Source organism: Pongo abelii, chromosome 14 (genome assembly GCF_028885655.2).
Source record: "Pongo abelii isolate AG06213 chromosome 14, NHGRI_mPonAbe1-v2.0_pri, whole genome shotgun sequence".
Lineage (NCBI taxonomy): Eukaryota > Metazoa > Chordata > Mammalia > Primates > Hominidae > Pongo > Pongo abelii.
The window spans coordinates 54,185,764-54,607,337 of record NC_071999.2 but is presented as its reverse complement, the minus strand read 5'-3'; the positions used below and the strand labels follow the sequence as shown (position 1 = coordinate 54,607,337).

General features: G+C 40.8%; 6 protein-coding genes, 2 long non-coding RNA genes and 1 other non-coding gene across 41 annotated transcripts; 5 read left to right on the top strand and 4 right to left on the bottom strand.

Moving 5' to 3' along the window:
* The first annotated feature begins 7,823 nt into the window (after positions 1 to 7,823).
* On the top strand, positions 7,824 to 8,920 carry LOC134759852 (uncharacterized). The gene is made up of 2 exons (XR_010136700.1): positions 7,824 to 8,174; positions 8,648 to 8,920. It is a non-coding gene; the product is annotated as an uncharacterized LOC134759852 (long non-coding RNA).
* Positions 8,921 to 38,441: 29,521 nt separating this feature from the next.
* Positions 38,442 to 92,666, top strand: RCBTB1 (RCC1 and BTB domain containing protein 1). Of its 7 annotated transcripts, none has more exons than XM_024257676.3 (13): positions 38,442 to 38,661; positions 43,897 to 43,976; positions 57,126 to 57,292; positions 57,677 to 57,827; positions 62,972 to 63,138; positions 67,343 to 67,501; positions 70,732 to 70,839; positions 71,555 to 71,697; positions 73,376 to 73,566; positions 78,125 to 78,251; positions 81,181 to 81,332; positions 81,998 to 82,128; positions 90,343 to 92,666. In XM_024257676.3, exons 3-13 carry the CDS (start codon positions 57,167 to 57,169, stop codon positions 90,481 to 90,483), a joined length of 1,596 nt encoding a protein of 531 aa, XP_024113444.1. In that variant the 5' UTR covers positions 38,442 to 38,661; positions 43,897 to 43,976; positions 57,126 to 57,166; the 3' UTR covers positions 90,484 to 92,666. The 7 variants fall into 7 exon arrangements, with proteins under 7 accessions (XP_024113444.1, XP_063570978.1, XP_002824322.1 ...); XM_063714908.1 differs by having other exon boundaries at positions 57,123 to 57,292; XM_002824276.5 differs by having other exon boundaries at positions 38,648 to 39,033.
* A 2,963-nt stretch (positions 92,667 to 95,629) lies between these two features.
* On the bottom strand, positions 95,630 to 131,772 carry PHF11 (PHD finger protein 11). 4 transcript variants are annotated; one of them, XR_010136773.1, is made up of 11 exons: positions 127,591 to 128,087; positions 117,743 to 117,864; positions 110,975 to 111,082; positions 105,962 to 106,095; positions 103,494 to 103,540; positions 102,330 to 102,394; positions 101,190 to 101,256; positions 100,215 to 100,346; positions 98,637 to 98,797; positions 98,135 to 98,206; positions 96,030 to 96,097 (listed from the first exon to the last, which is right to left on the bottom strand). XR_010136773.1 is itself a non-coding variant. In XM_063714911.1 (10 exons), the coding sequence occupies exons 2-10, from the start codon at positions 117,839 to 117,841 to the stop codon at positions 95,943 to 95,945; spliced, it is 879 nt and encodes a 292-aa protein (XP_063570981.1). In that variant the 5' UTR covers positions 117,842 to 117,864; positions 131,755 to 131,772; the 3' UTR covers positions 95,630 to 95,942. The 4 variants fall into 4 exon arrangements, 3 of the variants coding, with proteins under 3 accessions (XP_063570981.1, XP_002824321.1, XP_063570982.1); XM_063714911.1 differs by lacking the exons at positions 98,637 to 98,797; positions 127,591 to 128,087 and adding an exon at positions 131,755 to 131,772 and having other exon boundaries at positions 95,630 to 96,097; XM_002824275.6 differs by lacking the exon at positions 98,637 to 98,797 and having other exon boundaries at positions 95,630 to 96,097; positions 127,591 to 128,490.
* Positions 131,516 to 181,965, bottom strand: SETDB2 (SET domain bifurcated histone lysine methyltransferase 2). Of its 12 annotated transcripts, none has more exons than XM_054529525.2 (16): positions 181,017 to 181,147; positions 173,965 to 174,322; positions 165,664 to 165,789; positions 164,737 to 164,802; positions 161,830 to 161,865; positions 157,936 to 158,032; positions 149,218 to 149,440; positions 148,877 to 149,094; positions 145,591 to 145,707; positions 142,591 to 142,760; positions 140,736 to 140,961; positions 140,135 to 140,234; positions 137,986 to 138,079; positions 135,055 to 135,395; positions 132,803 to 132,891; positions 131,516 to 131,954 (listed from the first exon to the last, which is right to left on the bottom strand). In XM_054529525.2, the coding sequence occupies exons 2-16, from the start codon at positions 173,978 to 173,980 to the stop codon at positions 131,837 to 131,839; spliced, it is 2,037 nt and encodes a 678-aa protein (XP_054385500.1). In that variant the 5' UTR covers positions 173,981 to 174,322; positions 181,017 to 181,147; the 3' UTR covers positions 131,516 to 131,836. The 12 variants fall into 12 exon arrangements, 11 of the variants coding, with proteins under 11 accessions (XP_054385500.1, XP_054385501.1, XP_054385495.1 ...); XR_008512898.2 differs by adding an exon at positions 134,350 to 134,541 and having other exon boundaries at positions 131,815 to 131,954; positions 148,877 to 149,440; XM_054529526.2 differs by lacking the exons at positions 161,830 to 161,865; positions 181,017 to 181,147 and adding an exon at positions 181,740 to 181,764.
* On the top strand, positions 181,762 to 323,510 carry CAB39L (calcium binding protein 39 like). 11 transcript variants are annotated; one of them, XM_054529533.2, is made up of 13 exons: positions 181,762 to 181,888; positions 196,101 to 196,237; positions 196,928 to 197,000; positions 232,142 to 232,336; positions 232,461 to 232,598; positions 251,644 to 251,785; positions 254,990 to 255,154; positions 272,432 to 272,550; positions 282,128 to 282,296; positions 288,751 to 288,810; positions 293,240 to 293,305; positions 300,377 to 300,520; positions 321,175 to 323,510. In XM_054529533.2, the coding sequence occupies exons 6-13, from the start codon at positions 251,675 to 251,677 to the stop codon at positions 321,352 to 321,354; spliced, it is 1,014 nt and encodes a 337-aa protein (XP_054385508.2). In that variant the 5' UTR covers positions 181,762 to 181,888; positions 196,101 to 196,237; positions 196,928 to 197,000; positions 232,142 to 232,336; positions 232,461 to 232,598; positions 251,644 to 251,674; the 3' UTR covers positions 321,355 to 323,510. The 11 variants fall into 11 exon arrangements, with proteins under 11 accessions (XP_054385508.2, XP_054385505.2, XP_054385509.2 ...); XM_054529530.2 differs by having other exon boundaries at positions 196,925 to 197,000; XM_054529531.2 differs by lacking the exon at positions 181,762 to 181,888 and adding an exon at positions 184,023 to 186,984 and having other exon boundaries at positions 196,925 to 197,000.
* LOC112128628 (U6 spliceosomal RNA) lies at positions 184,977 to 185,086 on the top strand. The gene has a single exon (XR_002911122.1). It is a non-coding gene; the product is annotated as a U6 spliceosomal RNA (small nuclear RNA).
* Positions 323,511 to 338,938: 15,428 nt separating the features above from the next.
* On the bottom strand, positions 338,939 to 384,343 carry CDADC1 (cytidine and dCMP deaminase domain containing 1). Of its 3 annotated transcripts, none has more exon segments than NM_001132159.1 (10): positions 338,939 to 340,740; positions 346,127 to 346,187; positions 351,705 to 351,894; positions 353,897 to 354,066; positions 358,005 to 358,054; positions 364,214 to 364,783; positions 372,740 to 372,917; positions 376,352 to 376,426; positions 383,317 to 383,414; positions 384,165 to 384,343. In NM_001132159.1, coding segments are annotated over 10 exon segments (1,548 nt in total). In that variant the 5' UTR covers positions 384,247 to 384,343; the 3' UTR covers positions 338,939 to 340,666.
* A 70-nt stretch (positions 384,344 to 384,413) lies between these two features.
* On the top strand, positions 384,414 to 396,626 carry LOC112128598 (uncharacterized). Its single transcript, XR_008512896.2, has 2 exons — positions 384,414 to 384,649; positions 396,343 to 396,626. It is a non-coding gene; the product is annotated as an uncharacterized LOC112128598 (long non-coding RNA).
* Positions 396,627 to 411,599: 14,973 nt separating this feature from the next.
* Positions 411,600 to 416,436, bottom strand: MLNR (motilin receptor). Its single transcript, XM_002824271.3, has 2 exons — positions 415,536 to 416,436; positions 411,600 to 414,734 (listed from the first exon to the last, which is right to left on the bottom strand). The coding sequence occupies exons 1-2, from the start codon at positions 416,434 to 416,436 to the stop codon at positions 414,337 to 414,339; spliced, it is 1,299 nt and encodes a 432-aa protein (XP_002824317.3). The 3' UTR covers positions 411,600 to 414,336.
* Between the last annotated feature and the right edge of the window lie 5,138 nt (positions 416,437 to 421,574).

Here is a 421,574-nt window from a genome sequence, read left to right as displayed (position 1 = left end):
CACATACCTGTAGTCCCAGCTACTCGGGAGGCTGAGGCAGGAGAATGGTGTGAACCCGGGAGGCAGAGGTTGCAGTGAGCCAAGATCATGCCACTGCACTCCAGCCTTGGTGACAGAGCAAGACTCTGCCTCAAAACAAAAACAAAAACAAAAAGCAAAAATAGCTGTCTACATATGATGAAAACATTCTTTAAAAGGTATATATGATGCAGATCAACCTTTAAAATTGTGTTAATGTAGTGATTAAAGTTACCGTTCAATTTTTTCTTGAATGGTGTCACTGTGTTTTTCCCAGTAAAAATGACACCTCTAGAAAATGTAATTTTTAAAAAATTGGCTAGTCGCCGGGCACGGTAGCTCATGCCTGTAATCCCAGCACTTTGGGAGGCCAAGGCAGGAGGATCGCTCAAGCTCAGGAGTTCAAGAGCAGCCTGGCCAATATGGCGAAACCGCGTCTCTACAAAAAATAATAAATTAACTGGTGGTGTGTGCCTGTAGTTCCAGGTACTTGGGAGGTTGAGGCCCAAGAATTGCATGAGCCTGGGAGGCGAAGGCTGCAGTGAGCTGAGATCACAGCACTGCACTCCAGCCTAGAAGACAGAGTGAGACTCTGTCTGTCTCTCTCCTATTTTTTTTTTTTTTTAACTGAGATGGAGTCTCGCTCTGGCGCCCAGGCTGGAGTGCAGTGGCACAATCTCGGCTCACTGCAACCTCCGCCTCCTAGGTTCAAGCAATTCTCCCACCTCAGCCTCCCGAGTACCTGGGATTACAGGCACGTGCTAGCATGCCTGCCTAATTTTTTTATTTTCAGTACAGACAGGGTTTTGCCATGTTGGCCAGGCTGGTCTCCAGCTCCTAACCTCGAGTGATCTGCCCGCCTCGGCCTCCCAAAGAGCTGGGATTACAGGTGTGAGCCACTGCACCCAGCCCAGACTCTGTCTCAAAAAAAAAAAAAGAAAAAAAGAAAAAAAATTGACTAGTCAGAAACCACTGATTCAGTAGGTATTGAATTTGGATCTGGAGTCACAGTGATTTAGCTCTTATAACCAGTAATCTTTGTGTTGTTTTCTGCTTTTCCATGCATTATTTCATTAAAATGTCAAGACTCAAGTTGGGTGTTATGACTCTTCCTTTTTACAAGCAAAGAAGCAGGCTCGGTTGGAAGGCCGAGGTGGGCAGATCACAAGGTCAAGAGATTGAGACCATCCTGGCCAACATGGTGAAACCCCGTCTCTACTAAAAATACAAAAATTAGCTGGGCATGGTGGCGCACACTTGTAGTCCCAGCTACTCGGGTGGCTGAGGCAGGAGAATCACTTGAACCTGGAAGGCGGAGGTTGCAGTGAGCTGAGATCGCGCCACTGCACTCCAGCCTGGCGACAGAGCAAGACTCTGTCTCAAAAAAAAAAAAAAAAAAAAAAGAAGCAGGCTGGGACAGGGTGAATCATTGACTCATGATCTTGCTGCGTTTTATAGTTTATCTCTTTCTCTTTTACCATGTCATGCTACTCACACAGAAAGTGCCTTGTAAATGGCAAACACCAGATTGTTGTTGCCATTGTTTTTGTTAAGCTACTATACTTTAGCAGGAAGAAGTGATTAGGAAAAGTCAGAAACTCAAAGTGTGTTATGTGCACCACTGTGTGAGGGTATTGATGCTGCTCTTGGTTTGCTCTTTTCAGTGCCTGTGGTCGGTGATCATCCTTTTTCAAGGCCGGGGGTGTGTGGGGAGGAGACAGAAACAGATAGAGTGCTCCTGGGGGTGGAATTATCCCAGGGAAGTCCCAGGGAAGTCTCAGGGAAGAGCAATAAAGAACTGTCTGGTGGAGGGCTTGTCATTCTCGCCCACGCTGCAGCGGGATTGGCTCACGCTGGGACTAAGTCCTGTCCAGGCCCAGCTGCTGAGTCAGCAGGAATCCTGCAAGGGCCCGATTTGTGGGAAGATTGAGGCCGGACGAAGATGACAGCAGGCCAAGGCTGAGGGGCTCCTGGGGGTGGGGGAGCTGGGGTGCTGCTCTGACTCAGTTCCCAGAGCAGCACCAGGGCTAGGTCTGGGCCCCATGGAGGCAGGGAGGGAGCAGAAGCTGTAGAAGCATTAGCACAGTGGCTTGGAGGCATCATGCCAGGCTGCCGGGGTGACCTATGCCCTGGGTGACACAGAGAGAGAAGGGACACTCCCCTTGGCCTCTAGCCTGGAGCTTGGGGCCACATGGCCAGGCTGCAGGGCCTTCGGAGGTAGCTGTGTGGCACTGACCACAGAATCTTAGACACGCACCGCCATCAAGGGGCCGGCTGGCAGTCAGGAGTGGATCTGTGAGCACTGCTGGGGAGCACAGGCTCCCCCAGACATCAAGGAGCCTTGCCTGAGGGCCAAAGTCTTGTGTTCGCTGGGAAACCATGATTACTTTGTGACCCCAGTCCTGCTCAAAGGCCCTTGTGGCCTGAGTTTCTCTGTGCACCCCCGACCCTGACCCCTTCAGCTCAACCAGCAGGGAAGCTTTTCATTAGACACCCCAACGTGGGGAGGCTCACAAGGGCTACTGCCCCGGGAGGCAGCACAGAGCAGAAGGTAACAGTGTGGCTTTGATTTGGGTCCACCTGGGGGCACATTTGGCCTCCACTGCTTATTTGCTGTGAACCTCAACCTGAATTTCTCTGCACCTCAGTTTCCTTCTCTATAAAATGGGGTTGATGATGATAATAATGGTACCTAACTTGAAGGGTTATTGGAAGGATTAAATAAGTGAAGACACATCAAGTACTTAGCCCAGGGCCTGGCGTCTAGTCCCAGACTAGTTCTGTTAGAGAAGGACAGGAGAGCCCTCAAACATAGTGGTGTGGCTGGAGAAAGTGACGCTGGTGCATGTGCAAGCCCCAGCACCTTTGTGTGTCTGTGACTGCAGCTTCCAGACCTGGAATAAGGAAAGGGGGCTACACTGGGCTCACTGATACTAGGAGAGACAAAGGTCTTAGGCCCCATCTCTACTGCCCTAAGAGTGTGAGTTTAGAAATGTACAATTCTCATACAGGTGGTCAGGCCTGGAGGAGCACAGCATGCCCATTGCACTCACCAAAAAACAACTTGTAAGCCAGGATGCTTCTTCTGACGTTTCTTATGGGATCTGTTTGACCCAAGAGCTGGGGCGGTTTTCTGTGCAGCACAGCTAAGGGAGGGCAGGGGGCCAGGGGCACGCAGAGGACGCACACAGGGCCTGAAGGAGTCAACTGTAGGGACGACATCCAAATGGGTTGCTGGAAGACCATGGAAAGTTGGTGGTTTTTAAGGGGTTGTTTATCACGCAACAGAGCCTCGTGGTCACTTTTCTGCTCTCTACAGATAGGTCCAAAAGAGGAGAGTGCTAGAACAAGAGCTTTATTCTCCTGGAAAGTGCTAGAGAAACATGGATGGAGTCTCTTGTCCAGCCCTCCTTTCCCTGGGCTCCATAACAGCCCCCACCTTTTTATCTTGTTGTGACCTCCTCTTGCTCTGGTCTCTCACTTTCTCAACTTGCAGTATGCAAATTAATAACTTTTTTCCATGGACTGCCTCTTTTAAAAATCAAATTCTATTTCTTTCTATTTTCAAGTCATCCATACAAAATTCCAAAGGTAGAAAAGAGTGTCAAGGACGTTCTCCTTTCACCCCAGTGCTCCAGCCATGCCAGACCTTCCCTGGGAAACAGCCCCCACCATTGGTTTCTTAGACATTTTTCCAGAGATATTCTATGCACATATAAGCAAGTAGGGTGCATTGGGGTTTTTTTTCATGGTTTTCCTTTTTTTTCTCCCTCAATAATCACTTACTTTGAGGAATGCAATTTCTTGTATAAATCTCTCAATCAGAAGTTCTCAGCCATGAGCTGTGTTGAGGATCAGTGGGAGACAAAGGGGAGGAGAGACAGCCAGAAACCCTAGGAACCACCCACCTCTCCTACCCACCACCAAGTCCCCAGTGGGTGATGTACGAGATGGGGCTGGGTGGGGTACAAGTTACCTTTGTGGGTATTGTGGTGAGAACCAATGCTCCAATCATGCTGAAGGTTGAATGAAATTCTCCGAGAAATTTCCTCCTTCTATGCCCATCATGTATTAGGCAACCCATGGGGCCCTAAGCTATATATCTGAATTTGGGGTGGTTGCTACAGGTGTAACATGTGTATCAGTGACTGTTTACAGGTACTTATGCCCATGATTCAGCTTTCCCCAGATGTGGAGAAAAGTGGACAGAGAGAGTACAAGGTCTACTCATACACAGGAAAGAGTAGTTCTCAATGACCACTCTTGGAGAGTTTGATTAGAGCATGTGCCTGACATTCAGTGAGTGGGGACTAGAGATGCTAGACATTCTATAACATCCAAGAATATTTTGTGCAAGAAAAAAATGTTTCTTAAATTTGAATTTCACTTTTGAATGTCCCAAACATTTATGTAGTAGTTTAAAGAAAAAAAACACCATTTAAAAACTATCTGGGCCGGGCGCGGTGGCTCAAGCCTATAATCCCAGCACTTTGGGAGGCCAAGGCAGGCGGATCACGTGGTCAGGAGTTCAAGACCAGCCTGGCCAATATAGTGAAACCCCGTCTCTACTAAAAATACAAAAATTAGCCGGGCGTAATGGAGCATGCCTGTAGTCCCAGCTACTCGGGAGGCTGAGGCAGGAGAATCAGTTGAACCCGGGAGGCAGAGGTTGTGGTGAGCCGAGATTGCGCCACTGCACTCCAGGCTGGGAAACAGAGGGAGACTCCGTCTCAAAAAAAATAAAATGAAATAAATAAATAAATAAAAACTATCTGATCCTAGAACCTAACTTTGTTTTATATATAAACGCAGACTATTTTTGCGTGGTTTTCATATACACTACACTTTCCAGAAACACAACTACTGTGTGCATTGAGGAAAGTTTGCACTTTGTTTTGTTTGGAGCTTTTCCAAGAGCTGCTCATTATTTTGGAAAATCACATCACTGACAGCAGCGCTTTGAATAACAGCGTGGCATTTAAGTTGCTGATAAGATGCACCAAAACAGCGATCCACTGCCGTGGTGCTCATGTGGATTCTATATTTAGATGCGAGAACGTGACAATGTCATTAATGTGATTGTCCTGAGCACTTATGTATGGGAACATATATTATTTTATTACAAATTATCTTCCATTGGCGGAGTGGCTCACATCTGTAATTTAAGCACTTTGGGAGGCTGAGGCAGGAGGATCACTTGCCCTGCCCAGCCCATACCGGACATCACTCATTGGGGACTTGCTGGTGGGTAGAGAAGGTGGGTAGTTCCAAGGGCTCCTCGCTGTCTCTCCTCCCTTTCATCTCCCACTGATCCTCAACAAGGAGTTCAAGACCAGCCTGGACAACATAGCAAGACCCAGTCTCTACAAAAAAGTTAAAAATTAGCTAGGCATAGTGGTGCACACCTGTAGTCCCAGCTACTCAGAAGGCTGAGGCAGGAGGATCATTTGAGCCCAGGAGTTCGAGGCTGCACCACTTGCACCACTGCACTTCAGCCTGGGCTATAGAGCAAGACTCTGTCTCTAAAAATAAATAAATAAATAAATACGTTCATTTATTTCTTACATTATAGTTACAGCATTATACTGATTGTTTTTCAAGATTGTGTGGCTAGGTAGATGCTATTGTGTATTATTTTCATTTCTAGGCTTTACAGATGAATATTGTAAAATATTTGTTACATTAAAAAAGAGGCAACTTGCTCTGTTTCAGGGCTTATCGGTAGAGGAGGACATAGCTGGGTAGAGGAAACTGAGGAGAAGGGACCAGAAGTGGCGGTGCCAGGTGGGATGACCAAGAGAGACCTTAAATCATCGGTCATCCATGGTGACAGCCAGAGGGGCCAGCATCTTGCCTCTGAATCAGTGAGCGCCGTTGCTTCATGGTACATGTAGTCTCATTCCTACATGGCACCTGCTTCCGCCTGTGAACTATGGTCTGCCCTGGAGCACGACACTGCCTTGCCAGTGTGGGCAGTGGTTGCATAGGGGGCAAAGGAGCTTGCATGAAAAAGTGTGAGTCCACCCCCAGAAAGAACTCCAAATTCATAATAGGGTTGGGATTTTTATGGATGAAGATCTTAATTAGTTATAGGACACAGTAGATATTGATTGCAAAGATATTTTATTTATATCTATAACATATAGATATATTTATTAACTCTATTTTTTTTTTTTTTTTGAGACGGAGTCTCGCTCTGTTGCCCAGGCTGGAGTGCAGTGGCATGATCTTGGCTCACTGCAAGCTCTGCCTCCGGGGTTCACACCATTCTCCTGCCTCAGCCTCCCCAGCAGCTGGGACTACAGGTGCCTGCCACCGCGCCTGGCTAATTTTTGTATTTTTAGTAGAGACGGGGTTTCACCGTGTTAGCCAGGATGGTCTCGATCTCCTGACCTCGTGATCTGCCCGCCTCGGTCTCCCAAAGTGCTGGGATTAAAGGCGGGAGCCACCGCGCCCGGCCAACTCTATTTTTATATGTTTTTAAAAATATACATTTTGGCCAGGCACGGTGGTTCACGCCTGTAATCTCAGCACTTTGGGAGGCCAGGGCAGGAGGATTGCTTGAGCCCGGGAGTTCAAGATCAGCTTGGGCAACATAGGGAGAACCCATGTTTACAACTATGTAATTTAAAAATTACCCGGGTGTGATGGCATGCAGCTGTAGTTCCAGCTAGTCAGGAGGCTGAGGCAGGAGGATTACCTGCACCTGGGAGGTTGAGGCTGCAGTAAGCCATGATTGCGCCACTGCACTCCAGCCTAGATGACGGAGCAAGACCCTGTCTCAAAAAATAATATAATATAATATAATATAATATTATATTATAATATAATATAATATAATATTATATTATAATATAATATAATATAATATTATATTATAATATAATATAATATAATATAATATTATAATATAATATAATATAATATAATATTATAATATAATATAATATAATATAATATTATAATATAATATAATATAATATAATATAATATAATATAATATACATTTGTGATTTCTGTGTGTCCTTTCATGCTTTTCCTAGGTATTTGGTTTCAGTGGAATATTGCCGATCTGTAACCCTCCACAGAACTCCCTAGAGCAGAAATCTTGTCTGCCTCTGCTTTCCTAGGACGCTGACCACCAATAAAGCTTTCATGATAGAGAATGAATCCATAGGAAACATCCTGCAAGAAATATTTATTCAGCAAATGGCATTGTGGAAGCTGTTTCCCTGTGTTCCTAAGTCCCAGGCTGCGAGCACCACTCGCCTCCCTCGCGGTGTCTGGACAGCGGGATGTCTTCCAGGTTCGTCCCCTCACTGCTGGCGCCGGATCCTGAGTGTGGGCCTCCTGCCACGGGCTCCTCCTCGGGGTGCAGCCACAGTGGGGATCCTTTGCATCTTTGCCGCCCCCAACGCCTCTGCACTTGGCTGCCTGGACTATTTTGGCCCCACCCAGCAGCCTTAGTGGAGAGAAAACAACGCCCCTGCGTGCCGCACGATGAACACCGTCAGCTTGTCTCCTCTTCGTTCCGTTTTCTGGCCAGTTTCTTCAACAACCCGCAGCTCCCTTATTTCCTGTGTTCGCTGCACTTATTTAACAATCAGTGTGCCAAGTATAGCCCGGTTTAATTATAGCTGTGCTCCACGTGGTTGTAAGCAGAGCACACATACACTTTTGTATTCTGATTTTGTTTTCGTTTAATTTATATCAAGAATTACATTGCCTTACTCCTACATAGTTTTTTCTTTCTTTTTTTTTTTTTTTTGAGACGGAGTCTCGCTCTGTTGTCCAGGCTGGAGTGCAGTGGCGCAATCTAGGCTCACTGCAAACTCCGCCTCCCGGGTTCATGCCATTCTCCTGCCTCAGCCTCCCGAGTAGCTGAGACTACAGCTACCATGCCCAGCTAATTTTTTGTATTTTTTTTTAGTAGAGACAGGGTTTCACCGTGTTAGCCAGGATGGTCTCGATCTCCTGACCTCGTGATCCACCCGCCTCGGCCTCCCAAAGTGCTGGGATTACAGGCGTGAGCCACCGCGCCCGGCCACTCCTACATAGTTTCTCATAAACATTACTGTGTTGGCTTCATAATTATATTATATCAAGGGGAAATATTATTTACTTCTAAAGGCTGCAAAAAAAATCTGAAAGATTTGGTGAGTAAAATTTATCTTTTCATTTGGATTATTTCTATGGGCTAGATGGCTAGAGTTGGGACTTCTGGGACTTAAGAAATGAACACTTGGCTGGGCGCGGTGGCTCATGCTTGTAATCCCAGCACTTTGGGAGGCTGAGGCGAGCGGATCACGAGGTCAGGCGTTCAAGACCAGCCTGGCCAACATGGTGAAACCCCGTCTCTACTAAAAATACAAAAAATTAGCTGGGTGCAGTGGCAGGCGCCTGTAATCCCAGTTACTCAGGAGGCTGAGGCAGGAGAATTGCTTGAACCCGGGAAGTGGAGGTTGCAGTGAGCTGAGATCACGCCACTGCATTCCAGCCTGGGCAACAGAGCTAGACTCTGTACCAAAAAAAAAAAAAAAAAAGAACACTTTGTGGCTTTCTAAGATTATTCAATATGTCATCATGATTTTACATGCTTGCCTTTCATTTTTATTGTTTTCCTTTACAGACTGGACTCCCTACCTCCCAGGCCCAAAGCTCCCATGCCTGAGCTCCTCAGCACTTGGAGAAGAGGTGGCAGCTGGGCAAACTGTCTCCAGACCGCAATTGTAGGGAGAAGGGACCCGATGCCATGACACTGGCAGAGTGGAGAAAACATTCCCACCACTGAGGATTTTGCTATGAGAGTTATCATGATTATGATATGACTAGCTACCATTTACTGAGTTCCTTTATGTTAGACATTGTATTATACCATTTCCTCCTACGACCTGCTGGGTAAGTAGTGTTACCGCCATTTTCTAAAGGAAAAAACTGAGGCTCAGAGAGGTAGCTATGCTTTCAGCTGCAAGTTATAAAACACCCACTGCAAGTGGCTGAAACAATGAGATTGTCTTATTCTGTCTCATGACAATACATCTGGAAGGAGGTCATTCCAGGTCAGTTTCTCAGCTCAAGTGTCATCAAAGAGCCAGTCTCTTTCCGTGTTTCTGCTTCGGCACTGTCAACTTATGTGTGATGACTCCCCAGCAATGTTGTGCAGCAACATCAAATATCTTATTCTCACAAAACTGAATTGAAAGGCAGGAAGAAGCCAGGTGCAGTGGCTCAAGCCTGTAATCCCAACACTTTGGGAGGCCAAACTGGGTGGATCACTTGAGGTCAGGAGTTCGAGACCAGCCTGGCCAACATGGCGAAACCACGTCTCTAGTGAAAATACAAAAAAATCAACTGGCCATGATGGTATACACTGGTAATCCCAGCTACTTGGGAGGCTAAGGCAGGAAAATCACTTGAACTTGGGAGGCAGAGGTTGCAGTGAGCCAAGATTGCGCCACTGCACTCCAGCCTGGGCAACAAAAGCAAAACTCCATCTCAAAGAAAAAAAAAAGGCAGGAAGAAAGGGAAAGATGTAAGTGTTTTTGGCTGCTTGTGTGCATGTGTGTGCATTTGTTTAATAAAAAATGAAATGTTTTCCTAAAGCCTACCAGCCAATTTCTCCATACATCTTACTGACCAGGAGAATAAAATTACTTGGCTTGGCCAGGCTAGGTCTACCTTCTCTGAGCGCATCGCCCCCACCCCCTCTGCCCCCACTCCATGCTATCTGAATAAAATTATGCTACTCGTAGCAAGAAGAAAGTGGGAAAGGTGTTGGGTGAGCGAAAACGTCTGTCACACTTCCTTCCCAGACATTCCGTAGCAGAAGATTCTCTTTTCAGAAGACAATGCTGTCTTCCAAGATCTTTGTCTCAGTATGTGTTAACAGTATGTGTGTGCGTCTGTGTGTGTGCACATGCGTGTGGTTGTGTCTTGGGTGCTCATAGTTTTGTTACTGGTGTAGCATATTCAAGTCAGAAATTAGGAAATCAGAAGGAATGCTGCAGTAGTCATTCTCCACTGCTATCTCGCACATGGGACAGGGCAAGACACTGTGAGGCTCCACATAAATTAGGAAGAATGCAGGCTGAAGATTTAGATCTGGATTCTAGCCCCCAGCTCTGCTACTTTCCATCTGTGTTGCCTGGGTTAAGTTATTTACTCTTTTTGTTATTATTAATTAGATATAGGGTCGGCCTCTGTTGCCCAGGCTGGACTACAGTGGTGCAATCATAGCTCACTGCAGGCTCAAATTCCTGGGCTCAAACAGTCCTCCTGCCTCAGCCTCCCAAGTAGCTAGGGCTAGGGCTACAGGCACATGCCACCACACCTGGCTAATTTAAATTTTTTTTTGGTAGAGATTGGGGGGGTCTGTCGGTTTTGCGAAGGCTGGTCTTGAACTCCTGGCTTCAAACAATCCTCCTGCCTTGGCCTCCCAGAGGGCTGAGATTACAGACATGAGCCACTGTGCTTGGCCATTACTTAGACTTTCTAAGCCTCAATTTTCTAATCTGTAAAGCAAGAAGTTTGCACTAGGTAATGTCTAAAGCTCTAATATTCTAGAATATAATTTTTTTTTTTGAGATGGAGTCTCACTCTGTCACCCAGGCTGGAGTGCAGTGGCACGATCTCGGCTCACTGCAGCCTCTGCCTCCCAAACTCAGTCTCCTGCCTCCCAAGCTCAGCCTCCTGCCTCAGCCTCCCGGGTAGCTGGAACTACAGGGATGCGCCACCACGCCCAGCTAATTTTTGTATTTTTAGTAGAGATAGTGTTTCACCATGTTGGCCAGGCCGGTCTCGAACTCCTGGCTTCAGGTGATCTGCCTGCCAGCCTCTCAAAGTGTTGGGATTATAGGCATGAGTGCCCAGCCAGTCTATCACGTTATTAAACCCAAAAAACCCTGCTCAAATGCATCTGCATGCCATATGAATGAGGGAGGTCAACATTTTTTCTTGTATAAGAGGAATAAAACATACTATAACAATTAGATATAGAATGTAATTTAAGCAGATTATGGGCTCTTTTGAAATGTCTTTATTTTCATTACAAACTGTACTTTGAATGATTATGCATTAAGTGGCTTGTGTTTTACATTTACAGCACAGCTCATCTTTCAGAATTTTCCTGCTATTTCTGTTTTCTATTTTATTGGCAATGCGTTTCTTTATAACTGAGTGAAGAATGTGGCAAGGCTGGGGAAAATGTTTGTGCCTGTCTCTTTTTGCTCTCTCTCCCTCTCTGAACAGAAATAGTATCGTGGCAGTGCATCTCTTTGTCTCTTAGGAAAAAAAAAAAAAAAGCCAGGAAAAGGAAATAACAGTGGGTGATCTACTTTCCGAACAGCGTGAGAAAGATCCAGAGAATGTTAGTTTTGCACTGAAGCCGCTTCAACTTCTACTTTTCCAATATTACAGGAAGTTTCCTAGCATTGAGAGGAAAAAGAAACAGTGGCCAGGTACTTTCTCCTAAAAATATGCAGGAAGGACAATGTGGAGGCCAAGACTAATCTGGGTGATGAGCTCCAGGCCTGCCTCAAAACAGGAGCTGATGGGAGTGAGTTTCTGATCTTCTTCCAAGGTTGTTTCAATATCCAAAGTAGGTCCTCCATGGCAGCTGCTATTCAATCAGCCACATTTCCTGAACTGGATATTTTTAGTTGGCAGGAAAAAGAAAACAAACCAAAAAAACCTAACTTGATTAGGAAGGAGGTTGGAAGGTCACTTCATAGTTAGAAACTAAGATTAGTGCTTGTGACTTGGCTGTATTTCCCAGATGACTTACCATTACCCTGTGCATCAATGAGCGAAGTATTTATTTTGCATGAAGGGGAAGGGAGAAACTTCATCAGCACAGGATCCAGGCCCTACAGCCACGACCAGCTAAGGATTCTCCCTTCAACCCGCAAGAAGTATTCTGATTTGCTAACTCATGAGACTGGAGCTGTGTCTTGAAGGAGATCGCACACAGTAGTTCATTCCCACAGCCATATTCCTGCTGGATGATAGAGCTGGGCCTGCACCAAAGGTCTGTCAATATTGCCCCCAATATGCTGAGGCCTATCCTTCCCAAGATATGGCTTTGTCCACGGTCCTCCCCAGAAGGGGCTCTTGTAAGGCTCCCAAGGGAGTGAAATTCAGACTCTGACCCAGAGACTCTCTTCACCTCATCATCTTCTCTTTGGAGTCTTCATCCAATAGTGGCAATGTCATTCTTTCCTTCTAGAAAGAGTTGTGCTGGCTGTGCGTGGTGGCTCACACCTATAATCCTAGCACTTTAGGAGGCCAAGGTGGGCGGATAACTTAAGGTCAGGTGTTCGAGACCAGCCTGGGCAACATAGTGAAACCCCAACTATACTAAAAATACAAAAATTAGTTGGGTGTGGTGGCAGGCGCCTGTAATCCCAGCTACTCAGGAGGCTGAGGTAGGAGAATCACTTGAACCCGGGAGGCGGAGGTTGCAGTGACCTGAGATCGCGCCACTGTACTCCAGCCTAGGCGACAGAGCGAGACTCCATCTCAAAATAAATAAATAAATAAATAAAAATAGAGTTGTGCTTGCTTCTTTCTCAGCTTTTGTATTAATCCCTTTTCACATATATAAAAGTAGTTGTTGACAAAATGATGTAATATTTAGAAGTAAAAAGAAAAAAACTAAGCTGGTTGGTGTGGTGACTTATGTCTATAGTCTCAGTACTTTGGGAGCCTGAGGCAGGAGGATCGCTTAAGGCCAGAAGTTTGAGACCAATCCTGGTGACTTAGCAAGACTCCGTCTCTATTTATTAAAAAAACAAAAACAAGAAAACTAGTCTGAGGAAAGGCACTTAGTCTTATGTAGCCTCAGTTTCCACATCTATAAATGGGGACAAAAAAATTATCTCTCAGAGGTGTTGGGAGGAGTAAATAAATTAATGTAGATATAATGTATAATGTGCTTAATCAGTAATAGCTTTTTTGCTCTGTCACCCAGGCTGGTATACAGTGGCATGATCAAGCTCACTGCAACCTCCGCCTCCTGGGTTCAAGCAGTTCTCCTGCCTCAGCGTCCTGAGTAGCTGGGACTACAGGTATGCTCCACCACGTGGGGCTAATTTTTGTATTTTTAGTAGAGTTGGGGTTTCACCATGTTGCCCAGGCTGGTCTCGAACTTCTGACCTCAGGTGATCCACCATCCTCGGCCTCCCAAAGTGCTGGGATTACAGACGTGAGCCATCACGCCTGGCCTCCACTCCATTTTTAATGTTCTCTTTTTCTGGAACTCCTATTATTTGATTGTTGCATTCTGCTTAGTCTCTAATTTAAAAAATATTTTCTTTCCTTTCTTACACCTTTGCCTTTTCACTCTACTTTCTGGATTTCTTCAACATTCTCTTCCAATCCTTCCATCAAGATATTTACTTCTGCTGTTATATTTTAAACGTCCAAGGGCTCATTTTTGTTCTCCTGGGTTCAAGTGATTTTCCGGCCTCAGCCTCCTGAGTAGCTGGGACTATAGGCACGTGCTACCACATCTGGCTAATTTTTGCATTTTTGGTAGAGACAGGGTTTCACTATGTTGGCCAGGCTGGTCTCGAACTCTTAACCTCGTGATCTGCCCACCTTGGCCTCCCAAACTGCTGGGATTACAAGCGTGAGCCACTGCACCTGGCATATTCAGCTTTAAAAAAGAAGGAAATCCCGGGGCTGGGTGTGGTGGCTCATGCTTGTAATCCCAGCACTTTGGGAGGCCAAGGCGGGTGGATCACCTGAGATCACGAGTTCGAGACCAGCCTAATATGGTGAAACGCCATCTCTTCTAAAAGCACAAAAATTAGCCAGGCGTGGTGGTGCATGCCTGTAATCCCAGCTACTTGGGAAGCTGAGACACTCCAGTTTGGGTGACAGAGCAAGACTCCATCTAAAAAAAAAAAGAAGGAAACCCTATCATTTGTGACATGAATGGACTTGGAAGACATTATACTAAGTGAAGTAAGTCTGTCACAGAAGGACAAATACTACATCATTCCCCTTATGTGAGACATCAAAAATAGTTGAAGGTGTAGAAGTAGACAACAGAATGGTGGTTACCAGAGGATCGGGGGAGAGGAACATGGGAAGTTGTTTAAAAGTGTAAAGTTACATTTATTCAAGATGAGTAAGTCCACAGATCTGCTGTACACATATTGCTTATAGTTAACAATAAGATACTGCATACTTACAATTGTGTTAAAAGGGTGGATCTCAAATTTAGTGTTCTTACCACAGAAAAACAACAAAACATAAACAAAGGGACACGAGAAAACTTTTGGAGGTGATGAAGTGATGGATATATTTATTACCTGGATTGTGGTTATGGTAACATGAGTGGATGTGTATGTCCAAACTCACCAAATTGTATACATTAATCATGTGCAGTTTATACCTCAGTAAAGCTGGGGAAAAGCTGATAAGGAGGATATTATAGAAAACTTTATGCTGATATAACAAACAACTTAGATGAATTTAATAAACATTAAGCATTTATTAAATAAGCTATCTTTTTTTCTGGCTTGAAATATCGCTGTTATTGTACACTAAATTCATATATTTATATGTATGTGTGGGTTTGGATGTTTCTGCCTTCTATAGTCCATTCCACCATTCTATTTGTGGATCTTTTGCTAATATCATATTAGTTTAATGAATTTCTTTAATGTTATTGTATTTGATAGGAAAAGTCTCCTGCCCTCTGCATTTTACCTGCAAAATCTTGTGGTCATTTTAATGTACTGTTTTTGTTTTTTTTTTTTTTTTTTTTTTTGAGACAGTCTCACTCTGTTGCTCAGGCTGGAGTGCAGTGGCACAATCTTGGCTCACTGCAAGCTCCACCTCCCGGGTTCAAGAGATTCTCCTGCCTTAGCCTCCCTAGTAGCTGGGATTACAGGTGCACGCCATCACGCCCAGCTAATTTTTGTATTTTTAGTAGAGATGGAGTTTTACCATGTTGGCCAGGCTGGTCTCAAGCTCCTGACCTCAGATGATCCTCCACCTTGGCCTCCCAAAGTGCTGGGATTACAGGCATGAGCCACCACACCCAGTCTGTACTCTCTTTTTCATATGAACATTAAGATCATGTTTTCAAATTTCATTAAACACTTTGGTGGAAAAATAATGTTGGAATTCTAATTGGGGTAGCTTTTAATAGATTGATTTGTGGAGAATTGACATCATTACACAATTGAGACTTCTCATCTAGAAATATGTGTGGCCTTTCCATTTATGCAAGTCTTCCTTTGTATTCTTCATGGAACTTTCAGCTATTATACTTTTCAGCTCGAGAATTTCTACTTGATTCATTTTTAGAATTTTCATTTCTCTATTAATATTCCCTACATGTTCACTCAGTAGTGCCATACTTTCCTTATGTTCTTTAAACATGTGCCTTACTAACTCTTGAACATATTTACAATAGCTGCTCTGAAGTCTTTGTCTGTTGAATCCAACATTTGGGCCCACTATGATTCAGTTGCTATGGACTGATTTTGTTTTTCCTGAGTGTAGTCACACTTTCCTGATTCTTTGCATGTCTAGTAATTTTTGGTTTAAAACTGGACATTGTAGGCCGGGTGCGATGGCTCACACCTGTAATCCCAGCACTTTGGGAAGGCCGAGGCGGGTGGATCACGAGGTCAGGAGATCAAGACCATCCTGGCTAACACAGTAAAACCCCGTCTCTACTAAAAAAATACAAAAAATTAGCCAGGCATGGTGGCGGGCACCTGTAGTCCCAGCTACTTGGGAGGCTGAGGCAGGAGAATGCCGTGAACCCAGGAGGCGGAGCTTGCAGTGAGCTGAGATCACACCACTGCACTACAGCCTGGGCAACAGAGCGAGTCTCCGTCTCAAAAAAAAACAAAACAAAACAAAAACTGGACATTGTAGTAATGTTATACCCACTCTAGATTCTGTTTTGTTCTTCTGAAGGTTGTTGCCATATCGTTCTAGTAGGCAGTTAACCTGCCTGCATTTAAGCTGAAAAATCTGTCCCCAGCAATTTATAGTAGTTGATGTATTGTTCTGCACAGTTTTCTCAGGATCCAGTTGCTTCTTTTTTGGCCTAGTGCCTAGGAATCTTTCCTGAGCCTGTGTAGTTTAGGGTCAGCCACAGATTTGGAAATAATTTATATTCAGGTTTCAAAGCTTGCCTACTGTACAGCTCCCTTGCTTTCTTCCTAAATATCCAGTTGCTCTGCCAGCCCCAAGTTCTGCCCAATGGCACCTCAAGCCAATAAGGTTTTTGCTTTCTGCAAGACCTGAGCTTTGTGCACGTTAAGTCAACAGTGCAGCAAACTCACAAACCTCACCAGGAGCAGTTCTGTCTCACAAGGGTAGATGCCTCTCTAATCTCTGCTTGCTTTTTCACTGGGCTGCTGGGGTCTCTTGTGTGTCTCAGCAGTTTAGCAGGCAGGGATTTGAGCGGAGCTTATACTCAGCTTTTCGATTCAGTCCTTCTGTGGCTCTGGCTCTCATTTTTACAGGATTTTCCCCTTGAATATCCAGTTGTCTGCTGCCCTAAACTTTATTCTCTGACACCTCAAGCTGGTATGGCTGTGGTTTTCTGCCACTAGAGCTGGAGGATGTTGGGGAGTGACTCCCTGCTTAGGAGTCACAAACTCTTAGTTTTTACCTGACGCAGTAGCAGTCATTCAAGAGTAAACCCTTCTCAAGAGTCATCTAACAAAAACACCAACAAATAGTTGTTTTTAAGAAATTTGTCCAGTTTTTATAATCATTATCTATGGAAGAAATTGCCCAATGTCTTCTATGATACTATTCCTGGAAATTCTGCCCTTTAGTGAACTTTAGACATTTTCTCCATATAGGCTTTATATATTTTTAAACTTTATTACTAAGTATTTTTGGGTTTTTACTGTTATTGGTAATGGTGCTTTTGTCTAAATACATTTTCTAATTAGTTATTAATTTTTATATGTCTTTCTTATATTAAATTAAACTTACACTGAACTCTTCTTTGTTCTAATTGTTTTTTTAGTAGATTCTCTCGACTTGTCTATGGAGACAGTCATATTGTCTGCAAACGATGGTCATGTTTAATTCCTTCCAACATTAGGCCTCCCGTTTCATTTACTTACTGGTCCATAAGTTCTAGTTGAATATTAAATAACAGCAGTGACAGAGGGCATACTTTCCTAATCCTGGTCTGTTTTTGTTACTATTGCTGTGAAGCAAATTACCTCAAAACTTAGTGGCTTAAAACAATTATTTTGTTTTGCTTATGATTTTGAGGGTCAGGATTTTAAGAAGGGCTAGATCACATTGTTCTCACTTAGGGTATCTCAAGCAGCTGCAGTCAGATGTCAGCTGGGGATGAAGTCACCTGACGGTTCACCTAGGCTGGATGTCCAGAATGGCTCACTCACATGGCTGACAGTTGATGCTGCTGTCAGCTGGGGGCTCAGTGAGACTATCAACTGGAGTGCTTACAGATGGCCTCTACATGTTAGTTGGCCTCTTTCCAACATGGCATTCTCGGGATAGTCAGACCACTTATGTGGAGGCTCAGGGATCTGAGACCAAGTGTTCCAGTGAACAAGTAGGAAGCTGTGTCACCTTTTCTGACCCAGCCTGAGAAGCCACACTTCTCAGTGTGTACCACTTTTATTCTGCATTTTATTGATTGCAAGCAAATTGTTAAGTCTACCCGAATTCAAAGGGGGGGGGTACAAAGATGCCACCTCTCAATGGGTGGGGTGCCAAAGAATTTGTGACCATATTTTGTAAAAATCCATACATCACTTCAGTGGTGATGTTTCTAATGTTTTACCATGAAATGTAATATTTTCTGTAAGTTCTTGACAGATATCCTTTATAAGTTTGAGGACCCCTTAAATTCAATTATGGGCACATACAAAGAAACAGCAGTTGCCATTTGTTTTTCCTCATAGACAAAGGAATATAATTCATGGAGAAGATTTGGGGTAAATTTATATTGTAAGATTTCTGAGATCTGGCTACATAGGTAAAGGTTAGTACACAATAGCAAATAATATTTAAAGATGTTATACTTTGGTCTGGAATATTTTAGAACATAAATGGGATATTATTTTTTATCAATTGTAATTCAGTTAATATTTAGCAATAACTTGGCCAGGCACAGTGACTCACACCTGTAATCCCAGCATTTTGGGAAGCCAAGACAGGAGACTTGCTTGAAGCCAGGAGTTTGAGACCAGCCTGGGCAACATAGTGAGACCCTGTGTCTACAAAAACAAATTTTTTTTAGTCAGGCATGGTGGCACCCACCTGTAGTCCCTGCTAGGCTGTAGTCCCAGCTAGGCTGTAGTCCCAGCTAGGCTGTAGTCTCAGCTAGGCTGAGGTGGGAGGATCACTTGAGCCCAGGAGGTAGAGGCCACCATGAGCTATGATCATGCAAGCAAGATCTTGCCTCTTAAAAAAAAAAAAAGCAATATCCATCACATATTGCAAAGAGATGATTAGAGAAAAGAATGTAAGAAATTTCTTACAGAAACAATACATTTATTTTATATGGAAAGGAGCCATTTTTCCTTTAGGGAATCTAGACAATATTCAACTAAATAGCACATTTAATTTCACTAAAGCCTCAGATCCCACTATAGAATCCTGCTGAGCTAGTTTAGATTAGACCATATAGTGAGCTCTTTAAGAAAAAGAAAGTGGTCTCTTTCCTAAGTCCACACATAAAACTTAAATGATAAGGATGGCTGATTTGTAACACATAGGCCAAAGAGAAGAATGGGCAAGAACCAGAAGATGTGTCCCAGTCTCTAGAGCTGGGCTGAGTCAGGCCATCTGCACCTGACCTTTCTAGAACAAGGAGTGATGAGGCTCCTAGGAAGCTATCACTGGGCCCATTATATCTGGTTACATGGTGATCAGAATGGAGATGATAAATGCTCTAAAGGGAAGGCACAGCATGTCCTAAAAGATGAAAGGTTTACATAATATAGGCTTATTCATATACTTTTGGCCCCTGGGAACCACAGCCTTGGGACGTATATACCCATGCTTGCAAAAATGTGGAAGCTGGGGAGGTGAGAAGGTAGTGAAAAAGCTGCAGTGTGAAGAAGTTTGGGTTTCCATAGACACTCCCTCTTTTCAAACCTTTTTTCAATTTAACCGCAGTCACTGGATTAAATGAATCAATTTAGTTAGGTGGAAATAACAAGTCTACATATCAGTGTAAAAAAGGAACATAAAGAAAAGGATGATGTGGGTTTTTTTTTTTCACCCTCAAGTAAATACAGTTTTTCCCTTTTAATTGCTTTCTACAGTGAAATCAGGTGAGTTATAGTTGATATTTTATGTGTAATAGATATTTCAGAGTTTGTAGTGGTAGAAAAAGAAACAGTAATAAGACCAAAGAAAAAAAAGGGACATTTAATAACTGTATCAGAATATGAGTACTGCTGCCTCCACCCACCAATCATTAGAAACAAGTGTTAGAAGCAGCAGCAATACCAAGGCCAGGCACAGTGGCTTATGCCTGTAATCCCAGCTCTTTGTGAGGCTGAGGTGGGCAGATCTCTTGAGGCCAAGAGTTCGACACCAACCTGGCCAACATGGTGAAACCCCTCTACTAAAAATACAAAATTAGCCGGGTGTGGTGGCCGGGTGTAATCTCAGCTTCTCGGGAGGGTGAGGTAGGAGAATTGCTTGAACCCAGGAGGTGGAGGTTGCAGTGAGCCGAGATTGCGCCACTGCACTCCTGGCTGGGCAACAGAGTAAGACTCCGTCTTAACAAATAAATGAATAAATACATAAAAATAGACGCAGCAGCAATACCAGACTTCCTCTTAAGCCACCTGCTAGACCTATAGTCTTGCAAACAACTTCCGATGTCATTCCTGCCTTGATAAATGTAGAGAGAGTTCTGGGAAACGTCAGCCTGGCATGCTCGAACATAGTGAGCTTATACGGTGTTAAAACTCTAGGAAACTGTTAAGTTCTGACTCTCCTTCCACGAGGGTTTTTCATCCATTTTTGGCAGTCCTTCACACTACCTGTTTCCATTCCAAGGAATTCTGCCTCTTTTTTTTTATTTTTTGTAGAGACAAGGTCTCACCCTGTTGCCCAGGCTGGTCTCAAATTCCTGGGCTCAAGCAATCCTCCCACCTCCCCTTCCCAAAGCGCCGTGATTACAGGCATGACCCACCACACCTGGCCGGAATTCTGCCCTCTAATCTGGCTCATTGATCAAGTTTTGAGTGAACTGAGATAAATCCTACAAATTACTGAGTTTGTTTCCATGTTTGTGATGCACTGAAGTAATCCTCTTGTGAATGTGCCTGGATCATATTATAAACGTTGTGGTCACTTCTGTAGCCAGTTTGGAAATATTGCAATACTTTCAGAATTGAAGAAATGTATCTTGAAATTAAAAACTACTTAAACCTATAGAATACACCTGGGTATTAATTTCTTATTAGACAGCATTAAATCTAGATTGGTTAGTAAGTGAACCAGAGGCAACAAAGTAAATGAGAATGAACCTTTAACTGATGCTAGGTTTGGGCCCACGCCACATGGTGGCAGGCTTGCTCTGTGAAGTACTTCCTCTTCAGCCCCAACAAACAATAGTGTTCCTAAACACATAAAGCTTTCCTCCAAGCCATGACTCAGGCACCAAGGCTCCTTTCATTTTGTGGCCCCGCCATCTTCAACAAGTGGTTTCCAGGGTCTTTGCAGAAGGGGAAAGAACAAGGAGGACCACTGTGGGAGATCTGTGTGTGATCCCAGGAAAACAAACTTCATCAAGAAACAAGTTTCTTCTTTTCTTTTCTTTTTCTTTTTCTTTTTTTTTTTTTTTTTTGACAGAGTCTCTGTCGCCCAGGCTGGAGTGCAGTGGTGCGATATCGGCTCACTACAACCTCCATCTCCCGGGCTCAAGCGATTCTCGTGCCTTAGCCTCCCAAGTAGCTGGGATTACAGGCATGCACCACCAAACCCAGCTAATTTTTGTATTTTAACTAGAGATGGCCTAGTTAATACAGCCTGGCCATGTTAGCCAGGCTGGTCTCGAACTCCTGACTTCAGGCGATCTGCCCTCCTCAGCCTCCCAAAGTGCTGGGATTACAGGTGTGAGCCACTGCGCCCTTCAAGAAACAAGTTTTAATGCTTGTATTTAACTACATTAAATCACATTAAACTACATGGTTTAGGAAATTAATTTTTAGAAAGAATAACATAAGTTATTAAGTTGTGAAGATTGTATTTTCTTTTTTTTATTTTTATTTTTGAGACAGAGTCTTGCTCTGTCCCCCAGGCTGGAGTACAGTGGTGTGATCTCGGCTCACTGAAGCCTCTACCTCCCGGGTTCAAGTGATTCTCTTGTCTCAGCCTCCCGAGTAGCTGGGATTACAGGCGCCCACCACCACGCCTAATTTTTTTTTTTTTTTTTTTTTTTGAGACGGAGTTTCACTCTTGTTGCCCAGGCTGGAGTGCAATGGCATGATCTTGGCTCACTGCAACCTCCGCCTCCCAGGTTCAAGCAATTCTCCTGCCTCAGCCTCCCGAGTAGCTGGGATTACAGGCATGTGCCACCACGCCTGGCTAATTTTTTTTGTATTTTTAGTAGAGATGGGGTTTCTCCATGTTGGCCAGGCTGGTCTCGAACTCCTGACCTCAGGTGATCCACCCGCCTCGACCTCCCAAAGTGCTGGGATTACAGGTGTGAGCCACCGTGCCTGGCCTAATTTTTGTATTTTTAGTAGAGACGGGGTTTCACCATATTGGCCAGGCTGGTCTTGAACTCCTGACCTCAAGTGGTCCACCCACCTCGGCCTCTCAAAGTGCTGGGATTACAGGCATGAGCCACTGTGCTTGGCCAAGATTGTATTCTCTTTAAAAAATGTTACTTTACATCGTATGGTACATAGGCAGCAATGATTTAACCTTCGGTAGAACATTCTGCCTGTAAATCTCAGTATCATCTTCTCCAAAATGATGGGTTTGTATTTACTTAAAGTTCCATAATTATCATACACCTCTTACAACTAAAAAAGGCTTAAATATTCTTCTTCAGTAAAAGGAATATCAGTCATGTTACAGTAGCTTTTTAAAGAATATGGTTTCTGGAGTTGGACTGCCTAGGTTTGAGTTTGAGTTCTGCCATTTATTAACTGTGAGGTATTAGGTATGGTACTCAGCCTATCAAAATTTCAGTTTCTTTCCAGGCATGGTGGCTCACACCTGTAATCTCAGCACTTTGGGAGACCCAGGTGGGCAGATGGTTTGAGCTTAGGAGTTAGAGACCAGCCTATGCAACATGGTGAAACTCCGTCTTTACAAAAAATAAAAAAATTAGCCAGGCACAGTGGCATGCACTTATAGTCCTAGCTACCAGGGAAGCTGAGATAGGAGGATTGCTGAAGCCTGGGAGGTCAAGGCTGCAGTGAGCCATGAGCAAGACCCTGTCTCAAAAACAAACAAACAAAAAACAGAAAAAACAAAAAAACAAAATGCAAAACAAAAAAACCAGACTTCATTAGTCCACATTATATACATGTAACTAAATTTCACATGTACCCCATAAATGTGTACAAGTAAAAAAGATTTCAATTTCCTCATCCATAAAGTGGTATAAGTTATTACACATATCTTATGGGGTTGTTAGGATTAAATGGGAAAAAAGTATGTATGGCAGAGACTGGCCAACTGTTTACTAAACTGTTTCTTTTTTTTCCTGAGCAAACAGTTAAACCACATTTTCCATTCTTCACTTAAGTTAGTTGTGGCCATGCAACTGAGTCCTGATCAGTGGAATGTGAAAGTGTTAGCAGCAGTGAATCTGTACAGGTCTGCAGCAGCCTCAATTCTTGCTGCCTCAGAAGAAAGAACTTGACCGAGGGGCATAAGGCAGAGGGAGAGACTGAGGCAAGTTTTAGAGCAGGAGTGAAAGTCTTTAAAACGTTTTAGAGCAGGAATTTTAAAAAAGTACACTTGGAAGAGGGCCAAGCAGGTAATGTGAAAGATTCAAGTGTACAGTTTGACTTTTGACTCGGGGCTTTATACACTGGCATGCTTCCAGCGGGTTACATCTCTTCTCCCAGTTCTTCCTTTGGAGTGGGCTGTCTGCATTCTCACTGGCCTGCCAGCACTTGGGAAGGGCCGCATGTGCTGTGTGTTTACTGAAGCTGTGCACATGCTCACTTGAGGTGTTTTTCCCTTACCAGTTGAGTGTTGTAGAGGAAGGTCATATACTGGTTAAAGTCTGCCATTTTGCCTCTTAGTTTTCATGCTTGAGCCCACTCGCCCAGCTCCTGAGATCTTACCAGGAAGCTGCTGATCACCAGTTTCGGGTGTTTTCTATTTATTGAGAGCCTGCCTTTCTCTGGCGCTGGCTGCAACCAATTATTATTTTAGAGAGACAGTTAACAACCGCCTGACCATTACCTGATGGTTTCCTGACATTCCTGGTTGTGGTAGGGGGGTGCTTTCCTGCCCTGTTCATGTCTGCCTACTACCTACTGTAACAAAAGGAAGAGAAGCGTGCTACTTCCAGGCTAAGCTCACACACAGATCTCCCACAGTGGTCTTCCTTGTTCTTTCCCCTTCTGTAAAGACCCTGGAAACCACTTGTTGAAGATGGCAGGGCCACAAAATGAAAGGAGCCTTGGTCCCAGAGTCATGGCTTGGAGGAAAGCTTTATGCCTTTAGGAATACTATTAATAGCGTTTCTCTCAGTATTACAAACCAGAAGCCTACAGCCCTGAACTTAAAACACAAGCAATATAATGGTGATCTTGTCTGCAGGATTTTTTTAAGCTAGAGAAAGTCTAGGAAATAAAGTTGTATGTAGAAGCAGTAAAACTGTAAGCTATTCATATACGTAACTCACAGAAAGTCAACATCTGTATTTATATTTGCTACATTTTTTGAAAATTTTAATGGCATATACAAGAAGGGAAATTAGATAAAATATTCAAGTTGGTGTCATATTGAAAACAGTATTTTCAATTATTTCATCCTTGTGTTTACTTCAGTCCATATTATGACTCATTAAATGATTTCTCTCAGTATTTCACACAATGATTAACCCCCTCTTTTTTTTTAAACTCTAATACCATGACAGATTAGGATATGTCCTTTTTTTTTTTTTTTTTTTTAGTTAAAGACTGGGTCTGCTACATTGCCCAGGCTGGAGTACAGCAGCTATTCACAGCCACCATGATAGTGCACTACAGCCCGAATTCCTGGACTCAAGTGAAGCCTCAGCCTCCTGAGTAGCTCGGGCTGAAACTGCCTTTGCAAAATTACAACAGTAAAAGAAATCTGCCATGGCTGACTCCATCTTGCTTCCAGTCTCACAGGCTGACTGTCTTCACTCATTCCTGGATGTGGGCCAAGGTAACTTTGGGGCAAATTTAGTTTATAGTTTAAACGATAATAGCCCTCCCCCAAAACTAAACTGCCCTTGTAAACCTAACGGAAGGTCAAGTTAGAATGGGAGGGGCCTGGATTCTATTAAGATACAGGCTTAGCTAAAATATTACCAACCATTATTGTGGAGGCCACAAGATTAGCAACTTCCTCAATTATTCTTGCAGATAACATCACTATTGTAGAACCTAAGACTGGCCTCTTGAGATGTCTTTTCAGGTTTTTGCCTTTATTTATTTATTTATTTTTTTGAGACGGAGTGTCGCTTTGTCGCCCAGGCTGGAGTGCAGTGGCATGATCTCAGCTCACTGCAAGCTCCGCCTCCCGGGTTCACGCCATTCTCCTGTCTCAGCCTCCTGAGTAGCTGGGTCTACAGGCGCACGTCGCCACGCCCGGCTAATTTTTTTATTATTTTCAGTAGAAATGAGGTTTCACCATGTTGGCCAGGATGGTCACGATCTCCTGACCTCGTGATCCACCCGCATCGGCCTCCCAAAGTGCTGGGATTACAGGCGTGAGCCACCGTGCCCGGCCTGGGTTTTTGCATTTCTGATGAACAATGGGTCCACCTGGACTCATCAACCAGTCCTGTGGGCCCCATCCAGAAACAAATTCAGCGCAGGACAGCTTTGACTCCCTATGATTTCATCTCTGATCCAACCAATCAGCACTCCTGACTCACTGGCCCTGTACCCACCAAACTGTCTTTGAAATCTTTGAAGAGACTGATTTGAGTAATAATAAAACTCTGATCTCCTGTCAGCCCGCTCTGTGTGAGTTAAACTCTGCATCATGACTCCCCTGTCCGGATAAATCAGCTCTATCTGGGCAGGAGGGAAAATGAACCCACTGGGCGGTTACAAGACTACAGAAATGTGCCACCACACCCAGCTACCCTTCTTTTTTGAAAATATCTTCTGTCTTGGCTCTAACACCTTTTGCTGTTTGAGTGCTTTATGCTTATGCCAGTCTGCAGTTTTCTCTAACGAAATTCTACCTCTCTTAAAGCTGAAATTTCATGTACTGAGTCAAAGCCTTCCAAGATACGTAAGGGTTATACCAGTTGCAGCCTTTTACTATTTGCTGTCTTCTATCCCAGGTTTTATTTCCAGGTGAATTTATACAGCTTGCTTCTGCCAAATCAGATTTTAAGCTCCTTCATGGGAGGGACTGTCCTGTTTTCTTTGTATGGCTCAGAGAAAAGAGTAAAGTTTTGTGAAAATAGCTGTTGATAACTGACTCATTCATTTAAAAGCCAAGTTTATGAGATTTCTGCAAACATTTTAATGTCTATCTGTCATGGAGTTTTATAAGAATAAAGTGCAATAGCTCTCATAAAGCTTCCTTCACAGATGAAAAATAACTTGTATTTGGGGGGCAATTACGGCAGAGGTGATATTTTATAGCCAGTGGTTTGGGTTAGAGGAGTTTTACAAAAAATAAATTAGTAGGCCGGGTGTGGTGGCTCACACCTGTAATCCCAGTACTTTGGGAGTCCGAGGCAGGCAGATCACGAGGTCAGGAGATCGAGACCATCCTGGCTAACACGGTGAACCCCCGTCTCTACTAAAAGTACAAAAAATTAGCCGGGTGTGGTGGGGGGCGCCTGTAGTCCCAGCTACTCGGGAGGCTGAAGCAGGAGAATGGTGTGAACCCGGGAGGCGGAGCTTGCAGTGAGCCAAGATTGCGCCACTACACTGCAGCCTGGGCGACAGAGCAAGACTCCATCTTAAAAAAAAAAATTAGTGCCTTTTTTCATATTGAAATGAAGACTATTTTATATGTACTAACAACTAAACTTGTTTTGCTGTTTTGGGGGAGGGGGGCTTTCATCCTAACTATTCACTTTTTTTCTTTCTTTTTGCATATTTGCTTAAGATAGTTACTTTAAAAACATTAAAATTTATAGCTCAGACCCAGTGTGGTGGTTCACATCCATAGTCCTAGCACTTTGGGAGGCCAAGGCGGAAGGATTGCTTGAAGCCAGCAGTTCAAGATCAGCCTGGTGAACATAGTGAGACCCCGTCATCTCCACAAACAAAAAAATAAAAAATTCGTGAAGCATTCCATATTTTTTCTGAGATTAAAAAAAACTAAAAAGTTATAGCTGAAAAAGTTTAAATTGTATACCTTGCATCATAAAGATCTTAGACTGCTTTAACTGTGAATCTTGCCTCTCACCTTTCATTTGATTGCTAGGTACTAGTCTAGTTCCACCCTGTGCTTATCCTCTAAAAATTAGTCATTTCTTTGCTCATCATTAAGCCTCACATACTGATCTTTTCTGCTGGGTTTATTTTTCTTCTTTCTAAACTACATCCTGGCCAGGCGCGGTGGCTCATGCCTGTAATCCTAGCACTTTGGGAGGCCGAGGTGGGCAGATCACTTGAGGTCAGGAGTTCGAGACCAGCCTGGCCAACATGGTGAAACCCCATCCCTACTAAAAATATGAAAAAATTAGCCAGGCACGGTGGTGCATACCTAGTCCCAGCTACTCTGGAGGCTGAGGCAGAAGAATTGCTTGAACCCAGGAGGCAGAGGTTGCAGTAAGCCAAGACTGCGTCACTGCACTCCAGCCTGGGTGACAGAGCAAGACTCTGTCTCAAAATAAATAAATAAACTACATCCTTTAGGACTTCTTTCAGCAAGGGTCTGTGAGTGGGAAATTCTCTTAGTCTTGGTTTGATAATGTCTTTATTTTATCCTCACTTTTGAATACCAGTTTAACTAGACAGGGAATTCTAAACTGACAGAAATTTTCCCCTTCATTTTGAAGATACTGCATTATCCTCTGTGCATTATCTACTGTTTGAAATAAGAAACCAGCTTTTGGTCTCTTATTGTTTCTTTATAGATAACGTGACTTCCGGGGCTATCCTGAACATCTGTAGCACCCAGTGCAAAATTACAAATGGGGGATACCATATGTCTAAAAATTTTTAAGTCAGAAATCAAGCGAATAACTTGTTAAATAAAATATGTTCTATCCCTTTTTTTTTTTTTTTTTTTTAAGACAGAGTCTCATTCTGTTATCCATCAGGTTGGAGTGCAGTGGCACAATCACAGTTCACTACAGCCTCAACTTCCCAGGCTCAAGCAATCCTCTTGCCTCAGCCTCCTGGGTAGCTGGGACTACAAGCAAGCACCACTACACCTGGCTAATTATTTTTTTTATTCTCTTAGAGATGGGGGTCTCGCTATGTAACTCAGGCTGGTCTTAAACCTCTGGGCTCAAATGATCCTCCAGCCTCAGCCTCCCAAAGCATCAGGATTACATGTGTGAGTTACCACACCCAGCCTATCCTCCTATCTTGACAGATACAGCTTTTTAGTGACTTGGATGGCCATACCTTGAATTTAGAAATCCTAGGGGTTCCATATTGGAACTTGGCAGGGTAGGGAGTGATTACCACCCCGGCCCCTTTCCCCTCACCTCATCCCCCTCCATTTCCAATCCTGGCTTCATCTGGCACTGCAAGGGGCTTCACCCACATGCTTGTGGATACTTCTCTTCCAAACTCTGTCCACATTCCCCACAAACAGACAGGCCACCCCACGGCTCTAGGTGTGTGGAGTCTGCTGTTGAGGAGAAGGACCTAGGGAAGAGGCCCATGCAAATCTTGGAAGTGGGTTGGAGCTGTCTGGGCATGGAATTCCAAGGTCTTGGGCATTTGGACTATGGTTTAGTGTGAAGAGACAGACTTTGGGTGGGCATCTTTCCTTGATACTGCAATAACATTTTTATTTTATTTTAATTTTTATTTCTTTTTCGAGATGGAGTCCTGCTCTGTTGCCCAGGCTGGAGTGCAGTGGCACAATCTTGGCTCACTGCAACCTCCACCTCCCGGATTCAAGTGAGCCTCTTGCCTCAGCCTCCTGAGTAGCTGGGACTACAGGCACACACCACCACGCCTGGCTGATTTTTGTATTTTTAGTAGAGACAGGGTTTCACCATGTTGGCCAGGATGGTCTCGATCTCCTGACCTCGTGATCCACCCACCTCAGCCTCCCAAAGTGCTGGGATTACAGGTGTGAACCACCACGCCCCGCCCTGCAAATAACCTTCTTAATGGTTCCCCCCATCCAATCTGTTTTCCACACTGTATCCAGAGAGAATTTTTAAAAAATGTAAATCATAGCATGTTACTCTCTTGTCTTAAAACCCTTTGAAGGCTTTCCATTGCATTTGAAATAAAATCCTTTAGGCTATGCATGGTGGCTCACATCTGTAATCCTAGCACTTTGGGAGGCCAGGGTGGATGGATTGCTTGAGCCCAGAAGTTTGAGACCAACCTGGACAATATGGTGAAACCATCTCTGCAAAAAAACTAGTGGGGCATGGTGGCATATGCCTGTAGTCCCAGCTACTTGGGAGGCTGAGGTGGGAGATCACTTGAACCTGGGGAGGTCAAAGCTGCAGTGAGATGTGATCGCACCACTGGAGTGCAGTTGTGTGATCTCGACTCACTCCAACCTCCACCTCCCAGGTTCAGGCGATTCTTGTGCCTCAGACTTCTGAGTAGCTGGAATTACAGGCATGCGCCACCATGCCCGGCTAATTTTTATATTTTTAGTAGAGACAGGGTTTTGCCATGTTGGTCTCAAACTCCTCACCTCAAGTGATCTACTCGCCTTGGCCTCCCAAGGTGCTGGAATTACAGGTGTGAGCCACCGTGCCTGGCAGCAGAAAAACTTTTAAAAAGATTACAAAGCTCTGGGTGGTACTTAAACATGCCTGACTCTTTGCGATCAGCTTTTATCAGAACTGTTTCTCTTTCTGGGACACACTCTCCTACCTGCTTTTCACATGGCTGGCATCTATCTGTTTATAGTTCTTGACTTAAGTGTCACCTCTTCCAGGTACACCTCCCTGTTATCTGCTATCATTGCATCTTGTTCATTTCCTTCAGTGTACAAATGACAAATCTATTTTGCTTGTTTGCTGTCTTCTGCAAACTGTAATCTACACTGGAGAGACTGTCACAGATAAGATGTTCCCCGGAAGCCAACTGCGAGCTGGAGATTAGCACATAGGAAGTTTACGAGGGGGCACTCTAATCAACACCCATTGAACAAAAGGAAATAGGATTGGGCATCAATCAGTCGCCGTACACTAGCTGTTCGGCACAGGCCTTACACTGAGGCAGCTCTCTTTAGCTGAAGCCATCCCCAGACGGATGACAGCTATAACCCAGGCAAGGCAGTCCACAGCACGTGATAGCATAGGGATATTTGTCCCCGCCCAAATCTCAGGTTGAAATGTAATCCCCAATGTTGGAAGGTGGAGCCTGGTGAGAGGTGTTGGGATCTCAGGTTGAAATGTAATCCCCAATGTTGGAAGGTGGAGCCTGGTGAGAGATGTTGGGATCACGGGGGAAGGTGGGGTGGGTCCCTCATGAATGGCTTGCGCCATCCTCTTGGTGATAAGTGAGCTCTCGCTCTGAGTTCACATGAGATCTGGCAGTTTTAAAAGTGTGTGGCATCTACCCCATTCCCTTCACTTGCTCCTGCTTTCACCATGTGACATGCCTGTTTCCCCTTCACCTTCCACCATAACGGAAAAACAGCGCTATGCTTCCTGTAAAGCCTGCAGAACCGTAAACCAACAAAACCTCTTTTTTTATAAATTACTCAGTCTCAGATATTTCTTTATAGCAATGTGAGAACAGCCTAATACAGCAAGTGTCACTCAGATCTACTTTCTTTACAAGAATTCTGGGAGTGGCTCCTTTGGGACACTGGTGGGCCTCTCTTCCTGGGGATGACTTATAAAAGGAGGGTTGGTAGGATGAACTACAGCCTCCCTGCAGCTGCAGCTGGTCTTGAGGCTATAGCTGATATTCATCCCCCCACCCCTCTGCTGTGAATTCTAGATTCTCCTCACCATCGACAAGTCCCTGTGAAGGTTTAGGTGACTTTTCTAGTGAGGTGACTCAGACTCTCAAAACTGAGGCATTCTGGTTCCTGTTTGCCGTACCTTCTCAGGGTGTAGCTGCTGCACTTGTCCATTTGCCATCGAAATTGTGCAAGCTGGTACTAACAGATGTCCAAGTCGATGATCTGGGTATCAAACATATGCCTCCTGCCTCTATTGTGTAACAACAGCTGGACTGCCTCTTGATGATAAGAGTCAATCACCCCAACCGGGATCCTTTCCTTGCCTGCTGGTCCTTGGCATGAAAGGCCCAAAGTGCCTGCATGATGATGTAGCTTAAAGTTCAATGAAGACTCTTGCTGTGTTCCCTGGTGGAAATGTTTCCCCATTGGAAACCAAGACCTTTGACCCTGTGGGCTACATTTGTGAGGATGAAAACATAAATTCTTTAAGTGGGTCACTGGGACTGATAGCAAGTGGGGACACTGCTGCTCCCACACCATGGATTCCTCTCCCAGGTATTCTCTTGGGGATACAGCACTATATAATGGTGACTGACTTCAGGCATTACTGCATCCTGGAGGGTAGTGCTTTAAAAAAAATTTTTTTTTTTAAATTTTAAGTTCTGGAATACATGTGCAGAATGTGCAGGTTTGTGACGTAGGTAAACATGTGCCATGGTGGTTTGCTGCACCCATCAACCTGTCATCTAGGTTTTAAGCCCCACATGTATTAGGTATTTGTCCTAATGCTCTCCCTCCCCTTGCCCCCCACCCCCCGACAGGCCCTGGTGTGTGATGTTCCCCTCCCTGTGTCCGTGTGTTCTCATTGTTCAACTCCCACTTATGAGTGAGAACTGTGATATTTGGTTTTCTGTTCCTGTGCTAGTTTGCTGAGAATGATGGCTTCCAGTTTCATCCATGACCCTGCAAACGACATGATCCCATGCTTTTTTATGGCTGCATAGTATTCCATGGTGTATATGTGCCACATTTTCTTAATCCAGTCTATCATTGATGGACATTTGTGTTGGTTCCAAGTCCTTGCTATTGTAAATAGTGCTGCAGTAAACATACGTGCGCATGTGTCTTTACAGTAGAATGATTTATAATCTTTTGAGTATATACCCAGTAATGGGATTGCTGGGTCAAATGGTATTTCTGGTTCTAGATCTTTAAGGAATCACCACACTGTCTTCCATAGTGGTCGAACTAATTTACACTCTCACCAACAGTGTAAAAGCATTCCAAGGGTAGTGCTTTATCCTCACAGGGTATCATTTCCAAGTTGGCACTTTAGCCAAGCTTTCAATAGGCTGTTCCATTGCTTATGAGGCCAGTAGCTTGGGTGGTGTGCCATATGATAGGTCCAGTGGATTCCATGGTCATGTGACCACTGCTATATGTCCTTTGTTGTAAAGCTGGTCCCTTGGTCTGCTGCAATGATATGTGGAATGCCACTTTGGTGGATTAAATACAGCATAAGCCCTTGGATGGTCATGTTTGATGAGACTGCAGTCAGGAAAGGCAAACCCATACACAGAATACCTGCCTATTCCTGTGAAAATGAATGGCTGCTGCTTTCATTATGGAAAGAGTTCAATAGGGTCAATTTGCCATCAAGTGGCTGGTTGGTATCTTCAAGGGATATTGTTGTACTGAGTTTCAGCAACAGTTTCTGTTGGTGTCAGGGTGATTATTTGGCTGTGACAGTAGCTAGATTAACAATGGTAAGTGGGACATCATGTGGTTGGGCCCATGGATAGCCTCCGTCTTTGCTTCCATGTCTCCTCTATGAATCCATTGTGCCAGGATTAGGGTGGTTGATGAGAAAGCTGGCTGACATCAACTGGCTGAGTCATTCCACTTGGTTATTTAATGCCTTTTCAATGGTAGGTGCTCTTGGGACCTGTGGAGGAAAAGGATGGAAGCAAAACTGGCAGAAAGAGAAAGTGGGCTGCAGTGTAGTCACAACCAGCCCTCAGCCAACCCCATGGGGAGTTCTAAAGCTGGGATGATTCTTCAGAGATGTTCCCTGAGGAGGTGAAAGGGACAGGTTTTTTTTTTTTTTTTTTTTTTTTTGAGATGGAATCTTGCTCTGTGGCCCAGGCTGGAGTGCAGTGGTGCAGTCTTGGCTCACTGCAACCTCTGCCTCCTGGGTTCAAGCGATTCTCCTGCCTCAGCCTCCCGAGTAGCTGGGATTACAGGCATCAGCCACCACACCCGGCTAATTTTTTGTATTTTTAGTAGAGATGGGGTTTCACCATGTTGGCCAGGCTGGTCTCGAACTCTTGGCCTCAAGTGATCACCAGCTTGGCCTCCCAAAGTGCTGGGATTACAGGCATGAACCACCGCAGATCAGGTCTTAACATTCCGACGTTGACTAGTCATTTGTTGCAGGCTGCCCCTAGAAGGTGGCTGGACCTTGAATAAGGCAGCTTTCTTTAGCAAGACATTCACTGAAGAAGGCTGTCAGCATACAAGCTTCCCAAAAGCTGGGGGAATAAATCCTTCAGTCTTAAAGGAGCGATTGGGTAATGCAGCATAACAATTATAAAAGAAAACATTACTATTTTAATCACCAAGGTATACCCAGACCTTATTACAGTGCCTAGCACATGGCAGGCATTCAAAAGATCTTTATGAACAAATAAATTACTGAAATATCCTGCTTTCTTAATTTGGAATATAAAGGGCACATCTCATCCCACCTTACAATATTTTGCTATGAAAATTTCAAAGTTTAGCTGGACGTGGTGGCTCTCATCTGTAATCCCAGCACTTTGCGAGGCCAAAGTGGGTGGATCACACATGGTGAAACCCCATCTCTACTAAAAATACAAAAATTAGCCAGACGTGATGGTGCACACCTGTAATCCTAGCTACTGGGGAGGCTGAGGCACAAGAGTCACTTGAACCTCGGAGGTGGAGGTTGTAGTGAGCTGAGATCACGCCACTGCAGTCCAACCTGGGCAAGAGAGCGAGACACCATATCAAAAAAAAAAAAAATTTTCAAAGTTTAAATAAGAGTATAAAGAATAGCTCCTCGATTTAACAATTGCAAACATTTTGCCATATTTTCTCTTTCTTTATGGACATGGATATATACAGTATTAATTTTTTGTGTGAACCATTTGCAGACCTCATTACACTCTGTCCTTAATTATTCTGGTACACATCTCATAAAAATAGGGACATTCTTTCTTTGTTTTTTTTGAGACAAGGTCTTGCTCTGTTGCCCAGACTGGAGTGCAGTGGTGCAATCATAGCTCACTGCAGCCTTGACCTCCCAGACTCAAGCAATCCTCCCACCACAGCCTCCCGAGTAGCTGGGACCACAGCTGTGTGCCATCTTGCCTGGCTAATTTTTGGTAGAGATGGGGTTTCGTCATGTTGCCCAGACTAGTCTCAGACTCCTGGGCTCAAGCAATCCTCCTGCCTTAGCCTCCCAAAGGGCTGGGATTACAGGCATAAGCCACCATGCCCAGCCAGGATATTCTTAATATTACTATTACCACATCTAAAAAAATCCCCTAATACTATCTAATATCCAGTCCATATTAAATTTCTGATTCTTTACAAAATATTATTTATAGCTTAAAAAAATTGGAACCAAGGGGCTGGGCGTGGTGACTCACACCTGTAATCCCAACATTTTAGGAGGCCAAGGCCAGAGGATCTTTTGACCCCAGGAGTTTGAGGCTGCAGTGGGCTGTGATGGTGCCACTGCACTCCAGCCTGGGTGACAGAGTGAGACCCCCATCTCTTAAAAAATAAATTTGGAACCAGGATTCTACCCAAGGTTCATGCACTGCATTTGGATTTCATGTTTCTTTAGTCTCTTTTAATCTAGAACAGTCCCCCTCTTTTTTTTAACCCCCCTAATTTTTCAATTTTAATTTTTTTTTTTGATATGGAGTTTCGCTTATGTTGCCCAGGGTTGAGTGCAATGGCACCATCTCAGCTCACTGCAACCTGTGCCTCTGGGTTCAAGTGATTCTCCTGACTGAGCCTCCCAAGTAGCTGGGATTACAGGTGCCTGCCACCACGCTGGGCTAATGTTTTAAAATATTTTTAGTAGAGATGGAGTTTCACCATGTTGGCCAGGCTAGTTTCGAACTCCTGACCTCAAGTGATCTGCCTGCCTTGGCCTTCCAAAGTGTTATGATTACGGGTGTGAGCCACTGTGCCTGGCCTTCCCCCTAAATTTAACTTTTTGAGGAAACCAAGACTAGAAAGGTTCTTGTCCGCCATTATGTATTTCTCTGATTGTTTCCTCATAAAGCCACTGAGTTTGTCCCAGGTAACTTCACCTTTAATATTCCAAATGAGTGAGTCAAGCCCCATCTGAGAATATTCTTACTACCTCCATCATCATCCCAGGGTCACTCTAAGAAGTCTTCAAGATGCATATTAACATTCAGAGGACCAGTCCTGCTTCATAGTCAATTGCAGTCAGAACTTCTATGTCTCAGAAGACTAGAGACTGCGTATCTCCCACCAGAAGTTGGTGACCTCCTAATAAGCCACGGTGCTACCGCAGCTAAATGCAGGTGGAACAAGGACCACTGCTAATGAATAAAAAATAAACATTTCACCATCAGCTGACACGGACAGTGAAGAAATTCCATAATTAAGAAGCTCTCTTGGGCTGGGTGCAGTGGCTCACACCTGTAATCCCAGCACTTTGGGATGCTGAGGTGGGAGGATCCCTTGGGTTCAGGAGTTCAAGACCAGCCTGGGCAAAATAGTGAGATCCTGTGTCTACAAACAATAAACAAAAGTAGCCAGGTGTGGCGGTATGCATCTGTAGTCCTAGCTACTTGGGAGGCTGAGGTGGGAAGGTCGCTTAAGTCCAGGAGGTGGAGATTGCAGTGAGCTGAGATCATGACACTGTACTCCAGCCTGGGTGACAGGGCGAGACCCTGTGTCAAAAAATAAAAATAAAAAATAAAAAAGCTATTTTGCCTGCCAAAGGACAAGGAAGCAATTTTATTCATTTTTTATTTTATTTTATTTTTGAGACAGAGTCTTACTCTGTTGCCCAGGCTGGAGTGCAGTGGCATGATCTCGACTCACTGCAACCTCTGCTTCCCGGGTTCAAGTGATTCTCCCACCTCAGCCTCCTGAGTAGCTGGGATTACAGGTGCCCACCACCACACCCAGCTAACTTTTGTATTTTTAGTAGAGACAGGGTTTCACCAGGTTGGCCAGGCTGGTTTCAAACTCCTGACTTCAAGTGATCTACCTGCCTTGGCCTCCCAAAGTGCTGGGATTACAGGCGTAAGCCACCATGTCCAGACAAACCTTATGATATTTTACTAGGTTCTTGACAGGTACTTTTCCCAACGTAATCATGCATTAGCATTAGGTGGAGTGGTTCTCCCTTTTCATATGCTGGAGGTTAAGCCCAGTTTCTGTCTTAAAGTACTACCTGTTAATTGAATTATTTTGCTCTATAGGAAAGGTTTGGAGTGCTCTAAAATAATCTTCTTTGGGGCCAGGCGTGGTGGCTCACACCTGTAATCTTGGCACTTTGAGAGACTGAGGTAGGCAAACTGCCTGAGCTCAGGAGTTCGAGACCAGGCGGGCCAACGTGGCAAACCCCGTCTCCACAGAAAATATAAATTAGCCCAGCCTGATGGCCCTCACCTGTAGTCCTAGCTACTCAGGAGGCTGAGGTGGGAAGATCACTTGAGCCCACGGAAGTTGAAGCTGCAGTGAGTTATGATCATGCCACTGCAGTACAGCTTGAGCAACAGAGCAAGACGCTGTCTCAAAAAAGAAAAAAAATAATCTTCTTCGGAACAAGTAATTTTGGTATTTTTAGATAATAATCATAGAAAGCTTTTGAGGCTGGAAAAAAAGGTAAAAAATCACCTTCCGTTAGTCCAAGCCAGTTTTATTCTTATTTATTTATAGGGACAGCGTCTTGCTATGTTGTCCAGGCTGGTCTTGAACTCCTGGGCTCAAGCGATCCACCTACCTTGGCCTCCCAAAGCGTTGGGATTACAGGCGTGAGCCACTGTGCCTGGCCTAGGCCAATTTTAGATGCAGAGCCTATGATGTGCCTGATAGAAAGTTATTCAATACAATAAATAACACCAATACCAGTAAATATGTCATTCTTTCAAGTATATTAAAATTAACCTAATTTGGTTTCCTTTATCCTAGATGTGAATGAAGTCATCAAGGCATCAATATAGGGTTACTTGTTTTCGTTTTTTTGAGACAGAGTCTCACTCTGTCACCCAGGCTGGAATGCAGTGATGCGATCTTGGCTCACTACAACCTCTGCCTCCTGGGTTCAAGCGATTTTTGTGCCTCAGCCTCTCAAGTAGCTGGGATTAGAGGCACGTGCCATCACAGCTGGCTAATTTTTGTATTTTTAGTAGAGACAGGGTTTTCCAAAGTTGGCCAGGCTGGTCTTGAACTCTTGACCTCAAGTGATCTGCCTGCCTTGGCCTGGGATTACAGGCGTGAGCCACTGCACCTGTTTGTTTTTTCCTAAACAAATAGTACTGTTTCATGTGTCACTACTTTTGAACACATTGCTCTCTCCTGGAATGTCTTTTCCTCTCTTCTTATCTACTTCCTGTCCAATTGACCTTCTCACGAAGTTTCTCCCTGACTCCCTGATTTGTGTTCACTTAGCACCTTGTATCATAATACTTTTCACCCTGTACTGGAATAATGAACCAGACTACACATTCCTTATCAGCAACCATGTCTCATTCAGCTTTTTATCCTCCAAGATGCTCCAAGTATGGCATCTGACACATAAGCAGTGAGGGCTCAGGACATATTTGATTACTCACACCCCATGCCCTCGTTTTTCTCTTAAACGTGTTTACACAAGTTCTTTTGATCGGGTTGCAACCAAAAGAAACTGATTTTAGTTTCTTTGAGCAAAACAGGCCTCTTCTAGTAAATTCACTCAACTGCCACTACTTTGGACAAGCCACTTCATTCAGCGGGTATTAAGGGTCTATCACATGCCAGGCACTGTTCTAAACCCAGAAGAATCCTGTTTCAAAGAGTTTATGATCTAGGGGAGAAGACAGCAATAGATAATTCACCTTTTACAGGAAATGCGCAGTCTATTTCTGGGCAGTGTGAGGTGTATCAGAATATATATAGTATTCTGGAAATCAGGGAAGAAGTTGCAGCTGACACTGTCTGGATGAACTTCAATTGCTAAAAACTCAGGGAAGAGGATGCTGGGAAGACAAGAGTAGGCGGTATTCGACCTGGATTTTGGAAGATGAGTAGGAAACTGATATGTACTTTGGAGGCTATTGAAGAAAACCAGAGCCAAACAGTAGTTGAAGTGGTAAAAACATTTTATTCAGGAACTAGTGCAACAGGAGGGAGACCTCAGAATAGATATAGAACTAAGCTCAATTCTCTTATTGCATTAGTTTCTTAATACTATTTTTTTTTTTTTTTAAATCATTTTAACTACTGTCTGGCCCTGGTTTTCTTTAAGTGGGGGAGGTGGTGATTCAGGACATTTCAGATACCTACAAAAGAATGAACAAAGCAAAAGGGAGTAAAGAAACTTAGAGAAAAAGTAAATAATCCAAAGAAAGTTGAGTAGTCAAGGAAAACAAATTATTTGTAGCCAGAGCCTCGAGTAACGTTGGGGAAGTGGCAAGAGATGAGGGACAGTAGGACTTTTTTTTAGTAATTCAAGTTACCAAAAGTGAAGTTAATCTGGTGATATTTAGAAAATGAAATGTTTTTCTGTTTATTCCTAGGAGCTCAAATGGGAAAGGTAAGTGAACAAGTGCTTGGAATGCTATGCCAATAAGTTTGGATTTTATCCTGCAGCGCCAACTGGGAGTTCTCCGAGAGCTGTACGGTATTTTATAAACGGACTGTAGTCTTTATAGGTGATAGGCTGGAGCAGCTCGTAGCAGTCCCTCTCCTGGCCTCAGTTTACTCACTGGTAACAAGAATCCAGTTGGACAAGATGCCCTCTTAGGTCCCGTCTAACCTCTATGGCCTGCTTCCGAGGTACCTCTGCCTCTTTCCAATACCAGGACCTGTGCCTCATCTCCTCCTTCCCTAGTCCCTGGCCTGCCTTAGGTGCTTTCAATCAGGAAGTGAGGGGCGGGGAGGGAAAGGCGCGTCTCCAGTAAAAACAAACTAGTCCCAGCTCCGCGGCCTTTCGTCCCAGACAGCACCACCTGGGTGGTGCCCCGGGGCCAGACGCGCTCCAGAGTGGGCAGGGAGCCAAGTTTCTCGGTCGCTTTTCCGTCCTAGGTCTCTAGGGGTGGTAGGCCGACCCTCCCCACAGCCAAGCCATCTCGGGGAGCAGAGCAGGAGCCCGTGCCTCGCGCGTTCCTGGTTCCTCAGAGACAAAAGCCTGTAAGTCCGGGCAGCAGCCACCGGATTTCATGGGGACACTCCGGTGGCAGGGCCTCGGGGAGGGCCTCAGACGGCCAATCGGCTTCTAGAGAAGTCGGGTTCTAGGGCCCGAAGAGCAGGGTTTCGGCCGGGGCCGGGGCCGGGGCCGGGGCCGGGGCGGTGCGGGATGCTCGGCTGGGTAGCGTCCCCGGCGCGCGCGGCACCGGGTCACGTGAGGCGGCCGGGGCCACGTGACCCGGCGGGCCCCGCGCCCTGGCGCTCCTCCTCTCCGCTGCCGGTGGGCACCGCCGCTCGCTCGCACTTCTGCGCCCATCGGAGCTTCGGAGATCCTTGCGGTCCCGCGGGACGGCGCGGCAGCAGCTGACCTCGCAGGTAGCGTGTGGGCGCGGGCTGGAGCTCGCGGAGGCCTCTTCCCCCCCGGCCCTGCCCCTGCTTCCCTTCTCCGCAGGCCGGGCCGGGTGTGCCTCGTTACTCCTGCACCTCCCGCCTCCCTCGCTCGGGCTCCCGGGCAGTCCCCGCGGGCGCTGCGTCCGGGACGAGGGATGAGGTCCCCGGCTCGGCCCCGCCAGCACCTCAGCTAATGTGCCCTCCTGCGAGGAGGAGGGAAAGATGGGGAGAGGCGAGGGAAAGTTTTCCCTGCCTCCCTCTCTTTTTTGAGGTGCACGGACTCGATTTTGCTCGTAGCTGAAGTCTGACTGCTGTGAGTGCCGTTTTACTGAGAGGAGACCTCCTTTCCGACTCTCCCTATTCTCTGTCCTTTCCAAGATCTTGGCATCTCTCCTTCGTCTCCTGAGAGTAGTGCTGTCACAAACCGTATTCTTTATCGTTTCCCTTTCCGACACCGAATCCACAAAGGTAGGCATTCTGTTAGTGAGGACCTTTATCCAGGCGTGCGGTGAACTCTAAATAAGTGACGTTTCCCTTGTCTGCCTCTGATAAAGTACCTACCTGCTCGGTTTATTTTAAGATGACTATCGAGCACGCTGTGTTCTGCTCGCATAAGTGGCCTTTTGTTTTTATTTATTTGCATGTAAGACACTTCCAAGCCATCTGCGGAACTCTCTGCAGCTGGGGATTACAATTTTATAAAGCAGTCTTGTAATAATGCTTTTAGAAAACCAGATTCATGATCTTCCTTGCTTTTGCCCTATTCTTTTTTTGGGAGCACTAAAGCCCTTAGAGGACAAAAACTGAGTTTCTGAAACTGGTGTGTATTGTGGGCTAATAACATTAAAACGTCAAAGTATATAATGCCGGAAGGAATGGAAAAATGATTGAATCCTGAGGGCAGTTTATAGGTGCTTTAAACTTTAGAGTACTCATTTCAAGTGAGCACTGGGTGAATTTCACCCATTTAAACTGCTTTCAGGGTCGAGGATGTAACTATATTTGGATTCTATTAATATAGCAGTTCATCTGTGGGATGGACTTTAATCCATTTAATCCATTGTGTGAATATCAGTCTATTTATTAATACTCTAGACGGGTCCTTTTTCTTCTACCCGCTGGTCTGTTTCTCTTGAAGAGGAAGCATATTCATCTTTAAAGAGACTTTTTCTAAGTGATTTTTTTAAGTGTGTGATCCAAATGATAAAGTTCTGTGAACTTCAGAAAACAAGTAGCCATAAAAACCCAAAGCTGTCAAGCTTGTAGCTTTTAAAAAATTATTTGAAAATTTTAAAGAGTGCCCGTATGCTGCAGCAAGAACTTGGCTCCACCTAATATACGGGAGCTGGGAAGTCTGAAACAGTACCCTCCTTTTCCTGGGAGTCATTGTGGGGTAGATGAAACTGTGAAGGAAAGTGAAGACCTTTATTATGATGATGATATTCCTTCTGTGTGTACTACATTAAACAGTAGGTCATGCATAGGAAAGGAGGCTGGGGCCTCACAGAGTCTAGAATCTAGGCAGGGCATTCGGACATATTTCAAAATATTCTCTGGTTTTACAAAAAGTTAAAAATGTTACATATTGGCCAGGCGCAGTGGCTTACATCTGTAATCCCAGCATTTTGGGAGATTGAGGCGACAGATTACATGAGGCCAGGAGTTCGAGACCAGCTTGGCCAACATGGTGAAACCCCATCTCTACTAAATATGCAAAAAATTAGCCGGGCGTGGTGGTGCGCGCCTGTAGTCCCAGCTACTCAGGAGGCTGAGGCACGAGAATTACCTGAACCGGGGAGGTGGAGGTTGCAGTGAGCCGAGATTGTGCCACTGCACTCCAGCCTGGGCGACACAGTGAGACTCCATCTCAAAAAAAAAAGTACATGTTGTGTACGTGCTGAAGAATGCACAAGAGGGGTATGATGAGTGTTGTCTGAATTTAGCCAGAATAGACTTAGTAGAGGAGATCAGTTAATGAAATAATTATATAAATCAACTATGTGTTAGATCAGATTTAAAACACACACACAAAAAAGCACACCTCTTTCCTGGGGTAGAAAAGCTCACGGGAGACCAGATGGGTACCATTAAAGACTTACGGTCTCTAGTTTTCTCTGGGCTCGGTCTTACCATCCTGCTAGGTTTCTCTGCTCAGTGCCTCTTTCCCATCCTCCCTGGTGACTGCTTCAGACTTCTCCACCATTTTCCCCCCAGTTGCTCCACTCCACTTTTTTTTTTTGAGACAGGGTCTCACTATGTCGCCCAGGCTGGAGTACAGTGTGCCGTGTGATCATAGCTCACTGCAGCCTCAACTTCCCAGGCTCAAGTGATCCTCCCCACTCCCAAGTAGCTGGGACCACAGGTGCGCACCACCACATTCGACTAATTTTTTTATTTTTTGTAGAGACGGGGTCTCCCTATGTTGCCCAGGCTGGTTTTGAACACCTAGCCTCAAGCAGTCCTCCTGCCTTGGCCTCCCAAAATATTGGGATTACAGGTGTGAGCAACCACACCTGGCCTGCACTCCACTTTTTATTGCTACCTCCGCTCTTACTCTTAGCAAAAAGCCCAACTCTTTCTTCATAGGGAAAAATAGGTGACCTCAGAAGAGAGTGGTCTCCAAATGCCAATCAAAACCACGAGATACCACCTCCCATCCACTAGGATGGGTATAATACAAAAGACAGACAGTAAATATTGGAGAAAGCAGCACTGTTGTACATTGCTGGTGGGCAAGTAAAATGGAGACTCAGCGGGGAGAGAGAATGAGAATGAGAGAATGAGTATGCCTCCAGCATCTGGATTCCTAACCTTTAAACTGGCTTTCATTCACATTCACCCTTTCCTCCTCCTCTTGTGGAAGGAAGAAAAGGAAGACTTGCTCCTTTCTACAGTTTCTCTTGCATTTATTTATTTATTTATTTATTTAGAGACAGAGTTTTGCTTTTGTTGCCCAGGCTGGAGTGCAGTGGTGTGATCTTGGCTCACTGCAACCTCCGTCTCCCGGGTTCAAGTGATTCTCCTGCCTCAGGCTCCTGAGTAGCTGCGATTACAGGCACCCACCACCATGCCCAGCTAATTTTTGTATTTTTAGTAGCGATGGGGTTTCACCATGTTGGCCAGGCTGGTCTCGAACTCCTGACATCAGATGATCCACCTGCCTCGGCCTCCCAAAGTGCTGGGATTACAGGCATGAGCCACCGTGCCCGGCGCTTCTGTTGCACTTCTGCTTCAGATCCCATTCCCTGCTACTTTCTTAAGGCCCTCATTGAGTTGTTATGTCCTCTCCTCTTTGATGTTTCTACTGGCTCCTTCCCATTAACTCAAACATGTTCAAGCCTCTAACAATGTTTACATTAAAAAGGTTAACAGAAAATGTCCTGCAGCTCCATCACATTCTGTGATTAGTACGTGATGTCTCATTTTTCCTTCAGAGTGAAATTTCTTGAAAAAGTTGTTTATACTCATGGTTTCCTTTTCTTCACCTTTCACATACACCTCAACCTGCTGCAACCTGGCCTCTTCCACCCACAACCTCGGTGAAACTGTTCGTTAAGGTCACTGATAATTCTCCTTGTTAAATCCAATGGAAGTTTCTCAACCCTTCCCTCGTTTGGCGTCTCAGCAGCATTCGACACTAGCATGCCTCTTGCCTGTGATGCTCAAGTCCCCAGGTCTCTGTGACACTCTGTCTCCTGGTTTTCCTCCTGGTCTGCCTCTTCCTTCACAGTCCCTTCTAGCGGATACTCCCTGTCTCTTTCCTGTTGGAGTTTCTTAGAGTTCTTCTTAAGATACTCTGCTCTCCTTATTCCACTTGCTTTTTTCCTGGGTGATTTCATGCCAGATTTCCAAATCTCCAATCCAGACCTTTCTTGAGCTTCAGATTTCTAAATCCATCTGTTGGAACTTGTCCGCTTTAATATCCCACAGGTACCTGGCACAAAATGTCCATAGTAGGACTCATCACCCCTGAGGCCTGCTGTGCTTTCTGCTGTAGTGAGTAGGAGCACAGTTCTCTCTCACTCAAGCTCAGCGTCTACCTGTGATCTTTGGCTCTGCCTTTCTGCTTATCCAGTGCTCCTTGTCCCATTCAGCCAGTTGCAGAATCTTGTTGATTTTCCTTCTTGTTCAGTTTTCTCCATTTCCCTGATGTGGGCTTCAATCCCTTCTTTTCTGGCTTACCATAGCCATCTGGACTCCCTCTGAGCACTCCTTTGTTGTCTCATGTCTCTGTGGTCAGCCAAAGTAATCTTTCATAGACCTACATCTGTTTATGCCACTTCCCTGCTTAAGACCCTTCAGGGATTACCTGGTGCTCTTCGGATAAAGCCTGAGTTGTTTGGCTGAAGCCATGCTGACTTTCTTTCAGTTCCTCCACCAGAGCCTTAACCTGGCACGAGTGCTCACTGTTGCAGGCGCCTGCTTCTCTTTAGGTAGCTGAAGCACACTTCCCAATTCTGTTGCCTCCACAGCATCTGACCCTCCCCATTGGAGACCAGCCACACTGTTGTGAGCATCTGTTTGTGTGTCTAGATCCCCCCCACCCCATGTAATTTCTATTGGAGTTGGCTCTGTGTCCTGTTTACCTAAGAAAATTTATTGAAATAGTGTATGGTTCTGCCAGTCCATTGCTGGAATTTCAGTTTGGCTTTAGGTCATTGCAGGGTACAGTTGATACTTTTCATACAACTGGAGACTAATAGATGAAATCACTTTTGGGATATCCACATGAGAAAGATTCATGAAACCATATTTAGATTTGAATTTGACCCCCCAATTCCAGCCTTGAATTCATTTGGAAAATAAAATGAAGTATTATGTTTTATCCATTTCTTTTTTCTTTTTCAGACAGGATCTCGCTCTCTTGCCCAGACTGGAATACAGTGGTGTGAACACGGCTCACTGCAGCCTCAACCTCCTGGACTCAGGTGATCCTCCCACCTTAGCCTCTTGAGTAGCTGGGACTAACTACAGGTGCACACCATTATGACTGGCTAATCTTTTTACTTTTGAGGAAGCGGAGTCTCACCATGTTGCCCAGGCTGGTCTTGAACTCCTGGGTTCAAGTGATCCTCCTGCCTTCGCCTCCCAAAATGCTGGGATTATAGGTGTGAGCCACTTCACCCAGCCATCTATCCATTTCTTTAAAGTTTGACCCATCATTGGTTTTTTTGTTCTGTTTTGTGACACCTATTTGTTTGGTGTAACAAAGAACAAACTTATAGAAAAAAACGTTATTTCTAATCATCAATATTTCTTTTCTGGTTTCCTTTTGAAGACAACAGTATCCTATAAAAGCAATACTTTTATAAGATCTCAGTCAGCTTCACAACCCTAGATATGTTATTTTTTTCACTGCTAATGCTATTGCCACTTGGTTCGTTTGCTTTTCGAGCACATGGCTCAGGTTAGAAGTGAGATGAGATGAAATGAATGAGATGAAAGCAGCCCCTTGGATGATGGGGCTAAAGAAATGCTTACAGAGGCGATTATTGCAAATTGTGCTTCAAGTCAAATAACTTATTAGTGGTTGAGAAATGACAGTTGTAGGAACTTACATTTTCCTCTTAAATTAGTGATGAATTTGAACAAAACTTATGAAACAAAGGGTAGGCACAATCAGAGAATTCTAAAACACTAGTCATACTGTTCTCTAAATGAAGGTGGGGGTATTATCTTCACTCAGCTGTACAGGTGGCTTCAGCTTGAAGGATGACAAACTATTTTGGAGAAGACTACATTCTCAGACTCCTTAGTCAAGCATTCAGGGCATTCTTCCTTTCCCTTTCATTCTTTTTGTTTTTTTTTTTTCATGAGACGAGTCTCGCTCTGTCACCCAAGCTGGAGTGCAGTGGCGCCATCTCGGTTCACTGCAAGCTATGCCTCCTGGGCTCACGCCATTCTCCTGCCTCAGCCTCCGGGGTAGCTGGGACTACAGGCGCCCACCACCAGGCCCGGCTAATTTTTTTGTATTTTTAGTAGAGACGGGGTTTCACTGTGTTAACCAGGATGGTCTTGATCTCCTGACCTCATGATCCGCCCGCCTCGGCCTCCCAAAGTGCTGGGATTACAGGTGTGAGCCACTGCGCCCGGCCTCCCTTTCATTCTTGTAGTACTGTGTATTTGCAGAAGAGAGACGTGGATGACAGCTGTTCTAGCAGCTGGGGCAATAACAGTATTAGTGTCTCAGCACATCTTCGAAACTTTGCCTGTGATTTGCAGCCCTTATACCATAGAGTGGGTGAAATGGTTTTAAGTTTTATTTTTATTTAAAAATGTTTGAGGCTGATTCTTAGAGGCTTATCTGGACCTGGGAAATACATTTGGTATCTCAATGAGACTGAGCATTTGCTCAGTCTCAAAAAGCCCATCAGAATTATATGTAAGAAATTGGTAAGAGTAACATTTGGCTGTTTGTACCTTGAGAGGGTTTTTGAATTGCTTTTGCTGTAGCGTAGATGGAAGACATAAGTTGTAATGTTGTATACCAAAAAGTTTACCCCAAACCCTAGAGCTCTCTTTTTTGAATGTTTTTCTGGAATTAAATGGATTCAGAAATAAAGATTGTCATACCCTTCAATCTTTTGTGCTCAAATGGGAACATTTATTGGTAAAAAAGGAAGAAGGCTATGAAGAACACTTGTTCTTCTAGGAAACTGGATGATCTTCACTGAGGAAAGGCTCACATTTTATCATCTGCTGGAATATGGAGAATTTGGTTTCTGGGATTTCCTGTAAATGTTTTCTGTTATATACAATTTTTATATAGTTGTCACTAGTCTGCACATAATTATTTCCCATTTGACAAATTAACATGTGTCACATGGAGCATATACTTGCATGGTACATTCATTTCCTTAATTATTCCAGTTGTATTTGCATTCTAGTTTTCCACTTACTTAGGAACTGACTTTCCATTAGACCTTCAGTTCCTCAGAGGCAGAGACCATGATTGTATTGTTCTTTATGATGTCCCTGGCTTTCTTGGTATCTGGGGTCATTGCAGAAGAAAAATTAATGTATGCTATTAAAGTCAGCTCTCTGTATCCATGGATGCCACATCTGTGGATTCAACCAACCTCAAATTGCAAATATTAAAAACTGCATTTGTACTGAACATGTAGAGTATTTTTTTCTTGTCATTATTCCCCAAGCAATAAGCGTAACAACTATTTACCAAGCATTTACATTGTATTAGGTATTATAAGTAATCTGGAGATCATTTAAAGTATATGGGAGGATGTGTGTAGGTTATGTGCAAATACTATGCCATTTTCTATCAGGGACTTGAGCATCTGTGGATTTTAGTATCTGCAGGAGGTCCTGGAACCAGTCCCCGATGGATACTGAGGGACAACTGGATTTTGTTCACATTACCATACAGTAGTACTTTTTTCCAAGGCCTTTTAGATTTTATCAATAGCTCATTAACTATAAATAAATTTTTTTCGTAAGACAGCTTAGCAACTTAAACTGATAAGTAAAATCATCACCCATTCAGTTTACAAAAATAGAGAAACCTCCTCTATTAGGAATTTTCAGTGTATGTGTAAATGCTTTAATTCAAAGTTTTTGCAATTAAAAATATCATTTTGCATATTAGAAATTGCTGTTTTGAGTAGTTTAAAGCTTGCTGTAGCTTGTATGCTGAAGAATGTTTAGGCTACTTAAAATGATTGTTCCAACATTCAGAGCCCTTCTGGTTTCCTCTGGCTATCAGCTTCCATAATAAAGAATGACGCAAACTCATTTCATGCTTCTAAAATGACACCAGAAGCGTCAGAATCTTGGTGCTAGGCAATGCTGAAGGATTGCTTACTCTTTTCCCACTCTTTTCATTAGCTCTAAGGTCAATAGAAGCCAGATCTAAAGGTAGAATACCCTATTGGTGGCATTTAAAAGCCAGTACATACAGCAATTTAAACTAGCCCAAACAAATACATTCTGGTTAGTTGAGGTCTGTGTGGAAGCCATGTGCTTACAGATCAACCCTAAATTTCCAGTATGTTTAATATTGAGACCATTATTTCATCAAAACCAGTTTTCCTGTACCATTTCTCTCCATTTCCTGTTGTTTTTAAAATCTCCATAAGCATGTTCAAATATATTTTTGCTAGATCAGTAAAATAAACTAAAATAAAATTAACCTTTCCTTAATATTTGTTCCTTGGGGAAAGTAAAATAAAGGTGCTCTTAGAGGAATTAAAAGATTAGTTGCTACATTACTCCTTCAGCCTTCCAGTTCTAAATGTAGATTTCTAAAATTGGAAAGCCTGTGTTTGTCCTGACTGAATTTGCTTTCAGAGTATAAAGTAAAATAACCTTTTCTTCGTCATGCCACAAGTTCTATGAGGGACAGTGCCAATAGCTAAGATAAGCCATCCCAAGGAATGGGATATTGATCTGTAGGACTAATGGACGTAGGATAAGTGCAGTGGGGATACAGGATGTATTTTCAAGTGCCAGAGAAAATACGAAGAGCCAAGTGGGTTGGCATATTATCTTTAAGGACGTTACACTCTTTCTACCTCTGCTTGCATTTTTGCATTCCTCTTTTCTTTCCTTGCACCCTTGTTTTATCTCTATACAGTAAAAAAAAAAAAAAAAGTCATTGATTCACCTAATAATAACTCATAAAGAGTGGTAATTCAGGCTGCAACACATTAATATTGTTTTTCAGAAAGTATTTCCTAAATAAAATATGGAAGGCTTGCAAAAAAATTACTATCTTAGTGAGGTACTTCAGAAGTAACTATTTAAAGATGACTGACATTCTAATTACAGCTCATCATTTTTATAATTATCAAGATGACAAGCCCTGGAAGGACCTGTCATCTTAGCAATTTGTTTGGTCTGGTTTAAATTGCTGTATGCACTGGAAAGTTCTAAGAAGGCTATATTTCTTTTATAAATGCTCCGTTGAGAATTTCCCTAATCTGAACTTGTATTCTCGAGACATGATTAAAACAGTATGATTTTACTTTTCCAAACACATTATTTAGGACTGAAACCTTTCTATATTTAATTTTAGAAATGTATCTTTGAGTTTATTAATGCAGTCTTGATAAAAGCCCACAGGATGATTATTTGATTTTTAAAAATTGGGGTAAAAGATATATAGTGTAAAATTTACCATTTTAATGATTTTTAATTACACATTTTAGTGACATTATGTACATTCACATTGTTGTACAGTCATCACCACCATCAATCTCTAGACTACTTAAAAAAAGTCATTTCAACTTTTTTTTTTTTTTTTTGAGATGCCTGTCGCCCAGGCTGGAATGCAGTGGTGCGATCCTGGCTCACTGCAAGCTCCGCCTGCCAGGTTCATGCCATTCTCCTGCCTCAGCCTCCCGAGTAGCTGGGACTACTGGTACCCGCCACCACGCCTGGCTAATTTTTTTGTATTTTTAGTAGAGACGAGGTTTCACAGTGTTAGCCAGGATGGTCTCCATCTCTGACCTTGTGATCTGCTCATCTCGGCCTCCCAGAATGCTGGGATTACAGGCGTGAGCCACCGCACCCGACCCAATTTCAACTTTTATTTTAGATTCAGGGAGTACATATGCAGGTTTGTTACATGGGTATAGTGTGTGATGCTGAGCTTTGGAGTACGAATGATTCCATCACCCAGGTAGTGAGCATAGTATCCAATAGGTAGTTTTTTAGCCTGTGTACCCTTCCCTCCCTGCCCCTCTAGTAGTCTCCAGTGTGTATTGTTCCCGTCTTTATATCCACGTGTACACCATATTTAGTTCCCATTTCTAAGTGACAACATGTGGTATTTGGTTTTCTGTTCCTGTGTTAATTCACGTAGGATAATGGCCTCTAGCTGCATCCATGATTTTGTTCTTTTTTATGGCCGTGTAGTATTCCATGGTGTATATGTACCACATTTTCTTTTTCCAGTCTACTGTCGATGGGCACCTAGGCTGATTCCATGTCTTTGCTATTGTGAATAGTGCTGTGATGAACATACAAGTGCATGTTTTTTTATTTTTTTGTAGAACAATTTATTTTCCTTTGGATATATACCCAGTCTTGGGATTCCTGGGTTGAATGGTAGTTCTGTTTTAAGTTCTTTGAGAAATCTCCAAACTGCTTTCCACAGTGGCTGAACTAATTTACATTCCCACCAACAGTGTATAGTGTTCCCTCTGCTGTACAGCCTCGCCAACATCTTTTGTTTTTGACTTTTTAATAATGGCCATTCTGACTGGTGTGAGATGGTATCTTGTTGTGGTTTTGATTTGGATTTCTCTGATGACTAGTGATGTTGAATATTTTTTCGTGTATTTGTCGCCTAGAACTTTTGCATCACCCCAAAGTGAAATTCTGTACCCATTAAACAGTAACTCCCCATTCCTACCTCCCCCCAGCTCCTGGCACCCACAATTCTACTTTGTCTCCATGAATTTGACTGTTGTAGGTACCTCATGTAAGTGGAATCGTACAATATTTGTCTAACTTATTAGCATAATGTCTTCAGGGTTCATCCCTGTTGTTGTATGTGTCAGAATTTCCTCCTAAGGGTGAATAGTATTCTATCGTATGTGTAGACCACATTTTGTTTATCCATTCATCTGTTCATGGACATTTGGATTATTTTCACATTTTGGCTATTGTGAATAATGCTCCTTTACCGTTGGTATACAACTATTCAAGCCTCTGCTTTCAGTTCTTTGGGGTGTATGCTAGAAATGGAGTTTATCTAGATAATATAATTCTAATGTTTATTTATTTTTTTGAGGAATTACCATCTGGTTTTCTATAGCAGCTGTATCATCTTACATTTCTACCGTCTACATTTAATTTTATATCAATAATTCATTTTTCCAGATTTTGCCTGAAACATTCTGCCACTCTAGGTTGTGAATCTAAAGCAAGAATACATCTTAAAACTTATAACAGCCTAGGGGTAAAACATAATTCAAATAATTGAACTTTTATTTTCATTGGAAATATTTGTTCATTTTATTGGTCACAAAGTGTTTGTTACAGAAATTTGGGACTGGCCGAGCATGGTGGCTCACGCCTCTAATCCCAGCACTTTGGGAGGCTGAGGTGGGCAGATCACCTGAGGTCAGGAGTTTGAGACCAGCCTGGCCACCATGATGAAACCCCGTCTCTACTAAAAATACAAAAATTAGCCAGGCGTGGTGGTGTACACCTGTAATCCCAGCTACTCAGGAGGCTGAGGCACAAGAATTGCTTGAACTGGGGAGGTGGAGTTTGCAGTGAGCCAGGATGGTGCCAGTGTACTCCAGACTGGGCAACAGAGCGAGACTCTGTCCATCCCCCCCCAAAAAAAAGAAATTTGGGACTATATTTTAAAAATACAAAGAAGGCCAGTATGGTGGCTCACGCCTGTAATCCCAGCACTTTGGGAGGCCGAGGTGGGTGGATCACTTGAGGTCAGGAGTTTGAGACCAGCCTGGCCAACATGGTGAAACCCCTTCTCTACTAAAAATACAAAGATTAGCTAGGCATGGTGGTGTACGCATGTAATCCCAGCTACTCGGGAGGCTGAGGCACAAGAATTGCTTGAACTGATGAGGGGGAGTTTGCAGTGAGCCAAGATGGTGCCAGTGTACTCCAGACTGGACAACAGAGCAAGACTCTATCTCAAAAAAAAAAAAAAAAAAGAAAGAAATTTGGGACTATATTTTAAAAATACAAAGAAGGCCAGGTGTGGTGGGTCACGCCTGTAATCCCAGCACTTTGGGAGGCTGAGGGAGGTGGATCACTTGAGGTCAGGAATTTGAGACCAGCCTGGCCAACATGGTGAAACCCCGTATCTACTAAAAAAATACAAAATTAGCCGGGCGTGATGGTGGGCGCCTGTAATCCCAGCTACTTGGGAGGCTGAGGCAGGAGAATTGCTTGAACCCAGGAGGCGGAGATTGCAGTGAGCCAAGATCCTGCCACTGCACTCCAGCTTGGGCAACAAGAACGAAACTCCATCTCAAAAAAAAAAAAAAGATGAGGAAGTGTATCTAATTTCTAAAGGGGAAGTGAGGTAGGAGACTGATAGGACTTGTTTTCTGGCCACAACCCTGCTGACGAAAACAAACAAACAAACAAACTAAAGAAGTGGGGATGGCAGGCCGAAAAATAGAATAAAAATACAAAGAAAGAAAATGATGCCACCTGTAATCTCTCCATTGAGATATATTTTGGTGTATACATTTCTGTATATATTATACTTTAGAAAAATTGTAATCATACAGGACATATTATAACATAGCTAAGCTAACTAAGTCTTACAGGGTACATTTATTTTAGTGGTTTTGTTTTGAATTTGGGATGTGCACGTAGTTTAGCTGTATGACGTGTTTGGGTGGCAGCTTCTGTTGGGATGCTTCCTTGGGGGAGTGCTTATAATTTGGACAAAGCATAGCACCATGGGAAGGAAGAGAGTTGGGCTACCTTGCTCAGGGTACTTACCAAGGTACTTGACTGTCAGGGAAGGCCTGGGCTGAATAGGCCAGTTGAAGGTTCTTTCCATTAGCAGTGCCTCCTTCATACAGGAATAGAACACAAATGGAATCACTTCATATCTTCCTATTTGAAGCATCTAAATTATTGTGCAACCCTCTGGAGTGACTATTACTATTATTTTGAGAAAGAGTCTCACTCTTATCACCCAGGACAGTTGCATAGTCTTGGCTCACTGCAACCTCTGCCTCCCGGGCTCAGATGATCCTCCCACCTCAGCCTCCTGAGTAGCTGAGATTACCAGCGTGCACCACCACACCCGGGGTAATTTTTGTATTTTTAGTGGAGACAGGGTTTTGCCATGTTGGCCAGTCTAGTCTCAAACTCCTGATCTCAACTGATCTGCCTGCCTCAGCCTCCCAAAAGTGCTGGGATTACAGGTGTGAGCCACCGTGCCCAGCCTGGAATGATTATTTAAATGAAATTTAGTTGAACTACATTTATATTCCTTTGAAATGAAATCCATAGTTAGAATAAGTCTGTTAATACTTTTCTTTCATGTTTAGAAAAATTTAGTAGATGTCATGATATCAGAGCTGTCCTAAATAATGTTGCTGTTCCTTGCAATGGATCCTGCATTTTTTTTTTTCTGAGACGGAGTGTCACTCTGTCGCCTAGGCTGGAGTGCAGTGGCGTGATCTCAGCTCACTGCAACCTCTGCCTCCCAGGTTCAAACGATCCTTCCACCTCAGCCTCCCAAGTAGCTGGGACAACAGGTGCATGCCACTACTCCTGGCTAATTTCTGTATTTTTTATAGAGGCATGGTTTCACCATGTCATCTAGGCTGGTCTCAAACTTCTGGACTCAAGTGATCTGCCTGCCTCTACCTCCCAAAGTGCTGGAATTACAAGTGTGAGCCACTGCACCCGGCAGATCCTGTATTTTTGAGTCATTGTTAACTGCACAGTTCTTAAGTCTGCTGTAGATTTTATCACAGATGAAATACTCGTTAATTTTTAACGATTGCACCAGCTTTAGTTTATTGGATTGATAGTGTATACACATTAATTCTTCTTAAGGTTGATATAATTATGATCCTTAATGTGGTTTTCTTAATAGTAGCAAAAGGTGCCACTGCCCCCAGGAAAATGGAATAATTAAAGACCTCACCACAATAGTCAAATTATAATGAGGATGGTGGTAATTTTGAGTAAATTAGAAAGTTTTGGTGGTATTTACAGTTACACTCTGCTGCCTTAGGAGGGAAATGCCACGTGCCCAAGTTAAGGACCCTGTTCTGTTGTTCTTTCTGGCACATAGCCCCACAAAACCTCTCAGGGAACCTTGTCTGAATTCCAAGGATGCCAGTTCATGTCCTCAGCTGCCCAGGTTGAGCATGGTCTGATGAAGACACACTTTGTGCCTTAGCAGTCTCCAGCCCAAGGATGCACTTTGTATGTTGTGAGCTCTGAGGACAGAGGTCACATGTGTTCTCTAGGCCTGCCTCTCAATGATTGATGCAAAAGTGCAGGAATAAATGACATTCATGAGGTTTAACCAGGCAAATCTAGGCAGAAGCATTTTGCGGAATGCTTTTTATTGGGAGAGTGGATACTTCTTTTTTTTTGAGATGGAGTTTCGCTCTTCTTGCCCAGGCTGGAGTGCAGTGGTGCAGTCTCGGCTCACTGCAACCTCCACCTCCCAGGTTCAAGCAATTCTCCTGCCTCAGCCTCTTGAGTAGCTGGGATTACAGGCATGTGCCACCATGCTTGGTTAATTTTGTATTTTTAGTAGAGACAGGGTTTCACCATGTTGGCCAGGCTGATCTCGAACTCCCCACCTCAGGTGATCCGCCTGCCTCGGCCTCTCAAAGTGCTGGGATTACAGGTGTGAGCTACTGCGCCCGGCCTGGATACTTTTTATATTGGAAACAGTTTAAAGACAGATGCTGCTGTACATTTACAAGGCAAGATAAAGTCAGAAAGAAGTGATGTTGAGGAAGTTCAGCCATTTCTCCATAAGAAAAATTAGAGGGGTCTGCTGTGTGACCTTGGCGAGTCATTTCACCTTTGAGCCGCAGTCCTCATCTGTCAGAAATGGTTTACAGTCTCCTCACAAGAGTATTACGAAGATTAAATGAAATAATGTATGGAAGCTACCTAATTAACAGTGTCTGTGACAAGGCAGGTTCAGGATAGTTATTCGTTTCTTCTTTCCTGCTTTTAGCTTTGCTTGATTGTCTTGCTAGGGAGAATTACTTGCTTGGCCAATATTACTGCCTCTGTTGTTCTTATCTGTTCAAGAAATCCCCCAGCTTCTTCATTATATCTTGAACATAAAATGACAAATTTCTAGGTTTGGGGGAAACCCAGGCTCAAAACAGCAAACAGCTGTCATACTGACTGATTTTAAAAGCAAACCTGGGACACAGGCCTCAGCACTCTGTTGTTTCCACTCTACCAAGCCTGTTAGGATGCCTTTTTCTTTTATGGTGGGTGTGGACATGTAAGATACATGACCTGTTTCTTGAATTGACTCTTAAATGACAAGTCTTTGGAGAAATACCTTGTAAAATAAAGCTTCATGTAATTTAGCAATGGGTGAAGTCAGTGCGTATAATAATGCCCCATCATTATGAAGGTTAGCCTGATCTTGCAGTAGATACCAAACCCTTAGGGCAGAGTTGCCCATATTTGTTTAATGATTTTAGAATAATTGTGCTGCTGTCAGGAAGTTGTGTGGTTTTGAATGTCTTACCTTTTGTGTTGTAATTTTAAAGGTGGTGAGTCATATTTTTGGCTACTTCTGTGTCATGTAAAATTAAACATTTTGAAGACTAACTTGATATGGTTCATAATTCCAGGAAAACCTGCTTCTGGATTTTCTTGAAATTTACTTACCTGCTTGTATGGCTTTATATGGCTTGACTTCTTATGACTCCTTTCTCCATCTGTTTTGTAGGAGGCACAAGAGGTCGTTTGAGGGGCATCTTGTTTCTTTTTGTTTATTTTATTAATCTTTTTGAGACAGGGTCTCCCTCTGTCACCCAGGCTAGAGTGCAACGTTGTGATCTCAGCTCAACTGCAGCCTTGACTTCCTGGGCTCAAGCAATCCTCTCACCTCAGCCTCCTGAGTAACTGGGACTGCAGGCATACGCCACCATGCCTGGCTAATAATTTTTCTTTTTTCTTTTTCATTTTTCTTTCTTTCTTTTTTTTTTCTTTGAGACAGGGTCTCTCACTCCGTCGCCCAGACTGGAGTGCAGTGGTGCAATCTCGGCTCACCGCACGCAACCTCTGCCTCCCGGGCTCAAGTGATTCTCCTGCCTCAGCTTCCCGAGTAGCTGGGACTACAGGCATGCGCCACTACCGCCAGGCTAATTGTTTTTGTATTTTCAGTAAAGATGGGGTTTCACTATGTTTGCCAGGCTGGTCACAAACTCTTGACCTCAAGTGATCTACCCACCTTGGCCTCCCAAAGTGCTGGGATTACAGGCATGAGCTACTGTGCCCGGCCTTTTTTTTTTGTATTTTTTGTAGAAACGGGGTTTCGCCATGTTGCCCAGGCTGGTCTCAAACTCCTGGGCTCAAGCAATCCTTCCGGCTTGGGCTTCCAAAGTTCTAGGATTACAGGCGTGAGCTACTGCGCCCAGCCTTTATTTTTAAACTTTTAAAAGCATTTAAGATCATCTTACCATACAAAGAATACTTATAAATCAATAACAAGAAAAAGAACAATGATCCAGTAGAAAAAAATAGGCACTTTGCACAGAAGGCTGACAGTGGGCTCTTAAAACGTGAGTGAGAGGTGAAGAGTTCAGACTCAGGCTTCAGGTTGCCTGGGTGCAGATCCCGACTCTGCCACTTACAAGTTTGAGCAGATTCTTAAAATCTCTTTTTCTCCATTTCCTTATTGGTAAAGTGAGGATTAAATGAATGAATAAATATAAAATTTCTAAAAATTGTGCTTGGCACATAGTGCCCAGTAAGTTAGTTGTTATTGTTGCAATTATTGTGATCATTATTTTTTATTTTCGAGAGAGAGTCTCACTCTGTCGCCAGGCTGGAGTTTAGTGGCACAATCTCGGTTCACTGCAACCTCCGCCTCCCGGGTTCGAGTGATTCTCCTGCCTCAGCCTCCTGAGTAGCTGGGACTACAGGCACACACCACCATGCCCAGCTAATTTTTGTATTTTTAGTAGAGATAGGGTTTCACCATGTTGGTCAGGATGGTCTCGATCTCTTGACCTCGTGATCTGCCTGCCTCGGCCTCCCAAATTGCTGGGATTACAGGTGTGAGCCACCCTGCCCGGCCTCATTATTTTTTTAAGTGACATTCAGCTCCACTCATCACAGGGAAATGCCAGTTTAAACAAAACTGAGATACTGTGAGAGTACGCTGTGTGGGAAGGGTGTGTATAAACAGGTGCCATCCTACATCCATGGTGATTTTATATATGGCCACTACTTCATTAGAAGATTGTTTGAAATATTAATAGCTAGTAACAGTAAAATAGCTATTAGACTTTGACCTAGCAATTTTCATTTTTAGGAATTTATTTTAGAAATTTCTATATAAAACAAGACATGTCAATACAATAATATGCAGGCAACAATTGCAGTATTGTTCTAGCAAAAGACTGGAATTGACTTAAATGTCTCTCAGTAGAAAACAAGGTAAATTGCTAAATTGATGTAATGGAATGCTGTAGTACCATTGAAAAGCAGGTCTATGTGCGCTAATATAGAATGATTTCCCCGATGTACTGTTAAGTAGGGAAAAAAAACTTCCATTTGTGCTTTTGTTTTTAAAGATACACATATACCCATGCATACATGTAGTGCTTCCATGAGTATACACTATTTCCAGAAGGAATTACAGATCACTGGGAACAGTGGTGGCTTTTGAGGAGAGGGTCAGGGAGGGATGGTAAGGAGACTTTCTTTCTTATCCTCTTTTGTCCATTTGAAACAAAAGTTTTTTTCCCATTTTCATATATTACTCCCCCCTCAAATCTTTTACTTATCCTCACCAATACCTCCCGCTCCACCTGCACACACATTTGTCAAGACATTCAAATGTTATTCCAGTAGTCTGGCTGTGCAATGACAATGGATAGCCTGATTTGATGGTGTTTAATCCTCATTGAATTTGTGGTATGATACCTGGGGCTGAAGCTGATCCTTGTCATCCGAGTTGGTGCTGGTGGGAAGAATATCTCTGGCGGGTGGGGACGAGGCTTTGGCTAAGCATGCTCCAGCCGCAGGCGCCCTCTGTGTGTGCTGTTGGAGGTACTGGAGCCAGAACTTGGTCTTGACCTGCTGCTTTGGCTGTTTTTAGAGGTCTAAGAAGAGGGTGAGTTGGAAGCACATGTGGAACAGATAAGCACTGACTAGGAAGTGGGCAAGACGAACAGCTAGTTCTCGCACGTTATTTTCTTGTAGGAAAGGCCAAGGTTTGAAGGTGGAGGAGGGATTGCACACATAGCTGGGGGAAAGCGAATGATCCATGTAACCCACGGAAGTTCATTTATTCTAGAATCAGCTTTTGTTAGTATTTATTAACAGGTCTTTTTTTTTAAAAGTTAGCTCAGTGGCTATTTAATTTTTTTCTGGAATCCTTTCTGTTCCAGCAGAGATGTCGGCTTATTTATAGGAATTGCTTGAAGCCAGAGTCATGGTGGATGTCGGAAAGTGGCCCATCTTCACTCTACTCTCCCCTCAAGAGATCGCGTCTATTCGGAAGGCATGTGTCTTCGGCACCTCAGCCAGTGAAGCACTGTACGTTACTGACAATGATGAGGTAAGAGTCTCTTAAAACCTAGTTTCGTTTTAGGACTTATTTGGGAATTGGTCTTCAAAGTGTGCAGTTCAAAGATGGAGAAAAGGCGGGGTATAAATAAAGAGATCCTGAAGTTCAGGAAGACTATGGCTTTGATAGTTTCTTTTTTTTCAGTTTCTTGATTAAATACCCGTCTACTCCATAGCACTCTGAGTTTCATCATATAGACAAACATTCTGAAACGTAAGCAATATCCGCAGAGGTTGAATTTTTCTTAACAAGCATATCAGTCTCTTTTCACCTCCTGAGCTCTCTAGTTGAAATGTCTTATTTTCAGAGGAGAGAAGGGAGCTTTTAATACAGCTTTCGGTCAAAAGACTCAGAAAAAAACTGTCTGTTTTCTAGGTCTTTGTATTTGGACTGAACTATAGTAACTGTCTAGGAACTGGAGATAACCAGAGTACACTTGTACCCAAAAAGCTAGAAGGCTTATGTGGAAAGAAGATTAAAAGCCTCAGTTACGGGAGTGGACCACATGTTCTTCTCAGCACTGAAGGTAAGGAGGGAACCCATCTAACTTTTCAGTTTGTAAGAAATTGACCGGTTAATTCTAAGCTTAGGGGAGATAGGGCTATGCCAGATAACTGATTTTGGATTGTTTGCTTCTTAATTTCTGAGAGGAAGTACACAAAGCAGGTGAAAGTTAAACACTTCAGGCTAACTCTGGAAAAGCTATAGGATGTCTTGCAAATTAGGCAAACTTCTGAGGTTTTCAACTGCTTCCATAAAGCTGTGGAAGATTAGATATAGCAAATGAATCGTCCTTCCAGCCTAATTTTTCAGTGGATTTTTGGTTGCAATGCAACTTTCAGGGTTCCTTTGGTACATTTTTCTTTTCTTTCTTTTTTGAGACAGAGTCTCTCTCTGTTGCCCAGGCTGGAATGCAGTGGCGCAATCTCGGCTCACTGCAAGCTCCACCTCCTGGGTTCACGCCATTCTCCTGCCTCAGCCTCCCGAGTAGCTAGGACTACAGGCACCCGCCACCACGCCTGGCTAATTTTTTGTATTTTTAGTAGAGACGAGGTTTTACCGTGTTAGCCAGGATGGTCTCGATTTCCTGACCTCATGATCCGCCTGCCTCGGCCTCCCAAAGTGCTAGGATTACAGGCGTGAGCCACCGCGCCCGGCATTTTTTTTTTTTTTTTTTTTTTTGAGAAGGAGTCTTGCTCTGTCTCCAGGCTGGAGTGCAGTGGCATGATCTCGGCCCACTCAACCTCCATCTCCTGGGTTCAAGCGATTCTTCTGCCTCAGCCTCCCGAGTAGCTGAGACCACAGACGTGTGCCACCATGCCCTGGCTAATTTTTGTACTTTTAGTAGAGACTGGGTTTCATCATATTGGCAAGGTTGGTCTCGAACTCCTGACCTCGTGATCCGCCCACCTTGGCTTCCCAAAGTGCTGGGATTACAGGCATGAGCCACTGTGCCCGGCCGGTACATTTTTCTAAACACAGCTGCTACGTGGCTTTCCTTTCTTTGTGCAGTGCTTGCATCTTGAATCGGGAAATCTTTGTCTGTTCTCTGGCATTCATGTAGTTGCCATATTGAAAGAACCGGGGATGCAGGTTGATAGGTTCTTGTCCTTTTTTACTCTGCCTCTTCAAGATCACTAAGGGAGAGTGGACATTTTGTATGTGTGTGTGATCGATCTGTACTGTGGTCACCCAACACTCTCTGAAAATTCATTATCTATAACCTAAATGCTTCCTTTTATACTTTAGATACATTAACTCTTGCTCTGTTTCTCTGAGGTCCTCAGCTTTTTGTTGGATAATTGTCTAGGGTGGCATTTGGGAGATGATTTGCATCCCTGCCTTTCTTTGTCTAGACTGAGGAATCACATCTTCCTAGAATGCTGTCACAGGTTTTAGTATCTAGCCTTCTAAGTGCCTGTAACTCCTAACTGAATCTACTTCAAGTTCTCTGCATCTTTCTCAAGAGAGCTGTGAAATCCAAATCTGAGCATCATCATGTGGTATGAATATAACTGGAGTTGAGCATAATGAGGCGATTATCTCACTTTTGCCTTGCGTAATCATGCCTTCTGGCATCACACTGGTTCTTTCTTTCCTTTTTTTTTCTTTTGAGACAGAGTCTCGCTCTATCACCTAGGCTGGAGTGCAGTGGCATGATCTCAGCTCATTGCAACTTCAGCCTCCTGGGTTCAAGCAATTCTCATGCCTCAGCCTCCCAAGTACAATTAGAGGCATGTGCTACCATGCCTGGCTAATTTTTGTATTTTTAGTAGAGACGGGGTTTCTCCATGTTGACCAGGCTGATCTTGAACTCCCGGCCTCAGGTGATCCACCCATCTCGGCCTCCCAAAGTGCTGGGATTATAAGCGTGAGCCACTGTACCTGGCCATTTTTTTTTTTTTTTTTGAGGCAGGGTCTCTCTCTGTCACCCAGGCAGGAGTGTGGTGGAGTGATTATGGCTCGTTGCAACCTTGACCTCCTGGGCTGGAGCAATCTTCCCACCTCATTTTTAAATTTTTTTGTGGAGACGAGGTCTCACTATGTTGCCTAGGCTGGCCTCAAACTCCTGGGCTCAAGTGATCCTTGTGGCTCGGCCTCCCAAAGTGTTGGGTTTACAGGTGTGAGCCACTATGCCCGGCAACTTTTGCTATTTTGTGTGTGACTGTTTTTTCCTCTTTGGAAGCTTCAAGGATTTTTTTTTATTTTTATTTATTTTTTTTAAGTATTGTGACATAATCATGATTGTGTACTCTGGTGTAATTTTTAATTTATTGTATTGGTCATTTCTGGAAATTTCTTCTTGTAATATTTCATGAATAATTTCTCTTGTTGGCTGTGTGTGGTAGCTCATGCCTGTAATCCCAGCACATTGGGAAGCCGAGGCAGGATGTTTGCTCCAGGCCAGGAGTTCAAGACCAGCCTGGTCAACATAGCGAGGCCATGTCTCTTAAAAAAAGAAAAAAAAAGCTGGTGATGGTGGCACACACCTGTAGTCTCAGCTACTCAGGAGGCTGAGGCAGGAGGATCAGTTGAGCCCAGGAGTTTGAGGTTGCAGAGAGCTATGATTGCACCACAGCATTCCAGCCTTTGTGACAGAGTGAGAGTCAGAGTGAGACCCCATCTCAAAAAAAAAATTTTTTTCTTCTTTGTTTTCTCCTTTATGGAATTTTTCTTAGAAAGAAGTTAGAGATTCTGGAGTGATCTTCCTATTTTTTTTTTTTTTTTGAGACAGGGTCTCTCTGTCCAGGCTAGAGTGCGGTGGTGCAATCTTGGCTTGGCTCACTGCAGCCTCACTGTGTGAGCAGGTGGCTCACACCTGTAACCTCCTGGGCTCAAGCAATCCTCCTACCTCAGCTTCCGAAAGTGCTGGGATTACACGTGTGAGCCACCATGCCTGGCCTAATCTTCATGATTTTTAAAAAATGTTCTCTCCCATCTGTGTTCTGGGAAATTTCTTCAACTTTATCTTACAACCCTTATGTCAAATTTTTAACATTTCCATTGTTTTATTTCCAAGTGTTCTTTCATGATCTTTAAATGTTTCTTTCCAGAACTTGTTGCTATTGTTTCATGGATTCAGCATCTTCTATTTGAGATTATTTAGAATTACAGGTTATTTTTAAATTAACCTTTTTTTTTTCTTTGAGATAGAGTCGTTTTTGCCCAGGCTGGAGTGCAAGGCACAATCTCAGCTTACTGCAACCTCCACCTCCTGGGTTCAAGCAATTCTTGTGCCTCAGTCTCCTGAGTAGCTGGGATTATAGGTGCGCGCCACCATGCCTGGCTGATTTTTGTATTTTTTTTTTTTTGTTAGTAGATATGGGGTTTCACTATGTTGGCCAATCTGGTCTTGAACTCCCGACCTCAAGCAATCCACTTGCCTCGGCCTCCCAAAGTGCTGGGATTACAGGCATGCCCAGCCTCATAGAAACTTGTTATAGGTTTTAGTAACTAGTAGAATTAGCTACCTTCTTGCTTTTTTTTTTTTGTAGGGTTTTCCTATTTATTCTTGTTTGTTTATTCTTCCCATTAAACTTTCTAATTATTTTGTCTACCTCCAGAAAGTAACTTTAAGCTTTTATTGCTATTTAAACTTTATAAGTTTATGTAGGAAAAACTAGAAACTTTATGATACTGAATTTTTCCATCCAAGAACAAGGTATGCATTTCTCTATTTAAGTCTATTTTTCTGTTTTCAGGAGTTAAAACACTCATTAGTTTGGACATTTCTTTCACCTGCTGTAACTTGTAACACAATATCATGGATCATACTTTTTGTGTTTTATACTCGTTCTTTCAGTCTTAAGCCTCATCTTTCTCAGGATGAAATTTCCCATTTATGGTTTCTATCATAATTTCTGTAGGAGGGAACGGCTCTTGTGAGCCACATGTCACCTGGAAGAGGACTCTGAATTTGTGTGGGCTGTCTTCGTTCTAGAGTAGATACGTAGAAGTCTGTTTCCCCTGGTTGCCTGGGGACTGCTGTGAGTGACCAGCAGCCTAACTGTAATACTTGGATTTCTGCTGTCGCCCTTGAGTGTTGTTGCCAGGCAGACTATCCTTAATAGGTTGGGATGTTTTATTACCATGGGAAAGATAAGAGGAGAATGTGTAACTCTGGGAGACCTGCCCTTGGCACTCAGGGGTGCTGTGGAAAGAAATGCCTGAAATGATGGTACTTCGAGAGATAACACAAGAAAAGTTGTCTTCATCAGAATCTCAGAAAAGATAAAGTCATAAAAAAAATTCAGACAGAGGAACTTCCAGGTTGGTGACCACATCAAGGTGCTGGGTGGGGGTGGCATGCCAGGGAGGGCATGGGAGCTCCGTGCACCCCTCAGCCCCACATACCTTACCCTGTGTGTCTCCCCCATTTGGCCGTTCCTGAGTTGAATCCGTTAGAATAAGCTGATTATGCTTTCCAGAGATAGTCACAGCAGTGTAAGTGACAATGCCTCCAGGTGTTGCTAGTCCCCAGCCCTCAAGTCATCCCCAGTCTTTTAATCTTCCTGAGATCATACACACTGTGAAGCAAAGACAAGCTATCTTCATTGTCCCCTGTCCAAATTCCTTACACAGAATAAATGAGCGTAAAAAAAATGGTTGCTTTATGTAAAAAAAAAAAAAAAAAAAAAAAATTCAGCCAGATTTCATGCCACTAAAATAAAATAGTCTGCTTGAAAGAAGCCCTGGGACTTTTGTTTCCCTTGTAAACAGTCTATCTCTTTCCCTTGTACTTGGTGAGCAAGTAGCCACACACCCCCTGTGGGTTCCCCGTGACTTGGTATTTGGTTAAGCAATGGTAAACATTAACATCGAGCTTTCTTATCATCTGCCTTTTTCTTGGCATCTGACACAGAAACTGTTGAGATGAATCAAAGTTTTTAGAAAGCCTAATTCTTGTATACGTAAACTTTGACTTTTGACCACAAAGCTGATCTTTCTATGTTATTACCAAGTTTTTTCTTTAAAGATTTTGCATCTGTCTATCCCGTTCTGTCACCCATCTCTCTCTCCTTTACTCCGTCCATGGTTACTTAATAGAGAGGAGGGGGCAATGGGAGAGAAATGAAGGTTGGAGAAAGAGCTGTACGAAGTTCTGGGGAAGAAAGTACAGGGTTACTATTTCTTTTTGGAGCTGATTCTTTGTGTGCTTTGTGTGCACAGATGGAGTGGTTTATGCCTGGGGCCACAATGGATATAGCCAGCTTGGGAATGGGACAACCAACCAAGGCATTGCTCCCATCCAGGTGTGTACCAATCTCTTGATCAAGCAAGTGGTGGAAGTGGCTTGTGGCTCACATCATTCGATGGCTCTGGCAGCTGATGGAGAGGTAAGTATGCTGCTTTTATTCTTTATTCTTTTTTTTTAATCATAGTAAATACATGTAACATAAAATTGACCAGCTTCACCAGTTTTAAGTGTCTAGTTCAGTGGTGTTAAGTGTGTTCACCTTGTCATACAACCGTCACCAGCATGTACCCACAGAACTGTTTCATCCTGCAAAACTGAAACGCTGTACCTGGTAAACATTCACTCCCATTCTGTCCTCCCCCAACCCCTGGGAACAACTTTCTTTTTTCTTTTTTTTTTTGAGTTGGAGTCTCGCTCTGTCGCCCAGGCTGGAGTACAGTGGCACGATCTCTGCTCACTGCAAGCTCCGCCTCCCGGGTTTACGCCATTTTCCTGCCTCAGCCTCCCAAGTAGCTGGGACTACAGGCGCCCGCCACTACACCTGCCTAATTTTTTGTATTTTTAGTAGAGATGGGGTTTCACCGTGTTAGCCAGGATGGTCTCGATCTCCTGACCTCGTGATCTGCCCGCCTTGGCCTCCAAAAGTGCTGGGATTACAGGCGTGAGCCACCACGCCTGGCCAACAACTTTCTACTCTGTTTCTTTGAGTTTGATTACCCTAGGTACCTCAGATAAGTGGAATAATACAATGTTTGTCCTTTTGTAACTGGTTTATCTCACTTAGCATAATATCCGCAAGGTTCATCCACTTTGTACCATATGATAGGATTCTCTTCATTCCTTTTCAGGGCTGAATAATATTCCATTGGATACATATAGTAAGTGCCCGCATAATGTCATTGATAGATTCTTGGAAACTACAACTTTAAGCAAAAAGACATGTAATGAAACCAGTTTTACCATTGGCTAATTGATAAAAATAAGAGTTAAGTTCCTATGGTATATTTCTGGTCACAAAGACATCACCAAACTTCTGAAGACCCAAACCACTTCTTAAACATTGAAATAAATGCAAACTAATACATATATTTAACAAAGATTAATAAAAGCAATAAGAGAGTTATTTACCCAATTTATGGTGAATCACTTAGTTGGGGTGATCATAGTGGTGGTGGGTTAAGTCAAGGAATAAATGTTTGCAAAGCAGAAATTACAAGGGACACCTCCTACCACCACACAGTTCAAAAGCAAACAATCACAAATGTGACAGCTCACTGAGGGTGTTTGACTGTGTTGTTAATTGTTATGCATTTGTATGGTTATTGTCTACTTTGTGAATTTTTTTTTTTTTTTTGAGACGGAGTTTCACCCTTCTTGCCCAGGCTGGAGTACAATGGTACAGTCTCGGCTCACTGCAACCTCTGCCTCCTGGGTACAAGTGATTCTCCTGTCTCAGCCTCCTGGGTAGCTGGGATTACAGGCGCCTGCCACCATGCCTGGCTAATTTTTTTGTATTTTTAGTAGAGACGGGGTTTCACCATGTTGGCCAGGCTGGTCTCGAACTCCTGACCTCAGGTGATCCTCCCACCTCGGCCTCGCAAAGTGCTGGGAATGCAGGCGTGAGCCACCACGTCCAGCCTACTTTGTGAATTTTTATTTTCTAATAATTTGTGTTCATTTATTCATTCATTCATTTTCCAACCTGTTTGTTCCAGTTCAGGGTTGCTTGTGGCCACAGCCTCTTCTGGCAGCACAGGACACCAGGTGGGAAGCAGCCCTGGACAGGACACAGGGTGCACTCATGTATACCCCCACACTCACTCTCACTAGAATCATTGAGACATGTATACAGCTTAGACACAACCTAGTCTGCACAGCTTTGGGGTGTGGGGCGAAATCAGAGTACCCAGAGAAAACCCATACAGACGTGGGACATGCAGACTCCACAGACAGTGGCCCTGGCCGGGAATTGACATTTTTTCTCATTAGTGTTATAACAAAATGATGTTGAATGAAATGACGTTTTTCAAGGACCTGCTGTAAGCCGCATTTTGTTTGTCTATTCATCTGTTCGTGGATGTTTGGATTATTTCCACTTTTGGCTATTGTGAAAATCCTCTGATTTTAATGACCATATTTGTACTTGATGTGGTGTGAATATTGTAGCCCTGTGCATGTAGCTAAAAACCTTGTGGGAGTGCACTCTATATCTAGCATAACGTGTATTGTATAATCAAGATTACACTTTTGATGGCAGTAGAATTCATTCTTTTTAAAAAAAATTTTTTTTTTTTGTAGAGACAAGAATCTGGCTATGTTGCCCAGGGTGGTCTTGAACTCCCAGGCTCAAGTGATCCTCCTGTCTCAGCCTCCTAAAATGCTGGGATTATAGGTGTGAGCTACCGCACCCAACCTAGAGTTCATTTTTTAAGTCAGCTGAGTCCCATGCTCTTTGCTGAGACTATAGCTCAGATGTGTGACAGTGTTCTGTACTTTTTTTTTAGTGACCCCATCCTTAAGGTCTATTTTATTTTTCAGTATATGTAATGAGTTTGGAAAAAATAACCTTACTATCCTTCTAGTAGGTACTGTAACACTTGTTCAGCCCCCAAGTTTGCGCTTATCTTAAAGGTCACTCATCCTATTGATTCTGTCTTCTAATCTTTTGTACCATTTTGTTCCTCTCCGTTTCCATAGCCTTTGGTCAAGTCTTGTCATTTCCTGCCTAGACTACTGCCATAGTCCCTTCTATTCCATAACTTTTAAGTTGATCCTTCTGTCCAGTCTTGTTTTGCTGTCCTCTCTGGTTTCTAAAACACAAATTAGATCATACTGTTCCTGTCTTTGAAGTTCCTCAGTGATGTTACAGAGATTTTATTAAGTAGGACAACTTATAAGTGAACAAACCCAAAAGCTCAGGGAGACCAAGATTTCATGACTGGGATGTGCTGGAGCCAGGCATAGGACACAGGCCTCATGCCCTAGATCCACTGTTTCCTAGTCCATTTCTTGGTTAGCGGAACTACAGCCCCAATTTTTAAATAGGAGTCAGCAGCACTGCAAGGGAATGTGCTGTGTTTGAGAAGTGCCAGAAGAATGATTGCTGAAATTAGCTCAAACTTGCTAATTCGTGCAGGCTGGGTTCCTGATTTATTTTAATCTTAAGCATATGGTACTTTGAATAATTATACTGAATATTAATATTTGCATAATTAAACTAGATATTTATGTGAATATACTTTGAGGAGGTGTTGCAGGTTATTTGTTTTGTACCTGTGAAATGAACCTCTAACACATATACCAGAGGGCTCTACTGTTGTTGCCTTGGCCAGCATCAGACAAGAATCATGGAAGCCACACTCAGTATATACATGGACCACCTCCTGCAGCCACGTGAAGCAGGGTGGGGAGCGGGGGCTTAGACATTTTCCTAATGTTGGAGGAAATTATTTCCTCTACTGCCAACACCTCCCTCCCTAATTCATGTCTCTGTTTATAGTCTTGTTTAGAATGGTTTCCATGAGGCCGGGCGCAGTGGCTCATGCCTGTAATCCCAGCACTTTGGGAGGCCGAGGTGGGCGGACCACGAGGTCAGGAGATCGAGACCATCCTGGCTAACACGGTGAAACCCCATCTCTACTAAAAATACAAAAAATTAGCTGGGCATGGTGGCGGGCGCCTGTGGTCCCAGCTACTCGGGAGGCTGAGGCAGGAGAATGGCATGAACCCAGGAGGTGGAGCTGGCAGTGAGCTGAGATCACGCCACTGCACTCCAGCCTGGGGGACAGAGCAAAACTCCATCTCAAAAAAAAAAAAAAAAAAAAGCAAAACAAAAAGAATGGTTTCCATGGAAAACAATGAATATTTGTGCCCAAAGAGTTGAGCAAATTTTTACATCACTGATACTTATGTGGCATATACCGCATTTCCTATTGATGCCACATTCGTATGTGTGTATGTGTAGTTGTGTGTGTATACACACATACACAAATTATAGAGGGAATGTACCATGGTGGTCAAGAGCATAGCTAGACTGCTTGGGGTTAAATTCTCTTAGCGCTACTTACCAGCTTTGGTACCTCAAGCAAGTCACTTAACCTCTCTTGTGTTTCAGTTTCCATGTATAAAATGGAGATGTATAAAGTGGGTACTACCTACTCTAGGGTCACTTTGCAGGATTACTAGGCAGGTTAAATAGGTTAATGTGTGTAAAGCATATAGAACCATTTAGCACATCTTAAGCACTCATTAAGTAGGTTAATTTTAATTTTTATGATTATTTGTGTTGGGGTGGAATTTTCACCCTGACTATTCTTTCCTTTTCCTTTTTCTTTCTCTTGTAGGTATTTGCTTGGGGTTATAACAACTGTGGCCAAGTGGGATCAGGTTCTACAGCAAATCAACCAACTCCTCGAAAAGTTACAAACTGTTTACATATTAAGAGGGTAGTTGGCATTGCCTGTGGTCAGACTTCATCTATGGCTGTTCTGGACAACGGCGAGGTGAGGTATCTCCACTCCCATTTCCCTTTCTACCTCCTTTTTCAATTACATGTCAGTTTCTTCACAAGGTGAATGTATCAGATGGAAGAAGGAAGAGTGCTTTGTTTTGGTAGCTCCATTGAAAGTTAACTGATTACTGACTGAGGAGCTGGAGGTTTTTTGCTCCTCAGTATGACTTTTCTAAATTCCAGGATTTACCTGAAAGTGAAGATTCTATCTGTCTAAATTGTATTTTTCGCAAGATCCAAAGATCCTAATGCCTGTGGGTATTTGTTCGTGATATTTAATGTAATAGATTAAAGAATTTAATCCTACCTTTCTCTTCCAATGAAAAAAAGTCAACTGTACATTTTAAAATTAGCTGATGAAGTCCTTGTAGAACTACCTACCTGTATCTTGAATGTTCACAGGAGGAAGCAACTTGCAAAAGCAGATTTTTTGTGGGGTCCTGACTGTTGTTAGCTACTTTTAACAACTCTCCCTTTAGTTACCCCCTACTGTGGTCACTTTTGAGCTGATGGTTATTTCTATGAAATTAGTCTCTGGATGCAGCTTCCACTTAAATAGGCCATTTACTACCTATGCATATTTTAGTGCATGAAAATTATACAAAGATATTACCCTGGACACAGATGTTTTGGCATCATGCATTGGTGTGCTAGGGCAGTGGTCCCCAACCTTTTTGGCACCAGGGACTGGTTTCATGGAAGACAATTTTTCCATGGATGGCAGTGTTGGGGGCATGGTTTTGGGATGAAACTGTTCCACCTCAGATCATCAAGCATGAGTTAGATTCTCATATGGAGCGCACAGCCTAGATGCCTTGTTGCACAGTTCACAATGGGGTTCGTGCTCCTATGAGAATCCAGTGCTGCCATTGATCTGACAGGAGGTAGAGCTCAGGCAGTAATACTCCCTCACCCGCCGCTCACCTCCTGCTGTGCGGCCTGGTTCCTAACAGGGCACAGACTGGTACTGGCCTGCAGCTGATGGCCTGGGGGTTGGGACCCCTGCGCTAGGGTGCTTTAGAGTTTATGCATAGACCTTAACTTATGTTAACTTATTTTTTTAAAAATCAATCTCAGTATCATGAAGATGACTTCAGAATTCTTTGGGATGGCCGTTGAATATCCTCCATTCCAGTATTCTTCTCTTATTTTTAAAAATAAGTTTAATTTTTAGGCTATTATTATATGGTTATTTTAACAAAGTAAAGGAAGACAAGTGAAACAGATAAAATAAAAAGTGAATACCTTTTCCCAATCTTGTTAATAGTTTCATGCATATCTTTTTGGACTTTTCCCTTAAACAATTATATATGGGTGGGTATAGTTATCTTTTTTTAAAAAAAGTGGGATGATTATACCTACTGCAGCTTTTCTCTGCTATTCTTCAGCCTGCTTCCTGCTCCCCTGTATAGCATCATGTGTTTATCTGTGTCTATGATCAGACCATTTATGCGGCTTTCCATCATTATGGCTGCTGACTTTGGCTTCTGTGAATGACCCACATACAGAGCTCTACTGATGAACATGTCAGTTTTCTAATTTTTTGCTGTTATAGACAGAGTTGTGGTGATTTTCTGTGTTACTCTGTGTGTGTGTATCTTTGTCCACTTATACAGGTATTTCTATAGAATAAATTCCCAAAGAATTTCTGGGTCAAGAAGTATGCCATTTAAAATATTGATAGCCATTGCCAAATTTCTCTCCAGAAAGTTCATGTCTGTTACACTTCTGGCACTGGGTGAAAGTGCCTTTAACCATCTCTCCCCAGGCCTTTAAAGTCCATTCCCCCTTTCCCCTGCATTATGTTACCCTGAAAAGCCCCAGTCTATGTCTGCCACCCTACATTGCTGTGGGGCTCGATGCCACCACAAATCTTGGGTTTGTAATTTGAGCAAGGTCTTTATTTGTTCCTGGTCAGTACTTTTTCCTATGGCTATTTGGAACCTTTAACACTCCTGTCAAACCTATGCCTAGCTCTGTTACTTTCAGCAGATGGGCCTCCTCTCACTCTATATCCAAGGGACTGTCACGTTCTGGGAAGTCTTCTGTTTTTAATCCTCTTTCCTCTTCTTTCCCTCTCTTGATCCCGCTGTCACTCCTTAGTTTAGAGCCTCATCAGAGCTCACCTATTTGCTAACGAGAGAAGAAATGACCTCCTAAAGGTTCTTCCTGCCTCTAGCCTTATATGCTCCATCATCTTTCATACTGTGGCCAGCATTATCTTTCAAAAATGCAAATTAAATTAATATTTCAATGAGAAATGTATAGATGTATTGCACTTTCCCTGGTATGTTTTTTGTCACTTTCCCTCTGAGCTCTTGCCTTTCCTTCTAGTCTTTTTGTTGTTGTTGTTGCCAGGCTGGAGTACAGTAGCACGATCTTGGCTCACTGCAACATCTGCCTCCCGGGTTCAAGTGATTCTCCTGCCTCAGCCTCCCGAGTAGCTGGGGTTACAGGCACGCGCCACCACACCCAGCTAATTTTTGTATTTTTAGTAGAGATGGGGTTTCACTATGTTGGCCAGGATGGTCTCCATCTCCTGACCTTGTGATCCGCCCACCTTGGCCTTCCAAAGTGCTGGGATTACAGGCGTGAGCCACTGCACCCGGCCTTCTTCTAGTCTTTCTACTACCACTACCGCAGATGTGTCCAGCCAAGCCCACCTACTTATCTTCTAAACTGGCTTCTAACACAGTCAATGCCTTCTGCTTGGAATGTTTTTGCTCTCCATCCTTCAGCTCTGCTCCAATCTCCACTTTTTGAAAAGTCTTCCTTAATCGTTCTTCCTAGAGCTAAAGCCTTCCTCCTTGCTGTTCTGCAGTGCCTTGATTATACCTATTGTAGCACTTGCTACTCATCAGCAAAAATTTGCATGTATCTATTTTGCCTGTTAAACTGTGACCAAAAACTACTACCTTTCAGAGTGTTCTGACATACAGTAGGTACTTAATAATTGTTAGTGAGGCTCAACTTGCTCATATATTAAACAGGAAAGAGTGACTTGCTGCAGACTATCTAACTAGTAAGTCATGGAGTAGAAACTGATGTCAATTCTGTCATCCCCTTCTCCAAAATAGCTTCTGTTTGGAGATCAGTTGCAGGAGCATAGAGTAGAATATAGGTGTTGGAAGTATCCGATTTGTTTAGATGGGCCGGTTTTTTGTCTCTTCCTTCTTACCAGCAGTTTAAAAAACTCACTCTCTCCCTTCTGTCCTCTCTAAGGTATATGGCTGGGGTTACAATGGCAACGGTCAGCTGGGCTTGGGAAACAATGGCAACCAGCTGACCCCTGTGAGAGTGGCAGCTTTGCACAGCGTGTGTGTGAACCAGGTACGTGTGGTGCACTCTCAGTTAGTGGCTTCCCGTCTACCTTCCTTGCTCTAACTTGGAGAAATATTGGAGGTTTACTCTTCAGTCAGTCTTTTCTGGCAATACTGTGTGCCTTCATCTTCCACATTTAATATTATATCTTCCCTAATTTCCCGCAAGGAGAAGCAAGACTATGGTGTTGGCAAAACAGGCTTGATAAGTTAAAAAAAAAAAAAAAAAAAGGAAAAATTCAGTAGCCTAAGGTTTAGGCTTTTCTAATGCTTTTTTTTTTTTTTTTCTTTTTCTGAGACGTAGTCTTGCTCTGTATCCCAGGCTGGAGTGCAGTGGCGCGATCTCGGCTCACTGCAAGCTCCACCTGCCGGGTTCACGCCATTCTCCTGCCTCAGCCTCCTGAGTAGCTGGGACTACAGGCGCCCGCCACCACACCCGGCTAATTTTTTGCATTTTTAGTAGAGACGGGGTTTCACCGTGTTAGCCAGGATGGTCTCGATCTCCTGACCTCGTGATCTGCCTGCCTCGGCCTCCCAAAGTGCTGGGATTACAGGCGTGAGCCACGACTCCCGGCCTTCTAATGCTTTTTTAATGTTTCAGCAAATGTCAGTCCACCCCGATGATGAATTGGCATTCTGCAGAAGCTGACTGTAGCCTTTAAGTAGATGTTCTCCCTGCCCTTCCTGTTTTCCTGCTAATGGTAACCATTTCAATTTACTTGCAGATTGTCTGCGGCTATGCACATACTCTAGCACTAACAGATGAGGGCTTGCTCTATGCCTGGGGAGCTAACACATATGGGCAGCTGGGAACTGGCAATAAAAATAACCTGCTAAGCCCAGCACACATCATGGTGGAGAAAGAAAGGTAACTTGGCTGTGCCATGTCTTGGGACTGTGTGTGCGATGTGGCCTTGGGGCTGTGTGTGGCAGAGCTGTGGTGTTTGGCTTTGTGATTCTTCTGTTTATTAACATTCTCATTTTGGACAAAAGAGATAACCTTCCCTTCCCCCTTCCCCCTTCCCCCTTCTCCCTCCCCGCTTCCCCCTTCTCGCTCCCGCCTCCCCCCTTCCCTTCTCTTCCCTTTTTTGAGACAGGGTCTCTTGTCACCCAGGCTGGAGTGCAATGGCACGATCTCGGCTCACTGCAACCTCCACCTCCTGGGTTCAAGTGATTCTTCTGCCTCAGCCTCCTGAGTAGCTGGGATTACAGGTGTGTACCACCATGCCCAGCTAATTTTTGTATTTTTTAGTAGAGACAGGGTTTCGTCATGTTGGCCAGGCTGGTCTTGAACTCCTGGCCTCAAGTGATCTACCCACCTCAGCCTCCCAAAGTGCTGGGATTATAAGCATGAGCCCCGTCATGCCTGGCCTATGCAAAAGTGTTTTGAGTAGTAGCCAGAATGAACATGAGGTTGATATGATTCTTATGTAGCTCTCTGAAATAACCACCTGTGATTAATAGGTGTGAATGCATCTTGGTATAATTACTGCAGTCTTGCTGTTGCCCTTTTAGTATGGAAGACAAGTAAGGTCTACGGCCATGTTGATGTTTATGGTGTAATATAAACTTTTACTTTGAGCCAAGTAAAACAACTTTTAAATAAATCTGCTCTTGAAAGGACATTATCTGTTTAAATATTGATTTGATATAATGTGTGTTACTGGAATAGATGCTTGATGTTGTTCAGCCTAATTGTAAGGTCTTACCTCCTATGTCCTGGAGTGCTGACTTCTGATTATGAGACCTTACCCAAGAAGCATACTACTGAGAAATATAGTAAGTTTGGCTTGTTTTCCTTTTGGATTGGAACGTTCAGAGTCTGTGATCCCCCAGCCAATGCTTATCAGCCCAATGAGTGTTCTGAGCTCTGGTAGGAGATGAGAGAAAAAGTTATATTTATAAAGAAATGGGCCAGGCACGATGGCTCACACCTGTAATCCCCAGCACTTTGGGAGGCAAAGGCAGAGGATCACTTGAGCCCAGGAGTTGGTGACCGGCCCTGGCAATATAGCGAGACCCTGCCTCTATAAAAAATACAAAACTTAGCCGGGTGTGGTGGTGCAGCTGTGGTCCGGGAGGCTGAGGTGGAAGGACTGCTTGAGCCTGGGAGGTCGAGGCTGCAGTGAGCCATGGTCATGCCACTGCACTCCAGCCTGGGTGATGGAGTGAGATCCTGTCTCAAAAAAAGAAAAAAAAAAGAAATACTATTTAAGCCATCACATTTGTTAGGGCATTTTCTCAGTGTCCACTTTCCTCATTTGCTTGGATTTGCTAGTCTGTTTTCCAAGTTTTCCTCAGCGGTCTGTGTGATCTATCCTAACTCACAGTGAGCTGAGGATGAGAAGTGGGCATTTGGGAAAGGAAAACAGTGCTCTTGCCCTCATCTATTGCTTTTGTTGCTGTGACTTGGCAGCTAGTGTCCCTGGAACTTGGACTGTTGTTTTCTGAGGTGTTGCAAGCATGAACTTTTAAATTGCCTTGTGTGGTGTGCTGTGGGCTTCTGTGATCATGAAGTAACGTGCATTTTTCTTAAAACTTTTCAGGGTGGTAGAGATTGCAGCCTGTCACTCTGCCCACACGTCTGCAGCCAAGACGCAGGGTGGGCACGTGTACATGTGGGGCCAGTGCCGGGGTCAGTCCGTGATCCTCCCGCACCTCACCCACTTCTCCTGCACCGACGACGTGTTTGCCTGCTTTGCCACTCCTGCCGTCTCGTGGCGCCTCCTGTCTGTGGGTAAGAAAGTGCAGGGCCACCTCCATCCAGGAAGAATGGTAGTACCAACTGACCTGTTTTCCTGTGTCTTTGCTGGTTTTGGGATCTCTTAGAATGTTTTATTCTCTATTAGCTTTCATACCTTCCCTCAAAATAGATGTGCATAATCAAATGTATTCATATATTATAAAATATTACCATGAACTTTAAATTTTCTCTCATAAGTGCTTTCATTTCAATTGATATCAAATTCGCATAACATGCAATTAACCATTGTAAAGGGTACAGTTTAGTTGCATTTAGAGCATTCATAATGTTGTATATCCACCTTTTTTTTTGAGACAGAATCTCACTCTGTCGCCCAGGCTGGAGTGCAGTGGCGCAATCTCGGCTCGCTGCAACCTCCACCTCCCGAGTTCAAGCGATTTTCCTGCCTCAGTCTCCCAAGTAGCTAAGACCACAGGCATCTGCCACTACACCCAGCTAATTTTTGTATTTTTAGTAGAGGTGGGGTTTCACCATGTTGGCCAGGCTGTTCTCGAACTCCTGACCTCAGGTGATCCACCTGCCACCATGCCTGGCCTGCATCCACCTTTTATGTCAAATTCTAAAATGTTTTAATCACCCCAAAAGAAAGCCCTTATACGTTAATTAGTCACACTCCATTCTCCTCTCCCCCAACCCCTAGCTACCACCAGTTTGCTTTTTGTTTCTGTGGATTTACCGCCTCTGGAGAGTTCATGTAAGTGGAAGCGTACAATGTGTGACCCATGTGTCTGGCTTCTTTTACTTAATGTTTTTGAGGCCTGTTGACGTAATATGTCTCCGTATTTCATTCCCTTTTATGACTGGATAATATTCCATTTATATATACACCATATTTTGTTTGTCACTTAACTGTTGATGGACATGTGGGTTGTTCCCACCTTTGACTCTCGTGGGTAGTGCTGTTATGACTGTTCATGTATAAGTTTTTGGGTAGCCTGTTCTTAAGCACTTCTGTTATACTAGGTTTCTTACAGAACTTGATATAATACCAATCAAAAATGAACTTTCTTTTTCTTTTTTTTTTGAGACAGAGTCTCATTCTGTTGCCCAGGGTGGAGTGCGATGGCGTGATCTCGGCTCACTGCAACCTCCGCCTCCCAGGTTCAAGTTCTCCTGCCTCAGCCTCCTGAGTAGCTGGGATTACAGGCGCATGCCACCATGCCCGGCTAATTTTTTTATATTTTTAGTAGAGACAGAGTTTCACCATGTTGATCAGGCTGGTCTGGAACTCCTGACCTCGTGATCTGCCCGCCTCAGCCTCCCAAAGTGCTGGGATTACAGGCGTGAGCCACTGCGCCCGGTCCAAAAATGAACTTTCAAAAAAGTGAAGAACCGGCCAGGTGTGGTGGCTCACACCTGTAATCTCAGCACTTTGGGAGGCCGAGGTGGGTGGATTGCTTGAGCTCAGGAGTTTTAGACCAGCCTGGGCAACATGGCGAAACCCCATCTCTACAAAAAATAACCAGGAGTGGTGGTGCCTGCCTGTAGTACCAGCTACTCAGGAGGCTGAGGTGGAGAATTGCTTGAGCCTGGGAGGTCAAGGCTGCAGTGAGCTGTGATTGCACCACTGCACTCCAGCCTGGGTGACACAGCGAGACCCTGTCTCAATAAAAAAAGCGTACAACTTGTGGTTTTTAAGGTGACACATTAACCCCATCTTCTTTCTATCTTTGTCTTTCAACTGATTTCAAATTCTTTTATTTCAGAAGGGCATCAAAACAGAGGTATTATAAAGGGTAGTGGAATTTGGGGTGATATTTGGTTACATAGTCTGTACCTTTTCTGAATATTTTCTTCTTTAAGAGTCCATTATTGGCTGAAAAAGCTAGGATGTCTTAAAACTGAGTAGCCATTTACAAGATGACTTTAATCTTTTTCTTTTATTTCTTGTTTATTTTTGCCTTTTTGCTAGCATATTTCTTTTAAGTTGTTCTTTTATTTATAAGCAGAGGGAATAAGTGGGTCATGATGCTCTGTGCTTGAAAATTAATGTAGTTCTTGGCAGTTAAGGTGTTTGGGTTGCTCAGCAATTAATATTGAAGGTTAGTTTTCTAAAACGTCATGCTTAGGTGTGTCAGACAGGTGGAGTTGTCCCAATTAGGTGACCAGTCATGGGCATGGAGGCAAAAGGATGCTTAGGAAGAGTTAAGCTTGCCTTAAAGTGAAACCAATTGAATACTCCCTTTCACTTCATTTTGCCATGTTCTTTAGGTATAATACAGTATTTTTTTTTTTGCAGTGAGTATTGTGATTGGAAAATAATTGGTTCACTGAATGGGACTATTTGGCCAGAATTGCACATGTATGGCATACCCAGCTGAGGCACCTCTGTACACATCTTCAGATTTGTATATACTACTTAACCTGGACTTGTTATAAAAGGCTTCCCCCAGTTCTTATATCTTAAAATGGCACAGGCATTCTTTTCAGAACAAATGTCCTAACAATTTAAATGTTAAGTTTGGAAAAAATATGGTCATTGAATATATCCTCCTAGATCAGGGGTCCCCAAACCCCAGGCCATATGCCTGTTCTGGTCCGTGGCCTGTTATTAACTGGGTCGTGCAGCAGGAGGTGAGTGGCAGTGAGCGAAGCTTCATCTGTATTTACAGCTGCTCCCCATCACTCACATTACCGCCTGAGCTCCACCTCCCATCAGATCAGCAGCGGCATTAGATTCTCACAGAAGCATGTGCCCTATTGTGAACTGCACATGCGAGGGATACCGGTTGCGAGCTCCTTATGAGAATCTAATGCCTAGATGATCTGTTGCTGTCTCCCATCACCCCCAGATGGGGCCGTCCAGTTGTAAGAAAACAAGCTCAGGACTCCCACTGATTCTACATTATGGTGAGTTGTGTAATTATTTCATTACATATTACAGTGTAACAATAATAAAAATTAAGTGCACAATAAACACAATGTGCTTGAATCATCCCAAAACCATCCTCCTCCCCGCCCCGGTCCGTGGAAAAATTGTCTTCTGCAAAACTGGTCCCTGGTACCAAAAAGGTTGGGGACTGCTGTCCTAGATAACTTCTTTCCCTTCCACCCATTAAAAGTCAAAAGTGTTTTTTCCCTCTCACTTTGTGATCTCATCTGAGTGTTAGAAGGAAAGTCACATGGTGAATTCACCCCTCTGAGGAGGATTTCTTCTCTGGAAGGATGTACTATGCTTGTTGCCAGGAGCAAAGAGGAGAAAGAGTCATTTCAGCCTAAGACTGGATGCAGAAGTTGAGGCACTGATGAGAAGTGGTTTTTTTTGGATGGGTGGGGGTAGCAATCTAGACTCCTGGACTCTTGCCCCATCTTAGTCATTTGTATTCTTTTACCCACCAGTGATCCAGGTTACAAGGTCAGGGGAAGCCTTTTGAGAGGTTTTCTACCTTCCCTCTGTAGCCAGGAGAGCTCTGCATTGCATGGGGTGGAGGGAGGGCTGTCAGTTAAGGTCACAGGGCTTAGGTGAAAGGTAATTCCTTGGGAGATTCTGACGATAAAGCTTGCGGATAAGCTCATTTGTTAAGTTTCAGCCTAGGTTTTAGCTGTTGTCCCTCCTCTAGGAGTTGCTCTGGTAACAGCAGGCTACCAAGGAAAACAGGTTCATCCCAGGCTTGGAAGCTGAGGTCTTTGATTAAGACACTGATTATTAACTCAGCTGTGGGCAGTTGAAACCTGCTTCGTGTATCCATAGCAGCTTGATTCGATGCCTGGTGAGGATCTCTGGAATTAAAAAAAATTTCCCCATTAGCCTTTTTCTACTTCTTTTCTTCTTTCATATGTATAAAACACAAGAAAGCATTGCGGGAATTTGTACAAGTGCCTTTACTTTTCCTTGTAGTAACACAGTTCTACTTACATATAACCACAACAGCAATTCTTCTTATCAGGTAAGGTGATCGTGTGTTCTTATAAAACTGTTCCCTTCATGTAGGTGTTGTTTCTAAGTGAATTTGCTCTGTGTTTAGACAGTGAGTAAGGATTATGCATATAGTGATTTTTAGGGTTAACAGAGATGTTTAGATTCCAGATACTTAGGAAAGAGTTTCTCTGCTTGAGAACATGACCGCTTAGCAGTACCATTTAAATGGTAAGTTTGTTTCTTGCACCTCCTTGAGTTGGGTATGCTGACCCCTTGAAAGTACCCCAAAGCAGAAAAAAGATAGTGTTTCAGTCAAGGAAAACAAATTCTTAGTCTTAGAAGAGAACCACTCGTTTTGAGAGGGGGTTATTATATTATCATGAAGTACCTATAATTTTTTTCTTTAAAAATATACATTTCTAATGTATAACTAAGCATAAAAGATGGTATTTGGCCTTTCTAAATACCATCTTTTGGTGGTTTTCTTTGGTAGTTTATAGATGCAGGATACTTATTTTAATACTGTAGAATTGATTTGTCAAACAAGGTATGAACTCTTGAAAAAAAACAAGTGGAATTACCCACCATGGTCATGATGATCTTTTTGAAGTCTTTTGAATCTTCAGTCTGTTCCTTGAACTTTCCATATTCATATATGTTTGTTGCCTTCAGAGCATGAAGACTTTTTAACAGTTGCAGAGTCACTGAAGAAAGAATTTGATAGTCCAGAAACTGCCGATCTGAAGTTTCGAATTGATGGAAAATATATTCATGTCCATAAAGCTGTTTTGAAAATCAGGTATTTTTGCATGAGCTCAGAGATGTCAATAACTTGACTTTATTTTTGCCATTTCTATTTCTTCGTTATTCCACAAAATGAGTACTGATAAAAAATAGCCTTGGTAGTAGAGAGAAATGTCACTACTTAATATTTTTGCAGATAGTATCAGTCCATTTCCTGTCAAAGAGTTTTTTGTGTACACTCATGGAGCGTTTTAGAAAAAGTGTAATGTAGGAGTTTAAGTATTTGTCTATATTGGTTTTTTGTTTGTTTGTTTGTTTGTTTGAGACAGAGTTTCACTCTTGTTGCTCAGGCTGGAGTGCAATGGCGCGATCTCAGCTCACCGCAACCTCTGCCTCCTGGGTTTAAGTGATTCTCCTGCCTCAGCCTCCTGAGTAGCTGGGATTACAGGCATGCGCCACCATGCCTGGCTAATTTTGTATTTATAATAGAGACGGGGTTTCTCCATGTTGGTCAGGTTGGTCTCGAACTCCCGATCTCAGGTGATCTGCCCGCCTCAGCCTCCCAAAGTGCTGGCATTACAGATGTGAGCTATCACGCCTCGCTTATATTGTTTTTTAAATTAAGGATCTTGTGAATACTCATTTCCATCAGAAAATTTGTTTACGTGGTTAAAGAAAATACAAAAGGTTGTTATTGAAAAGTGTATATGCTCTCTTTTAATTATAGATTAAGCAGAAAACTCTCATAGTCAGGAATGCTGTGCTTCTGTTTCTAAGGGACATCCAATTACCAATTAAAGAATGTTCTAGGCTGAGCGTGGTGGCTCATGCCTGTAATCCCAGGACTTTGGGAGGCCAAGGCGGGAATATCGTTTGATCCCAGGAGTCTGAGACCAGCCTAGGCAATATAGCGAGACACTGTCTCTATAAAAAATAGACAAAATTAGCCAGGTGTGGTGGTGCGTTCCTGTAGTTCTAGCTACTCCGGAGGCTGAGGTGGAAGGATTGCTTGAGCCCAGTAGATCAAGGCTGTGGTGAGCTGTGATCATCCTGGGAGACAGAATGAGATCTTATCTCAAAAATGAAAAAAAAAAAAGTTTTTTAGATATAGTTCCTTGTATAAATGTGAGGGAACTATGCATTTATTAGTAACTGTTTGCCACAAAGGTTGCCATTGCAGAAAAAGGCACATAAGCTAAGACCATTAAAGTGGCCATTTACAAGTCTTGGAAATTTAGGTAAAAACCTTTTGGCAAAGAAATACATTTGAAAGGAACAGAAAAGCCCTATGTCATGCCTTACCTAAGGGAGTAAATATCTGAACCACAGTATTAATTGAAAAGATGGACTGGAACTGTTTCTGTCTGTGCACCTGTGGTCAGCCAGTCTATTCCTTTAATGTACAGTTTTCTGACCATGAAATCCATGATTCTTTCTTAGACAACTATTTCTTTTTTACTTCTCAGGTAGAGTAATTTTTTATGTAAGTGAAGCTATTTTTTTAGTATTCTGAATGGATTTTTTTTTTTTTTTTTTTTGAGACAGAGTCTCATTCTGTCACCTAGGCTAGAGTGCAGTGTTGCAATACCAGCTCACTGCAACCTCTACCTCCTGTGTTCAAGCGATCTTCCAGCCTTAACCTCCCAAGTAGCTGGGATTACAATTGTGCACTACCACGCCCGGCTAATTTTTGTATTTTTAGTAGAGATGAAGTTTCGCCATGTTGGCCAGGCTGGTCTTGAACTCCTGACCTCAGGTGATTGAGGCTGACCTGCCTCGGCCTCCCAAAGTGCTAGAATTACAGGCTTGAGCCACTGCACCTCAAAATACTTTTGGTGCCATATCTCACTTTAAAATAATTTAAAAATACGATTTTTGGAAAGATATAACTATGTTATACATAAGAAAATCCAATATTCAGAAATCAGTTTCTTGTGCAGGTGGCTTTGTACATGTAAATACAGTGTAGGAGCTGCTCAGGTTTTCTTGAAATATCTGACTATCCTAGTGGATGTGAGTGTTTTATAAATAAGCTTGTAGCAGGCCTGGGAAGAGAGGAAGGGGAGCAGGCAATGCATAAAGAAAAAAAAAAGGAGTGATGGCTGTTTTGACGATGAGTCAGAAAAGAAGAAAAATTGTCGGATAATGAGACAATAATCAGCTTGATGTAATCCAGTTAACACATAAAACAGTTTTAAGAATATACTTATTACATAAAACAAAAAACAAATGCATCATTTTAATGTTAATATATAGTCAAAAGTTTTGAACTCTTGTTTCTGAATTTCTTTCACTTTATTGTTTAAAATGCATTTCTGTACGTCATTTTAAAAAAAACAAAGGAGCAAAAAAATCTTGGGGACCATCAAATGGAAACAGTAGTGGAAGTGCTAGGTACTTCCAGGCTCTATGTATACCTATTAGTATTTAATAGGACTTATAAAAAATGAAAGTGAGTGTATGTAAAAGGCATGTACAAAAACCACTTGCATGTGGAATGTTTTTTGGGTGCTAACTAAAGGTCTGTGATCCCGGTGTGTGCAGGCCCAGATAGTAGTTAACATTACTTCTTTTTTTTTTTTTTTTTTTTTTTTTTTGAGACGGAGTTTTGCTCTTGTTGCCAGGCTAGAGTGCAGAAGCACGATCTTGGCTCGCCACAACCTCCACCTACCAGGTTCAAGCGATTCTCCTGCCTCAGCCTCCTGGGTAGCTGGGATTATAGGCATGCACCACCACGCCCAGCTGATTTTGTATTTTTAGTAGAGACTGGGTTTCTCCATGTTGGTCAGGCTGGTCTCGAACTCCTGACCTCAGGTGATCTACCCGCTTGGCCTCCCAAAGTGCTGGGATTACAGGCGTGAGCCACCACGCCCAGCCCAAGGATACTTCTGTTTATCTGATTTTGTCAACTTAATTAGGTAATTTTTATTTTCTTTTTTAAAAATTGCTGCTGAACAAATAAGACTTTTGCTTTTCTGTTTTAGGTGTGAGCATTTTCGATCCATGTTCCAGTCATATTGGAATGAAGACATGAAGGAAGTGATAGAAATCGACCAGTTTTCCTACCCAGTGTATCGTGCCTTTCTCCAGTACCTCTACACAGACACAGTTGACCTGCCACCAGAAGATGCTATAGGTACCACGGTAGCATTGGGATGGACAAGCCACATGGTCGAGAATATATCCCCTCATATTCTTAGTCCTGAAATGTAAAAAGCTTCAGGTGTATTGGCTTTAATTTGGTGCTTAAAAAAGATTTGAAGTAAATATCTTTAAAAATAGTATTGTGTGGTTATTATGGTTAATAGTTTTGGACCTAGTTTATGACCATAGGCTTTTTTGTTCTAATGTTACTGAAGGACTTTTTTTTTTTTTTAATTTATTTTTAAGTTCTGGGGTACATGTGCAGGATGTGTAGGCTTGTTACATAGTTAAACATGTGCCATGCTGATTTGCTGTACCTATCACCCATCACCTAGGTATTAAGCTATGGGCTTATTTTAATTTTCTAATAGTGAAGTATAAGTTGCTAATGCATTTAGCATTTTAGAAACAAAATGAGGATTGAAATTGCATTTTTTGCCCTTTGTACTATTGAAGAAATTGTATAAAGTAAATATAGGAGAGGTGTGGAAGTGGAGGAGGCAGACAGTAAAAAAGAGAATTTATTTACTCAAATTCAGAATCTTGTCCACTAAGAAACTCTAATTTACCTGTACACCTCTGTTCACCAAAACAAAATCTCTGTGTATTGGAAATTATTATACATTTGATTAAACCTTTCACATATCTTACTTTTAGGTCTTCTGGATTTGGCGACATCTTACTGTGAAAACAGACTGAAAAAACTTTGTCAGCACATTATCAAGAGAGGAATTACTGTGGAGAATGCCTTTTCGCTATTCTCTGCTGCAGTCAGATATGATGCAGAGGTAACATAAACAACAAATAGAAACCAAACCGCCCTTAACTCTCTTCGCGCTCGTCTCCCCCGCTTCTCGTGTGAGGCATGGAAAACGATGAGTCACTCCCCTTCTGTTTAGGGAATCAGTGAACCCATTGAAAACTGAAATCTGCCTTTGCTTCTTAATTCCCTGTTCATTGTTTCAAAAGTCGTCGTTCCTCTACTTTCATTTCTAAGTAAGACAGGAAACGAACCAAGGTCCTAGCAGCTGTGCTGCAGGTTGGAACATAAGGTCCCACACCTAATTGGACTAACAAACAGCATGTTTTAGTTTCAAGTCTTTCTTAATGTCAGCGTATGTGTTTATTTCAAGACTCACCTTGCTGTCTTTCCACCTCTGCCCTGTTATAAGCTGGGGATGCATATGATTTGTATCTGTGTATGCTCTGCAATTCTATTAGTGTCTAATTACAGCTCACAGTTATTTACCTGTTAAGAACTTGCTGTGGCCTCCTTTTGTTTTTGCACTGGGTTGAGTTCTTAATCTGGGATTCACGGATCTCTTGAGCCTGTGAATTAATGGGCTTTTGGGAGTCTGAAAGTTTGTGTGCATTTTTTTTGAAGAACCAAAGCATCAGACTGTAAGCTCCTCGTGAGTAGGAACTGTCTTATTCATCTGTATACCCTGTAGTGCCTGGCACATATTAGGCACCTGATAAATGTTGAACTGGATGAAGATAGTACCTTAAAGGAAGCATTAAGGATGATCAGTGAGCTAAAGGCGGGTATGGTTGGTTTCACAGATTCAGAGAGAATAAAAGGTAGAGAGCAATAGCCTTGGAGTTTCAAAATGTCTAGCTAAGGTATGCATGTAGAATGATACAATTAGCCTATCCTTGCAGATACTTTGTTGTCATTTGACAAAGCAGAATATCTGGTATCAAGGAGTTTCTCAAACACCTGCAAAGATCTGCAGCTGTGTCCTGTGAGGTATAACAGAGGACACACTTCATCACACGTAGGGATCAAAGTTGACCACGATATTTTCAAAAAGTATCCTATTTTTGTTTGAGGCTGTATTCTGATTATAAATATTTGATAAGGTCGATGTAGCTGACTTTGTCTGCAGCCCGACAACAGATGGAATGATGATCAAAGTAAATCATATCTAATAGAAAATGGGGTATGATTTTTTCCTATCCTTCTGTGACACCCTGAACTTCTTTATTAGAAAAGCTGTTTCTTTAGATTTTATTTCCACCCGGTGATATAATTTTAAATTGGGTTAGTGCCTTTTCTGTCCACTTGGTTACTGATGTTAGAATCCTCTCTGGGCCTCTCCGCGCTCCTCCTCCTTGTTAACGAGTTCCATGCTCAGGATAAGACCTTGCTGACTAACACCAGTGAGAACAACCTGGGCAGAGGCAGATGTCTCGGCTCAAGTTGCTGGAAACTTCTTCCTCACCTTTAGCTAAGATCTGTCCTAGGAAGTTTACAGAAAAAGCCTCTGCTGCTGCTTCCTGTGCCAGCAGGTCATTTCCTTTACTAGTTTTCATTTTTCTCATATGAAGTATAAACACGATAAAAACTTCCTTTAGAAAGACTCCAAATATGTGTGATTCCCCAGAGTCTGTCACAGTGTGGGCATGGAGCTGGCGCTCAAAAATGCATGTTGAATTAAATGAATGAGTGAAAACATTTGAAATACCTCACCATGAAGGTGTGCTTAAAAAAAAAAAAAATGGCCAGGCTTGGAGCTCACGCCTGTAATCCCAGCACTTTGGGTGGCCAAGGTGGGCAGATCACTTGAGATCAGGAGTTTGAGACCAGCCTGGCCGACATGGTGAAACCCTGTCTCTACTAAAAAAATACAAAAATTAGCTGCGTGTGGTGGTGCGTACCTGTAATCCCAGCTGTTCGGGAGGCTGAGGCAGGAAAATTGCTTGAATCTGGGAAGCAGAAGTTGCACCACTGCACTCCAGCCTAGGCAACAGAGCAAGACTCTGTCTCAAAAAAAAAAAGTTTAAAAAAACGTAAAATCCTACAAATATTACACATTCAACGTAGAAAAATTAGAGAATAGAAAGAAGACAAAAAGAGTCACCTCTTTATTTCTAGGGCGTATATATATATGTGTGTGTGTGTATATATATATTCATAATTTATATGTATTTTTTTTTTCCTGGTGATACAGGGTCTTATTCTGTCGCCCAGGCTGAAGCACAGTGGTGTGATCACAGCTCACTGTAGCCTCAACTTCCTGGGCTCAAGCAGTCCTCCTTCCTTCCCAGTCCAGGAACTGGGACTACGGATGTGTGCCACCACAGCCAGCTAATTTCTTATTTTTTATTTGTTGTAGAGACAGGGTTTCATTATGTTGTCCAGGCTGGTCTTGAACTTCTGGGCTCAAGTGTCCCTCCCACCTCAGCCTTCCAAAGTGCTGGGATTATAGGCATGAGCCACTGCACCAGGCCTCTTTCTAGGGTATATTTCTTAGGTTATAATACAAGTTACGTAATTGACTAATGTGCTTTTACACTTTATTTCCTTAATACTACAAGATATAGTGAGTGCATGAATGAAGTTCTGAAGTACAAAATTAAAATCCATAGCTGGGCACAGTGGCTCATGTCTGTGTTCTAGCTACTCAGGATGCTGAAGTGGGAGGATTGCTTGAGGCTAGGAGTTTGAGACCAGCCTGGACAACATAGTGAGACTGCCATCTCTTAAAAAGAAAGCCCTCTTACTGTGTTTATTAGTTGATTGGAAGCTACTGATGAGTCAGGTTAGAAATTAACTGCAAAAACTATTATTTTTAGAGCTCAACTTGGGGATACTAGATGACTTTGCCTTTGTGCTTTGGGCCAAAATGCTAGGAAGATGGAGACTACCTGCTTCCAATGTTTCTTCTCTTTCTACGAAAGTACCTGAGGTTCCTCCATGCCCTGTTTTGACAAGATAGCTTTGAAGCAAATGTACACACATTAAAGCAACAAAAATGTATGGACTCAGTAGTTACAGGGAGTTTCAAAAGTAAGTTGATGATTGTGGAGCCCTTGCTATGAACATGTTATCAAACTGTCCACAAGTTTTATTAAGAAGGACTTGACAAAGGAGCACTCAGATATTCCTTTGGTATAGACCTGAATAAATATTGACATCAGGGAGAAAATGTGGATAAAACATTGTTTCAAGATAGATCAGTCGCACACTGTAAACTGATTCAGGAATTTTTTTATTTTTATGTGTATTTGAACATTAAGAGAAACAGTTGGGAAGTATTATTTGTTTAACCAGAGTAGAGAACTTTCCAGAAATCCTATGTGCTGAGCAACTTATATCTTACGATTTTGCTTTTGGAGGGAAGCGATAAACATGAGCCCAGGAATCTAATTCTGAAGTTGGTCTGGGGTATGAGTATTGGACAGCTTGGTGTTAAGGCTTGGTGGCCAGCATTTTTTTCTTCTTTTGGTGGGCCAAATGAAAAGTCTTTGATCAGCAGTAGGCTGACAAATGTTTTTTGCATAATGAGATAAATTATGTTTTCCCCATATGGTAGAATGTTTAAGTACATTTTGAGAACAAAACAAAACTTCTTTGATTTGGAATATTTTGTACTTGGTGTGCTATAACATGAATTATAGACTGACAGTTTTGGGGTTTTGTTTTGCAGTTACTTTAACAACAGGTTGGACAGAGTTAGGTGTGGTTTGTGATCTGGTGTCATCTGGAATGTGTCTTGTGGGGAGCTGTGATGCCGAGGCACCTGCTCACCCTGGTTAGGTGGTCTTCAAATTATTAATATTCAACTAGTTTAGCTTTGGAGTTTTAGGACAGGGTAAGAACTCCCTTAGAGGCTGCATTAGCATTTTTAAAAATGAGGATATTAAGACCATCAATGCTCTATGTTTTGTTTTGTTGCTAAAGAAAATTTGTGGAAAGGAAAAACAACTTATTTTCGGAGTATATATATTGATTGGAATAGTTTAAATGTTGAAAGATTTGGAATGATTTATAAATTATTTCAGAAGAGCAGTTTTTATTTTTATCTTCTTTGCTAATGACAATAAATCTGGTATTTTATCTCATTTGCCTTAGAACACTTTATAATTATTCCACCACATAACATCATAAACAGAGTTTAGTTTCTAATACCAAGAAGACTGTATTAGACCCTTCTGTTTTTATACTCTCTCCACTTCCCTATTCCATGGGCTGTAAGAGGACTTTCATTCTGTCAGGAACTTTGTTCATCTCCTGGTCACATGATCCTTCTGGTCCTTCTTGGAACTGTTTTATTTAAAGCCCAGTTAGAAGTAAGAAGTCGGACTGTAAACTAGTTCAACCGTTGTGGAAGTCAGTGTGGCGATTCCTCAGGGATCTAGAACTAGAAATACCATTTGACCCAGCCATCCCATTACTGGGTATATACCCAAAGGACTATAAATCATGCTGCTATAAAGACACATGCACACGTACGTTTATTGCGGCATTATTCACAATAGCAAAGACTTGGAACCAACCCAAATGTCCAACAATGATAGACTGGATTAAGAAAATGTGGCACATATACACCATGGAATACTATGCAGCCATAAAAAATGATAAGTTCATGTCCTTTGTAGGGACATGGATGAAACTGGAAATCATCATTCTCAGTAAACTATCGCAAGAACAAAAAACCAAACACCGCATATTCTCACTCATAGGTGGGAATTGAACAATGAGAACGTGTAGACACAGGAAAGGGAACATCACACTCTGGGGACTGTTGTGGGGTGGGGGGAGCAGGGAGGGATAGCACTGGGAGATATACCTAATGCTAGATGATGAGTTAGTGGGTGCAGCGCACCAGCATGGCACGTGTATACATATGTAACTTAACCTGCACATTGCGCATATGTACCCTAAAACCTAAAGTATAATAATAAATAAATAAATAAATAAACCTAAAGTATAATAATAAATAAATAAAGAAAGAAAGAAAGAAAGAAAAGTAAGAAGTCAACTATAACCAACCCTGTTATGGTTGACTTCTCACTTGGACAGGAGTTGCATTTTCTTGCCTGTTATTGAAGATTTGATCCTATGCAGAATGAAAGGAACAGATTATGTAGATTCTTATAATACTAAAGAGAGGTCAAGTCAGAAGGGCGTTTGTCTAATTCGCTCATCAAAGGCAAACCGACCCTGGGCACTGTTTGCTAAGTGGTTCAGCTTGACTCTGCCACTCTCTGGTGAACTTGGCAAATTCAAACGTCCCTCACCACGTGCGTTCAGGGCTTCCTTTTACATAGATCTGCCTCAACCAAGGTTTAGTTAGTCACTTACACAACCCAGATTTAGATTGTTTTCAGAATTCTCTAGTTTGGCTTTTAATGTTTGGAACTTTTGAATATTTATTGCATACCCAGATACCTCAGTAGTTCAAACTAATTGGAGGGGAAGGGAAGGCAGTTTGATAGAACCATTTTCATGAGTGTATAAAGTGAATTGTGATTAGCGGCACCATTTTTATACCTATATTGTGTATAAAACTTCCTTTTTTTTTTTTTTTTTTTTTTTTTTTGAGATGGAGTTTCACTCCTGTCTCCCAGGCTAGAGTGCAGTGGCGCGATCTCGGCACATGGCAACCTCCGCCTCCTGGGTTCAAGTGATTCTCCTGCCTCAGCCTCCTGAGTAGCTGGGATTACAGGCATGCACCACCACATCTGGCTAATTTTGTATTTTTTTTTAGTAGAAACGGGGTTTCTTCATGTTGGCCGGGCTGACCTCAGGTGATCTGCCTGCCTCGGCCTCCCAGAGTGCTGGGATTACAGGCGTGAGCCACCGTACCCGGCCATAGAACTTCTTAAAGTTTATACTCAAGGTGTTTTCTGCACAATTAGTAAGCTGAATAAGCTCACTTTAAACTCACTTTTTCATATATACTAAAAAGATCTTGAGTTCTACATCATAGACACAGAAGTGAGGAGGTTTGATGCCAGAGTTCAGTGCACTCTTCCTGTGAATTTGAAATTATATCATTAAAATTTAATACTTAAAGATTCTTATCTGATATATTACATGGTTTAAATAACTTTCTGTCATTATGGCTGGCTACTTCTAAAGTTATGTGCAAATAAAGTTTTCTGTTTTTGATAAGTAAATTTTAAAATGTGACTTTTATGTCCCTGTGGAATATAATTTAGTCACCAGAGCTATTTATTAATCACTTCGTGATAATGCCAGGTGTAGTGCTTATTCTTGAATAATAATCTGAGAGGGAATGCTTTATCCAGTTTCACATTTTAGTTTATTATAATATATGGAGCATTTAGCTATGCATTTAGCCCCCTGGGAATCTCTGATTAAAAAACAAGAATCCAGAGACTGTGCCAACATCCTAAGTGCATTTCGAATTATCTAGAAAACCAACAAAACAGCAGCTGGCTGGTACTCATTAGCTGTGGTTTATCTCTTTTTTTTTTTTTTTTTTTTTTGAGACTGAGTCTCGCTCTGTTGCCCAGGCTGGAGTGCAGTGGCGTAATCTCGGCTCACTGCAACCTCCGCCTCCTGGGTTCAAGCGATTCTCCGCCTCAGCCTCCTGAGTAGCTGGGATTACAGGTGCATGCCACCACACCTGGATAATTTTTGTATTTTTAGTAGAGACGGGGTTTCACCATGTTGGTCAAGCTGGTCTCAAACTCCTGACCTCATGATCTGCCCGCCTCAGCCTCCCAAAGTGCTGAGATTATAGGTGTGAGCCACCACACCTGGCCTGTGGTTTATCTCTTAATGGTTATGTGACTGGATGGGTTTCTGGAGTTTACTCTAGGGCATCTTTTAGCCAGGGACAGGAGGACCCTTAGAACAAGGAAATCATTGTTTGCAGAGGTCTGTACTGAGAGCAGAAAAGGGGTCTCTCCATGTTTGTGTGGGCCCCTTCCACTCTCTCTAACATTCCCACCTCGTGGTAGCTGGAAATGTGCAGTCAAAACCTGCAGTTGAAATGTTGAGCTTCTGGTTCGATAGAACCAGGAGTACTGACCTTCAATGTACCAGCTAAGCAAGTTATAATAAAGTCAAGCTATTTGTGATAAGAGCTTTTAGTGTGATTTCCTTTTATATATTGAGTCTTTGTATGCATTCCAGGTGCCTGATCGATTTAATAAATATATATTCCAACATCCTAAGGGACAGACTATATTAAAGTTTGGCAGGGGATGAAAGGGTGGATTAGCACAGGCAGGGATTGATTTTGAAATGGTTCTGGTTTACCACTTGTGGATGTTACTCCACTGAATGTTGGTAGTTGGTGACTTCTGTTTGACTGAAAACTAATCTGTGTAAATATACTTCTGTGGGGGTGACGTTCTGAGATATTAATGTGGTGGAAGGTGTAGTGTTATTATTCCTCATGGCTTTAAAAATAAAGTCATTATTAGGAGATCATAAAAGTGAATTTAAGGTGAATTTTTTGGGATTTTCTTTCAGAGCCTCTGCTCTGTCACCCAGGCTAGAGTGCAGTGGCGTGATCTCGGTTCACTGCAACCTCTGCCTCCCAGGCTCAGGCGATTCTCCTGCCTCAGTCTCCTGAGTAGCTGGGATTACAGGCACCCACCACCACGCCCGGCTAATTTTTGTATTTTTACTAGAGACAGGGTTTCCCTATGTTGGCTAGGCTGGTCTCGAACTCCTGACCTCAAGTGATCCACGCGCCTCGGCCTCCCAAAGTGGTGAGATTGCAGGCGTGAGCCACCGTGCCCAGCTGGGATTTTCTTTTTAATGTGCCACCTTAGGTTGACCATATCTCTTCATTACCTTTCTGTTTCTTAAACTAACCCACATCTTAATTCTTTTCTCTGATGTCTTGAACATGACAAAACACATTCTGCGGACTAAAGTGGCATTCTGCCTTTTACAACGTCTTTGAGCATAACTAGATTATGTGATAATCGTGCAGGAAATTCTTTCACTTGTAGATCTTGCGTGTGTGTGTGTGCGCGCGCATGTGTGTGTGTTTTGAAGAGTCACACTTTGAGTTAGGGGACCATTGCTTTTACTGCGTTGAATAAATAGTATGTGTTTTTCTCACACCTACCTGTGGTCACCTTTTTGCCTAGTTTTAGGTATCTGGCCTCTCAAATATCTTTTCTGGGGGAGGAGGAGAGATTTGGGGTGAAGGGCTTAGAGAGAAGTAATTCAATCAAAGTTGCCTAAAAAAGCCATTTTTGTTTTTATTTTTGTTGTGTGTGTCCAGGATTTAGAAGAATTCTGCTTTAAGTTTTGCATCAATCATTTGACAGAAGTTACACAGACTGCAGCATTTTGGCAAATGGATGGCCCTCTGCTAAAGGAATTCATTGCTAAAGCCAGTAAATGTGGAGCCTTTAAGAACTGAAGCGCGAGGCTGCTGGGTTCTGTGTGAGTGCTCTGGGGCACTGTTGAGGATGTGTCGAGTTTGCGCTCTACAGGTGATGTAATTCTGCAGGTAAAAGACCATCAGGTTGTTTTTTTCCACATCTGGGACACAGTTGTCTGTGTAGGAACATATCAAGGGTGTATGGCTTTTCTTGAGCCCATTTTAAACAACTCTTGTTTCCAGATAAGTGTATTTTAAATGTGACCTTTCTTAAATTTGGGCTGGAACATGTAAAAGGGTGAAAGTTTAGTCGTTTTTGGTCTTGTTTTCGTTTTTGATTAGAGGAAACTTCTGAACTTGGAAAGGGGAAGTTGGCAGCAACTCTCCTGGGCCACATATCAACAATCTTCTGACAGCAGGAGCAGTGATAGTTGGGGAATTGTGAGATGAATGGAGAGGCCCCATCGTGAATTAAAGATGCTGACCTGGGGATTGTTAAGTGCTGCTTTAGTTGCTAGTTTAGTAGCCTTACTGTGAAGGAATAATTAAGATTGTTTCACACTTTTGTTTGTGTGCTTGCGTTGATGACGTTTTTAACTTCAAGATATATCAAAGTAATAAGTTTAACGTATGTTAAACCTGTTGAAATGATAATTATGTAAAGGTAAATTTTCTAGGTTAGTCAAGATATCTCTTAAGATTTAAGTGCATAAAGAATAGTAATTTAGAAGTATCCGTGAAAAGTTGATAATGAAAGAAATTTGATGAAGGTGAATATTTTATAAATTAGAATCTCCACTACTTATCCAATGGTGTTTTATTTCATTAACGTAGAACTTGAGAACTCAAGTTTAAATTGTCCCCCCCACCTTCTTCTGTAAATGCAAACTTAAGAGGAAAATAATGACATATATAGTATACTCTTGCCTTCCTAAATTATGACTGCTGAATCATCATATCTACTATATATGACTGGAAGAAGTGGTTCTTCAAGTCAACCCTCTTACAGGACTTAATGGAATTTGCTTTATCTACTTTAGGCCAAATCCATCACACATTGGCTTATTTGAAACTTTATCATGTTTCACTTTTGGTTTTCCTCTGTTTTTAAACATCTTAGGTATAACAATTAGCACAATTTCACCTTGAAAAAGCACCAAAATTATGGTGTTCCTGAAAAGATCCTATTAAAAGACAGTAGTTTATTTGAACTGGTTATGGAAGGTGACTTTGGGATGTAAGAGTGTTCAACTGTGAGTTTAATCATGTGTGTCCGTTGAGCTTGCTTTAAGAGCAATGTTTTGCTTTGCTCTCTGGTTCATGAACTCATTTCCATTTGAGTGAGCTCCCTTAGTGAATTTTGTCTCCTGCTTGGAAAGTCTCTCTTCTGAACCTGGAGTCTGAATACGTTTTCAGAGCCAAATTACAAGTGGGTGAAGACATGATGCAACTACTGTTTTTAGCAATGTTTTTAAATTTGTGTCTATTGGGGTGGGAAGGGGAGTGAGGCCCCAAAGATAGGAATTCATTGATAGCTGAAATAGATAGAAGCCTAGGAGCCCCAGCCCCCTTTTCCTGACCATATCACAAGTGATTGAAGCCCAGTGAATTATTTGGTTAGAATTCGTTCTACAACATGATAGAACTTTTCTTACTAGGTTCAGAAATGCACATTGATTTGTGCTGTGATTGGTGGTGTTTGTAACAATCACTGTTCTATAGGCTTATGATCTGAGCAAAATCTGAACTTCAGTATGTTTACTATTGCTCTTACTTGAAAACTTTTTTTCAAAAAAAGCACAAATTAAAGTAGTAAATTCATATCCATAGATAGTTCATTCATTCAACAAATATTTACCAAGTTCCTAATATAAGTGAAGGACCACTTCTCATATTAGATTACTAAGTCATTTGTATGAGTATGTGTGGCAGTGAAGAGAACAGGTCTTTCAAAAAGCATTTGATTATCTTTATTTTTTTTTAAATACACTCTCTTATTTTTCTACTTGGTTTTTTGTTAATCATAGCAGGATATGACAACTCTTATTTGAATTGATTTTTTCATCTAATATAGTAATGGAAGCCAAAGTATTCATATTTCTTAAGATAGCCCTAAATGTACTCTTGAACTTCTTACTGGAACAATGTTTGATACTCTAGTATGTAAGCTGTATTTATGTAATATTTAGAATGACATGTTAATAAAGTAACATTAAAACAGGCACGTAGAGTTGTTTTTTTCCCTCAAAATCAGTAGTCTGCAGCCTTAAAAAGGAAAGAAATTCTGACACATGGTGCACAGAGATGAACTTGAGGATATTATGCTGGGTGAAATAAGCCACTCACAGACAAATACTATGTGATGCCACTTGTGTGATATACTTAGTCAAATTCATAGAGACATAGTAGAATGGTCATTGCTAGGGTCTGAGGGAAGAGGAGATTGGGGAACTTGTTTAATGGATACAGAGTTTCAGTTTTCCAAGATGAAGAGTCCTTTAGGTCAGGAGTCCCCAACCCTCGGGCCACAGACCCATATTGGTCCCTAGCGTGTTAGGAAGAGGTCGCACAGCGGGAGGTGAGTGGCGGATGAGTGAGCATTACTGCCTGAGTTCTGCCTCCTGTCAGATCAGTGGCAACATTAGAACATTAGATTCTCATAGGAGTGCAAACCCTATAGTGAACTGAGTATGCAAGGGATCTAGGTTGTGTGCTCCATATGAGAATCTAATGACTGGTGATCTGAGGTGGACCAGTTTCATCCCAAAACCATCCTCCCCACCCCCGACCAACCACCCCATCCCCATGGTCCATGGAAAAATTGTCTTCCACGAAACGAGTCCCTGGTGCCAAAAAGGTTGGGGACTGCTGCTTTAGGTGCATGGTGGTGATGGTTGCACAAAAATGAATGTTTAATGCCATTGAACTATACATTTAAAAATGATTGGGATGGCAAATTTTAGGTTATATATATATTTTACCACAATAAAAAAAATCAGTGGTGTGATTCTTAATGGGTATCAGGCTAAAAATAGGTGCCAGCATGAACATGTCAACTGCTTGATTCTCAACTATACACAAACAAACATCATAGAAATCTTTGGATTTTATTCCTGCTGAAGGGTAGTACAGTTGAACTGGCACAGTAGAAAAATGTGTCTATACCTTTGGGGGTACTTGAAGGGAAAGGCATATTCCCTATCCTCAAAGAACATATGAATTATTAGGAGAGAGGGAGATAGGTTTAGGAATCAACAACAAAATGAGATACTTATAAAGAGCTTTTCATAACAGTCAGTGAGAGAAAACCAAATAGGATGATGTGGTTTGGCTCTGTGTCCCCACCCAACTCATCTTGAATTGTAATCCTCAGTTGTTGAGGGAGAGACCTGTTGGGAGGTGCTTGGATTATGGGGGCGGTTTCCCCATACTGTTCTTATGCTAGTGAGGGAGTTCTTATGAGATCTGATGGTTTTATAAATGGCAGTTCCCCCTGGGCTTTGCGTGCTCTCGCTTACCTGCCACCACGTAAGACGGGCCTCTTCCCCTTCCGCCACAATTGTAAGTTTCTTGAGGCCTCGCCAGCCATGCGGAACTGAGTCCATTAAACCTGTTTCCTTGATAAATTACCCAGTCTCTGGTATTTCTTCATACCAGTGTGAGAACGGACCAATACAGTAATAGGGTTAACATGACAAGCAGTTATTTGTTCTGAAGATAATGCTTGTGTTGGGTAGGGGAAAATATAAAGTGTCCTTTTAGCTCATCTCCAAAACAAAAAGAGGCACAAGCAGAGGCTTAGAGATGGGAGCTAAGGAGCCTTCCAGAACTTATCATAATTAAGTTTGGTTAGAATGGAGAAAATAAGACAGAAATGTTAGCAAGGGGAGTGCGTGTGTGCATGCATGTGTTTTAACATTTATTTCCCACAGTGCCAGACATTGTGCTCTCTGCTTCACATTTTATTTACTGTCCATATTTTGTCCCATAAGGTAGGCAGCAGCATTCTCAGATTAAATAATCGGATTCAAGTTTTTCAGTAGTGACATAGCTGAAGTTCATACTCGGGTCCGCCTTAGTAGTTTGCCCAGTAGCCAGCCTCATGGCCACCAAACACACGGTGCTCCATGGTGCACAGTTACATGCTGTGTGAGTCACAGGTTAAACGTGAAAGTAAAGTGGGGGACAAAGGTTTTTTTTTTAAATAAAGATCATGACATCAGAAGGATTAGTCAGATAAACTTTGCTAAGATGGCTGGGTGCGGTGGCTCATGCCTGTAATCCCAGCACTTTGGGAGGCCGAGGCAGGCAGATCACAAGGTCAAGAGATTGAGACCATCCTGGCCGACATGGTGAAACCCCGTCTCTACTAAAAATACAAAAATTAGTTGGGCGTGGTGGTGCACGCCTGTAGTCCCAGCTACTTGGGAGGCTGAGGCAGGAGAATTGCTTGAACCTAGGAGGCAGAGGTTGCAGTGAGCCGAGATCACGCCACTGCACTCCAGCCTGGCAACAGAGTGAGACTCCGTCTTAAACAAAACAAAACAACAACCAAAAACTTTGCTAAGACTTAATATCAGGATAGGAAGCTGAAGCTACAGTAATCAATACTCATCCAGACTAGTGGAAATCTATTCAGAGGGTGTTGGATGGGGTCTTCACTTCTGTAGTTTTTAAAGTGCCCCACATGATTCTGATGTGCGGCCAGATTTGAAATCCACTGGTTTAGATTTTGTCCCTAAGATATAAGAACTTAGGCTAGGGCTGCCATTACAACTGGAATGGACTGTTCTTTTTCATCTCCTGCAAATACTTTTCAAGTACTTATTTAGTACATGTCAGACACCATGCTGGAGACTCAGTTAAAACCCATTTTGAGACATAGCATTATTGAAAATCAGAGTACCATGGTAAAAAATGAGAACTGTGAATGTGAAGTTTTCAGGGGTCAGACGTGATGGTGTGGGCATAAAAACAAGAATCGTATATTATTAGATTGAGAAAAATGTAACTGTCATTTTTTTCATTCTTGCATACTCCCGGTAATTTTCTTATTCAGAGTCCAATTTAAAATTTAGGTGTTTGTTTTGAAGATGATGAATCCCCACGTGGTAACTGTGGCTGAAAAGAGATTTTTCAAAAGCAGACTTTGTGACACGAAAACAGGCAAATTTGGTACAAGTAAAGTATAATCCAAATTTATTATATCTAAGAGGTATCATGGGCTGTAAGTAGAATCAAAGGTTAAGAACATTTTATGCACTTATTCCACAAACATTTACTGAGCATACTAGGTGCTGGGAGTGTGACAATGAGCAAAAAACACAAGTAAGAGTGTGCAAAGAGTGATCAAAATGTCAACCAGTAAGAACAAGGAAGAGCTGCCGAGGCCAAGAGGAGACAACTAGTTCTAAAGATGTGTGGATTTCACAGCCTGGTCTCTGGTTTTGAGCCTGACTGCAATTTGACATGACTCTTGGCTTAGGAAATGGTAATCCCTAATAAGACAGGGATGATATTGATGTAGAACTTGACATAAGATCTCTATTTTCTTGAAAAGAGCACAAGGTTTGTTTTAAGTCCTGAAGTAGCTCAATCTCTTCCTTCAACTGCTGCCACCTTTGTTGAGAAGCATGAATTTTTTTCTCTATTGCTATGAAAAGAAGAAATAAAATTATTTCAGCTTATTCAGTAGTTTTATTAGAAATAATGTACCATTTCTAGCCCCTTTCACTTGCAGGTACAGATACACAATCCTCGTGCCTCTGATGAAAAGGATCCAGAGCCTTATGGGCAGGAGCTGGTTTCTTTATGCCTTCACGTCCTCCTTCTGATTCAGGACAGAATTCTAACATTTATCATACACAAAGCTGCTCAGTAAACCCTTAAGATTTTGTGCACATTTATAGCAGAACAAGTCCCTTTGTATATCTTTGAGAACTTGAAAACAGTGACTGTATAACCTTCATGCTATACTATATCCATTTATTGAGAGATGATAATTGGAGAATGTGGCTAGAATACCAAGGTTAAGGACAAATCCTTCCTAAAAATGCGTCCAATTTTTAATGTTACATAAAAGCTTTTGGTTTCATTTAGAAATAGGAAGGCTTTTAATTGTGGAAACTTAGAAAAGCTTAGGAGGAAGATACTTAGGCTTTATAAATAACAAATAGTAGTCAATGGCAATGTAATTTTTAAAAGCCTCAAAATCAAACAGTTAAAACACACACATATACAACCTTTATTCAGAATAACTGCATACCTATAGTTAACTTAAAATATGAGTAAGGCTAAATTAAGCAAGTTTTTATCAACCGGGGTAGTGAAACCCAACTTAAGCCTTTTAAGTTGAATCTCATGCAGTTCTAACTAGTGGCACCCCCGCTATACTACATTATGATCTATGTACTCCCACCTAATCCACCCAAGTAGTGATGTGTGACATGTTCCCTTACATGAAAGAAAAACACACATGGAAGTCCCCTACAAAATAACTCTTTTTAGAAAAAGATTTTTAAGGCTGCTTTAAAAAAATATGGATACTGCTATATATTAGCAGACAGCCTCAAAAGACTATTAAGACAGACACTCTTTTTGGTAGATTTTTCAAAGTATTTTTCCTGCTGGTTATAAATGTAGTAAAAAATTCAAATAGAAATGTATAATATAGAAGCCAAAATGAGAAAGGTTGTGTATGTTGAGACAGGGATATGAACTAATGATTTCTTCACAGGGAAATCTTATTGTCTTCCTACCATATGCTGGAGAGACAGATACATCTGTGGAAATGCAGAGTGTGGCGGGCACTCTGTTGTGCAACTTCAGGGGGAGCCATCCACCAATGCTGTATGACTCTGTGCACGGCCTGCCCAGCCGTGTGTGGCAGCCTTGATAGAGAAGTCAGACCAGACTCATAAACAAGTGGAGGTGTAGCCTGTCTTGAGGGCATCTTAATGCTGAAAGGAGGACTCACTCAATAAATGGTTGATATTTAATAGGAAGGTTAAATCTCCCTCCTCCAAACCAAATGAGATTTTCTACTGCAAACATTTCTTGGTTATTCTTGCTTGCTCATTGTTTTTTGTTTGTTTGTTTTTCTGTTGAACCTTAAATCAGTCGTAACCCTCCCTGATAAGAAATTAAATTAGATTTGAGGATTAATAGCGGGAGAATTAAAATTTTGACCCATCTCACCAAGCGAGAGGGAGGCAAGCGGAGGGACGGTTTATCACAGCCTCGCCACCCAAGAGCAGAGAATCCACAGGAAACTTTACCAGCTCCTGCCTGGGCCACACACAGGCCAAAATATGCTCCAATGTTTGAATCAATTTTTTGTTGTCTCTACTTTTTTAATGAGTTTTTCTCATTATAAAAGTATTTGTGTGTATATAGAAAATCTGGAAAATATAGCACTAAAAGAACAGACAAAAATCACTATATTCCAACTACCTACAACCAACTACTGTCTCCACCAGGTGCAGCTGTTGTCTGTGCACGTGCACCTAGATATTTTCCTCTGTGTGTGTGGGGGCCGGCGGGATCATACTGTTTTTGTAATTGCTTTTCTCATTTAAGAAAACAATGAACATTCTTCTAAAATATTTGTATCACCTGTATGGTATATTGTTTCAATATCGTGATAAATATTTCTCAACTATGCTGCTCAGATATTATATAACTCATATACCTGCTTGAAAATTTACTAATGTGTCTTCGAACAATCTGCAGTCAAAAAGTGCACTCCCGATTTCTTCATAGTCTGGAGGGAGAAAAACATTTTCAATATTAAACAGTTTGTATAGGCAGAAACTCCTCCATTTATATATGTAATCCAAAACAGGGGAAAGGAAAGAGAGCAGTCATGTGCCGTGGAACTTTAATGTTAGACGGCAGCAGCAGCAGCAGCAGCGCAGGGAAGCTGTCAGAAATGTAATTCTTGGCATTTCTCTTTTTTCTTTTTTTTTTTTGAGACAGAATCTGACCCTGTTGCCCAGACTGGAGTGCAGTGGTGCGATCTTGGCTCACTGCAAACTCTGCCTCCTGGGTTCAAGCGATTCTCATGTCTCAGCCTCCCAAGTAGTTGGGATTGCAGGCACGCACCGCCACGCCCGGCTAATTTTTGTTTTGCCATGGTTTTGCCATGTTGGCCAGGCTGGTCTCGAACTGCTGACCTCAGATGATCCACTCACCTCGAGCTCCCAAAATGCTGGGATTACAGGCGTGAGCCACTGCGCCTGGCCCCCAATTCTTGGTATTTGTACTGAATCAGAATCTCTGTGGGATAGGCCCAGCTATCTGTGTCCTCACAAGCCCTACAGGTGGTTCTCAGGCACACTGGGAAGTGCTTGGTCTAGAGGAAATAAATGAATAAAATAGTATAATAAATGAGCTTTTGGAAATGCTTACTATTTATTTCACTTTTTGGTTTTGCCCTACAGAAAATAATCCCATTCAAATAAACATTTTTTATATTGTTGCCCACAATATAAGCTGTCCAGCTTGTCCTTGTAAAATAACTATAATAAAGGTTTTAAACTCATGGGATATAAGTTATAAGAAAGCTAAGTAAGGCTGGGCACAGTGACTCACACCTGTAATCCCCGCACTTTGGGAGGCCAAGGCGGGCAGATCACATGAGGTCAGGAATTCAAGACCAGCCTGGCCAACATGGTGAAACTCCATCTCTACTAAAAATACAAAAATTAGCCGAGCATGGTGGCACATGTCTGTAATCCTAGCTACTCCGGAGACTGAGGCAAGAGAATCACTTAAACCCTGGAGGCAGAGGTTGCAGTGAGCTGAGATCATGCCACTGCACTTCAGCCTGAGAGAGAGAGCGAGACTCTGCCTCAAAACAAAACAAACAAACAAAAAGCTAAGTAGCTATATACCTGCACATACAAATGGAACTTTGACTTCCCAAAGAGCTCTTTAAGAAAGAAACTTCTTTAACAAAGTACATCTTTAAACCAAACATCAATCAAAACATTAAAATTCCTTCTATACTTTAAAGTTTGAGTTAACATTATTTAGAAAAGGACACTTGGCTTATTAAGGAATAGAATTTGAGTCAAATCAAAACTGTAACATAACACTGTTCTCAGATCTTAGCAACAGGAATGCAGGGCGGTGGCAGGGGAGCATATGTGACCGAATCAATCTCTGAATGGCACATTCTCTTAGTGGCCAACCTGTTAGACACCTCTGGAAAATGTATCACAACTCTCAGGGCATCAGGTTACTTTTGACTAAATTACTGAGTTTGTAAATTACCCACATCCTGTTGATTTATGAAGGATAGTAGAGCTGGTACAATTATTTTATTAAAGAATGAGGTAAAGGGCCAGGCACGGTGGCTCACGCCTGTAATCCAAGCACTTTGGGAGGCCGAGGTGGACGGATCACCTGAGGTCAGGAGTTCAAGACCAGCCTGGCCAACATGGTGAAACCTTGTCTCTACTAAAAATACAGAAAATTAGCCGGGTGTAGTGGCGTGTGCCTGTAATCCCAGCTACTCAGGAGGCTGAGACAGGAGAATCGCTTGAACCCGGGAGGCAGAGGCTGCAGTGAGCCAAGATTGCACCACTGCACTCTAGCCTGGGCAACAAGGGCGAAACTCCGTCTTAAAAAAAAAAAGAATGAGGTAAAGGAGAAGAAAAAAGCAGTATAGGAAGAAAATGGGCCTTTTTTTTTCTTGGGTTTGTTTTGTTTTAAATCTAGGTCTGGGAGAAGTCTCTATACTTAGAAATATTGCTATTCATCAGTACCTGATTCTGAAGTAGTCTCATCCATGAGTTTTTCTGGAATTGAATGAACTTTGTCTAATATTTCTTCAAGTAAATAATTAAGAAGTCCTGCTTCCTTGCATTTCTTAAGAAAAGGAACTTTCACAGTTGCATCTAAGAATAAGACAAACATTTAAGAAGGAAATAGTCTTAGGGCAGCTAATCATAAATTACTTTATGCTTATTTCTTCAGACCTTGCCTAGTGGTGGATGCGCATACTTAGTAAAATAATACAGCACCTTCACCCTTTCTATTAATTATAATTTCATCATACCTCATTTTTTTTGTCCAGCTGAAACAATGAATAAAATGTTAGAAAAAGTAAAAATGAAAATTTCTCTGCTTACAATAACTATATGAATTAAGAGGCTTTTTTAAACATATAAAACTGTAATTTTTTAAATTTCAATACCTTTTGGGGAACAGGTGGTTTCAGGTTACATGGATAAGTTCTTCAGTGGTGATTTCTGAGATGTTGGTGCACCTGTCACCTGAGCAGTGTACACTGTACCCGATATGTAGTTGAATTAAGAGGATTTTAAAAAATTACCCTTAAGTCTTTGACATAACAGTCCCTGTCACTTCTTGTCACAGTTTGTATGTGTTGTTAGTGGAATGTCTATTTCTTTAAAGAACAGAGAACTACAGTTACAGGGGTCACAGTGTGAGGGGTGACACATTGCTGGATTCTGAGCTCAGGCAAGCCTGTCTGTGTCTTTATTAATAGAAGTCTATCTTTTCTTAATACTGAAGGCAATGGACCATTCCAACCTAAGTTATCTTGATATGCTGGGATTACAATACAATGGATAGTTATGATAAAGATTTATACTCATTAATTACCACAGGCCTAGAAGAATAAAGATTTAGGCGGGATACCAAGTTTGAAACAGGTGGGTTGACATTCTTATAAGTATTGTAGGCCATATTTGTTACAGACAACACTTAGCGCAAACCTGTGTGTCTGCCATGCTCTTCTTTCACTTGTCTTACGAATGTATTACATTTCATTGTTTCAGGTGGCTAGAAGGAGAGAAAATCAAGATTGCATTACACTGATTTTAATATTGCATAAAATGAAAACCAGTCTTTTGCTGTGCATAACTAAATGATACGCCTACAGTAAAAATCATGCCCTGGCTGGGCGCGGCGGCTCAAGCCTGTAATCTCGGCACTTTGGGAGGACAAGATGGGCAGATCACAAGGTCAGGAGTTCGAGACCAGCCTGGACAACAGGGTGAAACCTTGTTGCTACTAAAAATACAAAAATTAGCCAGGCGTGTTGGTGCACACCTGTAATCCCAGCTACTCAGGAGGCTGGGGCAGGAGAATCACTTGAATCCAGGAGGCAGAGTTGCAGTGAGCTTAGATCACACCATAGCACTCCAGCCTGGGCGACAGAGAGAGACTGTCTCAAAAAAAAAAAAAAAAAAAAAAAAGCCCCATATTCGTATTTAGATGTAAACATCAAATATATTTTTGTTTTGTATTATAAAACATTAAGAGGTGTTTGACAAGCACCCCTTGTATAAACAGGAGGAGGTGAAGGTTGCCGGCTCATATGAATTTAGCTTATACATGCTGATGTGTAAAAACTCAAATCCCCAAAATAGTTTCATACATTTTATACATAATAATCCAGAAGTTTATAAGAGCTACAGATTTGGTCAGGTGTGGGTCATGCAGCTGGGAAATACTTGGCTCCATAAGGATGTTTGACTGCACCGTCTGCCTGTTTTACCTGTAAGCACCTGTGGGGTCAGATGCTCTCACTAGTTTGGTGCCAGGGAATTTATAGGAGCTCGGAGAATGTCACCTCCTGAAGGTTATGTGCTTGGTACTTCCAGCTTCATTTTCATGCTCATCTCATGATGATTCTACCATCTAGGAATTATCTAAGAGCTTCCCGACTATGGAGATTCTTCCTAAAAAGGCAGCCTCAGGAGCAGCCTTAGCTGAGAACACAAATGAAGAATGTTCTACAAAGGCTCTCTGTTCGGATGATTTGGAAAGTACCTTTCACCTGACATTCAGACTGGTTTAAATAAGGACTCTGTATGAAGAAATGCAAAGCTACAAAAACTAAGTCAAATTACCTGTACATGATTGCCTGAGAGGGATTTCTTCCTTCCTCTTTTTCTTTTCACTCCTGAAAATTTAGCTAAAAATATAAACCATTTAAAAATTGGAATCCATAAAGGAAAAGATTATTGTTTGACTACATGAAATATACAACTCATATGCCAAAAGTTTTTACAAAGTCAAAAGATATGGCAAACTTCGACTAAGTGTTTGCAGCACTTATGATAAAGGGTTAATTTTAAAAAAAGATAAGTTTAATGCAAAACAGGTAAATAATTGAGTAGAAAAATGGGCACATGGGGAACTCTCTGGGGAGAGGGTTCATTGAATAGAAAAACGAACAAATTGGGTCATAGGAAAAAAATATAATTGGTGAAAAGATGGGAATGCACTCAATTTCACTCATAAGAGAAGATATTCAAAGTAAAACAGACTAATAAAGATGAAGATTATTTAATAGATGACATTTGCAAGGATTTGGTTAAGTGTGTATTGCTGGTGCTTTTCCCTGTCAATAAACACTGATTTAAAGCAGTATTTGTAATAGCATTTCCTGCTGAGTTAAAAGGGTAATGACTGAAAAATGATGGTAGAGGTGCTATTTGGAGAATGTTATCACCATAAAATGCAGTTGGCATGATGCAGAACTAAGTCTTCAACGAGGTCCTGACTCCAGTTCACAGTGAACATTGCAGATTTAGTGCTGCTAACACACTGTTGTTCCACTCATGAATAAAAGTATACCCCATAACTCCAGTTAGCCAGGATCCAGTCTGCCTTAATTAGAACTGAAATGCTAACCATGCATCCTTAGGGAATTTTCACTCAGGGAAGGTGCAGCACTTTTAAAATTTTATCTACTGAAAATTCTTATGGAAGAGAAGCAGTCCCAAAAGTCGAGGCTTTTTCCCATGTCTTAGTTTGGTTCTGTGAGTGTAGGGAGAATGAAAGATACCAGGGAATGGTTCAAAGAGAATAGGTCTTCTTCATAAAGAAGAAAAAAGTAGTCAATTATATCACATAATACACAAAGAAGCTGTCAATTTTCTAGATGTGTAAAATTTTAACTCAAACATTTGTATTTTAATTCAATGAGGCTAGAAAATTAGACTATTCCTTATGTTACTTAAATGTTTACTTTTCTTTAAAACCCACAGTGCTAAATTTTAGAAACTTACCACTTTGAGCGATGATCGGGAATTGAGCATGTTGTTGGCAAAGCAGTCTGAAATATTTAATTTCAAAGAATTGTAAAATATTTTTATTTACAGTTTTCAAATATTATGTCTATTTTTGTGATTAAAAACGTACCAACCTACTTTTCATGATGGCGTCACACTAAAGTTTTTTTTTTTGAAGCCCTGTGTAAAATTAGTGACCCACACTGAGTGCAGATGGAGGCTCAGTTAGATGTCTTTTATGCCCTCAGGGACTTAGGAAGATGATTATCTTCTTTCAAGGAATGAGTACTGATGAAGTATTATGAACAATACTAGTTCAGATACAGTGGTCAGTGAGATTTTACTGTATAAAGATACCTAAAGATCCACAATCTAAGACATGCAGATTTCTATCTGACTGTACAAGATTCTGCTGGTTTTCAACAATAAATAGCACAAAATTGCAAGCATTAATTTACCTTTCAATGAAAACAGGTATTTGCCCCAGATCTTAGATTTGACCAACAAAGGGCCTAGAACTGATTAGTATCTTCCAAGAGAAAGCAGCAGCATAGCAGGCTATGATGAAGAAATGAAGTGAGGCCGGGTGCGGTGACTCATGCCTGTAATCCCAGTACTTTGGGAGGCTGAAGCGGGCAGATCACGAGGTCAAGAGATGGAGACCCTCCTGGCCAACATGGTGAAACCCCGTCTCTACTAAAAATACAAAAATTAGCTGGGCATGGTGGCGCGTGCCTGTAGTCCCAGCTACTTGGGAGGCTGAGGCAGGAGAATCGCTTGAACCCAGGAGGCTGGAGGTTGCAGTGAGCTGAGATCGCACCATTGCAGTCCAGCCTGGGCCACAGAGCAAGACTCCGTCTTAAAAAAAAAAAAAAAAAAAGAAATGAAATGAATCGTTTTATAGAGCTGCTCGGCCACTTTCTAACCTTTCCTCCTCCTTGGCACCCAGCTTCATCCCCCTTCCTCTCCAGATGGCGCTGACTCTCAGGAAGCAGTGGCCTCGCCTAGGGGAATGCTGTTTCTTCCCATCTTATACCAGTTCCCACCTCTTCCATGCAGTCTTCCCAGCAACACCCAAACAAACTTAATCTCCTCCCACTTTGATTCTGGTATCTCTGAGCACTTTCACTTCCCAAGTACTTAAATTTTTTCAAACATATAAAACAGTGTTGAAAATATCAGGATGAACCCCCATGTCCCCATCCATTCCGCAGTGTCAACAATTCTCAACTCAAGGCCAAGCTCCTTTCATGTAACCCCTCCTGCTCTCGTTATCCCATGTGCTTCTGTTTGCATTGACCCTTCTTCTGGCCTTCCCACCAGGTGATAACTTCTCTGAGGTTCAATCTATATTTTATTCTTCTTTGTATCTCGTAGCACCTAGGAAGGTGCCTCATGTATGATAGGCATGAAGGTTTAAATTCAGTTTAAAAATGCATAAAAATTCACCTGTTCCTTGATAAAACAATGCAAGAAGACTATTTTATTGAGTCCCTATTTGTTAGTTCTTCTAATGGGTGTGATCAGTATATTTTTTCAAACTTTAAGCTATAGCAGGGACATTCCTTTTCGTTTGATCTTGTGTTTAAGGTCATTGTAAAGGTCATACTAGAACGAGCTCTTTGAGAAGGTAAATAATAAAAATGAAACTCAGACTATAACCACCTGTGAGTTTCTTAGTGAATCAAATATAAAAAGAAGTGCAGTACGAAATTTACATATTTACACGTTTCATGTCTGATTAGCAACAAAATACTTATGGAACTTGCTCGAAATCAGATTTAAAATTATTTAGCAAGCTTCTTTCAATGGTAGGCTTGCCCTCTTGTTTTAGAATATACAGCCCCCATACCTGAAGACAACAAGGTGGCAAAGAGCAAGGACTTGGAAGTCCTGCAGCCCAGCTCTGCCACTGACCAGCTGTGTAACCTGGGGACAAGTCACTGAGTGTCTCAAGGCCCCAGTTTCCTCCTCTGGAAAATGGAGATAATAGTATCTACCTCAGTTGACTATTATGAGGATTAAATGAGTTAACATTTGTAAAGCACTTAGAATTATGCCTGGCATAAAGCAGGTGGTTATTAAATAAATAAATAAATTGTGCCTGGAACACTATGGGAAAATTGGGAATATATGCGCACTGGCAGGAAAAACATCAGCCTCTGAATGGAATTTTAAAAAATCCATCTTAAGAACGTAACATAGCTCACAAAAATCATATTTAAAAAAATCATGCTGTCCTAACATTGATCTCATTATTCAAGATATTGTGACTAAAATAATATATATATATATATTTCAGTGAAATTCAAAATTCACATAACCCCTGTGCATCCCCCAAACTGGCTGTGTTCTCATTTGAAAACCATTTACATAAAATTAGTCTTCAAAGTCTCCTTGTCTTAATCCAACCATTCCTTATCCCAATCCCCCAAATGTGGTTTTAAAAATGTTTTATTAAATACTTATAAATTCCTCGAACTCCATCAGACTGTGGAACTGCGTCGTCCTTCTTGGCGCAGAAAAAGTGGTAATTCTTGTTACAGTTTTTTAAATCACATCCCACGGTGGCTCCTCTTTTATGACAAAATTTGCATTTCTACAGAAGAATAGATTTTACTGAATAAGTACCTGTTTATTGTTATTTGTTAAAATTCAAATACATCATTAAATGTTATTTAAGTTCCAGAAACCCTGCATTTTATCCTGGGCATCATCAGCAAGATTCCATCCTGTTATAAACATTAGGGTACAGTACTTATATTTGGCTGCTCATTTGGGAATTTCAGCGAAACCTCAGCTAGCCGGAATGCTTGGACAATTTTGTAATGATCTGATTAAAAGCAGAAAATGCTTTTTGTTTCAAAAAAAAATCTCTCTCTTTTAAAAAGAATTTTCTAAAAAGCAGAGTGGGCAAACCTGTCCAGCTCCAGGCAAGGGGCCCCACTAGGGGGCCCTTTGAGACAGGCGAGAGCGGCCGCTGGCTGTGCCACTGAGAGTGGTGTGATTTCTCTTTCGGACTCAGACCCTGCTGTGGGTGAGAATATCTGTATTAGAGAGTTGCTATTGAGGATAATGTGAGATAAAGTAAGGGAATCTAGGTAGTAGGGCCAAAAATTTTAAAAAATTCTACAACTCTATTAACAGTTTTTTCTTGGTTCAATTTATTTGATTCCTGGCTTGTATTTACCTATCTGGCATTTTATATGTGAGAGTGGTGTCATGTTGGCTAGGCAGTGTGTGGCCACAGCAGCCTAACTGGTTTAGGGGAATCCAGCCAGGACCAAGGCTGATCAGCATGATACTCTGGCTGAATGACGTGGGGGCACAGTGAAATCACCTTGCAGAACAGGAGGTCACTCACACCATAGCCCAGGGTCGGCACCAGCAAGCATAGAAACAGTTAAAGGAAATTCAAATATAGGCAAGAAATAAGGTTATGATAAAGGTGGAAATTCAAATCAGAGCATACAAGAACGATCATTTAATTTGGGAGGAGGGTAACTGGCTATGTATATAGGAAAAAAATAAAGTTAGATCCCTACCTCACAATATACTCCTGAATAAGTTGTACATGGATTAAAGCTCTAACTAGATAATAATGTTAAACAAAAAACTCTTAAAGATTAAGAAATACAGGAGAAAGAAAAAAGCATAGTATGGAGGCAAGGAAGGCTGTCTAAGGCAGCAAGAAAACCCAGAAGCCACAAATGAAAACTGACAGGCTGGGCATGGTGGCCCATGCCTGTAATCCTAGTACTTTGGGAGGCTGAGGCAGGAGGATTGCTTGAGCCCAGGAGTTCGAGACCTGTGACCTCATCTCTACACAGTTCGAGACACAGTGAGACCTCATCTCTACAAAAAACTTTAAAAATCAGCTGGGCATAGTGGCACACTCCTGTAGTCCCAGCTATTTGGGAGGCTGAAGCCAGAAGATGGCTTGGGCCCAGGAAATCAAGGGTGCAGTGAGCTGTGATTGCACCACTGCACTCCAGCCTGGGCGACAGAGGGAGAATCTGTTTCAAAAACAAAAAAAAAACTGACAGAACCTACTATACAAAAATTTTAAACTTCCATTTTATAGTGAGGGCATTCAAAATATTTAAAAGACAAGGAAAAGATTGAAATAAAAATGTTTGTAGCATACTAGATAAAGTTTTAAGATTCTGATAACCTGCAGAAAAGTGGTAACTGGCAAATTACAGAAGAAAAAATGCAAATGGCTAATAAACATTTATTCATTTAAAAATACATGAGTATATAGTATTTATTTAGTATGCAGTAGCTATGATGTGGCAGGCACGGTTTTAGGATAAGGGAAAACAGTAGTGGACAAAGCAGAAAAGATGCCTGTCCACATGAAGCTTACATTCTATTGGAGACAAGGTACAATGATCAAATAAAGCAAAGTTTAAAACATCTCACAGTTACATACACATATCGAATTAAAATAGGGTGAAGTGACAGAGTGTCACTGGGTCCCTACTTCAGATTAGGCAGTTAGTAAAATGGGTCAACTCTAAGGAGGTGATATGGAAGCTGAGATCTGAATAATAGTAAGAGCTCCCAGATGCAAAAAGGAGGAGGAAAGACATTCTAAGCAGAGCGCCTTGGGTCTTGGCCACAAGAATGAGCTTCCCCATTGGCAAGCTACAGCAAGGACAAGACAGATGACCAGTGCTGTTGGAGCAGCGAAGTGGGCACGGGGAAGTCTCAGGATGATCAAAGGGGTAAGTAAGGGCTGGATCATGTGGGACTTACACACCAGAGTAAGGAGTTGGGTTTTATCTTTGTGCATGGGGAACATGAACTGATGAACATTATTGAAAGATCACTCAGGCTGCTGGGCTGCTGCTGGGTGGAGAACTATGGGCTGGGGTAGGGATGGCAGGAGAGACAGTGGGGCGAGTGTCAGTACTCGCTGTAGAGAACAAGATGGGTGACTTCACTATGGTGGATTACTGACGCTGAGAGAAGTGGGTGGATGAATGCAAGATGCATCTAGGAGTTCGTGCCCACGGGCTTGGTGTTGGGCTGGGAGGTTGATGAGGAAAAGAGAGTCCTTAGACTTCTGGCTTGGGCAAATGGATAATGATGGTGCTGTTTTTATGAGCAGATTTAGATGGGGAATGTGTGTGTGTGTGTGTGTGTGTGTGTGTGTGTGTGTGTGTATAGGAGATGGAACTGTACTTTTTTGGCCACTTTACTCTGAAATGCTATTGGATGTCCATGTGGCTCTGTCAGATTGGTAGTCTGAATCCTAGGGCGGAGCCTGCTAGCTGAGGGCCCCTGCTGCTCACCCTCAAGGTACTTGCCCAGCTGTACTGAAACTACCACAGCACTGGCCTGTCCCCACCACGGGTGTGTGCCATGTATCTGCCCACATAGTCCAAGGGTTCCATAAATGCTGTGAGAGGGTAACTATTACCTCAGGTGACTTTCCTCTCTTCTCTCCTTTATCCTCCACTTCCAACCCATCCCAAAGCCTTCCCAGTAGGGAAGTCTGCATCCCAAGGTCCGCAGAAACCCTCAGGTACCTGCTTTCCCTCAAATATTATGCCTCCAATCAACTGCCCTCATTTCTCAGCCTGGGTCTCTTCATAACTGGATGGCTACTAGAATTTCACAGAGATTTCTTTAACTCTGTGTCTCCCCACTCAAATCCAATTAGTGAAGAGCAACAAAAATATTCCAGTTGAGGTCTGTCTGCTACTTTCTAATCAGTTCACCCATCTCACACCCAAAATCCTAGGGATGTGGCATTGTCAGCACTAATGATGTCAGCAGCCAGTCTTGCCAAGTATTAATTAGTAATAGCATAGACATTGAGAGCAGGATCCACATACTCTATTTTTTTTTTTTTTTTTTAATTTGAGACAGAGTCTCACTCTGTTGCCCAGGCTGGAGTACAGTGGTGTGATCACAGCTCACTGCAGCCTCGACTTTCCAGGCTCACCCAATCCTCCTACCTCAGCCTCCCAAGTAGCTGGGACTACAGGTATATGCCACTGTGTCGGGCTAATTTTTTTTCTTTTTTGGTAAAGACAGGGTCCCACTATGTTGCCCAGGTTGGTCTCAAATTCCTGGGCTCAAGCAGTCCTCAACTGCCTTGGCTTCCCAAAGTGCTGGGATTAGAGGCATGCCACACCATGCCCGGGCCACACACAGTCCATTTTTATGGCTTGCTTCAGGACCTACTACAGTATTGTGTACACTGCCTAAGACAGCATAATTTGCAGAATTCCATCTGGACTGTTGCCTTTCACCCTGAACTTTCCATTTCTTCGATTAAAATGGGCATCATTTTACCTATAGCTGGGAGGTTACCTAGAGCAATGTATGTAACACACCTACCACAGGATGCTGCTGATGCCGATGCCTTGCAAAGACTAACTATATGTTTGTCCCCGGTTATTAACCCTGTGGTTGTAGTCAGAGTGTGAGGTGCTCACACTTGCTGTCCTGCTTGCTAAGATGTGAAGGGTCCTTGAGAGGAAGTCGCTGCAATAAGCCCAGTGGAATGACTTCTGAGCATTTCTTCCTCCCTGAATAAGCTCCCTTATGACCCATGGGGAGCTGACCCCAGCTCCTAGGGTAGACCCTGATTAGTTATGGCCACCCCCAGCAGTTGGTGCAGAAAGAGGGGTGCAACCTAATTAAACTTTCAGAAGGGGGCTAATTCCATGTGTAGGGATGACCTTTCTCTTTCACTGGGTATGAACAAGAAAGCCTGATGCTTCAGTTGCTGCCTGTAGCCACCCTATGACCACAAGGGGACCAGCTGATGTTGGGAACAGGAGGCCAGAGAGGAAGAACCTGGGCCCCTGATGACATTATCAAGCCACTCAATCAACCAACTTGGAAAGCAGGTGTTTTCTCTGATCAAGTGAAAAAGTAAGTATCCTCTTTGTAAAAGTCTGTTTGACTTGAGCTTTCTTCTACTTACAGCAAAAGCGTTCTAACTCAGATCACTTTACTGGTGAAGTATATGGTAGTTTATTTTAAAATATTAAATGTTGGCCAGGCGTGGTGGCTCACGCCTGTAATCCCAGCACTTTGGGAAGCCAAGGCGGGCGGATCACCTGAGGTCAGGAGTTCGCGACCAGCCTGGCCAACATGGTGAAACCCTGTCTCTACTAAAAATACAAAAATTTGCCGAGCATGGTGGCCCATGCCTGTAATCCCAGCTACTCGGGAGGCTGAGGCAGGAGAATCGCTTGAAGCCAGGAGGCGGAGGTTGCAATGAGCTGAGACCATGTCACTGCACTCTAGCCTGGGCAACAAGAGCAAAACTCCGTCACACACACACACACACAAAATTAAATGTTAAGTTGAATTGAGGTTTCCAATACAGTTCCTACTTCTTCCAGCTCTCCAAGATGCTTCTCTATCCCTGGTGTATCAGTCAAATAGACTTCCTTTGGAATGCATCCCTTGAGGGTTCATCCAGTATAAGAAATAACATAATTTACACTTACCAACTTCCTTCCTCTCTGGATTTCTTTCTTTACTGATTCCACATCAAAACTTCTATCAGGATTAAGCGGATCATGATCCTCACATTCCACAAGTCCTGAAGAATACAGCTGCAGATTGGAAAAAAAAAAAATCCAGAGTATGCACAAAGTAATATTGAAAGCTACATGTCAGAAAATCATACCAAAAGTGGAAAATCAAACCAGGAGTGGGAAACGGACTGGGGGTAAAACAGTGGCAACCTTTGGGGGTGGATGAGCAGACCATAAGTCATCCCATTTCTCTGGGAATGACCCTGGTTTCCAGGCATGTTTTATACTTTGTAATCCTGACCTCTAATAACTCACTGACCTGGGTGGAACCCTGATGCCAAGCTGGGTCAATCTGATCCCCTGTCCTAAAAGTGTGGAATGGGCTTTGAGCAATAGCTGAAGCCACGTGGTTAGAGCAAGTCAGTCTGCAAAGAAAGAAAAACAAGGGCTAGAAAGAGGACATTCTAGGTTCCCAATGGCTTTCTAGCTGTTTCTTACACCCACCTGCATGCCTGCCTTTAGGAAACATGAAATGCCCCCAAAACCTTATCATAAACCCTCTTTTATGTTTAGGCTGGCTCAAGTCTCTATGTGCTACTTGAAACCAGAAGAATCCAAATCTGAATTGAAGATCAATGTTTCACATATTACACTCAAATAACAAAAGGGCATGAGAAACATAAGAGTTAATTTTGGTGACATTGGCATAGGTGAAGATTTCTTATAAAAATCAGAAAGCATAAAGAAAAAGTAAGTTGGATTCCATCAAAATAAAAATTGTCTTTGAAAGACATTGCTAAGAAAACAAAGAGGCAAGCCAGAGACTGGGAGAAAATATTCACAATACATATCTCTGACAAAAGACTTGTATCCAGATTTTAGAAAATACTTACAACTCAATAATAAGACAATTCAATTAAAAGTGGGCACAAAATTTGAATAGACACTTCATGAAAGAAGGTTTATGAATGGCAAATGAGCACATGAGAAGATGCTCAATATCATTAACCCTTAGGCATATTAAAGCCATAGTGAGATGCAATATATATTTACTAGACTGCCTAAAATAACAAGACCCAGTGTTGATGAGGATGTGGAGCAAATGAAATTCTTACATATTATTGGTAGAAATGTAAAATAATGCAATCACTTTTAAAGTTAAACATACACTAACTTTATGACTCAGTAATTCTACTTCTAGCTATTTACCCAAGACAAACATAACCAAACAAGAAAAGGAGATTGAGTGCCCCAAATTAAGGGTAAATAAATAAAATTGTCCTTATTTAAAGATGAGGATTGTCCACATACAATATATCCAGGTAAATCTAGAGACTTTTTAGAACTAATAAGACTTTGGTAAGGTTGCTGGATGAGATCAATAAATAAAAATCAATAGTGTTCATATATACTGATAACAGCTCATTTAAAAAGGTTTTAGAAAAAAGTAACAAAACAAAACAAAAAACAAGCCCAGAATATGCCTAACCCCAAGTTCTATACCTCTACAGATAAAAATTACTGAATAGCTACAGATAAAAATTACTGAATAGCTGGGTGCGGTGGCTCACGCCTGTAATCCCAGCACTTTGGGAGACCAAGGCAGGTGGATCACCTGAGGTGAGGAGTTCGAGACCAGTCAGGCCAACATGGTGAAACCCCATCTCTACTAAAAATACAAAAAATTAGCTGGACATGGTGGCAGGTGCCTGTAATCCCAGCTACTCGGGAGGCTGAGGCAGGAGAACTGCTTGAACCTGTGAGGTGGAGGGTGCAGTGAGCCGAGATGGTGCCATCGCACTCCAGCCTGGGCAACAAAAGCAAAACTCTGTCTCAGAAAAAAAAAAAAAAAAAAAAAAAAGCTATTGAACAATTTTGAAATTATGAAAGACCTAAATAAAGACACAAAGACTCATATACAGATGCTCATAGCTGATTTTTATCATAAGAGCTCCAAACTGGAAATAACACATGTCTACCAACAGATGAATTAATAAGCAAATTGTGATATATGCATACCAATTAAGTACTGTGAAGAATGATAAACGAACAAGATACAGATACATGCAACATGGATGCATCTAAAACAGTATGCTGAGCAAAGGAAGTGACACAAAGGAGGACAACTATAGGATTCCTTTCATATAAAATCTGAGAAAAGATAAGACAAATCTATAGGGACTTGGGGTAGGAAGGAATTGATTGCACAGAGCGTTGAGGAAACCCTTTGGGGTAATGGAAATGTTTATATCTTGATGGTGGTAGTGGTTACATGGGTCTCAACATGTATCAAAACTTTCTGAATTGGACACTTAAAATGGCTACATTTGATTTTATGTAAATTATGCCAATAAAGTTAACTAAAAAATAGTAGCAAATCAACATCAACAGTATATTAGAATAAAAACATCATGGTTGGGCTGGAAGCGGTAGCTCACGCCTGTAATCCCAACACTTTGGGAGGCTGAGACAGGAGAATCACTTGAGGCCAGGAGTTCAAGATGAGCCTGGGCAACATAGTGGGACCCCCATTTCTACAAAAAGATAAATAAAAAATTAGCTGGGTATGGTGGTACGTGCCCGTAGTCCAAGCTGAGGTGGGAGAATTGCTTAAGCCCAGGAATTCAAGGCTGCAGTGAGCTATGATTATGCCACTCCATTCCAGCCTAGGGAGACCTTGTCTCAAATAAATAAGTAAAAATAAAACATCACCATTAAATGGTGTTAATCTAAGAATGGTTTCACAGCAGAAAAAATATATAAGTACAACACACATTAATAACAGAATAAAATGAAAAAACTTAAGACATGAAAACCAAATGCAACCCATGAACTAAAATCTTTTGTTATAAAAAATGTTATTAGGCCAGGTATGGTGGCTCACACCTGTAATCCCAGCATTTGGGAGGCTGAGGTGGGAGGATTGCTTGAGCCCAGGGGTTGGATACCAACCTGGGCAACATGGCAAAACCCCATCTCTACAAAAAGTACAAAACATTAGCTGGGCACAGTGGCACATGCCTATAGTCCCAGCTACTCTGGAGGCTGAGGTGGGAGAATCACTTGAGCCCAGGAGGTCAAAGTTGCAGTGAGGCATGATGGTGCCACTGCACTCCAGCCCTGGGCAACAGAGTGAGACCTTGTCTCAGAAAAAAAGTACACACACACACACACACACATTATTAGTACAACAAGTGAAACCTCAGTGGTTTGAGGAATAGACGGTAGTAGTAGAACAAAATTTCCAGATTTTGATGTTTATATTGTTATAGTGTGAGAGAATGCCCTTGTGTATTAGTCAGTTCTCACACTGCTAATAAAGACATACGCAAGACTGGGTAATTTATAAAGAAAAAGAGGTTTAATGGACTCACAATTCCACATGGCTGGGGAGGCCTCACAATCACGGAAGAAGGTAAGGGGGAGCAAAGTCATGTTTTACATGGCAGCAGGCAAGAGAGATTTTTGGGGAACTCCTCTTTATAAAACCATCAGATTTCGTGAGATTTATTCACTAACACTATCATGTGAATGGCCTGGGAAAAACCCGCTCCCATGATTCACTTATCTCCACCTGGCTCTGCCCTTAACACTTGGGGATTATTACAATTCAAGGTGAGATTTGGGTGGGGACACAGCCAAAGCATATCATCTTATTTGTAGAAAATACATACTAAAGGCTGGGCACAGTGACTCACGCCTGTAATCCCAGCACTTTGGGAGGCTGAGGTGGGTGGATCACGAGGTCAAGAGATCAAGACCATCTTGGCTAACACGTGAAACCCCATCTCTACTACAAATACAAAAAATTAGCTGGGCGTGGTGGCATGTGTCTGTAATCCCAGCTACTCGGGAGGCTGAGGCAGGAGAATCGCTTGAACCCGGGAGGCGGAGGTTGCAGTGAGCCAAGATCACACCATTGCACTCCAGCCTGGGGTGACAGAGCAAGACTCCGTCTCAAAAAAAAAAAAAAAATCATACTAAAGTATTCAGGATAGATTGCATATCATTTAATTTAAAATGGTTCTGACCAAAAAAAAGTTCTTTGTACTGTATATGCAACTTTTCCATAAATTTGTAATTTAAAATAAACATCAAATTATGTATATAAAAAAGTAAAATAAAATAAAGCATTTAGCACTGTTTGTGGCCAGAGAGAGAAAAAGAACCCGGATCATTTCAATAGATGCAGAACAAGCATTTCGTAATATTCAATATGCTATTATTTTTAGCAAACTAGAGATAAAGGTAACTGCCTTATTTTAATTAAATGAAATCATTAAGAATGTAAAACATACACAAATTTAATGATAAGATTTTTGGAGCATCCTATTAATATCAGAAGCAAGACAGGGCTCCCAACTTTAATTGCTTGTAATCACCGCTATAATTGAATGTTTTGGAAAAACACAAGAAAAAGAGATTAAGAGTCCCCAGAATTGAAGGTAAATAAATAAAATTGTTCTTATTTAAAGATGAGGATTGTCCACATACAATATACCCAGGTAAATCTAGAGAGGTTTTAGAACTAATAAGACTTTGGTAAGGTTGCTGGATGAGATCAATAAATAAAAATCAATAGTGTTTATGTATACTGATAATAGTTCATTTAAAAAGCTTTTAGAAAAAAGTAACAAAACAAAACAAAACAAAAAACTTGCCCAGGAATATGCCTAACCCCAAGTTCTATATGCCTACAGATAAAAATTATTTAACAGTTTTGAAATTTATAAAAGACCTAAATAATTGGAGAGACAGACTCTGTTAATGGATGGGAAAAAAAGACACATTCATATATTATAATATATAATATAGTAATATATTCATATATTATAATATATAATATAGTAATATATTCATATATTATAATATATAATATAGTAATATATTCATATATTAATATATGAATACAGTAATATATAAAAAATACATAATATTTATATTTATATATAAATGTAATTAATATATTAATACATAATGCATTAATAATATATTAACACATAATGCAGTAATATATTAACACATAATGCATTAATAATATATTAATACATAATGCACTAATAATATATAATACATAATGCATTAATAATACATAATACATAATGCATTAATAATATATTAATACATATTATAATATGTGAATGCATCTTTTTCCCATCCATTAACAGGTTCTCGCTAATTATTTATATTAATTATTTATAATATATTATAATATATATTATAATATATGAATGTGTCTATTTTTTTCCCAAAGTCATCTATAAATGCAATGCAATTCCAATCAAAATTCCAAAAGGTATTTTGGTCAAACATGAAAAGCTGATCCACAAATTCAAAGTGCCAAAATAAGAGCTAAGGCTAGTAATAAAGCCATAGTGCAGTCGTCCCTCAGTGTCTGCAGGGGATTGGTTCCAGGAACCTCCAAGGCTACCAAAATCCGTGAACGCTCAGTTCCCTTATCTAAAAGGCATAGTATTTTCGTATAACCTACACACATCCTCCTGTATACAGATGGTCCCCAACTTACAATGGTTCAACTTAACAGTTTCTTCTGACTTTACAATAGTGCATGTATGCATTCAGTAGAAATAGTACTTCAAGTACCCATAAACCATTCTGTTTTTCACTTTCAATACAGTATTCAATAAATTTTATGAGATATTCAAGACTTTGTCATAAAACAGGCATTGCGTTAGATGATTTGCCCAACTGTGGGCTAATGTAAGTGTACTGAACATGTTTAAGGTGAGCTAGACTAAGCTATGATGTTTGGTAAGTTAGGTGTATTAAATGGTACAATCCCTTTGAAGAACAATTTGGCATATTTAGTGAAGTACAAAACACCCCATTCCTGTGCCTAACAATTCTGCTCTTAGCTATATAGCCTAGATAAGGGAAATTCTCACATGAGAAGGAGACCTAGACAAGAATGTTCATGACAACTTGTTAGTCATAGAAAACAATACTGGAAAAACTAAATGCCCATTCACAGAACAGTTAATGGTAATATAGTCATGAAATCGAACATCATATTTAAAATGAAGGACTTAGAGCTATGTTTACCAACATGGATAAATCTCAGAAATCTGTAGACTTTGATAGAAATTATACCTGGGTAGAAGGTCTATCAGTGTCTGTTATATTTTAAATATTTCATTAAAATATCTATAAAGAAGCTTCTTCAGCACAATTCTTTCTCTTTGTGTATTTAACCACTTATAAATAAAATTACCAGTAATCATAGGTGGTAAGTTCTGAGACAGTTCAAAGTCAGAAAAATATGCTCCCCAGGCCCAGGCGTGGTGGCTCACGCCTGTAATCCCAGCAATTTGGGAGGCCGAGGTGGGCAGATCATGAGGTCAGGAGATCGAGATCATCCTGGCTAACACGGTGAAACCCCATCTCTACTAAAAATACAAAAAAAAGTAGCCTGGCGTGGTGGCGGCCACCTGTAGTCCCAGCTACTTGGGAGGCTGAAGCAGGAGAATGGCGTGAACCCGGGAGGCAGAGCTTGCAGTGAGCCAAGATTGCGCCACCACACTCCAGCGTGGGTGACAGAGCGAGACTCCATCTCAAAAAAAAAAAAAAAAAAAAAAGAAATGCTCCCCAGTCTTCACCTAAAAGCCCAAACCATGGCCAACTTGTTATTCTTTGTATCCAAAGTGTTGTTTATCTATTCTTGTGTGTCCTACACTAAAAGTACTCATGTACTTTGAAGTATGTTTTCAAGTAACTTACCAAACAATTCTCATGAGCAGCTATATTCTCTGATTGTGCAAAGTACAGGACATTATACTCGACATCTTTGGGGCACAGTGCACATGTCCTTTTTTCCATCTTTTCTGCAACCTGAAAGACACCTATAAGTAACATCCCTGGTGAGAAATGGAAAAGTGGAATTTCTTGGTCTTACTAACTCCTCTTCCAGTCTTAAAGTGGAAGGCAGGGCACTTGTTTTTATGAGAGATTCTTAGTTCCCAGAGAGACAAAATATTGGGGACCCAAGTGAAAAAGCTGTTTATTTTTTATTTTTTAATGTGCTAATAAAAGAATTAATGAGTTCATTTCTAAATGCCTAATAATGAGGATAACTTCTTCTTTTTTAAATGTAGAGACAAGAGGCTTGTTCAGTTGCCCAGGCTGGAGTGCAGTGGCTCACTGCAGCCTTGAACTCCCGACCTCAAGTGGTCCTCTTAAGTCACTGGGACTATAGGTGCATGCCACCACAGCCAGCTAATTTTTTTTTTTTTTTTTTTTTGTAGAGACTGGGTCTTGATACCTTGCCAAGGCTGTTCTCAAACTCCTTGCCTCAAGTGATCCTTCTGCCTTGGCATTTCCAAAGTGCTGGGATTACAGGCACGAGCTACTGTGCCTGGCCAAAATGAGGAAGACCTTTATTCAAGAAACACAACCAGGAATTTAAATACAGGCAAAGCTCTCAAAACACTGCTTTGCCCATAGCAAGCTCTCAATAATAATAATCATTATTGTCATTACAAATGAAGAAGAAAACAATGGCATATTAAAAAATAGTGCTCTGGTTAATTATCTATTTAAAAAGTTAGAATCCTAATGCCATACTGTATTCAAAAATAAATTCTATGAGAATTAAAGACATAAATGAGCAATGTACTTTAAGTGTGTTTTAATTCAATATCATGATTAGTCAGGAAAGATACATGAAGGTAGGAAGTAGATTTTTTTTCTTTTTAAAGGCAAAGAATGGAAAAAAGGAAAGAAATCTAAGGGAAGAAGAGGTAGGAAGAAAAGGCAAGAGGCAGAGAGAGGGAGAAGAAAGCCAGCTGTTGAGATCTCCACCCATGTGTCAGTAAGAGACAAGGTTTTTGAACTGGTTATTTGCTATTTGGCCACAAGAATTCGTTTAAGATTTTTTTTGCCCATTGCAATGTTCATCCTCTTACTTCCTTTGATTTTCTGTAGTAGAAAACAGCTTTTATTTTTAATTTTCAAATTTTAGTTTTGAAACAAAGATTTATTTTACCATTTAATGGGAAAAGTTTTCCATTTAGATGAGGTTAACTGCTTAAGTGATCCCTAAGTCTCTTCTGTTATCCAAATCTCTTCTCTGTCTCTTTAAGTTAGGTCTTTCATTTCATAAAGTCAGAAGGCTGCATTTGGAGCTAGCGTTTATTTCACATTCTGATCAGTTTCTTCTTTAATTTCTGTTTCTTGGATTTGGGTCCCACCTAGCGGGGACACAAATTAGTAGTCCCCAGCTTCCCACCAAGCAAGAAAAAAGGGTAAGATAGAGTGAAAACTGCTCAGACGGAATGAGCTAGCTGTTTTTTTCATTCATGTCTAACAACCAAAAATTTGGGAGTATCTTTTTTTTTTAGACAGAGTCTCGCTCTGTCACTCAGGTTGGAGTGCAGGGGCGCAATGATGGCTCACTGCAACCTCTGCCTCCAGGGCTCAAGTGATCCTCCCACCTCAGTCTCCCACCTCAGTAGCTGGGACCACAGATATAGGCCACCATGTCTGGCTAATTTTTCTATATATTTTTTAGAGACGGGGGTCCCATTATGTTGCCCAGGCTGTTCTCAAACTCCTAGGCTCAAGATCAGCCTGCCTCGGCCTCCCAAAGTGCTGAGATTACAGGTGTGAGCCACTGCACCCAGACTGAGGCATTTGTTGTGTTTGAGTCACTATGTTGTGCACTCTAGACTGATGCTGTCCAACAAGAAACATAAAACAAGACACAAATGTGAGCCACAGATATCACTGAAAACTTTCTAGGAGCCTCATTAAAAAAATCAAAAAGGAGGCTGGGCGTGGTGGCTCACGCCTGTAATCCCAGCACTTCAGGAGGCTGAGATGGGTGGATCACCTGAGGTCAGGAGTTCAAGACCAGCCTGGCCAACATGTCACTACTAAAAATACAAAAAAATTAGCCTGGTATGGTGGCACACACCTGTAATTCCAGCTACTCGGGAGGCTGAGGCATGAGAATTGCTTGCACCCAGGAGGCAGAGGCTGCAGTGAGCTGAAATTGGGCCACTGCACTCCAGCCTGGGCGACAGAGTGAGGCTCTGTCTCAAAAACGAAACAAACAAACAAAAACCCAAAAAAGAAACAGGTGAAGCTAATTTTAATAATGTGCTTTATGCAACCAAATATGTCAAAGAACTTACATCCTTTCAACATTTAGTCAATATAAAAGTTATTAATTCATTCTTTTGTACAGTCTTTGAAGTCCAGTGTGTATTCTGTGCTTAATAGCTGTCTCAATAGGACCAGTCACATTGTACGTTCTCAACAGCTATCTGTGGTGAGGGGCTCCTCTAGTGAATAGTAGAGCAGAGGACGTAAAGAAATGTTGTGAGATAGAACTGGTGTCTGCAAGAAGCTTACGAAATAAACAGGGAGACTAAATAGCAGTTAGGAAAATAAAATGGCAAAATTAAGTGTCACAAAGTGCAACTGCCAAGTGAGTGGGAAATCCAATACATGCTAAGGAGGTAGCCGAGGAAGTGCTCCTCATGGGAAGGAGTATTGTCAAGGGCAGGGGCCTGGAACTGGTACAACCTGGAGAGGAGGGCAAGGTGGGGTGGGTTGGGGTATGGGGTAGGAGGAACACTGTAGAGGGAAGCAGCCATATGGGAAAAGGCCCAGAGATCGGAGCTGAGACAGTAAGGCAGCCAGGCTGAGGAGGAGAGGCTGCACAGGAAGCTGGGAAAGGATTTGAGAAACGTGTTGAAAGGCTGCCGAGGATGTCTGAGCAGGAGAAGCACATGATGACAAAGTTGTTTAAGAAGGTCAATCTTGGTCGGGAGCAGTGCTCACGCCTGTAATCCCTGCACTTTGGGAGGCCGAGGCGGGTGGATCACAAGATCAGGAGGTCGAGACCATCCTGGCTAACATGGTGAAACCCCATCTCTACTACATTAAAAAAAAAAATTAGCTAGGCGTGGTGGTGCATGCCTGTTATCCCAGCTACTCGAGAGGCTGAGGCAGGAGAATCCCTTGGACCTGGGAGGCAGAGGTTGCAGTGAGCCAAGATTGAGCCACTGCACTGTGGCCTGGGCAACAAGAATGAAACTCCGTCTCAAAACAAACAAATAAACATATTATCAAGGTGCAGTTAGGACAGAAGGTTAGATGATGAAGTCAAAGGAAAGAACACGAAGTGCAGAGAGAAGTGGATCATAATCTGGACTTACGAATGTAACATGCAGTAAGGTCGCAATTCCATTTCTTCTCTAAGGCACTCATGTCCTTAGCCCATTTTTCTGTTGAGTTACTATTTTCTTATTGGTTTATAACAGTCAGGATATTAACCCTTTGTTAGTCATATATGTGGTCTTTTAACTTTGTTTATAATATTCTTTGATATACAGAATATTTAAATGTTTTACTTGATGAAATTACAACAATCATTTATTTTATGATTTCTGCTCTTGGGTGAGATGGACATAATAGAAAACACTTACCTCTGTTTTCTTCTAGAATTTTAATTTATTTTAATTAATTAATTAATTTTGTGACAGGGTCTTGCCCTGTCACCCAAGCTTGGAGTGCAGTGGCGTGATCATGGCTCACTGCAGCCTCAACCTCCCCAGTTCAAGTGATCCTCTCACCTCAGCCTCCAAAGTAGCTAGGATTACAGGTGCATGCCACCACATCCAGCTAATTTTTAAATTTTTGTGTAGAGGAGGGGTCTTGCCATGTTGTCCAGGATGGTTTCGAACTCCTAGGCTCAAGTGATCCTCCCTCCTGAGACTCCCAAAGTGCTGGGATTACAGGCATGAGGCACCATGTCTTGCCTTAATTTATTTTTAGAATTAAAATATTGGCTGGGCGTGGTGGCTCACACCTGTAATCCCAGCACTTTGGGAGGCCGAGGCGGGTGGATCACCTGAGGTCAGGAGTTCGAGACCAGCCTGGCCAACATGGTGAAACCCTATCTCTACTAAAATTACAAAAATTAGCTGGGCATGGTGGCGGACACCTATAATCCCAGCTACTTGGGAGGGTGAGGCAAGAGAATTGCTTGAACCTGGGAGGAGGAGGTTGCAGTGAGCTGAGATTGCGCCACTGCATGCTAGCCTGGGCGACAAGGGCGAAGCTCCTTCTCAAAAAAACAAAACAAAATGAAACAAAAAAAGAATTAAACTATTCATTAACATGGAATAAATTGTTTTGTAATGTATGAGATGGGAATCTAACTTATATTCATAATGGTTAACCACTAACTTAACATCTCCTTTTCATATAGTTGGATCTGTTCCTCCTGTGCTTCTGTTTTATTCCGTTGAACAACGCTACACTTAAAATTTTCAATGTTTTAGAATATATTTTAATATTTGACAACACAAAGTCCCCTGCCCTAGGATGAAACTGGAGGAAAAACATCCCAATATTCTAATCACCTCAGACCCAAAATCTACTTTGATAGAATACTGTGTTCTTATTAAAGGACACTCAAAACAGACATTAAAACTTGTAAAGTACAGGCTTAAAAAAAGCCAGTGGGGCTGGGCGTGGTGGCTCACACCTATAATCCCAGCACTTTGGGAGGCCGAGGCAGGCAGATCACCTGAGGTCGGGAGTTCAAGACCAGCCTGACCAACATGGAGAAACCCCGTCTCTACTAAAAATACAAAATTAGCCAGGCGTGGTGGCGCATGCCTGTAATCCCCACTACTCGGGAGGCTGAGGCAGGAGAATCGCTTGAATCTGGGAGGTGGAGGTTGCGGTGAGCCAAGATCGCACCATTGCACTCCAGCCTAGGCGACAAGAACAAAACTCCATTTCAGAAAAAAAAAAAAAAAAAACAAAAGTTGGTGACTCCCAAATTAAAAGCGATACTAACTGACAGGATATGCAGCTGTCTCTTGTTGTATAAGGGCTGAACATTTTTGTACAACATTGCTTGTTTCTGTGCATTGGGCGGAGCTGTCAAGTCACTGATACCTGAGCTGAGTTCCCAAGTACTTGGGTTCCAAGAGTCTTGGCATCTGGGAATACAGAGGTGGTTTGTATTCTCTCACAACTGGGAATATAGAGAAGAACAAGACAGATATGCTGACAACACTGCTGTCCTAGACCCAGAGTTTGTCTCCAGTGCAAATGGATTAAAAACATGGGGTGGGACCCACAGGTTCTCCCTAGTGGCTTTTTCCTGCTAAATCCCCCCACATCACAGTATCCTAATAGATTTTGGCTCTTCTAGCTCTTTTAATCTTCTAGACTGGAAGAAGCGTGTAATTCTCTGCAGTTGGGGGAGTCACACTGAGGACTTTTACACAGACAGGCATCTCTCACTATCTGAACTCTTGCTATGTGTTATCTGAAACTCATGGACCACATACATTTGGACAGTTTGGTATCCCTCACCATCTGAACTCAGGAACTGTACAGATTCAGGGAGGGAGGGATACCTAAAGGTGTGTCATGAAGGCTGAGGTATTTTAGGGAAGAGCCGATTGGTTTTCATCAGTAGCTGGGACCAAGAATAGTCAGCAGGGCTCCCCAGGCTCCTTTCTAGGGGGGTTTAGCAACCCTGAGGACTCACAGAGCCTGATTCAACAAGATTGCAGAATTTTAGAATTCTCACAAATGAAACTGAGAGCCAAGAAAGTTTATACAGAATGAAACCACAGAAAGATCACAAGCCTGGAATATAAGAACTATGACTAATTCAAACAACACAGTGATTCTTAATCTCTCCGGCAATCTGCAGGCCCACTTCAATGTGGAAATGGATTGCCAAGGCTCTAGCCTCTACTCTTAAAGCCCTCCAGCCAAGGGCAATCCACCCAGGGCACAGAATCTGGGGTAGCCAGGAAGAGTGGTCAAGGAACACATTCTGCCACTAAAGAAATGGGTGAAACAGTTGGAATGGGATTCACTAATCCTATCATTTCATTTAGAATCCCCTTCCAGTATAGATTTGTTCTGGACTGGTAACTAATTTATGGTGCTGGTTTGGAGATTTCCTCCTTTCTTCTCCTTTTATCATTAGTGTTTATTGCAATTTACTATTTTAGTTCTTCCACTGTTTGCTGGATGTGTAGAAGCCATTTTTATCACTGGTCCAGTGAATGCCTACCTGAACTGGATACAGACCAAAACAGTAGACATTACCTAGAGGCTTGGCAAGGAACTTGGTAATGGCCTTGGAGAATGAATGGCTCCATCACATTATCTCAGGATGAAGTGGCTAGATATGACTTTGGCAGAAGTTAAGTGTGACTGAATTTGGTTTTGGTATAGCTAGAATTCATTACTGGGAACAGAATGCATCACTGGGAACATCTTTAGAATGTATAAATAGGAATAAGGATGTGTGTGTTATAGAGAAGGGACCATGGGGAGCCTAAGGGTAGGATGTTCAATGGACTCCTTTAGGGTATCTGTTCAGCTCACAATGATGCGTACACAATGACACCCAGCAGGCATGTTTGTACTTCTTTCCTCTGGACATAGCTGATAGTCCCAGAGGACCTGCCCATCTCTCAGATATACAGAATTCAGGATAGAAGATTTCAGTTCAGATTGGGCTGGTTTCTTAAAGAAGAAGATGTAAAAACTGAGAGGCTGCGAGGGCAGCCATCTTCTATACCATCACCAGGAAAACTGGACCAGAGAAAGAGAAGAACAAAGCAGATACACTGAGAGATGCAGAAATAAGAGATAAAGGAGAGTGTTGTCAAAGTTTATAATGGCTTCTCAGGTCCTAGTCCTCAGCCCTTTCTGTAAGATGCTAAAGCATCCATGCTCTGGGGGGTCTGTGAGTCTGGTTTTCCTGCTTACTACTAATAAGCATCCCTCATGCTTAAATTACATCAAATTGTTTTTGTAGTACTTGCAGCCAGTACATGCTTATTAACACTGGAAGGACCATGACCTGATCTGTGTGTGCGCACTCACATGTTTATATGTGTTTGTGTGCCCATGTGTGTTTAAGAGAAAGACAGTGCTGGCAGCGGTGTGGAAGGTGGACTGCCTTACCCTCAGGGTCTTTCACCTAGTCTATTCCAGTGATCTCTTGTCCTTGTCTCTATTTTCCCTGTCATGATCCCACTCCATTCTTTATATTACCATCAGAATGATCTATCTGAAATGTATTACGTTACTGTCAGAATGATCTACCTGAAATGTACTATGCTACTGTCAGAATGATCTACCTGAAATGTACTGGGTCACTGTCAGAATGATCTAACGGAAATGTACTAGGTTACAGTCAGAATGATCTATCTGAAATGTACTAGGTTACTCTCAGAATGATCTACCAGAAATGTACTAGGTTACTGTCAGAATGATCTACCGGAAATGTACTAGGTTACTGTCAGAATGATTTACCGGAAATGTACTAGGTTACTGTCAGAATGATCTACTAGAAATGTACTATGTTACTGTCAGAATGATATACCTGAAATGGACATCTGCCCACATTTCCCCATCACCTACAGAAGTCAAGCTCCATAGTGTTATATACAAGTACATTCATTCCTTCAACAAATATTTAATGAGGACTTACTATTATTTAATATTTAATGAGTACCTACTATGTCCTACTACTACTACTAGGCCAACCAGTCTAGGCACTAAGGATAGAAGAGAGTAAGATGAATTTACATGCCAGTGGCCAGTGGTAGAGACAGGCATTAAACAAGTTTTGTTTTGTTTTCCAGGTAGTGATAAGTGCTATAGAGAAAAAATAGACCAGGAGAAGGAGGTAGAGTGACAGGAGCAGGGGCAAGGGGTGCTCTTTTAGACAGGATGGGCAGGCAAGGTTGAGGGAAGATGTATATGAGCAGACACCTGAATATGATGGGGAACTGAAAATGGGATAATGTGGCAATTTTTCCTTGCAGAGAATAGCAAATGGAAAGATCCTGAGGCAGGGACAGCTTTGGTGGCTTAGAGGACCTACAAGGTAGCAGGGTAGCAGAGTCATTAAGATAGGCAGGAGTCAAATCAGGTAAGGACATGAGGTAAACTGCAGGCCAGGCTCACAGATTGTTCTGAGAGTCATGGGAGACTATTGGTGGGTTTTGAGTAGGAGAATCACATTTGCCTTTTGTTTTTCAAAAAGCATTTTGGCCGCTCTGCAGGCCTGCCTGTATTAAAGGCTACAATAGAAGCCAGGAAAGCAATAGTCCAGGCAGAAGATCATGATGGTGTAGGCTTGGGTGGCAGTAATGGAAGTGGTGAGAAGCAGTCAGGCTCCAGATACAGTCAGGCTGAACACAGAACTGGCTGGCCTGACTGATGCATTAGAAGGGGTGTTGGGAGGAAAGAGAGGCCCTGAGGAGCCACTAAGGTTTTTGCGAGGAACACCTGGGCGAATGGAATGGGCTGGTGGTTGAGCAGGTTTGGAGTACCTGAGTACAGTGGGGGAAACAAGAATTCTCTTTGGGACATACTCAGTTTGAGATCATTTCAGACATGGAAGAAGTTGGTTATACCAGTCTGGAGTTTGGGGAAGAGGTCAGGATGGAAGCGCATCTCCCGTGACTTACCTTACAGTGCATATGTATACCAATGAATGAAATATCCAACTGATTGGCTTGTGGTTGCCACGTATGATGTTTACGTATGACGTTTTGTGGTTTGGTGCCTTTGTGTCATCCTCTCTGCTGGGAACACCCCTTCAACTTTTCCACCTTTGGCTGAGTCTTGCCCTTTAAAGGTAAGCCCAGGAAACATGGAGAAACCCTCTCTACTAAAAGTACAAAATTAGCCGGGCGTGGTGGCACATGCCTGTAATCCCATCCACTCGGAAGGCTGAGGCAGGAGAATCGCTTGAACCCGGGAGGCAGAGGCTGCTGTGGGCCGAGATCGCGCCATTGCACTCCAGCCTGGGCAACAAGAATGAAACTCCTCTCAAAAAAAAAAAAAAAAAAAGGTAAGCCCAGCCATCCTCTCCTCAAAAAGCTTTTCCTGAACACTGGGAGTCAGGAGTCTCTCACCTGTACCTCTGTGGTTCTGACCTCCTCATTAAAGTTGCCTAGTAGAGTCTCTAGGGCAGGGTCTGCCTAACTCACCTTTGTATGCTCAGGACCTTGCCCTCAGCCTGGCACACCGTTTGGAGCTCTACACACACGCAAGGGCAGGAACCCATCAAAAGACCCACCCACTCAAGTAGAGGGCCGGGAGTACTGGAACGACTGAGAGGAGGAGACGGGTTCCAGTCACGTCCTCCGTGAACGTGAGACCCAGCTCTTCCCTCGGGGCCGCCCCTTGACTCACCGCATCAGGGTGCCCCTCCACTGTCCTGGTTTACCGGTGAGCGGAGGGGCGCTAGGAGAGTTGACATCGGTTGTGGTGGAAGCACTGGGCTGTCACCCGCGGGGGAGGTAAACCGAAACATGCCCACCACTCGCGCGAAACCACGGGCAGTCAGAGCCACCTGTGGAACTGGCCCGGGCCGCGCTCTGTCCTCTGGGCCCCCCCCACAGGCACGCGAATGGTGAGCCAAGTTCGTCCAGTGCGGCCCCGGCGTCGCCCGGAGTAGGGGCAGGTCGGGCCCCCATGCGGCCACGACCGGAAGGCAGGCCCCTTGCCCGGATCCGTCGCTGCCCAGCCCCGCCCGCCCCCCCCGCCCCCGCGGTACACACCGGTGGGAAGGAGGAGCGCCTCCTGCGCGGGCTGGGCCTCTGGACTGCTGGCGCCGAGTACCCTCTTGGGCCGGGGCGGCGACGCCTGGGCCATGGCTGTGCTGCAGCTGCGGGTGGCGGCCGGATAGCGAGATCCCGGAAGTGCCCCAGCTGCACTAGGTTTCGTTTTCTTAAATCTGGGCTGTCGCTTTGAGTCACTAGCCGGCCCGGGGAAAGTTGGGTGTGCAGAGGGGTTGTCACACACACTGCTCCAGATTCCAGTCTAGTCTTAATTTGAATAGCTTAAAAAACCCAAACGCCGGGAGCAGTGGCTCACGCCTGTAATCCCAGCACTTTGGGAGGCCGAGGAAGGCGGATCACAAGATCAGGAGTTCAAGACCAGCCTAACCAACATGGTGAAACCCCGTCTCTACTAAAAATACAAAAATTAGCTGGGCATGGTGGTGCGTGCCTGTAATCCCAGCTACTCCAGACACTGAGGCAGGAGAATCGCTTGAACCGGGAGGCGGAGCTTGCAGTGAGCCGAGATCGCGCCACTGCACTCCAGCCTGGGCTACAGAGCGGGACTCCGTCTCAAAACAAACAAACAAACAAACACAAAAAACAAACAAAAAAACCCCAAACGCCAGGCTTCCCTACTCCACCCCCCACGACTCAGTGGGAGAAACACTCTCCTGAGGGTTCCCCCTAAAAACTTTATCATACTGGCTGGGTGGGCGCGGTGGCTCACGCCTGTAGTTCCAGGACTTTGGGAGGCCGAGGTGGGCGAATGACGAGGTCAGGAGTTCGAGACCAGCCTGGTCAACATGGTGAAACCCCGTCTCTATTAAAAATACAAAAATTAGCCAGGCTTGGTGGCGGGCGTCTGTAATCCCAGCTACTCGGGAGGCTGAGGCAGGAGAATCGCTTGAACCCGGGAGGCGAGGGTTGCAGTGAGCCAAGATTGCGCCACTGCACTCCTGCCTAGGTGACAGAGCAAGACTCCCTCTCAAAAAATAAATAAATAAATAAACAAACAAAAAAAAAATCATACTGAGTTTGGCCTAAATAAGCATATCTTAAAAGGACGCAGAATTAACCGATCCTAAATCCAGTTGCCAGTAGCAAGCCTTTATTTAGCACCCATAGGGTACAGAGCACCATACAAGATGAGGTTTTCAGTGAATCTAACATAAATGCATATAATTATAGTTAAAAAATAAGTTGTTCTGGAAAAAAGGCATATAATAGTTGGTGGTTTGCTGAGGAATTAATCAAAGGAAAACTAGAGGTCTTCCACTTTCAGCAGGTTGTAAAGAGGAAGACTGCCAACTAGGGATAGCAGAAGAGAGAAACATTAAAAAGCACAATTTGTATGGTCTTGACAACTATGAAATGAATTGCAGAAGAGTGTGGGGTCTGCAAAACAGGGAAGTGAGCAGACCCTAGCAGCCAATTTTTTTTTTTTGCCCTCCATGCAGGAGGATGAAAGAGTATTTCTTGCCAGGCCAAAATGAAAGGCCCTTTATAAAGAGACTGATATTAGGGTGTTCCCCAGCAAGATAGCTCAGGTAGGTCATAGTAAAACAAAGGGCCCTTTACCACACTCTCAGCTTACAGTAAGCTTTTTGGTGTTCCACACTTAAATATGAGTAGACTACCAAGACCATTAACTCTGAGGAAAGCCTATAATGTGAACGACCAAAACAAACATACAGGGGAAACAAAGAAACAAACCCTGGAGGACACAGATTATACCGAAAGAATACAGAGATGCATGCATGTATGTGTATGTATACGTGTGTGCATATACATACATAAACACACAAACATCTTCAAGGAGATAGAATACTGCAACCATGAGCCAAAATAGGATGCTATTAAAAAAAAAGAATATTCGGAGAAGGGGAGCTCTTAGAAATTAAAAATATGAGACAATATGAGACTAGAAAAATAAAATGCAACAGATGAACTGGAAGATTAAATTGAGAAATGCTGCTAGGAAAAGGTCCTAGCAAGAAGACAGAGCTGAAAGTTAAGAGAAAAGATAGGAAAATTAGAGATCAAATTCTGGAGGTCTAACATCTGGAAAACAGGAATTCCAGAAAGAGAGAAGAGATGGGAAATCATTAGTTTCAGACCGAATGATCCCACCAGGCACCTACTACAAAGGATGAAAATGGACTCTTAACAGGGACAGAACATTGAGACAAAGATAAACCTATAAGCTTCAAGAGAGATAAAAATGGATTATATATGCAAAAGAGAAGGAACAGAATGGCATTCAATTTCCAGTAGTCACCCTGGAAGCCAGAAAACAGATTTTCTGACTCCACAGCAACAGCACTGAAAGCTAGCAGATGTCTTCTGGGCACGGAGACCACTAAAGAATTCTATACCTTGCCAACCAAAACAGCAATCAAGTGTAAGGGTAAAATAAAGACATTGTCAAACACACAGAGATTCAAAACATTTACTTTTCATTTTTCCTTTTCAAAAGCTATTGGAAGAGCTTTACCAATATGTGGAAGAGTAAACCAAGCAAAAGGAAAACAATGGGATCTAACTGGAAACAGATCCCACATAAGAGACAAAGTGAATCTCTGGGGTACTGATGGAAGATGATAGCTATGAACCAGTCCAGACTAAAGCAAATCAAGATTTTAGGAGAAATTTCTCCAAGAAGATAAAACTGACAGAATACCTCATATTTCTAAAGGTCAAATGGACTCCACAGGCAGAGCTCAAAGAAATACTGGCTGATCCATAATAGTCCCTTTTGCACAAAAATAGTTCCCATACTGATCAAGCTTTTTTCCCCCTCCCCACTTCATTTTAGTGCATTGCCTGAAATTCCTGCATTTCTATGGTGAATAAATGGATTTCTCAACTTTCTTCATCTGTAGGTTGCTGGGCTATGTTTTGCTCCTTTTCCTAGCTGTCTGGTTTCCCAGTCTGCTTGGGCTTCCCAGTCCCCTTTTCCATTAGATAGATGATCACGGCTAAGTAACCTATGGTAAAGTGCTTACTCTTTCCCTTTTTTCTGTAAAAAAAAAAAACGATTTGCAAATCATGCCCAGGAGATACGAAGGGGTTGTTTCAGATTTCATAGTTCAGAATTGTTTTCGTGTGTGTGTGTGTGCTGTGTTGTTTTTTTTTTTGAGACAGGTCTTGCTCTATTGCCCAGGCTGGAAGTACTGTGGTGAAATCATGTCTCATTGCAGCCTTGACCTTCCAAGCTCAAATGATCCTCCCACCTCACTCCTGAGTAGCTGGGACTACAGGCACATGCCATCATGCCAGGCTAATTTTTGTATTTTTTGTAGAGACAGGGTTTTGCCAGTTGCCCAAGCTGGTCTTGAACCCCTAGGCTCAAGTAATCCACCTGCCTCGGCCTCTCAAAGTGTTGGGATTACAGGTGTGAGCCACCATACCTGGACTTCTTGTGTTTTTTAAGTGAAATTTTTGCCCAGTACAATTACTTCTGGCCTAAATAAGCAACACGCGACTACTTTCTAGGTTTCCTTTTCAATAACTGTATCTCTATCTAGAACAAAAATATTCAAGTTCTTCCAGGTTTCTATTCCCTCTTCTCCTATCTGTTTGTATTCAAAGAGTAGAGAAAATCTGTGGGAAAGAAGACTCATTTCAAAGAGTTTGCCAGAATCTTACTTACAGAAGAGCTTCTCCCTCTCCCTACTCAAATGGTTGATGGGACAGTGTTTTATCGATCCAGATATTGCTTCTCCAACAAGTGTTAAAATACTTGGGAGTAACATGCATAAAATTAGATCCTCAGGTGCTGTTGCCCACCTTGTAGCTCATAATGGTAAATGATTTGCCAGGAATTAAAAATCAATTTTGTAGGTAAAAATGTGAAATTTAGCTCTTTGGGGGGGCATGAACTAAAAGGTAACAGTCACAAAAGCAATTAGAAACAGCTGAGTTCTGTTATGACATTTGTTTCTCTTAATATATAATTTGTAAATAAATTATAAATTGTACAGTGGTATTTCATATAAAATATACACTTCCATCCTACTCATGTAAAGTAGCACAGCAGTGAACAAGATACCCTATGTGTATGAAAATATCCTAATTGTGTTCCTGGAATTTCTAAGTCACACAAATAAAATCTGAAATAAAACATAAACCCCATGACAAAGGAAAATGGAAGGGAATTACCTTGATGGACCTAGACCTTCTTTTGCATGGCTTTAATTTCAGCCTGATAAGCTAATTTCACAAACAGGCGTTAGTTATGTATTTATAATATTTTTTTTCTACATTTATTAACCCCACATTGGCAGAAGATTTCCTTCTCAGGCACAGTCCCAACTTCATAGCCATAATCCCACGTTAGCTCTGTTCTTGCTTTCACATACCTAGAAAGGAGAAATTTGAAAAGAATCATAAAATACCCTAAATAACTACCAATGAACCAAATTATATCAATTTTCATATTAACATTAACCATCCTCAAAAATATGATCTGTTCTCTCACCCAACATCCACCAATTAGGAATGACCTTTTATTAAGAATAACCATTTGAGTTTTATTTCAAATCTACTAAAATGTTAAGTAAGAAGGAACCTATCAATATGAGGAAGGAAGTGTATTTTGCCAATAGTGGGACCCAGTCATGTGTTGAGGCCTGCAGTGTGGAAGTAGCTGGGGAATAGCTCTGAATTAAAGATTATGTAGCACTCTGCATCATTTATCCCGAGTGGAACTGGGTGATACCTGATATCTTCAGCCCTTTCAGGCATTCATTCTAAATGGCAGTAAGAGTTGAAATTTCAGGTGTGCAAAATCTTATTGAATAGGAACAGTTTAGGATAATTGAATATTCTACAGTACCAGATATTTGGGGCTATATCTTTTTAAAATATTTTAAAAATATTTTAAAGTATATATCTTTTTAAAATATTTTTCTATTGTAATTATCATTTTTTGAGACAGGGTGCAAACTCTACCTCTTGGGCTCAAGTGATCCTCCCACCCCAGCTTCCTGAGTAGCTGGCCACCACACCTGGTGAACTTTTTCTATTTTTTTTAGTAAAGACAGGGTTTCGCCATGTGGCCCTGGCTGGTCTTAAACTCCTGGGCTCAAGCAATCTCCCCACCTTGGCCTCCCAAAGTGCTGGGATTACAGGTATGAGCCACAGCGCTCAGGCCCTCTATTGTTAAAGTCACAATTTCAGAATTAAGTAAGCAAAATCAATTTCAAACCTGTTGGTGAAGAATGCCACCAATGGAAAATTCCTGTTGTGTGTTTCTACAAAAACATTCTGTACCAAGAGATTTGGGCAACAACTATGCTGTTAAATAAAAATAAACACAAAGGTTAGAAATAGCATAAAGTCTGATGCCTTGTGCTTTTGCATTAGAAAACCATTCTGTTTTTAATATATCACACTGATTTTGTTCTTTTTTTGTTAATGTATAAAATATCACAGCTCCTGTTAATAGTGGGAACCCATTCAGAAAAGCCCTGTTCTGACACTCTTCTATGTTGCTGGCAGAAATGCAAAAATGGGACAAATCCCTATAAAATATGTCAATATTTATCATTATTATAAATGCATTTGTCTTTTGATTCTGCAATCTCATATCTAGAATTGTATTCCACAGATTCATCTGCATATGTTTCCATGTGCAATTGTTCATTGAGCATTGTTTTTAATGCTAAAGGTTTGGAAATAACCCAAATATTTGCCTAAAGCAGATTGGTTGAATAAACTTTGGTATACAATACAATTCTATGCGGCTATAAACAAAAGCATACAAATAAAAACAATTTGAGAAGCTCTGGGTATTAATATGGAATTGCCACTTTTTTTTTTTTTTTTTTTTTTTTTTTTGAGACAGAGTCTCACTCTGTCGCCCAGGCTGGAGTGCAGTGGCATGATCCTGGCTCATTGCAACCTCATGCCTCAGCCTCCCAAGTAGCTGGGATTACAGGCGTGTGCCATGATATACGGCTAATTTTTTTTTGTATTTTTAGTAGTGACGGGGTTTCGCCTTGTTGGCCAGGCTGGTCTCGAACTCCTGACCTCAAGTGATCTGCCTGCCTCGGCTTCCCAAAGTGCTGGGATTACAGGCATGAGTCACACCATGCCTGGCCCAATATACTGTTAATTTGAAAAACAAAGTATAGAACAGTGAATATAATATGCTATGTTTTATGTGAAAAAAAAGGAGGGGGGGCGGAGAAATAAGGCCAGGTACGGTGGCTCATACCTGTAATCCCAGCACTTTGGGAGGCCGAGGTGGGCAGATCACTTGAGGTCAGGAGTTTGAGACCAGCCTGGCCAACATGGTGAAACTGTGTCTCTACTAAAAATGCAAAAATTAGCCAGGCATGGTGGTACACACCTGTAATCTCAGCTACTCAGGAGGCTGATGAGGAGAATCACTTGAACCTAGGAGGCAGAGATCGCAGTGGGCCAAGATCACATCACTGCACTCCAGCCTGGTGACAGAGCAAGACTCGGTCTCAAAAAAAAAAAAAAAAGAAAAAAAGAATAAAAATGATGACCTACAGAGAGAAGGTGGAGTCGGGGCATGGGAACAGGAGCACAGTACTTCTCAAGGTATGGCTTTTTTTTAACAAAAAGTTTTCACAAAGTAAGTTTAATATGAAGATGTACAGAACCTAATTTTTACATCACTGTAACAAACAAGCCTTTTGGAGAGGAGACACTGTAAGCAACAAATTTCTTTGCTGAAGATAGCCATTATGTATCGTCGTTCCGAGGCTTCTAAATAGATGATACCATTTCCTCATATTAGCACTATTCCAGTATTGCTCTGTTGCCCACTAGCTGCCATCTCCACACATTCATCACGTGATTCATTAACGCCTGTAATCTCAGCTACTCAGGAGGCCGAGGCATGAGAATTGCTTGAACCCCAGAAGCGGAGGTTGCAGTGAGCCGAGATTGTGCCACTGGTGACAAAGTGAGACTCTGTCTCAAAAAAAACAAAAAACAAAAAACAAAAAACCAGTATATTGTGGCAATCTTTCCATATTAATACACCATTAAATCCCTGCAGTATTCTTTGGACATATCTGCCACCATTTAATTTCACTGACAACTTCCTAGCCATACATTTTTTTCAACTCAGGTAAGTGAGCTTATTTAAATCTGATATATTTACTTTTCTTATACACCATTTCTTACAGTTTTTTAAAAGCAAATGTTTACTATGTGCTAGGCAGTGTTCTAAGCACTTAATGTTAATTGATTACATTCTCATAACATCCTGAGACAGTTATCATTTATCCCCATATTACAGAGGTAGAAAATGAGGTATCAGAGGTCAAGTAAAACATCCAACCGTACACAAGTGGAGGACTGGAATTCTAACCAGATGGTCTGACTTTAGAGTCTGTTTATCTTATTTTCCTCATAATTTTGTTAAGTAGCATAGAAAAAAAACAGTTGTTCAGAAATAGGAATCTCAGCCCTTATACTCACATTAAGGAAGCGGCCGACATTTCCTTCTTTTGTGGCATCCAATAAAAACATATTCCCTTTATTGAACTTTGTTAGAGAATCAGATGAAGTATTCTTGGTTTCACTTAGCAACTCTTCATCACAAAAGACCTGCTGTCTTTGACATGCTGTAGATCGTCCCTCTTGGGGTTTCTGTATTTGAACCTCAATTGCCTTTTTAATATTCTGATTATCCAATGTGGTCGCCTGGTTACATCTGCTCCTTGGTGGAGTTTCTTCTCTATATTTAGTTATATCTATCACATCTGATTCAATCAGCAGATTATCTTCAAACTCATCAACATGGTTTGAACTTGAGTCCTCTAATAGACATTTTGGAAGGAAACATCAGGAAATATACTTGCTGAGCAATAGTGCTGACATTAACAACACTAATTAGATGCTAGGTGCTTTAATTATCAATCCTTACAATGTGTTAGGCAGGTAGTATTATTTTAATTGTATAAAGGAAACTTTGAGTCTCTGAGGGATTAAGGAATTCATCTGACCCACAATAACGAGAACTGGGGTAACAAACCTAGAAATGTTTGAATCCCAAAGTCTGCCTTCTTTCTACTACGTAACAATGCCTTTTTATGAATCTACATCTTGCTTCTTCATTATTATATTTAATCTCTACTCTTAATAAACTGACTTTCTTCTCTTTAATTCTGGAATCTGCACTGAAGTATATTCTAAACAAATGTAACATAGTGGGTGTTTTGGAGGCACTCTAGGCCTTTATGCTGCCAATAAAAGGCCTAACCCTGACAGAGTCACCTTCCACAAGTCCCAGCAGTGACAACTGTATTGACTGTATTGCTAGGGGTTTTGCACATATTAGTGTTTGGTGTTTTACTAGATGACCATTCAATAATTACACTTTTGTAAACAATAATCCTTTAAAAGCAGATGCATTGCTCAATCGTTTTTCTTATCCAACAAGGAAAATAATTTTTTGAGAGTATTCAAAAGTGTGAATATGGCTGGGCACGGTGGCTCATGCCTGTAATCCCAGCACTTTGTGAGTCCAAGGCAGGAGGATGTTTGAGGCCAGGAATTCAAAACCAGCCTGGGCAACAAAGTGAGACCCCATCTCTACAAAAAAATTAAAAAAAAAGAAATTAGCCAACAAGGGGGTGTGTGCCTGTAGTCCTGTTTGCTCAGGAGACTGAGGTGGGAGGACTGTTTGAGCCCAGGAATTGGAAGGTACAGTGAGCTATGATCCCACCACTGCACTCCAGCTTGGGTGACAGACTGAGTCACTGTCTCGCTTTAAAAAAAAAAGAAAAAGATATGAATGCATGTCAGATGGAGTAAGTATAAATTACTTATTTTAAAACAGCCACAAAGCTACTTGGACCACCTAATTCAATGGCGCAAAGAAATTATACTTGTCTAAAATTGAGGCTCTTGATTTAATCATCACCGTTGCTGCTGGCTGCTGTTCCTACATGTACTCATATTTTAATCATGGGTTACATGTAAGTCATAATACAACTTTGGATTTTTTTATACAAAAAGTATGTAGCTTTTGACTTCTATTGGAGTACCCGCTATATATATTGTAGCAGTCAATGAAAAGGGCAGAAGAACCAAAAGCAACGGTATGCAATGTGGCTCACATGCATGATAAAATAAATATAATACACAAAATCCCCTTTCTTGATAGACCTTTTCTATCAAGGAACTGCCATGTCTCCTCCAATCTCCATCCTTTAATATTAGGTGGAGAGCTGCAGTTGCAGGGGGGAAGAGACAGCAGTGGCTCACCAATTCTTCACAAACGGATATCTCTCAGCAATGTCTCCTTGCGAAGGACACAGTGAAGTGCAAAAGTACCAAAAACAATGTTTGTCCAGTTGTAATATTAACTATGGCAAGGACTAGTAACTCTGAAACACAAGGACTCAGGGTGGCAATATTTTAGCCTTTTGCCAGAGTCATGCTGAGTATGCTCTGCGGCAGTATTGGCTAGGCAATTGCAGGAGAGTGATGTGTGTTTATTTTGAAAGGCGTCTACAAAGAGTTTGAAAGTGGCTGCTTTGCACAATGGTTCCAAAGCCACGGACAACACCTGTGCACCACACAGACTCAAGAGTTTTCCAGCCCACCCCCTCTTGCCATGCAACAAGTCACTACTGGCAATTAGACCAGAGGTCAGCAAACTTCTTCTGTAGAACACAAAATAGCAAATATTTTAGGGTTTGCTGGCCATGTGGTCTCTGTTGTGATTATTCAACTCTTGCTGTAATGTTGAAGCAGACAATATGTAATGTAAATTGGCTGTATTCCAATAAAACTTACATTTTATTTTATTTTTTTGAGACAGGGTCTTGTTCTATCGCCTAGGCTGCAGTGCAGTGGCACAATCATAGTTCACTGTAACCTCAAACTCCTGACCTCAACAATCCTCCCGCCTCAGCCCCCTGAGTAGCTAAGACCACAGGTGTGTGCCACCACACCTGGCTATTTTGTTGTTGTTGAGACAAGATCTTGCTACAGTGCCCAGACTCATGGCCTCAAGCAGCCCTCCTGCCTTGGCCTCCCAAAGTGCTAAGATTATGGGCATGAGCTACTGCACCTGGCCAAAACTTTATTTCTGGACACTAAAATTGTAATTTCATATAATTTTCAAGTGTCAAAATATTATCACCTTCTGATTTTTTTCAACTATTTACAAACATAAAAAACATTCTTAGTTCACATGCCATACTGAACAGATAGAGGGCCAGAGGGCCAGATTTGGCCCACAAACAATAGTTTGCTGATCTCTTATGTAGACAAGTTGTAACCTTTCTGACAAATGCAGCATGTTTATTATGGAATCTAAGAAAATGAGCTACAGGTATTGAGAAAGAGACAGAGAAACAGGCAGAAGAGGTAGGCATTCACAGAAGAAACAAAGCCTACTTTGTGCTCCCTTGGTTTTAGAGTTCAGATGCTCTCGGAGTGGTTTAAATCCATCATTATCTTCTGGAGTGACAGACTCCGAGGAAACAAATTCCTTAAAAAAACAAGGAAGATGTCTTTACTTTCCAGGTCAGGCAAAAGTATTTAGCAGTTAGGCCTCTTTCATCAAGTGCCAGTCATCATAGGCTATATGTACTAGATTCGTTTTGAAAAGCCTCAAAGCTGATATCATAAGGAGTCTTTAGACTAATGGAGTCAACATGTGTCATCCCCTTTGACTCTGTTCTACTTCTAGGTGCTTTATTAAGCCACAGCTATAAAGACTGTCAAGAAATTCTTTGGGAATTAAAATCTTAATGCATCCCTGTCTGTATCCCCCAATTCTAATCATCTCAGTAATGAGAAAGTGTTATTACTAGATTATAAATTTGGCCTCAATTGTAAGTTATGTAAAGATGAAAAACACTCATTGGCTAGTTTCTACTTCAAAGAAAGGTTAACGAATTTGATAGTGCTTACACACTGTAGACACTGCAGTCACTTTAAGTAGTAATGATAACTTTAAAAGAGGCGTATATACTCAGCACAATGCTTGGCAACCAACTAAGTGTTCAATACACATTGACCATATTATTATGAAAGTTCTCAGTATGTGAATGGTCAACATGTATTGAGCACTTAGTTGGATGCCAAGCATTATGCTAAGCAAGTTGCTGATGTTTATCTCATTTAATCCTCATAATTCTGAAACATATACTATTACCTTTTTACAGATAAAAGAAATGTATGTATGGAGATACCACCCAGCTACTACGCAGCAGAGCTGGAGGTTAAACTTGGGTCTGTGTGACACCATGGCCAATCTTTTCATAATTCTCTGACCCTAAGGAGGTAGCTACTGTACCATTACCAGGCAGAGGGCAAATATTTGCATAACACCTAAAGCAGAGTTTTTACTTTTCATCAACAAGCCCTAAAGTAAGCTAACATTATGTCTCTCTCTGTTCTCTTTTCTCTTTCTCTGCTTCTACGTTTCAGTCTCTGACTAATCTTTAGTTCACAATGCAAAGGGTACCCTCAGAGGCTACCACATAAAATACTGTTTTCTGGATGATTCTTTCATAAAATTGCATCTCTTCTTTCTCATACATCTTAAAAACTTTGGCCAGGTGCAGTGGCTCACGCCTCTAATCCCAGCACTTTGGGAGGCCAAAGTGGGTGGATCACCTGAGGTCAGGAGTTTGAGACCAGCTGGCCAACATGATGAAACCCCGTCTCTACTAAAAATACAAAAAAGTAGCTGGGCATGGTGGCAGGCGCCTGTAATCCCAGCTACTCGTGAGGCTGAAGCAGGGGAATCGCTTGAACCCAGGAGGCAGAGGTTGCAATAAGCTGAGATCGTGCCATTGCACTCTAGCCTGGGCAACAAGAGTGAAACTCCATCTCAAAACAAAACAAAACAAAAAACAAAAACCTTGTTCTCCTTCACCTAAATTACTTTGTCCCTTTTCTTATATATCACTATTAACTGCTGAAGACTTTAGCTTCTCCCACAAACTCTCAGAATGGGATACCTCTCGGTCTCAGTGGAGCACACTGTCAGATCATGACCAGCATTCTCCTCATACAGCCAAGCTGGAAACACGCCAACTGCCGTGGATGATACTAAGTAAACAGAACATGGTCCTAGCATTTCCACAGTCCATCATTCCAAAACAATAAAAGAAATTCTACACACTATAAAGTAACACAAACATTTTGAGCTAAGTAAAGGATAGGAAGGCAATAGTTTATATCTCAGAAGGGCCCCAGCAGCTGGGTGCGGTGGCTCATGCCTATAATCCCAGAACTTTGGGAGGCTGAGGCACGACAATTGCTAGAGCTCAGGAGTTGGAGACCAGCCTGGGCAATATAGTGAGACCCTATCTCTACTAAATAAGAGCCGGGCATGGTGGTGTGCACCTGTAGTCCCAGCCATTCGGGAGGCCGAGGGAGGAGGATTACTTGAGCCTAGGAGATTGTGGCTGCAGTGAGCTGTGACTGTGCCACTACACTCCAGCCTGGGTGACAGAGTGAGACTCTGTGTCAAAAAAAAAAAAAAAATTTAAAAAAGAAAAGAAGGGTCCCATCTACATTTTGCATTTTTTACCATTTTTTTCCCATTGTGTTGAAAAATGGCTGTCTTGGATTCAGGATCTCTAATAACTGAATGATGTCGAATTCTTGAAATATTATCATATTTCGTTTCCCTAAAAAGGAAAAAAAAGTTATTCTGTATCACTAAAAATTCTCTTCATTCTCTTTACTGAAGTATAGATAATATCCATTATTACATAAATATCCTTAATTATTACAAATTAACCTAAGTAAGAACATCTATGTTTATTCCTTTCGCTAGAGAAAGGAAATATAATAATAAATAATTTTTGAAGTACATTTGAAAAAGGAAGAGAACCTATGAAAACTTTGCAGATAAAATGACAGAAAATTTTAAAAAGCAGCAAAACTTATGACATCCATAAAAAACCTGACTGAAGTCATATAAGGTAAAATTCCAAAACTGGAACACTGAGGATAGTACACTGGCTAGATTTTTAAATGTCCTGGATTTCTCAAAGTGTTAGACTTAACAACTTTGAAGCAAAATGATAAATACAAATGAGGAGAAAAGAAAGAGGGGAAGGAAGGAAAAAGAACCAATTGATCGATAATAATTTAGATTTACTATGGGTTCCTCAGCTGTTACTTACATAGTAAGCTCCTTGGGATTATTACTGAACTTTGGTGGACATTTCTCAGTTTTAGCAGTTCTAGGATGTGTTTCCAATCCTAATGGGAGAACTTCAACTTCACAATCTGAACATGTAACTTCTAATTTCCTCTTTTTTGAAAATATATTTTTCGTAGTATTCTCATCTCTCCCATTTTCATCAATACCATTAGATTTTTCAGTGTTAGCTCTGCTTAGTAATCTTCCTAAAAGGAAAATGTTAAAGAGTTTGAACAACACAGAAGATAATTGCTAACGATAAATAGACATCTCTATTTCTACTCCATGACTAAAGAACCCACACATTCTACGATGAAGATAAACACATTAACTCATCCTACAAAACTGTTGCAACACAAAGACCAATGTGATATTTCTTATCTTCCAGTATATGAAAAAACAGGGTATCTAAAAAAAACCATTTGTCTGTTTTGGTATAATACAAAAGAGAAGAGATTTAGCTAGAATGATACAAAAAGATATGGATGAGAAAGTACTCTAGAAAATTAGAGAGATGACTCTAGTCATAAAATTGTAGCTTTTATGTCTAGTTAAAAAGACTTTATCATCTGAAACTTAAAATTTTTAACAAAAGTACCTATTTAAATATGTGGTGATATGTTCTTAGTGTTGTCATATTAAGTTCTGCATAACACTAAAATCTTAGTCTAAAGTTCATGCATTTTCTTTCAAGGGACTCAATATTATGGTTGCCAAGTCCAAATTAACAGGAGGATATTCTTACCCATCATTAGATCGGAGACATATCTTAGTTACATTTTCTAGCAACAACGATAAAACCAATGATACTTCCTGGACACCACCTGGCATTTTACAGGTAGCTTTCATCCAAGAGTTATTTTGAGAAGTATGAGAGATGAACGTCTAGGCAGGCTGTGTAGAATGTGGATTTGTAAATGGGGAGTGGCAGGGATCCATACGTGTGACTACTCTGAATTCAGATAACTCTGCAAGCTGCTTCTTGCCCTCCCTGATGTGAACCTGACATTTCTTTTTTTTTAAGCACGTGGTCATGTAAACAGATAAACCTGATTTTTCAGATGAGTAATTTTCAGAACCTGGTTGTTCTTTTCCCTGATGCCTAACTGCTAAAACTAAGTCAAGGACAATTCCTTTAGACTGGCTCTAAAGCCGTGTTTCCCAAACTTTCTCACAGAAGGATGTGCACAGAAAATAAGGGATTTTGCCTGACATGCTGGAGGTAAATGTGTAAGACTACTGAAGACTGATGTGTTTGGCCCTGGGGGTTGTGGCCCTAAAGAATCAGTAATTGCATGACTGTAACACACTGCTCAGGAAGTTTTGCTCTGCAGCATGGACAACTCTCTGCAGTCCCCAAAATAGAGTGAGTTGCCTAAAGTCACTGACTGAATTATAACATGCAGATATTACATAATTAACTTGTTAAATTCTAATAATAGCTCAAAACATTGAATAAGAAAGTTTTTGACTGGTCATCTTTACCTTGGCAAGCCAGTCATTTAGTTTTTTTTTACTTTTAAAAAGTTTTCTTCCCTTACCCCAAAGTACCTGTAGCCATGCAGACAAAACAAATGTGCCTTATACGTAACAGGCCCTCACACAAAAACCCAAGTGTCATCTCTGAACCTTTCTTTTCTTGAAGAAAGTACCTCCTAAGCATCTCATCTCTTTAGTGCTCAAGTTCCCAGTTTACCTGCCTTTCTCTGATGTTCCTCTTAGATACTGTTACTCTTTACCTTGCTGTAAGCTCTCAACGGCCCTGGCTAGGAAAATGGATATTCAGAAAAGTGGATTCTACTCTAGAATAATTTGAAAATAAACTTTTGCTTTACCTGAATAAATGCAAACAAATGTCCCTCTGTCAATGTCATCTAGGCAGCGGACACCCCATCCCTTCTGCTCAGTTTTGAACACCTGTAACCTCACTTGAGGACCATGTTGGACAACTCGGTTTTGACACAATTGTCGATTACATTTGCACAAAAGGCTGCATTCATAAATGCTGTCAACAAAATATGCAAAAGAGAAAATCAGACATCTCAAAAAGCAAAAAGCAGTTTATTGTCACTTCACTGGCACTGATAACTACTGAGGGAAGCAGGCTAAATGTGAAAGCTCTTAGAGGTAGAGTGCCTGGGTTCCCATCACAGCTTCCACATTTACTAGCTGTATTATCTTGGATGAGTTATTTAACTTATCTGTGCTTTATCTTTACATTTTTAAAATGGGGATTATATGACAGTACCTCCCTCATAGGGCTGCTTTGTGAAGATTAAGTGAGTCAGTACCTTGAAAGGTTGAAAATTCCCAGTATTGATGGGACGTATCTCAAAATAATAAGAGCTGTCTATGACAAACCCACAGCCAATATCATACCGAATGGGCAAAAACTGGAAGCATTCCTTTTGAAAACTGGCACAAGACAGGGATGCCCTCTCTCACCACTCCTATTCAACATAGTGTTGGAAGTTCTGGCCAGGGCAATTAGGCAGGAGAAGGAAATAAAGGGTATTCAATTAGGAAAAGAGGAAGTCAAATTGTCCCTGTTTGCAGACAACATGATTGTATATCTAGAAAACCCCATTGTCTCAGCCCAAAATCTCCTTAAGCTGATAAGCAACTTCAGCAAAGTCTCAGGATACAAAATCAATGTACAAAAATCACACGCATTCTTATACACCAATAACAGACAAACAGAGAGCCAAATCATGAGTGAACTCCCATTCACAATTGCTTCAAAGAGAATAAAATACTTAGGAATCCAACTTACAAGGGAAGTGAAGGACCTCTTCAAGGAGAACTACAAACCACTGCTCCAGGAAATAAAAGAGGATACAAAGAAATGGAAGAACATTCCATGTTCATGGGTAGGAAGAATCAATATCGTGAAAATGGCCATACTGCCCAAGGTAATTTATAGATTCAATGCCATCCCCATCAAGCTACCAATGACTTTCTTCACAGAATTGGAAAAAACTACTTTAAAGTTCATATGGAACCAAAAAAGAGCCCGCATCACCAAGTCAATCCTAAGCCAAAAGAACAAAGCTGGAGGCGTCACACTACCTGACTTCAAACTATACTACAAGGCTACAGTAACCAAAACAGCATGGTACTGGTACCAAAACAGAGATATAGATCAATGGAACAGAACAAAGCCCTCAGAAATAACGCCACATATCTACAACTATCTGATCTTTGACAAACCTGAGAAAAACAAGCAATGGGGAAAGGATTCCCTATTTAATAAATGGTGCTGGGAAAACTGGCTAGCCATATGTAGAAAGCTGAAACTGGATCCCTTCCTTACACCTAATACAAAAATTAATTTAAGATGGATTAAAGACTTAAACGTTAGACCGAAAACCATAAAAACCCTAGAAGAAAACCTAGGCATTACCATTCAGGACATAGGCGTGGGCAAGGACTTCATGTCTAAAACACCAAAAGCAATGGCAACAAAAGCAAAATTGACAAATGGGATCTAATTAAACTAAAGAGCTTCTGCACAGCAAAAGAAACTACCATCAGAGTGAACAGGCAACCTACAAAATGGGAGAAAATTTTCGCAACCTACTCATCTGACAAAGGGCTAATATCCAGAATCTACAATGAACTCCAACAAATTTACAAGAAAAAAACAAAACAACCCCATCAAAAAGCGGGCGAAGGATATGAACAGACACTTCTCAAAAGAAGACATTTATGCAGCCAAAAGACAGATGAAAAAATGCTCATCATCACTGGCCATCAGAGAAATGCAAATCAAAACCACAATGAGATACCATCTCACAACAGTTAGAATGGCAATCATTAAAAAGTCAGGAAACAACAGGTGCTGGAGAGGATGTGGAGAAATAGGAACACTTTTACACTGTTGGTGGGACTGTAAACTAGTTCAACCATTGTGGAAGTCAGTGTGGTGATTCTTCAGGGATCTAGAACTAGAAATACCATTTGGCCCAGCCATCCCATTACTGGGTATATACCCAAAGGACTATAAATCATGCTGCTATAAAGACACATGCACATGTATGTTTATTGCAGCACTATTCACAATAGCAAAGACTTGGAACCAACCCAAATGTCCAACAATGATAGACTGGATTAAGAAAACGTGGCACATATACACCATGGAATACTATGCAGCCATAAAAAATGATGAGTTCATGTCCTTTGTAGGGACATGGATGAAATTGGAAATCATCATTCTCAGTAAACTATCGCAAGGACAAAAAACCAAACACCGCATGTTCTCACTCATAGATGGGAATTGAACAATGAGAACACATGGACACAGGAAGGGGAACATCACACTCTGGGGACTGTTGTGGGGTGGGGGTAGGGGGGAGGGATAGCATTAGAAGATATACCTAATGTCAAATGATGAGTTAATGGGTGCAGCACACCAGCATGGCACACGTATACATATGTAACTAACCTGCACATTGTGCACATGTACCCTAAAACTTAAAGTATAATAAAAAAAAAAAAAAAAAAAAGAAAGGTTGAAAATTCCCAATTCTCAAATGAGTTCTAGACAGCGTATTTTTAAACGGAGAAATGACTGCCCAAAGTAGGCTGATACTAGAGGGGTAAGAGCCAGACTCAAAGCAGATGAGTGTTCAAGTACACTCTGCATAATGTGTGTGTGGTCTCTGACTACCATTTCCACGAACAATATACAGGATTTTTATTCCTTAATAATTTAGATTTTTGGTATTAGAACCAAATTAAACCAGATTTAACATCTATAAGATTTTGGACCACAATAAAAAGTACCCACCTTCAAAGATATACACACTCTGCAACAAATCCTCAAGGTACCTTACCCAGTAGGAATCTGTCTCTGTAGTCTTTTATATTTATATCCAGTGGTTATTTTGTCACTTGACAAGGGGGAAGTTTTGGCATTCCTTGCTGTCAGTTGAAGACAGGCACATTTTGTTCTAAAAGGAAGGCAATGGATGGAGAAAGAATGAAAAAGCACCAAGTTAAGTCAAGAGACTGTCTTGATAAAAGTGTAAATGATGTAATAAAAGATGTAATAGCATTTAGAATAGTTTGGCTCATGAACACTATGAGCTTTTTCCCTAAATAGATCTCTTTGAAAGACAATACCTCCCAAAAGTTTATAAATAATTATAAACTGCACTGCAACTCTATTTGCTCATGAAATACTTAACTATATGAGTTTAGCTTTTCAAAATCAATTCCTTTAATTTCCCTGTTCAGCACAGAAGCTTGTTTGTGAGAATTCTGCTAGTTCTGCTCTTTTACAATGGATAAACTTAAATATGTCAAATTTGTAAGGACGTAGTTTTGCAGATGTCTTAAGTTCTCTCTCACTCCAGTGACAGAAACAGACTGGGGAGATTGATGCTGGGTATCTGGCTACTATTATTGAATCCTTTTTTCATACTGTTGCGAGGCAGGAAGCTTGCAACCATAAAACTTCATGTACTTTCCCCTCTATTCAGATGATTAACTAACTTGATAGGGAACCATAATTTGATACAAAGTAAAGAACTTGGGGACTCTAGCTGTGTAACTAGGTAAATGACTGCTGGTGAGCTGGTTAAAATCTCTGGATCTTAGTCTCCTTTGCTGAACAAGTGACTTTAAGGTCTTTTCCTCTACGATTCTCTTCTGTATTTTCTGTATTAATTAATACACATCAGAATGGTGGCTGCTGTTTGCAAGAGAAAAGAACAACGACAACAATCAACAAATTCATTAATGTGGATTCTGTTTACAGATATGAATATCTATAATTGTTTTTTCCCATGTGATTTTGTGTGCAAAGTTTATAAAAAGTACAGAAAAATACAAATAATAAACACCCATATTTCCACCATCCAGAATTAGTTGTCAGCATTTTGTCTAGTTCTTTTCCCTGTATACATAATTTAAAATATACACACCACATATACATGGTCTTCTTAAAAAAAGTTAAAAAGTAAAACATTATAGATATAACTAAACTCTCAAGAGATTTAGTGTGGCATCCTTTATGCTTTTATACACATATGTATCTACAAACAATATATTGTGTATTTTTCATTATAAAAGAATTTACTATAGGTATTATTCTATAACTTGCTTTTTTTGTTGTTCAATATAATGTTTTTTGAGACCCATCCATGCTATATACAAATCTAGTTAATTCCTTTTAACTTTTCTACTGGATTAGGTATTGCTCACTTCATACACAATTAAGTTAATAGTTTTTCTTTTTCGAGAAGGGGTCTCACTCTGTTGCCCAGGCTGGAGTGCAGTGGCGCAATCTCGGCTCACTGCAGCCTCAACCTCCATGGACTCAGGTGATCCTCCCACCTCAGACTCCCGACTAGCAGGGACTACAAGTGCATCCCACCATGCCACGCTAACTTTTGTATTTTTGTAGAGATGGGGTTTTGCTAGGTTGCTCAGGCTGGTCTCGAACTCCTAGGCTCAAATGATGTTCCTACCTCAGCTTCCCAAAGTGCTAGGATTACAGGTATGAGCCACTGTGCCCAGCCTCTTGGGACAGGTAAATTATACCTGTTTTAAAATCCCTTTCAATTAGATTCAACATTTATCTCTTGATTCCTCAGGTGTTAATTCTCTCTACTTGTCGGGACTCATGCTGCCTTCATGGTCCTAAACATCTTTGTGTGTGGTAAATGTTTGTTTGAAATCATACCTTCTGTGGGGTTTAGTCCTGTGTGCTGCTCTACGTTGGGTGCTTTCTCCAATGCTTTGGCTCTGACCCTATTGGTTTTACAGCTGTTAACAAGGTTTTCATTAATACAATTCCAGGCCCTGTGAGATACTGGCCTAGTTCCTAGTCTTGTGCAGGTACCTGTTTCTATTCTTTTGGAGAGCCAAGTCCCCAGATGAGGTAGTTGGGTTACATTTAGAGGTAATCTTTACAAAATAAAATACATATTTTTAAACAGAATAAAACAGCACAGTGAGAGGTTTCCTCTATGAGAGGCCTCAAGGAACTGAGCCAAACTGAGGTAACAGTAGATATAGCTCTCATTTTACACTCCAATTAACTTAGAGGATGGTGAAAACTATTATTATACTATTTAAGTTATTTATCATTCTCTTATTCTTTTTTTGCCAAGTATGGGTAGCTAAATTTGCATTAAATTAAATGTACATATAATGCAACACCACTCTACATCTGTATACCTACAAATGTATGTGTACTACACACCCTTAAAATGTTTTTCAAAGTCTTAATATATTAGAACATGTTTTCATTTTTTCATGGGATGTTAATACTATACTATGATTAACAAAATACTAGTTATAAGCATCACGTTAGCCAGCAAATGATTTTTAAAAGTAAAATGCAATATATAACCCAATGGTTAAGAACATGGGTTCAAATCCTGTCTCTACAATTTGTTCTATGACCTCTCCAAATTGACTTCTCTGAGGCTCAACTTCCTCATGTATAACACTGAGATATTACCCACCTCATGGGTTTTTGTGAAGATTAAGAGAATGAATGTAAAGTACTTGTCACAGTGTCTGGCACTGTTAAATATCATTTGTTGTAATGCTATTGATTATCTTTTAATGTATTAGTACTAGATTAAAGGAAATATGCATCCTTGGAAGAAATGTTTCAAATTACCATATTTGGCAAATAATTAGAGGTTTTTTTTCCTACTGCTAGTGACAGAGTTCATTTTCCCATTGTAGACTCTTTTATTTTTATTTTTTGGAGATAAGGTCTTGCTTTGTTGTCCAGGTCTCTGGTATAGTGTGTGATCACAGCTCACTGCATCCTTGACCTCCTGGGCTCAAGCAGATCTCCCACCCCAGCCTCCAGAGTAGCTGGGACTATAGGTGCACACCACCATACCCAGCTAATTTTTAAATTTTTTGTTAAGATGGGGTTTTGCCATGTTGCCCAGGCTGGTCTCAAACTCCTTTGCTCAAGCTGGCCTCCCACCTCGGTCTCCCAAAGTGCTGGGATTACATACGTGGGCCACCATGCCCAGTCTTACTGTAACTCTTGAACAGGTTTTAGATAGACAAATTAATACAAAGCAAGACTTCTTAACAAGTGTCCTTACATTCAGGAGATTTTTTGAAATGCCATGTTTTTCTACTCACATGTCTATGCAGCCCTCAGAGCAGTCACAGGAATCAGTAAACATGCTGGAAAAGTTGGTTAGATAATATGCTCGAGGCCACACAGTCTTTCTGTACTTAAACTGTGGGAGCTTTCTACTGTCAATTTCATTACAGAAAGAAATGGGCACTGATTCCACTCCATTGCTAATATCCACATCAGAAACAACTTCTTTTTGCTTTGGGTAATTCCGAGCCAACTGAACATAGGTATTGAAAGAAAAATTATCTGTAAATAAAAAGTTACACTCTGTCTCAAGCAGGTAACGAAAAACTTCCTCCACGTTTCGTAGACTCCTTCCACAAGGGGTTTTATAACTCACATGGAGTGCTGAAGAATGAGAGTTTGTCTTTGCATGTCGTCTTTGGAAGTGACATTTGATTGGCAGCTGCAGAGGGTTTTCTCCCTTTAAGTTCGGTGGCATTTTCATCAGACAAGCACCAGAGCAGTCATGACTTTGGTAAGATAAATTCGAAGATGAGTCTTTTTCTCTAAAGTCTACAATTTTATCTTCAAGAGAGAGAATTTCCTTATTTTCTGTTGTTCTGTTAAAATAAATTATTCATTAGTATCTCAAATTTATAGTTCAATTCCTCATTTAAAAAAAACTATAATTATTTCCTATCTTCTTAGACAATATTAAAATAAGCCAGACTCTAAGATACACATTTTAAGATGTTCTACAGCCATACAAAGATTATATCTATTTTTAAAACTTTTCTCGGAGATGGGGTCTTCCTATGTTGCCCAGGCTGGAGTGCAGTGGCCATTCACAGGTGTGATCACAGCACACAGCAGCCTTGAACTCTTGTCCCCAAGTGATCCTCCTGCCTCAGCTTCCCAAATAGCTGGTACAGGCACGCACCAGGTCTGCCTTATACCTAATTTCAGAATATTCCAGGAAGTTGTGATTACAGCTGTAACTTTCTGTTAGGTATTTCATAGCACCTAGCAAATTTAGTTCATTTAGAGCATGCAATCAATAAAGCACTGAAGAAGGTTACTTCTTCAGGCATGCTGAGGTCAAGCTCTTTGCATGCAAAAAAACAAAGGCTGGCTGAAAACTTATTAATTCATCAAGAATCCTTTATACTGTTTGCCTTCAACAACAGTACCAACTGAATTCTTTCCGTAATATGTAATCTACCTCACAATCATATTGATACATCTGAAAAAATGGCAAACTGACAGGAGAAAATGGGGTGGTTATTAATAAAGAAAAAAAAAAGTCAGCAGGGTGTGATGGCTCACAACTGTAATCCTGGCACTCTGAGAGGCCAAGACGGAAGGATTGCTTGAGCTCAGGAGCTCAAGATCAGCCTGGGCAACACAGTGAAACCTCGTCCCTACAAAAAGTAAACAAAATTAGTAAGGTGTGGTGGTGCACGCCTGTAGTTCCAGCTACTTCGGGGGCTGAGGTGGGAGGATCGCTTGGACTCGGGAGGTTGAGGCTACAGTGAATCATGATCACACCATTGCACTCCAGCCTGGGTGACAGAGTGAGATCCTGTCTTAAAAAAAAAAAAAAATTCCGTGAAAAGCTTCCTTTTGTTTGGAAATCAAGTTTTAAACTTTCACAAATAATCTGAGTTTTGTTTTACATAGTATTTTCTATCTTTAGATGTCTGTTATATATTATAATACAGGTATTTTAGAGATGTGTTGTATTTGCTCTATGATATGGTTTGGCTGTGTCCCTACCCAAATCTCATCTTGAATTCCCAAGTGTTGTAGGAGGGACCTGGTGGGAGGTAACTGAATCATGGGGGCAGGTCTTTCCCGTGCTGTTCTTGTGATAGTGAATAAGTCTCACGAGATCTGATGGTAACATAAGGGGGAGTTTCCCTGCACAAGCTCTTTGCCTGTCACCATCTACGTAAGATGTGACTTGCTCTTGCTTGCCTTCTGCCATGAGTGTGAGGCCTCCCCAGCCATGTGGAACTGTAAGTCCATTAAACCTCCTTCTTTTGTAAATTGCCTGGTTTTGGGTATGTCTTTATCAGCAGCGTGAAAACGGACTAATACACTATATAAAGCAGTGCCATCCAAAAAAACTTCCTCCATTGATAGAAATGGTCTATACCTGCGCTGTCCGATACGGTAGCCAGTGGGCACATGTGGTTACTGAGCACTTTTAAATGTAGCTAGCATGACCAAAGAACTGAACTTTCACATTTTATCTAATTTTGATTAATTCAGATTTAAACAGCCACATGTAGCTAGTGGCTACCATACTGGATGTGCAGATATGGAGCTTCCTCATCCTTTCTCCAACTATATAGTAATCCTTTGCGTAAGTCCACAATTTAATTACCTAGCCTGCAATAATGGACAATTTTCCATAACATGTAGTATAGGCTAGACCACAATAGTGGACTAGTTAACTTACACAGTGATCTTTTAGAACATATACAGTAAACTTATACAGTGATCTTTTAATAAGTAATTTTATTGTAATAATCTTTGCTATAAAATTATGAATCTATTAATAACAATTTCATACACATAAAGATACTGTTGCAGAACATATTCCCAGAAGTGGGAGTGCTAGGTCACAAGGCAAATGGGTTAGTTATTTCATTAATATTGCCAAATTGTTCTCCATAGTGTCAGTTTCTTCAGCAATAAATGAGAGTGCCTGTTTTCACAGAGTTTCATCAATCAGGTGGATCTTGATGCTTTTGGATTTCAGAGTCTAACAGGTAAAAGGATGTACTATAATTTATTTAGAAATCTTTTTTTTTGAGAGAGAGTTTCACTCTATTGCCCAGGCTGGAGTGCAGTGGCATGACCTCGGCTCACTGCAACCTCTGCTTCCCAGGTTCAAGCGATTCTTGTGCCTCAGCCTCCCAAGTAGCTGGGATTACAGGCATGTGCCACCACACCCAGCTAATTTTTGTATTTTTAGTAGAGACAGGGTTTTGCCATGTGGGCCAGGCTGGTCTCAAACTCTTGACCTCAAGTGATCCACCCGCCTCGGCCTCCCAAAGTGCTGGGGTTATAGGTGTGAGCCACCATGCTGGCCCTTGATTTATTTTAGTATCCAATATCTTCTTGTTTTTCAAAGATGGTACCTGGAACCTACTTGTTCCCTATTATTAGGTGTCAAGTTCTTTCTTACCACTTTTTCTTATAAGGAATTATAGTATAATCTGAACTCTGGATATTCTATTTATTTGTCTATCTGAGATAAAACATCCTATTTTCTTTCATTCAGAATTCACTGTAATACATTCCTTAGGTTCTCATGGCCTTGTTCTTTGTTTTGATATAGGTTACTCACTCTCAAGTTATTTATACACTTAGAGATTTATAGAGATAGTAAACTGTTCTGTTATCCTTTTCAACTTGACTTAACCAAATAAATATGTTTCAAATTGGATTCTGTAGTATATTATTCTGTAAATGTCATTTGACACTTTGCCTATGAATTTTTTTTTTTTTTTTTTTTTGGAGACAGGGTCCTACTCTGTCACCCAGGCTGGAGTGCAGTGGTGCAATCTTGGTTCCCCACAACCTCCGCCTCCTGGGCTCATGCAATCCTCCCACCTCAGCCTCTTGAGTAGCTGGGACGACGGGCATGCGTCACGATGCCCAGCAAACTTTTTGCATTTTTGGTAGAGATGGGGTCTCACCATGTTGCCCAGGCTAGCCTCAAACTCCTGAGCTCAAGTGATCCGCCTGCGTTGGCCTCCCAAAGTACTAGGATTACAAGCATGAGCCATCGCACCTGGCCTCAGGTATGAATTTTTTGGTTCCTGTTTTGCTCTTTGGAGGAAGAGGAACATTAAATATTAATGTAGATGACTCAATAAATTTTTCTCGGAATATGAAGGGATTAATTCAGGATATATGTGAGAGAGAAAGTATCTGGGTTATCCTTAGTTCTTAAATAACAACTAATATTTGAATAGTAGTTTAATGTCCTTTACATAATTTCCTCATATGACACAACAAATACAACTCCAAGTTAGCCACTACTGGAACAATATACAATTAGAACTACTTAGGATTAAAATTTGTGATAGTAAATATGCTGGTAAAACTTGTAATTTGGAATTTACATTTCAAGAAAGCCAAACTAGCTTAAAAGTATTCTCCTTATGACTAACAAATAAAAACTAGGAGATACAAGACTCTAGTTACTGAGCAATTAAGACTGAGAAATACATGTTTTACATTTAAGAAGAGTTAGGGAGGAGTGGGAGGAGAAGAGAAAAAAACAGAAAAGGAGGAGAAAAGCATAAAAATAAAACACTAGCATGAACCTTAGAAAAGATTATTTTCTTATCTGTGCTTCATTTTACTAAAGAGAAGGAAAAAACCCAACTTACAAGTCTTAAGTATAAAGTAACCTAATTTCATCCCAATTTTATGGAGAGGATGGTTAACTTTATTTAGGTGCTAAGACACATTACTGAAAAAAAAAAAAAGAAATAAACAAAACCAATTCTATGTACTGTATTGTAAACCCAGTCATTGATTAAAAGTGCTAGAGGTAAACACAGGATAAGGAGTAAGTGGTGAGAAGGAGAAGTCCACGGCTGTCTGGATGGACCTGCTTGCCAGCCTTTTTGGGTAAGGATTTCTCAGTTTGCATATGATTTGACAATTGTTCAGGGTGTTGTTAGTCACCCTGAACATCAAAGTGGAGCATGGCTTAGAGGCTGCCAATGGATTATCTAGCTTTTGGCAAGGCTAAAATAAGAAGTCATTCTATCCTCTATGACCATTAAGGGGGCATATTTTAAAATAAGAATGTATACTGTATTCATCTAAAGACTGCAGTAGGTAAATCTGGTATTTTGCTCAGTCCCTTCTTTAGTCATCCTCTTCTGAAAGGCAGGTATATTAATTTCAGTGTACTCAAAGATGTTGGGTCTTGTATACATACTGGGCTTTTTATACTGTCTCTTTCAATAATTTAAATTAAGATATTAAAAAAATGGTTGGGTGCGGTGGCTCATGCCTGTAATCCCAGCACTGTGGCAGGCCGAGGTGGGAGGATTCATTGAGCCCAGGAGATCAAGATTAGCCTGGGCAACATGACTAGACCCTGTCTCTATTAAAAAAAAAAAAAATTATATATATATGTATATATGTCACATGAGATAACACTTGCACTAGAAGGTTAGAGTTTAGCTGGAGCAGCTATGTTTCGTCATGTGGGAAGAGAAGAAACCTACTGGTAACAGACAGAAGTAGAGTTGAGACTGTGTCAACCCTGACCTTAGGTATTGACTTTTGAGTTACTATTCTAGTGTTTACATTGCCTGCTGTGTTACATTTTCTGTTCTTCAAGACCTATTTTATTTATATATATGTGTGTATGTATGTGTAGGTACATGTGTGTGCATGTTTTTTTTAAAAAATAATCTTTTGGGTTTGTGTGCATGTCATGTAAAAAGCCATAAAAATTTAATGGCTTAAATTTACATCTGTGTCTTTAAGCAGTGGTGCAAGCCCAGTGTCGCCCAATATGCTAACCAAAGCTGCACACCTCGTACACTTCTAATAAATTCCACTACTTAAGCTAGCCTGAATAGGTATGTACTCCTGACAAACCAAAGTTTATACTTGACCAAAAAAAAAAAAAGGGAATTCAGACTTCCAAAATCACAAAAGTAAATATCCTTTTAAAAGAATTATCACTGAAGTAATACTTTTGTTTTTACATTTACCTATGTCATAACTCACTTATGTGGAGTAGAAATTCAGTTCAACTCAAGAATAAAATACTGGCTGGGCGTGGTGGCTCATGCCTGTAATCCCAGCACTTTGGGAAGCTGAGGAGGGAGGACTGCTTGAGACTAAGAGTTCACGACCTGCCTGGGCAACACAGTGAGACCACATCGCTACAAAAAAGAAATGTTAAAAATTAGCTGGGTGTGGTGGTATGCACCTGTAGTCCTAGCTACTTGAGAGTCTGAGGAGGAAGGATCACTTGAGCTTAGGGTGTCAAGCCTACAGTGAGTTGTGACTATGTGCCACTGCAGTCCACCCAGCGAGACAGTGAGACCCTGCTGTCTCAAAAAAAAAAAAAAAAAAAAAAAAGAAACAAAGAAAACAAAAAAACCCCACAAAAAAACACCAAAAGCCTGAAGCCTGTGTCCTATCAGACCCAAGATTTCATCCTGGGGTTTGCCATTGATAGTTTGTATAATCTTTTTTTGAAATAGGGCCCCACTCTGTCACCCAAGCTAGAGTGCGGAGGCGCGATCATGGCTTGCTGCAGCCTTGATCTTCCAGACTTAGGTGATACACCTCAGCCTCCCAAGTAGCTGGGACCACAGGCATGTGCCACCAAGCCTGGCTAATTTTTGTTATTTTTTTGTACAGATGGGGTTTTGCCATGTTGCCCAGGCCAGTCTTGAAATTTGGGCTCAAGTGATCCTCCCGCCTCAACCTCCCGAAGTGCTGGGATTACAGGTGTGAGCCACCACGCTCAGCCTAATCTTGAGCAGTTTAGCTGGGGCTGAGAATCCCTGGCTTAAGTTATTGAACATTTAGTTTACCAGGCAACCTATGTGACCACTGGGCTGCTAAGAGGGTTTAAGTACTGAAAGTAAAATAAGCAAATAAACTTCTGGCCTGCAGAGGAAATATAAAAGGAATTATTCAAACATAATTCTGGTCAAGAATGAAATGCTTCCTTGGAATTCTTAATGGCAAAGGAAGAAAATCCTAAGCCTAATAAGACATGTCCCTTCATCTGAAAAGATCTCAGAAAGCTCAACTCAAAAGTTAGGTATAATCTCAAAAAAAGCCTCTGAGTGTCAACACAGTACAAGAGAGATGGGAGATTAAGGAAATGAAATTCTGATTATATAATCACAAACAGTCCTAAAAAGATGGGAAAACAGTTAAAGAAACCAACTCAATTTTTCTTGGAAGCTCGGATTTTTAAAAGTATACATACAAAAGAAGACAGCTAATTATGAATACGAAACATTGGTATAAAACTGTAAGAAAAGTATCACAAAGCCTAGTAAGAACCGAGGTTTCCAAAAATGCTAATAAAATAACAACAAAAAAAAACTAAAGCTATGCTTAGAACAAGAAAATAATCTGTTAGGAGACAGATAAGGTTAACTGATAAACAGAAGAAGAGTTTCTCAAAAACAATTCTGCCTTTGTCTTTTCCATCTGTAAGTATGGCTCTCAAGTTGGAAACGAGGAAAAAAATAAAAAGAAACTGAAGTCTGTGACAGTTAAAGAGAGGGTACTAGAACTCAAGTTTATTTAAGCATATAGAAGACTCTACAAATTAAATCTCAAGGCCTGGAAAAAAAAAACTTCAAATATAGAAAAATTTAAAATAAAACAATACTGCCCTGATTTTTTCTTTGACCACTTATCCTCAAGTTCTAGCTGCCCTGACTTTTCAAAAGGGAAGGAGGACAGGCTACAGAAAATATAGAAAGGTTAGCTTAACACTGGTCTCTTAAAAATCTCTAGAAGGCATCAAGTGTGTGACTTCTAAATGTTTTGAATTTAAAAGGCCCACACTAGGTGCTGAATTAACAAGTAGGTGAGAAAAATCCAAATTAACTGAATTTCCTTTTTTGACAAAGTTTTCAATAAGTCTGAATAATGTCTGGCAATGCCACAGAAGGCTATGGCAGTGAACCTTGATTTTTCATGACCACTTTGTAAGTGAGAAGTGTAGGCAGGACAACAGTAGAAGTAAATTCACAGTTGCTTAAAGAGTTCTTTCTGAAGCGTAATAAAAAGAATGTCTAGTAGTGAGCCAGCCACAAGGTTTTTATCTTTGGTCATGTCCTGTTCAATATTGTTTTCAGTGACCATAATGAAGATTAGAAAGCTTATTTATTTGTACAAGATGATAAGCTAAAAGGGACAAAAAATATTCCAAAATTCAAAAAGATTCTGATAAGCTGGTATAATGAACTTAAACCCAAAAATGATACTTCACAGGAATAAACCACTCCTGCATTTAAGTTTAAAATATAATATCTAAATATATAGATAACTGGTTGGTAGAGAGCTTGGTTGGTGGTAATTTACATGAAAATTTAATTTAGATTCAGACTGAGTGAATTTGTTCCTAAAAACTTATAAAATTTTACATTGTATACTCAAAGATCAGAATGTATACTCAAAGATCAGAATTTCTAGGAAAAAAAACTGTTTTGTAAGCCACTGAAATGGCCAGTTAAGGAGCTAAAGTGTGAACTTAGCTTTCTCTGAGAGGATTTTAAAGTAATTTTATGGGCCTTTTGAGACTCACTCAAACTGCAATGACATCTCTAATATATGTCAATCCAAATTATATGAAAATCAAAAAAATCAAAAAAAAGTTATATATTTAGTTTTTTTTAGTCAATTTAATATTGAGCTGAAAGAACAAATGAAATTAGGGTAACAAAGAAGTTTCTTTCTAAAGATACTTTTTTGTTTTTTGAAACTATGTTCTCTACTCTAGAGAACTTTCAGAAACTTCCCTGTAATTAGTACTTGAAGGGTTAGGCCCAGGTATTACCTACTAAAAATAAAGACTACGTGTCAGAGTATCAGATTCACTCTTCCGTAATTCTCCTTTATGCCAAAGAATCTTTATGGAAAGTAATGATAAAATGAGAAAAGGAAGGTCAGAAAAATTTAGTCTATTCCCATAAACTTTTAGACACTACTTAAGAGCTGTTATGCATTTTGAAAACTCAAAGGAACTGAAAGGAACACTTTGACACTTTTAAATTCTCCAGATAATCTAAGCAGTAAAACAAAAAACAAAACAAAACAAAAACCCACTACTTGGTAGATTTCAGCGTATTAATAAAATACACAAAGACATCTTAAGCTAAACTTTATAAAAAGACTTGATTAACTAGGAATATTCAATAACCTATTCAGAGACTCATGAAATTCTATCCTACATAAAATACTAAAATATACAACTTTTAAAGCTTTGATGGGAAAGATTTTTTTTGTATATTTCATCTATTCTAATGTCAAGTGATTTATAAAGAAGAAATCTGTAGGAGCAAAAGCATTAATAACAAAGAATTTATATACATACAGAAATGTACAGTCTTCTGGAAAGGAGTTTTCAGATGATGTAGAGGGAAATGCATTGGATTTGTTTTCCTGTTCCTTCTGAGTCACAGGCATATGATCTACACAAAAAAATAATGTGAGCAACAAATATACCAAGTTAAAAACCATTTGCTATAAGTACCCAAGTAATATGTTCATTGACTAGAGTCTGCCCATATGAATCCCTAAAATTTGCAAACATAGTAAGGTTTCAAGATTGAGGCAAAAGATTAAGTGTCAATATTTTCAAAAATATTAATAAACTAGGATAAAATACTGAGGACAGAAAAGATTTCTACTGTAGAAACTCTAGTTTGGCCTGAACTTGATTTGAAGCTTAACCAATCTTTAAGGTGGACATTGAGTATCCCTACTTCTGAATGTATTTTATAGAGAAATCACATAATTCTTAAAGGCTCTATAAAAGTCAGAAAATGAAAAATTTATGTACCTTTTGTTTTCCTATTGCTCTACAACTATTTTAGGGAGGGGATGAAGTATCTGGATATCTCTTTTGATCTAGTTGTTCACATTTTTTTTTTTTGAGACAGAGTCTCATTTACTCTGTCGCCCAGGGTGGAGTGCAGTGGTATGATCTTGGCTCACTGCAACCTATACCTCCTAGGTTCAAACAATTCTCCTGCCTCAGCCTCTCCAGTAGTTGGGATTACAGGCATGCAAAACCACGCCGGGCTAATTTTTGTATTTTTAGTAGAGACAGGGTTTTATGTTGGCCAGGCTGATCTCGAACTCCTGATCTCAAGTGATCCACGCACCTGGGCCTCCCAAAGGGCTGGGATTACAGGCATGAGCCACCACGCCTGGCCCAGTATATTTATTTTCTAATAAAAAAATTAAAACTTACTTTCCCCCTCAAAAGAAGTTTAATAAAAGGATATTGTATTTCAAGGTTGCTCCTTGGCTAACTGAAAAACAAGTATCTGTCTTTAATTTTCCAAGTAAAGAAAGGTTTAAAATCTGATAGCTGAGCCAAGCACAAGGTTCATCCCTGTAATCCCATCACTTTGGAAGGATAAAATGAGAGGATTACTTGAGGCCAGGAGTTAAAGCCCCCTGAGCAACAGAACAAGGCCCTGTCTCTACGACAGAAAAAAAAAAAAAAAGTTAGCCAGGCGTGGTGGCGCATGCCTGTAGTTCTAGCTATTTGGGAACTGAGGTGGGAGCACTGCTTAAGCCCAGGAACCGTAGGCTGCAGTGAGCTATACTTGCACCACTGCACTCCAGCCTGAGCGACAGACGAAGACTCTCTCTCTAAAATAAATGAATAAATAAAAGTCTGATGGTTGAAGAGAGCTATGTAAAAAGAAAATAAAAATTTAGGACCTTCCAAATTTATTATGCCAAAGGGAAAAGTTAAGCCCTGAAAGAGGACTCATGTAACATGATTGTTTTTTCTTTGGTGCATGACCATTGCTTTCTGACTTCTGTGTTGAGATGTTACACATTAACTAGACTATTTTTTTTTTTTTTTAAAAGACACAAGGTCTTGCTCTGTCACCCAGGCTGGAGTACATTGATGTGATCATAAGCTCACTGTGACCTTGAACTCCTAGGCTCAAGCTACCCTTCCACTTCAGCCTCCAGAGTAGCTAGAACTACAGGTGTGCAACTCCACACCTGACTGATTTTTAAAATTGTTTTGTAGAGGTAGAATCTCACTATGTTGCCCGGCTGGTCTTGAACTCCTGGACTCAAGTGATCCTGCCACCTCAGCCTTCCAAGGTTCTGGGATAATAGGCCTGAGACACCACGCCCAGTCAAGACTCCCTGTTCTTTATTCAAACCTAGTCTAAATGATATGGAGAAAGAGACCCTTGTGACTGTTAACTGTTTACAACAGAATGTTGGACAACCCACTTAGAGTGTAATCAACAGTAGCCAATCAAATATCTGTATGTTACCCTTTGTACAAAAATGCTGTAATCCTGTTCAACACCTCTGTTTTGCCTATATAAATAATCCTCATTTCTCCCACACCAGAAGCACTTATCACCATTCTTTGGTGTAGCACTGGTCCTCAGATGGCTACCCTCACGCTTTGCACCTGAATAAACTCTCTTTAAATTAGATTCTGGATGGGGCGCAGTGGCTCACACCTGTAATCCCAGCACTTTGGGAGGTCAAGGTGGGTGGATCACCTGAGGTTAGGAGTTCAAGACCATCCTGGCCAACATGGTGAAACCCTGTCTCCACTAAAAACACAAAAATTAGCCAGGTGTGGTGGCAGGCGCCTATAATCCCAGCTACTCGAGGGGCTGAGGCAGGAGAATCGCTTGAACCCGGGAGGCGGAGGTTGCAGTGAGCAAAGATCGTGCCATTGCACTCCAGCCTGGGGGACAAGAGTGAGACTTCATCTCAAAAAAAAAAAAATTAGATTCTGACCCTTTTGATTATTTTCGGTTCATAGCTATAACTGATTAGAAATTAATTTTACAAATAAGAGTTTCTGACTTTTCCTCCAGCTAATTTATTTGCATGAGTTATATAAATCTATATTAACAAATATGAACAAAACAAATGTATATAAGCATAGTTGGAAATAGGATTTACTCAAAAACATGGAGATTTAACATTAGTCATTAGAAAAAAGAGGAAAGGGAAATAATTTCTCTCAAGAAAACACTATCCAATCCTTCATATGGAGACAGAGCAAATACTGAGAGTTACACAACATCAAGAAAAATAAACATAATTAGCAGTTTGATGACAGCCTGGGGAGTCTAGGTTGGATCCAGGACAGCTTGTTTTGACCTCAACACAAAGTTCTTCTGTTTCTCTCATTCCCAACCTTCTTTTTAAAATAAATGCTAGCATGAAACTTTTTTTTTTTTTTTTTTAAGACAGGGTCTCACTCTCTTGCCTAGGCTGGAAGGTTGGAGTACAGTAGTGTGTTCCCAGCTCACTGCAGACTTGATTTCCTGGGCTCGAGCGATCCTCCCACTGCAGCCTCTTGAGTACCTGGGACCACAGGCACACACCACCACAGCCAGCTAATTTTTTTTTTTATTATTATCTGTAGAGATGAGGTCTCATTGTGTTGCCCAGGTTGGTCTCAAACTCCTGGGCTCAAGTGATCCTCCCACCTCAGCCTCCTAAAGTTCTTGGATTATAGGCCTGAGCCACTGCATCCAGCCCACATGAAACTTTATTACCAAAGGTTTTCAATCCTTACATTTACCAACAATGTCAATTACATACCTCTCCCCAACTGTTTACTTAAAAACACTTCACCACTAGCAAATAAATATACTCTTATCTTGATGCATTTGTTACATTTCAGATGGACAAACTACAAAAAATATGAAATTATAATATTCGGCATTTCTATTGATAAAATTATTTCCTTAAAAGACCCCAAACAAAAACCAACTTACTTTTTATGGAAAAAAAGGTTCTTCAGAAAGAAAAGAAATGTTTAGAATTAGTTGTTACCATTTTTCTTGGTAACAAGTGAGGTTAAAAGCCTCTCTCTTGCAAAACTAAATATAATCCCTTAAGGATTGTCCAGATGAGATATAGTAGCATAAAGATTATTTTGAATTGAAGACATCTGAGAATGAACAAATACAGGAAGAAGCTTTCTCTGGAGTTCCCTTATCTGTCTAAAAATAGAACCTCCCAAAAAGAAACTCAATTGTCATAAATCCCCTCCCAGAAGTTTCATCAACCAGGAATGATTTCATCTTATCAGGGAGAGCAGAGGAAGTCAGTACTATACTCAGACAGACACTGTTACAAATCTTCCACTTATTCTCATAGGACCCATTTATCTTTGAAGTCATGTGTTCTTCCAGAAGTGCCCCTCTGCTCCTCCCTTTCACCTATTAGGGTGGTATAATGTGCTCTCAAATCTCACCACTGCTTTGGGCATTCACTTCTTTCTGTGATGCTCCTGTGAGGCAGGAAATTAAAGAAAGAAAAATAAAATTAAAAAGAAAGAGAAATAAGCTTTCCTGTATTAGGATGACTTATCCCAGAGGCAGCAACAGGCACAGCCCAGACCCAGAAAAAGTCTTGTTAATACTATCTAAGAAGCCAGGACACAAAGGAATGTGCTCTGGGACTCTCCCAGCACTCCCTCAACATAGGGAGGAGAAAACCAAATTTTCCTTTCTCTTATGGTATGAGTATATAGATTCCTGTTCTCTGTAACTAGTAACTTCAAGTATTCTGTTTTATCTAAGCAGTGGTGGAGTGAAGATCATGAGCCATCTGAGCAGGCCTGAATTATGGCCACGTGGGCACCACAGTGAAGGTCATGGAATAAGCTGTGCTAGGCACTAGAGAAAAACCTAGATAACAGACATCTGGGCTGCATAGCAAACATGTGTAATGCTGAGTTATGAACCTGTCAGAATTTGATTAACTGTCTTTGTTCTGCCTCTGTACCCTTACTTTCACGCCACTATGCTTCATGCCACTGTAAGCTTGTTTCAGGCTAGCCCACCCCCTTTTGTATAAAAGTCAAGTGCTGTCTTTGTTCTGGGCCCAGTTTTTGGATGTTAAGTCTGCTGGGTATGAGTGCACTCAATAAAGATCCTCCTGTATTCACCCCAAGGTCTCTCTGGTCCTCCTAATTCCCGCAACACTTGTGCATATAAAATTAAAAGTTGGCCAGGCACGGTGGCTCACGCCTGTAATCCCAGCACTTTGGGAGGCCGAGGCAGGCAGTTTGCTTGAGCTCAGGAGTTCATGACCAGTCTGGGCAACATGGTGAAACCCTGTCTCTACTAAAATACAAAAAAAAAATCACCAGGTGTGGCGGCATGCGCCTGTAGTCCCAGCTACTTGGGAGGCTGGGGCAGGAGAATTGCTTAAACCTGGGAGGGGGAGGTTGCAGTGAGCCGAGATACCACCACTGTACTCCAGCCTGGGTGAGAGAGCAAGATTTCATCTCAAAAAAAAAGAAAAAAAAATTAACATGTTTGTTTATGTCTCTTCTCCTGTTAACCTGTCTTCTATCTTTTGTTACGGCCCTCATCCCCCAGCCACTGAGATAAAATTTTTCCTCCCCTACAATTCTGAGTGTTACTGAAGGATACTGTGAAAGGAAGACTGTTTTTTTTAAGAAACTACTCTTCCAAAGCTATACTGTAGCACTGAAATTGAGGATACTTTGAATACCAAATGGTTTACTTAAAATAGACTGGTGATGCTACACTATATTTTCAGAGATTTAAAAGTCTTAAGGCTCCAAATTATAAAAGACAAAAGTTATTAAAATTTATTGACAACATCTAACAGCATTAATACAAACCTAATAAATATTGTACTTCCTTAAAACTTCAGCAAACATGTGATAGACTAAGATTTATGGAATGGTGATTGATCCTGTTAAAATAACTTCTCAGTTTTTCTTTTTACAGTCTTACTACATGTAACATCATAAGAAATACAAATTTGGTTTCTGCCCTGGCTCCTGACCTAATTCCTTAAACCCTTCTAATTTCAAGTAACAGGTATGAGAGGAGCATCTTCTGTTATAATATTTGTTTTAATCCCCAGTTCCTGACATAAGAACTTCTGAGACCCTTGGAATCTCCAGTAGTGATAAGAGTGTCTTTTGTATGCTAATGAGATGACTGTTGAGAGGTGAGCTATCCCTAGACAGCTTCAGAATGGGGGCTGGTTGTCAGAAAGACCAAGGCACTTCTGACAAAGGCATGGTTAATGAGTTGGCACTTTCATCCCTACCTTTTCCACCCCCATATCCAGGGAAGAGAAAGAGGCAGATTAAGCAAATCACCAACGGGCTGATGACTGAATCATGCCTATGTAATGAGACCTCCACAAAACCCCTGAACAACAGGGTTCAGAGAGCTTTCAGACTGGTGAATGCATCTACATAATGGGAGGGTGGTATACCCCAAAACTCCACAGGGACAGAAGCTCCTGTTCTCAGGCCCTTCCCAACTTTGCCCTTTGTACCTCTTCATCTGGCTATTCATTTGTATCCTTTATAATATCCTTTATAATAAACTGGTAATAGTAAATACTTCTGTGAGTTCTATAAGCCATTATAGCAAATCATGGAATCTGAGGAGGGGGTTGTGGGAACCTCTAATTTGTAGCGAAGTCAGTCAGAAGTACAGGAGGCCCAGGGATTGTGACCAGTGTCTGAAGTGGGAGCAAGTTGGTGGGAATGAGCCCTTAATCTGTGGGATCTGTGCTAACTCTGGGTAGTAGTGTCAGAACTGAATTAAATTTTAGAATACAACATCCATTGGTGTCCACAGAATACTGGAGAATTGCATGGCATGGAAAACCCACATTTGGTGTCAGAAGTTTTGTGAGAAGAGAAACAGTTTTTCTTTAGTACATTATCTTTGATCCTTCTAAGCTGATTTAGAGCTTGGAAGACTGATAGTCTAAAAGCAATCTAGAAATAAAAGATTTACCCACCAACTTATCTATATAAGAATATATCTTTCAAGGATTGTTCTTCACAGAAAGCGGATATATAGTGTTTTAAAGTTAGAATTCTATTTGCCCTCTTTATATAAGAAAGTCTTTTTTTCCCCCAAAGACGACACACATTTGTTAATTCTTTCCCTAGGCTGCTTAGTTGGATGTGCATTTACTATCTCTAGATGGGTAGGACTTTTCATTTAACAGAGGAAACTGTGATTTATGTAACTTAGAAATGTGGATGTTAGATTTTATTTTAAATTATCTTTAATTAACCCAACATATTAAAGCTATCCTGCTTCATGGCAAGAAAATATCAGAGAATACTCTACATTGGCAATAGAGATGTACATACCCTTTATTGATGTTGAACTGTTAATTATAGTTGCTTCATTCACTAGAATCATTGCTTGGATGTATTCTGTTAAAGATAGAAAAACAGCATCACCATTACCTTTATTCATGGTGCCAGCTACTGTGCTAAACAATTCACATATTTTATCTCATTTAATCTTCACTATTCCTCTGAGAGGTTAATAGGACTATCTGCATTAGAGACAAAAGAAACTGAGGCTCAGAGGTTAAGCTATTTATTCCAGGACATTCAGCTAGGAAGTAGTACAACTGGATTAGAATCTAGATTTATCTGACTCATGAAAGATTGAGAAGGAACATTAAAATGAAAAACAGTGCCAATTTTTTTTGATAAACACATAATAATAATGTCATAAGAACATCCAGAAAGTATTAAAAATAATATGGAGAAAAATTTGCTTCAAAACCATATGTCCTGATGGATTGAAGGAGGATTCCATCTTAAAGTCTTACGTTCTACAACCAACCAGGGTTGACAACAAACAAATAGAAAAAATAAAAACTTGGATGACTGAACTAACTGCCTATGTAGAACACAAATTTGCTTTCAGAAGACTGGTAGAGTAAGTTCTGTTTAAAGCAGGCAAAATAAAGTTATATGTACTTTTACACATACATATGAAAAAACTAGTCTCTGAATGTGGAATAATTTTTCCTTGTTATATTTTTCTATAAGTGCCAAATGTTATATAATGAGCAGATGTTACTTTTGCAACATTCCCCTAAAAAAAAAAGATAAATGAGGGAAAAAAGTAACTTGAGATAAAAAGAAATTCAGTAGGTATTATTCAAAAGTAATTATATCCATCTACTTTTACAAACAGCAATATTGGAAATAGAATGATACTGTGCTGCCAGAGAGAAATATTTAGTATTAAACATATTCAAAGTTTTTATTGCTTCATACCTTTATTGGTGGCAGACCCATCTTTGATCTTTTGTTTCAGTGACTGCAGCACATTTTGCACTTGTTCAAAAATGAAGTCCACTTTTCCATCATCTTCTAGCTCCATCCAGAAAGTTTTTGCATCGCCTAAAATAAAAATAAGTGACTAGCCTAAGAGCTAATAGAAAAATACTATAATTTATCTAAGAATATGTTATAGAACAATCTACTTGGTTTCTAAATAAGATCAAGACTCATCTGGTCTGTCATTTTCCTTGAGGAAAATATTTTAGTAATGTTTCCTTACAAAGAGCTAGAAACAATATGATCTAGGCATCTCACCCATTTCTGTTAATTTTTAAAATATATATTGAAAACTTTAGTGACACTTTCTTGACTAGAAAACAGAAGGAAGACTTCACTGGAGAGTGGTTGTGGGGTATATGTATAGATTATACATGCACTTTAAAAAGTCTTAGGGGTATAATCTCCAGAGTGTGGTTTCAGAATGAGACAACTCAATGGCTGCTGAAATAACTAAATGTCCAACAATACTGCTTTTTAAAAAAGTCTTCTATATGTTTAGCTGCATGAAGCAAATTAATGTTTAAAGTTGTACAGAGAAAGTTACATAAATGAGCCAACATTTCTGATGCCCAGTAAGCTAATACTTCAAAATTTTCCTAAATAAACAATCCTTTCAAAATTGAAAATATAAGAAAAACAATTATAAGTTGTCAAAAGCTAAATCTCACCTCGTGTTTAAAAGTAACAAAAATACCTAAAATGCTAAGCATAATTCATTTATACAACGTTACAATGTATAAAATTACTTAAAATTAACTAATAGGGCCTTTAAGCAAAGGAAAGACATAGTAATAATTGCATTTTAGAAAGGTCACTGGAGTAGGCACAGGGAGGATTAATGAGTAGACAGTCCAGATGGCTTACAAAAAGTACATTTTCCCTAACACAAATTAAACCCAGAACCTCCAAGTTTGGCAAAGGGAGAATCTGCATAAGGGGCTTAGGTATCAAAGTCTCAATGCCTGCTGGGAAAGTCACCTTTCCCAAAGGGGACTTCTGGCTAATTAGTGCTGTTGCCAACATAGTGGCCTCTGGAGGGGTGTTGTTTTCCTACTAATACTCTGGCCTGATGTATACTATGTAAGACTAAGCTTACTTTTAATTCCCCATAGCACAGCTCAAACAAGATTTCAAGATTTTAAACAAAGCAATGTGAGAGGACAAAATGGATGAGAACTGGTGCTTAAAAGGCAGTAGGGGCATGACATCGAAGGCCCTATGTGCCATGCTAAGCAACTTTTATATGGAAAGCTACCCAAGAGGTATAAGGATCTTATGATGTGATTAGTTATGTTTTCCAGAAAGATCACTCAGGTAGCAGTGGGAGGAGTCATGAATGATCTCCACTTTTTTGCCTCAGGCAATCATATGGACAATAATGCTATTCATTAAGGTATGAATAAAGGTAGAGGGACAGGTGGCAAATTCAAGTAGTAAGAGGCTCTCCGAACAAACTGGATGCATAGGCTCTAGAGTAAGATCTGGTTCAGAAATACAAATTGGAGTCATTAATGTACAAATACTTGCTGATGCCATAGAGTAGTTGTAATTCCATAGGGAGAACATACAGAATAAGAAGGGTCTTACGTTGAACATCAACAATACAAGGAAAAGGAACTACAGAGACTGAGGTGGAAGAGAAACCCAGGAGAGTAGTATCTCAGAAGTCAAGGAAAGAAGAAGAGTGGTGATTAACAACCTAGGCTTCGGAGTTCAAGTGTAGTTGGGTTTGGATACTAGTTCTGACCCATTTATTAACTGTGTGACCACATCTATAAAATGGAAATAACAAACTGGGCACAGTATCTCAGGCCTGTAATCCCAGCACTTTAGGAGACCAAGACAGGAGAATCACTTGAGGCCAAGTTCAAGACCAGCCTGGGTAACATAGCAAGACCTCATCTCTACAAAAAAATCAGCCAGCCGAGGTGGTACATGCCTGTAGTCCAAGCTACTCAGGAGGCTGAGGCGAGAGGATTGCTTGAGCCCAGGAGTTCAAGGCTGCAGTGAACAAAAGGAATTCATCTTTCATTGTGGAATTTTAGAGAACAATCAGCTTAATGAGGAAAATATTTTGTGAAGCAGGGCTTTCTCAGGGTACCTAAAATCATTAGGTTTTTCACTGATAATCAACAAAAATCACTTTTAGGCAAAATTATTTTTCAAAGCACTTCATAGATTATTGTTAAGTTTCTCTTCACAGATATGAGTCAATACCCCTTACTAGGGATTTATCTTTATTAGAGGTGGACATTGAGATGTATTTTGAAGTATTTTCAAGTATTTTGGAAGTATTTAAAAATAGCTTTTGGTAACATTAAAGTATTCTGGAATCACATAAAATTCTGTCCTGGACTGAGGAAAAAAAAGCTGCGATGCTGAAAGACAACAATCAGGACTCAATGAATTTTTTTTTTTTTTTTTTTTTTATCATTTAAAACTGTCTTAGAGGCTAGGTGTGGTGCCACCACACCTCATGGGAGGCTGAGGCAGGCAGATCACTTGAGGCCAGGAGTTTGAGACATGCCTGGCCAACACGGTGAAACCCCATCTCTACCAAAAACACAAAAAAGTTAGCTGGGCATGGTGGCACACGCCTGTGGTCCCAGCTACTCGGGAAGCTGAGGCATGAGAATTGCTTGAACCTAGGAGGCGGAGGTTACAGTGGGCTGAGATTGCACCACTGCACTCCAGCCTGGGTAACAGAGCGAGACTCTTTCAAAAAAAAAAAAAAAAAAAAGTCTTAGAAATGTCAATACATGCTACTAAATTATTCTGGTAGGAAATACTTAAAATGAGTTATTAAAAAAAAAAGTCTTAGAAATGCCAAAACATGCTACTAAATTATTCTGGTAGGAAATACTTAAAATGAGTTATTTAAAAAGTAAACAGAGTAAATGCTCAATCTTGGAACTGATTAATAAAAAACAGAGCGAGACTCTTTAAAAAAAAAAAAGTCTTAGAAATGCCAATACATGCTACTAAATTATTCTGGTAGGAAATACTTAAAATGAGTTATTTAAAAAGTAAACAGAGTAAATGCTCAATCTTGGAAATGATTTTGAAAAAAAAAGGACACTGGTAACATAATTTAAAAACACAAAGCCAATCAAAGAAAACACTGAATCTGCTTCTACAATAAATGAATGTAACTAAGCAATTCATATTTATTTGTTCTGGGTTTTAAATAAATATGTTGTTCCTTATGACTTCCTTATTATCTCATATTGCTAGGTTTAATTCTCATTAAAATGGCACTTGTTCCTCATGTCTTCCTTCTTGATCATTTTTGTCTTCTTGCTGTGGAAGCCCTTAACCACAGTAATAAGAAAAGAGGTAACCAAACTTTCTGATAAATGAAACTAATAGATCCAGTTAACAACTTCTGGGCACAAGGAGACTAAATGAGTATCACAAGAAACATCTGGGAGACTTTGGTTTCGACTGTAGACATAGTTACTACAATACAAACAATTTCAGTTTCTTGCTCCTGATCTTCACTTCTTTGTGCATTGTATGCATGCTCAGCATTATAACCTAAAACTAAATATTTCGGTATATTTTACTAGAAGATATTTACAAGGAATACTGGAGCATGTACTTGAATTGAAGATCAATTCAGGATACTAATATTGCTGTTATTTGCCCCCAGAAATGAAGAATACCATCTGATAACTTTATTATCTGTTCAAACTCTCTTTTTTATTTAGCCAGACTATAACCATGCAAGACCATAACCATGAGGCAAGAAGTGTAGCAGCCTTGTAATGAAGGACGCCAAGTAAATGGTATAGTTATACTATGTCTACCAATCTCACTTTAGACAGTCTTTGTAAACAGACAATGCTCATGAATAATACTGATCTGAATTCATTTGCTAGCCAAGTATTTATGAAATACTTACCAAATACATTAATAATGACCTCAGTACACAGAAACATAGGTAGTAAGGGGCTTTAGGGTATTGGTCTAGAGGAACTCTAAGGTATCTTTGAACCTGTATTAGCAAAATGTGGTCTGTGGACCCCTAGGACTCCCCAAATCATTTCAGAGAATACACAAGGACAAACTATTTAAAAAATAATATTAGGACATCTGCTGTTTTTATTATATTGACAACTGATAGTACAAAGGCATTGGTGAGTAAAACTGCTAGTGTCTTAGCATGAATCAAGGTAGTGGCATCAAACTATCAGTAAGTGATAGTTCATTTACTAGTGTGATCTTCACCACCAATTTCATCTAAGTATACCTTTAATGAAACAACATAAGTTATTATAATCATTTGTACAGCCATTATAGTACAATGGCTGTCTCAAGGAAAAATACTAGTGGGATTGTTCAACTTGTAAACTAAACTATCTAGTTTTTTTTTTTGTTTTTAAATGAAAACCATTTTTACTTAAAAGAACCACTGATAAAACTGTGGTTTTCCAGACTTGGGTGTTTGGCATACGAGCAAGAGCAAAGTGAGCCTATCACTTGAAGGACAAAACTAACAATATTTGTTGCTAATGACAAAATTCAAGCTACGGAATGAAAATGAATTTTGAAAACCTTGTATTTGCCATGGCAAACCTGAAAGTTTCTGAAGAGTTAACCACTTTTAAAATGAGGTCAGTAGCAATATTAACAAATGTGATTTTAAAATTATATGATTAAATGTGTCAACATTTGGAAGATCTGCATAATTCACTGAACCAATATTTTACAAGTGGTCAATACATGATGTAAAATCATACATGGTAAAAGATCTACTCAAAGTGCAAGATAGACCAATGGATTTTAATGTAACAGTGTAAAAATACTCAATGATATGTCAGACTCCACACTGCAACTAACCTTTAAGGAATGACTACCTGTTGAGTTTTGGAGTCAACAAAGAAAAATATCCACAATTAGATGAAAGGCTATTAAAATACTCTTCCTTCTTCAGCTTCTTGTCTGTGTGAAGCTTGTCTTTTATTCAGTTCAACCAAAGTAATATATCACAGAAGACTGAATGTAGAAGCAGATATAAGAATCTAATAAGCCAGTTATTAAAGATATTTCTAACAATGTAAGACAATGTTATCCTTCTCACTAATATTTTTGCTTTAGAAAATAGTTTATATTTTCAACATGTTGGATTATTTTCTTAAAAATAAGCCAATTAATATTTTTTGAAACTTCTTAGTTTCAATTTCTATTACAGTAAGTATCAACAGATGTTACCCACATGAACAAAAGCTCTTTGGAGTTTTAAATACTCTAAAGAGTATAAAGTCATCCTGAGACCAAAAAAAAATTGAAAACCACTGGCTTAGATCACAGCCTGGTGAAATCAGTACTATGATCTGTACAACAATCCATACATTACAACTATGTTAAAGGCACCAAAACTATTGTGTATGATACTATAATTATAGATGCATGACATTATGCAGTTGTAAAAACCCACAGAATTTTAAAGAGTAAACAATGAACTTTAATGTACGCAAATTTAAAAAATCATTTAGGACGTCAGGGATCTCAGTAAGGAATGCAGACTATGAAGAAAATCTAACTGTATTACAAATGTATAAACAACTTCACCAAGGGCTGGGTGGAAAAGGTATTGACCTAAGCAACTTTGGAAATGAGTGGAGTCTGTAAAAATAAAGGCAAAAGTAACTGCACATACTTACTTACTGTACTCTAGTTGATAAAGTATTTTCCTACCTGGGGATGGGTTAAAATTCTATTTTTATTTATTTATTTATTTTGAGATAGTCTTGCTTTGTCACTCAGGCTGCAATACAGTGGCACGATCTCAGCTCACTGCAACATCTGCCTCCTGGGTTCAAGCAATTATCGTGCCTCAGGCTCTGGAATAGCTGGGATTATATATAGGCGTGTGCCACTTTGTATTACTATTATTTTTTTTTTTAAGTAGAGACAGGATTTTGCCATGTTTACCAGGCTGGTCTAACTCCTGGCCTCGGCCTTTCAAAGTGCTGGGATTATAGGCATAAGCCACGGTGCCCAGTCAAGGGTTAACAATTCTGATACTGCTACATATATATACTGGAATTGAACGATTAAGTAAATGGATGGTGGGTGATGGGAACTAAGTTTTTTACTACTGGAGTGGGAGCATACAGGTAAGGTGAGGAGACTAAAATGATCCAGGTGGTAATAGATTAGAGTTGGAAACATCAGCGTAATTTCATGGTTAGCTTAAGGCAGATACAAACAGTTACATATAGAAATATTTATAGCCATGAGTTGTGTATATTAAAGTTAGTATATATATACATACTTCCTTGCTCTGCCAGCTGAAAGGGCTTATAAACAAGGACGCTCCAGTAACAACAAATACACCTATCATTCAGATCTTGGTTTCTAATACCATTTTCCAATAAAAATATTGACAGGTTATTCAAGAAATGGCTCACTCTAAGATGGGCAAGAAATATACAAGATGAATCTAGAGCAATCTTCGAGTGCCAAAAGGGAAGTGCTATAAAACAAAGACAAATAAAAAATACCTACACTGATGAGGGTATATCAAAGGGACACAAGAGCCAACTGAGCAGGACATAGTGGTTCACGCCTGTAATCCCAGAGCTTTGGGAGGTTGAGGCAGGTGGATCACTTGAGGTCAGGAGTTCGAGACCAGCCTGGCCAATATGGTGAAACCCCCATCTCTACTAAAAATACAAAAATTAGCTGGGCGTGGTGGCACACACCTGTAATCCCAGCTACTCAGGAGGCTGAGGCAAGAGAATTGCTCGAACCCAGGAGGCAGAGGTTGCAGTGAGTCAAGATTGCACTGCTGCACACGAACCTGGGCAACAGAGTGAGACGCCATCTTAAAAAAAAAAAAAAAAAAAAGAGCCAACTGAAAGAGCTCCCAATAGCCAAACCCGGGACAATTTGAAAAACAAAATAAATAAAGTAGTACTGGCTTGTAACTCAAAGTATAAAATAAATCGCCATGAGTTCATGCTGATATACATGATTAACTGAATAAATAAACGGGGAAGAAGAGATAGAGATAAATCTCCCCTGCAGAAATATTCCAAATAACAATTAACGTAAACATTCCACATTTAAGGAGGAGGAGCATAAATCCCCACTCCTTAACTGTGGGCTGCCTATAGTGATTTATTTCCGAAGAGTATAGCAGGGAACGGGAGAAAGAGAGTAACTTTACAGTGGAGAAATTTGATACCACTACCTACATTAGCCAGCTCAAGCTCCGTTGATCAAGTTCAATATCAACTCTGAGAAATCATGCTGACAGCATGTACCCTTGATATGATGTGATGAAAATGACATTTTACGTCTGAGATCACACTCCCCAAAACCCATCGCTCCAGTCAAATTATGGAAAAACATCAGACGATAATTCCAACAGAGGGGCATCTTACAAAATATTTGGATACAAAATCCCAAAAAAAATAAAAAACAAGAAAAGTCTCAGAAACCATCACAGCTAGGAGGAGCCTAAGCAGACATGACAAGTAAATGTAATGTGGTATCCTGGATGGGATCTTAGAATGGAAAAAGACATCAGGTAAAAACTAACATGAATACACTATGGACTTCAGTTAATAATAATGTGCCAATATTGGTTCATTAATTGTAACAAATGTAGCATCCAAATGTAAAATGTTAATCATAGATAAAGCTGAGTACCAGGTTTACTGGAACTCTGCAATCCTCTCAATTTTTCTGTAACACTAAAAGTATTTTGGCCAGGTGCAATGGCGCACCTATTTTGGCCAGGTGCAAGTGCTGTAATCCTAGCACTTTGGGAGGCCGAGGTGGACAGATCATGAGGTCAGGAGTTTGAGACCAGCCTGACCAACATGGTGAAACCCCATCTCTACCAAAAATACAAAAAATTAGCTGGGCATGGTGGCACGTGCCTGTAATCCCAGCTACTCAGGAGGCTGAGGCAAGAGAATCACTTGATCCCAAGAGGTAGAGGTTGCAGTGAGCCAAGATTGTGCTACTGCACTACAGCCTGTGCGACAGAGGGAGACTCCATCACAAAAAAAAAAGAAAAAAGAAAAGATTTTCAAAAAGTCAATTTTTTCACAATTAATGATAAAAACAGTCAAAATTGGTGGCTATACGAGAATAAACCCTTAGTTCCCTCTAATTCAGAAAAGTTCCTCGCAATGCAAAACCTTGACAATTCCACATCAGCTTACATTGTCTATATACTTTTAAATATAAAGTGTAACAGTGTGTTCTTCAACCTACCATTTTTTTCTCCCATCTTTTGATGTCGCTTATAAATATAAAATGCTTCAAAATTAGGTTTATCAAATCACTTTGATTGCAGAATATCACTGGAATCCAACTGTGGTCTCTATAAAATTTGCAGTCCTCAGACAAAATACATCACTATACCATTCTAAACCTGGTATCCTTTGATACTTGAATTTTCAAATAGAAATTGTGGCTGAAGAAACTTTCAGAAATGAGTGACAGTCCAACCAAAAGACAAGTCCATGAATCTTCATCACGTGAATATTTGTAGTGGTATCAGATCATTAACATTATCTTTTTAAAAATAAAAACCAACTCCATCTTTTGGTCCACAAATGGATGAAACATTCTGTAAGGAAAACAATAAAGAATAGTGCAGATTTGTTAAGGACTATATATATATATATGTATATATATATCAGGAAATAATATATTGTTATAACAGCTTGATCTTCTAAAACAGCATGAACCATTACAAAAAACATATGTTATCTGGAAAAAATATGTAAAGTATCAAAATTAGAAATATTAGAGAAGGCCCACCCAATTCTATCACCCATATTTAATATATTTGTATTTACATTACTATCTCCATTTTATAAGTCTTTTATAAAACTTTTAAAAAGGGGATAATACTAACTACCTCACAGGTTGTTCTGAGAACAAGACTTAATTACATATAATGTGCCTGACATATGAAAGATTCAAGGAATACTACCAATTATTGTTATTTTTTCAGAATGTAGTTTTAAAACAAAAATTTGGATTATAGTATGTTTAATTTTTTATAATCTTTCATTAAAAACATTTCCCGCATTTTCCTCCATCACTAATATTTTTGTATAATACAACTGGCTGTACAACATACTTTGGTCAATAACCCATACCTTATAGTACATTAAATATTTTAATAATTAAATTTTAATAAAAATATTAATTAGTAATATAAACCTCTATATTTGATATTTAGATTGTTTTCCTTTATAGATTAATTTTTAGTATAATAAATAATGCTAAAATAAACATACTTTATACATATCTCTGGCAATTTCCCTAGGATAACATATCTGGAGGTAGAATAACAGGTCAAAAATAGATCAACAATTTTAATTCTCAAGATGTTAGTCAAGATACCGTAAATTCTTCTGCCACTTCCACACCAAACCATGGAAATGTTAGGAGATTTAAAATATATATATATAGCCATGCTGAAAACAAAAAGGGAACTCTCTAAGGGCCAAGTCTGTAAGGCCCTTCTGGGGAAAGGAAACAGATGGGAAGCTATAGAGACGATGGCAACCACAATCACAACAGCAAAACGATGGGCAGGAATCCTCTCAGAGGAGATTAATGTACAACTAAGAGTCCTCAAATATCTGAAGAAGGCTACAGTATGAAAGAGACTGAGCTAAAGAAGGAAATCTCATCCATGAAATAACATACAATTTTGAAAAAAGGCCAGTTAGCTATCTTGGATATAAAAACAGTTGTTGAAATAAACTCAATAGATGACTGAATGACAGAACAGACTCACATGAAGAGCCAGTTAGTAAGCTGGAAAACTGAGTTGAGTAATTCACCAAGAACACAGAGCAAGGAAACAAGAGGAGGCACAAAATTGAGAAAATGGAGAGGAGGCAATAATGACCAAGAATTTCTCAGAACTGGAAAACACATAAGCAAACTGAATCCACTGAGTACCAACCAGGATAAAATTCTTAATACACATCGCTAGACAAACTGTGACTAACTTCAGAATATCAAAAACACAAAGTCTTAGATGTTCCCAGAAAAATGTAGATTATCTAAAAGGAAGGTGTATCAGACTAGTAATGAGATTTCTCATCAGAAATGTCAGATGCAAAATGTTATAGCAAAGTCAGTATGAACCCAGAATTCTATATCCAGCCAAGCTATCTTTCTATACCAAAGATGAAAAAGAGACATTTACAGACATTCAAAGAGTCACTCAGAGACTGTGAAAGAAATAAGTATCTGATGATGAAAAATAAACCTATAAGAAAGCACTGAGGTATAAGTGGCAATAGTGAGCAAATAAATGAGTAAAACACACTAATGTTAAATATAAACTGAATTTAATAATAAAGGGAAAGAAAAATTCTTAAAGATATCGTGAGAGAATATGTTCTTTTTTGGAGGAGAGATGGAAGGGATTGTTTCAAGATGAGAGAAAGCAAAGTAGAAGCACGCTAAATTCTTCTTTACAGGTGCCTTATCAAAACTGACTAAATGTACACTTTGTTAGGAAAACATAAATTTAAGAACTGTGAAATGTAAAGTTAATCAACTTAAAAAAAAAAACTGAACAAAGAAACCTTGGGGCTAACCTCAATTAAAAATAAAAGTGATCCCAGCGCTTTGGGAGGCTGAGGTGGGTGGATCACCTGAGGTCAGGAGTTCAAGACCAGCCTGGCCAACATGGCGAAATCCCATCTCTACTAAAAATACAAAAATTAGCTGGGTGTGGTGGTGCGTACCTGTAATCTGGGCTACTTGGGAGGCTGAGGGAGGAAAATTGCTTGAACCTGGGAGGCAGAGGTTGCAGTGAGCCAAAATCACACCACTGTACTCCAGCCTGAGCAACAGAGCAAGACTCTGTCCCAAAAAACAGGTGGAAAAATAAGATATAAAAGATACAAAGAGAAGCTTGTTATATAATGACAAGAATAAGGCCAAAATATGTCAATAATCACAATAAAGGTGAATTACCTATTACAGGGCGGACTCTCAGATTGGATGGCAAGCAAAACCTAGACATGATATTTGAAAATAAGAGACCCATTTAAATTACACGAAATGTCACAGCAAGGCTGAAAACGAAGAGACTGGAAAAAGACATCTGCAATTATAAGAAACATATCAAATAAGAGTTGAATATGAAAATCAATAAAAGACACAAATATTTTATGCTGACAGAACAATTCACCAGATTTAATATTCATGAACCTTTATGTACAAATAACATCATTCTGAAATATATAAAGCAAAATTTAAATAAAAGGAAAATGCACAGATCCACAATTTGGTGATAAAGTAACAAATCTAAGAAACTGAGATAAAGTGGGTAAAAAACCAGAGTATAAAGGATTTAAATGACAAACTAACAAGCTTAATCCAAAAAATGTATAGAACCCTGCACCCAACAGAAAATACTTCTTGTGGGAGGAAAAGCATGAAATTTACAAAAACTATTATGAGACCAAAAGGAATTATCAACAAATTCCAAAAGACTGTTTATACAGAGCATAGTCACTGAATGTAGTAAATCAACCCCCCACCCCATACTACCTGCGGAAATTAAAAAATCAAATTTCCCAAATAATGTATATGGTTTACAGAAGAAATCAAAGGAGAAATTTAAGAACATTTAGAAATGGTGATCGGTTGAACTAATACATTTCAAAGCCTGAAGGATTTTGCCAAAGCAGCATGCCAAGAGATATTTAAGCCTTTAATAAATTTTATTAGCAAAATGAAAATATTGACTTAAACATTCAATTAAAGAAGCTTGGAAAAGGGCAACAAAATAAATAATAACAAATGAAGATAGATCTCTAGCTACTGAAGAGATTTTAAACATCTTAAAATTCAGACAATTTTATGTCAATGAACCTGAGCACAGACGAACTGAACAATTTTCTAGGAAAATATAAATTACCAAATAGGCTCAAAACACTGAAGATATTACTAGAGATGTGTGCCACACATCCCCACCCCTCACTGCTAGTACACTAAGTCCATTAAGTTTTACAGATGAATTGTACAAAACTTTCAAAGAATAGATAATTTTTATCAAACACAAACCTGTTCTGAAGCAGGAAAAATATGGGAAGCTACTAAACTTTTTCTTAAGCAGTTACTCAATTTTTTTTTTATGAGATATGAGATTTTTTTCACTGCTAGTACACTAGGTCCATAAAGTTTTACAGATGAATTGTACAAAACTTTCAAAGAATGGGTAATTTTTATCATATACAAACTGTTCTGAAGCAGGAAAAATATGGGAAGCTACTCAACTTTTTTTTATGAGATAAGTATAACCTTGACATGCAGGAAAAAAACTCAAGGCCCAAATCACTACTGGGTCTTAGACACAAAAATACTGAATAAAGGTATCCAGCAATAGAATAAGAATGTATTACCAAAATAGTTTATCCCAAGAATACCTAAAAAGTTTAACATGAAAAGTTTATCAATGTGAATGCCTATATTAACAGGCAAAGGGAGGAAAACTATCACTTTATGCAGAAAAACAAAACAATTCAATATAAAATTATTCCATGGAAAGTGGGGGGCCCCTTAGCAAATTAGGAAAAAACAGAACTTTCTTATTCTAATCAAGGCTATCTACCAAAACATCCTACTCAATGACAGCAAACGTCATACTCAATGATGAAACATTTGGAGAATTTTTATTAGGCACAAGATGAAGACACTTGCTATCACTGTTTTTATTCAGTATTGTACTGGAAGTCTTAAGAGAAATTCAGTAAGACAAAAAGAGGCCTAAAGATTGGCAGAGGAAAATCCATCTGTAGAACAAATAAGTTAACAAAAAGTCAAAAGCCAAGCAAGAAGCTAAGAGAAAATGTTTTTAATATATTTTAACAATAGCAACAAAAAGGAGGCATAATTAACCATACACACCAAAGTGACTTCTAAAAATACAGTATCCAGGACACATAAAGAACTTAAACAGGTTTTTAAAAAAACTATAGAAATGCATATAAATTATAGGTTAATAAACATAATAGACACTTCAATCTTAGATCACAGAATGAAAATTAAAATTAAAAGTATAATTTGCAGCCATCACTAGGCAAAAATGAAGATAATATCTCATGTTAGTCTAAACTGTAGAGAAACTTAACTCTCATAAACTGCCTGTGGGACGTGTAAATTAGTAGAGGTATTTTTGGAGGCAAATTTAGCATGACCTATTAAAACTAAAAATGCTCACAACTTAAAACCAAGCAATTCCACTTTTAGGTATATATCCTTGAGAAACAGCACATGTGCACAAGAAAACACAAAGATTTTCCTTGCAGAATTGTTGTATGGTGAAAAACTGGAAACCTAATGTCCTCAAGAGAATGGCAATAAAATGTGCTATACAGCACACATCAAACAAAATAGGATTTAACAACAAGACCAATAAAAGAGACAAAGAAATGTTTTATATTAACAGATCAATTCAGTCATACACTGGAACACTATGCAGCAGGTAAAAGAAATGATCCATAAATAACATAATGAGCTATAAATAACGTACAGGCTGCAAAAACAATGTCAAGAAACAAAGCTACAGAATGATGTAGTATGGTATTTTTCCACTAAAAAATTACAAATGTATATATTCACCTATATAGAATATGTAACAGTATTAAAAGGTGTAAGTATTAAAAAACACTTGAAAGCTCTGTACCAAAGTCTCCAGCAGGAGTAGGGAGGGAGAGGAGTGAGGGAATATTCCTTGTACAAAACTTTCAAAGAACAGATAATTTTTATCATATACGAACTTTCAAGCAGGAAAAATACGGGAAGCTATTCAACTGTTTTTATAGGTATAACCTTGACACGCAAGAAAAAACTCAAGGTCAAAATCTGGATTGTGCTCTTTATCTACAAGGTACCAATTTTGTAAAAGAATGTAAAAGTGTACTTAATTTTTAAAAATTAAGTATATATAAATGTTCAAAAAGGAATTCATTTTAAAGCTTTTTATAGCATATTGTCAAACTCTCTTCCAGAAAGGTTCTACCAATCTGTACTTCCACCTAAGCACACTCAGTAATAGTTTAATTTTTTTTAGACATGAGGTCTCACTGTGTTGCCCAGGTTGGTCTTGAACTCTGGGCTCAAGTGATCTGCCAAAGTGCTGGGATTATAGATGTGAGCCACCCACCGAGCACGGCCATAGCTTTTTTTTTTTTTTTTTTTTTTTGAGACGGAGTCTCGCTCTGTCACCAGTGCAGTGTGCAGGGTGCAGTGGCGTCATCTTGGCTCACAGCAGCCTCTGCCTCCCGGGTTCAAGCGATTCTCCTGCCTCAGCCTCCCGAGTAGCTGGGATTACAGGGGCCCGCCACTACACGCCCGGCTAATTTTTGTGTTTTTAGTGGAGACGGGGTTTCACCATGTTGGCCAGGCTGGTTTTGAACTCCTGACCTCAAGTGATCCGCCCGCCTCAGCCTCCCAAAATGTGGGGATTACAGGTGTGAGCCGCCGCGCCCGGCCCATAGCTTTGTTTTTAAGCAGCTCTCACCAGCGTTCACACCTGAAAATTTGAAAACAACTGAACGTGCACAAGTAAAACATTTCCTGGAGAAAATCTGCAAAATACAATAAAGCATAAAGGAGAAAACTTAAACACCATCCCATCATCCAGAGACAACTGGTGTTAATATTTCAGAGAGTAAATGGGCTTAAAAAACTTTTTTCCCCTTCTCACTTTTTCATTTTGGCAGAAAATTAAGCCAGTCTGCTTTGCTTCAATGTATGGTTCCTTTTCGTTTCTAAAAACAGGCTTTAAAAAACACGTTTACCATTTCCTCTCGGCTCCTTACGTTTTAATTGTAACTACAGAACCACGGGTTAAGTCACGCTTAAGAACCACGGGTTAGTCACGCTTCTAACTACTTCACGTGTTCTTATTTAATCCCCCTAACAGTCATGTGGGTTAAATTAGCAGCTCGTTTGCTGATGAGGAAGCTAAGGCATGTCATACCGTAAGTGGCAGACACAAAATAAGGAACCAGGCAGTATGGTTTCAGAGCCTATGCTTTGGTTACTCCATTTGACCTCTTCAAAGTTACTCCTCTCCTTGGCCTCATGTGTTAGTATTTACAGAGCTCACTGCAGGTTTCCACATGCCAAAGAGCACAGTTAATTACATATCTTTCCTTACTTAATTACTTATTGGGCTGTGGCTGATAGCGAGTCAGAAGTGTTACTATCTAATCTGAACTCCGTGATCTTGGATGAATGACTGAACTTGCCGTATTTAAGGGCTCGTGTAACCTTACCTGTGAAATGGGCTAGTGGTTTAACCTTCAAGTTCTGCTTCTGGGTTTTATACTGCTGTCCATTTCCTGCCGCCCCTTTGACAGCCTCAGGTTCCCAGCAGCTTAGGAATCACCTCTCATTAAGGCTGCACCCTGAGACAGACAGGCTGAAATGGAGGTTGGAAACCCAGTGCGCCCGCGGCCCCTTCTGCAGCCAGGACTGCACTTGGGTGCCAGGAGAAGGGAGGCTGCAAGGGTTGAGGTCCAGCCCCTGCTCGGGCGGCCGAGGGCTTCGCGGCGTTTTCAGGTCCTCCGACCTCCCGGCTAGAGGAACTGTCGGAGGCCAGCCACGGCGGTGCCTTGGTTTCACCTGGCTCCGCTGCGTTTTCTACGCCGCCCGCCTGACCTGAGGAGTGAGCTCCGCCAGCTCCGCTGGTAAGGCTGGGTTCCTCCGCGGGTGGGGCTCTCCTCCGACGCCAAGCCGCCCAAACCTCTCGAGCGCAGGTGCCCTCTGGCCGGGAAGTACTTCACCATTTACTAGCCTTCATCTCAACCACAACAGTCCCGCCCCGCCTCTACCGGGGATGAGGGAAGGCGGAACCTCCGCCGGGGACCAGGCCGACCTACCTAAAGTGATCACTACATGGGAGGAGTCGGACGCCGGCCGTCCCACCACCCAGCCAGGAGCCCATTGATTGGTCGCACTCCCTACTGGTTCACGCCTCAGAGACTCGGCGAACTTACCGTTGGCACCGCAGTGGCGCCCGAGCGCGCCGCCTCCCGATTGACTGCTAGCGCTCTCGGCTTGTCTCGCGCTCTCTAGCTGAGCCAATGGAGTTACTCGTAGTCGAGAGGCCGGCATCACTGGAGTGGTGGCGCAGCTGTTTCCTCCGGTAGGTGTGGGACTGCCATCTTGTGTGTGGCTGGGACTGGGTTTCTTGGGGGTTGAAAACTTACATAGCGCCTCGCCGTAGTGGAGGGGTCCGGAGAGAACGTTGGGGTAAAGGAGAGGCCTAAGGGAGGAGACCCAGCGCCTTCCCACTTGCGGAAAGGATGGGTTTCCTGGGCCTGCGTCTCATCCCTGACTAGAGAGAGCGAGGAATGGTGGTGGTGGTGGTTGTGGTGGTGGTAATAGTAGGGATCCCAGGTTTTGGTTTGTTGATCATTGTGGGGGCTGGGCGGGGTCTTTGATGCCTTAACATTGGTTCCGGGGAGCTCTTTTAGTAATCTTTGTCTCGCAAAGATTCTGACCATCAATCCCCTTTGACAAAGGAGGCTAGCTGATTAACTGCCTGACTGAGAAAGGAGCAAAGCTAGTAACGGAAGGGGAGTGCCTCACTACTATCCTCAGGTTCAGAAGAGACCTCCTCTTCTGTCCTTTTCGAGGGAGCGGCTGCTAAACAGTTTGTTCTTCGCGGGGGTTACTCTACTAAGGCCATCCTTTGGTAATAGTGGGCGTCAAGTTCTGCGTTTGGGCAAAATTGTACATTAGCGGGTAGCCAAGCATTCCTGCAGCTGTCTTTTTTTTTCTTTATTTTAAGCTAGAAAGTGGTGGTCTTGCAGAAACGGGGCGTGAAGGAAGAATTTTGTCAAATCTTGATTTCCCCGATAACGATATGTTGAAGATTATAAATCTCTGGGTCTGCCATGACATGCTTGGTCACTTCATGGAGCAGGAGGAGGCTTTGTTAGGGAAAGCACCTTAATTTCTGAGCTCTTTTTGGGGTAGGAGGAAGAAGACAGGACTTAACCTCGTTTCCCTCCTTTTTTTTTTTTTTTTTTTTTTTTTAGCATTGTTGTGGACGGCATTGCATTGACTTTCATTTGAGGGGAAAATGTATTGGATCTGAAGACCAAGCTGATGAAAGGCTAATATTTTGTGGTAGATTTTAGCAGTTTGACTTGCATGAAAAGAAAGCCGATATATTATTGCCTTGAGCTTAGATTTCAGTTATTCAGGATTAACTGATGAACAACCTAATCAACAATACATGATAAAGACATCTCGCATCAGGAATACCAAAAAAAAAAAAAAAAAGCAAACAGCAAAATAATTGATGTTTGTTTGTTTGTTTTTGTTTTTGTTTTTTTGAGATGGAGTCTCTTGTCACCCAGGCTGGAGTGCAATGGTGCAATCTCGGCTCACTGCAACTCTGCCTCCCTGGTTCAAGCGATTCTCCTGCCTCAGCCTCCTGAGTAGCTGAGACTACAGACACCGGCCACCACGCCCAGCTAATTTTTGTATTTTTAGTAGAGATGGGGTTTCACCATGTTGGCCAGGCTGGTCTTGAACTCCTGACCTTAGACGATCTGCCTGCCTCCACCTCCCAAAGTGCTGGGATTACAGGTGTGAGCCACCGCACCGGGCCTAATTGATGAATTTGAAATTAATTTTGAGCAGGGCTCCATGGCTTAATGCCTGTAAATCCCAGTGCTTTAGGAGTCTAAGGAGGGAGGATTCCTTAAGGCCAGGGGTTTGAGACCAGCCTGAGGAACAGCGAGACTCATGTCTTTACAAAAAAAGCCAAAAAATAGCTGGGTGTGGTGGCATGTGCCTGTAGTCCTAGCTATTGAGGAGGCGGAGATGAGAGTTTGAGGCTGCAGGGAGCCAACCACTGCACTCAGCCTGGGCAGTGGAGTGAGATCCCAACTCAAAATAAATATAAAACAAATTTTTAATTCCTTTTTTTATTGCAGAACCTTATAAAACCTAAGTTGCAAGAATTCAGGTATCAATAAGTTGGTGTTGATTTGGTAGCTAAAGTACATGTAAGGAAAAGTTATCAAGATCAGCTAAAAGATCCTGGGTAAGAAACATCAATAACAGTAGGAGGTCAGTGCTAAATAATAATGCTGTTTAGCATTTAGATACAAGTGCTAAGACATTGGTATCTCATTCACGGCATATATTAGATAATATAATTGTTCAATGAGTAAAAGATGCAGTAATTGGGAGGTATAGATATACCTTTTTTTTTTTTTTTTTTAGCCTAATTGAAAAGTTGTTGAATCTGCTTTCTGGAAAACTTGACTTTCAATTTGGATTAAATTTATTATTGTATCCAATTTAAACATACAAATAATGTTAAGGATAGGTTCGTAATCCTTGGCCTTTACAAAAAAATTTTAAAGACAGAAAATTTGGATAACTAAGGTGAGTCCTCAGTGATAATGCTCTATTTGCCATTGTTTTCTTGAAGGCACATAAAATCTTTTTTTTTTTTTTTCTGGAGACAGAGTCTCACTCTGTTGTCCAGGCTAGAGTGTGCAGTGGTGTGATCTCAGCTCACTGCAACCTCCACCTCCCAGGTTCAAGTGATTCTTGTGCCTGTAGCTGGGACCACAGGTGTGCACCACCACACCCAGCTAATTTTTGTATTTTTGGTATAGACAGGGTTTCACCACGTTGGCCAGGCTGGTCTCAAACTCTTGACCTCAAGTGATCCGCCCGCCTCGGCCTCCCAAAGTGGGTACAGGCATCTTCTATGTAGTTAAAATTTAAAACTTCAAATCCTTACCTTTCTCTTTTGCCCAGCTGGGTAGCTTCAGTCTCCAAAATGCCTTTCCTTTTCATCTTTCTACTCTCAGGGCCACTGACTTAATTTAGCTACTATTTTTCTTTTTTAAAAAAACATTTTAGGCCAGGCATGGTGGCTCACACTTGTAATCCCTGCAGTTTGGAGGCCAAGGCTAGGGGATTGCTTGGGCCCCGGAGATAGAGACCAGCTGGGCACCATGGTAAAATGCTGTCTCTACCAAAAATACAAAAGGTTAGCCAGGCATGGAGCCATGTGCCTGTAGTCCCAGCTTCTTGGGAGGCTGAGGTGGGAGGATCACCTGAGCCCAGGAGGTTGAGGCTGCAGGGAGCTGTGATTGTGCCACTGCACACAGAGCTAGACTCTGTCTCAAAAAAAAACAAAAAAAAAATTTTAAATAAACATTTTATCATTTCTAGGAGCCAGGAAATTAAACAAAATCTTAGTGCTCCCTTAGCAGCACATACACTAAAATTGGAACTATACGGAGAAGATTAGCATGGATGGCTCCTCCGCAAAGATTACATGCAAATTTGCAAGGCATTCTGTATTTAAAAAACCATTTATGTGACATTGAATTATTGACAAAGCCCACACTCCTCAGTTTGGAATTTCCGTTAGTTAAGATATAGGTTTGGCTACTGTGATGGAGAAATTTAAGAATAATTGTGACCTTAATACAACTTTTTCCAATGGAAAAATATGAGCTGATCAGGTGGCTTTCCTACACACAGTTGTCAGGGGCCCATGCCCCTAGCATATTGCTCTGCCATTCTTATCATGCAGCTCTATCTTGTGGACCAAGATGACTGCTTCACATCCTATTGTTACATACCACATGCTTAAATTGAAGGGTAAAATGTGTTGTGGTAGGGAACATAATATTTGCAAGTGGTAGTAGGAGTAGGACTTTATTTCACTACCTTAATTTTTTAAAGGTCATTTTTACATTGCCACAGGAAAAACTTTTAAGTAATAGTTATATCACTGCTGTTAGGATTTCATGAGCTTTTAATTGTTCTGTTAGGTTCCTGACAGTTATATTGGGGAGAGAGTAGGGTAACTTGTGCCTTTCAAATACTGTGCTTGTGGCTTGTATTGTTACTTGCAGACCTGGGGCCTACTTTGTACTTTGCATTTCTCTCTGTAGAAATGGTTCCCACTGCCAAAAATCACATTTTTTTTTTTTTTTTTTTGAAACGGGGTCTTGCTCTGTTGCCTAGGCCGGAGTGCAATGGTGTGATCACAGCTCACTGCAACCTCCGCCTCCTGGGTTCAAGCAATTCTTCTGCCTCGGCTTCCTGAGTAACTGGGTTACAGTCACCCACCACCACGCCCAGCTAATCTGTATTTTTAGTAGAGACGGGTTTCACCATGTTGGCCAGGCTGGTTGGTCTTGAACTCCTGGCCTCACGTGATCCATCCACCCAGCCTCCCAAAGTGCTGGGATTACAGGCATGAGCCACTGCGTCCAGATCACATTCTTCTGGAAGTAATTGATGCTTAGATCAACAGCTTCCTCCTTTTTGTTTGTTCGTTTGTTTTTGAGACAAAGTTTCCCTGTCACCTAGGCTGGAGTGCAGTGATGCGATCTTGGCTCACTGTAACTTTGACTTCCTGGCCTCAAGCAATCTTCCCACCTCAGCCTCCCTCGTAGCTGGGACCACAGATGTGTGCCACCATGCTCAGCCAATTAAAATAATTTTTTTTTTTTTGTAGAGACAGGGTCTCCCTGTGTTGCCCAGGCTGGTCTTGATCTCTTGGGCTCAAGTGATCCTCCCATCTCCATCTCCCAACGTGCTGGAATTACAGGCACGAGCCACTGCACCCAGCCGCCTCCTTGAAATATAGACAGGTTTCATTCAATCACAATCTTTTCTTACTCTATACAGTTGACCCTTGAACAGCATGGGTTTGACCTATTTGGGTCCTCTTATACACAAAATTTTTTCAATAAATATGTTGGAATAATTTTTTGAAGATTTGTGACAGTTTGAAAAAACTCACAGATGAGCCATGTAGCCTAGAAATTTTGAAAAAATTTTAAAAAAGATATGAATGTGTAAAATATATATAGATATTGGTGTATTTTATCTACTACCATAAAATATACACAAATCTCTTATAAAAAATTAAAATTTACCAAAACTTACACAAATGCAGATTGTACTTGGCACCATTTGTAGTGGAGAGAAATGTAAAGTGTAAGGATGCAGTATTAAACCGTAACTGCATAAATGACTGCAGTACATAGTAAATGACTATAGTACTTACTGTATTACCATAATAATTTTGTAGGTCTCTCTGGTTACTATTGTAGTGAAGTGAAGTGCTGTGAGTATCTGCTTAAAAAGCCCTGTGATGCTGATCATCTCCATGTGAGCAGTTCATCTCTCCAGTAAATTGTGCATGGCAGCGTAAAGTGATCTTGCTGTTCGCACATATTTTTCGTGGTTAGTGCAATACCATAAACCTTGAACACCATGGGACCCATACAAAGTACCTCTAGTGATGTTGGAAGTCCCTGCAAGAAGCAGAGAAAAGTCATGACATTAAAAGAAACAGTTTAAATGCTTCATATGTACTGTAGATTGAGGTCTGAAGCTGCTTTTGCCTGCCATTTCAAGATAAATGAATCCAGCATAAGGATCATTGTAAAAAAAAAAAAAGAAAAGAAAAGAAAAAAGAAAAACAGATAATTCATGAAGCTGCGGCTACACCTGCAGATGTGAAAATGTTCCATATTTTGCAAAATGCAAAATGTGTTAATATTATCAGTAAGGCTTCCAGTTGGCTTCCAGTCAACAGTAGGCTATTAGTTACTAGGGGAGCAGGAGACTGCATGGGGTAGGGAGTGTATATACCTCTAATCCCCATTGTTCAAGGGTTTGCTCTACTCAAATTCTTAATGTGTACATATTTTATAATGTGAGAAACAACTCCTTCTTGGGAGGCAGTACTCCTTCTGGAGTCTAACAAAGTGTTTTGTATGCAGTTGACATTTGATAAATGTTTGCTCATTTGAAGTATATTTCAAGTTGAATAAAGAATTGAGTGAGAAGCTGCCAGAGTAGGCCTATTAGGCTTTACATGAAAAGTGTGTAATCTGTACCTTTGGAGAATGTGCTCATCTCTTACAAATCAACAAATAAAAACATCAATACCCCGATAGAAAATGAACAAACTACATAAATAAGCTCATGATAACAGAACAAGAACAAATGGCTTACATTAAAAAAATTCTAATTAAAGAAATAATGAAATTATTTCGTAAACCTCTATAAAATAATATAGTATGGGATATAGAGAGATACAAATCCTTAGTCACTGTTTGTACAAAAGTATACTTGCATAACTTTTTAAGAAAGCAATTTGTCAAAATGCATCAAGAAACAAAAGTTCGTATACCTTTTGACCTTTTCTAAGAAACTGGTAAGGAAATAGAGATAGAATCAAAGCTTTATAATCACAGTGTAATTTTGTACTTGTGAAAAATTGGAAATAACAAATATCTAATGGTAGAAGAATGGTTTTATAAATTATGACACATCCCATCATTATATTCTTCAGCCTTTTAAAAGGAACGTTTTCAAAGTAGTGGCATAGGCTATTGAATGACATAGGAAAGTGGTTACCATTTTGTGTTAAATGAAAAAAGTATAGAATAGTCATTGGGAAAATGCAAATTAAAACCACCATCATTGGAAAAATACAAATTAAAACCACAGTGAGGTACTACTACACAACCTCTTACTCAGAATGTCTAAACAAACAATACATTTCCTGGCAAGGATGCAAAACAAGGAGAAACCTTAGTCTTGCTGGTGAGACTGCAAATAGTACAGCCACCTAGAAGATAATTTGACAGTTTGTTATAAAATTAAACATATCACATGATCTGGCAAGCCCACTCTAGATTGAAATTTACCACCAAGATAAGAGAGTTCCAGTAGTTTTTCATCCTTGTCAGCACTTGGCATTATCAGTTAAAATATTTAGCCTTTATATGAAGTATGGAGGGGTATCTCATTGTGGTTTTAATTTCCCCTTTGATGATTGTATGTTTCTCTGATGAAAAGTGAAATGAAAACCTATATTGGCTGCTCTGCAAATATTTATAGCAATTTTATTTGTAATTGGCCAAAACTGGAAACAACCAGATTCCACTAGGAAATAGATTTTTTAAAACTCCAGCATGTCCATACAGTGTAACATAGGAACCTCCTTTTTATTTTCTTTAGAGATGGGATCTCGCTATGTTGCCTAGGCTGGAATACAGTGGCATGATCACAGCTTGCTGCAGCCTTGACCCCCCAGGCTCAAGTGAACCTCCCTCCTCAGCCTCAAGAGTAGCTGGGACTATAGATATGTGCCACCATGCCTGGCTAATTTTTTGTAGAGATGGCATCTTGCTATGTTGCCCAGGCTGGTCTCAAACTCCTGGACTCAAGTGATCCTCCTGCTTTGGCTTCCCGAAGTGCTAGCATTATAGGCGTAAGCTGCTGTACTTAGCCTGGAACCTCCTTTTAGTATATAGTTATATAAATACATGGGAAAAGGGAATATATATATACACTAAATCATTATAAGAAAATCATCAAAATAAGCCATAAAACATTGCACAAGATTATGGAAACATACCCCAAAAATGTGGCCACAAAGCAGATGAAAATGACAATCTGAATATTTCAGAGTAAGCTAACAGAATTTAAGGAAAAGATGAAGTCTTTGAAAGAACCACATAAATCAGAAATAAGAGCTCAGACAAGATAGGTAGGAAGTTCTAGCCAGAGCAATCAGGCAAGAGAAACAAAAGGCATCCACATAGGAAAAGAAGTCAGACTCTCTCTCTTTGCTGATGATCTGATTGTATACCTGGAAAACCCTAAAGACTCCACCAAAGGCTCTTGGAACTGATAACTTCAGGAAGTTTCAGGATACAAACTCTGTACAAAAATCAGTAGCGTTTCTGCACCAATAATGTTGGAGCTGAGAGCCAAATCAAGAATGCAGTCCTCTTTACAATAGACACACACACACACACACACACACACACACACACACACACGCACACATACACACAATGCCTAGGAATACCTCTAGCCAAGGAAGTGAAAGATCTCTACAAGAACTACAAGACACTGCTGAAAGAAATCATTGATGACACAAACAAATTGAAAAACACTCCATGCTCATGGATTGGAAGAATCAATATCATTAGAATCACCATACTGCCCAAAACAATCTACACATTCAGTGCTACTGAATGTGTAGCTTGTTTCAAATTATACTTTGAGGCTACAGTAACCAAAAAAGCATGGTACTGGTACAAAAACAGACATATAGGCCAGTGGAGCAGAATAGAGAACCCAGAAATGAAGCTATACACCCACAGCCATCTGGTCAACAGAATTGACAAAAGGAAACAATGAAGAAAGAACTTCCTATTCAATAAATGGTGCTGGGATAACTGGCTAGCCATGTGTGTAAGACTGGGCTTCTACCTTACACCACATACAAAACCGGACTTCTACCTTACACCACATACAAAAATCAATTCAAGATGGATTAAAGATTTAAATGTAAGAACTCAAACTGTAGGAATCCTAGGAAAAAATCTAGGAAACATTCTGGACATCAGCTTTGGGAAAGAATTTATGACTAAGTCTTCAAAAGCAATTGCAACAAAAACAAAAGTTGACAAGTAGGACCTAATTAAACTAAAGGCTTCTGCACAGTAAGATAAACTATTAACAGAGCAAACAGATAACCTACAGAATAGGAGAAAGTATTTGCAAACTACGCATCTGACAAAGGTCTAATATCCAGAATCTATAAGGAAGTTAATTCAACAAGCAAAAAAAAAAAAAAAAAACCATTAAAAAGTGGTCAAAAGACATCAACAGACACTTCTGAAAAGAACAAGTGGCCAATAAACAGATTAAAAAATGTTCCACATCACTAATCATCAGTGAAATGCAAATCAAAACCATAATGAGACATCATCTCACACCAGTCAGAATGGCTTATTAAAAAGTCAAAAAACAACAGGTGTGGGCAAGGCTGCAGAGAAAAGGGAACACTTATACACGGTTGTTGGGAATGTAAATTAGTTCAGCCACTGTGGAAATCAGTTTGAAGGTTTCTCAAAAAACTCAGAACTACCATTTGACCAGCAATCCCATTATTGGGTGTATATCCAAAAGAAATTGTTCTACCAAAAAGATACATGCACCCATATGTTCATCATAGTGCTAGTCACAATAGCAAAGACGTGGAATCAGTCTACGTGTCCATCAGGGATAGATTGGTTACGTATGAACCATGGAATACTATGCAGGGAAGGAATGCAATAAGGGTTGAAAAACTAACTGTTGAGTACAATGCCCAGTACCTGGATGACAGGATCAGTCATACTCCAGACTTCAGCGTTACACAGTGTACCCATGTAACAAATCTGCACGTGTATCCCCAAATCTAAAAGAAAACTTGAAATTATAAAAAAGTAAATAAAATTCACCTTTTTCTATGTTTTCAGGGGAAAAAAAGAAATGAGATGGCTAGGCCATAGAAGGAGGTGCAATGAGAGCAGACAAAACTCAATAAAAGATTAAGAAAAAGACAGTTTAAAGTGATGATTACATTAGAAACCAAGAGTGAATATACATCGCAGAAAGTACAATAAGAAAAATAGAAAAATGAAGAAAATAAAAAGATTTTTTAAATGGAGTCAAGAGGTGACAAGACAGGCAAAGAGAGCCAGAATAAATATAAATGGAGTTCCCCAAATGTAAGCCCAAGGATAGTGGTGATGTTTATGTAACACTGAATATACTTAATGCCACTTACTAAATACTTTAAAACAGTAAATTTTATGTTACTTATTTTACTACAGTAAAACAAAGCAAGCCAAAACAATGGACCAGAACAACTATTAGGACTATAATTCAAGAACGCTTAACATTAAAGTAGGTTTAAATGTAACATATGTTGAAAGGCATACTGTAAACCTGGAGAAATCAACCCACAACAGTTAACACTGGGATGTGGTCCTGTAAAATTGTTGGATTTTTAAAAATAAACCCTTCTTGCATTGATGGGGGAAATAAAAAGGGCAGGTCACTTGCAAAGAAAATCAGATTGGATTTTTGGTGGCAACATTTTATGTCAGATATTAAGAAAGTATTTATTCAAAGAAATAAAATAATTCCTGTCTCACCAAACTACCCTTCAAGAATTCAAGGCATTGACAAACATTTATAAACATGAAATAATTCAAGGACAATGGCTATAATTGTTCCCATGAATCCTTCTGAAAAGTATACTAGAGAACAAATTTCAGACAACCAAGAAATGATTGGAAAATCTTCAGCATAAGGTCAGGTGGTGAGCAAATCGAATATGTTTTGTGTGTAGCATCAAGATTAAGAGATGAGGATAATGATGATAGAATAGTATGTAAATATTACATGGTCTGACATTGTAGAAATAATATAACCCGCAAAAAAATGGGAGGAAAAGAGGAGGGTGAATGAGAAGTAGAATAAGGTTGTTTGCCTCTTAGGAATTAGCTGGGAGAAAAAAAGCCCTTGAAGCTGACAGGTGGAAGCTTAAACATACTCAGAAGTGCAAGATAGAACACTAATAAAAATAATACCAGCTGGACACGGTGGCTAATGCCTGTAATCCCAGCACTTTGCGGGGCTGAGGCAGGAAGATTGCTTGAGCCCAGAAGTTTGAGACCAGCCGTCCTGGGCAACATGGCGAAACCTCGTCTCTTAAAAAAAATAAAAAAATAAAAAAATTAACTGGGCATAGTGGCACACACCTGTAGTCCCAGGTACTTAGGAAGCTGAGAGGTCGGAGGATCTCTTGAATGCAGGAGGTCAAGGCTACAGTGAACTGTGATTGCGCCACTGCACTCCAGCCTGGGCAACAGAATGAGACCCTGTGTCAAAATAATAATAATATTAAATAATAATCAGCAACTTGCAGGGAAGCTTAAATTTCCCTTCTGAAGGTTTGATAACTGACTTGGCTGAACTAAACTAACAGTAGGTTAACAAGAGAAAACCCATACAAATTTATTGATGTGTAAGCATACATTAATAGCTAGCAAAATGTCTATGGTCATGCAGGGAAATCAGCACTGCAGTCTAGCAGAATCCATGGAGAAGTGGCAAGCGAGGTGGAGACTGTAAAAAAGAGGAGAGGTTGCAGGACCTAGGGGTAGCAGAATACAGATAATTCCCAGAAAGAGAAAGCCCCACCCTGAATAGAGAAGTGAGAAGAGGTGTAAGATCCATTAGACAAAATAAGAGACTTGAAAGAAAATGAGACCAAAGACACAGTCTCAGGAAAGTACTGCTTCTGGAGAGAGGAAAGAGGGTGCCTTGGAAGGGTCACCATCTACCTGGAGGCTTGGTGATAAAGAGAAGAGGTAGTAGAAATTAAGGATCTTGGTGAAACAGAATAGAAAATAGATAATCATTTCTCCCACCCAAAAAGGAGTCATTAATTAAAAACAAACAAACAAAAAAAACAATTCATTAGGTACTATTTACTAAGAAATCCAGTTAAGTCATCTAAATTCCTTGCTTCTGCCTATACACAACTATATCTGGTTTAGGAAAAATAAAATACTTCAAGATGAACAGAAGATGGCAGGCAACATCCATATAAAGTTACTGTAGCTGGAAAACAAAATGATAGTCAAAACATTTCAACTGGGCCGGGCACAGTGGCTCACAGCTGTAATCCCAGCCCTTTGAGAGGCCAAGGTGGGCGGATCACTTGAGCCCAGGAGTTCGAGCCCAGCCTGGGCAATATAGTGAGACATAGTCTCTACAAAAAATAAGGAAAAAAGTTTTTAAAAAATTTTAGCTGATGAAAAGTCTTCCCGAAACATCCAACTATAGCACTAAAGAAAACTGCAACACAGTACTCCTACCAGAATTTAAAATATCCTTAAACTAACATTTGTAGCGATAAAAAGTCTCAAATCCAAATTCAAAACTGCAAAACAAATGGACAAAAAGAGGAAGATATGAAAAGTGAATTTACTGAACTCAGGAAATAAAATGAATCAAAAGAATAATCAGCTTTTAAAATGAAGTTAAAGCCAGATGCAGTGATGTATGCCTGTAGTTCCAGCTATTTGAGAGGCTTGAGCCCAGGAGTTTGAGGCCAGCCTGGGCAATATAGAGAGACTCCTGTCTCAAAAAAAAAAAAAAAAAAAAAAAATCATAAAGAAAGAAATGAAGCTAAATTCCAAGGTACATAAGAAAAGATTGGACTGAATATAAGGAGCATTGAGAAAAGGTATGAAAACAACCAAGAGAATGAAAATTAAATGAAGAAAGGTTAAAAAGTAATAGAAAGTGATTGATATAGAAAATAAGTAAAAGTAGAGTTCCTAAGAAGAAAAAAACAATAGCAAAGCTAATAGTTAAGCTTCAATCCATGAAAACATTCTGGAAATAAGAGATGACTCCAATCTACATGTTGAAAAGGCTCATTGTGTACTGGGAAAATTGATCCAGAATGGTCAGTTCCAAGTCATGTCCTAGTAAAACAGTTGGACTTTCACAATGATGAAGAAAAATTCCTCTGGGTTTCCAGACAGAAAGGAGAGGTTAGCAACAGACTTCTAAACAGCAACATACAAAGCAAAACAGCCATGGAACAACATGTTTAAAGTCTACGAAAGTATAAGCCAAAGATTTTATAACTATGACTCATTCTTAAAGAAAAACCATGGTAAGTCCTACTATATTAATAAAAAAGTATTTAAATGGTGAAAAATGCCACGAGCAAAGTCAAAAGGCAAGCAACAAAGCAGGGAAAAATATTTGGACTTATATCACAAAGAGCTAACCTCCTGGATAAAAACACCTTCGTAAAATTCCAGGCAAATAAGACCATCAACCTGGTAGGAAAATGGGCCAAAGATATGAAAAAGAAATGCACATGACAGACATATAAAAGATGTTCCAGACTGGGCATGGTGGCTCACACCTGTAACCCTAGCACTTTGGGAGGCCAAGGTGGGCAGATCACTTGAGGTCAGGAGTTTGAGACCAGCCTGGCCAACATGGTGAAACCCCACCTCTACTAAAAATACAAAAATTAGCCAGGCATAATGGTGAGCACCTATAATCCCAGCTACTGGGGAGGCTGAGGGGGGAGAATTGCTTGAACCTGAGAGGTGGAGGCTGCAGTGAGCCCAGATCGTGCCACTGCACTCCAGCCTGGGCAACACAGCAAGACTTCATCTCAAAAATAAAATAAAAGATGTTCCACCTTCAGTCATACAAAGAAAAATACAACTTAAAGCTATGTTAAAGCATTTCTCAACAAAATCCAAAAGTTATACAATAGACCCTGTAGACTGTGGGGAAATAGGCACTTCTATATGTTGCTGGTAAGGATACATAAGCATAAACTGCATGGGAGGGAATAGTCAAAGGGAGGTTAGTCACAGCAGCATATTATTTGCATTTGCAAAAGATTGGAAATAACTAAAATGCCCTTTAATAGAGAAGTGATTGCATAAACTAAGGTGCATCCAGACAGTACAACAGTCTGCAGGTAGATTGTGCCCCTTCCAAGTCACCGTCTTTCCATAGAGGTCATAAAAAAGAAGGGAGAAAGTCTCTATATACCAATAGAGAATGATCTGTAGAATACATTAGGAAGTGGAAAAAACAAAGGCATGGAAAAGTATGCAATCTATCTGCAGAAGGAAGGAGCAGGGTAAAGGTGCCAACAACAGAAGAGAGGTTTCTCTAAATAGAAGTTGTTTCTATAGTTTTAACCCTAAATCATGTATGTCTACATATTCAAAAGTGGGATTAAATAAAAAAGTAGAATGAAAGAAAAATCTGAAAAGGAAATGAAACAAGTTTACACAACTATATCGCATTTTGGTGACATAACCACACATAAAAAAGGAACAAATTCTAGTGGCTCTAGAACATAGATTTTGAAATGTACTTTCTTGGTGGGATATATTCAGTAGTAGTACTATTGATGTGCTGCTATTTTGAAAGCATTAAGTGTTGCAAAATGTTTTTGTTTTTTATTTTTTTAATTTTATTTTTGTAGAGATGAGATGTCACCATATTGCTCAGGCTGGTCCCAAACTCCCAGGCTTAATCCTCCTGCCTCGGCCTCCCAGAGTGCTGGGATTACAGGCATGAGCCAGTACACCTGGCCTAAAATGTTGATAATTGTTAGACAAAACCATAACATTTATCAAGGCTATAACTTAAGAAAATTTAGCCTGGAAATTCCTTTGACTGAGTAAAGTGAAAATGAAGCATAAAATTACATAGGAAAGCTAACATAATAGAGTTTGTGTTATATGGTAGGCACTTTGCTGACACTACATATATGCTATATCATTTGTTTCTTGCAGCTATACATTGAGACCCATCTTATTTTCCCACTAGGTTCAGAGAGATTAAAAATTTGCTTCAGATTAGCCAGTTACTAAGTAGAAGATTGAGATTTAAACCCAGATTGATGTGACTCCAAAGCCTGTGCTGTTTTTCCTACATCATTGCAGGATATCCTCAAATATTGAGAAGAAAGAATATCAGGAGCAAAGTGTTCTAAGTTGCTGCTCAGAACGTAAAGATGCGAACCCCAGATCAGTGGTTTATTCATTCTTCATGCAAGAGCAATGCACTAAAGGAGAGAAGTGTAAGTTTTCTCTTATTTCTGATGGGGAAACAAGCACACACATACACACTCTTGTGATGGAGATAGATTTTACAGAAATTGCCGTTGGTGACTGAAATTAGTAAAGGTGTGAACTAAAAGTGGTTAAGTAGAAAAGAAAAAATCTGCCAGGCATGGGTTTTCATGATGTTGTTAAATGCAAGAAACCCTTCAAAGCTTCCCTTTATGACCATTCAGTGCACTTCTATGTTTTGTGCTATGAAACAATAGAAATATGAAAGAGCTAAAATTTTACTGAACATCTAAGGGGAAGAAAGCATCCTTCAGTCAGGAAAGCCTTCCCACAGCCTTTTTGTAAACACTGATCTTTAAGATACTAGTTTAAATAGTGTTTCTTCCTTTTGAAGATGGGGGCTGTTGGAGATTTCAGAGGTACTAGAGCCCCCTTTACCCAAACTAACGCTTTATACTTCTACTGGTTTCCCTTGATGATAAATATATTTTTCATTCAGTTCAATACTACTGTTTGAAGGTCTGTCACTTGAGTTATTGGGATATGAAAATTTACCTGTTTTAATTTGATGTATTAGTATTTGATTATGATGGAAATTTAATTTGTAATTCTGTATACCTGATAGCAATAAGAAAATATGTTGGATTTACTATAAAGATTTTAAAAATTAATTTTAAAGCTTTTCTTTTTGTCAGAAGCTGTGGTGATCAGTGACTTTGGTGAAAGCTAAGAAGGTTCAAACAAATTTGCAAATGATATACAACTTCTAAGGTAAGCTACTATGATGACTCAGTCAAGATTTTAAGTGCTCTTGACAGATGTGTAGACTATACTCAACATACCAAAATAAAATGTATCAAGAATAAATATAATATTGTATTTAAATTTTATAAAGCAGTTGCAGAAATAGTAGACTGATTTGTAGCAATATAATAGACTAGAGAGCCTGAATTCCTCCCTCCACCGAACATGTAAAGTACTAGATTCAGTATAAAAAATATCCTTTAACATGAATGGATGAGCCCATTAAGAAAATAAGGGAAACTTTCTGGGGCTAGAAACAAAACAAGTATAATATATCCTTTGAGATAAGCAGGTGCTGAAGTCATTGAATACTTTGGGGGCATCCATGGATTTCTGTTGGCATTGAAGCTTTGTGTAAGGAGCAGGATGAGGACTAGAGAAAAAGATCCCTGGGTCCCATATAAAGGTAAGAAGCCTGATCAGAGACCATCTTGCAAAGATATTCAGTTCTGGGTAGACTTAAAATCTTCCCTAATAATTCTTGGTTATCAGCTCACATTCACTTGAATTTGGGGCCTTAATTTACACAATTTTTATAGTTTCTAAAACTCCACAAGTGGAGGATTTTAATTTAAATTGGACCTCAGTCTGTAGTACTCTCAGGTACCTTGTAAGAACAATAAAAAATCTTCCATGGAGGAATGTACGATCAATGCATTCATCAAATAATTGTAGTTAAAATTCAAACAAATAAGCTCATACACATTTTTTAAAATTACAAAATGTAATAAGGGAGAAAACATCAAAACACCAAGAGCAAGAGTCAGCAGAAACAGCAAACAACTGAAAGAGATCTATAGAGATTTAGATTATTAGAAATATACATTACATGAAATAAATATGTTTATGACCAGTTGCAGTAGCTCACACTTATAATCTCAGCACTTTGGGAGACTGAGGCAAGAGGATCGCTTGAGCCCGGGAGTTCAAGACCAGCCTGGGCAATATAGTGAAACCCTGTCTCTACAATAAATAGAATTAGCTGGGTGTGGTGGTGTGTACCTCAGGAGGCTGAGGTGGGAGGATCGCTGGAGCCTGGGGGTCAAGGCTGCAGTGAGCCATGGTCACACCATTGCACTCCAGCCTGGGCAACAGATCGAGAGCTTGTATGTGTGTATAAATATGTACATATGTACATAGTTTAATATGTTCAATAAATAAAATAGGGATTATAAAACAAAAATAAAGAGTAAGAGGCTATAAAGTGACCAGGTACATTAAAAAAAGAATTGGCAAGAAATAAATATTCGTTTTTTTGTTTTGCTTTTGCTCAGCTTAGTTATTTTGAGATTTATCCATATTGTCTGTAATGTATATTAATAGTTTATTCCTTTTTATTGCCAAGTAGTATGTCACTTTATGAATATACCACAATTAGTTTATCTATGCTGTGTAGATGGAGATGAATTGTTTCTAATTTTTAGCTAACACAGATAAAGATACTATGAATATTCATGTGTAAGTTTTTATATGGACATATGCATTCTTTTCTTTTGAGTGAATTCCTAGGAATGGAGTGGTAGGTAGATTTTTATTTTTTGTTTTTTATTTTATTTTTTATTTTTATTTTTTTAAAGACAGAGTCTTACTCTGTTGTCCAGGCTGGAGTGCAGTGGTGCAATCTTGGCTCACTGCAACCTCCACCTTCCAGGTTCAAGCAATTCTCCTGCCTCATAAGTAGCTGGGATTACAGGAGTGTGCCACCAAGCCCAGGTAGTTTTTTAATTTTTAGTAGCAACGGGGTTTCACCGTGATGGCTATGCTGGTCTGGAACTCCTGACCTCAAGTGATCCACCCACCTTGACCTCCCGAAGTGCTGGGATTACAGACGTGAGCCACCACGCTCAGCCTTTTTTTATTTTTTGAGAAGCTGCTAAAACCGTTTTCCAAAGTAGTTATTAACAGGTAATTGAATAACAAAATTGTGGTATATCTATACAATGGAATACTCCTCAGCAATATTTGTAACAAAGTGGATGAACCCCAGAACAATTATGCTGTGTGGAAGAAGCCAGACAAAAAAGAATATATTACATTTATTAAAAATTCTGAAAAATATAAGTGCTGTATAGCAATGGAAGGATATCAAATACAGAGGAGACAACAAGGGAAGGGAGGAAAGGAATTCAAAGGGACAGGAAAGATTTAGGAGGTTCACTATCTTGCTGTGATGATGGTTTCACAGGTACATACACATATGTCCAAACTTTTTGAGTTGTACACTTTAAATATGTGCAGCTTATTGTTAATTATTTCTTAACAGAACACTTTTTAAAGAAATAAAGCCAGAAAATAGAAACAGTGACTAGAAGAACGTGTCTTGATAATAATTCATGTGAAAGGCTTGCAGATTGAGTTTCTATTTGGATTATATGACCATTAAGTCTTTCAGTGCAATTCGATGAAAATAGGAAGAGAACAGGTATGATACTTGCAGTATTAACAGGAATTACGAATTAGGATTCAAAGATTTGATAACATCAGCAAAGATAGCCTTAGGCAGCCGTATCGATACCAGTCTCGCCTCCAGATCAGAAACATCCAGACCCCGAGACCAGACAACTCACCTAGAGTGTACTTGAGAAAAAGTTTAATCTCTAGGATAAAATAAGAAATAACTAAAATCATTAATTTCTTAAATCAAGGAGAGTGAGAGTATCACATAACAAGCACAGGAAGCTAAAAAACTCTTGAAAATGATTGGTGAGAAAAGAAACGTATAGTTAGTAGGAAGAATTAATTGAAAAAGGAGAAAAACCCAGTAACTTTTTCCCTGCCCTATATGCCAGTGGCTGACCAGTGCCCCTTCTGAATGACCCATTTGTCTTCTAAAATAGATAACGTTGGAGCACTTTCAATTAGGTTATAGCCACCTTGTGTGGGTCTGGGAGCTGTTTTGTCTCTTTTAGGTAATGTTTACGCATGCCTTACTGATTTCCTATGGCAGATTTTATAGTTAAATTCACAGCATTTATATTATTTATAGTAGTTCCACATTATTTGGGTTATCTTAATCCGCCCAACTATCTATAGCAGTTAGCAGCATGCAAAAGGGCATCTTTAGTTAAGTACAATTTTTGAATTCTGCAACTAAATTTAAATTGAATATCATAGATCAAAATAAACTCCAGGCTGATTAAAAGGAGAATAAGTATTATGGCTGGTAGCATGTTTATCAGCTTTTTGGACAGCTAGTAACTTTTCCATTTTGGAGTGAAAAAACAAAACAAAACACTGAAGAGCATTTTTTATAGAATTATTATATAACTTTTTTTGTACAAATGAATGTTGGTTAAACTAAAATAAAAAAGGTAACATTAGAAGAAATATTTGAACCAAATAACAAAGCTTGTTTATGAGAAATAACTTATTAAATTTTATAAAAAAAATCTCAAGACTATAGTAAATGAAATACAGATATGAATTTATAGTGCTCATAAGAACAAAGTGAAAAACACAAAAAGGAGTGTTCAATCCCACAAGTAATCAAATAAATGCAAACTAAAACTATAAGAGAACATTTTATTTCGTTCTAAATAAGCAAGAATTCAGCAAGGTACTTGGGGATGGTGAGGTTTTGGTGAACCTCATGGTATACTCATGCTAGTAGCATCTTTAGTTTAACTAAACTATATTAAATTGCTTTTAGAAATCAGCATTTAGCAAGGTTCTAAAAATGTATGTATGTTTTGACCCAGTCAACCAATTTGTGATATTTTTTCCTAATAAAATAAACTAAGTAAGGAGGGAAAAATAATGCATGAAAATATTTTGATAGGATTGACCAAGAGAGTGACAAACGGGAAATAACCTAATGTCAGTGATAGTGGGTTAAGCAAATTACTATAGTATTAGTGTTGTCAAAAACGATAATTTTTTGCTAGGTGCAGTGACTCATGCCTGTAATTTCAGCTACTTGAGAGGCTGAGGCAGGAGGACCGCTTGAGGTGAGGAATTCAAGAGCAGTTTGGGCAACATAGTAAGACCTCATCTCTCAAAAAATTTTAAAAATTAGCCAGTATGGTGGCATGCCTGTAGGGCCAGCTACTAGGAAGATTGAGGCAGGAGCATCACTCTAGCCCGGGAGTTGAAGGCTGCAGTGAGCTATGGTCATACCATTGATTCATGTTTCTTATCTGTAAAGTGGGGCTAACATAATAATATTTGCTTTAGTTTTCTTTCAAGGCTATTTTAAAGAATACATATGAACAGTCTGGATATTATAAAATGCTATATAATTATAGTGAGGAATATTAATTTAGCATTTTTTGTTTAAATTTGTATCAACTTAAAAACAAATTTTCAGACATCTTTGAGGTAAACCATTTAATTTCTGGAATTTAGAAATATATATTCAAAATATATGGTTGTAATCATTGACTCGTTTATCTTTGCTATGCTTTTTACTTAACTTTTGTGTCAGACTGTTGATTGTCTATGCAAAAGTCATACCAACCTCCTACTTTCCTGCTTTCTTTTTATGATTGAGGCAAAAAAATGCCAGATACTTATTTTTTAGGCTCCTTTGCACTTAGTGGGTAACTGTTTTATTCTCTTCAGGCCAAAGAGATATAGAAGTTTATTGGAGAGCTCCCTGAACAATATTTTCCCCCTAAGAAAAGAGAAGTTATGTGAAGAAGTTCTCCCTTTCCCTCCCTGTTTCTTTCCTTCCTTATTTGGATGTTGTAAATGAGACTCTGCCTGGAATTGCCAAGCCACTGCAGCAGCCAGCCTCCAAGATGGCCCCCACCACCTGCTGGTATTTGCGCCCTGTGGATTCATTCTTCTTCCATACTGTGCCAAGACTGGTCTGTGTGACCAATAAAAAACAGCAGAATGTTAATTTTAAGATTAGATTATTAAAGACATTGCAGTTTCCATCTTTATCACACTTTTGCTGATCACTTGCTCCGGGAGAAGCTAGCCAAGTGAGCATCCCCTATGGAGAGGCCCAAATAGCAAAGAACCAAAGCCTCTAGCCAGTAGCCAGTAGTCCTTCTTCCAGCTCCAGTCAAACTTCATGATGATTGCATTCCTGCCTGAGGCTGACATTTGAGTCAGAACCATTTAGCTAACTGCTCCTGGATTCCTGACTCTCAGAAACTATGTGAAATAATAAATCTTAAGCTATGTGTTTTAAGCTTACAAGTTTTGGATAATTGTTACACAGTAGACAACTAATTTGATACTGCACTAGAGATTGACTGATGCAGTAGACTGATTGTGTCCCCACAAAATTCCTATGTTGAAACTTAATCCCTAATGAAATGGTATTTGGACATGGGGCCTTTAGGAGGTGATTAAGTCATGAGGGTGTAGCTGTCGTGAGTAAGATTAGTGTCCTTGTAAGAGTCCTGAGAGAGCTTGTTTCATCTTCCACTATGTGAGGATACAGCGAAAAGATGGCTGTCTGTGAACCAGGAAGTGGGCCCTCACTGGACACTGAATCTGCTGGCACCTTCATCTTGGGCTTCTCAGCCTCCTGAACTGTGAGAGTTTATAAGCCACCCATCTATGTTATTTGTTTATATTGTTTATAAGCCACCCATCTATGTTATTCTGATATAGCAGTTCAAATGAAGTAAGATAAGTGATGTCAACAATTTTTTTTTGAGCTAGGGTCTCGCTCTGTTGCCCAGGCTGGAGTACAGTGATGCTATCACAGCTCACTGCAGACTTGACCTCCTGGGCTAAAGTAGTCTTTCCATATCAGTCTCCCAAGTAGCTGGGATTGCAAGTGTGCACCACCACGCCCAGCTAATTATTTTATTTCTTGTAGAGATATGGTCTTACTGTGTTGCTAAGGGTGGTCTCAAACTCCTAGGCTTAAGTGATCCTCCTGCTTGGCCTCCCAAAGTGCTGAGATTGCTTTGGGAACAATCCCATATGAGCCATGGTGCCCAGCAACAAATACTTTAAGTGGGCATGGCTTTCGAACTTGGTAATGGATGAAAGGTGAATGGACATTGAAGACACTGTCAGTGTAAACCTAAAGTATCTTGGAGAAACTGTAGACTCATATTTTTTGGTGAGGTTGCCAGGAAGGGCTTAAAGGAAAATGGGAGAATCTTGTTAGAAACTGGAGGAAAGGAGATCCTTCTAATGTAGTAGCATAAGCTTTATAACGCAACACTGTCACCTGTAGTAATGTAGAAACTAGAATGCACATAATGAACTGAGTACTGTAGCTAAGAAGATTTCCAGCTAGACTTGAAGGTGCCACCTGGTTTGTGCTTAAAGTGTGAGAGGAGCAAGTTTGCTAAAGAAAGGATTGATAGCCTCTCCCTCTCCCTCTCCCTCTCCCCCTCCCCCTCCCCCCTCCCCCTTCCCCCTCCCCCTCCCCCTCCCCCTTCTTCGGCCTCCCCCTCCCTCTCCCTTCTTCGGCCTCCCCCTCCCTCTCCCCTTTCTTCGGTCTCCCTCTCCTTCTTTTTTCGGTCTCCCTCTGTTGCCGAAGCTGGACTGTACTGCCGTGATCTTGGCTCGCTGAAACCTCCCTGCCTCGGGCTCCTGTGACTCTCCTGCCTCGGCTTGCCGAGTGCCTGGGATTGCAGGAGCGCGCCGCCACGCCTGAATGGTTTTTGTATTTTTGGTGGAGACGGGGTTTCGCCGTGTTGACCGGGCTGGTCTCCAGCTCCTGGCCTCGAGTGATCTGCCTGCCTCGGCCTCCCGAGGTGCTGGGATTGCAGACGGAGTCTCGCTAACTCAATGCTCAATGGTGCTCAGGCTGGAGTGCAGTGGTGTGATCTCGGCTCGCTGCAACCTCCACCTACCAGCCTCCTGCCTTGGCCTCTTAAAGTGCTAAGATTATAGCCTCTGCCCCGCCGCCACCCCGTCTAGGAAGTGAGGAGCGTCTCTGCCTGGCCGCCCATCGTCTGGGATATGAGGAGCCCCTCTGCCCGGCCGCCCTATCTGGGAAGTGAGGAGCGCCTCTGCCCGGCCGCCCATCATCTGGGATGTGAGGAGCCCCTCTGCCCGGCCGCCCTATCTGGGAAGTGAGGAGCGCCTCTGCCCGGCCGCCCATCGTCTGGGATGTGAGGAGCGCCTCTGCCCAGCTGCCACCCTGTCTGGGAGGAAGTGAGGAGCACCTCTGCCCGGCTGCCCCATCTGGGAGATGAGGAGTACCTCTGCCCGGCTGCCCCGTCTGGGAGATGAGGAGCACCTCTGCCCGGCTGCCCTGTCTGGGAGGTGAGGAGCGCCTCTGCCTGGCCGCCACCCCGTCTGGGAGGAAGTGAGGAGCGCCTCTGCCTGGCTGCCCCATCTGGGAAGTGAGGAGCGCCTCTGCCCGGCTGCCACCCCATATGGGAAGTGAGGAGCGCCTCTGCCCGGCCGCCCCGTCTGGGAGGTGAGGAGCGCCTCTGCCTGGCTGCCCCATCTGGGAAGTGAGGAGCGCCTCTGCCCGGCCGCCACCCCATATAGGAAGTGAGGAGCGCCTCTGCCCAGCCACCCCTTCTGGGAGGTGAGGAGCGCCTCTGCCCGGCCGCCCCGTCTGGCAGGTGAGGAGTGCCTCTGCCCGGCTGCCCCGTCTGGGAGGTGAGGAGCGCCTCTGCCTGGCCGCCACCCCGTCTGGGAGGAAGTGAGGAGCACCTCTGCCCAGCTGCCCCATCTGGGAAGTGAGGAGCGCCTCTGCCCGGCCGCCACCCCCTATGGGAAGTGAGGAGCGCCTCTGCCTGGCCACTCCGTCTGGAAAGGGAGGAGCGCCTCTGCCCGGCCGCCCCGTCTGGGAGGTGAGGAGCGCCTCTACCCGGCCGCCACCCCGTCTGGGAGGAAGTGAGGAGCGCCTCTGCCCGGCTGCCCCATCTGGGAAGTGAGGAGCGCCTCTGCCCGGCCGCCACCCCGTATGGGAAGTGAGGAGCGCCTCTGCCCGGCTGCCCCGTCTGGGAGGTGAGGAGTGCCTCTGCCCGGCTGCCACCCCATCTGGGAGGAAGTGAGGAGCACCTCTGCCCGGCTGCCCCGTCTGGGAGATGAGGAGCACCTCTGCCTGGCCGCCCCGTCTGGGAGGTGAGGAGTGCCTCTGCCTGGCCGCCACCCCGTCTGGGAGGAAGTGAGGAGCGCCTCTGCCCAGCTGCCCCATCTGGGAAGTGAGGAGCGCCTCTGCCCGGCCGCCACCCCATATGGGAAGTGAGGAGCGCCTCTGCCTGGCCACTCCGTCTGGGAAGGGAGGAGCGCCTCTGCCCGGCCGCCACCCCGTCTGGGAGGAACTGAGGAGCACCTCTGCCCGGCCTCCCCGTCTGGGAAGTGAGGAGCGCCTCTGCCTGGCCGCCACCCCGTCTGGGAGGAAGTGAGGAGCGCCTCTGCCCGGCTGCCCCATCTGGGAAGTGAGGAGCGCCTCTGCCCGGCCGCCACCCCGTATGGGAAGTGAGGAGCGCCTCTGCCTGGCCACCCCGTCTGGGAAGTGAGGAGCGCCTCTGCCCGGCCACCCCATCTGGGAAGTGAGGAGCGCCTCTGCCTGGCCGCCACCCCGTCTGGGAGGAAGTGAGGAGCGCCTCTGCCCGGCCACCCCCCTGTATGGGAAGTGAGGAGCCCCTCTGCCCGGCCGCCCCGTCTGGGAGGTGAGGAGTGCCTCTGCCCGGCCGCCCCGTCTGGGAGGAAGTGAGGAGCACCTCTGCCCGGCTGCCCCGTCTGGGAGATGAGGAGCACCTCTGCCCGGCCACCCCGTCTGGGAGGTGAGGAGTGCCTATGCCTGGCCGCCACCCCGTCTGGGAGGAAGTGAGGAGCGCCTCTGCCCGGCTGCCCCATCTGGGAAGTGAGGAGCGCCTCTGCCCGGCCGCCACCCCATATGGGAAGTGAGGAGCGCCTCTGCCTGGCCACTCCGTCTGGGAGGTGAGGAGCGCCTCTGCCCGGCCGCCCTGTCTGGGAGGTGAGGAGTGCCTCTGCCCGGCCGTCACCCCGTCTGGGAGGAAGTGAGGAGCACCTCTGCCCGGCCGCCCCGTCTGGGAGGTGAGAAGCACCTCTGCCTGGCCGCCACCCCGTCTGGGAGGAAGTGAGGAGCGCCTCCGCCCTGCTGCCCCATCTGGGAAGTGAGGAGCGCCTCTGCCCGGCCGCCCTGTCTGGGAGGTGAGGAGCGCCTCTGCCTGGCTGCCACCCCGTCTGGGAGGAAGTGAGGAGCGCCTCTGCCTGGCTGGCCCCTCTGGGAAGTGAGGAGCGCCTCTGCCCGGCCGCCCCCTCTGGGAAGTGAGGAGCGCCTCTGCCCGGCCGCCCAGTCTGGGAAGTGAGGAGCGCCTCTGCCCGGCCGCCCTGTCTGGGAGGAAGTGAGGAGCGCCTCTGCCCGGCTGCCCTGTCTGGGAGGTGTACCCAACAGCTCCGAAGAGACAGCAACCATCGGGAGCGGGCCATGAGGACAATGGCGGTTTTGTTGAAAAGAAGGGGGGGAAGTGTGGGGAAAGGAAGGAGAGATCAGATTGTTGCTGTGTCTGTGTAGAAAGAGGTGGGCATAGGAGACTCCATTTTGTTCTGACTAGGAGAAATTCTTCTGCCTTGGGATGCTGTTGATCTATGGCCTTTCCCCCAGCCCCGTGCTCTCTGAAACATGTGCTGTGTCAACTCAGGGTTAAATGGATTAAGGGCGGTGCAAGATGTGCTTTGTTAAACAGATGCTTGAAGGCAGCATGCTCTTTAAGAGTCATCACCACTCCCTAATCTCAAGTACCCAGGGGCACAAACACTGCAGAAGGCCGCAGGGACCTCTGCCTAGGAAAACCAGAGACCTTTGTTCATGTGTTTATCTCCTGACCTTCTCTCCACTATTATCCTATGACCCTGCCATATCCCCCTCTCTGAGAAACACCCAAGAATGATCAATAAATACTTCATAAATTAAAAAACAAAATAATAAAAATAAATAAATAAATAAATTTAAAAAAAAAGAGAAAAAAAAAGAAAGGATTGATAAACCTGAAGGAGCTGAGACTCGATGGTTTTGACCATGTCAGCCTCTCCAAACAGTAAATGATGCTAAATTAAGAAATGGCTTCTTCTAAGTGAAAGGGAGAAATAATAATTTTCCTCAACCTTCATAAGTTCGTAGTTGGGACAGACTCCTGTGGCAAAAAACAGATGAACAAGAGAGAAACAGGCACATATAGTAATGCTGCAGTGCAGTTCACATGAGAGAAAAGTTAACTCAAGAGTGGCTTAGAGTGGTTTAGAATCCCAGCTCATAGAAAATCTTCAATAAAGAGCAATAAATTGGCTGGGCGCGGTGGCTCACTCCTGTAATCCCAGCACTTTGGGAGGCCAAGGCAGGCAGATCACGAGGTCAGGGGATCGAGACCATCCTGGCTAACATGATGAAACCCCGTCTCTACTAAAAATATAAAAAATTAGCCAGGCGTGGTGGCAGGCACCTGTAGTCCCAGCTACTCAGGATGCTGAGGCAGGAGAATGGCGTGAACCCGGAAGGCGGAGCTTGCAGTGAGCTGAGATCGTGCCACTGCACTCCAGCCTGGGCAACAGAGCAAGACTCTGTCTCAAAAAAAAAAAAAAAAAATTTTAAAGAAGCATATTTTAGGGTGAAATATTTGGTTTCTGCCTCAGAGTACTTTTCAGTCACATAAAAGGGCCTCTAAAGAAAGACTAATGGTATGACTGACCAATCCATTCAATCAAACAATGGCGCATCTAAGAAACTTAAGGGGATGGTCCTTATCCTGCAGCCATTTCAGCAGAATCTCAAGGTAGAGGAGGGCTTATCTGAAAAAGAGATTTGTGCGTGTGGCTTTTGTTTAATGCAAAGAACCCCAGTGAGATTCCTAGGACCCCCACAAAGCTTTAAGAGAAATGTATTTTAAGGATCACTACTAGCTTGGATTAAAGGGGTCAGAGAGTACAAAATGAAAAGATGCCTTTGGACCATCAAACTTCTACAAGTAGGAAGCATGATGAGAAAACTACTTAGCAGAAAGCAAGTGCTACCTTTCATTAAAAAGAAAGAGTGACTCAGAAGGCTGAACCTGGGGATCCCAGAGCCATGGAGAATCATTTCCCGATGGAAATAGAACTGAGTCTTAACGAATTTCCAGATTTCCAACATTTCCCTCTGTATTTTAGTAACCTGATTCTATGTACTTTCCATTTCCCTCCTTTTTTGAAAAGGATTGTCTGTAATGACTATCTCGACCTCACTAAAAATTGTGTGGGTCAGTGAATTAACTTGCCTCTTTAGCCCAGGGGTTGGCAAACCTTTTCTGTAAAAAGCCAAATAGTAAATATTTTTAGCTTTGTGCCTGTTTTTGCATAGTTTACCAAATAATTTTGCTACCAGAGCTATGCATGTTGCTATGTCTTGATTCATTTATTGTATTCCTACTTGGAAATTATTCCCTTGACAATGCACGACTGAACTTTTATACTCATCTCTATATACGTGTATATAGACATATGTATTTTTCTACATATGCCTATATTTTCGTATATGGATATTTTGGGTAGCAAGCTTTGTAATGATTTCTCCTAGTCTGTTACATTTATTCCTATAATTTTTGTTTTATTGATTGCATAAAAAGTTTTTATTTTTCATATAAAAATAAAAGTTTTCAATATTCGAATTGATCGTCTTTTTCTTCAGGACTCAAGTTTTTCTTCTAAGGTAAAGTAAAAAAATGTTCTCCTGGTTAGTTAGTTTTTGACTTTTCTTAGGTTTACTTTTTTAACCTCCTGAAATGTATTACCATGTGCATTGTGAAATATTAATTCAGATTCATTCTTTTCTATACTGACATCCTATTTCATTATTTATTTAATTGAAATTGCTTTGTGCTTGTTACATTTTAAATTAGTTTTACTATTGAAAAATTTTTGGCCGTGTTTTCTGCTTAATGCATTCTTGTGGATTTTGTCAATCATAGCTTTATTTTAAATTAGTTTTACTACTGAAAAATTTTTGGCTGTTTTCTGCTTAATGCATTCTTGTGGATTTTGTCAATCGTAGCTTTGTAATGGTGTAATTCTGGTGAAATGAACTCAGTACCATTAACTTAAAAATATATAATTTGATATTCCCATCCTCTCATTATAAAATATACATTAAACTTATTTAGAAATTCCTGTCAGGAGCAAATCTCCATATACTTATTTATTCCTTTATTTAATCAATAATATACTCATGTATTCCTTTATTTTCCATCATTGGAATTTTGTGACTTTTAAAAACTAAATTAGTATTCTGAGAAGTTAATTCTCAAGTTTTAAAATAAAATTTTATTTCTTAAAACCATTGTAGATTTACAGAAAAATTGCAAAGATGGTGCAGAGAGTTCCCATATATCCAACAACCAGTTTATTAACTGTTACATATTAACATGGTACAATTAATGAACTAATACTGATACATTTTTACATTATCATTAATGAGAGTCCATACTTTATTCGAATTGTCTTGGTTTTTACCTAATGAGCCATTTCTGTTCCAGGATGCCACGTTACCTGTAGTCATCATGTCTCCTTAGGCTCCGTTTGGCTGTGACAGTTTTTCAGACATTCCTTGTTTTTTATGACCTTCACAGTGTTCAGAAGTGTTGGTTAAGTGCTTTGTAAAAGTGTTCCTCAATTTGAACTTGTCTGATGTTTTTCTCTTTATTAGAGTGGGGTTATGACTTTTGAGGAAGATCGCAGAAGCGCAGTGCCATTTTCATCACATACTGTCAATGTGACTTATCACTGTTGATGTTGACTTTGATCACTAGGGTGAAGTAGTGTTGGTGAGGTTTCTCCACAGTCAGGTTTCCATTACCCTTCTTTTCATGCTGCTCTCTGGAAAGAAGTCACGATCTATAACTGACATTCAGGGAGTGGGGAGTTATGTTCCACCTGCTAATTACTTGGAATTCTTCTGCACAGGAGATTGTCTCTTCTCTCCCATTTATTTATTATTCAATTACTTATGTCAGTATGGACTTGTTATTCTATTTTTAGTGATTTTTATTGTTAATAGAGTGAAGTTTCTCCCTTTTTCTTTCCTGTCACCAAAGAATAAGAATGCCATTGAAGTTATAACTTAGAAATTTGCCGAACAGATTTTTCTGTATTTGTCATTTTAGTTGAATTCCTTAACTTTTCTAGGTCTATAATTATTTTTTGTTCTGTTTCACCTTATAGATGATGAGCTCTTTAGCAGTTAATTCTTATTTATGTTTGTGTTCTCCATATGTTGTACCTGGCATATAGTTCTTGTTCAATAAATGTTGAATAAATGCATTAATAAGGTTGTCGTGTATGGGAAGTGAGTTGCTTACTTGTTTTTATTTTCTAGTTTTTATGAACTTTTACCTTTACAGCAGCTTAGGGTCTGACTTCCCTTTCTCTGCTACTAATTTTTACTCTTTTTAAAAAAATTTATTTTATTTTATTTTTTGTAGAGATGGGGTGTTGCTCTGTTTCTCAGGCTGCTCTGGAACTCCTGGCCTCAAGTGATCCTCCCACCTTGGCCTCCCAAAGTGTTGGGATTATAGATGTGAGCCACTGTCCCTGGCCTCTAATTCTTACTCTTAATTCAGAATTAGGTACAGCTGTTCTGCTTGCTTCACTAGAGTTAGGCTTCCAATAGCTGACCTTTATTATTATATTTTGTGATCTGCACAGGCATCATCTCTTTAAGGCAGTGGTTCTCAAAATGTGGTCACTGGACCAGCAGAATCAACATCCCCTGGAGACTTGTTTGATATGCAATTCTCACCTGCCCTAGATTTATTTAATCCGAAATTCTGCGGAGAGGACCCAGTGATGTGTTTCACCTGCCGTCCAGATCCTGATGATACTAATGATAGAGCATCAATGATCTATGGTATAGTCCTTCACGAGTAGCACAGCTGTTTCTTCCTCTTTTTATCCTCACCCAAGCTATATCACATTTCTGCATTAGGTCTGTGGATTTTGTTTTTTCCTAGTTTTTACGTATAACTTGGAAAAAATTCTGTACACTGAGAATATAAGAATAACATTTTCTAGTGTTCTTAAAAATGACATAGTATCATCTCATTCATAAACTGTTTTGGTGAGTCTTTCCAGTATATTTTTTAATACTTAAAGATTGACTTTTAAAATGCTTTTGGTCTTATTCTTGTAAGAATTGCACACAAACTAATATTAGAGAATAATAAATTTGAGAAGTGCAAGGAATTCGTTCCAGTTGCTTCTAATCAACGGTAAGTTTAAGAAATAAAAAAGTAAGGGAAGCCGGGTGCATTTATAATCCCAGCTATTCAGGAGGCTGAGGTGGGAGGATCACTGAACTAGGAGTTTGAGACCAGCCTGGGTGACATAGTGAGACTCATCCCTCAAAAAAAAAAAAAAAAATTAAGGGAGAAATACACTTTAAAATTATATTTATTTATTTATTTTGAGACAGAGTCTCGCTCTGTCTCCCAGGCTGGAGTGCAGTGGCACAATCTCAGCTCACTGTAACCTCTACCTCCCAGTTCAAGCCATTCTTCTGCCTCAGCCTCCCGAGTAGCTGGGAAGACAGGCTAATGCCATTATGTCCAACTAACTTTTTGTATTTTTAGTAGAGATAAGGTTTTGCCATGTTGGCCAGGCTGGTCTTGAACTCCTGGCCTCAAGTGATCCACTCACCTGGGCCTCTCAAAGTGCTGGGATTATAGGTATGAGCCACCACGCCCGGCCAGAAATAAATTTTTAAATGCTGACTTTTCCTTGGGCTAAAATTCCTCGGAAATACTTAACTCTTTCCTTTATCACAAAGTTTATAATTTATAAATTAGTAAAGGCATTTACTGTATAAGTGCAATGTCAGTGGAGGGTTAATCTGAAGGGCCAGAAGATTTTGAGAGGAAAAGAAAATTGTTGCACAGTCAAGCTGTTTCATCTCAGTGTTGACATCTTTTGATTGTCTTTAATCATTCGGTTTGAGATCTTTATTGGTTCTTGGTATAATAAGTTATCCCTCTCTCCCCGCCCCCATCAAACAAATGGTATATCTCTTTGTGATTAAATAAGTGATTTTTGACTGAAACTTGGACATTCGTGTGTTAATGTTTTTTTTTTTTTCGTGTATTATGTTATAAGACTCCGGGTCTTACTTAAATCTGTGTTTTAGCAGGCACCCTCCAACACTACTGCGGGGGGTGGACAGGGTTGCCTCATTACCACCAGATGGGCTTGGATGTCCAGGTTCTCTCCTTGTTCTCAGTTGACAGCCTGGGGGAGGGGGTTTGCTTGTTACTGCTGGGTAGAGGAGGAGGTTCAGGCTCTCCACTAGGCTTCCACTGGTACCCCTCTCGTTAGGAGGTAGAGTGCCTTATTACTGCTCTCTGATGGACCTCCACTGACACCATGTGGAGGGAGGCCTTGGTACTGCTAAGTGGTGGTGAAAGTCCAGCACTCAAGAAGTCTCCTCTGGCACCACTCCTGCAGTGGGGGGAGGAGCACCTTGTGACTGATGCGTGGGCTGCAAGTCCAGGCTCCTAAAGTGGTCTCCACTAGCACAGATGGGAAGGGGGATATTAGATCGTGTTCAAGGGGGATGAATGTCGCAACTTTCCCCTTGTTCCCCATTTAGGGAAAGAGGTTGGGGTGCCTCCTCTTACAGCCAGACAGGGATGGAAGTCTAGGCTTTCCACTTGGTTTTTGCTGGTGGGGGTGGGGTAGAGTTTCACTTTTTCTGTGGTGTTTGTCTGGAGTTATTTATTACCTATAAGTTTTCTGTCTTGCTGCCCCTTTCATGTTCCTTTGGCTGGAGAAAGCAGTCTTTTTGTGGGGGCGGGCAGAGAGGGGAGGCAGTTTCTTTGCACTTGGTGTTCCTGGGTTGCTGGCTTCACCAGTATCCAGAGTGGGATATGGAAAGCAAAAATAAGAAAATTCAGGATATCATTACCATGTTTTCTCCTGGGTCCTGAGGTCCCTAGCCAGTTTGTCATCTCTCTACCTTTCAGAATCCTTTTGGTTTTAGTTTAAATATGATGTACAGATATTTTGCTCACTTGTTCAGATCTTATTCTTTGCCTTTAGATATGATTATTATTTTTTTCTTCATGCGGATGTGTTCTTCGCTTGCTAAATTTATTTCTAAGTCCTTTAGAATTTACTGTTATTTTAAATGTAATAATTTTTTTCTGCTTTGTAGTTCTGCTTATTGATTCTTGACCTTATATGCAGCTATCTTTCAAATTCTCATAATTCTAACAGTACTACTGATGCTTAGCATTTCTAATAAAGTTAGAATAATGGGTGTTCTAGAATTCTAGGATACATTAATTCTATCTCAATAAAGCAAACACATTTTATATAATAAACATAATGTACATGGCTTTTGGTTTTACTTAGAAGAATAAAGAAAAATATGTCTACCCAGAAGCCCCTACTTGCATTTTATTGTCCAGGACTGAGTCACACTGACTCCTTTAGCTGACATTCCAGCTACTTGGGAAGCTGAGGCGAGAGCCTGGAAAATTGAGCTTTTATACTGTTTGGCAAAGTGATGAAATAAACAGCATTTTGTTAGGGAAGAAGTGGAGAACGGATATTGGAAGGCAATTAGCTGTCTCTAATACATTCATAAAATATATAACTATAACTGCAAAATGCTAATAAACCAGCAGAGAGTTGATTTGGGAAACATAAGATGAAAAAGTCAACAAGGTAAGGATAAATGGAGTTGTATCATTAAAGTATGTATGCATTATTTTTCAGAACTGAATTTACTTACATAGAGAAATATGGCAAGACAAATCTCTATGTTAGCCTACTTGTCAGTTCATTGGGGCCTCCTTTTTTTTCTTGACAATGCTGTAGAAATATTAATAAAATCTTGTACATTAAAGAATATTAAAATAATTGTCATTTCACAGATATCTAAATGGATATCTGCAACTTCCTTAAAGTTGTCATCCTCTAATCTAAAGTTAATGCGTTTAATATTTATTTTATGATGGCTGTGATTTAATAATGTGTTTAAAACCTAGACAAATTGAAACATAGAATGAATTTAATTTTATTTACTGTTTATTGATTCTTTTGACTTTAGTACTGGGATTACTGATCTTGGCCCTGGATTTTAGAGATAGCTTGCTCTTTTGCAACTGTGGCATTCTTCTACATGATATGGAATAAAAGAAGGAAAAAAAGTAGTTTGAGCTCTTTGTTCAGATTTGGTGGGGGTTGGGGAGGGGAAGGTCATAAAATCCCGGTTAAAGTTTTCTAGATCCACCATCTCTTGCAAAGTATGAACCAAATAGATTAAAACAATAAAGTTTGGGGTTTTTGTTGTTGTTGTTGTGCCAATTCACAGGACAGAAGCTGAATTTGAAAACTGTGATTCAAGCACTGGAGATTTTACATTTTGAATTTCATTTCTTCTTCTTCCTATTTTTTGAGACAGGGTTTCTCTCTGTTGCCCAGGCTGCAGTGTAGTGGTGTGATCTTGACTCGCTGCAGCCTTGACCTCCCGGGCTCAAGCAGTCCTCCCACCTCAGTTCTCTGAGCATCTGGGACTACAGGCATATGCCACCACACATGGATAATTTTTGTATCTTTTTGAGAGACAGGGTTTTGCCATGTTGCTCAGGCTAGAATTTCTTATTTTTTAGTGGTATAGAGCTTTGTGATCCAAAGGAGGAAAATAAGCTTTTGAAGAACTTTTGAAAGACTTGATATTTATCGAATAGTTCTTTGAAAATATTTTGATGACTAAGGGTGGTTCACGCCTGTAATCACAGCACTTCGGGAGGCCGAGGTGGGTGGATCACTTGAGGTCAGGAGTTCGAGACCAGCCTGGCTAACATGGTGAAACTGCGTCTCTACTAAAAATACAAAAATTAGCCAGGCATGGTGGCATGCACCTGTAATCACAGCTACTCAGGAAGATGAGGCAAGAGAATCACTTGAACCCAGGAGGGAGAGGTGGCAGTGAGCCGAGATCGTACCACTGCACCCAGCCTGGGCAACAGAGTGAGACTCCGTCTCAAAAAACAAACAAAATATTTTGATTAATAAAATGTAAATTAATTGAAAACATAAGGTTCTCTTCAAATATACATGAGGTGAAAGAGTAAAAAGCACATGGCAAAATGATGCTTTTAAAATATGTTTGCTTGGCTGGGCGTGATGGCTCATGCCTGTAATCCCAGCACTTTAGGAGGTCTAGGTGGGTAGATCACTTGAGGTCAGGAGTTTGAGACCAGCCTGGCCAACATGGTGAAACCCCAGGCTGTACTAAAACTACAATTAGCCGGGCATGGTTGCACACGCCTATAATCCCAACTACTCAGGAGGCAGAAGAATCGCTTGAACCCAGGAGGGGAAGGTTGCAGTGAGCTGAGATCATGCCACTGCACTTTAGCCTGGGTGACAGAGCAAGACTCTTTCTCAAAAAACTAAATAAACAAAATGTGTTTGCTTTATTGAGATAGAATTAATGTATCCTAGAATTCTAGAACACCCATTGAAGTGTACAAGTCGGTAGTTTTTAGTATGTTCACAGAGTTGTGTAACTGTCCTCACAATTATTTTAGAACCCTTTCGTCTTCCTGCAAAGCAGCTCTGTAACCCTTAGCAGTCACTTCCCGTTGCCTCTCAACCCTCCTAACTCTAGGCAACTATGAAGCTATTTTATGTCTCTGGATTTGCCTATTCTGGACATTTTATATAAATGGAATCATACAATATGTGACCTTTTGAGACTGGCTTCTTAGCTTAGTGTTTTCACCCATATTGTGTTATGTATCAGGACTTCATTCCTTTTTTTTGCCAAATAATGTTCCATTTTATGAATGTACCACATTTATCCATTCAGCAGTTAATGGACTTTTTTTTTCTACTTTTGGGGTATTATGGATAATGCTGCTCTGAACATTCATGTATAAGTTTTTGTATGGGTGTATGTTTTCATTTCTCTTGGATATAAACCTAGGAGTGGGATTGCTGGGTCATACGGTGACTGTGTTTAATTTCTGAGGAACTATTGACCTGCTTCTAAAGCAGCTGCACCATTTTACATTTTTGCCAGCAATGTTTGAGAGTTCCAGTTTCTCTACATTTTTGCCAGTGCTTAGTATGTCTTTTTCATTATAGCCATCCTAGTGGGTATTCTCACTTTCTGAATATTTAGCATAGTGACTTGCAGGGTTTTTTTTTTTTAACTCAAATTTTAATTTCTGGATTGAAAACATGGGATAAGAATTCTGCCTGTAAGCACTGCTGAAAACTTCTTGGGAAAACATGAGAGGCTATTACAGTTTTATTTCAGTCTTTCCCCGATAGAATATCCCCATCCTCTTAAGCTCCCAAAGGTGTGTTTTATTGTTATTTTCTCTTTCCTTTCCCTGAAAGTTTTTGCATCTGTTATTTTGCTTCTGTTATTTGCTTCTGTCAGGTGCCTGAGTCCAATTTAGATAATATTTTTAATATCATTAACATATTATTCTATTGTTTATTTACATTACAGGACATGTTGGCTTCACTGTAGAAGGAAAATGTAATTTCTATCTGGTACAGTAGTGTTAAATAGTTAAGTTGGATATGTTAGTCATATTTGTGGGAATTAGTTGGGGTTTTTGGATGGCCTGGAAATGCATGATTGTTTTCCTCATTTAAAATAGGCAGACTGTAAACAGGCAGATGATACAAATAGGAGTAAAGGAAGTGTTCTGAAATTGAATTGCAGCGTTGGTTACACAACTGTCCTCAATCCCCTAAAATCATTGGCTGGTACACTCAAACAATGAAATTTTGTGGTATGTAAATGATACCTCAATAAGGCTATTTTAAAAATTGAAATATAAAGTGCCCACTATCTCAAAATTAACCATTCAACACTAATCAGGAATGGATTACTATCCAACCATTATCTTAATCAGGAGTGGATTGGGTTCAGATAAGAGCCAGTGAGATTTTAGATGCCAAATTAAACTGTGAGATCTAATTCGAATATTTATTTAGGCATCAAAGAGAAACACCAAATTACTATAGACTAACATTTGCTTGGTTCTATGTAGAAGATTTTGAGATTATCAGTTTTCTTTTTCTGCTTCTAACAAGAGAATGAGGATATGTAGGACCTCTTGACCTTCTCTTACATCTTACCTAATTCTCAGTGTGTGTTTTTCCTCCTCAGTAGGCACATTAATAATGATAATCTTAGCTAATATTTATACAGTGCTCACTGTGTACCAGGCACTGTTCTGAGTACTTTATATATTAATTCATTTGATCCTTATAATAATCCTATGACATAGGTACATTATTTCCATTTTACATATGAGGAAATGGGGGCCCAGAGAGGTTAGGTAATTTGTCCAGGCACCTTGTAAGTTGCAGAGGCAGTACGTGAAGTCTGGTAGGAGGCTCCAGAGCCAGTTTTCTTCATGACTGGATACTCTTGTTACATAGCGCCTACAGGTCCAGGGGAAGAAAGCACTGTCTCCTTGTTAGCATTGTTCAAACTGTGGCTTTCCACTCACTAGAGGGTCATAAAATCAGTTTGGTGAGCTGTAATCCACAGTTTAAAAGTATTAAATTGAATAGCGTAGACAATATCAGACTGCATCAGATGTGGTAAGAGCAGTTGTTTTGTGAAACTTTTGCTTTACTTGCACGCATGTGTTAGCCATATTTTTTATTGTGGGTCGGGGCAAGATTTGAAAGCACATTCTGTAGAGGGGCAATAGTTCTTCTATTTGGAATCATAGGCCACTGGCTCTACTTTTTCTAAAGCCAGTAACAGAGTGACATGTTCTGTCTTCACTACAACCCAGTTTAGATGCACCTCCCCATCCATGAACAGTGAGACAGTTGGGGTAAAAGCAAGACTTTCCAGAAGATGTGGTTCAGCATAAATGCTCTTTGCTTATTAGGAAAGTCAGTAGTATAGTTGAACATCTCAGAGTAAGCCTGAGTGAGCTTCTTTCTGAGAGAAAGCATTATTTGCTTTATAGGACAAAAAAACACAATGAAAACCAAAAAAACCCCCGTTCTGTCTTTATGAGCTTCCCCACTCATCATTTAAAAGTCAGTACTTCCTGTCTGTTTTTCCTTATGATTAGAGACAAAAAGCATAGTAGAAAACAGGAAAGTGATTTATAATTTTTAAAAAATTAGTTGGAGACTTATTAACAAACATTTGTTGAGTTCCTATCGTGTACAAAGCATTATTTTAGGTGCTGAGGATGAAGCAGTGAACAAAACACACCAACACCCTGCCCTCACAAAGCTCACATTCTAGTGTCATTTAAGTTGTTCTGTATGAGATCCAAATCAGCACCCTTCCTGTGCCCTTAAAACTTTACTCAACATGGGGTTATAATGGAAACTCAGAAGTCTATAGGCTTCACCAATACCATAGTGTAGAGTGTATAGATCATAAATATATCAGAGCCCACATTTTTAATTTTAATTTAATTTTATTTTTTTTTCAAGACAGAGTCTTGCTCTGTCACCCAGACTGGAGTGCAGTGGCACGATCTTGGCTCACTGCAACCTGTGCCTCCCAGATTCAAGTGATTCTCCTGCCTCAGCGTCCTGAGTAGCTGGGATTACAGGTGTGTACCATCACACCTCACTAATTTTTGTATTTTTTTTTTTTTTTTTTTTTAGTAGAGACAGGGTTTCACCATATTGGCCAGGCTGGTCTCAAACTCCTGACCTCATGATCCACCAACCTCAGCCTCCCAAAGTGCTGGGATTACAGGCGTGAGCCACTGCTCCTGGCCACATTTTTTATTTTTTATTTTTATTTTTAAAATTTTTAGAGACAGGGTCTCACTCTGTTGCCCAGACTGGAGTGCAGTGGCATGATCTTGGCTAACTGCAGCCTCGACTTCCCAGGCTTCAGTGATTCTCCCATCTCAGTGTCCCAAGTAGCTAGGACCACAGGCACGCACTACCACACCCAGCTAACCTTTTGTATTTTTAGTAGAGAAGGGGTTTCACCATGTTGGCCAGGCTGGTCTCGAACGCCTGACCTCAAGTGATCCACCTCCACCTCAGCCTCCCAAAGTGCTGAGATTAAAGGCGTGAGCCACTGTGCCCAGCAAGCCTACCTTTTTTTAAATGCCTACTTAATGGCGAAACAAAGCTGCTTCTTTTTTAAAACAAATTTTCCACTTATAAATGCTATTGTAGAAAATTTGATTGTTACAGAAAATTATAAAGAAGAAAAAAGTAATCTGTAATCTTACTACCCAGAGAAAATTACTGTTAAAATTTTGTTGTGTTTCCTTCTAGTCTTTTATCTATATAAAATTATGCATGTCTCTGTACACACACACAGAGTTGTATATATATATTTATGATTTTAAAATGAATTTGAAGTATTAGTCCTATTTCTTGATTTTTAACATATTTTCTTATGTGAATATATATGGCACTTAAAATATTTTTATATCTGTATAATATTCTAAGATGGTAGCATAACATAATTTATTCAACTGTTTCCCTTTTGTAGATACTCTTGGCTTTCCTTTGTAAATAACATTGCAATAACATCATTTAACATCTAGCCATCTCTATTTTCTCAGGATAGCTTTTTGTTAGTAGAATTGGTATGTTAAAAAGCATGAATATTCTGGTAAATTGTTTTCTAGAAAGGTTCCTGGGGATTTTGTTCCACTCAGCGGTATACAAGGTTCTGTCTCACTACATTCTTCTAGTTCTTATTTAATTTTAAAAACTGTTGCTGCCTCTATTTCTTGAAAAGAATGATTCGTTTTTTAATAACATTATGCTTCTTTTTACTAAGGCAAATCTTTCATCTGCAGTTTTGACTCTATCCCAATGGAGAAATTTGTTAATCTTTTAGTAAGCATTAAGAATTGTATAGAAAATGCAGAATTTGTTTGGAAGAAAAGCATGGATAATTCATTTGTGATGCGTGTTGACTCCACAAAGGGTTTGTTCAAGTATTTGGAGACGGTTGTTAAATTGCCTTTTAAGGAGGTATGTCCTGGCCATTGGAAGAGTCTCTGTTTTGTTGCAGTTTAGGATGAGTTAGGAATACATATTTGGAACTAGAAGAGATAGAGTCTAAATTTTCTGTTTAAAAAAGGGAAGAAAAACTTGAAAGGCACAGGGAAAATCCAGCAGGAAAGGAACAGGAACTCTGGAGAAATGCTATGTTGTGTATTGTGACACTTCACTGTGACCTCACATATAAAAACTTACGAAAGCCAGGAAATACTTGGTGTATCTGGATTTCTTGTAGAAGCCAGTGAAAAGGGTGCGTATTGATTGAAATGGGACCAAAACGTGTTGGGCCAGGTGTACAGGGAATAGCTTTTTACCTCTCTCCAGGCTTCTTCCTTTGACGACAAATATATGTGCCCTCCCTGTCCACCACTCCACCTCAAAAACTTCCCTATGTATTTCCCTTTTAACCACAATTTTCTTTTCTTCCATTTCCCCACCTCTCTTTCTGTCCCTTTTCTACTTTCATTCCAGTCTTTGCATTTTTGCTAAAAGATTTTCCTATGCTGGGATATTGTTCCTTTTTCTATCTCACTATATCCAAATCCTAGTACTTTTTCAAAGTGCATCTAAATTCCCATTTCTTAGGTATTTGCTAACAACTCCTCAGGAAATATGTTGTTAGAAGAATCTATAAAGTCTATGATTTTTGTACAATTAAAAAAGCCCCATTTCTTTCACTTACTCCTTTCCTCACTTAGGTAATCTCTATATTCTACCTTATGATAAAATAAGGTAAAATATACCTTGGTCCCTTGCATATTTCTTCTTCCTCTTGTATTTTCTTCAAAACTTTGTATTCAGGTGTAATTATTTTATATAGATAGCTAAGGTTTTTGTTTTTTTTTTTCCACTAAAGTTGTACAAGCTCCTTGAAGACAGATCTTTTATCACAGACCTCTTTTGAGTTCCTTAGAGAACCTAGTACCACACTAGGCTTCTGAAAACACCAATCAAGAGTTGCTTAATGCAGGGGTCCCTTACCCCTGAGCTGCAGACCTGTACCTGTCCATGGCCTGTTAGGAACCGGGCAGCACAGTAGGAGGTGAGTGGCTGGCTGGCGAGCATTACCATCTGAATTCCGCCTCCTGTTAGATCAGTGGCAGAATTAGAGTCTCAGAGAGAGCACAAACCCTGCTGTGAACTGTGCATGTGAGGGATCTAGGTTGCAGGCTCCTATGAGACTCTAATGCCTGATGACCTGAGATGCAACAGTTCATCCCGAAACCATCCCCTGCATCCCAACCCTGCACCTCCAGGTCCGTGGAAGAATTGCTTTCCACAAAACCATCCTCTGGTGCCAAAAATGTTGGGGACTGCTGGCTTAACGTAATTGAGTAATAGTGGAGAATTAGTGAGATTTAGCCCTCAAACACATTGGGTATCCAATGCATATCCAAAGGCTATAATGTGCAGTTAATTTGAAAATTAGTTGCATGTGTAAATTTTCAGAATTATTGATAACATTGTATTGAAAACAATGACAGATTTTGCATGTTTATCAACTGTGAGAAACCAAAATATTTAAAATGAAAAAAATGCTTATTATTAGGTTGGTGCAAAAGTAATTGTGGTTTTTGCCATTTTTTTAAAATGGCAAAGGTAAATTTTACTTATCTGTATTATTAGAATAATACAAATAATCACTTTATGGCTTTTTTTCCAAGGAGAATTAACATTGTGTTTTTAAATTCTGATTTGTTTATGTTATCAGTGACTAATTTTAAAATAGACTATAAGATAGCAAAACAAAAACAAAAAACAACACCCTCACCTACCTATATGTCTATATATAGAGAAGTGGTTAAACAAACTGTAGTACAGCAATATTAAGGAACACCAATTTGTGCTGAACCCCTATCAACTCCAGTGGGGATGGCACCAGGTTCTAGAGGCCAAAGAGACCCAGAGCCAGCAAAGGAGACAGAGGGTTTTTGGGGGAGTTTACATACAGGGGAGAGAGTCCAGTGGTGGCAGGCTAGGCAAGAGAACCAACTGCTTCCAATAGTCATGCAGTTTACATAGCATTTTCACTTAATGCCTTCTCCCTAACAACCTCCACCTGGTAACCTTCATTTAACCCAAAACAAAGGACCTCGATCCCCTCTACGCCCTGTGTTCCATGAGCCAGGCTGGGGGCTCAAATGTTCCTCATAGATAAGGAATGGGTCTCCAGCCTATCCCAGATTCCTTAGCTCGAAACTGTGAATCGCATTCAGGGTCATCCTGGGGATATACTTAAGTCAGGTTTTTGGTGCCAAGTGCATCTACTGTGCAACCATGCAACACTTTTAAAAGAATGAAATAGAGCTACCAAATGTAGAGAAATCCAAGATCTACTATAAAGAAATAAAATAAATTATAATGCAGTATGTATAGTATTATCTCATTTAAAAAATTATCTTGGTGTGTATTCAGACAAATACATACATCTATGTATGCCTGGAAGTAGAGTCTGGAAGGATAGCACTTTGAATAGTGCTTAACCTTGGGGAGGGGAATTAGAGAAGAGGAAGGCCGGGGATTTTCTTCTTTTTTTTTTTTCTCAAGAGAGTCTCTCTCGGTTGCCCAGGCTGGAGTGCAGTGGTGTAATCTTGGCTCACTACAACCTCTGCCTCCAAGGCTCAAGAGATTCTCCTACCTCAGCCTCCTAAGTAGCTGGGTAGGAGGCACACACCACCACACCCAGCTGATTTTTTGTATTTTTGGTAGAGACGAGGTCTCACTATGTTGCCCAGGCTGGTCTCAAACTCCTGGACTCAAGCAATCCACCAGCCTCAGCCTCCCAAAGTGCTGGGATTACAGACACAAGTCACCGCACCGGGCTGGGATTTTAAAACAATAGGAAAGCATAGAAAATAAAAAATACTTTTTTAATGGACATTTAATTTAAAATTAAAAGGTAAAAAGACATTTTTAGAACCAGTACAGCTAGAACAGTACACTGGTTTGTATTTTATTTGTAAAACAAGATGCTATTCTGTGGTTATAGTTATTAAAACTAATTTTTCTGTGATTAATAGTTATTAAAGGATTATAATCATTTCTCCTATACTAGATCATGTTTTATAAGTCTTCAGATTTGTGGTAAAATATGTTTTATAAATGAAATCCACTATAATTACTGGACGAATTCCATAGAGATTTTTCCATTCAGTAAATTACCTGAATATGTTATATTGCAAATGCTATGTGTTTGTTTGCCATAAATGGCTTTGACTCTGAAAATTGTCATGTGAAGTACTTTCATTATTAAAAAGCTTTATAACCCTGTAGAAAGAGATACTTTGCAGTTTCTCTTGACATTTTAAACCAAGTTATTTATAACTCAAGGTTTTCTGTCCCTTCACTCAGCTTGCTTCTTTCTTTGTCCTTTCTTTCTGTGTTCTCTTTAGATCCTGTTTTTCTTCTTGGCTTCAGAGCACCAGCTTACAAGTTGTACTTTTAAAGATTTATAACAGTAATAATATGATTCTCCAACATAAAATTTTTGTATAGTTCTGGTTTCAATAATTTGTAGAAAAGTGAAAATTTGTAAAAACTTGGAAAATTGGAGTATGACACACCTCATAAAAAGAGAATGTACATCAGTTCTCAACAGGGTGGGAATTGTTCTTTTACTAAAAGGTATCTTGTGTTCTTAACTGACTCGAGCAAGAACTTTTCATAAAAGTACCAGTTGTAGAGAAAACAACATGGATCTAGCAAAGAAGGACAGGGAAATATGAGAATTATTAGTATCACCATCTGCCTGTGGTTATAGCACTAAGCCCATTTTGTTGTTATGATGCTAGCTATATATTGAATCTCGGGGCTCCAAGATCTGTTTCTTAACCTCATCCTTTGTTATTCCTTAAATTGGGCAGTTGGTGGAAAATCATAGCATGTACTTAGCGTTGTTATATTGTTTAGATATAAGTGGAATTGTGTGGATATAAGTGGAACTTTAACTGTTAAACTTAGGATTTGGTGTACATGAGTCACACCTTTTAGCTTTTCTTCTTACTGTATTTATGTGTTTTTTTTTTTTAAATAGAGAGAGGGTCTCCCTATGTTGCCCAGGCTGGTCTTGAACTCCTGGACTCAAGGGATCCTCCTACTTCCTGCCAAACTGCTTAGGATTACAGGCATGAGCCACTGCGCCCAGCCACGTGGGTTTTCTGATAAGACCAATTTTCACTCTGCTCAAACACATATTCTATTACTCTACCTTTGTTCTCTTCAGATGATGGTGAGTCCTGCTTTTCTGAGAAAATTGAAGTAAACATGTGCTTCCTAACTTCATTCCTCTTTCCCTGGGTAGTCTCTACTAATGCTTTCTCCTCCTTCTCATTTTAGAAAAATACATATTATTCCACTTATGTTCTTGATCCCTCCCATTGTGGGCTCAAAGATCATGCCCCATTAATTATCCCCTTCTCATCTTCTACCTTCCTCCTGTCTGTCCCACTCAATCTACCAAGAGTTGAAAGGTTTTGTTTTGTTTTTTTTTTTGAAAGCAAACAAAAACCTCTTTTATTAAGCCCTTCAAGCTGTCCTTCTAGTCTTTATATCCAACACTTGGAAACAGTAATATACGTTCATTTCTCTATTACCTCATCCCTAACCTCTTATAATCCTAATCCTATTGTTGTGTCAGGTACTACTAAGTCTCCAATCTCCCATACAGTGTTCTAGGCATGGCATGGCAGAGTTGGGTTATGCATGCTGCCTGAATCAGAGCCAGTGTTACCAGTTTCCCAGAAGGGCTGGCCTGGAGTCCTCTGCCTGCCTCATGCTTTGCTGTACTGCTGTATGCTCTGATGGTCCCTGCCTGTCTTTGGTCTCGCTGACTACCAGCCTATGTTTTTAGGAATTTAGGGAATATGAATTCTTCAAAGTCCCTTTCTCTGTGCCAAGTGGTTCTCTAAAGACCCCTTTCCCACTAGTACCTTTGCTTTGTAAGAATTGACAGTGGGACTTAGAAATTAGACTACAGGGTTAGGTAGTAAGTACTTTTAAATGCTTCTTTTTCTTGAAGGTCTGTTTTTTTTTGGTCACACGATAGCATACTTTTCAGTTTCTCCTCTCCCTCTCTAACCACTGTTTCTTTAGTTGCCTTTTTTTTTTTTTTTTTTTTTTTGCGGGGGGGACAGTTCTCACTCTGTTGCCCAGGCTGGAGTGCGGTGGTGCAATCTCGGCTCACTGCAACCTGTGCCTCCAGGGCTCAAACGATCCTCCCACCTCAATCTCTCGAGTAGCTGGGACCACAGGAGTGTACCACCACACCCAACTAATTTTTGTATATATTTTTTTGGTAAAGATGGGGGTCTTGCCATGTTGTCCAGGCTGGTCTTGAACTTCTGGGTTTAAGTGATCTGCCTTCCAGAGTGCTGAGATTACAGGGGTGAGCCACTACGCCCAGCCAGTTGCCCTTTTTCTACCAACACCTGTAGATGTTTCTTGAAGTTTTGTCCTTGGCTCTCTTTTGGTCTCTGTCATACTGCAGTGGCAGGATGGATGACCCCCAGATATATTGCTCTGGTCTGTTTTCTCTCCAAGTTGTAGTTCTGTATGTTCAGCTGCCTGTGGGCATTTATATCCAGAAGCCTTGCTGGCATCTCGGACTTGTTATATATCAAGTAACTGGCTATTTCATAAAATTTATTTTTCTTCCTGTGGTTCCTATATGTTTTAAAGGTATAACCTGCTTATTGTCACACAGGCATGGGAATGCATTGTGATCTTGACTCGTCTCTCAATTACTATCCATATTTTTTTCAGTTGCCAAACCTATTCTCTATTATACTCTTGTAGTCCTTTTATTCCCACTGTCTGGTTACCCTCACTGTCATCCTAGACTACTGAGTTACCTTTAATTTCATCACCTACTGTTTCTTTGCCCTTTGATTCTTCTGCCAAATTCACATTCATTACAGAAAGTTCTGATCCCATCATGGCCCGTGTTGTCTGCAAATTATTTAGCTTTTTTTCCTAGCACTCCGTCTCTCCATAATCTGACCGCAACCTGGATTTCTAGTTTTTTATACTATTATCATTCACATTGCATTTGCTTCTGGCATACTAAATTTTTGTTTATTTCTATTTTTTTTTTTTTTTTGAGACGGGGTCTTGCTATGTTGCTCAGGCTGGTCTTGAACTCCTGGGCTCAAGCAATCCACCTGCCTCAGCCTCCCATAAGGGCTGGGAATACAGACATGAGCCACTGGGCCTTGGCCTTAATACACTTTTTCTTAGAAGTGTTATATATTTAAATAAAAACAAATATATTAATTAAATATAATTAACTCTAAAACCAATAAAGTAAAATTAATATTAATTTAATTCAAAATATAGCACTAAATTGTGGAGGTGGCAATCATATAATTATGTATTTGTGTATTGAGTATTTTACATGTTAGAGTCTTGATTTTTTTGGGGGGGGATCATGACAAACCAGGTTTTGTGCCATTGTTTTTATTGTTGACAATGAACTCTTTTTTAACCACTAGTGTTTTAATTTAATGGACTAATCAATTCAATAATGTGCCTTAAACATTCATTAGCTAGTTATAGCACTTACTGCTAGTGAATTGTTATAGTACGAGTATGCCAAGATGGATTCAAAGCCTTATAACACTCAATAATGTAAATATGACTGCTGAGGTGGAGGAGGTAACTTGGAATTCTGCATAGTTAAGCTACCAAAGCTACCACATTTAAGTGATAAATAATTTTCCTACCTTTTTTTGTATTCAAATAACTGTAGAATCATTGCATAGTTAGCATGCCGTGATGCCATTTGACTGTAACTTGATCTATATACATCATTTACATTTTTTCTTCCCCTGTGATTTTCTTAATAGTTGAGACAACTCCATTGAACTACACCATTTATAGGTTGTTAAAGTCTCTACTTAAGGAAATTGAAATCTTGTTTTATCAAATTTATTTCAATTGTGAACTAACAATGTAAAATAGTTTTGTTTTTATAACAGGTAAAATAATTAAATTTTAACATTAGGACTCACTACTGACAGTTATATGCTGACCAATTCATTAGTTAACGGCAATTAATTCTTTAAACTTCATTCAGTGATTTTATTGTTAGTAATTTTGGTACTGTTATTTTGAATCTATATTAGATATATTGAAAGAGTAGGCAAATATATCATTATGTTACTGTGTTATTAGAACAAAGATTTGTGGTATAAGTGAAAGTGAATATAAGAGCAAAGAAGTAGAGTTAAAATTCTGTAACGATAGATTAGAATTAAAAGCATCAAAACGAACTATTTTTTTGGAGTGACTTTTTTTTCAATTAAGGTGTTGTCTTTTTAATTTTCAAAATTTTAATTTTTAGGGTACATAGTAGGTGTATATATTTATAGGATACATGAGATATTTTGATATAGGCATGCAATGTGTAATAATCACCTCAGGGTAAATAGAGTATCCAATCATCTCAACTATTCATCAATCTTTTGTGTTAAGAACATTCCAGGCTGGGTGCAGTGGCTCACTCCTGTAATCCCAGTGCTTTGGGAGGTCGAGGTGGGCGGATCAAGAGATCAGGAGATCGAGACCATCCTGGCTAACACGGTGAAACCTTGTCTCTACTAAAAATACAAAAAAAAAAAAAATTAGCTGGGCATGGTGGCAGGCGCCTGTACTCTCAGCTACTCGGGAGGCTGAGGCAGGAGAATGGCGTGAACCTGGGAGGCGGAGCTTGCAGTGAGCCAAGATCACACCACTGCACTCCAGCCTGGGTGACAGAGCAAGACTCCATCTCAAAAAAAAAAAAAGAACATTCCAATTGTATTCCCTCAGTTATTCTATAATGTACAACACAGTATTGCTAACTGTAGTCATCCTGTTGTGCTATCAAATACTAGATCTTATTCATTGTATCAAACTATATTTTTATACTCATCCCGTTAGTGGATTAACCATCCCCTTTTCCCTGCTTCCTGCCACCATCATTCTCCTATCTCTGTGAGTTCAACTGTTTAAATTTTTAACTCCCACAAATGAGTGAGAACATGTGAAGTTTGTCTTTCTGTGCCTGGCTTATTTCACTTAACGTAATGTCCTCCAGTTCTATCCATTTTGTTTCAAATGACAGGATCTCATTCTTTTTTATAGCTGAGCTGGAGTGCAGTGGTGCAATCATGTGCCACCAATTCTGGCTAATTTTGATTTTTTGTAGAGATGAGGTCTTGCTATGTTATTCAGGCTTGTCTTGAACTTCTCTGCTCAAGCAATCCTCCTGCCTCAGCCTCCCAAAGTGCCGGGATTACAGTTGTGAGCTACCGTGCCTGGCCCGGATGACCAGATGATTCTTGTTGTACCTTAATGTCCTTTTGTTTCAGACTGAAGAACTCTCTTTAGCATTTCTTGTAGGACAGGTCTGGGTTGATGAAATCCCTCAGCTTTGGTTTGTCTGGGAATGTCTTTATTTCTCCTTCATGTTTGAAGGATATTTTCACTGGATATAATATTTCAGGATAAAAGGTTTTTTTCTTTCAGACCTTCAAATATGTCTTACTGCTCTTTCCTGGCCTGTGATGTTTCCACTGAGAAATCTGTTGCCAGATGTGTTGGGGCTCCTTTATATGTTGTTCTTTTCTTTTCTCTTGCTGCTTTTAGGATTCTTTCTTTATCCTTGACCTTTCATTGTTTGAGTATTAGATGTCCCGAGGTAGTTTTTTGGGGGTAAAATCTGCTTAGTGTTCTATAACCTTCTCATACTTGAGTAGTGATATCTTTCTCTAGGTTTGGGAAGTTCTCTGCTATCTCTTTGAATAAACTCTCTACCCCGATCTCTCTCTCTGCGTCCTCTTTAAGGCCAATGACTCTTAGATTTGCCATTTTGAGGCTATTTCCTGTAGACTGTAGGCATGCTACATTATTTTTATTCTTTTTTCTTTTGACCGCTCTGTGTATTTCAGATAGTCTGTCTTCAAGCTCACTAATTCTTTCTGCTGCTTGATCAATTCTGCTTTTGAGAAACTCTTGATGCATTTTTCAGTTTGTTAATTAAATTTTTCAGCTGCAGAATTTCTGCTTGATTCTTAATTATTTGTCTCTTTGTTATATTACCTGATAAGATTCTGAATTCCTTCTATGTGCTATCTTGGATTTCTTTGAGCTTCCTCAAAACAGCTATTTTGAATTCTCTTAAAGGTCACATATCTCTGTCATTCCAGAATTGGTCACTGGTTCCTTATTTAGTTGGTTTGGTGAGGTCATGATTTCCTGGATGGTCTTGATGCTTCTGGATGTTTGTCATTGTCTGGGCATTGAAGAGTTAGGTATTTATTCTAACCTTCACACTCTGAGCTTATTTGTACTTGTCTTTTTTTTTTTTTTTTTTCCAGACCTCTCAAGGATGAATATATCTGTTCTTCTTGAGAAGGCTTTCCAAATATTCAAAGTGAGTGTCGTGATCTAAGTCTTTTGGTCACTGCAGCCAAATTTGCATTAGGCAATATTCAGAGCCCAGTAATGTTGTGACTTGCAGACTTGAGGCAATACCGCCTTGGTGGTCTTGGTTAAGATTCAGGAGAATTCCCTGGATTACCAGACAGTCTCGTGTTCTCTTCCCTTACTGAGTCTTTCTCTGTCTCTCCTTGCTGAGAAAGTTTGGGGAGGGATAGTGCAAGCCCTCTTGTGACCACCACTGCTAGGACTATACTGGGTCAATGCTGGGTCACACCCGAAGCCAGCACAGTACTGGGTTACGCCCAAGGCCTGTAACAACTATTTCTTGGCTACTGCTGATGTTTATTCAAGGTCCAAAGACTATATATAGTATATATAGTATACATTAGGTTCTTTTAAGTTTCCTCATGGTTCAGGGATTCTCTGTTCATTTTTATTTTTTTAAACTTTTTTTCTCTCAATGCTTTATTTTGATAAGTTCTGTCACTGTGTCTCGAAGTTTACTAATCATTTCTTCTGCAGTGTGCAGTCTGCTATTCATCTCATTTGGTGTAATTTTCATTCCAGAGTTTATAGGGTTTTTTTTTGTTGTTGTTGTTTAAAGATCTTAGTTGGCCTTATTTGTGATTCTGGAGTTGGGCAGCACTTCATTCCATGAAACAGAATAAATGTTTTCTCAGAAATTGTAGTTTTAATTCTTAGAAATTTGATCTAGATCTTTTTTATATCTGCCATGTCTCTCCTTAACATTCTTATCTTTCTAATACCTTCTTGAACCTATGGAAGATATTTTTAATAGTTTTAATGTCTTTATATACTAATTCTATTATTTTTGTCATTTCTGAGTCTTTCTGATGATCGATTTTCTCCTTCTTATGCGTTATGTCTTCCTGCTTCTTTGCATGCCTGGTGATTTTTGACTGGATGCCAGAGATTGTGAATTTTACATTATTGTGTGCTAGATTTAAAAAAAAATTATATAAATATTTTTAAATTTTACTCTGGGTTGCAGTTATTTGGAAATAATTTGATCCTTTCAGGGCTTACTTTTAAGCTCTATTAGGAGGAACCAGAACAACTTTTAATCTAAAACTAATTTGGTTCCACTACTGAGGCAATATCCTTCTGAATACTCAACCCAATTTCCTGTATATTAAGAGATTTCTGCACTCTTGCTGTTGGAAAATGGAATGGTGTTTAATAGGAATTAAATATACAAACAATCATAAATAATCTTAGTAATTATATGTTTTAAAGTCCTTGACTTGACTTTGTGCCTTTGAATCCACTGTAGATTGATACAGAGTCTCCCAATTTTAAATTACCCTTGCAGTTATCCTAAGAACCACTTTTATAAATTCTGAATTTCTTTAATTATACTACAACTCTCGGAGTATAACCCAAGATACTAGACACTTCATACCCTGAGTGATTTAGAATTATTTCCATTTAACATCTCTTTAAAAAGAAGAAATAAAACTCTAAAAATTATAAAACTACTAATTGAAAGAAAAATTGGCAGGCTAATCTCTAGTCATCTTTGATACCTATTTAATAGGTGCTAAGAAATAACCAAATAACTGTATAATATAATTAAATTTTAATTCTACTTTAAATAAACCAGATCAAGACAACTATATTTTAAGGCCGACTTTTACTGACTTATTTTTCTTAAGGGATATAAACAACTATTTATAGATATTTACCTTTCACCTTACTTAAGCTCATATTCTTAGAGAGATTTTAATTCTGCAGAGAATAAGAATGTGTTACTTAATAATAGGTCTAATAACTACTTCTGTTCCTTCTGTACTTGGGAGATCCGTCAGTAGAAGGGCCCAAGACTTTTGATTTGGGACATAGTGGGAGATGGAGAACCTAAAAGTGTTTTGGGCTAAGGAACTGGAACAGAACTCCAAAGCAGGATCTGACTAGCATTCATACAGAGCCAGCACGTATTCCAAGCTGCATACATTGCCTCCTAATTCCAAAGAATCCTACAAATGCCATCTAAACCTGCCAACCATGAGCCCACTCAGCTTTCCACCTAGTTCCTCATCCCCAAACCTTACAGAGAGTTTCATAATTTTAAGATACTTTACTCTATAATTATATGTGTATAATAACTTTAATAATTTTTTGTAGCCTTTAGCCTTTGTAATTCTTGTAAGAGGTGTTATGCATTCTGACCGTAATGTTTAGGGGGAAAAAACCTTCTTTCCAACAGCAATAATTACATTTGGTTTGCACATACATGATTAAGCTGCTCTTTTGTTTTTGGTGTCAATATTTTTCTATGTTCCTTATAATTTTCCCTTTTATAACTGCAAATTTTGGTCCAAGTTTCAAAATATACCATATTAAGAAATACATTAAGTTTTCATAAAATTACACAGTTTAAATTATAAGTACTCTAAAACCTTCCTTGCTTTTTAAATGTTAAGATTAAGTTTCTAATACAAGTACTTGTGTGTTTACTTGCTCCACTTTCTTATGATTGGGAATAGCATCTTCCCTGAGGAGCTAGCATATTAACAGGTGAATCTGTTATTATTACTATCAACATGACTTTTTAAAAAATAACCTTTATTTACATTTTTAAACAAGGTGGTCCAGCCAGTTTAATCAGTTGACAAAACCCCTTGCATGAACAAGTATAAGACTTCAGACAGAAAAAAGTGATGAGAAAAAATTTTGTTTATCTCTAGACTTTTTTCTTTTTTGGCCCAAGAATTTATTTTGCCTCAGCTTTACACGCATTCTTGTGACGTTAACAGGACTGAGAAGGGAGGAAGTAAAAGAGGGAGCTGTGACTGTGGTACGTATCTGAAAGCAAGTGTTAGAGAGGGAGTGGAGAACGCGTGAGCAAGCTGGTTTGACCAGAAACAGAACTGCCTGTGACAGATTAAGAGACAAGCAAGGCTTGGAATCTGAGAGCAAGCAAAGAGAGTGGAAATTTACAGCTGCCCTATGTGAGTGTTCAAGTGATCATTTTCTGGTAACGTTTTCCGGTGGTAACTGTTACTCTTCAAAAAGAGGGACAGAAAGTCAAGACCTAATTGTGGAAACTCTTTTCTCTGCCATGCTTGGTAATAGGAGGCAACCTCTATTAAATGGACGATAAAGGCTACTTCATCTAAAGTGCTTTGAGCTCAAGAAAGAGCTGTCTTCAGCACCTCATCATGTGTCTACGTTTTGTTGCTTAGAAAAGCCTAGGCATTTCTGTAACATTTGGTGAGTATCAACAAGGTTATCTATACTGGTTTATAGAAATGGAAGGAATATGGTAAACTTTAGTTTTAATTGAGGTTCTGCAGTTATTACTTATGTATGCATTATAAACCATGCTGTTACCTTGTTTCTTTGTGCATAATGAATTACTGTTACTAGGAGAGGTTTAAAAAAACTACAAAACAATACTTCTCTGTTGCCTAAGGCACTTGAACCATTATCAACTATTCTGTGTTCATGGAATATCTTATTTTTGGAAATGGGTTTTTATTTACAAAGAGTTTCCAAAAATAAAATAGTGGCAGTACAGTATACCTTTTTTCATGTTTCTCTTTCAACTGCATGAAAATTAGAAAGTTACCTCTTTCTATTGTTAGTAAATTTTAAATTATCACTGTGTTTTGTATATAAATTACAGCATTCTCTCATAATTTAAATAAAAATGTTGATACTATTACTTCAAAGGATATATAATTTAAATGTTGACTGCTTCTGTTAGACCCAATGAGTGACACCTGATTTTTCCTACTTTATGTAAAATGAATGAATGCATTTGGGTTTCTAAGTAAGGAATAAAGCAGTTATTTTGTTCTTACAGTTTATACCAAGCTTTCCTCTCATATAATCTTATTCTGTTGAAGAGCTAATATAACCTGGTGTGTGTGTGTGTTTGTGTTTGTATAAGCAATAGAGCAAAGAAAAATAAACTCTTAAAAATATCTATTCACATTCCAATAAAACTTTCTTTGTATAATCTTAAAATAGGAGAGTGTATGCTAATTATATATATCTTTTTAAAGGCATGGATGGAGGCATGTAATCATTCTTCTGTAGGAGGAAGAAAGTGTATGTTGTTAACTGTGAAATTGAGTCACTGCATGAAGATGCACCACTCTAAGCAGAGTTTCTAATATACCCTCTGCTAACCTCAAAAAATATATATGTCTTTAGTTATTGATTCAAGTGAATCCTTTAAGGCAAAACAACTGAAATGAAAACTTCTGCAGAGTATTAGTAAACACGTTAGAAGGGCTTGTACCCTAGATAGACCATAAAATGGCTGTACTTTCTCTAACATTTCCTCTACGTGTACAGAAGCCTGTAAAACAGGTTTTGTTTTGTGGGATTTTGCAGGTTTTTATTTTTTTTTTAGACTGTTGACCTATGTATAAGAAGCAGCTCAGCTGGTCTGTGGGAACCTTTTCTGGGCTAGTTAGTATCTTGCACTTAAAAGTAAATATCATAGAGATAATATCACAAACTTAATTTTACTTCTTTATAGATTTTCCAATGCTCAGTCCTTCTTAAACTGGCGGAAAATTATTTGCATACAGCTTCATGCTCTTCAGAATAATTTTTTATTTTAAACTAATCATTCATTGTGTTACCTTAGTGATGGTACCATTTCCCAGGCCCGTAGGAATGTAAATATAGAAATAAAGAATAATGCATTCCCAATACACAAATGCTTTGTATTTCAGAAGTTTACTTGTGAATGGATTGTTGGAAATTTAGAACCCATTTTCCCTGGGAAACAGTTTATCAAGTGACTGTTGGGCGTTTATTATAGTCTAAGAATGTATTTTACCCATGCTGTAGAAAAACCATTGCTACCTTGAAAAATATAAGAAAGTCAATTCCGATGTTGAAACTAAATATAAAATAATTATGTTGGATAAGATATTATTTTTATTCTAAATATGAATGCTTAAAGAAAAGCAAGTTTAATAGGTGGATAGGTATTTGGAAGGATGCTTATGAGTTTTCTGGGTGCTTTCATGAGCTTTCAAGGTTGATTGCACTGTTTTTGAGATCTAATCTGACATTGAAATCAGTGATTTCTCTTTTTCTTGCTACAAGAATATTTCTGAGTTCGTACTTAGCCATTCCTAAGGGTCTAGCCCAGTGTGTGGCACATAGTAGGTACCTGATAGTAGTTATTGCATAAGGACTAAACTGTTTCTTTGGGTCACAAAAATTGAAATGAGTTACTTTCCAAGATATCCAATAAAGGAAAGAGGCTTAGGGGCACACATTTTTCCTTATGAGAAAGAGATGGCCTGAAAAGAATTGATTGAATTGTGAGGTGTGAACAAAGCAAAAGTAAGATAGAATAGGTCTAACTCTGAAGAGAACAAGAAAAGACCATGGTATAACTTGGTTGCTGCCTTGAATGAGTAGGAATGATGACGAGGGGAGGCAATTTACAAGGTAGGTATCTTGAGTACATGGGACATTCTAAAGTCAGGTGTCAACTTTAACTCAGAAGGATTATGTCTTTGCAGATGTTTGCTAGGACCCACATGAAGAAATGTGACTAATTTGGAAAACTTGTCTTGGGTCTATCCAAATTAACTTTACTGGTCCTGAAAGTCTCTCTGAATTGCCAGTATATGAAATTTAAAAGTCAGTAATGCAATATGCATATGTAATGAAATAATAATGAAGTAAACAATACAGTAGATGCAGGTTTTGGTTATCTTGGATGATTTGTAATGGCATAAAAACTCTTCCATTTGATCAAGAAATACTTTCTTTAGTCTATTGTAAATCTTATGTAAAAAGTAATGATTTTGAGTAGTCCTAAATGGTATATAATAGGTTCTTAACAAGTATTTACTGAATGGATGAAGGCAGATTTGGACAATTTTCCATTTCTGGGATATATATATGACTGTGTTTACATGCACATATATATTCATAATGTGGCTTAAAGATTATATTTAGCTGATAGTCACATAACAAAAATCTATTAAAACTATATTAGCATGTCTATTAATTATAGTCAAAGTTGGTATTTCACTAATTAGTTTAAACAGAGATCTTTACTGCTTATAAGTGAGATAATATACTTTCCAGTTTTGTGACTTAAATGTCTCAAATTTCTAGCAGAAACTCATGTAGTCCCTTCCAACTTTGGAAGGATGAAAGATTATATCAAATTACTCACACAGAAAAACCGAATCAACTTTGGACAGCTTGGGGATAACAGATAACTTTAGCAAAATCACTTTAATCTCTACTCTGTCATGTTAATGTTTTTATAGATTGACAGGTCATAGGCACAGGGCTTACTGAAGCTATGAAATAGTTGTATTTCACACTATTTGTATAAACCATGTCTTAATATCAATAACAGTAACTAACCAAAATTTGTTATGTGTAATATGTATGTGCTTACAAGAAAGAATGAAAACTGAATTATGAGCCTCCCTTGGTAATTCTATTTTTTAAAGAGTAACCATTTGTTAATTTCAGTAAGATCTAATGCTTTAATGGTAGTTACCAGTTTTTGAGAATACTGACTTTGGTTCAGATCTCTGCTATAAATTGAGATTGTAAAATTCTAATATAAAATTTTCAATCATTGACAATTATTAGTAGCTAATAAAGGTAGAAAATTTTAGCTCTGACAAATGACTGGAGCTGTCAACAGAAACATCAGTGTGAACCTAATGAATAAAGTTACTAGTTTTTTTTTTCTGGAACTACAATAGCCTAGTAGGATCCTTAGATAATAAATGTAGTAGTAGTTGTATATATTCCTAACTTTATATGTTAATTATTTTTAAAAATGTATTTCAGTGTTACTGTACATTAGAAATAAAGAGTAATTAACAAGGGACATCAGTTTCTCTTATAAAAGAGTTTTTCTTCTGATGTAAGTCTGACTGAGGCTTCCAGATGAATGGGACTCATAAAAAGCTCCTCACAACTTTTCCATTTCTGTGTAAATTGCCCATTTTTAGAAAGTGCCTCTCCCTCAAATTTGGTTAATAAAACTTATAAAAACAAGTTATTCTTAGTCTTTTTGAACTGAAAAAAAGGATTATCAGTGAAAGTTGTTATTTATACTTTATTGTTTCACTCATATCTATAGGTTTACAAGTACAAAATTCAGTTGTGGTGCTTTGTAATTACATTTAGGATGCATATCTTAAAATGGAAAAATTGAGGCATAGAAGATACTGATTGGAAGATTCTTTGACATATATAATATGGTTCGTAATGATATGGTATTATTACATATATAATGATATGCTTTGTAACTTAACCATCTCTGTGAAGGCAATTCTAAATTATGTTTTTTGGGGGAAAGTCTTCTTGGATACAGTAGCAAATACAGTAGAACTTTAAGGTGCACGTTTTTGTTTTAAGATTTTCATATAATCAAATGCACCCATTTTAGGAGAATGGTTCAATTAGTATTGACATATGTATGTACTCATGTAACCTCCATCCCATTTAATTTTAAAAAATGAATCTTAAGGCACAATTATTTGCCATGTACGTTTGATTTCATTTCTTTCTATCTGTGAATCCTATTTGGAATACAGATAAAAGAATAGCATCCCTGAACTTTTCTGAATTTTTTTTTTTTTTTTTTTTGAGATGGAATCTTGCTATGTCATGCAGGCTGGAGTGCAGTGGTACGATCTTGGCTCACTGCAACCTCCGCCTTCTGGGTTCAAGTGATTCTCCTGCCTCACCCTCCTGAGTAGCTGGGATTACAGGCGCCTGCCACCACACCCAGCTAATTTTTGTATTTTAGTAGAGATGAGGTTTCACCATGTTGGCTAGGCTGGTCTCAATCTCCTGACCTCATGTGATCCACCCACCTCAGCCTCCCAAAGTGCTGGGATTCCAGGTGTGAGCCACCACGCCTGGCCCTGAAATTTTTTTTTATGTGGTAGTAGGTTTATTTTAATTTTTTTAGTGTAACAGAAGGTGCCTGTGCCTTAAGTTAAATTAACAAGCTCTTAAGAAATCATTTTGGAAATGTTCCTGTCTAACTCATTGTTGATTGTAAAATAAACTTATGTGAGGAAAAAGAAGGTTCATTTTTTAGTTGTCTTTCTTAAAATGAGTTAGCAGTTTGGTTATACCTCTGGAAATGTTGAGACATCTCTTTTGGCTTCAGATATAAATTTCCCACTCCCTTCAGTTTTCCTGGGAAAACTTTGATGTTCAAAACGTTATTTTTTTAAGTTTTTTTTTTTTTTTTTTTTTTTTTTGAGACAGAGTCTCACTGTGTTGCCCAGGCTGGAGTGCAGTGGTCCAAACATGACTCACTGCAGCCTTGACCTCCCAAAGTGTTAGGATTACAGGTGTGAGCTACCGCACCTGGCCTCAAATTATTATTGAATAGCATAGTTGGAGATTAGATATTAGACATTTTTCCCTTTGAAATATTTTAAGTGGGATAACAACAAGGGCATTTAATGCTCCAAGTGGCTATTCCCCTCTTCCCCTAGGTCCTTTCCTACCCCCCGCCCCCGCCACGTCTCCTTTCCATTTATGTCACTGAACATATTCAGATGACTCACTTGAGTGGTTGATTTTGGGCCATCTTCAATGGTGCTCACACACAAGTTAGGAATATGAAATATTTTACTGTGTATTAGGAAAGAGAATGCTGCCAAAATCTACTATAAAATCTACAGGGTGTGAGTTCCCTGGGAGCAGAGTTGGATGATCTTTTTTGGCTTTCTCTCCAGGATCTGAGCCAAATACTACTCTTTATGAAACTTTATAGCCAAAGAAATCATGTTTGAATAATGCTTTGAAAAGACATAACAGGTCAGGCATGGTGGCTCATGCCTGTAATCCCAGCACTTTGAGAGGCCGAGGCAGGTGGATCACGAGGTCAGGAGTTCGAGACCAGCCTGGCCAACACGGTAAAACTCTGTCTCTACTAAAATACAAAAATAGCCGAGCATGGTGGTGAGTGCCTGTAATCCCGGCTACTTGGGAGTCTGAGACAGGAGAATCGCTTGAACCCAGGGGGTGGAGGTTGCAGTGAGCCGAGAGCATGCCATTGCACTCCAGCCTGGGCAATAGAGTGAGACTCTGTCTCAGAAAAAAAAAAAGAAAAGAAAAGAAAAGACATGACAATCAGATATTCCACAGTTTGAACTTAAAAAAAAAAAAAAAAGGTTTTTTGTTTATTCATTCAAAATACCATTTAAGAGAGGCATTTCTACTATAAAAGCATTTGCATGATCTATTATACAAGCTTTGGAAAAAACAGAACATTTGAAAAAAGAAGGAAATTAAGCATCCACAAGCAAACTACACTACTCGGAGACAATCACTGTTAACATTTCAAAATTATTTTTTCTGTACATAGGTTTTGTGTGTTTGTGTTTTTGTTTGATTTACATAGTTGTAGTTATGCTCCATAATTTGGGATGTTGTTTTTAACATTAACATTTCCATTCTATTTCACATTCTTTGGAAATATTTTCCTAGACATATTTCATCAAATTTAATAAGTCGCTGGTTGTAAGACATATGGTTACTTTATGTACAACCGAGAAAGAAAAGAACCTGCCTGTTAGTGTAAGGCACCAACAATTGTAAGACACACCTAAGCTTTGAAGATGTTAAAATGTAAAATAATTGTAAAAAGTTTAAAAGTTTAAAAAATCTGTGACATATGCTAATGTTCCATCAACTGGGTATATCACAATTTAATTATTTCCCTCTGTTAGATTAGATATTTCTCAGTTTTTTATGATAAAAAATTGCAGTAAACATTTTTGCATATAAAGATAATCCCTTATTTTAGTCTATATTCCTAGGACAGATTACCAGAAATGGAATTACTATAAAGCCAGAGGTTGTGATCATTTTAAGGTTCTAGATTCATATTTGCCAAATTATTGTCTAATTTATATCCGCACCAGTAGGAAATGAGAGCCTGTTGCACAGTACCATCATTAGAACTGAGTTTGTCAAAACAACAAAAAACTTAGTAACGTAATGGACAAAATAGTCTTTCACTTTGAGTTTGCATTTTTTTATTTTAGAGAATGGTTAAACATTTACTAATATGTTCATTAACTATAATTCCTCATTTATGGTTTTCACTTATCTGTATGTTTCCTTAATGACTTTCTTGTCTTAAAGAGATCTTTTGTAATGATATTAGCCCTCCATCTTTCAGATTCATATCACAGAATTCTCTAGTTTGTTGTTTGCCTGTAATTTTTTTTCTTATTTATCTATAGAAATTCAAATTTTTATATTTGTGGCATATTTGTATTAACTTTGATTTGTTGGTCTTTTTCTTTGAAATTTATTTTATCACTATAAAATTACAGAAACTATTTCACATCCAGAAATTTGAAAGTCACTTATATTAACATCTATATCTGGGCTGTATTGTTCATTGATGTGTTTGTTTCTTGTGCTATTACTGTGTTACAGTACTTTATAACAACTTTTCATTTCATTTCCTCCTAAGTAATTTTCCTTTTTAAAATTTGTTATTCTTGCTTATTTAGTATTCTTGACTAAATTTAGATACAAAAAAAATTTTTTGGGACATTTGATTGGAACTGTATCAAACTGTGGACTTTAAGAATAACTGACATTTAAATAATATTTATTCTGTCTATTCAGGAACAAAATAGAGTGTGTTTTTTTTAACCTCAGGTCCTTCCTATCTTAGTTATGTAGGTTTTCTCCACAGTCTCTTTATTATTTCAGAAAAAAGAAATGTACTCATTATAAATAATGCAGAAAAATACCTACATGAAGAAAGTTAAACCATCACAAATCTCATAATTTAGATAATATCATTAAGATTAGCTAAGCCACATTCTAGAATCATTCTGTGACTATAACATTAAAAGGATGGCTAGCTGAAGGGATAAATAGATAAATAAGACACATACATCTATAAGTACATCTTCTATTTCTCTGTTTTATTTGTTAGTTTTCTATTTCAGGAAGAGTAATTATCCTATTTTCGAAATTAAGGTTTAGTAGTTTTTAAAAATACAGATCTGGTATAGATTTTGTACATATTTAGTTGGCAGTATGAACAAAATACGCTTTTCATTATGTTTTCTGGCTGGCAATTTCTTATATGTGAAAGCTCTATGTATATTTATCATGTATTTGACTACTTCACCTAACTTCTACTAATTTTGGTTGTTCATATTTTTATGTATATAATCATATTGTCTGTTAATTACAATTTTGTCACATCCTTCCCAAATTTTATAGCATTTATGTTTTATATTTTAATTCATTGACCACAACATATGGTAATGATAGCGTGATTGCGATGACCTTTGCTTTATACCTCCTTTTAGTACGTATGCCTCCATTACCATTATTTTGTAAATTGAGCTAAGATTTGTATCTCTCTTGGTTTTAATTTTATTAGATACCTTTTTCAGATGCCACTGAGATAATTTTTATTTGACTTATTGATATAATTTATTATATTCATCAATTTTCAATTATTAAAAACCTGATTTGGTATTTCATCTTGTAAACACAGCCTTTTATTTTTATTGGCCAGAATTTTACTTAGGGTCTATATTGAACATATTTAAACTGAAAATAATTTAGATCACTTTCCCAGTAGCTCCTGTTCTCATTTCTGTCAGTAGCTGTCTTTTATCTCTTTCCCTACCAGATTTCTCTGTTTTTTGTTTTGTTTTGTTTTTGTTTTTTTTTGACACAGAGTCTCGCTTTGTTGCCCAGCCTGGAGTACAGTGGCGCAATCTCGGCTCACTGCAACCTCTGCCTCCCAGATTCCAGTGATTCTCCTGCCTCAGCCTCCCGAGTAGCTGGGATTACAGGCGCACACCACCATGCCCAGCTAATTTTTTTTTGTGTTTTTAGTAGAAATGGGGTTTCACCATATTGGCCAGGCTGGTCTCAAACTCCTGACCTTGTGATCTGCCCACCTCGGCCTCCCAGAGTGCTGGGATTACAGGCATGAGCCACCGCGCCTGGCCCAGACTCCTCTGTTTTCTATCTTTTAAGCAATGACTTCCTTGTTCTACCTAGAGAATATTAAGGTCACCAAATTAAAACTATTTAATATAGCCTTTATTGTACCTAATATACATATGAAATAGTATTAAATTTGTAAGGGTAATTGACTTTATATGTATGATTATTTCTACTACATACACTGTATATGTAGTATAATAACCTCTATATATTCTGTTCGTGACAACTAAATACATACATTAAATGCTGTGTGTGTGTGTATAATTTGCCATGAACTCTGCATTTCTTATATTCATGTTGTAATATTGCTTGATATATATTTATGTATCCTTTTATTCTGAACATTTTTGTGTCATTTTGTTTCTATTATGTCTCTTGCAGAATTTAGAGCAGAAATGTGTGTGTGTGAGCCTAATTGGAGAGTTTTTGAGAGTCTTGGTTTTTTAGTAGTAGAATTTAACACATTTGTATGTATTGAAATTATTGGTTGCTCTTATTCCTTCTATATTGTTTTATATTCTCTGATTACTATTTGAATATACTTTCCTTTTCATTCCTGATTCTTACTGATTTGGTCAAATTGTTTTTGTTCCTCTTTTCCCCCTTCTGGTGGTTGCATCCTACTTCCATTATTCTAATATTCATCATTAAATGTTTAATAAACAATTCAAGAGACAGGTTTATCTTAATTTGTGTATAATGTGATTATAGAAAACCCAGAGACTTAAATTAGTTTGGCATGACTAACACATATAAATTTTATTATGATTTAATCATTATTTCTATCATTTTCCTTGAACAAAGTCTATAAAAGAATTTTAGTTGTGTTTTTCCAGGTGGTTGGATTTTTTAAAAAACATTTTGCCTCTATCAGAATACTTCAGGAATACATTTTTAGCAGTCATATTAAGCATCACAGACACATTATCAACCTTTACTTAGATTTAGCCATATATTTTATTGGTTTCTTTGCTCAACTGCTTACTTTTCAACTGTTTTCTCATTTTTCTGTTTCTCCTCCATCTTCCTTTCTCTTCCCCCTACTCCTTCACCATCTTCGTCCTTAGTTAATTTTTGTTTGCCCTCACATCTGCATAATTGGTAAAGTATAGAATTCTAGGTGAAAAATCTTTTTCACCTAGAAATTATGTAAATAGTGTTTCACTGCCTTCTGTCATTTGGTGTGAAGTTACTAATCCTGATTCCACTCTGACAGTCTGGTTCTTAGGTGCCACTCTAGATTTTTCCCCTTTATGGAAGTTTGTGGGATTTCTCTTTAGAGTTCAGAAATTTCACAGTGTATCTTGGAGTAGGCCTTTTTGCATTCCCTCTGTGTGATAATCATTAGTTTACATAAATCTGAAGACATGTTCAGCTCTAGGAATTTTGCTTCCTTTTTATTTGTTGATGTATTTGTTACTCTCTTGTCAGTTGTCTCTGTTTTTTTCTTTTCCTTTAAGAATTTATATTCAATCAATATTGGCTCTCCAGCTCTACCCTGTATATTTCCAACTTTTCTCTGAATTAGTTCTTTGCTTTTCTTTGTATTTTAGTCTTCATTCCAGATTTCCATGGCTTGGTCTTTAAATTGTGGATTTGTTTTTCAATTCTATACCCTTCTACCAATCAGCTATTCTATTGTATTGCATGTTCTTAGTTCCAAGAATGTTTTCTCATTCATTGTTTACTTCTTTTTCATAGCAGCCTGTTCTTATTTTATGGATGTGATAGCATAGCATATCTTTTGGGTATATAAATATAATTTTTACCTTCCCCCCCAGGGTTTGCTCTATTTATTTTTATATTTCTCTTTTATGTTCTTGATTTTCATCAAGCACCTCATGATTCTTGCATGTGATTTATATTTATTAGTGAGGAACTGTACTAGTTGGTATTGGCAGCTGGTATGACTTTCTTCAGCCACCTTAAAGAACTGGGCAAAGTAGCTGGGCACAGTGGCTTACGCCTGTTATCCCAGGACTTTGTAAGGCTGAGGTGGGAGGATCACTTAAGGTCAGGAGTTCGAGGCTGCAGTAAGCTGTGACTGTGCCACTGCACTCCAGCCTAGGTGACAGAGCAAGAACTTGTCTCTAAAGTTTTTTTTTTTTTAATATGAAATGGGCAAAGTATAGAATTAGGAAATGTACAGAATAAGAAAGTTAAAAAGCTAGTATTGGTCAGGTGTGGTGGCTCACACTTGTAACCCCAACACTTTGGGAGGCCAAGGTGAAAGGATCATTTAAACTCAGGAGGTTGAGACCAGCATGGGCAACATACAGAGACCATGTCTCTACATAAAATTAAAATTAGCCAGGAGTTCGAGGCCAGCCTGGGTAACATGGCAAACCCCATCTCTACTAAAAATACAAAAATTAACCGGACGTGATGGCACATGCCTGTGGTCCCAGCTACTCGGGAGGCTGAGGTGGGAAGATTGCCTGAACCCAACAGTTCAAGACTGCAGCAAGCGGTTATCACACAACTGCACTCCAACCATAATGGGACAACCATTTACAGCTGTCATACTGGCGAAATTTTTCAATTCTGACAGGTCCAAATGTTAGGAAGGATGGGCGATAACTGCAACTCACACTACACAGCTGTGAAAGTATAAACTGGAATAAAAACTTGAGAAAGCAATTTGGCTATATCGAATGAAGATGACCATACCTTTTGTCTCTGCTTTGAATCTATTTTAAAGCAGTGTTCTGTTTTTTGAGACAGAGTCTTGTTTTGTCCCCCAGGCTGGAGTGCAGTGGCACATCTTGGCTCACTGAAACCTCTGCCCCCTGGGTTCAAGCGATTCTCGTGCCTCAGCCTCTTGAGTAGCTGGGATTATAGGTGCCTGCCACCACACCCAGCTAATTTTTGTATTTTTTGTGGAGACGGGTTTGCCCCATGTTGGCCAGGCTGGTCTTGAACTCCTGGACTCAAGTGATCCACCCATCTTGGCCTCCCAAAGTGTTGGGATTACAGGCCTGAGCCACCGCACCCAGCCTGTACTACATTTTTTATCTATTAATCTTTTGATGGACACTTAGGTTGGTTCCATGTCTTGGCTATTGTAAATAAGGTTGCAATTAATACGGAAGTGCAGATATTTCCTTGACATACTGATTTCAGTTCCTTTGGATGTATACCCAGAAGTAGGATTACTGGATCATGTGGTAGTTCTATTTTTATTTTTTGCATGTCCTCCACACCGTTTCTTATAGTGGCTGTACTAATTCACCTTCCCACCAACAGTGTACAAGAGTTCCCTTTTCTCAGCATTCTCATCAACACTTTTCTTTCTTCTTTTTTATTTTGATTGACTGTGTCACAATCTATTTACCAGCCAATTGCTGCATCCAGGACAGGGAATACTCTGGCCAAACCTGGGTCATGTTCCCCTGCTTTTTGGTGGGGTGAGGTGATGTGGGAAGTAGGGCAGACACATCTATCACCAGAAGAAACCCGGACCAAATAGCTACCAGAGGTTTTCTTCCTTTTCTTTTACTTCTCTGATTGAATTATTTCTACTTCTATCATTATTTCCATCCATCTTTTCTTGGAGATTTTTGGGGCAGTTTCCTTTTTAACTTCTTTAGTTGAATCCTTATTTATTTTTATTCCTATATGAATGAGTTATAATTGTAGATTCTCACCCTCCCACATGTTCTGCCAACAATATACAGGCTCCTTTTCAAGAACTATTTCTGATTTTTTAGCATTAATTTTGTTGAGCTCTTTGTGGGCCTCATTCCATCTCATCTTTTTGTTCCATTTTTAGTAAATATACACTATCTGTTCACACATAAATGGTATATTGGCTAAGGATTTAATTATGGGGTTATAGACTTTCCTTATCAGAACTCTAGGTTTTCTCCATGGCCTTGGGGCATTTGGTTCATGGAAGTCCAAAACCAACCTGATTTTTATGCTTTCATTTGTTTGTTTTTTTAAGGTCATTTTGTTGGAATGTGATTTGAGAAGGAAATGTTTATTTTAAAAGCTGCAAGACACTGAATGTTGGGTCTTATCATGAATCTCAACTAGAAAAATCTTTCGAATTATCAAGTTTAGATTGTTTTTCTGTTTACACTGTTATATCTTTGATTCTGTTCCATTTTTAATTCCTTTGCTGTTTTTGGCTTCCTATCCTCCCCGTCCATTGTTGTAACACCTGTTTGTTAGGGGATAACACTCCATTTTCTTCATATTGCTATAAAATACCTATATAGATATAAAGATATGTATCCATACACACTCTATATCTTTTCTTCATCATTTTAGTTTTTTTGACCTTTTCTCGCCTTCTGGGAAAATTTTGCATGTGTCTGTGTCTCACACTACATCGTGAGCCCTTTGAGGCTTCTTTGTTTCGTATTTTCTTGTTCAGTGCCTAGTACATTATAAGTGCTCAGTAAATACTTTTTGAATGAATACATGCAGACTAACTAATTTTGTACCTTGAAGTTGCCCCAGATCCATTTTCTGTATTGTTATTCTGCTCTATGCAGTTTGGGATTCCCAGTCTGCATCTTGGGCACGTGTGTGTTTATGTGTGCATATATGTGTGTATTTTCAGTCTTTTACCTTGGCCAGCTTTTTTTTGTCTAAAAGAGCTTTTTGTCTCCTTTTCTTCTTTTCTTAAATTTATGTCTGTTTTAGCTTTATAGAGAATTAATTTCAGAAGCAACCTTTCTTACCCAAGTTTGCAGGGCATTTATTTCCTTTTCTTTTGTTCATTTAATAATAATAATAATAATAAACAACCTATTTGTTGTTTATTCTGCTTACTGACTCCTGGAAGAGGAAAAGTATAACAGGGCTGTTGTCAGTCCACTAACACTTTTGTGCTGCGTGGCCTGCTGTCAGCATTAATGCTGAGGGCAGGTTGATGTGCATGGTCTCAACATAGTTTTCAATGCCTAGGAGGCATTTATCTAGTGTCAGTCTTCTGGACTAACATGCATCTTTTCCTGTCCCCATTGCCTGCTTTGCTGAAATAGAATGTATGTTCTTAAAACTCTGAGGTAGACTTTATGGAAAAATTACTCTCCTGCCACCTTATCCCCACAAGGCACCATTGTCAGGCCTCTCCATTCCTTTTGTTCCCACCTTAAGCACTTTATCTTTGGCTTAATCTTTATCATGATAGGATACTGGGGGTTAAAGACTCAGAATGGGTGTGGGACAGTGGTGAATAACCTAGAGCCCTGATGCTCAATCTTACTCTAAGAACAACTTCGTTTTACAGATAGAACAAATGACACCTAGAAGAGGGTGATTAACTTCTTTTGAATCATACAGTAGATCAGTTACCAATGAACTAGAGGGAGTTTACGTGTCTTGTGTTTGTGTAGAAGGTTTGAGTGCTACTTAGCTCATTGCTTAAATGACCACCAGTGGGCTAAATGATGTGATTGGCGTAGATGCGTATATAGTGACCAGCATGGTCGCCCAGAGTGTGAGAAAGGCAGCCTTGAGTTTCCAGGTGATGGAGGAGGTGTTTAGTCTGGGAGTTAGGGAGGTGTTTAGTCTGGGAGTGGGGGAGGTGTTTAGTCTGGGACTAGAGGAGGTGTTTAGTCTGGGAATGGAGTGGGGCTGGCCATGGTCTGAGAAGAACTGGGAGAGGCAGGAGAGTTCTGCCTTAATTTGCAGGGGGTCTGGGTGCTGGAACTCAAGCATAGTTTAAGAGCATGAGTTTTGATTTCCTTCAAAATATGGATCCCAAAATTGAAGAATAATGATCAGATGAAATTTTAAAACATTGTTAAACTAATCTTATATTATACTTATTACAATAAGTAGGTATAGTAAAATATGAAAATAATTTTTAAAGGAGATCGTATTGAGGCAGTATACTGTGTTATTTCCCCATTATATAACCCCATTGCCCCTAAAATGTTTGCTTTTTCCACTTAATAATAAGCTCCAAAGAACAGGGATTGTGTTTTTCTTGTTCGTGGCTCTATCCCTAGTATTTAGCAAAGTGCCTGTGCTCAGTAATTACTCAGATTATTTATTCAATGAATAAATGAACAAACCCACCATCAGATGAAAAGGGGAGATAGTGAATCAGAAAATGCTAGCTAATCACCAGATTGATGTGGAAACCCTGAAAACGTTTTTAATTTAAGTAAATTAGCATTAGCTTGTTACAGTGAGAACCAAGCAGAGTAATAATGGACAAAAAAATCATATCATACCTATGATACCGTGTCATAATTTGTACTCGGTTTTGATGTCAGGGAGTATTTAAAATTCCTACAGTTATATATCTTTCCCTTAGTACTGTAGAACTACAGGGAGAAATACAGCAATTACAGGCATACCTTATTTTATTGTGTTTCACCTTTATTGTGCTTTGAAAACACTGTGTTTTTGAAAAATTGAAGGTTTATGGCAACCCTGCATTGAGGAAGTCTGTTGGCGCCATTTTTTTTCAACAGCATATGCTCACTTTGTATCTCTTGATACATTTTGTTAATTCTCACAATATTTCAAACTTTTTCATTGTTAGTACATATGTTATGGTGATCTGTGATCAGTGATCTCTGATGTTACTATTGTAATTGTTTTGGGACACCACAAACTGTGCCCATAATCGATAAATGTTGCATGTGTTCTGAGTGCCCCATCGACTGGCCGTTCCCTGTCTCACTTTCCTCAGGCCTCCCTGTTCCCTGAGATACAACAATACTGAAATTAGGCTGGCTCATAACCCTATAAGTGGCCTCTATGTGTTCAAGGAAAAGGAAGAGTCACATACCTCTCACTTTAAATCAAAAGGTAGAAAAATGATTAGTCTTAGTGAGGAAGGCATATCCAGAGCTGAGGTAGGCTGAAAGCTAGGCCTTTTGCGTCAGTAAGCTAGCCAAGTTGTGGATGCAAAGGAAAAGTTCTTGAAGAAAATGAGAAGTGCTACTCCAGTGAAAACACAAATAATAAGAAAACAAAACAGCTAATTGTTAATACGAAGAAAGTTTCAGTGGTCTGGATAGAAGATCAAACCAGACACACATTCCCTTTAGCCTAGTCCAGAGCAAGGCCCCAACTCTCTTCGGTTCTGTGAAGGCTGAGAGAGGTAAGGAAGATGCAGAAGAAAAGTCTGAAGCTAAAAGAGGTTGCTCCATGAGGTTTAAAGAAAGAAGCCATCTCCAGAACATAAAAGTGCAGGGGAAAGCAGCAAGTGCTATTTATAGAAGCTGCAGCAAGTTATCCAGAAGATCTAGCTGAGATCATTGGTGAGGGTGGCCACACAAAACAACAGATTTTCAGTGTAGATGGAACACCCTCGTATTGGAAGAAGATGCCATCTAGGATTTTTGTAGCTAGAAAGGAGGAGTCAGTGCCTGGCTTTAAAGGACAAGCTGACTCTCTAGTTAGGAGCTAATGCAGCTGGTAACTTGAAGTAGAAGCTAATACTCATTTCCCATTCCAGAAACCCTAGGGCTCTTAAGAATTATGCTAAATCTGTTTGGCCTGTCGTCTATAAATGGAACAACAAAGCCTAGATGACAGCATGGTTTACTGACTATTTTAAGCCTTCCGTTGAGACCCACTGCTCAGAATAAAAGATTCCTTTGAAAATATTACTGCTCATTGACAATGTACCTCATCATCCAAGAGCTCTGATGGAGGTTTACAAGGAGATTAATGTTGTTTTCATGCCTGTTAACATCCATTCTGTAGCCCGTGGACAAAGGAGTAATTTAGACTTTCCAGACTTGTTAAAGAAATACATTTCATGTGTTCATATTGTTCTAATAAAAGTTAAAAAAAAAGAAATACATTTCATAAGATGCAAGCTGCCATAGATAGTGATTCCTCTAATGGATCTGGTCAAACTTAATAGAAAAACCTGCTGTAAAAGATTCACCATTCTACAGAGTAAACAGGCAACCTACAAAATGGGAGAAAATTTTCGCAACCTACTCATCTGACAAAGGGCTAATATCCAGAATCTACAATGAACTCAAACAAATTTACAAGAAAAAAACAAACAACCCCATCAAAAAGTGGGCGAAGGACATGAACAGACACTTCTCAAAAGAAGACATTTATGCAGCCAAAAAACACGTGAAAAAATGCTCACCATCACTGGCCATCAGAGAAATGCAAATCAAAACCACAATGAGATACCATCTCACACCAGTTAGAATGGCAATCATTAAAAAGTCAGGAAACAACAGGTGCTGGAGAGGATGTGGAGAAATAGGAACACTTTTACGCTGTTGGTGGGACTGTAAACTAGTTCAACCATTGTGGAAGTCAGTGTGACGATTCCTCAGGGATCTAGAAATACCATTTGACCCAGCCATCCCATTACTGGGTATATACCCAAAGGACTATAAATCATGCTGCTATAAAGACACATGCACATGTATGTTTATTGCGGCACTATTCACAATAGCAAAGACTTGGAACCAACCCAGATGTCCAACAATGATAGACTGGATTAAGAAAATGTGGCACATATACACCATGGAATACTATGCAGCCATAAAAAATGATGAGTTCATGTGCTTTTTTAGGGACATGGATGAAATTGGAAATCATCATTCTCAGTAAACTATCGCAAGGACAAAAAACCAAACACCGCATGTTCTCACTCATAGGTGGGAATTGAATAATGAGAACACATGGACACAGGAAGGGGAACACCACACTCTGGGGACTGTTGTGGGGTGGGGGGAGGGGGGAGGGATAGCATTAGGAGATATACCTAATGCTAAATGACGAGTTAATGGGTGCAGCACACCAGCATGGCACATGTATACATATGTAACTAACCTGCACATTGTGCACATGTACCCTAAAACTTAAAGTATAATAATAAAAAAAAAAAAAAAGATTCACCATTCTAGATGCCATTAAGAACATTTGTGATTCATGGGAGGAGGTCAAAATATCAACATTTTCAGGAGTTCAGAAGAAGTTGGTTTTAACTCTCATGGATAACTTTGAGGGGTTCAAGACTTCAGTGGAGGAAGTAACTGCCGATATGGTAGAAATAACAAGGGAACAAGAATTAAGAATAGAGCCTGAAGATGTGACTGAATTGCTGCAATCTCATGATAAAACTTGAACAGGTGAGGAATGTTGCTTCTATGGATGAGCAAAGAAAGTGGTTTCTTAAGATGGAATCTACTCCTGCTGAAGATGAAATGACAACAAAGGATTTAGAATATTACATAAATTTAGCTGATAAAGCAGTGGCAGGTTTCGAGAGGACTGACTTCAATTTTGAAAGCAGTTCTAGTGTGAGTAAAATGCTAACAAACTGCATCACATGCTATAGAGAAATCTTCCATGAAAGGAAGAGTCAAAGTAGCAAACTTTATTGTCTTCTTTTAAGAAATCTCCACAGCTACTCCATCCTTCAGCAACCGACAACCTGATCAGTCAGCAGCCATCAACATTAATGCAAGACTCTCTGACCAGCAAAAAGATTAGGACTCACTGAAGGGTCAGACAATAAATATCTTTATAAATTAAGTTATACATATTGTTTTCTTAGATATAATACTATTGCACACTTAATAGACTACAGTATAGCATAAATATAACTTTTATATGTACTAGGAAAAACTAAATACATTTTGTGACTTGCTTTATTGAGAAATTTGCTTTATTGCAATGGTCTGGAACTGAACCTACAGTATCTCCTAGGTATGTCTTTACATGAATGCATTTGGCTTCTTTTTAAAATTCTACTTAAATGCAAAATATTTGATCATTGATTATTATGCATTCAGAGAATAAGTTTATATTTTTTAAATAATGGAAAAAAGTATAATTGACTCAAAGAGCCTGAAATGTCTAGGACATTTAAGATAGAATCATATCTAAACTACTGTGCCTTTCTCTTTAGTGAAATAATTCATTAACTGTGTTATGGAACTTCTTCTAATAATAGCAGCTAAGCATTATAGAATACATATAGCTAAACATTATAGAATATATTTATTATTGTTATCACTTTCTTTGGTCAAAATATCTAGTTTTACATATCAACTTGGACTCTAAAATTATTTCTTGTGTAATCCTTATGTTTCTATTACAGGAAACATTTTAAACTTTGTATAAAAACTTTCAAGCAAAACTTTAAAAATATCTTTTTAAAAATATCTTTTATGTATTTAAATTTGGCATAAAACTTGAAACCCATTTTAATTTGATCACTTTTAATGTTTCAGATTACTGAATTCATGGTATTGAAAACTTATAACACATACTGGTATAAAAATTTAAGCATATTAAGAGTTAAAGTTATAATTTTTGTTGGCTTATTTGTTTTTAGCATTCCATATTGGAAGAAGAGATTTCTACACATGAAAAAAATGCCTTTGTTTAGTAAATCACACAAAAATCCAGCAGAAATTGTGAAAATCCTGAAAGACAATTTGGCCATTTTGGAAAAGCAAGACAAAAAGACAGAGAAGGTAAGAGCTAAAACAGTAACATTATGATTAAAGTACATGAATTGCAATGCCAAAAACCAATGTAAAAGCTTAATGAAGCATTCAAAATATGGTCTGTAATGTGCACATAGAGCCTCTGTAAATAGATTTAAGTTTATTTCAGGTTTTATGCAACTGATTATTATTTAGTCTGTTGTGATGAACTTTAGGTTCACTCTCTAGAGACTCTGACCGCACTGGATCCCTCTAGACTACACAGCTTAAAGATCTAAAAGGTTATACTGGTGTGTAATGTTACATTTACATGAAAGGTAAAAAGTTTTTATTGAAAGATTGACTGATAGTTTCTGTTACAGTGAATCTCATTTTCATATGGTTTTAAGGTCTTATTAAGTGGGGCTTCCTCACGGGAATGCTAGTTATTCCTTCAAAAGGATATTGAATCCTATATATTTGATTTCTCTCTAAAGTTTATGGCAAGATTCAAGATATCTATAAAAGAAATACACGAGTTCATAGTATCCTTCTATTCCAGTAAATGATACAATCTTGAATTCTACAAGGGGCGTAGAAATAGCTTATTCTAATTCTAGTACACTTTGTAATATTGAGCCAAATCTTGGCCCAAATAGAAGAAAAATGGCCTTTTTGCAAGTATAAATCTAAATGGTAAAAGAGAGAAAAAAGAAAAAAAAGCCTTTTTACACATTTTCATTAGTAACTAGGAAAAGGCCAACTAAAACCACAATAAGTTTACATTACACAACTACTGTCTTGGCAAAAATGAAAAGGTGTGATGATGTTAAGTGTTGACAAGAATGGAGAGCAATGAGGACTTTCGCTAACTGTGGATGATGATGTATACATTGATTAACTGCTTTGAAAACCAGTTTATTACCTGTGAAATATGAAGATATGCATGTACTAAAATCCTGCAGTGCCACTCCTAGTTATAAACTCTAGAGGTATTCTTGCACATCTGCACCAGGAAAAATGTCCAAGAATGTTCATAGCATTGTTGTTAATAAAAAGCCTTCCATGGAAACAACCCAATGTCCTTGAACAGTAGAACCAATAAAAAAGTTGTGGTATAGGCATTAGTGTGGAACATTAGAAACTGATAAAAACTAAAGAACTTCTGCCTACATGCAACAGCATAGATGCATTTCTCAAAAATAATGTTGAATGAAAGAAGCAAATCATGAAGGGGTAATGTACTGATCCACAAAGTTGAAAATCAGTGGAACTAAGCTATATTGTTTCAGCCAAAGTTTTCTCATCTATAAAATAGGAATAATAAGAAATGTAAAGACATGTTTGTCACAAGAGATATAAAAGTATTTACATCTGAGCTGAAAGGGGCCTTCAGGTGACTCCTGGGTACTGAAAATGTCCTGTTTTTTGACTGGGTGATGGTCATAAAGATGTTTGCTTTATGATTATTCTTAACTCTCTCTTAAACATACTCTCCATGTATGTTTAAAGCACTCTTCTGTGGATATATCTCACAATTTAAGATGCTTCCGGTCTTTAGTACATTAAGGATTGCTTCAATCAGGCTATTAAGGATATGAAAAATTACTTTTTAAAAGTAGTGTCAGCCAGGTGCAGTGGCTCACGCCTGTAATCCCAGCACTTTGGGAGGCTGAGGTGGGCAGATCACCTAAGGTCAGGAGTTCGAGATCAGCCTGCCTAACATGGTGAAACCCCATCTCTACTAAAAATACAAAAATTAGCCAGGCACGGTGGCAGGTGCCTGTAATCCCAGCTACTAGGGAGGATGAGGCTGGACAATTGCTTGAACGCAGGAGGCGGAGGTTGCAGTGAGCTGAGATCGTGCCGTTGCACTCCAGCCTGGGTGACAAGAGCAAAACTCCATCTCAAAAATAAATAAATAAATAAAAGTAGTGTCACCCAAGAAGCAGAGCTAGAGAAAAATAAAAATAAATAAATAATAAAAGTTGTGTCATGCTACCATGAGTTATTTTTATGTAATTTGCCTTATTCTACTCATTTCCTTTTTCATTTATAATGATTACAGTATTATACTTAAAAGTAATAAAAGTATATTTCTTTAAAATATTCAGACAAATTATTAACTAAATTAGTCTGCTCTCCTTTCCTACCTATATTAATTTTAAAGATTTTTAAATTGAGATATCATTAACATACCATATAATTCACTATTTTAAGTGTACAATTCATTGGTTTTTAGTACATTCACAAGGTTTTGCAGCACACCACTACCTAATTCTAGAACATTTTCATCACCCCCAAAAGAAACTCTGGAGCCATTAGTAGTCATTCCTTATTTCCCTCTCCCCCAGGCCCTAATACCCACTAATCTATGTACTTTCTGCCTCTATGGATTTGCCTAGTATTCTTTAAAATATAGTGATTTTTTTAAAAGTTTCATAGATAGCAGAAAAGACAGTGATTCTGTATGAGGAATAAATGGATTGACAAAGAAAGCTCATGAGTTTTGACAATTTACAATCTTATACGTGGACCATTCAGAAATCAGAAGAATAGGGATTTGTTGAAAAACCTTAACACAATGCTTTAAATAAAGATCAGTAGCTACTGATAAGTCTTCAAAATGGAATCAATTTAATTTTCAAGAATAAAGTTTATGTTGAATTGCTAGCAAAATTAGACAATGAGTGTGGTTTAAAAGATTATTGGGCCGGATGCAGTGGCTCACGCCTGTAATCCCAACACTTTGGGAGGCTGAGGTGGGCAAATCATGAGGTCAGGAGATCAAGACCATCTGGCTAACACGGTGAAACCCCATCTCTACTAAAAATACAAAAATTAGCCAGGCATGGTGGCAGGTGCCTGTAGTCCCCGCTACTTGGGAGGCTGAGGCAGGAGAATGGCATGAACCCGGGAGGCGGAGCTTGCAGTGAGCCAAGATTGTGCCACTGCACTCCAGCCTCGGCAACAGAGTGAGATTCCATGTAAAAAAAAAAAAAGATTATTTAATTTATGTTGACTAAGTAGAAATACCAGAGAACTCTTTTATATAAATGAATTTTATAATATTTATAATATTTTCCAAAATAAAAAAGGCAGTGCTTACTGTTTTTGTTTGTTTGTAACTGTACCATTAATTATAAATAAAGAGCCCAAGACCAAGAAGTGGTTTTTTGGATTATTTGTTTGTTTGTTTATGGCCTAAAAATTTTTATTCTTTTAACTGTTAGCATACGTTTTGGTCACTAGGCTTCAGAAGAAGTGTCTAAATCACTGCAAGCAATGAAAGAAATTCTGTGTGGTACAAACGAAAAAGAACCCCCGACAGAAGCAGTGGCTCAGCTAGCACAAGAACTCTACAGTAGTGGTCTGCTGGTGACACTGATAGCTGACCTGCAGCTGATAGACTTTGAGGTAAACCAGCTGTAAAAGGACGCCAGTGGTGCTTTTCAATTTTAATATCTATCTATCTATCTATCTATCTATCACTATTCGACTTTTGCTTTTCATTATTACTTTCCATATGTTATTTTTTAAAGTTTTTTCTAAAATGTCTACAATTAATCTATTTTTTACAAAAGCAAAAAGCCGAACTGTAGTTAAGTTTTATTCAGCTAGGTAGCAAAGCTAATGACTAATAGAAGTAATAATAAGAAATAACATTTGTTGAATGCTTGCTATATGCTGGGTACAGTTTCAAGCATTCAACTCATTGAATTCTTAAAACTACCTTTGTGTTTAATACTGTATTATTAGCCCCATGTTATAGATGAAGAACCTAAAGTTCAAAGATATTAAGTAATTTGCCCAAAGTCGCTCACTTACTTCAGAGCTTCAAATTCAGACAGTTCTTTTAATGAACATATTATACCAATGATTTAAGAAATGTGTTAAATGCTAGTAATATGTTTATCTCCTTTTGAAAGCAATTATACCTAATTTACCTAAATAATAAATTGTCTAACTAAAAGCTTAGAAATGTAAGTGGTGAATATGTCTAGTCATTTTATTATCTATTGTGTAACTCAGAGTTTGTGATTTTTCAGTGAGAAATGGATACATAGGCAAGTTTGGGCATTGACTGTTGAGGTGACAGAAGTCCTGGTTTGGCTTTGTTGCTTTGTTTCCATCATAATACAAATTTTGTTTGTATCAGGTAGGTACTTGGGTCTCCGTTCATTCTCAGAGATAGAGGAGACATGCAAAGTGAATAGCTTTTAGTTTTGTTCACTGAATAAGTGGAAGGAAAACTAATGACAGTGATTACCGTGATTAGACCAAGATCAGGTCAGGGCTCTGGGGATCTGTGGAAACAGTAGCCCACAGCTCTCTGCACAAGTTAGACCAGGGAAGATTTTTAGCGGCTGAAGCAGAGGAGGAGGAGTGCAGAGCCAGGAGGTGTGCAGTCTGGTTGTGGCTAGAAGCAAGACCAAGTGGGGACCCCGAAGCACCCGGACTTCAGCTCATCCTTTCAGTTACAGCTGTTTTTTTCTTTCTTTCCCTTCCTTATTCTATCTCTTTCTCTGCCTTTGGCATTTTCTGACCCATAATCTTTTTCTTTTTTTTTTTTTTAATTTTTTTTAAATTATACTTTAAGTTCTAGGGTACATGTGCACAACGTGCAGGTTTGTTACATATGTATACATGTGCCATGCTGGTGTGCTGCACCCATTAACTCGTCATTTACATTAGGTATATCTCCTAATGCTATCCCTCCCCGCTCCCCCCACCCCACCACAGGCCCCGGTGTGTGATGTTCCCCTTCCTGTGTCCAAGTATTCTCATTGTTCAATTCCCACCTATGAGTGAGAACACGCAGTGTTTGGTTTTTTGTCCTTGCGATAGTTTGCTCAGAATCTTTTTCTTTTTCCTCTTGCTTGGCTTGCTTACTCTCCCTCTCCATCTTAGGTCCTGTTTCCTTTTAAAACCAGCAATATGTGAAATTAAAGTATAGTCTTACTGTATGTATATACTTTTCTGTTTCTTTTATTTAGTTTAAAATTAGGTATTATGAACACTGGTAGAAGCTGTGGCATAGTGAAAAAAGCACTTGACTCGGAATTAGAATTGTTTTGAGTCCCACCTCTGCTATTTCATGGTCAGTAACTTAACCTCTTTGAGCTTAAGTTTTCTCATCTATAAAATAGGAATAATATGAACTTACAGCGTTGTTTAAAATATTAAACTAAATAAAAATATATGCATATATATGTTGTGTTATATAGGGACACTAAATATGAATGCAAACTGTATACAAATGTCAGGTAGTAGTATTTTTTCATTTCCTCTTTTCTCAAACTCGGGAACTAAAGTTAAATGTAAGCCGGTTTGTTTTTGTTATAACCCTTGATTTTTTTTGTTATAACCCTTCATTTGTTTTAGATTTAGTTGGTCAGTGACCATAAATAGGAAAATGATTCCCTATTCTTATAGTAGTATAGTTTTATAAATTTTCTATTGTTTTGCTGGTTTCTCTGAGAACAGCAGCATATTAAGCTACTGTCGTCATTAATTCATAAGTACGCTTGAGTTAGTTTATGAGATTAACCCAATTTGCAGTGGAGTGCTGGAAGGAATATGACTAAGGATGGTTGTGTTTTGAAGAATGAGTCAGGGATGAGATGTCATCAGGTTCAGTGACCTGGAGAAGCCTTGAGCAGCCACAGAACCTCATAGGTTGAAAGTGCTCTCCAAGAATTGGGGAGTTAGGGAGGAGTATACCAAAGAAAAACTTTGGGTGCCTTACAACTTTCTTTGGCATTGGCTCAGATAACAAAAGTGGAATGTAAGAAACAGTTATGCAAGTTCCCCTTCTTTTACGTGGCACATCAAATATAAATTAAAAATTTTGAGAAGAAGTTCATTTAAAAATTATTTTGAAATTAAGACATTTAATTGCCTAAAATAGACTTGTACATTATTATCAAGTAAACTTTTATTCACTGGAATCCTTGGAGAAAAGAAGTATCTTTCTGAACATTTGAATTTTCCATATAGCTGAAGATTAAGCCTTCAAATGCAGAGTTAAATTGATTACTTTTGTGGATTACTTTAATTTTTAAAATAAAATGTGTTATATACTTGCCTTCCCTCCAGAATAAAATACTAGATATAATAAGTTTTTAAACTGATGATTCAAAACTATTATGAAGATTTATTATTGTGATAGTAAGATAGGCAATTCTTAACTTTATTTATTCAATTGACGTGACACATACCTAGAACATAATTATAAGTGAATGTGATACTCCATAGATGCAGCTGTTCTCTTTCTCTAGCCCGTAGAAAAATATATACTTCCTGGTTGAATGAATAAATGAATGAATGAAAAGGAGTGAAAGTTTAGTACAGTTCAATTTTAAGCATTCCAACTACATACAGTATTTTCAGGAAGGAGGCAGCCAGCATTCCTAGCATTATTAGCCTACTTGTAGAAATGTACTGTGTTATGTCTATGAACTGGAGGCATGGATGATCAGCCTGCAGGCAGCAACTCTCCTTCTCAAGCCTAAAGTATCTATATAAGCTACTGACAGCTTGATAAAATTCCTTCTGACTTCAAACTTACTCCAACAACACAGAACCCCCACCCCCATGTCTCTTGGTTCATGGCTTGCACTGGGACAGCCACTTCTGTGTTACCTTGAGTACTAGGACTGTGTTTGCCACACCTAGTGGCATGTTAATTTGTGAATTGATTGAATGAATGTAGTAATGAGAATGAGATATCAAAGCAGAGGTAAAAGAATTGGACCAAAAGAAGGTATTGGGACATACCAGTGAGCCATTTTTCTGAAGGAATCAGTAAATTGTTTAGAAGATAATTCAAACTCTTTGGAGTGATGATTATATGATTTCAATAAGTGAATAGCCTCTCCTTGTGCTTCTTTGGATAGCAGAACAGTCATTTGACTGTAAAATTTCTGGTATGTTTTGATAACAGAAAGGAAAAATTATTATTTTAAGGATGGACTACAGCTTTTGCCAGATAACCTAGGAGAATGGCACATTCCTTACAGAGAAAAAAAGTGAATTTTTGTTTAGAAGATACCTTGATTGGCTTTTTTGTTAGTTTGAAAGGCTGAAGTCTCTAGGCAATGTCTGTAAGGAAAAGACTGAAAGAAAAAAGCTTAGATTTCCTTGGCAGAGAAAAGTAACAGAAATTTGAGAAATGCCCTCTTTGGCCAAGGTTGATAGGAGTAGGAAATAGAAGAAAGATAGGAGAAAGTTTTGGAGGGAGGGAGAGAGAGGGATCCAGAACCATGACAAAAGGAAGGTGTTCGTGGAGAAAGATGATCAGGAAGACTGAGGAACCTTTCCTAAAAGTGATCTGTAGACTTCAACTTGAAGGTGTTTCTGCACTGTGCTGTAATTATCCTTTGTTCACTTTAAACCTTTGTAAAGGAACATTGTACTAATAATACATGTTGAGGCTGGGCGCAGCGGCTCACACCTGTAATCCCACCACTTTGGGAGGCCGAGGCGGGCAGATCACGAGGTCAGGAGATCGAGACCATCCTGGCTAACACGGTGAAACCTCATCTCTACTAAAAATATAAAAATTAGCCGGGCATGGTGGTGGGCGCTTGTAGTCCCAAGCTACTCGGGAGGGAGGCTGAGGCAGGAGAATGGCGTGAACCCGGGAGGCGGAGCTTGCAGTGAGCCGAGATCGCACCACTGAACTCCAGCCTGGGCGACAGAGCGAGACTCCGTCTCAAAACAAAACAAAAACAAAAATAACAACAACAAAAAACATGTTGAGTGAAGAAGGGGTGGTTTTCTACACTTCGAGTAAACTGAGTATTGAAAAAATAAGCAGTTGCAGGAAACAAGGCAATGAATGGGGGTTGAAGGGCGCTGGGAGCAGGGGTTTGGAACCCTGAGCTGACAGCAGTGATGGTGGCTGGCAGCACTGACTTAGACTGGATGGCAGGGACTGACTCAGGAATCTTTGACAAACCCACTTCTCTGTCAGGAATCTAGAGGAAAGTGGCCCATTGGGGGAGGGACAATACTGGAGGATCCGGCTATCATCGTGTGAATAATGGCTAGTTAGGAGTTCGGCCTTTGGGTTAAATAAAAATCTCATTACGTAGCTATAAATTTTTATGTAATCCTTTAAGCCTTAAAATTGCAGACAGAAAAGAACCATTTCAGCATACTATTATGAGGTTCAAAAAATGATTTGTGGCTGAGTTTGCAAGGCTTCTGATTTTTATGGGCTCAGGATCAAACTCAGCTGTGTTTCTTGAGGTTTGGCTACTATTCAAGACACAGCTTTAGACTCTTTGATGTTTTGAAACACAACGTGATAAGAGATCAAAGGAGGGAAAATGTATTGCCTATAAGGTCTGATACATTCATTTTAAAGGCAGGTGTGCCTTGCAAAACTAGGGTGGATGCAAAGTGAACTGTTCAGGCTGAATAAGCAGCTCAAAGAAGCAGAAAATTGTCTTCTATGGTAACTTAATCCCTAAAGATTATTTCTCGCTACATTAAAAAAAATTAGCAAAACAGGCCCAATGCAGTGGCTCACGCCTATAATCCCAGCACTTTGGGAGGCTGAGGTGGGAGGATTGCTTGAGCCCAGGAGTTTGAGATCCCCCCTGGGCAACATGGCAAAACCCTGTCTCTACAAAAAATAAAAAAAAATTAGCAGGGTATGCCTGCCTGTGGTCCCAGCTACTCAGGAGGCTAAGGTGGAAGAATCACCTGGGCCCAGGTGGTTGAGGCTACAGTGAGCCAAGATTGTGCCACTGCACTCCAGCCTGGGTAATAGAATGAGACCCTGTCGCAAAAGAAAAAAAAAATAGCAAAACAAACACTCCAGGATCAACTTTTCCACTTTTCATTAAGCCATTTTGTAGTCCTACATTTTGTAAATGTTTATCCTCTAATAATTTTTTTCTATTCCCTGGACCTGATTAAAGTGGTCCTTGGCCAGGCGCGGTGGCTTACGTCTGTAATCCCAGCATTTTGGGACACCTAAGGTCAGGGGTTTGAGACCAGCCTGGCCAACGTGGCAAAACCCTATCTGTACTAAAAATACAAAAATTAGCTCTGGCCATGGTGGCATGCACCTGTAATCCCAGCTACCTGGGAGGCTGAGGCAGGAGAATCGCTTGAACCTGGGAGGCGGAGGTTGCAGTGAGCCAAGATCACACCATTGCACTCCTGCCTGGGCAATAAGAGTGAAACTCCATTTCAAAAAAAAAAGAAAAAGAAAAAAAAAAGTGGCTCTTTACCTTTGGTTTTATTACTGTAAAAATATAACAGAAATTGTAAAGCCTTAAAATACCAGCTTTGACTGTACGTTATACATTTAACGATTTGAAATGCTTACTATGCGTGTCTGCCATTGATTTTATTTAATTATGTTTGGTCTTGACTTTATTTGATTGTGTATATATTTTGTGCCCATCACTGGACAAATTAAAGAATTTACAGTCTCAGGTAGGGAAATACTATGTCATAGAAAATGGAATTTTATGTTATCATTACCCTATTGCCCTAAAGCTTAATGAATATAAGCTGTAGAAGGCCTTTATCCTATAAAGGAATATAATATATGGGTGATTAAAAATGGCATTTGGCATCAGGCTCTTAATTAGATGTGAAACCTGTTAATTGTTTGTAATAAAATTAAGACAGTGACCATTAGTCTGATCGTACCAGACATTTTAAGGAATGTCATCTGCATAAGGATGAAGACTGCTTGTGCTGTGTATAAAGTGTTGTGTCTGCCCACTCCCTCTGCTTTCTGGGGAATGCTCCCTCCTTCTCCACTCACATGGTTACCATGGGAACAACCATTTTGGGTGACATGACACCCTGGACAACACACAGCTGAACGACCTGCAAGTGGATATCTGACCAAAAGAGGGCCAGAGGCTTTCTGTAGGAATTCTGGAACTAGAACTGAGACAGAACCCCAGTATTTAGCCAGGTGCTAAAGATAGTAAATGCAGTTTTTCCATCAGTGGCCATATTTTTCACTATGTGGACTAAAGAAACAGAAGAAGCCAGTCTGCAGAGAAAATAGAATGACAAAGATATTGGGGCAGTGGGGGAGATAATCTCCCATATAAATTCCCACAGATGGATATCATGTAATATGTAGATTTAATTATATTTAAATTTTTTTGAGAGCAACTTTGAGCTAGCTTGTAGTTTCATTCCCTATATCTTTCCCAATATCTATAAATTAGTTCAATTTGAATTTTAGTCCCCAGCACTAATCCATTCAGTGGCTACCCCTCACCCTGCAGACTGTTCTGCCTATCTACTTCTGCTACTGAAATTCAGCACAACCATTTGCTCCCACCCACCTCAACTCCCCTGCAACACACCAGCAAGAATAGAGAAGTCCCTGACTTCACTGGCTATAATTTTCATTTTTAAAAATTATGATACAATTTATAAATAGTAACATTCACCCTTTTTAGTGCACAGTTCTGTAATGAAGGATAGTTCCATCACCCTAAAAAATCCTCCTATGCCAGCTGGGCGTGGTGGCTCACGCCTGTAATCCCAGCACTTTGGGAGGCCGAGGTGGGCAGATCACGAGGTCAGGAGCTCGAGACCACCCCGGCCAACATGGTGAAACCCTGTCTCTACTAAAAATACAAAAATTAGCCGGGTGTGGTGGTGTGCACCTGTAGTCCCAGCCACTTGGGAGGCTGAGGCAGGAGAATCACTTGAACCTGGCAGGCGGAGGTTGCAGTGAGCCGAGATCGTGCCACTGCACTTCAGCCTGGGCGACAGAGCAAGAGTTCGTCTCAAAAAAAAAAAAATAAAATAAATAAATAAATAAATAAAAATAAAAAAATCTCCTATGCCTCTTTGTAATCATCTCCTTTTCCTGTCCCCGGCCTCTGGCAACCATTGATCAGTTTTCAGTCCTTATAATTTCACCATTGCAAAAAGATTGGGTAAACAGAATCATATGTATGTAGCCTTTTGAGCTTGGCTTCTTTCAGCATAACGCATTTGAGATTCATCCATGTCGTTGCCATGTCTGTTGCTTTTTATTGCTGAGTAGTACTCCATTGCTTGGATGGACCACAGATCATTTATCCATTCCCCACTTGTGGGATATTTTACATATTTCCAGTTTCTAGCAATTACAAATAAAGCTGCCATAACCATTTATGTATAGTATTTAGTGTGAACATAGGTTTTCCTTTCACTTAGATAAATACCTAGGAGTAGGGCTGTTGGGGAATGTCAACTTTTTGTTTTGTTTTATTTTAGCCATTCTAATAAGGGTTTGTGATATCTCATTGTGGTTTTAATTTGGATTTCTCTAATGACTAATGATGTTGAGCATCTTTTCATGTACATTTTTGCTACCATATCTCTTATGAAGTATTATTCATATCTTTTGCCCCTTTTTAATTTCGTTGCTGAATTTTGAGAATTCTTTATATATATTCTATATAAATTCAATGGCTTGTGTTTTAAAGTGGGTGTTTTCTAGTCTCTGCCTTCTTTTCTCTTGTTTCCCTTTTCTCATCTATGCTATCTGTGAGGGATGCTCTCTTTTTCAGCAATTATTCTGGTTGCTGTGACTGCTGTTCACCACCTCTTTCTTCCCTCCTTTTCGCTTTTCTTATTTGATTTTAGTGAATACTTCCATATACATAATTCATTCATTCAGCAAATAATTGTGGAGCATTTCATGTTAAAGCTGACCTTTTTTGAATTTGCCAGCAAACACAAGGGCTTCTTCAGGTTAGGGATCTTATTGGTTACATTATATGTGATGTGATACATATAATTGTATGTATTAGAATTATGCATATAATAATTATATTATGTATTAGAATTATACATGTATAATTATACATGTATAATATGTATTAGAATTATACATGTATACAATATAATATGTATTAGAATTATACATACAATAATTGCCAGCTAATTTTTGGCATTTTGGGTCATTTCTGGATGTTGCTTCTTTATTATCAAATATATTTTTAGGGTTTTTCTGTCTTTTTTTTCTGGCCACTTCTGAGTCCAGGGCTTGAGATCTGGCAGCCTGCAGGTTGCAAAAAACTGGTTTTGAAATAGTTAAGGTTTCACTCCAGTTAGATTTGGCATGACAAATTAATAGCTACAAAGATTAACGTGTAATGTAGAGATCATTATTCACCAGTTTGTACCTGTTTCAGTGTTCTGTAATCCTTTCTATTCTAATCCTTTCCTCTGTTTTGGGAAGCGGTCCCTGGTAGCAGAACTTGCTTTTGTTATCCACAGGGGGCTTCCTTTGCCTTTGCACACATTTGCTAATGAACTAGAAGAATGTTTTCCTCTATGTAAAAGTTGGATAGAGTTCTGCGGGGCTTCATTTCTACTGGAATGCTGTATGGAATGTTCTTGTGACATTTCACTGGGAAGTATGAAAAACATGTTCCTATGACATTTCAAAGAGGGTTGATATTTATTCTGCAGTATTACACTGCAGGGTCTAGAAAGGTTTGAACAAAACAGATGATTTCTTTCATTTTAAAATCAATTTATGCTTACAGCTATATCTTTTTTTATATGGCAAATATAGTCTTTAACATCAGTATAAATAAAATTTATGTAATATAACCTTTTTTTTTTTGAGACAGGGTCTCACTCTGTCACCCAGGCTAGAGTGCAGTGGCACTCTACCTACATCTTCCACCTACACCTCCCAGGCTCAAGTGATCCTCCCACATCAGCCTCCCAAGTAGCTGGGACTATAGGCGTGTGCCACTACACCCAGCTAATTTTTGTATTTTTTTGTAGAGATGGGGTTTTGCCATGTTGCCCAGACTGGTCTCAAACTCCTGGGTTCAACTGATCCTCCAGCCTTGGCCTCTCAAAGTGCTAGAATTACAGGCATGAGCCAACGTGCCCGGCCTATAAACATTTTTTGTGTTTTAAAATTATGAGAGCAACTGATTTTGAAGTATTCTTTTAAATTGAAGATTCACCTACTAATTGGTTTTTGTGTGAACATAGTTTTCATTTCTCTGTGATAGATGCCAAGAGCGCAATTACAGTTATGGTTAGCTGCATGTTTAGCTGTTTCAGGAACTGCTAAAGTGTTTTCCAGATTGGCTATACTGTTTTACATTTCCACTACAATGTATGAGTACAGTTTCTCTTCATTCTTGCCAGCATTTGATGTTGTTGCTGTTTTTTATTTTAGCCATTCTGAGAGGCATGTAGTAATATTTCATTGTGGTTTTGATTTTCGTTTCCCTAATGGCTAACGATGTTGAACGTCTTTTGTGTGCTTGTTGCCATCTGTATATCCTCTTTGGTAAAATGTCTCTTCGTGTCTTTTAGCCATTTTCTCTGTTTTGTTTATTTTTATTTTATTTTTTAAGTAGAGATGGGGTCTTGCTATGTTGCCCAGGCTACTCTCAAACTCCTGGCTCAAGTAATCTTGCTTCAGCTTTCCAAAGTAATTTCATGCCTGGGATTATAGGCATGAGCCACCCCACCCAGCCTTTTGTCCATTTTCTAATTAGATTGTTTGTTTGTTTGAGGCAGGATCTTGGTCTGTTGCCCAGGCTGGAATTCAATGGCACAATCTCAGCTCACTGAAGGCTCTGCCTCCAGGGCTCAAGCGATTCTTGTGCCTCAGCCTCCCGAGTAGCTGGGATTACAGGCATGCACCACCAGGCCTGGCTAATTTTTGTATTTTTAGTAGAGACAAGGTTTCACCACGTTGGTCAGGCTGGTCTCGAACTCCTGACCTCCGGTGAGCTGCCTGCCTTAGCTTCCCAAAGTGCTGGGATTACATGTGTGAGCCACCATGCCTGGCAGATTGTTTGTTTTTCATACTATTAAGTTTTTTGGGCTTTGATGGGGGGTTGGGTTTTGGAGGGAGGGTGTTTGGAGAGCATGGATTTTTTTTTTTTTTTTTTAGACAGAGTTTCACTCTTGTTGCCCAGGCTGGAGTGCAATGGCGCGATCTCAGCTCACTGCAGCCTCTGCCTCCTGGGTTCAAGTGATTCCCCTGCCTCAGCCCTCAATCCCAGCCTGAGTAGCTGGGATTACAGATGCGTGCCACCACGCCTGGCTAATTTTTGTATTTTTAGTACAGACGGGGTTTCACCATCTTGGCCATGCTGGTCTCGAACTCCTGACCTCGTAAGAGCATGGGTTTTTATTTATTTCTTTTTTCTCTTTTTTTCTTTTTAATTTTTGTGGGTACAGAGTAGGTAGTGTATATGAGGTATTTTAGTACAGGCATGTAATGTGTAATAACCACATCATGGAAAATTGGGTATCCATCCTCTCAAGCCTTTATCCTTGGTGTTACTAGATCTTATTCATTGTTTCTGTTGTTTTTTGTACCCATTAACCATCCCCATCTCACCCTCACACACTCCCCTACTACCCTTCCTAGCCTCTGGTAACCATGCTTCTATTCTTGATTTTCATGAGTTCACTTGTTTTAATTTTTAGATCCCACAAATAACTGAGAACATCTGATGTTTGTCTTTCTGTGCCTGGTTTATTTCACTTAACATAATGGCCTCCAGTTCCATCCATGTTGTTGCAATGACAGAATTTCATTCCTTTTTATGACTGAATAGTACTTTATTGTGTAAAGGTACCACATTTTCTTTATCCTCATTTTGTCATCTGTGTTTGGACACTTAGGTTGTTTCCAAATCTTGGCTATTGTGAATAATACTACAACAAATATGGGAGTGTAGATATCTCTTTGATATACTGATTTCCTTTCTTTTGGGCATATACCTAAGAGTAGGATTGCTAAATCATATGGTAGCTCTATTTGTAGTTTTTTGAGGAACCTCCACATTATTCTCCATAGTAGTTGTACTAATTTACATTCCTGCCAACAGCATATGAGGGTTTCCTTTTCCCCACATCCTCACCAGCAATAGTTGTTACCTGGTGTTTAGATAAAAGGCATTTTAACTGTCGTGAGAGGATATTTCATTGTAGTTTTGATTTGCATTTCTCTGATAATCAGTGATACTGAGCACCTTTTCACAGAAGGCCTGTGTTCTGTAGGTTTTCTCTTCACTTTGTTGATCGTATCCTTCACTGTGCAGAAGCTTTTAAATTTGATGTGGTCCCATTTGTCCATTTTTGCTTTGATTGCCTGTGCTTGTGGGGTTTTGCTCAAGAAGTTTTTGCCCAGACCAATGTCCTGGAGAGTTTCCCCAATATTTTCTTTTAGTAGCTTCGTAGTTTCATAGATCTTAGATATAAGTCTTTAATCCATTTTGATTAGATTCCTGTATGTGACAAGAGATAGGGGTCTAATTTCATTCTTCTGCATGTGGATATTCAGTTTTCTCTGCAGTATTTGTTGAAGACTGTCTTTTCCCCTCAATGTATGTTCTCAGCACCTTTGTAAAAAATGAGTTCACTGTAGGTGTGTAGATTTGTTTCTGGGTTCTTTGTTCTGTTCCATTGGTCTGTGTGTCTATTTTTATGCCAGTACCATGCTGTTTTGGTTACTGTATAGCTCTTTAGTATAATTCAAAGTCAAGTCATGTGATTTATTCAGTTTTGTTCTTTTTGCTCATGATGGTTTTGGCTATTCTGGGTTTTTTGTGGTTCCATGTAAATTTTAGGATTTTTTTTCTATTTCGATGAAGAATGTCATTGGTATTTTGATAGGGATTGCATTGAACCTGTAGATTATGTTGGGTAGTATGAACATTTTAACAATATTGTTTCTTTCAATCCGTGGACACGGAATATCTTTCCTTTTTTGCATGTCCTCTTTAATTTCTTTCATCAGTTTTTTTATAGTTTTCATTATGGAGATTTTTTACTTTGGTTAAGTTAATTTCTAGGTATTTAATTTTATTTGTTGCTATTATAAATGGGATTTCTCTTTTGATTTCTTCTTCAGATTGTTCACTGTTAGCATATAGAAATGCTACTGATTTTTGTATGTTGATTTTTGTATCCTGCAACTTGATTGAATTTGTTCATCAATTCTAATAGTTTTTTTGTGAAGTCTTTAGCTTTTTTCAAATATAAGGTCATATCATCTGCAAACAAGGATAATTTGACTTCTTCCCTTCCAATGTGGATGCCCTTCATTTCATTCTCTTGTTTGATTGCTCTGGCTAAGACTTCCAATATTATGTTGAATAACAGTAGTAAAAGTTGTCATGTTCCAAATCTAAGATCTGCTACTGTTGTATTGGGATCTATCTCTCACTTTAGCTCTAATAATATTTGCTCTTCAGTTCATTCTCTTGTTTGATTGCTCCAGCTAAGACTTCCAATATTATGTTGAGTAACAGTGGTAAAAGTTATCATGTCCCAGATCTAAGATCTGCTACTGTTGTAATGGGATGTGTCCCTCATGTTAGCTCTAATAATATTTGCTTTACATATCTGGGTGCTCCAGTGTTTGCTGCATATATATTTACAATTGTTATATCCTCTTGCTGAACTGACTCCTTTATTATTATATAATGACTTTGTCTCCTCTTACAGTTTTTGTCTTGAAATCTGTTTTGTCTGATGTAAGTATAGCTACTCCTGCTCGGTTTTGTTTGTTTTCATCAGCATGGAATATCTTTTTCCATGTCTTTATTTTCAGTCCATGTGTATCTTCATAGGTGAGGTGTGTTTCTTGTAGGCAGCAGATCATTTGGGTCTTGTTTTTCCATCCATTCAGCCACTCTATGTCTTTTTTTTTTCCTTTTCTTTTTCTTTTCTTTTTTTCTTTTTTTTTTTCTGAGACAGGGTCTCACTCTGTCATCCAGGCTGGAGTGTAGTAGCACAGTCACAGCTCACTGAACCATTGACCTCCTGGGCTCAGGTGATCCTTACACCTCAGCCTCCCAGGTAGCCACTTTATGTCTTTTGATTGCAGACTTTAGTCCACTTACATACAGTGTTATTATTGACAAGTAGGAGCTTACTCCTGCCATTTTGTTATTTGTTTTCTGGTTGTTTTTTAGTCGTCTCTTCCTTCTTCTCTTCCTTTTAGTGAATGTGATTTTCTCTGGCAGTATGCTTTAATTTCTTGTTTTTTTATTTTTTGTGATCCATTGTATGTTTTTATATTTGAGGTTACCATGAGGCATGTGTATACCATCTTATAGCCCATTGTTTTAAACTGATGCCAACTTAATACTAATTACATAAATAAATGCACAGAAAGAAAACTAATAAGAACTCTACACCTTAACTTCCTCCTCCTGCTTTTTAACTTTTTGTTGTTTCTCTTTATGTCTTATTGTATTGTTTATATCTTGAAAAGTTGTTATTATTTTTGGGTGGTTCACCATTTTGTCTTTCTCCTTAAGACAAGAGTAGTTTACACACCACCATTACAGTGTTATACTATTCTGTGTTTTTCTATGTGCTTCCTATTTCCAGTGGATTTTATACCTTCAGATGATTTCTTCTTGCTCATTAACATCCTTTTCTTTCAGATTGTAGAACTACCCTTAGCATTTCTTGTAGGATGGGTCTAGTATTGATCAAATCCCTCAGGTTTTGTTTGTCTGGGAAAGTCTTCAACTCTCCTTCATGCCTGAAGGGTATTTTCACCATATATACTAGGGTAAAAGATTTGTTTCCTTCAGCACCTTAAATATGTCATGCCACTCTCTCCTGGCGTGTAAGGTTTCCACTGAAAAGTCTGCTGCCAGATGTATTGCAGCTCCACTGTATGTTATTTGTTTCTTTTCACCTGCTGCTTTTAGGATTTTTTTTTTTTTTTTTTTTGACGTTGGGAGTTTGATTGTTAAATGCTTTGAAGTAGTTTTCTTTGGTTTAAATCTGCTTGGTGTTCTATAACCTTCTTATACTTGAGTATTCATATCTTTCTCTAGGTTTGGGAAGTTCTCGGATATTATCTCTTAGAGTAAGTTTTCTACCCCTATCTCTTTTTCTACCTCCTCTTTAAGGTCAGTAAGTCTTAGATTTGCCCTTTCTAGACTATTTCCTAGATCTCATAGGCATTCTTCACTGTTTTTTATTCTTTTTTCTTTTGTCTCCTCCAACTGCATGTTTTCAAATAGCCTGTCTGCAAGCTTACTAATTCTTTCTTCTGCTTGATCAATTCTGTTATTAAGAGGCTCTGATGCATTCTTCAGCATGTCAATTGCATTTTCAACTCTAGAATTTCTACTTGATTATTTTTAATTATTTCAATCTCTGTATTAAATTTATGATAGAATTCTGAATTCTTTCTCTGTGTTATCTTGAATTTCTTTGAGTTTCCTCAAAATAGTGATTTTGAATTCTCTGTCTGAAAGGTCATATATCTCTATTGTCCCAGGATTGGTCCCTGGTGTCTTATTTAGTTCAATTGTTGAGGTCATGTTTTCTTGGATGGTGTCAGTGCTTGTAGATATTTATCAGTATCTAACAGAACAGTGAGATCTAGGCAATCTCATTAATCCTTAATTTCCTTATTTATAATATGTATATATACATATTTACATTTGTACATTTTATAAAACATATAAATCCTTAATTTCTTTTTTATAATATGTATATTATAAGGTTGTTGTATGCCTGCCAGAAAAAAATTAACAAAAAGAATATGAAATTAAAAAAAATAAGGTTGTTGTGAAAATTGGATAATACCTGTAAAGCTGTTAGCATAAATGCCTGGCACAGAGTAAGCCCTCAGTAAGTATTTGCTGCTGTGAAGGTGGAGGTAGAGGTAGTAGGGAAGAGGAGGTACTGATTGATGTGGCAAAGGACATGGTTGTAGTACAGAGAGGGGCACTCATCCCAGGGGAGAATACTCCTGAACTGAATCTTAAAGAAAGACAGAGATCATGAAAAAAGGAAGAGCATTAAGAAAGATATAGAACCATAAAATGTTGTGTATATGTGGTGCAGCAATTTGGTACTAATAGAACTTGATGTAGGAATTGGAAGTGATAGTTAGCTGATGAGACTGGAAAAGTTGGCCGCTGTCAAGTCGTTGAAGGGTATTGGACTTTTTTCCTTTCTTTCTTTCTTTCTCTCTCTCTCTTTCTGCTTTTCTGTCTCTCTCTCTCTTTCCTTTCTTTCTTTCTCTTTTTTTTTTTTTTTTTTGAGATGAAGTCTTGCTCCATTGCCCAGACTGGAGTGCAGTGGCACAATCTCGGCTCACTGCAACCTCTGCCTCCCGGGTTCAAGGGATTCTTCTGCCTCAGCCTCCCAAGTAGCTGGGACTACAGGTGCACACCACCACAGCCGGTTAATTTTTGTATTTTTACTAGAGACGGGGTTTCACTATGTTGGCCAGGCTAGTCTTGAACTCCTGACCTCCTGATCCACCCCCCTTGGCCTCCCAAAGTGCTGGGATTACAGGCGTGAGCCACCACGCCTGGCCTTTTTGTATTGGACTTTTTTCTAAGCAAAAGGGAGACATTGAAGAGTTTAAGGAGAGAGATGGCATGGTCGTATTTGCATTTCTAGCTAGCTCACTCTGCAGGGTGAGGATGCTTTGAAGTGGAGACAGTAACTGAAGCAAGCTCTTTCATAGTTCAGTTGAGAGATGAAAGCCGAACTAGGGCCATACTGATTGAGAATGCAATGTCATTGTATTAGTATGTTCTCACACTGCTATAAGGAAATACCTGAGACTGAGTAATTTATAAAGGAAAGAGGTTTAATTGACTCACAGTTCCACATTGCTGGGGAGGCCTCAGGAAACTTACAATCATGGCAGAAGGGGAAGCAGGCACAGACCTTCATATGGCAGCAGGAGAAAGAAGAGTGAATGAGCAAAGGGGAAAGAGCCCCTTATAAAACCATCAGATCGTGTGAGAACTGATTCACTATCACAAGAACAGCATGGGGGAAACCACCCCCATGATCCAATCACCTTGCACCAGGTCCTGCCCTCCACACATAGGGATTATAGGGATTACAATTCGTAATGAGATTTGGGTGAGGACACAGAGCCAAACCATATCAGTCGTTCTTGTACTTACTTTTCATGTGGTAAACTCAGGTCCAGTCCAAGATTTCTTTTGGAAAACCAGGCTGGACAGGTTGTAAGATGTATGAGAGTGCAGGTCTTGTCCATGAGGACTCTAAGAAGCCCTATCCATGATTGCGTATCTGGTTCCTCTGTCTCACTGATTTGGTGATGTCTTCTATTCCTCCAGGCTAGATATGATTTGTTATGATCACCTAGATCAAATATTTCCACCTAATGGAAAACCCACTTTTTTTTTTTAAGTCAAGGCACTAGGGTGAAGAACAGTGAATAAAGTGATAACGTGAAAGCAAAAAATACTAGAAAGTAGATCTAAGAAAAAGGAATTTGGTTCTAACCTACATTTTACTAAAATCTTATTTTCTTCATCTGTTTTCCTTCCTTATTCATGAAGGTTTAAAAATGATAATCATAATTTTTTTCTTGCATAAAGGTAGACAGTGAAAAAACAAAGAATTGAGTTCTGTCATAGTCATTTTATGTCCTTCCATGCTCTGTGGGAAATGGACTTCCAGTTGGTCAGATTTCCCCTAGCACACATCCTGTGGCAAGGAGCTGCATCCATTTTGTAGACTGTGTTTGCAAGCACAGCTTGTTAGGGGTCTATGGGAAGAGTAAGTTAACGTTTTTTGCATATTAGAAAGGATGGTACCATTTCTGTCTGTGTGTATATATGTATGTATATATTCCACATACTATACAATTCATCCATTTAGAGTGTACAATTTAATTGCTGTTTGTTCCTTTAACAGGGAAAAAAAGATGTGACCCAGATATTTAACAACATCCTGAGAAGACAGATAGGCACTCGGAGTCCTACTGTGGAGTATATTAGTGCTCATCCTCATATCCTGTTTATGCTCCTCAAAGGGTAGGTACATGGCTTCCTTTCAAGTAGGGCTAAGTTTTTAATAGTTGTTAAAAGTGCATAGCATTAGTCTCATTTGAGATATGATCATTTCCCTTTTGGAACTGCAGTAAAGGTATTTGTCATGTGTGAGGTCAGCCCTCCAGATCTGTCTCTATGATTACTGCAGCAAAATCCTTTCTTTGCACCTTAATGTTTCAAATGTTATGTTTCCATTTACTGCCTTCCTTTCCTCCACATTTCTGCTATTTCTGTGTCTTCCTATTACAGTATTGCTTATGCTTCCCTATCTGCCCTATTCCTAGCTGCACACTTACCCTTTTCCTGCTTGCATGAGATTGAATGCCCTCACCACACACATAAGCACACACATATATATTCTGGTTCTGGGAACTGAAATATAGGTATTAGACATTTCCAGTAGCTAGCATCTGCCAAGGTGAATGTATATGGGTCTATAGGGAAGCCATAAAACTGAAGTCGAGCTGGGTAATAGAATCCCTGATTATTATTTTTATGTATACTTATTTATAAATGTTTCTTGGGCATTTGGAGGCTACTCTGAATCATAAAGACTGGAGATCTGGGTGTAGCAAAGCTTGAGAACAGCAGACCCATCTTCTTCCTCCCCTTGTCTTTCTACTCCACCATCTCAAACCAGGACGTCTCTTTATTTTATTGTATTCCTGTTTTCAATTCTGCTGTTTCATACCTAGTCCGTCTCACCTGTGTTCATTTTCTCTCTTGTACATTTTAAATATTTAATTGTATCAAAATAATACATAGTTTAAAAATCAGATATATCAATAAATAGCAGTTCTTTGCCTCTTTTTTCTTTTCTTTCTTTCTTTCTTTTTTTTTGAGACAGCGTCTTGCTCTGTTGTCCAGGCTGGAGTGCAGTGGTGCGATCTTGGCTCACTGCAACCTCTGCATCCTGGGTTCAAGCAGTTCTCCTCCCTCAGCCTCCCGGGTAGCTGGGATTACAGGCGCCCACCACCACGCATGGCTAATTTTTGTATTTTTAGTAGACACAGGTTTTCACTATTTGGCCAGGCTGGTCTCGACCTCCTGACCTCAAGTGATCTGCCCTGCCTCAGCCTCCAAAAGTGCTGGAATTACAGGCATGAGCCACTGCGCCTGGCCTCTTTGCCTCTTTCTTCTCTATTTTTCAGTCCTATTACCCAAAGACAACCACTTTTTTCTCTTTTATTTGTTCATCCGTTTATTTGTTCATCATTGTTTTCATCATATATTTACCTCTGTGTTACAAATAATGGGCTTATACTAATTTTTCACTTATCAATTTTAAGCAGTATCTTTGACAAGATAAACTAGATGATAGTCTTTTTACTGCCACCATTATTCTATTTCCTTTCCCTTACCTTCCTAATAAACTTTATCATAATTTTAAATTTTAATAATCACATTTAGATTATTATGATTGCACAGTTATTATTCATTAGTGAGCAAAGTAGTGTACTATGTTTACTTTTATTTTGGGTACAAAATAATTGTCTTACTGGAGAATTGTTTCTTTCAGCTCTGGAAAGGGAAAGATCCTTGTATCATGTATTAGTTAGGGGATGCAAAGCCTCTATAACACATAGACCCCAAAGTGAAGTGGCCCCACAACAAGATAAGTATATTTCTCATGTAATAGTGCAGAGCAGATGTTCTAGTTCATCAGGGGGTTCTGTCATCTTCAGCATGTGCTATCTAAGATCACTTTGTTCATTGCCATTTCAGCCCACAGAAAGGTGAAAGTATATAAGAGATTTTATGTTTGGAGAATGACAAGAATTCTGGTGTGACTAGAGTTCTGGGTGAGTCAGAGGGAAGGGTGCCGTATGAAGTTGGAAAGACTGAGACCAGATTATGAAGAGCTTTCCAAGTCCTACTAGGGAGTTTGAATGTCATTCTGTAGGCAACATGGAGTCATCCAGGGACTAGACATGAGGAGTTCTGGTGGCAACATAGAAAATAGCTTGGGGTGGGAGGCTGAGATTCCAGCTTGGAAGAGTCTGGGGAAGAGATTATCATCAGAACTTTAATGGAGATACTGAGAATGAAGAGAATGCGTATTTGAAAACATTTCCATTTCTTTCCAATTCAAAAGCAATACATGGTTATTATTTAAAAACTAAAACATTTTAGAAATGTATAACAGAAAAAGAAAGTGCATCCCATAATCTCTCCAAAAGAAATCATTATTGACAATTTGGGGACTACACCTCTGGTTTTAATTCTCTATTGCAATGATTATTCTTCTGTTTTTCAACCCAAACTTTTAACTCATTTCTTCACATCCTGTTTTGTATAAACCATTTACTCATTGTTTGCTACGTGCCAGCTATTGTAATGTCTTTCCTTATGTTTTGTTTACTTTCCAAATACTATGAGAACTGCATTTTTTTACCCTTTTACAGATGAGGAAACTGAAACTCAGAGAGAGTAAGGATATTGCTCAAGGTTATACAGCTAATACATGACAGAGCCTAGTTTTCCATGCAGATCTGACACTAAATCCCATGTTCCTTACCATTAATATACCTTTAAGAAGATTCGAGGACCATTCACATGTGAAGGGAGAGGGAATTGTTGATGCTCCTGAGGACAGAGTAGTGGAACAGTTGTACCATAATCAGTTTTACCCGTTACCGTTTTCTTTTTTTTTTTTTTTTTTTGAGACGGAGTCTCGCTCTGTCGCCCAGGCTGGAGTGCAGTGGCGCGATCTCGGCTCACTGCAACCTCCGCCTCCCAGGTTCAAGTGATTCTCCTGCCTCAGCCTCCTGAGTAGCTGGGACTACAGGCGCCTGCCACCACGCCTCGCTAATTTTTTCTATTTTTAGTAGAGACGAGGTTTCACCATGTTAGCCAGATGGTCTCGTGATCTGCCTGCCTTGGCCTCCCAAAGTGCTGGAATTACAGGCATGAGCCACCGCACCCAGCCCCTGTTACCATCTTCTAATTTAGCACTGAATGCTAGAGATTTAGCCCTTCTGAAAAGTCAGGATTTTTACTGAATTATCCTTGTGAAGTCACTTTAAAACCTAGGACATAGCTTGATTGGTACATTTATACATCAAACAATAACATAAATGAGAGTATGATAGTAACATTCTGTATAGAACCTAAGTCTAACCATAAAGAATATAAGACAAAAAGCAATTGATACTTGTCTATCAAAGAGAATTATCTGAATATGTGGTATTAAACATGGTAAAAAGTATTTGGAGCCCAAGTTTTATGAAAAGATTATAAATAAGGACTTACTCACTCTAAATGAATTTGTCTTCTGGCTCAGGCAAATGACATTCCAGGGTACTGAGAGAACTTGAGAATGAGGTCACTGAACAGCTCTCAGTGATCCATAAAGAACTGTGGCCAGTGGACTATGTTCCAGAAGGCTGATGTTAAAATCATAAATTTCTCCCAATTATCCTGTTTTTTTAAGTTTATTATAAAAAATTGTAAGCAGTTTCATTTTGGCAGTTATTTTATAGATGGTACTATATAGTTCATATTTCATCACATCAGGAGATGTACTTTTAGTAATGCTAAGACTGATCAATGGGTTCAGATGGTGACAGTCTAATCCACTATAAAGTTCCCCATCGACCTTAAACTTAATTGTTTTACCATCCATTGATGAATATTGCCTGATTCCGTCATTTCATTAGAGGTGACAAAAAGGTAATTTTGAATTCTGTCACTCCGTTTGTATTTTTTATTGGCTAAAGTAGTTTTATAGAGAATACTGTCATTCACCCACCACAGCTTCAGGTGTTAGAATACTCTGAAGTATAATTCATACCAGAGAGGCAGAATAAATGCTCAATTCTTTTCTTTTAATTATCATTTTAGAGAAAAATAAGATATCCTAGGAACTTTCATCGGTGTCTAATATTTCCCTCCTTCCCCCGCCTTTATATATGTGTGTGTGTATAAACATATATATATTTATATATGTACAGAGACACACACTCTTCTAGCATCTGGTGAACTAATGGATTTAATGTTTTCTATATGTCTTATTTAGTTCTACACATGTTTTTTTAATGCTCAATTGACCATCTGTGGCCCCTTCTAGGTGTTATCTCTTAACATCACTAAAATAGTTTGTGAGAGCTTCTTTGCTTTCTGGTATAACAAGATATGCCACCCAACTTGTACCTTTGCTGACAAAGACCTGAAATTTCTACCAAGGATGTTGGTTCTTTTTAGAGAGGAATGGTTCTTAGAGACTGCAATCTGGATGCTAGGGGTGCTCATTGACATTGGATTGTTATTGCTTCTAGGCCTTTTTGGTGGACAGAATTAACTCATTATTTTATTTATTTGTTGAGACGGTATTGCTCTGTTTCCCATACTAGAAAGTAGTGCTGTGATCACAGCTCACTATAGTCTCAACCTCCTGACTCAAGTGATCCTCCTGACTCAGCCTCCCAAGTAGCTGGGACTACAAGTGCATGCCACCACACTTAGCTAATTAATTTTTTTTTTGAAGAAACAGGGTCCCACTATGTTGCCCAGGCTGGTCTTAAACTCCTGGGCTCAAGCAATCCTCCTGCCTTGGCCTCCCAAAGTGCTGGGATTATAGGCATGAGCCACTATGCCTGGCCTAACTCATTATTTTTAGTCAGCAAATGTTTCTAGATTAGAAACATACCTTCTTGACTATATTGAGGAGGCCAAGTGTTTGTTGAATGGCATTTTACAAAAGCTTTCCAGGTATTTCCTGGCCTTGTTTACTTTCAGCAATAATCACAAAAGTCATTTTCCCCCTTACATAATGTAATCTTTGTTCTTAAATTGAAATATTCTTGCACAAGATCATTCTTCTAACCATTTTCTGTGTAATGATTACTGTAGGTCACTGCCAGCTGAGACTGAGACCATTGCTCTTACATTTTGGCCTTCATTAAATTTGAGAGAGACTTTTCATTATGCTGTCATTATTTGATGGGCATGCCTAGATAGTGCCTTCTCCACACTGACACAGTTCATTATAGTCCAGACTATATGATCTAAATTACAAATCAAGAGGGAAGATATGATTCAATTCTATAAAATAGTGATTCAGCATTCATCAGATTAACCTTTACTGGGGACCTGCCATGGGTTAGCCATTGTGGGAAATGCAGTAATTAGGCAGGATCCTTGCCATCAGGAAGCTTATCTATGAGTAGAATAGATTAGGTGAGATAAATATTGATTCTTTAACAGACCTAAGGATATTAATGTTAGTGGGATTTGAAACTTAACATAAGCTTATCTTTGGGAGCATTTCTTTGTATAGTAAGCAATAACCTATCAAAAGTCAATATACTAGAAGGTAGTCAGGTAGAAATGATCTATGTGAATTATAAATCCCTTAAAGAGTACTGAGGAGAATTGGAATTCCCTATATATCTCTGTATATCCCTATGTATTTCTAACTTTAAGAAGTTGTGATCTCAGAATGACAGATGTCAAACTGCTGGGATGAAATGACAAGTGTGCTGACCCAGAGGAGTCTTGGTTTTTTAAAAACATTCTTTTGATTCTCAAGAATAAACTGTCAGTGCATCACAGATGGTTTCAATAAGCTTCACGAAATGAAAGGAAAAAGAGAACTAATTATACCCAAAAGTTGGAGTGGAAACTTTTTATAGATGGTCTTAGTTTGGAAATTGAATTAAGAAATGAGAAAATGTTGGCCAATCAGAGAAATGTAAATCAAAACCACAATGAGATACCATCTCACACCAGTTAGAATGGCAATCATTAAAAAGTCAGGAAACAACAGGTGCTGGAGAGGATGTGGAGAAATAGGAACACTTTTACACTGTTGGTGGGACTGTAAACTAGTTCAACCATTGTGGAAGTCAGTGTGATGATTCCTCAGGGATCTAGAACTAGAAATACCATTTGACCCAGCCATCCCATTACTGGGTATATACCCAAAGGACTATAAATCATGCTGCTATAAAGACACGTATGTTTATTGCGGCACTATTCACCATAGCAAAGACTTGGAACCAACCCAAATGTCCAACAATGATAGACTGGATTAAGAAAATGTGGCACATATACACCATGGAATACTATGCAGCCATAAAAAATGATGAGTTCATGTCCTTTGTAGGGACATGGATGAAACTGGAAATCATCATTCTCAGTAAACTATCGCAAGGACAAAAAACCAAACACCGCATGTTCTCACTCATAGGTGGGAATTGAACAATGAGAACACATGGACACAGGAAGGGGAACACCACACTCTGGGGACTGTTGTGGGGTGGGGGAAGGGGGGAGGGATAGCATTGGGAGATATACCTAATGTCAAATGACGAGTTAATGGGTGCAGCACACCAGCATGGCACATGTATACATATGTAACTAACCTGCACATTGTGCACAGGTACCCTAAAACTTAAAGTATAATAATAATAAAATAAATAAATAAATAAATAAATAAATAAATAAGAAAATGTTGGCCAGAGATGATGCATATTTTGTATACGTCAGAGTTTGACTCTCATTAGAGTACTCTAATATTAAGACATTTCTTCAGTTTGAGGTTCATTAAATTCATTATATGCATGCTTTGTGAAAAACATTATAATAGGCACTCTTCAGAAACTGGGGTAGGGACAGGAGAAAGTAGCAATAAATGACATAGACACCAAATGGAGATGGGGATAGGGGAGGAGAGGAGAAGGTAACAGGATAAGTAAAACATATCCCCAACAATTAAATTGATTGTAATGAAGTGAAGAAAATAGAGCTATAGCAATTTACTGCAGTATAACATAATACAGAATGAAAAAAATGTTAAAGAGAAATTACAGACAAGCTGTTGTATGAGTGTGAAGGGCAGAAAGAATAATCCCGAATCGTAGTGATTAGGAAAGGCTTCAAGGAGGAGGTGGCATTTGAACTAAGCCTTGAGAGATGAGAAGCATCTGAGTTGTGGGAATGTAAGAAGGGCATTCCAATTGAGGGAATGAGGGGCTCCAGGGAAATAACGAATGTGATGGGAGATGAAACTGAAAAGTTAAGGTTAGGGCCAAATTACAAAAATCCACATATATCTTACTAATCAATAAGTCTGGATTTTAATTGTCCTTCCCTTAGATTCTTTCTCTAGGCCAACAGCCTTTATTTTATACTCTCTTGAGCGCTCTATCAATAAATGACAGTGCTTTTCTCCTTTACATTTCAGAACATATACCCCTCTTTACAACATCTTTAATAAAACCCCACCTGACAACTGTTCCTTGTGAGCCAGTAGGCTGAGTTTCAAGTTTTTCTAATAAGAGAAATTGCTAGCACTATAAATTGGCATTCCTTATATTCTACAAAGAATCATGACTATCTGAATGTATTAGCATTTAATGTTACTATGAGTTATTCAGGGAATACTCAATATTTGTGAATATCATTCAGCATAAACAGGAAAAAAAGGAATAAATACCACCCTGGTATCTTTGTTTGCTGTTTCTTCTACTAATATTTATAAATTTGATATTGGAAAGTAGTCTATTTCCTCAATTGAATCTTCTTGAATCTGTCTTTCATGAAAATTCTATAATCTTATAAAGAATAGTACATTACTTATTGTTCAACAAATGTTGTTACTAGTAGTTGATGAGTAATAAAATATCCTAAAGTTTTATAGTATCATGAAAGTTCCATAAAAACTAGTATTCAGTTGAAATGGTCAATGATATCTCTTTAAAAATATGGTCAGATTTTATTTTATTTTTATTTTTATTTTTTGGAGACAGAGTCTCACTTAACTTTCCAGGGTCAAGCAATCTCCCACCTCAGCCTCCTGAGTAGGTGGGACTACAGGCGTGTGCCACCATGTCCACCTAATTTTTTTAGTTTTTGTAAAGTCAGGGTCTCAGCTAAATTTTTTATTTTTTTATTTTTTGTAAAGTCAGCCGTGTTGCCCAGGCTGGTCTCGAACTCCTGAGCATAAGCAGTCCATCCACCTCAGCCTCCCAAAGTGCTGGGAGTACAGAAGTGAGCAGTCACGCCCCACCAGATTTTTTTTTTTTGGAGGGGGCCCTATATTCTGCTCACTTCCCAGTGTATCACAACTATATCTTTCTTTGTTCTATTCTTCCTATATTTACCACACAATTGTCAACTGTATTATTTGAATAAAGGGCTTGTTGTACTTGGGCTAAGCATTATTCATTTTCTTGAAATCTTATCACACACTGGAATATATCTTAAACTTACTTAGAGATTGAATTTGACTTTGAGAGATTGTTGTTGTATTAGAAATGGAACCAATCTAGTATGCCAGTCCTGAATTGTTTCCCACAGTAGATGTTTTGTTTGTCTAATGTATTGTTTTGCTGTGAGCCATGATTCCACTTAGGATTTAAGTGAGTCAATCAATCCACAGCTATGTATTAGTCACCTATTGCATGCAAATCATATATTTATATAGGTCTCCCCTTTTTCCTAAACTCCAGATAAGTGTATCCTACTGCCAAGGAGACATTTCTACTTAGGTATCAGCTATCTCAAAACTAATGTGGTTAACCACAAACTCTTAATTTCTTTACTAACTTGTTCCTCTACTAGTTTATTCATCTTAAATAGCACCACCATCTACCCAGTGATTCAAGCCAAAAACATAGGAATCATTCTTGAATTCTCAGTTTCCAAATTTATTCTCTCACTCAACTCCAGCTACATCATCAGCAAGTCTTGTTGACTCTTCCTCCGAACAGTATCCACCACCTGCCCACAGTCCTCTGTTCTGCTCCTGCCACCCCAGGCCAAGCCCCTGTTGCCTCTCCTGGGTTCTGCTCCTGTTCTTATTTGTCTCCTGCTGTTTTACAGACATTTTCAACAAGAAGCCAGAGTGATCTTTTTAAAGCATAAGTTAGTCTTGTCAATTTCTTGCTTTAAACTCTCCAAAGGCTTCCCATTACACTTAAAATAAAACCATACTGCTTACCTTGGCTGACAAAGCTGTATCTGATCTGGGATGTGGCCCCTGCCCTTCTCTCCACCCCTGCCTCATTTCACACCACTCACGGTTCTTCCCCTACAATCGAATCACACAGGCCTTATTTCTCCTTCTCTGTTTCGCCAAGCCTGTTCTTGCCATGGAGGCTTTGAACAGTTATTTCCCTTTGCCTGGAACATTTTGCCCTTTCCTTTAGTCTAAAGTAAAGTAACTTAAGTAGTCACTCACACACACACACACACACACAAAATTAAGTAGTCACCTTTATAATGCGGTGTATTTTATTGTCAACAGTTTTCACGGCCCTTCTCAGGATTTGAAATTATCTTTTCATTGTTTACATTCTGCCTCATCCCCCCCACCCCCAGCTGTCACCACGTTCATATTTGAGTATATCTAAGTGTTTCAGAATACACTCAAATTCCAGAATACGTCTGGAATAGTGCCAGGCACATAGTAGATCTTCAGTGGGTATTGAATGAATCGTGACAAATGGTGTGTGTGCTTCCATTAACAGCAGTATTGAAATGGTTCTTTTGATGCCATTAATATTATTTTAATAAGATAACAGAGTGCTCTATTTCTCTCTTGTTTACGCTTTAGATATGAAGCCCCACAGATTGCCTTACGTTGTGGGATTATGCTGAGAGAATGTATTCGACATGAACCACTTGCCAAAATCATCCTCTTTTCTAATCAATTCAGAGATTTCTTTAAGTATGTGGAGTTGTCAACATTTGATATTGCTTCAGATGCCTTTGCTACTTTTAAGGTAATTTTTTTTTCCAACTCAGCTAGGTCAATTTATAGTCACTTGGCCTCTAAAGAGGCAATTTAATTTTAAAAAGCAAGAAATTTTATTTCTTAGGCCTCAGTGTAGCCAACCATGTATGATGTGGATCATAAGAGGCATCTGTAAATAGAATGCAGTCTATGAGGCCAGTCTGTCCTACTGCAGGAAAACAACTCAAAATATTTGTCACAAGCTCAAATGGAATGAATTCCAGTATATACAGTTATGTGGGAAAGGAATACGTAGTGCTCGGTGTGTGGCATGCTGTCATTTATGTTAAAAACAGATTAAAGGGCATAAGCTTCCACTTAAGGTACTTATGCACTGAATACCTCTGCAAGGATGCACAGGAAACAGCAACAGTGATTAATTCTGGGGAAAGGAACTAGGTAGTGAAGGGAGATGGAGAATTACATCTTTGAATGTGAAGGACATCGTGTTATTTTATGAATGTAATTTTTAAATGTCCACATGGTGAAACAAAATAGTAATAAATTATATTGTAGTTTTTTCATAATCGTCTATAGTTTGATCATGTATTATCTACTTTGTCACTATGTAGGAAATCGTAGGATGCAGTATATTCACATTGTTAGGTAACCAACTACCAGAACTTTTTTATTTTGAAAAATTCAAACTCTACCTCTATACTTATTAAACAATAACTCCCCATTTCCTCCTCCCTCCAGCCCCTGACAACCATTTTACTTTTGGTTTCTGTATTTTATCATCAAAAAAATGTTCAGAGAATATATCAGAAAAGAGTGCAGCTAATTTGCAGACAAACATACCAAAACTTATTCATCTAATGAGTGATGTTACATTCAAGGTTTCTATTTTAGAAAACCAGTTACTTAGGCTTATGATCCTGCTATTATTTAACATATTTTGAAGTTGGTATCAATGTGTATTACATGCTCATTTTTCAGTAATGGCAAACTTTTATCATTCAAGGAGAGACAAAAGTTTTGGAAACAAAAGCCTATTTGACATTCCGGTTAGCGTATAAAGTGGGTGATCAAGTTAGCTAGAATTATTTGGGGGGGGATAATAATTATAAGAAAATTAATTTTAAGATATAAATAGAAACAAAATAGATATGATTTTCTTCAGTGTCTACCAAATCAGCTCTGAAGCCGTTTGAGAAGAGGAATTCAAAAAATATTATAAACTGACAATGTAACAGCATCATTGAAAAAAATAGGTTTTCAGGTTTAAAAAGTAGATAAGACTCATTTAAATGTGTATATATATATATGTATTCAGATTCATTTCTTCAAAAGCATTTTAGCAATTTAATTGTTCTATTTACATAACTCCAAATTAATTTATACTTTTTTCAGGATATACGTATGTAACTTTTTTTTACAAGTTTTACTTAATTGTAATCCATGTATGAATTTTATTTTTTATATATTATCTTAAATATGTATTTCAATAATATTGATATAGTCCATATACTAATATTAATACATACTCTAATCGTATTACTTTATGAACAGTGATTGAAAGTTGCCTATGACTTAGATGATAAATAGTTCTTTTAAATAGCTCTCCAGAGGTGGAAAAAGGGGAAAGCAGTGGTTTGCTCTGCTGAAAACTACCTATTATCTGCAGACTAAGAAGTTACCCAGCCTGTTTTGAGAAGATGCCATAAATCTGTTGAAAGGTATATTAGCTCACATGGTGACAGAAAGTGTGAGAGAGTGTCAGAGAGTGGTAAAGGGCAGGAGATGTCAGTGGGGCAGAAGGAAGCTGGGACTTAGGGAGAAGAATGCCTGGCGGAGGGTGAGGGATGGGGCGTGGTCTCCCTGGAGGCGGAGCCTGCAGGCTGGGCCTTCAGAGGGATTTGTTGTGATGGAGAAGACCAAAGAGTGGTGAGTGGTTAAGCGGGAGGCAAGTCCTGGCAGCTGCCTGGGACACGATCTATAAAGGCAACCAGGCCATCTCTGGAAATACAGGGTGCAAAGGAAAATCTAATTGACAAGAACTCTGGAGGGAGAATACTGTTTGAGAATGATGGGAATATTTGGAAGCCACTTGGGGTGGGCTGGGGGTGGATTCCAGGGCAGGCTTAAGCAACAGCAGCTGGTTGTAACAGCTATCTAGGAGCAGGGTGAGCCCAGTTAACTGCAGCACTTTTTGAGACAAGGTCTCACTCCCTCACCTAGGCTGGAGTGCAGTGGTGCAATCTCAGCTCATTGCAGCCTCAACCTCCCAGGCTCAGGTGATCCTCCCACCTCAGCCTCCCAGGTAGCTGGGACCACGGGCGCATACCACCATGCCCGGCTAATTTTTGCATTTTTAGTGAGATGGGGTTTTGCCACGTTGGCCAGGCTGGTCTCGAACTCCTGACCTCAAGCCATCCGCCCACCTTGGCCCCTGCAAAGTGCCAGGATTACAGGTGTGAGTCACTGCGCCCGGCCACTGTGACACTTTTGTTGTCATAAGCAGGAGGGTGTGCGGGTTTCGGACAAGCACTGAATTGCCCGAGACATCAGAGGAAAGGAACGGCAATACCATCATTTCCCCAAAGCCTCAGGCAAAACTGCAACAAACACAAGGCCTCTAGCGTCCGGGTTTGAAGGGAAGGAGTTTGCAGCCTGCTCAGGTGTCCACAGGCCTCCATTCGGCCTGCCAGCATCCTATAGTCTCCCTGAAGAAAACAGGGGAGGTCTGGGTAGACAGAAAAGGGCAAGGGAAAGAAAGAGAAGGGAAGAAGGGGAGTTAACGAGAGGCGAAGTATAAAGAGTGGGAAGCTTGGAGTAAGGAAACTGAAATCTCGGGAGAACAGCTGAGTGAGGGAAGGAAGGAAGGAAAAGAAGGAGGAAGGGCTTGGGAACAGACTCCTAGAAGTGACTGCTGGGTGGAGGGAGGGGCGGTGAGGGCAGCAGGGCTCCGGGCTCCGAGAGTTGGAAATCCCAGGAGTGGCTATGTCTCACCCCGGAAGACAAAAATTGTACAGCGGCTAGAGAGGAACCCGCCAAAAGGTGGATCTAGAGCTAGTGGTGAGATAGGCCTCGGTTGCATCCAACATGAAGAATGACATTAAATACAAAGGATGATTCCATATCTTTCTACCAAAATCTCTGTGTCTAAACTACTAAGGAGGTGTTTGCTAATAATAGACACTACAGTCCCATTTTTTTCCCCTTTCCTATCAGATGGCTCTTCGCTGTCATGGAAACAAGTAAATTCATTTTTAAAAAAACACAAGTAAGCCTTCACATAATTACAAACATAGAATAAACGCCAATAGAGGAGGAAAGCAAATACTTAATATGTATTTCTGAAAATTTCCCCGAAGGTTTTTAAACATTTGATAGAATAAAATGTACTTGATAGTAATTTCTTGCTGTCATATATTCAGCCCAATTTAATTTTCAGCAACAATATTGAATGACAAAAATAAATGATGTTTTGATTTGTATTTAAGCTAATTTTCCATTGAATTTAAGTCAATCCTTTAAAATCTAAATAATCATAAAAAGTTTTCTAGTATGCTGCCAGTATTGGAAACAACAATTTTCTATATTTTACCAAATGCTTATGGTTAATATAATGTAACAATGACCATATATCACTATTTTTTTTTAAGTAGCTGGTTTCAAAGGGTTTTGTTTGGTTGGTTGATTGACTTGATTTTGGCATTGGTTTTGGGTTTTTATAACCTCCTACTCTAATCTTTTTGGTTTTGAGCTCTTAAAGGGACTGTTGCTCAGTTTAGTTATTAATATTGTAACATTGTTAGTTTTTGATTTTGGCATAGATTTGTCTACCAAAAGTCTTTTCCCAAAAAGGATTCCTTACAACCATAATCTCTTTCATCCCTCCCTCTAAAAATTCCCATAATAGAAGTGGTTTGAATTCTGTCTTTCTCTGCCACCTGATAAGCTGGATGTCCTTGAGCAATTTAGTTAACCTTTGAGTTTTATTTTCCACATCTGAAATGAAGAAAATCATCCCTTTTTCATGGACTTGTGAAGATCAGAAGCCGCATTTGCAAAGTGCTTGGTACACTCCCCAGCACAGTCAGCCCTCTGAACGGCAGCTGTCGCTGGCTCCTCAGCCTTTTATGTCCCTGCAATGAAGTGTCTCTCTCACTCCACCCCGAGTTTCTCTCAAGCAGTATTCATTAAAAATATCAATATCAGATTTTCAGCATAATAGTTATACTATGCAAAACTTAGGCCTCTCAAAACGGAATTGTTAGGAGGTAGGATGAAAGAGTACACTATTTGAATTAAGGTTTTTAAATTCTAAATTCTTTGGAGTTTGAACTTTATTTTCCTTCACAATTTTCTGTCTTTTCCTTCTTGGGTAGGATCCTAGCTGTTTTTTTTTGTGGTTTCTTTTTTTTTTTTTTCACTCAGTTATGTGATCTATAATGCAGCAATTATATTTGTCTATGTATTATGTGTACATAAGCCTGTGTGTATGTATATGTGGTTTGTACATACATTTATTATGTACATAAATTTGAGGGTATATCTATGTATCAATCCTATTACACACTGGAGTGGAAATGTGGGCACGAGAGAGGGAATGTGCGCATTGTTTATTGGCTGTACCCATGATATGAGAGAGATATATATATATATATATATATATATATGCTGGAGGAATTCTACCCCACCCTATTATGGTTTCTTAATACTGGATTTTTAAGCTGTTTCAAGGTGTTTTTGCCCTTGGAATTTGAAAGTGTTGGTTTTAACCTAACTCCCTCCTGATCCCTTTTTCTTTGGGGTAACACTAATGTATGACACAACCTTTCTAGGCAGCACTGATCTGCAACCTGCTCTTTTTGTTGCCACTGGGGCTGTGTGCACTGGGCCTGCAGTGTGGGGAACCCAGACCTCACTTTCAAGGCTGACGATAGTTGAAGCAGGTAGAGAACTCCCACAGGTGCAGCAATCCACAGTGTCTGCTGCAGCCCATAGAGTGGGCTCCCTCTAGCCTGGTTCCGGTCAGAAAATTTCTATTACTGCTCATGGGGTTTCTATGATGTTAGGGGAGGGGTGCTTGAAAGCATGACACCAATATTATCCTTTAAAAAAAAGAGTAGGGACCTCAAAGGATCCTGTGGAACTACCTTACTCTTTCAAGGGTCCCCTGATGCAGAAACTAGTTTGAATCAAGACCTTTGACGGGCGGGAATGGAACCCCTGTAAATGGTTTTCCATTTTAGAACTTCAGTTCCAGAATGGTAATGAATGCTCTGCTCCACTTGGGGGGAAAAAAGCACCATGTTTCCACTAATAGGCCCAGTGGTTGATCAAGTTGTGTGATAGCAATAGGGAATTAAGAGCCACTCTTATTATTTTTGAATTTGAAAATTATAGTACACAGTGCTTTAAATATTTTACTTTTTAAAAAATTAAAGTAGAAATAAGTGGGTTTTATTATGGTTGTTATCTGCCATTTCTTTGTGAGGTTATGTTGTGTACCTTCTATATGCTTTTAGGAAATTTTAATTAAATACGTATTACAAGAATTTATTTTGGAAAACTTTAAAATTCTTGTTATGTTTTTAATTAAATTTTTCATAGCACCTAGACAGGACATTTAGCCTCTAAGCATATAAAAGGGATTAAGTGAAGCTTGTTTTCCTACAACATTAAAGTGAGTTAAGGATATAATTTAGGTATGAGTTGAAGACAGTCAAATGTTTCTTCATGCTTTTGTTCAGTTTTCTGCAAGTTTATATCTGCCATAAGATAGGGCTACTCATCTTCAATTTTGAAAGGATGGATTGTGCTACTTAGTAACTTGCACAACACCTCACATCCCATTAACCCAAGAGCAAGAACAATACTGGTTTGACACTGCTAAATGTCAGTCCTGTGCTTCCAGTATCCGAAGTGCCCATTTTAAAAGTGGTTAAGGCACTTTGGGAGGCCGAGGCGGGTGGATCACAAAGTCAGGAGATCGAGACCATCCTGGCTAACACGGTGAAACCCCGTCTCTGCTAAAAATACAAAAACAAAAATTAGCCGGGCGTGGTGGCAGGCACCTGTAGTCCCAGCTACTTGGGAGGCTGAGGCAGGAGAATCGCTTGAACCCGGGAGGCAGAGCTTGCAGTGAGCTGAGATCGTGCCACTGCACTCCAGCCTGGGTGACATAGTGAGACTCCATCGCAAAAAAAAATTAACTCATCTCAAGTTCCATTTGTTTCCCCAGTTAAATTATTTCTATCATAAATCTAACAATATGAATTTGAAACACTAGGTTTAACACCAAGGTTTTTCTTTTCTAACATGAAACAAACTTGTATTTCACATCTTAGGCTAAGCTAGGAATGGAAATAATTTCGTGGCGTAAATGAAAATGTTCTTCTGCAACTTTTATATGTTCTTAAACCTTAGAAAAGAGACATTTGTAATATTAATAGCTATAACAGTTTTGTTTCACTTGGTTTTTCTTTTTCTAGGATTTACTAACCAGACATAAAGTGTTGGTAGCAGACTTCTTAGAACAAAATTATGACACTGTAAGTAGAAATCATTTTTAAAGACTTTCCCACTTTCTCTGTCCCTCCCTCTTAGATCTATGAGCAATTGCCCCTGTGAATTATCCACAAGAGAAATCAATCGCATTCAGCCATACTCCTGATTTGTCTACCTGGAAACCAAGTCATCAGGAAACTTTATGGAAAATTGAGATGGCAGGAGGTCAGGGCTTTCACCTTTTTCACATCTCTTCGTGTTTGCTCTGAAGCTCAATAAATGACTAGCATCTGCTTGCTTTGATGTTGCAAATCAAAGGAGGCAGTAGGTAACTCCAAAAGGAAGAGAACCCCACCCTCACTAAAGTACATCATTTTACTTGGTTGATAATTAGTCTTACTTAATAGTAAAAATACCAGAAATATTTTTTATCTTGCAACTCCCTTCCCTGACAGTGAATCCAACTCATCCTTTTGAGATTTGGTTGAAATATGACTCTTTAGAAAGCTTTCCCTAATCCTACCCCTCCCAAAACATGCATCCTTTCTCTTTCTCCCTCTCTCTCTCTCTCTCTCTCCCCTCTCCTCTCCTCTCTCTTCTCCCTCCTCTCCCTCCTCTCCCCTTCTCTCTTTCTTCTCTCTCTCTCTGGCTCCCTCTTATTTTTCACCTTGTATTATTATGGTGTGTCTGTATCTTTCTGGCTGGCCCTTGCACCCCCTAAAAGGCCGGAATCTTATCTGCAGGACACAGGGTTAAGAGCACAGTATGGACTTTAGAGTCTTCGTGCTTGCTTGGCTTCAAGACCTGCCTCCTTAGTGGCCCTGGGCAAGTTACTACACCCACTGCAAAATGAAGATAGTAATAATACCTGCATCATAGGCTTGTTGAGGGAATTTGACAGGATTTAAAGTTTTCAGCACAGTACCAGAGTAAGGACTCAGTATTCGTTTTTAATCGTTGTTACTTGTTTTCCTAATACCTAATGCAGTGTCATACATTTGGTGGTGACAGATCCATCCAAAAGCAACTATGCTTTTACTAAATATGTAAGCAATAGAAGCAGCATTATACAGTATAATATAGCACAAACCTAGAAGGAAAACTTTATATGTTTTGTTCTAGTGTTGGTTCAGATGCTCTACCTCAGTGCTGTCCAGTAGAAATATAATGCAAGCCAGAAATGAGAGCCACTGTGTAACTTAAAATTTTCTAGTTAGCCACACAAAAAGGTAAAAAGAAACAGGTGAAATTAATTTTAATAATATACATCTATTTAACCCAACATATCAAAAATGTTATTTTAATGTACAATCAATATGGAAAATGATAATCGCTTCTCGGTCTTTTGGCTAAGGTGAAGTGAAAAATGATCGAGCTATTTTACATCCTTTTTTCAGGCTGAGTGTTTGAGATCTGATGTGTATTTTACACTTAGAGCACATCTCAGTTTGGACTAGCCACATTTCAAGTGCTCAGTAGCCACATATGGCCCTATGTTGGAGAGCATGCATCTAAACTAGGACTTAGGGAAGGGGGAGTCTCTGATCCTCATCCTAGCAACAGCTAGAGTTATTTTTTACTGGGATTTTTGGCATTTTTACATGTGTTAGTTAATGTTACTACTCTATCTCCATCACCCAAGTCTAGTGCCTGACACCTAAGAGCAGGAATGTAATCTGCTGTCTTAAAGGAGCACTTAACTATTTGTATTATTGATGCCCAAACCAAGAAGTTCTAAATGTTTATATATATGGTATGATGAGTGGATTTTTTTATCTTCATCTATTAAAAGCAAAAAACAATTTCATGTGTATATGATATTTATGGTAGTAATAAGTAAATTACGGTAAAGTATCTTTATTGATTGAAATCTTTAGTATTGAATTAAATTACATGTACTTACAAAGAGAAGTACGTTTTTGACGATAACGATGACTTTATGCCTTCCCAACGGTACGCAGTATAGTTGGGCACATAATAGGCATATGGACCAGTGGTAGCAAACAAATATTAATAATAGTCCTCAAGGAGTCTCTGAATCATTTATATCCTAGACAAAGGTTGCAACATACTCCTGAATACTGGGAAGGTATGGCCTACTCTGCCTATCAATAGTATATCTTCACACATTCAAATCACAAATATTTAACTACTTCTCTTTTAATTATAAATAAAATAAATTTTATTTTTGCCAGTTGTCCTTCAATTTAAGATTAGGAATTAGCAATATAATTATAAAATCAAAAGTGATTTTTATGTCCTCATGTTATAAAGGAAGTGGCCATAGAATCAACTAGAGTATTTGTTTTAAGTGTAAAATGTGAGGGGAGAATGATTTTTTAAATTGATACAAAATAATTATACATATTTATGGGGTACGTCAGATATGTTGATATATGCATACAATTTGTATTGATCACATCAGGGTAATCAGGATGCCCATCACCTCAAATATTTATCGTTTCTTTGTGTTGGGAACTTTCCAAATCTTCTCTTCTAGCTGTTTTGAAATATACAGTAAATTATTAACTATAGTCACCCTACTGTGCTGTTGAATACTAGAACTTATTTCTCCTAACTGTATTTTTATACCTGTTAACCAACCTCTCTTCATCCCCCCTCCCTCCTACCTTCCCCAGCCTCTGATAACCTCATTCTACTGCAAGGAGAATAATTTTTATTGCTAGAGGCATCCCAAAATGTAAAGACTGAAAGAGGCGGGTGGATCACGAGGTCAGGAGTTCAAGACCAGCCTGGCCAAAATGGTGAAACCCTGTCTCTAATAAAAATACAAAAATTAGCCAGATGTGGTGGCGGGTGCCTGTAATCCCACCTACTCGGGAGGCTGAGGCAGAGAATTGCTTGAACCTGGGAGGCAGAGGTTGCAGTGAGCTGAGATCATGTCACAGCACTCCAGCCTGGGCAACAGAGCGAGACTTGGTCTCAAAAAAAAAAAAAAATGGAAAAGAAAATTGTCTATTTTTGAATTTAGGAAATGAACTGTTAATATATAGTTTGGTTGTTCAGTAACTATATATGCTAGATGGAATGTTAAGGAAAGATTCGTTAGATGTCACATTTATAAGAAATGAAATTTTTAAAAGGCTAAGATAACATGGATAAATCTACAATATCAACTAATTACTATTTTTTCCTATAGAATGAATGAGGTAAATGTGTTGTGCAGTAACGCTTTGCGTTCAGGTGTAATACATGACAATTTGAGAGACTAATAAATTCATTCTCTTTGACTCCTTATTTACCTAATGTTGTTTTTACATCCATATATCACTTCTTGTGTAATTTAGCAATTTCACAGCTGCTGAGGCTCCTGCATTGGCCTGAATACGAGCTCTGAGAACTCATGCCCCTTCAAACCTTTCAGACTTTTTTAGCTGATATTTCTTTAGCAGAATACCATGAAACTGGAGCACATGATGCATGACTCTAAAGTAATAAACCTGGTGGACTCGGGAGTAGGTCATACCACATACATGTACTTGCATTTTATATTTACTATTCAAATTTATCACAAGGCTTGTCTGATGCATTTAATGATCCACAAAATTCTCCTTGTGTTTCAGGATAGAATAAATAAGTCATTCATATTAAAGAGTATAATTACTGTGATTTTAATGTGAGCTACACCTTTGTATTTTTACTCTTCACTTTATTCTCTATCGGTGATTGTCAGCGTGCACAGCTTGCCCTCATTACACAGTGGCACACACTCTCCCCTCGCACTTGACTCTCCGAGGGCTAGGAGTCTGCCATCCTCTTCAGTTCCTGATCTCTTGCCGTCCGTCCTGGCTGCGCTCATTCCTCCCACTGCAGTGCTCTATGAGCTGTGTGCCCACACCTGATGGAAGTGAGTGCTGAGCCTCCCCAGATGCCAGCACTCTGTGTTAAACTGAAGGGCTAGGCCATGGTTGGTGGCCATGTTAGGAAACAGGACTTCATGCACCAGTGTCCCCAGCTTCCGGTGAGAGTGAAGTGCTCCAGAGAGACCAGTTGGGCCGTCTTGCAACAAAGGTTGCCTCGTTCTTTATCTGTTTATGCAGTGAATTGAACAGTCTGATTCTTTATGGCTTGCCAAGTGAAGCCTTAAGTATATTTAATATTTTCCCGAATTATGGACCCATAGCCACCAGCAAGGCTACTTATATAAAAATTTCTTTAAAATGGCATAAAATGAGTTCTCTTGCAAGTTTTACTAGAAATTTTATTCAAAATGATTTATTGGAAGGACTCAAAATTACTCATTTTTTATCTAATTTGCAGAACTAAAATAAAACAGGGAAGGATGTCTCTTGTAATTCTTGACCTCCCTGTCCCCCAGTGTCTTCACATGTAAAGAAGGATGGTAAAATGGCCAGAAGTTGGGAATTTGCTCCTGAAGAAGAAAGCAAGCCAGCCTAATATGGAGAATCCACTGCTGCTTTTACACTCTAATGTGTATTTTCTTTTCATTAGATTTTCGAAGACTATGAGAAATTGCTTCAGTCTGAGAATTATGTTACTAAGAGACAGTCTTTAAAGGTAATATCAAATTTCTTTAAGTTAGTGTCCCTGTAAGTTGATATCTCATTAGCAAATGATGGGTCTATTAGTATATGAGTAAACACAGAAAAATTAAAATATCCTTTTTTAATAACTTGAGAAGTATTTACTATATTTTATGTTATGACTGTATTTTATAGCAAAATAATGTAAGTATCCTGTCTTGCTTTTGGAAGTAACAATATAAGTACATGATAAGTAAAATTTAGAATATTTCCGCTGAGGCCAGGCATCTTGGCTTACGCCTGTAATCCCAGCACTTTGGGAGGCCAAAGTGAGCGGATCACCTGAGGTCAGGAGTTCAAGACCAGCCTGGCCAACATGGCAAAACCCCATCTCTACTAAAAATACAAAAATTAGCTGGGCATGGTGGTGGGTGCCTGTAATCTCAGCTACTCGGGAGGCTGAGGCAGGAGAATCACTTGAACCTGGGAAGTGGAGGTTGCAGTGAGCCAAGATCGTGCCATTGTACTCCAGCCTGGGCAACAAGAGCGGAATTCCATCTCAAAAAAAAAAAAAAAAAAGACATGTAAAATGCAAAAATTAAACCTTCCCTCTAAGTTTTAAGCACAGCAATTGATAAATTCTTAATATCTGTATTTTTGAGTATAAAATAGCTTTTTACTATCAAATTATGTTTATATAGTTGAAATGTTATGGGGCTTCTGTTTTATGGGAAGCATTTATCTCCCAGATTTGCAACATATTTTCCTAAAGAATTTTTTATGCTATATTTCATCGCCAGGTCCCATTCCCTGAGCATTCATGACAGTCTGTTTTCCTGTAGGTTGCTTAAAATACTTCCACCACTTAACATGACGTGTTCACATTATATTTACAGAAGAGATTCTGAAATATGAAACATGGTCATTCCCTAAGAATTAGAAGAGAAATGTTTTTTAAAAATCAACTCTAACAAACAGATATGTCAGAAGACTACATGATCGCATATACGAAATTTTGCTTTTCTAAAATACCGCCAGGATTACACTGAAACAGAATCTGGCAAGCGATTAAAAGACGATGCAGCTAGCTGGAAACAAAAATAAAGCCAATTCTCAATTACCCGTAAATAGCATAGTTTGATGAATTATTGGAGAAGGAGGTGTGAGGGAGGTAATAAGACATTCCATTTAGTTAACAAATATTTATGTGCTCATTCTCCAGACATATGATGACAGCCAAGAACAGCTCTGGGCCTCACATTCTGTTGTTGGAAAACAGACAATAGACAAATAAACAAATACATAGTTTTCAAATGGTTTTAAGTATTAAAAAGAAGAGTAGGGAAAGGAGGCAGAAAGGGGCGACTTGGGAGATAGGCGTGTGTGTGTGTGTGTGTGTGTGTGTGTGTTTGTGTGTGTGTGCCAGAGCAGCTAGATGATCAGTGAAGTCCTTGATAAATTGATCTTTAAACAGAGGGCTAAATTTATGGAAAATTAAGATGGCTCTGATAAGGGTGTTTGTGTGTGTATGTGTGTGTGTGTGTGAAACCAAGTTACATCTGCTACTTGAGGTTATGCACCTATTAACTGGCTGTGGAAATGACAGGGAACCCAACAGAGTAAGACCACATCCATCTATGAGTGGCCCTCTCTCCCTCAGTGGAATGGTGCCTGGAAGCAGCCATGTGGCCAGCGGGAGGTGGGAGAGCCCCTGAGGGGAGGGAGATGTGAGCTGGAGTTGTATCTCTGTCCTTCAGATCCCACTCAGAATCCCACAAAAAGAATGTTTTCAGCAGATGATAAAACTGACTGTTTTTAGTGCAGCAACTCATATGATAGATCAGCTTGCTAAACATCACACTTGTATTGTCATTTTTTCCTATTTTTTCTAGGTTTGGGATATAGTGTCACACACTTGTGTTATTTTTACATGTCAAATGATGGCATTCATAGAACAATGCATTTCCTTCTAAATTTGGAGTATAATTTTAAACTAAGACAATAAAGTCAATCTGTTTTGTATCACATTTTTTGTCAGTTTACTTTGCCCACGATCCTGCATCACCCATGACCTGGTTTCCTTTGTATTTGTACCCTCACTGGGTGTTAATGGGGAGGCCATTTTTCAGCCAGCCATCCAGCACTTTTTATTGAGTTTCCCCTTTGTGTAGAAACTCATACCAGGAGACCCATCTAGAAAAAAAGCCCACAGATATGCTGCTGTCTGTGCTGGAGCCAGTAGCGATGAGACCAAACTGTGTGCAGAACTGACCTTTGGGCAGAGAGTGACTTCAGTGCTGTGTTCTCCCATGTCCAGAAAGCTTGCTAAGAGCAGATGAATATGAGGATGTATTCTGTTTATACAGCTGCATACGTGAAGAATAGAATTCGTTATTTGTAGGGCTCCACAAGGATAGCCAAATGAGGTAAGCTTGTCGGTGGTACAACGAGTAGTGGCCCTGGAAAGAAGATGGCAATTGGAGTAGTAAACAGAGGTGACAGTGCTCTGAAGGGCCAGCATATAGGAAGTTGCTCATAAATTCTCCAAATCCTTCCTTTTTTTTCAATGGGAGTCTGTCAGATACTGGATCAAAATCGAGAGATTTATATGAACTAAGTTGATTGAACCAAATCAGGAGGAAGAAAGCTGTTTGTATTTCCTACTTATTAGCAGATGCCTCAGCCTACTCACGAGGCATCTTTCCTGTTTTTCATTACTTCACCCAGACATACCATTTGGCTGCTACTCCTGCCTAAAATCTTTACAGTTAGGCATCTCATGGATATCTGATTTATAGCATGGTAAAACCAAGCATTGATGGGACACTGGAAAAAAATGCCTGACAAAATGCAGATGAATTACCTAAGAATGCAGAAAGTATTAAAATGGTTACTGGAGAGTTGGTTTTTTTTTAACGTTAGATTATAGGAAGAGATGTTGCCAAAATGGTTTTGCATCACTCTGTTCAAGCAAACAAAAAGGTAGACGACTGTGAAATAAGTTCATATATAAACATAGAGCTCATTAAATATTGTTCACTCTTTTTTTTTTTTTTTTTTTTTTTTTGCTAGAAAAATGTTCTGGAAGCTCCACTGATGCAATTTTGGTTTTTCCTTTTGGTAATTAGATCTGTAGTACCAGTATATTCTATTTTGACACAACTGTGTTTATATATAAATGGATTCTGTAATACTTTTTACATAGATGTTTCATAATTGCAGGAAACAAGAGAGGTTAGATTATTATATAGCAACTTTGTAAGTAATAAACTGTCTTAAGTACTAGGCTATTTTCTAATTCCAAAGTAGTTGCTACCTGCTGCCTTTTATTAATCATATTCTAAATTTTCCTGCACTGCTTAATTCCTGGTGTCAATAAAAAATAATTAACAGAGAAATTCCTTCCCATCATGTGACAGAGCTTAGGAATTTTTTCCTTATCTTCTGCAGAGGCCTGGCATTTAATTACCAGCAAGAAAGATTATAATTCAAAAGAAGCTTGGTGGAAACTGGGGAATTTTTTGGGCTGTGGTCAATTTCATTAAAACACTTAGGTTTCTAAAAAACTTATTTCCACTTGCTGCATGGCTTAACTATGTACTGTGAGGCATACAAAATAAGAAATTTAAAGAGGTAAAATATGTGTGTTTTCCATTTACTTGGTATAGTATTGCTTTATAGTGCTTTGTATTATTCTGGAATGCAGCATTTTGTCATTGTTAATATTAAAATAGATTAACATTTAATGGCTAAAAGATTTAGTGTTCAATTAACACAATTAATTGTTTCAGAAAAATTGTGAAATTCTATTAGCAGAGGATAGATTGGATAGAATTTATATGTAGATATCCCCAGGTGATAAAAATTGAAGTGACCTAATCTGAACTTAACTCATAAATATAGCTTCAACAAATGTTTATTGAGTATGCGTGTGTAAATTTTCAAAAATGAAATTTTCTTTTGCTGAAGCCTTTTAACATGAGTGTATATGATATATATGTGTCTATTCAGTATTTGATTCCTTTTGTATGTATCTTTAGAAGATAAGTAAGGCTCCTGACAGGCTTACAACCCAGAAGTTTTTTAGTTTTAGTTTTTTCTTTTTGGAGGGTCTGGAAGCCATACCTTTGAAATATAAGCATCTAGGAAGATAATACTGTCTCCCTGTCACAAGGAGAGTTTAACCTAGGTGCCCTGTTCCAAGCTGCAACTGTTTGCTTGTCAGAGAGATAAGAGAAGTTTTATTATTCAGATAAATAGCTCAAACCAATGGTCACCTCAATTGCCAGGTGCATTAGGGTGAACCATGAAAGAGTGCACAGAAATGGTAGTCAGGTCCTCCCCTAGTGGACAGGTTACCCTTCATCTTGAGGATATATGTATGTAATGGATTGTAGCTGCTTGACTGTAATAAGGGATAGTTTTGTCTGTTTGTAATCTCTTTTTCAGAGATGAGTTACTGTATTGTGCTCTGGATATGTGGGTAGGACTTTTATTTCCCCAACAGTACCCATGCACATCACACAGTTAGGTTGTAAGGGGATTTGAAACACGCCCTTATGGAGCTTATTCTTTAAACAGGGTCACAAATAACTCTGCACTGCAAGGCAAAGCAAAGTCCACTGTAGAGAAGAGGAAAGGCTTTCCCGAAGACGATGTCTGAGCTGGTTCTGAGAGGACGGGCCAGGTTTGGAAAGGCAGAGAAGAGCTGAAAGTGTTTCTCAAGACTTTGCAGCTGGGGAAGTAAAGCCACAGGGACAGGAGAGTGGGGAAGATGGAGGAAGGGAGCAGAGGAAAGGAAGCAGGAGAAATGATTCCACATCACACAGGCTGGGAACGGCATCTTAATGGGTTTACTTTTTTCTAAATCTATGGGAATCTAGGAATTTGCTTGTTTATTCATTCACTTTCTAATCTAAGTGGAATTGGTAAGAAATACTGATTTTTGGAAGATTTCTTTGACAAAATGTGCAGAATGGATTGGATTAGGTGAAGACTGAAGGAGAGACCATTTTGCATGCTGTGGCAGTAGGTCAGCTGAAAGGTAGTGAGGGTTTAAATGAGATTACTGGCTGTGAACATTGAATGAAAAGTGTTCAAGAAACACTTAAAAACAGAAAATTGGTAGGTCTTAGATGGAGATTTGATGTAAGGAGCAAGGGAAAGAAAGGAGCTAAGGAAGATTTCAGCTCTCTTCCCAACTGGAGGAGGGCAGCTCCTGATGCCATTAACAAAGAGAAGAAAGGGAGTTGGTTTTAGAGATGCTAAGTGTGACAGTCCAGCAGTGTTCAAGTGGGACTGCCCAGTGAGCAGTTAGAAATGTGGGTCTAGAGGCCGGGCGCGGTGGCTCACGCCTGTAATCCCAGCACTTTGGGAGGCCGAGGCGGGCGGATCACGAGGTCAGGAGATCAAGACCATGCTGGCTAACGCGGTGAAACCCCGTCTCTACTAAAAATACAAAAAAATTAGTCGGGCGTGGTGGCAGGTGCCTGTAGTCCCAGCTACTTGGGAGGCTGAGGCAGGAGAATGGCGTGAACCTGGGAGGTGGAGCTTGCAGTGAGCCCAGATCATGCCACTGCACTCCAGCCTGGGATACAGAGTGAGACTCTGTCTCAAAAAAAAAAAAAAAAGAAAAGAAAGAAATGTGGGTCTAGAGTTCAGGAAAGAAGCTGAGGCTAGAAATGTAGATTTGGGAGACATCTTCCTAGATGTTACAGTTGAACCCATGGGTGTAGATGAGACTGTTGGGAGATAAAAGCTAGCAGATCCAAGTATACAGCTTGGAAAATTGCTGCATAAATAATGCAAAAGGCAAGGGAGCCATAGAACAGGTAGCAAAGGAACAAGCTGCACGAGGTAAGAAACCAGGAGCAAAGAAAGTTTCCAGAAGGTGTTAGGTTAGCGTTAGAAGCTGCAGAAAGATGAAGGAGGTTGCAGATTAACAATTTGACTACGTGGTTGCTATTCCATGTGTATGAGAATAACTAGTGACCAGCTAACATCCAACAGGGGTCATCCTTTTTTCAGTTTAACAAATGTTATTTTCATGCATTAAAATAACCTCAGGTTGTGTACTTCTTACATGTTAAATACACAAAAGATACATCACAGGCAAGGTGGTGGTTTACTGGCAGCCAGATTCTTGCACATATCTGGTACTCCTTTGATAGACAGTTGGCCCTCAGTTTGATGTGTGCTTTTCTTCCCATCCAGGATTTCTGTAACCATGTAACAATGTGTTACTCTCCCGAGGCCTTCAGAAAAAGTCCAGCAAATAGGACAATTGAAAACTAAACATATCTTCTATATAAAGTTATATTACGGTATGTTTCAGCCCCCTGGCTGCTGAAGCTTTAGGAATTGCTACAGCAGCCAGGGGGCTGTAATTCTGTTCTCCAGAATTATGGTGAGAACAAAAAAGTTTCTGAGATAGAGCAGCAATACATTCAGCTATGTTGCTAGAGGGTCTTCAACTATTCTTACTTTGGGTATTTTTCTTTTGTTTTAAGGTAATGCTGTATTTGGGGAACTATTAATTTGTCACCAAAAAATGTTTTGCTTTGCTTTTTAATAAAAACTTGTTGCACTTACTAAATTTGATACAGATTTGGGGTCAATTTTTTTTCTGACTTTATATCAGGTTTTATTATAAAAGTCAGGGGAAATGTAAGAGTCATTTAACAAACTGTCTTAGTAGTGAACTCCTAGCATACATTTATGCAGGTAAAGAAGGTATCATTATGGTACCAATTTTGTTATTGCTTCTACCTGAATGCCTATGGAGCAATACATTAGTGGGAAGCAAGATAATTAAAGTAAGTATTGAAAACCATAAATTTATTTCTGCCTAGTTCTAGGTGAGCTGCAGCAAAGACCGACTGAAAAAAGGTACTAAGCACTGACATCAGCAAAGCAGTGTGAAAAACTTGCTCAATAACTATTGCTTTTATGCCTGTGCTTTGAGATGCACTTACGGACACTCTAATTTTTTTCATGACACCATTCTTACTCACATTTATATTTTGTTTTTCAGTGAGAAGACGTGAGCTATATTTTGAATCAGGTGGCTCTGAGATTACAGCTTTGGTTTTGTGTTTTCCTCTAGCTGCTAGGGGAGCTGATCCTGGACCGTCACAACTTTGCCATCATGACAAAGTACATCAGCAAGCCGGAGAACCTGAAACTCATGATGAACCTCCTTCGGGATAAAAGTCCCAACATCCAGTTCGAAGCCTTTCATGTTTTTAAGGTAAAAAGTACAAGCTCTGGGAACAATGTTGTAGGCAATTCTTTTTCCAGTTCTAAATGGCAAACTCACTGCTCTTTACCCTCCTTCATACTTGAAAGAAAATGAAATAGGCGGTCTTTGTGTTTTGCATGATTTAGATGAAATTTCAGAGTTATCTTAATGAATGCCCATTCATAAAGGTTTGCTGACTAATCCATACATCTAAATATTTTTATTTTTTCACGGAGAAAATGCATGATACTCTTTCCCAAAACTTCTGAAACAATCAGTGATTGAGCTAGATCCCAAACCCTGAGTGTCAGCCTTGAATGCTTTGCTTCCTATAAGCACTATCTCTTCGAACTTTAAATGACACCCTGAAGACACAGCCGGGTACTACTCACATTATTAATATTATTATTTTTTTGCAATGTATTTTATTATGATAGAAAAGTAACCCCTTTAGACAACAGTGTTTTTTTTTTGTTTTTTGTTTTTTGTTTTGAGATGGAGTCTCACTCTGTCGCCCAGGCTGGAGTGCAGTGGCGCGATCTCGGCTCACTGCAACCTCTGCCTCCCAGGTTAAAGCGATTCTCCTGCCTCAACCTCCTGAGTAGCTGGGACTGCAGGTGTGTGTCACCAGTCCTGGCTAATTTTTTTTTATTTTTAGTAAAGGCAGTTTTCACCGTGTTAGCCAGGGTGGTCTTGATCTCCTGACCTCGTGATCTGCCCTCCTCGGCCTCCCAAAGAGCTGGGATTACAGGTGTGAGTCACCGCACCTGGCCCTACAATAGATTTTTTTAACAGGTGGGGTAGGTGGGAGAATGCTATTTGTAATTCTGTATTCCCGGCCTAACTATCGTAAATAGTTCAGTACATTTTATTTTCCAGTGCACACATTCCAGAGTTTTTTCTACAGCTGTATTCACATTATACCAACAATTGATATCCTAATTTTATTACTTAATACTATACCATAAGTAACCATTTTCATTATTGCTATAAATAGTTTTTAGAGCCAGTAAATTTCCCGCCATCATAGTGTGTCATTGGGTATATTTCTTCTAGTTTAATAGTCCTATGTCATTGATATTTAGGTTACTTTCATTTTTTCCTACTCTAAGTAATGCTACAATGTGCATTTTATGCATCCAGCTAATTTTTTTTTAATATTTAAGATTCTTATTTTATGATAGATACCTAGAGTGGAAATAAACATTCAGAGAGTCCCAGAATTTTTTGGTTCTTTTTTCTAAAAATCTTTAAAAATTTTACTTATTTTTTAAATTCAGAGGCAGGGTCTTGCTCTGTTGCCCAGGCTAGAGTGCAGTGGTGTGATCATGGCTTATTGCAGCCTCAAATTCCTAGGCTCAAGCGATTCTCCCCCCTCAGCCTCCTAAGTAGCTGGGACTATAGACCCGTGCCACCTCGCCTAGCTAAGTTTTTTATTTTTTTAAGAAACGGGGTCTTGCTGTGTTGCCCAGGCTGGTCTCAAAATCTTAGGCTCAAGTGACCTTCCTGCCTCAGCCTCTCAAATTGCTGGGATTGTAACTGAACACAAGTCAGATTGCTCACCACATGCAGAGTCCAATTAACAAAAGGCAGGTCTGGTAAAAAGAAAGTTACTTTATTAGCCAAAACTAATAATAGGAAAGTGGCCAGATTCCCATCCAACACAACTACTTTGAATTTTAGGGGCAAGGCAACGTTTTAAAAAGAGAAAACATGATATGGAAGGCATGTAAAAATTATGCTGAGTACAGTGTCTGTATTTCTTGTTCTGGTGGCTGTCTTGGGTCCCCGTCCAGGTGGAAAGCAGGCTGGCATCGTCTCAACGATGGCTGGGTTGTTGACTAGCCACCTTGAGGTTATCTCTGGAATTTTGCAGCTGGGTCTCCAAGCTTGGTCTGTCTGACTCAAGATTCACGTTTAGCCCCTGGAACTTCTAAGTAGGCAGATAATTAGATACCAGCATGCAGTTAGATAAATGTGAAGGGAGTATAGACAGTGAGAAAGGGGTGGGTCATGGAGTCTATTTTAAGACTAAGGGAAAAAACTTCCGCAGTTTGCTTCAAGGTTACATCTTTAAACCCAAGAGAAAGGGGAAAAAATGTTTTAAATGCATTTTGAAGTTAAGCTGCCTAGTTACAGGATTATAGGTGTGAACCATGGCACCTGATCTCGGTTTTTATAAAGAATGTTTAGTGATAGAATTTGTAAGTCCATAAATGGGAGGCATGGCAGTTTATAAGGTAATTGTTGCTTTGAAAAGTAAGACATTTTTAGTTGATCTTTCAGCCACCAGGTATGTATTACATCATTATATATATATATAAATTGAAGAGCCATGTAGGACGAGGTATGGGGAAACGGGCATGGAGCTTCCATGCCTTCCCTGAGCAGCCACCCTCCAGGAGTCTCCATGTGTTCGGCTCTCTGGAAGCTCCAGCCCAGATATTTATTGTCCAAAAACCCATTGGAGCAGTTAAAATCCTCAACTAATTTATAAATTCTATTCAGTTCCATTCAAAATCACGACTGGACTTCCCCTGGAACTTGACAAGCTGATTCTATAATTTGTATGGTAGAGCAATAGCCTAGGATTATCTATGGCAATTTTGAAGAAGGAAGTAATCTTCTCTACCAGATATTAAGACTTGTTATGGATTTGGAGTAAATGAAAACAGCATTGTATTGCCTTAGAAGCTGATAAATAGAACAGCAAAACAGAGTAGAGGGCCCAGAAATAAACCTATATAAATCTGAAACTTGATATTTGATCATGGAGGGATTATAAACCAGTGAAGAAAGGGTTAAATATTCAACAAATGTTTCTTGGATAACGGGTTGTCCATGTAGAGAATCTTACCCTGCAGTATACACAGAAATAAGTTCTAGATAAAGATCTGCACTAGAAAAGCAATTTTTTTAACTTTTAGAAGAGAAAATAAGAGGCTGTCTATATAATATCGGGGTAGGAAGAATTCCTTTAAAAAAAAATAAAAAGTCACAAAACATAGTAGAAATTTTTCGTGAGACAGGGTCTGACTAAATTGCCCAGGCTGGAGTGCAGTAGTGTGATCATGGCTTACTACAGCACTGACCTCTCGGCCTCAAGCAATCATCCTGCCTCAGCCTCCTGAGTAGCTGGGACTATAGGCCTGCCTTTACCATGCCCAACTAATTCTATTTTTATTATTTGTAGTGATGAGGTCTCGCTGTTTTACCTAGGCTGGTCACAAACTCCTGGGCTCAAGTGATCCTCCTGCCTTGGCCTCCCTAATGCTGGGATTATAGGTATGAGCCCATACCCAGCCATAATAGAAAATATTTAAAAATGTGACCACACTAAAATTTTAAACTTCTGTTCAAAAAAGAAATCATAAAGTGAAAAGACAGGATAGAATGTGGCATGTATAACTGACAGGTCTTTAAGAAAAAGACAAATAACAGAAAAATAGGCAAAAGATACAAGTTGGTAGTTTACAGATGAGGAAACCTGATTGGCCAATAAATAGGTGTTCTTCTTACTTGTAATTGTGAAATGGCCATTAAAATATCAATGAGATACCACTTTATGTTCTTCATATTGGCAAAAATGTCCAACCATATCAGATTTTTGTAGGATTGGACAGCAGTGGGAACTGTCATACACTGTGTAAACTGGTATAATCACTTTGGAGAACAGTTTAGCAAAATAAACTCTTGAAGCTGTGGATACCCTTCAACTCTGAAATCCATTTCTAGGCAGTTTCTTAGAGACACTCTTGGATGTGTGCATAAGGGGTCATGTACAGTAAGTCCTCTCTTAAAGTCGTTGATAGGTGCTTGGAAGCCAACTTTAAACAAAACCGTGTACATTACAGCAAGTCCTCGAATAACAATGTTTTGTTGTAAACTTGATGGGGGAAAAATTGTTTGCCTTATCTGTTGTTTTGCTTAAAGTTACAGTTTCTAAGAAGTTATCCACCTTAAATAAGGACTTAATGTGTAAAGATGTTTATTGCAACATTGTTTAAAATGGGAAAAGCCATACATGGACACCAATGGGAGACTGGGAAAATAAATTGTGCTACACAAATACAATAGCACATAATAATGGGTTAAAATAAATAGAGTTATGTGGATCGCTTTGCCTAATCTTAGAAACATTTTGTTGAGTGGAATGACCAAATATTTAAATATTTCATTTATTTAAAGTTTGAAAACATGCAAAAGAACACTAAGTGTAGATTCATATATATGCAGTTAGAGTCCAAAAACATGCATGGAAGCCGGGCATGGTGGCTCATGCCCGTAATCCCAGAACTTTGGGAGGCGGAGGTGGGTGGATCACTTGAGGCCAGGAGTTTGAGACCAGCCTGGCCGACATGGCAAAACCCAGTCCCTAGTAAAAATACAAAAATTAGCCAGGTGTGGTGGTGCATGCCTGTAGTCCCAGATACTCAGTGGGCTACGGCAGGATTGTCACTTGAACCTGGGAGGCAGAGGTTGCAGTAAGCCGATATTGCGCCACTGCACTCCAGCCTGGGTGACTGAGCGAGACTCTGTCTCAAAAAAACAAATAAACAAGCAAAATGCATGGGAATGCCAAATGCCAAATTCAGGATAGTGGTCATCTCAGGAGAAGAAGTAGGGAAGAGAATAAGCGATATCATACAGGAGTGTCCAATAGCCTTCAACTATATCTGTAATATTTTATTTAAAAAAAATCTGAAGACAAGTATGGCAAAAAAATATTAGATTTTGATAGAGCCAATGGTGGGAATGTGAAGTCTGATATGTTACTCTTGTACTCTTCCGTGTGTTAGAATTATTTCATAAAAAGTTTCAAAAAAATGAATGAAACAAAAATAGAGTGCTGTAGGCCTGGAAAATGCCTACACATTATAAAATGGTAGGCCCTCTCAAGACCATTGGACTGAAGGAATGTAGAAGGCTGTGTATCATGTCATTCAGCTCCCACAGAACTTTAAATGAGAATAAACTTCATATAATTTTGTTCAAAAATGCAGTATTATATATAGAAGGAAACAGTGGGTTGCAAAATAAAAATAACCTATTTCCATCCTCTGAGAAGATCAGAATTTGGGTCACCTAATCATTGGACAGGGTAGGTACATTTAAAAATAGTTGACCACTTGTTTACTTGTATGTGTGTAACTTGGCCTGCCACGTACCCCGGCTATGTTCCTTCCACTGAAGTATGAACTACATTGTTTACTTGCCAAAAATATTTTGTTATTTAGAAAAAAGTAACAGCTAAGTCCTAGGATTGTCTTCACATCTTTTAATTAATAGGTTTTTTTCCCCAAAGCACCTTCCGTAGGGTGCAAAGAATGTGGAACCCAGTCCTGAAAATGTCTTTGCTGGATTGTTAATGGCTGACTCTCATTAGCTTGCTAATAGGCTCAACACGTGCTTCCTACTATTGGTGAGCAGGATAGTGTGGTGAGAAAGCCCCGATGGAGGTCAAGAGAGCAGGGTCTTTGTGCTGTCTCAGTTGCCAGCAGCCACTTTGGGCAAATCCACCTGGATCCATTTTTTCACTTGCAAAATGAAAGTGCTGAAGTCTAATTCTAAGATACTAGGTCAGGAGACTTTTGTCTCTGGTCTTGACTCTCCCAGAGATGTGCCCAATATGGATTGAGGGACCCATTATGAGATGATCTTCTTCCCTTCCTTTCCCTGTTAACCTTGATACCAAAGGGCCATGTTGCCCCTTCCCACGAAACCATGTAAGGTATAAGAAAATGGTCTGTGTCATTTGCTCGCTCAGAGCTGGCATGGCCAGTGCCAAATATGGCACTAGTCTGTCACTCAGATCCTAGCAGTTGGCTATGATAGCTATTCCCTTCAAAACAAGAAGTTCTGTCCCCAGCTTATTCCAGAATATAAAAGTCAGCTTGACAGTTCAGGCAAAAAAGTATGTAGAACAAGAATGAGAATAGTTTCCATGTGGTCTTACTGAAAATAAGCAAAATTACAGATGAATTTAGTGAAGGACTAACCGTGAATTACTCACTTCCTTAAGGACCCACTTTTTAATATTATTTATTTATTTATTATTTTTTCTGAGACGGAATTTTACTCTTGTTGCCCAGGCTGGAGTGCAATGGCATGATCTTGGCTCACCGCACCCTCCACCTCCCAGGTTCAAGTGATTCTCCTGTCTCAGCCTCCTGAGTAGCTGGTATTACAGGCATGCGCCACCACGCTCAGCTAATTTTTGTATTTTTAGTAGAGACGAGGTTTTGCCATGTTGGCCGGGCTGGTCTCAAACTCCCGACCTCAGGTGATCACCTGTCTCAGCCTCCCGAAGTGCTGGGATTACAGGTGTGAGCCACCACTCCCGGCCTAAGGACCCACTTTCTAGCACACCAAACTACTATGGTCATGGTGTACCAAATCTAACTCTACTCGTGGAGAAAGCAATTGAGACCAAGTGAATTTAGGAATTGGCTATGAACTAGTTTAATAATGATAATTTCCCCTAAAATTGTAACAGCATATTGGAAAGTGTGCCAACTTCCGACTTAATGTCTCACCAACTACTTTTAAATGGTGTCGAACATTCAGCTTTGTCGTGTCCTCATTTGATCTTATTTTGCCCTTTGCATATTTAACAAAGAAGCCAAGGAGAAAATGTGAAAAGTCATAATTAAGGCCTCACTTCTCCTTTCTATTTTTAAAAATACTTTCTTTAAAAATTCATAAAACAATCAACTCTATGTTTGTTTATAGAAAGGTTTGCAATGGGTATTTCTGGCAAACTTTAGCAACATCATCAAACAAGTATGTAAATGTATTACTTACGGCTCTGTTTGATAATCCTGCTACTGAATGTTTATAATGTTGTCACCTACTTTACAAAATATTTTTGCAGTGGTATATAAAGAAAATGCAGCTTATATTTAATGTTTGTGAATATTACCTAGAATAAAAAATAATTTAAGTTACTTTTCCATGTAATTTTGAGATAAATGTCTAGTTTCCTATGTAACTTCCACAATTATATGAAATTTGTAGATCCCAAAGATTTGATTTCCAAAATACCAAAGCAATTGCATTAACAATAATGTTAGTAACATTTTAACATTTTGTAGCTTACAGAGCACTTTCCCTGACAAAATTCCATGTGATCCTCACTCCATCTGTGAAGTCAGGCAGGTGTGGTGTCCGTTTCATTGGTGAGGAAACTGTCTGAGAGATTAAGTGACAAGCCTGAGCTCTCACAGACAAGGCAGTCTTCTGCTTCCAAATCCCATGTTCTTTCTTCTACATAGCCCCACTTATATGTGGGGAACTGAGGCTGGTAAATTCGAAATGGCAAAGTGCCTCTTTGCTAGACCTTTGTATTTTGTAGAAGCTCTTTGCAAGCAGGAATTTTCCTCTGATTTGTTCTTTTTCTGCTCTATCTCCTAACAGCTAGAAAGGTTTTTGGCACATAGTGGTTATTTAAATATTTAATTAATGTCTAAGTAAGTAAATTAATACGTATGTTCTTTTTTTAGAATTATTTTTATTTTTATTTATTTATTTTTTATTTAAGACAGAGTCTCGCTCTGTCACCCAGGCTGGAGTGCAGTGGTGTGATCTCGGCTCACTGCAACCTTCGCTTCCCAGGTTCAAGTGATTCTCCTGCCTCAGCCCCCCAAGTAGCAGGGATTACAGGCGCCCACCACCACACCTGGCTAATTTTTTTTGTATTTTTAGTAGAGATGGGGTTTCACCAAGTTGGCCAACCTGGTCTCAAACTCCTGACCTCAAGTGATCTGCCTCCCTTGGCCTCCCAAAGTGCTGGGATTACAGACATGAGCCACCGCACCCAGCCAATATGTATGTTCTTAAAGGAAGGAAACTGAGAGCTTCTGTGCCTCTGAACCAGATAAGGATTGCTAGATAAAATACAAGATGCCCCATTCAATTTGAATTTGAGATGGACAAAGTATAGCACTGCACGGAACATACTAACATTAAAAAAATTACTCATTGTTCATCTGAAATAGAATTTAATGGAGCATCCTCTCTTTCTGTTTACTAAATCTGGTAATGCTAAACTGGAGGGACTCGTTTCAGTTTTCAAATATTGGGACAAGAACAAAGTCCTGGGTAGTAATATAGTGTCTTTTAAAAAAATCTTTCTGACAAAATGTTTGACAAGCATCGTCATGTTAAATAGAACTATTCTGACTTGAGAATATATTTAGATCCTTCCTTCTCGGCATATTCCATTCAGAAAGCGAGAATATGTAGGTCTGGAATCTATGTTTTGTACAGGCGGCTTCCCCTGGGAAGTCCCGGTCCACGTTTCCATCTGAGGCTTGGAGAATGAGGTCAGCAGTGTGTGTGCTCATCACACTCGCCAGACCTTCCAATGGAGCTGAAGGCCTTCGGGAAGAACAAGGATTCTGAATGGCTGTAGTATTTGTCCATTGTAGATGAAACCAGGAATAAGTGGCTAAAAGCTCAGTGATGAAAAGTACAGTATCACAGACCTGGGAAGGAAATAAAATAATTGAGAAAGTGATGGCACAAAGAGCAGAAAAATCCAGGGTGAGCAAGTGATAGCAGAGGGAAGGCCCCGATGCGCAAAGCCAGTATTCTCTTCAACTCGAGTCAGATTTCACCGGGATGAAGTTTATATTGACAGCTCTGGGAATCTTGAGGTTGGCCATGTCATCAGGTAAATGACTTCTCCTTAAGGATTCTAGGAAAGGAGACTGCACAGTTCCTCTGAGGTGCTTAGCTGGAGGAAGATATAGAGAATACAGAGAGGCTCAGCAGAGAGAAGCCACAGAGATGATTGAGCTATTTGGAAAACAAGACCTATGTGGAAAGATTTAAAAACACTTATGCACCAAAAAAAGAAGACTGACAGAGAAATTTAACAGTGGTACTTGAGGGAAGAGCACACGTTTCATAGAATATAATGCAAGCCAACAGCAGCTATCAATAGGCTGCGGAGAGTGACTATAAATAAAACCAATTTCCTGAGAACAGGAGTTGTAGACACTGGAATAGGTAGGTCATTGAGGACGGTTATAGAATCACCTTTTCAGGGGATCTAATAGGAATCAATTCTTGTTTGCCAGGAATTACCAGTGGGTTGTGTCTGAAGTGGAAGGATGAATTAGCTAAGTTCCTGAGGTCCCTCCCAGTTACAAGAGTCTATTCTTTCTACAATTGACTGTGATAAAGTGTATTAGAAGTATGAATTCCTCTTTTTACAGTATTACTAGAGGAAACACTAGTATACTCATTCTTTGGATGGAGGATAAAATATTTTACCCAAAATAGTTAAAATGAGCTATTGGGTTTAAATGTGAATCTTAATCACTTGCATCTGCATAATAGTAAATATTTGGGAAAGCGATTACTGCTGTATGTGACACTGCAGTGATTTCACGTTGAAGGAAGTAGCAACTGTAATGAGCAGCTGCTGCAGGCCAGAAGCTCTGCTAAACACTTTACAAGGACATACTCATTGAATACTTTCAAAACCCATCCAATTTTGGCCACAAAAAGGATGTGGCATTCGTAACATGCTACAACATGGATTAACCTTAAAAACATTGTGCTACGTGAAAGAAGCTAGTCATAGAAACCACGTATTTTATGATTCCATTTATATGAATGTCTAGAATAAGGCAAAGCTCTAGGGGCAGAAAGTAGATTAGTGTTGCCTAGAGCTGGGAGCATGTTGGGGTGCGGAGGGGGCGGGTGACTGCTAATGGGTATAGAGTTTCTTTTTGGGATGATGAAAATGTTCTAAAATTGATTCTGGTGATGATTGCACAACTATGTGAATATACTATAAAACATTAAAAAGTATACTTTAAGTGAGTCAACTGTATCGTCTGTGAATTTTATCTTAATAAAGCTGTTTTTAAGAAAAACTTTTTAAAAACCCCAGTAAGATATAGGTAATCACTATGCTATATTCCTTTTACAAAACTGCCTACAGGCTTGAATTGTTCAGTTCAAATCAACGTGTTCTGTTACTCTAAGGAAGTGTCCAGACATCCACCTTGCATTTGGCTGTCTAAAGACAACATTAAAATGCTGAAAAAACTTTGGAAAGATGGCAAAAAACAGGTTCCCATTTCTTTGATCCACTAGTTTACTTAACAGTTTTAAAGATGAGAAACGTGATTATAGCTTGACCCCAAGCCCCTTTTCCCCTCCGTGCCCCTACCTTTAGATAAGTAGTTAAGAGCATTTGAACCGAATAGTCGGTCACTGCCACACATGGAGAGGGTGAAGCTGGCAGCCGTACTGTCGTGCAGTCACTGGCAGAAGCACCCAGCACAGCCCGGAAGGCGCACACTGCACACACAGCCTGGTGGTCGGGGATGCTGCTTTAACTTCTCTCAGCCTCACCTGGAGATTGGGGGAAAATTGTATCTTCCTCCCAGAGCCGTTGTCAAGATAAAAGAATACAATTCGTATAAACTGTTTAGCACAATGCCCAGTGCATAGCAAGGATTCAGCAGACGATATCCATCTTTTTTAAATGGCGATCATCTCATGTAATGTAAGAAGACTCTACAAGCATTAAAAAACATATTATTAAGGAAAAAGTAGGTTACAAAGTATTATGTACAGAATGCAAGCCCAGTTTTGTTTAAAATATTCCTACAAATAGCGATGTGCACAAGAAAAAAATGCTGCACATACATACACCAGATATTCACAGTGGTTATATCTGGGTGGAGGAATTATGTCAGTGATTTTTTTACTTTCTTCTTTGTGCTTTTCTTTATTTCACTGGTTTTCCACATGTATCACTTGTGTAATCAGAGTGATGGTAAGAATGGTGGCAGTGAGGAGGAGGATTTCAGGAGATTCTAGAGGTTTTTAGAGCATCCTGTACTTTCAGGCTGACGGCCTCCACCACCCTCACTTCCTTCCCAGGGCTTTTCTTTCTCCCTTGATGTGCAGTGGGGTCCAGTCTAATTCTGTCGTGGGCCCAGTGATGCTTATAGACACCCAACCAGCTTGCAGATTTAACGATCAAGTCCTTTCTTAAACAGGAAAAAGTTAATTGTCTCTGATCAGTACTAGCAAGTATTGTGTCAAAATATTCTAAATTATTACTCAGATGTGTAGTCATGTGAATAAGGATATGGTTGCCTTATTTGACACTTCGATGGGGTGGGATTTTACTTGGAGTAACTTCCACGTAACTGTAACAGGAGCATATACAGAGCATTCCAGGCTTGCAGCACGCATCAAAGGCAGTGAGGTCAGCAACACAGAAGACTAACCTCCCCATAACTTGTCTGGCTCAATCCCTGTTGGCAAAATAGAATTTGAATGAAATTGATGGATATGTGTGTAAGATGTAGATATTTTATTTTCCATGAAATGCATTCAGTTTTAAAATGGAGAGTGCAATATTTTCAGTCTTCTAAACTAAAAATATTTGAGTTGTGGTCATGATATTTGCCTTCCTCTCACCACACCTGAGAACTCCACAAATCACATCTCTCAGGCATGTTATGTAAACTAAGGGATACAGGCAATAAGGCGGCATTCTAAAAGGAGAAGTCCTGGATAGTTTCATTTGTTTGGGGGTGGTTTGAAAATTATATTTTTTTAAAAATGGGGACAACAAAGACAACCAAAAAAATTTCTACCCTGGACATAATATTCGAAAGACTTGGTTCCCTATACCTTGAATTAGAAGTATGTTTCTTATCATCAGTGGGTTAATCTCAGGCCTTGAACAGTGTCCCGGCTGCCCCAAGGGAATCATGTACTATTGCATTAGCTGACTCCAGTCAGCAACTGCTTTTAGAGGCAGCAGAGTTCAGAAGGCATAAAAAATAAAAACAAGAAAAAATTTAAAACTTGGGCACAAACTTAGCATTTTCCTTAGGTTTATGGTACAGTGGATGAATTCGGTGGAATTGAACCAGTGATGCCTGTCTGCAAATTCCAGTACATTTTACATTTATTTTGGTTTGCAACATCAGTTTGTCTATTATAGTTAGTCTTTTTTTTTTTTTTTTTTTTTTTTAAGAAAGAAAGACTGTCATGAGTTATTTATGTAGTCACCACAAAATGCCAGGCAATTTTTAGCTAAAACTTCACAACAACTCCCTTGTAAACAAATGGTAACCAGAGCAGCCACACATTTCTGATAGGTATTACATAAACATCAGGCAGTTTGTATAAACAGGCCTGGAGTCCCTTTTTTTTTTTTTAAATATAAGTAACAATTTTAGTTTATTGTGGTAAAATTCACATAACATAGAATTCAGCATTAACCATTTTAAAGTGTACAATTCAGTAACAGTTAGTGTATTTACGATGTTGTACAACTATCGCCAATATCTAGTTCCAGAACATTTCATCATCCCAAAAGGAAACCCTGTACTCAGTAAGCAGTCACTCCCCATTGCCCCTCACCTCCATCCCCTGGCGATCATTAGTCTGTTTTCTGGCTCCATGGATCTGCCTATTCTGGATATTTTATATAAATGGAATTATACAGTGTGTGGCCTTTTGTGTGGTGTTTTGTTCATACACTGTTTTTAAGGTTCATCCATGTTGTAGCATGATCCATCAGCACATCATTCTTTTTTTTTGTTTGTTTTAATTTTTTTGAGACAGGGTCTCGCTGTGTCACCAGGCTGGAGTACAGTGGCACGATCTCGGCTCACTGCAACCTCCACCTCCCAGGTTCAAGGGATTCTTCTGCCTCAGCCTCCCAAGTAGCTGTGATTACAGGCATCCGCCACCACCCCCAGCCAATTTTTGTATTTTTAGTAGAGACAGGGTTTCACTATGTTGGCTAGGCTGGTCATGAACTCCTGACCTCAAGTGATCCACCTGCCTTGGCCTCTGGGATTACAGGTGTAAGCCACTGCACCCGGCCCAGTATTTCATTCTTTTAAATGGCCAAATAATATTCCATTGCATGGGTATAGCACAAATTTGTTTATCCATTCATCAGTTAATGGACATTTGGGTTGTTTGCATCTTTTGGCTATTGTAAATAGTGCTGCTATGAACACTACTACACAAGTTTTTGTTTGAACAATGTATTCCATTTTTAGGAAAGGAGTTGCTCAGTAATATGGTAATTCATTGTTGAACTTATTGAGGAACAGCCGATTTTCCACAGAGGCTGTGTCATTTTATATACCCACCAGCAACAATTTCTTTTCTTTCTTTCTTTCTTTTTTTTTCTTTTTTTTGGCACAGTCTCGCTCTGTTACCCAGGCTGGAATGCAGTGGTGTGATCACGGCTCACTGCAGCCTCAACTTCTCGGGCTCAAGCAATCCTGCTGCGTCAGCCTCCTGAGCAGCTGGAACTACAATGTGCACCACAATGCCCAACTAATATTTTAATTTTTTGTAGAGACAGGGTCTTGCTGTGTTGCTCAGGCTGGTCTTGAATTTGAACTCCTGGGCTCAAGTGATCCTCCCACCTTAGCCTCCCCAAGTGTTGCAATTACAGGCATGAGCCATCATTCCTGGCCCAGGGTTTCAATTTATCTCCGACCATCTTTGCAACACTTGTTACTGTCAGGGTTTTTTTGTTTTTGTTTTTTTGTTTTGTTTCGTTTTTGCAGTCAACCTAGTGGGTGCAAAGTGGTATCTCATTGTGATTTTGACTTGCATTTCCATAATGACTAGTGATTTTGAGGATTTTTAAAATGTGCTTATTGGCCATTTGTATATCTTTTTTGGAGAAATGTCTGTTCAAGTTCTTCTCCCCTTTTTGGAATGGGTTTTCTGTTGCTGTTGTTAAGTTGTAAGAGTTCTTTATATATCCTGGATACAAAACACCGATCAGATATATGATTTGCAAATATTTTCTCCCATTCTGTGTGTTTTTTTCACTCTCTTGATAGTATCCTTTGATATACAAAAGTTTTCAATTTGGTTCAGTTTACCTGTTTCTTCTTTCATTGCTTGTATTTTTGGTGTCATATCTAAGAAACCATTGCCAAATCCAACATTATGAAAATTTACCCTGTATTTTCCTGTGAAAATTTTAGCTCTTATATTTAGGTCTTTGATTGATTTTACTTTTTATTTAGAGTAAGATAAGGGCTCAGCTTCGTCTTTTGCATGTGAATATCCAAATGTCCTATACTGAGTGTTTTTTGTTTGTTTGTTTTTTTTTTTTGAGACAGCATCTCACTCTGTTGCCCAGATGGGAGTGTGGTGGCACCATCACAGCTCACTGCACCCTCAACCTCCCAGGCTCAATTGATCCTCCCACCTCAGCTTCCCGAGTAGCTGGGACTACAGGTGTGCACTACGGTGCCTGGCTAATTTTTATATTTTTTGTAGAGAGGGAGTTTCGCCATGTTGCCCAGGCTGGTCTTGAATATCTGGGCTCAAGCAATTCGCCCACCTCGGCTTCCCAAAGTGCTGGGTTTAGAGGTGTGAGCCACTGCACCCAGCCTCCGTGTTGAGTGTTTTTATCATGAAAAGGTGTTGGATTTTATCAAACTCTTTTTCTGTATCAATTGAGAAGATCATGTGGTTTCCCTATATTCTGCTAATGCGGTACGCTTGTGTTAGTTTTCTAGGCTGCCATAACAAAGTACCACAGACTGAATGGCTTAAAACAACAGAAAACACAGTTCTGGAGGCCAGAAGTCCAAAATCAAGGTGTTGGCAGCATTGATTTCTTTGGAGACTCTCAGGGAGAATCTTCCTTGCTTCTCTCCCAGCTTCTGGTGGTTGCCAGAGGTCCTTGGTGCTCCTTGGCTTATAGAAGCATCTCTGTTTCCATCTTCACATGGTGTTCTCCTCTATATCCCTAAGCGTCTCTGTGTCCAAAGTTCACCAGTCATTGGAGCAGAGCCCACCCTATGCCAGTATTGACCTCATCTTATCTTGAGTACATCTGTAAAGAAAGTCTGTGTTTCCAAATAAAATCACGCTCACAGATACTGAGAATTAGGACTTGAACATATCTTTTTGGGGAACACAGTTTAACCCAGTACATGTGATGTGTTACATTGATTGATTTGCTTATGTTGAACCACCCTTGTATTTCTGGGGAATAAATCCCACTTGGTCATGTTATAGAATCCTTTTGATACAGTGCTGGACTCGGTTTTCTAGTATTTTCTTGAGGATTTTTTGCATTTTTATTCATAGAGAATACTGGTATGTAGTTTTTTTATGTTGTTTTTCTCTGGCTTTGGTATTTGGGTAATACTGGCCTCGTATCATAAGTTAGGAAGTGTTCCCATTTCTTATAGTTTTCAGAAGAATTTGAGAGAGATTTGTGTTAATTCTTCTTTAAATGTTAGGTAGGATTTACTAGTGAAGCCATCTGGTCCTGGTCTCTTTTTTGTTGAAAGTTACTGATTTGATCTCTTGTCAGAGGTCTGCAGATTCTCTGTTTCTTCTGGAGTCGGTTGGGTAGTCTGCATGTTTCTAGGAATTTGGCCATGTCATCATCTAGGTTATCTAATTTTTTGGTATATAATTGTTCATAGCAGTCTCTCATAATCCCCTTTTATTTCTATAAGGCCGTTAGTGATGTTTAGCATTTGAGTCTTCTTTCTTTTCTTAGTCAATCTAGCTAAAGGTTTATCAATTTTATTGATTTTTTTCAAAGAACCAACTTTTGGTTTCATTGATTCTGTCATTTTCCTGTTCTCTGTTTTGTTTATCTCTGCTCTAAGTTTTATTATTTCCTTCCTTAGGTTGCTTTGGTTTAGTTTGTTCTTCTCTTCCTAGTTCCTTAAGCTATAAAACTAGGTTACTAATCTGAGATCTTTCTTTTCTTTTTTTTTTTTTTTTTTTTGAGATGGAGACTTGCTCTGTCGCCCAGGCTGGAGTGCCATGGCACGATCTTGGCTCACTGCAACCTCCGCCTTCTGGGTTTAAGCCATTCTCCTGCCTCAGCCTCCTGAATAGCTGGGATTACAGGCACACACCACCATGCCCGGCTAATTTTTGTATTTTTAGTAGACAGAGGGTTTCACCATGTTGGTCAGGCTGGTCTCGAACTCCTGACTTCGTGATCCACCCGCCTTGGCCTCCCACAGTGCTAGATTACAGGCATGAGCCACTGTTCCCGGTCCAGATCTTTCTTTTTTAATGTAGGCATTTATAGCTATAAATTTGCCCTTGAGCACTGCTTTTGGTGCATCTCATGAGTTTTGATATATTTTGTTTTTGTTTTCATTTGTCTCAAAGTATTTTCTAATTTTCTTTGTGATTTCTATTTCCCATTGGTTGTTTAAGAGGAGCCTAGGATACTTTATAACCCAGAAGGTCAAAGGTCAGTTCCTCCTTGTCACCCCATGGCTGTACACCCACCAAGCAGAAGCTTAGGAAACCCTTTTCCTTCTCTGTTATGGGTCCCCTGGCCTGGCTGAGGGGTGGGCTCACTGTAAGTAAGCCATGTGGGCTGCCAAGAGACTGTCTCATCATGAGCCACTCGTGACCACAGGGACGTGCAGTGTTCCCAGAGAGGGCTCTGTATTCCTTAGCGCTTGCTGTGCCAGTGAGTCCACGACCTCTGATGGAAAGAACAGAAACATGAAGAATTTATATATCATATTTACGAACAATTTCAGAACTAAATTGGCCAAATGAACTGAGTATCAGATTTGTGGGCTTTGATTTCTAGTTCTGAACGTCATCTGGTAAAATGTCACATTTCATCAGTTCTCAGAACAAGCATCCTGGGATTAATCTCAGCTTCAGCCCTTGCTAGTTCTGTGAGCCTGGCAAAAGCAATTTTGCAACAGTGTATGTGTTCTACTCCATGCATTTGAATGGTGCATGCTGTATATGCCATTTACCATTTGAATGCATGGAGTAGACTACATATACTGTTCTCATTAAACCTCACAGTTACCTAATGGCACTCAGGTACTGTCATCAACCCCATTTTTCAGATGAAGAAACTGAGGTACAGAGAGGTAAACAAGTTTTGTGAGATCATATAGCTAATAAGTGGTGGTGCTAGGATTTGGGCCCAGGCTGTGTGCTTCTGAGTCTGCGCTGTTAACCATAATACTATGCGGTCAAGTTTATTCACATGACTCAGCCTGTTTCCTTATTAACAGATGAGGATAACAGCTCTTATACCTCAGGGCTGTCGTGAGGGTTAAGTGTTCGATGAGTGTGAAACATTTACCCCCATGAATGAAGACAACCAGCTGGGAGGACTATGAACTGGCCGCCCATGGTCGTGTGTATAGTTGACCAGAATTAGGGTGATGGGGCAGTGACGAGGCCTTGAATTCAGTTCAGGCACTTTGCCTCCAGCAAGCACGAGTCCCCACATACAGTGACAACAGAAGGCTTTCAGGAGACTTGTGCTGACGCTGCTGATGTTCTCCAGCACATTCTCTCCACCCAGACAGGCAGAGGTCCTTTTATTTCTAGATAACAAAACTTTGCTGGTGGACACACCGCTAACATGTAGGAGAGGTGGAATTTGAACCCAGGTTCCAGAGCCGGCGCCGCCTTAGCTCCCACTTGCCCTTACTCATTCTTACTGTTGCTCCCACGTCCTGTCCCGCCCACCTCAGAGCCTGCAGTGGGACAATTCAGTATTCCTGGAATGCTGCTTTTCTTACCACCACGTGTAAACATTCTCTGCCTGACTCATGGACTAGCTCTCATGCCGCCCACACCATGAGCCTTCCTGTTCCAAACCCGGAAATGTAATGTCATCGCCACCTCCTGGGATGGGAGCCTCCGCAGTCTTGTATTCCCCACATTGGTACTCAACATCCTAGGGTAGTTTTCTCCTTCTCCACACTTGCTAGGGTGGAGGAACCTTAAAGGCTTAGCCATGAACCCCCCACTGCCCCATAACTAGGCCCTTTCATAGTGTGTTCCCTGTAGAGTTGGGTACTGCACAGCTATGGGACAGGGATGGGTGGGCAGAGGGGGTGCCAGGCAGAGGCGGGAGGCCAGACCATCACATCAGAGAGCTGTGTAGGGCTCAGAGACACTTTGATCTGCATTCTGGTCATTTAGTCCTGTATGTAGCAGTAACTAAGGAGTGTGTCTTTTACAAAATAGTGCACCAGTCAGTATCAGATCGTGGTTTCCACCAGGAGTTCACATAAGAATCTCTGTGGAACTTCATAGAAATACAGAATGCTAGACATCCACCACAGACCTGCTGAGTTGACGTATCTGGGAGGTAGGACCTGGGCAGTTGTAATTTTTTTTTTTTCTTTTTTTGAGACGGAGTCTCGCTCTGTCGCCCAGGCTAGAGTGCAGTGGCACGATCTGGGCTCACCGCAAGCTCCGCCTCCTGGGTTCACGCCATTCTCCTGCCACAGACTCCTGAGCAGCTGGGACTACAGGCGCCCGCCACCACGCCCGGCTAACTTTTTGTATTTTTAGTAGGGACGGGATTTCACTGTGTTAGCCAGGATGGTCTTGATCTCCTGACCTCGTGATCCACCCGCCTCGGCCTCCCAAAGTACTAGGATTACAGGCATGAGCCACCACGCCTGGCCCGGCAGTTGTAATTTTTAAAGCTTCATATATGTGACAAGCAGTGACATTGGTGACCTCCAGGGAGGGAAGGTGAGAGGAGGACTATTCACATTTGTCCTTTTTGAATTTTGAATTAGGTGATGATATTATGTGTTCAAAAAATAAATTATGCTTAAAAATCATAAGCTCACTTATACTATATGTTGTTTATGTTTAAATATCTATGTAATAGGAGGATAAGGATTAAAATGTGCCCAGAGATGGTGGCACACTGCTGGGGGTGGGAGGAGAAAGGTGGAAGGTGAGGGTTTGGTTCCATTTGTAATGTTTTATTTGATTAAAAAGAGACACTTGAGGCATAATGGCAACATCTATTCAATTTGTGAGGTAAGTATACTGGATTTGTTATATTATTTTCTGTTTGAAAGATTTTATAATTAAGAACAAATATTCAAAAGTAAAACAAAGTCAAATATGAAATGTTCATAGATAGCTCCCACGTGCTCCTAGCTAGTGACTTAGGAGAGTGATAGGAAAGATGAAGTGCAAGCCTGCGGCACGTAACAGCAGGGAGTCATTCTGAGAAACACGCTCACTAGGCGATGTCGTCTGTGCGGGAACATCACAGAGTGCATTTACACAGACCTAGGTGGTGGAGCCTGCCACACACCTAGGCTATACAGTGTGGGCTATTGCGCCTAGAGCACAAATCTGTACAGCATGTTACTGTACTGAATACTGCAGGCAATTATAACCCAATGGTATTTGGGTATCTAAACATAGAAAAGATACGGTAACAAAATGGCAAAAAAGAGAAAAAACGTACACCTGTATAGGGAACTTACCATAAATGGAGCTTACAGGACTGGCAGTTGCTCTGGGGGAGTCAGGGATTGAATGGTGAGTGAATATGAAGGCCTAGGACATTACCGTACACTACTGTAGACTTTATAAACACTGCTTAGACTACACTAAATTGATTTAAAAATTTTTTTTTCTTGTTTTAATAATAAGTTAACCTTAAGGCCAGGCCTGGTGGCTTATGCCTGTAATCCCACAGCTTTTAGGAGGCCAAGGTGAAAGGATTGTTTGAGACCAGGAATTCAAGACCAGCCTTGGCAATCATAGTCAGACCTGTCTCTACAAAAAACTTTTTAAATTAGCCAGGTGCAGTGGCATGCACTTGTAGTCCTAGCTCCTGGGGAAGCTGAGGTGGGAGGATCGCTTGAGCCCAGGAGTTCAAGTCTGCAGTGAGCTATGATGGTGCCACTGCACGTCAGCCTGGGCAATAGAGCGAGACCCTGTCTCAAAAATAAATAAATAAATAAAAATAACCTTAGCTTACTGTAACTTTTTACTTTTATAAAAAGTTTATTTTTTAATTTTTTAAAACTTTTTTACTCTTTTGCAATAACACAGCTTAAAACAAACACGTTATACAGCTGTACAAAAACATTTTCTTTCTTCATATCCTTATTCTATAAGCTTTTTCTATGTTTAAAGTTTTTTATTTTTTACTTTTTAAACTTCTTTGTTAAAAACTAAGACATAAACACTCACATCAGCCTCGGCCTATACAGGGTCAGGATCATCAGTATCACTGCTTCCACCTCCACATCTTGTCCCCCTGGAAGGTCTGCAGGGGCCATAACACCCATGGAGCTGTCACCTCCTACGATAACAGTGCCTTCTTCTGGATATCTCCTGCGGGACCTGCCTGAGGCTGTTTTACAGTTAACTTTTTGTTTAATAAGTAGAAGGCGTATACTCTAAAATAATGATTAGACGTATAGTATAGTAAATACATAAACCAGTACCATCGTCGTTGATTATCAAGTATTATGCACTGTGCATAATTGTATGGGCTTGAATTTTATGCAGCTAGCTGGGCAGTAGGTTTGTTTACACCAGAATCACCACAGACACATGAGTAAATGCACTGACCTACGATATCACAAGGCAATGGGAATTTTTCAGCTCCATTATGGTGCTATGGGATTACAGTCGTATACATGGTCTGTCATTGACTGAAATGTCGTTATGTGGTGTGTGACTGTATTGATCACCCTCACTGAGAATTAGAGTCAGGGGCTTCTACACATTAATAATATCAGTCACGCATGAAACGTGAGTAGCTTGGGTGGGGTCCCTGGCCTGCACTGCTGTAGCGTGGGTGAGGTCCCTGGCTTGCACTCCTAAGTATTTGTTTCTTTTTGTTTCAGGTGTTTGTGGCTAGTCCTCACAAAACACAGCCTATTGTGGAGATCCTGTTAAAAAATCAGCCCAAACTCATTGAGTTTCTGAGCAGCTTCCAAAAAGAAAGGACGGATGATGAGCAGTTCGCTGACGAGAAGAACTACTTGATTAAACAGATCCGAGACTTGAAGAAAACGGCCCCTTGAAGAGCTCCCCGGCCCCTGTCACAGTCAGTCGTCTCATTTGTCCAGTTTGTACAGCGTGTCATTTCAGAAAGTCATCATTCTTGGGAAGACTTTGGAGGTGCCTATTTTTTTCTGTTGTAATTGTTCTGGGTAGATGGAATATAAACATTTGAATGGAAAAAAATTAACCTAGAATAATATATTCATTTTAGTCAAGTCTGTGATTATTTATGTGAAATCAGAACCATTGTATCAGATGCTGATAAAAGCAATTTCAACTTGCAGATGTGAGCCCCTGGGCACCATGAGCCGCTAAATGGGAGCTCAATTGACAGGCATCATCAAGTCTTCAAGGAGGACTGAGTTCTCAGGGGAGAACTGGGAATGGGGCCAGGGTGCAAAAATGCTTTGCCCGTCTGTAGGTAGACACACAGATCGCTCAGGGCACTGAGAGATCCCAGAAGGTAACGTTAATGTTTTCAGTCATTGTGTGTCCTTTGTTGCTGCCAATGTCTTTGGGCTGTAATCAGTGCATCCACACCTCCCAGGATCCAGTGCTCCCTCTCAGTTCAGTCTCCCCTCACTCCCTGTCCTGCATTCCATCCCAGCTCCTCAGCGTGGCCTCAGTGGGTGCACCCATGCCTTCCGCAGTCCAGGTGAGCAGGGGAGCAACTGAGCAGGAAGAGGATGGATCAAACAAGCGTCACGGGGAATAGGGAACCCACAGGGTGTGACCTGCTTGCTAGAGAACTGTGAACATGTGGCTCTGGATAGAGTCACTGCTGTTCCATACTGACTTCCAGAGGGTGAGTGAGGGACAGAATATTTCCTTCATAATGGTCATGGATGAATGCTTTCTGCTGTAAGTGTCTTTTAGAGCAGGAATCACCGTAGTGGGATGCCCAGCAGGCACAAACCATGGGTCCAGGGAGTCTCAGTGGGGAACTTTTATCAGTATCAGTAACCATTGGAAGGAGAAATGATTCGTGTGTGAAAAAATTCTCAGATCCATCAATAAATTTTTTTCAGAGCCATTGTATCAGATGTTGATAAAAGCAATTTTTTTTCTAATAAGCTGTCATTCTCTAATTGCCCATCACAGTCTTTAGTGAACACATAGAAAGCCTATACAGTTTTGGTCCTGAATAGTCTCTTGCGACTAGGATGATTGAGGTGTTAATTCCTCTTCCTTATAAAAAGGCTTGGAATCAAAAATATTTTAAAAGGCCGTGGTTTTGTTTCAGACATCAAGCATCTAAAACGGGATTTTAAAGTGATATTTTACAAGAATGAAAGGCACAATTGTTGATCTGTATTTTTTACACTTCAGTTTCTAAATCATGAATCGTTGCCTTCCACAGGAACCCTCCCTTTTTACATTACTTGAGTGTTGTGTAGTTTTTCTTCAGCCAGGTATTTCTCTGCCTAGAGAGGTGAAGAGAAATGTGTTCTCCAGGACTGATCCCCTTTGTAGATTTTGTACTGAAGAATTACCTGGCAGGGCACCACCCTTGGCTAGGCCCAGGTGTGTGTTTCTTTCTTGCCTGGCATGGACCCCGAGGCAGGTGATGTGGGGCCTGGCGCACCTCCCCGCTTTGGCAGCTGTGGCCTCCCTGGCCAGTGCCCTTGCAGGAGGCCGGCCGGCAGCCTGATGACCCGCACTCTTTAGTCACTGACGTCAGATTATTTTTATAACATTCCCTGACAGTTCAGAGTCCCTTTGAATTGCACTTTGCTGGTTTCACTTATTTAATTGAAAGAGATGAGTGTAAGTATAAAAAATGAAGGTGAAATAACCATTGGAAATGTATTTGGTTACTTAATACTGTTCCACAACATCTTGGGATGTATGTTTTCCTTTGGAGAGTGAGGCCTTGTTATTATTCTTTTCTGATAAAGAAAACATTTTATTTCCTTTGAGCTTGCATTAGCTCTTTCCTAGCAACCCATTATCCCAGCTCAGTACCTTTTAAACAGAAAACTAGAGTCCGGGGTTTTGTTGTGATCTGAATTTGTAAGTTATTAATGTGAAAGGGGGAGCAGGAAGCTCGCAGGCAGATTTGTTTGCACAAAGTTCACTGTAAATACTGTGAGAATTGAATTCTGAAAAGGTCGTATTTAGTGATTTCAAAAGCACACATTTAAATGAAGACTGACTAAATAAAAGATACCACACACTTCTTGGTTGGTTTCATTCCATTGCATGTTGTGTGGCTGTGTTTGTTCTTGCCACCGTTCCAGGCAGGGAAAGCCTTATGCTGCCCCAGGGCCCCAGCACACCTTCCTGTACGCCCCACCAACCAGTGACCCTGCACCCGTCCCATCGTCCAAGCGACACTAACCACCATTGACTAGGCAGCGCCTACTGAACACTAAATCTACACATCCCACTGTTGATGCCTCCCCATACCTGGGAGTCTTTCCCATTTTATAATTGAGGACACTGAGGTTCTGAGTGGTTGAAAGATCCCGAACCTAGTGTGGGATACCCTAGATACAAGCCCACAGTGACCCGAGGCCAATTCCTGTTCTCTCTCTCGCCTTCATTATCAAGGCTGTGAACTACGGATGGTCCAGGGCATCAGAAACCATGTGGAACTCTCCCCCACTGCTGCCTGGGAGGTTCCCCAGCTGGGAGGGTCCTAGCGTTAGGCCAGCAGGGACTGAGATCATAATGTTCTTGGACCAGGGTCTTGGCCAGAGCCAGGCATCTGCCCAGAAGTTAGGATTGCTCCTGGAGAAAACACTCAGGAGCACCCTCCCCTTGGAAATGTCCCAGACCCTCAGCCTCATGGGCGGACCTCCTTTGATGGCTCTGGGGGAGCAATGTGGCTGTCCAAGGAGGGGCTGTGAGCTTTCCACAGCCCCCCTCACCAGCCAGACTGGTTTGTCCGCATTTCCGATGAGACACAGCTGCTGTGAGCCATAGCACAGTCTAGAAATTATATAAGACTGAAAGTGATAGTAACAATGTGAAGGAAAATGAAACTCAAAGATTCCTGGAATCATTTTTAATGTCAAAACATAGTTGTTTCAAAACCGATTTACAAATCTTGCTGGCCTGTTATATTAGAGGACATTACGATTTTATGTCTTTTACTTGTTTTACCATTTTATCCAAAATAATATTATACACGTGGCATGAATGAACACCATCTCTTCATGGGTATTCTTTCGGAAAGGTTTTGAATATCGTATTGGGGGCTTACAGTTAGATAAAGGTCTGAAACATATACTACTGGGAGACCCTGAAAAGCTAGACTTAGTCTCCCTAAAAAGATTGAAAAGATTGAAGATGGATGTAAACAAGGTGTGATTTCGTTTTTGAAACATGGAAACTGCTGTTATGTAGCTGCCATAATAAGCAGAGCAAAGCTGAGTGTTCGGCCTGGTCTGCACTAAGCCCGCACAGACATCTCACTCAAGCCTCCACCTGACGGAGGGAAACTTGGACCACAGAGAGGGTGAGTAACTCCCTCCAGATCAGACAGCTGGCTACAGAGCCAGGATTTATGGCCAGGGCTGACCCCAAGGTCCATGTCTTTGGAAACCAGGCTGTGAATTCAGGCCCCTCGGCCTGTTCTTCAGCTCTCCACCCTGGGACAGATAACTTCATCTCCTCCCGGCCCCCACGGAAAAAGGAATCCTGGATACCAGTGCTAAAGGATAACTCAGCGGAAAGATTTCGAAAGCTAGATTCATTCAAGGGGGTAGGTAACTTAACTTCACTTGGTTGTCTGATGTCTGGAAGATCTAATTAGACCTCTGTATAGCATAGGGAAATTCTTGAACTTCTCCAATATTTTGAGCAGTAGTTCAACTTGACATAGGCATTAATTTCACATCGCAGCGGGGGCAGTGGCTCATGCCTCTAATCCCAGTACTTTGGGAGGTGGAGATGGGGGTGGGCTGGGGATGGGGGGCGGGTATGGCAGAGTGGGAGATCAGGATTGCTTGAGTCCAGGAGTTTGAGACAAACCTAGGCAATGTAGTGAGACTTCATCTGTAGAAAATAAAATTAAATAATGAAATAAAGTGTTAAAAAATTTTTTTCAGATTGCAGTTCTGCACCTGCTTTTGTTTTCTGGGCTTTCTTTTTCAGTTGGACATAATATTAGCTTAGATTTCCTGACAGGAGCAATTGTCACTCAGCCAGCCGTTCCACCATTTCCCAGTGATCCCAGCACCATGGGGCTACAGAGGCTGAAGTTCATGGTGGATGCACATCCAATATCTGCTAGGGTCCCCGCCCTCCCTCATCACTTCCTCCTCATGGAGGAGCATGTGCAGTTACAATACCCTAAAATAAAGTCGCCATCAAAACACACAAAAAGCCGCAACCCCTTTACCATCGACCAATGTAACACAGATGCAATTTAATCACTCCACTGAGAGCCATCTGTGTTACTTTAAAATGCTGTGATCATAGGGCCCCTTTGGAGAATATGTTGCAATATACATTAATAATTTATCCTTTAGGGAAGGCTGGAAAAAATAAGATCACTTTTAGTTTTAGTTCTGATATTTAAAGCTATAAAATAGCAAAAATATGTATTCAACTACTCATTTATTCGTTCATTTAACATCTGGGTTGAATTCATTCTCCTTGCTGGTTAGGGATGGATCCTGGGACAGGACACCGAGTGACACACCGGGATTACTATAGGCCTCCTGTGATGGTGGGAGCTCGTGGGGCAGGGGAGTCAGAGGCCTTTGTAAGTCCGTCCCCTTCAGCTGGCACTGGGGCCAAGTCAGCAGAGAAGGGAGGATAGACAGGAGGTGAGGAGCCCGGGAGAAAGGGCAGATCCCACTGCCGACCCCGAGGACATGGTGGACCTACAGAAGGGCAGGCACCCTTCAGTGCAGAGCCCCCCTTACTGGGCCCACTGTGGCGAAGCTGAAGGGGGAGGTGCAGGGAATGGGGAACCCTGACAACAAGGGGAGCCAGAGGTCTCTGACAACGCCAGCCAGCTGCGACCACACCGGCCCCGCCCCAGTTCACCTCCCCTCACAGCTGACACGATGTGCTCTTGGGACCAACCCTAATTCATCACCTGCCGGAGAGGGAATTGTGGAAACGCGCTCATGCTTAGCGAAACAGACATTGCAGATGCCCCCAGATGTGTTCTGCCCTGGGGAGATGCTGACATACATCCTCCTACCATCCTTTCCCATCTTGGAGGCGTCAGGTCCCTTTTCTCTTTGAAATGTCATCTACTCATGAGAGGTTTGTGTGGATTAACTAGAACCACCTGGACTTTGGGAACGGCCACACCTGGACTGAAATCCTGGCTCCATGGCTAGCTGTTCCCTCTTGAGAATCACCGAGCTTCTGGGAAACAGGCCAAAAGAGGACCTGCCTCACGGGATTGTTGTGGGAACCAACGAGGTAAAGTAGGTGACGTGCTGGGCTCAGATTGGGCGCCCACGTTAGCCCCGTCACCAGAGCGAGAGACTCCCACTGCAGGGAGGGCCGTGGGCACGAAGCGTGGCTGGAAAATGATGAGGCGTGTGCGCTTGTGTCCGGTGCATGTGGGGATGTGAGAGGGCCGGGAGGGAGCCTTGAATGCGCAGCTAAGGGTCTGACGCCATCATTAAGGCGGCTGGCCTTTATTCAGGAAGTGACCTGAACACCTGCGTGTCTGGCGGGGAAAGCTCTGGAGCCGGCCCTGGAGGGGGAACAATGAGGGAGAGTGGAATGATGAGCGCCTGCTGGTAACAGCGAGCACGAATTCGGTGCTGCTGTCAGTCCCCCTCCAGATGCTTTAGAGTATTAACATCAGTCTTCAGAACCACCTTATGAGGTGCGTACTGTGATTATCCTGTCAACCTAAATAACAACCAGAGAGTGGCTCTCAAAGAAAGTGATGTTTACTCAGGAATAGGGCACTGCCAGGGAGTATGCCTGCCAGAGTAAAAAGCACATGTGCCTTCAGGGAGGTGAAGGAAGGCAAAGGTTTTTAACAGGAAAGTGAGGACTGTATTGTTGCTTTGAAGTAATGATCCTTGGCTACAAGGGTTAATTGCAAGAGGGACACCAGTCCAAGGCTGGACAGGCAGTTACTGGGCAGGTGTCCTCCTAGAAGCATTTTTTGTGCAAGGTTGCAGTTTTCATAGTCTCCCGTGGTTTTTGTTATTAGGCATTTATGCATGAGAATATTTCTCTTCACGGCCTTCCCTTGGCTCTATTTGTCAGGATTTGCTTTTAACAAAAGTGGCTCCATTCTGATTCTGACATCTTTCACAATCCCAATATTACAGACGTGGAAACAGGGACTGAGAGGGTTGCTCGCCCAATTATACAGTGAGCAGATGGTGGTGCAGGATTTAAACCCAGAGCCCAGAGGCAGCAGCCATAGAACTTGGGAGATACTTAGGATTTACTATTGACCAGGCATAGCTGAACCATTTCTGGAGGACATGGGCCTGTGGCGTGGGTGACCTGAGTAGAAGGTGATGTGCTCAGCCAAGACAGGGAGCCTGGGATGGGGGGCAGAGGCACACGAGTGTCCTGTGCCTGAAGATGTGGCGTGGAGATGTCCAGGCAGTCGTTGGACAAATGAGTCTGGGGCTCAAGAAAGACGTGGGCCAGAGGCACCGATTTGGGGGTCACTGAGATTTAGGGAGCAGCTGAGGTTTGGGTGAAGAGGAAGCGATCCATTCCTTGCTGCGATTCAAACCTCGGGACCCACCCACCCTTTCACCTGCCTCCATTTGTATTTTAACCTTATCTGTAACCTACATCCCACCTCAATCCGGGGTGATGGGGGTGGCTGGGCAGCAGGGGGACCCCACGGTTCCCATGTCCTTTCTCCATGGCAGTGTCCATGCTCAGTCTAGGTCTCCACCCGGCCTGGGTGCACGCAATATCATCCCAAAGTCTGTATTTGATCCAGTTAGTTCTGAGGGCCAGTTAGTCATTCAGAGGCTTGTAACCCTGTTATCCCAGAGACCAGGCTGACCAGTGTTTTTATAAAGTGCCATCAGGACAAAGGGTGGTTGAACTCCAGGCCAGGGCCTAGCTGTGTCACCCCAGCCCCGCCCTGGAGAGGTCTTGACCAGGACCACAGCATCAGGGACAGATGATGCTTATATAATCACAGGACTCTTGGGGAAAATGGGCAAGGCCCTAGGTGCAGACTGGTTCTTCTGCAGGGGAAAAAGCCTCTGCCCTTTTCCCTGGGAACTGAGCATGACATTCCCATGGCTGTGACCTGCTGGCCTGGATGAATGAGGCTCTGTGCTACTGAGGGTGTGGGAGGAAGGAAGAGGGTGTGCCTGCAGCTGCCCGGCGGCATCTGGTAGCACCAGGCATGTCCTTCACCTTGACCAGGGACCATTTCCAAGCCGGGTGGCTTTGTTCAGTTGTCAATGTGCTATGCCCATCAGAATCAAGGTGTGGCACGTGACCTGCAGCCAGGGAACAGGCACCCGGATGAGAAGACCAAGGCAGGGCGGGCATGACAGTTTCCCTCGCACCTTCAATTCTCTTTTTGGGTCTTGGCTCTTCTTTCTAATGTCTTCACAAGTTTTCAGGTAGTTCCTGCACAAGACGTGCATCACCCATCAAAAAAGCACCATTTATCCCTCAGCTGCCCCTCCAGCCCCTTTTCTGTCTCTCTGCCCTCCTTCAGGGCGAAATTTCTCCAATTTCTCCATGAACGGGCTACACCTCCTCACCTGTGATGTACCTCACAACCCACCCGTCTCTGGCTTCCCCACCTCCCTGGAAGATGCTCTTCCCAGAGCTATCCAGGGCCTCAGAGCCGCCAGATCCAGTAGCGATTTCCTGTGCTCATCTGACCCGTCAGCAGCAGGTGACAGAGCTGGTGGCCTCTTCTCCAGGCCCTCTCATCTCCTGTCGCCCAGGCAACCTCACCCTCCTGTGCTCTCTCAGCTCAGCCTCCTCCACCTCACAGCCGAGCACCGAGCACCGTTGTGCCTGGGCTCAGTCTCCTGCGTGTCTCCTCTCCATCTCCCCATCTTCCTGCAAGGCTTCAGGTCTGTGGTCTGTGGTCCGTGCGTGCCCCACCTCTGTGGCTCCAGGCCGACTTAGGCAATCTCCAAGCTCATGCATGCACTCACCTGCTGGCTGGATGCCTCTCAGGCTCCCTCTCTCCAAGGTACAGTTCAAAACACAGCATGTGACTTCCTGTCACTCCCTGCACCTGGCTTCCCCAGCTCTGCTGATGCCCCTGAAATCCCCCCAGTTGTTCATGCCAGAAACCCAGGAAGGCACATGAGTTCTATCCGCCTCTCACCTGCAGCCAGTTCATCAGCATTTCTGCTTTTGAGACTTGTGTCCCATCTGAGCAGCTCTCTGCATCTGCATGGCTCCCACCTGGACTGCACCCCATCTCTGCAAGCGTCCAAAGTGATCTTTTCATAGATCGCATCTGGTCATGGTTCTCTCCTGCCCCCAAATCCTCTAGTGGCTTCCCTTGCTGCACAGAATCAAACCCAAAGCCCTGACCACTGTCCTTAAAGCACACAGGATCAGGCCGAGCCTTCCTCCTGCAACAAGTCCAGCAAGCCTGGCTGCTTTTCCATCCCTCCCAAAGGGCCTTCCCCCATACCATTCCTTCTGCTGGGAATAGTCTTCCCAGCTTTCTTCACTGGCTGCTGCTTCTCATCCTTGCTCTCTCAGCTTTAATACCCACTTCTGGGCTTCCCAGGCCCAGCACAGGAGACTCCCGCCCCAAATACCGGCTGCCTCTCCACTAGGGTACAAAACTCCAGGGCAGGGGCAGTGTCTGTTTCCCTCATGAATGTATCGCCAGGATCTAGCCCAGTGTCTGCGACATAGTAAATGCTCTATCGTGAGTGAATGTATGACTCATTCTTTACAAAGCACAATTTCACTTTCCTCTTTCTCTCCTCACTCCCTGGCCCCCTCACATCTTCCAGGCGACCCTCCCTTCCCTCCCATTCCCTGCCTCTCCCCTCCTGTTGGGTGGCTCCTGCCATTCTGTCCCCTGCCACTCTGCCCTCGTTCTGCTCAGTTCACTTACTTTCCTCTGTCCCCTCCTTTATTCCCTTCAGATGTCACCTTAGACCTTTATCATTTCTCATTCTGAACCAACCAGCAGCCATCCAGTTCCCTTCTTCCTCCCTCTATTCCACACAGATGCTGGAGTGACTGCTTTAAGATGCAAATAGGGGCTGGGTGCAGTGGCTCGCGCCTGTAATCCCAGCATTTTGGGAGGCTGAGGTGGGAGGATTGCTTGAGCCCAGGAGTTTGAAACCAGCCTGGAAACTGTCTCTACAAAAATGAAAATAAAAAATTAGCCAGGTGTGTTGGTGTGCACCTGTAATCCCAGCTACTCAGGAATCTGAGGCAGGAGGATCGCTTGAGTCCAAAAGGTGAAGGCTGCAGTAAGCCGTGATCGCGCCACTGCTCCGCAGCCTGGGTGACAGACAGAGACCCTGTCTAAAAAAAAAAAAAAAAAAAGAAAAAGCAAATATGATCGTGTGGCCTCTTTTTAAAGTCCTTCTATGGCTCCCTATTGCTCCCCAGAAGCGTTCCTAAGGCCCTTCATGGTCTCTGCCAACCCCCTACTCCTCCCTCTCCTTGCCCACGAATGCTACAACCATCTGCAGCTCTCCAGTGTGCTACACCCTCCTCTGTGCCCCTGCCCTGGAAACTCCAAACCCCCTAGAACCCAACAGTGCTCACATTTCCTCGTTTCACTTCTAAGCGGCACCTGCATCAATTTCTGGGACATGCAGCCCTCTAGTGGCTAAAACAAGTAACAGTCTTTACTGTGTTCCTGGTGGGCCCTCTCTATTCAACATTATTGATGACTTGGATGGGACACAAGTAACGCATTGATCAAATGCCTGAGTGACCCCGGTCTCTGAGAGCGACGCCCAATTAGTGTCTGAAACAAAATTAACAAGCGGTAGGACAAGCTGCAGTGTTGGGTGCAATCTGACCACGCCTAGATTTAATAAGGATAAATGTGAAGTCCCACACTAAGGTCTGCAAACAAAACTCCAGCTCTGCAGGTAGAAGCATGGGTGCCCAGACAGGGGGTTCTGGTGACCCTAATGCCCTGTTGGGCCGCATCGCTTCTCGCCTGGACTCCTGCAACACCTCTCTGGCGGGAGCCCTGGCCACTATCCCCTACGCCAGTCTTTCCTCACGTGCTGGTGATCATTGCTGTGAATCAGGCCCCCGGGGGAGCTGTCTAGGGGCGTGCACACACAGCTGCACCTGGGAAGAGACGCAGGCTGGGAACAGTTGTCAGCACTTTGGTGGTCCTCGAGGTCCTGGGAAAGGATGGGGGCCTTGGAGAGGAAGCAAAGAGGTGAGAGGGCCCAGGAAGAGCCGGGAGAGGAGAGGAGGAGAGGTAAGAAACACAAGAGCAGGTCGAGGCCGACAAGAGGTAAGCGTTATGAAGCCAAAAAAGGAGAGTTTCAGGAGAGGTTGATGCTGCACACTGAAGGCCCAGGGCCCAAGCAGGGTTAGGCCAATAGGAGTTGGGGAGCACCTTCCCATGGGGAGGGGGAGCAGAAAGACAGCAGTGGTTTGTGGAATAAACAGGAGGAGGATGTTGAGAAAACTAGCACAGGCTTCCAAGTAACGAAGGGAAAGGAACCCCGTGGGGAAAGGGAAGCTTTTTGAAAGTTGGGGAAATGTATTGCTTAGCAACTGCAGCATAACCAGCCACCTGAAACGCAATAACTTAAATAAAACCAATGTTTTCTTCCTAAGTCTGTGGGTTGGCTAGGAGTCACCTAATCTCAGCTAGGCTAGCTGGGGTGGCTCTGCTCTGGATGTTTGGTGATGGCAGAAACGCAAAGTGGAAACACACAGACTTCTTGAACCTAATGTCGGAACTTGCACGAGGACATTTCCACCTCATTCTATTGAACACAAAGTCAAGCAAGGGGAAACAAGTTCCACCTGCTGATGGAACTGGCAAACATGTGAAAGGGAAGGGTGAAAAATTGGGGCCACTGATGCCTTCCACCACAGGAGACATGCGGAGTTATAATGGGAAGAACGAAGACATCAGAGGGAGAAGCTGGACAAAATGAATTGCATATTGTGCCGGGCACGGTGGCTCACGCCTGTAATTCCAGCACTCTGGGAGGCCGAGGTGGGCACACTGCTTGAGTTCAGGAGTTCAAGACCAGCCTAGGCAACATGGCAAAACCCCATCTCTACAAAAAATACAAAAATTAACGAGGTGTGGTGGTGTGCACCTATAGTCCCAGCTACTCGGGAGGCTGAGTTGAGAGGATCACCTGAGCCCAAGAAGTCGAGGCTACAGTGAGTCGGGATCACACCACTGCACTCCAGCCTGGGCAATGGGAGTGACATCCTGTCTCAAAAAGAAAAGAAAAAAAAATGAAGTGCATATTGGGAAAATTATGAAAGGCATTGAATTTGGAGCAGATTCATGTTCTGGCTCTACCAATCATTAGCAGTGTAGCCTTGGGTAAGTTGTTTAACCTGAGACTCCATTTCATTATCCGTACAGTGGAAATGCTAATCCCTGCTTCACAGTGTGAACATTTAATGAGGTGAAGTAAAAAGTGCTTCACTGTAAAATGCAAACCTAGCTACAATGACGCAGTAAGTTTCCAGGAGAGGTGGGAGGCTGTCACAGGACGGCAGGAACACAATGGCTACTTTCAAGTACTCCAGGGCATTCCTGTGGGAAAGGAGACACAAAGAGTCCTGTGTTATAGACAAGGTCTGAGGGGAGTGATGGGGGAGGAGTTTACTCCATAAAAATAACATGTTAATAATGAGGACAGGCCAGTGTGGCTTCAGGAGGTGGTGACTTCTTCATCGCTGGGGATGCTGGAGCAGAGCCCGGTTGATCTGTCCCTTTAGGGGAGTGTTGAAGAGGAGATGCAACCTCTGACCAGTGGTTGGATCGATTAGCTGTGCTCAAGCAAGGGCAGCCCACTATCCCAACACGTGGGGGGCCTTCTGTTGTTGTAGAAATTTCTGAGTGATTGAAATGGCATTTGGTGGATGCGCGCCAGGGCTGCTAAACCTCTGGCAGTGGTCATGCCAGTCCTAATCAATGGCAATGCCAATGGTGCTCTGTGCATAAACACTGGACTATATGAATTCAGAGCTCCAATCTTGAGAGTCCAAATAAATGCATGATTTATTTTCGGCAAGCGTAACCAGCAAGCCCCCACTTTTTTGCCAGCGCCTCACTGTGATAATGGAAAAAGTACTTGACTTCAGAAAAGTCTTAGCTATGATTAAACAAGCAAAGTCACAACAGCAAAACATTGTAATCCATTTAAATAGTAAGGTTATACGCAGAGGGTATTAAAGTCACAAATACACATGAGCATTATGTAAATGGCTATGATAAGGCTGTCAGAAGCATAAATCATTGATTATTCTCCCAGATATATAAAGAGAGCCAACTACTCTGCTTGGAGACACCACAAATAAACAGTACACATTTAATGAACTCCTCGTTTGCTTGCTACCTAGGACCAAAAAAGGGGTCTTTGGAGATCTCTGTTTTCTTCAAAAACACTGGCCAGGCAGTTTGAACAAATACCTTCCTTTTTTACATCAGCATTCACATTTTCTTGATTTGGGGGCTTGGATCATAGTAGGAGATTCAGCAAATATTTGCTGTTGCTGCTGCTGCTGTTGTTTTTCTCACTGATGCATTTTTACAAGAAATGCATGTGGCCCTTTTCTCATTGAGGCATTTTTACAAGAAATGGATGTCACCCTGTCCTCCCTCTCACCTTATGCAGAACCTGTATCATCAAAAGGCAGGGGGAGTGGTTGCCTGCAGAAGGGCTAGAAAGCAGTTCACCCTTCCTGCAGGTGTCTTCTTAAAAGGAATTCTCAGAATTGCCTGCAGGGTCCCTGACGGCATCTGATTCTGACCCATCCCCAGGGAACAGGGAGGCAGGAAGCACCAAGGTTTATCACTTTGGCATCAACCTCAGCCAAGAAAGGTGAAACCTCCCCGGCCCATATTCATCTTAAAATGTGAGCCTTCCATTCATCAATGAGGGGATGGTCTGGGCATTATTAGACTAGCTACCATGGTGGCTTTCCCTAGCATGTTGAAGATGAATCTTTAAACTTTCAGGAATACCCACGTTTGTGCAGGAAAACAGTTACCCAGAACCTCTCAGACTTGCCAACTAAAATCTGGGTTTGTGGATTTGGACAACTGCAACTTCTTAGGAAACATCATGAGGGCTTCAATTTGAAGGTTCTCAGAACCGTGTGCAGTGACTGTTAGCATTGCTGTAAGTGTGAGGGAGGTGAAGAGTTCCATGAGGAGTAATGGTCTTGGGGACAGAACTCTGCTCACGGGCCAGGACATGGGGCTCGATTCCCAGTGGCATTCCCTTCAGTGATCTGCTCTGTCCCTGTGGTGAATGTTACTTTTGTGGTCCCGTATGAACTATACCTCCTGGCTTCATGTCCTGTGCAGGCCCCTCCACATAGACTCTGGGTGTGGCCACGAAACTGGCCTTGGCCAGTGAACCATGAGCCAGCATGATGCAAGGGGGACACGCTGGGCCCGTCCTTGTGGAGCACTCACTTTCAGAGCCCTGTGCCACCTCATAGAGGTCTGGCCACCCTGCTGGAGAGCCCTGGCCAGCTGCCAGCTGTTTCAGCCATCCAAGCTGAGGTGCCAGAAACCTGAAAGAAGCCCCTTGGATGGTCCAGCCTCACTGTCCCTGTCCCTGAGAGGGCTGGGCCCCCCTCTCAGCTGACCCACCAGTGGCACACAACCGTGAGTGACCCCAGCCGGTGCCACAGGGAGTAGAGCTGTTCTGCTGAATCTTGCCCAAATTCCTGGCTCACAGAATCATGCAAAATAAAATAGTGGCTTGGGCCACTAAGTTTTAGGGGGTAGTCTGTCATGCAGCAATAGATAGCTGTGGAGTGAATGGATAACTGTTGCCCTCTGTGGAACTTGTGCTTTTTCTGCAAAATAAAGCACTTTCCACCAATACCGCAACCAGCATAGAAGCATAGAAGTTCTTCATCAGATTACACTAAAGCGTGTTCAGCTCAGCAGAAACCGTGTCCTTTCACAAGGCCACCTCCGCATCAAAAAGAACCAGGAATGGTAAAATTCCTGGTCAACGGAAACACTCATATCTGAGAGTAGAGTACTACATGCATTTTTTTTTTTTCTTTTTGAAACAGTGTCTCACTCTGTCACCCAGGCTGGAGTGCAGTGGTGCAAGCATAGCTCACTGCAGCCTTGAACTCCTGGGCTCAAGTGATTCTCCTGCTTCAGCCTCTCTAGTAGCTTGGGACTACAGGTGTGCACCACCACAACTGACTAATTTTTTAGTTTCTTTTTGGAGAGACAGGGTCTTGCTATGTTTCCCAGACTGGTCTTGAACTCCTGGCTTCAAGTGGTCCTCCTGCCTTGGCCTCTCAAACACTGTAAAATCTTAATTACATCAGTAGAAGGAATTTCTGGTTACTAAAAATAATACATTTAATGCTTGGTACAGTTTCTCTAAATTCCCTGCTCTTTATTAAAGCTTATCACATCTATACTTATTTACATACATTTTTTTCCACCCTGACAAGTCACAGAATCTTGAGTTTAAGGGTCATGGTCCTATTTTTTTTTTTTGGAGATCGTCTTGCTCTTTTGCCCAGGCTGAAGTGCAGTGACATGATATTGGCTCACTGCAACCTCCGCCTCCTGGATTCAAGTGATTCTCATGCCTCAGCCTGCTGAGTAGCTGGGATTACAGGCACAAGCCACCATGCCTGGCTAGTTTTTTTATTTTTAGTAGAGACAGGGTTTTACCATGTTGGCCAGGCTGGTCTCAAACCCCTGACCTCGTGATCCACCTGCCTCAGCCTCCCAAAGTGCTGGGATTACTGGTGTGCGCCACCGTGCCCAGCCCTATTTGCATTTTTAATATGATTGTTCTCTCCTTCCAGAGGTTTCCAAAAGATTCCCTGCTTAAGCGTGTCAGATATCTTTAAAAAAAACCCAAACCAGTAGAACTTTCCAGGTCCACTAAGTGCATTATAATTATAATAGTACCAGATCTCTGTGAAGTAGAAGAACTGAAAAAACATGTGCCTGTATTTGTTGGGAGGCCAGTTCTTTTCTGTGTACCTTTCATTCATTTTCATGAATACTTGATGTATGTCCATCTCCTCAACTAGATGATAAGCTCCACGAGGGCAGGGTTTGTGTCTGGTTTTCCTCACCACTGTAACTGCACTCCTCACAGTGCCTGGCTCATGGTAAGCTAAGCCCTGGCAAATATTTGTTAGAGAATTGTAGCATGTTCAAAAAAAAAAAAAACACAACTTGGAGAACCTCTGCTGGTTATCACCATGGGTGAAACAAAGTTGGTCAGGAGTTAGGATCTGCCACACAGAAGCCTCCCGGCTCACGAGCTTCCGTTTCTTGCAACTCAACAGCATCATGCACCACAGTATTTCAGACTTCTCACTTAGCTCTGGTTTTTGTTTTTTTCTAACACTGTGAATGTGCACACACTACACAAGTTACTTCAAGCTGTTCAAGCCACCCCCAGCCCCTCACGCACATTAGGCAGAGCCAGGCTGTTTCCATTCACTCCACAGGAAGTGAACTCCCCGCAGCCTCCTCCCTCCACCTTTTGTCCTTGGGATACATCCCGGGCCTGGGCCTCTCTGGGTGTGGGCGTCAGCACTGGGATAAACTGTGGTTTCTTCCTCGTTCATCCTGGCCTGGACCCCAATTTCTGAGAATCATGGTGTGGTGGGAAGTATTCCAGGAAAGTCCTGGCTCATGTCCTTCTGGAAAGACATGTGCTTTCCCTAACAAATCACTTTGTGCTACACTCACCAAAGGAGCTCCTGTCCCAAGATGGGCTCACTTCTTTCTTTCTCCTTCCCAAGTGTTACATGGGTTTAGATACAGACATTCAGGGGCAATAAGCTCATTTATGTATCATAGTGTCACTAAAGATAGGGTTCATGTTTATAGAGTGTTGGTGCCATTCATTGACCCAGAAATAAAGCTAACATGGCCAGGCGCAATGGCTCATGCCTGTAATCACAGCACTTTGGGAGGCGGAGGCAGGAGGATTGCCTGAGGCCAGGAGTTCAAGACCAGCCTGGGCAACATAGCAAGATCCCTGTCTCTACAAAAAATAAACAAATAAAAAATAAACTAGCCAGGTGTGGTGGCACGTGCCTGTGGTCCCAGCTACTTGGGAGGCTGAGGTGGGGAGGACCACTTGAGCACAGAAAACAGTCAAGGCTGCAGTGAGCTATGAAGGCACCAATGCACTCCAGCCTGGGCAACAGAGTGAGACCCTGTCTTGAAAAAGGAAAAAGGAAAGAAAAAGCTTCAGCAGCAATACAATGAAAATATACACACCTGTGTATGCTCTGCATGACTGGGATGAAGGAAACCAGGCAGATGCTTACACTTAGCTCCCCTCACAGCAGCATATTCTGTGGCCACTTAGGCAGTAAACAAATGGCAGAGCTTTTTTTTTTTTTTTTTTTACAAATTATGAACTTACCATCATCCTCCCATTCTTTGAAATTTAGAAAGACATTGTATTTTTTGTTTAAGTGTAAGTTCTGATTTCTCAGGCTAAGGGATGAAGACTGGGAATTTATAGATCTGGGTCAAAAGTGCCCCACAGAGCTTCTCTAAACCCAGCTGGGCTCCTGGGGTGGCTCAGCAGTCTGTCTCCATCACTTTTTCCCCGAAATTTGTCTCATTCCCGCTGTTTGCCTGGCAAACCCCTGGATCCCCTCAGGCTCCACCTCATCACCTCTGCCTCTACAGGGCCCTTTCCATGACTCCCCAGAGCACTGGTAAATCCTCGTGTGCCCCCACTGTTCCTATAGTTACATCCACAGTGGCAGTTCTCAGCCTTAAAGTTCACCACAATCACCCGCAAGGTCGTGAAACCCCAACTTGCTGGGCCCATCCTGAGAGGTTCTAATTCAGTAAGCCTAGGGTGCACCCTAAGAATATGCACTTCTAACAAATAGTTTGCTTGTCCAGAGACATTTTTCTTTTCTTTTCTTTTAGACTAAGTCTCGCTCTGTTGTCCAGGCTGGAGTGCAGTGGCATGATCTCAGCTCACTGCAACCTCTGCCTCCTGGGTTCATGCGATTCTCCTGCTTCGGTCTCCCAAATAGCTGGGATTACAGGCATGCAACACCATGACTGGCTATTTTTTTTTTTTTTTTTTTGTATTTTTAGTTCAGACAGGGTTTTACCATGTTGACCAGGCTGGTCTTGAACTCCTGACCTCAATTGATCTACCCCCCTCAGCCTCCCAAAGTGCTGGGATTACAGGTGTGAGCTATGGCACCTGGCCTGAGAATCAGTCTTCTTAATTACTTGATTCCATGCTTGTATCTTCCACTTGACTGTGAGTGTCTTAAGATCAGGAAGCATTTCTCACACATCTCATCCCCGGGGTCTAGCAGTGTTTAGCAGTCATTCAATCAATCAACAAATATTTACGGAATGCCTATTGTGTGCCAGGTACTCTTCTAGACACGGGTTCAGCAGTTAAAAAGTACACACACACACACACACACACACACACACACACCTCCCTGCCCTCATAGACTTCACCTTCTGAGGCTACACAGTAAACCATCAATGATTATTTATTGAAATCTGATCAGTTGTACAGAAGAAAAAAAATGGCATTATCATGACTCTCTTAATAGTACTGTGGAAATGCCTATTTTTCCCTTTCTAATCACAGTTTTTCCCACTTGTATGCTTCTTCCTCTCATATCCCATCCCAACACCCAACAGGCAAATCCACAGACCTGGCAGTATGCCAGGATTTTGGGTCTTACAAAATATTTACTGATTGATTTATAAAATGTTTGGTGTACATGACATGTTAGTTAGAAACAACAAATCCAAGAGCTGAAGCACGAGAGTTAATATAATAAAGCGATTTGGGAGGTAAGCAATCTCAGTGTTTTTATACTGATGATAAGCATATCTTAACTCATGGTTTTCAAACCAGCCTTAGTTCCCTCTAAGTGTACTTCGCCTCCTCTCCCGTCCTATCCCATACCCTCCATCTGTGTAGTTTATGGCGGTTCTCGGCTGCCTTGTATGGTGGCTCTGAACTCCCCATGGTCGTAAACAGGCTGCAGTCACAGCCCTGGCATGGAGCCAATGTCTGGATGGTTCTGCGTGTAATTCTGAGAAACTGGTAGGAAGCCCAGTGAGGCCGTGTGATGTTGTGGAAAGGCAGGGAACAAAAGCAGAGGCAAATCTGATCACCGCAGATCCAGGGAGACATTTCTCATGAAGCACCCCAGGCCACCCCCTCTCTAACCTAGGAGAGAACAGAAAATGTACCTTCATTTTTGGAATAATTTTCTGAATGTTTCTCAGCAAATAAAAATGTGAGAAATCACAGACAGCAATCTGGAATAGCTGAAAGGACCATACTTTCAAGACTTTCAGTATTTATTCTCGAGGTTGGCAAATGTTTTTAAAAGGCTCTTCCTTTTGAAGATCAAAGCCATGAGACAACCTATGTTAATTATACAGAAGGGAAGACTATATGGGAGCAGCATTTATTAATGGAATTCTAGGAAAGCTAGTTTCAATATTCCAGACTCAAATATTTCTTCTCTGTTAACATCATAACCAAATTAGAGGTTCACTGTTAGTGATTTCAAGAGTCAGTGATATCAAGCAGTGACACTGTCTCAGAATAACACTCTCTTCCTATTGCTACCCAAACTCTGTGATAAACAGGACCACAGAATTAACATTTATAAAATATACTTTAAAAATGGAGACCAAGTCCACTAACTTTATTTTTATGAGTCAATTCTAATTAAGTAAATTCTGATTACTAGAAAGCTTTGGGTATAAATGTGACCTTTTGGTTTGCTATACACTGACTCTTAAAAGATGACACTTATTTCCCTGGAGCAGTTTACTAACTGTCACTCTTGTAATTCAAAAGAATTAATATTTCTCAAAAGGTGTGTGATTCCCTGCAGAGGTATGACCTCTTGTGAAGCAGACCCTTTCAAATTGGCTAATATAAAGTCAAGATAAATAGAAATCAGTCCCTGTTGGTGATTACATTGGTTTAAGTTATTGCTCCCTCATTTTGTGTAATAAAATAACACACCACTACATTATGGAAAACCCACACATAAATCTAAAAGACAAATATTCTTATTAACACCATTTGTATCCTAGAAATAAATTAGCTTCCTTAAAAAATCTTTTCAATTATTCACAAAATCCATCCTTATTTTCTGAATGAACAAGGCTGAATTTTAGAAGTGCAATGAAAAGTTCTTGAGGTTCCCCTGCAGTGTAGACAGGCCTTCTTAGTGGATTCCGAGGCACAGCTTCTTGTCCTGGTGCTGCTCTTCCTTCTGTGGGACAGGTCTCAACACACCATCTAGCATTGAGAATAACGCTAGGTCAGGACAGCTTCATTTCAAACCCATGGGCACTTGTTTCAGCCTTACAGGTTGTAAGAGCAAAACAATGCTTAAGTTAAAGGAACTTTCACTTTATTTTATCTTCAAATTCTCAATTGTAGAGAATCCAATCTAGATAACTTGCTCTCAGGCAATACAGAATCTGGCTTTTAAAAATTGGATTCACATTGGCCGGGTGCAATGGCTCACGTCTGTAATTCTAACACTTTTGGAGGCTGAGGAGGGACGATAACTTGATCCCAAGAGTTCAAGACCAGCTTGCGCAGCATAGGGAGACCCCATCTCTATAAAAATTTTTTTTTTTTTTTGAAAAACAGGTGTTGTGGCGCACGCCTGTAATCCCAGCTACTCAGGAGGCTGAGGTGGGAGGACTGTTTGAGCCCAGAGAGGCCGAGTCTGCAGTGAACCATGACTGTGCCACTGCATTCCAACCTGGATGACACAGCGAGATCCTGTCTCAAAAATAAAAGCAAAAAACAAAAACAAAAACTCAATTCACTCAACAGTGTACGGCAAGTAATTCATAAAACTTTTTCTTTTATGTTTTTGGTGGGGGGAAGTCCTATTACTAGACTGGAGGAAACAAAATGTACCTCCTAAGGGAGAAGGGGACTGTGTGTGGGGTAGGGAGAATCTGGGGACTGGAAGGAAGACGGACTTATCTGACCGGGCAGGCTGGGAAAAGAGTATGGCTTCAACCTCTTCCTGGCTTTTGTTTTTAATAGCTTTATTTGTACAATAAATGATACATGTTTAAAGTATACAATAAACTAAACATATTTAAAGTGTATAGTTTGATGAATCTTTTTTAATTTGTAATATTTGTAGAGATGGGGTTCTCAGTCTGTTACCCAAGCTGGTCTTGAACTCTTGGCCTCAAGCAATCCTCCCAACTCAGCCTCCCAAAATGATGGGATCACAGGAAGAAGCCATTTTGCTTAGTCCAGTTTCATGATTTCTGACATAAGTACACATTCATGAAACTGTCCCCACAGTCAAGACAATGAACACATCTATCACCTGCAAAAGCTTCCTTCTGCCCGTTTCTTCCCATCTTTTGAGGGATTTCCTGCCTCGAGCCTGTATGTTCTGCCCTGCTGTTTCCTTGTCCCAAGGACACCTGCGCCAGGGCTCAGACTTGCCTTCCAGAGGTAGATCTGGAAAGCCACCCCTTTCTCTTTCTCGTTCTCATCGTATTATGTAATATTTGAAACATTCTGTCTCTCTCTATATAACGTATTATGTAATATATAATAATATGTACATAATACAGATGGGAGTTCTAAAGCCTAACAATAAAATGAACACTCATGAACTTACTGCCCCAAAAGAGTTACATTTTGTTTAAAACTGAATAAAACTACATTATGTGTGTGTGGGGGGGAGATGGAAAAAAAACAAAACATACTGCCGAATCCAACAACTAGAACATTACCAATTCCCGTGCGCTCCCTCTCTCGTCCCATCCCCTTTCACCCCACTCAGAGGCAACTCCTATCTTGATTTTTGTGTTTATCAATCGATTGCTTCTTAACAATAACTTTACTGTATATACTATATATTAAAGTATATTTTATTTATTTATTTATATATTTTTTGAGACAGGGTCTGTCTGTGTCACTCTGTTACCCAGGCTGGAGTGCAGTGGTGCGATCTCAGCCCACTGCATCCTCAACCTCCTGGGCTCAGGTGATCCTCCTATGTCAGCCTCTGGGATAGCTGGGACTACAGGCACAGGCCACCATGCCAAACTAATTTTTTGTATCTTTTGTAGAGATGGAGTTTTGCTGTGATGCCCAGGCTGGTCTTGAACTCCTGGGCTCAAGCAATCGGCCCACTTCAGTCTCCCAACATGCTGGGATTATAGGTGTGAGCACCATGCCTGGCCTACCACATTTAACCAATATATGGTATGTCTTTTTAAACTTTATACAGAAATGGTATCATAATTCTCTAGTTTGCTTTGTTAAATTCAACATTTATATTTCTAAGATTCACCCATGTTGAAGAATGTAGCTCTAGTTCACTTGTTTTCACTGCTATATAGTAGTCCGTTGTGGGAATACACCATAATATTTTTATCTAATCACCCAAAACAAACGTTTGTGTTATTTCCAGTTTTTGCTTTTAAGAACAATATAGCAACAAATTCTTTGTCTCTCTGACTCTTGTGCAATATGCAAGAGTTTCTCTAGGGCATATACTTATAAAAAATGCTATTTCAGGCCAGGTGTGGTGGCTCATGCCAGTAATCCCAGCACTTTCGGAGGCCGAGGCGGGCAGATCACCTGAGGTCCAGAGTTCGAGACCAGCCTAGCCAACGTGGTGAAACCTCATCTCTACTAAAAATACAAAATTAGCTGGGCATGGTGGTGCACGCCTGTAATCCCAGATACTTGGGAGGCTGAGGCAGGAGAATCGCTTGAACCTGGGAGGTGGAGGTTGCAGTGAGCCGGGATCACGCCACTGCACTCCAGCCTGGGTGACAGAGTGAGACTCCGTCACAAAAAAAAAGAAAAAAAAAAAAGCTACTTCCATGCAATGTTAATTTGCATTTCTCTGACTACTAATAAGTTTAATCATCTTTTTGTGTGCTGATTGGGTGAACTAAGTTCAGTTCACTCACCTTGCAGCAGACCCAGACCTGCTCTCAGATCCCAGCTTATATGGACATTTGTCCCCAGGATAGCTCTGGCTATTGTGTTCATTTACTATTGCTCCTCAGATTCTAGCAAAATGCCTTCTTATCTCTATTTTGTTCTTAGGAGAATATTTCTCTTATTTTCTTGAAAGCCCCGTGACTCTTTAAAAAGAATGCTTGTTATGGGTTACCTGGGTTCCATTTGTATGGAGTGGAAGGGCACTTGAGAGTTGTCAGTCACACCGCCTGCCTTCCTTCTGTTTGCCCCTGCTACTGGCACTGAGAGAGTATCCAGCAGCAAGTCCCTCTCTGAGTTAGACAGACTGATTTACCCAAAGGTCAAACCCCAGTCTAACAACAAAGCTGGTGTTGTAACTTTCATCTGTTGATTCTGGTGTCTATTTCTCAACTGAATCAAAAATTGGAAAGGAATTACATATTGTATGATTCCATTTATATGAAATGGCCAGAATAGACTAATCCATAAAAACTGAAAGCGTGGTTGCCTAGGGCTAGGGGGAGGGAAGAATGGGGAGTGACTGCAAATGGGCATGAGACTTCTTTCTCAGATAATGAAAATGTTCTGAAATTATGTTGTAGTGATGCCTGTACAACTTCATGAATCTACTAAAGAGCAAATTTATGATAGATGAATTACATATCAGTAAAACTATTATATAATTAAAAAGGAAATGGGGTATTGTTTATTGAGATAAAACACTTGTTCAAAAATGCATAAACATAAACTTAACCGTTCAGTTGAACTGCCACAAAGCGAACATATGTAACCATCATCTGGGTCAATAAATAAAACATCGCCAGCAAACCAGAAGCCTTCCTTTTTTCCCCTCCTTCCAATCTTGGGGCTTTAACCACAGCATGTCTTCCTTTTCCTTAGTGATCTAGGAATAATAAATCCTAGGTACAAGCCCTTTGTTGATTATAAGTGGCAAGTATCTCCCCATATTCCATAGCTTGCCTTTGCACTCTTTTAGTGATATCTTTTTTTTTTTTTTTTTTTTTTTTTAAGGCAGGGTCTCACTCTGTTGCCAAGGTTGGAGTAGAGTGGTACAATCATGGATCACTGCAGCCTCAACCTCTTCATGCTCAAGAGATCCTTCCACCTCAGCCTCCTGAGTAGCTGGGACCACAGGCATGTGCCACCAAAATTGGCTAATTTTTGTATTTTTTGTAGAGAGAGGGTTTTGCCATGTTGCCTAGCCTGGTCTCGAACTCCTGGGCTCAAGCAATTCACCCTCCTCAGCCTTCCAAAGTGCTGGGATTACAGGCATGAGCCACTGCACCTGGCCTAGTGATATCCTTTAATGAACAGATGTTCTTCATTGTAACATAGATAAATTACCTTTTTTTATGATTCGTGCTTTTTGTGTCTTTTCCCTAACATAGGAAATTATTCATTGGCCTCTTCAAACACTGTCATTGAGTATACATTATTTAATCAGATGTATAGATAGACAGATAGACAGAGAGACAGACAGATAGATAGATAGATAGGGCCTTTTTTGCTGATAAATTTTTAAAAAGAAAGATGCAGTGGATATGTACTTTTTTCCAAATTGTAAACAATACATTTTCTATTTGAATCAAATAAAGCTAATTCAGAACACTGAAAATCAATATATTCAGATAAATTATTCTGAGGCCTTTATATTTCTTGATTTTTCAAGGTTAAAAAATTGTTATTATCAAGAAAACTTACAGAAAACTTCCATTTACTGCAAATCCAAATAATTCGATAATATAGTTACTGTTTTATTTTTATTTTTATTTTTAGAGACAGAGTTTTGCCCTGTCACCCAGGCTGGAGTGCAGTGGTGCTATCTCGGCTCACTGCAACCTCCACCTCCTGGATTCAAGTGATTCTCCTGCCTCAAACTCCCAAGTAGCTGGGATTACAGGCATGTGCTATGATGCCCGGCTATTTTTTGTATTTTTAGTAGAGACGAGGTTTCACCATGTTGGCCAAGCTGATCTCGAATTCCTGACTTCAAGTGATCCCCCTGCCTTGGCCTCCCAAAGTGCTGGGATTATAGGCATGAGCCACGACACCTGGCCTATAGTTACTGTTTTAGAATAATTTATAGCATTCCTGTCTAAAATTATGTGCCTAAAGAACTGTAAGACTTCTCAAAGATTATATTACATTCAAAATATCTGTAGTAGTATATGAATAATAAAGCTTTAAAGACTAGTAATTCATTATGGTAGCTGTGACGATTCTTAGTTAATCAGATTATTCAAGTAATCAGAACATTTCCAATCTGGGCAAATGTGGTTTTACTCTAGAAGAATGTATATATCCTCATCATTTGGTCCCGATCCATCTGTACTAATTATATATACTTTTCCTTTCTCACTCCCCAGTAAGCTTTTGTTTTGTTACAGAAGAGCATTGTTGTTTACTGTTTCATATGCATTTAATTTATAAAGTAAATTTGTGCATAGTTATTTGTATTAACCTGTAGATTCTATAGGAGTAATTATTAATCAGCACTTTCCATAGCACCTAGCATATGGTAGACCCACAAATATTTATGAACAAATTGAATGGCAAAAATCTAACCTTCAAAAATAATATGTTCCATCTATTAACACAATAATTTTCATCACCTGTTCATTAAAATTCACTGTATATCCTTTCTCCTCAGCAACAAAGTTCACCTCAGTACATAGATACTTACTTTCTCTCCTTTCAGGCTCATTTTGTTCAAGACCATAAGCTCCTGATGGATTCAGCTGCCACTGTAAGAGTGCACAAACATTTTACTTGTTTAAAAAGGATTTAATACATAGCATTCCAGCACATTGATTTTAAATATCAAAACAACTTCTTAAAAATGGAAGAAAAATGGCTGGGCATAGTGGGTCACACCTGTAATCCCAGCACTTTGGGAGGCCAAGGTAGGTGGATTACCTGAGTAAAGGAGTTTGAGACCAACCTGGCCAACATGGTGAAACTCCGTCTCTAATAAAAATACAAAAATTAGCCGGGCGTGGTGGCACGTGCCTGTAGTCCCAGCTACTTGGGAGGCTGAGGTAAGAGAATTGCTTGAACCTGGGAGATGGAGGTTGCAGTGAGCTGAGATGGTGCCACTGCACTTCAGCTTTGGTGACAGAGCAAGCCTCCATCTTGAAAAATAAAAAAATAAAAAAATAGAAGAAAAAGGAGTTAGCATGTTCAAATTAACAAAGCCCTAATAATGCCACACTGAGTGATCCTGAATGATATAACTTCTGGGATTCAAATCAATACTCTTAGAGAAGTTGAAGATTCTTTACATTCATTTTAATTGGAAGTAAGTGGAAGACCAGAGGATTGGAGTGACTTGTCTCAGGTTACACCCTAACTACAGGAGGCAACAGAATTAGAACCCATGCCCAGTACTATGGAATTAACATCGCATTGTATTCTATCTCTTATACTAGCTAGAAAAGGCCTGGGTATTAAAGAATGAAAATATGACCAAGGTAGGCCAGGCACAGTGGCTCATGCCTGTAATCCCAGCACTTTGGGAGGCCAAGGCAGGTAGATCACGAGGTCAGATCGAGACCATCCTGGCTAACACGGTGAAACCCCGCCTCTACTAAAAATACAAAAAATTAGCTGGGCGTGGTGGCGGGTGCCTGTAGTCCCAGCTAATCGAGAGGCTGAGGCAGGAGAATGGCGAGAACCGGGGAGGTGGAGCTTGCAGTGAGCCGAGATCGCGCCACTGCACTCCAGCCTGGAAGACAGAGCAAGACTCCATATCCGTATCACCAAAAAAAAAAAAAAAGAAAAAAAAAAAAAGAAAAAGAAAATATGACCAAGATTACCTTGCCTTTTAATGTTGTTATATCATAAACTACTACCTACATCATATCATTTTATATCATATCATATATCTCCTCTGATTACCGTATTTCATCTCAACCATTCAGGAATAAATAGGGAAGCCTGAAGATTCTCAGATATTACATAGAATATTGGAGCAGCAGAAAATAAAAATGGAGAGTAATCGGCACAGCCCTTCTTTTCTCAGCTGGCTAGAACCTCTATCAGAATCACTAATGACTTAACCAAAAGGCCCTGCTAGAGCACCATCTCAGGACACACAAATATGGATTACCCGGGAGCCTCTTCCATAAGCACCAATTCACTCATCAGATTAACTAGTTAACATCATGAGCCTTGAGGGGGGATGAGATACAGGACAAACATTTTACCATGTATTAAAAGTCCTTGGAAAGGGAGGACATCTAGAACTGGTTGGTCACTTAAAGAAATGGGATGGTTTAGGGTAGTACCAAGAAAGAGAGAAGACTCAGAAAGGGTAGGAAGCTACATGAGAAATTACCAAAAAATGTTTAAAATGAGGCATTTTTTGAAAGACATCAAACCACTAAAACCTATTAATTTAGGCAGACAAAGTAAAAACAAGTAATCCTGAATTTATGTTTAAGGACATTCATAAAAAGCCTTCTTATAACTGTAAAAACTTAGAAACAATCCAGGTGTCCAACAACATGGGAATGGTTAAATAAGTCAGGCCTATGGGTTGGAATATTGTGTTAAATTATTTAAAATATTTTTAAAAGAGCTTTTAGTGACAGAAAATACAGCAACATGTTAATTGTGGTATCTATGAGTTGTGAGATAATACACGTTCTTTTTTATTTTCCTAGTCTTCTACAATGAGCATATACTACTTTCATAATAAAAATAAGTAATGTAACCTAATAGAGAAAAATCCACACATATTAAAGAGAAAACAAAAAACTAAGTATGTGGACATGGATACAGGTTGATAAAATCTATTCTTGAAAACAGTGTTGCCCAGTCCTAGCCTGGTTTGCGACAACACCACAGAGTAGAACTACTTATCTCAAGGTCCATGGTAACATATCAAAAAGGAAAGCAAAAATCTTTCAAAGTTAATTTCAATTTGCTTTAATCTTAAATACAAATACCAAATTTATTGACACACACTATTTTTGATAATCTTGGTACTGAAATTCAGATTTAGAACAAATTCTAGTTCATGTTAATTACTGGCATTTACCAAACTAGGTATCTAGCTAACCATCTACATAATATTTGCAGCCAGTCCAGATGAGAAAGATGAGAAGATGGACAGCTCATCTTCATTGGAGGTAGAACAGAGAACAACCATGAACAGCCTTTGGAACGTGTGCCTGAGTGACGGTACTCCCAGGAGGGTCTGGCCCAACTGGGTGCTTCCTTTCCCATCTCTGCCCCTGAAGATCCCCTTAGTCTTCCTGCCTCCTTCTGCTTCTCTTGCCCTATCTTAAGTTCTTCTGATCTCTTCATTCTCTTTACAATTGAAAAGCTATTAAAATCTACCAGTAAGCAAGATATTTCAGAATTCTCCATAACCCATCACTCATAGTCCTTAATCTTTATGATTAAGTCACTTAATCTTTATGAAGAGAACTTGAAAAACCTATTTCTTCACCCTCTTCAGGAGGCATGAAGAGACAGAAAACAAAAACACAGAAGTAGAGATTTCTCTGACTAGTTGGATATAAGCTTTTATTGAGTTTTACAAAAAAGGTATCTTTCCCATCTCTGCCTTCTTTCAGTGCCATGTCAACACCCCTCTCATTTAAAAATGTGATAAACTTTAAATAAGACAATTAGAAAAAAATGACAATATTACAAATGGTAAAAACTTATGATACTTCATATACACATGACAGACACTGGATAGTATGTTTCTATATTTAAAATTATATACGTATATAATTATATGTTATATGTCCAAGTTAATCACATGTATGTATGTTCCAGGTACCCTGGATTCAAACTGATGTATATGGCAGGAACGTAAAGCTGAAATTTATAAAGGGTCCTTTTATATAATTTTTCTTCCCACTGCAAATTCTAGTAGTTAAATGTTACATTAACTCATTCAATGCCAGGATTATATCATTGGATGTCATAGAAACAATGTACGATTCTAGACAGAATCCTTTTGCTATATAAAAGCAGTCCCCAACCTTGGTGGCACCAGGGACCAGGTACCGGTTTCATGGAAGTTTTTCCACAGACCAGATGGTGAGGAGTGGAGGATCATCAGGCTTTAGATTCTCATAAGGAGTACACAACCCAGATCCCTCGCATGGGCAGTTCACAATAGGGTTCACACTCATATGAGAGTCTAATGCCGCTGCTGATCTGACAGGAGGCAGAGCTTAAGCAGTAATGTGAGCAATGGGGAGCGACCGTAAATACAGAAGAAGCTTCTGAACTGGTACCCAGGGGTTGGGGAACCCTGCTATATAAGACATTTCTTGGGCAGCTGATGAACCTTGACTGGAATCTGTGGATTACTGGCAGTAATGTATCAATGTTAATTTCCTGATTTTTATGGTTGTATTGTAGTTATGTGGTTATTTCTCATTTGAAGAAATAAAGGGTGAGCTGGTATCATGTCAACAACTTCTGGGAAAAAATTTCTTTGTAGTGTTTTTATAACTTTTCTGTATGCTTAAGGTTTTTTCCAAATAAAAAGTTTTTTTGAAAACCAAAATAGGCTGAGAACAGTGGCTCATGCTTGTAATCCCAGCACTTTGGGAGGCTGAGGCAGGCAGATCACTTGAGCCCAGGAGACAGAGATTGCCCAGATGATGCCACTGCACTCCAGCCTGGGTGAGATAATGAGACCCTGTCTCAAAACAAAAACAAAAACTAAAGCAAAAACAAAACAAAACAAAAAAACCACAAAAACCAAAACCCAAATAGTGAAGAGGTATAAAGAGTTAAAAGTTCTTGAGTTTTCCATGAACTACCTCAGTACATTTTTGGAACTATCAAATAAGAAATTCTTTTTTTCTCGGGCCAGTCGTGGTGGCTCATGCCTGTAATCCCAGCACTTTGGGAGGCCAAGGCCCGTGTATCACCTGAGGTCAGGAGTTCAAGAGCAGCCTGGCCAACGTGGTGAAACCCTGTCTCTATTAAAAATACAAAAAATTATCTGGGCATGGTGGCGTGCGCCTGTAATCCCAGATACTGGGGGGTGGGGGGCGGGGGTAGCAAGGCAGGAGAATCGCTGGAACCCGAGTTTGCAGTGAGCCGAGATCACGCCATTGCACTCCAGCCTGGGCAATGAGTGAAACTCCATCTCAAAATAAATATATAAATAAATAAACAAACAGATAAATATTCTTTTTTTCCTGATTTTTCTCATGAGAAATGTGTGTGTGTGTGTGTGTGTGTGTGTGTGTGTGTGTGTGTGCACCTCCCTTTATTTGGGGGTAGGGGTGACCTTTAAACTATTGCAGGGGATCCCAAACCTTTGGCAGCAACCAGTACCGGTCCGTGGCCTGTTATGAACTGGGCCGCACGGCAGTAAGTGAGTGCAGGCGAGCGAGCATTACCGCCTGAGCTCCACCTCCTGTCAGATGAGCGGTGGAATTAGATTCTCATAGGAGCAGAACCCTATTGTGAACTGCACACCTGTGGGATTTAGGCTGCGTGCTCCTTATGAGAATCTATTGCCTGATGATCTGAGGTGGAATAGTTTCATTCCAAAACCATCACCCCATCTGTGGAAAAATTGTCTTCCACAAAACCGGTCACTGGTGCCGAAAAGCGTGGGGACTGCTTAAGTATTTTCACCTCTATCCACCGCTCCAAGCCAGAAAGAAGAGGGAAGAGATGGGTCAGAGATTTTTCTTTTATCAGCCACCAGATGGCACCAAAAGATCCACTGGCTCAATTCTCTACAGAGATGTAAATTCATAAGGCAGGAATCCTTAGCTGAACAGTTGCAGTTAGGTAAGGGTTTGCACTTATAAATAAACTCAATAATAATAATTTGTTGAAACTCGGCCGGGCGCGGTGGCTTACGCCTGTAATCCCAGCACTTTGGGAGACGGAGGCGGGCGGATCATCTGAGCTCAGGAGTTTGAGACCAGCCCAGACAACATGGCGAAACCCCGTCTCTACTAAAAACACAAAAATTAGCCAGGCGTGGTGGCGGGCGCCTGTAATCCCAGCTACTGGGGAGGCTGAGACAGGAGAATCACTTGAACCCAGGAGGCGGAGGTTGTGGTGAGCCGAGATCGAGGCACTGGCACTCCAGCCTAGGCAACAGAGAGAGACTCTGTCTCAAATAATAATAATAATAATAATAATAATAATAATAATAATTTGTTGAAACTCTTTAAAAGGGTGGGAATCACTAACTTACAATATTGCAGCAGGGTACCTAACAACATAATACAAAATACACCTGAAAAAAATGTGTATCTACTTACCGTAAATTTGCTAACACCTTCAAGCTCCCCAAACCTCATGTAAGAGATGTCTGCCTTCTTTTTTCCAACATCTACATCTCCTGCATAGATTTGTTTTATGCCTGCACCTTTAATTAAAGGTACACACTCATCACATGGGCACTTTGTCACAAAAATCATGCTTCTTTCTTCTGGTTTTATTTCTTGACACCTACAAAAAAAATTATAAAATATCAGAAAGGTCGTTTCTGAAAGGGTAAGTTATTTTTTAGAAAAATCTTTAAACACTAAAATTGAGCTGTTTTAAAAACAGATTTATGACATTATTAATAATGATCATCAAGCCTTAGACTTGCTGAATTACTGAATGTTCAAAGTATGTAAACCCACAAAAGTGTTATGATACAACCTGAACATGACAATTATTATAACTAAAAATAATTTATTGATTCTAAGTAAGAGGTTCAGTTTCATATTACAAAATAAATGAAATCAGGAAGATACAGACACCAAAGAAAGAGAGAAAACCCCCCCAATGCTTTCTAAGTAAGTACCTGTTTAGAATACTGGAATCAGATTTGAAACTGATACCTTAAGAGCTAATCATGTCTGATTAGACACTAACTCATCTTGTTAGACAAATGACACAGCCCTATCTGGTACCTAGTAGATATTCAATAAATGTTTATTAAATGAATAATTAAATATTTAAGTTCTGTTTTGACTTATAGTTCCCTTACCCCTTCCCTATCATAGGATAATTTTAAAAAGAAAAGTTTCTATTTGAAATATTCACACCTCCGTACAAAATGAAGTAAGTAAATCTGTAATGAAGAGGACAAGGAAAAGAACAGAGGGAATTTTGGGTGAAATTTTGCATGCTGAGAGTAGTTTAGGACTAACGACTGGGGCTACAAGGACTGACTTCCGGGTTCTGAGGCTTACGCAGCTCTCAGCCAGCCATCTTCAATTCCTCCACCGCCAGCCTTCCATATCCATCTTCCTTGTTGAGACTGTTATTTACGTTCACCTGGACTAGGCCAACAGAATTCTATGCATCTAGTCTGTTCAAACAATACTACCTACATAATCTGTAGTGTATGGCTCTGTCAATGCCATTCCATTTCCCCACTGCCTACCAAATGGAGCATAAACTCAAAGTCCTCTCGAGTCCAGTCCCAGCCTGTCCTTGTGAGCTGCATTTCCCTTGTGTCCACATTCCAACCTAACTGGAATATTCATGCTCCTAAACACACCACGGATTTTCCTACTTCTAGACCATTGCTTATGCTAGAAGCGAGAATGGTTTTCCCTTCCCTTCCAATTGCCCCAGTCTAGGAATCCTTTAAAGCTCAGTTCAGATGCCAGTTCTTCCCTAAAGCCTTTCCCTTGCACTCTCCCATTTGTCCATAGCAGCTCCAGAATATCCGCAGCACTTTACATTTGCCCCTCCCACAGAATCCACAGCACGAGGTGGATGCCGTCTCATATCCCCTACTGCATTGGAAGCTCTGCAAGGACAGGAGCCATGTCTTACACAGTTTTTAATCCCTTTACCTTAATGGTAAAGGCTGAGAAGTGTTTGTGAAAATGATGTAAATTAACAGCTATAATCGCTAACAAAAGCTCTTTTGAAGCAATTTGGTTCATTATAAAGCCCTATTCTGAATACTGCAGGCCACTGTAACACAATGGTTAAGTATTTGTGTATCTAAACATAAAAAAGGTAACGTGTGATGTTACAATGGCTACTTAACTCAGTAACAGGAATTTTTCAGCTCTGTTATAATCTTATGGGAACACGTTGTGCAGGTAGTCCATCGTTGCTCAAAATGTCTTTCTGTGGCATGTAACTGTATTAATAAATGCGTGCTCCAGATTTAGAAAACAAAGGAGCTCTTAACATCCAGAAATATGAGAGAGGCTGAGCAAGATCCCAAAGGATAAACTTCAAGCAGTTTCGTATTGGAGTGAGGGAAGGGAAGGGAAAAAAAGACATGCTCAACAAATGGGAAGGCCTGAAGAGGCGATGACCTCAGGTCAGGTCATAGCTTCGGGTCTGGCAGTGAGGACCAAGCTTTACCAAAGTTAGACTTCTGAAAGGAAACTTTCTTGGAATTTGAAAAAGGAAATAAATTACAGTTATAAGAAAATTAATTTCAACCAACCCTTGCTACATTTTAAAGAAAAGTACACCAAGAAGGATTTCATACCTAAATGTCAAGGCATTCTGTTCCGCATGTATGATGTATCTGAATTTCCTTATTTCTCTGTCTTTCTGCTTGTCATCCATGTGTGGGAAGTCAGCATACTCAGATCCAACAGGAAAAGCATTGTAACCACATCCTACGAAGTACATGGCACCTGTTCCATCACAACTTCTCTATGAGAGTGAGCAAACCAATGGTTAGTTTCAACATTCTGAAAAGACACTTTGCAATGTATTGTTGAAGCTTGCTGTCATACTTTGTATAATGAATATTCATTCAATTTTCTACAGTAAGCTGAGCTATCAAAAAATATAATACCAGATACTCCTACTGCAGTGTGATCTTGTCAAAGCTAAATTCCAAGAAGACTGACCACCTCTCTAATCTATAATCTCAAGGAAGTCCTTGTTTTTTGCAATTAATTAAATACTATCTTACTTAACTAACAAATTATTTCAATTGATTCAGATATTACTTCCCAAATAAATTATAAGATCCTGGAGAGCAGAAACCATGTTATATATTTCTTTTCTATCCCTTCAACATGTTCGAGTGTTCTGTATATAGCAGGTACTCAACAAGTGATTGTTAATTTCTTATGTGCTCTGTGCCATGCTACTGGTTAGCAAGTCAAAAAATTTTAAATACTTTAAACAGAAAATTTCTGTTGGGCGAAAAATGTGCTATTGTGATTTAGTTGGAAAATAAAAAATGCATTTTCATCTTCAGTATTTATTGAGCCTCTATTATATGCATATTATTATAGAACTTCTTACCTCAATGGCTCTTTCTTATTTCTCTTTTAAAGAGAAATAGTTAATATGAATGCTTTATCAATTATTAGAATGAAATATTTTATCAATAATGTGTGTGTAATAGTTTTTTTGGAATATGCTATAAATCTTATTAAATTTCAATATATTATAATTACTCGTGATAGTATCAACAGACTCATTACTGAAGCAGCTTCATAAAAATCATGTAATAGCTAACAAAAGCCTGCAAACAAAATATTATCTCATTAATAAATCTGAACATTTACTAAATGTCAAACATCATGCTGAGTTATTTATTTATTTATTTATTTATTTAGAGACAGGGTCTCACTCTGTCACCCAGGTTTGACTTCCTGGGCTCAAGTCATCCTCCCACCTCAGTCTCCCAAGTAGCTGGGACCACAGGCACATGTCACTATGCCTGGGTAATTTTTTCATTTTTTGTAGCAACGGGGTCTCACCATGATGCCCAGGATTGTCTTGGACTCCTGGGCTCAAGCAATCCTCCCACCCCAGCCTCCCAAAGTGCTGGATTACAGGCATAAGCCACTGCGCCCAGCCATACTGAGTTTTATATAGATCATTTCATTTGATCAGTTCTTGAAACAACCTAAAGAGTGATACTATTAATATTACTGTTTTACAGATAAGGAAACTGAGGACAAGAGTGATTAATTGTCTAGGGTCACAAAATGAGTAAGTAACATAGCCAGAATTCAAGCCCAGTTTACTTGACTCTAAGCCATGTGTCTTTCCATTTCACCGTGCTGCCTGCCGGCCTACTCTAGAGATAACTAGAAACTGACATTCTCCACAAAATCGTTAAGAACCAGATGTTAAGCCAAAAGTCTGCTGAGCATTCATGTACACACAAATGAAGAGTTCCAACCACCGGTTACACCTATGCTAGGTGCTGGAATACAACTGTAAACAAGACAGTCCCTACCCTCATGAGCCTTCTAGTCTGGGGAGGGTAAGAAATTGAACAGATAACTTTAACTGTGATGAATGTCACAGACAAGTTGTACAGAGTGCTAAGGAATTTCTGGCAGAGGAGCCTAGTATTCTAGTAGGAGTTAACAGTTGGGGTAGAGGTAAGTAGAGTCAAGAGGTATTTTGAAGGTGGAATCCATTGTGCTAGGTGATTGTATGTGTACAGTAACAGAAGAGATGGTGACCACTGATGAGGGAGGAGGTTAGCAGGGAAGATACTGGATGAGTTGAACTTGAGGAGTTTGTGAAACATCAAAGCAAATTGTCAGATTACTTTCTGTGAAGTCCCTGAGGCAAAATGTAGGCTCACCTTTCAGTCAGCTATATAGTTACTAAATATCTCTTGATTCTAGCCTCCTAACCCATCCCCACAACTCCAAGTCCTCATCTCTTTTTATTAATATCCTTATTTCCTGTCTAGCCCTACTTCATTCTATTTATAATGCAAATCTGATCAAATCATTTCCCCACTTAGAACATTCTTGGACTGCACTGTCCAATACAGTCGCCACTAGCCACATGTGGTTAGTCTAGATTGAGAGGTGCTGCAGGTGTAAAATACACATAGAATTTTGAAGATTTAATATTTTTTAAATGTAGAATATTTCATTAATAATTTTTTATCAATTACATGATTAAATATTTTCTTAAACTTAATTCATCTGTTTTCCTTTTAAAAATATGGCTCCAGCCGGGTTCAGTGGTTCACACCTGCAATCCCAGCACTTTGGAAGGCCAAGGCAGGTGGATCACAAAGTCAAGAGATTGAGACCATTCTGGACAACATGGTGAAACCCTATCTCTACTAAAAACACAAAAATTAGCTGGGCGTGGTGGCACACACCTGTAGTCTCAGCTACTGGGGAGGCTGAGACAGGAGAATTGCTTGAACCCAGGAGGCAGAGGTTGCAGTGAGCTGAGACTGCACCACTGCACTCCAGCCTGGCAACAGAGTGAGACTCCATCTCAAAATATATATATATATATGGCTCCTAGAAAATTTAAAATTCAGTTTGAGGCTTGCCTTTTCTCTCTACTGGTTAGTGCTGTGCTATAGTATGTCACTGCCAGGATAAAGTCCAAAATCTTTACATGGAATATAGAGTTCTTCATGGTCCAGTCCAATTTGTTGCTTACTCTATGTGCCAAATCAAATACATTTTCCCATATTCTCTCTCTCACCCCAGTCTCTGTGTGTTATTCTCCTAGTCCCATTAACTTGCTCTGTCTGATGATATCCTCCTAATCTTCAAGAATATTAACATTATTAATATTAATATTAAGAATATTCAGGGCAGGCATGGTGGCTCACACCTGTGATCCCAGCACTTTGGGAGGCAGAAGAGGGTAGACAGCTTGAGGCCAGGAGTTCAAGACCAGCCTGGTCAACATGGCAAAATCCCGTCTCTACTAAAAATACAAAAATTAGCCAGGTGTGGTGGTACATGCCTGTAGTCCCAGCTATTCAAGAGGCTGAGGCATGAGAATCACTTGAACCCAGGAGGCAGAGGTTGCAGTGAGCCAAGATTGCACTACTGCACTCCAGCCTGGGTGACAGAGGGGGACTCTGTCTCAAAAAAAAAAAAAAAAAAAAAGAATATTCACCAAGAATATTCATGTTATCCTCCTGGTCCTATTGACTTGCTCTGTCTGATGAAATTATCTTATTCTTCAAGAATATTAATATTATTAACATTAATAATATTCACCAAGAGTATTTACTTATTTTTCCAAGCAAAGGTTCCTCCTCTATGTTCTCATGATATCAGTTATAATTACACTTACATATCAGTTATTTTTTACTTCTACATCTCCATCACTAAACTATGAGGCCATAAAATGTGATCTTTAATCCCCAGCATTCACTGTGGCACAGTGCCTAACCTGTAGAGAGTGTTTAACAAATGTTTGCTGAATGAATGCATCTATCTAGAAAATTGTTGAGGGATGAGCAAATCTTTATAGATCTTCATAAATGCACCATTACAAAAATATTAATCTTTTTTTTTTTTTGAGACGGAGTCTCGCTCTGTCATCCAGGCTGGAGTGCAGTGGCATGATCTCTGCTCACAGCAAGCTCGGCCTCCTGGGTTCACACCATTCTCCTGCCTCAGCCTCCCGAGTAGCTGGGACTACAGGCGCCCGCCACCACGCCCAGCTAATTTTTGTATTTTTTTTTTTTTAGTAGAGATGGGGTTTCATCGTGTTAGCCAGGATGGTCTCAATCTCCTGACCTCGTGATCTGCCCACCTCAGCGGTCAATAACCTGTAATGCACCGAAGACTGAACTATGTTTAAACAAAATCCAGGTTAAATATTTAAAGAATTGTTTTCATACTTACAGATTTCCCTTCTGCCCAAATGACTGCCCCAACTCCTGTTTTATGATCCTCTGAAAGATATATGGCATTTAACTCAGTAAAAATTATGATATGTTAGTTTTAGAAATATATTTTTCCAAAAGTAATAAAAACTTGTATTGAAACATACTTCATAAATGTAGCAGCAATCCTTGATATCTTCACTAATTACAGAAAAGTATTAAAATAAACACTTTTAAGTATGGAATATGGGAGCTAGGTACCAAATAACTAGAGAGAGTCACTACCAACTCAGTCACACATACGTATGTGAAGGCCACTAAATGGCAGTGTCCACAGTCAGGTCCCTCAAAGCTGTAGCCAGAACTAAGTGCAACTTCATTGATTCTCCATTAACAAGCCGGTTTCTAAACGACTACTTCTGATAGATGATAAAATTGAATAAAGGTTTCAGAACTAATGGATTTTGTGTAATAACTGTTCACAACAACCAAATTTGTCTTTTCCCAGCATTATTTATACTCTAATCATGGAAAATATATCTTATGAAAATGTTCTTGCTAAGAAAAAAATTCAAACTTCTATACAAACATAAACAAATCTTTATGGATCTATCTATCTATCTGTTGCTAGAAAGCACATGAAGAGAATTCTGATTTAAACAAAATGTTGTCCTTTCTTTGACCTTCAGTTTACCTTGAGGGAAAAAGAATGCAAGTTAATGACATCTTGCCCATTTCTAAATCAAACAGCAAAAGTTATAAACAAACATAAGATTATAATTTCCCTGTAGAACCAAAACCTTTGCAAAAGTAAAGCTGTACTTCTTAAAACCATTAATCTGAAACAGAAAATAAAAAAACAAAATAGAAATTCTACATATTAAGGATTTACTTTTTCCTTCTATACAATGTTGAGTTTCAAATTTCTAAGACAAATTACCCTAATTATGAAAACCATAGTATTTATCAAAATCTTAATAAGGGACTAAGGTAGTTAAGTGGCACATTTACATGTAGAAAATAACAATTATCTGTGAACTTACCCTAGGGCATTTTCATTTTGGGGAGGATTAACTGAAACTGTGGTTTCACCCTACAATTTCCTAAAAGTGAATCCCTCCAATGATAACATTTGTAAATACCTACTTTCCAGTAAAGGTACAAAGAAAATTTGTGCCACAATTGCATTAAAAACTAGAATGAATGTCTTATTAAGAGGTTAACTTTAAAACAGTTATGATACTCTAATAAAATTTCCCATCTCAAATTCAAGCAAGCCCTGGTTTTCAAAATTATACCACAAAGCATTTGTATAATTTATGTTAAACACATTTATTCATGATCTCATTTTTACCCTAAAGGTAAAGCAGATAAAATTTCCATTTCTAGATGCAGAAACAGGCAAAGAAATAGACTAAAACTTAGCCCTCCAGATCCAACCTGCTTGGCCTTTCCTCCACCTTGCACCGTGACATAAAGAATTCCTTGACACAGCCTGGCCAACATGGTGAAACCCTGTCTCTACTAAAAATACAAAAATTAGCCAGGTGTGGTGGTGCATGCCTGTAATCCCAGCTACTTGGGAGGCTGAGGCAGAAGAATTGCTTAAACCTGGGAGGCGGAGGTTGCAGTGAGTCGAGATCATACCACTTCACTCCAGCCTGGGGGACAGAGCAGAACTCCATCTCAAAAAAAAAAAAAAAAAAAAAAAGAAAAAGAAATCCTTGACAAAAATTTCCATTTATTGAATGCCTCTTATGTTCCAAGTACTGTGAGAACTGAGGATGCGGTGGTGAGGGAAACTGTAGTCCCTTCCTCATACGACTTACAGTTGGATGGTGAAGGAGAACAGCAACAAGGAAACAAACAGTACTTTATGTGCTGTGCTCCAAAGGAAATGAATGAGGCTGAACAGCAGAGTGCATGGGATGACTTCCTTCTATAGAGTAGAGGGAAAAGGGATTTTGGTGTAAACAAAATTGGGTTCCTTCCTAGACCTTTAGAGTGTAACATGAGTGGGCAAGAATACAAATCAACGGCTTTATGCTCATTTCTAAGGTAAGTGGCAGAAGTTATAAACATAAGATTATATTTGCCTGCAAAACCAAAATCTTTAAAGTTTAATTTATGCATAAATCTAAAATGAAAAAATAAAAAACCAGAATAAAAATTCTCCATATTAAAAGCCCCCTTTTCTACCATCAACACTGCATATTTTTAATGTTATGTTTCTTAGTCACAGAAGCCACTTTTTCTGTTTCAGCCTGGGGACAGACTAAACCTTGTTAGGAGGAAAAAAAAATGTGATTTTTCCATTAGCATGCAGCTCTACAGCCTAGCTAAGGTTGGTTACATCAAGAGAATATTCTTTACTACTTGTCTTTTAAAATAGGAATAAATTTTCATCCACATAAAACAGATTTGATGTCACTCAGCATCAAGGCTGGTGACAGATGAGGTAATTTCTCAAAAATCTTTTCATGTCTATAATTTTTACAGAAATTGCTCCGTATGATCTGATCATTCACAGGGTTTTCTCTGTATAACTTTGAAGGAAAGGTCAATTTACGATCACTGAGTCAAATTCCTGGGGCTCTTTGATCACTGAAAATCAGAGGGGAACTTTTTGTTCTAGAACACAGGTGTGGTTATTTTAGCTCCCAATCCTGTGGTCATGTCAGTGTCCAAGGTGCTCCACAGACCTCTTGCATCAAAATTACTGGATGCTTGTTTTTAAAATTAAAAAAAAAAAAAAAAAAAGAGGCAACTCCTGGCTTCCATGGAAGTCCCCTAAATCAACCTCTCTGAGAGAGGCAGGCAAGGCTTAGGAATCTGCATTTCTCCTGAGCCCCCCCTTGATTCTCAGGCATACTCATATCTGAGAACCAGAGTTCTGTTTTAAAAGTTAACTTTCTTGATTACTCCAGCCTACTCTCATCATCAGTACTGTGGTCCAGGAGGAAGGCATAATCCTTAGCTTTGGAAAACACCTCATCTGATGAGAAAGCAAGACACGAAGAGATCACAACTCAGTACTTAAAGCAGATAGATAAGATGTGATGCCTTCCTCCTGCTCTTTTTTCCCCAAGAGTCTAAACACATTTTTTTCCACTTTTTTGCTACCTTCAGGTATTCTAGAGACATACTTTTGGAACTCCTGGCCTCAAGCAGTCCTCCTGCCTCAGTCTCCCAGTGCTGGTATTACAGGCGGGAGCCACCACACCTGGCTAGTAACATACATTTCATGACATCTCTATGGATCCTCTTTATTCATCATTCAAAAAGCAGTTATAAGCAACTACTTTCAATTCATTTTAGAACTCTGTTGTTAGAAGTTTTGGAATTCATTTTAATCATATGTACATTTTTAAATAAAATGGTATCTTCATCTATTAATTAGGGAGAAATGAGGTCATCAAACCAAACTGAATAATGTGAAATTAAAAGCTTAATCGGAAGCACACTGTATCATAGGGATATCCACCTTACTGAAGTACCCTCAATGTTAAATGAGATACATATATAAATCACCAAGCTCAGTGCTTGACACATAGTAGGTGTTCCATAAACTGTCATTGTTATTATTTATCATCAAGGAAGAATTACAGGTCCAGAGTCTCTGGTCTGAAATCTCTTACATCAAGTTTTGAAGTTTGATGCACTTATTTTGTGGCCAAATCTGACCCAAATAGAGTTATTTATAGCCCTCAATTAATCTTAGTGCAAATATTCCTACTTTTTTCACTCTGTATGTATTAATGTGATTACAGGGTACTGTCCCAGATGCCACTGGGAGTCCTATATAACAGTATATGTACCATATTACCTTTATAAAATCTGGATTGGGCATGGTGGCTCATGCCTGTAATCCCAACACTTTGGGAGGCTGAGGCTTAAGCCAAGGAGTTCGAGACCAGCCTGGGCAACACAATGAGACATATCTACAAAAAATTAAAAATTGGCTGGACATGGTGGTATTCGCCTGTAGTACAAGCTACTCAGGAGGCCGATGTGGGAGGATTGCTTGAGGCTGAGAGGTTGAGGGCTGCAGTGAGCCATGAGTGCCACTGCACTCAGCCTGGGCAACAGAGTAAAACCCTGTCTCAAATAAAATCTGAAAAATTCTGAATTCCTTTACATTTGGCTCCAAAAGTTTTGCATAAGGGATTGTGGACCCTTTATCTTTGGATAAAAAGATTTGTTTTATCCATTCAATGCACATTGTGTTTAGTGCTAAGGAAAAAATGATTAAGACATGGTTTCTTCCCTGGAAGAGTGCACAGTGGAGTGAGTGACAGAGGAGTTGCACCCTGTTCAGGATTTGAGTTCCATGTAAAAAAAAAAAAAAAATAACCAACAATTAACCTTGAAAAATCTTTTAAATTGACCATCAAATGCGTAAGCAGGGCTTTATGTACAAAATTCTGCACAATAGTGGATATACTTATAGCTATACAGTAGTGTAGAGTATCTAATAAAGAATATAAATGCAAATGTATACATACTGCATCTTTAAACACTGGAATCACAGCTGGTATGAGGTGTTCTATGAGAACCAAGAGGTATTAAGATCCAGTAAAACAATAGCAGATTCACATCTCCCTCTTACTCTGGAACACAGGCAGGGTTCTGCTGAATTCTAATTAGTGAAGGGTAATTAGTGAATTATAGCTACAACAGCTGTTCCCATTTATGTTTTCTGTCCTTTCGAATGGTTTACAGAAAAATTCTTTACAAAGCTGGAGTTGGCAAAGAAATAAATATATAACCCACAGTAGAAGATAATTACATGAAACCAGACTTTTACACAATGCAATTGTTTGGGGTCATATAATGTGCCTACAGAATCAAAATCTTTAATAAGAATTGAGCAATTATTAACTCTGCTGAACATCAGAACACCTGTGGAACTTTTAAAAACATAGAACTTGGCCATTTTTGGTTAGGGACTTGGTTTAATAGGTCTGGGTTGGGGTTTGTACTTTTTATAAAAGTAAAAAGTATAGCATCTGTACTTTTTATAAAAGTTTCAATGGTGATTCTGATTTGCTGCCAGCTGAGAACTTCCCTTCTGTTGACTACTGCAGACCAGCAGCATCTGTAGAGACCTTTTCTGATGACTTTCTCTTCTTTCTTGGAATAATTTTTAAATCCTACTACAGTACACTCCCCAAACAAACCTTACTCTACTGCTCCTCCTGTCTATGTTTTTTCCCCTTTATTTCAAAGATGCATTTTAAAAAGTGATCATGATTCTACTTTGAGAAATCTTACGTCAGGTAAGATGTGATAATACTGTTCCATGTTTGGAAATACAGATGCCATCTTTTATCATAACAAAGAAAAATCCCAAGTAATATTTTCCTTTTCCAAATATACGACTTAATACAATGCAGTAAAAATGTTTATCAACTTGCTGATTGAAGACATACCAGCAACTGGAAGAATCTGTGATAATCACCATTCCTTTACCTTGATTCTATTAGTTATTTTGAATTAATGTTATTGTAAAGATTTTGTAAAAATTTTGTTAAATATTCAGTACATCAAAATATTGAAGAGTTAACAAAAATGAATAATTTTGGTTTTCTCCTTTTTCTTTTTCTTTTTTTGGAGATAGAGTCTTGCTCTGTCTCTGGAGCTGGAGTACAGTGGTGCTATTGTAGCTCACTGCAGCCCCAAACTACTGGGCTCAAGCAATCTTCCTGCTCAGCTTCCCAAGTAGCCGGGACTACAGGCACGCACCACCACACACCACCATGCCCAGCTAATTTTTTTTGTATTTTTTTGTTAGAGTCGAGGTCTTGCTATGTTGCCCACGCTGGTCTTGAACTCCTGAGCTGAAGCGATCCTCCTGTCTCAGCCTTCTAAAGTGTTGCAATTACAGGCATGAACCACTGCACTGGGCCTCTCCTTTCTCTTCTTGTCCTACCTTCAGTGGAGGGCTCAAGGAACAGTGAAATCATAAAAGCAAGAAGCAGAAAGAAGGGCCTAGAATAATGAGGGCCTGACATAGAAATGTGGTACTGAATATAAGGCCACAAGGAATCCCAAAACTGCTGGGATAAAGAGTTGTCTACTCAAGGGTCTCACTAACTTCTCTATATTGTATGAACCGCAAAACTTAGGTAACTATGAGTAAATGAACTCTACCATAAATGAGACGAACACTTCAGAGACAAATACAACCCAACCAATCAGCCCCAATTTACGATCTATGTAACTCACCAGTTCGATATGCCAATAACCTGGCCTGAACCATGCAGTGCCTTGCAATTTCCTGTGGCAAACTTTGATTGTGAATTTCATTAATCTGTTCTGGATTGCTACGGTAAAATCCGAAGTGTTTAAAGTTCGGCACACTGGAAGCTACTGTGGCCAAAAGTAGGATAAGGTCTTTCATGTTTTGCCTTAGATTGCTAAAGTATGGATTTTCACACAGGTTCTCCAAACCTATAGTCATCAGTATTTGCTTATGCATTTCTTCATTTGAAACCAAAAATAACATTTCATATTCTTTTATTCTTTCTTGTTTACATTCATAATAAAAGTCAGTGTTAGCATCCGGCAATGTTTTTGTAATTTTTTGAATAAAGTCACATTTGTAAGAGGTCTCCTCTACAAACTGCACCATATAACACACCAAAGGTTGAAGTAAGACACACACATGGGCCCGACTGTTTGACTTCAATCTTTCCACTGCTTTGGCATCTAACTTTGCATCTTCAGAACTAGAAGCCTCCGTAAGCAAACTTATTTCTGGATCAGCAGGCCAATATGAAATTCGGTTAACTCCAGCTGAAATACAAAATATGAAAGGTAATTATGAGATACATGTTGAATTTAGGGTTTTCATGATAAAATCCACCCTATCGTTGCAGTATATCTAGAACCCTCAATATAATAAATGTCTATTACCAAGTCACCTATTATATAGCCTGAGGGTTGGCAAACTACCACCCACAGGCCAAATCCAGTCCACTGTCAGTCTTTGTACAGCTCACAGGTTAAGAATGGGTTTTACATTTTAAAATAGTCGGACAAATCAAAAGAACATTTTGTCACACATCAAACTGTCGGAAATTCAAATTTCAGTATCCATAAATAAACCTTTATTGAAACACAGACGCACGCACCCATTCACTTACATAGTCTTTGGGTGCTTTCGCGTGGCAGAGTTGAGTAGCTGTGACAGACACCACACGGCCTGTCTAAAATATTTATTATCTGGCCTTTTCAAGAAAAAGTTACCCAGCCTCTAACAGAGCCTCTGGGAATGCATTTGTGGAATTACTGGTGTTGTGAAGTGTGATCCCAAAGCCCAGCGCTAAAACTATATACTCGAAGAGTCCTCCATGGTGCCATGGCTGTTTTTTAAAATGTTACAGGGAACAACTAATATTGCCTAGAGTTTTCTATCTGGAATAAATACCTCTTCCATGCATTAAAAATGTTCCTGTCCGCAGACTGAGAATTCTTCTGAGAATCCATTCTAGGAAAATATTCTAAATACAGAGAAGAAATCTCATGCATGCACATTTAGTGCAGCATTCTTTAAAATAGCAAGCAAAGATGTTAAACAAACAAAAAACCCAAACCCAAAAACCTAAATGACCAAAATAGGGGAATGGTTGAATTAATTACGGTCCTCCTCATAATAAAACAGTTATCAAAAATGTCCACAAAGAATTTATAACATGAAAAAATTCTTATGTGATGTTGGGATGGTGTCTGAAGGGCAATATTAACTTTTTAAAGCTCACAAAATTAAAGACAAAACAACAAACTAAACAGATCATTTTTCAATCAGTGTGACAGAGGAAAGGTTAGTAATGTTTAATATACAGAAAATATTTCAATTCATTAGAGCACATATGAATTGACAAGAATAAGGCCTAAAGAGAGACAAAAAGACACGAACAGACAATTTGTAAAAGAGAAAACATAACAGGATAACAAACGTGAAAAAATATTTTAATTTGTATTTGAAATTGAACGATGAGATGCCTTATACATAGTTAAGTATACAAATGTTCGTCAATTAATGAACAGTTTACAAAAAAGAGACCCCTTTGCTAGTATTGCATGTAATTTCAGCTAGGAGAGACTTTTTTTTTGTGATTGTACCCAGAAGCAAATAGAAAGATAGCCCACAGAGTGTTCTACCCTTCAAAATAACTGATACGAACTAAAAAGTCTCAGTTAAACAAATGAATATTCTATCCACTCCCTGGTACTCCTGACTCACTGTGGCTTATGCTGCAAAGCAATTTTGAAGGCCTCAAACCTCATATCAGAGTGTTTCCTCCGGTTGCATTTCACCTTCCCTCTGTTCGAGTTCTAACCAGCAGTGATGGTAAACCTTTCATCTAGGCATCTTAGCTGCTCCCAGTAATCCTGATTCAAGAGGGGAAAAATCCTCTTTAGACAGACATTTGTGTATTAGTGGCAAACGCTAAAGCAGAGTTTCTCAAATTTTTTGATCTCAGGATTCCTTAACACTCTTAAGAATTATTGAGGACCCCAAAGAGCTTTTATTTATGTGGAATATATCTACTGATATTTATTGTACTTGAAAATTAAAACAAAATTTAAAATATTTATTAATTCATTAAAAATAACAATAATCTGTTATACATTAATATAAATAACATTAGCTTTATGAAAAAAACTATTTTCCAAAACAAAAATTTGTAAGAACGAGATTGTTTTAAATTTTTACAAATATCTTTAATATTTGGATTAATAGTAAAAGGAAAAACAATAGTTATCAGCAGTATCACTGGAAAATTAAGAAGAGTGGAAGGACAAAACTGAGCAGCAGAATTCGTATAGACATTTAAATTTAAATTCTAAAAGCCCAATTCAGATTTTCAGGGAGGGTTTGTTTTGCCCTTTGGCCTCATGAATGGGTTTCATGAAGGGTTTCATGGATGGGCTTCAGTGGCCTATAAACTCTGTAAATTCTATTCTAAATTTTGCACATTTATTGTGTTCTGGTTAATTCCAGAAGACATTTCAAATATTTTTCTTACATCATATAATCAAAGTACTTAAATAAATTGACAATTATAAAAATCGATCAGTGAAATGCACTTATACTTCAATAAAAAATGTTTTCAGAAATAGATAAGTGAAAGCTGAGTGTTTCTTTGATAGATTCCCCTGTACTATAGGAGTGATAATTGCAGCTAATGCAATAGTAGTAATTGTTAAATGGATACTAATGAATAGCATAGCATAGTGGGTAAGAGTTTATATAGCACAGGCTTTAGAAACAGACTAAGTAGGTTCAAATACCAGTTCTGCCAGTAACTGGTTTTAGAACCTTGGGCAAGTTAAATATTGTCTCCCAGCCTCAGTTTCCCTATTTGTAAAATGGGGGAAATAATGGTAGCTACCTCATAATTCATTATGAATTCAGTGAGTTAAACTTGAAAAGACTTATTACAGTAGCTGGCACATAAAGACTTGATAGTAGTTTATATGGATGCTATCTCATATTAGCATACATGGAATTAATAGTGTATCACTATACCTTTTTTTTTTTTTTTTAAATAGAGACCAGTCTGTCACCCAGGCTGGAGTGCAGTGGTGACATCATAGCTCACTGTAACTTCTAACTCCCATACTCTACCAATCCTTCTGTCTCAGCCTCCAGATTGGCTGTGATTGCAGGTATGCACCACCACACCCAGCTACTTTTTTTTTTTTTTTGGTAGAGATGGGGTCTCGCTATGTTGCCCAGGCTGGTCTCGGGCTCCTGGCCTGAGGCGGTCCTCCCACTGGCCTCACAATGTTGGGACTACAGGTGTGGGCCACTGTGCCTGGCCTGTACTATGCTATCAATTCCATATATGGAAAGGTGTTTTCCCTTTCAGAGCTCTTTAAAGCTCTGCAGAAGATTTACATGTGTTTATAGAGCTAAGAGAAATCAGGGCATGGAAATTGAGTGTGTAATAGAAATTAAACTCTTCATGTTATATAATTATGCATAATTTCTATCTTCATTCTCCAAAGTTGCCTAAAGCACCATCACAGTTAGGAAACTTCCATTGTGAATTACCTTATTTCCAAAAGCAAGTACCCAAATAATTGTCTCAAGAGAGGAAGGACAAAACTGTTACAAGCTAAAATATTTGGGGATTTGTGTGACTTGACTAGGGAACCACAGGGTTTTATAATGCCTGATCTAGCCCTGTGCCTAACAGTTCATTTAAATCTTAATGCTAATGTTAATTAGTTCCCAGGTGGTTGACCTTATAAGAAAACACTGTGTGGTATTTTCATGTGGTAAACATGTGAATGAAGGCCTATGGCTCAGTTAATCACTTCCACAACTTTGAGCTGTGGGTTTTACTGGTGGAAGGAACTTTAACAAGTCTTCCCTCTTGTCATTAGATATCAGAGAACTGAAATTGGTTGGAATTGTAAGCAGTGAATAGATGTGTTGTTAGAATGATTCCATCACCTATATATTGTTTAAAATTCTAATAAAGTAACTTGCTTTGTAAAAAAAAAAAAAAAAAAAAAAAATTTGGCTTAATAGAAGACAGCTGGATGCTCAAATTTGCTTCTGTTTTCAATCTGTTGCAATATGTTGTTTTCATTGAAGTATACGAAAATTATCAGCCTCATATAGATATGTGGTTGAAAGAGGAGTATTTTAACAGCCATTTCAGATACTTGTGAATATTCTTCTTTGGTACTACATAAAAATTTGACAAGGGATAGTTTCTTAAAGGTTAGTTACAATGTAGAATCTGAAACCATATCAACAAACTTTTTGAACTGTTACGTTAAAGTCCGTTGGTCTGTCTTGCACTTAGAATGGCTTTTACTCATGCATGATTTTGTAGCATTGTGCATTGGTCATCCGGAAAACAATGATTTACTGATTTTATAATATTTAAAAAAATCCCGTTCATTAATATCACCACCAATCCCATCAAAAGAGTCTAAGTGGTGAGATGCTGTCAGGCTCATAATAGAGAATATGAGTTTTCCAAAATTCTAATTTTCACTTGATAGCTCAAATTTTATCACTGGCAACAAATACTGTCAGTTGTTTATCTGAAAGTGACAGGTTCACTATATTTTCAAGAAAATATCTGCCAAATATTCAAGTCTAACTAACCATTGTCAGTTCATGATGTTCCATTAAAAAAGTAGATAAGTCAGTCTGCAACTCAAACAATCACATACATGGTTTTCCTTAAAGCCATCTTCATACCTTAGGTCTGTAGCAAAATCACTTTATACCCACCTCCTGTTTCCTCACACAGAATATTAAAAAGATGCAGACTCAAATTGGGATTTAATAAAATTGATACTTTTTACTGTTTCATCAAGGACCTTCTTATGTAAAACTGGTTTTCTTTTTTCCCTCTGAGTGCAGTGAAGAGTATGACGACTACCAGTGCAGTTTGGCACCACTGTCTTAATGATATGGAAACAGGCCGGGCGCGGTGGTTCACGCCTGTAATCCCAGCACTTTGGGAGGCTGAGGTGGGCAGATCATGAGTCAGAAGTTGGTCACCTGACCAACATGGTGAAGCCTCATCTCTACTAAAAATACAAAAATTAGCCGGGCATGCTGGTGCACGCTTGTAATCCCAGCTACTCAGGAGGCTGAGGCAGAGGAATCGCTTGAACCTGGGAGGTGGGGGTTGCAATGAGCTGAAATTGTGCCACTGCACTCCAGCCTGGGTGACAGAGTGAGACTCTGTCTCAAAAAAAAAATAAAATAAAAATAAAGATACAGAAACAGTAGTTTTACCTATCATTGTTTTGGTACCATTAGTATGAATGTAGTGTTTTTGTTTTTGGTTTTTGGGACAGGGTCTCACTCTGTGGCCCAGGCTGGAGTGCATTGGTGAGGCATGATCACAGCTCACCGAAACCTTTGCATCCCAGGCTCCAGTGGTCCTCCCACCTCAGCCTCCTGAGTAGCTGGGACTACAGTTGTGCACCACCACGCCTAGCTAGTTTTTCTATTTTTAGTAGATACGGGGTTTCTCCATATTGTCCTGGCTGGTCTCAAACTCCCGGGCTCAAGCAATCCACTTGCCTCAGCCTCACAAAATGTTGGGACTACAGGCATGAGCCACCATGCCCAGCCTGAAGGTAGTGTTATTATGAAAATAACATTGACCTCGTGGACCATCAGGAGTCCACAGACCACGCTTGGAGAATCACTGTGCTACAACAATCTTTGCCTTGTAACTGAGGTAATAGCAATTCTAACTAAAGTAATCTAGCTACAGCATGGGGTTCAACCATGCCCCCTTCCTAAGATAACTAAATATAATACATAAGCCTAATCTAACATAGCAATTTTGTTTATATACTGTCCAACACCAATATACAAGCATTTCCATTGTAGGTCCTTCCTGACTTTCCATACTTCATTATCTTTCTTGTCAGGATGAAATGTCTTAAGACATCAAGCAGTGATGAGTTACCTGCACTCTCCTATTCTTCCCTCTAATTTGTGGCTCCGAGGCTATTAAGACTGCTTTCAGCACAGTTAGCTCAGCACAAAGCACAACTATCTTTTATTCATTTTTCTCCCTTGATCTAGAACAGATCAGCCAACAAATGTTTTGGTTCTTTCACATTCTTTCATTTCTGTATCAATGTCATCATCTGAACCCTATTTGTACCTTGCCTAATGCAATAGTCTACTAACCAAGCTCCCAATCTCTAATCTCTCCCTGCTCCAATTCAATAACAGCAATAACAACAAAAATTTCAATCATGTTACATCTTTCTCAACAATCTTCAATGTCTCCACATTACCTACAAACAGGAACTGTAGGTCAGTTGAACATGAGTGATAAAATGCATGTCCGATCTGCCTGGTTAGTTGGGAAAAGGTGAAAAAAATGCCACCACCACTTTCATACCTATCTTCTCAATGTATTGGTAACTACAGTTGAGAATATAGAATCCAATCACTACCACAGGTACCTACCTGCTCGAAATACTTGTTGCAGGCCGAGAGGTTTCTAGCCACATGATCCATTTCTTCTAGAAGTTCTGCCATTTATAGCTCAAGGCACTGACCTTGACATAGGTCTGATCATTACTCTTAAGGCTTTGATGTAAATAAAAATAGCTCTTTCTCACAACAGGCCTAGGAACTCTGTTTTATAAGACAAAGTCCAAAGGCTCTACAGTTCTTCAAAGTTCTCCACTATCATTATAATTCATCTGCCACTATTCTCCAAGAATAATTCTCCATTTCAAATACTGACCCTAGAACTTTGCTTCTTACAACTTGATGACTCCATATGCACTGTTCCCCCTGACCAGGAATGTGTTCCTCTTCCTCTACCTATGACGCATCAAGATCAAGCTTAAGCCCCAGCATTTCATAATATGGAAATCTGCAGGGATCACTATTTCTCCTCTGAGACCAAATATCAGTTACAACCTGTATCACTGATTTGGTACTAGATAATGCATCACATTAAATTGTTATTTTGGCCCCCAAATAACACCTCAAGGGTAATGATTAGGAACCACACTAGTTTTTTCATTTTTTGATCTGCCATGATGCCTATGCAACAAGATGCATATTTTTTAAATGAAAGAATGGTCGGCATATACCTGGATGCAAAACAGAATCATAAGCACAAAGAGGTTTAGTGAATAGCCTGGTGTGGATGGATGGCTATACATTAAAAATTTGTGTTCCTCCTTCCAAAGTGTAGAGTAGTCACTGAAAGACAGCTGCCCAGTGGGAACAACAGTTCCCACAATGGATGAGAAAAGAAATGATGTATGTGACTTCCAGGTCAGGGTTTTTAAGAAGCAGGTTCACTGTCTCTACTCATTCTTTCTCAGTCTGCCTCTGGATACAGAGGACTCAAAGCCCTAGAGGTGACAACAGCAATGAGACAGAAGATGCCTAGCCCAGGAATCAACCAAATGGAGAAAGCTGCCTGCTGTTTAGCAACACATGCGCTGGACTATTATACAGGTGATAAATATCTAGTACATTAAGTCACTGAAATTTTGTTTTGTTATAGCAGTTAGCATTAGTCTACTCATACAATGAGGGTCATTTAATAGGTTAGTAGACATGAATGAGACCAGAATCCATGTTTTCTGATGCTTACTCTTATAATGTACCAAACTGTCTTCAGATATATATTTATATTTTTTATTTTATTTTTTAGAGACAGGGTCTTGCTCTGTCACTCAGGCTGGAGTGCAGTGGAGCAATCATAGCTCACTACAGCCTTAAACTCCCAGGCTTGAGCAATTCTCCTGCCTCAGCCTTCTGAGTAGCTGGGATTACAGGTGCAAGCCATAGCACCTGACTTGCAGATACATATTTCTAAATTATCTCTGTGGTATGTAGCAAATGTGTTCCCACTGACTGCTCTCAGACAAATGCTCTCTTCTTCGTTTTTTTTTTCTGGAGACAAGGTCTTGTTCTGTCACCCAGGTTAGAGTGCAGTGGCGCAATCACGGGTCATTGTATCCTTGACATCCTGGGCTCAAGCAATCCTCCCACCTCATTATCTCAAGTAGTGGGGACTACAGGCATGCACCACCATGCCTAGCTAACTTATTTTTTGTAGTGATGGGGTCTCCCTATGTTGCACAGGCTATTCTTGAACACCTGGGCTCAGGCGATCCTCCTGCCTTGTCCTCCCAAAGTGCTGGGATGACAGGCATAAACCACCACACCCATCCCAGATAAATACTCTTAATCCCCAACAAACCCTTTTCTGCACTTACCATTTACAATCATTTTCAAACAAGCAGAACATGGTTTTCTGGAAAAATAAAGATCACAGTTTTTCAGCCTTGACCCGTGTTTAATAAGAGCAATCTGCCCAGCATGTAAATCTTCACTAGAACAGTGGAGACCAACAATTTTCATGTTTTTCACCACCACAAGACCAGTTCTCTTTACCTACATTAAGATATAAAATAACAACTTATTAGTTATAACACCTAATAATCATACTATGGATTATACTTGAATTACTAATAAAAATGGAAGTTTTGTTTAATTCTTTATCTAAACAGAGTTTGTGCAAACCACATTTCTCATTAGATCCAAAAAGCTTCTAAAACTTTAGTGTTGACTTTAGGCCAGAAATTTTCTAAACCTAGGCTCTACTAATCAAATAATTAAGGATGTAATTATCATTAATTTGTTCTAGTGAAAGATTAGACACATTATAACCTAGTAAAGGGCAAGAACTAGGTCAATTTGACTTGTTTCTTATAGGATTAAGTGTAGTACCATTTAGTATTAAGCTTCTAGATGGTAATAAAGAATATAAAGCCCTGATTTTACACATGGATAAGTAAAGCCCAGAAAGTTTACATGACTTTCTGAAAGACCCACAGATGGTAAAAGGCAGAACTAAAGCAGAGGTCATCTTAAATTCTAAAATATTTTAGATATTGACCAAAGAAAAGATAATTCTCAATTTCTTTTGAGAAACTACTGGCTGTATCAATTTTTAGCACTATGGCAGTCTAGACTACTATAGTTGGGTCCCACCTCCTACTATAGGTAAGTTATAAAAACAAAAAGAAGGAAGACATACCATCAAGTATCAAAAAGGATGAGAGAACTTGATGTCAGAGTAGTAAGCCTGAGCTATCTTAGCAATATTCCACAGAGCAGGGACTGGCTGAGCCTGATTTAAGCCCTGCAGACTGGGGACTGACTGGGGTTCTAAGCACTTCCAGTGGATCTCTTTGAGTGAAGGTTTTGTGTTACTATTGAACCGAAAGTTTCTCAACTTAAGCAAATACTAATCAAAGCTGGTATAACAATATCAGATAAAACAGACTAAGGTTAAAAAAAAAAAAGTCAGTTCTGCATAAGGCACAAAACAGTCTATGCTGTTTTCACAGCAAAAGCCTCTGAAGTAAGGAATGTAAACCTGATCCTTGGACTTGGGACTGACTGTTACATGAGGGGAGCTTAGGCTAAGGAGAGGGTGTCCCTATTCCCCATCCCCTTCCAAAGGGATTTAACCCTATACTTATCCCCCAATACAGCATATCTGAAATCACTTTAAGGATCAGACCAAAGCCATATTAACTAGTCAAGTTTCAGTTTTGGTTTTGAGTATAAATGTTTGAGATTACGGGGAATAATTTGTAAAATATCTAAAAAAGAAGGAACAGAGAAGATTTTATGGAATTCTATTTCTGAGTTAACCAACCATCTCCTAAACTAGAAGGACATTTATAAAGGAATACAAAAATCTCTGCTTTACAAAATATATACCTAAGGATGTATGTAAAATATGAAAAACCTATCTATATTGGTTTTTAAAATAAGCTTTAAATTGACCTTGAATTTGCGAACACTTTCCCCTCCCGACCAAAATTTCTTGAGTTTTATGCTCCTCAAATGCGAAGTATATATTATTATTGATTTCTGAATACTTTCAATAAGTTTGTTTATTTATTTGAGACACAGTCTCACTCTGTCGCCCAGGCTGGACTGACTGATTGATTGATTGATCTGAGACAGAGTCTCACTCTGTCGCCCAGGCTGGAGTGCAGTGGCACTATCTCGGCTCACTGCAAGCTCCGCCTCCCGGGTTCATGCCATTCTCCTGCCTCAGCCTCTGGAGTAGCTGAGTAGCTCCCACCACGCCCGGCTAATTTTTTGTATTTTTAGTAGAGACGGGGTTTCACCATGTTAGCCAGGACGGTCTCGATCTCTGGACCCCGTGATCCGCCCACCTTGGCCTCCCAAAGTGCTGGGATTACAGGCGTGAGCCACCGTGCCCGGCCAATACGTATCATCTTGGAAAAGAAGTAATGCTGCCTCATCAAAAGATCTTGACAGAGCTCCTATTGTTAAATTGAATCAACATGACCAGTGGAAGTGGCTGCAAGGGAATGATTTCAGCTTTAGATTTTCCTAGTTAAGCAGACAGAAATAAAGCCAGAACAAAACATAAAAAAAAAAAAAATTGTTCCTATCAAGTGAGAAGCACACTCATCAACTTATTTGTTATTAGAACAATCTTTTGGGTCAAGTTTATTTATCACTTTTTTGTCTAGAGTCCTTTTTACCTCAGAAAATATGTTTTTTTTCATTTTGCATCTAGGTAAGGCCAAAATATCAAGTTTGAGACAAAGATTTTTCCATCCCAAACTCAACAAAACAAATAAAAGCTCAAGTTGCATTCCATTTCGGCACTTCCATTTACCGCAACTCCCAGAGGACTGAATCTTTTCAGTGAATCACTGCTCTGAATTTGATTTTGCTTCACTTCGCTAACATTTTGGCAAGTCATCTATTTGATCCTAATCACAGAGTTTTACACTAAAACATGGGCAAAAGGGGACAGTCTGTTTTGTATATGGACCAGTACATTGACTTAAATGGTGATTCACTATTTTTTTTCCCTTGGCCTTTCTTATTATGAAAACATGTAAATATTCTGAGACAAATTATTTCTATATTCCTACTGGGCTCACTCTCAGAATGAATTAGGAAATCTCTAGGAATATACATCGGAATCATCAAGGTAACTCTTCAAAACATACATGCTTAGTCTCTACTCTGCACCCAGTGAATCGGAACCTCTGGAAAACTCAAAGGAATAAAGTAACAAGGAAATACTATACAATATTAAAAAGAACAAGGTTCATCTTTCAAGTCTGCACTTTGATTTTACCCTACTTACCAACTAAGTTAACCTGTTACTGTTTCATGGATATTAGCAGAAAACATGAAACTTCTGGGTTAAAAACAATGAACTTTATTATTTGCAGCACAGCAGTCAGTATGAGCATCATTTCTGTTTCCTGCCCTCAAGCCCCATGAGGGGTAATACAGATGGGCACAGATGGCTGCCTGGACACAGGGTAGGTAGTGTTATAGGAGAGGAACACTGAGCTTGAGGGTCCTACTGTTTCACAGCAGAAAGTAAGCCAGATTGCTCTTTGTCCTGGAGGGAGATATTATCTCAACCTTCAGGGCTGATCACTGCAAACACAACTCTGAGAAATGACCCAGGTAAAAAGTGGTTAGGGCCTTGCATTCTTGGCATACCCAGCAAGGTGTGTGGGAGCGTGACAGAACTAAGGGAGAGTATTTCTTAACACATCTATATGAACTATCAAGAGTTTTTTTTTTTTTTTTTTTTTAAAGCAAGATGTAGGATGTAGCATAGAATAATCCCATCTGTACTTTTTTTTTAAAAAAAGGAGTGACATATAGTCTTGTAAATATACAGACCATTTTTAGAAGAGTATTTTAAAAACTCCCTTGATAGTAGAAATGGAGGCACTTTTATTCTACTTTATACTATTCCTTTTGCTTTGTTATTATAAGCATATATATGTGAAATCATAAAAACGTACCTGTCTTTTGTCAGTAGATACTCTGGTCATCTCTTCATTATCTCCTAAGGGTCCATGCTTTCCCTCTTCATTTTTCTAATAAAAATCAGATTAAGGAAAAAAAAAAGTTTAGCACATAAGACATATGACTAATTCAATATTCCCATATTTAAAGGCTGGCTTCCTTGGCTTTGACCATTTTTTTTTTCATGATGAAACTCTACATCGACTTCCCACTTTGTTTGGATCAAGTTCATACTACTTTACCTAGTAAATAAACCTTTATAATCTATCCCCTATGTACTTTCCCAAAACATAGAAGGATTGGAAATTGTAATCAGAATTCTGAAGTTTATGGTTTCAGAATTGTGGCAGTTTTGAGTAATGGAAAAGTCCAAAGTGTGGCCATGAATCACTAAAGTGGAATAGAGGTAAATTAATTGGAATTGAGAAGATAAGGAACTATGTAGCAAAGGTATTAGATCGGGATTGTGGTAGGCAGGATAATGCCCCACGAGAGATCTCCTTGTCCCAGTCGCTGGAGCCTGTGACTATGTTTTGTTACATGGCAAGGAGGAATCAGGTTGCAGCTGGAACTGAGGCACTAACCACCTACCTTGAGATAGGGAGATTATCCTTGATTATCTGATTGGCCCGATGTTATCACAGGGTCATTATGAGCAAAAGAGGGGTGTGGGAGAGTCAGTGTTGCAACATGAAAGACTTGACTGGCCATTGCTGGCTTTGAAGATGGAAGGGGCCCATGAGCCAACGAAAACAGACAATCTCCACAGGTAGAAAAGGCAAGGAAAGGTCCTCCCCTAGAGTGTCTGAAGGGAATTTGGCTCTGCCAACACTTTGATTTTAGCCCAGTAAGGCTCATTTCAGACCTCTTACCTACAGAACTGTATAATAAATTTGTGTTGTTTTAAGCCACCAACTTTGTGGTCATCTGTTATAGCAGCAATAGAAAACTAATTCAGGTATATCCATGAGGGAAAAAGTGAAAACTTGAAGTAGAAAGAAAGTTTTGAGGCAGGGACCAAAGTCCTTCATTTATTAGTTCAACAAATACTTATTGAGCCCTTGCTATATGACAGCCTAGTTGCTCAAGATGCAGCTCTCATAGGGCTTATGATTTATGAAAACCGGAAAGTGACTATGAAGTAAGTTGATTAAGACAAAGAAAGTGACATAGAATTCTGTGAGCTCCAAAACAGGTGGGATAGCCAGGTGCAGTGGCTCACGCCTGTAATCCCAGCACTTTGGGAGGCCGAGGCAGACAGATCACGAGGTCAAGAGTTCGAGACCAGCCTGGCCAACATAGTGAAACCCTGCCTCTACTAAAAATACAAAAATTAGCTGGGCATGGTGGCAAGCGCCTGTAGTCCCAGCTACTCGGGAGGCTGAGGCAGGAGAATTGCTTGAACCCGGGAGATGGAGGTTGCGGTGAGCCGAGATCAGGCCACTGCACTCCAGCCTGGGCAACAGAGCAAGACTCTGTTTCAAAAAAAAAAAAAAAAAAAAAAGGTGGGATAGTTAATACATTGATAAAGTTTTAAAGTAGGAATGGGAAACTTTGTAAATGTTGACCTGCTAGTCTTATGAAACAAGTGCTGGATGCTAGAAAAGAAAGAACCTTCAAAAAGAAGTTTACAAGAAAACCCATGTTCTGGGATTGAGGTTTCTGTTCAGACAGAACAGGAAGTAGAGGAAGTGATGGTATCAGTGGAAAAACGGTAAGAATACGGGTGCTAGTAGTGGTAATAATTATATGAGTGATGATAATAACAGTACCTAACATCTTCTGCATGTTTATCATGTACCAGGCCCTAAATTATCTCATTTAATCCTTATAACTTTATAAAGTAGCTCCTATTATTCCTATTTTACAAATCAGGAAATTGTAGCTGAGAGAGATTAAATAATTCAACCATGGTCTCACAGGTAATTAAGTTGATATGCCAGATCCAGCCCAAGATCCATTGTCTTAACCATTATGCTACATTGCTTCTGTTCTGGAAAAGTACAGTGAGGGCCTTTAGCATAAGGTACCAGAAGACACAACGGAAAGAGTTAGGAGGCTAGGTGCGGTGGCTCATGCCTGTAATCCTAACACTTCGGGAGGCTGAGGCGGGTGGACTGCTTGAGCCCAGGAGTTAGCGACCAGTCTGGGCAACATGGCAAGACCACATCTCTATTAAAATAAATAAATAAATAAATAAGGAGACAACAACAACAACAACAAAAAACACATAGTACCTAACATGTGCCAGGCACTAAGACCTTTACAAAGATTAACTCATTCATTTCTCATAAAAGCCTCCTGTAGTACACACTAGTAACATTTCATTTTACAGATGAGGAAGCTGACACAGAGAGGTAAAGTTACCCAGACTTACACAACTAGTAAGAGGCGGAGCCAGAGTGTGAACCCAGGCAGGCTGGCTGGAAAACCACTGGCTACTCTAAATTACTAGACTAAGGTGCTGCTCCAATGTTTATACTAACATTATAGCATAAGTATTTTCTTCGGTTAAGTGAAAAGGGTAGGATCCAGAGTTAAATGATCTCATGTAAGTAAAGAAAGTAAGAGAAAAAAGACTGAGAAACAATTTTTAAAAAGTAATTAGTCTCTAGGAGGCGGAATTATGATAAAATTTTTCTTCTGTCCATTTTAAAAATAACAAACATATATTACTTTGGTAACTCATAAAAATACTCTTAGTAAGACAAAATGTTAGTAAAGTATCAAAAGCAGTATTTCCAATACAATTACATGTCTAATTGCATCTTGGTGTTTCTGTGATTTACTCTGTACAGCAAAAGCAGACTAAAGAATTTAAGTGAAACCATCTTATTACTTTAGCTTAAAGAAGATTTTTTTTCTCTTAATTGGAAAAAGTTTGTACTCAACTCTACGAATACCGTGTGCAAATAATACTGGAAAAAATATACTATAGTAAATGGTAAAGAAATATTAGGCACAAAATTGGGCAACATTTTGAGGAATTTAATATTTCCACAAGTATAAATACAATGGCAGCATATACTATATGTATATGAAATTTAGATGTATTCTTACTGTATAATTTAAAATTAATAATTTATCAACCCTGTAACAGTACTGAAACTGTCAAATACAAAATTATATTCCTGCTATGACTGCAACTACCTGCAAAATTATGTGGATATTAACTAGTATAAAAAGGAAATCCAAGAGAAAAAAATACAGTTTTTAAAAATGTTGCAGCTATAGATTCAGTTTCAATGATAATGTTTGTACAATAAATAACACTATAAAAGTGGAGTACAATATGCTACCTTTCATTCTGTATTCTTCTCCCACACTATCATTGGTCTTGCTTTTTTGCAATGGCCATGATATCAGAAGAACTAATGAAATTATATACTTCTCCTTTATTGACATTAAATATACAAGTAATTGACAACCTACAATCATGTTCTAAATACTTGGTAAATCTCCCTTTTCGGAATTTAAAACACATTTTTCTCATATAAACAATGTTAAAAATGATAGTCAAGTTCCCAAGCTAACACGCAAAAGCCTATTTCACCCAGATCACTGCCAGAGTAATCCTGAGGCTCTCCCTCCCCAAGTGCCTTGGAGTCCCAAGGCCTGTAGGTAAGAACAGAAGTAAAGGCCTACCCAAGATCATGGTGAGAGGGTTGTAGTCCTAGGACACATGGGTATGGGAGCACCGCTGGAAAGACACCAATGCAGTGAATAGGAGCTGGGCAAGCTCCAGGACCAGGAGCTAAGAGTGATAACCTTTCATATAGTCAAGTCAATCCTACTTCCAGGTTGCCTGGCTTTCTGAAGACATGGATGTTCTTTGTTTTGATGCCTTCTGTACTCATTTCTGTGTTTTAACTTTCCATTTAAAAGCCTTAAATAGACATGCGTATGAGTCAGATTTCTAAATAAGATCCCAAATAAAATATTTGAAACAAAAGACTTATTTATTTTCATTTAGAAAACTTCCATGGTGCCCACCAGATGAAGGAATGAGATGCCAGGAAAACTTAGAGTCGTTGGCTTGGGAGAAAATAGAGAGTCATAACCTTGATCTTTTGTTAAACATGATATAAAGTTATATAAAATTTTGTTGCAAATATAGTTTTGAAATTTCCTTGGTAGTATTTTTTTTAACAAAATGCTAACTGAAAGCTTCATCTCAGTTTTCTGAGATCCACAGTTTTCTTTATATAGTATGAGGAAACAGTAGGGTGTGTATTATTTGCAAACAAACTTCAACAATTACTTGGCCAATCAATTCCTTCCTAATAGAAACATAAATATCATTTCTCACTAATTAAATATAACTTGTGCCTGTTGAAAAAAAAACTTACTTTCAGCACAGGATGTGGTGTGTATGTAAAAAAACAGAACTAAAACGAGATCAAATCTGGATATTTACAAAACAAAGAACGCCTTTTCAAAATTTGTATTCAATCTCTAATATGTCCAGTTTTTAAAAGTTTTTTTTCCTTTTTTTTTTTTTTTGAGACAGAGTCTCACTCTGTCGCCAGGCTGGAGTGCAGTGGCGCAATCTCGGCTCAATGCAATCTCCGCCTCCCGGGTTCAAGCGATTCTCCTGCCTCAGCCTCCTAAGTAGCTGGGACTACAGGCATGCACCACCACGCCCAGCTACTTTTTGTATTTTTGGCAGAGACGGGGTTTCACCATGTTGGCCAAGATGGTCTCGATCTCTTGACCTTGTGATCTGCCTGCCTCGGCCTCCCAAAGTGTTGGGATTACAGGCGTGAGCCACTGTACCCGGCCTAAAAGTCTTAAATCTCTAAATATTTGTTTCTAATCTGGCTCTTCAAAATAAATTTTATCTGAAAACAAAACAAAACAAAACAAAAAAAACACAACAATACATAAAATCCCTAACAGCTTGGAAATCTATTTTCATAAAATAATACTAAGCTATTAACGAGTAGAAGGAATAAAGGAATTTCAAAATTAATGAAGGAAATAAAGAGCTTTCTCATCCATTAATAACATGTAGAGCCAGAGTTGGGGGATGAGGGTGAGAAATATGGAATAACGATGTATAATATTTTAAATAGTGTTTTACTATCTATAAAACACTTCACATAGGAATTGGGGGAGGAAACTATACCAAGAGATATCATTTTATTATGAGAAGTGAATATCCTCACATCCTGTTAAAATTCCTCAATGCAATTCCTATATTGATAGGATAAAATCTAAACTCCTTTGCAAGGCATACAATGCTTTTTATGATATGATTCCTGTCTACATTGTCAAGTTCCTGTCCAGTCTCTTCCCTTTACCTAACTTCACTTTCTGGCCTGAGGACCACAAATTCTCTCATTCCTCCAAGCTTTTCCATGTAGAGTTCCTTGGCTTGGGCAAAAGTCCACTCATCCTTCATGTCTCAGTGCAAATACGACCTTCTCTGTGAATCCTTCCTTCACTTCCCCATATAGATCCTGGCTCCCAGTCTTGCCAACATCTCTGCTTATACTATGTACTCATTCCACCAATTCTGTTTTAATTGTTTAAATGCCTAGTGTTTCTTCTCGTTAGAAAATAAAGACCATGTTTTTCCTGCTTTGTATCTCCAGTGTCAAGCACAAAACCTCATCCACAGTAAAATGAAAAGAGTAGGTGGTCTCCTAAGAGTACTGTGGGAATTTAAGGATTTATAGTCTTTCTCTGGAAAATCTAAACCAATCTTTTAGCAGAATTATGGGCAAGTTGGAAACCTCAGTGAGTACATGCAGAATATAACTACAACTTTGTAAGAGTAAAAATAAAAAACCTCATGCTTAAGATTGGAAGTACCAAAATGTTAACAGTAATGTTGTTAGAGTGGTGAGAAGCCATGGGTAATTTTCTGCCCCACCCCCCTCCTTTTACCTCTGTTTTCAAAAAAGTCTTAAATGCTCAACTTAACCTAACACTATTTTCCAATGGCCGTGGCCCCCTATAAAAATTAATGCCAACACCCTAAGCTTCCAAAATTATCAAACAGAAATGATGAGAACCTAGCATCATGCCATTCCAAGCATGCAGGAAAATGAGAACCTAGCAACTTGTTGCCCCAAGGGTAGGAGAAAGAAAAGACATAGGATGTCTATACTTCCAATTCCAATATATTGGCTTTTATGATTATTCTTACTATCATTTCTGATTTTTTTTTTTTTTGAGACGGAGTCTTGCTCTGTCACACAAGCTGGAGTGCAGTGGTGCAATCTCAGCTCACTGTAACCTCCAACGATTCGTTCAAGCGATTCTCATGCCTCAGCCTCCCGAGTAGCTGGGACTACAGGTGGATACCACCACGCCTGGCTAATTTTTGTATGTTTAATAGAGATGGGGTTTCACTATGTTGCCCAGGCTGGTTTCGAACTCCTGACCTCAGGTAATCCACCCACCTCAGCCTCACAAAGTGCTAGGATTACAGGCGTGATCCACTACACACAGCCCATTTCTAATCTGTTTTGATCCTGTCTTTCAAGATCCAAAAAGAGACTACTTCCATCCAACATTAACCAATTAGCACTCATATAATGGTAGACGCTAAAGGGTATATGCTAGGTAAAATAAGACATGGTCTCTATCTCCAGGCAATTTATATATTTCTGTGGCAGAGGGGTAAACTACCTAGATAAAACCCCAACAGTATATATAATAGGGGGAAATTATGTGGTATAGACAATAATCTTATTAGCCGAACTGACATATGAATACCATTAGTACCCGATAAACATGGCAGTCTCAGTAAGTATTTTTAGAATGGAAGATGACTTACTACGGCTAGGAATTATAAAGTGTCATGTTAATCAATAAAGATATTTTTTAAATCTTAAGCCTTGTTAAGTTTAGGTTTTAGGTTTTAGGTATGACAGAAACGAAGGAATGAGCAATAAACTCAGATTTTAAACCATTGTTTTTCTAAGGGGAAAAACTATGAAACAAATTATACCTGAGATTTTTGCCGCCGGGCTTCTACTGCTGGGAAGAGCTCCATCCAGAGGCTGAGCAGAGTGAAAAGGTTGACTTTAGAAAGCCTTGGTATCTGACCTACAAAAGAGGCGATAAACACTTTAAAATGTGTTACTAATGGTGAAAAAGGGAGCCAATCTCAATGCCACTTAGGTGCTGCAGCGTAAGTCCAGCTGCTTTCGCATGAGGCACAGAAAAAGATTAGGGGACAAGAGAGTCAGAGGTATCTTGGCAGGAGACGCTTCAGCCTTAGTCGTGGCTACCTCCTTCTCCACTTAAAAAGTTGAGCCTTCTTCCTCCAGCCCTCACCCTGCAGGAAAAAACGGTACAGCTAATACACATAGCTTGGGGGGACAACACAAAGCAAGCTGTTAAGTCTTCGCATCTGACGTCGTCGCGGTGCAAGCTTTTCTTTGGACTGTGATGGGGCGTTGCTAAAAGGAAAGCGATTAGAACACAGCCCGAAAAATGCGCTGACCTTCGACGGTAAAGCAGTCGAAATACAGGAAAGCGTCACGTGCGGTTAATTTGGAAATCAAGGCAAAAGCGCGGTTTGGAAATGTTCAGGCTCTTTGACCTCAGAGGCCCCAGCTCTAGGTCCTATGAGAAGTAGCTAAGAGGCGTAAAAAGCGAGACTTCAAAAGCCAGTGCGACCGAGCCGATTGGTCCTGGCGACCGAGGAGGGGACACGCAGAGGGCGCGCAGGAGACATCCAAAAGCAGCAAGGGAGGCAAAGAGGCGCAGACAAGGAATCTGGAGTTCAATGACGGGAGACGCACAGGGCAGAGCGAAAGGTAGGGTGGCGGGAGCAGGGTCCCGGACACTCACCGGTCATGCTGCCAGTCTGGGTGCTGACTGACCGCCCGGCCCTCGCGCTCTCCAGATTTTGCATCTGCCCAGCTTCTTTCATCCCAAACCTAGCGTCCTCTGCTGCCAAGGAAACCTCTCCCAGTCAGACATGATCTTAGCCCTAGCGTCCCCGCCTCTCGCCTCCTCTCAGCAACTGTAAAGCAACGGCCCACTAGGCGCAGCCAGATGACGCCTCAAGCTTGACCGCCACTTCAGGGCTCCTCGTGTGACGTCATAGGAAGGCGGGGCTGCGGCGCCAGAGGGCTGCCCCTCGGCCGGTGACCGAGTTAAGCACCGAGCTGTAAATCGCTTGAGACCTGTATTTGGTTGTTTTGTTGGTTTTGCCAAGTAAGGTCACTTGAGGATTTCTTGGCTCGAGGTCCCAGGTTGCGCAGACTCTGACTGCATCGAGTTGAGAATTTTGGTCAGAATGTTAGAGTGGAAACCTACCCCAGGCTGTCGTGGTCAGTGTTTTAGAGAACTTCCTGGGTTGGGGTGTGGGGCTGGGCGGTCCAGGATGTTCTGTCATCAGAGACTGGCGGGTTCTGGGGAACTTGGTGCCGTGGAACACAGTAGGGACGTTCTGCTTCTCATCAAGAACATGAATACATTAAGAGGTGGAATTGTAATGGGGAAAAAGGTGAGAGGAGGCTGTAGGAGTTATTTTGTTTTTAATTTCTAATGTGTAGTTTATTTCCACAAAACATCTGTATCATACCAGTCCTTTGAAATTTGTTCAGACTTGTTTTATGACCTAGATCAGCACTGTCCAGTAGGATTTCCTGTAATATTCTATATCTGCACTGTCCAATATGGTAGCCACCAGCCACATGTGGCTATTGAGCATCTGAAATGTGGCCAGTACAACCAAGGAACTGCGTTTTTAACTTCATTTAGTTTTAATTAATTTACATTTTAAGTAGTGACATGTGGCTATTGGCTACTACTGTATTGGACAACATCACTCTAGACTCTCCTCCTGGAATTCCTATTAGGCATAGGTTAAACCTTCTGAGGTTCTAAATTATTATTTTTAAAATATTCCATCATTTTGTTTCTCTGAGCCACATTCTGGCTAATTTCTTCAGATCTGTCTTTCAGCTTGCTGTTTATTTCTTTGGCTGTGTAGAATTTTTTCTATCGCCTGTTCTGAGGGTAAAGCTCTTCAGGTGATTTGACTATATCCAGAGAACTCTATTCTGCACCTTTCCTGAGGTCTAGACTTTGTTGACAGTGCCTTCATGGCAATTAACACTAAGGTTTAAAGACAGGCCATGGACTAGGAGAAAATATTTGCAAAGCACGTATCCAACAAAGGACTCATATCCAGAATATATAAAGAACCATATAAACTCAGAGTAAGTAAACAGTCCAGTTAGAAAATGGATCAAAGACTTGAATAGTCATTTCACCGAAGAAGATATACAGATGGCAAATGAACATGTAAAACAGTGTTCAGTGTCATTAGCCATTAGGGAAATGCATATTAAAACCACAATGAGATTCTACTACACACCTATTTAAATGGCTAAAATAACAAGTACTGACAGCACTAAATGCTAGTGAGGATACAGAGCAACCAGATTTCTCATACATTGCTGGTAGGACTATAAAATGGCATAACCACTCTAGAAAACAGTTTGACAGTTTCTTATAAAGTTGCACATATGCTTATCATATCACCCAGCAATCACACTCCTGGGTATTTATCCTAGACAAACCAAAACTTATGTTCAAACAAAACTCTGTACATGAATGTCATGGTGGCTTTATTTTTAATAGTCAAAAACTGAAAACAGGCCAGGCGTGGTGGCTCACACCTGTAATCCCAGCACTTTGGGAGGCCAAGGCAGGCGGATCATGAGGTCAGGAGTTTGAGATCAGCCTGGGAAACATGGTGAAACCCCGTCTCTACTAAAAATACAAAAAATTAGCCAGGCGTGGTGGCATGCGCACCTGTAGTCCCATCTACTCAGGAGGCTTAGGCAGGAGAATTGCTTGAACCCGGGAGGCGGAGGTTGCAGTGAGCCAAGGTTTCGCCACTGCACTCCAGCCTGGGCGACAGAGTGAGACTCCATCTCAGAAGAAAAAAACTGTAAACAAGCCAAACAGTCCTTAGTGAATGAATAGAAAGCAAACTGGAGTATATCCATGCCATGGGACACTACTCAGCCATAAAAAGTAATGAGCTATTGATACGTACAACTTGAATGAATCTCAAGGGCATTGTGGTGAGTTTTTAAAAGCCAATCTTAAAGTGTTGTATACTGTATGATTCCATCTAGATACCATTCTCAAAGCCAAAAAAAAATTACAGCGATGAAGAATGAATCCATGATTGCCAAGTGTTATGGTTGGGACAAGGGTCTGACTGTTAAGAGGTAACACGACAGAGTTTCTTTGTGTTGACAGTTACTCATATCTATACATGTGATAAAATTCATAGAGCTATACACCAAAAACGCAAAGTGGTACATTCAAAACTAGTAAAACACAAATAAGATCTATACCTGTATTAACAGTATTTTACCAGTATCAGTTTCCTGATTTTACCAAAGTGCTATGAATATGTAAGACATTATTATTGCAGAAGCTGGGTGAAGGGTAACACAGGAACTCTGTATTATTTTTGCAACTTTCTTTAAGTCTTAAACTCTCAAAATAACTATATATATATGTACATATATATACACACACCTATATATGTTATATGTGTGTTTGTGTGTGTGCATGTGTGTGTGTCTGTGTGTGTATCTTTAATCCCCAGCAGTCTAGATCTGCCCTGCCCTTCAAACAATCATTAGGTTTACTGCTCATTAACCTCTCTTTGGACTCCTGGTCTCATTCCATTTTCAGTCCTTTAGTATTTCAGAGCAGTTTAAATACTTGGGCTATTTCTCTTACTTTCTTGCTAGCTCAGCCATATTTTATCCTGCATTTTTAGGTATTTGTAGCTGAAATATTTTTCAGACTAGGCTAACTTTTCCACAGTATTGGTGGAATAATTGTTCTGCTGCAGAGGAATCAGAGGACTAAAAAGGATTATAAAATGAGATTTTCCCTAAGTGCTGAGAAGTGGACAAGCTCAGAGCAGCTGAGTTCTACAAAGGCCAGTTTAATCAATAAAATGGTTTTTAAATCAATAAACAATTCTATATATCAAGTGGAAGGAGCATGGGCTTTGGTATGAGATAGGCAAGCTGTATTCACACTCTAAGCACAGAAGTTATTTACCAGTTACTGTATCAGTTGGCTTAGACCCAGCTTGCTGTGGGTAACAAATGTGAATCCCCAAAATCTAAGATGGGTCTCAGTTAATTTAGAAAGTTTGTTTTGCTACAGTTAAGGATATGCGCCCGTGACAGCCTCAGGAGGTCTTGACGACATGTGCCCAAGGTGGTCAGAGCACAGCTTGGTTTTGTACATTTTAGGGAGATATGAAACATCAATCAACATATGTAAGATGAACATTGGTTTGGTCTAGAAAGGTGGGACATCTCGAAGTCAGGAGGGGGCTTCCAGGTCTTAGGTAAATAAGAAACAAATGCTAGCATTCTTTTGAGTTTCTGATTACCCTTTCTAAAGGAGGCAATCAGATATACATTTATCTCAGTGAGCAGAGGGATGATTTGAATAGAAGGGAGGCAGGTTTGTCCTAAGCAGTTGCCAGCTTGACTTTTCCCTTTAGCTTAGTGTTTTGGGGTCCCAAGATTTATTTTCCTTTCACACAAATGACCATGAAATGTCAGTGGCTTGCCCCAACAAAGGTTAATTTTTACTCATGTTACATGCTGCTGCTCCTGTGAATTGGCTCTGGGATCCAGGCTAAAGGAGCAGCCTCTGTCCTTTCTTTCTTTTTTCCACCCTCAATTCCCCTGTATGTGACTCATCTTTCTAGCATGCTAGTTGCTTCTTTGGCTTTCCAGCCCCTTCCTCTGCCTCTGCTGTAATAGCCTCTTCTTCCTTGAAGGGGAGGGGAGGGGAGGTTATCAAATGCCTTTTTGACTGACTTACTCAGGGAAGAAGGAAGGGAGGAAGGAAGGGGCCAGGGAAAGAAGGAAGGAAAGGATGATGGTAAAACATTTATCACAAATTTTCATGAAGGCTACATGATCCCAAGTAGTATGGTGCTTGGCAAAGCACAGGTGCTCAATACTGTTGATTGTCCCTCCAGTTTTCGTCTTTCATTTGCCTATTCTCTATTGTAGCCTGAGTTTTCTTTTACTCTAAGTCCTGTGGATTGGGAATGCTAGTCTTAGTAGTGTGTTTATTAGGAAAGAATCCTCTCAACAAAGCAAGCTGATGGTCTGTGGGGTTGATCATAGTCACTGAATCTGTAGCTGGATCTGCTGATGCTGGTGGTGCTTGTGAAATACCTGTCTTATGGAAGAAAATGTACCTCACACTGAATTTTGCTCTTGTATGTGAGAAGGCACTCCATGACCAGTGCCAGAGACACTGGGTTGTAGCAGATAAAGGATTTACCCATAGGGTCACCAAAGGAGGAGATGGGAGGGAATCTTAAATCCATCTGTCTGAGGAGTTTGGGGCTACAGTCTTTAGGGTTTTGGAGTGGGCCCAAATGTGGAGAGTGTTCATTGGTCGAAGAGTGCAGGGTGAAGTCATGGGACAGGGAGATGAAGCTGTGTTCTCATGCTCATCCTGTTTTTCTGTGAGGGTCTCCAAACTGTTGCTGAAATTTGGGTCTGAGAACATCTTAAACAATCCTTAAACAAAAGCCTTATGATTCCGTCAGAGATCATCTCTATAGGAACAACAGGGATGCAAATCAATTTTTAAACAGTCTTATTGAAGCAGGATATTTCCCTGACCGCTTCACAGGACTTGCAATAGGGGTGCCCCGTTTACTCAGCCCACAGCTCTCAACTCCTTGTGGGAGGGAACGCATGAGCAAATAAGGCAGGAACTGGAGTACACAACCACTGGAATCAGCTGGCCACTTTGTCACCAGCAGGAGTGAACTCCACTCATTCGGACTCACTGCTCTCCACCCCTTATGGGAGGGAGCACACAGGTAAGCGGGTGCAGGAGCCAGGGTGAGCACTTTTGAGCACCAGCAGGAGCAAACTCCATGCATGCCCCAAGGCAGTGTCTGTTGGGGTGCCTGCAACCCCTGAAGCCCCAGAGGGAGTGTTACAGTGGTCTTTTAGCTCTGCCATCTGCAGACAGCTTACATGTTAACAGCTCTGCAGACCCTCCCTCTGCCTTTTCATGTGAGGGAGCTGTCTTCCACTAGTGAGGGCAAAGGGCCAGTGTGACAGCCTTTTGCATCTGCACTTGTGGCTCCTGGGCTCTTGTTTGGCATCCAGGAGAAATGAATTTGGACAAATGAATTGAAGGATGGTTAAAACAGGATTTTATCGCTGATAAAAGTGGCCCTCAGCAGGAAGGGGAGCTGAAAAGGGGATGGGGTGGGAAGGTAATCTTCCCCTGAAGTCCGACTGTCTCTGGCCAGATTCTTCTCTGAAGTTATGCTGTCAAGCTGTCTCTCTGAAGTCATGCCACTTCTCTCTGACGTTAAGCCATAGTCTCTGATGTCCAGCTGCTTCTCCTTTCTGCCGGCTGAGTCTGGGGTTTTTATTAGCACAGGATAGGGGGCAGGGCGGGCCATGGGTGGTTTTGGAAAAGGCAACATTTGAGTGGGAAAACAGGGATGTAAGTTCTCACTTTGGGCTGCAGTCTCAGGCTTTTTGGCTTGAGAATGGGACTTTGCCAGGGACCTGCCCCTGTCTGCCTAGAATTTCTATGCCTCCTGTCTCCATCATTATAACCTTAATGTCAGAAATCCTATCTTTAGGAACAATGGGGATGCAAATGGTCAAGATCTAGTGACTTTTGGCAACAAGGAAGTGGGCTGAATTGCGGCCTGATTAGTTCTTTTATTTATTTTTTTTTTAAGACAGAGTCTAACTCTGTTGCCCAGGTAGGCTGGAGTGTAGTGGCACAATACTGGCTCAATGCAACCTCTGCCTCCTGGGTTCAAGTGATTCTCATGCCTCTGCCTCCTGAGTAGCAAGGATTACAGACGCATGCCACCAAGCCTGGCTAATTTTTGTATTTTTAGTAGAGACCAGGTTTTACCATGTTGGCCAGGCTGGTCTCAAACTCCTGAACTCAAGTGATCCACCCACCTTGGCCTCCCAAAGTGCTGGGATTACACATGTGAGCCACCGTGGCTGTCTGATTAGTTTTTTTTTGTAGATACAGAGTCTTGCTCTGTCGCCCCAGGCTGGAATGCAGTGGCACGATCTCAGCTCACTGCAACCTCTGCCTCCCAGGTTCAAGCATTTCTCCTGCCTCAGCCTCCCGAGTAGCTGGGACTACATGCACATGCTGCCATGCCCAGCTAATTTCTTTTATATTTTAGTAGAGATGGGGTTTCAACGTGTTGCCCAGGCTGGTCTCGAACTCCTGAGCTCAGTCAGTCTGCCTGCCTTGGCCTCCCAAAGTGCTAGGATTACAGGCGTGAGCCACCCCACCCGGCTGATTCATTCTTAATTATAACTATATTTCTGTCCAGAACCCAGCATGCCATTCTTGTCAACCCTGTGGGGATGGTTTCAATTTGGTCATTTCGGGCAAAAAATGTGATTATCACCACCACCCTGAGTCCGGAGATTAAGGTTTCCTGAACAATTCTCAGAAGGCCATTCCTGGCAGCACTTAAACCCTGAGGAAGCAAAGAGAAACCTGAAACAAAATCCAGATGCCCTTCAGGAATATGTGCTTTGTTATGGAGGGCAGTGCTGCCAAAGAGAAATGGCTTCTCAGGTTTTCCATATATTGTCCAAAATAATCTTCTCAGAAAAATAAACTTGGTGCCATGTAGATTAATTGTGCTGCAGAGTAAGAATGTTCAGGCAGCCCTGGAAATGGTGCTCCCCTGAGGTGGGAAGGACTGGCAAGCCCACTTTCCCTTGTTCTTCCAAGCTGTCTACCAAAAGCCTGCCTGAGAGGGGGTGGGCAGAGGGGCCTGGGCAGCACAGTCAATGTCCAAGCTCATTTTGGGTCCCTGTTTGTGTGGCACCTCTGGACTGTCAGGTAGGGCCACCTGGGTTCAGATATTTCTGAATCAGCATCCCTATAGAAGTTAACTAATTAGACACATTAGAAATCAACAGAAGGAGGGCTGGGTGCAGTAGCTTGTGCCCATAGTCCTATCCCTTTGGGAGTCCGAAGCCAGAGAATCACTTGAGGCCAGGAGTTCAAGACCAGCCTGGGCAACATAGTGAGACTCCATCTCTACAAAACAGTTTTTAAAATTAGTCAGTTGTGGTAATGTGCACCTGTAGCCACAGCCACTCCAGAGGCTAAGGTGAGAGGATCACTTGAGCCCAAGAGTTTGAGGCTGCAGTGAGCTATGATTGCACCACTGTACTCCAGCCTGGGCAACAGAGTGAGACCCCATCTCTAAACAAAAATAAAAAAGAAATCAACAGAAGACACTAGAGGGAGGGGTAGGGATGAGAGGATGGATAGGAGAGGGAGTAGGGAGGAAACTAACACTGATGGAATATCTGCTATGATCAGAGACCCTATGTAACAATAATGATAACAGTAGTAATAATAGTATCTTACATTATTGAGCCTTTATAGTGTTCCAGGCTCTATTCTAGGTACCTTTTGTTTATTATCTCATTTGCTCTTTCCAGCAACCTTGTGATGTGGGCAATATTATTTAGCTCCACTTATAGGAACCAAGACATTCGATAACTTGCCCCAATAGACATAGCTTGAAAGGGGTGGGGGCAGGATATAAATGGACATTATGACTTCATTTAATACCCACAACAACCCTATGAAATAGATTTTTATCATCTCCATTATGCAGGTGAGGAAACTAAGGCCCTCAGACCAGCAACATTGCCATCATGTGGGAGCTTGTGAGAAAAGCAGAATCTTGGGCTGCACTTCAGACTTACTGAGTCAGAATCTGTACATCCACCACTGAGCTAGGCTAGTGGGCTCCAGCGATTCTCAAACTAGAGTATGCATGAGTCCCTCAGAGACTATGTTAAAACCCAGATTTCTGGGTCCCAGCCTTAGAGATTCTGAATCAGTGGTTTTTAGCTAAAGTATTTTGGCCCTCTGTAGAATTGCTTTTACCAAAAGCAATTGATACCAAGTACTTTTTGGTATTGTATCATCTGCTGATGTTAACTGATGATACCAAGTACTTTTTGGTATCATATCATCTGCTGATGTTAACTGATGCTACAAGCAAAATTTTCATACCAGATTCGAGCAAGTGTCAAAGTTTTATTTGGCCTGGAGGTTACAAACTTTTTTGGAAAGGCCCAGATAGCAAATATTTTAGGCTTTTCAGACCATTTAGTCTGTGTCACAACTATTCCATTCTGCTACAAAAGCAGCCATAGATGATATGAAAACGACTGAGTGTGGCCGTTTTCCAATAAAACTCAATTAACTCCCCCTCATTTAACTCCTAAAATGAGCGAACCATCGGTGGCGGCAATGAGACCTAGTTCAGAGTGTATTTGAGGAACAGGATTTAAATACTTGAAGAGAAAAGGATTCTCTAAAATAGCTAAGTTAGGTACAATATACCTGGTTAACTTTCTTTAGGGCAATGAAACCATACGCTTTTGGGTTAACTTTTTTAAAAAGATTTTATTTTTTTAGAGCAGTTTTAGGTTCACAGCAAAATGGAGTGGAAAATAGAGATTTCCCATATGGCCCTTGCCACACACATGCACAGCCTCCCCAACTATTAACATCCCCCACCAGAGTGGTGCATTTGTTACAGTTGATGAACCTACACTGACACGTCATCATCACCCAAAGTCCACAGTTTACATTAGAATTCACTCTTGGTGTTGTACATTCTCTGGGTTTGGGCAAATGTGTAGGGACATGTGTCCACCATTGCAGTATATCATACAGAGTAGTTTCACTGCCTTAAAAATCCTCCATGCTTTGCTTTATTCATCCCTGCACCCTAACTCCTGGCAACACTAGTCGTCTTTTTTACTGTCTCCATAGTTTTGCCTTTTCTAGAATGTCAAATAGTTGGAATCATTGTATGTAGTTGTGGAGGCTAACGCAACTCCATCTTGGATGCCAATCTGCCATGTTGACTTCTTGATTAACCTCAATTTAGGGAAGACTGCTATCTTCCATTTTATCTACTGTTCCTTGTGTAAGAGCTTGTACTTACTGTAAATCCTGCCCTTAGGTCAAAACTCCCTTGACCATAAATTCTGCTCTAGGCAGATTCACATAGCATCTTGCCTTTCCCTGTAATTGTCCTACACATTCCTTCCCTATAACATGGAAGCCCTGGGCTGTGGGGGTCATAGTGTGGGAATCCGACACCTTGTCTGGCAGCTGCCCAGGACATTGTGGCTTCTCTTCCTAAGTCCCTATTAAATGTTTTTTTTGTTTTTTGGTTTTTTTCCTGAGAAACTGAATGTGTCAGCCTCTTTCTTGGCCTCTTAGCTTCCACAGACTTTAGGGGTAGATTTCCATAGACCTGCCCATTGCAGAACAGTAGTCTTTTCAGACTGGCTTCTCTCTTAGTAATATGCATTATTTAAGTTTCCTCCATGTCTTTTTGGGCTTGATAGCTCATTTATTTTTAGTGCCAAATAATATTCCAGCTTGGTTGTAGCACAGTTATTTATCTATTCACTTACCGAACAACATCTTGGTTGCTTCCAAGTTTGGACAATGATAAAATTAAAAAAAAAAGAAGAAGAAGAAGCTTCTGCAAACACCCATGTGCAGGTTTTTCTGTGGACATATTTTCAACTCCTTTTGTTAAATACCAAGGAGTATGTTTGTTAGATCATACGGTAAGAGTATGTTTAGTTTTGTAAGAAACTGCCAAACTATCTTCCAAGGGAACTGTACCTTTTTTTCCTTTCTAACAGAAATGAATGTATAAACCAAAAATAAAATTCTAAGCCCCCCAACCATCTGATTGGACCCCTCCTCTCGACCAAGGGCATTCCAAAGTTAACCTGAAAAACTAGTTCAGGTCAACTTTCAGGCCATGATGGGAAGGAGGAGCTGGACCTGCCTCATTATGCCCTCCTCAATTTTGGAATTACTGATAGAATAGTCTTTAAGTCTGATAAGAAACCTTTACAATCTATTCTCTCTGAAGCCTGCTACCTGGAGGCTTCACCTGCATGATAAAACTTTGGTCTCTGTAACTGCTTATCTTAACCCAGACATTCCTTTCTATTGATTCCAGGTCTTTAGATAATAACTCTTTCAAACAATTGCCAGTCAGAAAACCTGTGAATCCACTTATGACCTGGAAGTCCCTGCTTCCGGTTGTCCCGCCTTTCCAGACCTAACCAATATACATCTTACATGTATTAATTGATGTCTTATATCTCCCTAAATTGTATAAAACCAACTTGTACCCTGACCACCTTGGACGCATGTTCTCAGGATCTCCTGAGGGCTGTGTCACAGGTCATTGGTCACTCATATTTAGCTCAAAGTAAATCTCTTCAAAGATTTTTTAGAATTTGACTCTTTTCATTGACAAATGAGAGCTCTGGTTTCTCCACTTCCTCACCTGCATTTGTTATTGTCAGTGTTCTGGAATTTGGCCATTGTAATAGGTATGTAGTGGTATCTTGTTTGGGGTTAATTTACTTATTAAAAAAGGCTATAAAATCCTAACACTTTTTCAGTTTCAGCAAGGTAATCTCTCTTTTTAGAGGGCTATGCTTCTGTGAATTGTGTGCTATTAATTTAAAAAATGTGACAACAAACTTGCATTCCCCCCGAATATCAAATGAGAGTTCCCTTTAACGATGTCCTGCTTTTATTCAAGCAGTCATGTTATTTTCTAATACTAGAAAATGTGGCTGGGCACAATGGCTCACGCCTGTAATCCCAACACTTTGGGAAGCCAAGGCAGGTGGATCACGAGGTCAGGAGTTTGAGACCAGCCTGGCCAACATGGCAAAACCCTGTCTCTACTAAATACTAAAATTAGCCGGTGTGGTGGTATCGTATACTTGTAATCACAGCTACTTGGGAGACTGAAGCCGGAGAATTGCTTGAACCTAGGGAGTGGAGGTTGCAGTGAGCCGAGATTGTGTCACTGCACTCTAGCCTGGGTGACAGAGCAAGACTCTATCTCAAAAAAAAAAAAAAAAAAAAATGCATAGCAAAAAAATTTAAGTAGTCACTATTTAATCATTTTCCAAATGTGGGACAATTTTTCTCATTGGCTTTATAAGAAAAAGCTCTAGGACATTCATTACTATGCTTGCCTTAAAGATCGTTGTTGAGGACATAGTTTTCTAGCTTTTAAGATGTCATCTTGGAACACTTGAAGGATCGATTCTCCTGTCTCCCATGAATCATGTAAACTTCTTAACCATACACCAGGATATGAATTTTATGTCCTCACTTTCCTCCTGGTATAATCTTATTTTGCCTATCCTAATTTTTTGTTAGTTTCTACTTTCCCCATTTACTTCATGTGTGTTTTATTTTAGATGATTTTATAAATTGCTTTATATGCTTTTTGGAGCACAAATTTATTTTAATAAAAAGAATGTTCAGATTTGAGGACTCTTTAGTTCAAAGTGGCTTGAGGAAGAAGAAGGAGTTAGTATTTGCATACTTATGCAATAATGCACATATGTCTTGTCAACAGCTAAAATGTAATTTATTCACATTTACATAGTCACTTATATGACAAAAGCTGAATGTTGTTAGTTTACATGTGCATCATATACATTTCACCTGAGTGACCTAAATAATCTGGACAGTTGAAACTGCCTTTGCAAAGATTATGACAGTCAGAAAAATCTAGCATGGCTGACCCTGTCTTGCTTCTAAGGTTCACAGGCTGGCTGTCCTCACTCATTCCTGGTCATAGGCCAAGCTAACCGTGGGAAGAATTTAGTTTATAGTTTAACTTGAAAGCAATAGTCTCTCCCTAAAATGACCCTCTCCTTGTCCAGGAACTAAAACTGCGTTTGTAAGTCCAATGAAAGGCCACGAGGTTAGGATTATGGGACAGCCTGAATTCTGCTAAATATGGGCATAGTTTTCATAATCTCTTACTGCCCAGGAGTCATTGCTCCTATAGATAACATCACTATTGTAGAACCTAAGATTGATCTTTTGATATATTTTTCAGACTTTTGCATTCTGGTAACCAACTGATCCTACCCGGACCCATGATGCATAACTCAGCTGGTCCTGTGGTGCACACCCAGAGGCCGACTCAATGCATGAAGACTGTTTTCCACACCCCTATGATTTCATCCCCAACCAAGCAGCAGCATCCATTCCCTAGCCCCCTGCCCACCAAATTATCCAAAAAAACTCTGGCTTCTGAGTTCTCAGCAAAACTGATTTGAGTAATAACTCCAGTTCTTCCACTTGGCTGGCCTTAGTTAATTAAACTTATTCTTTATGTAATACCGTGTTCCCAGTGAATTGGTTTTGTCTGTGTAGCAGGCAGGACGAACCCATCAGGCAATCACACAGTTACTCTGCAGTGCTTCTTTTTATTTTGCTTTTCAAACAAATTTCAAATATTATTAGATTGAAATAAACTATACAAAATAGCTTTTCCTCACAAAAATGCAATATTTTGTGTATTATTCCTAGGCAAACTACAAAACTTCTATTTTTGTAAGTTTTTTTGGAAAAACAAATCAAGATGCTTATGCATATAAATCAAGATGAGGCAATGAAAAAACCCAAAGAATAACCAAAGAGAGACAAATCAGTTGTCAGTGTCTGTGAACTCATGTTCTGTTTTGCTTGTAAAACAGAGGGTTTGTGTGTGTCTGCTAAAAAGCTGATGGCCCAGTTAGGGTAGAGATACAACAAAGGGGTGCAAGCCCCAACAACACATGTGGGGCAACAGTGAGGCATCCCTCCATTCAAACTGTAACTGTAACTCCTTCCTTCCTTCCTTCCTCCCTCCCTCCCCCTTCCCCCCTCCCTCCCCCACCTTCCTCCCCTCCCTTCCCTTTCGCCTCCCCTCCTTCCTTTCTCTTTCTTTATTTTTTTTTTTTAAGAGATGGGGTCCCACTATATTGACCAGGCTGGTCTATAACTCCTGGCCTCAAGGGATCCTCCCAACTCCACCTCTCAAAGTGCCGGATTACAGGCTGAGCCACTGGACCTGGCTACTGTCCATTCTTTGATGAAGACAAAGTTTACCCTGAAATCCTGTTCAGGTGAGCACACAGTTTCTATCACTTTCTGGTAACTTCCTAAACTATTCCTTATGGAATAGTTTTAATAGAGCACTTAAAACACAATGTATTTGAGTTGGAAGCTTCATTCTTTTGTATAAATGTTTTTCTCCCTCCTTCACTTCCTCAACATTTATTTCTTCCAAAAACTGATAACTCAAATCCTGGTCATTAGATTGGTAGATTATAAATGTCATTCCCAAAATGACTTTAATCCCTTCATCACCCCACTGGCGGGCATCGCATAGAAATGAAACTTGACACTTTCAATACGATCTTCTTGGAGACAGAGAAGTTTTCAAAGCATGCAAGTTCAGGCTGTGACTATTCAACAGGTAGGACATAGATGGCTAATGGATTTGGTGGGAGGCCTGTAGCCAAATTTACCTTCAGTGACTAAGTGGCCTACATGCAAATCATAGTTTTACTTCCTAATAGTGAAAAACAAAGCATCTTAAAATATTATCTCAGGTATTGTCAGTAATTTCCGAGTTACTTTTGGAGGCTCTGACTCATTTGTACAGAGTTTGCTTTATGTGTCTATCATTAAATACAAACCATGTTTTGTATTAAGAGTTATGTTAACCAAGTGACATGACCTGACCTGTGGTCAGTGTTTGTTGGGCATATTTTGTGATGCTTACATCCATCTGTGCTCACTCTCAGTCTCCATCCTGGGAACACAGGACCTGAAATGATATGTAAACATTAAGAAAGAGACAGATATCAGGCAGATAGCGAGCATCATAAATTGTGAACAGACAGAAGTTCTTTCCCTTTCCGTCTGTATTTCCACTTGATCTTCCAACAATGGAGCTCCATAGAAGTGCGTCTAGATTGGTGAGTCACTCTGCAAATGTCAGCATGGTGTTACTCTGACATGTTGAGCTGGAGATGTCCTGTGTCTTAGTATCTAAGTGCTTTGAGGTGCTGATCTGAGAAAATCTAAGTTTCTGAATAATGTCCTCTACCATTGGGACACTGTTTCTAATGATGTCACAGGCTAGTTGAGATTCTAGGTTATCCTGGTAATCCCTGAAGAATTTCCCAGGTTTCATCTGAACATCATGTTTGGTGGCCACATTAGTGGCTTCCTCAAACCAAAAAGTATAATAAAATTCAATATTTTTTACCACTTCATTTGTGAATGTGATACTATAGTTAAGCTGCTGCCTGTCAAGAAGATGCCAGAAGTTTGCCACTGGAATTTTCCCCCCAAAGGCTCTTGTTAAGATAGGGCATTTTTTGAGGCAGGCGGATCACGAGGTCAAGAGATTGAGATCATCCTAGCCAACATGGTGAAACCCCATCTCTACTAAAAATACAAAAATTAGCCAGGCGTGGTGGCGGGTGCCTGTAGTCCCAGCTACTCAGGAGGCTGAAGCACGAGAATTGCTTGAACCTGGGAGGCAGAGGTTACAGTGAGCTGAGATCGTGCCACTGCACTCCAGCCTGGTGACAGAGCGAGACTCCATCTCAAAAAAAAATAAATAAATAAAATAAAAATAGGGCATTTTTAAGAACAAACGAAACCAATGAAATAGAAATCTATTGATGCACAAAAGAGCACAAATGCTCGACAGCTATAAAGCTATTCCATCTAGCATTTGTGCCATTCCTTATACCGTCCATACAAAAAACAAATGCAAGAGCTCCACTTAAATTTCAAAAGCATCATGCCTATCAATTGAGGAAGGCCCATTTCCTTCAGTTATTACATCTTTGTTGACTGCTCTAAAGAAAGGGCATATTTAACACTGTGGAATCCTAAAAGCAGTTGCAATGACCGTTAAGAAAAAGAACAATTTTCCTCAGATGCTCCCAATGCGACAGATGTGCTTACAACAAATCCTGACTTTCCAAGAACAGCAGAGTGCGTAAATACCTTGGGACTATTTCTCTAAAAGCCCAGTAGCCTGGACATTCATTTTGGAAGGAAACCTGGTGGACACAAATATACCTGACCACACCACTGCTCCCTGATCAGCCCCCACCATGTGTGTATGGAAGACACCACACATTTTGGGCAGAAAGATTGATTCTTAAAAATGAACAAGTCAGTAGCCAAGATATGGAATCAACCTAGGTGCCCATCAATGGATGAATGTATAGGAAAATGTGGTTTATACATACATACATACATATATGCATACATTGGAATACTATTCAGCCTTAAAACAGAAGGAAATCCTGCCATTTACAACAACACAGATGAACTTGAAGGACATTATGTTATGGGAAATAAGCCAGGCACAGAAAGACAAATACCACATAATCTCACTCATATGTGGAATCTAAAAAAATTGAACTCATAAAAGCAGAGAGTAAAACAGTTACCACAAAAGGGAAGCAGGGAGAGATTGGGGAGGTGTTGGTCAAAGGATTCAAAATTTCAGTTAGTCAGAGGGAATAAATTCAAGAAATCATGGCTGAGTGTGGTGCCTCATGCCTGTAATCCCAGCACTTTGCGAGGTCAAGACAGGAGGATTGCTTGAAGCCAGAATGGGCAACAAAGTGATACGCTATCTCTACAAAAAAAATTAACTCCCTCTCCCTCTCCCCCTCCCTCTCCCCCTCCCCCTCCCTCTCCCTCCCCTTTCTTCGGTCTCCCTCTCCTTCTTTTTTCGGTCTCCCGCTGTTATCGAAGCTGGACTGTACTGCCATGATCTCGGCTCGCTGCAACCTCCCTGCCTCGGGCTCCTGTGACTCTCCTGCCTCGGCCTGCCGAGTGCCTGGGATTGCAGGCGCACGCCGCCACGCCTGAATGGTTTTTGTATTTTTGGTGGAGACGGGGTTTCACTGTGTTGACCGGGCTGGTCTCCAGCTCCTGGCCTCGAGTGATCTGCCTGCCTCGGCCTCCCGAGGTGCTGGGATTGCAGACGGAGTCTCGCTAACTCAATGCTCAATGGTGCTCAGGCTGGAGTGCAGTGGTGTGATCTCGGCTCACTGCAACCTCCACCTACCAGCCTCCTGCCTTGGCCTCTTAAAGTGCTAAGATTACAGCCTCTGCCCTGCCGCCACCCCGTCTAGGAAGTGAGGAGCATCTCTGCCTGGCCGCCCATCGTCTGGGATGTGAGGAGCCCCTCTGCCCGGCTGCCCTATCTGGGAAGTGAGGAGCGCCTCTGCCCGGCCGCCCATCGTCTGGGATGTGAGGAGCGCCTCTGCCCGGCTGCCACCCCGTCTGGGAGGAAGTGAGGAGCGCCTCTGCCCGGCTGCCCCGTCTGGGAGATGAGGAGCACCTCTGCCCGGCCGCCCCATCTGGGAGGTGAGGAGCGCCTCTGCCTGGCCGCCACGCCGTCTGGGAGGAAGTGAGGAGCGCCTCTGCCCGGGTGCCCCATCTGGGAAGTGAGGAGCGCCTCTGCCTGGCCGCCACCCCGTCTGGGAAGTGAGGAGCGCCTCTGCCCGGCTGCCACCCCATATGGGAAGTGAGGAGCGCCTCTGCCCAGCCGCCCCGTCTGGGAGGTGAGGAGTGCCTCTGCCCGGCCGCCCCGTCTGAGAGGTGAGGAGCGCCTCTGCCTGGCCGCCACCCTGTCTGGGAGGAAGTGAGGAGCACCTCTGCCCAGCTGCCCCATCTGGGAAGTGAGGAGCGCCTCTACCCGGCTGCCACCCCCTATGGGAAGTGAGGAGCGCCTCTGCCCGGCCGCCCACTCTGGGAAGTGAGGAGCGCCTCTGCCCGGCCACCCCGTCTGGGAGGTGAGGAGCGCCTCTGCCCGGCCGCCACCCCGTCTGGGAGGAAGTGAGGAGCACCTCTGCCCGGCCGCCCCGTCTGGGAGGTGAGGAGCGCCTCTGCCCGGCCGCCACCCCGTCTGGGAGGAAGTGAGGAGCGCCTCTGCCCGGCTGCCACCCCGTATGGGAAGTGAGGAGCGCCTCTGCCCGGCCACCCCGTCTGGGAAGTGAGGAGCGCCTCTGCCCGGCCACCCCATCTGGGAAGTGAGGAGCGCCTCTGCCTGGCCGCCACCCCGTCTGGGAGGAAGTGAGGAGCGCCTCTGCCCGGCTGCCACCCCGTATGGGAAGTGAGGAGCGCCTCTGCCCGGCCGCCCCGTCTGGGAGGTGAGGAGTGCCTCTGCCTGGCCGCCACCCCGTCTGGGAGGAAGTGAGGAGCGCCTCTGCCCGGCTGCCCCATCTGGGAAGTGAGGAGTGCCTCTGCCCGGCCGCCACCCCATATGGGAAGTGAGGAGCGCCTCTGCCTGACCACTCCGTCTGGGAGGTGAGGAGCGCCTCTGCCCGGCCGTCACCCCGTCTGGGAGGAAGTGAGGAGCACCTCTGCCCGGCCGCCCCGTCTGGGAGATGAGGAGCACCTCTGCCCGGCCGCCCCGTCTGGGAGATGAGGAGCACCTCTGCCCGGCCGCCCCGTCTGGGAGGTGAGGAGCGCCTCTGCCCGGCCGCCCCGTCTGGGAGGTGAGGAGTGCCTCTGCCTGGCCGCCACCCCGTCTGGGAGGAAGTGAGGAGCACCTCTGCCTGGCCGCCACCCCGTCTGGGAGGAAGTGAGGAGCACCTCTGCCCAGCTGCCCCATCTGGGAAGTGAGGAGCGCCTCTACCCGACTGCCACCCCGTATGGGAAGTGAGGAGCGCCTCTGCCCGGCCGCCCCGTCTGGGAGGTGAGGAGTACCTCTGCCTGGCCACCCCGTCTGGGAAGTGAGGAGCGCCTCTGCCCAGCCACCCCATCTGGGAAGTGAGGAGCGCCTCTGCCTGGCCGCCACCCCGTCTGGGAGGAAGTGAGGAGCGCCTCTGCCCGGCCGCCACCCCGTATGGGAAGTGAGGAGCGCCTCTGCCTGACCACTCCGTCTGGGAGGTGAGGAGTGCCTCTGCCCGGCCGTCACCCCGTCTGGGAGGAAGTGAGGAGCACCTCTGCCCGGCTGCCCCGTCTGGGAGATGAGGAGCACCTCTGCCCGGCTGCCCCGTCTGGGAGATGAGGAGCACCTCTGCCCGGCCGCCCCGTCTGGGAGGTGAGGAGCGCCTCTGCCCGGCCACCACCCCGTCTGGGAGGAAGTGAGGAGCGCCTCTGCCCGGCTGCCCCATCTGGGAAGTGAGGAGCGCCTCTGCCCGGCCGCCACCCCATATGGGAAGTGAGGAGCGCCTCTGCCTGACCACTCCGTCTGGGAGGTGAGGAGCGCCTCTGTCCGGCCGTCACCCCGTCTGGGAGGAAGTGAGGAGCACCTCTGCCCGGCTGCCCCGTCTGGGAGATGAGGAGCACCTCTGCCCGGCCGCCCCGTCTGGGAGATGAGGAGCGCCTCTGCCCGGCCGCCCCGTCTGGGAGGTGAGGAGCGCCTCTGCCCGGCCGCCCCGTCTGGGAGGTGAGGAGTGCCTCTGCCCGGCCGTCACCCCGTCTGGGAGGAAGTGAGGAGCACCTCTGCCCGGCTGCCCCGTCTGGGAGATGAGGAGCACCTCTGCCTGGCCGCCCCGTCTGGGAGGTGAGGAGCACCTCTGCCCGGCCGCCCCGTCTGGGAGGTGAGGAGCGCCTCTGCCTGGCCGCCACCCCATCTGGGAGGAAGTGAGGAGCGCCTCTGCCCGGCTGCCCCATCTGGGAAGTGAGGAGCGCCTCTGCCCGGCCGCCACCCCATATGGGAAGTGAGGAGCGCCTCTGCCCGGCCACTCCGTCTGGGAGGTGAGGAGCGCCTCTGCCCGGCCGCCCCGTCTGGGAGGTGAGGAGTGCCTCTGCCCGGCCGTCACCCCGTCTGGGAGGAAGTGAGGAGCACCTCTGCCCGGCTGCCCCGTCTGGGAGATGAGGAGCACCTCTGCCCGGCCGCCCCGTCTGGGAGGTGAGGAGCACCTCTGTCCAGCCGCCCCGTCTGGGAAGTGAGGAGCGCCTCTGCCTGGCCGCCACCCCGTCTGGGAGGAAGTGAGGAGCGCCTCTGCCTGGCTGCCCCATCTGGGAAGGGAGGAGCGCCTCTGCCCAGCCGCCACACCGTCTGGGAAGTGAGGAGCGCCTCTACCTGGCCACCCCGTCTAGGAGGTGAGGAGCGCCTCTGCCCGGCCGCCCAGTCTGGGAAGTGAGGAGCGCCTCTGCCCGGCCGCCCCCTCTGGGAAGTGAGGAGCGCCTCTGCTCGGCCGCCCCGTCTGGGAAGTGAGGAGCGCCTCTGCCCGGCCGCCCCGTCTGGGAGGTGAGGAGCGCCTCTGCCCGGCTGCCACCCGGTCTGGGAGGAAGTGAGGAGCGCCTCTGCCTGGGCGGCCCCGTCTGGGAAGCGAGGAGCGCCTCTGCCCGGGCGGCCCCGTCTGGGAAGCGAGGAGCGCCTCTGCCCGGCCGCCCTGTCTGGGAGTTCTGAAGGCTGGGAAGTCCAAGAGGATAGCACTGGCATCTGGCAAGGGCCTTCATGCTGCATCATCCCATGGTGGAAGGCAGAAGGGAAAAGAATCAATCAGAATGATGGACACAGCATCTTTATGGCCTATCTAGTTTACTGTAGTTTTTATGGGCTTAAGAAGAAGACCAGCTTGTCTAATCATGAAATTTTTAAAAATTTAAACATAACAAATAAAACTCCTACATTCTGGAACCTTTCAAAAAAAAAAAAAAAAAAAAGGTCCATGACCCAGTAATACTTAAGAACCACTGTCCAAGGCTTCCTGCTGCTTTCCTTAACTGCTACTTTCTAGGTGCTCTGCCTCCTTCCTGTGATGTCACCCACACCTTTCCTCCAAACCAAAATTTACCCAGGGACTGCACGATGTAGGGAATGAGGAATGATTATTTAATGAGTATGAAGTTTCAGCTTGGGAAGATTTTTAAAGTTCTGGAGATGGATGATGGTGTTAGTTGCACAACAGTGTGAATGTACTTAATGCCACTGAACTATATGCTTAAAAATTGCTACAAAAGTAAATTTTACTTTACGTACAATTTACCACAATTTTTTTAAATGAGGTACTAGTACATGCTATACAGCATGGATAATCCTTAAAAACATTATCAAAGTGAAAAAACCCAGACACAATAGACCACATTGTTACATGATTCCATTCATATGAAAATGTTCTAAAATCGACTGTGGTGATTGGTGTGCCTATTTGTGAATATACTAAATACACTTTAAATTGGTGAAAAAAAAAAATTAAAAAATTAGTCAGGTATGGTGGCACGCACCTGTAGTCACCGTTACTCAGGAGGCTGAGGCAGCAGGATCACTTGAGCCCCTGAAGTCAAGGCTGCAGTGAGCCATGATCACGCCACTGCACTCCAGCCTGGGCGACAGAACAAGACCCTGTGTCAAACAAGAAAAGAAAAGAAAGCAAATCTATTGTACATCATGGTGACTATGGTTAACAAAAATAAACTGTATATCTGAAAATTGTGAAGAGAGTAGATTTTAAATATTCTTACCAAAAAAGTATGTGAGGTATCAGATATGCTAATTAGCTTGATTTAGCCATTCCACAATGTATACAGCATATATCTATCAAAACATCATGTTGCATACAATAAACATATACAATTTTTATTTGTCAGTTTAAATAATTTCTTTAAAAAGTGCTGAGCATAGTTTGGTGTTGCCGTCGGGGGCTCAGGATCAGTGAGATGGACCTCACCATGGGATGTCCCACTTTTCCTCATTCTTTCCTGTCAGTCTAGTTACCCCATCTCCCAGCATCACTGTTCTGTTGCTGATAGCCCTTCCTCTCTTGTGCCATCCTATTGAATGCTTTTAACATGCTATTGGTGGGCACAGCAGATGACCCAACTTGTTAGCAACTGTATTTTAAATGAAAATCAACCTCATGGACTTGAAAGCTTTATAAAAAGCTATTTTAGGTGCAACAAGTCTCTTTTGTTTAATTCTAGTACTTTTTTTTTTTTTTTTTTTGAGGCAGGGTCTTGCTCTCTTACCCAGGCTGGAGTGCAGTGGCACAATCACAGCTCACTGCAGCCTTGACCTCCTGGGCTCAAGTGATCCTCCTACTTCAGCCTCCCGAGTAGCTGGGACTACAGACATGCACCACCACACCTGGATGTTTTTGTACTTTTTGTAGAGATGAGATTTCGTCATGTTGCCTAGGCTGATCTTGAACTCCTGGGCTTAAGCGATCCTCCTGTTTTGGCTTCCCAAAGTGTTGGGATTACAGGTGAGAGCTACTGTGCCTGGCCTAATTCTAGCAAATTTCTAAAATATACCCAAACCTACAAGGCTGAGGGAAGTGAGGGATTCACAGAATAATTTATGTAGAAGAGATGACAAATAATTTGGTTCTAATCTTCTTACCTTACATTCGAGCAAACTGAGCTCAGAAAGATTTAATGACTCCTCAGATGGAGAGTTATTGTTAATAAACTATGTTCAGCAGAGTTTGCATGGTTTGAGCCAACAATCACTGTAACATCTTTTATTTTATTATTATTATTTTTTGAGACAGGGTCTCACTCTGTCACCCAGGCTAGAGTGCAGTTGTGCAAGCATAACTCACTGCAGCCTTGAACTCCTGGGCTCAAGTGATTCTCCTGCCTCAGCCTCTCTAGTAGCTTGGGACTACAGGTGTGCGCCACCACACCTGGCTAATTTTTTAGTTTTTTTTGTAGAGACAGGGTCTTGCTATGTTGCCCAGGCTGGTCTTGAACTCCTGGCTTCAAATGGTCCTCCTGCCTTGGCCTCCCAAATAGTATAAAATCTTAACTACATCCATAGAAGGAATTTCTGGTTACTAAAAATAATACATTTAATGCTTGGTACAGTTTCTCTAAATTCCCCTGCTCTTTATTAAAACTTATTTAATCACATCTATACTTATTTACATACTTTTTTTTTCCCCATCCTGACAAGTCACAGAATCTTGAGGTTAAGAGTCCTGGTCCTATTATTATTATTATTATTATTATCATTATTATCATCATTATTATTTTGAGACAGTCTCACTCTGTTGCCCAGGCTGGAGTGCAATGGCACAATCTCGGCTCACTGCAACCTCCACCTCTTGTGTTCAAGTGATTCTCATGCCTCAGCCTCCCGAGTAGCTGAGATTACAGGGACGTGCCACCACGCCCAGCTAGTTTTTTTTTTTTTTTGTATTTTTAGTAGAGACAGAGTTTTACCATGTTGGCCAGGCTGTTCTCAAACTCCTGACCTCAGGTGATCCACCCACCTCGGCCTCCCAAAGTGCCAGGATTACAGGCCTATTCATTTTTATATATAGCCCAACAACTTAAACTTAAAATATACTTTGTATTTTTTCCTTGTCGAAGGAAATCAAAATGTATATGGAAATTAGTAAAGGAACATTTAAAGAATCCAACTTAGGAACTGCTACTGGGAAATGTGTTTATGAAATGCATTTTTATTTTTATTTATTTTTAGAGGTGGGGTCTTGCTCTGTTGCCTAGGCTGGAGTGTGGTGGCTTGATCATAGCTCACTGCAGGTATCAACCCCCGGGCTTAAGAGAGTAGTTCCCACCTCAGCCTCTTGTGTAGCTGGGACTACAAGGCTCAATCCACTGCACCTGGCCATTTTCATATTTATTTAAGAAAGCCAGATGCTTGCATTAGCCACAAGAATCTAGTTTTTAAAAACGCATGCTGGAGGATAACTCAGAATCATATGAATGGGGTTATTATAAATACAAAAAATAGCTGAAGACTTTCAGTGAAAGATACATCCTTTGGGAGTAAAATGCCAATGATGTCCCTTAAGAAGCTAAGTAATGAAGTGAATATGCCCCTTATGAGTTGTTGGATTTTTAGAAAATAAATGTTCAGTACTTTGGTTTCATGTTTTTAAACACAAACAGACCCAACAAGTGATCGTTAATAGGATATGAACTGAGGACAAAAATGCTAGCTCACATTTACTGAGAATTACTGCATTCCAGACGGCATACCAAGTACCTTGTATTATTATATGTTATACGTACATTGCAATAGTTATATAACTAAACACTCCATTATAATGTATTATAATACTGCAATGAACTTAGTTTTTAAGAAATTGATATTTTTCGCCGTCCAAAATGTCGCTATTCTCCATTTACATTTAAGCAGTATTTATCAAATCTATTACTACCAGGCACAATGCTAGTTGCTTTACACAGATTTAAATATTACTTCATTATCCTTTATGGTCTCAGTCATCACATAGAGTTACATTTTTTTTAGAAGAAGAAGCACCCAGCTCGGAGCAGTGGCTCATGCCTAGAATCCCAGCACTTTGGGAGGCTGAGGCAGGCGGATTACTTGAGCCCAGGAGTTCAAGACCAGCTTGGGCAACATGGTGAGACTCAGTCTTTACAAAAAATTCAAAAATGAGCCGGGTGTGGTGGTGTGTGTCTATAGTCCAAGCTACTTGGGAAGCTGAGGTGGGAGGATTGCATGAGCCTGGGAGGTGGAGGCTGCAAGTGAGCTCTGGTCGCGCCACTGCTCTCCAGCCTGGGAGACGGAGTGAGACCCTGTCTCAAAAAAGAGAAAAAGAACCACCCCTCATTGTAAATTAATTAGTCATTTAAGAAAATTTTATTTCATTCAACCCCTTTTGCAGAAAGAGAAAATGAAGCCTTAAAAAAATGCCTAAGTGTACATAAACACCTAGGAACAGGTTAGATACAAACGAAACTTCTTCAGTTTGACAGATTGTCATGACACATTATATTCTAGGAAGTTCTGAATCAGACACATTCTTCAGTTTTGTGATTTAAAAAAATCAAAATAATTACTGACTGTGCAGTGCAGATGCCTGACACAGGGGCAGTAGGTGCTTTTCTAACTAGGATGCTGGGATACAAGCCACAGCAGGAGAGGCTGGCTCTTGGGTGGGGGTACAAGTCAGTACAGTACAGGACTAGCGGCAAAGTTGCTTAATCAGCTGCTGAGCTCCCTGCACAAAGAGGCCCCCCAGGCTGGGACCATCTAACCCACTGTTGCTCAGTGGCCATTTCCTTTCAACTTACCATCTTCCGGCTCCTGCCCCAGCACTCTCTTGAAAGGCACTTTCTAGATTCCTTCCTTTTGCCAAACTGTGTGGTCTTTCCATTGCCAGTATCCTAAGGTTACCAGATTTAAAAATAAAAATAGAGTGCCCATTTAAATATGATTTCAGATAAATAATAAATGATTTAAAAATGTAAGTAATAGGTACGCCATATTTTTAAAGTGCAGTAGCGTGATCAGAGCTCACTGCAGTCTCAAACTCCTGAGCTCAAGCGATCCTCCCACCTCAGCCTTTCAAGTATCTAGGACTACAGGGGCACGCCACCATGCCCAGCTAATGAAGAAATGCATTTTTTGTGTGTGTGTGTGGAAATGAGATCTTGCTATATTGCCAGGCTGGTGTTGAATTATTGGTCTCAAGTAACCCTCCTGCCTCGGCCTCCGAAAGTGCTGGGACTCCCGGTGTTTGCCACCACGCCTGGCCCTTAGTGTGTCATGCTAATAATATTTAAATTTATACATAAAATATATGTTGTTTATCAGAAATTCAAATTTAGTTTCAGGCTCTGAATTTTGTCTGGCGACCCTACTTCATTCTCTTTGTGCTCCCCGTGGTGCATGACCCCTTCACCTCCGACCCTCCGTGAAACGCTCTTCCTTCGGGTTGTATCACATGCATCACGTGCTTTTTCTTTTCTGCTCTTCTGCCTGCTTTGGTGACTTCCAGCCAGCCTGGGGATCATTAGAGTGCATCCCTCCGCCTCTGCTTGATCTTGGTAAGCTTTCTCCTAGTCGGGGCCATCTATTTCTATCACTTAAATCAGTGGTTCTCAAAGTGTGATCCTGGAGTTGCGGCAGCAGCACCACCTGCAAACTACACAGAAATGCAAATTCTCAGACTTACAGAATCGGAACTTCTGGAGTGGGCCCAAAAATCCGTGTTTTAAGAAGCCCTCTAGGGTTTCTGATGCAAGCGAAAGTTTTTGAGGCACTGGATAAAATGATCATTTCCATGCTGTTGCCTCCCAAATCTTTATGGCGAGCCCTGACTTCATACCCAAACTTCTCTCTAGAATTTCAAGGTGGAGTATTTTGGGGAATGTTAATATATGAGAGGAAAAAAAAAAAGCTGTATGGCCAAAAAGAGTTTATATAGTATTGCAACATGTCTTAAAAGTATTTAAGTGGTCAGGTGTGGTGGCTCACGCCTATAATCCCAACATTTTGGGAGGCCAAGGAGGGCAGATTGCTTGAGCTTAGGAGCTTAAGAACAGTCTGAGCAACATGGCGAAACCTCGTCTCTACAAAAAAATAAAAAAATTATCTGTGTGTGGTGGTGTGCACCTGTAGTCCCAGCTACTCAGGAGGCTGAGGTGAGAGGATCACCTGAGTCCGGGAAGCTGAGGCTGCAGTGAGCCGTGATTGTGCCACTGCACTCCAGCATGGGTGACAGTGAGACCCTATATCAAAAAAAAAAAAAAAAAAAAAAAAAGAGTATTAGACCATCAGGACCTATTTGCAGGACCCTGTGGAAAATGCAACAACAGAACTTTTCCAGCTGGATGGCTTCTTTGGAACCACAAAGTAGTCCGCCTTATCCGTAGTTTCGCTTTCTGAGGTTTCAGTTACCTGTGGTCAACCATGGTCCAAAACTATTAAATGGAAAATTCCAGAATTAAACAGTTGTTAGGTTTTCAGTCGAGCATGCCCTGAGTAGTGTGATGAAATCTTATGCCATCCCTCTCTGTTCCACCTGGGACATAAACCAGCATCACCTGGAATTCAATAGAAATACAGATTCTTGGGCCCCACCCCAGACCTACTAACTCCAAAACCCTCTGGGGGAAGCCCAGCAATCTGTGTCTTAACACGTCCTCCAGGTGATTCTGATGCAGGCTGAAGTTTGAGAACCACTGACCCAGAGAATTAGTGTGGGGAATAAAAAGCCTTTTAACCCTTAGTACACAGGTGTGCACTATTTAAAAAGTGTGTAGTGTTTTCCTAAGGCGGCCGGTCGAGTCGGCCTCTCTCCCCTCCTCTGTAGTGTACACCAGAGAGGGACAGGTTGAGTGATCGCCACAGAGCTTTACTGTGGAGCCTGTGCCCTGTGCGCTCAGAAGAGGAAACGCTGAATTCGAAGGCTCCTCATAGAAGACTAGGGGCTCTGTAATAGTTAGGGTTTGGAATCCTTAGAAATTGGGCTCATAATTAAATATTGCATCCCATCTATGTTTAAGTAATGCCACTTTTAAAACACTAAACCTAAGCTGGGCGTGGTGGCTTGTGCCTATAATCCCAGTACCCTGGGAGGCTGAGGTGGGAGGATCGATTGAGGTCAGGAGTTGGAGACCAGCCTGGGCAACATAGTAAAACCCTATCTCTTAAAAAAAAATTTTTTTTTTTTTTTTTTTAGGTGTGGTGATGTGTGCCTATAGTCCTAGCTACTTGAGAGGCTGAGGTGGGAGGATTGCTTGAGCCCAGCAAGTTGAGGCTAAAGTGAGCTATGATAAAGCTACTGCACTCCAGCCTGGGTGACAGAGGAAGACCCTGTCTCTAAAACAAAACACACTAGACCTGTGCAACCACTGAAATTTGCTTCCATATACTGGCAAATGTCATTATGACATGAGTAGAAAGGGTCAGGAGAGGGCGTGTTTGAATTTTCAACACCATTAGCACGTTGCCTGTATCTCTTTGAGAGCCTGGCACAGGGAACTCTTGGATCCCAGCGGATGTTGTGCAATAGCTTCCTTCAGAAGTGTAAATGTCTCACATAAAAAAGAGGAGGAACATCCAGACAGATAGTGCAAACCTGATGTTCTGCACTTCCATCTGATCTAAATGGTGAATCCGTGTTAATCTAGATGACACAATACACGTTTCAAACAGAGAATGCCATTAGAAAGTTGATTGATTTTTACATCATCACATGGACTAGTTTTTCTAGTGTATTGTATTATACACGTCTGGCACTTAGTTGCTTGGTAAATATTTGCCATGGGAATGAATGAAATACAAACCTTCTTCCAAGGTTGGCAGCTCACCTAACAAAAGTGGTTCCGCCTGCAGAAGGGAGAAGGGGCTCAAAGAGAAATGGCTGGAATGCCAGCACGGGTCTCTGCTGGGGTGGAGGGAGTGGCTGGCCCATAGCCTCCATGATTACCACCCTGGGTCGGGTGGGTAGGGAGCCCTGGACTGGAAACCAGAGCTCAGTGATTCTCCTGCTCCAGTGATTCACTGAATTTGGCCTCCCTTTTCATAGCCAGTTGTCGGTGTAAGAACAGAGAAAAACTTTAGATCTTAGAACAACTTTTTAAACATTTTCCACCATGACCCACAGTTAGAATATATTTTATTTTGTGAACCGGGAAAGACACCAACCAAAACATAATTGAAACAAACACAACAGTTACCTTAGTACATGTGATACACAATGGACTGTGTTGTTGTCCACACTGTTCCGTTGAAGAAAAATGTGATACACTTACTGATTTCACAGTCCACTAGTAGGCTGAGACCACACAAGAATCCTGAAGGAAGGGATGGCCTTCAGGCCCTCCATCTCAGGTACCATCCGGGAAGGGAAGGGTAATCCTCCCTATGCCCACACCTGGAAACATGCTTAAGTCCCAGGAAAGTGTCATGTAAATCCTTGTTTTCTAGATTCTGAACAAGAAAGCTCAAAAGAGAGGTCTTTGCTTCTACATTTAGAATATTATACATGAGCCAGGTGTGGTGGCTCATGCCTGTAATCCCAGCACTTTGGGAAGCTGAGGCAGGAGGACTGCTTGAGGTCAGGAGTTTGAGACCAGCCTGGGCAATACAGCAAGACCCCAACTTTACAAAAAACTAAAAAATTAGCCAGGCATGGTGGTGCGTGCCTGTAGTCCTGCCTACTGGGGAGGCTGAGGTGGGAGGATATTTTGAACCCAGGAATTTAAGGTTACAGTGAGCTATGATTGTGCCACTGCATTCCAGCCTGGGCAACAGGGCGAGATCCTGTCTCAAAAAAATAAAATAAAATATTATATACATCTCAATAAGGTTCTTTGCTGCAACCTTCCCTAGGGAGGTGGCCACTCCTGACTGCTCCAGAGAGGAGCTCCCAAGAGCAGAAGGACTGTGGCAGCTGCTGTACTTAGTGCTACCAAGCAGAGAGTTATGACAGCTCCAGGCTGGCACCTCCACTGTCAGAACCCCTACATCAGTGCTCCCCAAAGTATTTCTCACTCCGTGAGATTTTACTAAGTGTTCTTGGGGAGGGAAGATGGGGAGTTGGTTCTGTGATAAAATAAGTCAAGGAAATGTTGGTTGAGACAACTTCTCAGAGCCTCTGACATGCTATGTTGTGTTATGTGTGTGAAATGTTTAGGGTGTGGTGGGGGTATTTTCCTGCCATATTTAACCCCAGAACCATTTTTTCCAATAATCCCTGGAAATCTGCAGAACACAGTTTAGGGAATGCTTCTTGAAGTGACTGCAATCTGCTTCTTCCACTAGCTAGGAGAAAAAGCAAACGAGAGACTTCATTCCTTTACCAATTGTGGACCGGGCTGGGGACTGAGCTACGGCTTTGGCTAAGAAAATGAGAAAGCAACAGAACTTTGAGTGCATGTCGGGCAGATCCTTGTTATTTATGTATTCATCTTTTGTAGTTTTAACTATTCAAAAGAGACTATGGTGGCCTGTGGCGGAAAGTAATTTAGACATTTACCGAAGTCACCCAAACTGTGGGCTGTGAAGCAGAGACATCAAGTCAGTGAATCAACGGAGCTGCCTCTCCAGCCTCCAAGTCTCAATGTGACTTTATGTCTATCTGTCATTATAACTCTGAAGTTATAGCATTTGTCACTTTTCTGGTATTTGTAGATGTGAAGATTCATGAAGGTCTCAGGACAAATTCCTCATACAAATCAAGATCCTATTGTAATTTAGGTTTGAATTTATCAATCTGAAAGCCCCAAAAAAGGTCCCATGTAGAACTGTGAAAGCTGTACCCTGCCCACATCTTGGGGGTGCCATTCATACAGAAGGTGGCATGAGTGAAGCCCTTTGGAGCTGAGTGACAGCAGTAACCCTCTAAAAATATTTGTGTTTTAAACTGTAAAAAACAAAACAAAGTTACAGAGTTGTTGATCAGAATGTCCAGTGAGTTCTCTTTCACTCTTGACTAAATCCATTGGCTGGCGTTTTTCAGTAAGGACAGCATCTTGGCTTGGGAGTAGGTGAGCAACTTAAACGCTGGATTCAGACTCCGGCTCACCAGCTCCTGTTTGGGCCATCCAAGACTCACTTCCAAAACAGGAATGTTGACGACAGCACTCACCCCACCAAGCTGAGGTGAGATAAAGCATATTAAATAGCTCTTTACAAATGTCATTTGTAGTCACTGGAGAAAGCCATGTCCTGCTGAGCTCTCTACTCTCAAATGTTGATGCCCAAAGTTTGCCACCCCATGGCCAGTGGCACTGGGAAGGTCCCATGGGCAGTGTCAAGGAGAAGTGGGTTGCAACACGATTGCTTAATACTTCTGAAAGAGGCTATTATTGTGCCTAAACTTTATGATTTGCTGTGATTTGGAGAGAGGTGGGACCCCTGAACACTGGAGTCTACCCAGAATTCCTTTTACTTCTAAAAGTTTTTGCAGCCATACATAGGTATTAAATCATTTCTTGGATCAAAACTGTCATTATCCTGGTTCCTTGTAGATGCACTGTTATATTTACATCCAAAACATAAAAGTAAAATACACTCATGATCTGAGAGGTGGCAGTTTTGGGGCAGCATCTCTGTGTATCACTTAACTGTAAAATGAACAATCATCTTTCCGAAGAGTAGGAGAATGAGGACTTCATGAAACCGTCACACAAGAGCACACTTTGAGATGTGGGATTTCATGATGGTAAAATCGACATCCCTTAGGAGGTACGTGGGAAGGAAACTAGAAAGGTTGGCACAGTTACATTTCATACCTTGGTTAAATAAATCATGCGGTCTATTTCTTAACCAACTGGCACAACTGCAACCCTCTTTCCATTCTTCTTAACAGGATCTGTTCCTCACTTTGTCTTTATTTCTCTACACACCTGTTTTCCCCGAAGTCTTAGAACTGCGAGAGGAGCCTGGCTTGGCCGTGCTGGTTACTCCGTCCTTCACGTTAGCGCTTGTCTCGGTGTAGCCCACCGTGTCTCCTCCAGTGTCCCCTGCAACTTCCCCCGCAGTGTCCCTGCTTCTGCGGAAGCCTCTCGGCCTGCACTTCCTTGCGAGCAGCAGTTTACAAGCCGCCGCTCTGTACTTCTTTGAAATGAGGTTGTAGAGGATTGGGTTGATAGATGCGCTCAGATAGAAAAGTTGCAGAGCGACGATGTTAAAGTACTGAGAGAAGTACATCATCCGCGAATCTTCCGTGTTTATGTAAATGATTCTGCCAACGTGGAAAGGCAACCAGCAAACTATAAATGCCAGAACCACCACCACTGCAACATAAGACACAGCACCGGGATTAACAAAAGCATTGGGAAGCAAATAAACCCCCCACCCCCAAAAGGAACCATCTGCAATAACAAGTAACAGCAAAATAAATTAGAGAAAACTTCTACCTAGCCAGATCCTCACCCCAGAAAAAATGACCAGGCTGCAGGCTGCATGGATATTTGCTTTAAAACTGCATAGTAGGCTCCTATATGTGTTATCAAGGCTGGACATAAACCAGAAGGAGCAATTTCTCTGAACAAGCCGCCTTGGCAGACTTCCTTCCACAAACCCACTTCGGAGACAAGTTTTCTGTTCTCTGTTGAAAATAATTCTACAACAGGTCTGCACAGTCTTTACTTTTTGATACGAGCAAGGTTTACTTTAGCCTTCAGCATCCCTTAACATTAAATAAAAAATTTTAGCTTTATGAAATCTCCCTCGTCTTCTCAAGAGCACTGTGAGCACTCCTCATCTGTGGCATCTAACAGGTGGTTGGATTAAGAATTACCAACTCTCCTTTGTGGTCTCAGAGGCTCTGGAAAAGCACTGCTGGTTACTGAATCGGATCCGGGGATCCCACCCTCAAAGCGCCCTGGGGTCCCCCAGAGCTCCTGGGGGACAGGACATGGTTTTCTCGGGGGACGGTAAGTACGGGCGGGTGGAGGCTGGAATTGAAATAGGAAAGGGAGCTGGAAGCGGCGCCCAGAGCTGGGCGAGCAGGGGAAGGAGACCCAGCGTTTGCGCGGCCCCCGGCGGGGCGGACTGCAGGCAGGCGTCTTTGGAACCACGGTGGCTTCACTTACGCAGGACGCGGACGGTCTGCCGGTGGCTTTTCTCCCGCCCCGAGGCGGCCGGGCCTCGCAGCGGCCGCTGGTTGCTCCACAGCTCCCGCCCGATGAGCCCGTAGAGGATGCTGAGGCACAGAAAGGGCAGGAAGAAGTAGGCGGTGGTGACCCACAGCATGACACGCAGCGCGCCCAGCTGTGCCGGGCTCGGCCGGCATTCGCGGCTGAACAGCGCCGCGGCCTCCGCGGTCTCGGGCCCCGACGGCGGGGACGGTGGTGGCGCCCGCGAGAGCCAGAGGGGCGGCGACGAGGCGAGAGGCGAGGAGGCGAGCTGCGCGGTGCCATTGAGGCCCGGGACCACGGAGATGCCGGGGTCCTGCTCGACGCCCACCAGGAACAAGAAGGGCCCGGCAGAGAGCAGCGCCACGGCCCAGAGCACAGCGATGAGCGCCCGGACGCGGCGCCGGGTGACCAGAACGCGGGCGCGGAGCGGGCGGCAGATGGCCAGGTAGCGCTCGACGCTGAGCGCCGTCATGTGCAGCAGCGTGGCGTAGGTGCAGCCCTCGCCCACGAAGAGGGACAGGCGGCAGAGCAGCGGCCCGAACACCCAGGGCCGCGAGCGCCAGAGGCGGTACAGGTCGAAGGGCAGCCCGAGCAGGATGAGTAGGTCGGACACGGCCATGCTGCCCAGGTACAAGTTGGTGGTGGTCCGCATGTCCCGGTAGCGCCCGATCAGCAGCACCGTCACCACGTTGCCGCTCACCCCGACGGCGAACAGACCCAGGCACACGGCGGTCACCGGCACCAGCGCCCCCAGGGGAAAGGGCGAGCAGCGGCGCTCGTCGCAAGGCGGCAGCGCGGCCCACGGCGGCTCCCGCGCGCCCTCGGGGCCGTCGCTGCCGTTCCAGGGGCTACCCATGGGTGCTCTGTGCGGCCGCCGCGTCCCGGGTCGGACTGGGAGCCTGGCGCGTGGTCCCTCTCGGTGAGCGCCTCCTTTCCCAGCACGCTCACTGCGGGCGCGGCCGGTCAGACGGCGGAGCGCTGCGCTGCGCTGCGCTGCGGGGCGCGGAAAGCGGCTCTGCGGGGTGGGCTCCGAGGCGCTCCCGAGCTGGCTGCGCGCAGTCTCCGCCCACGGCCGCTGCCCGCCCCGGCCAGGCCCTGCTCCCGCTCCCTCTGCCGGGCCCATGCAGTTCCAGGGCGCTTCCGTCTCCACCAACTGGTGGAATACACGGCGCCCTTAGCGCACGAGCCCTACCCGGTCCAGTGAGCGATGTCTGCACCCCAGAGAGCTTTGGTTACAGGACCCAGCACTGTACGGGCGCTTTTGTCAGTCTGGTACACAGGGCACCTTCGAAGGTGTCTGGTCTGGTGGCTAGTAGCTGCCGCTTGATGGTGGAGGAAGACTCACGGTAATCCTCAGGAAGCCATAATGCTAAACAATGGGAGGGGAGTCTAGACCAGAATCTAGAGCCTCTCCTGTCTAATCTTGACTCTATAACCGAGTAACTGCGTTATCTTGGGCTAGTCCTGGGCTCGCCCAGCGCAGTTCTCCTCTTCTGTAAATTCGCGAGTGGTGGAGGGAGCTGACAATAAAATTGATCAAATAATCTCTGTTCTTTCTTCCTTCCTTCCTTCCTTTCTCTCTTTCTTTCTTTCTTTCTTTCTTTCTTTCTTTCTTTCTTTCTTTCTTTCTTTCTTTCCTTCCTTCCTTCCTTCCTTCCTTCCTTCCTTCCTTCCTTCCTTCCTTCCTTCCTTCCTTTCTTTCTTTCTCTCTTTCTTTCTTTCTTTCCTTCTTTCTTTCCTTCCTTCTTTCTTTTCTTCTTGAGACAGGGTCTCACTGTCGTCCAGGCTGGAGTGTAAGTGGCGCGATCACAGCTCACTGCAGCCTCGACCTCCCAGGCTCAAGCAGTCCTCCCACCTCAGCCTCCTGAGTAGCTGGGAGCACAGGAGCGCCCACGCCTCGGCTAAATTTTGTGTTTTTTGTGTAGTCAGGGTTTCGCCATGTTGGCCAGCCTGGTCTCCTGACCCCAGGTGGTCCACCCGCCTCGACCTCCCAAAGTGCTGGGATTACAGGCGTGAGCCACCGCGCCCGGCCGTGACCAGATAATTTCAAGGATCCATGAGCATGTTCACTTATTATAAAGAACAAGACAAATATTTACGTGGACACTAGAGTACTTTCACATGTGATATGTCGTTCTTATGTACAACATGTTTTATAAACTTAAAAAACTAGAGGATTTGTCAACACCGGAAAGAACGAAAATTGGGGAAAGGGGCTAAAACGGATGTAAGCGTCTGTTCAGTGTGGTCTTAATGACAATAGCTAACACTTCCTGAGAATTTAGATGGATCTGGCCCTGTGCTCTCCATTTAATCCTCATGGCCTGGGGCGCTCCTTTCGCCCGTGAACAAAGCGGGTTTTGCTTGAGATCAAGCAGGCAGTAAGAGGCGGGACTGGGATATGGGCTCTGGTCGGCCTAATCCCAGAGCTTGCAAGCCTGACGTCCCACTCACTGCCCAGCTCCACCCCCTCAGCACCCCCTCAGTGGCTTAAATCCTCAACCTCTTATCTCGAGCCTCGATTCTGGACCTGACACCTGGCTTTGCCTAGGACAAGCTTCTCCTGCAGTTCTCTCTCACATGCAGACTGTGAGCTTGGAGGACGGACACCTGTCGCCTCCCTCATCGCTGCTGTTTCCAGCGGTCCTAAAACCGCCCTCCCCAGCGCTTTCCCCCGTGGTCACCCGCAGTCCCTGAGGACCAGGTGCCTGCGCTGTCTTTCAAGCACTGCATCTGCGGCCGTTCACACCCATGGCGAGTCTTGGAATGCCTTGGCCTCTAGTTTATTGACCTCCTTTCCACCTATGACCTTGCTCTCCACCCGATCTCAGCCGCGCCTGTCGACGGACCTTACACCTCAGGGTTGCCAGGGCCTGCCAGCCTTCCTCCACCTCCACTTCGGTCAGCCCTCTTTCTGACCTCCGCCCGCTCTCTTTTTAGCTCCCCCTAGCACCTCAGTTCCGGTAATCCTTCAACCCACTGCGACCTCCATCGGTGGCTCCTCCTTCCTTTTCCCGGTCCCTTGCCTGCCCCATGTCTTCACTTTCTTCCTTTACCCAACGTAAATTCCACGGGCAGTCGCCGTCACTCCCACACAGACGCCCTCGACTCCCTTGCTCTTTTCTCCATTGTCAGCCTCGTCCATCCCCCAGGAGCACCACAACCCTGGTGAAGCCGAATTCCCTGCCTACTCCTTGCCTGCTCTCACATGGCCTTGTTTCACTTGAAAGCACAACCTCTAGCGGGGTGCTTGGTTCCCCCGGCCTTCCCAACTCTCGCCTGACCTCATTCACTCTCCCATCACCAGGCTACTGGTTTCTACCCCCTCCTCTCTCCTTAGACCCAACACCCCCCACCCCCTCCTTTGGGAGGTTTCCTTGCACCCTGTTTCTCTGAAGATAACTACCACACCCCCACCTCTGCTCATGCTCCCCGGGACAGTTGGTGGTACTTGCAGCTGAAGTCAGCTCTGCCCCTTAAGCGCTCCTTTCTCCTCCTCCAGACATCACTGCGTCAATTCTCTTTCTCTCTCTCGTCATCGGTTTTTCTCTTCTGGATCATTTTCATGCAAAACTCCTCAAAATAGTTGCTGTACTCACGGTTTCCACTTTTTCTTCCTCCCTGTCTCCTCCCCCTAGTCAGAGAAAATGTAATTTCTTCATTTATAGTTGATTTGATTTTCCCCTGTGCTCTCATCAAGAGAAATGAATGCTCTAGCCTGGGTAAGGCATGGTCCAGGTGGATCAGTTAAGCAGCCCCTCTGGGCAGTGTTCCGTTCTCCCAGACATCATGCCTTTCCTCAAGGTGGCCCAGGTGTACGGGGAGAGGGGTCAGTGGCTTAAAGCTAGAGGGAGACGTCCTTATGAAGCTTCACGCCAGCTCCTGGGGTGTCAGGGGCTGGAGTTTGCTAGACTCCAGTTCCATGTCCCCTTCCTGCCTGGTCACCAGTGGCTCTGCTAGACTTGGGCTCAGGGGCCTGTGGCTAGTGAAGAGGTGGCTTCTTTGTTGGACTCAGATGATGCTTCCAGGAGCACTTGACATCTTCCCCATGTCTCTCATGGGCTGTGAATCCCTGAGTCTCTTTGGTTTTTCCCATTTGCTCCTTGGCCTGACGGACTACCCCAGCCTCTGCTGAAGGCTCCCTTGTTCCCTTCCCCACCCACCATGGTGGTGCTGAGGCAGGCTCACTGCGTCTGCAGTCAGCATCCTGGCTGTTGTGAATTGCTCACCTCCATTCAGGCACTCCCTCTCTCTATTGCATTTTCTCCATATTGCTTATTATCAACTGACATACTATTTAATTTACCTAGCTATTTGTTTATTATCTATCTCTATCTCCCAACATTATGTGCACCAGAAGGCAGGGCTTTAATCTACTGTGTTCACTGCTGTTTCCTTAGTGCCTGGCACAAAGTGAGAATTTAATAAATATTTGTTAACTTGGAGAATGAATGAGCTTCTGCAGAACCAGGTACCATTGTTTTCTTTACAGTTCCTAGCCGTTAAAACATTGCTCTGATTGTAGTGGGTGCTCAGTAAGTAGTCACTGATACTTCAGCTTAAGACAGAATACTGATATGGAGAGGTGGAGACCCAGCGGGCTTTTTTGATAACATTGCTACGCTGAGGTTCAAACATAACTTGGCCCTTAGGACATATCTGAGCTCTTATAATGAGTTGGCATTCAATGTTTTAGGAAGGAATGGGACCAGATCTGTTTTCTACTTTGTGTTTCTGTAGACATTCACCAGCTTCCTGACTTCATAGTTCATCTAGCGAGAGGAAGAGGAAGTTCTCAGTAGATCGGGAGCATGGGCATCTCTCTTCTTTACTCTTTGAGTACCTCTCCACCTGTAACTCATGTGGGGCAAGGGTGGGCCTAGGTTTGGCTCAGCTATGGCCTGCGTCCCCAGAGGCAAGAGGTTGGTGTTATCAATAGGCTCTTGGCCCCGGGCTGGAGGCCTCACGGGTTGGCTTTTGATGAATATAAAGGGATGGTCTGGATGAATATAAAGCTAATGCTTGCTGTGTGCAAGGCACTGTTCCAAGTACTTTCATATCTGAATACATTTAATCCTCCACAGCAGTCCAAGGCAGCAGGTTCTTTTAGTATCTCTATGTTAGAGATGAGAAGAGCAAAGCACAGAGAAGTGACCCCAGGTCACTGGGACAGCCAGTAAGGGTGGTGCTGTCCACTTCCAGAGTCCATGGGCATAACCACTGTGCTGGGTGGCCTCTTGCTATACAGACCATAGCACCACCAGCTGCAGAGAATGCTGTTATGATCTGGATTCTGCTAGGAAAGTGTCTTCCAGTTTGTATCTCAGAAACCAGATTTTATGGGCAAATTGAAGAATCTGGAAAGTTGTGAGGAGCATTAAAATAGATCCATAACTTGTGTAATAGTTTACTTATGGAAAATTGTAAACACTCCACAGGCTTTACACTCTTTTCCCCACATAAGAGCAAGGCATGAAGTTTGTAGAGATGGGAGTCTCCCTAGATTGCCCAGGCTGCTCTTGAACTCCTGGGCTCAAGTGATCCACCCTCCTCTGCCTCCCAAAGTGCTGGGAATACAGGTTTGAGCCACTGAGCCTGGCCATTTCATAATGTTTTGAACCAACCTTTTACAATTGGGAAATTTCATGTAAAGTTCCGGATTGTCAGCGTGATATCTTGGGCCTAGGCAGACCAAATTCTTTGATAGCTCCCAAGGACATCCATAAAATATTGTTGTAAACCAGGCACATGCCGCAGGCTGAGAGGAGTGGTAACATCCAGGGAGGTGTGGGAGTTTGAGAAGGAAGCATTGTCTTGCAAAACTGGAAGCTGTGGCAGCTCTGAGCTCATGTTCCCCAAAGGCTGCCACCTGCAGCCTGTAGGCTGGTGCCACTCTGCAGGCACCCCACAGCTGTCACCACACACAAGGCATCTGTGGCTTCACACTCAGCCCCTTCCTCATTCACATGACCCACTGGGTCCTCTAGACCCCAG

Excerpts from the sequence above, each read along its gene's own strand:
- PHF11 (XM_002824275.6), bottom strand. The coding sequence starts at position 127,684 with ATGGCCCAGGCGTCGCCGCCCCGGCCCAAGAGGGTACTCGGCGCCAGC. Across the intron at positions 106,096-110,974 it reads TCCAGAGAGGAAGGAAGTTG|AAATGCAAATTTTGTCATAA; the intron begins GTAAGTGTAAAT and ends ATTCTTCTGTAG. Across the intron at positions 100,347-101,189 it reads AGAGCATGGCAGACACACAG|ATGCAACTGTGAAAGTTCCT; the intron begins GTTTGCGCTAAG and ends TCTTATTCTTAG.
- SETDB2 (XM_054529520.2), bottom strand. Across the intron at positions 149,441-157,935 it reads CCAGAAGACTGTACATTTCT|AACAACAGAAAATAAGGAAA; the intron begins GTATGTATATAA and ends TTATTTTAACAG. Across the intron at positions 132,892-135,054 it reads ATGTCGGCCGCTTCCTTAAT|CATAGTTGTTGCCCAAATCT; the intron begins GTGAGTATAAGG and ends TTTATTTAACAG.
- MLNR (XM_002824271.3), bottom strand. The coding sequence starts at position 416,436 with ATGGGTAGCCCCTGGAACGGCAGCGACGGCCCCGAGGGCGCGCGGGAG. Across the intron at positions 414,735-415,535 it reads GCAGACCGTCCGCGTCCTGC|TGGTGGTGGTTCTGGCATTT; the intron begins GTAAGTGAAGCC and ends CTTATGTTGCAG.
- RCBTB1 (XM_024257676.3), top strand. The coding sequence starts at position 57,167 with ATGGTGGATGTCGGAAAGTGGCCCATCTTCACTCTACTCTCCCCTCAA. Across the intron at positions 57,293-57,676 it reads ACGTTACTGACAATGATGAG|GTCTTTGTATTTGGACTGAA; the intron begins GTAAGAGTCTCT and ends TCTGTTTTCTAG. Across the intron at positions 73,567-78,124 it reads GTGGCGCCTCCTGTCTGTGG|AGCATGAAGACTTTTTAACA; the intron begins GTAAGAAAGTGC and ends TGTTGCCTTCAG.
- CDADC1 (XM_024257604.3), bottom strand. The coding sequence starts at position 383,678 with ATGTGTATTAGCTGTACCGTTTTTTCCTGCAGGGTGAGGGCTGGAGGA. Across the intron at positions 383,415-383,599 it reads CTTTTTAAGTGGAGAAGGAG|GTCAGATACCAAGGCTTTCT; the intron begins GTAGCCACGACT and ends CCTCTTTTGTAG. Across the intron at positions 346,188-351,704 it reads AAGGTGTTAGCAAATTTACG|TGGCAGCTGAATCCATCAGG; the intron begins GTAAGTAGATAC and ends GCACTCTTACAG.
- CAB39L (XM_024257672.3), top strand. The coding sequence starts at position 251,675 with ATGAAAAAAATGCCTTTGTTTAGTAAATCACACAAAAATCCAGCAGAA. Across the intron at positions 255,155-272,431 it reads TGCAGCTGATAGACTTTGAG|GGAAAAAAAGATGTGACCCA; the intron begins GTAAACCAGCTG and ends TTCCTTTAACAG. Across the intron at positions 288,811-293,239 it reads TAGAACAAAATTATGACACT|ATTTTCGAAGACTATGAGAA; the intron begins GTAAGTAGAAAT and ends TCTTTTCATTAG.